Genomic DNA, 576,716 nt, shown 5'->3' on the forward strand with positions numbered 1-576,716 from the left:
ATGCAAGTGCTGCATAATGAAACATAGAAATTTACGTATAATATAACCTAGGGCTAATATATAGCCAGGTCTAGGAATGCATAGTGAAGTACAATAATAGTGGGGACAGCATATCTAAGTACTCAATGAAAGTCAACGTGTAACCTACCCATGTGGGATAACAAACTCTGTGACCGACCCCTACGATCGTTTCGGTTTCCCTTTTTCAAGAGGTACCTTTTTTCTGAGCACCTCTTGAAAAAGGGAAACCGAAACGATCGTAGGGGTCGGTCGCAGAGTTTGTTAGCCCACATGGGTAAGTTACACGTTGACTTTCATTGAGTACTTAGATATGCTATCCCCAGTATTATTGTACTTCACTAGGCATTCCTAGACCTGGCTATATATTAGCCCTAGGTTATATTATATGTAAATTTCTATGTTTCATTATGCAGCACTTGTATGGATAGCCCACAGTGGCTAAATTGTTTATTCCATATATTGCTATATATAGTGTGTGGACATTTTTATTTACTCATTTGCATGTATCTTTCTTACTCTGCGCCAGATATTCTTGTGTTTGATTTATATTGCAATACTTCACTTTTTTTGCATTTATATGTTTTTTATGTAAAAACATTTCAATAAAGATTTATATGTTTATACTTAAGGTGGTGTCATAACTCCAATCTCTCTGTATACATATATTTATGGAGTTCCCCTGTCCTTGACAGGACTAGTACGCACTCCCCTATGGGTGTCATTGGGGCACATGGGAGTGTGTGGTGCATTTTTCTAGGACTTTTGTGTTCATGATCAAAGTTGATTGCAGCGTCTAAAATGAAACTAAAACTATCCAACAAAATAGCGATGTTCCGATCAGCTTAATGGACGACGAGAGGGTCCTCACCTGCCTCTTCGTCATGCCTCAGCAGGCATGACTTTTAAAAGTGAATAAACCTCTTCCCTATTAAAAGTTTAAATCCCCCCCTTTTGCCATTAAAAAAAAAACCAATGTGATAAAAAAAATAAAAATAATCATATGTGGCTAGCAAAACCGCACGGTCGATGGCGTACACAGAAAAAAAAACAAAGTCCAAAACTGTGCATTTTTGGCCACTTAATATACCATAAAAAACGAATAAAAAGCAATCAAAAAGTCCCATCAAAACAAAAGTGGTACAAATAAAAACTACAGACCACGGCCGGCGCAAAAAATTAGCCATAATATAGCCCCGTAATATGTGCAAAAATTTTTAAGTTATAGGGGTCAGAAGATGACAGTTTTAAACATTCTAAATTTGGTGCATGTAGTTAGAATTTTTTTTAAGTAGTAAAATAAAATAAAACCTACATAAATTGGGTATCCTTGTAACCGTATGGACCTACAGAATAAAATGCACTGTGTAGAAACGGAAGCCCCCAAAAATTACAAAATTGTGTTTTTCTTTTTTCAATTTCACCCACAAGTGTATATATTTTTTGATTTTGCAGTAGATTTTGTTATTAAATGATTGATGTCATTACAAAGTACAATTGGTGGCACAAAAAACAAGCCCTTATATGGGACTGTAGGTGCAAAATTGTAAGCAGTATGATTTTTAGAAGGAGAGGAGGAAAAAACGAAAGTGGAAATGAAAATGAAAAATTGGCCTGGTTCTTAAGGTCAAAATGGGCTTGGTCCTTAAGGGGTTAACATTGGCAAGCAGCATCCTGACAGGCAGTTACTGGGGCAGACCTGGGGGTCTTTCTCAGACCCCATGCTGCATGTTTCCTTGCCGGGACTAAAGTAAATATCGGTCCCTCTGCCAAACTCCTTACAGCTCGCGGTCACAAGCTGGAAGGATTAAACTGCTGGTACCGAAGTTTACTAATGGCCCGGCAGGGGGGCAGGCCCCCGCCGGCCGGTGATCACACTCAGCACCGTGCGATCGCGTTGCGGGGTGCTGCAGGGGAGACAGAGGGAGCTCCCTCCCTCTGTCAAAACATTCACAGCCCATGATCGCTTCTGGCCACGGCTGCAAGGGTTAAAACCGCTGGGACCGAAGTTTACTTCGGTCCCGGAAGTGCGGCAGGGACCCGGCTATGTGTTACAACCGAGTCCCTGCCACGATCTTGTGGGTACACTGGGCAGAACCCACGAGAGCCATTGATATGTATACGCATCCTGGTGCGAGAACGTGTATCTCCCCTGGACGTGTATACATGTCCATGGTCGTTAATGTGTTAAACTGATTTGCCCCTGTGTAATTTAAACGGGCACCAATAGACTTGTGCAGGGCTGTGGCCTACTTGGGTAAGTGAATGAGCATTACTTGTGTGAATTCTAAACTGCAGCACATCCCACTCTGTCCTACCCCTCAACTGTGCTGACTGACTCCTCCCACTGATGCCACATGCCTTCAGCAGTGAAACACATTACATAATGTCACTTCTGAGTCCTGGTATAGTGGAGCAGCTGCAACCTCACATGCATATTATTCCTGGGGTCTATATTTAGTAACTGGTCTGGTGTAAGTATTATTTCTGGGTTTTATTTATTTATTATTAACTGGTCTGGGGTCTGAATTATTTCTGTGGGTCTGGATTTTTTAACTGGTCTGGGGCTCTTTTTAAGTGTTGTCTCTGCTTTTCCCAGGTTGCAGTGCAGTCCAAGACATGGGCCCTCATTTACTATTGCAAACCCGACATGTTTTGTTGGGTTGTGCGCTAGATTTTGTCGCATCTGTCGTACCTGAAAAGGGGCATGGTCACTGGAAAAGGGGGAGTGGTCTCTGAAAAGGGACGTGTTCCCGATATTTTCACAAAAACCCAACATATTTACTAAGGTTTCCACATAAAATGTGGTGGATTTGAGCTGAGGAAAACCCTACAGATCAGAGCATGTGTAAAAAAAAGCAAAGTGTAGGGAAAGTGGAAAATGTAAGGAAACCTTAGTAAATACAGGTGGAAAATAAATTGTTGGGAATTAAAACCCACAAAGAAACCTACACTCCACTCTTAGTAAATGAGGGCCATAGTGTTGAAAGGGAGCTTGTCTGAGTTTCAATGGGTGGAGTGACTGCTGGATGGGACGAAGATTATTCTACACAGGGCTGCAGGGAATTGCAGTTTTTAAGCACAGCACAGTATGCAAGGCAGCTCAGGTGTGCTGCAATTGGTGGAGTGGCTGATGTGACCTCACACTTACTAACAAGGGATCCTGGGACTTGTAGCTGGAGGAACTGTAACAGGAAATAGCCATTTAACAAAAAGAAAGTAGCAGCATTATGGTGAACTCACAACACAGCCATTTAGCCCCGAGACAAGCACAGATCCTTTTTAAGTATGTCCATTACTGTATGGCAGTAATGGTGTATGGCCTTATGTATTACTGTATGGCCTTATGGTGGATAACTTCTTTAACTTGTCTGGGGTCTGTATTATTTCTGAAGGTATGTATGTTTTAATTGGTCTGTGGTCTGTATTATTTCTGGTGGTTTGTATTTCTTAACTGGTCTAGGGCTCTGTATTATTTCTGGGGGTCTGTAATTTTTAAAGTGGTCCGGGTTCTGTATAATTTCTGGGGACCTTTATTTTTCAAAGTTGTCTGGGGTCTGCATTATTTCTGGGGGGACTGCATTTTTTTTTAACTGGACTGGGATTTATTATTTCTGGGAGCTTATATTTCTAACTAGTCTGCGGTCTGTATTATTTCTGGGGGTATGTAATTTTTTTACTTGTCTGGGGGGGTCTGTATTTTTTACTGGTCTAGGGTTTGTATTATTTCTGGGGGTCTGTATTTTTAAAACTGATCTGGGATCTGTATTATTCCTGTGGGTCTGTATTTCTAAAGTATCTAGGGGGTCTTTATTTTTTCTGGCAGTCTGTATTTACAGTAAAATCTCCTTTACCGGACACATCCCAATAGCGGACATCTCTCAATAGCTTACAGTTTTTTATTCCCCAGCATAGTCCCATAAGACTTAATGTATTTGCACACTCCGGACGTGGACACACTCGTGCCAAGCAACACACTCTCAACAGCGGACAACCAGGCTTATCTGCCAGTCCTACTAGGCCCTACCTTGTACACAGGGCCGCCGTCACGGGGTACAGTCAATGCCCCAGTAAGAGATCCGAGCTCCAGGGGGCCCTAGCCCTTTGCTGCAAACCCCCCCCACGCGGCAGCCCCAGCACAGAAGCAAAAGACTGCTGTTCAAACAAGTGACGTCCTCGCACTCCACGGCTTGATGTCCGGAGTATTGCTCATCAGTGCCAGCAGCCACTGTGAGCATCGGCGGCTGCCAGCACTGGCAAGTGATGCCCCTGATGTCATGCCATTTTGTTGTAGTAGGATTTGAGCAATGCACAACATGTGGTATGGGGGGGGGGGGGCATATTTTATGTGGGCTGTTGGGACTTGAATGCCAGGGCTACTTTTTAGTCCCAGTCTGGCCTTGATGCCTTTGTTCCCAAAGATATTGCTCTTTATAACGGTTGCTTAAGAAGAAGTTTCACAGAAACCAAAAGAATACTAAAACAAATAAAAAGGTCAATCTTCAAGACATACATATGTGCTTTCATTATCTAAGAACATCCCTTACACCTGAACCTGAAAAGTAAGTACCAATATGTGGTGTCCCAGCACCGGTAGCTGTCCCTTGGTTTTGGACTGTCTCGTGCAGCTTGGCAGCACGAGGTGTTGGGCCCACTAAAGTTTTGTTGACAGATTAATTTTGTAATGTCAGAATAATATATTTTCCTAACTTAATTTAATTGTTGTTCTATGTATGTATGTTTTCCATGTAATTGTGCCTTTAAGGGTGTTACCCATGAGACTCTGCAGTGAATCCCATGTGATCCTGCCTGCCAATGAGACCCCAAAAGTCTCCCCTGTATAGTGAGGTGCAGGGGACGAGTTAGTCAGTCTCTAGTTTAGTGGCTCCTGAGCAACAGCTTAGCTCAGATGTGCTGTGTGTCGCGTGCTCAGAGGAGAGGCCTACTTCAAGTCTAGTTTCTCAACTGTCATCCGGCAAGTGTTGCTCACAACTAGGAAATTCATGCCTCTGCAGAACAGTCTCCAGTACCTTGGCAGGACCCTAGCAACAATGATTTAATCTTGGAACCCAAGTCAGTATAATTCTGTCCGGTGAAAGCACTACAAGTCTCAGCAAGGCAACAGGGCTCGCAAGGGGTTACGCTGCACTCTCACACCAAGGCTAGCTTATGTGTAATACCATTTGCACCAGCTCAGTAAAGACAGTTATCCTTGGTGTGTTCATTTACTCCCCCTGTCTGGCCCAAAGAAGCTGCTTCAAACCTCGGACCATGTTTAGGATAACGGTGCCCTGGCGTCACTAAGTGATCAGGTACTCTTGCTAATACCCCGTGGCCACCACAAATAAACAAGACAAAGGTCAGTGCAATCACAAGCATTAAGAGATCATATATAGGTGACAGGCTGGGAATATGGTTTCTAGTCTAGGTCAGTGGTTCTCAACTTTGGTTATGCGTACCCCCAGGGGAACTCAAGGGGTACGCAGTTTTAAAAAAAATACTGTAAGGACGGCCACTGGTTTGCATTTAGCGGGTCCTGGTTTGACAGTTACTAAGGAGCAGAGATCTCAACACACCACACAACAGCAGTGACTGCCCCACCAGGACCTGCTCTATATCTGCTACATGCTGGAGGTGAAGGACCTGTGGGTATCTCGCAATCATGTGGTGGCTGAGCTCAGCAGGAGAGAAAAGATTGTGGCTGAAGGACCTGTCGCCACCAGAGCGGAGCAGTTGGGAGAGAAGATAGCCTGGGAGGGAGCCCGTGAGAGATTATTCTATACTACACTCCAAGAGTTGCAGTTTTTACTTCTATTGGTGAGGGGGTTACTGTGTATATAGATTACAATTTAATCCCCTGTACAGCATAAGTAATGTAATTGTACACAGTGACCGCAGCAACTGAATAGTGAGTGCAGATCTGAAGTATAATACAGAAGGTAACTCGAGATTATTACAGGATAAGTAATGTAATGCATGTATACATTGACTCCTCCAACAGAACACTGGGGAAGATTCATCAAGACCTGTGCTAAAGGAAAAGTTAACCAGTTGCCCATAGAAAACACTCTTCTTTTATTTTTCAGAGGCTTTCTCAAAAATGAAAGAAGCAATCTCATTGGTTGATATGGGCAACTGGTTGACTTTTCCTCAGCACAAGTTTTGATGAATCTCCCCCCATTAGCTCAGGATCAAGAGCAACCTCTGGCATACTCCAGAGCTATATTCCCTATCATGCTGGTTGGATCACTGTGTACATACATTACATTACTTATCCTGTACTGATCCTAAATTATGTTCTATATTATACTCAAGAGCTGTACTCACTATTATGCTGGCGGGGTCACTGTGTACATACATTACATTACTTATCCTGTACTGATCCTAAATTATGTTCTGTATTATACTCCAGAATTGCACACAATGGTGTGGTCATACTGTGTGCATGGTGAGAGGATCAGGCTGTATGACATGTCAAAAGTTGATTTAAATGACAGTAAGAGCAGGGCATCTTTTGTTTATTAGATTGTAAGCTCTGAGAAGCTATTTGTATACTGTATGTTATTTACTTTATTATATTTATATACAGCAATATGCAGCAGGGTAGATGGGATCCAGGAAGAAATCCGACCCTTATTTGTGGGGTCAGGAAGGATTTTTATTCAAGTATACAAGTGAGTGTAAGTATAAAAGTGAGAGGGACTTAAAATTTTAAATTAAGGGAATACTGTAAGAAGTATTGTGAGCATTGAGTGCATTTCTGTGTTTTTTTTTGTTTTTGTTTTGTTTCCTCTTTTCCTGTCTGGAAGGAATACAGGTGGAGAGTGGGTGGAGTAGTTATATAATTAGCAGCTGATAAATTGCAGCTGTTTGCAGCCAGCTAGCCCTTTGCATTCACTTCCAGGCAGTGGAAGAGAGAGGTGGTATCTGGTAACGATAAAAGCAAGTACAATAAGCGATTGTTTGAGCTAGTGATTGTGTGTCTATATACAAGAGTGTGAAGTATGCAAGTGAGACAGAGACTTGGTTGGATGATAGCTGTGACTGGGTGGTCAACATTCAGGAAGGATCGGACAAAACAGAAAGGGGGAGGAGTTTGTCTTTATGTGACATAGAGTCTGAAGGCCGCACTGCGGGAGGATATATGGGAGTGAAACGATAATGTGGAGTCATTATGGGTAGAAATATATGGAGATGAAAATAAAAAAAATTCTGATAGGGGTTTGCTATAAGCCACCAAACATAATGGAAGAGGCAGAAGATCAATTACTGAGGCAAATAAACAAGGCAGCCAATCAGAATGAGGTGATAATAATGGGGGACTTTAACTATCCTTCATATTAACCAACAGACCTGACAGAGTAACTAATGTGCAAGGAGAAGGACACCTAGGAAATAGTGATCATAATATAATACATTATAGCTTGTTCCTCAATAAGGGAATCTCTTGAGGGGCCACAAAAACTATAAACTTTAGGAAGGCAATGTTTGATCAACTCAGTGAAGCCCTTAACAATATAAATTGGGATAATGTCCTCAAAAACAAGAATACTGACTCTAAATGGGAGACTTGTAAAAATATCTTAAATTCTCACTATAAGATGTATATACCTTATGGGAATAAAAGGGTCAGAAATAAAAGAAAACCAATATGGATGAATACAAATGTTAAGGGGCAATAAATGACAAAAATAAAGCATTTAAACAGGACGGCAGTGAAGAAGCATTAAAAAGCTATAGAGAAAAATGTAAAATATGTAAAAAAACTGAGAAAAGCCGCAAAAATAGAGACAGAAAGACTCATTACATAAAAGAGAGTAAAACTAACCCCAAAATGTTTTTTAACTATATAAATAACAAAAAGGTTAACAATTAAAGTGTTGGCCCTTTAAAAAAATGATGATGAGGAAATTATAAATGGGATCAGGAAAAAGCTAATATATTAAACAAATTCTTCTCCACTGTGTTCACCAAAGAAAATGAAATGCCAGGTGAAATACAGCGAGATCAGGTAAACTCCCCAGTACAGGTCGCCTGTCTAACCCAGGAAGAAGTAACTGGCTCAGTGAAACAGAGGATGGTTATTAATGGTACTTATTCTGATTGGTTGACTGTTACTAGTGGGGTACCACAGGGGTCATTCTTGGGTCCTGTTCTTTTTAATGTATTTATTAATGACTTTGTAGAGGGGTTGAATAGTAAAGTGGCAATCTTTGCAGATGATACTAAACTCTGTAAAGCGGTAAACACTATAGAGGACAGTGCACTAATAACTAGTTACAAATGGATCTGGATAGGTTGGAGGTTTGGGCTGGGAAGTGGCACATGAGGTTCAACACTGATAAATGTAAGGTTATGCACATGGGGAAGAAAAATCCGGGCTGGGATTATGTATTAAATGGGAGAACAATTTGGATGACTGACATGGAAAAGGACTTGTACCAGGAGAGGACTTCCAGGAGTAGTGGGTTTCAGCGGTGCTGACCAAGAGTAGACACGTCAGGTGAATGGGAGAAGGGTATATTTAAAACAATGCAATGCGTTTCACCGCGTTTGCGCGGTCCTCATACTCACCCACGCTGACCATTGTTGTGTGTGAGCTCAAACAACCGCCTTTGGTAAGGGTTAATTCAACATCCTGTTCTGAACCCTAAACCGGTGGTTTCACGCTATGGAGCACTGTCTCTTTTCTCTTTAGTTATGGAAAAGGACTTGGGAGTCTTAATTAATAGTAAATTTAACTGTAGTGACCAGTGTCAGGCAGCTGCTGCCAAGGCAAATAAAATCATGGGGTGCATCAATAGGGGCATTGATGCCCACGACAAGGAAATAATTCTACCGCTGTACAAATCACTAGTCAGACCACACATAGAATAATGTGTACAGTACTGGGCACCAGTGTACAAGAAAGATATAGTGGAGCTGGGGAGCTGGAGAGGGTTCAAAGACGGGCAACCAGAGTAATATGGGGAATTGGAGGACTACACTACCCAGAAAGATTATCAGAATTAGGGTTATTTATAACTATGTATAAATATATCAGGGGACCGTACAGAGGTCTCTCCCATGATCTATTTATACCCAGGACTGTATCTTGAGAAGGTTTCTACACCAGCACAGATGGGGGTTCTTTACTGTAAGAGCAGTGAGACTGTGGAATTCTCTGCCTGAGGAGGTGGTCATGATGAACTCTGTAAAATAATTTAAAAGGGATCTGGATGTAATAATAACATTACAGCTTATGGATTCTAGATCTATATGGACAGAAGGTGCATGCCATATTTGGAGTTGAGAATGAATTTTTACCTCGAGTATGAGTTTTTATTTACATTCCTCAACTCAGTAGGGACTCATCAGGGTTATAGGTTGAACTTGATGAACTTGGTCGACATTATGAACTATGTTACTAAAAAGTCACAGGTGCAACTTTAAAAAAATGCTTTCCAAATGTAGTTCTGTAAGCCATGTCTGAGCTGGTGTAGATTTGCAGTGTTTTGGAGGGGTTTGCAATTTATTGTGCGACATTCGTACTTGATATATCCGTGACCACTGCAAAGTGAAAACTTCACTTTTGCAAGATTGTTTGGAAAGGTTTTGCTTACAGCCTAAAGTCGCAAAAAAAGTGCTTTGGCGCACATGTGACATTTCATATGTGTCACGATGCCGGCTGGCAGGTAGTGGACCCTCTGTGCCAGAGAGGGATTGGCGTGGACCGTGCTAGTGGACCGGTTCTAAGCCACTACTGGTTTTCACCAGAGCCCGCCGCAAAGCGGGATGGTCTTGCTGCGGCGGTAGTGACCAGGTCGTATCCACTAGCAACGGCTCACCTCTCTGGCTGCTGAAGATAGGCGCGGTACAAGGGAGTAGGCAGAAGCAAGGTCGGACGTAGCAGAAGGTCGGGGCAGGCAGCAAGGATCGTAGTCAGGGGCAACGGCAGAAGGTCTGGAAACACTGGCAAGGGACACACAGGGAACGCTTTCACTGGCACTAAGGCAACAAGATCCGGCAAGGGAGTGCAAGGGAAGTGAGGTAATATAGGGAGTGCACAGGTGATAACTCTAATTGGAACCACTGCGCCAATCAGCGGCGCAGTGGCCCTTTAAATCGCAGAGACCCGGCGCGCGCGCGCCCTAGGGAGCGGGGCCGCGCGCGCCGGGACAGAACAGACGGGGAGCGAGTCAGGTAGGAGAGCCGGGGTGCGCATCGCGAGCGGGCGCTACCCGCATCGCGAATCGCATCCCGGCTAGCAGCAGGATCGCAGCGCCCCGGGTCAGAGGACGTGACCGGGGCGCTGCAGCGGAGGAGGTGAAGCGAGCGCTCCGGGGAGGAGCGGGAACCCGGAGCGCTCGGCGTAACAGTACCCCCCCCCTTGGGTCTCCCCCTCTTCTTGGAGCCTGAGAACCTGAGGAGCAGACTTTTGTCAAGGATGTTGTCCTCAGGTTCCCAGGATCTCTCTTCAGGACCACAACCCTCCCAGTCTACTAAAAAAAAATTTTTTCCTCTGACCTTTTTGGCAGCCAAAATCTCCTTGACCGAGAAGACGTCCGAGGAGCCGGAAACAGGAGTGGGAGGAACAGATTTGGGAGAAAAACGGTTGAGGATGAGTGGTTTGAGAAGAGAGACGTGAAAGGCATTAGGGATACGAAGAGAAGGAGGAAGAAGAAGTTTATAAGAGACAGGATTAATTTGACACAGAATTTTGAAAGGACCAAGATAGCGTGGTCCCAACTTGTAGCTAGGGACACGGAAGCGGACATATTTAGCGGAGAGCCATACCTTGTCTCCAGGGGAAAAAACGGGGGGAGCTCTTCTTTTCTTATCCGCGAACCTCTTCATGCGTGAAGAAGCCTGTAAGAGAGAATTTTGGGTCTCTCTCCATATAATGGAAAGGTCACGAGAAATTTCATCCACAGCGGGCAGACCAGAGGGCAAGGGGGTAGGGAGGGGGGGAAGAGGGTGACGGCCGTACACCACGAAAAATGGGGATTTGGAGGAAGATTCAGAGACCCTGAAGTTATACGAGAATTCGGCCCATGGAAGGAGATCTGCCCAGTCATCCTGGCGGGAGGAAACAAAATGTCGCAAATAATCACCCAGGATCTGGTTAATTCTTTCTACTTGTCCATTGGACTGGGGATGATATGCAGAGGAAAAATTTAATTTAATCTTGAGTTGTTTACAGAGAGCTCTCCAGAATTTAGACACGAATTGGACCCCTCTATCCGAGACAATCTGCGTAGGCAACCCGTGAAGACGAAAAATGTGTACAAAAAATTGTTTAGCCAACTGAGGCGCAGAAGGAAGACCAGGAAGAGGAATGAAATGTGCCATTTTGGAGAATCGATCAACGACCACCCAAATAACGGTGTTGCCACGGGAAGGGGGTAAATCAGTAATAAAATCCATACCAATCAGAGACCAAGGCTGTTCGGGGACAGGCAGAGGATGAAGAAAACCAGCGGGCTTCTGGCGAGGAGTCTTATCCCGGGCACAGATAGTGCAGGCTCGCACAAAGTCCCCAACATCCGTCTCCAGAGTTGGCCACCAATAGAAGCGGGAGATGAGTTGCACAGATTTCTTGATGCCCGCATGACCTGCGAGATGGGAGGAGTGACCCCATTTGAGGATTCCGAGGCGTTGGCGTGGAGAAACAAAGGTCTTTCCTGGAGGAGTCTGTCTGATGGAGGCAGGAGAAGTGGAGATCAGGCAGTCAGGTGGAATGATGTGTTGCGGAGGGAGATCAACTTCTGAGGCATCCGAGGAACGAGAGAGAGCATCGGCTCTAATGTTCTTATCGGCAGGACGAAAGTGAATCTCAAAATTAAATCGGGCAAAGAACAGAGACCACCGGGCCTGGCGAGGATTCAGCCGTTGGGCCGACTGGAGGTAGGAGAGGTTCTTGTGGTCGGTGTAGATAATAACAGGAAATCTTGATCCCTCCAGCAGATGCCTCCATTCCTCAAGTGCTAATTTAATGGCTAGAAGTTCTCGATCCCCGATGGAGTAGTTCCTCTCCGCTGGAGAGAAGGTCCTAGAGAAAAAACCACAAGTGGCAGCATGCCCGGAAGGATTTTTTTGTAGAAGAACAGCTCCAGCTCCTACTGAGGAGGCATCAACCTCCAATAGGAAGGGTTTGGAAGGGTCAGGTCTGGAGAGCACGGGAGCCGAAGAAAAGGCAGACTTGAGTTGTTTAAAGGAGTCTTCTGCTTGAGGAGGCCAGGACTTGGGATCAGCATTTTTCTTGGTTAAAGCCACGATAGGAGCCACAATGGTAGAAAAATGTGGAATAAATTGCCTGTAATAATTGGCGAACCCCAAAAAGCGTTGGATAGCACGGAGTCCGGAGGGGCGTGGCCAATTTAAGACGGCAGAGAGTTTGTCTGGATCCATCTGTAGTCCCTGGCCAGAGACCAAATATCCTAGAAAAGGAAGAGATTGGCATTCAAACAGACATTTCTCAATTTTGGCATAGAGTTGGTTGTCACGAAGTCTCTGAAGAACCATACGGACATGCCGGCGGTGTTCCTCTAGATTGGCAGAAAAAATTAGGATATCGTCCAGATATACCACAACACAGGAGTATAATAGATCACGAAAAATTTCATTGACAAAGTCTTGGAAGACGGCAGGGGCATTGCACAGTCCAAAGGGCATGACCAGATACTCAAAGTGTCCATCTCTGGTGTTAAATGCCGTTTTCCACTCGTCCCCCTCTCTGATGCGGATGAGGTTATAGGCGCCTCTTAAGTCCAATTTAGTGAAGATGTGGGCACCTTGGAGGCGATCAAAGAGTTCAGAGATGAGGGGTAAGGGGTAGCGGTTCTTAACCGTGATTTTATTAAGACCGCGGTAGTCAATGCAAGGACGTAGGGAGCCATCTTTTTTGGAGACAAAGAAAAATCCGGCTCCGGCAGGAGAGGAGGATTTACGGATAAAGCCCCTTTTTAGATTCTCCTGGACGTATTCGGACATGGCAAGAGTCTCTGGGGCAGAGAGAGGATAAATTCTGCCCCGGGGTGGAGTAGTACCCGGGAGGAGGTCGATAGGGCAATCATAAGGCCTGTGAGGAGGTAGAGTCTCAGCTTGTTTTTTGCAGAAAACATCCGCGAAGTCCATATAGGCCTTGGGGAGACCGGTTACTGGAGGAACCACAGAGTTACGGCAAGGGTTACTGGGAAGCGGTTTTAGACAGTTCTTGGAACAAGAGGACCCCCAACTCTTGATCTCCCCAGTGGACCAATCCAGGGTTGGGGAATGAAGTTGAAGCCAGGGAAGTCCAAGGAGAATCTCCGAGGTGCAATTGGGGAGGACCAAAAGTTCAATCCTCTCATGATGAGATCCGATGCTCATAAGAAGGGGCTCCGTACGGAAACGTATGGTACAGTCCAATCTTTCATTATTTACACAATTGATGTAGAGGGGTCTGGCGAGACTGGTCACTGGGATGTTGAACTTGTTGACGAGAGAGGCCAAAATAAAATTTCCTGCAGAACCAGAGTCCAAGAAGGCCACTGTAGAGAAGGAGAAGGCAGAAGCAGACATCCGCACAGGCACAGTAAGACGTGGAGAAGCAGAGTAGACATCAAGGACTGTCTCACCTTTGTGCGGAGTCAGCGTACGTCTTTCCAGGCGGGGAGGACGGATAGGACAATCCCTCAGGAAGTGTTCGGTACTAGCACAGTACAGGCAGAGGTTCTCCATACGGCGTCGTGTTCTCTCTTGAGGTGTCAGGCGAGACCGGTCGACCTGCATAGCCTCCACGGCGGGAGGCACAGGAACAGATTGCAGGGGACCAGAGGAGAGAGGAGCCGAGGAGACGAAACGCCTCGTGCGAACAGAGTCCATATCTTGGCGGAGTTCCTGACGCCTTTCAGAAAAACGCATGTCAATGCGAGTGGCTAGGTGAATAAGTTCATGTAGATTAGCAGGAATTTCTCGTGCGGCCAGAACATCTTTAATGTTGCTGGATAGGCCTTTTTTGAAGGTCGCGCAGAGGGCCTCATTATTCCAGGACAATTCTGAAGCAAGTGTACGGAATTGTACGGCATACTCGCCAACGGAAGAATTACCCTGGACCAGGTTCAACAGGGCAGTCTCAGCAGAAGAGGCTCGGGCAGGTTCCTCAAAGACACTTCGGATTTCCGAGAAGAAGGAGTGTACTGAGGCAGTGACGGGGTCATTGCGGTCCCAGAGCGGTGTGGCCCATGACAGGGCTTTTCCGGACAGAAGACTGACTACGAAAGCCACCTTAGACCTTTCAGTGGGAAACAGGTCCGACATCATCTCCAGATGCAGGGAACATTGGGAAAGGAAGCCACGGCAAAACTTAGAGTCCCCATCAAACTTATCCGGCAAGGATAAGCGTATCCCAGGAGCGGCCACTCGCTGCGGAGGAGGTGCAGGAGCTGGCGGAGGAGATGACTGCTGAAGCTGTGGTAGCAACTGTTGTAGCATAACGGTCAGTTGAGACAGCTGTTGGCCTTGTTGCGCAATCTGTTGTGACTGCTGGGCGACCACCGTGGTGAGGTCAGCGACAACTGGCAGAGGAACTTCAGCGGGATCCATGGCCGGATCTACTGTCACGATGCCGGCTGGCAGGTAGTGGACCCTCTGTGCCAGAGAGGGATTGGCGTGGACCGTGCTAGTGGACCGGTTCTAAGCCACTACTGGTTTTCACCAGAGCCCGCCGCAAAGCGGGATGGTCTTGCTGCGGCGGTAGTGACCAGGTCGTATCCACTAGCAACGGCTCACCTCTCTGGCTGCTGAAGATAGGCGCGGTACAAGGGAGTAGGCAGAAGCAAGGTCGGACGTAGCAGAAGGTCGGGGCAGGCAGCAAGGATCGTAGTCAGGGGCAACGGCAGAAGGTCTGGAAACACTGGCAAGGGACACACAGGGAACGCTTTCACTGGCACTAAGGCAACAAGATCCGGCAAGGGAGTGCAAGGGAAGTGAGGTAATATAGGGAGTGCACAGGTGATAACTCTAATTGGAACCACTGCGCCAATCAGCGGCGCAGTGGCCCTTTAAATCGCAGAGACCCGGCGCGCGCGCGCCCTAGGGAGCGGGGCCGCGCGCGCCGGGACAGAACAGACGGGGAGCGAGTCAGGTAGGAGAGCCGGGGTGCGCATCGCGAGCGGGCGCTACCCGCATCGCGAATCGCATCCCGGCTAGCAGCAGGATCGCAGCGCCCCGGGTCAGAGGACGTGACCGGGGCGCTGCAGCGGAGGAGGTGAAGCGAGCGCTCCGGGGAGGAGCGGGAACCCGGAGCGCTCGGCGTAACAATATGCCAAATATAAGCCATATAAAAGGCTGTAAAGACAATGATAAATGGCCCTCTATGACTCTGGCCAATGAAAACTTCTGACCACTACTCCATTAACAAGGGGTGCCCAAGGGATCCCTGTTGTTGTGGTCCATAGGGGTCCTAGTGGATGGACTCTCATCATTCACCTTTTGCTAAGTTTCTGGGATAAACACTATTACTTTAAATGGTCACTGTAGTTTTAAACAACTCCCCTCTATTTGAATGCCCATCGTGTGACCAATACATGTGGTGGTGGAGCCCAGCAGGAGAGAAGATATTGTGACTGAAGGAGCTGTCACAGCCAGAGCTGAGCAGCCGGGAGAGAAGAGTGTCTGGGAGGAGCCCGGTGAGAGATCCTCCTGTGTTTTACAGTACTCTCAGGGCTGCAGCCACTGCTCTGCTGGTGTGAACTCCTGAGCTATATTCTATTTTAAATATAGGAATCCTCCGGTCCTGCTATGGCCGGACCCGAGGAGCGGTGGTCGGAACACTGAAGTGGAGCAGTACACAGGCATACAGCCTCCAGACATACTGTATGGCTGGAGGCTGGATTTCTGTGGGGGAACATACTGCACCTAATGTGGGGGGAACATACTGCCAACGTAATGTGGGGGACTATACTGCCAGCCTAATGTGGGGGAACATACTGCCAGCCTAATGTGGGGGACTATATTGCACCTAATGTGGGGGAACATACTGCCGGCCTAATGTGGGGGGACTATATTGCACCTAATTTGGGGGAACATACTACCAGCTTAATGTGGGGGACTATATTGCACCTAATGCGGGGGAACATACTGCCAGCCTAATGGTGCGGACCATATTGCACCTAATGTGGGGGAACATACTGCCAGGCTAATGTGGGGGACTATAATGCACCTAATGTGGGGGAACATTCTGCCGGCCTAATGTGGGGGACTATATTGCACCTAATGTGGGGGAACATACTGCCAGCCAAATGTGGCAGACTATATTGCACCTAATGTGGGGTAACATACTGCCAGCCTAATGTGGGGGGACTATATTGCACCTAATGTGGGGGAACATACTGCCGGCCTAATGTGGGGGGACTATATTGCACCTAATGTGGGGGAACATACTGCCAGCTTAATGTGGGGGACTATATTGCACCTAATGTGGGGGAACATACTGCCAGCCTAATGGTGCGGACCATATTGCACCTGATGTGGGGGAACATACTGCCAGGCTAATGTGGGGGACTATATTGCACCTAATGTGGGGGAACATACTGCCGGCCTAATGTGAGGGACTATATTGCACCTAATGTGGGGAAACATACTGCCAGCCAAATGTGGCAGACTATATTGCACCTGATGTGGGGGAACATACTGCCAGCTTAATGTGGGGGACTATATTGCACCTAATGTGGGGGAACATACTGCCAACCTAATGTGGGGGAACACTGCCTGCCTAATGTGGGGGAACACTGCCAGGCTAATGGGGGGGAACACTGCCAACCTAATGTGGGGGAACACTGCCAACCTAATGTGGGGGAACACTGTCAACCTAATGTGGGGGAACACTGCCTGCCTAATGTGGGGGAACTCTGTCTGCCTAATGTGGGGGGAAAACTGCCCGCCTAATGTGGGGGAACACTGCCTGCCTAATGTGGGGGAACTCTGTCTGCCTAATGTGGGGGAACACTGCCTGCCTAATGTGGGGGAACACTGCCTGCCTAATGTGGAGGAACACTGCCTGCCTAATGTGGGGGAACACTGCCTGCCTAATGTGGAGGAACACTGTCTGTCTGATGTGGGGGAACACTGCCTGCCTAATGTGGAGGAACACTGCCTGCCTAATGTGGGGGAACACTGCCATTGTTGCGAAAATGACATGAGAGTGGCACTTGCCAAGGTAAAGCCGCGCATTTCAAACTGGTCTCTGAAAGACAACAGCAGAAGTCACACTGATTTGCAGTAAATATTCATTATGTTTTAGTTTTTGTGTGAAAATCATGTTTTCATGGTTTTGTTCTTTGTTCTTAATGGTTTTGTTCATTTTGTGCACCTATATATAAATATATACTTCCTATGTTTTAAATTTGAAAAAATCCTATTTTATTTTTCCAATTAAGAGGGGTTCGGTGAATGCGCATATGAAACTGGTGGGGTTCAGTACCTCCAACAAGGTTAAGAACCACTGACCTAGATGCTATGTCATGACCTCAAGAAGGCTGTGCAAACAAGGTGACCCAGAAACACTGAGCAACCTGAAACACATTTTCAAGAAGGAATAGTCGAAAATTCACCCTCATCCTTGTTACTTGGTGTGAGAAGGCAGGTAATGGCCTCTCTGCTGTCCTCTCAGCTGATCGGGACACCGCGATTTCACTGTGGTCGTCCCGATCAGCCCGCTGAGCTAGCCATGATCAAAGACACTGTGACACCGTGATCAAAGTTGATCTAAAAAAGTTAATGCTGGGCATCACGGTAAGTTGTGATGTCCAGCTTTAACCACAGGTCCTGGTGACTGATAGCCATCGGGACCAACCCCGCTATGACGCGTATATGCCCTGTGTCCTTAAGGTGTTAAATTCACTTATTGTTTCTCCCTGCATTGTGGTGTTTACTCAAAGTGCTTGACAAAACAAGCTTGTTCATATAGTTAAACTATCTATATTTGTGGACTAAATAACAGTTATGCCACATTTTATCAGTAAGACTTACTGAAAAAAGCATGGCTTCTTTAACCCATAAAAATATTTATTTCTGCACATGCCCATTTAAAGCATGGATGTTGAAAAAAACACATTTAACCCCTTAAGGATACAGCACATTTTGGACTTGAGGACACAGCCAATTTTCATTTTTATGTTTTTGTTTTCTTCTCCTCACTTTTTAGGAGCCACAAATCTTTAATTTTTTTATCTACAGACCCATATGAGGGCTTGTTTTTTGTGTGATCAATTCTACTTTGTAATAGCAACTTTCATTTTGCTATAAAAGGTATAGCGCAACAAAAATTATTATTTGTGGTGGAAAATTAAAAACAAAGAGCAGCATGGAGGAGGTCTCCATAACCATCTTGACTCATCAGACCCCGGCAACGGCATTGTAGATACTTTAGATACCATAAGCAATATTGATCACGACATCTGAAGGGTCAGCCATTAACCATGAAGTCCTGGGTGGCTGATAGCAGCAGCCAGCTTGGCCCGATTCCCATATGTCGCTGCGCGCCATGTACCAGGGCACAGCGATGTACGTTGTGTGTCCCCTAAGGGCTAAATATATTCATGCAAGTTTAGTTCCAAAATAAAGCTCTGTTTTGTATTTAAAGGGGTACTCCGGCACTTAGACATCTTATCCCCTATCCGCTGGGGACCCCCGTGATCTTGCACGCCGCCGGCCCTGTGGTCACCGGTAATCAGACCCGGAGGGAACATGCTCCGGGGACTGATTTTAACTGGGGTGCTGCGTGCTACAACACGGGGGTCCCCAGCGGCGGGACCCCCGCGATCAGGCATCTTATCCCCTATCCTTTGGATAGGGGATAAGATGTTTAAGCGCCGGAGTAACCCTTTAATAACACTACCTTGTCCTTGGAAAAACCTGCAGACCAGAAGTGGTTAACTGGTCTGTGGTTTTTTGTATATTATGGAAATGATAAATGATCTTTCATTCACTGATAGCCTCAGTGCTTCTTGAAACAGCAGACTAAAGCTTAATGTTCACAAATGTATTGCAATGTCAAACCCTCAACTTAACTTAAATATAAAAATAAATATAATATTTAATAGTCAATTAACTACAGGTAGTACTGACAGACAGGTATAAAGAGGGAAAACACAAAGCTGGACATCAGGGTTTCTGTAGTATTTATTTTGGTATACTAGTTGTTATCATCTTTTTGCAGGTGGCAAACCACCTTCTACTATAACAAATGGTATTAAGCCTCACTGAATAGCAAAAGTGAAGAATGCTATTACATTTGTGGTAAACTTGGGGAATAAAGCCTTGTAGGGATGTAGGGTAGTTGGGGTGTTGCTGTTCAGTATTATAAAGGGCGTTGTTAACCCTTGTCACTCGTGACGCCACGGCGAGGGTTAAAACTCTGTATTGATGTTGGGCCTATCGCCACCCTTCCCAAGAGCGATAGGTGAGTATGAAATAAATAGATTGTCCACAGCAGTGCTGAACTTAAAACTTGCGGAATCTTTACTGAAGATTTTCAGTATTTGCAATAACGGTAAAAGTCCAGATAACAAAGTCTATTTAACCCCTTAACGATGCAGGACGTATATTTACATCCTGTGCCGCCTCCCGCGATATGAGGCGGGGTCGTGCTGCGACCCCGCATCACATCGCGTCGGCCCCGGCGCTCATCAACTGCCGGGACCCGCGGCTAATACCACACATCACCAATCGCGGCAATGTGCGGTATTAACCCTTTAGAAGCGGCGGTCAAAGCTGACCACTGCTTCTAAAGTAAAAGTGAAATTATCCCAGCTAGTCAGTCGGGCTGTTTGGGACCGCCGCGGTGAAATCGTGGCGTCCCGAACAGCTTACAGGACACCTGGAGGGCCCTTACCTGCCTCCTCAGTGTCTGATCGACGAATGACTGCTCCGTGCCTGAGATCCAGGCAGGAGCAGTCAAGCGCCAATAACACTGATCACAGGCTTGTTAATACACGCCAGTGATCTGTGTAAAGATCAGTGTGTGCAGTGTTATAGGTCCCTATGGGACCTATAACACTGCAAAAAAAAAGTAAAAAAAAAAATGTGTTAATAAAGGTCATTTAACCCCTTCTCTAATAAAAGTTTGAATCACCCCCCTTTTCCCATAAAAAAAATAAAACAGTGTAAAAAAATAAATAAATAAACATATGTGGTATCGCCGCATGCGTAAATGTCCAAATTATTAAAATATATCATTAATAAAACCGCACGGTCAATGGCGTACGCGCAAAAAAATTCCAAAGTCCAAAAAAGCTTATTTTTTGTCACTTTTTATACCATTAAAAAATGAATAAAAAGTGATCAAAAAGTCCGATCAAAACAAAAAATATACCGATAAAAACTTCAGATCACGGTGCAAAAAATAAGTCCCATACGGCCCTGTACGTGGAAAAATAAAAAAGTTATAGGGGTCAGAAGATGACATTTTTAAACGTATACATTTTCCTGCATGTAGTTATGATTTTTTCCAGAAGTACGACAGAAGTAGGGTATCATTTTAACCGGATGGACCTACAGAATAATGATAAAGTGTCATTTTTAGTGAAATATGCACTGCGTAGGAATGGAAGCCCCGAAAAGTTACAAATTGGCATTTTTTCATCGATTTTGTCGCACAATGATTTTTTTCCGTTTCGCCGTGAATTTTTGGGTAAAATGACTAATGTCACTGCAAAGTAGAATTGGTGACGCAAAAAATAAGCCATAATAGGGATTTTTAGGTGGAAAATTCAAATGGTTATGATTTTTAAAAGGTAAGGAGGAAAAAAGGAAAGTGCAAAAACGGAAAAACCCTGAGTCCTTAAGGAGTTAAACAGCACAACAGTGATTGACAGATGCTTAGGACCAGAAAGTTCTCTTTAGCTTTAGAGGATTGTATTTGCATAGATCCACAGGATTTAGGGGTTTGAATAGGTCTGGAGATCTTGCGGAGATAGCAGGGAATTGTATGAACTATCCGTCTCTAGCGCAGGCTTAGGCCGCAAGACTTAGGCCTAGTAATTGTCTTGTAAGCTGTGGAGGTCCTACCTCGTCCAGAATCAGCAACTCAAGAGCGATGGTGCTTGCTTGGCAACACAGGAACAAGAGAGCGATTAATGGCTGCAGCTCCCTTATATGGGCAGGGGCTGGCCGTTATGGATTGGTCCAATCAGCTGTCACTCACCGTTACAATGGATTGTGGGTGATCACACGTCCAAAACCACCGAAGGTCCTTTAGCATAAACCATAGATTTATGCAACCCGGTCACATGACCCGCAGGTCCTGTGACGCAAACAAGGTAAGAATATTAAATATACATCTTTACACTTAGATTTGCATTAATTATAGCTAACTGAGGGGTGATGAGGGCTTAACTAAGGAAGAGGACGCCCACTGTTCCTAGAGACTCTGACTTTGGGGACCTCACCACAAGGTAACGTATGTAATATGGTACCAGGACACCACACATTTATGGCCAAGTAATATGGCCTTTACAACAGTGTTAACTACCAGTCATGGTTTTAACCATAACAATCAAGTAAAGGTAACGCTATAACACTATTTGTGACACTGGTGCAGAAAAGTTTCTAGAGCTATCAACAGCTAGAAAGCCTGCATACCATATAAGCAGTATGACACAACATACTTTTTATTTTTTTTATATTTTGAGAGTAAACTAGACCATTAGTCAAAAACATGTAATACACTGGACCATTCTGCAACCTGAAATAGGAGTTTGACAAGTGTGTAGAAAAAAGCAAACCAGCACTGAATAGCTGAAAAGAAATAGTGGATGCCAATGCATAAAAGGTTATGAGGTAATGAAAAAATATCGTACGTCATGTGTCCGCTCCCGATCTATAACGCGGGGCCAAGGCGTGGCCCCGCATCATAGCGGGTTGGGCCTGGCCTCTAACAACGTCCGGGACCCGTGGCTAATAACGCGTGGCATTGATCGCGGTGCCGCGCGCTATTAACCCTTTAGATGCGGCGTTCAAAGTTGAACACTGCGTCTAAAGTGAAAGTGAAAGCATGCCAGTTAGCTCAGTGGGCTGTTCGGGATAGCCGCGGCGAAATCGCAGCATCCCGAACAGCTTACAGGACAGCAGGAGGGTCCCTACCTGCCTCCTCACTGTCTGATCGCCGAATGACTGCTCAGTGCCTGAGATCCAGGCATGAGCAGTCAAGCGGCAGAATCATCGATCACTGGTTTCCTATGAGAAACCAGTGATCAATGTAAAAGATCAGTGTGTGCAGTGTTATAGGTCCCTATGGGAGCTATAACACTGCAAAAAAAAAAGTGGAAAAAAAAAAGTGAATAAAGATAATTTAACCCCTTCCCTATTAAAAGTTTGAATCACCCCCCTTTTTCCATAAAAAAAAAACACAGTGTAAATAAAAATAAACATATATGGTATCGCCGCGTGCAGAAATGTACGAATTATATAAATATATCGTTAATTAAACCGCACGGTCAATGGCGTACGCGCAAAAAAATTCCAAAGTCCAAAATAGTGTATTTTTGGTCACTTTTTATATCATGAAAAAATGAATAAAAAGTGATTAAATAAGTCCTATAAATGCAAAAATGGTACCGCTAAAAACTTCAGATCACGGTGCAAAAAATAGCCCGCATACCGCCACATACGCGGAAAAGCAAAAAAAGTTATAGGGGTCAGAATATGACAATTTTAAACTTATAAATTTTCCTGCATGTAGTTATGATTTTTTCCAGAAGTACGACAAAATCAAACCTATATAATTAGGGTATCATTTTAATTGTATGGACCTACAGAATAAAGATAAAGTGTCATTTTTACCGAAAAATTTACTACGTAGAAACGGAAGCCCCCAAGAATTACAAAACAGTGTTTTTTTTTTCAATTTTGTCTCACAATGATTTTTTTTTCCGTTTCGCCGTAGATTTTTGGGCAAAATGACTGACGTCATTACAAAGTAGAATTGGTGGCGCAAAAAATAATAATAATAATTGGTGTCTTTGGGTGATTGGAGTAAACAAGCAATTGGAAAACACCTTTTCTATCTGTTTCTTGTTGTTTTAGAGTTCAAATATGTTCAAAAACAACATCTGCAAGGAGTTTGTATGTTCTCCAATTGGATATAAACCAGTAAATAGACTTCCTATGAAGTTGTAGAGTGTGTGTGTTTGCCCACTGGGCAATATTTTGATGCTATACATGCATTAATGAATTAAGTAAATAAACTGGTTTTAGTTAAAAAAAATATATATATAATATGCAGATTTTATTGTATTGCTAACCATTTTAGTTTATCTATCTACAAGAAGCCCCACCCTTTAATCAAAGCAGCATCCACTTGGCGAGCATGGCATGCAGAAAATGAGGGTTTGCACAAAAGGGGTGGCTTTTTGACAATAGACGGAAATCAGAAAACCCCTTCCAGCCCTAGGGCGTATGCATATGTCTCAGTTGCTAACATGTTAGCGCAACTGGACATATGCATATGAGACCCGACTGTCAATCACAGCCAGAGTCCTGCCACAGCTGCCGAGACCGGGATTGCGACAGTCTCGGCAGCATTAACCCCATAGATGCCGTGATCAGTCCTGATGATGGAATCTATGGGCTTAACAGGGGGAAGGGGCTCAACCTGTTCACCAACGGCAATCCGGCAATGTGATCGTGGGATCCCGTTGGTTGCCATGGCAGCAGGAGGCCAGCTGGATCACGCAGGCTGCATGTCAATGTATACTGAAAGCTATACTGTGCTGCAGTACAGATGTAATGGAGCATAGTATATCCTGTAAAAAGTGAAAAGTTAAAAAAATGTAAGGTTTTTAAATAAATTAATATTGTAAAAAAAATTTTAATAAATGCCCCATCCCCAATAAAACCCTATATTATAATCCCCCAAAAAATGATAATAGATATTGCCACGTCCGTAATGACTTGTACAGTAAAATAATAATATTTATCCCATACAGTGAACACAGTAGACAAAAAAATATCAAAATATCAAAATGTAGACAAAAAAATATCAAAAGGTAGCATGAATTGCAAAAATGGTATCAATAAAAAGTACAGCTTGTCCCGCAACAAATAATCCCTCACACAATGCGGTTGGATGAAAAATAAAAAAGTTATGGCTGTCAGAACATGACAACACAAAAAAGGGGGGGAATAAGGTTTACAACTAATATAAAGTACAATAAGTCATGAAAAAACAATCTCAGAATCTCGTCGCTAAGTAAAAGCATGTCAGAGATATTACCACTTAAAGAGACACAGGCCAGAGTTTAAAAATCAGGCTTGATCATTAAGGTGAAAACAGGTAAAAAAAATTAAAAGTCACGGTAAATTAGAATATGAGAATGACACAATTACATTTTTGTAGCTGTGAATCCGCAGATATTAAACATGTAATCTGGGACTGTGAACCAATAAGTAGATACTGGGGGGAATTTTTTCTTATTTGATTAACATTGGTTACATTCCAAAGGGGTTTGAATTCACCTTTTTGCAGGTCATACTTGGAGGGAAGATTTTAAAACTTGGGATTTTAAAACTATTCATGACAGCAAAAATTGTTATACTCAGAATTTGGTTATCGGACAAAATTCCTGCGTCCGAAGCTTGGCATAAATTGAATAACACGACAAAGTCCTATGAAATGTTCAGGCTCAGAGAGCTAATAATAGGTTGAAAGCCCTAAATACTTATAATATAATATGGAAAAGGGGAAATGATAATAGAATTAGTAGGCTCTGGTTCTCCCTTCCCCTCTCTTTCCTTTTCTTCCTTTTCTTCATTAAATTTTAACTTTCTTCTTTTTTTTCCTCCAGTGTTTGGGTGTGGGGGGTTGGTTGAGATGTTATTATATTCTGTACTTGTTCTAATTTGAATTGAATTCATAATTCAAAAGGAAAATAAAAATTTTAAAAATAAATAAACAGGTGGCATCCTTAAGGAGTTAATACATTTCCCATTTAGGGTTTATATTACATAGCAGCCCATTGATTTCAATACAAACTGTGTACATCTTACCTGACAAATGTAAACATAGGACATTTACCTGCCAAATTGCCAAATTAACATAAATTGCTGGGGATCGGAGCAGGCCATCTTATTATGGATCCTTCTAACCAAAAAGAATTGTCCAAAGACAAGTAGCCAATGCTGCATTTTACTTTGTAGTCACTCTGGCGTAAGCAAATCAACAATGTTTTGCCCAAACATCTCTGACAAAGACATCTGTGTTTTTACTTTTTGCTATAACACGGCATGACAATTGGATTAAAATCTGGCATACCAATACATACAGTATATTTATCTAAAAGCTAATTTTGGAAAGAACACACAAAACATGACTACATGATAAAGGTGTATTCCAATAACAGCTGATTTTGTCAAACAAGAATTTTTTAAACACAGTCTGTTCTATAATAATGTAAATGTAAGTTATGAGAGGCTCCTTCTCTGCCACAGATCATTTAAGACTGGGCTACCAGCTTGACGTTTCAAGTTGGCAGCAATGGACATTAATGGCTTTGGCAAAGATATTCTTAGATAAATGGTGGCACACTGAGGCTTGACGTGTTTCAGGACCATCGTAGGTCCTTTCTTCAGCAGCAATAAATTGTATATAAATTGTATAACATGTCCAGCCTTAATGTGCCACCATTTGTATAAGACTATCTGTGAAAAAGCCCTTAATATCCATTGCTGCCAACTTGAAACATCATGCAGGTACCTGCTATCAATCAACTCAAAGTATTCGGTGCACGCTCCCATTCCACCAGAACGCCGACGCTCTAAACATTCCTGGACTACCCCAGAAATATATCCGGCTGTAGCCGCTCGTGACAGCGCCTGCATTACCAGCAAGCAGGAGAGCCATCCATCTAGTGCCATCCATCTAGTGCACGTACCGTGCCAGTCATGAACAGACAGAGATCAGCCTACACCATCCATTGGACAAGCTGGGAACCAGGTCAGGTGAGCAGTACACTGTACCAGGTCTTCTTTACATAAAAGACACCAAGACCTGAAGATCCCCGGAGGGTGAGTTGTTCAAGATAATCAGCGGACTTGTTTCTAACTGCTTTGTATATCTCGCGGAGTGAATATTTTGATATGCCTGCAATAGTTCTTGTTAAACAACATTCATATGGATTTTGATGCAATCTGTGTGACACAAAGCATATAGACTTTGCAACTTACTGTATATGTGAACTCCTACGTGGATTTTATGCCCACTCATTTATGTGGCTTTTTATTAGAATAAGATCTTATTGCTATTAGACTTGGTGGCACTTTTAGTGAGATATTGATTGTATTTTAACATATTAATTGGTATTTTATTATCTGGTATTTTTATTTTTGCACCAGAGTTTAGATAGTGGGTACACAAGGGCCATAACATTATGTTTTTTTTTATAATAAATTAATTATATGTATATTAGTAGTGCAGAAATGTATGACTTTGAGCACCAACATACTTTTTTCTATAATAAAGTAATTATTCCTTCCTATATTCTATTTAGCTTGGCTACAACTTTGATGAATATGGGAGCTTCCTTTGGTCATAAAAATCACTGTTCGGTTTACAAAGAAAGACATGAAAAAAGTAAGAAACTTTGAGTTCAGCTGAGAATATTACAATCTTCTGGTTATCACAAATTCTGTCTTTTGGTTGGTAATTAGGAAAAATACAACATTAATCAGCATTACAGTAACAAACTGCAAAAAATGGAAAAAAAATGCAGATCAGCTCACCACTCTAGTGTGAAAATATGTCAATGTCCATGGCATCTATGAGGATGGAAGCACGGAGGATCAAAAGGCCGTATCCCACGTAGACATCAGAGGAGAAACAAAAAGGCAGTGTCCAGCTCCTAACAGAAAAAAAGTGAATTAAAACTTCATGCTTTAATAGTCCATATTGATTTAAAGGGGTACTCCAGTGCTTAGACATCTTATCCCCTATCCAAAGGATAGGGGATAAGATGCCTCATCATGGGAGTCCCGCCGCTGGGGCCCCCCAGGATCATGCACCCGGCACCCCGTTTGTAATCAGTCAGCTATCACGCCCCGTCCCGTAGGCTTGCATTGAGGGGCGGGGGTGTGACATCACACGCCGCCCGCCCTGTAGTCGCCGGTAAGCAGTCCCGAAGCGAACACGGGGGACTGATTACAAACGGGGTGCCGAGTGCATGATCCCGGGGGTCCCCAGCGGCGGGACTCCCGTGATCAGGCATCTTATACCCTATCCTTTGGATAGGGGATAAGATGTCTAAGCACCGGAGTTCCCCCTTTAATAGTCCGTCACAGGCTGTTAAATATCATCTTGAAAATTACAGCAATGATGATCCTGATTTGCAAGGTTATATACTTGATGTTCTCACTTTTCAGTTACAGCATAATTATTTTACTTTTGATGGGTCATAGTACATGCAAATATCAGGTTGCCCGATGGGGGTGAAATTTTTGCCATCACTGGCTAACCTATATATGGCCTACTGGGAGAAAAATTGTCTATATGTGGCCAACAACCCATACCATCACCATATTTCATGGTACGGCCATTATGTAGACAATCTCCTCCTGGTATGGCAGGGGCCCCAAGAAGATATTGTTCCCTTCCTTAACTTTCTAAATGTCAATGATCTGAATTTAGAATTTACTTACCAATCTTCAGCTAACTGGACTGATTTTCTAAACTTAACCCTCATGAGCAATGTCACAACAGGCAAAGTTGACACCACATTAAAGGGCAAACCGATGGCTGGCAATAACATTTTGCATGCACACAGCTGCCATCCCACTCACACCACCAAAAATCTCCCAATTGGAGAATATATTAGAGCCAAGAGAGCTTGTTCAGATGATGCGGCATATAATAAAGTGAGCCCCTAGGTTGCTACAAATAGGCTACACTCGGGGTGTCCTTGCAAGAGCAAAAGCCATAGCCGACTCAAAAGATCGCACTGACTATTTAAGTACAAAACTAAAAGATCATAATCAAAAATATGCAAACAAGAACAATAAACAAAATCTGACTTTTTCCACCTTATAGTGTCAACTTGACCAGATACATGACATCCTCATGAAACACTCCCCTGTTCTGCATCATGACCCTACTCTAGCCAAAATCCTCTAAACAGGTTTCAGATGTGTGGCAAAAAGAGCCAAATCGTTGGCCAACATACTGTCAACCAGTGATTTTTCTTCTAAGGATTTTACTAATACAGGGCTGGGTACCAAGGGCTGTTACTGATGTGGGGGAGCACAGTGTAACCTTTGAAAATACATTAAGCCGTGTAATAGTTTTACATAGTCAGTAACAAGGTGCACTTACTTGATCAAATTGCTTATCAATTGAGAGTCCTCCCATGTTGTCTATTGTGCAGAATAGCTGAACATTTTAGAGACAGCAGGAAAACTTCCTCCCGTTTCACATCAGGTTTGTCAAGACATATTGAAGAAGTGATCAGGATCATGTGAGAGTATCATTAAACAGGGAATAGAAAAAGTACATCCCCCCCAGATGGGGTGGGGATTGGTCTCATGCCCTATATACTAGGGAGGACTTCTGGATTCTTTTTAACTTTTTCCATCAGCGCCATCCATTGTTTTATGTTCGGCACATCTTCGGCAAACCATTTGGTCATAATCAGATGTTTGGCCAAAATGCAAAGTTTCATAAGTATTTCATTTAGTGGTTCAAACTCAGCAAAATCTCCCAGGATCGCAGACCTGATTGATAAAAGAATCTGAGTTTTAAATTTTTGTGTCAGATACCCTGCAATATCATTCCAGAATATCTTTATTTTTGGGCAATCCCACAGTAGATGTTCCGAATTAGCCTCATTCATATTGCATTGTGGGCAAGCTGAGCTACTCCTACAGTTCATTTTCCACAAGTAGACCGGGGAGTAGTATGTTCTAAGTATTACCCGGGATTGCAGCAATTGAAATCTTTTGTTTGATGAACAGTCTACCGCATTTTTCCATATTCTATCCCAGCTCTTCTCCTCTATTCGCCCCACCACTCTCTCCCATTTCTTTTTAGCTCTTTCATGGTTATCTCCCGGGAGTTCTTCTAACAAGCTCATATATATCTCTAAAGGCTTTTTTACTTCCCCTGAGTTCAGTGATATATTCCATTAATTTATGTGATTCTATATTAAAGCAATCTCTATTTAGTGTTGCCCTATCTGCGTGTCTTATTTGTACAAACCAAAATTCTTTACTTTCCTCCAAAACTTGGTGATCCTTTAACACATCAAAAGGGATCAACCTTCCTTGTGAGTAAATTTGAGTAAGATATTTAATTACTTTCTGTCTCCAAAAGTGACTATCTATCCCATTATTAAACTCCTCTAATCTACTATTACCCCATATCGGTGTAAAGTCAAAACTCCCCTTAACCCCAATAATTTTTTTAATTTCCCTCCATACCTTAAAGTATAATTGAACCAGTGGATATTGTGCTAGTATTTTTGGGGTTTGAGCTTCCATTAACTAAAAAATATTATCATATAAGCCATTCCCGAGATGTAACATATATGACAAAATGGGATTCTTCCTCCATTCTTTTATTGCTTGGATTTTTGTGGCCAAAAAATAGAACCAAAAGTTAGGCAGCCCCCAACCTCCTTTCCCTTCTGGAAGGGTGACATCCGAGTATTTTATCCTTACGAGTATTTTATCTGTTACGCCGAGCGCTCCGGGTCCCTGCTCCTCCCCGGAGCGCTCACGGCGTCTCTCTCCCTGCAGCGCCCCGGTCAGTCCCGCTGACCGGGAGCGCTGCACTGACATGGCCGTCGGGGATGCGATTCGCACAGCGGGACGCGCCCGCTCGCGAATCGCATCCCAAGTCACTTACCCGTCCCGGTCCCCTGCTGTCATGTGCTGGCGCGCGCGGCTCCGCTCTCTAGGGCGCGCGCTCGCCAGCTCTCTGAGACTTAAAGGGCCAGTGCACCAATGATTGGTGCCTTGCCCAATTAGCTAAATTGGCTTCCACCTGCTCCCTGGCTATATCACATCACTTCCCCTGCACTCCCTTGCCGGATCTTGTTGCCTTGTGCCAGTGAAAGCGTTTAGTGTTGTCCAAGCCTGTGTTACCTGAACTCCTGCTATCCATCTTGACTACGAACCTTGCCGCCTGCCCCGACCTTCTGCTACGTCTGACCTTGCCTCTGCCTAGTCCTTCTGTCCCACGCCTTCTCAGCAGTCAGCGAGGTTGAGCCGTTGCTAGTGGATACGACCTGGTTGCTACTGCCGCAGCAAGACCATCCCGCTTTGCGGCGGGCTCTGGTGAACACCAGTAGCCTCTTAGAACCGGTCCACCAGCACGGTCCACGCCAATCCCTCGCTGACACAGAGGATCCACAACCTGTAGCCGAATCGTGACAGTAGATCCGGCCATGGATCCCGCTGAGGTGCCGCTGCCAAGTCTCGCTGACCTTCCCACGGTGGTCGCTCAGCAATCGCAGCAGATTGCCCAACAAGGACAGCAGCTGTCGCAGTTGACCGCCATGTTACAGCAACTTCTGCCTCTGCTACAGCAGCAACCATCTCCTCCGCCAGCTCCTGCTCCTCCTCCGCAGCGAGTGGCCGCTCCTAGCCTCCGCTTGTCCCTGCCGGACAAATTTGATGGGGACTCTAGACTCTGCCGTGGATTTTTGTCTCAATGTTCCCTGCATATGGAGATGTTGTCGGACTTGTTTCCTACAGAACGGTCTAAGGTGGCGTTCGTAGTGAGCCTTCTTTCAGGAAAGGCCTTGTCTTGGGCCACACCGCTCTGGGACCGCAATGATCCTGCCACAGCCACAGTCCAGTCCTTCTTCGCTGAAGTCCGTAGTGTCTTCGAGGAACCAGCCCGAGCTTCTTCTGCTAAGACTGCCCTGCTGAACCTGGTCCAGGGTAATTCTTCAGTGGGCGAGTACGCCATCCAATTTCGTACTCTTGCTTCCGAATTATCATGGAATAACGAGGCTCTCTGCGCGACCTTTAAAAAAGGCCTATCCAGTAGCATCAAGGATGTGCTGGCCGCACGAGAGATTCCTGACAACCTGCAAGAACTTATCCATTTGGCCACACGCATTGACATGCGTTTTTCTGAGAGACATCAGGAGCTCCGCCAGGAAAAAGACTTAGATCTCTGGGCACCTCTCCCACAGTATCCTTTGCAATCTACGCCTGGGCCTCCCGCCGAGGAGGCCATGCAAGTGGACCGGTCTCGCCTGACCCAGGAAGAGAGGAATCGCCGTAGGGAAGAAAATCTTTGTCTCTACTGTGCCAGTACCGAGCATTTCTTGGTGGATTGCCCTATTCGTCCTCCACGTCTAGGAAACGCACGCACGCACCCAGCTCACGTGGGTGTGGCATCCCTTGGTTCAAAATCTGCTTCTCCACGTCTCACGGTTCCCGTGCGGATCTCTCCTTCTGCCAACTCCTCCCTCTCAGCCGTGGCCTGCTTGGACTCTGGTGCCTCTGGGAATTTTATTTTGGAGTCTTTGGTGAATAAATTCTGCATCCCGGTGACCCGTCTCGTCAAGCCGCTCTACATTTCCGCGGTCAACGGAGTCAGATTGGAATGCACCGTGCGTTACCGCACAAAACCCCTCTTAATGTGTATTGGACCCCATCACGAAATGATTGAATTCTTCGTCCTTCCCAACTGTACCTCTGAGGTCCTCCTCGGTCTGCCATGGCTCCGGCTTCATTCTCCCACCCTTGACTGGACCACCGGGGAGATCAAGAACTGGGACTCTGCTTGCCATAAGAAATGCCTCTCCCCCCCTCCCAGTCCCGTCAGGCAAGCCTCAGTGCCTCCTCATGGCCCCCGTCCTGGTGACACACTGCCCCGTGCCAAGCTTCACCCTCTGCCCTCCCTCCCCATTCCCACTCCTGCTGTACTGCCTGCCTCTGAGGAAACCCTCCATTCACTCCCGGTGTCCTCGTCCCAGGTAAAGCAGTTGTCGGACAAAAAAAGGGGGAGACCTAAGGGGGGGGGGTACTTTTACGCCGAGCGCTCCGAGTCCCTGCTCCTCCCCGGAGCGCTCACGGCGTCTCTCTCCCTGCAGCGCCCCGGTCAGTCCCGCTGACCGGGAGCGCTGCACTGACATGGCCGTCGGGGATGCGATTCGCACAGCGGGACGCGCCCGCTCGCGAATCGCATCCCAAGTCACTTACCCGTCCCGGTCCCCTGCTGTCATGTGCTGGCGCGCGCGGCTCCGCTCTCTAGGGCGCGCGCGCCAGCTCTCTGAGACTTAAAGGGCCAGTGCACCAATGATTGGTGCCTGGCCCAATTAGCTCAATTGGATTCCACCTCCCTGGCTATATCACATCACTTCCCCTGCACTCCCTTGCCGGATCTTGTTGCCTTGTGCCAGTGAAAGCGTTTAGTGTTGTCCAAGCCTGTGTTACCTGAACTCCTGCTATCCATCTTGACTACGAACCTTGCCGCCTGCCCCGACCTTCTGCTACGTCTGACCTTGCCTCTGCCTAGTCCTTCTGTCCCACGCCTTCTCAGCAGTCAGCAAGGTTGAGCCGTTGCTAGTGGATACGACCTGGTTGCTACTGCCGCAGCAAGACCATCCCGCTTTGCGGCGGGCTCTGGTGAACACCAGTAGCCTCTTAGAACCGGTCCACCAGCACGGTCCACGCCAATCCCTCGCTGACACAGAGGATCCACAACCTGTAGCCGAATCGTGACATTATCCTTAGTATTTTATCCTTACCTTCCCCATGTTAATTTATTTATTGCTGCTACCAGGCTTTTGAACCGTCGCCGGGGTATCCACCCTGGTGCTGCCCGTATTACATATAAAACTTGGGGTAGAATTACCATTTTAACCAACTCCACTCTATCTGCCTGTGCAAGGGGAAGGCTACTCCACACTTTAACTTTTCTCTCTATTTTTTTCTAAGGGGTTTTAGGTTGAATTCTTCATATGCCTTATTTTCAGTAGATATTTCCAATCCTAGGTATTTCAATGATTCACCTGGTCCTACTATATGAACTTCACATACTGATATTACACTTATCCAATTAACCTCCATCCCTGAAACACTACCAAAGTTTTTTACCTGGTTAATTACAATTGGTACATTGTCTCAGGGTTGTCCAAGTACAACAGCAAGTCATTTGCATATAGTGAGACTTTATTATTCCCTCCACCTATTCCGAACCCTTTAATTTGGGGGGAAGTTCTTAAGACCTCTGCCAGTGGCTCTATAAACATTATGAACAAGAGGGTGGAAAGAGGACACCCCTGTCTTGTCCCCCTCGGCAAGACAAGGGGATCTGTTAAGTTTCCATTAATTATAATACGCGCTTTGGGATCTTTATAAAGTAGTTTTATCCAGGGCACTATATTTATTTTTTCCCAGCACTTGCCAAAGAAACCTCCACTCCACTCTGTCAAATGCCTTGGTGGCATCCAATGACAGAGTGGAACGGACTGGGTGGCCTTCCATTTGAACACTTGCCATAACATGAGTTAAATGAATCTCCCCTTTACAAAACCTGTTTAGTCTGTATGTATCAAATCAGGAATAACCTTAGATAAATGCATAGCAATTATTTAGCCAACAGTTTTACATCCACATTTAAAAGCAAAATTGGTCTTGACAATGAGGGGTCAAGAACTACATCTTCTTTTTCTGGTAAAAGAATGATATTTTCTTCCAACATTGGGGGTGGGGGGGGGTGGGGGGGGGGTTGAGGAATGGATTGCTTGCTTCAGTTTTATTAAAGAGATGTCCATATCAAGATCTCCCTCTGGTCTTTAGATAAGCCAGGGAGAGTCATTGTAGACAAATAAGCATCCATTTGTTGATCTGAGGATTTAATCTCAGATTGATACAGTTTTGAGAAGTAATTAAAAATTATCTCCATTATTAGGCCTTCTGGATTCTGAATTTAGATAACAGAGCCCCACAAGGTTTGAATTATTGCAACTACCTTATGTATTTCTATTAACCAATGCTAATTTTCATTTTATACCAGTAACTTTTCTATTCCTTAGATGCTACTTTTCCTTTAACACAGCTGGATTATCCTATGGTTCCATTAACCTGTTCTTTTGTTTTTCCTACTTGTTTTGTCATATGTGAACATTCTAATCACAATTTATTTATCTTGCTGTATTACAATCTTCCACTGTTTATTCGCATGGCCACAACCTACTTTCTTATGTTAATCATTTTCATGCTAAATCTTCATCATGTTGCTTCGTTCCCTTCTTGCATGATCAATATGTATGATATATATAATATGGGAACCTACCACACCAAATGACATTTAGAGTTGTTGTGAACACGTGATGTGTGTTATTTTCATACAATTTGTATTGTTCACTGACGTTTACCATGATTGACAGGGAGACACGTCATTGTCTATCCGGTGGTGTGGTTTTCCCCTCCCTCTGTTTGACACATGCAATTCAGTCTTCATTCCTGCATCCAAGGTATTTAAACATTTGTTTTTTACTTGTATTCTTGCCATGATTAAGGGCTAATATTTCAGCCCGAAACGCGTCAGCATTTTTCACTTTTTATAGTGACATTTTGCTATTCCCCTGTTTTTAATATGGACTATTGAAGTATGAAGTTTTAATTCACTTTTTTCCGTTGTGAGCTGGACACTGCCTTTTTAATGGTTTAAATAATTTTTATTGGATTTTTTTTTTTAGAAATTTACATTTAAAGGAAAGATTGGCCAAAGAAAACAACCTGGCCAAGGAACAATACATAACAAATATAACACAGTTATATAAATATTACTAAAGCAATCACTCAGCTGTATGTAGAAATATTAATTTGAAGAATCATGTCTTTGGATGTTGTGGATATTATAGACATATCCGGTAGATCATTATAGGTCACCTTGAAAAGTAAAAACTTCACATAAGCAGTTTTAAAGTATTTTATAGTCCTACCTATAACTCTGCAGCGAAGAATAGGATTTTTCATGACTAGATCTCGTAGTCCTCCCCTCTCTCGTCACAGGAAAACTCACAGGAAATATGTGCAAAGTGTGACACCCAGTAATCATAAGTAGTAATCGGTAGTTAGAGTAGTACCATTTAATAATATAGGATGAACATAATTTCATGGAATGGATCCCAGAACAGCATGAAATCTAATAAAACCGTGATAGAAGTGATGTGCATGGTTAATTAGCAACACCTAGGCCAGTGGATAGTGCTTCGTCCAGGTCTTCCATCTCGACTCGCAGGTCCGTCTGTTGTTTAGCTTCCAAGCGTACGTCGTTTCGTAAAAACAATTGGACTTGACTGCTTCTATAATGTCGGCTGTAGAAGGGACAGAAGAGGATTTCCACCTAGCTGCAAGTTGGGATCTGTAGGCTATTAGGATATGGCATAAAGGTGTTCTATAAGCGGTGTCTGCTGTGTGAAGGCCTATGTTTAAAAGTACAAGTTTGCTGGATATGGATAATGACTTGTGTGAAACCAGTTGTATTAATTCCTCCACACCTTTCTTCAATGTGTGAAGTGCAGGACACGACCAGAAAATGTGACTTATGGTGCCTGTCAACCCGCATCCCCTCCAACATAGTTGGGAACATGAGGGGATCATGTAATGCAATTTGGCCGGGGTATAGTACCACATAGATACCATCTTGAAATTTTTTTCTCTATGGCCTAAACACGATGTGTGTTTATTTAAAGATTTAAGAGCCTGAGCCCATTCATAGTTAGAGATTTTCAGGTTTAATTCTTTTTCCCACTTAGAATGCTGTGGCCCATTATTTATATATAGGTCGTTATTGTAGAACTGATATAATGGCTTAAGGGTAATTTTCAAGATGGAGTCAGAGGATAGACTTAACATCATTTGGTAGATACTCTTGGAGTTGGTTTGGAAGGATTAGCGTCTACAAGATGTTCATCCTCCCATAGCTTCTGTACCTTATGCGAACCATTCCTCTGGCATTACCCGTGAGCTTACTGAATAAATTTAGGAGACAAATGTCAGACTTTATATGGCAAAAATCTAAACCAAGATTGTCAGCATCACTTATGACTAAAAAAGCTGAAAATGGAGGAACTGGGCTACCTAACTTGTCGGCATATCTTCAAGCCACACTACTGAAACAGTCATTAAAGTGGCTGAAGCCACCCATCGACAAAAAGCCATGGGTCCTTCTAGAGGAATCTTTATGCGGTATTGAAGACTGGACACCATTATTATTAAACTCTCATAAAATAAACAAAACTAAACTTTGAATAAACAAAATAGTCTCGGACAACATAAAAATGTGGAATATAAGGCCCACTGCAAACAATGATACTGCTACTGATTGCTCAATCAACCTGACCATACAATCTGTTCTACTCTATACTCCACTCTCCGACCTTCAAACTTGGACAGATAGAGGCATTACTTTACTAAAACATTTGTACAGAGACAATAAACTAATATCTTTTGAAGAACTCCAATCTATGTACGGTTTACCAGATGCAGAGAGAAGATCATATAACACCATTGTCAAACATTTGAAACAATTTCCCCAACCCACAGTATCCAGTATCCATCCACTGCCTTTTGGTTTCTCCAGCATTCCAGTACCCTTTAGAGATCTTTAAAGGGGTTCTCCGGTGCTTAGACATCTTATCCCCTATCCAAAGGATAGGGGATAAGATGCCTGATCGTGGGAGTCCCGCCGCTGGGGACCCCCGTGATCTTGCCCCCAGCACCCCATTTATAATCAGTCCCCGAAACGTGTTCGCTCCGGGTCTGATTACTGTCGATCACGGGGCCGGCGGCGTGTGATGTCACGCCTCCCCCCATGTGACCTCATGCTCCGCCCCTGAATGTAAGTCTATGGGAGGGGGCATGACAGCTATCACGCCCCCTCCCGTAGGCTTGCATTGAAGGGCAGAGCGTGACATCACACAGGGGCGGAGGCGTGACGTCACACGCTGTCAGCCCTGTGGTCGCCGCTAATCAGACCCGGAGCGAACACGCTCCGGGGACTGATTACAAACGGGGTACCGCGTGCAAGATCACGGGGGTCCCCAGTGGCAGGACTCCCGCGATCAAGCATCTTATCCCCTATCCTTTGGATAGGGGATAAGATGTATAAGCACCGGAGAACCCCTTTAAAATACTGTTAATGGTAAAGGTCCAACCAGTGGTCCAACCCACCAAAAGTACGTCTATACTCCCAGACATTTCATATTTGGCCTTGTTTGAAATGTCCCTGCCATTAGAAAAAGCTTTTGACATTTTTAATTGGTAGGGTCCGATTGTCCAGACACCTACAAATTCCCCAACACGCTCAATGCAATCTATCAATCTATCAAAAAATTCTTAATTTTTAATATTTAAAAATTAATTATAACAACCAATAAAGCATTTTTGCTTGTGTAACTGGTGTTGGGATTTTCTCATTGTTGTAGCACCAGAAGTATAGATTTTGCACAGCTATGCATGATAAACCTCTTCTAATTCACCTTGTGAATTACAATTAAATACTAGGCGTCAATAATTCATTTTGGGATGTCTTTCTGAAGGTGCTTTATGCCCACAATTGAGTTTTATATACATTTCTATGACCATTTAATAAACCTTATTACATGATAATCTACTAGTTCCAAATCTGTCTGTCTATCATGTAATGTTGTTATAAAATTAATTAATTTACAAATTAGTTGTCAGGGTTCGGCAGGCTGGAGGTGGATCCTCTGTGTCAGAGAGGGATTGGCGTGGACCGTGCCGGCGGACCGGTTCTAAGTTGATACTGGTTTTCACCAGAGCCCGCCGCAAAGCGGGATGGTCTTGCAGCGGCGGTAGCAACCAGGTCGTATCCACCGGCAACGGCTCAACCTCTCTGACTGCTGACATAGGCGCGGTACAAGGGATTAGACAAGAGCAGGGTCGGACGTAGCAGAAGGTCAGGGCAGGCAGCAAGGATCGTAGTCAGGGGAAACGGCAAGAGGTCTGGAACACTGGCTAGGGATACACAAGGAACGCTTTCACTGGCACAATGGCAACAAGATCCGGCTAGGAAGTGAAGGGGAAGTGAGGTAATATAGGGAAGTGTACAGGTGAACACACTAATTAAAACCATGTGCCAATCAGTGGCGCACTGGCCCTTTAAATCGTAAAGAGCCGGCGCGCGCAGAAAATACATTTAAAAATAAAAGAACATCCTGTGGAGCATACAGCAGCTGATAAGTACTGGAAGGGTTAAGATTTTTTAATAGAAGTAATTTACAAATTTGTTTAACATTCTGACAACAGTTGATTTAAAAAAAATATATAGTTTTTCACCGGAGTACTCCTTTAAACTAAAGTTCTAAAAAGTATCACACACTCTTATTTCTGCAGGAAGAGCACTTACATTTAGACGTTCACTGTTATTCACAGATAATTTACATCAGTTGAAGAAGATGCCAATATATGAGGCACTATAGAAACTGACTAAAACGACCACTGTGCTATCAAGTTAATGTCCTGGCTGAGAAGCTATTTTATCTGCTTTTTTAGTTTGGCGTGCACATGTTCATAGAATAAATGCCTACTAATACAGACATTTTCAAAATGGATATAAAAGCTACAAACTATATCATGGAAATTGACATGATTGAAAAAATCCTCTCTTTTAAGACACTTGAGATTAAGTAAAGAATTATGCGCGCAGCAGATTTTGTTGAAGAAAATTATACAATGTAGCCAGCCACTTTAGCAACAAACGTATGGCTCGTCTACCATCTCCAAGGTAATTCTGAAATGCTGTGAACGATCTGGCAAATGTATCTTAATGAGTTCATACTGTCGTTCCTAGGAAAATGCCATGGGAGGAAAGGAGCTTTGAGCTTGTCTTCCAATCTGTAAACTCTGCAGAGAGAATAGTAGTTTACATGTAGTCAGTGCAGGTCAGCGTTTTAAAAGCTTCCATCTATAGGCACTGTATATACAGATGTGCAGGCAGAAATGGTAAGCACACGTTAAAATCCATTAAAGAAACATTGGCAGGAAGTGAAAGGTAAACAAACAGTGCCCACTCTATCTTGGTAACGTGATGGCTTCTTAGTTTGGAAATCAGATTCTGATGGACAAGAAGGATGGAGAGAAAATACCATAGGCCCAATTTAGACATATACAGTGGGAATCAAAAGTTTGGGCACCCCAGGTAACAATTTGTATTAATGTGCATAAAGAAGCCAAGGAAAGATGGAAAAATCTCCAAAAGGCATCAAATTACAGATTAGACATTCTTATAATATGTCAACAAAAGTTCGATTTTATTTCCATCATTTACACTTTCAAAATAAAAGAAAACAAAAAAATGGCATCTGCAAAAGTTTGGGCACCCTGCAGAATTTATAGCATGCACTGCCACCTTTGCAAAGGGAAGACCTGCCAGTGTCATGATATGTTCTCAATCATCATGTGGGAAGACCAGGTGATGTCAATCTCAAAGGTTTTAAATGCCCAGACTCATCTGACCTTGCCCCAACAATCAGCACCATGGGTTCTTCTAAGCAGTTGTCTAGAAATCTGAAACTAAAAATAGTTGACGCTCACAAAGCTGGAGAAGACTTTAAGAAGATAGCAAAACATTTTAGATGTCAATATCCTCTGTTTGGAATGTAATTAAGAAAAGATCTGGAAGACCAAGAAAAATATCACACAGAACAGCTTGCAGGATTGTGAGAAAAACAATTCAAAACCCACATTTGACTGAACAATCCCTCCAGAAAGATTTGGCAGACACTGGGGTTGTGGTACACTATTCCACTATAAAGAGATACTTGTACAAATATGGTCCTCATGGAAGAGTCATCAGAAGAAAACTTCTTCTACACCCTCACCACAAAAATCAGCGTTTGAACTTTGCAAATGAACATATAGACAAGCCTGATGCATTTTGGAAACAAGTTCTGTGGACTGATGAGGTTAAAAATGAACTTTTTGGCCGGAATGAGCAAAGGTATGTTTGGAGAAGAAGGGGAACAAAATTTAATGAAAAGAACCTCTGTTCAACTGTTAAGCATGGGGGTGGATCAATCATGCTTTGGGGTTGTATTGCAGCCATTGGCACAGGGAACATCTCACTAGTAGAAGGAAAAATGGATTCAATAAAATTTCAGCAAATTTTGGATGCTAACTTGATGCCATCTGTGAAAAAGCTGACGTTAAAGAGAGGATGGCGTCTACAAATGGATAATGATCCTAAACACACCTCGAAATCCAAGGGGGATTACATCAAGAGGCATAAACTGAAGGTTTTGCCATGGCCTTCACAATCTCATGGCCTTAACTCTGCAGGGTGCCCAAACTTTTGCAGATTCAATTTTTTTTGTTTTCTGTTATTTGGAAATAAAATCTAACTTTTGTTGACATATTATAAGAATGTCTAATCTGTAATTTGATGCCTTTTGGAGATTTTTCCATCTTTCCTTGGCTTCTTTATGCACATTAATACATTTTTTTACTTGGGGTGCCCAAACTTTTGATCCCCACTGTACATCTTCCATATACTGGTGATGATTAAATATGCCACCTCCACATCAGAACTTGGCACCAAGTAGCAGCAACACATTTATATAGAAATGCTAATTTAGTGTGGTTTACATGTATCTGATATAAATGTATAACTGTAGGACATAGTCTACTTTAGGCGCCACCTATACAATACAGGATGTGACCTGCAGTACCATATCAGACCTCGGTAACAAAGTCTTTGTCCTGAGTCTATATGTACTCTGCTTATTTTGCAATATGGCAATATATTAAGAATTATAGTAGCCCTTTTGCCCACATTTAAAATGAAGAGTGAGGGGATGCAAGCTGTTTTTCACTGTATCCTAACACTGCACGCAGTGCAGTTTCTCCAGTTTGGTATGATCGACAACAATTGCTAGCAATCTGTGTTTCCCAACCAATGTGTGTCCAACTGTTGCAAAACTAAAACTCCCAGCATTCCCAGAAATTTCTCTCACTCCCACTGTATCGGTTTCAGTAGCCATGTAGCAATAATACTCTGTATAATCGTTTTAACACCTTAATGATGCAGGGCGCACCAGTATGCCCTGCACCCTCTCCCCTTCTATAACGCAGGCTCAGGAGCTGAGCGCGCATCATAGCGGGGTGATAGCAGTGATGGCCGCCATCAAAGTTGATTGTGGCATCTAAAAAATTTTTTTTTAAATGTTCCGGCAGATCAGAGGAGCTCATTGGGGCCACTGCGGTAAAATCGCGATGTCTCAATCAGCTGAGAGGACGACGGGAAGGCCTTTACCTGCCTCCTCGCTATCTGATCAGTAGCTTGATGCTCTCAGGAAGCCTCAGCATCCTGGAGCAATCAAGTACTGATAACACTGATCAATGCTTTGCTATGGTATAGCATTGAACAGTGTATGCAACCAAATAGTCACCATGGAGAGTAAAAATGAGTGTAAAAAAAAGGGAAAAAACTATAAAAAATGTGAATTAACCCCATCCCTAATAAAAGCTTGATTCACCCCCCTTTTCCCATAAAGAAAATTTAAACAAAAATAAACATATGTAGTATCACCGCATGCATAAATGTCCGATCTATCAAAATCTAACATTAATTAAAACACATGGTCAATGGCGCATACATAAAAAAAATACCAAAAATGTCCAAAATTGCATATTTTTGGTCACTTTGTATACCCTAAAAAAATGCATAAAAAGAGATTAAGAAGTCCCATCAAAACAAAAAGGGTACCAATAAAAACAGGAGATCACGGTGCAAAAAATTAGCCCTCATACATCACCGTATATGGAAAAATAAAAAAGTTCTAGTGGTCAGAAGAGGACAATTTTAAACATATTAATTTTTGTACAAAAAGTTATAACTTTTTAACAGAAGTAAAACAAAATAAAACCTATATAAGTTGGGTATCAATTTAATTGTATGGAATTACAGAATAAAGATAAGGTGTAATTTTTACCAAAAAGTGCTCTGCGTAGAAACAGAAGCCTCCAAAAATTACAAAACGGAGAGGGGTTTTTCTATTTTGTGCCACAAATATATATTTTTTTATTCTGCCGTAGATTTTGTGGTGAAATGATTAATGCCATTACAAACTAAAATTGGTGGCGCAAAAAACAAGACCTTATATAGGTATGAAGGTATAAAACAGAGCGTTATGATTTTTAGAATGTGAGGAGGAAAAAACGAAAATGCTAAAATTGAAAAGTCCTTCTAAAACATTTGTTATTCAGTTCTATGTTCCAAATTCTATGAAGACAGATAAACAGGATAAAGAATTACATTCACAACCATTTATCCAGGAGACATTCCATTTTGCCCATGAAAGATTTTGTGTACATATAGTAATATTTGCAACGAATTTACTGATCACATCAATAAATTCTGTATATAAATGGTTGAAGATTTTGGGAAGTTTACTAACTACTAATTGTAAATGACAATTAAAATATCTTCCATATTATGGTTTTTATTGTCTATGGTTATAATGATGTTTACTGTTACACTGTTCCTATTTCAGCAAGTGCAAATGACTGTTCTAATAACAAATTATTGGATCAGAAGTCAAACTGGAGTAAACTTGTTATTTTTAAACCCAGCTTTAATATTTCCTTTATAGAGCAATGCAATTAAACTCAAAGCAAAAAGTAACAGAAGATAAAATGGAAAAAAAGATAAATGAAGTGGAAACAGACACAACAGCAAAAATGCATCAATTAACAAGTGCAAAACATAAGGTGAGGTACAGAAAGACAAATAATAAATAACAGAAACAAAGCAGAGACTAAAATATGCTGTCCTCAAAATGTTCCCTTCACTACAAAAACCTTGTTAGCAATGTGCTTGTTGCAGAGCCTCCTAGATGCTCAGTGGCCCAGTTGTTAAATAACCCTTAGGATAATGAAAGTACAAGCTTATGCATGTGTATAAATCATTCAAAGTTTACAGCAAGAACGGTTGGAGAGATTTCTCCAGTGCCAAGTTTCCGAATAGCAGTCCATCTAGTCCTGTACGACTCCAGAGTGGCACAACACACAGCTTAATAGTCTACAGCAGCAAAAGCAGGATCAAACCTATTTATTTCATCCAGTTCTATATATCTTCATTCCTTAGTGATCCTGGAATATTTATGTGATATGCAGTAACATAAGATACTGCCTAGATGATACAGTCTGAGACCTAAAGGGGTATTCTGCCCCTAGGCATCTTATCCGCATCCAAAAGGATAGGGAATAAGTTGTCTGATCACAGGGTTCCCACTGCTGATCTCCGTGCAGCACCTGGCGTTCTGAACATTATGTTTAGAACGCTGGGTTTGGGCGGCCGTGTTTGTGACATCACGTCAAGTCCCCTCGTGATGTCACACCATGCCTCCCTCCATTCATGTCTAATAAAAGTTTGAATCACCCCCCCCCCTTTTTTTCCAAATTTGTAAATTAAAAAATGCAAACAAAAATAAACATAAACACATTTGGTATTGCTGCGTGGGTACATGCTCAAAAAAAATCCATGGTCAATGGCATACACGTAGAAAAATGTCAATGTCCAGAATAGCATATTTTTGGTCATTTCATATATCATAAAAAATTTGAAAAAAGTAGGGGGGCGTGGCTTGACTGCCGGGGTGAATGGCCGCCTGAGTGAAGAGCTCCGCACCTAACACCTGCTAAAGTGACATCTCTCAGCTGTCACCGGCCGCTTTTCTGCGCCATCCAGCAATGCGAACACCCCTAGACCATGCCGGCATGGAAAATAAAACCGACTCGCCAAGAGAAGCTCTCTAAATTCTACTTCTCCCGGCCGCAAGCTGACCTGCAAGAAGGCGCCGGAGGGGGCGTGCTTGCTTCAACAGCTCTGGAGCGGGACTCCGTACACAGCGGCTTGGACTCACCGGAGACGCGGCCTCCCAGGTGATCCTCCTCAGACTCAGCACTACACTACACATCACCACAGAGTCCCGCTTGTCCTCGCTCTCCCACGATCCCTGTGCATCCAGCGTGGAGCGCTTCAGATCTCTTCCAAGATGGCGCCCGTTCCTCGTCCAGGGGAGCTACTGCGTGGTGCTCAGCCTCAACATCTCTCTCACAGAGTCCAGCTAAACAGCAACCCCGACTGCACCGGAATGCCCCAACCTCTGAGGTATGTGAATGGGATGTGCAGTCTGCACCCATCCTACCCCTCAATAATGATCTGGACATTATATCAGTCTCAGATCTGACTGAGAGAATCTCTCATGTAGAATCCAAGTTTGGAGAGTACACCACTTCACATAACGAACTCATAGACTCACGTAATGACCTATCTGATGAGATTGATACCCTGAAGGCGAAAATAGCGGATCTTGAGGACAGGAGCCGCAGAAATAACCTCAAAATTAGAGGTGTCCCAGAATCTGTACTCCCAGCAGATATCCCAGCCTACGTTAAATCTCTGATTAAAGATACCTTACCATCATGTAGTGATCAGGAATGCAAGGTTGATAGAGCCCACAGGGTCCTTCGCCCCAGCCATTTGAGTGACTCTGTCCCATGTGACATCCTTGCCAGGATTCACTTCTTTACGGTGAAAGAAAAGATAATGGAACTCTCCCGCAAGAACAGCGGCCTTCCAGCGCCATTCCACAAGATCTCCGTTTATGCGGATCTTTCCGCCACCAACCTCCAAGCCCGCAGGGACCTCCAGCCGGTGACCCAAGCACTCCACAATGCCAAGATTGCCTACAGGTGGGGTTTCCCCGTCCTCCTGCTCATCCGCCGGGGCGAGAATCTACATGTGATCAAGTCGGTACAAGGGGGACAATCACTCCTCTCCACCTGGAACATTACTCTTACCGTTCCGGCTCATCGCCCCCCGAATGGATCACGTCCCCACCCTCTGAAGACCTGACTTTCTCCTAACGCCATGCAGCGGTGACTATTACATCTATATGATTGCCTTATTTTTCTTATTTCTTCTCCTCCTTAGCGGGTGCATTGACATTTAGCTGACCCTAGGCTACAGTGTGAACTGTTACCCTTTACAATTTTATTGACTTCTGCTCGCAGAGCCATAATATGTTCTCCTTTTCTTTACTACCTACCATTTCTTATATTGTTAGGATGGTTTGCTTGTTATTTCTTCTTTATTTTATTATCAGACCGCCAAACAGTGTTGCCTATATTTGCTCAGAGGGTGTGTGCTCGCTGGGGATCGCGCTCTCTCCATAATACATTATATGCCATTACATCCCATGTACTACCTAAAGATTTAAAATATGGTTATAAATATCACTAGTATGAATGTCAACGTTCTCAACGTACCACACAAACGATCCCACTTGTGGAGAGAGGTTCAAACACTTAAAAGTGATATTGTCTGCACTCAGGAGACCCAGCTCCTTGCCAAAGATGCTCACAGACTTAGACACCCAGCTTTCCAGCATGTCTTTTACTCACATTACACGTCTAAAGCTAGAGGGGTCTTTATTGGCATAAAAATACTGTGTCCTTCCAACTAGACCACGCTGTGACAGATTCCAAGGGCAAGTTCATTATAATGTACTGTGCTGTCAACGCTATTAGACTAAGGCTTGTCTCCCTTTATGCCCCTAATAAGAGACAGCTTAGATTACTCAACTCCCTACTTAAACGTGTTGCTCAGAAACCTTGGGGTTCTTTAGTCTTATGTGGAGATTTCAATACCGTTATGGATCCCTCCCTTGATTCCCCCTCTACCTCGCGCCTTCCCTCCCTTTCGTTGTCTTCCTGGGCATGGCATTCAGAACTTTATGACGTCTGGCGATTACAACACCATACTGAGAAAGACAACACCCACCTGTCCTCAGCTCACTCCACCTATGCCAGCTTAGATATGTTTCTTGTAGATAGAGACATATTACAGAATGTGCATAGTTCTTCTATAGGCACAATTTCCTGGGCCGACCATGCCCCGTAATGCTCACCTTAAAGGGGTATTCCAGGCCAAAACTTTTTTTTATATATATCAACTGGCTCCGGAAAGTTAAACAGATTTGTAAATTACTTCTATTAAAAAATCGTAATCCTTCCAATAGTTATTAGCTTCTGAAGTTGAGTTGCTGTTTTCTGTCTAACTGCTTTCTGATGACTCACGTCCCGGGAGCTGTCCAGCTCCTATGGGGATATTCTCCCATCATGCACAGCTCCCGGGACGTGACATCATCTTTGAGCAGTTAGACAGAAAACTTCAGAAGCTATTAACTATTGGAAGGATTAAGATTTTTTAATAGAAGTCATTTACAAATCTGTTTAACTTTCCGGAGCCAGTTGATATATAAAAAAAAAGTTTTTGCCTGGAATACCCCTTTAAGTGATTAAGTCTCCTCTACCCCGGCTCACCTGTGGTGTATCAGTCAATTTCTTTTATCTAACAGAGAATATTCCCAAAAACTGTTAGCAGATATAAAAGACTATTTCCTGTGGAATACCCCAACTGCCCCTTCACCCAAAACCTTGTGGAACTGCCACAAAGCAGTTGCATGTGGCATTTGCATTAAATACAGCTCCTACCTTAAAAGACAACGTGATAAAAATGTCTCCTCACTGCTAACACAAATACAAAGGCTTGAGCTTTTGAACAAACAAACTCCCTCAAGGGCCACCTCCTCCCACTTATTGTCCCTCAGACGAGATCTGCGCTGTATGCTACTTTCATCCTATGAAAAAGCATTTAGGAAAACCAAGGCCAAATACTACTCTCAGGCTAACAGGGCGGGTAAATTACTAGCTAACCGCCTCAAATCCCACCACGTTAAATCTAGAATACCCCTCCTTATCCACCCCACCTCTAAAAATCCGCTTTATACTCCGAAGGCCATAGCCGACGGATTTCCAGCATTTTATGCTGACCTCTACAACCTACGTACCTCCCTCCCCGAACACCCTCAGGCAGCCGACGCTGTCCAAGCATATCTAGATAAACTCCGACTACCGTCCCTTTCCGCAATGCAATTAGAATTTCTAAATTCCCCTATCCTACCCTCAGAAATACAAAAAGTCATACGTTCCCTTCCCTCTAACAAAGCTCCAGGTCCTGACGGCTTCACAGACTCTTATTACAAACAATTTCAGGACATATTATCCCCCCACCTAACCAGATTCTGCACAGAAGCCACAGTTTCCGGCCATCTCCCTAAAGAAAATTTACAATCTCTAATTACAACGATTCCCAAACCGGGGAAATCTTCGGAACTACCTCAGAATTACAGGCCCATCTCCCTTTTAACCCCTTAAGGACCGGGGTTTTTTCCGTTTTTGCATTTTCGTTTTTTGCTCCTTGCATTTAAAAAATCATAACTCTTTCAATTTTGCACCTAAAAATCCATATGATAGCTTATTTTTTGCGCCACCAATTCTACTTTGTAATGACATCAGTCATTTTGCCCAAAAATCTACGGTGAAACGGAAAAAAAAAATTATTGTGCAACAAAATTGAAAAAAAAAAACGCCGTTTTGTAACTTTTGGGGGCTTCCGTTTCTACGTAGTACATTTATCGGTAAAAATGACACCTTATCTTTATTCTGTAGGTCCATACGATTAAAATGATACCCTACTTATTTAGGTTTGATTTTGTCGGACTTCTGGAAAAAATCATAACTACATGCAGGAAAATTAATACGTTTAAAATTGTCATCTTCTGACCCCTATAACTTTTTTATTTTTCCGTGTATGGGGCGGTATGAGGGCTAATTTTTTGCGCAGTGATCTGAAGTTTTTAACAGTACCAATCTTGCATTGATAGGACTTATTGATCGCTTTTTATTCATTTTTAAATGATATAAAAAATGACCAAAAATGCACTATTTTGGACTTTGGAATTTTTTGCGCGCACGCCATTGACCGAGCGGTTTAATTAATGATATATTTTTATAATTCGGACATTTCCACACGCGGTGATGCCATATATGTTTATTTTTATTTACACTGTGTTTTTTTTTTATTGGAAAAGGGGGGGTGATTCAAACTTTTAATAGGGGAGGAGTTAAATGATCTTTATTCACTTTTTTTTTCCACTTTTTTTTGCAGTGTTATAGGTCCCATAGGGACCTATAACACTGCACACACTGATCTTCATCATTGATCACTGGTTTCTCATAGGAAACCAGTGATCGACGATTCTGCCGCATAACTGCTTATGCCTGGATCTCAGGCACTGAGCAGTCATTCAGCGATCGGACAGCGAGGAGGCAGGTAGGGTCCCTCCTGCTGTCCTGTAAGCTGTTCGGGATGCCGCGATTAGCCGCAGGTATCCCGAACAGCCCGAATGAGCTAGCCGGCAACTTTCGCTTTTAGCTGCGCGGCTCAGCTCTGAGCGCGCGGCTAAAGGGTTAATAGCGCGCGGCGCCGCAATCGGCGCTGCGCACTATTAGAGGCGGGTCCCGGCTTCACTATGATGCCGGGCCCGCCGTGATTGTCCACATGCCTTACTAGTTTGATACCACAAGATCAGGCGGGTTTTATACCGGGACGTCAGACCTCAGATAACACAAGACGTCTCTATCATGTCCTTCATCAGGTGGAATCCCAGGCCTACCCAGCAGTCTTCCTTGCATTAGACGAGGAGAAGGCCTTTGACCTCCTTCAGTGGTCTTTCGCCTTTGCTGTCCTCCGCAAAATGGGCTTTAGTGGCAATATTTTGTCCGCGATCTCCTCTCTATACTCCAACCCTTCAGCCCGGGTTTTGTCTAATGGGCCCCTATCTGATGAATTTGGCATCTCTAACGGTACACGACAGGGGTGTCCCCTATCCCCGTTTATATACATCTTATCCATCGAACCCTTGGCACAGGCTATCAGGCTCGACAGCAGAATTACAGGTATTCATTCCTATTTGCCCCATGAATCACACAATATCACTCTATACTGATGACGTCATCCTCTCCCTTAGCAACCCTCTAATATCCCTGCCGGCAGTCATAGACAATATATCAGAATATGGAGCCCTCTCTTACTATCTCCTTAGCAAATCTAAAACGCAAGCTTTACCCATTAATCTTTCCCAGACAGCCACTACTTCTCTAAAATCACAATTCTCTTTTGATTGGCGCACTTCCAACATTGACTACCTGGGAACCCACCTCACTTACCCTACTAAAGATACATACAGTCATAATTATGAACCGATACTAGCGGACATATCCAATATAGCTAACAATTTATCTAAATCAGAAATTTCGTGGACAGGCAGAGTAGCCTCATTTAAGATGTCCTTACTCCCTAAACTGTTATACATCTTCAGGACCCTCCCTATACCCCTCCCTAAGTCCTTTTTCACTAAAGCTCAACGGCTAGTTTCTAACTTTATCTGGGCTGGGAAAAGACCTCGACTGGCTGCTTCCATAATGTTAAAATCCCGAACTGCCGTAGGCTTGGGTGTCCCAAATATTAGAGGCTACTATATTGCTACACTAGTATCCCAATTAAAAATTTGGTGGAACCCATTGCCCTCCCTCGCTTGGTCTCATATTGAACAAGCATTGGTCACACAGTGTTCCCTACACAACTTACTTCTCTACTCGCTATGGAACTTATCTCCTCCCCCTATCTCCAATTCTATAATTAAGGCCTCGTACCAGGCATGGTCTACCTTACTGACCTCATTGGAGAACCCGAGGATCAGAGACACTACCTCCATTCCCCTTAGCCTCCTTCAGTCCTACTTACCGAACCTTGACCTAAAACTCTGGATAGACAAGGGAATTACACATACAGGTTTCCTATATACAGATTCCAATTTACTGCCTTTTGAGTCTCTCCAACACAAATACGACATACATAGAACAGATTTTTATAAATATCTATGTATTCGCCAATTTCTTAACTCCTTGACGCCCTCTAACGTTGCTTCACAGAAGGGGTATAACAACTTAAAACTTAACATTTAATGTGCTATTTAAAAGACAGGACCCCACTGACAACAATACAACAGAAAAAGTAGTCACACCGGACCCAGAGACCATAGATTGTGAACAGCAGTCTGAGTCAGTCACAAAGGCCAAGGTAATAAATGGTCAGGGAGTGATAGGGGATGAGCACTGAGAGACCAGGGTGAGTAGGGCTGTGGCCCTAGTATACCCTATCAGGGAGATGTCGTGCCACTACCCCTGCTCGCTCAGGGAACTGTCGGGGCACTCGTCCTAGAAAGGACGACCCCTGCCCCGGTCTATCCCTTTGTCAATCCCTGTACTATAGAATATTCATGTGCGTAGGCTTCACACACCTTCGTAACATCCCACCTCCAAGATGATTGTTTGAACATACAGGTCATTCTCCATCTCTACTCTTTTTATTACCTGCTATGTTACTACTGTTTATGTTTTGTTTCGCACTTTAACCCCTTAAGGACACATGACGTTCTCATACGTCTCCATTTCCGAGTCCTTAAGGACACATGACGTATGAGAACGTCATGTGTTTTACCGGCCCCCCGCAACCATCTGGAGCGGAGCCGGTCCCCGATGCCTGCTGAAATCGTTCAACAGGCATCGGGGCATATCGCCCAGGGGGGTCATTATGATCCCCCATGTCGGCGATGGCCGCAGATCGCTGGACAATTCAGTCCAGCGATCTGCGGCGGATTCCGGGTCAATCGGGTCTCCAGTGCCCGCCAGAGCCAGCAGGGGTGAGGTGGCACTGGTGCCACCTCACGATCGCCCTGATTCGTCGGCCGGATTACCGGCCGACCAATCAGGGCGCCTGCTGCGGGTGTCACTCCCGCAACCCGCTCCGCCCCTCTTCCGGAGGACGTGAGCGGGTGCGGGACGTGCACCCCGGGTGCTGGGGACCCCGATCCCCGGCGCCCCTGTTGGGATCGGGGCCCCAGGAGCAGCGGCGGCGGCGGAGACGACGAGGGACTGACCTGGTGCAGCGAGGATCGTTGGAGGTGAGTGACAGCCTCCTGCTGTTGCTTAGCAACAGCTCCCAGCATGCAAAAAGGGCATGCTGGGAGCTGTAGTTATGCAACAGCAGGAGGCAGACCACCACAACTCCCAGCATTCCCTTATGGGCATGCTGGGACTTGTAGTTTTGCAACAGCTGGAGGCACATTCTTTCTATGGAAAAGTGTACCTTCAGCTGTTGTGTAACTACAACTCCCAGCTTGCACAATCAGCTAAAGTGCATGCTGGGAGTTGTAGTGGTGCATCTGGTGGTTGCATAACTACAACTCCCAGCATGCCCGTTGGCTGTCGGTGACTGCTGAGAGTTGTAGTTTTGCAACAGCTGAAGGCACACTGAGTTAAGTAGCAAACCAGTGTGTCTCCAGCTGTTGCATAACTACAATCCCCAGCATCCCCAGCCAAAGTAGTATGCCTCCAGCTGTTGCATAACTACAACACCCAGCATGCCCTTCCGCTGTCCGTACATGCTGGGGGTTGTAGCTTTTGCAACAGCTGAAGGCACACTGGTTGCAAAACACTGAGTTTGTTACACTGATAGACCGTACATGCTGGGAGTTGTAGTTTTGCAACAGCTGGATTTCCCCCCCCCCCCCCCCCAATGTGAATGTACAGGGTACACTCACATGGGCGGAGGATTACAGTAAGTATCCGGCTGCAAGTTTGAGCTGCGTCAAATTTTCTGCCGTAGCTCAAACTGCCAGCGAGAAACTACTGTGAACCCCCCGCCCGTGCGACTGTACCCTAAAAACACTACACTACACTAACACAAAATAAAATAAAAAGTAAAAAACACTACATATACACATACCCCTATACAACCCCCCTCCCCAATAAAATTGAAAAACGTCTGGTACGCCACTGTTTCCAAAACGGAGCCTCCAGCTGTTGCAAAACAACTACTCCCAGTATTGCCAGATAGCCGTTGACTGTCCAGGCATGCTGGGAGTTTTACAACAGCTGGAGGCACCCTGTTTGGGAATCACTGGCGTAGAATACCCCTATGTCCACCCCTATGCAAGTCCCTAATTTAGGCCTCAAATGCGCATGGCGCTCTCACTTTGGAGCCCTGTCGTATTTCAAGGAAACAGTTTAGGGCCACATATGGGGTATCGCCGTACTCGGGAGAAATTGGGCTTCAAATTTTGGGGGGTATTTTCTGCTATTACCCTTTTAAAAAATGTAAAAATTTTTGGGAAAACAAGCATTTTAGGTAAAAAAAATATATATTTTTTTACATATGCAAAAGTCGTGAAACACCTGTAGGGTATTAAGGTTCAAATTACCCCTTGTTACGTTCCCCGAGTGGTCTAGTTTCCAAAATGGTATGCCATGTGTTTTTTTTTTTTACTGTCCTGGCACCATAGGGGCTTCCTAAATGCGGCATGCCCCCAGAGCAAAATTCGCTTTCAAAAAGCCAAATGTGACTCCTTCTCTTCTGAGACCTGTAGTGCGCCAGCAGAGCACTTTTCACACCCATGCGAGGTGTTTTCTGAATCGGGAGAAATTGGGCTTCAAATTTTGGGGGGTATTTTCTGCTATTACCCTTTTTAAAATTGTAAAAATTTTGGGAAACCAAGCATTTTAGGTTAAAAAAATATATTTTTTTTTACATATGCAAAAGTCGTGAAACACCTGTAGGGTATTAAGGTTCACATTACCCCTTGTTACGTTCCCCAATGGGTCTAGTTTCCAAAATGGTATGCCATGTGTTTTTTTTTTGCTGTTCTGGCACCATAGGGGCTTCCTAAATGCGGCATGCCCCCAGAGCAAAATTTGCTTTCAAAAAGCCAAATGTTACTCCTTCTCTTCTGAGACCTGTAGTGCGCCAGCAGAGCACTTTTCACCCCCATATGGGGTGTTTTCTGAATCGGGAGAAATTGGGCTTCAAATTTTGGGGGATATTTTCCGCTATTACCCTTTTTAAAAATGTAAACATTTTGGGAAAACAAGCATTTTAGGTAAAAAAAAAAATTTTTTTTTTACATATGCAAAAGTCGTGAAACACCTGTAGGGCATTAAGGTTCACGTTACCCCTTGCTACGTTCCACGAGGGGTCTAGTTTCCAAAATGGTATGCCATGTGGTTTTTTTTTTGCTGTTCTGGCACCATAGGGGCTTCCTAAATGCGGCATGCCCCCAGAACAAAATTTGCTTTCAAAAAGCCAAATGTGACTCCTTCTCTTCTGAGACTTGTAGTGCACCAGCAGAGCACTTTTCACCCCCATGTGAGGTGTTTTCTGTATCGGGAGAAATTGGGCTTCAAATTTTGGGGGGTATTTTCTGCTATTACCCTTTTTAAAAATGTAAATTTTTTGGGAAACCAAGCATTTTAAGTAAAAAAAAAATATATATTTCTTTTACATATGCAAAAGTCGTGAATCACCTGTAGGGTATTAAGGTTCACTTTACCCCTTGTTACGTTCCCTGAGGGGTCTAGTTTCCAAAATGGTATGCCATGTGTTTTTTTTTTGCTGTCCTGGCACCATAGGGGCTTCCTAAATGCGGCATGCCCCCCAAAAACCATTTGTCGCTCCTTCCCTTCTGAGCCCTCTACTGCGCCCGCCGAACAATTAACATAGACATATGAGGTATGTGCTTACTCGAGAGAAATTGGGTTTCAAATACAAGTAAAAATTTTCTCCTTTTTACCCCATGCAAAAATTCAAAAATTGGGTCTACAAGAACATGCGAGTGTAAAAAATGAAGATTTTGAATTTTCTCCTTCACTTTGCTGCTATTCCTGTGAAACACCTAAAGGGTTAATACACTTACTGAATGTCATTTTGAATACTTTGGGGGGTGTAGTTTTTATAATGGGGTCTTTTATGGGGTATTTCTAATATGAAGACCCTTCAAATCCACTTCAAAACTGAACTGGTCCCTGAAAAATAGTGAGTTTGAAAATTTTGTGAAAAATTTCAAAATTGCTACTGAACTTTGAAGCCCTATGGTGTCTTCCAAAAGTAAAAACTCATAAATTTTATGATGGAAACATAAAGTAGACATATTGTTTATGTGAACCCAAAAAAAATATATTTTGAATATCCATTTTGCTTACAAGCAGAGAGCTTCAAAGTTAGAAAAATGCAAAATTTTCATTTTTTTCATCAAATTTTGGGATTTTTCACCAAGAAAGGATGCAAGTTACCATAAAATTTTACCACTAAGTTAAAGTAGAATATGTCATGAAAAAACTTTCTCGGAATCAGAATGATAACTAAAAGCATTCCAGAGTTATTAATGTTTAAAGTGATAGTGGTCAGAATTGCAAAAAACGCTCCGGTCCTTAAGGTATAAAATGGCCTGGTCCTTAAGGGGTTAAATGTTGGTGCAATGTTTCTACTTTCTCTATCACTTGAAGACAGATGCGACTGTCGTGCTAGATTGTTCGTACGCTGTTCCCAATAAAATTATTTCAATAGATATATTGAAAGTAAAAAATTAGAAAAAAGTGATCAGAAAGTCCCTGAAAAACAAAAATAATACAGTTAAAAACTGCAGATCACGGTGCAAAAAATCAGCCCGAAATGAGCCCATACTATTTTTGTTTAAAAGTAGTAAAAGTAAACCCATACAAATTGGGTAATATTTTAATCTTATGAACCCACAAAATAAAGAGAGCATGTCATTTTTACCGAGAAGTGCACTGCGTAGAAACGGAAGCCCAAGAAAGTTGCCGAATTGCCTTTGTTTTAATTTCTCCCCACAAAAAATTTTTCTTTGGTTTTGCTATATTTTTTTTTATAGTAAAATGAGTGATGCTATTACAAAGTACAATGATAATGAGGAGGATAAGGAATGAATCACACTCACCACTAAGATGTCCCAAAGAAACCGATCCTTTATTGCACGGATGGTAATAGCCGCATGTTACAGAAGAAAAGACTTCATGAAGCGGGGAGTGAGAGCAGCCGTTCTCGAGACGCAGGGGTACACAGGTGGGTGGCAACTAGTTTCGCGTCAGCCGACGCTTCTTCCGGCCAGGTGTATGTCTCCTCCCATTAGTAGTAATGCTTATATAGGCAACATAAATATATATGTGAATAGTGTCTTAAAGAAACAGAACGTGTCAAAATTTTGTGTTAAAGAATAAATACAGCATTAAAACCAAGAAAGGGAATAGAAAAAAATATACACAAAAATTGGGAATCACAAGAATGCAGAAAAATAATTTCTTTCATTTAGACCCAGGGGTCCAGTGGCGTCAAGTTTAATGATCCAAATAGCTTCCCGGCATAATAGCCATGTATGACGATCCACTCCCTCTGGGGGTGTGTCTATTCTTTCAATCCCTGCAAATTGTAGACCCTCAGTATTGCCTCCGTGATGATCAATCATATGGGAGACAAACCGTGGGGATCCCTTTTTTGTTTTTAAAGAATAAAGATGTTCGCGAATACGGTAACATAATTTTCTTTTCGTTTTACCAATATAGTAAAATTTGTAGGGACAGATGATATAATAGACAATAAATGTTGATTGACAAGTTATGAAATGGTTAAGAAAAATATTAGTACCCCTAAAACAAAGTTTCTCTTTGAAAAATTCAGGTAGCAAAAATTTAAATTTTTGCAGGGGAAATTTCCCTTAGGTAAACTATTTTTCAACCATATTTCATTATTTGGACAATTTTTCAGTTTTTCCTTCTTCAAAAAATTGCCTATGGTGCGAGACTTTCTAAAGGTCATAATTGGCTTGGTGGTGCACAAAACAAGCCCCCATATGGGTCTGTGGGTGGTAAATTTAAAGCGTTAGGCTGTATAGAGCTAATTTTTTGTGCCCTGATCTGTACTTTTTATGCCTTGTTTACACCTTTCACCATGTGGGATCATTAACATTATTGTTACGCCGAGCGCTCCGGGTCCCCGCTCCTCCCCGGAGCGCTCGCTTCACTCCCTCCGCTGCAGCGCTCCGGTCACGTCCTCTGACCCGGGGCGCTGCGATCCTGCTGCCAGCCGGGATGCGATTCGCGATGCGGGTAGCGCCCGCTCGCGATGCGCACCCCGGCTTCCCTACCTGACTCGCTCCCCGTCTGTTCTGTCCCGGCGCGCGCGGCCCCGCTCCCTAGGGCGCGCGCGCGCCGGGTCTCTGCGATTTAAAGGGCCACTGCGCCGTTGATTGGCGCAGTGGTTCCAATTAGGGTTTTCACCTGTGCACTTCCCTATATTACCTCACTTCCCTTGCACTCCCTTGCCGGATCTTGTTGCCTTAGTGCCAGTGAAAGCGTTCCTTGTGTGTTCCTTGCCTGTGTTTCCAGACCTTCTGCCGTTGCCCCTGACTACGATCCTTGCTGCCTGCCCCGACCTTCTGCTACGTCCGACCTTGCTTCTGCCTACTCCCTTGTACCGCGCCTATCTTCAGCAGCCAGAGAGGTGAGCCGTTGCTAGTGGATACGACCTGGTCACTACCGCCGCAGCAAGACCATCCCGCTTTGCGGCGGGCTCTGGTGAAAACCAGTAGTGGCTTAGAACCGGTCCACTAGCACGGTCCACGCCAATCCCTCTCTGGCACAGAGGGTCCACTACCTGCCAGCCGGCATCGTGACAGTAGATCCGGCCATGGATCCCGCTGAAGTTCCTCTGCCAGTTGTCGCTGACCTCACCACGGTGGTCGCCCAGCAGTCACAACAGATAGCGCAACAAGGCCAACAGCTGTCTCAACTGACCGTTATGCTACAACAGTTGCTACCACAGCTTCAGCAGTCATCTCCTCCGCCAGCTCCTGCACCTCCTCCGCAGCGAGTGGCCGCTCCGGGAATACGCTTATCCTTGCCAGATAAATTTGATGGGGACTCTAAGTTTTGCCGTGGCTTTCTCTCCCAATGTTCCCTGCATCTGGAGATGATGTCGGACCTGTTTCCCACTGAAAGGTCTAAGGTGGCTTTCGTAGTCAGTCTTCTGTCCGGAAAAGCCCTGTCATGGGCCACACCGCTCTGGGACCGCAATGACCCCGTCACTGCCTCAGTACACTCCTTCTTCTCGGAAATCCGAAGTGTCTTTGAGGAACCTGCCCGAGCCTCTTCTGCTGAGACTGCCCTGTTGAACCTGGTCCAGGGTAATTCTTCCGTTGGCGAGTACGCCGTACAATTCCGTACACTTGCTTCAGAATTGTCCTGGAATAATGAGGCCCTCTGCGCGACCTTCAAAAAAGGCCTATCCAGCAACATTAAAGATGTTCTGGCCGCACGAGAAATTCCTGCTAATCTACATGAACTTATTCACCTAGCCACTCGCATTGACATGCGTTTTTCTGAAAGGCGTCAGGAACTCCGCCAAGATATGGACTCTGTTCGCACAAGGCGTTTCGTCTCCTCGGCTCCTCTCTCCTCTGGTCCCCTGCAATCTGTTCCTGTGCCCCCCGCCGTGGAGGCTATGCAGGTCGACCGGTCTCGCCTGACACCCCAAGAGAGGACACGACGCCGTATGGAGAACCTCTGCCTGTACTGTGCCAGTACCGAACACTTCCTGAGGGATTGTCCTATCCGTCCTCCCCGCCTGGAAAGACGTACGCTGACTCCGCACAAAGGTGAGACAGTCCTTGATGTCTACTCTGCTTCTCCACGTCTTACTGTGCCTGTGCGGTTGTCTGCCTCTGCCTTCTCCTTCTCTACAGTGGCTTTCTTGGACTCTGGATCTGCAGGAAATTTTATTTTGGCCTCTCTCGTCAACAGGTTCAACATCCCAGTGACCGGTCTCGCCAGACCCCTCTACATCAATTGTGTAAATAATGAAAGATTGGACTGTACCATACGTTTCCGCACGGAGCCCCTTCTTATGAGCATCGGATCTCATCATGAGAGGATTGAACTTTTGGTCCTCCCCAATTGCACCTCGGAGATTCTCCTTGGACTTCCCTGGCTTCAACTTCATTCCCCAACCCTGGATTGGTCCACTGGGGAGATCAAGAGTTGGGGGTCCTCTTGTTCCAAGAACTGTCTAAAACCGGTTCCCAGTAACCCTTGCCGTAACTCTGTGGTTCCTCCAGTAACCGGTCTCCCTAAGGCCTATATGGACTTCGCGGATGTTTTCTGCAAAAAACAAGCTGAGACTCTACCTCCTCACAGGCCTTATGATTGCCCTATCGACCTCCTCCCGGGTACTACTCCACCCCGGGGCAGAATTTATCCTCTCTCTGCCCCAGAGACTCTTGCCATGTCCGAATACGTCCAGGAGAATCTAAAAAAGGGCTTTATCCGTAAATCCTCCTCTCCTGCCGGAGCCGGATTTTTCTTTGTGTCCAAAAAAGATGGCTCCCTACGTCCTTGCATTGACTACCGCGGTCTTAATAAAATCACGGTTAAGAACCGCTACCCCTTACCCCTCATCTCTGAACTCTTTGATCGCCTCCAAGGTGCCCACATCTTCACTAAATTAGACTTAAGAGGCGCCTATAACCTCATCCGCATCAGAGAGGGGGACGAGTGGAAAACGGCATTTAACACCAGAGATGGACACTTTGAGTATCTGGTCATGCCCTTTGGACTGTGTAATGCCCCTGCCGTCTTCCAAGACTTTGTCAATGAAATTTTTCGTGATCTATTATACTCCTGTGTTGTGGTATATCTGGACGATATCCTAATTTTTTCTGCCAATCTAGAAGAACACCGCCAGCATGTCCGTATGGTTCTTCAGAGACTTCGTGACAACCAACTCTATGCCAAAATTGAGAAATGTCTGTTTGAATGCCAATCTCTTCCTTTTCTAGGATATTTGGTCTCTGGCCAGGGACTACAGATGGATCCAGACAAACTCTCTGCCGTTTTAAATTGGCCACGCCCCTCCGGACTCCGTGCTATCCAACGCTTTTTGGGGTTCGCCAATTATTACAGGCAATTTATTCCACATTTTTCTACCATTGTGGCTCCTATCGTGGCTTTAACCAAGAAAAATGCTGATCCCAAGTCCTGGCCTCCTCAAGCAGAAGACTCCTTTAAACGACTCAAGTCTGCCTTTTCTTCGGCTCCCGTGCTCTCCAGACCTGACCCTTCCAAACCCTTCCTATTGGAGGTTGATGCCTCCTCAGTAGGAGCTGGAGCTGTTCTTCTACAAAAAAATCCTTCCGGGCATGCTGTCACTTGTGGTTTTTTCTCTAGGACCTTCTCTCCAGCGGAGAGGAACTACTCCATCGGGGATCGAGAGCTTCTAGCCATTAAATTAGCACTTGAGGAATGGAGGCATCTGCTGGAGGGATCAAGATTTCCTGTTATTATCTACACCGACCACAAGAACCTCTCCTATCTCCAGTCGGCCCAACGGCTGAATCCTCGCCAGGCCCGGTGGTCTCTGTTCTTTGCCCGATTTAATTTTGAGATTCACTTTCGTCCTGCCGATAAGAACATTAGGGCCGATGCTCTCTCTCGTTCCTCGGATGCCTCAGAAGTTGATCTCCCTCCGCAACACATCATTCCACCTGACTGCCTGATCTCCACTTCTCCTGCCTCCATCAGGCAGACTCCTCCAGGAAAGACCTTTGTTTCTCCACGCCAACGCCTCGGAATCCTCAAATGGGGTCACTCCTCCCATCTCGCAGGTCATGCGGGCATCAAGAAATCTGTGCAACTCATCTCCCGCTTCTATTGGTGGCCGACTCTGGAGACGGATGTTGGGGACTTTGTGCGAGCCTGCACTATCTGTGCCCGGGATAAGACTCCTCGCCAGAAGCCCGCTGGTTTTCTTCATCCTCTGCCTGTCCCCGAACAGCCTTGGTCTCTGATTGGTATGGATTTTATTACTGATTTACCCCCTTCCCGTGGCAACACCGTTATTTGGGTGGTCGTTGATCGATTCTCCAAAATGGCACATTTCATCCCTCTTCCTGGTCTTCCTTCTGCGCCTCAGTTGGCTAAACAATTTTTTGTACACATTTTTCGTCTTCACGGGTTGCCTACGCAGATTGTCTCGGATAGAGGGGTCCAATTCGTGTCTAAATTCTGGAGGGCTCTCTGTAAACAACTCAAGATTAAATTAAATTTTTCCTCTGCATATCATCCCCAGTCCAATGGACAAGTAGAAAGAATTAACCAGATCCTGGGTGATTATTTGCGACATTTTGTTTCCTCCCGCCAGGATGACTGGGCAGATCTCCTTCCATGGGCCGAATTTTCGTATAACTTCAGGGTCTCTGAATCTTCCTCCAAATCCCCATTTTTCGTGGTGTACGGCCGTCACCCTCTTCCCCCCCTCCCTACCCCCTTGCCCTCTGGTCTGCCCGCTGTGGATGAAATTTCTCGTGACCTTTCCATTATATGGAGAGAGACCCAAAATTCTCTTTTACAGGCTTCTTCACGCATGAAGAGGTTCGCGGATAAGAAGAGAAGAGCTTCCCCCGTTTTTTCCCCTGGAGACAAGGTATGGCTCTCCGCTAAATATGTCCGCTTCCGTGTCCCTAGCTACAAGTTGGGACCACGCTATCTTGGTCCTTTCAAGGTTTTGTGTCAAATTAATCCTGTCTCTTATAAACTTCTTCTTCCTCCTTCTCTTCGTATCCCTAATGCCTTTCACGTCTCTCTTCTCAAACCACTCATCCTCAACCGTTTTTCTCCCAAATCTGTTCCTCCCACTCCTGTTTCCGGCTCCTCGGACGTCTTCTCGGTCAAGGAAATTTTGGCTGCCAAAAAGGTCAGAGGAAAAAATTTTTTTTTAGTTGACTGGGAGGGTTGTGGTCCTGAAGAGAGATCCTGGGAACCTGAGGACAACATCCTTGACAAAAGTCTGCTCCTCAGGTTCTCAGGCTCCAAGAAGAGGGGGAGACCCAAGGGGGGGGTACTGTTACGCCGAGCGCTCCGGGTCCCCGCTCCTCCCCGGAGCGCTCGCTTCACTCCCTCCGCTGCAGCGCTCCGGTCACGTCCTCTGACCCGGGGCGCTGCGATCCTGCTGCCAGCCGGGATGCGATTCGCGATGCGGGTAGCGCCCGCTCGCGATGCGCACCCCGGCTTCCCTACCTGACTCGCTCCCCGTCTGTTCTGTCCCGGCGCGCGCGGCCCCGCTCCCTAGGGCGCGCGCGCGCCGGGTCTCTGCGATTTAAAGGGCCACTGCGCCGTTGATTGGCGCAGTGGTTCCAATTAGGGTTTTCACCTGTGCACTTCCCTATATTACCTCACTTCCCTTGCACTCCCTTGCCGGATCTTGTTGCCTTAGTGCCAGTGAAAGCGTTCCTTGTGTGTTCCTTGCCTGTGTTTCCAGACCTTCTGCCGTTGCCCCTGACTACGATCCTTGCTGCCTGCCCCGACCTTCTGCTACGTCCGACCTTGCTTCTGCCTACTCCCTTGTACCGCGCCTATCTTCAGCAGCCAGAGAGGTGAGCCGTTGCTAGTGGATACGACCTGGTCACTACCGCCGCAGCAAGACCATCCCGCTTTGCGGCGGGCTCTGGTGAAAACCAGTAGTGGCTTAGAACCGGTCCACTAGCACGGTCCACGCCAATCCCTCTCTGGCACAGAGGGTCCACTACCTGCCAGCCGGCATCGTGACAATTATATTTTGATAGTATGGATATTTATGTAAAATGAAAGGTGTGATTAAAAAGTACAATTGGTTGCGCAAAAACAAGCCCTCATATGGGTCTTTAGATGGAAAAATAAAAGAGTTGGCCTATTAAAAGGTGAGAAGGAAAAACCGAAAATGCAAAGGCCAAAACGAGCTGTGTCCTTAAAGGGGTACTCTACTGTAAACATCTTATCTCCTATCCATTCATGTCTATGGGAGGGAGCATAATGGCTAGTATATCGCCGCTGCAGGGGGCGTGGCGTCGGCATCGCCAGTCACCGGATAAAAAGCAGAGTTCGCTCTGTGCACCGAATGACAAGGGTGCCGCAGCAGAGATCGCGGGAGTCCCCAGTGGATAGGGGGTAACCTTTGGATAGGGGATAAGATGTTCACAGCAGAGTACCCCTTTAAGGGCTTAAAGGGGTACTCCGGTGAAAACCTTTTTTCTTTTAAATCTACTGGTGGCAGAAAGTTAAACATATTTGTAAATTACTTCTATTAAAAAATTTTAATCCTCCCAGTACTTATTAGCTGCTGAATGCTACAGAGGAATTTCCTTTCATTTTGGAACACTGATGACATCACGAACACAGTGCTCTCTGCTGACACCTCTGTCCATTTTAGAAACCATGCATAGCAGATGTATGCTAAGGGCAGCATGGTGGCTCAGTGGTTAGCACGGTTGCCTTGCAGTGCTGGGGACTTGGGTTCAAATCCCACTAAGGACAACAATAAATAAAGCGTTATTATTATTATAATAACGTCAGCAGAGAGAACTGTGCTCGTGATGTCATCAGAGAGCATTCCAAAAAGAAAAGAATTTCCTCTGTAGTATTCAGTAGCTAATAAGTACAGGAAGGATTAAGATTTTTTAATAGAAATAATTTACAAATATGTTTAACTTTCTGCCACCAGTTGATTTAAAAGAAAAAAAGGTTTTCACCAGAGTACCCCTTTAATTCCACCGCCTCAATTAAGGCGCTTTATGGGATTGAAATCTGGTCATTATAGTTATAGGTTTATGAAATGTTTAGATCCCAATATTACAAATTGCCCATTTTGGAAGCCACCTCTCACGGAACATAGCAAGGGGTATAGTGAGCCTTAACACAGGTGTTTAACAAATTTTCGCAAAATTTTTCATTTTCACGCAACATAATAGAAATTACAAGAATACACTAAAATCTAGTCTATCCAGTGGGCCTCCGCTTGCAGGAGAATTTTTCTTAGATCACAGCCTTCTCTTTAAAAACCCATTCAATATCTTGAAACACTAGGTCCTTGCAGTCTCCACCGGGCGCTGTATTCATGTGCTCAATAAATCTCACGGAATCGAGTGTGAACGGGACTCTTAGTGCTTCCTACATAAAATCTCCCGCAACTACAGGTTAGAACATACACAACCCATGGGGTTTTACAAGTAATCAAAGATTTAACTGTTAAATCTACCCCTCCAACTTTTATGTATTTACCTGGCTTGAAGTGGGGACACCAAGAACAGGAGCCACAACGGTGGTTCCCGATCGGGCCCGATCTTCAAAGCCAGTCTGCATTAGGCTTTTCTTCAGATTGAAATGTACTTCTTGTAATTTTGTCTTTTATGTTCCTACATCTACGGAAAGTAACCATCGGTCTAAGGGGGACGATTTTATTCAATTCAACATCATTTTTGATCAGAAACCAGTTCTTCTGAATTAATTTCCTTATCTGATTCGCCATAGGGCTGGGGTAGTATTATGTCTAGGATCTTTTTTTCTCCCAAGCAATTGACTTCTGTCCTGCGACAAGGCTATCTAGAGCCCTGTCCAGGATTTCCTTAGGATACCCCCTCACGAGCAACCTCTCCCTCAACTCCCCAGCTTGCATTAAGAAACTTTCATCCGTACTATTGATTCGGTGCAGCCGTAAACACTGCCCATGGGGGACTGCTTGTTTAACATGAGAAGAATGATAGCTGGAGAAATGAAGGAGAGAGTTGCACGCTGAGGGCTTTCTGTAATTCACTGTAGTGACCTGTCCTTTGTTAATCCTCACTAGCACATCCAGAAACTCATACACATATGAGATATTTCCTTACTCGAGAGGTATTGGGTTACACATTTTAGGGTGATTTATCTCCTTTTACCCCGTGTAAAAATTCAACAACTGGGTCTACAAGAACATGCGAGTGTAAAAAAGGAAGACTCCTTCACTTTGCTAAGGCTTAACACACTTTACTGAATGTCATTTTGAATACTTTGAGAGGTGCAGTTTTTATAATGAGGTCATTTATGTAGTATTTCTAATATGATGGCCCCTCAAATCCACTTCAAAACTGAACTGGTCTCTGAAAGATTCCAATTTTGAAAATTTTGGGGAAACTTGGAAAATTGCTGCTGAACTTTGAAGCCCTCTGATGTCTTCCAAAAGTAAAAACATGTCAACTTCATGGTGCCAACATAAAGTAGACATATTGTAAATGTTAATTATTGTTGAGTGGCATAGGTCATATTCGAATTCACGAATATTCGCGAATATATGGACGAATATTCGTCATATATTCGCTAAATTCGCATATTCGTAATATTCTCTTTTATTTTCGCAACTGCGAAAAATTTGTGTATGCGAAAATTAACATATACAAAATTAACATAAGCGAAAATTCGCATATGCGAAAATTAGCATATGCAACTTTTCGCATATGCGAAAATTCGCACGACAGTCTCACGCAGTAGTATTAGAGCCTTCTTTACACCACACAAGCTGGAAGCAGAGAGGGGTGATCACTGTGATGTGTACTGTGAAAACAAAAAAACTAAAAAAAAAACGAATATTCGTAATTACGAATATATAGTGCTATATTCGCGAATATTCGCAAATTCACGAATATGCGATATTCGCGAATATTCGCAAATTCACGAATATGCAATATTCGCGAATAAAATTCGCATTGCGAATATTCGTGAGCAACACTAATGTTAATCAATGTATAAACATAACATAAAGAAGAATATGTCACGAAAAAAATATCTGGGAATCAGAATGATAAGTAAAAGCATCCCATAGTTATTAATGCTTAAAGGTGACAGTGGTCAGATGTGCAAAAAATGCCCTGGTCCATAAGGTGAAAATGGGCTGGATCCTTAAGGGGTTAAGGATCCAAGCCCATTTTCACCTTAAGGACCACAGCATTTTTTGCACATCTGACCACTGTCAATTTAAGCATTAATAACTCTGGGATGCTTTTACTTATGAATTTGATTCCGAGAGACTGTTTTTTTGTGAAATATTCTACTTTAACATAGTGGTAGATTTTCTTCGATACTCGCATCATTTCTTGGTAAAAAATTCCCAAATTTCATGAAAAATTTGAAAATTTAGCATTTTTCGAAATTTGAAGCTCTCTGCTTGTAAGAAGAATAGACATACCAAATAAATTATATATTGATTCACATATACAATATGTCTACTTTATGTTGGCATCATAAAGTTGACATGTTTTTACTTTTGAAAGACATCTGAGGGCTTCAAAGTTCAGCAGCAACTTTGCAATTTTACACAAAATTTTCTAAATCTGAATTTTTCAGGGACCAGTTCAGATTTGAAGTGGATTTGGGGGGGCCTTTATATTAGAAATACCCCACAAATTACCCGATTATAAAAACTGCACCCATCAAAGTATGCAAAATGACAATCAGAAAGTTTGTTAACTCTTTAGGTGTTTCACAGGAATAGCAGCAAAGTGAAGGAGAAAATTCAAAATCTCCATTTTTTACACTAACATGTTCTTATAGACCCAGTTTTAAAATTTTTACAAGGGGTAAAAGGAGATGAAGCCCCCCAAAATGTGTAACCTAATTTCTCTTGAGTAAGGAAATACCTCATATGTAAACGTAAAGTGCTATGTGGGTGCGCTGAATTGCTCAGAAGGGAAGGAGAGACAATGGGATTTTGGAGAGTGAGTTTTTCTGAATTGGTTTCTGGGGGGCATGTCCCATTTGGGAAGCCCCCATGGTGAAAGAACAGCAAAAAAAATCCCACATGGCATACTATTTTGGAAACTACACCCCTCAAGAAATGTAACAAGGGGTACAGTAAGTCTCAACACCCCACAGGTGTTTGACGACTTTTCGTTAAAGTTGGATGTGTAAAGGATTTTTTTTTAGTTTTTTACTAAAATGCAGTTTTTTCTCAAAAGTTAAAATTTTTACAAGGGGTAATAGGAGAAAATGTCCCGCAAAACTTGTAACCCCATCTCTTCTGAGCATGGAAATACCTCATGTGTGGACGTCAAATGCACTGCGGGCGCACTACAATGAGTCACATTTGGCTTTTGGAAAGCACATTTTGCTGAAATTTGGGGGGCATGTCACATTTAGGAAGCCCCTATGGTGCCAGAACAACAAAAAAAAACACATGGCATACAATTTTGGAAATTAGACCCCTCAAGGAACGTAACAAGGGTTATAGTGAGCCTTAACACCCCACAGGTGTTTGACAAATTTCCGCTAAAGTTGGACGTGAAAATGAAAAATGTGATTTTTTCATTAAAATACTGGTGTTACCCCAAATATTTCATTTTCACACGGGGTAATAGAAGAAAAAGCCTCCCAAAATTTGTAATCCCATATGGAAATACCCCAAAGTGCTCTGTGGGCGAACTTCAATGCTCAGAAGAGAAGGAGTGCCATGGAGCTTTTGGAGAGAGAATTTGGTTGGAATAGAAGTCAGGGGCCATGTGCGTTTACAAAGCTCCCGTGGTGCCAGAACAGTGGACCCCCCACATGTGACCCCATTTAGGAAACTACACCCCTCACAGAATTGAATAAAGGGTGCAGTGAGCATTTACACCCCACTGGCGTTTGACAGATCTTTGGAACAGTGGGCTGTGCAAATGAAAAATAAAATGCTTAATTTTCACGGACTACTTTTCCAAAAATCTGTCAGACACCTGTGGGGCATAAATGCTCACTTTACCCCTTATTACATTCCGTGAGGGGTGTAGTTTCCAAAATGGGGTCACAAGTGGGGGGGTCCACTGTTCTGGCACTATGGGGGCTTTGTAAACACACATGGCCTTTAATTTCGAACACATTCTCTCTCCAAAAGCCCAATGGTGCTCCTTCTCTTCTGAGCATTGTAGTTCACCCGCAGAGCACTTAACATCCCCATATGGGGTATTTCCATACTCAAAAGAAATGGGGCTACAAATTTTGGGGGGCTTTTTTCCCTATTTTTCCTTGTGAAAATGAAAAATATTTTTTTTTTTCACATCCAACTTTAACGAACATTCGGCAAACACCTGTGTGGTTTTAAGGCTCACTATACCCCTTGTTACGTTCCGTGAGGGGTGTAGTTTCCAAAATGGGATCACCTGTGAGTATTTATTGATTTGCGTTTATGTCAGAACCACTGTAAAATCAGCCACCGCTGTGCAAATCACCAATTTAGACCTCAAATGTACATGGTGCGCTCTCACTTCCATGTTGTGCACCCGTAGAGCACTTTGCGTCCACATATTGGGTATTTCCGTACTCAGAAGAAATGGCGGTACAAATTTTGGGGGTCTTTATTTCCTTTTACCGCTTGTGAAAAATAAAATTATGGGGCAACACCAGCATGTTGGTGTAAACATTTTCATTTTTTTTTACACTAAAATGCTGGTGTAGACCCCAACTTTACCTTTTCATAAAGGGAGAAAAAGACCCCTAAATTTGTAACACAGTTTCTCCCGAGTATGGAAATACTCCATATGTGGCACTAAACTGTTGCCTTGAAGCACAGGGCAACAGTGAAAGAGCGCCATGTGCATTTGAGGCCTATATTGGGGATTTGCTTCCGCCACCAATATACCCTACGGCAGTGTTTCCCAAACAGGGTGTCACCGTTTGTTGCAAAATTCCCAGCATGCCTTGACAGTCAGTGGGTGTCTGACAATACTGAGAGTTGTTTTCTTTTTCAACAGCTGGAGGCTCCGTTTTGCCGTACAAGACGTTTTTTATTTTTATTGGTTGGGGGGGGGGGGGACTGTGTATGGGGGTATGAACATGTAGTGTTTTACTTCTTTATCTTGTGTAGTGTAGTGTAGTGTTTAGTGTAGTGTAGTGTTTGGGAGTTTGAGCTGTGGAGGAAATTTTGCGGCATCTCAAATTTGCAGCAAAAAAATTGCTGTAAACCCCCGTCCGTGTGAATGTACCCTGTAACTTTATATAGGGGGGGGCAAACCTCCAGCTGTTGCAAAACTACAACTCCCAGCATGCACTGAAAGACCATACATGTTGGGAGTTGTAGTTATGCAACAGCTGGAGGCACATTGGTTGCAAAACACAGAGTTTGTTACTTAACTCAGGGTTTCACAAGGCACACTACTTCAACTCCCAGCATGCCCTTTGGTAGTTTGTGCATGCTGGGGGATGTAGTTATGCAATTGCTGGAAGCACACTTTTTCATAGAAAAAAATGTGCCTTTAGCAGTTGCATAACTACAACCCCCAGTATGCACAAACTACCAAAGGGCAGGCTGGGAGTTGCAGTAGTGTGCCTCCAGCTGTTACATAACCATTTTTTATTATCAACTGGTGCCAGAAAGTTAAACAGATTTGTAAATTACTTCTATTAAAAATTCTTAATCCTTCCAGTACTTATCAGCTGCTGCATAATACAGAAGAAGTTCTTTTCTTTTTGAATTTCTTTTTTTTTTTGTCTGTCCACATTGCTCTCTGCTGACACCTCTGTTTATGTCAGGAACTGTCCAGAGCAGGAGAGGTTTGCTATGGGGAATTGTTCCTGCTCTGGAAAGTTCCTGACATGGACAGAGGAGTCAGCAGAGAGCACTGTGGACAGACAGAAAAGAAATTCAAAAAGAAATGAACTTCCTCTGTATTAAAGCAGCTGATAAGTACTGGAAGGATTAAGATTTTGAAATAGAAGTAATTTACAAATCTGTTTAACTTTCTGGCACCAGTTGATTTAAAAAAAAAAATTCCAACGGAGTACCCCTTTAAACCCAAACTTTGCTGGAACTCCCTGCTGGTAATTAGTTCTTACTCTGACCATGTCTGTTTATTATGTTCACATTGTCTGTTTGTGCTCCTGAGTTTTAACTATGGTTACCTGTCCTGTTTGTTATATATAGATTTTATCTTGCTTTGTTTTAGTACATTTGTCTAGTTTTAGTATTTTGTATGTTTGTTCTGCATTTACCGTGACCTACTGTATATCTTAGTCCATGTTCACACTGTACGTTTTGTCAGTTCTGTTTTGACTTTGTTAGTTCCTGCCACTCCTAGGATAGAATTCTTGAGCCTAGTGCTAATCCGTCTATCTAATAGTTAGTTTTGTCCTCTACCCATGTTTACTTGTAATTAGTATTTCTGTTTCCTTCCAGGCTAGCATTCTGATCGCTCGGTGGAGAGTGCCCGCCAGCTAGAAGTCTATTTGGCTTTGGTATTGATGTCCCTTCATGCTTGGAGTGGGGAGTCTAGTGTGTTCTTTCTTCTGTGTCCAGTGTGAACAGTCCTCTTGATTTCCTGATCCGTTTTATGTAAGTATGCTAAATCCTGCCTAGTTTATGTTTTGATATCTGTTCTGGTTATTGTATTCCTGTTATGTTCCTGACTTGTCCCCGACTAGTACAGTACGGTTTGTTTTGCTGACTTTGACACCAATGCATTTTAGCGCTAGAAAGCGACCGGCTCCAAGTTGTTGATCCGCCATTTAGGACAAATGGTCAAGTAGGCAGGGAGAGTGGTTTTAGGAACAGCTTAGGGATAACTTCTCCCTGCCCCCCCCCCCATTCATGACAATCAGATTTATTCTTACAACACCAGCATGTTGTAGGGATAATTTGGTATGTAGCGTCAGGTAAATATTGATTTTTATTTTCCCCTTTTATACTATTAAAATGTTACTAAATCCATGTCTGAGCTGCTGTATCTGGCAGAATGGGGCTGAGCTAAGGCTGGATTGCAGCTCTAGACATAGCCTCATGCTGCTGCACCTATTTCTGCTGATTAACCCTTTAAGGACCCAGCCAATTTTCACTGTAGGACCCGGCCATTTTTTGCACTTCTAACCACTGTCACTTTAAGCATTAATAACTCTGGAATGCTTTTACCTTTCATTCTGATTCCGAGATTCTTTTTTCGTGACATATTCTACTTTACGTTAGTGGTAAATTTTTGTCGATACTTGCATCGTTTCTTGGTGAAAAATTCCAAAATTTGATGAAAAAATTGAAAATTTTGCATTTTTTTAAATTTGAAGCTCTCTGCTTATAAGTAAAATTAATATTCCAAATAAATTATATATTGATTCACATAAACAACATGTCTACTTTATGATTGCATCATAACGTTGACATGTTTTTACTTTTGGAAGACATCAGAGGGCTTCAAAGTTCAGCAGCAATTTTCAAATTTTTCACAAAATTTTCAAAATCAACATTTTTCAGGGACCAGTTCCGTTTTGAAGTGTATTTGGAGGGCTTTCATATTAGAAATGCCGAAAAAATGACCCCATTATAAAAACTGCACCCCCCAAAGTATTCAAAATGACATTCAAAAGGCTTGTTAACCCTTTAGGTGTTTCACAGGAATAGCAGCAAATTGAAGGAGAAAATTCAAAATCTTCATTTTTTACACTGGCATGTTCTTGTAGACCCAGTTTTTGAATTTTTACAAGGGGTAAAAGGAGAGAAATCTTCCTAAAATGTGTAGCCCAATTTCTCTCGAGTAAGAAAATACCTCATATGTGTATGTCAAGTGTACGGAGGGCGCAGTAGAGGGATCAGAAGGGAAGGAGCGACAATGGGATTTTAGAGAGTGAGTTTTTCTGAAATGGTTTTTGTGGGGCATGTCGCATTTAGGAAGCCCCTATGGTGCCAGAACAGCAAAAAAAAAAAACCACATGGCATACTATTTTAGAAACTACACCCCTCAAGGAACACATCAAGGGGTACAGTGAGCCTTAAAACCTCACAGGTGTTTGACAACTTTTTGCTAAAGTCGGATGTGTAAATGAAAAAAAAAATTTTTTTTGCTAAATTGCTGGTTTTCCCCCACATTTTATATTTTTACAAGGGGTAATAGGAGAAAATGACCCCCAAAATTTGTAACCCCATTTCTTCTGAGTATGGAAATACCCAATGTGTGGACATCAAGTGATCTGCTGGCGCACTACAATGCTCAGAAGAGAAGGAGCACCATTGAGCTTTTGAAGACAGAATTTGGTTGGAATAGAAGTCGGGGGCCATGTGCGTTTACAAAGCCCCCCCGTGGTGCCAGAACAGTGGAGCCCCCCCCACGTGACCCCATTTTGGAAACTACACCACCCACAGAATTTAGTAAGGGGTGCAGTGAGTATTTACACCCCACTGGCGTTTGACAGATCTTTGGAACAGTGGGCTGTGCAAATGAAAAATTACATTTTTCATTTTCACGGACCACTGTTCCAAAAATCTGTCAGACACCTGTGGGGCGTAAATGCTCAATGTACTCCTTATTACATTACGTGAGGGGTGTAATTTCCAAAATTGGGTCACATGTGGGGGGGTCCATTGTTCTGGCTCTATGAGGGCTTTGTAAACAAACGTAGCCTTCAATTCCGGACAAATTTTATCTTCAAAATCCCAATGGTGCTCTTTCTCTTCTGAGCATTGTAGTTCGCCCGCCGAGCACTTTACATCCACATATGGGGCATTTTCTTACTCAGAATAAATGGGGTTACAAATTTTGGGGGGCTTTTTTCCTATGTTTCCTTGTGAAAATGAAAAATTTTGGGTAACACCAGCATTTTTCCATCCAACTTTAATGAAAATTCGTCAAACACCTGTGGGGTGTAAAGGCTCACTATACCCCTTGTTACTTTCCGTGAGGGGTGTAGTTTCCAAAATGGGGTCACATGTGGGTATTTATTTGTTTGCGTTTACGTCAGAACCGCTGTAAAATTAGCCACCCCTGTGCAAATCACCAATGTAGGCCTCAAATGTACATAGTGCGCTCTCACTCCTGAGCCTTGTTATGCGCCCGCAGAGCATTTTACGCTTACATATAGGGTATTTCCGTACTCAGGAGAAATTGCGTTACAAATTTTGGGGGTCTTTTTTTCCTTTTAACACTTGTGAAAATAAAAAGTAAAGGACAACACCAGCATATTAGTGTAAATTATTACGGAGATACCCCATATGTGACCCTAAACTGTTTCCTTGAAATACGACAGGGCTCTGAATTGAGAGAGCGCCATGCGCATTTGAGGACTAAATTAGGGATTGCATAGGGGTGGACATAGGGGTATTCTATGCCAGTGATTCCCAAACAGGGTGTCTCCAGCTGTTGCTAAACTCCCAGCATGCCTGGACAGTCAGTGGCTGTCCGGAAATGCTGGGAGTTGTTGTTTTGCAACAGCTGGAGGCTCCGTTTTGGAAACACTGCCGTACAATACATTTTTCATTTTTATTGGGGGACAGTGTAAGGGGGTGTTTATGTAGTGTTTTACCCTTTATTATGTGTTAGTGTAGTGTAGTGTTTTTAGGGTACATTCACACGGGCGCAGGTTTACAGTGAGTTCCCCGCTAGAAATTTGCGCTGCGGCAAAAAATTTGCCGCAGCTCATACTTGAAGCAGGAAACTTACTGTAAACCCGCCTGTGTGAATGTACCCTGTACGTTCACATGGGGGGGCAAACCTCCAGCTGTTTCAAAACTACAACTCCCAGCATGTACTGACAGACCGTGCATGCTGGGAGTTGTAGTTTTGCAACAGCTGGAGGCACACTGGTTGGAAAACCTTCAGTTAGGTTCTGTTACCTAACTCAGCGTTTTCCAACCAGTGTGCCTATAGCTGTTGCAAAACTACAACTCCCGACATGTACTGATCGCCGAAGGGCATGCTGGGAGATCTAGTTATGCAACAGCTGGAGGGATCGCAACTACAACTCCCAGCATGCCGAGACAGCTGTTTCGGCATGCTGGGATTTGCAGTTTTGCAACATCTGGAGGGCTACAGATAGAGACCACTGCACTGTGATCTCCAAACTGTGGACCTCCAGATGTTGCAAAACTACAAATTCCAACATGCACAGACAGCAAACAGCTATGTGGGCATGCTGGGAGTTGTAGTTTTGCAAGATCTAGAGTGCTACAGTATAGAGATCACTGTACAGTGGTCTCTAAACTGTAGACCTCCAGCTGTTGCAAAACTGCATCTCCCACCATGCCCAGCAGCTGTCTGGGCATGCTGGGAGTTGTAGTTTTGCAACATCTGGAGGGCTACAGTCTCAGACTGTAGCCCTCTAGATGTTGCTAGGCAACTTACCGGCTTCCGTCGGATCCAGGGAGCCGTCCTCTTCTGCTGCACGACCTCGCCGCCCACGCCGATCACCGCCACCGATCCCGTCCCGAAGCTTCCACCGACGGGTAAGTGGATCTTCGGCGTTCGGTCCCCGTCATTTCCCCGTCCTGCCCCGCCTATTGTGGGTGGGCAGAACGGGGAAAACGAAAGTAAACCCCCCCGCCCCTAATCTGCTATTGGTGGTTGCGTCTAGACCACCAATAGCAGAGATAGGAGGGGTGGCAACCCTGCCACCTCACTCCTATCGCTACAGGGGGATCGTGGGTGTCTTAGACAACCGCGATCCCCCTTATATTCCGGGTCACCGGGTTACCATAGACCCGTATGACCCGGAATCGGCACAAATCGCAAGTGTGAATTCACTTGCGATTTGCGCCAATCGCCGTCATGGGGGGGTCTGATGACCCCCCTGGGCATTTGCACGGGGTGCCTGCTGATCGATATCAGCAGTCACCCTGGCCCTGTCCCCGCCCAGCGCGCGACTTGGACCGAAATTACCACAGGCGTACAGGTACGCCCTGGGTCCTTAAGACCCAGGTACAGAAGGCGTAGCCATACACCCTAGGTCCTATACGGGTTAATGAGTTCTCTAAGAATTGTACTCTTTGAACTGAACACGATCATGACCTAGCCAACTGAGAGGCCATAAATTTTATATTCCAGAAAACCCCTAGAATTTCACCACTCTTAATTTTTGTGCACTTTACTGTCACTTATGCACTTCCATCCTACAATGCTAAAGTTGAGTTATGGGTTCCCCACAGATATTCATATTACAGTAAGAGACACTGACATTCACAACAATTTAGAAAATTCTCAGAAAACAATACTTAGAGCAATCATATGGAAAGGTGGAAAAAAAATCAACCTTTAAAGCTGACTTAGATGTGAATAAAATCAATCCTGTTTCTGTTCAATTTGTCACTGTCATTTGACAATAGGCTAAAAAGTTAAAATTTTAAGCATAACCCTAATTTGGGCATCTGAGATGGTTTTATTGACTGTTGAGTCTACATTTGAACATTTTGAAAGTAAAAGAAAGCAGTCAGCCAAGGTGGTGAAGTGGACCAAAGCAATGAATATCTCTTCAAGTAGGTATTCAAGCATGTCAAACATGGTGAAGGATTTGTACAAAAGACTGCATGATTAGTGGCTGATTGAAGGCAATGATGAATGGAAACATGTGTAATTCATTAAATGGCACTGCCAGATACAAAAACTTTTTATATGTTGTACATCTTGGCAAAACATTAACCTTTCTAATATACTTCATAAGTAGTGTTGCTCGCGAATATTCGCAATTCGAATATTATTCGCGAATATCGCGAATATAGCGCTATATATTCGTAATTACGAATATTCGTTTTTTTTTTTTTTTTTTTCTTCACAGTACACATCACAGTGATCACCCCTCTCTGCTTCCAGGTTGTGTGGTGTAAAGAAGGCTGTAATACTACTGTGTGAGACTGCCGTGCGAAAAATTCGCATATGCGAAAATTCACATATGCGAAAATTAGCATATGTTAATTTTCGCATATGCGAATTTACACACGTGTTAATTTTCGCATGCGCGAATTTTTGCGTGCGCGAAAATAAAACGAGAATATGACGAATATGCGAATATTCGTGAATATATGACGAATATTCGTCCATATATTCGCGAATATTCGCGAATTCGAATATGGCCTATGCCGCTCAACACTATTCATAAGAAAATGTCCTCCCTTTTCATAGGAATCATGGCTTTGTCCAAGCTGAAGCACAGGAATGGACAAAGTCCAGTAAGTGAGGGTGGGCTAGCACTCCTCTGTCTGATAGTAGTAGAGAGAACACAGAGGAATGCTATCAGACAGGAGAGAGCACAGAGGAGTACTATCAGACAGGAGAGAGCACAGAGGAGTACTATCAGACAGGAGAGAGCACAGAGGAATACTATCAGACAGGAGAGAGCACAGAGGAATACTATCATACAGGAGATAGCACAGTGGAGTACTATCAGACAGGAGAGAGCACAGAGGAGTACTATCAGACAGGAGAGAGCACAGAGGAGTCCTATCAGACAAGAGAGAACACAGAGGAGTACTATCAGACAGGAGAGAGCACAGAGGAGTACTATCAGACAGGAGAGAGCAGAGAGCAGTGCTATCAGACAGGAGAGAGCACAGAGGAGTACTATCAGACAGGAGAGCACAGAGGAGTGCTATCAGACAGGGAAGTACAGAGGAGTGCTATCAGACAGGAGAGAGCACAGAGGAGTACTATCAGACAGGAGAGCACAGAGGAGTGCTATCAGACAGGGAAGCACAGAGGAGTCATATCAGACAGGAGAGAGCACAGAGGAGTCCTATCAGACAGGAGAGAGCACAGAGGAGTGCTATCAGACAGGATAGAGCACAGAGGAGTACTTTCAGACAGGAGAAAGCACAGAGGAATACTATCAGACAGGAGAGAGCACAGAGGAATACTATCAGACAGGAGAGAGCACAGAGGAGTACTATCAGACAGGAGAGAGCACAGAGGAGTACTATCAGACAGGAGAGAGCACAGAGGAGTGCTAGCTCTCCCTCACTTACTAAACGAATTTGTCTATGCCTGTGCTTCAGCTTGGACAAAGCAATGCTTTTATAAGCCATGATTTCTATATAAAGGAAATAAAAAAATGTATGAAGTATGTTAGAAATGATAATGTCTTGCCGAGAGGTACAACATATAAAAAGTGTTGTATCCTACAGTGCCCATTTACAGTAAGCATTCATTTAATATCAATTTCATTCTATAGCAAGATAACTGACTCAAACAATTTGTTAAGAAGATTAAGATTTATCCCATAACAGTCATAATAATACTTGAAATACTGAATAAGTTGTTATCATATTTCACTGTTGAGGATTCAGCATAATTGTGGGTTAAATATATATTAGTATTTTTTTGCTTAGTTATTGCATTTAGAGTAGGATCACACATGCCATATATTGATGCATGTTTTGCTGTATTTTCCGAAGCTGATTTTGCTACCTATTAACTTTAATGGGTAGGAAAATAAACAGCAGCAAATACGCAGCCTAATACAGCTTGTGTAACCCTAACCTTAAAAGGGGTTCTCCCTTGTTTATACTGTTTTTTGTTATTATGTTTGTGTGTTATGTGTGTATAAGTATGTGTTTTTTATGTGTGTTGTGATTATGTATATATGTATTTTCTTACCTTTTGTGAAGATCCGGAAGTTGGCCCCTTTTTCTTCCAGTGGCTTGCAGTGCACCTCGGCCTCCGCCATGTTGTGTTCGGTAAGTGGGATGTCGGGGGTGTGTTCTTGCTTCTGTCCTTCCTATCTTCTGACGTCCGAGGCGAATCTTTTCTTCCTGTTTCTTCCATTGCTCAGCGGCGAATCTGCGGCCTCTTCCGGCGCATGCGCAGGTAGTTTGTTTGTTTTACCAACGAAGTTTTTTTTGTCTAATTGACAAACTGTCTGCGCATGCGCGAGTATGCAAGTGCTACGCTAACAGCGTAGCATACGTTAGGTCTACGCTAATAGCGTAGCTTCGCGCAAGCTCAGACAGTTTGTCAATTAGACAAAAAAACTTTATTGGTAAAAAAAAAACTACCTGCGCATGCGCCGAAAGAGTCCGCAGATTCGTCACTGAGCCACGGAAGAAACAGGAAGAAAAGATTTGCCTCGGACGTCAGAAGATAGGAAGGACAGAAGCAAGAACACCCCCCCCCCCCCCCCCGACATCCCACTTACCAAACACAACATGGCGGAGGCCGAGGTGCACAGCAAGCCACTGGAAGAAAAAGGGGCCAGCTTCCGGATTTTCACGAAAGGTAAGAAAATACATATATACATAATCACAACACACAAACATAATAACAAAAAACAGTATAAGCTAGGGAGAACCCCTTTAAAGGAATACAGTGATCCCTCAACTTACAAGGGACTCAACAGGAAACTATAGACCGGTAAGTTTAACGTGCATTGTGGGTAAATTGTTTGAAGGACTTATAAGGGATTACATACAGGAATACATAGGGGATAATAGTATTATAAGTAATAGCCAGCATGGGTTTACTAAGGATAGAAGTTGTCAAACCAATCTAATTTGCTTTTATGAAGAGGTGAGTAGAAGCCTTGACAGAGGAATGGCTGTGGATATAGTGTTTCTGGATTTTGCTAAAGCGTTTGATACTGTCCCTCATAGACGTCTGACAGGTAAGTTAAGGTCTTTGGGTTTGGAAATTTTAGTTTGTAACTGGATTGAACACTGGCTCATGGATTGTACCCAGAGAGTGGTGGTCAATGATTCGTACTCTGATTGGTCCCCGGTTATTAGTGGTGTACCCCAAGGTTCAGTACTGGGCCCGCTGTTGTTTAATTTATTTATCAATGATATAGAGGATGGTATTAACAGCTCTGTTTCTATCTTTGCAGATGACACCATGCTTTGTAGCACAGTACAGTCTATAGAGGATGTGGATAAGTTACAAGATGACTTGGATAGACTAAGTGTCTGGGCATCTACTTGGCAAATGAGGTTCAATGTGGATAAATGTAAAGTTATGCATCTGGGTACTAATAACCTGCATGCATCGTATGTCTTAGGGGGGATTAAACTGTCAGAGTCACTGGTAGAGAAGGATCTGGGTGTACTTGTAGATCACAGACTACAGAATAGCATGCAATGTCAGGCTGCTGCTTCCAAAGCCGGCAGGATATTGTCATGTATCAAAAGAGGCATGGACTTAAGGGACAGGGACATAATACTCCCCCTGTATAAAGCATTGGTACGGCCTCACCTGGAATATGCTGTTCAGTTTTGGGCACCTGTCCATAAAAGGGACACTGCGGAGTTGGAAAGGGTGCAGAGACGCGCGACTAAACTAATATGGGGCATGGAACATCTTAGCTATGAGGAGCGATTAAAGGAGTTACAATTGTTTAGTCTTGAGAAGAGACGTTTAAGGGGGGATATGATAAACGTATATAAGTATATTAATGGTCCATACAAAAAATATGGAGAAAAACTGTTCCAGGTTAAACTCCCCCAAAGGACGAGGGGGCACTCCCTCCGTCTGGAGAAGAAAAAGTTTAGTCTCAAGGGGCGACACGCCTTCTTTACCGTGAGGACTGTGAATTTATGGAACGGTCTACCTCAGGAGGTAGTCACAGCAGGAACAATTAACAGCTTTAAAACAGGATTAGATACATTCATGGAACAAAATAACATTAATGCTTATGAAGAAATATAAAATCCCATCCCTTCCCCAATATCGCGCCACACCCCTACCCCTTAATTCCCTGGTTGAACTTGATGGACATATGTCTTTTTTCGACCGTACTAACTATGTAACTATGTATCATACAATGGTCTTTTCTGGATCATTGTAACTTGAAACCAGACTCAACATACAATGTACAGACAGTCCAGATCTGTGAAACGTGTCAATGACTGGAAGAACTGACCAATTACTGAAGTGCATGCACTGACTGGTGTCTGGTAGCGCCTCCTACAGTACAGGGAGGTATTACATGTTCTGTACTACTCTTTACCTGTATTACTGAAGTGCATGCACTGACTCGTGTCTGGTAGCACCTCCTACAGTACAGAGAGGTATTACATGTTCTGTACACTTTACCTGTATCAGGGTTAGCTGCTCCTTTGGACACCAGGTGAGAGCGGCTCCATTTTACTTTTTAAGAACATTGCGTGTACTGTATTGGACCCTGAAGAAGCTCCTGTCCTTTACATAGACAGTGATTACAGCTCCCAGCAGATCTTTTTGTTTAATCCTCTCTTTTTCCTATTTTTAGATGACATTTTGGGGGATTCAGAACCAATTACCAGGTTTCCATAGAGCTATGGTCTCAACATACAATAGTTTAAGCATATAATGGTCGTCCTGTAACCAATTAATACCGTATTTTAACTTGAGGGACCACTGTACTATGGTGGTTTTTTTTTTATTATCACTCTGTGCCAAACGAAACAAAACAAACTTTAACTCACCTTCCTACGTTCCCCCATTGTGCCGATATTGGTGTCCTGTTCTCCGGTCCCTGTCTTCTTCCACTTCCTGCGGGATGATGAGTCATGCTGCGCTCAGTGTATCTAGGGCTGCAGCGGGACATTGTTTGTTTTTGTTTTGTTTGGCAGTCTGGACACAGAGGGATAATAAAGAAAAAAACACCATAGTACTCCTTTAACCCCTTAAGGACTCAGCCCATTTTGGCCTTAAGGACTCAGACAATTTAATTTTTACGTTTTCATTTTTTCCTCCTCGCCTTCTAAAAATCATAACTCTTTTATATTTTCATCCACAGACTAGTATGAGGGCTTGTTTTTTGCGCGACCAGTTGTCCTTTGTAATGACATAACTCATTATATCATAAAATGTATGGCGCAACCAAAAACCACTATTTTTGTGGGGAAATAAAAAACGCAATTTTGCTAATTTTGGAAGGTTTCGTTTTCACGCCGTACAATTTATGGTAAAAATGACATGTGTTCTTTATTCTGAGGGTCAATACGATTAAAATGATACCCATTATTACATACTTCTATATTATTGTTGCACTTAAAAAAAATCACAAACTTTTTAACCAAATTAGTACGTTTATAATCCCTTTATTTTGATGACCTATAACTTTTTTATTTTTCCGTATAAGCGGCGGTATGGGGGCTCATTTTTTGCGCCATGATCTGTACTTTTTTTTGATATCACATATGCATATAAAAAACTTTTAACCCCTTAAGGACACAGCCCATTTTCACCTCTAGGACGCAGCCCTTTTTTGCACATCTGACCACTGTCACTTTAAACATTAATAACTCTGGAATGCTTTTACTTATCAATCTGATTCCGAGATAGTTTTTTCGTGACATATTCTACTTTAACATAGTGGTAAATTTTTGTGGTAACTTGCATCCTTTCTTGGTGAAAAATCCCAAAATTTGATGAAAAAATTGAAAATTTTGCATTTTTCTAACTTTGAAGCTCTCTGTTTGTAAGGAAAATGGATATTCCAAATATTATTTTTTTGGGATTCACATATACAATATGTCTACTTTATATTTTCATCATAAAATTGACATGTTTTTACTTTTGGAAGACACCAGAGGGCTTCAAAGTTCAGCAGCAATTTTACAATTTTTCACAAAATTTTCAAACTCGCTATTTTTCATGGACCAGTTCAGGTTTGAAGTGAATTTGAAGGGTCTTCATATTAGAAATACCCCATAAATGACCCCATTACAAAAACTGCACCCCCAAAGTATTCAAAATGACATTCAGTAAGTGTTTTAACCCTTTAGGTGTTTCACAGTAAAAGCAGCAAAGTGAAGGAGAAAATTCTAAATCTTCATTTTTTACACTTGCATGTTCTTGTAGACCCAATTTTTGAATTTTTACAAGGGGTAAAAGGATAAAATTTATACTTGAATTTGTAGCCCAATTTCTCTCGAGTAAGCACATACCTCATATGTCTATGTAAATTGTTCGGCGGGCGCAGTAGAGGGCTCAGAAGCGAAGGAGCGACAAGGGGATTTTGGAGAGTACGTTTTTCTGAAATGGTTTTTTGGGGGCATCTCGCATTTAGGAAGCCCCTGTGGTGCCAGAACAGCAAATAAAAAAAACATGGCATACCATTTTGGAAACTAGACCCCTTGAAGAACGTAAAAAGGAATTAAGTGAGCCTTAATACCCCACAGGTGTTTCATGACTTTTGCATATGTAAAAAAAAAAAAAAAAAATTTCACTAAAATGTGTGTTTCCCCCCAAATTTCACATTTTTGCAAGGGTTAATAGCAGAAAATACCCCCCAAAATTTGTAACCCCATCTCTTCTGAGTATGGAGGTACCCCAAAAGTTGACCTGAAGTGCATTACGGGCGAACTACAATGCTCAGAATAGAAGGAGTCATATTTGGCTTTTTGAGAGCAAATTTTGCTCGGGGGGCATGTCGCATTTAGGAAGCCCCTATGGTGCCAGGACAGCAAAAAAAAACGACATGGCATACCATTTTGGAAACTAGACTCCTTGAGGAACGTAACAAGGGATAAAGTGAACCTTAATACCCCACAGGTGTTTCACGACTTTTGCATATGTAAAAAAAATAAAAAAAATTTTTACCAAAAATGCTTGGTTTAGCAAAAATTTAACATTTTTAAAAAAGGTAATAGCAGAAAATACCCCCCAACATTTGAAGCCCAATTTCTCCCGATTCAGAAGACACCCAATATGGGGATGAAAAGTGCTCTGCTGGCGCACTACAGGTCTCAGAAGAGAAGGAGTCACATTTGGCTTTTTGGAAGCAAATTTTGCTCTGGGGGCATGCCGCATTTAGGAAGCACCTATGGTGCCAGGACAGAAAAAAAAAAACACATGGCATACCATTTTGGAAACTAGACCCCTTGGGGAACGTAACAAGGGGGAAAGTGAACCTTAATACCCCACAGGTGTTTCACGACTTTTGCATATGTAAAAAAAAAAATATTTTTTTTACACTAAAATGCTTGTTTTCCCCCAAATTTTACATTTTTACAAGGGATAATAGCAGAAAATACCCCCCAAAATTTGTAACCCCATCTCTTCTGAGTATGGAAATATCCAATAAGTGGACGTGAAGTGCACTGGGGGCGAACTACAATGCTCAGAAGAGAAGGAGCATCATTGAGCTTTTGGAGAGAGAATTTGGCCATGTGCATTTCCAAAGCCCCCCGTGGTGCCAGAACAGTGGACCCCCCACATGTGACCCCATTTTTAAAACTACACCCCTCACGGAAGGTAATAAGGGGTGCAGGGAGAATTTACACCCCACTGGCATTTGACGGATCTTTGGAACAGTGGGCTGTGTAAATTAAAAATTTTATTTTTCATTTTCACAGACCCCTGTTTCAAAGATCTGTCAGACACCTGTGGGGCGTAAATGCTCACTGTACCCCTTGTTACATTCCGTGAGGGGTGTAGTTTCCAAAATGGGGTCACATGTGGGTATTTATTGTTTTGCACTTATGTCAGAACCGCTGTAAAATCAGCCACCCCTGTGCAAATCACCAATTTAGACCTCAAATTTACATGGTGCACTCTCCCTTCTGAGCCTTGTTGTGCGTCCCCAGAACACTTTGCGCCCACATATGGGGTATCTCCGTCCTCAGGAGAAAATGCGTTACAAATTTTGGAGGCTTTTTTTCTTTTACCGCTTGTGAAATTTTAAAGTATGGGGCAACACCAGTATGTTAGTGTACAAAAATGTTTTTTTTTTACACTAACATGCTGGTGTAGACCCCAACTTTACCTTTTCATAAGGGGTAAAAGGAGAAAAAGCCCCCCAAAATTTGTTAGGCAATTTCTCCCGAGTACGGCGATACCCCATATGTGGCCCTAAACTGTTGCCTTGAAATACGCCAGGGCTCCAAAGTGAGAGCGCCATGTGCATTTGAGGCCTAAATTAGGGATTTGCATAGGGGTGGACATAGGGGTATTTTACACCAGTGATTCTCAAACAGGGTGCCTCCAGCTGTTGCTAAACTCCCAGCATGCTTGGACAGTCAATGGCTGTCTGGAAATGCTGGGAGTTTTTGTTTTGCAACAGCTGGAGGCTCCGTTTTGGAAACACTGCTGTAGGATACGTTTTTCATTTTTATTGGGGGGGAAGGGGTGGTGGGGGGGGGGCAGTGTACGTGTGTATATGTAGTGTTTTACTCTTTATTTTGTGTTAGCGTAGTGTAGTGTTTTTAGGTTACATTCACACTGACGGCGCTAGGAGTCCCGCTAGGAGTTTGAGCTGCGGCTGCTGCAGCTCAAACCTGAAGCAGGGAATTCACTGTAATCCGCCGCCTGTGTGAATGTAACCTGTACATTCACATGGGAGGGGGGGGGGGGGGGGGCAAAACTACAACTCCCAGCATGCACTGACAGAACGTGCATGCTGGGAGTTGTAGTTTTGCAACAGCTGGAGGCACACTGGTTGGAAAATACTGAGTTAGGTAATAGAACCTATTACCTAACTCGGTATTTCCCAACCAGTGTGCCTCCAGCTGTTGCAGAACTACAACTCTCAGCATGTACTGATTGCCAAAGAGAATGCTGGGAGATGTAGTTATGCAACAGCTGGAGGCACACAAGTACAACTCCCAGCATGCCGAGACAGCCATTTGCTGTTCCTGAATGCTGGGAGTTGTAGTTTTGCAAGATTTAGAGGGGTTCAGGCTGGAGATCACTGACAGTGGTCTCTAAACTGTGGCCCTCCAGATGTTGCAAAACTACAAATCTCAGCATGCTAAGACAGCAAACTGCTGTCTGAGCATGCTGGGAGTTGTAGTTTTGTAATATCTGGAGGGCTACAGTTTAGAGACCACTGTCAGTGATCTCCAGCCTGAACCCCTCTAAATCTTGCAAAACTACAACTCCCAGCATGCCAACACAGCAAACAGCTGTCAAGGCATGGTGGGAGTTGTAGTTTTGCAACATCTGGAGGGCGACAGTTTAGAGACCACTCTCTAAACTGTCGCCCTGCAGATGTTGCTAGGCAACAGACTCTGCACACGCGGCGTCATACTTACCTCCACCGTCGCCGTGATCACAGCCGCCGCCGCCGGGTAAGTGATCGCCGCCGCTACTACGCGGTTCCCCCCGCTGTGCCCGGACACCGATGGGCGGGCATAGCGCGGGGAACCGAACTTTAACCCCCCCGCCCCCAGTCTGCTATTGGTCGGCCGCTCCGCCGATCAATAGCAGGGATAGGAGGGGTGGCAACCCTGCCACCTCACTCCTATCTCTTCAAGGGGGATTGAGGGTGTCTTGGACACCCCCGATCCCCCTTATTTTATCGCGGCGCCGCGATTGATGGACAGGGGGAGAGCGCTCCCCCTGCAAACACCATAGATGCCGTGATCAGACTGATCACGGCATCTATGGGGTTAATGCTGCCGGGACCGGCACGATCGCGGCCCCGGCAGCTGCGGTGGGACTCCGGCTGTGATTGACAGCTGAGTCCCACCCGCGATCTCCTGCGCTGCCCGCGGCAGAGCAGGAGATCGCTTGGACGTATGCATACGTCCATTTGCGCGAACGTGTAATTCGCCTGGACGTATGCATACGCCCAATAGCGGGAAGGGGTTAATATATTTTTTATAATTTTTTTTTCGTTCACGCCGTTAACCGTACGGGATCATTAACATTTTATTTTAATAGTTCGGACATTTACGCACGCGGCGATACCAAATATTTCTATTTAAAAAAAATTTACGTTTTTTGGGGGTAAAATAGGAAAAAACGGACGTTTGACTTTTTTATTGGGGGAGGGGATTTTTCACTTTTTTTTTTACTTTAAAATTTTTTTAAATTTTTTTTTACACTTGAATAGTCCCCATAGGGGACTATTCATAGCAATACCATGATTGCTCATACTGATCTGTTCCATGTATAGGACATAGAACAGATCAGTATTATCGGTCATCTTCTGCTCTGGTCTGCTCGATCACAGACCAGAGCAGGAGACGCCGGGAGCCGCACGGAGGAAGGAGAGGGGACCTCCGTGCGGCGTTATGAATGATCGGATCCCGGCAGCAGTGCTGCGGGCGATCCGATCATTCATTCAAATCGCGCACTGCCGCAGATGCCGGGATCTGTATTGATCCCGGCACCTGAGGGGTTAATGGCGGACGCCCGCGAGATCGCGGGCGTCGGCCATTGCCGGCGGGTCCCTGGCTGCGATCAGCAGCCGGGATCAGCCGCGCATGACACGGGCATCGCTCCGATGCCCGCGGTTATGCTTAGGACGTAAATGTACGTCCTGGTGCGTTAAGTACCACCGCACCAGGACGTACATTTACGTCCTGCGTCCTTAAGGGGTTAAAGGGGTACTCCGGCGCTTAGACATCTTATCCCCTATCTAAAGGATAGGGGATAAGATGCCTGATCGCAGGGGTCCCGCCACTGGGGACCCCAATGATCTTGCACGCTGCACCCTGTTTAAATTCAGTCCCCGGAGCGTGTTCGCTGATTCCTGTCGACCACGTGGCTGGAGCGCTGTGATGTTAAGGCTCCTCCCCTTGTGACATCACGCTACGCCCCCCTCAATGCAAGCCTATGGGAGGGGGCGTGGCAGCTGTCCTGTGATTGACAGTAATCAGACCGGGAGCGAACACGCTCCGGGGATTGAATTTAAACGGGGTGCGGCGTGCAAGATCACGAAGGGCCCGAGTGGCGGGACCCCCACGATCAGGCATCTTATCCCCTATCCTTTGGATAGGGGATAAGATGTCTAAGCGCCGGAGTACCCCTTTAATGTCAGTTCTGATGAAAACATAAATCAAGAAAAGAGCTGTCTTTGATGTTGTAAACTGTGTTCTTAAGGGAAAACTGAAGGGAACACCATCCACACTAACCTGCTTAGGCTAAGTTTCTTTTTTTTCTTTTTGAAAAACCCCAAGAAAATCGTCAATTCTGCCGCATGGCAGACAAAAAACGCTGCGGCCATATGTTAACTGTAAATCAATGAGAAATCGCAAAATTATTTTTGCACTTGGCATTTTTCAGTTTGGCGTTTTTTTTTTTTTTTATCCTTTTGGTGTTCTTTCACTCTTTTTTGGCGTTTTTCAGCTCCTTGGTGGTTTTGCAAAATTGCAGCATGTTGAGCCACTGGCGTTTTTTTCCCTGAAAAAGCCAGGTGGGCTTTAACTTTGGTGTTTTTTCAGATGGTTTTTATTCTCTTTTGGACTTTAGCGATCCAAAAAAGTGATGGAGATATCTTTTTAATAAAATTTAGTAGGGTATCATTAAAAAAAAATTATAATAAAAAAGATACAGTAGTGATGGAAAAAAAATTGTATTTCACGAAATGTATCTTTTTTATAACTAAAAATGTATTAAAATTTTAACAGGGATCAATTTATGTTGGCGGGCAGGGCACTAAAAATATAGCCAACAATAATAAAAATGTAGTGCGTGTGCGTTTTTCACTTTTTATTCTTTACTAGCTGAGTACCCGGCGTTGCCCGGTTTTTCCTTCCTCATCCTTGTTGGGGAGAAAAATCAACAAAGGAGGAAGCTTTTGACTTCAAATCCCATCCCCATATATTGTTGTCATATCCCAAACCCATATCCCGTCCTCCTATCCCAACCCCATATCCCGTCCTCCTATCTCATCCTCCTATCCCGACCTCCTATCCCAACCCCATATCCCGTCCTCCTATCCCATCCTCCTATCCCCACCTCCTATCTCGACCTCCAATCCCATCCTTCTATCTCGACCTCCTATCCCGTCCTCCTATCTCGACCTCCTATCTCGACCTCCTATCCCGTCCTCCTATCTCAACCTTCTATCCCGTCCTACTACCTCAACCCGCTATCCCGTCCTACTATCCCAACCTCCTATCCCGACCTCTTATCCCGACCTCCTATCCCGTCCTCTTATCTCGACCTCCTATCCCAACCTCCTATCTTGACCTCCTGTCCCGACCATCCGGTCCTCCTATCCCGTTCTCCTATCTTTACCTCCTATCCCGTCCTCCTATCTCCATCTCCTATCCCGTCCTCATATCCCGACCTCCTAACTCGACCTCCTATTCCGACCATCCCTTCCTCCTATCTCGACCTCCTATCCGACTTCCTATCCCGTCCTCCTATACCAGTCCTCCTATCCCGACCTCCCATCCCATCCTCCCATCCCGTCCTGTAATATGTGTACAAGGTATTGAAATATCTCCAGCCATACGGAAGTTATGTGAGAACATACATTTCCCATTGATTTGTATGGGACTTTAAACAAAAACCCTGACCCTCACAAACTGGGGTAGTTAAGGGTTAAATTAACCATCCAATATTTTAAGTGGAGATATAAGTAACATGTGACCAAGTATTATGGAAATATCTCCAGCCGTTTGGAAGTTATGCAGTAACATTTATTTCCCATAGACTTGTATGGGACTTTAAACATAAACCCCACCCCTGGCAAATGAGGGTGAGTAAGGGTTAAATCACCTATCCTATGTTTGTTGTTGACATATAAGCAACATGTGTGCCAAGTTTCATGTTAATATCTTTAGCCGTTTGGAAGTTTTTGTGGAACATACACACATACATACATACATACATACATACACACACACACACGTTGAGTTTTATATATAGATTTTTTAGGTTGTACTGCTACTCCCAGCATGGAACACACACTGTTCCATGATGGGAGTAGTAGTACCTGTACTAATTGACAGATCACCCAGGTCCGTTGCAATCCTTCTGTTTAATTTATAGATGCGGCTGGCCACTCTTCTATGGTCCCCTGCACTGCCGTATATATACTCCTATTCATATTTCCTGCAGAGAGCTGTGATTGGCCAGATGATTCTGTGGGAAATATGAATATGTGTATATATACGTCAGTGAAGGAGACCATAGAAGAGCGGCCGCATCTATACATTATACAGGAGGATCACAGCTGGTGTCAGGAGTGAGAGCATGCTCCATGATGGGAGTAGTAGTACCTGCAGTTAAGGAAATATCACAGCGGGTATCACTCCTGACATCCGCTGTGATCGTCCTTTCTATTGTAGAGATGTGGAGCTGCTCTATACAGCGCTCGCATCTCTGCTCTGTATTCCGGCCAGTGATATGAATAGAACATTACTCATTCATATTTCCCACTGAGAGCTGTGACTGGCTGCCACCATCCAGCCAATCACCACTCTGGGCACTTACCAGAGTATAGTGCAGAGATGCGAGCGCTGTATAGAGCCGCTCCACATCTCTGCTATATTTTGGACAATCGCATCGGGCGATATGTCTATTAGTACAGGTACTACTACTGGCGTTTTTTCAAGCATTTTTTTCAAACCAAAAAACCCAGGACAAAAAACCAAGTCGAAACTTAGCCTTATAGAGGTTAATAGTTTGGGTAATTCCAACACAGGTTATGTTTTTCAAATCCATTGCACAGTTCCTGAGTAGTGTTGAGCGAGATGAAGTTTAGAACTTTTTCCAGTTTGGTTCGTACGAACTGTTAAAAACGCGAAAAAAGGTAAAAAAAAAAGCATGGCCTTTTGGTGCACAGAGGAAGCAAGAGGAGCAGGAGCCGGTGGCATGACATCAGGGTGACCAGTATATCACATGATATATCATGATGATGAAAGATAGGGACAGAAGTAGGACAGACATAGGGAAAAAGAAAAAAAGACATAGTAAGTGTGTGTTTATGTCTGAACAGGAGCCACAATGCTCATCCAGGAGCCAGAATCCTGATCTATAACATCTGCAGTGCACAAATCCTATAGTGGCTATACAAGGATCCACAGCAAAGAAGTGACCATTCCCAGCCTCTGTGTGTGTGGGCTGATCACAGGGGGACCTCCTGCCCATTCCTACACAAGCCTCCTCATGTGCCACAAAGCCCAGCAAGCCTTTTTGAAGGCTCATGAAAAAGAAAAAACATAACAAGCATAAAACTGAGCAAAGCTTTGCTCAGTTTGTTGGGTAAGGTATCCTGCTGTGTGGAAATTCTTTGCTATGCTAACAGATGCAGGAAAGTAGACACAGTGCCTTATCTACAGAGAGAAAGTAAGGCACAGGGTAGGTACGAATTTACGAATTAGGCCTCTACGTAAGCACATGGAGAGGTATCACAAAGCCTGGCTAGAAGTTTACCTAGTCCACCAATGCCTGCTGTCTTGTGGATACAGCTAAAACTGCCTACTGTCCTCTGGGTAGTGGTTACAGTTACCAGGAGTCCTGCTGTGCACAATCATGAGGTGTTAAGGGTGGGCCACTCCATGCAGTTGTCAATGTGCAAAACAATCCGTGCTCTGTTTAATTCAACTACATCCACCTGGCCCAGGCTGCCTGGCTGGCAAAATTGGAATCAAATCAAAGTTTTCAAACTGCTGCACTAAAGTTACCAGGAGTCCCAGCTGTGCCCAATCATGAGGTGTTATGGGTGGGTCACTCCATGCAGTTGTCAGTGTGCAGAACAATACATCCTGTGCAGATTTTGACTACTTCCAGCCAGGCCTGGGGCGAGTGGATGGCAAAATATTAATCAAATGAAATTTTTAAACTTCCTGTGCTACAGTTACCAGCAGTCCCCGCTGTGCACAACCATGCGGTCTTGAGGGTAGGCAACTCCATCCTGAAAAAACAAACTTTTCCACCTCATGCTGTCCACTGGCTACCACAAGTCCCTCTAGCCAGTCATCACACTTGCTTCTCATAGTTTGAACCAGGCCTACACATACACAAACCCTGATGCCCAAAAAAAGGATAATTCTGTAGTCTATTTTTGACATCCTTGACATCTTTTTCAGTTGGCAGACTGGAAAACTGTTGCTACTCTCAAAAAGTTTAGATTGCTTAAAATTTTCAAAATAAAAAACATTGTCCCAGAATTATTAAACTGTGTGAGAGAAAAAGTGGAGGGATTTTTCCACAGCAACCAATCACAGCTCAGCTAACAAGCTGTGGTAAAATGAAAGCTACTTTCCAAAAAAAAGAACATTTTCCACCTCATGCTGTCCACTGGCTACTACCAGTCCCACTAGCCCAACATCACCCTTGCTGCTGCTGCTACCTCCAGCCAGGTCTGGGTCGCCTGCCAAATTAAACTATGAACAATTTTTTGTACCTCCTGCTGTCTACTGGCTACTACAATTCTTCTAGTCTGCCATCACCTTTGCTGCTGGTAGTTTCAACTAGGCCTACATGATCCCCAGGAAGGGATTTTTCTATTGTCTCTTTTTACTATCTAACCATGCAAGTTAATAAAAAAAAAAAAATGCATGAGGTATACAAGCCAAGGGTATAACAATGACCTGGGAGTTTCCCAGGAAATAAGAACAATAAGCAAGCCATCATGTCACAGCAAAATGTCAGGGCAATATGAAGAAAGCCATGGCTCCCACACTATCCGAAAGCAGTCTACACAATCCTCCCTTATAGCTGAGAGCTTTTCCGATATAGCAATAAAATTTATCCTAGCCACAACAGTATCAAAGGAAAGGGCGGATTGTTTCTTATTGCCTATTTTTAACTTAAAAACTGTTGATACTCCCAAAAAGGGGGAATTTTTTTGAACCATTGACAAAATATTTAACATCTTCTTCGTCTGGCAGACTAGAAAACTGTTGCTATTCCCAAAAAGGGAGCATTTAAAAAAAATGTAAATTTAAAAACATTGACTTAACCCCTTAAAGGGGTTCTCCCTTGTTTATACTGTTTTTTGTTATTATGTTTGTGTGTATAAGTATGTGTTTTTTTTATGTGTGTTGTGATTATGTATATATGTATTTTCTTACCTTTTGTGAAGATCCGGAAGCTGGCCCCTTTTTCTTCCAGTGGCTTGCTATGCACCTCGGCCTCCGCCATGTTGTGTTCGGTAAGTGTGATGTCAGGGGGTGTGTTCTTGCTTCTGTCCTTCCTATCTTCTGATGTCCGAGGCAAATCTTTTCTTCCTGTTTCTTCCGTGGCTCAGCGACGAATCTGCATCCTCTTCCGGCGCATGCGCAGGTTTTTTGTTTTACCAATAAAGTTTTTTTTGTCTAATTGACAAACTGTCTGCGCATGCGCGAGTACGCAAGTACCATGCTAACAGCGTAGCGTATGTTAGGTCTACGCTAATAGCGTAGCTTCGCGCAAGCGCAGACAGTTTGTCAATTAGACAAAAAAACTTTATTGGTAAAAAAAAAAAAAAACTACCTGCGCATGCGCCGGAAGAGGCCGCAGATTCGTTGCTGAGCCACGGAAGAAACAGGAAGAAAAGATTCACCTCGGACGTCAGAAGATAGGAAGGACAGAAGCAAGAACACACCCCCCTACATCCCACTTACCGAACACAACATGGCGGAGGCTGAGGTGCACTGCAAGCCACTGGAAGAAAAAGGGGCCAGCTTCCGGATCTTCACGAAAGGTAAGAAAATACATATATACATAATCACAACACACATAAAAACACATACTTATACACACATAACACACACACATAGGGCAACACACAAGCAAAGGAGAACCCCTTTAAGAACCCCTTTTAAAGGTTTTTCCTCCTTACCTTTAAAAAATCATAACGCTTTCAGTTTTTCACCTAAAATTCTATGTGACAGCTTATTTTTTGCTCCACCAATTCTAATTTGTAATGACATCAGTCATTTTACCCAAAAATGTACAGCGAAATGGGGAAAAAAATAATTGTACGACAAAATTGAAGAAAAAACCCTATTTTGTAAATTTTGGGGGCTTCCGTTTTTACGCAGCACAATTTTCGGTAAAAATGACACCTTATCTTTATTCTGTAGGTCCATACGGTTAAAATGATACCCTACTTGTATACTTTTGATTTTGTTGTACTTCTGAAAAAAATCATAACTAGAAGCAGTAAAATTTATATGTTAAAAATTGTCAATTTCTGACCCCTATAACTTTTTTATTTTTATGGGGACGGGATGGTTTGAGGGCTAATTTTTTGTGCCGTGATCTGAAGTTTTTATCGGTACCATTTTTGTTTTGATCGGACTTTTTGATCACTTTTTATTAATTTTTTTTATGGTTTGAAATGTGACCAAAAATACTCTATTTTTGACTTTGGAATTTTTTTGCGCGTACGCCATTGACCGTGCGGTTTATTTAATGATATCGTTTTATAGTTTGGACATTTACGCACACGGCGATACCAGATATGTTTATATTTATTTTTATTTACATGTTTAATTTTTTATTATGGGAAAAGGGGAGTGTTTTCAACTTTTGTTCAGGAAAGGGTTAATACGTATATTTTTTTACTTTTTTATTCTTTTTTTTTTTTTGCAGTGTTATAGCCCTCATAGAGGGCTATACCACTGCACACTTTGATTCATTGCACAGATCCCTGCCATGGGTTACCATGGCAGCGATCAGTGTTATCGGCACTTGACTGCTCCTGCCTGGATCTCAGGCACGGAGCAGCCATTCGGGGATCGGACGCCGAGGAGGCAGGTAAGAGCCCTCCCGGTGTCCTGCTCACTGTTCGGGACGCCGCGGCGGTCCCGAACAGCCCCACTGACTAGCCGGGATAGTTTCACTTTCACTTTAGAAGCGGCAGACAGCTTTGACCGCCGCTTCTAAAGGGTTAATACCGCACATCGCCGTGATCGGCGATGTGTGGTATTAGCCGCGGGTCCCGGCCGTTGATGAGCGCCGGGACCAACGTGGTATGATGCGGGATCGCGGCGCTAAGGGGTTAAAGGGGTATTCCAGGAAAAAACTTTTATTTATATATCAACTGGCTCCAGAAAGTTGAACAGATTTGTAAATTACTTCTATTAAAAAATCTTAATCCTTTCAGTACTTATGAGCTTCTGAAGTTAAGGTTGTTCTTTTCTGTCTAAATCCTCTCTGATGACACCTGTCTCAGGAAACGCCCAGTTTAGAAGCAAATCCCCATAGTAAACCTCTTCTAAACTGGGCGTTTCCCGAGACAGGTGTCATCAGAGAGGATTTAGACAGAAAAGAACAACCTTAACTTCAGAAGCTCATAAGTACTGAAATGATTAAGATTTTTTAATAGAAGCAATTTACAAATCTGTTTAACTTTCTGGAGCCGGTTGATATATATAAAAAAGTTTTTCCCTGGAATACCCCTTTAATCATGACCAAGACATACAGTGGGCCTTATTTACTAAGAATGTTGGGTTTTCACTAGTGGGAAAAGTTGTTTCAGACTTGCAGGATTCCTCTCTATTTACTATTGGGAAAAGTCAGGAACATTTTCTGACCAGCTTTTTCTAGGTCGATATTTCCAGCCATTTACCCACAGGATTTTCTGTGATTCAATAGTAAATCCGTCGGGTTGTGAAACAACATCCCTTTTCGGGCCGGCCACGGCCCCTTTGCAACAGACTACGCCCCTTTTTCGGCTTTTCACAGTGCAATGTCAGGTTTGTTGGATTTTCCAGGCGCACACTGTTGTACACTGGAGCAGACATGTCTCAGACACTCTGCGCCAAAATAACCAGACAAAAATTGGTCAGTTTCAGCTTAGTAAATGAGGCCCAGGGTCTTCAATTTTAAGCATGTCAGCATCACAATAAAGCCAGCATTTTATAATTAAAAAAAAAATTAAACTTAATTAAAAAATTTCCAAAATTTCGTCAGGTTCTTCTCTTCTTTTCAGAAAACATCATCGATCCTGTTCCTAAAAGGGCTTATTGTTAGAACGTTTGAAAAAAATCACTGCGTCTTCTGATACCTCCGTTTGCATTTTAACACCGGCAGGCATCTACCATCAACCAGTTAACCACTTTATTGTAGTGTGAATAAGCCTAAAAAAATCTGTGAGCGCATTAAAGAAGCTGTTAGTTACTATGGGTTACCGAATGTCACCATTACAGAGCCTTAAAACCACTTTAACCACTTAAGGACCCAGGGCGTACCTGTACGTACCTGTACGCCCTGAGTCCGCTCCCTTTCTATAACGCGAGGCCACGTCATAGCGGGTCGGGCCTGGCCTCTAACAACGGTCGGGACCCGTGGCTAATAGCTATTAACCCTTTAGACGCGGCATTCAAAGTCGATCGCCGCGTCTAAAGTGAAAGTAAACTACCCCCGGCTAGTCCAAAATAGCGTAATTTTGCTCACTTGTTATATCATGAAAAAACTTAATAAAAAGCGATAAAAAAGTCCGATCAATGCAAAAATGGTACTGCTAAAAACTTCAGATCACGGCACAAAAAATGAGCCCTCATACTACCCCGTACGTGGAAAAATAAATAGCTAAGTAGTTACAGTAAATATAAGTTATATAGGGTCAGAAAAGGACAATTTTAAACGTATACATTTTCCTGCATGTAGTTATGATTTTTTCCAGTAGTACAACAAAATCAAACCTATATAAGTAGGGTATCATTTTAATCATATGGACCTACAGAATGAAGAGTAGGTGTCACTTTTACTGATAAATGTACTGCGTAGAAACGGAAGCCACCAAAATTTACAAAATAGCGTTTTTTCTTCAATTTTGTCACACATTCATTTTTTTCCATTTCGCCGTAGATTTTTGGGTAAAATGACTCATATCATTACAAAGTAGAATTGGTGGCGCAAAAAATAAGCCATCATATGGATTATTAGGTGCAAAATTAAAAGAAATATTTTTTATTTATTATAAGGAGTGCAATAGCAAAAAATTTTTTAATGAGAGCTACCATTTAAAGGGGTACTCCGGTGAAAAACTTTTTATTTTTAAATCAACTGGTGCCAGAAAGTTAAACAGATTTGTAAATTACTTCTATTAAAAAATCTTAATCCTTCCTGCCTTCCTGTACTTATTAGCTGCTGAATACTACAGTGGAAATTATTTTCCGTTTGAAACACAGAGCTGTCTGTGTCCATCTCTGTCCATTTTAGGAACTGTCCAGAGTAAAAGGAAATCCCCATAGCAAACATATGCTGTTCTGGACAGTTCCTAAAATGCACAGAGATATCAGCAGAGAGCACTGTGCTCAAGATGTCAGCAGACAGCTATGTGTTTCAAAAAGAAAAGAATTTCCGCTGTAGTATTCAGCAGCTAATAAGTACAGGAAGGATTAAGATTTTTTAATAGAAGTAATTTACAAATCTGTTTAACTTTATGGCACCAGTTGATTTAAAAAAATAAGTTTTTCACCGGAGTACCGCTTTAACCCCTTAACGACGCAGAACGTATATTTACGTCCTCCGGCGGCTCCCACGATATGCCGCAGGGTCAAGTGGTGTCCCTGCGTCATATCGGGTCGGTCCCAGCAGCTATCAACGGCCAGGACCCGCGGCTAATACTGGACATCACTGATCGCGGTGATGCCCTGTATTAACCCTTCAGACGCGGCGATCAAAGCTGACCGCCGCATCTGAAGTGAAAGTATCCCGGCTGCTCAGTCGGGCTGTTCGGGACCGCCGCGGTGAAATCGCGGCATCCCGAACAGCTTACAGGACATCGGGAGGGCTCTTACCTGCCTCCTCGGTGTCCGATCGACGAATGACTGCTCCGTGCCTGAGATCCAGGCAGGAGCAGTCAAGCGCCGATAACACTGATCACAGGCGTGTTAATACACGCCAGTGATCAGCATAGGAGATCAGTGTGTGCAGTGTTATAGGTCCCTATGGGATAACAATGATCAGTGTGTGCAGTGTTATAGGTCCCTATGGGAGCTATAACACTGCAAAAAAAAAGTTACAAAAAGTTTATAAAGGTCATTTAACCCCTTCCCTAATAAAAGTTTGAATCACCCCACTTTTCCCATAAAAAAAATAAAACAGTGTAAATAAAAAAAAAAAATGTGGTATCACCGCGTGCGTAAATATCCGAACTATAAAAATATATCATTAATTAAACCGCACAGTCAATGGCGTACGCGCAAAAAAATTCCAAAGTCCAAAAAAGCGCATTTTTGGTCACTTTTTATACCATTAAAAAATTTATAAAAAGTGATCAAAAAGTTCGATCAAAACAAAAATTGTACCGATAAAAACTTCAGATCACGGCGCAAAAAAATAAGTCCTCATACCGCCCTGTACGTGGAAAAATAAAAAAGTTATAGGGGTCAGAAGATGACATTTTTAAACGTATAAATTTTCCTGCATGTAGTTATGATTTTTTCCAGAAGTGCGACAAAATCAAACCTATAGAAGTAGGGTATCATTTTAACCGTATGGACCTACAGAATAATGATAAGGTGTCATTTTTACCGAAATATGCACTGCATTGAAACGGAAGCCCCGTTTCGACGTGAATTTTTGGGTAAAATGACTAATGTCACTGCAAAGTAGAATTGGTGACGCAAAAAATAAGCCATAATATGGATTTTTAGGTGGAAAATTGAAAGGGTTATGATTTTTAAAAGGTAAGGAGGAAAAAATGAAAGTGCAAAAACTGAAAAACCCTGAGTCCTTAAGGGGTTAAGTGCCGTAATCATGACACTTAAGTGCCACAGTCACTGTCCCCCTAAACCAATTGGCTACCCTGCAACATGTATGCGGAGGTCAAATCAGTTTGTTCACCTGTCGGAGTTCCTCTCACCTGCTCCGCATGTGGGTCCCGGCTCCAATCTGCTGATAGTGGCTGCTGAGCCAGGCTCTACTAGCAGATCACCAATAACACTATGTAATGCTATACATCAGCGAAGCATTACTCAGTGTAAGCAATCTGAAGAATGCATGTAAAAGTTCCCAATGGGGAACCTACAAAAGTGAAAATAAACTAATAAAAAAAGTTGTTGTTTTTTGGAAAACACACATAAGCCCCTCCCCTAATAAACATTTCAATCGTTCCCTTTTTCTATTTTTTAAATAAAAATAAATAAATAAAAAAACTGCATATTTGGTATTACTGCATCTGAAAATATCCAAACTATTAAAATATAATGTTTATGATCCCATACGGTGAACGGCGTAAATGTAAAATAATGTCCACATCACAACCCATAAATTGAATATAAAAGTGATCAAAAAGTCTTTTATGTGCAAAAACACTACAGATCATGGAGTAAAAAATTAGCCCTTATACAGCAACGTTTAGGGAAAATTAAAAAAAAAAGTTTTTTTTGTTTTTTTTTAAAAGCAGTACAATAATAGAAAAGCATGTAAGCATTGGAATCGTTTTAATCATATTGACCCACAGAATAAAGATGGCATATCATTTTTAGCATAAAGTGCACTCCAAATACACTTCAATTCACCAAATGCACTTCAATTTCCCTCACAAATTATCTTTTTTTGGTTGCGCCATAGATTTATAGTAAAATGAGTGATGTCATAACAAAGTACAATTGGTCTTGCAAAAACAAGCCTCATATGGGTCTGTGGATGGCGAAATGAGCTATAGCTCTTAGAAAGCAAAGAGGAAAAAATCAAAACACAAAAAAAGTAAACTTTCTGTGTCTTCAAGGCCAAAATGGGCCGTGCTCTCTATGAAGGGTTTGTTATAGTTTGTTATCAGAAAGGTAATTTGTTACAGTGTGTACTCTTGAGTGACAGTCACCCAGTGCCTCTACCACCACCACTTTAGGAATGTAGCCACCCTCTACCACTTTAACAGGGCAATGGCTGCTGGGAGTAGACGTGCTGAGACAGTCACGTCTGCTAGAATACACCAGGCCCTCTGCTGCCCGCCAATGAGGAGCAAACAGCCACTACTGTGGAGTCAGACTGTGATGGAAACTAACTTCAGTCGAGGCCTACTGCCATATAGGGCCTATACAGGAAGGCTGGTAATCTCTAAAGGGGGGCATTATTACTGTTTGGTGCTGGAAAAGTGCAGAGCCTAAAATGTTTGTCTTGCAGGTTCTGTGGAGACGAGTTATGGCTGGAATTAATCGTCACGACATTCCGGGCCATATGGAGAAGAAAAAGGAAAGTAACCGACTCTGATCAGAGAAGACGTCACGTGCGAGTCACCTGATTAACTGTATGTAATTGCTTATATGGTCTGCAGAGCCTGTGTGCAGCTGATATCTACCATTCTATGGTCACCATATGTGGGAATAGTTGAAGAAGTGAAGGTAGGGGGCAGTAGTTACCTCTGTTCTCTCCTTCTCTATATATGGTCCTATAGCAGTGTTTTCCAACCAGGGTGCCTCCCGATGTTGCAAAACTACAACTCCCAGCATACCTGGAGGAACCCTGGTTGGGAAACACTGTCCTATATATTCACATCATGATTTAACCTTACACTTTGAATATATATTCTGTCAGAGATCTACTACAGTATAGTGGCAATGCCCCCATTTACTTTAGTGGCCTAAACATAGTCAATAGAGAGTGAAGAAAACTACCTTTGGAATAGGCACTCAGGTGTCCAAGGAAATCTCACAACTGTAACACTCATGTTTCTGTAGACAGGAGCGCTTGTAGTATCGCTGGACCTGTGTGGCAGATGACACGGACCGCACCAGGGATCTGAGTCTAAGGTGCCACTGGTCTTCACCAGAGCCCGCCGCAAAGCGGGATGGACTTGCTGCGGCAGGAGGCTCCCATGTAGCTACCCCTGGCACAGCTCGACCACACAGGCAGCTTAGGAGTATCAAGGCATATAGGATACGACAACTCGTGGTCAGGATAGCAGAAGGTCACAGCAGGTGGCACAGGTGCGTAGTAAGGGACGGAGCAGGAGGTCAAAGGCCGGCGGCAAAGGAGCAAGGTCAGGTCACAGAGCTAAAGGTCAGTAACACGGCAAGACAAATAACAGGTAAGCATTCTCTTGGCACTGGGGCAACAAAGATCCAGCAGGGAAGTGTGGGAGGTGGAGGAACTTATAACTGAGCTACAGGTGTTCACTTGATTATTGGGCATACTGGCCCTTTAAATCTCTGAGCTCCGGTGCACCCTAGGGGACGGGGACATGTGCACAGGACCAGAGAGGCAGGGGAGGAGGCAGGAGAAGCACCAGGTGAGTGACAGGCTGGGATTCGCATGCGGGCACGTGAGCTCACGGCTAGCGTGTGCAGAAGAAGCGCTAAACATAACAACCAAGTCAGGGATATGAAATAAAAGTAGCTTGTTTATTAAATAAATAAAACAATAACGCGTTTGAGGTGTAGCAACCCCTTCTTCAGATTGGTAAAGTGATGCACTTAACCAATCTGAAGAAGGGTTTGCTAAACCCCGTAATGCTTTATTGTTTTATTTATTTAATAAATAAGCTACTTTTATTTCACATCCCTGACTTGGTTGTGAGATTTCCTTGGACACCTGGGAGCCTATTCCAAAGGTCATTTTCTTCACTGTCTATTGAGCTCCACTACAGGATTTCCATTGGATACTTCCTGGGACCTCTGGTCTTATACGGGATCCACTTCCATCGTACCTCTGCGTGAGGTTATATACGTATTTGGCATACGCTCAAGGTAAGCGGCCAGTTTATAGGGTCTCCGACTTTCCCCACTTAACAGTGAGGTCCATCTCCCTCTCCCCCCTCCCTTTTTTTTAGGGTAACGCACTTGATGCCTCTTCTGGGCCTTTCTTTTTTTACTTCTACACAGGTTAAGCATAGTCAAGGCTAGTGTCTATGTTTAGTCTATTTTCTGCATGTATATGTTTACTTAGTGTGGTCTGTGTAAAGTGTGTAAAGTGTGGTCTGTGCTTTACAGTGCTGCAAGGGTAAACATATGCATGCAGGAAATGGACTAAAACTTAGTCACTAGTTGACTATGTTTAGGCCATTTCAGTGAAACAGACCACTGATAGTACACCACAGTGTGTGTTGGCAAACCTTTTTGTATATTCTAAGCGTAAGTTTAAATGGTGATGTGAACAGTCCCCCAGTAGGAAAACACAGAGGGTTAACCTGTTATAAACAAAATGTGTATACAGTTAAAATCTGTGACTGAGCAATAAGTCTTTAGGTCTTTAGGGCTGTTAGGCAGTGTTATAAACATGTTTAGGGGCTTATTTAATTGCCGGTTTGTGTCAAACTGAGTCGAATCAAACTAATATTTTTATAAAGTTTGGCGAATCCGGCAAGTAGAACTTTTCAAAAGTTCACTCCTCTTTATTTGCAAATTATGGACAAAACTATGTAAATGGACTTCTTGGTGCACTCAGATGTTCTCCAGCTCCTTGATGCACTGTTCTGTACACCCGCATGGGCCCTACGCTAGACCCTACAGCGCAACTGATCTGAACCTGTGTTGGACTTAGTATCACCCACACTACCCACACTATAAACAGGTGAGTGCAGGTGATGCGTCTGTCAGTTTCCCTTTAAACAAACAGATGAATGTGTGAACATATTATTTTAATGGGAAGAATAATGTTTTTTCAAATCACACCCCTTGAAGGAAGGGTCATGTAGAATGCCAAAGAGATGATTAGTATATTGTAAATTGAATCCTTAGTTATGGGTACTGTGACCGACACATACTTGTATGTATAGTATGTGGTGAATATTATGCCATAAGATAGCATATTAAAGGCAGAATAGACAGTCTTCCAAATCTCAGAATGACACTATGATTGTGACAATGGGGGAGATTTATCAAAATTTTCACCAGTTGCATAGCAACCAATTGGATTGCTTATTTTATTTTTAAAAAGGCCTCTGAAAAATGAAAGCAACTAATTCATAGGTTGCTATGGGCAACTAGTCAACTTTTCCTCTGCACGAGTTTTAATAAATCTCCCCCCAATGAGTGATTAAAGGGGTACTCTGGTGGAAAACAATTTATTTTAAATCAACTGGTGCCAGAAAGTTATACAGATTTGTAAATTACTTCTATTAAAAAATCGTAACCCTTCCAGGACTTATTAGCTGCTGTTTACTACAGATAAAGTTATTTTCTTTTTGAATTTCTTTTCTGTCTGTCCACAGTGCTCTCTGCTGACACCTCTGTCCATTTTAGGAACTGTCCAGAGCAGGAGAGGTTTGCTATGGGGATTTGCTCCTGCTCTGGACAGTTCCTGACATGGACAGAGGTGTCAGCAGAGAGCTGGAATTTGTTTTCCATCGGGGTACCTTTTTAAATACAGAGAAAGCAGTAAGCATTTATTATATATTTTTACACAATTTTTTTTTATAAAAGGAGGTCCACTGAGGTGATGTGCGGGGGGCAGAGCAGTGAACTAAATATTAGCAAATGTATCAAATTTGATCATTGACTGATGATTATCTTTGGAGCCCAGGACTTGTAAAGCTTGTTGAGTAGCTAGGACATACAGTAGATGTTTAGCTTATGTGCTAAGTATTAACATTGCTAATTAATCTTTTATGCCTGAGAATTCTCAATTTCATCAACCTCTAGAGAGTCATTTTCAAATATTGTGGTCATTTTTAACTTAGTTGTGTGACACCAAGCAAACTACAAAGCAAACTACAAGATATAGGTTTTCATCACACAGCATGATTGGGGGGACATCCTAAAACAACATCAATGCAATACAAAACACATGCCCTTATCACTCCATATTGATTTTCTGTTGAAAAATCAATGTTTTCTTGTTGAAGAAGGTAACAAGCACAGCTACATATGGATAAAACAGAATATTTTCTAAATCATGTCTAACCAGGCTCTCACATGGCATTAAAAAAAAGAATTGATATATCCTGGTATTCTAATTCTAACAAAATATTCTCCTTACTATATTCCCTGAAGTTCTGCACAGTAGCTGTCAATTACTCATCTGGCGGCTATTAGCCCTGATCCATCGAGTAACATGTCTGTATGGTTCTGCTGACCATCCATGCATGTTCTGTGTATAGCATTTGACTGTGAAAGGCAATCTAAAGGGGTATTCTAGTTGTTTTTGTTGTTGTTCAGTCTTTGAGATCATGATGATGTCAAGGTACAATACTGTGTAACATGCTTCTATTACCTCTGTGTGCCACTTTGTCCCGTTTTCATACATGGGATCCACAATTGTCATAAGTCACATGGTTTTCAGGGGAGTGTGGGTATTCTGCAGTGGGTGGGTGGATAACAGGGTGGAAGGGATTTACTTAACCTGTTCAGGACCCAAGACGTATGCATACGTCTTGGGACCCTGGTACTTAAGGACCCAGGATGTATGCATACGTCCTGAGTCATTCCGGTCTCTGCGGGGCGGAGATCGGAACGGCATGCCTGCTGAAATCGTTCAGCAGGCATCCAGGGCAAAGGCTGAGGGGGGCCACGTCGGCCCCCCATGTCGACGATCGCCACAAATCGCTGCTGAAATCACAACAGCGATACTGGGCTGATCGGGTCTCTGGGACCCGACCGCCCGGTAATTTTGCACGATCCGGGTTGTCACAGACAGCCAGGACCATGCTAAAATATAGGAGCGAGGTGGCAAGCCTGCCACCTCCTCCTATCCCCTGCGATTCCTCGGTTCGAACTAACCGACCAATCGCAGGGGGGGGGGGTTACTTCTTCCCGCCCTGCCCGGCCCCTGGAAGTCCGGAGAGAACGGGAAGAAGAGATCTGGACCGCCATAAAGAGATCTGGACTGCTCCATCTGGTCCCCTTACACTACAAGTCCCAGCATGCCCAGACAGCCCTTGGCGTCCGGGCATGCTGGGAGTTGCAGTTTTGCAACATCTGGAGGTCCACAGTTTTGGGACCACTGTGCCCTTCCAGATGTTGCAAAACTACACATCCTCAGCATGCCCAGACTGTCCAGGCATGCTGGGAGTTGTAGTTCTATAACATCTGGCCATCCAGATGTTGCAGAACTACAACTCCCAGCATGTCTGGACAGTCTTGGCATACTGGGAGTTGTAGTTTTGCAACATCTGGAAGGGCACAGATTGGGAACCACTGTATCAGTGGTCTGCAAACTGTAGTCCTCCAGATGTTGCAAAACTACAACTCCAAGCATGCTAAAGATGTTGCCGAACTACTACTTCCAGCATACCTGAGAATGCTTGGAGTTGTAGTTTTGCAACATCTGGAGGGCTACAGCTTGGACACCACTACACAGTGGTCCCCAAACTGTTCTCCTCCAGCTGTTGCGTAACTACTACTCCCAATATGCTCTTCTGCTGTCTGGGCACGCTGGGAGTTGTGGTTTTGCAACAACTGGAGGCACACTGGTTGGGAAACATTGTCTGTTTCCTAACTCAGTGTTTCCCAACCCGTGTGCCTCCAGCTGTTGCAAAACTATAACTACCAGCATTCACTGATAGACCGTGCATGCTGGGAGTTGTAGTTTTGAAACAGCTGGAGGTCCCCCCCCCCACTGTGAATGTACAGGGTACATTCACATGGGCAGAGGCTTACAGTGAGTATCAGGGTGCAAGTTTGCGATTCAGCAAATTTTGCGCGGCAGCTCAAACTCGCAGCGGGAAACTCGCTGTAATCCCCTGCCCTTGTGACTGTACCCTAAAAACACTACACTACACTACCACAAAATAAAATAAAAAGTAAAAAACACTACATATACACATACCCCTACACAGCCCCCTCCCCAATAAAAATGAAAAACGTCTGGTACGCCACTGTTTCCAAAATGGAGCCTCCAGCTGTTGCAAAACAACAACTCCCAGTATTGCTGGACAGCCGTGGATTGTCCAAGCATGCTGGGAGTTTTGCAACAGCTGGAGGCACCCTGTTTGGGAATCACTGGCGTAGAATACCCCTATGTCCACCCCTATGCAAATCCCTAACTTAGGCCTCAAATGCGCATGGCGCTCTTACTTTGGAGCCCTGTCGTATTTTAGGGCAACAGTTTAGGGCCACATATGGGGTATCGCCGTACTCGGGAGAAATTGCCTAACAAATTTTGGGGCTTTTTTCTCCTTTAACCCCTTATGAAAAGGTGAAGTTGGGGTCTCCACCAGCATGTAAGTGTAAAAAAAAATATTTTTTTACACTAACATGCTGGTGTTGCCCTATACTTTTCATTTTCACAAGAGGTAAAAGGGGAAAAAAGCCCCCCAAAATATGTAATGCAATTTCTCCCGAGTACGGAGACACCCCATATGTGTGCTCTGGGGGCGCACAACAAGGCTCAGGAGTGAGAGTGCACCATGTACATTTGAGGTGATTTGCACAGGGGTGGCTGATTGTTACAGCAGTTTTCACAAACGCAAAAAAAAAAACATGTGACCCCATTTTGGAAACTACACCCCTCACGGAATGTAATGAGGGGTGCAGTGAGAATTTACACCCCACTGGTGTCTGACAGATCTTTGGAACAGTGGGCTGTGCAAATTAAAAATGTTGTATAGCCCACTGTTCCAAAGATCTGACAGACACCAGTGGGGGTAAGTGCTCACTGTACCCCTTGTTACGTTCCTTAAGGGGTCTAGTTTCCAAAATGGTATGCCATGTGGGGTTATTTTTGCTGTCCTGGCACCATAGGGGCTTCCTAAATGCGACATGCCCCCCGAGCAAAATTGCTCTCAAAAAGCCAAATATGACTCCTTCTCTTCTGAGCATTGTAGTTCGCCCGTAGTGCACTTCAGGTCAACTTATGGGGTACCCCCATACTCAGAAGAGATGGGGTTACAAATTTTGGGGGGTATTTTCTGCTATTAACCCTTGCAAAAATGTAACATTTGGGGGGAAACACACATTTTAGTGAACATTTTTTTTTTTTACATATGCAAAAGTCGTGAAACCCCTGTGGGGTATTAAGACTCACTTTATTCCTTGTTACGTTCCTCAATGGGTCTAGTTTCCAAAATGGTATGCCATGTGTTTTTTTTTTTTTTGCTGTTCTGGTACCATAGGTGCTTCCTAAATGCGACATGCCCCCCGAGCAAAATTTGCTCTCAAAAAGCCAAATATGACTCCTACTCTTCTGAGCATTGTAGTTCGCCCGTAGTGCACTTCAGGTCAACTTATGGGGTACTTCCATACTCAGAAGAGATGGGGTTACAAATTTTGGGGGGTATTTTCTGCTATTAACCCTTGCAAAAATGTGAAATTTGGGGGGAAACACACATTTTAGTGAAATTTTTTTTTTTTTTTTTTTTTACATATGCAAAAGTCGTGAAACACCTGTGGGGTATTAAGGCTCACTTAATTCCTTGTTTCGTTCCTCAAGGGGTCTAGTTTCCAAAATAGTATGCCATGTTTTTTTTTTTTTGCTGTTCTGGCACCACAGGGGCTTCCTAAATGCGACATGCCCCCAAAAAAACATTTCAGAAAAACGGACTCTCCAAAATCCCCTTGTCGCTCCTTCGCTTCTGAGCCCTCTACTGCGCCCGCCGAATAATTTACATAGACATATGAGGTATGTGCTTGCTTACTCAAGAGAAATTGGGCTACAAATACAAGTATACATTTTCTCCTTTTACCTCTTGTAAAAATTCAATGGGTCTACAAGAACATGCGAGTGTAAAAAATGAAGATTGTGAATTTTCTCCTTCACTTTGCTGCTATTCCTGTGAAACACCTAAAGGGTTAAAATGCTGACTGAATGTCATCTTGAATACTTTAGGGGGTGCACTTTTTATAATGTGGTCATTTGTGGGGTATTTCTAATATGAAGATCCTTCAAATCCACTTCAAACCTGAACTGGTCCCTGAAAAATAGTGAGTTTGAACATTTTGTGAAAAATTGGAAAATTGCTGCTGAACTTTGAAGCCTTCTGGTGTCTTCCAAAAGTAAAAACATGTTTACTTTATGATGCAAACATAAAGTAGACATATTGGAAATATGAATAAAAAAAATTATTTGGAATATCCATTTTCCTTACAAACAGAGAGCTTCAAAGTTAGAAAAATGCAAAATTTTCAAATTTTTCATTAAATTTGGGGATTTTTCACCAAGAAAGGATGCAAGTTACCATAAAATTTGACCACTATGTTAAAGTAGAATATGTCACTAAAAAACAATCTCGGAATCAGAATGATAACTAAAAGCATTCCAGAGTTATTAATGTTTAAAGTGACAGTGGTCAGATGTGCAAAAAATGACCGGGTCCTAAGGTGTAAAATGGCTGGGTCCTTAACCACTTAAGGACCAGGCCATTTTACACCTTAAGGACCAGAGCGTTTTTTGCAAATCTGACCACTGTCACTTTAATTACTCTGGAATGCTTTTACTTATCATTCTGATTCCGAGATTGTTTTTTCGTGACATTCTACTTTAACATAGTGGTAAAATGTTATGGTAACTTTGAAGCACTCTGCTTGTAAGGAAAATGGATATTCAAAATAAAAAAAATTTGGGTTCACATATACAATATGTCTACTTTATGTTTGCATCATAAAATTTATGAGTTTTTACTTTTGGAAGACACCAGAGGGCTTCAAATTTCAGCAGCAATTTTGACATTTTTCACCAAATTGTCAAACTCACAATTTTTCAGTGACCAGTTCAGTTTTAAAGTGGATTTGAAGGGTCTTCATATTAGAAATACCCCACAAATGACCCCATTATAAAAACTGCACACCCCCCAAAGTATTTAAAATGACATTCAGTACGTGTTTTAACCCTTTAGGTGTTTCACAGGAATAGCAGCAAAGTGAAGGAGAAAATTCAAAATCTTCATTTTTTACACTCGCATATTCTTGTAGACCCAATTTTTGAATTTTTGCAAGGGCTAAAAAGGAGAAAATTTGTACTTGTATTTGAAGCCCAATTTCTCTTGAGTAAGGACATACCTCATATGTCTATGTTAATTGTTCGGCGGGCGCAGTAGAGGGCTAAGAAGGGAAGGAGCGACAAATGGTTTTTGGGGGGCATGTCACCCTTAGGAAGCCCCTATGGTGCCAGGACAGCAAAAAAAAAAAACATGGCATACCATTTTGGAAACTAGACCCCTCAGGGAACATAACAAGGGGTAAAGTGAACCTTAATACCCCACAGGTGATTCACGACTTTTGCATATATAAAAAAAAAAATGCTTGGTTTCCCAAAACTTTAACATTTTTAAAAAGGGTAATAGCAGAAAATACCCCCCAAAATTTGAAGCCCAATTTCTCCCGATTCAGAAAACACCCCATATGGGGGTGAAAATTGCTCTGCTGGCGCACTACAGGTCTCAGGAGAGAAGGAGTCACATTTGGCTTTTTGAAAGCAAATTTTGCTCTGGGGGCATGCCGCATTTAGGAAGCCCCTATGGTGCCAGAACAGCAACAAAAAAAAACACATGGCATACCATTTTGGAAACTAGACCCCTCGGGGAACGTAACAAGGGGTAATGTGAACCTTTATACCCCACAGGTGTTTCACGACTTTTGCATATGTAAAAAAAAATTTTTTACCTAAAATGCTTGGTTTCACAAATATTTTTAAAAAGGGTAACAGCAGAAAATACCCCACAAAATTTGTAACACAATTTCTCCCGAGTACGGCGATACCCCATATGTGACCCTAAACTGTTGCCTTGAAATACGACAGGGCTCCAAAGCGAAAGAGCGCCATGCGCATTTGAGGCCTAAATTAGGGATTTGCATAGGGGTGGACATAGGGGTATTCTACGCCAGTGATTCCCAAACAGGGGGCCTCCAGCTGTTGTAAAACTCCCAGCATGCCTGGACAGTCAGTGGCTATCTGGCAATACTTGGAGTAGTTGTTTTGCAACAGCTGGAGGCTCCGTTTTGGAAACAGTGGCGCACCAGACGTTTTTTCTTTTTATTCTTTTTTTTGTTAGTGTAGTGTAGTGTTTTTAGGATACAGTCGCACGGGCAGGGGTTCACAGTAGTTTCTCGCTGGCAGTTTGAGCTGCGGCAGAAAATTTGCCGCAGCTCAAACTTGCAGCCGGATACTTACTGTAAAGCTCCGCCCCTGTGAGTGTACCCTGTATATTCGCATGGGGGGGGGGGAGAAACATCCAGCTGTTGCAAAACTACAACTCCCAGCATGTACGGTCTATCAGTGCATGCTGGGAGTTGTAGTTTTGCAACAGCTGGAGGCACACTGGTTGTGAAACACCGAGTTTGGCAACCAGTGTGCCTTCAGCTGTTGCAAAAGCTACAACCCCCAGCATGTACGGACAGCGGAAGGGCATGCTGGGACTTGTAGTTATGCAACAGCTGGAGGCATACTACTTTGGCTGGGGATTGTAGTTATGCAACAGCTGGAGACACACTGGTTTGCTACTTAACTCAGTGTTTCACAACCAGTGTGCCTTCAGCTGTTGCAAAACTACAAATCTCTGCAGTCACCGACAGCCAACGGGCATGCTGGGAGTTGTAGTTATGCAACCAGTAGATGCACCACTACAACTCCCAGCATGCACTTTAGCTGATTGTGCAAGCTGGGAGTTGTAGTTATACAACAGCTGAAGGTACACTTTTCCATAGAAAATATGTGCCTCCAGCTGTTGCAAAACTATAAGTCCCAGCATGCCCATAAGGGAATGCTGGGAGTTGGGGTGGTCTGCCTCCTGCTGTTGCATAACTACAGCTCCACTCAGCTCCAACTCCTGATCCACGCTGCAGGTCAGTCCCTCGCCGCCGCCGCTCCTGGGGCCCCGATCCTAACATTGACGCCGGGGATCTGGGTCTCCAGGAGTGACACCCGCAGGAGGTTGCAGGAGTGACACCCGCAGCAGGTGCCATGATTGGTCGGCCGGTAAACCGGCCGACCAATCAGGGCGATCGTGAGGTGGCACCAGTGCCACCTCACCCCTGCTGGCTATGGCTGTTCGGGGCCTTCAGAGACGGCCACGATCAGCCAGTAATTTCGGGTCACCGGGTCACTGGAGACCCAATTGACCTGGAATCCACCACAGATCACTGGGCCGATATGCCGCGATGCCTGCTGAACGATTTCAGCAGGCATCGGGCACCGGCTCCCCTCCGGCTAGCGGCGGGGAGCCAGGAATGGACAGGACGTACTCCTGCGTCCTCGGTCCCTAAGGACTCGGAAACGGGGACGTAGGAGTATGTCCATTGTCCTTAAGGGGTTAAAGGGGTATTCCAGTCAAAAACTTCTTTTTATATATATCAACTGGCTCCGGAAAGTTAAACAGATTTGTAAATTAATTCTATTAAAAAATCTTAATCCTTCCAATAGTTTATTGTTTAACTTTCCGGAGCCAGTTTATATATAAAAAAAAAGCTTTGGCCTGGAATACCCCTTTAAGTAAAGCTATCCACCCACTCACTGCAGCATAGCCACACTCTCCTGGAGACCATGTGACTTATGACATATCGTTCCTGGTCACATGAAATGCTTGGAAAAGTCCATAGTAAAATAAAAAGACTTGAACTACAGCACTTCCAGGTTTGGGTCCCATGCATACAAAAGGGACAAAGCAGCGGACGGAGGTAATAAAAGTATATAACATAGAATTGTAACTTGGCATTGTGGGCTCAAGGGCTGAAGAAACAAAATCCTGGAATAACCCGTTAAAGACAAGTTTTTTTTTTCTAACACCCAACACAGACACTTTACAAGCTGGTGTCTAGATAATGATTAAAAAACGAAGTGATATTTCCCTATCAGCTCGTCAGATTATAAAAAAAAATTGAAAATTAATTAAATTCAGTTAGTAACCTTGTAAGTTAGTCCCTATAGGTGGTCAAGTCAAAGTAACATTAACATAGGTGCCATAACCCAAGATGTGCTAATAGAATATATCCCAGATCATCACACTGGCTCTGCCAGCTTGACTTGTCCCATAACGCATCTTGTTGTCATCACTTCCCCAGATAGCAACTAGCTATCTACTTTGTGTAAAACAAAACAAGATTCATCAGACTAGCAGTTTGTGGTTCCTAGTGGATTTTTTATTGTGATTGTTTATAAAGATTTTAATATGATTTTATCCAAATGTTGGGCTAAGTTCATGGACATCTGGGATCAGACCAGCCTGCAGCCTTATGATTCCGACATGCCTCAATAAGCCATGACACTATTGCCAGCTCATTAACGGTCATGTCTTGAACCTCATTTCGTAAGTACTAATCAGTGTCTTCCATAAACAACTACACAACGTGTACCGTTACTCTTCTAGTCATCACCTTTTTGTCCTTGCCAAATTCACTCAGATCTTTACACTTGCCCATTTTATCTGCTTCCAACACGTCAACAATAAAAACTGACTGCTTTCTGCCTCCTTAACAGGTGTCATTGTCCCAATTAATTCAATGCTATTCACATCATCAGTCAATAGATTTAGTGTTATGGGAGATCAGTATGTGTGAGTATTATCCAGTTGAGAATTTTTTTTTATCATATTTGTCTCTTATTTCTCTTATTAATTTTATTTATGGGGCCTTATGATTTTTGTATATGCCCAGAGTGCAAGAGACCACATGATTTGGCACCTACAGGCAACATGGATATAGTTTTTTAAGTTATAAAAAAACAAAGGTGTTCTATATTTTAGATTATGTATTAGTACTTTTAATTTTTTTTTATAAAATTTTACAGCTTTTATACTAAAATATGTAAAGGTTTAGCTCAATGTAACCAATGCTAGAATTACAAATATCGTACACTAAATTGGAATAATATTTTTTAGCATCTATATGAAAGTGCATTTTTACTTATGTTTGATTATTATAGAGATATTGAATATATACTTATTCTGTGTATGATTGTTATAATTTCCTCGTATTGCCACTACATGTAGTGTCATCTTAGAAAAAAAGGAAAAACAATAAGAAATTGTATTTTCTTTAATTTGGCTCTGCATTAAAGGGTTTTGCAGTACTGTTCCAAAAGTAATGCTGTGCAATTACAGAATATCCTAGGATATTCATCAGAGTCATCTTCTGAGCCCATAATACTTTACAATTAGCAAAATTTCACCATACTTGTTTCTGTAACTTTTTTTTTACCTGTTTACACATGAATATAAAATGCATAAGCAAAAAAAATAAAAAATACATTTATATATTAACCCCTAAGGACCCAGCCAATTTTCGTTTTTGAACCTTCGTTTTTTTCCTCCTCCTCCCCTTCTAAAAATCCTAACGCTTTCAATTTTGCACCTACAGACCAATATAAGGTCTTGTTTTCTTGGGTCACCAATCGTACTTTGCAATTACATCACTTATTGTATAACATAATCTGCTGAGAAACAAAAAAAAAACTTATTTGTGTGGTGAAATAAAAAAATGCCATTTTGTAAGTTTTTTTTCTTTTTTATTTCTACACAGTGCGCTTTTCGGTAAAAATTACACCTTATATTTATTCTGTAGGTCCATACGGTTACAAGGATACCCAATTTATGTAGTATTATTTTATTTTACTACTAAAAAAAATATATATAACTACATGCACCAAAAGTAGTAACTCATGGATGTCTGCCAGATCCATGCATCTGATCAAGAGAGCAGCTGCTAAAATACCATCACATAGCAGCAAACAGATATTTTTAACTGCTGGTGCCTCTGGAGTCCTACGAACATCAAGGAGTAGAGTCCTCCAGTGTCTTGCAGCTGTGCATAAACCTTCTATTCGGCCACCACTAAGCAATGCTCACAAGCAGAAGCAGCTCCATAGGGCAGAAAAATAGATGAAGACTAATTTTCAAACAGTCCTGTTCCCTGATAAGTGCCGTGCAATTCTGGATGGTCCAGATGGATGGAGTAGTGGATGGTTGGTGGACGGCCACCCTGTTCCAACAAGGCTGCAACGTCAGCAAGGCAATGGTGGCGTCATGTTTTGGGCCGGAATCATGGGAGGAGAGATAATGTCCCCAAAGCTGTAATTATGACCTCTGCAAAGTATGACTGAACACTTTCTTCCCTGGTACAGAAGGAAGACCTATGCTTTCCGTAATAAAATCATCTTCATGCATGACAATGCACCATCTCATGCTGCAAAGAATACCTCTGCATAAATGGCGGCAATGGGGTTAAACGGAGAGAAAGCCATGGTGTGGCCTCCATCCTCCCCTGACCTTTGGAGCATCCTCAAGCAAAAGATCTATGAGGGTGGGAGGCAGTTTACATCCAAACAGCAGCTCTAAGAGGCTATTATGACATCTTGCAAACAAATTCAAGCAGAAACTGTCCAAAAACTCAATGTTCAATGGATGCAAGACTTGTGCAGCTGCTATCAAATAAGGGGGCCTTTAAATGTTAAAATGTAACGTGACCTGTTAAAATTATTGAAATAGCTATAGATTTCAGTAAATATGCTGCAAACACAATAAATGACAATTTTCAGCTCTTTACAACCTATAAAGTGTTTTGAAACTTATTGTGCATAATAATTAGGAACGGTGCATTTTAAATTTATGTTTAAAAAAAATACTGTTATCATAAGGAGGTTTGTTCACAAAAAATGTAACTGTACTCTTAATACTTGATAACATGAGAATTATGCTATTGTTTACATTGATTATTTAGGTAATGAGAAAAATATAATTAGCATAATAATTTGGAACAGGGTGTAAAATTGTCATATTCTGACCCCTATAACTTATTTTTTTTTCCGCATACTGGGATATATGAGGACTAATTTATTTGCGCCGTGGTCTGTAGTTTTTATCAGTACCATTTGTTTGATAGGACTTTTTGATCTCTTATTGTACTTTTTTTAATGGTATATGAAATGACCAAAAATTACCAATTTTTTTCGTGTGTACGCCATCGACTGTGCAGTTTAACTACCGTATTTATCGGGGTATACCAAGCACCGGCCTATAACACGCACCCTCATTTTACCAAAAAAGTTTTTTACCCAAATATCCTTGGTAAAATGAGGGTGCGTGTGTGTGCATGCGTATACCACAATACACCCCCCAGGAAAGGCAGGGGAAGAGAGGCAGTCGCTGCCCGCTTCTCTCCACCTGTCTTTCCCTGGGTTTAGAGCTCTGCTGCCGCCGCTTCTCTCCCGCTGGCTATCGGCGCCGCTGCCCGTTCTCTACCCCTGAATATCAGTGCCTTCGCCGATAGCCAGGGGGAGAGAAGCGGTGCCGGCAATGGGGCAGCGGCGCTGATAGCCAGGAGGTGGAAGGGGCAGCGGCACCCATTGCCAGTGCCGCTGCCCCGTTGCCTCCCCCATCCCCGGTTGTATAATTAACTGTTGCCGGGGTCGGGTCCGCGCTGCTTCAGGCCTCCGGTGTGCGTCCCATGCGTCGTTGCTATGCACTGCACTGCGCGGCGCAATGACGAGTGACGTCACTGCGTCTCGCAGCGCATAGCAATGACGCAGGGGATGCACACCGGAGACCTGAAGCAGCGCGGACCCGACCCCGGCAACAGGTAATTATACAATCGGGGATGGGGAAGGCAACGGGGCAGAGGCGCCGGCAATGGGTGCCGCTGCCCCTTCTCTCCCCCTGTCTGTTGGCGCCGCTGCCCCATTTCCGACGCCGCTTCTCTCCCCCTGGCTATCGGCGCCGGCAATGGGGCAGCGGCACCGATAGCCAGGGGGAGAGAATGGGCAGCGGCACCGATAGCCAGGGGGAGAGAAGGGCCGGCAGCAGGGCTCTAGACCCCAGGACAGACAGGGGCAGAGAAGCCGGCAGCGACGGCAGGTCTTTAGGCTTTAGGCTAAAAATGTTAGCCTGAAAAGTGCGTGCTATACGCAGATAAATATGGTAACTATTTTAATAGTTCAGACATTTACCACATATGTTTATTTTTGATTACATTATTTAATAAAAAAAATGGGAAAAGGGGGGTGATTCAAACTTTTATTAGAGGAGGGGCTTATTTTAGGGGTCTATAACATGCAAACTTGCAATTGCATATACTGCTCAATGCTATGCCATAGCATAGCATTGAGCATTGTTATCGGTGCTCTGCTGCTTTAGCCTGCCATGGCTGTCTGGGAGCATCAGATCACCAATGGGACAGCGAGGAGGCAGGTAAGGGCCCTCATGCTGTCCTCTCAGCTGATCGGGTCATCGTGGTTTCATGGCAATGGTCCCGATCAGCTCCGCTGAGCTGCCGGCATAATTTTACTTTAATTTTAGACACTGAAATCAACTTTGATCGCGGCATCTAAACGAATAAAGCATCGGCCCGATCTATAATGCCTGGCATTAACCTTGGATCCTGGTTGCTAATAGCAGTCGAGACCCACCGTTTTAAAGTGTGCTCAGCTCGTGAGCACGCTTCAAACACCGGTAACCAAACCAGCGTGGACAGGTACGCCCTGCCTCCTTAAGTACCAGGACGCAAGAGCTTACCCATACGCCCTGCGCCCTGAACAGGTTAAATACAACACTGGGTAAAATTATCACTAAAAAAGGAACCTTAGAAACCGGAGGATGCAGGTCTGCATAAGAGAAAGAAGCCACGCCCCCTCATCTCCCCCTCCAGGAGGACGCTGGTCTGCATGAGAGAAAGAAGCCAAGCCCCCTCATCTCCCCCTCCTGGAGAACGCAGGTCTGCATGAGAGAAAGAAGCCACGCCCCCTCATCTCCCCCTCCCGGAGGATGCAGGTCTGCATGAGAGAAAGAAGCCACGCCCCCCTCATCTCCCCCTCCTGGAGGACGCCGGTCTGCATGAGAGAAAGAAGCTAGAGCAGGGGGAGAGAGAGGATGTACACAGCTCCTCATCTCCCACCCCCTGCTCTGTCTTCTGAGGATGCAGGTCTGCACTGAAAGAAGACAGAGAAGATAAGAGTGTTATCTGAAGGGGAGGATAACAAAGTGCACGTGCTGGGGATGTATAGACTGCAGGGGAATAAATCTTGGACTGGGGATGATTTCTATGTGTGAAGTGGGGGGGGGGGACTCCTGAATGACACAGTTGTAGTCCCTGTTATGTGTGTGTATGCTAGTGTTTACAAACCAGTGTGCATGCAGCTGACAGCCTTTAAGCATGCTGGGAGTAGTTTTACAACAGCTGGAGGCACACTGGTTGGGAAACACTGTTCTAGCCTATTCAGCATACACATCATGTTACACCAGTATTTCCAAACCAGTGTGCCTCCAGCTGTTGTAAAACTACAACTCCCAGCATGCCCTGGCAGCTTTTGGGCATGCTGGGAGTTGTAGTTTTGCAACAGCTGGAGGCACACTGGTTGGGAAACACTGTTCCAGCCAATTCAGTTAATTACCAACAAAGGGGGAGATTTATCAAAACCTGTGCAGAGGAAAAGTTGCCTAGTTGCCCATAGCAACCAATCAGATCCCTTCTTATATTTTTGACAAGGCCTCTGCAAAATGAAAGAAGCGATCTGGTTGGTTGCTATGGGCAACTGGGCAACTTTTTCTCTGCACAGGTTTTGATAAATCTCCCCAAAAGTGCGTTGTTTCCCAACCAGGGTGTCTTCAGTTGTATCAAAACTACAACTCCCAGCATGCCCAGACAGCTTTTGGCTGGTTGGGAAACACTGGTGTATGCCCTATAGAGGTGTGGTGAGCTACAACCCCCAGGAGACTTCAGAGGCCGCATGCTGGTGTTATACCACAGACTTAAGACTCCTGAATGACACATGCTGGGATTTGTAGTCCCTTTTGTGTGTGTATGCCAGTGTATCCAACCCAGGGCTGATTATATTAGTGTCCTTTGTATAAGGGGGCCGACCCGGGAAAATAGTAAGGTGGGTAAAGGGCAAAAGAAACAAACAAAAAAAGAGGAGCCGGCCCAAACCAGCAAGGCATGTGGCATGCTGGGATTTGTAGTTTTCAGCACAGCAAGAAACAGGAAATAGAAGTAAAGATAGGAAAACAAAGTGGGGGATAAAAAGACAACAAAGAACAGAAATAGAGTAGCCTAAACAGCAAGAATAGAAATGAAACAAAACAAATAGGGTAAGTCAAAAACGGAAAAACACGTTGACCAACGGAGTACCCCTTTAATTCCCTTAAGTTCAAAAAATACAGCGGACCGGGTAGGATGCCACGGAACAGAACTGTAGTGACAGCGGCTGTTTCACATCAACGGATGCTTCATCAGAGTAACAAAACCACCTGTGTGAGGGGGGATATGAAACTCTCTAATCCAATGGGCTTCTTGTTGTAATAAACCCTTGCGTTTATCAATTCTTTCCTTGTGATGCACCCTTTCAATGCCGAGGAACATAAGACATTAGTGGTTACCGCCGTGTATTTCCTGTATGTGGGTAATTCATCTTATGGGAATACACATGTTCCTGAAACGGGTGTTCAATGATCGGATTGTGCATCCAATGTAAAAACATCCACATGGACACAATATCTGCGTCTCCGGCGCATCAATGACAATGAATTCATGCAACTAACCAGTGAGCTATATAAAAGGTTCTTAAGCCGCCGTTACCTACCGGAGACCTTAAACCAAGCCCTGACTAAAGCTAACAGCATGAACCACAGGACATTGTTGCACAGAAAACGCACTAACCAGAATCCTGTTGAACAGCAGAGTGAAAATTTTGCTTTTACCTTCAGTTTCAGCTCAATGGCGGATAAGATCAAAAACGTCATTCATAAATATTGGTACATAATCCAAAATGACACAGATCTAAGAAGCTTAAGTAATTCCAAACCCATGATTTCCTTTAAGAAATGTCACACTATAAGAGACATGCTTACCAGTAGTAAAATTTGTAAAGAAAAAAACTGTCTAACTGGTTAAACAGCGGACCAGGAAAGGAAATGTTAAATGTTGTACCGGTAATTGTAGTTGGTGCGAATTTATGCAGATCGTAAAACATTACACCTTGGGTGGTGTTTAGATTGAGACACGCGATTGCATATACTGCTGCACTAAAGGGCTAGTGTATGCAATCGTGTGTCCATGTGGATGTTTTTACATTGGATGCACAATGTGATCCTTGAACACCCGTTTCAGGGAACATGTGTACTCCCTGAAAATGGGCAAGGGTGCTCCAAGATTAATTACCCACATACAGGAAATACACGGAGGTGACCACAAATGTCTTAATTTCCTCAGCATTGAAAGGGTGCATCACAAGGGAGGGATAGATAAACGCAAGTGTTTATTACAACAAGAAGCCCATTGGATTCTAGAAACTAAAGCCCTAGGAAATCTTGGTCTAAATGACAGGCTTGATTTAAGTATGTTCATTTAAAGAAAAACTTGCAACAGAACTTTGTTTATTATGTATGTTTTTAATGTTTTGCATTTTTGTACAACCCACCTGAAGTCACGTGAGTCGAGAGTTTCATATCCTCCCTCACACAGGTGGTTTTGTTACTCTGATGAAGCATCCATTGACGTGAAACAGCCGCTGTCACTACAGTTCTATTCCGTGGCATCCTACCCGGTCCGCTGTATTTTATACACTTAAAGGAATAAAGATCTGTACATCACAGACACAGTGAGTGCCTCTTCTATCTACTTCTAACAAGAATAAAAAATAAGAGAGCTTAAGGGGGTTTCCTAAAGTACAGTACTTGACAATTACTGTCAGTCCATTAGCAAGTGAACGGACATTTATGCATGCAGCGATACCACAAATGTTTATGTTTTTTTTTTTTTTTTTTTTTTTTAAATGGGGGGGATATTCTTTTTTTGCATTTTATACAATCTTTAGATTGCATACACTGTTCAATGGTGTTCTATAGAACAGCACCAATCAATGTTCTCTGTTCTCGGTGTTCCATTGCTACAACCTGCCATGGCTGTCTGCATCATTGGAGAATTGATCGGACGGTGAGTAGGCAAGTAAGGACTCTCCTGCCGTCCTCTCAGCTACTATCAAATGGTCTGCTTGCCACGGGTGTTCCAATCAGCTCCTCTGGAGTACCAGAGGAATTTTTTTTCTGTTTTAGATGTTGCAATCATCTTTGATTGCGGTGTCTAAAGTGTTAATGCTTGGTATTCGCCTGATCGGCGATGCCCCACACTAGCTGTGTGTCCTGGCTGCTCATAGCTCACTTCATAAAACAGGAGCAGGACTAGGACATACAGGTACACCTGATGTCCTTAACACTTAGCAACATAGGATGTAATTTTACTTCCTGGTGTCCTGGTAATTAAAATATGAGGAAGTACATTTTCGTCCTATACATGACGCAAGCGCTGGAACAGTTCTCGCATCATGCACGGCAGGTCCCGGCTGATGTCAGCAGCCAGGGACCCGCCGGTAATGACGGACATCAGCTATTGCGCTGATGTCCACTATTAACCCCTTTATGACCAAGGGTTTTTCCGTTTTTTTCACCTTCTAAAAATCATAACGCTTTCAATTTTGCCCCTACAGACTAATATGAGGGTTTTTTGCGCCACCAATTGTACTTTGTAATGACATCAATCATTTCACCACCAATTTTATGGCAAAACCAGAAAAAAAAATATGTGTGGGGCGAAATAAAAAAAATAAAAACCGCCATTTTGTAACTTTTAGAGGCTTCCAATTCTATGCAGTGCACTTTTCATAAAAACGACCCCATATCTTTATTCTGTAGGTCCATACAGTTACAAGGATACCTAATTTAAATAGGTTTTATTTTATTTTACTACTTTAAAAATTATAACTACATGAACCAAAATTAGTATATGTAAAATTGTCATCTTCTGATCCCCTATATCTTTTTAATTTTTCCATATACATGGATGCATGGGCTCATTTTTTGTGACGTGATCTGAAGTTTTTATCGATACCATTTTTTGTTTTGATGGGACTTTTTACTCGCTTTTAATAAATTTTTTGAAGGTATACAAAGTGACCACAACTACGTAATTTTGGACTTTGGAATTTTTTTTACGTATGCCATTGACCGTGCTGTTTAATTAACGTTATATTTTTAAAGTTCTGACATTTTGGCATGCGGCGATAGCACATGTTTATTTTTATTTTTTACATATTTTTTTATGGGAAAAGGGAGGATTCAAACTTGTATTAGGGAAGGGGTTAAATCACATTTATTAAAAACAAAAATGTACTTTTTTTTACACTTTTTTTTAGTCCAAAAATTTCAGAACTATCAAAATATAATGATAATGATCCCGTACAGTGGACAGCGTAACTGTAATAAAAAAAAAAAAAGGCCAAAATTGCTGCTTTGTCAAATCATATTCCAAAATATTATATAAAAAAAAAAATAATAATATATCAATTATACACAATCATGGTACAGATAAAAACTACAAATCTTGGCACAAAAAATGAGTCCTCGTACAAAAAATTTAGAAAGTTATAGGTAGTCAAAATAGGGCAATTTTAAACATACTTATTTTATAGAAAAAAAGCAAATATATACCGTATATATATTTTTTATAGCAGTACAATAATAGAAAAGAATGTTAAAATGGGTATCATTGTAATCGTATTAACCCACAGAATAAAGAAAACTTGTACCGTAAAGTTTACAGCGTGAAAACGAAACCTTCCAAAATTTTCAACATTTATATCTTCTTTTCAATTTCCCCACACAAATAATATTTTTTTGGTTTTGCCATACATTTTATGGTAAAATAAAAAGGTGACATTACAAAGTACAATTGACAAAAAATAAGCCCTAATATGGGTCTGTGGATGGAAATATAAAAGAGTTATGATTTTTAGAATGCGAGGAGGAAAAATCGAAAATGCAAAAATAACATTTCTTGTGTCCTTAAGGCCAAAATGGGCTGTCTCCTTAAGGGGTTTAATTAAATACACAGTGTACATAGGTATTATATTATCTTGGTATCGTAGAAAGACGGTGTAATCGTCTAGCACACTTGATTTACAATAGAGTCATATTTGAGTTCCCCACATTAGGTGCAGTATAGTCCCCCAACATTAGGTGCAGTATAGTTCCCCCCATTAGGTGCAGTATAGTCCCCCACATTAGGTGCAGTATAGTCCCCCAACATTAGGTGCAGTATAGTTCCCCACATTAGGTGCAGTATAGTCCCCCACATTAGGTGCAGTATAGTCCCCCAACATTAGGTGCAGTATAGTTCCCCACATTAGGTGCAGTATAGTCCCCCACATTAGGTGCAGTATAGTTCCCCCACATTAGGTGCAGTATAGTCCCCCACATTAGGTGCAGTATAGTCCCCCACATTAGGTGCAGTATAGTTTCCCCACATTAGGTGTAGCATAGTTCCTCCACATTAGGTGCAGTACAGTTCCCCCACAGACATACAGCCTTCAGCCATATACAGTGTATGGCTGGAGGCTGTATGCCTGTTTACTGCCCCACTTCAGTGTTCCGACCACCACTCCACCGGTCCGGGGACCCCGTGGACCGGGGTCACGATCTACTGCTATGGCCTATGGGCCATAGCAGTAGGTCCCGGGACCGTAGGAGTCGAGGTCGGAACACTGAAGACGACGTGCCGCTGGTCACTTACCATGCGCACGCATCCTCCTCGATGCTCCGCTCTGCTTTTCATCGATGGGCGCACGCACGGGACGTCAGTGACGTCCCTGTGTGCGCCACCTCCCGGTGGCCCCTGCGTTTTTAAAGTTAACGCAGGGGCCCCGCAGAGAGGTAACTGCCGGTACATCCTTGTGTCCTCCATGAGCACCAATAACGATCCGGCCGTGTGTACTATACAAAAACAAGATTTACTTTTGTAAGCTTCCACTGCTATTCCATTGATTAAATTGGTATATTTTTGACATATTTAACCTTTAGTCATTTTGATATTGGCTTATCCCAGACAGTATCATAACATTAATAGTTTACCTTTTTATTTCTCAAAGAAAAGGAATGCAGTAACACATGTTTTGCTATACACATGTGTCTTCCCTTTGTATGTATTGGAACTAAAAAGCAAAAAAAGGGAGGAAAAAAAGCTAATTGGACTTAATGTCACACAAAACTGGACAACATTATTGGCACCTATAACTTAATATTTGGTTGCACAACCTTTGGAAAAAAATAACAGAAATCAGTGGCTTCTTACAACCATTAATAAGCTTCTTACACCTCTCAGCCGGAATGTTGGACCACTCTTTCTTTGCAAACTGCTCCAGGTCTCTCTTATTGGAAGGGTGCCTTTTCCCAACAGCAATTTTAAGATCTCTCCACAGGTGTTCAATGGGATTTAGATCTGGAATCATTGCTGGCCACTTCAAAACTCTCCAGCACTTTGTTGCCATCCATTTCTGGGTGCTATTTGACGTTTTGGGGTCACTGTCCTGCTGGAAGACCCAAGATCTCAGACGCAAACCCAGCTTTCTGACACTGGGCTGTACAGTGTGACCCAAAATCCGTTGGTAATCCTCAGATTTCATGAAGCCTTGCACACATTCAAGGCACCCAGAGCCAAAGAAAGCAAAATATCCCAAAAACATCATTGAACCTCCACCATATTTCACTGTAGGTACTGTGTTCTTTTCTTTGTAGGCCTCATTCCATTTTCGGTAAATAGCAGAATGATGTGCTTTACGAAAAAGCTCTATCTTGGTCTCATCTGTCCACAAGACGTTTTCCCAGAAGGATTTTGGCTTACTCAAGTTCATTTTGGCAAAATGTAGTCTTGCTTTTTTATGTCTCTTTGTCAGCAGTGGGGTCCTCCAGGGTCTCCTGCCATAGGGTTTCATTTCATTTAAATGTCAAAGGATAGTTCGAGCTGACACTGATGCTTCCTGAGCCTGCAGGACAGCTTAAATATCTTTGGAACCTGTTTGGGGCTGCTTATCCACCATTCAGATTCCACCATCCGGACTATCCTGCATTCAGTGGCGGATCCAAGGGGGGGGCAACGGGGCAATTGCCCCCACCCCCCCCCCCCCCCCCGAGATTGCTGCCCCCCGCCCCCTAGCATGGTGGAGCCGAAGCTGTAAGCTTCTGCTCCACCATTCACTAACCTTTGCTGTGTCACACGCTGTGAGTACACAACGTGTGAGCTGCGGGGACGCGATCCACTGCAGGCCGGCGCGATGACGTCACATCATTGCACCGGCGCCCGGAGATCCCGTCCCCGCGGCTTGCATACTGTAAGTACTAAAGAGTATGCTCGGGGCCCAGGGGATTCGGGGGACAGAATATGTGCCACTGTTAAGGGCACTGTATCGTACAGGAGGAGGGGAGGGGGATTTAAAAACTTGAGGGGGAAGAGAAAGGGGAATTTTTAATTTGAGGGGCTGCAGGGCAAAACACTGGGGGGCACTATATGTGTAGAGCACATGACAGAGGGGCCCCCTGTTCTGTGCCCCTCACATGTAATGCCCCCTGTGCTGTGCCCACACATAAATTATATGTGGGGAGCACAGCACAAGGGGCATTATATGTGGGGGGCACAACACAGGGGGCATTATATGATATAATGCCCCCTGTGCTGTGCCCACACATATAATGCCCCCTGTGCTGTGCCCACACATATAATGCCCCCTGTGCTGTGCCCACACATATAATACCCCCTGTGCCCCCCACACATATAATGCCCCCATCATGCGCCCCTCATATATAATGCCCCCATCATGCACCCCTCATATATAATGTCCCCATCATGCGCCCCTCATATATAATGCGCCATCATGCGCCCCTCACATATAATGCCCCCTGTGCTGTGCCCCTTACATATAATGCCCCCATCATGTGCCCCTCTCATATAATGCCCCCTGTGCTGTGCCCCAAACATATAATGCCCCCTGTGCTGTGCCCCTCACATATAATGCCCCCTGAGGGGACAGGACAGGGGGCATTATATGTGAGGGGAACAGCACAGGGGGCATTATATGTGAGGGGTGCATGATGGGGGCATTATATGTGAGGGGCAAAGAACGGGGGCATAATATGTGAAGGGCACAGCACGGGGCATTATATGTGAGGGGTGCATGATGGGGGCATTATATATGAGGGGCGCATGATGGGGGCATTATATGTGAGGGGCAAAGAACGGGGGCATTATATGTGAAGGGCACAGCACAGGGGGCATTATATGTGTGGGGCATATGACAGGAGCATTATATGTGAGGGGCACAGCACGGGGGGCATTATATGTGAGGGGCACAGCACAGGGGGCATTATATGTGAGGGACGCATGATGGGGGCATTATATGTGAGAGGCACATGATGGGGCATTATATGTGAGGGGCAAAGATCGGGGGAATTATATGTGAAGGGCACAGCACAGGGGCCAATATATGTTAGGGGCACAGGGCAGAGAGCATTATTATTATGTGGGCGGAACAGGACGGGTCATAATTATTATATGTAGTAATGTGTTGTAGTATTCTATTCAGAGGGTACGGTGTGTGGCGGTATTATATTCAGAGGGTACAGTGTGTTGTTTATTCAGGGGGTACAGTGTGTCAGAATTATATTCAGAAGGTGTGTGCCAGTATTATATTCGAAGGATACAGTGATTGGCAGTATTATAATAATTATTGTTTTCATATAGAGGATCAGAATCCGCTGACATAGTGAGGAACCATCTGGGTACCAAGTTCTGCAGAGAGAAGATTAAGCTGGAACAAATCCTGGCTGACCAGCTGAACCAGCTGAATTAGATAAGGAAAGACTATAGAGAAGACGTCACCTGTAGTGACTGATGTCATTGTGTATCCTCACTATTTCCCATCAGAGCTGTAGTCACTGAAGAAGTTCTGCAGTTATGATGGATGAAAAAAAAAACTCCCAGCATCCCCTCACCACTGCTTAGGTCATACTGGGAGCTGTAGTTTTAAATGGTAAAAACCTCTTTAGCACTTTCCCATTCTGTGGCAATTGGTATATTTGATAATTATTCTGACATGTGAACACGGCCTAAGAGTCTTAAACAAGGTTAGGACTGTATGATACATTTAATAATCTTGTAAGTGTTACGCCGAGCGCTCCGGGTCCCCGCTCCTCCCCGGAGCGCTCGCAGCTTCCTCGCATTTGCAGCGCCCCGGTCAGACCTGCTGACCGGGTGCGCTGCAATATCCCTCTCAGCCTGGATGCGATTCGCGATGCGGGAGGCGCCCGCTCGCGATGCCCATCCCGGCTCCCGTACCTGACCCGTTCCCCGTCTGTCTTGTCCCGGCGCGCGCGCGCGCGCGCGCGCCGGGTCTCTGCAATTTAAAGGGCCACTGCGCCACTGATTGGCGCAGCAGGCTTAATCAGTGTGTTCACCTGTGCACTCCCTACTTATACCTCACTTCCCCTGCACTCCCTCGCCGGATCTTGTTGCCATTGTGCCAGTGAAAGCGTTTCCTTGTGTGTTCCTAGCCTGTGTTCCAGACCTCCTGCCGTTGCCCCTGACTACGATCCTTGCTGCCTGCCCTGACCTTCTGCTACGTCCGACCTTGCTCTTGTCTACTCCCTTGTACCGCGCCTATCTTCAGCAGTCAGAGAGGTTGAGCCGTTGCTGGTGGATACGACCTGGTTGCTACCGCCGCTGCAAGACCATCCCGCTTTGCGGCGGGCTCTGGTGAATACCAGTAGCAACTTAGAACCGGTCCACCAACACGGTCCACGCCAATCCCTCTCTGGCACAGAGGATCCACCTCCTGCCAGCCGAATCGTGACAGTAAGTTCCGTAAGCAACATCTTATTTTCTGTCCACCAACACAAAATACTCTAATAGTGCCCCTCCCGAGACTCTACTCTGGATCCGCCCCTGCCTGCATTGACACCTTTCATCAATTTTTGTCTTCCGTCCATGCTCAGGGAGATTAGCTACAGTGCGATGGGTTGGAAACTTCTTGATAATGTTGCGCACTGTGGACAAAGGCAAATCTAGATCTCTGGACATGGAGTTGTAACCTTGAGATTCTTGATATTTTTCCACAATTTTGGTTCTCAAGTCCTCAGACAGTTCTCTTCTCCTCTTTCTGTTGTCCATGCTTAGTGTGGCACACACAGACACACAATGCAAAGACTAAGTGAACTTATTTCCATTTGATCTGCTTTCAGGTGTGATTTTTATATTGCCCACACCTGTTTTACTTGCCCCAGGTGAGTTTAAAGGAGCATCACATGCTTGAAGCAATCTTATTTTTCAACAATTTTGAAAGGGTGCCAATAATTTTGTCCAGACCATGTTTTCAGTTTGGTGTGACATTATGTCCAATTAGCTTTTTTTCCTCCCTGGTACTCCCTGGCCAAAAAAACATCTGATCCCGTATCCAAAGGGGGTCTCTGGGTTTGGAGCTTCTGCATTCGTGATGTCACACCACACCCCCGCCATTCATATCTATGGGTGGGGGCGTGATGGCTAGTATGTAGCATTTTGGTCTTGAGGACACAACTAATTTAAATGTTTGCATCTTCATTTATTCCGCCACTCCTATTTAGAGGCATAACTCTTTTATTTTTACATCAACAGACCCTAATGAGGGCATTTTTTTTGTTCGACCAATTGTACTTTGTAATGCCACCTTTTATTTTACTATAAAATGTACGAAGAAACCCAAAAAATTATTTGTGGGGAAAACTGAAAAAAAAAAAAACAGCAAATTCAGTATCATCGCCTGCGTGAATGTCCACACTATCAAAATATAATGTTAACTATCCCATACGGTGAATGCCATAAACTGTAGGTCTATCAGATTAAAATGATACCCTACTTATATAGGTTTGATTTTGGCAAAAATTATAACTACATGCAGGAAAATGTATACATTTAAAATTGTCATCTTCTGACCCCAATAAAACTTTTTTTTTTTTTTTTTTCTGCGTACTGGGTGGTTTAAGGGCCATTTTTTGGTGCTGTTTTAGTGGTACCATTTTTGTATTGATCTGACTTTTTGATCGCTTTTTATTAATTATTTCATTATATAAAAATTGACCAAAAATTGTGCGTACGCCATTGACCGTGTGGTTTAATTAATGATATATTTTTATAATTCGGACATTTCCGTACGTGGCGATACCACATATGTTTATTTTTATTTCCACAGTTTTTTGTTTTTTTTATGGGAAAAGGGGATGATTCAAACTTTTATTAGGGAAGGGGTTAAATGATCTTCACTTTATTTTTTTTTTTTTGCAATGTTATAGCTCCCATAGAGGGCTATAACATTGCAGACACTGATCTTTTACATTGATTAATGGTTTATCATAGGAAACCATTGATCAATGATTCTGCCGCTTGACTGCTCATGCCTGGATCTCAGGCACTGAGCAGTCATTCGGTGATCAGACAGCAAGGAGGAAGCTGTCCTACAGCTGTTTGGGATGCCCCGGCATTAATTTACTTTCACTTTAGATGCGGCGTTCAACTTTGAACGCCACGTCCAAAGGGTTAATAGCGCGAGGCACTGCGATCAGCGCTGCACGCTATTAGACACGGGTCCCGGCCGTTGTTAGAGGTCGGGCCCGACCCGCTATGACGCTGTGGCCCCGCATTGTAGAACGGGAGTGGGCGAAGGGTGTACAGGTACATCCTGGAAAGGTTAAAGGTATCCTGCCTGTTTTTAAAAAGTCATTATAAAATGAAAAATTTACGTATTAATAATCATCTATGAAAGAGCTTGTTGGCCATATATGTTACCATATTGTTGATGAACAGCCACATTTACATCTTTCAATAGCTCAAGCACTGCAAGCGTACAGCAAACTTAATTATTCTACCAAATTGTTTCAGTTTAGCCCCTTTGGGTTCTGTTTTAAGCATCTTTTTCTCTCTCTTTACTTTTTTTTTTTACCAGTTTTAGCCTTGTGGAAAATATACCCATATGTCAATTTATATATGTAAGATGGTTTGTTGTATTCAACAGGCAGAGACTTGCTGTAATGGCAGACATCAGCAATCGCGCTGTGTGCCATTAATCCCTCAGATGCCCTGATCAATACTGATCACGGCATCAGTAGCATTAGCACTGCTGCGGGCGACTGATCGGACCACCTGTGGCAAAATGGCAGGGGTTCAAACAGTTAGGATAGCCGCCGGAGGTCCCCATCCCTGCCTCCCTGCAATCTACTGTTCTGGTTTGCCTTCTAGCAGACCAGAGAAATAGGTCGCCGATATTACTGATCAGTGCTATGCATATGCATAGCACTGAACAGTAATAGCTATATAAGGATTGCCATGTATAGTCCCCTATGGTGACATAAAAAAATTTAAAATATAAAAAAGTTTTAATAAAATGTGAACCCCCCCCCTCTTTTCCCATTTTACAAAATAAAAATTAAAAATAATTAAATAAACCTTTTTAGTATAGTCACGCGTGTGAATATCTAAACCCTTAACATATGTTAACGATCCCATAAAGTGAACAACGTAAACGTTAAAAAAATTAAATAATAAAAAAATTTTATATATCCACTCTAATGTCTAACAACACAATTCATTTACCAGACTTCAAATTCAAATCTAGCATATTTGTTTTTCGCAGCAAACTGTCCTTTGTACAAGCTACAATAACAGTCATTCCCGCTTGTTACATATTTGCTTAAGCAAAACAGGGTTTGCATAAAGTCACAGATGCTATACATATATAGAAGATATAGCAACTTTGAATAAGGCACAGTAGGTGTAGGTTTTCAATACTGTGTTATAGATAAAGTGTCCTTGTTGCCTACAGCAACTATGGCCTCTGATTGATTTCTATAGTAAATAAGACTCCTTTTTGCCTGAAATCCTTATGAACACTATGAGGGACATTTATCAATGTTTGCTTATGTATTCCTTTTTTTTTAGTAATTTTTTCCTTACTTTTTTTTTTGCTTATGTGTGACTTATTTATCAACTGGTTTCAGCCTGTTGATAATTTTCTTTCACGTAAGCAATTTTTCCTTTTTTACTTTGTTTTCCCTTTTTATTACTAAGTAGTTAATTTTTGGAAAACTTGCTTTTCTCGCTTTCCAGTCAAAATGTTGCACGAAAAATCGCGTAGTCGCAGTTGCGACAATTTTGCGACAATTATAGTAAAGAAAACCTGACTAAACCCGTTGATAAATGTCCATATATGTAACCTATTAAAATTGAGACATTGCCAGTAAAACTAACAAAGGTAGCTGGCTGTTCTGTGCACTGTTGCATAGTATTTAAAAAGTTTACCTTTATAGAGTTTGTCTCTGTCTGGTACCGGCTTAGGCTATGTTCACATGATGAAATTTCCGTGCAGAATTCCATGCGAACATTACGCAGCAGCAGAGTCAGATTGATTTCAATGGGATTCTGCCATGGAAATACTGATTATGGAGTCCACAGAAAGAATAGACAAACTAATTCTTCCTGCGGAGTCTGCACAGAAATGCATTTCTGTCTAAGAGACAGTTCTATTCATCTGAATGAAGTTTATTTTTAGCCCCAAGCACATGAATTTCTGCTTGTTTCATTTAGATAAACAGAAGCAAAGATATCTGCTACAATCTACCCTTCTGTATATATGCAGATATTATTCCATGTAGATGTAGATTTTTCCACACATTGGCCCTGATTTACTAAGAGTGTTGTGTGGGTTTCTTTGTGGGTTTTAATTCCCTACTAATTTTTTTCCACGGTATTTACTAAAGTTTCCCTACATTTTGCACTTTTCCCTATATTTTGCTTTTTTTTGTCTGTGGGATATTCCTCAGCTCAAATCCACCACATTTTCTGTGAAAACCTTAGTAACTATGTTGGGATTTTGTGAAAATGTCGGGAACACGCCCCCTTTTCGAGGTGGCCAGGCCCCTTTTTTGGGTTTTCTCAGTAAAATGGAGAGTTTGTAGTGTTTTTCTCAATTCTGGCGCAAAATCTGTCGCAAATTCTGGCGCAGACAAAAGTCTGGCGCACAACCCGACAAAACATATTGGGTTTCCAATAGTAAATGAGGGCCATTAGGTGTCATTTACTTATGTGATCTCAACTCTTTTATCTCGGGTTTAGTGCCCAAATTGTGTTTCGTGCACCAGATTTTGCGACGAAAAAACCTGGCCAACTCTACATTTTACTAATAAAACACGAAAAAGGGGAAAGGATGCCAGGAAAAAGGAGTGTGTCAATGACAGTTTTGAGAAATCTCAATAAATTTACTAATCTTACCACATAAAATTTGCTGGATTTGAGTTTGGAGCAATTGTTTAAAAAAATAAAAAATGTAGGGAAAAATAGCCAAATTAGTAAATACCATGGAATACCACCCATTAGAAAAAAAAAAAAAAAAAAACACAAAGAAAACTACACTCTACTAAATCTGGGCCATTGGATCATCTTTCTCCATTTTTAGATTTAGCTCTAGCTGGAGAGGTCTTATTTCATTTTACAGCATTGCTACATTTCATGTTTACTATATCCCTTGTTTGTAAAGTACTATAAAGTATCAAATAATTGTAAACAATTTTTGGGGGGGTTTCCTACGGAGGTCACATGTCAACTATCCTAAAGAGTGGCTGTACACAGGGGTCTGGTTACTGGGACTTATCATAATAGGAGTCCATTGTACCCCATTCAAATAGTCTAGCAGTTGGAAATGTGCATTGTAATGACTTCACTCATTTTACCACAAAATCTACATCTATAATCTGAAGTTTCATATGATTAAAATTATACCTAATTTACGTATTTAAAAAAAAATTACTTTTTGTATGAGGACTCATTTTTTGCACCGTTATGTGTTTTTATCTTTGGACTTTTTGGACTTCAGCAATTCTGGACATTTGTATTTCTTTTACATTTACACCATTAACCATGTGGCTTCATTAATGTTATATTTTAATAGTTCAGGCATAGTTACACACTTGGCAATACCACATATGTTTATTTGTTTACATGAATTTATTTATAAAATAGAAAAAGGTCAGGGGGAGGGGGGGTGATTCAGACTTTTATTTGGGGTTAATTCACATTTTTCAATATTTTTTTACATTTTATTCACTTTTCAATGCTGTACACTGATCAATGCTGTGCAATAACACCACAATTATCAGCGTTATCAGCGCTCCAGTGCTGCAGGCTGCCTGCCGGATTGAAGCACAGATCGGATAAGCCAGAGCCACTGAGCTACCGATGTTATTTTCTCATTTTCGACACTGCAATTAAATACATAAAAGGAATCAACATGGTAAATGAAAAGTATATCGAAAAGAAAAAAAACTACTACAAAAGGGCACTGTTGTAAATTAGAGGGGCAAAGGTTGGGCAGACTATATGAGCCAAATGGTTCTTATCTATTGACACATTGTATATTATGATGTAAGTTTGATTGTGGCGTCTAAAGGGTTAATGTTGGACATTGGTCTAATTGGTTGTATCTGGCCTTAGCTGTTTGTCCTGGCTACTGAACCATACAGGGGGATCAGGACTAGGGTGTACATGTATGTCCAATGCCCTTAAGGAGTTAAAGGGGTACTCCAGATAGCAAAAAATATTTATATTTTGTGCTCTCATGGCCAGGCTAACTGTATTGTAATATACACTTATTATCTGTACTGGGCTGTTTTCCCTGTTGGAAAATGCTGTGACAAGCCACGCTCCCTTCTGACAAACCACGTAGCATTTCTACTGATCTCGGTAGTGAGCACTGCTGTGAAATGTAGTTTTAATAGGGTGTGCAGGAGGAAGGAGCAGCGTAAAAATGAAACAGTGGGCAGAGGAAGACTGTACATCAGGGGACAGTAAATGGTGCCGGAAACAAGCCAACGGGACTTTTTTTTAGGCCCTCTGACAACCCTTTTAATCCCTTAAGGACTCAGGGTTTTTCAGTTTTTGCACTTTCGTTTTTTCCTCCTTACCTTTTAAAAATCATAACCCTTTCAATTTTCCACCTAAAAAGCCATATTATGGCTTATTTTTTGCGTCACCAATTCTACTTTGCAGTGACATTAGACATTTTACCCAAAAATTCACGGTAAAATGGAAAAAAAAATCATTGTGTGACAAAATCGAAGAAAAAATGCCATTTTGTAACTTCTGGGGGCTTCCGTTTCTACGCAGTGCATATTTCGGTACAAATTACACCTTATCATTATTCTGTAGGTCCATACGGTTAAAATGATACTCTACTTATATAGGTTTGATTTTGTCGTACTTCTGGAAAAAATCATAACTACATGTTTACATTGTTTACATTTAAAAATGTCATCTTCTGACCCCTATAACTTTTTTTATTTTTCCACATACAGGGCGGTATGAGGACTCATTTTTTGCGCCATTTTCTGAAGTTTTTATCGGTAGGATTTTTGTTTTGATCAGACTTTTTGATCACTTTTTATTCATTTTTTAATGGTATAAAAAGTGACCCAAAATACGCTTTTTTTGACTTTGGAATTTTTTTGCGCATACGCCATTGACCGTGCAGTTTAATTAATTACATATTTTTATAGTTCGGACATTTACGCATGCGGCGATACCACATATGTTTATTTTTATTTTTTTTACACTGTTATTTTTTTTATGGGAAAAGGGGGGTGATTCAAACTTTTATTAGGGAAGGGGTTAAATTACCTTTATTAACACTTTTTTTAAACTTTTTTTTTTGCAGTGTTATAGGTCCCATTTCAAAATTAAAAAAAAAACCTCCCCCAATAAAAACGGAAATTGTCCAATTTTCCCTATTTCACCCCCAAAAATTGTAAAAAAAAAAAATATTTTATATACAAATTTGTAAATATCCCAACTATTAAAATAAAATGTTAATGATACCGTAAGGTGAACGGAGTGAATGTAAAAAAAAAAAGTCCTAAATTGCTGCTTTTTTATAACATTTTATTAAAAAAAAATTATAAAAAAAATTATTAAAAGTTTTATATAAGCAAATATGCTATCAATAAAAAGTACAGATCACAGTGCAAAAAATGAGCCTGCATACCGCCGCTTATACGGAAAAATGAAAAAGTTATAGGTTTTCAAATTAGGGGGATTTTAAACGTACTAATTTGGTTAAACAGTTTGCAATTTTTTTTAAGCGCAACAGTAATAGAAAAGTATATTATCATGGGTATCATTTTAATTATATTGACCCAAAAAATAAAGAACACGTCATTTTTACTGTAAATTGTACGGCGTGAAAAGAAACCTTCCAAAATTTGCAAAAATTTCCCCACACAAATAGTATTTTTTTGGTTGCGCCATACATTTTATGGTAAAGTGAGTGATGGCATTAAAACGGACAACTGGTCGCGCAAAAATCAAGTCCTCATACTAGTCTATGGATGAAAATATAAAAGAGTTATGATTTTTTGAAGGCGAGGAGGAAAAAACGAAAACGTGAAAATAAAATTGTCTGTGTCCTTAAGGCCCAAATGGGCTTCGTCCTTAAGGAGTTAAGAAGGAATCGTTAGATTCCTTATACAGATCAATGATAATTCCACTTCAGCAAATCAGCTAGCATAGAGGGGTACATAGGAGTGTAATTAGCCTTATACAATGTTGTCAAAGGGGGAGTGAGTCTAACTCCCAAATAAGAGAGTTCTGAAGAGGAATCCTTAACCCCTTAAAGGGGTACTCCGCCCCTAGACATCTTATCCCCTATCCAAAGGACAGAGGATAAGATGTTAGATCGCCGCGGTCCCGCTGCTGGGGAGCCCGGGGATCGCTGCTGCAGCACCCCGCTATCATTACTGCGCAGAGCGAGTTCGCTCTGTGCGTAATGACGGGCGATACAGGGGCCGGAGCAGCATGACGTCATGGCTCCGCCCCTCATGACATCACGGCCCGTCCCCTTAATGCAAGTCTATGGCAGGGGGCGTGACGACCGCAACGCCCCCTCCCATAGACTTGCATTGACGGGGCGGGCTGTGACGTCACGAGGGGCGGAGCCGTTACGTAGCGATGCTCCGGCCCCTGTATTGCCCGTCATTATGTGCAGAGCCATCTCGCTCTGCACAGTAATGATAGCGGGGTGCTGCAGCAGCGATCCCCGGGGTCCCCAGCAGCGGGACCCCGGCGATCTGACATCTTATCCCCTATCCTTTGGATAGGGGATAAGATGTCTAGGGGCGGAGTACCCCTTTAAGGACTCAGCCCATTTTTACCTTAAGGACTCAGTCCTTTTTTGCAAATCTGATCACTGTCACTTTATGCATTAATAACTCTGGGATTCTTTTACTTTTCATTCTGATTTCGAGATTGTTTTTTTTTTCCGTTAAATATTCTACCTTAAGACAGTGGTAAATTTTCATTTTTCTGCTTGTAAGGAAAATGGAAATTCCAAATAATGAATGTATTGAATCTCACATATAACATGTCTACTTTATGTTGACATCATAAAGTTGACATGTATTTACTTTTTTTAAAGACATTAGAGGGCTTCAAAGTATAGCAGCAATTTTCCTAATTTTCACAAAAAATTCTAATTATGATTTTTTCAGGGACCAGTTCAGTTTGAAGTGGATTTGAGGAGCCTTTCTGTGAGAAATATCCCATAAATTACCACATTATAGAAACTGAACCCCCTCAAAGTATTCAAAATGACATTCAGAAAGTTTGTTAACCCTTTAGGTGTTTAACAGGAATAGAAGTAAATTAGAGGAGAAAAATCAAAATCTAAATTTTTTATACTAACATGTTAATGTAACCCAATTTTTTTTCATTTCTACGAGGGATATAGAGAAGAGATATGCCAGCGTGGAGTATGCAGAAAGTCCCATTTATTGATAAAATCAGAGACACAGGTCAGGAAAAAAAACATGACACGTTTCAGACGTCATATGACAAAGGGCGGTTTACACCTGAAACGCGTCATGTTTTTCCCTGACCTGTGTCTCTGATTTTATCAATAAATGGGACTTTCTGCATACTCCACGCTGGCATCTCTCTTCTCCTTGTGATTTGGTGTTGCCGTGCACCTGCCGTGTCGTGGACGGGATGCACAGCCGGTGAGCTGATCCATTTATCTCTTCATTTTCTACAAGGGATATAGGGAGGAAAAGCTCCCAAAATGTGTAGCCAAATTTCTCTTGAGTATGGAAATACCTCATATGTTGACGTAAAGTGCTCTGTGGGCTCACAACATGGCTCAAGAGGGAAAGAGCAACTGTGGGATTTTGGAGAGCCAATTTTGCTGTCATGGAATTTGGGGGGCATGTTGCATTTAGGAACCCCCCCCCCCATGGTGCCAGAACAGCAAAAAAAATTCCACATGGCACACAATTTGGGAAACTACACCCCTCAAGGAATATATAAAGGGGTATAGTGAGCCTTAACACCTCACAGATGTTTGACAGGTTTGCGTTGAACTTGGACGAGAAATTATTCCAAATTTTTCATTTTTCATTTTCACATGGGGTAATAGGAGAACATGGACCCCAAAATTTGAAGCCCAATTACTCCCGAGTAAAGAAATACTCCATATGTGGATGTAAAGTGCTCTGCTGGCGCACTACAGGTCTCAGAACAGAAGGAGCGCCAGTGGGCTTTTGAAGAGAAAATTTAGCTTGAATTGGAGTCGGGGTCCATGTGCATTTACAAAGCTCCCATGGTGCCAGACCAGCAGAACCCCCCCCCCCCCCCCCACATGTGACACCATTTTGGAAACTACACCCCTCAAGGAATTTAAAAAGGGTTACAGTGAGTACTTACACCCCACAGGTTTTTTGAGCAGTGGGCCGTAAAAGTGAAACATTTTATTTTTAACACTATAATGATAGTGTTACCCCAAATGTTTCATTTTCACATGAGGTAATAGGGAAAAAGGCCCCCCAAATTTCAAGTGCAATTTTCCCCTGAGAAAGAAAATACCCCATATGTGGATGTAAAGTGCTCTGCGGGTGCACGAGAGGGCTCAGAATAGAAGGAGCGCTATTGGGCTTTTGGAGAGAGAAGTTCATTGGAATTGAAGTCAGGGGCCATGTGCGTTTGCAAAGCTCCCATGGTGCCAGAAACCCCCCACATGTGACACAATTTTAGAAACTACACCACTCAAGGAACATAACAAGGGTTATAGTGAGTACTTACACCTCACAGGTTTTTTGAACAGTGGCCCATAAAAGTGAAAAATTAGATTTTTAACACTGAATTGCTGGCATGAACCCACGTGGTACCCAAAAACATTCAGCCATACAGCTATGTTGACTGAAATTTGTAGCTTTGAACTTTTAATTGTTGACTTTCAGTTGTGTTTTATAGAATTTTATTTTACATAATTTAAAATAATCTTTTGTTGCATTTTTATAAAAGCATATACAAAGCAGTTCAGTAACCTATATTAAAGATGAATGGTATTACAGAGATGTCAATAGAAAAATGCAAGTTATGACAACGTAAATATTAAAATGATGTACAATTGTGTGTACAATTGCTTAGAATGGTTGACTCAGGAGTAAAGAATGAGAGAGAAAAAAACTTTACTGTGAATTACATTTAAATTCTGAAGTTTTCTGTTCCGAGGAATAACTGCAGGCAGATAGTTGCCATACTGATCATAGCAATCGAATAAGAATGATGTCAGTTTTACCATTATTTATAAATGTCAATTCCATGTAATACTCACATTTTAGGGTAGGGTCACACATGTTGTATTTTTGCAGCTAATTTTGCTACCCATTGACTTCAATGGGTATCAAAATACGCATCAAGAAATACACAGCAAAATACGCCACATGTGACCCTACCCTTAACCCCTTCCCGCCCAAGGACGTATACATACTTCCAAGATCCAAGCTGGTTAGCGCAACTGGATGTATGCATATGTCCTGGCGTTATCATGCACAGTGCGATGGCAGCATTGACCCCATAGATGCCGTGATAAGTCCTGATCACGGCATCTATGGGGTTGACAGGGGGAGGGGGCTCCCCCTGTCCACCAACGGCGATCCCGGGATCCCATTGGTTGCCATGGCAGCAGGAAGCCAGCTGATGGCCTCCTGTCTGCCTAGTACGACAGCCTGTGAGGTACAATATGTCTACTTTATATTTTCATCATACAGTTGACATGTTTTTACTTTTGTAAGACATCAGAGGGCTTCAAAGTTCAGCAGCAATTTTCCAATTTTTCACAAAACTTTCAAAATCTGAATTTTTCAGGGACCAGTTCAGTTTTGAAGTGGATTTGAAGGGCCTTCATATTAGAAATACCCCATAATTGACCCCATTATAAAAACTGAACCCCTCAAAGTATTCAAAATGACATTCAATAAGTGTGTTAACCATTTAGGTGTTTCACAGGAATAGCAGCAAAGTGAAGGAGAAAATTCAAAATCTTAATTTTTTACACTTGCATGTTCTTGTAGACCCAGTTTTTGAATTTTTGCAAGGGGTATAAGGAAAGAAATCTTCCTAAAATGTGTAACCCAATTTCTCTCGAGTAAGGAAATACCTAATATGTGTATCTCAAGTGCTCTGTGGGTGCACTAGAGGGCTCAGAAGGGAAGGAGCGACAATGGAATTTTGGAGAGTGAGTTTTTCTGAAATGGTTTTAGGGGGGTATGTCACATTTAGGAAGTCCCTATGGTGCAAGAACAGCAAAAAAAAAAAAATACACATGGCATACTATTTTGGAAACTACACCCCTCATGGAATGTAACAAGGGGTACAGTGAGCCTTAACACCCCACAAGTGTTTGACAACTTTTCGTTGAAGTTGGATGCGTAAATTATTTTATTTAGTTTTTTTCACTAAAATGCTGGTTTTCCCCAAAATTTTACATTTTTACAAGGGGTAATAGGAGAACATGCCCCCCAAAATGTGTAACCCCATCTCTTCTGAGTATGGAAATACCCCATGTTAGGATGTAAAATGCTCTGCGGGTGAACTACAATGCTCAGAATAGAAAGAGTCACATTTGGCTTTTGGAAAGCAAATTTTGCTGAAATGGTTTTTGGGGGCATGTCGCATTTAGGAAGCCCCTATGGTGCCAGAATAGCAGAAAAAAAAAAAAAAAACACATGGCATACTATTTTGGAAACTACACCCTTTAAGGAATGTAACAAGGGGTAAAGTGAGCCTTAACACCCCACAAGTGTTTGACGACTTTTTGTTAAAATCGAATGTGTAAATAAAAAAAATAAAAATTTTCACATATGTTTATTTTTATTATGTTAACATATTGTTTATATAGAATTTGGGAAAAGGGGGGTGGATTCACACTTTTAACCTCTTAAGGACTCAGGGCGTACCTCTAACAACGGCCGGGACCCGTGCGTGCGGCACTGATCGCTGTGATGTGCACTATTAACCCTATAGACACGGCATTCAAAGTTGATTGCCGCATCTAAAGTGAAAGCAAACTAGTCCTGGCTAACTCAGTCGGCTGTTTGGGACTGCTGCAGTGAAATCGCGGCGTCCCAAACAGCTGGAACACACATGGAGGGCCCCTACCTACCTCCTGTGTGTCCGACTGAATGACTGCTCAGTGCCTGAGATCCAGGCATGAGCAGTCAAGCGGCAGAATCATTGCTCAATGTTATCCTATGGGATAACAATGATCAATGTAAAAGATCAGTGTGTGCAGTGTTATAGCCCCTTATGGGAACTATAACATGACAAAAAAAAAAAGGGAATTTTTTTTTATAAAGATCATTTAACCCTTCCCTAATTAAAGTTTGAATCACCCCTCTTTTCCCATTAAAAAAAAAAAACTGTGTAAATAAAAATAAAACATATGTGGTATTGCCGTGTGCGGAAATGTCTGAATTATAAAAATATATAGTTAACTAAACCCCCGCGGTCAATGGCGTATGCCCAAAAAATTTCCAAACTCCAAAATAGCGTATTTTTGGCCACTTTTCATATCATGAAAAATTTTTTACAAAGCTATCAAAAAGTTTGATCAATACAAAAATAGTACTGCTAAAAATTTCAGCTCACGGCGCAAAAAATGAGTACTCATACCACCCAGTACGAGGAAAAATATTGCATCTTGCAAACAATTTCAAGCAGAAACTGTTCAAAAACTCACAAGTTCAATGGATGCAAGACTTGTGAAGTTGCTATCAAATAAGGGGTCCTATGTTAAAATGTAACATGACCTATTAAAATGTTTTAAAAGTTAAAATGTTGTTAAAAGTTTGATTGAAATAGCTTTTGATTTCAGTAAATATGCTGCAAACACAACAAATGACAATTTTCAGTTATTTACAACCTATAAAGTGTTTTGAAACTTGCTGGGGTTTATTTACTAACGTGATCCCGACTCTTTTTTGTCGGGTTTTGCACCCAAATTGTGTCGCACGTCCCATGCGACACAATTTGCGACCAAAAAAACTAAACCCTCCATTTTATAAGAAAAACCGAAAATGGGGCGTGGCCACAGGATAAAGTGGGCGCGGTCCCAACAAAATGGGCATGGCCCTGACAGTTTTGAAAAATCCCAACATATTTACTATGGTTTCCACAGAAAATGTGGTGGATTTGAGCTGAGGAAAACCAGACAGATCAGAACAGTTGTAAAAAAAGCAAAACATAGGGAAAAGTGCAAAATGTAGGAAAACCTTACTAAATACCTTGGGAAAATACCAGTCGGAAATCAAAACCCACAAAGAAACCTACACTCCACTCTTAGTAAATAAACCGCGCTGTGTATAATAATTTGGAACAGTGCATTGTAAGTTTTTGTTTGACAAAAAAAATACTGTTATTAGGAGGTTTGTTCAATAAAATTTGAATTGTACTCTTAATAGTTGATAACATGAGAATTATGCTTGCTGTTCTTTACATTCCTTATTTAGGTAATTGAGAAAAATAAAATTTGTATAATAATTTGGAACAGGGGGTACATAGTATACAACAGGAGTTTCTCAACCATCACTTACCATAAGCAGCACAGCTGTCGTCCTAGGAGCCCTATCTATAATACTACAAGTAGTAGATACATTAGGACCTTGGTGTTTGAGTGGGTCCCAAAGACTCCTCTTCCACAAAATATCAATATTATAAATAAATAATTGTATTACAGATTTGTCATTGGAGCCCAGAAGGTACAGATTTGTATACCCCTTACACAGCTAGGTGACCTACACCTGCTATACACCCTCACTTGGTATTCCCTGTATATGTTTAATGTTCCTTTGCCTGACTTTTTGTCCATGCCACCTCAAATGTTTCACAATGAAAGCAGCATTGTGTATACTTTATAGAAACAATATGCCATCCATCATTGTCCAATGGCCGCACAGCTTGTTAACCAGCTTTTCTCATCAGCAGAATGCCAGATCTGCCTATCTATGCATGGATATATACTCAACTCTTATATAGTAGAATGAGCAGTCAAGTGCTATTTGAGAACTGTTAAATTGAAGGAAGATTTCTGGAAATTATTTCTGGAAAGGTAACCAAAGTTGAAGTGATAATGTGGGAAAATGTGAATTATAACTTACCGATAATTCTGTTTTCTTGAATCATCACATCAGCACCACACAAGATTGTCCCCAATGACCCTAAAGGAACAGGAAGCACAAAGAGGTTAAAAGGCCCCTCCCCAGACAACCCCTCAGTATTTACAAATTACTAAGAAGCATACATATAATATATATAAAAAACATATGTACACAATTTAGGGAGGGATTAAAAGGGTGCTTAAGTGATTATTCAAGAAAACAGAATTATCAGTAAGTTATAATTCCCATTTTTCACCTCATCATCACATCAGCACCACACATGAGACATACCACAAAAACGATGTCTAGTCTAGGGAGGGACTACAGCTTGCAGCACTTTCCGTCCAAAGGCCAAATCTTGAGACGAGGCTACATTCAGTTTGTAATGTTTAAAAAAGGTATGAGGGATAGACCAAGTCGCTGCCCTGCAAATCTTCTCTAATGAGGCAGAAGACTTCTCAGCACAGGAGACCGCCATCGCTCTGGTTGAATGAGCCTAGAGATGTTCCGGAACTTGACTTCCTGATCTTCTATAAGCCTCAGAAATAGTTGACTTCATCCCTCTGGCATGAACAAATAGATTTAAGTCTCTTCTCCAATCTTTGGTTTGCTGTAAGTAAAGGAGAATAGTTCTTCTCACATCCAAGGAATGAAAAACTTCCTCTACCTTACAAAAGGTAGGTAGAATGACGTCTTGGGACCTATGAAAGTCTCATATTACTTTCGGTAAGAAAGTTGGATTTAGTTTCAGAATCATTTCAGAATAATTCTGTCTTCGATTATAGTTAAATAAGGCTCTTCAATAGATAACGCTTGAATCTCACTCTCCTGTCTTGCTGACATGATGGCTCGTCAAGAAGACCTCTTTCCAGGTAAGGAATTTCAAGGAAGAATTTAGAAGTGGTTCAAAGGGTTCTTTAGTAAGACTTGTAAGGACTAATTTTAGATCCGAAGGTGGCAAGAGGTTAGTTATTCTTGGTTTTAATCTTGCCTCTGCATTAAATAATCTCTTTATCCATTTATGGTCTGCAATACCTGTGTCAAAAAAAGAATCCCAGGGCTGATGTTTGTACTTTTAATGTACTGATGGCTAAACCTTTGTCAAGCCTGTCTTCAAGAAAATTAAGGATTTGAGAGATATTAGGGTTCAAGGGATCCGGAGGACAGGAGCCGCACTAAGAGACAAATTTCTTCCATTGCTTCCAATAGATGGCAGAGGTTGTAGATTTTAGTTTTTTAACAGGGTTTCAATGATTTTATGTGAGAGACCTTTGTGATTTAGGATTGACCGCTCAAAAGCCAGGCTGTCAACTACAGATTTGTTAGACCCTTCAAAAATAGAGGGCCCTGCAAAAGGAAATCTTCTCTTAGGGGAAGAGGATAAGGATGATCCACCGACAACAGTTGTTGAACGAGGGTGAACCACTCCCTATGGAGCTATGAATATGACTCTGGATTTCTCTATACAAATTTTCTGCAGAGTCTTGCTGATCAGAGTGAATAGAGTAAACAAATAAGCTGTCTTGAAGTTCTAACTTTGTTGAAGAGCATTTACTCCATTTGGGAGGTTGCCTGGAAATAGGGAAAATAAATTGTTTACCTTCCTATTTATCCAAGTAAAAGATCCACTTCTGTTAATCCCCACTTCAAGACCAGCTCCTGAAATACTTGAAGATTGAGTTCCCATTCTCCTGGACTGATCTGGTGACGGCTTAGGTATTCTGCCTGAACATTTTCGCTTCCCTTGAGATCCATAGCAGAGATTGACAATATCCTGTCTTCCGACAAAAAAATATTTTTTCTGTCAGGGCTTGCGGGAATGTGTCTTGTTCCCCCTTGGTAGTTTAGAAAAGCTACAGTGGTAGCGTTGTCGGTGTAAATCTTCACATTATGTCTCTGAATGAGATTTTCTCATACCGTAAAAGCTTTGAACACAGCTTTTAGTTCCCGAAAATTTGATAGATCGAAGGCAAGTTTCCTCTGTCTAGGTGCCTTGGAGAAAAAATCCTGAATATGTGCTCCCCAACCTTTTAGGCTGGCATTCGTTGTGACTGTGACTGATGGTAGAGCCAAGATACTCCCTTCTTTAGTTTTTGATTTATCATCCACCATTTGAGGGATTTCTTGACAGTCAGAGGAATCCTCATCATTTCCAGAGAACACTGAGAATGATCCCAGACTTTGAGAATTTGTTTTTGAAGAATTCTGGAATGACTTTGGCTTCATGGGACAGCTCTAATGCATGAGGTCATGGAACCTAACAGGGACATTGCATTTCTGATGGTAGTTATGTCCGATTGATAGAAGATTTTTATTTTCTGAATCAGCGATGAGACTTTTTCCTCTGGCCTGAAGGTGATTTGTTTGCTCGAGTCCAACTGTAACACTCACGTTTCAGAAAACAGGAACCCCGGTGGATGTGGATCCACTGGACCTGTGTGGCAGATGACTCGGACCGTACCAGGGAGCGGAGTCTAAGGTGCCACTGGTTTTCACCAGAGCCCGCCGCAAAACGGGATGGACTTTCTGTGGCAGGTGGCAACCAGGTCGCTACCCCTGGCACGGCTCGACCACACAGGCAGCTGAGGAGATGCGAGGCACAGGAGGGATAAGGCAGCTCATAGTCTGGATAGCAGAAGGTCAGGGCAGGCGGCACGATTGCGTAGTCAGGACGTAGCGGGAGGTCAATAGGCAGGCGGCAGAGAAGCAAGGTGGGGTCACAAAGCGAAGGATCAGATACAGGGCAAGGCAGAAACAGGAATGCTTTCTCTCAGGCTCAAGGCAACAAAGATCCGGCAGGGGAGTGAGGAGGGTGGAGGAATATATAAATGAGCCACAGGGGAATCACATTAATGAGCACACTGGCCCTTTAAATCTTAAAGCTCTGGCATGCACGCGCAATAGGGGACAGGGAACATGCGCACCGGAGCAGTGAGGCAGAGGCTTGGGCAGGAGAAGCCCCAGGTGAGTGACGGACTGGGGCTCGCATAAGGGCACGTCCCGCGATGCGAGTCCCAGCTCCTCTGGCAGCAGCAGGTAACGGGACCATGCGCTCATGGCCAGCGTGTGTGGCCAGAGCCCATAACACCAACACCAAAAACGTTTTTTGTCTTGAAGGAAGGAGATTTGACTTCTGGAAGTTTATGATCTAGCCTAAATTCTGTAGAGAGAATTGTTAGATTGACATGCTGGGACAGTAGCTCTTTGGACTGAGCAATGATTTGGAAAAATGGGTAAGTAAAAAAATGTGTCCCTTAAATCTATTGTTGCCATCCAGTCATTGAGATATTCAAGGAATAGCTGTTTTGAGTGTTTCAATCTTGAAGCATTTGTAAGTTATATAACAGTTCAGGTGTTTTAGATTTATTATGGTCCTGAAAGAACTGTTTGGTTTGGGTACAAGAAAAAGGCGAGAATAGTGGCCCTGTTCTTCTTCTTCCAAGGGAACAGGAATGATTGCTCCAAGAGCTAGTAGATCCTGAAATAACCGCTTGTTCAGGCAACCGGAACTGAGATTTGTTGTACAAAATATTTGTGGTGTAAGAGAGACAAACTATCTTGAACCCATGTTTGATAGAATTTAGAATAAACTTTTTTTTTGTAATATCCTTCCACTGATGGTAGAATAGAGTCAGTCTCCCCTCATCGGAGACAAGTCACAGTTTTTTGTCATAAGTGTTAGGGTAGACACCCCGGTTGAAGCGATAAGCGAAACATTGGGTTCTGGTGGTCCACTGGCGTCCGTCACAACAGGTTGTATTATGGTTCAATAGGTTTTTTTCTGCACATTACGCCTTATGCAGCACTATTATTTTTTCAATATGGGAATCCTGATTAAGGGAATACTAATGTCCATTGTTTTTGATGCCTACCGTTGGTAATTCAGCAGGTTTCCCTTCTGGATAGATATCCACTTGGATACTTGACATATATAAGTTTACATTTTTGCACACTTTTGCACCAGCTCAGTACCGTATATCCCGGCGTATAAGACGACTTTTTAACCCCGAATTTTCTTCTGAAAAGTCGGGGGTCGTCTTATACGCCGGGTATTGAGGTCCGGGATAGGAAAACTTCTGATTATCTGCCCGGGCCGCCTCCCGTGTGTGGCTGCAGGCGGGGGCCGGCCAGAGCAAGTAAAAACTAATACTGTATACTAAAAACCAGGGCGCCTCCAGCTGTTGTGAAACTACAACTCCCAGCACGGCAAAGGCTGTCCGGGCATGCTGGGAGTTGTAGTTTTACAACAGCTTGAGGCCCCCTAGTTTTTAGTATACAGTATTAGTTTTTACTTGCTCTGGCCGGCCCCCGCCTGCAGCCACACACGGGAGACGGCCAGGGCAGATAATCATAGGTATTCCTATGCCGGACATCCCTGTGTCCCGAAAAATGTTTTCGGGACATAAGGATGTCCGCCGGTCACTTACCATTCCCCAGCGGCGCGTGTCCTCCTGCGATCCTGCTGCGGTCTGGTCCTCCGTCTCTATGGTTGTACGCACGGGAAGTCAGTGACGTCACATGCCTACAACCATAGAGGCAGAGGAGCACAGGACCAGGAGGACCGCAGGAGGACACGCGCCGACCGGGGCCTGGTGAATGACTGGCCGTGCTATCTTAAGTGATCCGGTCACCGCTACCAGCACCTACTGCTATGGTCCATAGGCCATAACAGTAGATGGTGACCCGGGCCGGAGGAGCGGTGATCGGAACACTGTGGGGGCAGTACAGACATACAGCCTGCAGCCATACACTGTATATGGCTGGAAGCTGTATGTCTGTTGGGGGGAGCTTCCAATCTAATGTGGGGGGAGCTGCCTACTATCGTTGGGGAACTGCTCTCCTAATGTGGGGGGGAGCTGCCTACAAATGTGGGGGGAGCTGCCTACAACTGTGGGGGGAGCTGCCTACTATTGTGGGGGAGCTGCCTACAAATGTGGAGGGAGCTGCCTACTATTGTGGGGGAGCTGCCTACAAATGTGGGGGGAGCTGCCTACTATTGTGGGGGAAATGCTGACCTAATATGGGGGAATTGCCTACAAATGTGGGGGGAGCTGCCTATTATTGTGGGGGAACTGCCTACTATTGTGGGGGAAATGCTGACCTAATGTGGGGGAATTGCCTACAAATGTGGGGGGAGCTGCCTACTATTGTGGGGGAACTGCTGACCTAATGTGGGGGGAGCTGCCTACAAATGTGGGGGAGCTGCCTACAAATGTGGGGGGAGCTGCCTACAAATGTGGGGGGAGCTGCCTACTATTGTGGGGGAAATGCTGACCTAATATGGGGGAATTGCCTACAAATGTGGGGGGAGCTGCCTACTATTGTGGGGGAACTGCCTACTATTGTGGGGGAAATGGTGACCTAATGTGGGGGAATTGCCTACAAATGTGGGGGGAGCTGCCTACTATTGTGGGGGAACTGCTGACCAAATGTGGAGGGAGCTGCCTACTATTGTGGGGGAGCTGCCTACAAATGTGGGGGGAGCTGCCTACTATTGTGGGGGAAATGCTGACCTAATATGGGGGAATTGCCTACAAATGTGGGGGGAGCTGCCTACTATTGTGGGGGAACTGCCTACTATTGTGGGGGAAATGCTGACCTAATGTGGGGGAATTGCCTACAAATGTGGGGGGAGCTGCCTACTATTGTGGGGGAACTGCTGACCTAATGTGGGGGGAGCTGCCTACAAATGTGGGGGGAGCTGCCTACAAATGTGGGGGAGCTGCCTACTATTGTGGGGGAACTGCTACTAATGTGGGGGAGCTGCCTACTAATGTGGGGTAACTGCTGACCTAATGTGGGGTAACTGCCGACCTAATATGGGGGAACTGCCGACCTAATGTGCAGGAGCTGGCAATCTAATGTGGGGGAACTGGCAACCTAATGTGGGGGAACTGCCAACTTAATGTGGGGGGAACTATACTGCCTACCTAATGTGGGGGGAACTATACTGCCTACCTAATGTGGGGGGAACTATACTGCCTACCTAATGTGAGGGGAACTACAAGGTACTGTACATCGCGGTAGGAGGGGTAGTCTTATATGGAGAGTATATCCCAAACTCTATATTTTAACTGTAAAGTTGGGGGTTGTCTTATACGCCAAGTCATCTTATACGCCGGCATATACGGTACCTATACATTGGTATTTTGCACTTTATACCATCTTGCTGCTTTGCTTTTTTAAGCCATTGTCAACCGTTTTTTGATATAGCTGTGTTTTTACCCAGGTTGATCTTTGTGATCCCCGTATGTTGTATCCATCATTTTCCTATTGACCCCAGTCACCACCAGTATTGTCTTGTCCGCTGGATTGTCATCCCTGATGTTGTTTTTTACTTGTTTTTAACCAATGCATGGGCTTTATTTGCCCTTTTGCGTATTGTTCAATAAAGCATTTTGACTTATAACGCATTGTGTTCTTTTTGGTATTTTGCTTGAGTTAGCGTTGGGTCAGTTACCCTCTTGGGGATCCCCTTTTTTGTCTTGCTAATAAGTGTTAGGGATGAGCAAGAACTCTCGCCCCTTACCTCCTTTAGGGTAACTCTACCTTCCGGACTTTCCTTTACCCTCTCTGTTTATTCTTGTACGGACAAAAAATATTTTTTGGCTTTGTACCCTTCACTTCAGGGATTTTTTTTTATTGTTTTCTGCTTGCTACAAAATTTTATCTAAGACAGAGACAAACACCAATTTACATTCAAATGGAATAGAACATAGTTTAGTTTTTGAAACTGAATCACCCTGGCATTTCTTCAACCACAGAGCTCTTCTAGCAGAGTTGGATAATGCCACAGATTTGGCCGCCATCCTTACTGACTCACGTCAACCAAAAAGGCAGAAGCAAGCTTCAACATGGGAATGGAAGAAAGTAATTGATCTCTAGGAATTGTATTTTCAATATGGTTTTCTAGTTGTCCCAGCCATGAAAACAGAGATCTTGCAACGCTTGTGGCTGCAATATCAGGGTTTAAAAGTGTAGAAGAGGCATTCCAATTTTTGTGAAGTAATCCCACCACCTTCCTATCCATAGGCTCCTTTAACCCCTTAAGGACCGGGGTTTTTTCCGTTTTTGCATTTTCGTTTTTTGCTCCTTGCCTTTAAAAAATCATACCTCTTTCAATTTTGCACCTAAAAATCCATATGATTGCTTATTTTTGCGCCACCAATTCTACTTTGTAATGATGTCAGTCATTTTGCCCAAAAATCTACGGTGAAACGGAAAAAAAATCATTGTGCGACAAAATTGAAAAAAAAAAACGCAGTTTTGTAACTTTTGGGGGCTTCCGTTTCTACATAGTAAATTTTTTGGTAAAAATGACACCTTATCTTTATTCTGTAGGTCCATACGATTAAAATGATACCCTACATATATAGGTTTGATTTTGTCGTACTTCTGGAAAAAATCATAACTACATGCAGGAAAATTAATACGTTTAAAATTGTCATCTTCTGACCCCTATAACTTTTTTATTTTTCCGTGTATGGGGCAGTATGAGGGTTCATTTTTTGCGCCGTGATCTGAAGTTTTTAACGGTACCATTTTTGCATTGATAGGACTTATTGATCGCTTTTTATTCATTTTTAAATGATATAAAAAGTGACCAAAAATGCACTATTTTGGACTTTGGAATTTTTTTGCGCGTACGCCATTGACCGAGCGGTTTAATTAACAATATATTTTTATAATTCGGACATTTCCGCACGCGGTGATACCATATATGTTTATTTTTATTTACACTGTGGTTTTTTTTATGGGAAAAGGGGGGTGATTCAAACTTTTAATAGGGGAGGGGTTAAATGATATTCATTCACTTTTTTTTCCACTTTTTTTTGCAGTGTTATAGCTCCCATAGGGACCTATAACACTGCACACACTGATCTTTATCATTGATCACTGGTTTCTCATAGAAAACCAGTGATCGATGATTCTGCCACATGACTGCTCATGCCTGGATCTCAGGCACTGAGCAGTCATTCGCCGATCGGACAGCGAGGAGGCAGGTAGGGGCCCTCCCGCTGTCCTGTAAGCTGTTCGGCATGCCGCGATTTCGCCGCGGCTATCCCGAACAGCCCATTGAGTTAACCGGCAGCTTTTACTTTCACTTTTAGCCGCGCGGCTCAGCTCTGAGCGCGCGGCTAAAAGGTTAATAGCGTGCGGCGCCGTGATCACTATGATGCCGGGCCCGCCGTGATATGATGCGAGGTTACCGTTTAACCTCGCGTTATATCACGGGAGCAGGACCAAGGACGTACCAGTACGTCCTTGGTCCTTAAGGGGTTAATTATGAAGCATCCTCAAATGGGAGGGATGTCTTTTTGACTACTTTAGCCACCTGAATATCTATTTTAGAGGCTTCATTCCACAAATTTGTCTTCACTATTGAATGGGAACCTTGATCCAAATTCTTTAGCGATCATAAGTCTTCTATCAGGATCTTTCCATTCATCCAACATTAGACTTTTAAGGTTCTCATGAATAGTGAACACATTGGCCTCATTTACTAAGAGTGGAGTGTAGGTTTCTTTGTGGGTTTTAATTCCCTACAATTTCTTTTCCACAGTATTTACTAAGGTTTCCCTACATTTTCCACTTTCCCTACACTTTGCTTTATTTTTTTTACACATGCTCTGATCTGTAGGGTTTTCCTCAGCTCAAATCCACCACATTTTATATGGAAACCTTAGTAATTATGTTGGGTTTTTGTGAAAATGTCAGGAACCCCCTTTTTGGGTTTTCTTATCAAAATGGAGAGTTAGTCGGGTTTTTTTAATTCTGGTGCAAATTCTGGTGCATATTTTGGCGCAGACATAATTTCTGGCGCAATGCGACAGAATCTGGCGCACAACCCGACAAAACATGTCGGGTTTACAATAGTAAATGAGGGCCATTCTGTTTTTTAGGCTTTAAACCTGAAAACATCTCATCTTGTACTGAAAGAGTAATCTTGGGATCCTCTATATTCATAGTACTTTTTACTGAACCCAAAAGGATATCTGTATCTTCAGCCGAGAAATAATATCTTTTATCTACAAATTATTTGGACAAAACATTCACTTCAGAATCTGTGTCCACATGAATCTGGCTTAGATTTTTTAGCAGGAGGAGGATCACAAGTAGTTGGCATAGGCAGGGCAGCTACCACAGAGGCCTGGACCTGTTGACTGATCATAGATCTCAATTCGTCTATAAAGGACGGAGTCTCCTGCTGAACAATCCTGGCTATGCAAGAATTACGTAGGGGTTTCAGGTGCCCTTCCAGTAACTTCTCAAATCATAGAGCACATTTATTAGGCTTAGACAGATTATTCGAGGTCTCCTTGTCTCCCTGGAAAGAGAGAAGGAATACCCATGAATAAAGAAAAAATCCACATCCTTAAGTAAATGAAACCCCAAGGAGTCAGATACTTAGGAGTCATATACTTACTGGGCTGATAGATTTCCCTTGCTCCACAGAATCAGAGCAGATTGAAGCAGCAGCCTCCATTCTGACAATAGACTGTAAGGAAACTGAGGTCTTACCTTTATATAGCCCTGCTGATTTGAATTTTGTGTCTTTCCTGCGGTGTCTGCGTGCAGCGTAGATTTTTCAAAAACCCAGCCGCTTGGGGAGACGGCACTTCCAGTCCCTGGTATTCCCAGCATCCAACGCGCAGTGTAACGTCACACGCAGGCACTGTAACCGCCAGAGACCAGAAAAAACCAGGGGGGACATGCACGTGTGCCCGAGGTCTTGCAGAAAAACTCTCCCCGCCGCATTAACTCCCAGAGCACCACGGCAAGGAACTAGAGGGTCATGAGAGGCACGCCATGAGGAGCGCACGACCAGCAGCGGTATATACAGAGGGGGAATCCCAGGGAGGACCTCCACCGCCTGGCTTGGTCCAACACTGATCCTGCTACCAGCCCAGGACCAGGAGGTAAAACCTCAAAGCTTCCCAAAGGAACAGGAAACACTGAGGGGTTGTCTGGGGAGGGGCCTTTTAACTTCTTTGTGCTTCCTGTTTCTTTAGGATCATTGGGGGCAATCTCGTGTGTGGTGCTGATGAGGTGAAAATGGGGGTTAAAAAGGTTTCCTCATGTTATAAATGATGGCATATAGCTAGGATATACCATAAATTTATGTTATACCATCAATGTATGATCAGTAGAAGTCTGACCTCTAGGACGCAGAGCCAGTTTATCATAACATTCTAATCACTGTTTTCCCCTGGTCACCCACTGTGTAGAAAAATGCAGTGTGGCCTGAAGGGCCATCAGTTCCTAGCCTGGCCAGCAGCACCACCCAGAAGGTAAAACTTGGAATGGGACACAGCAATAAACTAACACTGTGACCCCTTCATTTTCCCATGACTGACCTCTAGATATCTTAAAAAGTGATGAATCCATGTGATGCGCCATCACTTTTTAAGGTAGGCAAACACCTTTAAATGAGATGACACACTGTAAATTTGACAACATAAAATATTTAACAATCAAAGCGCAACAAGATTCTAAACAACATGTACCTTGAGCCTAACAAGGTAAGGGGAAATATTATGCATGATGTAAATAAATGGAAACCATAATACTTTTTTAGCAATTTGACGTATGTTTTACACCAATTAACATCCTGGGTTCCATTAATCCTCTTTCCTGTCATGTAGAAAATCATTAAAGGGGTACTCCGACGCTGACATCTTATCCCCTATCCAAAAGGATAGGGGAAAAGATACCAGATCGTGGGGGTCGGGCCGTGATATCACAATGCTCCGGCCCCGTGATCGCCAGTAATCAGACCCGGAGCAAACATGCTCTGGGGACTGATTGTAAAGGAGTGCTGCGTGCAAGATCACGGGGGTCCCCAACAGCGGGACCCTCGCAATCAGGCATCTTATCCCCTATCCTTTAGATAGGGGATAAGATGTCTTAGCGCCGGAGTACCCCTTTAAACCATATTTTGCACATAAAAAATGTGAGTTGTTAGTAACATCCTGTGTGTGCAAAGTCAGCTATTTCACAAGCTTTATGTTGCATGGCCAGAATAAGGTTACATTGAGGTCTCCTGCCACACAGCAAAGGTATTATTGTTAGAAAGCTCGACAACACTACATAGTCATTTATTTTATTGTTGGCAGGCCCAGCAAATTCCATTTATTTTAACAAAATGCATTCAAAAGTCACAACAGTTTACTTAAACATGCAGTCACAAATTATTATCCATAATTCTTCATATCATTCATGTAAAAGCAGATTAGCTTGAGAACACGTGCTCCCAAACAGCTGTTTTGCATTTTGCTCTTTGTCTATGCTCCAGATGATAAGTGGTGGTCACTGTAAGGGGGAGTATGTGTTCACACTACCTGCTGTATGATGTGTCTTACGATAAAACAATAAAATAAACTGTGTGGTGCCAAGGATCTTATTTTTTCTACATACATTACAGCTCCACATTTACTCCTTGGGAACATCAGGTGTACAGGTATGCCTTTGCCCCTATGCCTTATAGCACCTGGGTGTATTATCAATCTCTCAATGCCCATGGCGTCTAAAGTGAAAGTAAATGTTGCCAGTAATTCAGTGGAGTTCATTGTACCCCCGCGATCAGCTAAAATAGTGGTGGAGGGTCCCCTTAGCTGCATTATGCTGCTTAGTTGCTCAAAAGGGAAGGAGCAACATTTGGCTTTTAGAGAGATAATTTGACTGGAATGGTTTTTGGGGGCAATGTCACATTTATAAAGCCCCCTGGTGCCAGGACAGTGGAAACCCCCCTCATGTGGCTCCATTTTGGAAACTACACCTCTCAAGAAATGTAATAAGGAGTGCAGTAAGCATATACACCCCTCAAGTGTTTGGCACAATTTTGGAATAGTGGGCGCCATGAAAAATTTTATTTTTTTACACAAAAATGCTGGTGTAACCTCTATGTTTTCATTTTAACAAGGGGTAAAAGAAGAAAAAGCCCCACAAAATTTGTAACCCCATTTCCCCCGAATATGACAATAACCCATATGTAGAAGTAAAGTGCTCAGCGGGTGCAATGCAGGGAGCCAATGGGTAGAAATGCCATTTAGCTTTTGGAGACAGAATTGGCCCCATGGTGCCCAGACAGTGGAAACCACCCATATGTGACACCACTTGAAACTACACCCCTCAAGGAATGTAGTAAGGGACGCAGTGAGCATATGTACAGTGGGGATCAAAAGTTTGGGCACCCCAGGTAAAAAATTTTATTAATGTGCATAAAGAAGCCAAGGAAAGATGGAAAAATCTCCAAAAGGCATCAAATTACAGATTAGACATTCTTATATGTCAACAAAAGTTAGATTTTATTTCCATCATTTACACTTTCAAAATAACAGAAAACAAAAAAATGGTGTCTGTAAAAGTTTGGGAACCCTGCAGTTAATATCTTGTACTGCCCCCTTTGGCAAGTATCATCTTGTAAACGCTTTTTGCAGCCAGCCAAGAGTCTTTTAATTCTTGTTTGAGGTATCTTTGCCCATTCTTCCTTAAAAAAGTATTCCAGTTCTTTGAGATTTCTGGGCTGTCTGTCACGCACTGCTCTTTTAAGGTCTATCCATAGATTTTCAATTATGTTGAGGTCAGGAGATTGTGAAGGCCATGGCAAAACCTTCAGTTTACACCTCTTGATGTAATCCCCCGTGGATTTCGAGGTGTGTTTAGGATCATTATACATTTGTAGAATCCATCCTCTCTTTAACTTCAGCTTTTTCACAGATGGCATCAAGCTAGCATCCAAAATTTGCTGAAATTTTATTGAATCAATTTTTCCTTCTACTCGTGAGATGTTCCCTGTGCCACTGGCTGCAATACAACCTCAAAAGCATGAATGATCCATCCCCATGCTTAACAGTTGGACAGAGGTTCTTTTTATTAAATTCTGTTTCCCTTCTCCAAACGTACCTTTACTCATTCAGGCCAAAAAGTTCAATTTTAACCTCATCGGTCCACAGACCTTGTTTCCAAAATGCATCAGGCTTGTCTGTATGTTCATTTACAAAGTTCAAATGCTGATTTTTGTGGTGAGGACGTAAAAGAGCTTTTCTTCTGATGGTTCTTCCATGAAGACCATATTTGTAGAAGTATCTCTTTATAGTGGAATAGTGTACCACAACTCCAGTGTCTGCCACATCTTTCTGGAGGGATTGTGCAGTCAAACGTGGGTTTTGAATTGTTTTTCTCACAATCTTGCGAGCTCTCCTGTCTGATATTTTTCTTGGTCTTCCAGATCTTGCTTTAACTTCCACTGTTCCTGATGACTGTCATTTCTTAATTACATTCCGAACAGAGGATATTGACACCTGAAAACGTTTTGCTATCTTGTTATAGCCTTCTCCAGCTTTGTGAGCGTCAACTATTTTCAGTTTCCGATTTCTAGACAACTGCTTAGAAGAACCCATGGTGCTGATTGTTGGGGCAAGGTCAGATGAGTATGGGCATTTAAAACCTTTGAGATTGACATCACCTGGTCTTCCCCGATGATGATTGAGAACAATTCATGACACTGGCAGGTCTCAGCTTTGCAAATGGGGCAGTGCATGCTATAAATTCTGCAGGGTGCCCAAACTTTTGCAGACGGCATTTTTTTGTTTTCTGTTATTTTGAAAGTGTAAATGATGGAAATAAACTTTTGATGACATATTATAAGAATGTCTAATCTGTAATTTGATGCCTTTTGGAGATTTTTTCAACGTTTCTTGGCTTCTTTATGCACATTAATACAAATTTTTACCTGGGGTGCCCAAACTTTTGATCCCCACTGTACACTGTAGGTGTTCAACAAATTTTTGGTACAGTGGCCCATAAAAATGAAAAAATTCATTTTCCACTCTAACATGTTCGTGTAGCCACAAACTTTTCATTTTTTTACAGGGGGTTAAATGAGAATAAGCCCCACAAAATGTGTAACCTAGAATGCTTTTTGACTGTTATTGCATTTTGGGAGGTGTAGTTATGCAACAGATAGAGACACTTTATTTCTCTTAAAAAGTGTGCCTCCTGCTGCTGCATAACTACAACCCCCAGCATTCACGGACAGCCAAAGTTTTAGTGTGTGTCCAGCTGTTGCATCACTAGAACTCCCAGTACGCCCTTTGGCTGTGCATGCTGGGAGTTGCAACAGCAAGAGGCACACAGCTCTCCACTCCTACTGTCTTGATCCTGCCACTGGACATTGACATGCACCTGAATTTGCCCTCCGGACTAGGGACAGAGCAGGTACCATCAGTGAAACCCCCCAGCAGGAGCCCTGATTGGTTGGTTGGGGCACTAGATAAGAACACTGCGTAAAAGGCATCCTAATGCTGTGTTCACCCTATGGCAGCTGCATGACAATGAAACCATGCACACATGGTGGCCAAAGTCCACAATACTGCAGTTTTATTGGCAAAATCACGCACCCATTAGCCACCATATGGGTAGGGCTTTATCTGTTTGCGGCAACCACAACTTGGAAATGTACCCTAAGGCATGTGCACAATTGCAATTACATTGCTTTGAGCTACGATCAGAATGGGGAAATCCTGTTCTGAAGCTCCCATTGAGAACAAGTGGAAAGAAGTGACATGTCGTTTTTACTTTTATCACACACTAGCTGAGTACCCGGCGTTGCCCGGTTTTTCCTTCCTCATCCTTGTTGGGCAGGAAAATCAACAAAGGAGGAAGCTTTTGACTTCAAATCCCATCCCCATATATTGTTGTCAAATCCCAACCCCATATCCCGTCCTCATACCCAGACCTCCTATTCCGTCCTCTCTCGACCTCCTATCCCGTCCTCCAATCTCCACCTCCCTTCTCGACCTCCTATCCCGTCCTCCTATGCCGACCTCCCATCTCAACCTCCTATCCCGTCCTCCTATCTTGACCTCCTATCCCGACCTCCTATCCCGACCTCCTATGCCGTCCTCCTATCCCGTCCTCTTCTCTCGACCCTCTATCCTGTCCTCTTCTCTCGACCCTCTATCCCGTCCTCCTATATCCACCTCCTATCCCGTCCTCCTATCTCCACCTCCTATCCCGTCCTCCTATCTCCACCTCCTATCCCGTCCTCCTATCTCCACCTCCTATCCCGTCCTCCTATCTCCACCCCCTATCCCGTCCTCCTATCTCCACCCCCTATCCCGTCCTCCTATCTCGACCCCCTATCCCGTCCTCCTATCTCGACCCCCTATCCCGTCCTCCTATCTCGACCCCCTATCCCGTCCTCCTATCTCGACCCCCTATCCCGTCCTCCTATCTCGACCCCCTATCCCGTCCTCCTATCTCGACCCCCTATCCCGTCCTCCTATCTCGACCCCCTATCCCGTCCTCCTATCTCGACCCCCTATCCCGTCCTATCTCGACCCCCTATCCCGTCCTCCTATCTCGACCCCCTATCCCGTCCTCCTATCTCGACCCCCTATCCCGTCCTCCTATCTCAACCCCCTATCCCGTCCTATCTCCACCTCCTATGCCGACCTCATATCCCGACCTCCTATCTTGACCTCTTATCCCAGCTTCCTATCCCGTCCTCCTATATCCAAGACACCTCAAACAAGAATTGAAAGACTCTTGGCTGGCTACAAAAAGCGTTTACAAGCTGTGATACTTGCCAAAGGGGGCAGTACAAGATATTAACTCTGCAGGGTGCCCAAACTTTTGCAGATGACATTTTTTTGTTTTCTGTTATTTTGAAAGTGTAAGTGATGGAAATACAATCGTAACTTTTGTTGACATATTAGAAGAATGTCTAATCTGTAATTTGATGCCTTTTGGAGATTTTTCCATCTTTCCTTGGCTTCTTTATGCACATTAATACAAATTTTTACCTGGGTGCCCAAACTTTTGATCCCAACTGTAGCTTTATGAGATACATATAGCCCATGCCCCCCCCTCATACAGCCCATTACCTTCATACAACTAATCCCCTCCATTTCATTATTAAGGATTTGAACATGAAATGGGGAGGGATAAACTTAATTCTCCCTCCCCATTTCATGTACCTGGCCTGCACACTGTAGAAAGAGACTCCCTGGTAGTGCTAAGCACTGCTGGGAGAACGCTACAGCCAGGCGCACAGTACCGGAGCCGGGCCAATCCTCCGCTGCAGGGCTGTGAAATGCTGTGCCATGTCGCCGGCGCAGGGCAGTGGGAAGCTGGGCCGAGCTGCTGCATGAGCCAGGAAGCGTCCAAGCAGGTAATTGCCGGATTTTGATAAAGGCCAAATCGAAATATCGCAATCCACAATAATTGCAATTCGATTGGGATTGCGATTTATCATGCAGGCCTAATTTGCACAATTTAAAGTTATCCAGAATCAGCGCTTATGTTTGTGGCAATTTGCCATGAACATAAGCACCTTTCCAATGACAAGCTGGACTGGGCTGATTCCGACATTCAGTCTTCCACCAAAATCTAATTCCTTGTTGAAGGTTCCGCTACAGAACTTCAGATGAGTACACAAAGCAGTGGAATTTCCACCAAATCTAATGGATTGTGCTTCAAGGAAGAATCCGCACAGAATTTCTTGTGAATATTCTATGCAGATTTTCTGTAGTGTGAGCAGGGCCTTAGGGAGTTAATGTTGTCATAAGTCAGCTTAGATGGGCTTTAGTGGCACCAGGCCACAGAAGAGCCTGGACAGATAGGACATTTTTTTTTTTAAAGAACCAAGTTTCAGGCCAAGCACGATCTTCAGCTCCAGTGTAAGGAGATGCAGGCCACGCTGGACAGTACCACGCAGAGAGATTCTGTGCACGCGTTGCATGCATCAGAAAAGAGCTTATGTAGGGAACTTTGCTGGAAGCGGAAACACCTAGGAAACTGCACCGCCAAGCATGGCCTCCATCTCCTCACAGGCCTGAAACTTTGGACTTACTCTTTAATTTTAATGTGGATATTCCACAGAGGAGCATCGGCAGAACATGCCGCCATGGAGACCACTCAGAAATGCGCCATCTGATGCAATGCATCTTCATCGGAATCCGCAAAAACATTGGACAGGTTATAAGCCACAGAAATTCAGCCCTGTGAGGAGAGCCGCAGAATTCCATTTAAATCAATGGGACTCCACTGCTGCGGAAGGTAAGTGCAGGATATTCATGGAGAATTCTGTACAGATATTCTGCCATGTGAACAAAGCCTAATATAGAAAGAATGCAGAGCATCACTCCCCTCAGCCTCTTCCAACATACAATTCCTTGTAAATATCAATGGCCTTCAGCCTCTAACATACAGACCCAGGAAAATAACATAATTTCTTCCTTTCAGCCACTCTAAGGGTGCGTTCACACTGTGGAATCAGCGAGCGGAGGTTCCGTCTGGCAGCTGCCCCTGAAAATACTTCAGCGCTAGGGCCGCAGGGCACTGAGCCGTCACCATTGACAGCTATGCAGTGCTCGCAGAATCTGCACAAAGAATGAACATGTTCTTTCTTTGCGCGGAACAGTTCCAGCGGTGGAATTGTCCGCCGCTGAAATTCCGCAGTGTGAACGGGTCTCGAGGAGACCCATTCACACTAATGTTATGTTCACACCGCGGAATTCCATAGTGTGAACATACCCTAAAGCATAGTACTCTGCAAAAATACATCACTCCTCTGCCTTCAGTCCCATGTAAGTAATATTACTTCTCTCCAACATACAGTCCAATGTAAACATACATCTCCCTAACCCAATCCAAGACACAGTCCTATGCAAACGTACATCTCCACAGCCCCATCCAAGACCCAGTCCTATGCGAACGTACATCTCCACAGCCCCATCCAAGACACAGTCCTATGCAAACGTACATCTCCACAGCCCCATCCAAGACCCAGTCCTATGCGAACGTACATCTCCACAGCCCCATCCAAGACCCAGTCCTATGCGAACGTACATCTCCACAGCCCCATCCAAGACCCAGTCCTATGCGAACGTACATCTCCACAGCCCCATCCAAGACACAGTCCTATGCGAACGTACATCTCCACAGCCCCATCCAAGACACAGTCCTATGCGAACGTACATCTCCACAGCCCCATCCAAGACCCAGTCCTATGCGAACGTACATCTCCACAGCCCCATCCAAGACACAGTCCTATGCAAACGTACATCTCCACAGCCCCATCCAAGACACAGTCCTATGCGAACGTACATCTCCACAGCCCCATCCAAGACACAGTCCTATGCAAACGTACATCTCCACAGCCCCATCCAAGACACAGTCCTATGCGAATGTTCATCTCCCTAACCCAATCCGAGACACAGTCCTATGCAAACGTACATCTCCACAGCCCCATCCAAGACCCAGTCCTATGCGAACGTACATCTCCACAGCCCCATCCAAGACACAGTCCTATGCGAACGTACATCTCCACAGCCCCATCCAAGACACAGTCCTATGCAAACGTACATCTCCACAGCCCCATCCAAGACCCAGTCCTATGCGAACGTACATCTCCACAGCCCCATCCAAGACACAGTCCTATGCGAACGTACATCTCCACAGCCCCATCCAAGACACAGTCCTATGCAAACGTAAATCTCCACAGCCCCATCCAAGACACAGTCCTATGCGAACGTACATCTCCACAGCCCCATCCAAGACACAGTCCTATGCGAACGTACATCTCCACAGCCCCATCCAAGACACAGTCCTATGCGAACGTACATCTCCACAGCCCCATCCAAGACACAGTCCTATGCGAACGTACATCTCCCTAGCCCAATCCAAGACACAGTCCTATGCGAACGTACATCTCCACAGCCCCATCCAAGACACAGTCCTATGCGAACGTACATCTCCACAGCCCCATCCAAGACACAGTCCTATGCGAACGTACATCTCCACAGCCCAATCCAAGACACAGTCCTATGCGAACGTACATCTCCACAGCCCCATCCAAGACACAGTCCTATGCGAACGTACATCTCCACAGCACCATCCAAGACACAGTCCTATGCAAACGTACATCTCCCTAGCCCAATCCAAGACACAGCCCCATGTAAACATTCATCACCCCAGACCCATCCAAGACACAGCCCCATGTAAACATTTATCACCCACCCGAGACTCATCCAAGACACAGCCCCATGTAAACATTTATCACCCACCCGAGACCCATCCAAGACACAGCCCCATGTAAACATTTATCACCCACCCGAGACCCATCCAAGACACAGCCCCATGTAAACATTCATGTCCCCAGACCCATCCAAGACACAGCCCCATGTAAACATTCATCACCCACCCAGACTCATCCAAGACACAGCCCCATGTAAACATTCATCACCCCAGACCCATCCAAGACACAGCCCCATGTAAACATTCATCACCCCAGACCCATCCAAGACACAGCCCCATGTAAACATTCATCACCCCAGACCCATCCAAGACACAGCCCCATGTAAGCATTCATCACCCACCCCAGACCAATCCAAGACACAGCCCCATATAAACATTCATGTCCCCAGACCCATCCAAGACACAGCCCCATGTAAACATTCATCACCCCAGACCCATCCAAGACACAGCCCCATGTAAACATTCATGTCCCCAGACCCATCCAAGATACAGCCCCATGTAAACATTCATGTCCCCAGACCCATCCAAGACACAGCCCCATGTAAACATTCATCCCCCCAGACCCATCCAAGACACAGCCCCATGTAAACATTCATCCCCCCAGACCCATCCAAGACACAGCCCCATGTAAACATTCATCCCCCCAGACCCATCCAAGACACAGCCCCATGTAAACATTCATCCCCCCAGACCCATCCAAGACACAGCCCCATGTAAACATTCATCCCCCCAGACCCATCCAAGACACAGCCCCATGTAAACATTCATCCCCCCAGACCCATCCAAGACACAGCCCCATGTAAACATTCATCACCCCAGACCCATCCAAGACACAGCCCCATGTAAGCATTCATCACCCACCCCAGACCCATCCAAGACACAGCCCCATGTAAGCATTCATCACCCACCCCAGACCCATCCAAGACACAGCCCCATGTAAACATTCATGTCCCCAGACCCATCCAAGACACAGCCCCATGTAAACATTCATCACCCACCCCAGACCCATCCAAGACACAGCCCCATGTAAGCATTCATCACCCACCCCAGACCCATCCAAGACACAGCCCCATGTAAACATTCATGTCCCCAGACCCATCCAAGACACAGCCCCATGTAAACATTCATCACCCCAGACCCATCCAAGACACAGCCCCATGTAAACATTCATCCCCCCAGACCCATCCAAGACACAGCCCCATGTAAGCATTCATCACCCACCCCAGACCCATCCAAGATACAGCCCCATGTAAACATTCATGTCCCCAGACCCATCCAAGATACAGCCCCATGTAAACATTCATGTCCCCAGACCCATCCAAGACACAGCCCCATGTAAACATTCATCCCCCCAGACCCATCCAAGACACAGCCCCATGTAAACATTCATCCCCCCAGACCCATCCAAGACACAGCCCCATGTAAACATTCATCACCCCAGACCCATCCAAGACACAGCCCCATGTAAGCATTCATCACCCACCCCAGACCAATCCAAGACACAGCCCCATATAAACATTCATCACCCCAGACCCATCCAAGACACAGCCCCATGTAAACATTCATCACCCCAGACCCATCCAAGACACAGCCCCATGTAAGCATTCATCACCCACCCCAGACCCATCCAAGACACAGCCCCATGTAAACATTCATCCCCCCAGACCCATCCAAGACACAGTCCCATGTAAACATTCATCCCCCCAGACCCATCCAAGACACAGCCCCATGTAAACATTCATCCCCCCAGACCCATCCAAGACACAGCCCCATGTAAACATTCATCCCCCCAGACCCATCCAAGACACAGCCCCATGTAAACATTCATCCCCCCAGACCCATCCAAGACACAGCCCCATGTAAACATTCATCCCCCCAGACCCATCCAAGACACAGCCCCATGTAAACATTCATCCCCCCAGACCCATCCAAGACACAGCCCCATGTAAACATTCATCCCCCAGACCCATCCAAGACACAGCCCCATGTAAACATTCATCCCCCCAGACCCATCCAAGACACAGCCCCATGTAAACATTCATCCCCCCCAGACCCATCCAAGACACAGCCCCATGTAAACATTCATCCCCCCAGACCCATCCAAGACACAGCCCCATGTAAACATTCATCCCCCCAGACCCATCCAAGACACAGCCCCATGTAAACATTCATCCCCCCAGACCCATCCAAGACACAGCCCCATGTAAACATTCATCACCCCAGACCCATCCAAGACACAGCCCCATGTAAGCATTCATCACCCACCCCAGACCCATCCAAGACACAGCCCCATGTAAACATTCATGTCCCCAGACCCATCCAAGACACAGCCCCATGTAAACATTCATCCCCCCAGACCCATCCAAGACACAGCCCCATGTAAACATTCATCCCCCCAGACCCATCCAAGACACAGCCCCATGTAAACATTCATCCCCCCAGACCCATCCAAGACACAGCCCCATGTAAGCATTCATCACCCACCCCAGACCCATCCAAGACACAGCCCCATGTAAACATTCATGTCCCCAGACCCATCCAAGACACAGCCCCATGTAAACATTCATCACCCCAGACCCATCCAAGACACAGCCCCATGTAAACATTCATCCCCCCAGACCCATCCAAGACACAGCCCCATGTAAACATTCATGTCCCCAGACCCATCCAAGACACAGCCCCATGTAAACATTCATCACCCACCCCAGACCCATCCAAGACACAGCCCCATGTAAGCATTCATCACCCACCCCAGACCCATCCAAGACACAGCCCCATGTAAACATTCATGTCCCCAGACCCATCCAAGACACAGCCCCATGTAAACATTCATCACCCACCCCAGACCCATCCAAGATACAGCCCCATGTAAACATTCATGTCCCCAGACCCATCCAAGACACAGCCCCATGTAAACATTCATCACCCCAGACCCATCCAAGACACAGCCCCATGTAAACATTCATCAGCCCACCCAAAGATACATTCCCATGTAGAGAACATCACTCCTCTTCCTTCATCCTCCAACATACAGTCCCACGTAAATACAATCAGTGTTCCGAGCATGTACACACGACTCCACTTCCCGCCCCACCATGCTGCTTCTAGTTCCTGTTTCAGCACTGTAACCCGGGGGACCCCGCCCCTTCCCAAAGAGGCCCCGCCCCCACCGTGACATCATACTTACCAGGAGCTCCTCCGTTGTAGACACAACCCTCTGCTCATGGTAATAGAGCCGTGCACACAAGCGGCTGTCAGCACCGGAGGAAGGGACGTCGTGCACGGTGCCGGACAATTGGTGGAGGAGCCGCCGGTGCCCGCTGTGAGGTGTGAAGCAGCTGGTGCACGGAGGGGCAGACGAGCCCTGTGGTAACCCCGGGATTGCCCCACAGGGTCCCGTCTGTTCTGCGGGAATGAATTGAGGCGGCTTTGTTGTGTCAGAATCGCTCCGTGTGCCCACGTCCAGCAATGGAGGCTGCTAGAAGAGGAAGCACATTGTGGTGACTGCCATTGCTGCAGACACATCCTCTGCTTCCCTGTGTCATGGTGGTGCTTCCACAGCGGATGCCGTAGTGTGTATGAGCGCTGGGGACAGAAGACATTGTACCATTGAGATCTGCACCATGTTGGCCACAGCAATCGGTAGGCATCTCCTGGGCACTACCGCTGCCTGATTTCCCTTCCAGCCCACAGTGCTATGCCCAGTGCTGCAGCAGTATACAGACTGGCATAGCAGGGGCACATAGTGGCTGCTGCTGATCACAAGCTGGATCTCCTCCCTTCCTTAAGACTAAAGGTTATTTTACTTGCTGTCCTCTGTAAGAGCATATTCACACGAAGAAGAAGATCTGTGCAGGACAGCTGGTCATTGTCCCTTGCTGTATGGTCCTAGTGCTGGGCAGACCCCCACAGGTGACCCCCGGATTACCGCTAAACCCCCACATTATTGCTTTTACTTTCCGCTTCCCCCTGAAGCCTGGACCTGATCTCCCCTGGGAGTCACAGTGTTACATTTTATAGAGAATTTTATTTTACATATTTAATTTATTTTTGTTTCACTTTCTGGATATTTAGAAGTTTGTGCTGCTGCGAGACAGCGTGCCCGCTATAAACTGTTTGTGGTTACAATTGGCGGATCTGTGACTTCATCTGTATTCAAACATGGCGGACCTAGAAGCAGTGCTGGCTGATGTCAGCTATCTGATGGCTATGGAGAAGAGCAAGTCCACCCCTGCGGCCAGGGCCAGTAAGAAGATTGTTCTACCTGAGCCCAGGTAAATTGAAGGGGGGTTGGCAGGTCTAATGGTGCTTTTGTCACCTCCGTCAAAATGGATGGTCACTATATCTTGGGGCAGCTAAGTGGTCAATTCAGGTACCAGGATAGGACAAATCATGGCAGAAGCCAATTTGACTTTACTGTCACCAGTTTTTTGTCTATTTTGTGTTGGTGTCTATAGAAGGATGTATAACCTGCCTACTAGATAACACAAAACTGGCATCTAAATCTCAAGGTTTATAGTACTATGCCCAACCCTGCTCTCACCCATAAGACAACCATCACTATTGTAGAATGGAGCATGAGTAGTAAGGATGCCATAGTAAAGTGAGGTGGCAGAGGTTCCCAACCATTGCTCGATGTCTGACAGATTCCCAACCATTGCTCGATGTCTGACAGGTTCCCAACCATTGCTTGATGTCTGACAGGTTCCCAACCATTGCTTGATGTCTGACAGGTTCCCAACCATTGCTCGATGTCTGACAGGTTCCCAACCATTGCTCGGTGTCTGACAGGTTCCCAACCATTGCTCGATGTCTGACAGGTTCCCAACCATTGCCCGATGTCTGACAGGTTCCCAACCATTGCCCGATGTCTGACAGGTTCCCAACCATTGCTCGGTGTCTGACAGGTTCCCAACCATTGCTCGATGTCTGACAGGTTCCCAACCATTGTCCGATGTCTGACAGGTTCCCAACCATTGTCCGATGTCTGACAGGTTCCCAACCATTGCCCGATGTCTGACAGGTTCCCAACCATTGCCCGATGTCTGACAGGTTCCCAACCATTGCTCGATGTCTGACAGGTTCCCAACCATTGCTCGATGTCTGACAGGTTCCCAACCATTGCCCGATGTCTGACAGGTTCCCAACCATTGCCCGATGTCTGACAGGTTCCCAACCATTGCCCGATGTCTGACAGGTTCCCAACCATTGCCCGGTGTCTGACAGGTTCCCAACCATTGCTCGGTGTCTGACAGGTTCCCAACCATTGCTCGGTGTCTGACAGGTTCCCAACCATTGCTCGGTGTCTGACAGGTTCCCAACCATTGCCCGGTGTCTGACAGGTTCCCAACCATTGCCCGGTGTCTGACAGGTTCCCAACCATTGCCCGGTGTCTGACAGGTTCCCAACCATTGCTCGGTGTCTGACAGGTTCCCAACCATTGCTCGGTGTCTGACAGGTTCCCAACCATTGCCCGATGTCTGACAGGTTCCCAACCATTGCCCGATGTCTGACAGGTTCCCAACCATTGCCCGATGTCTGACAGGTTCCCAACCATTGCCCGATGTCTGACAGGTTCCCAACCATTGCCCGATGTCTGACAGGTTCCCAACCATTGCCCGATGTCTGACAGGTTCCCAACCATTGCCCGATGTCTGACAGGTTCCCAACCATTGTTCGATGTCTGACAGGTTGCAGGGAATTTGGTTTCCCCACAACATCCCTCTATTAGAGCACATTCACTCATGGCGGATCAGTTATAGAAATTTCTGCAACTATCCCATTCATAAGAATGGCGCTTGCAGAAATCTCTGTGCCCAACCCCATTTGGATGAGTGGATTTTTTGTAGCAGAAATTTGGGCAACATACTTAACTGGTAATTGTGGAACTTACAATTGGAGTCAAATACTTCCCCATATTCCCGTGTTCAGGTGATGTAACATGTAGATGGGAACACACAAACCGGGTGTGGATAAATGTTGTGTGGCAATGACCATCATAAATAAATGTATACGGCCCCTATAAAGCAGCGCAGTGTCTCCAGATGCAGACCTCTCATCTGCAGGTGGTTGCACAGCATGAGTTGCTTGTGAATAGGCGGCTGGAGAAAGAGGCTTCATTGATCCCTTCATTGTCTAATGAAAATATTGGCCAGCCCTTGAATTGAGAAAAATGGCTCGTGCTGTGTCAACACTCTGCCCTCTGCCTGGTTATTGAAGGGATCCATGACCCTTGATTTCTCATCTCAGCTATGTTGAAGATATGGAGAAGCTGCTCTTGTTTGAGGAAGGGCCTAGAGCTGCAAATGTCACTACAATAGGAAGAATTCTGTAGGCAGAACCTGCGGAGGCTTCCGTACAAGCTGCAGATAGGAGAGAGACTATTGGTGGCAGTCAGCTTGTGGGACAACATCACCGTTATGGCAACCAATAGCAATGGGAGTAATTTCACGGTTGCCAATTACCCTATCTATACATCTATCTCTCTTTTATATAGATTCCAACTTCTATGTATATAATTAAATGAAGAAAATTTGCATTGTAAGTAAATGATCTCCATGTCAACGTCACTATAATGAAATACTAAGATTCAATCCAGTTTTATCGTGAGAACCCTGAAATTGTTTGTGCTAGTATGTATTAAAGGGGTACTCCACTGGCCAGGAAGTAAATGTTCTGAACGCTTTTTTTGCCCTGCGGGGGTCGGCCACACCCCTCGTGGCATCATGGTCATGCCCCCTCAATGCAAGTCATTAAAACCACCTTTGGCTCTGTTAACACTTGCATGTGCATTACTGAATACAGTACCACCAACACGTGATGTTCCCCGTTCTAAGGCTTTGGGGCTCATTGGGTTCCATAGAGCTGTCTGTTTTTCTGAGATGCACACTGCTTTATTTTTCCCATCTGAAATGAATCTACGACAGGCTCTAATTAGGCCTTCAGTACACATGTGACCTGAACTTAAGATACAGTATATGGTAGAAATGAGTAAATATAGTAATGGGAAAAATAGTGCATGCACTATTTCTCCCATTACTATCTTCCGTCACTAAATAACGGCCATTATTAATAACGGGTTAAAAAGGATAATGTAAAAATCCCGTAGACTATAATTGGATTTTCTAACGGCCATATAGGATTTTATAACTGCCGTTTTACAGCTGATTTTCAGATGGAACTTCGAACGGATCTTTAAAACAGAGTAATTTTGTAGTATTTTTACATTTTTTACCATAAGATGTACCATGAAACCAAATAATGATACATTATCTTTTCTGTAGGTCAATGCGATTAAAATGATACCCAATTTATATAGTTTCTCTATTATACTACCTTTAAAGAAAATGTTTTAACTAAATTCATATGCATAAAATTGTCATTTTCTGACCCCTATAAATGTTTTATTTTTCTGTATACGGGGATATATGAGGGCTAATTTTTTTGCACCGTGATTCTTTGATGTGACTTTTTGATATATGATGTGATTAAAAATCAGTATATTTTGCATTTTGAGATATATACTTTTTTACACTTATGGAGTTTACACCATGCGGGATCATAAACATTATTTTAATAGTTTGGACATATTCGCACGCGGTGATACCAAATATGTAAAGTTTTTTTTCTTTTCTTTTTCTTTTTTTTGTAAAATGGGAACATAAGGGGGAATGTAATTATTTTTTTTTCTTTTTTTTTTCTTTTATTATTATAGGGGAGGGGGTTTAACTGTATAATGCTATGCCTATGGCATAGCATTATACAGTGTGATCGGCTAAGCCAGGCTACATCAGTGAATCTACAATTGGCGGCAGGTAAGGGGACCCTCCTCCACCGTTTTAGCTCATGGACCCCCCTGATCACCATGAGCCCCTCTGAGTTATCAGAGATTTTAGTTTCACTTTTGAGGCCAATATCAATGGTGCGGGTTAATGACGAGCAGCGGCGAGATTGCCGCTGCCTGTCATTGGCAGTGAGTGTTTGGCTACTGATAGTAGCCGACACTTACTGTTCTGAAGGGAGCGCAGCTCTTGCGCTCCCTTCAAAGTTGGTTAAGGACTCTATCAATAAGTACCAGGATGCAAGGGCGTACCTGTACATCCTTAACGGGTTAATGTTGTGTCCCCTTAAAATAACTCAACACACAGCTGTTCATGTCTAAACCTTGGCGACAAAAGATAGTGTCCCCCTAAGTGAAAATGTCCAAATTGGGCCATTTATTCATTTTCTTCTCCCCCGATGTCATGTGACTTGTTAGTGTTACAAGGTCTCAGGTGTAAATGGAGAGCAGGTGTCTTTAAATTTGGTGTGATCGCTCTTGCACTCACTAATACTGGTTACTAGAAGTTCAACATAGCACTTCATGGTGAAGAACTGAGGATCTTGATTTTTTTTTTTTTCAGGAAATAGACGTATGAGTGCTGCCAACGTTGCTGCAGAGGTTAAAGGGGTTAGCCTGTCAGTGTTCAGACCATAAGCCGCCCACTGAATCATATTGGTCTTTATTGCTGTCCCAGAAGGAATTCTCTTCTAAATATGATGCACAAGAAAGCCAGCAAACAGTGTTGCTCAAGACAAGCAGATTAAAGTCATGGATTACTGGAACCATGTTCTGTGATCTCATTAGACCAAGATAAACTTATTTGGTTCAGATGGTGTCAAGTGTGTGTGGCAGCAACTAGTTGAGGAGCACAAAGACAAGTGTGTCTTGCCTACAGTCAAGCATGGTGGTGGGAGTATTATGGTCTGGGGCTGCATGAGTGCTGCTGGCTTAGGGAGCTACAGTTTATTGAGGGAACCATGGATGCCAACATGTACTGTGACATACTGAAGCAGAGCATGATCTCCTTCCTTCAGAATCAGGGCCCAGGGCAGTATTCCAACATGATTGTGACCCCAAACACACCTTCAAGAATACCACTGCCTTGCTGAAGAAGGTGAGGCTAAAGGTGATGGACTGGCCAAGCATGCCTACAGACCTAAACCCTACTGCGCATCTGTGGGGCATCCTCAAATGGAGGGTGGGGGATCGCAAGGTCTCTAACATCCACCATCTCTGTGATGTTCACGTGGGAGAGTGAAAAAAGGCTCCATTGGAAACCTGTGAAACTCTGGTAAGCTTCATGCTCAAGAAGCTTGAGGCAGTGCGGGAAAATAAGTGACCACACAAAATATTTACACTTTGGACCCAATTTGGACTTTTTCCACTTAGGGGTGTATTTACTTTTGTTGCCAAGGTATATACATTAACCCCTTAAGGACCAAGCCCATTTTAACCTTAAAGGGGTATTCCGCCCCTAGACATCTTATCCCCTATCCAAAGGATAGGGGATAAGATGTCAGATCGCAGCGTTCCCGCTGCTGGGGACCCCCGGGATCCCCGCTGCGGCACCGCGCTATCATTACAGCACAGAGCGAGTTTGCTCTGTGCGTAATGACGGGTGATACGGGGGACGGAGCAGCGTGACGTCATGGCACCGCCCCTCGTGACATCACGGCCCGTCCTCTTAATGCAAGTTTTTGGGGAGGTGGCGTGACGACCGCCACGCCCCCTCCCATAGACTTGTATTGAAAGGGGCGGGCCGTGACATCACGAGGGGCGGAGCCGTGACATAACGATGCTCCGGCCCCTGTACCGCCCATCATTACGTGCAGAGCGAACTCGCTCTGTGCTGTAATGATAGCGCGGTGCCGCAGCGGGGATCCCAGGCGTCCCCAGCAGCGGGACCGTGGCGATCTGGCATCTTATCCCCTATCCTTTGGATAGGGGATAAGATGTCTAGGGGCGGAATACCCCTTTAAGGACCAGACCAATTTTATTTTTGCGTTTTTTTCCTCCTGACCTTCTAAAATCCATAACTCTTGTATATTTCCATCTAAAGACCCATATAAGGGTTTGTTTTTTGCGTGAGCAATTGTACTTTTGTAATGAAACCTCACATTTTTTTTACGCTTTTTGGGGGTAAAATGGGAAAAACTGACAATTTTCATTTTTATTGGGGGAGGGGATTTTTCCCTTTTTTATTTCTATTTTACTTTTTATTTTTACATTTTTCAATTTTATTTATTAATTTTTACACTTTTTATGTCCCCATAGAGGACTATCTATAGCAATCATTTGATTGCTAATACTGTTTAGTGCTATGCATAGGGCATAGCACTGATAAGTATTTATTGATGATCTTCTGCTTGATCTCAGACCAGAGCAGGAGACGCCGGGAGATGGACGGAGGCAGGTGAGGAGACCTCCGTTCGCCATTACAGATGATCGGATCCCCGTGGCAGCGCTGCAGGCGATCACATCATCTATTTTAATATGCGCACTGCCGCAGATGCCGTGATCTGTACTGATCACGGCATCTGAGGGGTTAATGGCAGACATCCGCGCGATCGCGGATGCCGGCCATTACTGGCGGGTCCGAACATGCCGTGTATGGCGCGAGCACCGCTCCGATGCTCGCGGTCATACACAGGACATATATGTACGTCCTGATGCGCTAAGTACCACCGCACCAGGACGTACATTTACGTCTGTGGTCGTTAAGGGGTTAATTGCTGTGAGAGGGAACAACATTAACCCCTTAACGACCATGGACGTGTATACACGTCCATGTTCCATTAACCCGATAACGACCACAGACCCTGCCCAGTGCACCCACGAGATCGCGGCGGGGACTCGGCTGTAACACACTGCAGGACCCTGCAGCACTGCCAGGAACAAAGTAAACTTCGGTCCCGGCAGTTTAACCCTTACAGCCGCGGTCTGAAGTGACCGCGGGCTGTAAGTGTTATGACAGAGGGAGGGAGCTCCCTCTGTCGCCCCTACAGCACCCCGCAGCGCGATCTCCGGGTGCTGTGTGTAATCCTCGGTGGGCGGGGACCTGCGTTACTGCCGGGACAGAAGAAAACTTCGGTCCCGGCAGTTTAACCCTTAAAGCCACGGTCGGAAGCGACCGCGAGCTGTAAGGAGTTTTGACAGAGGGAGGGGGCTCCCTATGTCTCTCTCCTGTAGCACCCCGCAACTATCACAGGGTGCTGCTGCCTACCTGGGCAGCCGGGGGTCTTTACTAGGACCCCCAGGTCTGCCCCGGTTATTGCCTGTGAGGACGTGCCAGAGGCAAGTCCTCATATGCTGCCTGCTAGTGTAAATCTAGCAGGCAGCATATATCTGCAATGCTTTGGAATACTAAGTATTCCAAAGCATTAAAAAAAGTGAAAAAAATATAAAATAAATAAAAGTGTAACAACAATAAGTTAAAAAAAAAGTGTAAAAAAAAAAATAAAAACACATTTATTAACCCCTTAAGGACGCAGGACGTAAATGTACGTCCTGGTGAGGTGGTACTTAACGCACCAGGATGTACATTTACGTCATAAGCATAACCGCGGGCATCGGAGCCATGCCCGTGTCATGCACGGCTGATCCCGGCTGCTGATCTCAGCCAGGGACCCGCCGGCAATGGCCGACGCCCGCGATCTCGCGGGCGTCCGCCATTAACCCCTCAGGTGCCGGGATCAATACAGATCCCGGCATCTGCGGCAGTTCGCGATTTAAATGAACGATCGGATCGCCCGCAGCGCTGCTGCGGGGATCCGATCATTCATAACGCCGCACGGAGGTCCCCTCTCCTTCCTCCGTGCGACTCCCGGCGTCTCCTGCTCTGGTCTGTGATCGAGCAGACCAGAGCAGGAGATGACCGATAATACTGATCTGTTCTATGTCCTATACATAGAACAGATCAGTATTAGCAATCATGGTATTGCTATGAATAGTCCCCTATGGGGACTATTCAAGTGTAAAAAAAAAAAAGTAAAAGTAAAAGTAAAAAAAAAGTGAAAAATCCCCTCCCCCAATAAAAAAGTAAAACGTCCGTTTTTTCCTATTTTACCCCAAAAAGCGTAAAAAACATTTTTTATAGACATATTTGGTATCGCCGTGTGCGTAAATGTCCGAAATATTAAAATAAAATGTTAATGATCCCGTACGGTGAACGGCGTGAACGAAAAAAAATAAAGTCCAAAATTCCTACTTTTTTAATACATTTTATTTAAAAAAAATTATAAAAAATGTAGTCAAAGTTTTTTATATGCAAATGTGGTATAAAAAAAGTACAGATCATGGCGCAAAAAATGAGCCCCCATACCGCCACTTATACGGAAAAATAAAAAAGTTAGAGGTCATCAAAATAAAGGGATTATAAACGTACTAATTTGGTTAAAAAGTTTTTGATTTTTTTTAAGCGCAACAATAATATAAAAGTATATAATAATGGGAATCATTTAAATCGTATTGACCCTCAGAATAAAGAACACACGTCATTTTTACCATAAATTGTACGGCGTGAAAACGAAACCAAAATCCAAAATCCAAAATTAGCAAAATTGCGTTTTTCGTTTTAATTTCCCCACAAAAATAGTGTTTTTTGGTTGCGCCATACATTTTATGATATAATGAGTTATGTCATTACAAAGGACAACTGGTCGCGCAAAAAACAAGCCCTCATACTAGTCTGTGGATGAAAATTTAAAAGAGTTATGATTTTTAGAAGGAGAGGAGGAAAAAATGAAAACGTAAAAATTTAATTGAGTCCTTAAGGCCAAAATGGGCTGAGTCCTTAAGGGGTTAAATAAATATAATGAAAAATAAAAATGTATGTGTAGAATCACACGGCGCACATCCGCAGCATATTACATGCTGCGGATGCCCGCCAACAGTCACAATAATGAGCTCCCTGCTGTGGCTGGGTAGCTTTGTGTGTCCACTAATAGTGTTGGATTTCCCGCCGGAAGTCATGAGTGGACACACTGAGCTACCCAGCCACAGCAGTGATCTCGCCCTTGTGACTGCTGGGGGGCATCTGTGATGTGAAATATGCTGCGGATGCGCTCTATGTGACCCTCCACTGCGTCCCGTTCATACTGCGTTTCCGCAGTGTTAGAGGTATCCATCAGCATCATGTCAAAAAGAGTGATGCTGACGTATACTGTAGCAGCTCCATTCATTTCTGAATGAGACGGTATTGGCATTGGATCCCTTTTTTGACATGACAACGGACACCTATACTGCAAAAATGCAGTATGAATGGGGACTATTCATATAATGATGCCCTGAAAGCCAAAGGGGGCTCCTCTCTTTTGGGGTCCTACCACGCGGCCAAGGAACCAAATATGGCCTAAGCGGGGGTATTTCCAAACACGGGCCGAGCAGCTTAATAAAATATAGGGTGCATTTCTTGCAATATCAGAAGTGATGTACAAAAAATATGCCCCACAAATGATGCATTTGTGAAAAATTGCAAATTTCAAATTTTTTACACTGACTTTGTAATAATTCCTGCCAAAAAACGATGGTGTTAAAATACTCACTGTACCCCCTAGCGAATACCTTGAGGGGTCTAGTTTTTAAAATGGGGTCATTTTGGGGGGGGGGGGGGGGTGTTCCTATGTTCTACCACCTTCAAATTTCTACAAACCTTGCATAGCACATAAAAAAAGATGTACCGTATATACTCGAGTATAAGCCGAGTTTTTCAGCACGATTTTTCGTGCTGAAAACACCCCCCTCGGCTTATACTCGAGTGAACTCCCCCACCCGCAGTGGTCTTCAACCTGCGGACTTCCAGAGGTTTCAAAACTACAACTCCCAGCAAGCCAGGGCAGCCATCGGCTGTCCGGGCTTGCTGGGAGTTGTAGTTTTGAAACCTCCGGAGGTCCGCAGGTTGAAGACCACTGCGGCCTTCAACATCATCCAGCCCCCTCTCACCCCCTTTAGTTCTGAGTACTCACCTCCGCTCGGCGCTGGTCCGGTCCTGCAGGGCTGTCCGGTAAGGAGGTGGTCCGGTGAGGAGGTGGTCCGGGCTGCTATCTTCACCGGGGAGGCCTCTTCTAAGCGCTTCGGGCCCGGCCTCAGAATAGTCACGTTGCCTTGACAACGACGCAGATGCGTCGTTGTCAAGGCAACGGCTCTATTCCGGGCCGGAAGCGCGGAGAAGAGGCGCCCCCGGTGAAGATAGCAGCCCGGACCACCTCCTCACCGGACCACCTCCTTACCGGACAGCCCTGCAGGACCGGACCAGCGCCGAGCGGAGGTGAGTACTCAGAACTAAAGGGGGTGAGAGGGGGCTGGATGATGTTGAAGGCCGCAGTGGTCTTCAACCTGCGGACCTCCGGAGGTTTCAAAACTACAACTCCCAGCAAGCCCGGACAGCCGATGGCTGCCCGGGCTTGCTGGGAGTTGTAGTTTTGAAACCTCTGGAGGTCCGCATGTTGAAGGCCGCAGTGGTCTTCAACCTGCGGACCTCCGGAGGTTTCAAAACTACAACTCCCAGCAAGCCCGGACAGCCGATGGCTGCCCGGGCTTGCTGGGAGTTGTAGTTTTGAAACCTCTGGAGGTCCGCATGTTGAAGGCCGCAGTGGTCTTCAACCTGCGGACCTCCGGAGGTTTCAAAACTACAACTCCCAGCAAGCCCGGACAGCCGATGGCTGCCCGGGCTTGCTGGGAGTTGTAGTTTTGAAACCTCTGGAGGTCCGCATGTTGAAGGCCGCAGTGGTCTTCAACCTGCGGACCTCCGGAGGTTTCAAAACTACAACTCCCAGCAAGCCCGGACAGCCGATGGCTGCCCGGGCTTGCTGGGAGTTGTAGTTTTGAAACCTCTGGAGGTCCGCAGGTTGAAGACCACTGAGGGCGAATGATGAGAAGAGGATGATGAAGGGGGGGGGGGGTGTGGGGATGATGAAGGGGGGTGGGGATGATGAAGGGGGGGGGTGTGTGGGATGATTACAAGGGGATGATGAAGGGGGGATGTGTGGGATGATAAGGGGATGTGTGGGATGATGACAAGGGGATGATGAAGGGGGGATGTGTGGGATGATGAAGGGGGGATGTGTGGGATGATGACAAGGGGATGATGAGGATGTTAATGACGGGTCTGGATGATGACAGGGGGGGATGAGGTATTTCCCACCCTAGGCTTATACTCGAGTCAATAACTTTTCCTGGGATTTTGGGTTGAAATTAGGGGTCTCGGCTTATACTCGGGTCGGCTTATACTCGAGTATATACGGTACTTTTCACATTTTCTAAATTTTCTAAATTTCAATTGTTAGGCTTCTAATTAATTTAAAATGTTAATTAAAAACAAAAAAAAAATGCTGTCAAAATAAAGTAGACATCTGAAAGTATAAGTTTCATAAACTATTTGCTCAGGAAGTATAAATATATGCAACCTATTAGTGTTTAAAATAGCAAAAAATCTGAATTTTTTTTTATTTCATGATTTTTTGCATTGTAAAAAAAAAAAAAAAACTACAAATGATATCGGCTTACTTTTACTATGTACATGAAAGACAACTTGTGACAAAAAAACTATGTCAGAATTATCGTGATTGGCAAAACGTTACCAGAGTTATTCTCCAATAAAGACAGACATCCCCGATGTGAAAAAACAGGCCTGGTCTTTCAGGGGCGTACAGGTTTATTTGTATTGGTCCTTAAGGGGTTAAGCAGGTATGGCGTGGGCTCCTGACTCGAGCCCGCGCTATACCGACCAGCCCCCAGCTGATTCTTGTAGCTGATGGTCGGCATTAATAGCCGACATGTGGCGATCACTGTGGCCGGCTATTAACCCTTTAGATCGCCGCGATCCACTGGCCGGAGGGCTTACCTTGCGTCCTGTGTTGGCTGCGGCTCTGACAATGTTAAAGCCTGGCAGGACCAGGCTTTATCAATCGAGCTCAGAGCACACAGTTCTATGGAACCACATTGATCTGTATGAGGAAAAAAAAAAAAAATGTAAACACACATTAACCCTTTTCCCAAATTCCATATAAAAATATATAACCATATATGTGGTATCACCGCGTGCGTAAATGTCCGAACTATAAAAATAAAAGGTTAATTAAAACGAACATTCAATGGTGTACATGTAAAAAAAAAAAAAAATCCAGACTCCAAAATTGCATATTTTTGGTCACTTTGTATACCCTTAAAAAATATATAAAAAGTGATCAGAAAGTCAGATTAAAAACTTCAGATCATGGTGCAAAAAATTCCACCCCATAAACCGAAAAATAAAAAAGTTATAGGGGTCAGAAGAGGACAATTTTAAACATACTAATTTTGGTGCATGTAGTTATAATTTTTTTTTAAGTAGTAAAATAAAGAAAACCTATATAATTTGGGTATCATTGTAACCATATGGACCTACAGAATAATTATGAGGTGTCATTTTTACTGAAAAGTGCACTGTGTAGAATCGGAAGCCCCCAAAAGTTACAAAATGGCATTTTTTTCCAATTTTGCCCCACAAATATTTTTTTTTGGGGGTTTGCCGTAAATTTTGTGGTGAAATGATTGATGTTATTACAAAGTAAAATTGGTGGCGCAAAAGATAAGCCCTCATATGAGTCTGTAGGTGCAAAATTGAAAGCGTTATGATTTTTAGAAGGTGATGACGAAAAAATGAAAATGCAATAACGGAAAAACCCGTGGTCCTTAAGGGGTTAAACACTGTGGGGGTATTTGATTTTGGATTTTGTATAAGCTAATGAAAGGAAAATGCCAGGCTCAATTGCAGGCTCTTAACCCCTTAAGGACCCGGGCTTTTTCCGTTTTTTCATTTTCAATTTTTCCTCCTTAACTTTAAAAAATCATAACTCTTAAAAATTTTCACCTAATATTATATATAATGGCTTAATTTTTGCATCACTAATTCTACTTTGTAATGACATTAGTCATTTCACCCAAAAATCTTTGGTGAAACGGGAAAAAAAATCAATGTGCGACAAAATTGATAAAAAAACACTATTTTGTAAGTTTTGGGGGCTTCTGTTTTTACGCAGTACATTTTTTGTCAAAAATGATACCTTATCTTTATTCTGTAGGTCCATACGGTTAAAATGATACCCTACTTATATAGGTTTGAATTTGTATCACTTCCGAAAAAAATCATGAATACATGCAGGAAAATTTATACGTTTAAAATGGTCATCTTCTGACCCCTATAACTTTTTTCTTTTTCTGTGTTCAGGGCACTTTGAGGACTCATTTTTTGTGCCGTCATCTGAAGTATTTAGCGGTACGATTTTTGTTCTGATCAGACTTTTTGATCACTTTTTATTCACTTTTTTGTGGTATAAAAAGGGATCAAAAATGCGCTATTTTGGACTTTGGAATTTTTTTGCGCATACGCCATTGAACGAGCGGTTTAAAAAGCGGTATATTTTTATAATTCGGACATTTCCGCACGCGGCGATACCACATATGTTTATTTTTATTATTATTTACATAATTTTTTTTTATTTTTGGAAATGCCGGGTGATTCTAACTTTTATTAGGGGAAGGGATAATTGAAAGGGTTAATGATTTTTTTACACTTTTTTAATGCAATATTATAGCTCCTATAGGGGGCTATAACATTGCATTAACTGATCTTTTACACTGATTGATCCATCTCCATAGGAATGGATCAATCAGGGTTTTCGGCGATTGAATGCTCAAGCCTGGATCTCATTCGGCGATCGGACAGCACAGGAGAAGGTAAGAGACCTTCCTCCTGTGCTACAGCTGTTCGGGATGCCGCGATTATACCGCGGCGATCCCGAACAGCTCCCCGAGCTAGCCGGGCACTTTTACTTTAGTTTTTAGCCGCGCGGCTCAGCTTTGAGCGCCCGGCTAAAGGGTTAATAGCGCGCGGCACAGCGATCAGTGCCGCACGCTATTAGAGGCGGGTCCCGGCTTCACTATGACGCCGGGCCCGCCGCGATATGATGCGGGGTCACCGTGTGACCCCGCGTTATATCGCAGGACCGGGACTCATGACGTATGCATACGTCATGGGTCCTTAAGAGGTTAAAAGGCAGTTTTTTTTCCCTCCTCCATGATCTACTGTGCCCCACGGATGACTTGCAGTGGGATTTAGAGCTACAGGTACTCCTTGTGCTGCTTTAGGGTATGTTCACACTACGGAGTTTGAACGGAATCGCCGTTCGCAGAATTCCGCAAGCGGAGATTCCATTCTGGCGGCCGCCGCCAAAATACTTTGGCGGTAGGACCGCGCATCACTGCACTTTCACGATTGATGGCTATGTAGTGCTCGTGGACTTCCGCGCAAAGAATAAACATGTTAGTTTTTTTTGCGTGGAACAATTTCAGCTGCAGAATTGTCCGCCGCTGAAATTTCTTATAGTGTGAACGGGTTTCGTGGAAACCAATTCACGCTGATGTCTATGCTCACAGCGCCTAATTTCGCTCACGGAATTACGTAGAAAATTTTTATCCCCTATGCATACAGGGGGAGATTTATCAAAACCTGTCCAGAGGAAAAGTTGCCTATAGCAGATCAGATTGCTTTTTTCATATTACAGAGGCCTTGTTTAAAAAAAAAAAAAAAAAAAAAATTAATGAAGCAATCTGGTTGCTATGGACAACTCGGCAACTTTTCCTCTAGACAGGTTTTCATAAATCTCCCCTTCAGAGTCCTGATGGAGAATGGCAAAATTGACAAAATTGACCACTGCAAACCCACATTAAAGGGGTATTCCAGGCAAAACCTTTCTTTATATATATCAACTGGCTCTGGAAAGTTAAACAGATTTTTAAATTACTTCTATAAAAAAAATCTTAATCCTTCCAATAGTTATTAGCTTCTGAAGTTTTCTGTCTAACTGCTCAATGATGATGTCACGTCCCAGGAGCTGTGCATGATGGGAGAATATCCCCATAGGAGCTGCACAGCACCTGGGACGTGAGTCATCAGAGAGCAGTTAGACAGAAAACAACAACTCCACTTCAGAAGCTAATAACTATTGGAAGGGTTACGATTTTTTAATAGAAGTAATTTACAAATCTGTTTAACTTTCCGGAGCCAGTTGATATATAAAAAAAAGCTTTGGCCTGGAATACCCCTTTAAAGATGGCAGCTTTAGGCCAGAATTCACAAGAGCACACTATGGATGCATTCTTTAGCATCAGTGTTGCGGCCGCAAGTCCCAACCTGAATTACCCAAACTGACAGCTGTCAAAAAATATAAAAGCCTTATATTTTAATTGTTTGAACATTGCCGCATGCATAGGCGCAGCGATACCACATGTGAATATGTTTATTTTTTATTACATTATTTTATTTAATACATAAGAAAAGGGCGATTAAAACTTTTTAGTGAAGTGGTTAATTCACACACACTTTTTTTTTTTTTGTATAGACCCCATAGGGGGCTGTACTATGCAATCTTTTGATTGCATATACTGATCAATGCTATTGGTGATCTGCTGATCTAGCCTGCCATCACTAGCCAGAGCCTCAGAGCACAGATCGGACGGTGAGGAGGCAGGTAAGGGCCCTCCCGCCATCCACCCAGCTGATCGGGACCTGCAATTTCGATGTGGATGTCCTAATCAGCTGCCCTGAGCTAACTGGCACCGTTAACTTTAGATGCCACAGTCAACTTTGATTGCAGCATCTAAAGGGTTAATGGCGGGGATCCGCGATGCCCGCCATTAACCGTGGATCCTGGCTGCTCATAGCAACCAGGACCCACTGGGTTTGAAGTATTCTCCACTCATGAGAACGCTTTAAACCCTGGTGACCTTAAGTACCAGGATGCAAGGGCGTACCTGTATGCCCTTCGTCCTGGAGGGGTTAAGATAGGTGCTCATTTATCTAGCCTATTGAAGGGCTTATTGCTCATCCGTGTGCAGCTGATGAATGAGGATTTTTATACCTGTCAGTACACAGTGTGATTGTTGTCCTTTTGGGCTGATAGCTGCACCATGGGCCCTTAGACTTGTAAGATGCCAATGAGAGTTCTATATGAAAGGACTGTGGCAAAATGTACAGTATATGGACTTGTATCCAGTGTTCTGTTGTTCACAGGGCCTATATGACTTCACATCAGATAAACGTTGTCTCTATTGTTAAAGGAACTGTTTTAGTCTGACAGTAACTCAGCTGTTACCCTGCATACAATGTGCCAACATGGAAAGAGCAATAGCAATGGGCTTCCGTAGTGAATATGGTACCTTACAACATATAGGCATACAAACAGTGGCACTAGCTTTAAAATGTCTGCTTTCATTTTCCATCCTGACTACTATTCCATCTGGACTACTATTGAGTGCAGTAGTAGCATATTTGCTCGGCTACCTCTCCGATCACTCTCTCTGGGACATCATGAATATTGCCAACTACATCAATCGACTGTTCAGAAGACCCACAGAGACTAAATGGGGTGGTGACTGAGCATACACACTGTTCCAGTGTTTGGACCCCAGTAATTAACTCATTATGGCCATTCCTGTGGATAGCGGATAACTTAAAATATTTGGATAACCCCATTTAATATCACTGATAAAAATTGAAAGCCACTTGCTTAGAAACTCTGCATGATTACATTAGAGGAGTTTTCTGGCAAATGAAGGAAATTCCAAGAGGAAATTTGCTTGCAGTAGCCTCCCATTGTTCTTAAAGAGGTACTCCGCCCCTGGCATCTTATCCCCTAACCAAAGGATAGGGGATAAGATGTTAGATCGCCGCGGTCCCACTGCTGGGGACCCCGGGGATCGCCGCTGCGGCACCCCGCCATCATTACTGCACAGAGCGAGTTCGCTCTGTGCGTAATGACGGGCGATACAGGGGCCTGAGCATCGTGACGTCATGGCTCCGCCCCTCATGACATCACGGCCCGTCCCCTTATTGCAAGTCTATGGCAGGGGACGTGACGACCACCACGCCACCTTCCCATGGACTTGTATTGACGGGGGCGGGCCGTGACGTAACGATGCTCCGGCCCCTGTATTGCCCGTCATTACGTGCAGAGCGATCTAGCTCTGCGCAGTAATGATAGCGGGGTGCTGCAGCCGCGATCCCCGGGGTCCCCAGCAGCGGGACCCAAGCGATCTGATATCTTATCCCCTATCCTTTGCATAGGGGATAAGATGTCTAGGGGCGGAGTACCCCTTTAATGGGATTCTGCTACTCTGTTCACACGTGAGAAGTCTCGTCGCTGAACTTCTGACTTGAAATCTACTAGAAAAAGCCCATTAGTCCGTGTTCTTTAGACTGAAGGAGGCTCAGTTGCTATATTCCTACTCATCCGTGCTGTAAAACAATAAGGTTATATTCACACAAGGGAAGGTAGGCATGGAAAATCTCTGTACGAACACTTCCCTGACAGCAGAGTGCCAGCAGAACATGCTGCTCTGGGACCGCTCAGAAATGCGTTGTCTCAGGGACAGCAATGCATTTCCGTGCGGAGTCCGCAGAAAGAATAGACATCTCTGTTCTTTTTGCGGACACCGGAATTTGAATTTCCGCACCAGATGTTTCCATTGCGGAAATTGTGAACAGCGCAGCAGAATCCTATTTAAATCAATAGAACTCTAATGCTGTGGATATTCTGCTGCTGCAGGAATTCCATTGTGTGAACATAGCCTAAAAGAATGCATACTTAACCTCCCGCGCTGCTGCAGCTGTCATATCTTCTAGTCGCTGTCCCTGTATTGTTCTTTCTCCTTCTAATGATGTATACCGCTCCCACCCAGCCAATCAAAGAAAAGAGTGGGTTGTCACCAGAAGAAGCAAGAACAGCACAGGGACGTGGATCGGTTTACTCGAGGAAGGCTGGGGGAGCAGAGGAGGTAGCTGTGTGTTCTCTTATTGTTTTCATGGCACAGGGAGGCATAAAGTTTTCCTGGAAAACCCCTTTTAACTGCTTAAAGACAAAGGTAAATATAAGCCTTCTGCCTGCTCCTGTTGTATGAAGCGCACTCAGGAGCTTCATACCCGGTGGGTCCCTGTTGCTATCAGCAGCCAGAACGCATGGGTAATATGGACATTTCCGATCGGCATGATGTTTGGCATCAACCCTTTAGACAACGCAAGTAATGTTGATCGTGGAGTCTATAACAGTATAATTTCATTACTGGTTAGCTCAGGGAGCTGACTTGGACCACCTCGGCACAATTGCGCGGAGGACCCTTACCTAGCTATGCCCTGTCCGATTGGTGTTTCAATACTGCAGGCATTTCAACAATGATCAATGTTGTGGTATCGCCACATGCAGAAATGTCTGAACTATTAAAATATAACATTAGGAAAACTACATGGTCATTAGTGTAAGCATAAAAAGACCAGAAATTTTGATTTTCCTGGTTACTTCATATACCAGAAAACAAGTAAAAAAAAGTGATCAAAAGTTCCAATAAAAACTAAAGACCACAGGGGTAAGGAGACTTAATAAAAAAATAAACTACTTGTCCAAGGGCCTAAAACAGAGCACAATCTACTTGTTTCTCATGAAAATCCACTTGTCCTGGTACACAAAATAAGTTTAACCAAAATAGCATGTAAATAAGGTATTTATTAGTTCATTTATGTAGTTTTTGCACTTTTGTTTTTGCACCTTGCCCTATAATAACCATTACGCCTATTTTTCCATCTACAGACCCATATCAGGGCTTGTTTTTTTGCTGGACCTATTGTACTTTGTAATGACACCTTTTCATTTTTCCAAAAAATACGCTCCAAAAATGCAATTTTGCTAATTTATTTATTTATTTTTTTAAATATTTTACGCCTTTAACCTTGTGGTTAGACTTACATGTTATTTTGATACTTTAGGTTGCCCTGACAGCAATACCAAATTTGTTTTAGTTTCCATCATGTTTTACAAATTCTTACATTTCCAAACTTTTTCGATTTTCGTTTATTTTTTTATTGCCATTTCTGTCCCTTATAACATTTTTATTTTTCCGCATACTGGGCTGCATGAGGGCTTATTTATTGCGCCTTAATCTGTTGTTTGTATCTGTACCATTTCAGTATTGATGAGACTTTTTGATAGCTTTTTACTTTATTTTTTCTGGGATAGGATGTTATAAAAAAAAAAACGTAATTCATAGGTTTGGTTTATTTTTACGTTCAGGCCGATGACCGTACGGGATATATAATGTTATATTTTAATTGTTCGGACAATTGCGCATGCGACAATACCAAATGCATTTTTTCAAATTAAGTTTACATGTTTTTTGTTTGGCAAATGGGAAAAGGAAGGTGATGTGAACTTTTAATATGGAAGGGGTTAATGTTTTTTTTTTTTTTTTTTTTTTACTTTTATAAAACTTTTTTTTTTTCTTACACTTTATTAGTCCTTTAGGCGATTTTAAGAAGAAATCATTAGATTCCTCATACAGATCAATGCAGTTCCATAAAACTCCATTGATCTGTGTGATCTGTGCTCATTTGTTTGAGCCTGCTCCAGGCAGGCTCAATTAAATGCAGATCCATTGGGCACTGCTCTGTGGAGTGGGGTGATCCACCCCACTGGACCACCAGGGTTAGTTAAAAGGTACCTTTAGATGCCGCTGTCAACTTTGACAGTGGCAATCTAAAAGGTTAATAGTCGGTAGTGGCGATCGCCGCATGCCGGCTATTAGCGGCAGCTTCCAGCTACTGAAATCAGCTGGGGGCTGCCGGGTATGGAACGGACTCGAGTCCGAAACCTGCTCCATACACCCTTAGCGCCGCTGGGTTGTCAGCCCTGCTTTGCTAGCCCGAAGTGGGGCTAAATGTTAGCAAAATTCACCTGCCCGACGCTCAGAACTGCATGTCCCAGGTGTCGGGCAATAGTATTTCCACATCCCTGGACCATGGTGCAAAAAATTTGCCCCTCATAAATCACTGTATACCCAAAAATTTAAAGGGATCAGAAGAGGACAATTTTAAGCATACTAATTTTCATACAAAAAGCTATAATTTTTTAAAAGTAGTAAAATAAAACCTATATAAATTGGGTATTGTAATCATATGGACCTACAGAATAACATAGAATGTGTCGGCAGATAAGAACCATTTGGCCCATCTAGTCTGCCCAATAATCTGAATACTATGAATAGTCCCTGGCCCTATCTTATATGAAGGATAGCCTTATGCTTATCCCATGCATGTTTAAACTCCTTCACTGTATTTGCAGCGACCACTTCTGCAGGAAGGCTATTCCATGCATCCACTACTCTCTCAGTAAAGTAATACTTCCTGATATTACTGCATAAACCTTTGCCCCTCTAATTTAAAACTATATCCTCTTGTGGTAGTTTTTCTTCTTTTAAATATGCTCTCCTCCTTTACCATGTTGATTCCCTTTATGTATTTAAAAGTCTTTATCATATCCTCTCTGTCTCTTCTTTCTTCCAAACTATACATGCTCAGGTCCTTTAACCTTTCCTGGTAAGTTTTATCCTGCAATCCATGTACTAGTTTAGTAGCTCTTCTATGAACTCTCTAGAGTATCTATATCCTTCTGGAGATACGGCCTCCAGTACTGCGCACAATACTCCAAATGAGGTCTCACCAGTGTTCTGTACAGCGGCATGAGCACTTCTCTCTTTCTACTGCTTATACCCCTCCCTATACATCCAAGCATTGTGCTAGCGTTTCTTGTTGCTCTATTACATTGTCTTCCTGCTTTTAAGTCTTCTGAAATAATTACTCCTAAATCCCTTTCCTCAGATACTGAGGTCAGGGCTGTGTCAAATGATCTATATTCTGCCTGAGGGTTTTTACGCCCCAGGTGCATTATCTTGCACTTATCCACATTAAATTTCAGTTGCCAGAGTTCTGACCATTCTTCTAGTTTGCCTAAATCCTTTTCCATTTGGCTTATTCCTCCAGGAACATCAACCCTGTTACATATCTTTGTGTCATCAGCAAAAAGACATACCTTACCATCGAGACCTTCTGTAATATCACTAATGAAGATATTAAACAATATTGGTCCCAGTACAGATCCCTGAGGTATCCCACTGGTGACAAGACCTTGCTCTGAATATTCTCCATTGACTACAACCCTCTGTTTTCTGTTACTCAGCCACTGCCTTATCCACTCAACAATATTGGAGTCCAAGCTCAATGACTGTAGTTTATTGAAAAGTCTTCTATGTGGGACAGTGTCAAAAGCCTTACTAAAATCTAGATATGCGATGTCTACTGCCCCTCCGCCATCTATTACTTTAGTCACTCAGTCAAAAAAATCAATAAGATTTGTTTGACATGATCTCCCTGAAGTAAACCCATGTTGTTTTTCATCTTGCAATCCATGGGATTTTAGATGTTCCACAATTCTATCCTTTAGTAGGGTTTCCATTAATTTCCCCACTATTGATGTCAGACATACTGGCCTATAGTTGCTTGATTCCTCCCTACTATCTTTCTTGTGAATGGGCACAACATTTGCTTATTTCCAATCTTCCGGGACTGCTCCTGTTACCATTGATTGGTTAAATAAATCTGTTAACGGTTTTGCTAGCTCACCACTAAACTCTTTTAATAATTGTGGGTGTCTCCCATCAGGCCCCTGTGATTTATTTGTCTTCACTTTAGAAAGCAAATGTAGAACCTCTTCCTCTGTAAAGACACATCCATCAAACGATTCCTTAGTTTTCCTCTCTAATGGAGGTCCTTTTCCTTCTTTTTCTTCTGTAAAAACTGAACAGAAGTATTCATTAAGGCAGTCAGCTAGCCCCTTATTCTCTTCTACATACCTTCCTTCCTTTGTTTTTAATTTAGTTATACCTTGTTTTAATTTCCTTTTTTCATTTATATATCTGAAGAATGTCTTATCCCCTTTTTTCACAGACTGAGCTAGTTTTTCTTCTGCCTGTGCTTTATAAGTTCTTATAACTTGCTTGGCCTCTTTCTGCCTAGTCTTGTAGATTTTCCTATCTTCATTGCTCTGGGTTGTTTTATAATTACTAAATGCTAGTTTTTTATGATTTTGGCCACTTCTGCTGAGTACCACAGTGGTCTTTTCCTTTTTCTGCTTTTACTGACAAGTCTAGTGCAATTTTCTGTTGCCTTCAATAAAGCGTCTTTTAAAGGGGTACTCCGCCCCTAGACATCTTATCCCCTATCCAAAGGATAGGGGATAAAATGTCAGATCGCCGGGTCCCGCTGCTGGGGACCCCGGGGATCGCTGCTGCGGCACTGCGCTATCATTACTGCGCAGAGCGAGATCGCTCTGCACGTAATGACGGGCAATACAGGGGCCTAAGCATCGTGACGTCACGGCTCCGCCCCTCGTGACGTCACGGCCCACCCTATCAATAAAAGTCTATGGGAAGGGGGCGTGGCGGTCGTCACGCCCCCTGCCATAGACTTGCATTAAGGGGACGGGCCGTGATGTCATGAGGGGCGGAGCCATGACGTCCCCGCTGCTCCGGCCCCTGTATCGCCCGTCATTACGCACAGAGCGAACTCGCTCTGTGCAGTAATGATGGCGGGGTGCCACAGCGGCGATCCCTGGGGTCCCCAGCAGGATAGGGGATAAGATGCCAGGGGCGGAGTACCCCTTTAAGTAGTCCCATTTCTCCTGAACTCCATATAATTTGTTCCAGTCTGATAGGGACTCAATTATGACTAATCTCATTTTCGAAAAGTCTGTTTTTCTAAAATTTAAAAAATAAGGATAACATGTCATTTATTAAAGTCATAAAAACAAAATTCCCCAAAATGTCCTTTTTTTATTTTTTTTCCCCAATTTTACATGTGAATTTGGTGGTATAATGGTGGGTCTGTAGGTGGAAAATCGTTATGGCTAGAATGGAAAAAATGGAAGTGCAAAAAATTAAAAATCCATGTGTTCTTAAAGGGTTACTCCCACTGGCCAGCGTACTCCACTGCAGGGCCATTCCCCCTCGTGACATCAGGCCATGCCCCTCAATGCAATTCTATGGGAGGGGGTGTGGTGGCCATCACGCCGCCTCCTATAGACTTGCATTGAGGGGGGCGGGGTGTGATGTCACGAGTGGGGTGCAGCAGACCCCTGCAGCGCGCACACAGCGTTCGGAACTAAATGTTCCGAACGCTGGCCAGTGGAGTACCCCTTTTAAAGGAAACTGGCTTTAGTGACGGCCTGCTCAGCAAATCACCCTCACAATCAAAAATGTGTCCCCTGTCTTATGGATAGAGGATACGTTTATTTCCCCAGAGTATCTTTTTAATGAATTGTCTCAATCACATATAATGATGGCTTTCCTGAAAAAAGGAGCAGGTTGCAGTAGAATCAGTTTGGATGAATTAAGCCTTATAACGCCCTTGGTTTTAGTGTGATGTTCCCCCCACTATATGGACCTGTATGTGTTCTTACAAATGTACATGCATTAAGAACAGCTGCTTTCACAAGTACGTAATACAGATGCATGTAGTCCTAGACCTGCTGTTGATCCAGGGCTTGTGTCTGTAATATAGACACAACCATGTATTACATACATGTGAGAGTGGCCTAATTCTGTTTTTCACCCCTGTTATGGTATACGGGCGTTGGACATCTTCCTTTATGTCCCGGCATGTACATATGTTACATTGGCGGCTATTCCTTTGAAAAGTATAGCCAGTCATATGGTAGCTTCCCCTGATTGCTGTGTTATCATCTTGTTAGTGACAACCACTTGTGAGAGTCTTCGATTGTAGGTAGGGGCTGTACCATTTTGTTGTAATGATGGAAGCAACCAGGCTGTGTGTGTGTGTGTGTGAAGGGTTCACACTTGCGCATTTTGCTGCTTATTTTATTACCCATTGACTTCAATGGGTAGCAAAATACGCAGGTGTAAATATACACTTAGAAGTCATAGCAGCTGTGACTGTGGCCTAATGTCTTCAGTGACTAGAAGCCTCCCTGACACTATGAATAACAGTGATGACGTTTATTGTCCTGGTTCCAGTACCTCTCAACTTGTAATGTTTGCAGATTCTTTTTGTAAAATGTGAACAATATTAGATACTGTTGGGACATATTCACAATTGCCAGATTTCTGAAAATCTGTTCCATGAATGTAAACTAAGTTGGGGCTGCAGAATGTGTATGAGTTTCTTCAAGGCACATTCATATGAATGGTGATAAATCCCCTTTGTGTAAACTTGTTATACGGTCATGTCTTTGATCATTGCTTAGGCTGGGTTCACACCACGTTTTTGCAATACAGTTCCCGTATCAGGTTTTTGATAAAAAAAACGGATTCCTCAAAACCTGACTAAACTGTATCAAAACGTGTGTACAAATTTTAATCCATATACGGTTTGAAAAATGATATCCGGTTGCATCCGTTTTTTTAAGAAAAAAAAAAGTATAAGTTTAACTTTTCATTCCATTATAAATAAAAACTGGGCAAAGTAAAAAAAAAACGTATGGTGAAAACCAGATGGAACAGTACGCACATACGGTTCTGTATGGTTCCCGTTGACTTCCATGTTTGTAAAAAAAGTATACGTTTCAATACGGTTTTTCACGCGGACCAAAAACCGTGGTAAGCTACGGTTTTAGGTACGATTAAAAAAAACTGACAAAACCGTACAAGACACAAAACAGAATCGTTTGGCATACGGTTTTCAATGGAGAGTTAGTGCATACGGTTTTCAATACGGTTCCATATGGTTTTCAAATTGAAAACGTATACGGGAACTGTATTGCAAAAAATGTGGTGTGAACCCAGCCTTATGCTTGTTTACAGCAGATTATGGCTTTCAAGGAGTGCTGTAGTGTTGTGCGACTTATCCCCTAGCCAAAGTATAGGGGATAAGAGTCTGATCGCAGGTGGTCGAATCGCTGGCCTACACTAGCCCCTCCATGTATACCAAGTGTTTGGGTATCTCCGGCTCTCCTATAGAGATATGTAGAGGGGGGCGTGTCACCCAACCCTTCCCGCAATTTATTCCTGAGGAGAACCAGGGTGCAATGCAGGAGATCGAGGTGGGTCCCAGCAGTCAGACCCCCGCGATCAGACACTTATTCCTTAGTCTTTGGATAGGGGATAATTTGTACGGCGCCACAGCACTCCTTTAATCGGAAAGGGAAGTTGATTTGAAGGGGGAACCTATTAACCAAATAGAAGACGACTTGTCGTTACCACAGATGTTGTCTCTTTGGGGTAGTCTCAAATTGTGACAGCAGTAGCAAACCTCTCTGCTAACACAGTGTATGTTAGTAAGTGATAGAGTCTTGTTGTTTAAAGCCTGTTATATATAATATTATATATACATATTTATTATGTAAATAGACCATTCAAAAGCAAACCACCACACGCTGCTTGATAACGTTTCCTCAGCGACAAGAGTAAGCCTTCGTCAGCGTCTAGTACAATACCTGATTTAGCTCCTCTTTGCTTTACACCGGTGACCACTTCTGGCCTTGCCTGTGTTGTGCCGTCTCTATTTGCAGAGTCTGTATAGAATGTAGACTCCGGATCCAGCACAAGGACAGGATCCGTCTCCAGGCTTTCTCAGCAGCTCGCTCTATCACACACAGGAGAGGAAGTAACAGACATCACAGCTTCTCTGCTCATGGTAATACAGCCCTACACACAAGAAGAAGAGGCTGTCAGCAGCGGAGGAAGGGGACATTGTGCGCGTTAGGCAGATCGGTGTTTTTCCTAAATCTGGAGGTCATCTATGGGACCCTGGCTGCTTTTATGACCCCACTTGTTAGGTCTTCATAGGGGCTAATCCAGCTGTTGCACACACCACTGCAGAGGGAAGCGGATATTGTGTTTATGGAGCACGGTTTTTAGGATTTTTTTATTTATTTTTATTATTTTCATTTTAATGCAACTAGGAGTGCTATTACTCTGATGTCTCTTCTGTAACCCGGGCATGTATTTTTTGTGGGTGCTATAAGGGAAGCACTCTAGTGTCTGCCATTGCACAAAAGAAAAACCTGCAGAGTTTTTATTTTATTTGTATTTTTTATTAATTTGTATATTTATCCACATCGTACAAATCGGCTTCTGGAATTGTAGGAGAGCTTTATGTTTTCTTTGCCAAAGCAGCGTAACCCAGTGAGCTTGGATTCGGTGAGATCTGCAGTGTCTGAAGAGGAATTGAAAGACATCTTGTAAGCAAAAGTCCTGAAGCAATACTGTACTGTGCTCGGCCTCCGAGAGCCTACATTGCATTTTGCACTGACTGTTGACATAATGCCTGATCTGGAATATACATGGGGTGAAAAGCCACAATGAAGTGGATAGTCAGAAACTGATCAGCTCTGGTTGCTGTTGCTACCTGACATTTTTATTTCTCAATCACAACCAATGGAAGAATTAAGATCCTAATGAATGAATAATATGCGTTGGAAAATATCTAAGGCCTGGAATCCCAATAACCTACTGGCTGTTACTGTTTTTCATCCCAGGGAGTTCCGAGTCACTATAGTCTCATGTAATACATCCTAAATAGTAAAGGTTGGGACACTCTTTATTTTTCCAGTTAGAGCAGGGCCCTCTGTAGATCATATTGATTTTCCCATTGGTTTTGGTGCTGTGCTAAGTCATCTAAAATATGGCAGACCTGGAATCAGTGCTGGCTGATGTCAGCTATCTAATGGCTATGGAAAAGAGCAAATCAACCCCAGCAGCCAGGGCCAGTAAGAAGATTGTTCTACCTGAACCCAGGTAAGTTGGGAAAATGCATAAGGATTTATGAATTTCCAGATAACCTACAGAGTGTATTGTACTAATTCACTAATATAAAATGTTTCCAGTGCAAGAAAACTTTAAACCGCTCCATATTTCTTCATATTCTTGTCTCATGGGGGAGAATTTATAATAGTATTTATGAGTGGAAGATGTTAGCCAAAATCTTTCCCAAAAGGATAGTTACCCATTTCTAGATAGCTGTTAAGTATCTTTCCCCCATAAGTGCTGAGAGAGGCCTTTGTTGTTGGACGGAGAGGGTAAGCTTTCTTCTTAAAGGGGTACTTCCGTGGAAAACTTTAATTTTCTGGCACCAGTTGATTAAAAAAAAAAAAACAGATTTGTAAATTGCTTCTATTAAAAAATCTTAATCCTTCCAGTACTTTTTAGGGGCTGTATACTAAAGAGAAATCCTAAAAAGGAATGCATTTCCTCTGATGTCATGACCACAGTGCTCTCTGCTGACCTCTGCTGTCCATTTTAGGAACTGTCCAGAGCAGCATATGTTTGCTATGGGGATTTTCTCCTGCTCTGGACAGTTCCTAAAATGGACAGCAGAGAGCACTGTGGCCATGACATCAGAGGAAATGCATTTCTTTTTGGGATTTCTCTTTAGTATACAGCCCCTAAAAAGTACTGGAAGGATTAAGATTTTTTAATAGAAGTGATTTACAAATCTGTTTAACTTTCTGGCACCAGTTGATTTAAAAAATAAAAAATGAGTTTTACACGGGAGTACCCCTTTAAAAAAAGAGCGCAGAGTCTTTATAGGCTATGCAATGGTCCACATATGCAAAGTAGCCCTTCTCCAGAAAGAAGGTAGCTTCCTCTCCGACCCCACCCATTAAAAGTAATAAACATGCAAGTCAACACTCAGCTTTGCTATATGGTAAGAGTTTGGAAATGGTGGCTAAATATATGTACTGGCTGTTTTTGGTGTATTTGGTCAGTATTCTGTAAGGATGATCACTGCAGCATTGGTTGTAGAAACGCCTCATTGTGAACAAGACCCTTATTTCTATGGTTAGTATAAGTTATGTAACACCTAAACTTTGTCACTGGTCCACCACATTGATGGGTTGTACATGGTCTGCATTTTGGGCCCTCTCTCCGGCCGCGTCTCCGCGCTGCTTTTCCCTGCCCTTCTTTCACCGGTGGATCTCTGGCTGTGAGGCAGAGTGTTATTTATTAGCAAGTTGTGCTGAAATATTTTTTTTTTTTTTTTTTTTTTTTTTTTTTTTTACTTTTTTTTTTTTTTTTTTTTTTTTTTTTTTCCCCCTGGGTAAGGGTCATTTTTGAGTTACAGCTACCAAGTTGTGCTACCTTTATGTTCCTTTTCTTTTGTTTTATAGCCAAGTCGTGCTTATTTTATGTTTTATATATTTTTATAAGCCAAGTTGGGCTATTTTTATGTTCTTTTTGGAATGCGTGTTTGAGTGTGATATTTAGTTTTTTGGTATGTGAAAAAAGTAAAAGTATATTTTAGTAAATTTGGGCTGGCCGGTTAGGCAGATTTTGTTTTTGTAATTTTATTTATGTTATGTTTGTTATAGCTGGTTAAGCTTGTTTTTGTTTTATGTTTTGTATCAGATTTGTTTTTCATTTTTATAATAAAAAGAGTTACATGGTCTGCATTTTTATGATGCATCACTCCCGAAGTCATGGATGTTCTTGGTGTACACGGTATAGTTTGAAAGCGGTAGCTTCATATCTTTACTGTAATTGTATTCCTATAGTTGTAGTCATTTAAGTCTTGGAAACTAATAATGAATTCTATGGCTTTCTTTCTATGTATATTGATGTTTTATGATCCTACAATGGTCCCTCAAGTTACAATATTAATCGGTTCCGGGATGACCATTGTAACTTGAAACCATCGTATGTTGAGACCAGAACTCTATGGAAACCTGGTAATTGGTTCTGAAGCCACCAAAATGTCACAAAAATAGGAAAAAGTGAGGATTAAAGAAAAATAAGTAGATAACTAATACAGATAAAGCAAATCTTTACATATAAAAGTAAGAAAGAGCTGCTGGGAGCTGTAAATCACTGTCTATTTCAGTGTTTTTTAACAAGGGTGCCTCGAGATGTTGCAAAACTACAACTCCCAGCCTTCGGCTGTCCGGGCATGCTGAGAGTTGTAGTTTTGCAACAGCTGGAGGCACCCTCTTTGGGAAACACTGGTCTATGTAGTGGACAGAAGCTTCTTCAGGGTGCTGTACAGAACACCTAATGTCCTAAAAAAAAGGAAAATGGAGCCACCCTCACCTGATGCCCAAAGGAGATTCTAACCCTGGTACAGGTAAAGTGTACAGAACATGTAAAACCTCCCTGTACAGTAGGGGGCGCTACCAGACACCAGTCAGTGCATGCACTTTAGGAATACACGGGTTTTACCAGTGAAATATCCATTCTGATTTGTCGGTTCTTCCAGCCATTGACACGTTTCGCAGATTACATAGCATTGTATGTTGAGTCTGGTTTCAAGTTACAATGGTCCAGAAAAGACCATCGTATGTTGAAACTTGTATGTTGAGGCCATTATAAGTTGAGGGATCACTGTACTGAATTCTGCCTAAGTCAAAGGTAAAATGTTTTTGTAGGACTTGGGCACACATGGGTAAAGAGGCGCCTGCATATATGTTCTTCCATTTAGCGCTTGTTGACATTTAGAAGTTGATCTCGCCCAAACCCAGAAAGGCTACTTTATGATCAAGCGGAATGTTATGCAAGACATTACACTTGACAGTTTCTTGTGTAGGTGCCCTCAGGGCCATATCTGTAGTTTGTTCTCATTTAGTAAGTATTTACACCATTAGTAAGTATTTAGTTTGTGTCTATCTTGCGTTGTTTCCTTGTTGACCATAAAAATGCCATCTAGGGCCACCAACCTGCTTTAGGGCAAGATCTGATTTATTATTATTATTTTTTATTTAAATCAACTGGTCCCAGAAAGTTAAACAGATTTGTAAATGTACTTCTATTAAAAAACCTTAATCCTTCCAGTACTTATTAACAGCTATATAAAAATAGCTGGAGAGGGAGAGAATATTGGATAGAGGAAGGGTACAGGACTAGGTGTGAATATAGGTATGTTTTGAGAGTTAGGGTGGGCGGGGCAAGTAATTGTGGGTTGTTTCCCTTTACCCCCGCCCTTCCAATGTGTTTGTCATGTTGTATATTGTTTTCCCTTTTTTCCTTTGTATTGTATTATTAGAAAATTACAATAAAAAACTATAATTCTCAAAAAAAAACTGCTGAATACTACAGAGAAAAGCCTTTTCTTTTTGGAACACAGTGCTCTCTGCTGACATCACGAGCACAGTGCTCTCTGCTGACATCACGAGCACAGTGCTCTCTGCTGACATCTCTGTCCATTTTAGGAACTGTCCAGAGCATTATATGTTTGCAATGGGGAATTTCTCCTACTCTGGACAGTTCTTAAAATGGCCAGAGATGTCAGCAGAGAGCACTGTGTTCCAAAAAGAAAATAAGAAAGTACTGGAAGGATTAAGATTTTTCAATAGAATGAATTTACAAATCTGTTTTAACTTTCTGGCACCAGTTGATTTTAAAATAAATAAATACATTTCCACCGGAGTACCCATTTAAATGATATAATGTCTCTTACAGTTCATGGCATGAGTATCCGAGAGGGGCTTTCTCATGATGAATAAATAGAGGTAAAGCTAATTTGGGATTTCTGTTTTAAAATTCTGGAGATTTCTTGGAGATGGGGGCTTGCCCATTGTGGATATATAGTGGTAGATCTCACTTGAGATTTGTTATTAGACGCTGGAGCCTTTAGGAATTTAGATGAGCAATTAAACCTAGTGCAATATGTGACACATTGTCAGCTTGGTGCAAATGAAACTAAATTTGTGAGTGTTATGCCTGCAGAGTAGTGAGAAGTGGCACGGATGGTGTGACTCAATGTGCGTGAGAATCTCGCCACTGTCTGATGTCATAAAACCTGCCAATTACCCAGATCACCTTGGTTTCTTATGTTTCTGAATGGCAGTGCTTTATAGTGTTGAGGGACTGTGAAGACACTGCCATCCATGTCGTAATTAAATCAGTAGGAGGGCAGATCCGTGCAATGACCATAATGGATACCCAGCTCTTTTATCTCGATTACTCTTTACTGTGTACAATTCTGCGTATATGAAGTTATGATGGTCGATGCACATGAGACTAATGCACATGAGAATTTTGTTGCAGATGTATTGAAAACTTTCCACACAACCTTGATGGTGTGAATTTAGGGGCTGTAACATACAGATGGCACCCTGCTGCAACCCCTTATATGGCTTGGTCAATACCGACCATAACAGCTATGGAGTTGAAGAGAAGGGCCCCCTCTGTCTTCCCAGTGGCATTTGTGACACTATCGCAGGGTGCTATTGGTTTGCCATGGCAGCCAGGGAATTAAGTGGAGCTGACCTGGTAACAGCTAAACTGCGTGATCACTCAGTTTAGGTGCGTAACATCTGTTCCCAGGTAAGCTCCACGTAGCTTCGCTGTCTTTCTCTTTGTGTTGTCCGACATATTTCTAAGTAAGATTTAACCCCTTAAGGACCACGGGCGTATGGGTACGCCCTGACTTCCTGGTATTTATGGTGGGAATTTCGGTCCCCACAGATCGGGGACCGGATCAATTCAGGTCGGCGATTCTGGGTCAATCGGGTCCCCGGTGACCCAGAAAAAAAGGGTGATAGCTGCCGTCCATGCTTGTGACACCTCGCGATCGTCCTGATTCTTCGGCCGTTACCGGCCACCGAAACAGGACTACTGCTGTGGGGGTGTCTCATAAGGCACCCGCTCTGCCCCTGCTCTGGAGGGCGAGAGCGGGTGCCAGGAGTATGTACACAGAGTGGGGTCCACGGCATCGGCGGCAGGATCAGGGCCCCAGGAGCGGAGTCAGGCAGCATCCGGCAGAGCAGCAGCAGGTCAGGCTGGCCTCCTGCTGTTGCTTAGTAACAACTCCCAGCATGCACAAAAGGGCATGCTGGGGGTTGTTGTTATTTTTTCTATGAAAAAGTTTGCCTCCAGCAATTGCATAACTACAACACCCAGCATGCACAAACTACCAAAGGGCATGCTGGGAGTTGCAGTAGTGTGCCTCCAGCTGTTGCATGACTAAAAGTCCCAGAATGCGCTTTGTGTAAGTGCATGCTGAGAGTTGTAGTTTTGCAACAGCTGAAGACACACTGGTTGCAAAACACTGCAACAACCAGTGTGCCTCCAGCTGTTGCATTACTACAAACCCCAGCACTACAACCCCCAGTGAATTTCTTGCTGCAGATGCAGCAAATTTTCCACTGCAGCTCAAACTCCCAGCGGGAAACTCACTGTAAATCCCTGCCCATGTGAATGTACCCTAAAAACACTACACTACACAAAATAAAGGGTAAAACACTACATATACCCCTACACATTTGTAGGGGTATACGTCTGGTACGGCACTGTTTCCAAAACCGAGCCTCCAGCTGTGGCAAAGCAACAACTCCCAGTATTGACAGACAGGCATTGACTGTCCAGGCATGCTGGGAGTTTTGCAACAGCTGGAAGCAACCTGTTTGGGAAACACTGTTGTAGGGTAATTTTGGAATTGGAGGCAAGTGTAATTCTCTCATCTGGGTCCGTCCCTATGCAAATCCCTAATATAGGCCTCAAATGTGCATGGCTTGCTCTCACTTCGGAGCCCTGTCAACAGTTTAGGGTCACATATGGGGTAATTTTTTACTCAGGAGAAATTGCCTAACAAATTTTGTTGGTCTTTTTCTCCTTTCACCCCGTAAAGTTGGGTCTACTCCAGCATGTAATTGTAAAAAAATTTCATTTTTTACACTAAGATGCTGGTGTTGCCCCATACTTTCCATTTTTACAAGAGGTAAAAGGAAAGAAGGACCCCCAAAATTTGTAACGTAATATGGAAATACCCCATATGTGGACATAAAATGCTCTGCGGTGCAAAACAAGGCTCAGGAGTGAGAGCACACCATGTACATTTGAGGTGATTTGCACAGGGGTAGCTAATCGTTACAGCTGATTGAAAATATATTTAAAAAAATGTGGGAGCTCAACGTAAAAAGAGAAAACCTATACCGAGGATACTGCGTTGCACATACCCATGTGCCAAGAAAGAGTACCAATAGTGTAAAAAGGGGAGGCAGTCCTGCTAGGCTAGGTCAGAGTAAAAGATATAAGGTCAAAAATTAGAAGAAAGAGAGAGAGAAAAAAGAAAACGTGTCTAAAATAGCATAAAATGATAAAATTTATTTGGAAAAATGATGTGAGGTCTGCAGCAGGGCCCTTGTCGCAGACTGGTCACTAGATAAAATGGTTACAATGGTATAAAATGCTAAAAATATAAAATATACACAGTGGTATTGCACTTCACTAATTGTACAGTCTTCCTGAACCTCCACCATTGAAAAAGGGGACACAGTTCCCCGAAACGTGTCTGGTGTTAAGACAACCCTGCACATCATCTGAGACAATCGTTACCGCATTGCCTGTCCACACCTACTCTCTCACCTGCTCCCCGTAACGTCGGGGTAGAGAGGATACCTCCAGCGTTGCCATACGCTGCTACGACCACTAGGCTTCACAGCGCTGCCACACGCTGCTTTCCAGCCATCATCTCCGACCCTCAGCACCGGATCATATCACACCTCCTACATTTCTCCCGTGCCGCCGGGACAGAGGGACGTGTATCCGGATCGCAAGCACAGCTGCACTCACCTGACTGTGCACACTGTAGCCGGTAAGAGGCACTAAGTGCCTGAACTGTATAGCGATTGCCCTCTTGCATTCAGTCCCCATGCCGTCGGGGTAGAGGGGGCATCGCCTGTATCTCTGCACCTAAAAAACGTTTATAGTGGGCCCCAATCTGGGAGGCTCCAGAGCTACCGAAAATTTGCCTTATTGGATTATCAACTTTTTTGCTATGTACTTTCATCTGGATTAATCCTGGCTCTTATAATTTGACTTTACAGTATAACTAAACAGATACTGTTTGCACTGTCCCATTGCCCCACTTTCATTGTCTCATTGTCCAATTAGTGAAGTGCAATACCACTGTGTATATTTTATATTTTTAGCATTTTATACCATTGTAACCATTTTATCTAGTGACCAGTCTGCGGCAAGGGCCCTGCCGCAGACCTCTCATCATTTTTCCAAGTAAATGTTATCATTTTATGCAATTTTAGACACGTTTTCTTTTTTCTCTCTTTCTCTTTCTTCTAATTTTTGACCTTATATCTTTTACTCTGACCTAGCCTAGCAGGACTGCCTCCCCTTTTTACACTATTAGTAATCGTTACAGCTGTTCTGACATAAATGCCCAAAAATATAAAACATTTGGGAAACTACACCCCTTACGGAACGTAACAAGGGGTATAGTGAGCCTTAACACCCCACAGGTGTTTAAATAATTTTCGTTTAAAGTTGGACGTGAAAATGAAAATTTATTTTTTCACTAAAATGCTGGTGTTATCCCAAATTTTTCATTTTCACAAGGGGTAATAGGAAAAAAAAGCCTCACAAAATTTGTAACACCATTTCTTCTGAGTATATAAATACCCCTTGTGTGGACTTAAAGTGGTCTGCGGCGCACTACAATGCTCAGAAGAGAAAGAGTTCCATTGGGCTTTTGGAGAGAGAATGTGTCTGGAATTGAAGGCCATGTGCGTTTACAAAGCCCCCATGGATCCAGAACAGTGGGCCTCCCCCACTTGTGACCCCATTTTGGAAACTACACCCCTCGCGTAAGGTAACAGGAGGTGCCGTGAGCATTTACACCCAACTGGTGTCTGACAGATTTTTTGTTAACATTGGTCCATGAAAATGAAAAATTTAACTTTTCATTTGCACAGCCCACTGTTCCAAAGATCTGTCAAACGCCAGTGGGGTGTAAATGCTCACTGCACCCCTAATTACATTACATGATGGGTGTAGTTTCCGGAATAGGGTCACATGTGGGGTGGGGGGTCCACTGTTCTGGCCCCATGGGGACTTTGTAAACGCACATGGCCCCCCGACTTCCATTCCAAACAAATTCTCTCTCCAAAAGCCCAATGGCGCTCCTTCTCTTCTGAGCATTGTAGTTCGCCCGCAGAGCACTTTACATCCACATATGAGGTATTTCGATACTCAGAAGAAATGTGGTTAAACATTTTGGGAGGCCTTTTCTCCTATTATCCCTTGTGAAAAATCTAATTTGGGGTTACACCAGCATTTTAGTGAAAAATAAAAATTTTTATTTTCATATCCAAATTTAGCGGAAATTTGTCAAACACCTGTGGGGTGTAAAGGCTCACTGTACACCTTGTTACGACCCTTGAGGGGTGTTGTTTCCCAAATAGTATGCCATGTTTTTTTTTTTTTTTTTTTTTCTGTCCTGGCACCATAGGGGCTTCCTAAATATGACATGCCCCCCAAAAATCATTTCTGCACAATTTGTTTTCAAGAAACTAAATGTGGCTTCTTCTCTTCTGAGCATTGTTGTGCGCTCACAGAGCATATATTTTTCATGAAATCTTTTTTAATTTTTCACCAAGAAATGATGCAAGTATCGACGAAAATTTACCATTATGTTAAAGTAGAATATGTCACGGAAAAACAATCTCTGAATCAAAAAAGTATCCCAGCGTTATTAATGCTTAAAGTGAGAGTGGTCAGCTGTGCAAAAAATGCTCTGGTCCTTAAAGGGGTACTCCACCCCTATCCATCTTATCCCCCGATCTAAAGGCTAGGGGATAAGATGTCTGATAGCAGGGGTCCCGCAATCTCTCCTGCGGCACCCCTTATATCAGCAGCACGGAGCTATGTTTGCTCCATGGCTGACGGGCGATACAAGGCCCGGGGTATCGTGACGTCACGGCCCTGCCCCGTGTGATATCATGCCACACCCCCTCAAAGCAAGCCTATGGGAGGGGGCGTGACGGCTGTAACTCCCCCTCCCATAAGCTTGCATTGAGGGGGCGTGACGTCACAATACCCTGGCCTCTGTATCGCCTGTCAACAGCCACAGAGCAGACATAGCTCCGTGCTGCTGATATATGGGGGTGCTGCAGAACTGATTGTGGGGGTCCCCAGCGGCGGGGATAGGGATAGGGGATAAGATGTCTAGGGGCGGAGTACCCCTTTAAGGTGAACATGGGTTTGGTCCTTAAGGGGTTGAAATTTTAAATTGAAGTTTACATTTTTCACTGGGAGAATGCCACAAACACTTTTGGTGTTTCCATTTACACATTCACTTATTTATTTATTTATTTTATTTATTCTGTGGAGTATGTTGGAGGCAGACTAAAGATTGAATATACCTAAACTGGGAAATTATTTTAAAAAATCCCAAACCACTTACATTGTAGTGACATAAGTCATTTTACCACAAAATCTACGGCGTAGTTAGAAAAAAAATAATTGTGGGGCAAAATTGAAAAAAAAAAAAAAACATCAAAAAAATACGCTATTTTGTAACTTTTTAGGGCTTCCGTTTCTACGCAGTGCACTTTTCGGTATTCTGTAGGTCCATACGGTGGCAAGGATACCTAATTTATATAGGTTTTATTTTTATTTTTTTCACTACTGAAATTTTTTTTATTATAACTACATGCACCAAAATTAGTATGTTTAACTGTAATCTTCTGACCCGTATAACTTTTTTTTATTTTATTTCTTTGCATATGGAAATGCAGAGAGTGCTCATTTTTGCGCCATGATCGGAAGTTTTTATTGGTACAATTTTTGTTTTGATGGGACTTTATGATCTCTCTTTATCTTTTTTTTAATTCAATTTTTTTTGGGGGTGTGGAAAATGACCAAAAATACTCAATTTTAGACTATGTAATTTCAAACTTTTATTAGGGAAGGGGTTAAATCACATTTATTAACTATTACATGCAATCTTCTGATTGCATACACTGTTCAATTCTATGCCATAGCACTGATCAGTGTTATCGGCTGCTGAGCAGGCATGGAGCAGCAGATCGCCGATTGGATGGAAATGGAGGCAGGTACGGACCCTCCCCCGTCCTCTCAGTTGTTGGGGATGCCGCGATTTCACTGCGGTGGTCCCAAACAGCCCGACTGAGCTGCCGGGAACGGTTTACTTTCGTTTTAGACACTGCATTCAAAATGGTTAGGGGGTTAATGCCGGGGTTAATCGGTGATGTCTGGCATTAGCCATGGGTCCTGGCGGTTCATAGCTGCCGGGACCACCTGGCTATGATGGGGGTCAGCCTGTGACCACGCGTCATAGCAGGGAAGCAAGACCAGGGCGTACAGGTTACGCCCTTGGTCTGTAAGGTATTAAAGGTAAATCAAGGCTTTCATCTCATCTCTGAAAACCCATAGAGTTCTAAATACCTGTCCCTTGTGCTAATACCAGCTTTCCTTTAGTCTGCGGACTTATCAGCTGCAGCAGTGCTTAGTGTAACTCCTTAATGGCTGTGCAGCTTCAGTTTTTTTTGCTTTCAACTGACATAGCACTTTGCAGTCACAAACATACCAATAACAACGTTCTCCCCAACATGCCATATCTAGTGCTTGTTCAGTCCAGTGCACTATGTCATGGCATAGGAATGAGGACCATCTGCTTTACTGTGGTTGGCCAGAGAAGTAAGGGACAGGAAGTCGTGTGTGTGTGTGTGTGTGTGTGTACAACAGTCCAGCTCTGCTCCTGCCCCCAGAAATGGAGAGAATGAGAAATAGCTGTGTACCATGGAGGGGACTCTCAGGGATCAGTAACAGCAGTAGGAGCACAAAAATCACCTTGTCCAGGCTGGTTTTAAAAAAATCTGTTAAAATTACAGATATACTTTAGGTGAATCTGAAAGCTGGTTCACCCGCACTAAATTCTTTACGCTGGGCTATAGTGTGGGTGAACCTGACTAAAAAAGGTATAACTCTGATCCATGGTTTGGTTGCGGAGGTATACTCATTATTACTCAGCATTGCTAATATGATAATCGCCAACTTTGTGTCATGGAGGTGGGATTCAGGCATATCCAGCATACTTGCTTTTATCGAACAAAGTAGGCTCCTCCATCACACAAAGTCAGTGATTAACATATTAGCAATTCCTGCATATAATGGGTATAACTCTGCAACCGGACCACAGATCCGGGTAAGTTATACCTCATTTTAATCCGGCTCACCCACACTCTAACTCTCTGTATAGAGTTAAGTGCGGATGAAGCTGATTGGTTTGATGTTGTGTGTCTGATGGAGTTTCTCTTTTAGCATTACACTACACAGAATGCTAGATTATCTGTCACTGGTCAGTTTCTGTTGATGCTGAATCAGGGGAACTTTAATGGTCTCCTCGGAGATATAGAAAATACATAATAAAACATTGTTATTGATGAGGAAGGAGTTATTGAGGCCTTTGTGGCTATTAGGTGGATTACAGTTTACTTGACTTGTACAGAAGACACCTCAACATAGATGAACTCTGTCAGTATGCAACACATTGTAAGTAGTTATATCAGAAGAGACAATATAATGCCTGTCTTGACATGTCTGTGTAATAAAATACATTGATATGTACAGTGTCCGTCTGGTATAGAATGTCCCTCACAGACACATGTTTCCTCAATGCTGATCAAAGTGGATCTCAACTTTTTGCGATTAGAACGTATAAGGATCTGTGCAGTAAACTCTGACAGTATCTCCTAATCTATTGCCTTTGGCTGTCCAGGCATGATGGAAATGGTAGTCTGCAAAAGCTAAAGAGCTTAAGATTGTCGATCACTTTATAGTTCATTTGTGTATTATGTACAATCTGTTCTTGTAATTTGGATTGTTCTGTGTACTAGTTAGTGGAAACAGGACATGTCATTGTACATAGAGATCAACGTAACAAGAAATTGTTCACATAGAGATCAACGTAACAAGAAATTGTTCACATAGAGATCAACGTAACAAGAAATTGTTCACATAGAGATCAACGTAACAAGAAATTGTTCAGAAATCTAACACATTGGATATTTGTTGTCATGACAGACTACCACCATAAAATGTGCCACCCCAAAGCACAGCAAACCACCATAAGACTATCCCCTTCATTAACATACAGCAGCCATTATCCACTCCACCTCTCTGCCCTGATGGTCCGGCTCCATGATGCTAAGCAGCATGGCTTGGGACAGGCATAGAACCTTCCAACACTGCCCCTTCTCCTCCATGGGGATGATCAACCTGAAGGCCAGATGTCTGTGCAACACCCTCCGCAGCCTCTGGGTCAGCTCTGTGTCCCTCTTTTGGGTGGCCATTGGCATCCCTAAGTAAATTCTTCCTAGGGACCTACTGTATTCTTGCATGTTACATGGTTGCATATTGGATGCCCTGCGTATATATCAAGCAACATCACAAAAATATTATTCCCACAGATATTCTTTTTATATATGGACAGTTAAGTAATGCTGGCTACAGATTCAGGACACTTGTCCCTTGCACATTTCATATTTAAGGGGATTTCAGTATTTGCAGAAGAATAGTAAAGTGTGACAAGCTGTATTGCTTTATGACCTAGCTGTGTTTTTTTTTTGTGTGCAAGCAACAATAGAAGTAGAAGGAAGTAGTGTGACTGCTTCTGTGGAAGAGTAAAGGGCAGGAGTGGGTGATGGGTGATACTTGTCTTAGTTACTAACAAATATCCAAATCTGTTCCCTTAATGTGTAGTCAGATCTGGAGAAGGTGGAGGGTTAATAGCCTTGGGACATGGCAAGAGTCCTACATATGGGAGGGTAGTAGACTGAATTGCGCAGCACTAATGTTTTAGTAAAACAGCATCCACAGTCAGTACAATGACAGACGTGCACGGCATTAATATTATGAGTAGTAAAGAAAACAAGCCTTGAAGGCGTATTCACCATGAATTAGGGTAGAGCTGGTTTGGTTAGTTGGGGGGGGGGGGGGGGGGAGATAAAGCTTGTAAATGATGGAACATAAGGTGTGAATGTATGTGTTCTTGAGCTAAGAGCATCCTCTGTGTTCTGTTTTACAATGGATGATGATATTGTTACATTAGGTTATTAAACTATGCTGTAATGACCAACGAAACATTGACTGTCAGGAGGAGCAAGGATCAGATGGGTTTTGGTCCTTATCTGTCTGACCCTACTGTTTAATATGCAGTCTTGCAGCTGCGTATCTCTACTCTATTGAAGTATAACACACGTCAAGGGGGAAGTTTAGTAGGAACTTTGTATTAACTAATAAAATGTTTGTTTTCATTTCTCATAATTTTTTTTCTTTCCTGAGTAACATAACATTCTTTTTAGGTTCTTTCCTGTGTTGCCAGTCTGATTGTGCCACCGTAGTGCGGCACAATGAGTGAAATGTGTTCCTGTGCAGCGTTAATTCTTTTTAAATTGGACACTTTTATTTTTTAAAAAGCAAAGTGTTTTAATTGTAAGATAAAGAGATTTGCCAAAGGTCAGACAGATCTGGCACCAGTTTTCAAAACAATCTAGCAACTAGAATTCTTAGCTTTCCTTATTCCATTTGTCGTACTTGAGTTTAACAGGACTTTAAGCTAGACATCTACATTATTGCAATATTAGAAATCGTAATGAATCACTCTCTAATTTACTTAGGTGTGTTTTTATTCTGTGAAACCTGTAAAAAAAATACTAAACGAAACAACAAAAATTGTAACAGTCCTACTAGGTTAAAATATAGTGAGAGAGAATGTGTCCAATAATTAGAGTATTTATTAAACAATAAATGATGCTCACTGTGATGTCTTCTGCAGGGCCCTTGCATCAGATAGATAAAATAGAATTAAGATACAGTCAGGTCCATAAATATAGGGACATCGACACAATTCAAACTTTTTTGGCTTTATACACCACCACAATGGATTTTAAATGAAACGAACAAGATGTGCTTTAACTCCAGACTGTCAGCTTTAATTTGAGGGTATTTACATCCAAATCAGGTGAACGGTGTAGGAATTACAACAGTTTGCATATGTGCCTTCCACTTGCTAAGGGACCAAAATTAATAGGACAATTGACTTCTCAGCTGTTCCATGTCCAGGTGTGTGTTATTCCCTCACTATCCCAATTACAATGAGCAGATAAAAGGTTCAGAGTTAATTTCAAGTGTGCTATTTGCATTTGGAATATGTTGCTGTCAACTCTCAAGATGAGATCCAAAGAGCTGTCACGATCAGTGAAACAAGCCATCATTAGGCTGAAAAAACAAAACAAACCCATCAGAGAGGTAACAGAAACATTAGTTGTGTCCAGAACAACTGTTTGGAACATTCTTAAAAAGAAGGAACGCATCGATGAGCTCAGCAAGACCAAAAGACCCGAAAGACCAAGGAAAACAACTGTGGAGAATGACTGAAGAATTCTCTCCCTGGTGAAGAAAACCCCCTTCACAACAGTTGGCCAGATGAAGGACACTCTCCAGGAGGTAGGTGTATGTGTGTCAAAGTCAAAAATGAAGAGAAGACTTCACCAGAGTGAATACAGAGGGTTCACAAGATGGAAACCATTGGTGAGCCTCAAAAACAGGAAGGCCAGATTAGAGTTTGCCAAACGACATCTAAAAAAGCCTTCACAGTTCTGGGACAACATCCTATGGACAGATGAGACCAAGATCAACTTATACCAGAGTGATGGGAAGAGAAGAGTATGGAGAAGGAAAGGAACATGATCCTAAGCATACCATCTCATCAGTGAAGCATGGTGGTGGTAGTGTCATGGCGTGGGCATGTATGGCTGCCAATGGAACTGTTTCTCTTGTATTTATTGATGATGTGACTGCTGACAAAAGCAGCAGGATGAATTCTGAAGTGTTTCAGGCAATATTATCTGCTCCTATTCAGCAAAATGCTTCAGAACTGGACGGCGCTTCACAGTGCAGATGGACAATGACCCAAAGCATACTGCAAAAGCAACCAAAGAGTTTTTTTTAAGGGAAAGAAGTGGAATATAATGCAATGGCCAAGTCAATCACCTGACCTGAATCAGATTGAGCATTTCACTTTCTGAAGACAAAACTGAAGGGAAAATGCCCCAAGAACAAGCAGGAACTGAAGACAGTTGCAGTAGAGGCCTGGCAGAGCATCACCAGGGGTGAAACCCAGCAATGTCTGGTGACATCTATGTGTTCCAGACTTCAGGCTGTAATTTACTGCAAAGGATTTGCAACAAAGTATGAAAAATTTGGATGTAAATACTCTCAATTTAAAGCTGACAATCTGCAGTTAACGTACATCTTGTTAGTTTCATTTCAAATCCATTGTGGTGGTGTATAGAGCCAAAAATGTTAAAATTGTGTTGCTGTCCCAATATTTACGGACCTGACTGTAAAATGATACAAATATTCATAAAATGCTCATATGGTAAAAAATGCTCATATATTAAAGGGGTACTCCGCACCCCTAGACATCTTATTCCCTATCGAAAGGATAGGGGATAAGATGTCAGATCGCCGGTGTCCCGCTGCTGGGGACCCCCGGGATCTCGGCTGTGGCACCCACCTGTATGGCTTCCACCTCACACCGGCACCACTGGAGGCGTTGCCGGTGTGAGGTGGAAGCCGTACAGGTGGGTGCTGCAGCAGAGATCCCGGGGGTCCCCAGCAGCGGGTCCCCGGCGATCTGACCTCTTATCCCCTATGCTTTGGATAGGGGATAAGATGTCTAGGGGTGCGGAGTACCCCTTTAAAGCAGTAAATGGAAGATTATTCCCCAATTGGCAGACTGAGTATAAATGTTAAAACGGAAGTCTCATTAGCAGCGCTGTAGGTAACGGATTAGTGCCTTTCCGCAATAACTGTGGCGTGATGCAATAGTTCAAATAGCAAACTGTCTCTTATGATAATGGTATGACGGCGCCGTGCCATATTATAAACACTGAGTGAGGCTGGTATAGACCGAACGGATGCGCTCTGCAGTGTTGGAATCCCCCTGTTGTTTGCCCACTTTACCCTTTACCCATAAGGGTAAAGTGGGCAAATAACAGCGGTCTTCAGCAGTGCAGAGCACACGCGCCCGACATATACCAGGCACTCAGTATTAATCCCCATCCCACGCATGACTTCCAACGTACTAGCCATGCGCCCTCAGGGTAGAGTGGATAACCAACAGGGGAACTACAGAGCTGCAGAGCGCACCCGTCCGTTCTATACCAACCTCACTCAGTTTTTATAATACGGCACGGCGCAGTCTGAACCATTATCATAAGAGACAGTTTGCTATTTGAACTATTGCATCACTCCACAGTATTGGGGAAAGGCACTAATCAGTTACCTACAGCACTGCTAATGAGACTTCAGTTTTAACATTTATACTCAGTCTGCAAATTGGGGAATAATCTCACTGTTGTAATATATGAGCATTTTTTTACCTATGAACATTTTATGAATATTTGTATAATTTTATCTTAATTCTATTTTATCTATTTAAAGGGGTACTCTGGCCCTGAGACATCTTATCCCCTATCCAAAGGATAGGGGATAAGATGTCTCACCGCGGGGGTCCCGCCGCTGGGGACCCCCACAATCTTGTATTCGCCACCCACCTGTTTGAGCTGCACACCGTGGTGCCAGCTCACAAATAGCTGGGTGGCGACCACGGGGCCAGAGTATCGTGACATCACGACTCCGCCCCCGTGTGACGTCACCCCCCGCTATGCAAGTCCTATGGGAGGGGGCGTGGCTGCTGTCACGATACTCCGGCCCCGTGGTCGCCACCCGGCTGTTTGTGAGCTGGCACCGCGGCGTGCAGCTCAAACAGGTGGGTGGCGAATAAAAGATTGTGGGGGTCCTCAGCAGCGGGACCCCCGCGGTGGGATAAGATGTCTCAGGGCTGGAGTACCTCTTTAAAACTGTGATATGTCTGATGCAAGGGCCCTGCAGAAGACCTCATAGGGAGCATCATTTATTGTTTAATAAATTTTCTTAAATTATTATTGGACACATTCTCTCTTACTATCCTTTAACCTAGTAGGACTGTTACAAGTATTTGCTAATATTGTCTGGACTGCTACCCCTGTCACTCCCTGGCATGTAGCTATTGTTTCCCACCCCTCTGACTGCTGATTGGTCCCCTGACACTGGCTTTCCCATGATTTGGTAGGAAGACGACTTTGTGAATTATTGAATACCATCACGTGGTGCCTGTTTTTTTTATTTAAAGTATATGTTTTGCTTTCGTCTTTTATCTTATGTTTTTATATTATTGCAGTGCATAATAAAGCATGGGCCAAAAATGACCTTTTGTTTTATTTGAAAAGCATTTACAGAATGTATTTTTCATGTGGATTCCTATGTTGTTCAATGGGAATATATGTTCCTTGGCATCAGAAATAAAAATCTGCACCAAATGAATGAATTTGAATTCTTCATAGGAGAATGAAACCCATTGAATGTGACTAATCCATGGCGTTTAGTGAAATTAAAATCGTTGGCTGAAATTCAAGGATATTTGTGGTGTGAAATCCATAAGTTTGTACCAATATGTCTGAATGATGTTTATTGATCGGTGGTATGCTACGTTATTGTAAGTGTGTCTATGCCTCCTATGTCGTGCATATTCCTCAGGTGAGGCAGTTGCTATTGCGCCATTAATAATTTTCTTAGGCTTATTAAATAAGAGGCCTAGTGAGGAAGAAGAATTCTCTCTAGACTGTGGCGGTGATGTCAGCACAGGGAGATCAGCGTTTAATTGCTTCTGAGCTCTACCTTAAGGGACTTGACAAAGAATATACATTTAATTTTAATAATCCTTTTGTAATAGATTTTGCTTATGCTATTTTTATTGGGCCTCCAGTCTTCTAGAAAAGGAGATGAATAGATTTAGAAATTTAGAAATACTTTGAAAAACTACATAAATGTGAAGTCATTTTAAAGCATAACTGTGATGTTGGTCCAACGGCAGGATACCTGTTAAAATCACCCAACAACTTTGTAGCCTGACACGTTCCAGAGACTAAAGGGATCAGGATATGGATATGTCAGAAGTCCCATAGACTTACATGGCAAGTCTCAGGCACGTACCGGGCTATAAAGCTGCTGGACCAACAAGGAATACTTTAAAAAAAAACAGTATCTTCACACATATTGTACTTTTAGCTTATGCATTCTTCTCTGTTCATGTCTAAAGTTTGAATTCAGAATTCTGCTGATTCCTGGCTACCATAATGCATTGCAACAAATTACGTTGAAGCTTTACTTTCATTTAGTTCTCTTGGAAAAGGAAAGCATTGCTGTGGTTCGTTGCTATGGGCAACAGTATGTTTTTTTTTTTTTATAATTCTGCCCAAATGAATCTAGAGTTTGTGAATTTGAATGGAAAAGTAGATGTGAAACAAAAAGGGGGAGATATCTGAAAACCTGTGCAGAGAAAAAGTGGGCCAGTTATTAGGCCAATGACTGAAAATGTTTCTTTGCGCCATTTTGGTTGCATAGAGTACAGACTTTTAGCTGCAGTGTGTGGCCCCTACATATGACTACATACTACATATTAAGCTGACTTCTGCTTTATTTTCACCTCAATTTGTGGTAGGGGGATCTAGGAATAATAGATATCAGCAATTCTGATCTATTATAGGCACAGAAAAGAGGAAGGTACTAACCATTTGCTGTAAAGGCATAAAACATGCTTGCTCATCTGAAGTGTGAAATAAGATGGAAATCAGGACCCCATTATCAGCCCGTCTAATCATATTAATCTATGTATCTTCTGATAAAGGGATCTATAAAAATACAATAATATTTACCTATACCATGTTACACAGAGCAGGGGAAGTCAAGCAGATTGCTATCTATTTTGCTGGAACAGACTCAATTATACACTGCTCAAAAAAATAAAGGGAACACTGCGATAACACATCCTAGATCTGAATGAATGAACTAATCGTATGAAATACTTTGGTCTTTACATAGTTGAATGTGCTGACAACAAAATCACACAAAAATTATCAATGGAAATCAAATTCATCAACCCATAGAGGTCTGGATATGGAGTCACACTCAAAATCAAAGTAAAAAACCACACTACAGGCTGATCCAACTTTGATGTAATGTCCTTTTAACCCCTTAACGACAATTGACATAAATGTTCATCATGGTGCCGTGGTACTTAACGCACCATGACGTACATTTATGCTCCACCATGACCGCGAGCACCGGACCAGTGCTCGCGTCATACGTGGCAGGTCCCGGCTACTTTCAGCAGCCAGAGACCCGCTGGTAATGGCGGACATCCGCAATCATGCCGATGTCTGCCATTAACCCCTCAGATGCCGTGATCAATACAGATCACGGCATCTGTGACAGTGCGGTACTTTAAATGGATGATCGGATCTGCCGCAGCGATCCGGTCATCCTGCATGGCGGCTGGAGGTCCCCTCACCTGGCTCTGGCGTCTCCCGGGGTCTCCTGCTCTGGTCTGAGATCGAGCTGAAAAGAGCAGAAGATGACTGATAATACTTATCAGTGCTATGTCCTATGCATAGCACTGAACAGTATTAGCAATTAAAGGATTATTATGTAATAGGGACTATTAAAGTGTAAAAATGAAAGTAAAAAAAAAAGTAAAAAAAAAAATTGAAAAATCCCCTCCCCCAATAAAAATGTGAAATGTGTTTGAATACACATATTTTGTATTGCCACATGCGTAAATGTCCAAACTATTAAAATATAATGTTATTGATCCCGTACGGTGTGAACATGAAAAAAAAAGCAAAATTGATGCTTTTTTTTGTCACATTTTATAAAAAAAAATATATAAAAAATTGTAAAAGTCTTATATACACAAATGTGGTATCAATAAAAAACACAGATCACGGCGCAAAAAATTAGCCCTCATACCACCGCTTATGCAGAAAAAGTAAAAAGTTATAGCTTATGAAAAAAGAAGGATTTTAAACATACTAATTTGGTTAAGTTTTTTTTTTTTGCGCAACAATAATAGAAAAGTATATAATCATGGGTATCATTTTAATCATATTGACCCACAGAATGAAGAACACATGTCATTTTTACCTTAAATTGTACGGCGTGAAAACAAAACATTCCCAAACTTGCTAAATTGCGGTTTTCTTTTTAATTTCTCCACACAAATAGTATTTTTTCATTGCACCATACATTTTATGGTAAAATGAGTGATGTCATTACGCAGTGCAAAAAACAAGCCCTCATACTAGTCTGTGGGTGAAAGTATAAAAGTTACGATTTTTAGAAGACGAGCAGGAAAAAACGAAAATGCAAAAATAAAATTGGCCTGGTTCTTAAGGTCAAAATGGGCTTGGTCCTTAAGGGGTTAAAAAGTCTAAATGAGGCTCAGTAGTGTGTATGTGTGTGTGTGTGTGTGTGTGTGGCCTCCTCATGCCCATATGACCTCCCTACAACACCTGGGCATGCTCCTGATGAGGTGGCGGATGGTCTCCTGAGGCATGTCCTCTCAGACCTGGACTAAAGCATCCACCAACTCCTGGGCAGTCAGGGGTGCAAGGTGGCGTTTGTGGATGGAGCGAGACATGATGTCCCAGATGTGCTCAATTGGATTCAGGTCTGGGGAATGGGCGGGCCAGTCCATAGCATCAATGCCTTCCTCTTGTAGGAACTACTGACACACTCCAGCCACATGAGGTCTAGCATGGTCTTGCATTAGGAGGAACCCAGGGCCAACCGCACCAGCATATGGTCTCACAAGGGGTCTGAGGATCTCATCTCGGGAACCTAATGGCAGTCAGGCTACCTCTGGCAATACATGGGGGGCTGTGTGACCCCCCAAAAATGCCACCCCACGCCATTACTGACCCACCGCCAAAATGGTCATGCTGGAGGATTGTGTAGGCAGCAGAACGTTCTCCACAGCGTCTCCAGATTCTCACGTCTGTCACATGTGCTCAGCGTGAACCTGCTTTCATCTGTGAAGAGCACTGGGCTCCAGTGGTGAATTTGCCAATCTTGGTGTTCTCTGGCAAATGCCAAACGTCCTGCACGGTGTTGGGCTGTAAGCTCAACCCCCACCTGTGGACGTCTGGCCCTCATACCACGCTCATGGAGTCTGTTTCTGACAGTTTGAGTGGACACATGCACATTTGTGGCCTGCTGGAGGTCATTTTGCAGGGCTCTGTCAGTGCTCCTCCTGCTCCTCCTTGCACAAAGGCAGAAGTAGCGGTCCTGCTTCTGGGTTGTTGCCCTCCTACGGCCTCCTCATCTTCTCCTGATGTACTGGCCTGTCTACTGGTAGTGCCTCCATACTCTGGACACTACGCTGACAGTATTGATGTGCCATCCTGGATGAGCTACACTACCTGAGCCACTTGTGTGGGTTGTAGACTCTGTCTCATGCTACCACTAGAGTGAAAGCACCACCAGCATTCAAAAGTGACCAAAAACTCAGCCAGGAAGCATAGTAACTGAGAAGTGGTCTGCCTATAATTTCCACCGGTTGTCTGTTCCATTTGCACAACAGCATGTGAAATTGATTGTCAATCAGTGTTGTTTCCTGATTGGACAGTGTGATTTCACAGAAGTGTCATTGACTTGGCGTTACATTGTGTTGTTTAAGTGTTCCCTTTATTTTTTTGAGCAGTGTAGTACAGCTTGTAACTTACTGATTGAAATCTATGCTTATAGGTTTAGTGGTCCAGTGGGCGGTCTCAAAAATGATTGGCAGCCTTCCCTGCATCAGTGTGTTTATAGAAATCAATTACTGATTAGGACCACCCACTGAACTGCTAAACCCAGAATGAGAAAGGAATTCATTTAATAAAATACAAAGTTATTCGGAAGGTTTTTCAAACCCAATTATATATCAATCTGCTCATCTCTTCCTGACCTATTACTTGCTGCCTGCAGATTGGACTGTAATATTTTGACAGAGGTGTCTGTTTAGATTGAAGATATGTAAGTGGAAACGAGAATTTTTGGTATGTATATCGAGATGCAGAATTAATCCATAAACTCCTCGGTGTCTTCCCTGATGCACCTCTCTCTCCATTCTCCAACATATCCAATAGAGATAACAATAATCCACACAGAACATTTTTTCTTTTGCATTAAAAGAGTCTATGTTAATCCAAATGTGTGTAAATATTTCATCTGCTTTTTGGTATAAATAACAGTATTCCTCATAGATTGTTTGTTAGCTTTTGCAAGCAGGACCTTCACTACTACTTGTTTGATTTTTGGTGCACCCTATAGGGTCTGTGTGTGTACTGTTGTTTTAAGGGTTTGTGCACATCCCTGATACCTGCCATCCTCCAATCCCTGCAGGGCACTGCCTATATAACCATGCTCCACCTGTTATTTGGTGCCTGAGCAACATGGTGTAGTAGCAACATAGAAATGTATTTTCTACTGCGAAGGTTCCTGTAAGCTGAGTTTCTGTGTTCCTGACCTATTTCATGACCTAGTCTATGTCTGATCCTGCTTGTACCTTGCTGATTCTCCAATGCATGACCTGGACTGTTGACCACACCTCTGCATACTGTGCTAACTAAACACCACCTGGCTGCTTATGATCTACTCAGATCTGCTATATTGGATTATTTTTGCTGTGCTTGCTCCAGTGCATTTTGGCCAGCTGCCTCCTAACTGGGATCACTCTTGCGGGTAACAACCTACTATCTCTCCTGCAGCTGAAGTCCAGCTTCCTCATCCAGAGGCAAGGAAGGGGAAATCCATGGGAATACTTGGACTCTGCTCTCATGTTTAGCCCAAAACCAACACCCGTTGGGGTGTTACATATACCCTCAGATTTGTAAAGTGCTGCAGAATGTGTTGGGGCTATATAAAGAAATATTATAATACATAGGTATTCACCACTGGTGCTCAAGTATTATCCTGACATTAGGGTATTTGATACAACCAAGAATCTTGTCCTGTCCAATTCTGGAAGAACACACTCTCTACAGTTTCCAAAAGCCAGAGCCTCAGATTTATGCAGCATATTTGAAATCACATTTTTTGGGCGCATATTATTCCGCTTTCTGTGGTTCTAATCTGCGGCTCACATGTCCAATACTTACTCCTGATCGATGTGCTTTATATAATTGATATGACACTTATTCAGATGAATTTAAAATGTGCTCTGAAAGTACATAGACTGTGTGAACTGGGGCACATATTGTCATTAATAACAATGGGCACGAGTTGTTCACCATGTATTTTGGAGCATTATACCTGCCCAAATACATGGCAAAAAGATTCCATGGGGACATTTTAACAGAAGAATTTCGCCTCAATAGTGAATAAACGAATGCAATGACGTGGAATAGTTATTTATATTGTGTGTTTATCTATTACAATACAATACAATAAGTATATACATGAGCTTTGACAAAAGCATTGAAACATTAATAGTATTAACATCATTTTTACCCAGAATTCACTTGTAGTTTTGGTACACTTGTATTTCAGCATAATTCCTCTTATCTTTCCTTTCTGTATATGTGAGTAATTGCATTGTCTAATATATGGATTGAAAGTACATTTACATCTTACTGAGATATTTACTCACCATTTTGATATATTTTCGTGAGAATCCTGTGCAAGGTGACAGTCTCCTGTACAACGTTGTATGATGACTTCTCAATTCTAAATGATATTTCTCTGGTTGAAGGCCCCTTGTATATCGTGTTCAGGAGACGTGCTCTTTCTTAGATAATGTTTTTTCCCCCCATCAGAATGTGAATTAGATGTCCGCATGAGGGAGAGAGGAAATGGCTCTGACTTGTGATCCCCTCTGTAGCTCATTGTACCCTTTTTTAAATTTATTTTATTTTTTTGTGAAAAGCGGGCATTTCACCTTGTGAAAGAAATATGAATATTAGGAGGAATGGTATAGAACAGTGTGTACCTACCTAATTACTGGCTCACTGTGTATGCTTAACGCTATGAACCTGTATGCCTCAACCTTTTCGGTAGAGAAAACATTATTGTGCCTCATTATATGCCCCACAAGCTGTGAACCTGCATTTAACTCTTTTTTTCGCCATTGTTGGGTTTTTACAATTTTATCGGTCTTTCACCATAGATTGGGTCAGGGCTGCAAACCCTAGAGCTGGTTAGCTAATTTACCTGTGAAGTAAAGATGGCTCCTATAATGGCTTGTAAAACTAGCTGTAGCCTGTCAACATCTTCTGGTAGAAACTATTATCCAGTACTTGTAGTTACCTAATCTTTTTCTTACTGATGGTTTATGACCTTATATTTTAGCATTGCCAGGCTTAAATGGGCACTGTCAGATACAAAAACTTTTGATATGTTGTAAAGTACGCAAAACCAATAGGTTTTGCAATTGCTTTCATAAGAAAATTTTCTGTATTTCATACTGAAAAAGCTAGTCAAACTACTGCCCCCCTGCCTGCCTGGACAAATACTAGTCCTGCTGTGTCCATGGGTCATGGACACACTTCCTTGATTGACAGTTGTGAGCGCAGGGCTCACAGCTGGGGGAAAAATCCTCCCTCTGTCAGCTTGTGTCCCGCTACTGTCAGTGAGGACAAGCTGGGTGTTGTAGCTTTGCTAATGCTAGGGGAGATGTGAGCAGACAGCATACTGAGGGAGGGGGCGGAGACCGGCAGTGAGGCCACACCCCCTCCCTTTGAGAGAAATTCAGACTAGTGAGCTAAATTAATGTGTAATAAAAAAAAAAATAAAGGTGTTAGACACTTCAAAATTAGATGTACATGGTCAGGATTAGGTACTGAGTGATATATTAAAAAAAAAAAAAATGTTGTTGGATCTCACAGGTCCACTTTTAACTCCTTCGGGATGAAGGGCGTACCTGTACACCCGGTCCCAGTGTTTAAAACGGGGTCACACCGGGTCTGTCCTGGCTGCTAACGGTAGCTGGGACCCGGGGCTAATAGCGTGCGGCACCAATCGTTGTGCCGCACGCTATTAACCCTTAAGACGCGGCGATCAAATTTGATCGCTGCGTCTAAAAATAAACGCTTCCCGGCAGCTCAGTCGGACTGATCATCGGATAACATCACGATGTCCCTATCAGCTAGGACGCGAGCGGAGACCCTCTTACCTTGCTCCGTCGCGACCAAGCCTGAGCTACAGGCTTGAGCAATCGAGCCCCTATCTCGCTGATCCATGCAAAGCTATGGCTTTGCAGGGATCAGGGTAAAAGATCAATGTGTGCAGTGTTATAGCCCCCTATGGAAGCTATAAACTATAAAAATATATAATTAATTAAATGGCAAGGTCAATGGCATACGCACAAAAAAATTCCAAAGTCCAACATAGCGTATTTTTGGTCACTTTTTATATCATGAAAAAATCTATAAAAACCGATCAAAAAGTCCAATCAATACAAAAATTGTACCGATAAAAAAAAAAAAGAACACGGTGCAAAAGATGAGCCCTCATTCCAGCCCGTATGCGGAGAAATAAAAAAGTTATAGGGGTTAGAAGATGAGAATTTTTTACATATGATTTTTCCTGCATGTTTTTTTTCGGAAGTATGACAAATTCCAACCTATATAAGTAGGGTATCATTTTAACCGTATGGACATACAGAATAAAGATAAAGTGTAATTTTTACCTAAAAATGCACTGCGTAGAAACGAAAGCCCCCAAAAGTTACAAAATTAAATTTTTTCTTAAATTTTGTCGCACAATGAATTTTTTTTCCGTTTCACCATGGATTTTTTGGTAAACGGACTGTCACTGCACAGTAGAATTGGTGTTGCAAAAAATAAGCCATCATATGGAATTTTATGTGCAAAATTGAAAGCGTTATGATTTTTAGAAGGTGATGAGGAAAAAATGAAAATGCAAAAACGGAAAAACCCTGCGTCCTTAAGGGGTTAAGGGGTATTCCAGGAATTTTTTTTAATTTTTTTTATATCAACTGGCTTCAGAAAGATTGAAAAGATTTGTAAATTACTTCTATAAAAGAATTTTAATCCTTCCAATAATTATCAGCTGCTGAAGTTGAGTTGTTCTTCTCTGTCTGGCAGCAGTGCTCTCTGCTGACATCTCTGCTTGTCTCGGGAACTGCACAGAGTAGAAGAGGTTTGCTATGGGTATTTGCTTCAACTCTGGACAGTTCCCGAGACACGTGTCATCAGAGAGCACTTAGACAGAAAGTAACTCAACTTCAGAAGCTCATAAGTACTGAAAGGATTAAGATTTTTTAATAGAAGTAATTTACAAATCTGTTTAACTTTCTGGAGCCAGTGAATATATAAAAAAGTTTTTTCCTGGATAACCCCTTTAAAAGGGTTGGCCACAATCTTACGAGTTTATTGAACATCAGATTAATCATTATAATATGCAATTTACTGTTATAAAGTGGCCACACTGGTGCCCGGTTACACAGAAGTAGAGGTGAGTGAAGTTGCAGTGATTCGATTCGTCACAAACTTCTCGGCTCGGCGGTTGCTGACTTTAGCCTGCATAAATTAGTTCAGCTTTCAGGTGCTGAGGTGGGCTGGAAAAGGTGGATACAGTCCTAGGAGACTCTCACTTGTTACTTGACACTCTGGGTATGCAGAATTATGTGTAGGACACAATCTTATGGACATCTGTCCTAACGGCAAACAAGAATAGGAGTTCAGGGCCTCACTGTACATAACAGGGCACCAGTTGGGTCTCTAAATACCAGGTCCCTCATTGTGGCCAACCCTTTTCGTACACTACAGTAAGGAAGAATATGTGTGGTCTGTCCTGATATATGGATGAAAGCACTGGTTTGCTGAATGGAGACAGGGATTCTTCATGGACAATTTTTCTGCTAAGGTTGGTCACTACTGCATATACAAAATAAGTGCTTTAGTTCTCGTCTGTTGGTTTAATACAAACAAGTATAGTGTATAACTGTTTAGAAAACCCTTTAGAGCATTCAGTTATCAGAAAAGAGGTCCTGTTCAGAATTCTCTATGACATTGTAATACCTCATTTTCCCTGTGGTAGCGCTGCAGGGAAATTGAACACTAGATTTCTCCCAAAGTTTACAGCTAATTGATGGGGTCCCAGCAGGAGGGCCCGGTATAATCTACTTTATTTTCAGAGGATCATTTTAATAACTTTTTTCTCTTATCTTAGTGTGTTAAAAATAATGTACTGTCATACAACATATATAGATTTTCATGTAATCGGAGGTACCAAAGAGATATACTTCAGCAGCCGATCAGTATAGTCAGAAAAAGCACACTGTCTTATACACACAAATTATATTCAGACCCACATCAATAATGTACTCCTGGAAAATCCCTTAAGGGTACGTTCACACGAGCGGATTTTTTTGCGGCTTTTCCGCTGCGTATTTGAAAGTGGGCGGGCTCTTCTCAGCTGTCTGCAGCAGATTTTCCGCGGCGGAATTTACGCTGTGGAAAATCCGCCGCAAGCCCCATTGAAGTTAGTAGAGACTGCCGCGGATTTTCCGCAGCGTAAATTCCAGAGAAGAGCCCGCCCACTTTCAAATACGCAGCAAAAAAACCCGCAAAAACAAAATCTGCTCGTGTGAACATACCCTAAGTCTATACATTAAAGCATAGCTCCAATAATGGTCCGGTGGCAGGATACCTGTTTAAACCTCCTAGCAACTTTGTAGCCTGAGACTACAGTGTTCAATATACAGATTTGCCGGAAGCCCCATGCAAGTCTGTGGGACTTTTGGCAAATCTGCATTGTGAACACTGTAGATAGTCTCGGGCAAGGCTACAACTAGAGATGAGCGAACTTAAAGTAAATTTGATTCGTCACGAACTTCTCTGCTCGGCAGTTGATGTCTTATCCTGCATAAATTAGTTCAGCTTTCAGGTGTTCCGGTGGGCTGGAAAAGGTGGATACAGTCCTAAGAAAGAGTCTCCTAGGACTGTATCCACCTTTTCCAGCCCACCGGAGCACCTGAAAGCTGAACTAATTTATGCAGGAAAAGTCATCAACTGCCGAGCCGAGAAGTTCGTGACAAATCGAATTTACTGTAAGTTCGCCTCATCTCTAGCTACAACGTTCCTGGGTGATTTACACTAGTATCCTGCCAGATCATCATTGGAGTTACACTTTCTAGGGGAGTCCAGATGTTTGCAATTCGCTGCTGTTTCTGCATTTACAAAAAAGTTCTAAGATAATGCTGGTGGATGGTTATAAAATCCAATCCACATGTAGCCAGTTTATTCTGCTGCTGACTTCAGGGAATTGTGCCTTATGTCTATGTTACAGATCTGCAGTGCTTCTCCCTTTTCAGTCTCTCTTGGAATTTTTGTTCATGGAAATATCCAGGGAATACATTGAGCTTAAATGACATTAACCTGGAATGAATACTTTGTGATTTCTCTATTGCCTGTGCAGCTGTATCTTTAAACATCCATGTGCCGCAGCTTTCGTGTAGCCTAGTACTTTGAAGGCTATTTTTGGGTTGTTTTGACTTGTTTTGGATCACATGGAAATCGCATGTGTGTGTTTGGGCTTCTTTTTCCATCCATTGTGTTAATGTGATTTGCTGTGTCTTGTGCAGTAAGGATGGCGAGAAAAGTGCCCTAAATTACTGCGGATTCTACCAGGCTGCAGCAGTGCTGTCTAGTGAAAGGACGGAGGTCTTCTCCTTAAAGGGGTATTCCAGGCCAAAACTTTTTTTTTTATATATCAACTGGCTCCGGAAAGTTAAACAGATTTGTAAATTACTTCTATTAAAAAAATCTTAATCCTTCCAATAGTTATTAGCTTCTGAAGTTGAGTTGTTGTTTTCTGTCTAACTGCTCTGTGATGACTCACGTCCCGGGAGCTGTGCAGTTCCTATGGGGATATTTTCCCATCATGCAAGGGATATTCTCCCATCATGCACAGCTCCTGGGACGTGACATCATCATTGAGCAGTTAGACAGAAAACTTCAGAAGCTAATAACTATTGGAAGGATTAAGATTTTTTAATAGAAGTAATTTACAAATCTGTTTAACTTTCCGGAGCCAGTTGATATATATAAAAAAAAAAGTTTTTGCCTGGAATACCCCTCTAAGTGTTATCTTCATTTCATGCCCTAGATCAGTGGTCTTCAACCTGCGGACCTCCAGGGCAGCGGTGACAGGTCCGGAGCGGCGGGGACACATGAGTATTACCTCCTATGCAGTGGTCTTCAATCTGCGGACCTCCAGATGTTGCAAAACTACAACTCCCAGCATTTTTTATGCCATTATCTGTAGTTTTTATCGGTATCATTTTAGTTTTGATAGGACTTTTTGATCACTTTTTATTCATCTTTTTCTGGTATATCAAGTGACCAAAAATCTGCAATTGTGGACTTTGGTATTTTTTATGTTTACGCCATTGACCGTACGGTTTCATTAACATTGTACTCTATCAGTTAGGACATTTACATACGTGGCGATAGCACATAAGTTCGTTTATTTTTGTTTACATTATTTTATGTTAAAACATGGGAAAAAGAGGGGTGATTCAAAGTTTTTTCTATTAGAGGGGAGGCTTATTTACATTTATTACCATTTTACTATTTTACAATTTTTTTTTAGTCCCCATATGGCAGTGGTTTCCAAACTTTGTATCTCCAGCTGTTGCAAAACTACCACTCAGCTGGGAGATGTAACTTTGCAACAGCTGGAGACACACTGTTTGGAAACACTGCCATATAGGTGACTGTTAGATGCATTCTTGTGATTGCAGGCACTGATCAATGCTGTGCCATAGCCAGACCCGTGAGGGCTCGTGTTTTGCACGACCAATTGTACTTGAATGACTCATTTTACAATGAGAAAAAAATTATATATTTTGTGTGGGGAAATGTAAAGGGAAAGGAAAATTTGACCACCTATAGCTTTTAAATTTTTCCATATGCGGGGCTGTATGTGGGCAAATTTTTTGCCCTGTTGATGTTTAGTTTTTACCAGTACCACATTTGTTTTTTACACTTTTTATGTCCTATTTATATCAATCCTTATATTGCTAATATGTTTAGTGTTATGCATAGCACCGATCAGTATTATTGGCGATCTACTTCGGCCTTCCAGCAGACCAGAGAAGATGATGCCAGGAGAGTGGTGGAGGCAGGTGAGGGGACCTCCGTCCGCCATCTCGAACGACCAGATCTCCGCGGCCATGCCGCAGGCGATCCGATCATCTATTAGTAGGCTGCATTGCCACAGATGCCGTGATCAGTATTCAGAAGTGTTTTACGTAGATTTTGGCACTATGTAGTAGTACATTTTTGTCATGCTCTTATGCCTCCTATGTATTTTTCCGTCCATTTACTTGTGCTGTTGTGTTCTAATTTTGTTGTTAAGAGACTTTGGGGGAGATTTATCAAAACCTGTGCAAAGGAATAGTTGTCCAGTTGCTCATAGTAACCAATCAGATCACTTCTTTCATTTTTAACAAGTCCTCTGCAATATGAAAGAAGGGATCTGATTGGTTGCTATGGGCAACTGGGCAACTATTCCTTTGCATTGGTTTTGATAAATCTCCCCCTTTGTTTTTAATCTGTATTTTTTATCTTTTACTACTCCTTTTGTTTCTCTATCTTGCATATATCATGCATTATCAAGTATATTGTTATTAATATACTGCATGAGCAAAACAGCGGTCTTTCAAATTGTGAGAAACCTATGTAAGTTATCGGCAAGATGTTAAAGGGGTATTCCAGGCAAAAACTTTTTTTTATATATCAACTGGCTCCGGAAAGTTAAACAGATTTGTAAATGACTTCTATTAAAAAATCTTAATCCTTCCAATAGTTATTAGCTTTTGAAGTTTTCTGTCTAACTGCTCAATGATGATGTCACGTCCTGGGAGCTGTGCATGATGGGAAAATATCCCCATAGGAACTGCACAGCTCCAGGGACGTGAGTCATCAGAAAGCAGTTAGACAGAAAACAGCAACTCAAATTCAGAAGCTAATAACTATTGGAAGGATTAAGATTTTTTAATAGAAGTAATTTACAAATCTGTTTAACTTTCCGGAGCCAGTTGATCTATAAAAAAAAGTTTTGGCCTGGAATACCCCTTTAATAGCCTTTTCAAAGAATCGGTCATCATTGTCACTGGCACTAACCTGTTGATACAGGCTTGTATGTAATAAGTATCTATCCCCGAACTGTAGCGCTGTTTGCCGTTTTCTTCCCCCTTATTCGGATGTCAGGCTGCTGGCTGCTTCCTCATTTGGCCAAAAGAAGCAGCAGCCCTGAAGTCGGAATTTAACGATCGGCTGATGAATGGACAAAATCAGATTAACAAACTTAGAGCACTGTTAGCTGCACATCTCCTTGTCTAAATAGTGGATGTTTGGCTGAACGTAAGTGATCGCTGGGTTTCTTTGTGGCCTTGTACAGAAAATAATTGGGCCTTCTAAAGTGTCCCCCAACCTTAGCTCCCCACTTAGATTGGGTCAGAGTCTACCTGTTTAAACTGAACTGAGACCTTGTAGAGACTACAGTGATCCTTCCTTTTGTCTAGATAAAGTTGGAAGGGCAATCTTGTCTAGTCTAGTCTAGTCTCATAAACAGGAGTTCTCAAACTTGTTCATCACATTGAGGCAAAAGTCTTGGCGTTGCCTTTTCACTCGTTTTTAAGGGGTGACATGTCACTTGCCACTGCGGTGCCTACCAGTTTTTAGATGTCTCAATTAAATGTTACATTTTAGCCATTTTTTTCTGGGAGCTGGATCCAACCTTTCTACTTTTTACTTAATTTTCTGTGTTAAACACTGCAAGCCTTATATAATGCTAAGGATTAATTCTTTTGGGGTTTACACAAAATCTAATGATGGAGCTTGAGAAATAAAATCCTGCGCACTCTTCCAGCGCTCTGTTATGCCCCAGCCGTCTTCACATAAGTGCATGATTACATGTTCGTTTCTGTTGCAGTTTCAGGTTCTTTTCACTTTGTTCACCTCTTTTGTTCTCATCTCATGTCAAAATATCCTATTATGTAAGTGCTCCATAGAAGCACTATTTTAGCTTTTTACTGTTGACTGCCTGCTTTGTTCATTCTGAATATTACCGCAGTAGACAATTGCCTGCTGATGTTAGGAGTGTGAGGAAAAGCATCAGGTTTCATAATACATGTCCCTAGTGTGCCAGATGAACTATATGACAGTGGGGCTTCGGTGGGCTACTTTCTCCCCTGGTTGTTTAGCTTCATAGTCAGGTGTACTGTGCAGGTCATTCTCTTGCATGTTACAAGGCTCTCGTTTGATGGTTTTTTTTATTTTTCAATATGTGCTTGGGTTATAAAACTTTTATTGAATTTAGACTCAGTGCTGCATGAAAAATTTAATTTCTCTTTCTCGTCTATGTTTGTAGGGGGCATATGTCTGCATGTTCAAGCTGCTTTATGAAGACAATTATGTTGTATCCATAATTCATGAGTTAACGTTAGATTTGGTTTGTTTTGCATATTGCTAAAAATCCATTAAATCTACTGTTATACCTCTCAGAGGCAGCTTAAGCGCCAAAGTCTTCCGTATTGCTAAACTGTTTCTTTTATGAGTGTGGAAATCTTATCTATGGTAAATGTACAGCTGAATGCGAATTCTAGCATCATATCACATCATATAAAATGGCCTTTTTTTTTCGCAAGCAAATGTGACTCATGATGGGGCTTATGGAGAAGATCCCATAGGATAACCATTTGGCACACACCGGCTCGTGGTGGGAGGACAAGCACAGAGTAAATTACCCACACGGTTTTTAGTCTATGCAAACGTTTGCATACTGTCAATATGCATTGTACCTGATGAAAGAAGGGTTAACCCTTTTAAAATGTGTTGTCCTGTTATACCAAATAAATGTCACTTTGTTATTTTACTCGGTGGTCGTTCACCCACTGCGAGCCGGCCTGCGCCAAGAGGTTAAATAGATTTTCTTAATCCTATGGAATCCATGTGCTTTTAGTGACTGCTCTGTTGGGTATTGGTCGCAGGTAGCAGCCGCAGTTTCTTCAATGACATTCTGTTTTAGGCGTTGAGCCTTGAGCCCACACCAAATGGTGAGCAGCTTATATTTCTTATTAATCTAAGTGTAAGGGTAACTGCACCAGGGCGTGCCTTGTATATTCTTTTTTCCTCTATATGCAATGTCATAATGGTGTTTGTTATTGCAAACCTTTCCAAAGTCTTCAAGTGTTGGGAGGGGGTTTGTTCTGTATGACCTCAAGATCCCCTGGGGTAGGGGAGAATAACACCTCTGAACTCTGGTATAATCAAGCCCATCATCTCATATTTATCACAATTTTTAAAGGGTTATTCTGGGGAATGGGTATTCAGGGTCTTATTGGATGAGACCCAACTGGGATCTTCTGTACAGAGCCCGGCTACTCGCCAGTCTCCGGAGCGCTTCTGAGACTAGCAGGAGTGTTGGCCCATCCATTAAATTACTATCTGAGCTGTCACTCCTGCCAGTCTTGAGTGTAGGGGCCAGTTTTTGTTAAGTTCAGCGCGAGAGCCGGGTTCGTGCCCATCTGATGCCCATATCTTGGGAACAGGAGGGTATATCAAGAAACTGCCCAAAAAAATGTGGCACCCTACACTATGTATGACTTTATGGAATGTCTTACAGATTCTCTTTAAAGGAAACCTGTCGCATTTTGCAGGCATCATCTTATAGTGCAAGAGGAGCTGAGCAGAGTGATTATATCTTTTTATGGGAAAATATTTAATAAAACATTAAATACATATATTTTTATATTTTTGCATTGGTCACGCGGCAGGTCATTTATATTTAGACATGGGCAGTCTTCTAGCTATGTTATTGCAGTATTTTGAACCTTTGCATGTACCTGATCACAGAACACACTTCTATTATTGCCCTATGTAACTTGGTTGAATGCATTACTTAGGAAGGAGCTCATTACTTCATTGCCAAGTGTATGGCCAGTCAAGCGGAGATGACAGAATATGTCTGGAGAAACAGATCTTCTTGAAAAGTTTTTGAATTCTAGCCTGTATTGCCAGTGAATCACATTTCTATCATATATCCAGGGGCAATGTCATCATCTTTGTGTTACACTCGCTGTGTAGCTCCATTTAGGATTCTGACTGGAAGCACTGGTTCTCCTAAGACAAAGAGAGAAGTCTTTGTCTCTTCACCTTGCTTGCACTTAGTCTTCCTGTTGATACATATCCACCTTATATACTGTAATGCTATTGGATTAGATTAATTTAAAATAACCAAATTCCTATGGGGAAGTGCACAACGGATTAAAATTCTGCAGATATTCCACAGTGGAAAATCATTAAAATTGTGCCAATTTATGGCTGTAGATATATAGTAATATCCTTGTAATTTGCTTTTGTTTACTTTAACGTGTTATATAAAGTTGCTGTATTTGCTGATATTTTTGTGTATTTTGACTTCCTTATTAAACTGTGTTTAGAAGATCCTTTGCATATCCAGCATGTAAATGGATTCCAAGAAATACTTGTCAACTATGATAAACTGCATTGGGGTCTTGATGCATAAGGGTATATTCACACAATGCAGATTTACACTTTAGATTTTTTTATGTGGACATACAGGAAACTCTGTAAAGGAGAGTGCCAGAAAACCCACAAATCCAAGTGTGCAAACCTTTTGGTAGCGGTTTTCAACCATGGTGCAGCTGTTGCGAAACTACGACTCCCAGTTTGCCCAGACAGCCACTGTGTCTGTATACCCATGCGTGCGCGCGTGTGTATGTGTGCGTTTATGATAATGCTAACAAAGATTTCTTTACATAATATTTCCTAAGTCTTTACGGATTGGGTACAAGAGAGACATCTGCAGGCTACGGCTATGCATGTATGCATTTCCACACGGAAATCTGCATTGTTCTTTAAGAACTCATCCAGTGTTCATACTGCTGAGGCGGGGGTCTGATTGTGCAATAATAATAATAATAATCTGAAATGATTATTCTAGTTTTGGTGTTATTATCCTTAGCAAGGGTTAATGTGGATTACGAAACATTTGAGTTCCTCTTTTTTCTTAAGGTCGTGTTTTGTTCTTGTTTTGGCGTTTTTATTTCTGCGTATGGTAATCTTGCATAATAGTTGCTTGTTTGTCTTAGAAAAACAGAGGGAAAAACTGTTGCAGTATGGTAACTATTATTAGAATGAATAACCTCATGGATGTAGTGTGGAATTCATCCCAAGGAAATTGTAACTTTTATCTTAAACTTTAGTTTTCTTATTAGTTTCTTACCCCGCCTGTTTTTTCTTGTCCTAAAGGGAATCTGTCAGCTGTATTTGCTGCAAACGCTACCTTTCCTGGAGATGATGGTGGTGGCCAAACTTATAAAACTGCCTTTCATTACCTTTCCAACTGTCTTGCTTGCTCTCTCCTCCCATCCTCTCCTTGACTTATGTACAGGCTCTCTATGTCAAGCAAGCAAGGGGGGGTGTTCCAGTCTGTGGCACTTGAGTAGCTCAGCTCCACCTCCTTGATACATAACAGAGAAAAAAAAGAAGTTTTAAAAGTTCGGCAGCCACCATCAGCTCCAGCAGAAGACTTTTTTTTAGGCCATGTTCACATGTTGCAGCAAATTAGCAATGCTTATGCCATGTTTTACCACAAATGTCCGAAGTCACGGTAAAAATGATGCGTTTCAGTAGCTATTTTGATAATTGTATTAAAATCAGGGCTGTGGAGTCGAGGACGAAATTTTGGGTACCTGGAGTCGGAGTCGGCAATCAATGCACAGACTCCGACTCCTACTAAATTTAGATTGGAATTAAAAAAAAAAAGCGAGTTTAAATGTCCCAACTCACAAAAAGTTATAATTAATGACTTCTCTACTGTAAGAATAAAGACCACTGCAAAACAAACACGCTAAGTGACCGTGAAGAAGCATGCTTTTCATGTGCTTCACTATATGGCACGCAACGCACAATTAGGAGCGGCAGTACTTATACTTTCCATAGTGTTGTGTTCTGCTGTTACAGGGAACCCATGGGTAACCTAGTTTTTTGCAGGACTAGAGACACTTGTATAAGTGAAGGGAATGGAGGGTAAATAGTTCAAGACTGAAGCTGTAAACCATTGGAAAAACTGCTGCTATTCAGCTAAGGCTATACAAACTTGTAAACTCAGATTGTTAGCTTAAACTTTAAACATGACTATGGGATTCTACTAGGGAAATCATGTTTTATAATAAATGCCCCTTCCTGGATCCTCCCACTTCCCTATCTTCAGCAGAAGATCAGCACACAAAAAGGAGAAGGCAGCAGCTTCTGCTCAACTACCTCTCTCTGCTAGAAGAACTTGGTAGAACAGCTTCTTGGATTCAACTGTAAGTGTTTATAAATACATTTGCATATTAATACAAGGGAGTCGGAAGTACAAAAAACTGTAGAGTTGGAACATTTATCTACCGGCTCCACAGCCCTGATTAAATGCTGCATTTTTACTGCAACTTCGGGCATTAGTTCCATAAATGCATGTGCTAATTATTTGCCAAAATTGCATGCGCTAATTATTTGCCTCTATTTAGCCGCAACGTGTAAACACAGCCCTAACGGCTGTACAGTGGTGTCTGCAGTTCTTAGAATGGAATAGAGAAGACAAGTGGAGGTTAGCTGAAACAGTTAACCTAATTTGTGGGAGGAGTCTGGTCTTTATATACCCACCTGATCCACACAGGTGCCGTCGCCAGCATGCAAGATGTCCCCACCCTCCCTTCCCCTTTTTTTCTACAGTCACTCTCAGGGTATCCCCCTTCTCTAGGATACCCTTCACGGCACCCAGGCACACCCCAGGCCTAATTATTCATGCAAAGTGATACTCTACTTACGGTACATATAAGAATCCGACCACAAATTCCCTTTTTAAAATTGCTGGGTATTCTATAGGAGTTGGTATTACATGTAACTGCACCATTTATTAACATATTTCTATGTACAGTAAACCTATCATATTGTGCAGGTGTCCTTTTGGCAATCTACTCAAGTAAGTACTCATGGATACCAGTGATTGTACTACCTGTATAGTATAGTGTAGTGTAGTGTAGTAGTATTCTAAATGCCCATAACATATCATGGGCAGTAACATTGTAGCACAGAAAGGTACACCAGTCACAATTTGGTTTGAGTGTGGACTTGATTTTCAGTCCTTGTACCTTTTTTTAATATACCTCTCTTTAACATGTGCATTTTAGGCCAAGGTTGTACAGTAACATATCCCTTGAGATATGATAGTATGTGGCACTGCAGTGTAGATGATATGCTGTATCTGGAATTGTAGGAAGTTGGTTAGAGGGTTCTCTGTTGGATTAACAAGTGAATGATCCAGCTCACCTTCCCTAATATCCGGTGCATGGACCGGTGCCCGGCAAGGCATCCAATGTTGAAGAAAGAATGTACGGATGGTCCAGCACTTCGTTGCAAGCGGCTTTATTGTAGATACATCACACCATAAAAACGACAATCAGTCAGACATGTTTCGAGCGCATGCGCTCGAAACATGTCTGACTGATTGTCGTTTTTTATGGTTTGATGTATCTTCAGTAAAGCTGCTTGCAATGAAGTGCTCTGTTGGATTGTGTGATAGTCGTAGAGGAATCCTAAATAGCAAAAGTGTAGATATAGAAGATGAATACCGCTAGGGGATTTTCCAGTCAAGTGCATGTGAAATGGTCATGATCTTGTAGACTTGGAGCCCTAATGCCACAGGCTGATGCCCCTTATACTTCACAGCTATTGCAAGGTTAAAACTCAGACACATGAGTTGGTTACATTGCTTTAAACATATATTACACACAAACTCGCCCATGGGAGGAATATTATTGTCCTGGCCTGAGAAATTCAATGCCTGCTATATTCTTAGTTTGTTAGGAAGGAAGTGCTGTAGTGTGCTCACATCCTGTCTTTTAATTTGTGTAGAAGACAATGCACCATCATTTCATGTGTAACAAACTGTGTTATTTACCGTTTTAAAGATAATTTAATGTTTTACTTTACTGCCGTTTGTTAAAATGAAATCCTTAGTATGTTATATGTAAATATGTGGGCATTCTAGGCATAGTAGTATAGGTCATACATAGGGGGTGCACATTGTAGGCCGTGTCCTGTAAGGCTGCTTTCACACTATAAAATTCATCCATTTTAAAGATCCTTTTGATGTTCCGTTATGAAAACCCTGAAAATCGGCCATTAAACGTCCGTTAGAAAATCCCATACATCCGTTAGAAAATCCCATTATAGCCTATGGGATTTTTACATTATCCGTTTTAATCCGTTATAGTCCGTTATTAATAAAGGACGTTATTTTGTGATGGGAGAATGAACGGAAGAAATAATGCATGCACTATTTCTCCCGTTACTATCTTCCGTCACAAAATAACGTCCGTTATTAATAACGGACTATAACGGATTAAAACTGATAATGTAAAAATCCCATAGACTATAATGGGATTTTCTAACGGACGTTTAATGGCCGATTCTCAGGGTTTTCATAACGGAACATCAAACGGATCTTTAAAACGGATGAATTTTATAGTGTGAAAGCATCCTAAGAAGTGTTGGATTTAAATAGGTAACCTCATTAAAACATTTTTTCTTTATTAAATACATTATGTATAAAGAAAACATTTTGTAATATATTTTATTTTTAAAAAAATCATGTTTTACATGTATTTTTTTTACATTTGTAAACCTGGCCACTAGGTGTCACCCTATATGGCTCAGGGTTACTTACCCCCCCCCCCCCCCCCCCCCGACGTTGATCATGTTCGCTCTCTGCCTCTTTCTTATACAGGCAGAGAGCGAGCACAGTGCTCATGCGCGCAGCACACAAAATGTAAATATCCCCGCCCCCCTGCATCTCCCTCTCCTCATTCACTGCAGCGCACGAGCTGCAGGAGAGAGAGGAGAAGGGCAGAAGCAAGCCCTGCCAGGCTTCAGATGACGTCGTGCCTGGTGGGGCCGGCCACTTCCTGCCCTCCGCAGAGAGCTCAACTCTGAGCTACCGAAGTTGATCTACAAAAGGTATTTTTATGGGGATTCTTATAAAAATAAATACAGGGATAGATGTAGTTAGTGTCAGGGACAGATGGGGAGGGGGATCAGGGAAATTTAAGTTAGTGATAGCTACTCTTTAAACAATGTTCCTGTTGCTCACAGTGCTGATGGTATACAGTTAAGGGGAATTTATGAAATTCTGTATGCTTGTTTGTAGGCACATTTCATAATTTTCGCACAAGTCTGATTTTGTACAAAAATGTGCAACCTTTTCTAAAAGGTGGGTGCGGCTTAATGGAGTCGCCTTTTCCTATCTACCTTTGACACGGTATTGACCAACTCTGCTCCTTGACACTCTCTCCTCCTCAGCAATCCGGCCTGAGGAAGGTCTTGTTAGACCTAAACGTTACTTTATTTTGGATTGCTTTAATAAAACAACCTCCTTCTTTCAACGCAAGTGGTGTGTTACGTTACTTCTCTGACTTTATATGGTTTGGGACCCTAACCGCGCACCCACGAATACATAGTGTTCGTATTCTTCTCAAATATTAACAAATTTCAGAGCCATATTAACCCTATAGTCTTTTCAATGGAGATGAACTGTTGAGGCTGTTTTAGGCTTCCAGGCCATAGACTCTCTTACGAACTTTGACTAAAAATATGTTGTTACTGTAAATTGTGTTCTTTGATGGCTGCTCCGATGTAGAGAAGTCAGGAGTGTGTGCTAATAAAGCGTGAGATTGAAAGCGGAAAATTGAGTTATTTTTGGATGAGCTGCATGCGACTGTGCCTTAAAAGGGAAAAGGATATAGAATACTGTGCAGACATTGTTAGTGGTAATTAACCATTTTACTCCCAGAAGAAATGCAAAGAGTTACAAATCTGCCTCGAAATAAACTTTTCTCGAATTACATGTCCATTTATCAATTTACTTTATTTTATACCAGGTAGTTACGATTGGAAGGACAGGAAGCAATGATCTAAACTGGAGGTAGAAATGCCTAGGACGTGTATCACTTACTACAGGTTGAGGATTTATTTTATGGCAGTTATCGCCTAATTTGCAGCTGTAAAGTTGTAAAATGGATTAGATTATGGCTGCCGTACAGGAGCCATTGGGGCTGCTACACTTAGCATACATATAAAATTAAACAAAGGGTGGCTTACGCACCATCCCTTGTACATTGGGAAGTTGCATGTGCAGCGTTTCCTTATAATTCCAGTCCAAATGTTTCCTTTTTAACAAGCAGGAACAATAGGGAAAGCAGTCCTTGAAATCATTTCTCTGCATCTTTATTCTGTGACTGAAGCAAATCCATAATATCAAATTCTCAGATTGTTATATGTAAATCAAATTAGGTCCATGATCATGCACTGAAAAATACAATCTGTACTTGCCTGTCACGATCCCCAGCTGCCGCCATTCTACTGGTTCCCGCTGCTTCCTGGTCATTTTCCAACACAAGGTTGTGCCTACCAAGTCAGTCACCAGCAACCAGCATCTCAGCCAGTGATTGTTTTTTTTTTTTTTTTCTATTCTTTTTTTTTTTGTGCCGCCCGAGTTGTAAAATAGTTGTTCTCTTTAAAGGGGTATTCCAGTGGAAAACATATATATAATATATATATTTTTTTAAATCAACTGGTGCTAGAAAGTTAAACAGATTTGTAAATTACTTGTATTGAAAAAATCTTAATCCTTCCAGTACTTATCAGCTGCTGTATAATAGAGAGAAAGTTCTTTTCTTTTTGGATTTCTTTTCTGTCTGACCACAGTGCTCTCTGCTGACACCTCTGTCCATGTTAGGGACTGTCCAGAGCAGGAGAGGTTTGCTATGGGGATCTGCTTGTACTCTGGACAGTCCCTGACATGGACAGAGGTGTCAGCAGAGAGCACTGTGGTCAGACAGAAAAGAAATCCGAAAAGAGCTGATAGTTACTGGAAGGATTAAGATTTTTTAATACAAGTATTTTACAAATCTGTTTAACTTTCTGGCACCAGTTTATTTAATAAAAAAAAATAAAAATAAATTAAATGTTTTCCACTGGAGTAAGTGTACGATCCCATGTTCTGCTTATGCAGCATATTTCATGCTGCACAAAATCATCGACAGCAAAGGGAAATACGCTGTGTAATCTGTGATCATATACAGAGGGCTAGCCGGCAGCAGCCCTGCAGTTTCAGAGAAAATTGGAGGCGGGGCCGTGTGTCAGTCACGCTGGCACGTGGCTCCACCTCCAATCTGCACTGAACATGCAGGGCTGCTGCCGGCTAGCCCTGTGTGTATGATCTTCTAAGAATATACAGCATATTTCTCACTGCACCGTACCGTGGCACCGTACCCTAAAAACAGATCAGAAGAAAAAAAATGGGAAAAAAAACAAGACAAAACCAGTCCAAAATGCCATTTGGGGCAGTCTTTTTATTCCATTGTCCAGGGATTTTTAAGCACTTATACAGAGGAAAAAAGGCCAGGCCACCTCTTGACAGCTTGCAAACCACGCCAAATACCAGCCCTTTTAGCTGCCATTTTTAAAATTGAGCAGCAAGCTCTAGTCTACTCTGGAATTGTTTCCAATTTGCAGATTATTTTACCCATTACTATGCAAATGGTAGCATCCAAAAATAAGGCCCTATTCACTGTGCTGTTTGTCGCTGATATCTCTGTGTACCTGCAGAAGGCCCCCTGAGTTGAATGAAGTAAACTTAGTCTACTAGACACTGTGTCGAGTCATTTGCCTGAACATGTATTTTCTTTTTCTGTAAGACTTTAAATGGGTTGTCCACTAAAAGGCAACTTGTCCCCTATGCATTACAGAGGGATTCTTCTAGAAAAGGATACAGTGCATTGTGGAGGCACCACATAGATTTCTTCACCGTTCAAAGCCTTTGCAAGAAAAAATTATTATTTTTTTCTCCCAAATCAACTGGTGCCAAAAAGTTAAACAGATTTGTAAATTACTTCTATTTAAAAATCTTAAAGGAGTTCTCCAACTGAAATCTTTTATCCCCCGCTGTGCCCGGGCTGTAAAACTATACATAATAAACTTTCACTTACCTGCCTACGGTGACTTCACTCTGTGCTCAGCCTATCAGCAGCCGCGACGGGACATTGCTGCGGCCGCTGATAGGCTGAGCGCAGAGTGAAGTCATTGACCCGCAGGAAGTGGAAGAGACCAGGACCAGAGAACAGGACGGCGATATCGGAACAACGGGGGATCGTAGGCAGGTAAGTGAAAGTTTATTATGTATAGTTTTACAGCCCGGGCACAGCGGGGGTTAAAAGTTTTAGCTTAGAGAACTCCTTTAATCTTCCAAGTACTTATTAGCTGCTGTAGGCTCCACATGAAGTTGTATAGTTCTTTTCTGTCTGACCACAGTGCTCTCTACTTCCACCTCTGTTCATGTCAGGAACTGTTTGGAGAAGGAGCAAATCCCCATAGCAAACCTTTCCACTGTGGTCAGACAGAAAAGAACTATACAACTTCCTCTGGAGCATACAGCAGCTGATATGTACTGGAAGACTTCAGATTTTTAAATAGAAGTCATTTACAAATCAGAATTTTTTTTTCTAAAAAATAGAAAAGCATCAATTGTGTTTACTAAAAGTTGTAATAAAATAACAATAACCAAATAAACAAAACTATTGTTAAAGTCAATGGGTTAAAACACTAGTTGTCATGATCCAGGTTGCACATATAGCTTCCAGGCAAGTCGTCTTTTAGACAGTGAAACACAAGCACTTGTGTAGCTATAATGTTTATTTGCTGGTTGTATTTTGTTCTGTTTTGTTTTTTCTTTATACAGTAGAACTCTGTCTCTAGATACAATTGTGACCCTGAGCAAAGGTTGAAAACCAAACCAGAAGTCACTGGCCTTGCAGATACTTGCTCAGTAGTTGAATTTTAGAATTTCAGATGTATTTACTGTAAAAATATTTGATTTGGATGCAGCTTGCTTTATTTCTTGTGTAATAAAAGCTTCTGCCTAATGATTTAATGTTCGACCAGGGAACCTGATTTTCTTGTTTATTTCCCATTAGTTGCTTCTATTTTTAACATGGAAGTCCATTCCCAGTTGGATAAATACTTTGCCAGTTCTTTACTATAAACCGTATGAAGTTGCGGAACCCTTCTATGTTGTGTTTGTATTTATTTTAATTTTATTTTTTTTACTGATGTCGCACCTCCCGTTTATCTTTTACTTGTTACATACCGTATTTTTCGCCATATAAGACACTCCGGCATATAAGACGCAGGAAAATCTAGAAAAAAGAGATTCTGAACTAAATACAATGTAAAGTATAGGACAGTTATCTTCAACCTGCGGACCTCCAGATGTTGCAAAACTACAACTCCCAGCATGCCCGGACAGTCGTTGGCTGTCCGGGCATGCCAGGAGTTGTAGTTTTGCAACATCTGGAGGTCCGCAGGTTTAAGACCACTGGTATAGGAGGTAATACTCACGTGTCCCCGCTGCTCCAGACCCGTCACCACTCATCACCGCTGCCCTGGATGTCGCCCTCCATCGCTGTTGCCGCATCCCCGGGGTGTCCCCGTCGCTCGGGAACGTCTCAGTTGCCGGGCATCCTCGCTCTCCGTCGCTGCCATCACGTCGCCACGCACGCCGCTCCTATTGGATGACGGGACGGCATGCGCAACAATGTGATGATGACGAAGGAGAGCGTCGGCCATGCAGGGGATCCTGGCATGGAGCAGTCATTCGTCGAGGTGGCAGGTAAGGTCCCTTCCGGTGTCCTGTAAGTTGTTCGGGACGCAGCGATTTAACCGCGGCGGTCCCGAACAGCCCGAATGAGCAGCCTGGTTAGTGTCAATTTCGCTTCCTTCAGACGCGGCGGTCAGCTTTGATCGCCGCGTCTGAAGGGTTAATACAGGGCATCACCGCGATCGGTGATGTCCTGTATTAGCCGCGAGGCCCGGGCGTTGATGGCCGCAGGGACCGCCGCGATAGGACAGGGTTTTAATGTGTATTTGCTGTATAAGACGCACCAACTTCCTCCCCCCCCCCCCCCCCCCAGAAAACTACGGTAGTTATAAGATTATAGCTAGAAGAGGACATTAAAGATGTGCAATGCTAGAGATGATGGCTCTTAACAGAAAGTAAGAACTACTCTATGGAGTCATCTGTTCATCAACCTTTCCATCAAGCTTCTATTTGAGAAAACTCTGTACTCTTCTACCCCACTATTCTAGCCGAGATTGTATATGACAGAGTGGGAACAATTACACCTACACCTTTCTTTCCATTAGCAAATGGAGCCTGATAAAGTGAATTTGACTGTGTCAACTGTGTTTTATAGAATTTGGATTACTTTAACTATCAGATCAAGATTGAATATATTTCCAGATTACCTGACACATTATCGGAAAATCTGCTACAAAAATTAACGTACTGTAGATGTTAAGGTTCACACCACAGGTCAACTACTACGTGTAATATTTCCGCATTGAGTGACACTTGTTCAGATCTCATCCACATGGTTGGTGCCATCTTTCATAGCATTTCTAGCTGACACTGAGTATTTTTCATTAGGATTCTGATTTATATCATGTACCATAATCCCAGTCAAATTTGCCTCCTAATTATTTCAGCTCCTCTAGAAAACCGTGTCGCAGAACACTAGTATGTAACATGTCATAGGGTTTCCTCATTCATTTATGTGCAGCATTTTTAGAATTTCATTAGGAAACTCGCATCATTGTTCAAATAGTGCACATATTTTCTTTGTCTTGAAATGTAAAACACTGAAAGTGACATTTCACTTATGGACATTAAACATTACTATTGCAACAGTTCAACTTGTAATTTTTGGCAATTAAAGTCTACTACTTGTAGAACGTGAAAACCACCTTTGGATCTTGAAGGCACATTGAGTATGAACAACATGAAGAAACGTTCTCCATCTGACAGCAGATTTGAGGGTTTGTTCACACTACAGAATTAAGCAAGAAATAAATGCCCTTGTTAATTCCTCTAGGGACTTGCACCTTTCTGTTCCATGGTAAATGGAGGAGAAATTATGCAGAATCAACACTTATTTCTTGGCAGTTTGCATCGGAAATAAGCACCAAATAAAGGGACAATGACACTCATTTGCCCTTCTCCTTCTATTGCTAAAACGTATACCTTTTGTACTGTATATGCGTCGACTGTTCCTTGGTGCACACAGGTGGTTGCCTCGACCACTCCTGTCTTCTACTGTAGCCCAGCTGGACCACTGAGCCAGAGTCTCCTCTCAGCATGGGCTTGAGCCAAGGCCGATGCCAGATCGTGCGCATGTGTTGTGGCTCTGTGGGACTGTCACCTGGCTTCACTACTTAGAGGCGGCTCTAGCTTTGTGGTCCGGCAGGGATACATTGGGTGACCACCTCCATCCAGTGCACCAAGGAACTGTCGTTGCATTAACATTACAAAGTTATGTGTTTTAACAATGGAAAGGAAGGGGCAAATGTGGTGTCACACCTGCCCCCTCCCCAATATATCAAGGAAATTTAGCTTAACATTACAGAGGTATCACTATATGTTTTAACTGTGGAAGTGGCAGGCAAATATGGTGTCACTTTCCCTTTAATTGAAGGGACTTTGCTTGCGGTTTCGCTGAAGAAATGAACATGTTCATTCTTTCGGCGGATCAATTTCTGCAGCAGAATTTTTCACCTCGGAGATTCTGCAGTAAGAATTGGTTAAAGGAAGACTTATTCACACCACCTTCTCCAATGACTCCTAAACCCCTGCAGTGGGGTTACTCAGGTATTTATGAGGAGGCATTGTTAGGGGAGCAGGCAGGTTGCTTTTTTGGAACAGCCCCAAGTATACCAAACTACCTCCTTTGCACCAATCTACCTCCAATAGTCACAATATTAGGCTTTTAGTTTAAATTTTGGTCGGTATAGACATACAGGAATTTAAATATACACATTGTGTAATATTTATATGGATGTTGATGGGGTCCTAGATTTAAAGGGTTATCCGGGAGCAACAACATCGTGCTCCCGTTGGCCACTGCATGCAAGTGTGTTGTTGTCCGCATGCGAAGCTTAAAGGGGTTATCCAGGAAAAAACTTTTTTTTTTTATATATCAACTGGCTCCAGAAAATTAAACAGATATGTAAATTACTTCTATTAAAAAATCTTAATCCTTTCAGTACTTATGAGTTGCTGAAGTTGAGTTGTTATTTTCTGTCTAAGTGCTCTCTGATGTCATGTGTCTCGGGAACCGCCCAGTTCAGAAGCAAATCCCCATAGCAAACTTCTTCTACTCTGTGCAGTTCCCGAGACAAGCAGAGATGTCAGCAGAGAGCACTGTTGCCAGACAGAAAACAACAACTCAACTTCAGCAGCTGATAATTATTGAAAGGATTAAGATTTTTTTAATAGAAGTAATTAACAAATCTGTTTAACTTTCTGGAGCCAGTTGATATAAAAAAAAAAGTTTTTTTTCCTGGAATGCCCCTTTAAGCTGCAGTTCCTGAAATCCAACCCCCATTGCAGAAGTTGCAGTAGAGCTATACGGTGGAAGTGGAGATGTTCTGTGTGGTGGGACACTAAAACAATGCTTAAATTGCCCAGTTCTAACTTATTTTATCATGAAATAAAACTACTTTCCATAAGCCATTCATCCTGAGTGTTGAAGCCTCCCAGCACTGGATAGTGCACAATTCATCAGATCACTTTAGTTCATGTACTTTACACACATTGAGATCTTCATTTCCTTAATGTCGTCAGTGATGACCTTCACTCCAGCAGCCTTCTGGATCTATAAGCTAAACCTCGAGGAGGGGATTGTGGGGCTAATCTTGTGGAAATGTACACACACAAGTGGAAATGTAAACTGTGCTTGGTACAGATCAGCCTCCTGTGCTACATTGTAAAGTATAGGTGACACAGACGACATACAGTTCTGAGGTGGGAATAAAATAAGTATCTGTACAAGACTAATATCCTCCAGATACATTATATGTCAGGGTATTTGTACAGCTGTTTTCTAACTTTATGGTGGACTAGAAAACTTTCCAGACTGCTATTAACGCATGGAGAGGTTGAGATTTGTTCATGTTACCGTATTTTTCGCCATATAAGACGCACTTTTTCTTCCCCAAAACTGGGGGGGAAAAGTCGGTGCGTCTTATACGGTGAATACACCCCTATCGCGGCGGTCCCTGCGGCCATCAACGGCCGGGACCCACGGCTAATACAGGACATCACCGATCGCGGTGATGCCCTGTATTAACCCTTCAGACGAGGCGATCAAAGCTGACCGCTGCATCTGAAGGGAAAGTGACACTAACCCGGCTGTTCAGTCGGGCTGTTCGGGACCGCCGCGATTTCACCGCGGCGGTCCCGAACAGCCCGACTGAATAGCCGGGTTAGTGCTTACAGGACACCGGGAGGGACCTTACCTGCCTCCTCGGAGTCTTCTCCGTTCAGGGATCCCCTGTATGGCCGGCGCTCTCCTTCCTCGTCATCACGTCGTCGCGTACGTGCGTCGGCGTGCGTAACGATGTGATGACGGAGAGCGAGGATACCCGGCCGGCAGCAGAGACGTTCCGGAGCGACGGCGACAGCGATGGAGCGACATCCAGGGCAGCGGAGACGGGTCCGGAGCGGCGGGGACACGTGAGTATTACCTCCTATGCAGTGGTCTTCAATCTGCGGACCTCCAGATGTTGCAAAACTACAACTCCCAGCAGGCCCGGACAGCCAACGGCTGTCCGGGCCTGCTGGGAGTTGTAGTTTTGCAACATCTGGAGGTCCGCAGGTTGAAGACCACTATTGGGTTCAAAATCTTTATTTTTTTTAGATTTTGCACCTATAAATTGGGTGCGTCTTATACGCCGGTGCGTCCTATAGGACGAAAAATACGGTACATTGTGCTTGGCTGACTACCACATTTTCTTTTTTATTATTTTATTGCCTTTATGTTACAAGAGGCAATATAAAGTTAGAATTGTTTAAAGGGCTTGTCTGGGATTTAAAAAAAAAAAAAAGGTATGTATGGCTTGCAGTGAGTTAATAATAAAATAAACAACCTATAGGCTAGGATTCCACTGAGGTTTTTTCCCCACCAGCAAAAATGCCAGAAAAACTGCCAGTAAAACTGCCACAGCTTTTTCCTGTTTGTTGGCAGTTTTTCTTGTATTTATCCTGGTGTTTTTTGAGGTCTGTGGAAACAGCACAATTTGTCCCCTGTTGCAGTTTTCTCACTGCCTTCAGGTACCACTCTGTGGGTCGGATACTGAGCACCCGGTCCACAGAGTGTAAGGAGGTGAGGAGTGATGTACAGCATCACTACTCACCTCCCCGGCCATATAGTATACAGGGGGGCATGGTGTACCCGTGTATACTATACAGGAGCCGGGAATATTGTCACTATACTGACAGGACTCCCTGCTCCTATAGCCCTTTTGGGCGTTATACAGAAAATACAGCTATAGATAGCTGTATATAGTGTATAAAGAACACGAGGTCCACTTACCTCCCTCACTAGGGGATAAGATGTCTTGGCACCGGAGTACCCCTTTAAGGACTCAGCCCATTTTGGCCTTAAGGACTCAGACAATTTAATTTTTACGTTTTTAGTTTTTTCCTTCTTGCCTTCAAAAAATCATAACTTTTATATTTACATCCGCTGACTAGTATGAGGGCTTGTTTTTTGCGTCCGTTGTAATGCCATCACTCACTTTACCATAAAATGTATGGCGCAACCAAAAAAATACTATATGTGTGAGAAAATTTAAAAGAAAAACGCAATTTTGCTAATTTTGGAAGGTTTCATTTTCACGCCGTACAATTTACGGTAAAAATAACGTGTTCTTTACATGTTTTTGGGTTAATACGATTAAAATGATACCCATGATTACATACTTTTCTATTACTGTTGCGCTTAAAAAAAATCGCAAACTTTTTAAGCAAATGAGTACATTTAAAATCCCTCTATTTTGAAGAACTGTAACTTTTTTCATTTTTCCGTATAAGCGGCGGTATGAGGGCTAATTTTTTGCGTCGTGATCTGTACTTTTTGATACCATATTTGCATATATAAAACTTTGAATACATTTTTTTTTTTTTATCAATTTTTAACTTCTTTTTTTACGTTCACGCCGTTCACTGTACGGTATCATTAACATTATATTTTAATACTTCGAATATTTACGCACACGGCAATACCAAATATGCTTTATACATTTTTATTTAAGTTTTTTTTTACACTTTTTGGGGGTGGAATGGGACAATTAACACTTATATTGGGGGAGGGGATTTTTCAATATGTGTGTGTGTGTGTGTGTGTGTATAATATATATATATATATATATATATATATATATATTATTTTTTTTACTTTTATTTTTACACTTTACAATTGCTAATACTGTTCAGTGCTATGCATAGGGCATAGCACGGATCAGTGTTGTCGGTCATCTTCTGTTCTGGTCTGCTCGATCGCAGACCAGAGCAGAAGACCCGTGGAAGGCAGCAGAGGCAGGTGAGGGGACCTCAGTCTGCCGTTCTGGATGATCGGATCGCCTGCATTTTAGTGAGCGCACTGCCGCAGATGCCGTGATCTGTATTGTGATCTGAGGGGTTAATGGCGGACATCCGCGCAATCGCGGATGTCGCCCATTACCGGCAGGTCCCTGGCTGCCGTGCATGACCCGAGCATCGCTCCGATGCTCACGGCTATGTATAGGGCGTAAATGTATGTCCTTAAAGGGGTACTCCGGTGGAAACCTTTTTTTTTTTTTTTTTTTTTTTAATGAACTGGTACCAGAAAGTTAAACTGATTTGTAAATTACTTCTATTCTTAAATCTTACTCCTTTTGGTAATTTTTAGCAGCTGTATGCTTTTTTGTGTTGTCCACAGTGCTCTCTACTGAGCAGGAGAAAATCCCAATAGCAAACCTATGCTGCTCTGGACAGTTCCTGACATGGACAGAGGTGTCAGCAGAGAGCACTGTGGACAACACAAAAAAGAAATTCAAAAAGTAAAGAATTTCCTCTCATTTAAAAAAAAAAAAAAAAAGTTTTCCACCGGTGTACCCCGGAGATGTGAGTATAGGTTGTTATTCAACAAGCAGGTGGCCAGCAGTAAAAGTGTCTTGTTTTATTGATGTTTCCAGTAAAAATCATACACAGGTGACATGATGTAAGCACATAGGACACGTTAGAGAAACTCAAGACATGTCGGGGGGAGATTTATCAAATCCTGTTCAGAGGAAAAGTTGCTGAGTTGCCCATAGCAACCAATCAGATCGCTTCTTTTATTTTTGAAAAGGCCTGTGAAAAATGAAAGAAGCGATCTGATTGTTTCATATGGGCAACTCCGCAACTTTTCCTCTGCACATGTTTTATTAAATCTCCCCCGCCGTGTTTTGAGTCACATGACTCTTCGTCAAGATACTACTGCCTATGGAGATTGTGCCTGGCAGTCTAGTAAGTGACCGGACCTTTCTTTACCTGTTTGTTTTTTGTTTTTGTTTTTTGTAATCTCCAGTTAGCCTTGCTAAGGTTTTGTCCACACCTGCATCAATATGATTTTTTTGTTTCACCATAGAGCAGAAAAATGAATAATTTCTGAGAACCTGACCTGTTGGCCAATAGGCCCCTTTGACTTATAATGGGGTCTTTTGAGGTCCTGTTGCTGTGTATAACATTTAGACAGGAGAATTCAGAAAAATCATGATGGAATGTGAATGGAGCCTCTAACCTAGGTGGGGACAGAAGTTTTTTTTAAAGGGGTACTTTGTTTGTTTGTTTTTTTGTTTTTGTTTTTTTGTTATCAATTGGTGCCAAAAAGTTAAACAGATTTGTAAATGACTTCTATTTAAAAATCTTAATCCTTCCCGTACTTATTAGCTGCAGTATACTACAGAGGAAATTGTATAGTTCTTTTCTGTCTGACCACTGTGCTCTCTGCTGACACCACTGTCCATGTCAGGAACTGTCCAGATCAGGAGAAAATCTCCATAGCAAACATATGCTGCTCTGGACAGTTCCTGACATGAACAGAGGTGTCAGCAGAGAGCAGTGTGGTCAGACAGAAAAGAACTATACAACTTCCCCTGCAGTATACAGCAGATAAGTACTGGAAGGATTAAGATTTTTTAATAGAAGTAATTTACAAATCTGTTGAAAAAGTTTTCCACCGGAGAACCCCTTTAACTATGACTTGCAGGCATTACATGTTCTAAGTGCAGTTTTGCCTGTGGCCAGTCTGCAGCATAATGTTCTGAGGCTGCACAACTGCATGTATTTTGCCACAGCTCTGCAATGCAACTTTTTGTGGACAACATTTATATATATATATTTTATTTTTTTCTTACATACTTCACCTTAATAAGGCCAGTTTCATAAAACCGTTTACAGGTGTATTTTTATATTACCCATATTACAGCAGTGTGTCCTAAGAGAGCAGCAGTCCAAACCTATGATCCTATGGGAGGTGTCTCTCAGGCTACCTCAGACTCCCTCCTAAAGGAATAGAGGTAAAGAAGCAACCAAGGTCTTAAAGGGGTATTCTGCTGCTCAGCTTTTGGAACACACTCTTCCGAACGCTGGAGCCGGCGCCGGGAGCCTGTGGCGTCATAGCCCCGCCCCCTCATGGTGTTACGCCCCCCCCCAATGCAAGTCCATGGGAGGGGGCGTGGCAGCCATCACACCCCCTCCCATGGACTTGCATTGAGGGGGCGGGGCGTGACATCATGAGGGGGTGGGGCTATGACGTCACGAGCTCTCGGTGCCGTGTTCCAAACGCTGAGCAGCGTAGTACCCCTTTAAAGAAAGAAAATAAAGAAAATAAATATAATTTAGTCTATAGGGATCAAACAAGGCTTTTACTAGTGCAGTTTAGCTAATAGAAGGTGATCTCTGGCTACTTAAAGGGGTATTCCAGGCAAAACCTTTTTTTATATATATCAACTGGCTTCGGAAAGTTAAACAGATTTGTAAATTACTTCTATTAAAAAATCTTAATCCTTCCAATAGTTATTAGCTTCTGAAGTTTTCTGTCTAACTGCTCAATGATGATGTCACGTCCCGGGAGCTGTGCATGATGGGAAAATATCCCCATAGGAGCTGCACAGCTCCCGGGACGTGAGTCATCAGAGAGCAGTTAGACAGAAAACAACAACTCAACTTCAGAAGCTAATAACTATTGGAAGGATTAAGATTTTTTTTTTTATAGAAGTAATTTACAAATCTGTTTAACTTTCCGGAGCCAGTTGATATATATATAAAAAAGTTTTGGGCTGGAATACCCCTTTAATACCACAGGTCTTCATTTACCTAGGACCGTTTTGATCCATATGGCCCATAATATTATCTCACATTACTAGGAGGTACATTTATGTTGCCATTTGGGGACACTGTTTCCCTGGTGAGCATCTATTTTTTTATGTTAATGTAGCGTGAGTTCAAGGATGTCATTTCAGTGCTATGACTCAGAGTATATCCCCAGTGCAGCAGATGGAGTACACACCTTAGTTACTGGAGCTTATTTTATGTTACTCCACATACACAGGGACCTGGCAATTCAGTATCAATAGTTTACACAATTATCTGTTCTATTGACTTGGGAAAAATAGATTTACCTTTATGACATCATTTAGGCTGATTGTATCTTCATATTACTCTTGTTTGTTTGTTCCCATTACTCCTTTGTGGAGTGTATGGGGGTTAAATGAACAGGACTCCAGTTATCACCAATAACCTTTTTTTTTTTTTTTTTTATCCCATATTTATCATGTTGGTGCACTAGGTGGTAAATGTATGACATGAATACCTGTGCTTAAAGGAGAACTCCAGAATAGGAAAATTGTCCTCCATACTGCCGGCAGTAAAAAAAAATAAAGATGTACATACCTTCCTCCGCTCCCCCGGGGCCTTCGGTAACTGGCTCCAGTCTCCGCCGCGATCCTCTTCCTGGTTGCTGGTGGTCGGTGAGTCATACTGCGCTCAGCCAATCACGACTGCGGTGAAGTCCCGGCTCGGCTGGTGATAGGCTGAGCGGCAGTGTGACGTTTTAGGCCCCGGCAGCAGGTGCCGGTGTAGTGAAGAATTGTGTGTCTTGAAGCGTTCTCACACTGCCGCTCAGCCTATCGCCGGCCGAGTCGGTACTTCACTGCGGCCGGTGATTGGCTGAGCGCAGTATGACTCGCTGACCACGGCAACCAGGAAGAGGATCGCGGCGGAGACCGGAGCTGGTTACTGGAGGCCCCGGGGGAGCAGAGGAAGGAATGTACATCTTTATTTTTTTTCTGCCGGCAGTATGGGGGACAATTTTTATATTCTGGAGTTCTCATTTAAGCACAGGGATAAATAAGGAAAGCCACTAATAACATATTTATGCCTGATAATGTGTTTTCCTCTTTGTCATAATATGTGTAGTTAGTGCTATCCTATTGCTCTTTCTATGGGGGGATTATCAAGCCTTACAAAATTGGCCACCAGTATAAGATCGTCAGGTGTCTGCCTCCCAGATCCTAAACCGATCAGCATTGTTGAGGGGCTGCATTGTTGTGCTAGTGCTGCAACCTCTTCAGTGGTTACTACAGCTTGGACGTGCACCCCCACTACTACTAGTGCACCAATGTGCAAGAATGAGCATTCGTACAAGTGTTGCAGCCCTTTGAAGAGTGGATCGGCCGGGAGTCCAGACCGTCTTGTCCCATGCTGTGGTTACTACAGTGAGTCATACTGTATTTATTGTTCACATAATATTGTTTAATGTTCTCAGCTCTTGTACCAAACTTCTAGGCGGTATGAGTTACTTCTGAATGATCTATTATGGTTTTTGTGCCCCCTCTTCGTACGACTACACAGGGCCCAGGCTTTCAGCCTCTCATCTTTGGTGAAGATAATTGACTCAGTGTCTCCTAGTGCTCTGCAGGTTTACTGAGGCCGCACCTAGATGTCACTTTCTATTTTTACTCACGTAGTTAGGTGTGGGAAGTAAAATGATGGGTTTTGTGTTGTAATTGAGGTTCTTGGAAGGCCTGAGGCAACTGCTACTTTTGCAGAGTAGTAGCGTGAGCCATGCATCGATTCATTTAGAAACCTGCCTAACAAATAGGTGTTAGGGTTTTTTTATTTCAAGAATTTTCTTGAGCAGATGTGTGATTGCTTATGGGGCAGTATACAATCCTGTCAAGTTAGTTTCAGAACTGGGCATTGGGGTTTGTGTGGAGTTTGCTGGCTTATCTTTGCATATATCTACGTAATAAATGTAAGTATACTTTTGCACTGTACTTTATTGTGGTGATTTTTATTTTTTTTTATTAAATTTATTTTATTTTGTATTATATTTGGATTTAAATTTGTACTTTTATTTTGTATTTTTTACAGCTTATACCATGACTTTTAGCTGCTTTCACAATACTGCTGGATTCATTGAATAGTTCAATGAAACGTCAAACCTTCCTGGCTTAGGCTTCATTCACACTGCTAGTTAGTGTAAGCTCCTGGTACATAGTCAGTTGTTTCTATTGCCCCTATTTATCTGTATGGGATAATGCAGTAGACTGTTTCTCCATACAGAGGCATCCAGTTAATCTTGGCTTTTATTCTCACAGGTAGGCAATACAGAACCACATCAAATACATTTTAACATACAGCATTCTAGTACTAAATAGCGTCCGCAGGCTGGAGTGCGCTGGTGGGTCATTGATTTCTAGACAGTTGCAGGTCCTAGAGGTGGGACCTGGATTGACTGTCATTTATGGTATATCCTTTGAATGTCATAAACTTTCAGATGGGAATTACCCTTTAAAAAACATTTCTACCTAAAACAAAACACCAGGAAAGGTATATGCATGAGTTGAGTTGAGTAACTACTGCTAACATCAGCCGCGATAAGACCCATATGGATCATCATCCGACTTAAATGGCCACTATCACCAAAACTATATTTTTAAAAACAATAGAGCCATAGAAAATAAGTAGATCTCTAATACTATTTCATTATTTTTTTCCAGTTTCCCTTAGAAAACTGCTTCTATAAAAGTGTCCACTAGAGGTCCTCATAAAATATCCCACACCTGTTACTATGGTCTTTCCGGACGTTGGCAACATCAGCATCTCAGTCGGAATACAGGAAGTGAGGGGGAGGCTTTACAAGCCTGTGTGCACTCCCTGTGTGAGGATCTCCGAACAAAGAGAGCTGGGGAGAGCTGGCAGTGTGTGAGCTGCTGTGATTGGTTGAGAGGAGGCCACACCCCCTCACACCTTCCCAGCTCTCAGCAGCATCAGTGAGAGGAGGAGGATTCAGTGCACAGCTCCATCCATAGCATAGAGGAGAAGGGGGAGAAGTGTGACAGCATGTTCAGCCTTATACAGCAACATGTACCCCAGTAGTAAGGAGATGGGAGGGGGTTTGTTACAGTGTGCCAGACCAGTATTAAGGAGATTACATGAGGAGGATAGCTGACAGCTCAGTGACATACAGTGTGGGAGGAAGTTTAGACATTTACAGTGAGGGCAAGAGAGGGACACGCCCCCTGCCTGAGAGATGATGGAAATTCAGTATGATCTGATATAAGCTGATATAAAAAGAAATACAGAAGCTAGACACATACAAATTATGTACGTGATCAGGGTGAGGTACTGAGTAACATAGAACTTTTTCTTTTTTCTGTGATATGATAGGTACACTTTAAGACAGACCCTGAATGTTTTGCACTGTTGTATCGCCTTCCTCTGTGTACTTTTTCATTAAACTCTGCTCTTGCCCAACTCGTAAATAAATAAAACCTAATGGTATAAGATGCCTGTAAATGCCCAACCAATAAACTAACTTTACTGCAGCCCTATAACATAGATGTAATGGGGGCTGTCAGCTCCCCTCCTGACATCCCGGATCATCTTTCTTTCCTAGAACTCTATTGTGTGGTTATTTCTACTAAATATTTTAGTATAAACTGACATCTGGGTGTTACCAATGTGGCTGTCTCTTTACACACTTCGTAGAATTGTCATTTCATGGGGAATGCACGCGTTCTCTAAACCCGACAGGTCAGGAAGTCTTCTCTAACAAAATAGTCTGTGTTTGGTAATACAGCAAAAGGGTCCCATTCTCGTCAATGGCAGGTATATTAGAGCTGGTTGTTGATGTAAACTGTGTGCAAGGCTTGCTAAAAGGCTGCAGGCGTTCTGAGATGAGGTTGCTAGTTTGTTTTTCCTACTTGAAGTTGGAGACCGTACAATAAAGAAGATGTGACCCATGCACTCTTGTCTGAAAAGGCAAGCATCCAACTAAGCTAAAACAACTATCACCATGCGCAGTGTTTTCTTATGCTTTGCAATGTGGACTGGCTACGTGACACATGCTCCACATTGCAGAGACCTTTTAAGTGGAGCAAATTCCTTGGCTGTCCAGGTCTTAGCTGCTTGTACCCCTGCTGCTGGTCTGTGAGTGGTGATGATATATAGCGAGTTTCCTACATGTTCTGTTACTGATCATCAGATTGCACAACTGTCTATAGGGTGGGAACACGCCCTTTCATCAAGATCATCAGGGCTCGAATCGTACCAGACTTGATAGTGGAAGCTGACTGCAGATGTTGGCGTTTTGTGGTGGTTTTCAAGTTTTATTTGAAACCTGATCTTCACATTGTACTTAAAGAAAAAACAAGTGGATCAAATAGTAGTGTAAAGCCTATACTACTACTAAGCATTTGTTGCAAAAACTTCTGCACTGGTCTTATTCATTTGATTTGCTTCTCCGAAATACATGCACTTGCTACAGAAAGAACCATTCAGATGTGTGACAAGGAAGTTCCCTTTGCTGAAATTCTTGTAATAACTTTGAGTGTGGACGTAGCCCAAAAGGTTTTTTCATTTTATTTTATTTTTTTTATTTATTCAAGTGAGGCTGGGTCACTGTATATATCTTGTTTCAGCTCCTTATTCAGATCTATGCTTACGGTGAGTGAATGAAAACATTGCTTACCAAGAATAGACTTAGGGGGAACTTATCATAGCTGGTATGGCTGAATATAGCTTTTTTTTTTTTTTGTGTGTGTGTGTACTTGAGCCTAATTTATCAAAAAGGTGCACACAGTATGATTACAGGTGTCATTCAAGTATGAAAGTTATGTAAAAGGCAGTTAAAGGAGAACTCCAGAATATAAAAATTGTCCCCCATACTGCCGGCAGTAAAAAAATAAAGATGTACATACCTTCCTCCACTCCCCCATGGCCTCCGGTAACCGGCTCCGGTCTCTGCTGTGATCCTTTTCCTGGTTGCCGGTGGTCCGACTCGGCCAGCGATAGGCTGAGCAGCAGTGTGACTTTTTTGGCCCCGGCAGCAGGTTCCGGTGTAGTGAAGAATTTTGTGTCCTGAAGCGTTCTCACACTGCCGCTCAGCCTATCACCGGCCGAGTCGGACTTCGCTGCGGCTGGTGATTGGCTGAGCGCAGTATGATTCTCCGGCAACCAGGAAGAGGATCGCGGCGGAGACCGGAGCCGGTTACCGGGGGAGCAGAGGAAGGTATGTACATCTTTATTTTTTTACTGCCGGCAGTATGGGGGAAAATTTTTATATTCTGGAGTTCTCCTTTAAGCAGGGGTGTGGAAAAAAAAAAAAAAAAAAAAACAACTAATTGTCCAAGGGACTAAAACGGAGCACAATCTACTTGTCCCTCATGAAAAAATATTTTAATCAAAATAGTATGGAAATTTGGTGGTTTTCTTTTTTTTTTCGCTATTCACCTTGTGGTCAACCTTACACATTATTTTAATACTTTAGGTAAGCCTGATTATACCAATACCAAATATTTTTTTTCTTCTTTTAAATTTTTTTTATTCCTGACCCCTATAACATTTTTTTTCCCGTATACCGGACTGTATAAGGGCTCAATTTTTGGACTGCAATCTGCTGTATGTATCGGTACCATTTTGATATTGTTCGGATTTTTTGAACACTTTTTTAACTTTTTAAAAATTTTTCTGGGATATGATGTTATAAACATAAAAAAAAAAAAAATTCTGTGATTTTATTTATTTTTTTTTTTTTCTACGTTAACGCCATTTACCGTACAGGATATAAAATGTTATTTTTTTAAATAACTCGGACAATTATGCACGAGCCAATACCAAATATGGTTTATTTTTATTATGTTAACATATTTTTTATGTGGAAAATGGGAAAAGGGGGGTGATATGAACTTTTAATATGGAAGGGGTTTAATGGGTGTTTTTTTTTAAAACTTTTATTAAACTTTTTTTTTTTCTTTTTTTTTAATACACTTCATTAGGAGGAATATATTCTTCATACAAATAATTGCAGTTCTATTGAACTCCATTGATCTGTGTTTTGGTTGGGCCTGCTCAAGGCAGGCTCAATCAATTGCAGATCTATGGGGGCAGCCATGAATGCATAGGTAAGCCCTCCGGCTACCTCCATAGTGGATCCCCCTCTGAAAAATGAAAGAAGCAATTGGTTGCTATGGGCAACTGCTCGACTTTTTCCTCTGCACAGGTTTTGATAAATCTTCCCCATTTTATTAGAATGCTACAGAACTTTTTAGTTTGCAATGATTCATTTATATGTACACAAGCCTGGGAGGTTATCTACCTAATTGTATTTTAAGTACAATCAGGGAATATAAATAGAAACGAACATAGACGGTATACTCTTAATAGACATTTTATGCTGTTTAGTCTAAGTTTGTACCATCTATAAATTTGTGCCAAAAATGGGCTCCAAAATTCTGTTGCATCATTTGGTGCATTTAAGCTGTGCCCGCTTTCAGCAAATCCACTTCCACTTTGCGAGAATGTCTAAAACACATAAAAAATGTGATGCAAACCATGTAAGCCGCAAGAGATGAGAGAAACCTTTACATTTGCCAAGTACTAAAGTTTAAAATAAAGAAAAATAATCTGTCTGACATGCTGGCACAGAGCAGCTGCACACATGGGACGGTGCCCAGTGTGCATATTCTGCATTAGGAGGACACAGAGCAATAGTCTATGTACTCTCTTCTTTGCTTTATATCATGTAGAGCAGGGTTTCCCAACCAGTGTGCCTCCAGCTGTTGCAAAACCACAACTCCCAGTTTTGCAACGGCTGGACGCCCACTGGATGGGAAACACTGCTGTAGAGAGTATAAAGTACTGTAAGTCCTGATCTACGACCTCCTTCTATTTCAGAATATACAGTCTCTGTAGTAGGACTCTTCAGAACCTGTATGGGCAGGCTGGTTTATACAGATTGAGCGGTACGTATGTTCTTCGCCCAGGTCACCGGCTCACGCAGGCAGCTCTGGCAGACATCCAGCCCATGTCATGTAGCTGCTGTGGTTTACACACACAGAGAAGCTCAATACTTGTATTTTCCTTTTACACCAGACCGTTTTGAGCCAGTTCTCACACAAATATTTAGACAGGTAGTGTGACTGCCGCTTTGTCCCCAGCCTGTAACTACAAAGGGGATTCATTACTATTGGGTAGAATTCTGTTTTCCTTATTTGTTTTGACAGCAATTGATTGGATTGTAGATGTTGTGGCCAAGATACTCCGGCTGTATGTTCTACCTCCCTTCACTGCGTTGTGCACGATGAGTCAATGCAAGCCACTAGCTGCTGATTATATATATATATATATATATATATATATATATATATATATGTATATATATATATATATACACACACACTGCTCCAAAAAAATAAAGGGACACTTAAACAACACAATGTAACTCCAAGTCAGTCACACTTCTGTGAAATCACACTGTCCACTCAGGAAGCAACACTGATTGACAATCAATTTCACATGTTGTTGTGCAAATGGAACAGACAACAGGTGGAAATTATAGGCAATTAGCAAGAGACCCCTAATAAAGGAGTTGTTCTGTAGGTGGTGACCACAGACCACTTCTCAGTTCATATGCTTCCTGGCTAATGTTTTGGTCACTTTTGAATGCTGGCGGTGCTTTCACTCTAGTGGTAGCATGAGACGGAGTCTACAACCCTCACAAGTGGCTCAGGGAGTGCAGCTCATCCAGGATGGCACATCAATGCGAGACAGGCCAGTACATCAGGAGATGTGGAGGAGGCCGTAGGAGGGCAACAACCCAGCAGCAGGACCGCTACCTCCGCCTTTGTGCAAGGAGGAGCTCTGCCAGAGCCCTGCAAAATGATCTCCAGCAGGCCACAAATGTGCATGTATCCACTCAAACGGTCAGAAACAGACTCCATGAGGGTGGTTTGGCGGTGGGTCAGTAATGGTGTGGGGTGGCATTTCTTTGGGGGCTGCACAGCCCTCGCATGTGTTTGCCAGAGGTAGCCTGACTGCCATTACCGAGATGTGAGACCATATCCTGGTGTGGTTGGCACTGGGTTCCACTTAATGCAAGACAATGCTAGACCTCATGTGGCTGGAGTGTCAGTAGTTCCTGCAAGAGGAAGGCATTGATGCTATGGACTGGCCTGCCCGTTCCCCAGACATGAATCCAATAGAGCACATCTGGGACATCAAGTCTCATTCCATCCACTAACACCACGTTGCACCACAGACTGTCCAGGAGTTGGCAGATGCTTTAGTCCAGGTCTGGGAGGACATCCCTCAGGAGACCATCCACCACCTCATCAGGAGCATGCCCAGGCATTGTAGGGAGGTCATACGGGCACATGGAGGCCACACACTACTGAGCTTCATTTTGACTTGTTTTAAGGACATTACATTAAAGTCTGATCAGCCTGTAGTGTGGTTTCCCTCTTTGATTTTGAGTGTGACTCCATATCCAGACCTCCATGGGCTGATAAATTTGATTTCCATTGATAATTTTTGTGTGATTTTGTTGTCAGCACATTCAATTATGTAAAGATGAAAGTATTTCACACAATTAGTTCATTCATTCAGATCTAGGATGTGTTATCTTAGTGTTCCCTTTATTTATTTGAGCAGTGTCTAGATATATAGTATTGAGAGAGATTACCAGGGAGTGCTGCCCTATCTTTGGAGCGCGGTGACTGTTTAGAGGTCACATGGTAGGTCCAAGCTTAAGGAACCATCAAAGCACATTATAAAATGCATAAAGGAAATGTAAAAAAAATCTTAATAGAATGCCTTATTGTACAAGAAGCTTCTTCAAAGGTTAGACTTCAGAGGTTATTGGCCAAGGAGAAGCTTTCTGAGTATTACTATTGATTAGTTTTTTTTCTCTCTCCAGAAGTCAGACATCAAGCATCCTGCTAGAAAGAACATTTTAAAAGGCCAAGTTTAAACAATTAAGTTTGTCAATCAGATTTCTAGAGCAGGACGGTCGCAGCTCTAGTCTGAGAAGTGACGATGGACAGTCGCTCTTCATTGCATTTACTTGGCTTTATAGACCTCTCAGTTCTTTCACTCGCAGGATTCCAAAACGTACTTCATTTTAGTGAAGAATGTTTGTACTTGCGTTAAGGGTCAAGGCTAGAAATGGTGGTTTCTAAATGACGTGAGAAGACTGACTTGCTTGAAGTCTGTTGGATTTTGTTAGCAGAATTCCCCTGCAGCTACTTTTAGAAGAGACGTAAGCCTGCCAGCCTTACAAATCATATGGTGATGTCACTGGGATTTCCTGTGCCAAACCAGAGCTCCTTGGTTTAGATTTAAAATCATTTACATGGATTAGGTAAAAGTAGCCTTAGTGTAGTTCCTCGTGACCTTCTACTGGCTATTATGTTCACTACTCTTGACCACAAAATCACGTGTTTAATTGACAAGCGGGACTTTTTTGCTTCTAGAGGACACATCAATAACTTCATAGAAGGAAGGGAATTTAAGAGGATTATGTTCATATTTTGGAACCCGATTTAGAAACATATACAATAGTTGCTTATAAGACTCCCACTTTGGTCAGTTCATATATAAGGAGATTTATCAAGCTCTGCATTAGATTTTTTTTTGCATAAAAAAGTTGGACGTACTTGCGCATGTGCGACTTTTCTATACATGCAGCAGCTTTTTGATTTTTGCTTATTCCAAAGCACATTTCTGAAATCTGCTCACGTAGTAATTTAAAAAAAATTTTTTTTACTTTGCAGTGGTCATGTATTTATCAAATGCGATAGTCGCTGTTTATGAAGAAAAAAAATAATATCCATTTAAAAGTGGCATATGTATTCCAGGTCCAACCTGGCTTACAGAAAGTGCATACATCTGCAGAAAAGGACAGTAACACCCTAACAACTGTTCTTGTTCTGCATCATGAAACAAAGCTACTACATTAATGTTAATAATAGAAAAAATGTATTATATAACTAATAACTCTATTAATTTTAAGGTTGAAAATACACACTGCACACCTTGTTAATTTTAGGACACGTACATGCTGGTGTACCCACTAAATTTTAAAATTAATGATGTGTTAAAATAGAATAAGGCTCAAAATAACGGTGTAAGAATGACCCATATGTGGCACTAAAATGTTTCCTTAAAAAAAAAAAAAGAAACATCCATAGTAATACAGCCTCATGCACATTTAGGGGTGGGTAAAATACCAAGCCCTTTTTTTTGTGTGTGTGTGTCTTCACTATTGTTTATGTACCTGTTGGTGCTGCGCCATCTTCCTTCCTGACGTAAACTTCTGTCTCAGCGCAGCGACGCAAGACTCTGCCCACAAACGTCACAAAATGCGGGCTCAAAATTAAACAAAAAAGCCTCCAGAGTACGGATATTCTTGGTGCGGCTTAGTATGTTTTTAATATTTTTTATTTCTGAGGAGGGTGGATGGGTTGTTGCTGATAGTTGGAGTGCAGCTATTTAGTGCCAGGCAGGCCAGTCAGGGTGCCACCCGATGCGGTACGCACCCCCTCCCCGTCACTCTCTAGCAACGCTACTGGTAATAAAGGGTAGATAAAGAACTTAGGCTATTAACATAAGGGAAAACTATGGTCATTGTAAGCGGGTTTCCCGGGTTTTGCTTACGTGCAGTTTATTTATCAAGGTTGTGCGACTATTTGATAAATAGGGCGCATGTAAGCAAAAGTAAGTAAAAATAAAATTGTCATATAAAAGCCATACATTTGAAATGAATGATAAATCTCCTTCATAATGTTTGAACCTCCTTTGAAGGTAAGTCAATTTTCTATTTTCCAGGCATACAGTTGCCAAAGTAACCCATAGGACTCCATAATTAAGAGAACATTTTTTATTTAATTTAAAATTAACACATTGTATGGCTCCGCACGGACATGTACAGCATAGTACACTATTCCATACAAAACTGAAAAAACCAATATGCAGACACATTCTGGGCCAACATCTACACTGAATATAAGTGTGTGTGTGTGTGTGTGTGTGTGTATGTATGTATATATAAATACTTCCTTGCAATGGTATCATACCCTGAAAATAACAATTTTCTTTTTCATGTACCGCAATATGAGTTATTATCACAGATTGGCTTCATATGTATGAATGGTATAAATCCATGTTATATGTAGTTTAAGCATAGATTTGCTTTCAAGTTGTAAGTTTTTGTGCCCTTTTTGAATGTTTTTTTTTCTTTTAAAGTTATTTAATCTTCTGGTATTCATACTAACATACAGTGATCCATAGGAGTTCCAGATTGCAGCCTGTGCCCCTAGTCCTCGATAGCTTTAAGCTGATGCGTGCTGCACTGACTTTAGCCGGCTTTCCTGCCAGCTGACAGCTTGGTACCATGCAGCACACAGGAATCTCCTGACTAGCAGAGCTACTTGCTATAGGGTATTATGAAGTAGTGACGTCAACATCTCTATGAACTATATAACCCGTTCAGCCGTTGTGAGCCTGACTCCTGCTGTGTACATATTGGCCCAAGACAATCGAAGCCGTCACATTGTGTGTGATGAAGACCTAAGATCCAAACCTGTGCAGCATTGTCAATGAATGTTTGGTTAGATATTAAGACACTGCAATCCAACTGCAAGTCATTCATGTTCCTTAGTGATCTTCAACTTGGAGCCAGCAGAGACAAGAAGTAATGTAATAGAAAACACACACTCTCTCTGTAGCATATAGTACATGTATAGATGAAGATTGTATACATACATTGCTCCTTGTTCATTGATCCACAACAGTGCTGTGACTATTGTACACTCTACACTAGCACCCATAGCGCGCATAGCATTTTAGGCATTGAACCTTAATGGGAATGTGTCACCAGTAAATGACCTATTGTCTGAATCAAGTTTTTATGTTAAGATAATTTTTTTGTTTTAAAGAATTTGTAGGTATTTTTTTTTCAAATTTTCCATAAATTTTTCATTCTACTATCTATATTATAAATTATTCTTGAAATCTTGCAGTTTTAATTCTGGACACTAGGCCTAATAAGACATGTCAACTTCATATACTGTACAGATCACTTTGCAGCAGTGTTTTTCCTATTACAGACCCAATAGGGGATGTTCAGTGATCAGCCTCCTCCCCTCCCTGGGGCGTGACCTTTGTGCAGGTCACAGAGCATGCACAGAAACTTTTCACAGGCCAATGTCCATTGGGCGTGTTGTAAAGTATATCTCTAAATGCTGTTCACAACAGCTCAGGCAAGATGGAATGCCCCCCATAATGTATACAGATGAAATAAAAAATAACAATCAGTAAATAGAAATCAGTTAGAAAAAAGAACCTGTTTTAGTTTCTTGCTCTTATTAGAAAAAATTATCCAGGTGACACATTCTCTTTTTAAATGGGTTGTCTGACAGCAAAATAAAAATATATTCCCCAAATACCCTGAATGATAACTAAGCCAGCCCCTTTCACATGATCGGTGAGGGGTGTCTAGCGAGGCTCTGTCCCTGTTTCACCAAAGAGCAAGCAAGCAGGCACACAGCTTTCATGTGACTGTGTTCAGAAATGAAGACTTCTTGGCCTCTAGGAAATATAATGACATTGGCCAGAACTTCAGAAGGAAGTTACATAAAATCAATGCTTCTTTAGGTTCGGGCACTAGATAACCATTGAAAGTAAAGCAAGATCCTTTAAAGAGGTTTTTTTTTTTTTTTTTAAATGAACTGGTGCCAGAAAGTTAAACAGATTTATAAATTACTTCTATTACAAAATCTTAATCCTTTCAGTACTTTTTAGCAGCTGTATGCTATAGAGGAAAATCTTTTGTTTTTATTCTGAATTTCTTTTTTGTGTTGTCCACAGTGCTCTCTGCTGACAACTCTGTCCGTGTCAGGAACTGTCCAGAGCAGGATAAGTTTGCTATGGGGATTTTCTCCTGCTCTGGACAGATCCTGACATGGAGAGAGTACTGTGGATAACACAAAATTTTTTTTAAAAAAAATAAAGATTCTCCTCTGTAGCATACTGCTGCTAAAAAGTACTGGAAGGATTAAGATTTTTTAATAGAAGTAATTTACAAATCTGTTTTAACTTTTTGGCACCAGTTCATTTAAAAAAAAAAGTTTTCCACCGGAGTACCCCTTTAAGGAGTGTCCTCAGGTTGATGAGGTTTAGATGTGGAACTTCCCTCCTATAAATGACCTCATTACTTCTTATGGCAGAAACAATCTGCCTGTGTACAGTCATTGTGTATATATATTGTCTTACATCCTACAGCTATTCAGTCCTATTACCCGGAGTTCTGGAGGGGTCATTACGGACCTGTTTATATCTTGGAGGATGAATAATCTATGTACAAGATATGTGTAAAACCCCGATCTTTAGTTCCATTTGGCACACGTTCTTCTCTCCTCTTATGGCAGTCGTGATCTGACCTCACTATTCCTGTCTGCGCCTTTCATTATTTTATAAACACGGCTCAAGTGATAGCAGAAAAATGCCGCGCACATGTCAGGAGAATTCCCAGAACCCTCCTAAGGTCACACTTCTCCTTTATCACTTTCTGAAGATTCTTTTTCATTCCACACTGGAATCCTTAGAAGTGAAATGTCTGTGTTGCTAATTTATATTAAAGACAATCTGTCAGCCCCTTAATGCTGCCCACTAGAAAGCTGTACAAAAGTCGCAAGCAGATCACGTGACTTGTATTGAGGACAATGGTGGCAAAGTTGCATGTGATCTGTAACCAAAAATCCAGCCGTAATGGATAATTATTATTATTATTTTTTCTTTTTTGGGACGTCTCATTGCAGTCAGGATATATCATAGGTGAAACTATTTACCAAAAGTGTGTTCAACATCCAGTGTGTCATATCTATGTTTGTGTTGTGTGACCAAAGTCACAGTTTAGTCCTAGCTGTAGGATGGATTCACGTATGTGGTCCAAATTTTGGGGCTTATTTTGCTCAGGGTTTTAAAGGGGTACTCCACCCCTAGACATCTTATCCCCTATCCAAAGGCTAGGGGATAAGATGTCTGATCGCGGGGGTCCCCGGGGGCAATATAGCATGCAACACCCACCTGTTACTGCTCCGGAAATCGCTGGAGGGTCTGGCTGTCACGCCCCCTCCCATAGACTTACATTGAGGGGCGGGGCGTAACGTCACACGGGGCGGAGGCGTGACGTCACGATCTTCCGTGATCAGGAGCCAGACCCTCCAGCGCTTCCGGAGCAGTAACAGGTGGGTGCCGCATGCTATATTGCTCCCGGGGACCCCCACAGTCAGACATCTTATCCCCTATCCTTTGGATAGGGGATAAGATATATAGGGGTGGAGTGCCCCTTTAAGTCAAAATCAGGAGGAGTCTAAAACATGGAAAAAAGGTGCAAATTTTCCCATTACAGTTGTTTTCCTCTGCATTCGTTCCATTCATGGTTTTGGCTATAAGTACTGACCAAATTGCCTTAGGCTATATTCACACAATGTTTTTGAGCCTTATTTTACTGACTTATTTTAATCTGTTTATCTGTTCACGCACCATTTTCTCAGATGTTTTCTGCTTTAGTTCAGTTTTTTCAGCTGTTTAAAGCTGTAAACAAGTGTGAACATAGCCTTGTTGTGTGAGTTGACGAGAATGACTGCCCATTGACACGTACGTCTCACATCAGGTGTCTGTCACCACTGTGCTCAGAGCAGGCAGTATAAAGGGGCTGACAGGTTCCTGTTCTAGTGCCTGGTCATGTGTTTTTAGTTAGATCTGTAGTACAGTGCTCACACAATGCAAACCTCATGTTTTCACTTATTTAATTTGTAACAACTAAGCCTGAGCGCAACTAATAATTGTAAGAATTCAACTAATAACACCAACCTCTTTGCTGTTGTTGTTACACATAGATAATGGTAGGTTACCTGGTCACATTCACTTTTCTTTTTACACATTGAGACGTTGGATAAGTATGCAATAAGGATCCTGAACTATAAGCTGTTTCCACTTGGGTTTTTTTCTGGCAGTTTTTGGAGATCTGCCACTGCAGTTTTTGAGCCAAAGTCAGAAGTGGATCCATAAGGGAGGAGAAGGGTAAGTTCTTCCTTTATATGTCCTATTCCTTTTGAATACATTTCTGGTTTTGGTTCAAAAACTGCAGTGGCAGTATTCCAAAAACTGCCAGAAAAAAAACCAAGTGGAAACTTAGCCTAAGCCTCTGTTTGAAGGGACGGAGAATCTCGATGCGGACAGTCCCCTGAATAGGACCGCTGGGGAATGTGCCGTCTCATAGACGACAATGCATTCCATACGGATTATGTGATCAGCGCAGCAGAATACAATGGGACTAGGCTGCTGCGAAATGTCTGTGGGGAATTCCAATGTGGAATTCCACACGGAAATTCTGCTGTGTGAAAATAGCCTAAGCAGTTGCAGTAAACTCACTGTGAATTCAAATAAGGGTGCGTTCACACGGCCGTCTGTCCCTTAAAGGGGTACTCCGGTGCTTACACATCTTATCCCCTATCCAAAGGATAGGGGATAAGATGCCTGATCACGGGAGTCCCGCAGCTGGGGACGTCCGTGATCATGCACGCGGCACCCCGTTTGTAATCCCCGGGTCTGATTATGGTCGACCGCAGGGCCGGCAGCGTGTGACGTCACGCCTCCACCCCGTGTGACGTCACGCTCCACCCCTCAATGCAAGCCTACGGGAGGGGGCGTGATAGCAAACGGGGTGCCGCGTGCATGATCACGGGGGTCCCCAGCTGCGGGACTCCCGCGATCAGGCATCTTATCTCCTATCCTTTTGATAGGGGATAAGATGTGTAAGCAACGGAGTACCCTTTTAAGGTTGTGATCACACAATTTATATGTATGCATAGTTTATAGTGTTATACACATATTTTATGTCCTAAAAGGGGTGCTCCGCCGAAAAACATTTTATCCCCTATCCCCAGTGGGACCCCCTGCAATCTCCAGCGCGGCACCCCAGTCATCCATGTCATGAGCAAACTCTGCTCCGTGCTGGATGACTGGTGACTACAGCCACCATGCCCCCTCCCATAGACATGGATAGAGGTGCGTGGCGTAACATCACGAACGCGGAAGCTCCACGTTTCCGTGTTCTAGATTCTGCCATTTCTGGTCTGGAGATCATGGGGGGCCTCAGCAGCAGGACCCCCGCGACCAGACATCTTATACCCTTTCCTTTGGATAGGTAATAAGATGCTTTTCGGAAGAGTACCCCTTTAATCTGTCATCCGTTGATTTCATTAGGAATATGGTCCATAGTGCTTTTCTGTATTGGATTCTTTGAAAATACATTTGTATGTGTGTTTTTCAACCTCCTTTTCCTTTTTATTGTTTGTTTTCTTGAAAGCCTATCATTTTTCAGGTGCTGCAAGACGTTTGTTTTTCAGATATTCCTAGTATATTTTCCTAGAATATTCCACAGCCTCTTCTACAGCTCACTGGTTTGTAGCTGATGAGAAGTGACAGCATTTGCTCTGAACATGTAATGGAGCTCATAGTGGTGGTCACTCTTCTAGTCCCCTTGGGTCATCATAGAAATACATTGCAGGTGAGACACTGACCTCTAGTACACACTGAAAAGATGCTTAGGCAGTATTTATACTACTTAGAGTAGAATGTGCCATCAGCTATAAACACACATCATTAAAAAACATTATTATTATTATTTTTAAATGAACTGGTGCCAGAAAGTTAAACAGATTTTAAAATTACTTCTATGAAAAAATCTTAATCCTTTCAGTAGTTATCAGCTGCTGAAGTTCTATTGTTCTTTTCTTTCTGACAACAGTGCTCTCTGCTGACACCTCTGCTTGTCTCAGGAACTGTCTAGAGAAGTAGCAAATCCCCATAACAAACCTCTAATGCTTTGGACCGTTCCTGAGACAAGCAGAGGTGTCAGCAGAGAGCACTGTTGTCAGAAAGAAAAGAACAACAGACCTTCAGGAAGGATTAAGATTTTTTTTTATAGAAGTAATTTACAAATCTAACAAAGAAGCAAAAAGTGAACTCGGCACTGCTGTATCTGTACACGGGCTACAACAAGGACACGGGGATCACGGTTTCTGCTGGACAAACTCGGATGGTGCTCAGACTATATGCAAAGTTCAATGAAACTTGATAGTAGAAAGAAGAAAACAGTCGGCAACTCACCCCGCTGGTTCACGTGAGATCCTTCTTTATTGCGGCATACTCACAAATAAATGCAGGGGAGAGACAGACATGACGGGAGGTACAACAGGTAGGCAACGGAAGCCCGAAGAAGAACGTCCACCGTGTGACACGGTTCCGTTGCCTACCTGTTGTACCCCCCGTCATATCTGTCTCTCCCCTGCATTTATTTGTGAGTATGCCGCAATAAAGAAGGATCTCACGTGAACCAGCGTGGTGCGTTGCCGACTGTTTTCTTCTTTCTACTATCAAGTTTAATTTACAAATCTGTTTAACTTTCTGGAGCCAATTGATATATATTACATAGAAAGTGAAAAAAAAAATTGTGTAGCTCACCTAGGATATAAGATATAGTACTCGAGGTTAACGGTGTTACCTTCACCCTAAAAGGCCTAAAGCTATGTAGTATTGTAGATATGTAATTACCAGTCCTCTAAAGTACTAAAAGTGTAGATTATAGAATAATGAAAAAGAGAGAAAAAGGTTAGGAGATGATGATATAAGTATAAATGTTTATTATATGTAATCTGCCTTCACCTCAGCAGGACCCTTGCATAAGGTGAACGGCAATATAAACACTTTGAAATTGTTGCAGTAAAATTGTATCATTAAAATAAGACAATATAAAGAAATCTAAAATATGCTTGTTGCACTTAATCCGTTGGTGATATAGTTCGTATATCTATGAATTGTAATTGTCCGTAGGTGATATAGGTGCACTTATTGCATTTAGTTCAAGATTATTTGCAGAAACAGTTCTTGCAAAAACAGTTCTTTAACTTGTATGAATAAGTCTTAGTATATCGCGCTGTATTAGAAGAGCGCTGTAATGATTATCGGTGCACAGCACCACTCACCACCCGCAGGATACACTTGTGTTCGGGGCTAGTACGGCTGTCACGGCTTAGTCCTGCGCTGTCAGCGGCCGTGTCCTGGGTTGTAGCGGGTGCCCGTCTGTGTGGGGGGTGAGTGGCACTCCGGCAGTCCGTGGGTCCCAAACTGGCACGGCAGGTGTCCGGCCTTTAGCAGTTAAGTCCGGGGCTCACGCAGAAAAGCCGGGGCTGTGGATGGTGGATGCAGCTGGATCGGAGAAGGCGTTCCTCGTGTCTGACCTAGGCGCTATGCGCGCGCGTTGTTGCGGTGGTCTCCAAACGAGGGGCATCCAGCAGTTTCAAATGGCAAGATGAAAGTTTTGGATTATTGTGCAAACTGCATAAAATATTGTATAAAATGCTAAACGCGTTTCAATGCCTCGGGCATTTTCTTCAGTAGCAATGTATTATCAGTAGCAATGTAATACAGATAATACAGCGCTATATACTAAGACTTATTCATACAAGTTAAAGAACTGTTTTTGCAAGAACTGTTTCTGCAAATAATCTTGAACTAAATGCAATAAGTGCACCTATATCACCTACGGACAATTACAATTCATAGATATACGAACTATATCACCAACGGATTAAGTGCAACAAGCATATTTTAGATTTCTTTATAGTGTCTTATTTTAATGATACAATTTTACTGCCACAATTTCAAAGTGTTTATATTGCCGTTCACCTTATGCAAGGGTCCTGCTGAGGTGAAGGCAGATTACATATAATAAACATTTATACTTATATCATCATCTCCTAACCTTTTTCTCTATTTTTCATTATTCTATAATCTACACTTTTAGTACTTTAGAGGACTGGTAATTACATATCTACAATGATATATATTACAAAAAAGGTTTTTCCTGTAATATCCATTTAATGTACTGTCAGGATTATTAACCTCTTAAGGATGCAGGGCGTACCTGTACGTCCTGCGCCCACTCCCGTGATATAACGTGGGGTCACGCTTCATATTGGGTCAGTCCCAGCGGCTAACGGTAGACCCAGGGCTAATAGCATGCGTCACCGATTGCGATTACACGCGCTATTAACCCTTTAGTCCCGGCGGTCAAAGTTGATCGCCGGGTCTAAAATGTAAAAAAAAAAGCATTCCCGGCAGCTCAGTTGGGCTGATTGGGACCACAGCGACGAAACAGGTGTCCCAATCAGCTAGGACGCAAGCGGAGGGTCCCTTACCTGTCTCCGGCACATGAGATCCAGGCTTGAGCAGTCGACCACCGATAACACTGATCAATGCAGACTATGGCATAGCATTGAACAGTGCTGGAAATCAATCTAATACATGTTATAGTCCTCTATAGCAGCTATAACATTGCAAAAAAAAAAAAAAGTGTAATAAATGTGATTTAACCCTTCCCTTATAAAAGTTTGAATCACCCCCCTTTTCCCATTTAAAAAAACAAAAAACATGTAAATAAATATAAACATGTGACTTTGCGGCGTGTGTAAATTTCTGAACTATAAAAATATATAATTAATTAAACTGCACGGTCAATGGCGTACACATAAAAAAAATTCCAAAGTCCAAAATAGCGTATTTATGGTCACTTTTTATACCATAAAAAATGTAATAAAAATTTATCAAAAAGTCCAATCAAAATAAAAATCTACATTTTTACCCCCAAGAAGCCCCCAAAACATACAAAATTGCATTTTTTTCTAAATTTTGTTACACAATGATTTTTTGGGGGCTTTCGCTGTAGATTTTTGGGTAAAATGACTGATGTCATTATAAGGTATAATTGGTGGAGCAAAAAATAAGCCATAATATGGATTTTTAGGTGGACAATTGAAAGGGTTATGATTTTTAAAAGGTAAGAAGGAAAAAATGAAAATCCAAAAACTGAAAAACGCTGAGTCCTTAAAGGGTTTATCCACCATAAGATGATTTTAGTACGTACCTGGCAGACAGTAATGGACATGCTTAGGAAGGATCTGCGCTTGTCTTGGGGCTAAATGGCTATGTTGTGAGATTACCATAACACTGTGGCTAGCTTTTCGTGAACTGGTATTTCCTGTTTCAGTTTTCTTTTTTTGACTAAAAATTCAATTTTCCTCCCTCCCACACATCAGCCACCCCACCCATTGAAACATAAATGAGCTGCATCAATTCAAAAGACCTGTGGTTTTCAATCAGGGTGCCTACAGCTGTTGCATTAGTTGCAGATTGATCTCTCTCCCACCAAGCGATCGCTCCCACTCATTGAAGCAGACAGGCTCCCTGTAATCAGCTGACTAGTGAGTCAGGTCTCGGCCTAATTGCAACCTGGGAAAAATCTGAGACAACAGTCATTTTGTATGCTGTTAAAATTAAATAGTGGGGTGAAAATCGCAGAAGAATTGTGAGAAAACCGTCACACACAGGTACAGACACTATATTATGAACTACACTAACTTTACAGCCCCTGTAGCCTAGTCACATAAAAAAAATCCTGGACTACCCCTTTAAAGGGTTAAAGAGGGTGGGTGGCAATTCAGTATTGTTTGTTCCTTTTACTCCAATGAGAAGCTTTGTAACGTGACATTGAGTCTTATGGAAAGGTTTGTGAGTGACAACCAATGACCATGGGGTTTATTTTTGGAACCTTCTGGTTATGGCAGTTGTAGATATCACTATTAAACTGTGTAACTTGGTGGTCACGTTTCCTTGTGCCCTCAGATGCTCTTGTCTGCTGATTAAACACTTTATTTTCTGTGATAGTCTTGACATTGTGGCTGTGTTAGTCTCTAGAATGTTATCTGTAGGAAAATGCTGCTTCTTGTTTATTTGGAGAGCTGCATTACAGAAAGTGTACTGTGTGCATGGTGTGGAGACTAGTTTCTCGCTTGAGGATGGGTCTATAGGGAAATAAACAGAGTATGTAAGTGTTAGGCTGGGTTCACATACCGTATTTTTCGTCATATAAGATGCTCCGGCATATAAGACGCACCTAATTTTATAGGATAAAAATCTAGAAAATAATGATTCTGAACCAAATGCAATGTAAAGTATAGGACAGTGATCTTCAACCTGCGGACCTTCAGATGTTGCAAAACTACAACTCCCAGCATGCCCGGACAGCCGTTGGCTGTCCAGGCATACTGGGAGTTGAAGTTTTGCAACATCTGGAGGTCCCCTGGTTGAAGACCACTGGAATAGGAGGTAATACTCACGTGTCCCTGCCGCTCCGGTCCGGTCACTGCTGCCCTGGATGTCTCCCTCCATCGCTGTTGCCGTGTCCCCGGGGTGTCCCCGTCGCTCCGGAACGTCTCTGCTGCCCGGTATTCTCGCTCTCAGTCGCCGCCATGACAACGCTACGCATGCCACTCCTATTGGATGACGTGACGGCATGCGCGACGACGTGATGAGGACGAAGGAGAGCGCCGGCTATGCATGGGATCCCGGAATGGAGCAGACACCGAGGAGGCAGGTAAGGTCCCCCCCGGTGTCCTGTAAGCTGTTCGAGTCCCGAACAGCCCGATTGAACAGCCGGGTTAGTGTCACTCTCCCTTCAGACGCGGCGGCCCCAGTTTTGGGGAAGAAAAAGTGCGTCTTATACAGCGGAAAATACGGTATGTCCATCATAAGTGAACTCTGCCTAAATCTCAATGCAACTGAGGCCACAACTGATGACAACATGCATCAGTTGTGCAGCATCTGGCATTCTTTCTGAATGCCGAACGAGGGAATGCAGCAAGATGCGTTCCCGTGTCCACAATTGTTCAACTTGGTAATCGATCAATATCCAGACACCATTCAGGTGAAGCTCTACAGTGGTGAAGGCCAGCATACACATTACAAAAAGTAGTCTGAACCTTCCAATTTCTGCAGGATTGGCTGACTGATGTGTATGGAGGTCTCCCTATTCTCCTTTGACAGAAGATGTCAGAGGAGAGAAGGTTCTGGTGTGTTTCCACTGTCTGGTTATTTAATTCTCAAAAGAAGGTTCCATCAGAGGAGTCTGGCAGCGACTTACCCCTCACACATGTATGCTTGGCAGAGCTGAATAGTCATGTGATGGAGGGAGAGGGAGCCGTAGCCAACCGCTATTGCGTTTTGTATGGGCGCCCTTTAGTATTTTTTTGTCTGCTGTGAGTATAGAGCGCGATCTTGTGTAAATCTCTTGAGCTGGCATTGCTGGAACCACTTCTTCTATTTCATCGCACTGCACATAGTCAGAGCAGCTCAGGTTCACGTCCCATGGACATAGGGTTTGAAGATCTATCTTTCAGTGTATTCATTGATACTCATATTTGATACCGAAATTAAGGCTTATGATTCCAAGTGAATGGGGGGAAGAAGTGAGAAAAAGAGTGCCACAGGAAGCACAAGCAGTTTGGTTATGCTGTGTTAGTTTTTGGTGACCAAGTGAAGACAGAATGTTAGAAATCTTTCCTGATTTATTGAAAAAGTAAATAATATTGCCAAGACATAAGTGTTCAGACCTTTAAGTTGGAGCACTTTGGCAGCTATTCCAGCCTCCAGCCTGCCTGGGGATGATGCCACAAGGTTTGCACATCTGGATTTGGGGATTTTCTGGCATTCTGTGTGTCTGTGATGTAGGGCTGGGCAGTATACCGGTTCATACAGAATACCGAAATTTTTGGGCTGCACGATATGAATTTTTCCCATACCGCAATACCGGTTTGGCCCCTCCCCCTTGGGAATGAATTATCAGCCCAGCGCAGCGCTGTCCCCACATCAGGGAACTAATCATATGTGACCCACCAGCGCTGTTCTACTCCCCCACCAAATCATGTGACCCGCCAGTGCTGTTCTGCTGCCCCCACCAAATAATGTTACCAGCCAGCGCTGTTCTGCTCCCCCCCACCAAATCATGTTACCCGCCAGCGCTGTTCTGCTCCCCCCCACCAAATCATGTTACCCCCCAGCGCTGTTCTGCTCCCCCCACCAAATCATGTGACCCGCCAGCGCTGTTCTACTCCCCCCACCAAATCATGTTACCCGCCAGCGCTGTTCTGCTCCCCCCCCACCAAATCATGTTACCCGCCAGCGCTGTTCTGCTCCCCCATCAAATCATGTGACCCGCCAGCGCTGTTCTACTCCCCCCACCAAATCATGTTACCCGCCAGCGCTGTTCTGCTCCCCCCACGAAATCATGTGACCCGCCAGCGCTGTTCTACTCCCCCCACCAAATCATGTGACCCGCCAGTGCTGTTTTGCTCCCCCCCACCAAATCATGTTACCTGCGAGCTGTTCTGCTCCCCCGCAATTAATGATCAGGTCAGCGGGTACTACTCACATATGTCACCAGCAAACACTGCCCTCCTCCTCTTTGTTTGGGGCCGCTGGCCAGTGGTCTCCAACCTGCGGATCTCCAGCTGTTGCAAAACTACAACTCCCAGCATGCCCAGACAGCCAACGTCCGGGCATGCTGGGAGTTGTAATTTTGCAACATCTGGAGGTCCGCAGGTTTGAGACCACTGCTGTACGTTGTATCCCTATGCCCGGGCTGCAAAAGATAAAGAAAATAAACTTAAACTTACCTACGTCGGCCTTACGCTGGGGACGGGAACGTCGGACATCCGTCAGTCTATCACCGGCCGCAGGGATGTCCAGCCCCGGCCAGTGATAGGCTGAGCCCACTGTCATGTAAGGAGCTCTGGCCGGCTTCTTACATGAGAGTGTGTTTAAACTATCACTGGCCGGGGCGGGACATCGTTGCGGTCGGTGATAGGCTGACGGCTGTCCGACGTTCCAGTCCCAAGGAACAGCGTGAGGCCGATGTAGGTAAGTTAAGATTTATTTTCTGTATCTTTTGCAGCCCGGGCATAGGTATACAGCATACAGCAGTGGTCTCAAACCTGCCGCCCTCCAGCTGTTGGCTGTCTGGGCATGCTCGGAGTTGTAGTTTTGCAACAGCTGGAGGTCCGCAGGTTGGAGACCACTGGCGTACAGTATAGAATTCCATCGCCGGCGGGCCGCAACCAAGAGGAGGAGGGCAGTGCTTGCGGGTTACACTTGTGAGTAGTACCCTGCTGGGCTGATAATTAATTGGGGGGGAGCAGAACAGCGCTGGCGGGTAACATGATTTGGGGGGCTGGTGAAAGAAATGCAGTGGAAGCGCCATAAGTTACAAAAATACCGTGATACACATATTTGGTCATAGCGCCCAGCTCTACTGTGATGCTTTCCTCAATACCACTATCACCCATAGACCCCACTAATGTGTAGATTTGGCCTCATATGTTTACTGTACAGTCATTCTAATACTTATGTACGCTTTATTCTCTAACGTCCCATTTGTAATTGCCATCACATGTATTTCTGGTGCCAGAACACATCCCTGCAATGTGTCTACAGACCTTGACATAAACATTTTGGAAAATCATTAGACACCCAGCAGTGTTAATTTAGAATATGCCAAGTATAGATGAAGACATAACTGCTTTCATGTTACTAATGTCCTAACATGGCAGGAATACACAGAGCAGAAGATTTTTTGTCACGTTGATGAAGAATACCCTCCTAGGCTGAGGTGTGGGCTATTTGTCGAAACCCCTTCAGTTCCACTAAGTCATATCTCAGAGATAATAATGCATTACTACCTTAAGATGATTTGCTGCGTGCCGCTATTGCTGGAGGCCAGACTTTTATCCTGATTAGATGCAAGGGATATCCAGATTCACTGCAATGAATTAACGTATAATAGGAGATTGACCTAGCCGACAGATGTAAGGGGACCGAATGAATATAGTCCTTGACCTGCTTGACTTACAATATTTGGTCTAATCATGTGTATGGTTGGGGGAGGCCTGACTTCAATGTTATCTAAGCTTATTGAACTCAAATAGGATAGAATGTATATGTCCAGCTTTATTCATTCCTATTTGCTTATCTATGTCTAGGATAGGTTTCTGCATTGCCTACACAGGTGCAGAGTAATCCGTGTCCGGTTTTGCGGGGAGGGCTATTCTGGGTATTCCTGATCCTACAAGGGTAACACATGCTGCCAATAAGCTTTAGGGTCTTAGCGTTCGGAGTGTACTTTGTTACATATCTAAGGGCAGTATCTTTACATCCATTCATATATTTTTGTGAGGCTGAGACACCTCAAATTTCCCTGCAAATCTTACTGGTTCAGAGTCTAAAAAGAGCTTGTCACAGAATGCTATATGCCCCATAACATAGTACAGTGGTCCCTCAACATACCATGGTAATCCGTTCCAAACGGACCATCGTTTGTTGAAACCATCGCATGTTGAGGGATCTGTGCAATGTAAAGTATAGGACAGTGGTCTACAACCTGCGGACCTCCAGATGTTGCAAAACTACAACACCCAACATGCCCGGACAGCCAACGGCTTTCCGGGTATGCTGGGTGTTGTAGTTTTGCAACATCTGGAGGTCCGCAGGTTGTAGACCACTGTTAGAGGAAGTTGTACTCACCTGTCCCCGCCACTCCGGACCGTCACCGCTGCCCGGGATGTCGCCGTCCATCGCTGCTGCCGCGTCCCCGAGGTGTCCCCGACGCTCCGACAAGGCCTCTGCTTCCCCGGCATCCTCGCTCTCCGGCGCCGCCATCACGTCCCTACACATGCCGCTCCTATTAGATGAAGGGACGACGTGCGCAGAGACGTGATGAAGACGATGGAGAGCGCCGACGATCCAGGGGATCCTGAAGAGGATGCGCCGGAGCCCCGAGGACAGGTGAGTGACCATCACCGGAGCTCACGGGGCACCGTAAACGGCTATCTGGTGGCAGCTGAAGCAGTCAGTGCTGCCGGATAGCCGTTTATGCGATGGCCCCGACATAAAAAAGCATCGTATGTTGATGCTGCCTCTGAGAGGCCATTGCATGTTGAAATTATGGGATGTCGGGGCCGTCGTAGGTCGAGGGGTCACTGTACTTTAGAAGCTTTACAAGGCTGTGTCTGACAAGAAGTGGTCAACTAGTTCTAAGAAAAGTGCTAATAGTAAAGTTCACCTTTCTCAAATTTACAAGACCTTTCACAATTTGTTCTATTTGTTTCTATGAAAGCTGACACATATCCACCATGTCTGCTCTTACCATAAGAGTTACTCAGGTTTATCAGACTTCTGCTATTATATACATTGCCCAGAGCATCGCCCTGCCTCCACCTGCTTGCCTCATTCCATAGTGTGACCTGGTGCCATCTCTTGCCCAAATCAGCAGCACACCTTCACCTGACCATTGAGTAATAGAAAAAGGGATTATTCAGACCAGGCCACTTGTTTCCATTGCTCCACTGTCCAGTTCTGGTGTTCACATGCCCATTGTGAGTACTTTCAGCATCGGACAGGGGTTGGCATGGGCACTGCCACACATCAAGCTGTGATGCCATATGTCTTCTGACACATTTCTATCATAACCAGCAGTACCTTTTTTCAGAAAATGTGTCGTCCTGTAGCTTTTCTGTGCGATCGGACCAGATGGGCTAGTGTTCTCTCCTCACTGCTTTCAGAGATACTCTGACCTAGTCATGACAATTTCATTCTTGTCTACGTTGTATCCTTACACTTGCACCAACACATCAACTTTAAGAGCTGACTGTTTAATTTCTGCCTAATATATGTCAAGTACTCTTTGAAATGATCAATGTTATCCTCTCCACCTGTCAGTGGTTTTAGGCCAACCTTCCACTCTGTGCTAATAGCCTGTGGCTGCCGCTTAGCTTATTTGCCACTAGTGCTTTGTTTCCCAACACTTGGCTTTACACTGCTTAAGGGGGTACTCCACTCCCCAGCATTCGAAACATTCAGTTACGATTAATGGGAGTGGGCTTCGGGGTTCGCCATGCCCCCTCGTGATGTCATGCCCCGCACCCTCAATGCAAGTCTATGGGAGGGGACGTGACTGCCGTTACACTCCCTCCTATAGACTTGCATTGAGGGGGAGAGCGTGACATCACGAGGGGGGCGTGGCGACCCCTGAAGCCTGCTTCCGGCATTTGTAACTAAATGTTCCAAATGCTGGGGAGGGGAGTACCCCTTTAAAGCAGCTTTTCCTGGGGCCAGTTCAGCATAGAGTGCATGGCAGCCACCGGCTGTTAGCGCAGCATGTAAGGGCAACCTTGCAGGGGTACTCTGCCCCTAAACATCTTTTCCCCTATCCAAAGGATAGGGGATAAGATGTCTGATCGCGGAGGTCCGGCTGCTGGGGACTCCCGTGATCTCCCTGCTGCACTCGGCATTGATTGTGCAGCGCTGGAGGCTCGTGACGTCACGGTCGCGCCCTGCTCGTGATGTAACTGCCATGCCCCCTCCATGCAAGCCTTTGCATTGCCGTCACACCCTCTTCCATAGACTTGCATTGAGGGGGCATGGCTGTGACGTCACGAGCCTCTGCCCCGCATCGCCAGTCATCTGGCACGGAGCGAAATTCGCTTAGTACGTCGGATGTCTGGGTGCTGCAGCCAAGATCACGGGGGTCTTCAGTGGCGGGTCCACCGCGATAGAGGATAAGATGTCTAGGGGTGGAGTACCCGGTTAATGTTATGTCTGATCAGTGTATAGCAGTAGCAATTGTAAGTATTTTATCCCAGTTCATAAACCGATTTTGTTTTACCGTCCTGTTCTAGAGGTCAGCGTTTTCCTAGGTTTACAATAGGATTTCCTGCCCCGAAAAGAAAGAAAGAAGGGTGCACAGAAGTGAATGCTTCCCCTGCAGATTGTAGTCTTATCTAGGATGTCTCCAGTGGTTCTAAGTGATTAAAAACTCACATTATACAAATAGTAACATGCAATATTTCCACTTGTGGATTGTCTGTACCAGTAGAAGGGGTTGTCTAGACTTATTTATATACAGCCTAATTGTTGTGCTACATATATTTAGTGTTTCTATTACTCACCGTATATCACTTGTTGTCAGTGAATGAAAACATTCCTGAGGCTGAGCACATGTACATACGTAATACTTCTAGCTTCTACAGTGATCTTGTAGTCTAGTTATTCTTTACAAGCCTAGAATCCACACATCTGACACATTTTGGCTATACAGATACATTTTAGCAAACTTTAAAGGGGTACTCCTGTGGAAAACTTTTTTTTTTTTTTTAAATCAACTGGTGCCAGAAAGTTAAACAGATTTGTAAATTACTTCTATTAAAAAATCCTAATCCTTCCAATACATTTTATGGGTTGTATACTACACAGGAAATGCTTTTCTTTTTGGATTTCTCTGATGTCACGACCACAGTGCTCTGTGCCGACCTCTGCTGACCATTTTTGGAACTGTCCAAAGCAGGAGAAAATCCCCATAGCAAACATATGCTGCTCTGGACAGTTCCTAAAATGGACAGCAGAGGTCAGCAGAGAGCACTGTGGTCAGGAAAAAAGAAAAACATTTATACAGCCCATAAAATGTATTGGAAGGATTAAGATTTTTTTATAGAAGTAATTTACAAATCTGTTTAACTTTCTGGCACCAGTTGACTTAAAACTTAAAAAAAAAAAAAAAAAAAAAAAAAAAAGTTTTCCACGGGAGTACCCCTTTAAAAAAGAGGCGAAAGATCTGCCTAAACCGTTTCAGTTCACTGAAAGGAAACACAATTGATAATGGATTTATTTTTTTATTGTCCTAATACATGTTAAATAACATGACAGCTCCTGTGTAGATTTGTTACAAACCTTGTTTAGTCTGAGCCTGCTGTCACTTTGCCATCCATCTGTAACCTACCAAATGCATGTTAGTATGAATCGGGAGACAGATGGAAGGGAGCATGACTGCAGGTTCAGACTATGGAGTTTTCCTTCATTTGGATGTAGTCACATGGTTATTTGAGATTATGTCTTTATGTATAAATAGGGTCTGAATGGAATATATTCTCCTAGGGCAGTGGTCTTTAACCTGCGGACCTCCAGATGTTGCAAAACTACAACTGCCAGCATGCCCGGACAGCCAACGGCTGTCCGGGCATGCTGGGAGTTGTAGTTTTGCAACATCTGGAGGTCCGCAGGTTGGAGACCACTTTCCTAGGGCATTTGAACTCCTATATAAACATTTGAATTTGGTGTTGGGGAAACAGGAAGACAAGTCTGACTTCTTTCGAGGACGTGACTATCTGTATGAATACCTTATGTTAAAGGGGTATTCCAGGAAGGAAATTTTATATATATATATATATATATATATATATATATATATATAAAATCAACTGGCTCCAGAAAGTTAAACAGATTTGTAAATTACTTCTATTAAAAAATCTTAATCCTTTCAGTACTTATGAGCTTCTGAAGTTAAGGTTGTTCTTTTCTGTCTAAGTCCTCTCTGATGACACGTGTCCCGGGAACCGCCCAGTTTAGAAGCAAATCCCCATAGCAAACCTCTTCTAAACTGGGCGGTTCCCGAGTCACGTGTCATCAGAGAGCACTTAGACAGAAAAGAACAACTCAACTTCAGCAGCTCATAAGTACTGAAAGGATTAAGATTTTTTAATAGAAGCAATTTACAAATCTGTTTAACTTTCTGGAGCCAGTTGATATATAAAAAAAGTTTTTTCCTGGATAACCCCTTTAATCCTCTAGAAAGCCATGTACTTAGTAAAGGTCTAAAGCATAACCAGTTCTTAGCTTTATTGTCATAGCAACAGACCCCTACTGATGTATTTAAATGGGTATTCATGGATTTTTTTTCTTTAGCCTTTGTGCCCATGATGACAAAGGATCATACTGTGTAATTTGCCTCTATTACCATGTTGAGTAAATTTTATTTACTGGACCCAAACCAGAAAGTGCTGTAATGCATTCCATGCGGCCAGAGACAACATGACATAAGTCACATGGGGGGGGGGGGGGGGGGGTATTTATCAATTTTGCCTGTTGACAGTTTCTTTTTACCCTTTTTTTTCACTTTGGTTTTCATGGACATGCACCAAATTTATCATTTTGTGCAAGTTGTTCGTAATTTTGGCGCTAATGTTGAAATCAGCTGTTCACAGCGCCTTTTACACAGAACTTACCGCCACAGAGGACGCGTATTTTACACTGTAGAGCAGTCATTTCGGAGTCCCTCCTGCAGTATATCAGCAAGCGACATGAGTTATTTTCTTTTGTGGGGTTTATAGCCACCATGTGAAATGGATTTTTTATTTTTTTTTTGGTTATGTTAGTGCTAACCTTTCCTGAACCTGTGTGGCCATGTCCAATGCTGGCTCCACGGAGGGTGAAGGTTCCTCAGAGACAACTATGTCGCAGGATAGTATTGTTCAGCCCCGGAGGCATCGCTGCTTTCACAAAAAAACATTTTTTAATGTATTTTGACACCTTTACATTTTCTGACATTGCTATGTTGGTTTTCCATGTACATAATTTCATGGCGGTGAATTGCGCCAAAAAAAACCCTAAAGGCGGAAAATTGCTCCGATAGATTGGTGCAAATAATGAATTACTGACCAACAAAAAAAATCACACACACAGGACCGTGTAATTTTGAGAAAGTAAAAAACGACAGTGGAGAGAATGAGCCAAACTTTGGCGCAAAAAAGAAGACACTGTGCCAAAGTATTGCGCCAAAGTTACGGGAAAAATACACATAAATCCTTTGATAAATACCCACATGGTCTCCAGGGGAGCATGGCTGTGCTTCAGTGGGTGAATGGATAACAGGGTGGGAGGGATTTACTGAAGAAAAACTCTCCACCCATCCACTCACGGTCCCTGGAGATGATGCGACTTATTGCATATTGGCATATGCTGGGAAAGGTCAGAGACAACAATAAAATAAAATATTACTTACACTACTGCACTTCTTGGTGTGTGTTCCGTGCGTGAAAACAAAAGCTCCGCACAGTGGTAAGGGCTGATTCACATCACGTTTTCTCCCATACGGGAGCGCATACGGCAGGGGGGAGCTATAACCTCGTGCTCCCGTATGTCTTCGTATATGCTCCCTTATGTAATTCATTTCAATGAGCCGGCCGGAGTGAAACGTTCGATCGGCTCATTTTTGCGCCGTATGCGCTTTTACAACCGGACCTAAAACCGTGGTTGACCACAGTTTTAGGTCCGGGGAAAAAGTGTATACAGCGCAAAAATGAGCCGACCGAATGGAACGTTTCACTCCGGCCGGCTCATTGAAATGAATTACATACGGGAGCACGAGGTTATAGCTCCCCACCTGCCGTATGCGCTCCCGTATGGGAGAAAACGTGATGTGAACCCAGCCTAACAGAGGCATATTGCACAGTATTGTAGTTTGACATCCTGGGCTGAAAGGCTGAAGAAAAAGAATATCCCGGAATATCCCTTTAAATGGTTTGTCAGCTCCCTATAGTCAGCCCCTCAAACGATCAGCTGATAGCTGCGGGTCTGTCTACTAAAACCATAGACCAGCTGACTGGCTCGGAGAAAATGTTATTCTTTCAATGCACCTATTAAATGCATAGATTATTGGTAATACATTGTAGGCAATAGCAAGGTGAAAGCTCAAAATGTATGGAAACGAAAATAGGGCTTTTTTGCAGGAAAATTAAGACCGCAACTACAACCAGCCATCTTTTTATTACTCTCCGAGGATATCTCTAGGATAAAGTGCTTTCATCATAATGTCAACCCGCGCACAATACTCTATTAACTCCATCTACCTGTTTACTTTCAGCATTCGAAGTGTGATGCAGAAGTATCTTGAAGAAAGAGGGGAGTTGACCTTTGACAAGATATTCAACCAGAAAATAGGTGAGGTTACCATTTTTTGTTATACATGGATATTCCTAAAGGGTTAAGGGTTTGTTTTTTTCCAGATCAGGTGGATCAAATTTGATCCAGACAAGATAATGATAAATGAACCTTGTGGTGACCTGCTTGTTATATACATGACATGGAGTTTGAAGAGAGATATAGCTGAGTTTTGCAGCTGCTTTTATTATATGCAGATTACAGTGAATATGGTCCTTCCAGCAGGTGATAAATGGGATATACAATACTATAAATGAATGACCCTCCTGTCTTTTACTACACACTCTACACTGCCCATAATTGAATAATTCTTGGGCATCTTTCCAGAGATCTCCGTGTACCATTCGCCTATTATTCCTAGGAAATCATGAATTAATGAATAACTGGGAGTTACCAGTTGGGTGTGTGTCCATACACACTGTAACCTAGTCCAATCATTACTGACATTATCATGCTAAAACAGGCATGTCAGGAGTAGTAGAGAGTAGTAATTATAGTATTGTAGTATAATGAATAGATGAAATGACTTTCCAATGGTTTTTATTTAGTTTTGTCAGTAAACAGTAATAACAAAAGAAAGACAAAACTTTGGAGGCAGCCCAAAAGATACTGTGCAAGATAATAAAATGAGTATACTCATGATGCTCAGTAGCTTACCGAAAGTAAGATACAAAATTTGTATACATGCACTAGACTTGCATAATATAGCACAATCACATTGGGGGAGATTTATCAAAACCTGTGCAGAGGAAAAGTTGCCCAGTTGCCCATAGAAACCAATCAGATTGCTTCTTTCACTTTGCAGAGGCCTTGTTAAAAATGAAAGAAGCGATCTGATTGGTTACTATGGGCAACTGGGCAACTTTTCCTCCGGACAGGTTTTGATAAATCTCCCCCATTGTGATTTTTGCATTTTTGTGATATGTCGATTGAGCTCCTAGGAAAATTCTGCGATTATCTGTTCTGCTTGGGACAGATGAATCTGCTCGGCTTGGCTCTCGCATCCACGCTGATCGGCAGCTCTGGCGTCCCGGCTGATTTTGGCCGTGCATCAGAATTTTGATTCTCCCAGCTCTGTCTAGCATATTGAATCTAGCAAATTGGAGAGGGGGATTTGCAATTGAGAATGATCATATGAAGTGAATGGCTATTTGAAACTAAGGGAATGGGCTATATGAATTTCATGTAGCCATTTCCCTCATATGTCTGCGGTAAAGTGGCTAGAAGACAAAAATGATTGGCAAGATGGGCAAATAAGGGAAAGAATATGGCTGAAATTTTCATAATATTTATTAGAAAGGCCATCAGGGCTGGGAGATTTACCAAGTGGTATAGTTCGATGACTCGCTTGATCTCTGATACTGATTTAGGGTGCGTTCACACGGAGTAAATGAAGAGTAATTCACGCTCAAAAATTTTCGGGCGGAATTTTTAAAAAAAAATTGCGTGAAATTTGTGCGCAATTTGCACGCGGAATTGCATGTGGAATTGCGCAGGGACATGGGGGAGAAAGAAGTGAAGGGTTTTTCAGCCAGTTCCGCGCAAATTCCACGCAAAAACGATGTCGGGCGGAATTTTTTTTTACCATTGACTTCAATTGATTTCTGCTAGCGGATTCCGCTTGAAGGATGAGCATGCTCTTTCTTCAAGCGGAACGGAATTCAGCGTCCGAATTCTGCTAGCAGAATTTCCCGCAGTGTGAACAGGCCAGCAGAAATAACATTAAAGTCAATGGGCAGAGGAGATGTGCATTCCTTTGGAGCGGAGAATTCAAGAGGAATTACTTGAGGAAATTCCTCTTGAATTACTCCGTGTGAACGCACCCTTAGGGTCGTAGATGGCTTGAAGTTGTGTCAATTTAGGGAGAAATGATTCATCCCTGTCCCCTCATCCTACAACATCATGCAGTTTTTAAAATAGAATATTCTTTGAAAAAATGTGCTGTATCTAAAGGGTGGAGATGTTTAACTTTAGTAGTGGGATGAATCAAGTGATGGAATCCTAAATTTAGCTTGTTGAGACCTAAGTCCAGATGCTAGCAATTTGCCGGCCTTGTCATTTCGAGAATAATATAATATTTTAGACTTCCTAAGTTTTTTCATATGAATACAAAAGACACTCCCTTAGATCTCTTCTAAGTGTTATCGACTGATCTGGTAGCTGATGAGGGGAGTCTTGCCTCTATCTTCTAATTCTGAATGTCAGATAGTAAAGAAGAAATTCTCCCAGCAGTTTCCTTCTTAAATAAATGGCCATGTTTAATATACGAGCAGCGTATGAGTGCTTTATACATGTTCTGTAAAAGGACAATACAGAAGAAGAATTATTTTTTTAAAGTATACTAAAAGCATGGATTACGGTAAGGCCTGGTATTTGGGATGGGATAACAAAAAGGCTTTGTCGTGCTAGACAAAGGTGGGAATATGTTTAATATGCTCCTTGTGTAAGAGTTTGTCTAAGTGTAAAGGTGAACACATAATATTTTCAACCAAAAAAATGCTTATCTAAAGATTAAGTGGATCAATCCATCAAAAACAAGTCTGACCGTGAGTAGGAAATCATGGGCAGCTGAAAAGAAGGAATAATCCTGTTCAGACACATGATGAAATCTCCAAATATCATACACTTCTGCCTGCCAAAACAGCTGACTCCAAGCCAGAGGGGCACATCTAGGCTGAGAGGAACAGTTCACCAAAAAATCGGAAGTGGTATTAAAATCATTGCATATACTGTATAATATCGAACAAAAGTGAGTACACCTCTAACATTTTTTCATGTTACAACACTGAAGAAATGGCATTCTGATAAAATGTAAAGTAGTGAGTGCACAACCTGTATAACAGTGTTTAATGTTGTGCTCCCTCAAAACTCAACACACAGCCATTAATGTCTAAATCTTGGCAACAAAAGTGAGTACACCCCCTAAGTGGAAATTGATCCCAAAGTGTCAATATTTTGTGTGGCCACAATTATTTTCCAGCCGTGCCTTTTGGGCATGGAGTTCACCAGAGCTTCACAGGTTGGTGGTGGATGTTAGAGACCTTGTGCTTTCCACCTTCCGTTTGAGGATGCCTCATAGATGCTCAATATGGTTTAGGGATGGATTCATGCTTAGCCAGTCCTTCACCTTTACCCTTTAGCAAGGCAGTGATCATCTTGGGGGTATGTTTGGGGTCGTTATAATAGTGGAATACTGCCCTGCGGCCCAGTCTCTGAAGGAAGAGGGTCATGCTCTGCTTCATTGTATCACAGTACATGTTGGCACCATGTTTGACTTATCTGAAACAGATAAGCTTATCTTGGTCTCATTGGACCACAGAACATGGTTTTAGTCTTCTTGTCTTCAGAAAACTCTTTGCAGGCATTCTTGTGCTTTAGCTCTAGAATAGACTTCCTTCTGGAACGACAGTCATGCAGACCAATTTGATGCAATACACCTCATATTTAACCTCTGTAGCAATGCTGGCAGCACTGTCTATTTCCCAAAGACACCCTCTGGATAGAATGCTGAGCACTTGCTCAACTTGTTTAGTTGACTATGGTGGGATCTGTTCTGAGTGGAACCTGTCCTGTGAAACCGCTGAACGGTCTTGCTTACCATGCTGCAGCTCAGTTTCGGGGTCATGGCAATCTCCCTATAGCCTAGGCCATTTGTATATTGAGCAACAATTTGTTTTTTCAGATCCTCATAGAGTTTTTTGCCATGAAGTGCCATATTGAACTTCCAGTAACTAGTATTGGAAAGTGTGAGAGTGATGACACAATGTAAGACACCTGCTCCCCATTCATAGCTGAGACCATGTAACACTAATGAGTGACTTGACCGGGATGGAATCTGGCAAATGAGGCCTAATTTGGGCATTTCCATTTAGGGGTGTACTTACTTTTGTTGCCCAGGTTTAGACATTAATGGCTGTGTGTTGAGTTATTCTTAGAGGGCAGCAACATAACACACTGTTATACGGGTTGTGCACTCACTACTTTACATTGTAGCAAGTGTCATTTCTTCAGTGTTGTCACATGAAAATATATAATAAAATATTAACAAAAAATGTTAAGGGTTTCCTCACGTATGTGAGATACTGTAACCAATCCCCCCCCCCCCCTGTTTATGTTTAGCTACTTATTTTAAGAACCAACAGACAAATTGTATCTGGTGAGAATTTGGATATAAACGAAAGCCAAAGTAAACATATTATTTAGGGTACAGATCATAACTAATTGTACTTCCTAATTTTGTTTCATTAGGAATTGATAAGTACTGTAGGACTAGTGGCTTATATGTTAACTTGTTTAAATATATGCATTGAAGTGTGGGGTGCCGCCTCTTTCTCCCCTGAGAAGGGTTACCTCCTTTTCATATATGTTTTAACCCTTTTTTGGAATGAATATGACTTTATGCATTTTAAACTTAAGTGCCCTCCTTAATTAATGTATTCACTAATGGACTGAGAAAGTCGACATACTACAATATACTTAATTATAATGAAAAATCATTTCTTAAAGGAAAACTGTCAGCATGGTCCCCCATACTGGCTGTTTGTGCAGGTGATGCTGATTAAAATTATGCCTACCATGTCCTGATCCGTCCCTGTGTTCGCCTGTTATGTTTTTCTAAATATGCTAATGAGGCACAAGTGGCACGGGCAGGGTTACGAGCTCATTCCCTCCCTCCGCCTCTTCCCCACCTCCCTGCTCTGTAAGCGCTTCTACTGCACATGTGCCGCTTCCTAGGTACACCCAGAAGTGGCATTAGCGCAGCTTCAGGACAACGGCGGCCATCTTTGAGACTGTACCCAGGAAGCGGCACAGGCCCAATAGGCATAATTTTAATCGGCGTCACCCACGCTACCAGCCAGTACCACTGATTAGTGCGGGTGACTTTGCTGACAGTTTTTCTTTAACTTGGAACAATGATTGGCATAAAAAATATGAGGAAGCTGCGGGTGTCTAATCTGGTGGGCATCTTTGCAAAGAATGTTGGTTTCTTGAAGACAAAAGGTTACACAGCTCCCATTGTCACATTGTTTAGGACAGTCTTCTTGGCTATATCTAGCGCCCACAAACAGGCTGGAAATGGTGCGGGAGAAAACCCCTTTAAGGGTTCACATGCTGGTAACTAGTGGGTTTCCTGCTGCGAGTTGTGCAACCAATCATTTGAATCGTATGGTATCATAACTTGCAGTGGATCTGCTGCAGCCGGAAATCCGCTGCTAGTTACAGCGTGTGAACGTACCTTAAAACTTCCACACGAACAATGTTGTAAACGCATTCTAACAACTAAACCTGGCAATTTGGCAAGTGGTCTAATACTATATTTCTTGTTTATCCACGTTTACGATGTCTTTCCTTTATTTCAAGTTAAATATGCTCACGATCATTTCTTTAAGGGGTTGTCCTACTACTTATTTATTTATGTATTTATTTATGGTTTTTTTTTTATCCGCTCCGAAAAATATAATGTTCTAAAATAATTGAAGAGGTCATTCTCACCTTACTGATCCCTCTCATTTCTGTCCGAACTCTTTTCTCATCCCTTGCTGCAGTAGTGACCCTTAAAGGAATACTCTGCCCCTAGACATCTTATGCCCTATCCAAAGGATAAGGGATAAGATGTCTGCCGCTGGGACGTCACAGCGTTCTGAGAACAGAAGCCTGGGGCTTCCATGTTTCCTATGACACACCACGCCCCCTTCATTCAGATCTATGGCAGGTAGTGTGACAGGTAGTCATGCCCCCTCCCATAGACCTAAATGGCGGGAACGTGGTGGCTATGGTGGCCAGTCATCCGGCACAGAGCAGAATTCACTTCATGCACAGGATGACTGGGGTGTCACGCCGGAGATTGTGGGGGTCCCCAGCGGTCAGACACCTGCGATCAGACATCTTATCCCCTATCCTTTGAATAAGATGTTTAGGGCGGAGTACCCCTTAAACAGTGAGTGGCTACAATGGATACATGTCTACGTTGAAACGCTTTTCTAAGAATAAGAAAGTAGCTTGACAACCCCAATAATGTGTACATATTAGGCTAATCTTTCCACTTTCCTTTATATTAGCTGTGGAGGGAAGCAGGTCTTCTCTGGGTGGTACAGTTGCAGAGTAAATCTTTACTGGGTTGTATGGTTGTACTATCCAGTGTGGACCTGCATCTCACCAGGCTTATCTTGATAATGGGCCAGAGAATAGCAGTACAGAGGCACACCTATACATTTTCAAGTTGAATGTGTAACTATCTCCCAGGGAATTTATAGGAGATATAGCTGTAGGGTTAAAAATGTTACATGCCCAAGATCTCTTGTGACAAATCTTTTTTTTTTTTGTTTTTTTTTTTTTGTGTTTGACACATGGTGGTTGTACATAGTAAGATTTTTTTGTAGGTTAGTGAGCAATTTCATCAGTACAATAAACACTGAGAGGACAAAGCCCACAACGTTCAGTTGGTTGTATGTGTCCAATATCACTGGTCTCCAGGTAACGAAGTCTATCATCTAATCTGCACTTTTATTATTTATTTGGCTTGTAATAGTTTTGTTTAAATCAGTCAAAAAAGCACCAGTAAATGTGTCCAGCTCTATAATAATACATTTATTATCTTGGTCACTAAATATAAATAGCATAGAAGTGACCCGGTTACCCGCCGACTCCGCTTCAACTGCGCACACAGAAATCACCGGTTCTAGACATAATGCAGGGCGCTCAGAGGCGACTGCCGGCGGTTTTGCGCTGTGTGTGCTTCTTCCGGCCTCGTACGAGGCAGGAAGAAGCGCACACAGTGCGAGACTGCCGGCATTCGCCTCTGAGCGCCCTGCATCAGCCTGGAACCGGTGATGTCCATGTGAGCAGTTGAAGCGGAATCAGCCGACTGAAGCCTAGCGGTGTCTGCAGGTAACCGGGTCTCTTCTATGCTATTTTTTTTTCTTTATAAAATGTATGCAGTAGTGTTATTCTTTTGTAATTCTTTTTAGCGTTTGCTATTATTGAATATATCTGTACATGCTTTGCTTCTGAATTTGAGCTTTTTTAAAGCTGTTATTACAGATTCCAAAAAAATTAAAATTGGACAAGAATGGGCCTGTTGCTTATTTCATTTGGATTTTGTCCCAGTAATGCCACAGAGCCGAGATTAATCATATACTTTTTACATTTCTGTTTGCAAGCAAAAGGTTCTCGGAGTGCTTGGAAAGGAAGATTCTGCGTTGTTCGGGTCTCGCTGTTATTGAAGCCATTCATCTTCTGGATTTATTCCTGTAATATGTAGCTAATTTGACCAGGCTTTAGGCGCTCTGAGAAGCCATACTTTTCATGGGCTCTGTTGGGATCACAAACTGTGCTCGGTTTTATAAACAGACATGAAAACAAGTATGAACGTGTTTGACTTAGACCTCGGAATCTGGTTGGTAAGGTGATAATCTCATAGGCTTTTTTGGAAAATAATGGAATGTAGCTGATATTTAAGGAATATGTAAAGACCTGTACAAGGTCTCTGAACCTAAGTGGCCGTGACCTTATTTGTCATTACCCAATGCTGAATAATGGACAATGCATTCTGTAGCAATGTTAGAAGAATGGTTACTGTCAGCTGCCATTGGCCTATGGTGATGTCTTTTGCCATGAGTAAAACCAATTAAGAATCTGTACTGCCACTCATTAGTAAGTAAAGCTTTATAGGCACAACATTTTCCTGGTTAGTGTTTGCAGTCAAAATATTCAGTTGGGTTTTAAAGTGTCAAGTTATAATATTTGTGCGCTCACTTTGTGATATTAAATATGTATGCCTCAGGCGGCCCATCAATGGGCACATATCTTGCTGGCATGGGTGGCTGAAGAAAAATCTTTTTTTCTGGATCATCTATGCACTACAAACATGATCTTGTTGGCCCCACCAGAGGACAGCAAGTTGGGAGACTCCTTCCTTGATTCCCCTATACATACTGACTTGTGCCCTTATGAGGCTATATTACAGCTCTGCATTATATTTCACATAGCCAGCCTATGATATCAAGTTTAAGACATGTACATTAAAGAGGTACTTTGGGGGAAAAAAAAAAAATTCTAATCACATGGTGCAGAAAGTTATACGGATTAGTAAATACCTTCTTCTTTTTCAAAATCTTAAAGGAAATCTGTCATCAGTGTCATCTACAGAAAACGGTGGGTACAGACAGGTAGTGCAGGTGACACTGATGACAACCATACTTACCTGATTCCGTTCCGTGCTCTGGTTCTCCCGCAATTTTTCGCTGTATCTTCCGTTCCGGGGCCAACTTGGAGCATGGGCGGAGCTTTGTGACAGCTGCTGCTTCTCTGCTGGATCCCGCTGCTAACAAAGAGCAGTGATGACATCACGAAGCTCCGCCCATGCTCCAAGTCAGCCCCGGAACGGAAGATACATCGGAAAATTGCAAGAAAACCAGAGCACAGAACCGGATCAGTTAAGTATCTTAATACCTAATTGTCATAAGTGTCACCTGCACTACTTGTCTGTATAAGGCTGGGTTCACACCACGATTTTGCTCTACAGTTTCCGAATACGGTTTTATGTACCAAACCGGATTACCCAAAAATGGATCCAACCGTATATAACCAGATGCTCCAAAAGTCAACTGTATACGGTTGATATTTTTTAGTCTGGTTACATATGATTGCATACGGTTTTCTTCAATAAAACTAAATTTTTTTTTTCAAAATTTTCATAAAAGTTACAGTTTGCCATGTGGGGAGGGGTTTGCCATATGGCTTTGCTTGATGACATGACTTCACTTCATGACTCTGCAGAAAAATGAGCCCTCTGGGCTTAAGGAAGAAGGGAGGGGCATTTCATAGTATGTTCCAGAAGGTAGTTGCGGCCTTCGGCTCGATCTGCGCATGTGCAAAAGTCAAAATCTGATTCAGAAAACCATACTGAACCGTATACGGTTCTCATAGACTGCTATCTTAAAAAAAAAAAAAAAAAAAACTGTATCTGGTTAGAATACGGTTTCGGACCCGGACACAAAACCGTGGTAGATGGGAAAAAAATGCAAAAAACGGATGAATTTGAAAACGGATGTAACCTTAGACATAATGCGGTGTACGGTTTTTAATGTTAAGTCAATGGACACGGTTTTCAGTACAGTTGAATACCGTTTCGAAAACAAAACCACATTCCAAAATCGTAGAGCAATATCGTGGCGTGAACACACCCTAACAGGTGTTTTAACCCTTCCAGTACTTATCAGCTGTTATATGGTCCAGAGAAAGTTGGGTAGTTCTTTCCAGTCTGACGACGGTGTTCCCTGCTGACACAGTATTTTACCTATGGCTAGCTGTGAAGGTCCATTGTGAAACAGGTTGTAGATTCATTAGAGGATGGACTTTACAAGTCGTTATTGTAATGTGTATGGGAGCTGCTGACAGATTTGTCAGGATGTGTTGTGTTTTTTGTCCCCCCCCCCCCCTTCCTTCCTCTACATTCTTTTGTCTATTTTTTTCTAACCAGTTTGCCTCCAGCTGTTGCAAAACTACAACTCCCAGCGAGGTAATATAGTAACATAGTTCATAAGGTTGAAAAAAAAAACTATGACCCTAATGAGTTCAACCTATGACCCTAATGAGTCCCTACTGAGTTGATCCAAAGGAAGGCAAAAAACCCTCATTTTAGAGTCAGCATAAATCCCTGGCTCAATGTTCTGTCCCTATAGATATAGAATCCATAACCTGTAATGTTCTTGCTCTCCAAAAATGCATCCAGACCCCTTTTAAATTATTTTACAGAGTTCCCCATGACCACCTCCTCAGGCAGAGAATTTCACAGTCTCACTGCTCTTACAGTAAAGAACCCCCGTCTGTGTTGGTGTAGAAACCTTCTTTCCTCTAGACGTAGAGGATGCCCCCTTGTTATAGATACAGACCTGGGTATAAATAGATCATGGGAGAGATCTCTGTACGGTCCCCTGATATATTTATACATAGTTATTAGGTCTCCCCTAAGCCTTCTTTTTTCTAAACTAAATAATCCTAATTCTGATAATCTTTCTGGGTACTGTAGTCCTCCCATTCCCCGTATTACCCTGGTTGCCCGCCTTTGAACCCTCTCCAGCTCTTCTATATCTTTCTTGTGCACTGGTTCCCAGTACTGTACACGGTATTCTATGTGTGGTCTGACTAGTGATTTGTACAGCGGTAGAATTATTTCCTTGTCGTGGACATCTATGCCCCTATTGATGCACCCCATGATTTTATTTGCCTCGGCAGCAGCTGCCTGACATTGGTCACTACAGCTAAATGTTGACTAAAACTCCTAAAGTCCTTTTCCACATCAGTTGTCCCAAGTGTTCTCCCATTTAATACATAATCCCAGCCCGGATTTTTCCTCCCCATGTGCATTACCTTACATTTATCAGTGTTGAACCTCATCTGCCACTTCTCAGCCCAAACCTCCAACCTATCCAGATCCATTTGTAACAGTTCACTGCCCTCTAGCTATTTTGCTGATGCTTTGAGAATCCAGACCTTTAGAGAATCCAGACCCTATAAGGGCCCATATACACTACAGAATCTCTGCAGATGTAGATTCCGATTGCAGCACATGCCGCTAAAAGCGATCAGACATGCGCCACTACTATTGAAGACAATGCATTTCTGAGCAGATTTCACACGATGAATGAACATTTAAAGGGGTACTCCGCCCCTAGCATCTTATCCCTTATCCTCGCTCTGTGTGTAATGACCGGCAATACAGGGGCCGGAGCATTGTGATGTCACCGCTCCGCCCCCTCGTGACATCACGGTCCGCCCCCTCAATACAAGTCTATGGGAGGGGGCGTGGCAGCCATCACGCCCCCTCCCATAGACTTGCATTAAGGGGGTGGGCCTTGATGTAATGAGGGGTGTGATGTCACGAGGGGGCGGAGCCGTGATGTCACGATGATCTGGCCCCTGTATTGCCGGTCATTACGCACAGAGCCAACGTGCTCTGTGCAGTAGTGATAGCAGGGTGCTACAGCCAAGATCCAATGGATCCCCAGCAGCGAGACCCCGGGGATCTGACATCTTATCCCCTATCCTTTGGATAGGGGATAAGATGTCTAGGGGCGGAGTACCCCTTTAAGGGGCGTCTGAAATTTTAAATTCTGCAGTGGGAACGGTGCAGCAGGATCCCATTGTAAACAATGAGGCTTTTGCATGGGAATTTCCAAACAGCATTTCTCCTCTTGGAGTTCTGTAGTGTGCTTGGGCCCTTACTTATATGATGCTGTACATTGCTGTGCCTTTTTTATTTGGTAGTAGATAGTCTAGGTTTGGCTTCCACTTGGTCTGGGGTACCTGTAATGCTTGGCCAGTCCTGTAGTAAAGCCTTGTTTTTCTGGGCATCTGAGGAAGGTGTTCCAAACGCTGTTCTGAATTGTTACAGCAGATGGCAAATGGCATCACTTTCCAAGTAGTAGTAGTTTGTTTTTTGTCTCTTTGTAGGTGGGGGTGAGCTGTACGAATAACTACGTGCTGCAGTTTGTTCTCGCAGCATTCTTAGGATTATTCTTGCAGTAACATTTATGTGCCTATTTATGTTACTCTTAGATAATTGTGAGATACACAAGACAATGGTGTCCTTCTGTTATTAGATATTTTTAGTCCAGTGGTTTCACGGGGGCATGGCGCTGCATGAAGCAGATATGTTTTCCATGTGTTTTCTTTATCTATGCTCTGCACAATTTATCATTTTTGTGATTCATGTGCCTTGAAGGAATGTCTTGTGGTATATTATAATTAGATCATGTGCACACTGGTGGAAAACTCTGTAGCTCAGTATAATAGCTGCATGTTGGTGTTTTCTTGCTGTGTTTTGGAACAATCTTGCCTCTGTGCGCTTTGTCCAAACACCAAACCTGCAATTATTTCAGGTCTCCATAGCGGCTCACAAGAAATACACACTGTTCAGTCCTTTGTTGTCATGTATGCTGAATGCAGGGAACCCCTACATCTGAGTGCCTATAGGATTGGCAGATTTCCATGTCTTTCTGTTTGTTAATCATCAAGCACCCATGATAATTTTACAGTCGATTGTGCCAGCTGGTGCGATCATATCTTCTGATAAGAGTGCAGGGTGGACCCGGTGCTTAGTGGGCAGTGCGCTCATATTGACATTGTAGCACAGTAACTGAGCAGTGGTAGCACATTATTATCATCATTCCTATCCATGCCTTGTACAAAACAACGTTTTCAGGTACCTTTTAAAGGGGTACTCCAGTGGAAAACATTTTTTTTTTTTTTTTAAATCAACTGGTGCCAGAAAGTGAAACAGATTTGTAAATGACTTCTATTAAAAAAATCTTAATCCTTCCAGTACTTATTAGCTTCTGAATACTACAGATATTTTTTTAACACAGTGCTCTCTGCTGACATCATGACCACAGTGCTCTCTGCTGACATCTCTGTTCATTTTAAGAACTGTCCAGAGTAGGAGAAAATCCCCATAGAAAGCATATGCTGCTCTGGACAGTTCCTAAAATGGACAGAGATGTCAGCAGAGAGCACTGTGCTCATGATGTCAGCAGAGAGCAAGAAAAGAATTTCCTCTGTAGTATTTAGCAGCTAATAAGTACTGGAAGGATTAAGATTTTTTTAATAGAAGTAATTAACAAATCTGTTTCACTTTCTGGCACCAGTTGATTAAAAAAAAAAAAAAAAAAAAAAAGATTTCGACCAGAGTACCCCTTTAATCCTTCCAGTACTTGTTAGAGGTTGTATACTACAAAGGAAGTTCTTTTCTTTTTGGATTTCTTTTCTGTCACAACCACAGTGCTCTCTGCTGACCCCTCTTTCCATGTCAGGAACTGTCCAGAGCAGCATATGTTTGCTATGGGGATTTCCCCCTGCTCTGGACAGTTCCTGACATGGACAGAGGTGTCAGCAGAGAGCACTGTGGTCGTGACAGAAAAGAAATCCAAAAAGAAAAAAATTTCCTCTGTAGTATACAGCCGCTAATAAGTACTGGAAGGATTAAGATTTTTTTTTTTTTTTTTTTTTTTTTAATAGAAGTAATTTACAAATCTGTTTAACTTTCTGGCATCAGGTAATTTAATTTAAAATAAAAAAAAAAGTTTTCCACCAGAGTACCCCTTTAACTAGAAAAAAAAATCAAAGGCATCTGCACATGTTTAGTGCAGCCAAAGACACTCTACATATTAGTATATTTTTTTGCTAACTTTTGCACGGCATTTCCTAGTGTCACACACTGGGTTATACTGTATTCCATGATGATTCCAGAACGGCGACACGCAATATTTGAGAGAATCTTGCCATGATGTACAGTTACCTGGGCCCTCTTAGCAGTCAGTCTCTTAGATCCCACGTTGTTTTAGATGAGTCGTGTGACATTGCTGCATTGGTAATGTGTACTTGCTTGCAGGTCTGCACACAGTGGTGTTTTTCAACCAGGGTGCCTCCAGCTGTGTCAAAACTACAACTCCCAGCATGCCCGGACAGCCGAAGGCTGTCCGGGCATGCTGGGAGTTGTAGTTTTGACACAGCTGGAGGCACCATGGTTGGGAAACATTGGCACAGAAGAGATGAGCGAATTTACAGTAAATTCGATTTGTCACAAACTTCTCGGCTCGGCAGTTGATGACTAGAGATGAGCGAACTTACAGTAAATTCGATTTGTCACGAACTTCTCGGCTCGGCAGTTGATGACTTATCCTGCGTAAATTAGTTTAGCCTTCAGGTGCTCCGGTGGGCTGGAGAAGGTGGATACATTCCTAGGAAAGAGTCTCCTTGGACTGTATCCACCTTTTCCAGCCCACCGGAGCACCTGAAACCTGAACTAATTTATGCAGGATAAGTCATCAACTGCCGAGCCGAGAAGTTCGTGACGAATCGAATTTACTGTAAATGTGCTCATCTCTAGCACACAGTATCGACAGCTGCAGCGATGTTTCTTCCTCCCTCTTCTATGATTCTTCATATATTATCTAACCTCGATTCTAGTTCTTTTGTTCCCTGGATAATTCGGTTTGCGACTTTCCACCGTCGAAAGAATGTCATGGCAACATATCAGGCAACCGGTAATTGTACTTTAATATTTTGCAAGGGAATGATTTCCTGTTGGTTGGCTATTTAAAGCACCACCCTGTCTGTGAAAAGGGCATGGCTGTGCTTTGAAGCAGTCTAAACTGATGGGAGATGTTGGCGGTCTGTATTCCTTCATTAGCAAGGCCTTGATGGTACTACTACTTGCATGCTATCCGCCATATGCCAAGAATCCTCAGCTATTGTCTCATGTATTTTTGTTGCCATATTATACGTTTTGCCAGTCTGTCTTTTATTCTGGTGTATTGACATACATGTTCTTTTTTTCTTTTTTTGTTATGTTTATTACATTTACTTTGACTGCATCCTTATATGGAGCACCAAGGACTGCAGCAAATGCCTGTACATTAGTCTTCTGCTCGGGAAGATGGAATTCCTTCTTAGGATATATACGGAGATGTTCAAGGAGCTTGTGTTTTTTTTTCTCCTCCTTTTCTATACATGAGTATGCTGGCCTGTAATGGACAGTACACCATGTCCTGCTTAGGCTGGGTTCACATCACATTTTTGCCATACTGTTCTCAATCTGTTTTTCTAAAGAAAACCGTATGGCAAAAAAACGGATGGAACAGTATGGAAAAAAGTAAACCATATGGGTTTTTAAACAGTAAACTGTTTTTAAAAGTGCATACAGTTCCGTCAGTTTTTATAGAAAAAAAAAACCATACGTTTTTGAAAATGTTGTCCATTTTTAATGGGAGGGGTCTTGGGTGGGGACTTTAGGATTCAAATGCGCATGTGCAAAGTAAAAACGTATACGTTTTTCCCGTATGGAACCGTATACATGCGCGTTTCCCATTGACGTCCGTGTTAAAAAAAATGTATGCGGTTTCAGTACGGTTTTTAAACCGGAGACAAAATTGTGGTCAACCACGGTTTTGACTCCGGTTTAAAAACCGTACTGCAACCGCATAAGTTTTTTTTAACATGGACGTCAATGGGAAACACACATGTATATGGTTCCATACGGGAAAAACTTATATGTTTTTACTTTGCACATGCGCATTTGAATCCTAAATTCCCCACCCAAGACCCCTCCCATTAAAAATGGACAACATTTTCAAAAACTTATGTTTTTTTCTTTCTATAAAAACTGACGGAACTGTATGCACTTTTAAAAACAGTATACTGTTTAAAAACGCAAACGGTTTACTTTTTTCCATACTGTTCCATCCGTTTTTTTGCCATACGGTTTTCTTTAGAAAAACGGATTGAGAACAGTATGGCAAAAACGTGATGTGAACCCAGCCTTACTGTTGGAGTAACCACCAATATGGACACAGCAGCATTCAGGATAGCAAATGTCCTATTTGTGGTGGGTACTAAATTAAAGGGGTTATCCAGGAAAATAAATTATACATCAACTGGCTCGAGAAAGTTAAACAGATTTGTAAATTACTTCTGTTAAAAAAATATTAATCCTTTCAGTACTTATGAGCTGCTGAAGTTGAGTTGCTCTTTTCTGTCTAAGTGCTCTCTGATGACACCTGTCTCGGGAATCGCCCAGTTCAGAAGCAAATCCCCATAGCAAACTTCTTCTACTCTGTACAGTTCCCGAGACAAGCAGAGATGTCAGCAGAGAGCACTGTTGCCAGATAGAAAACAACAACACAACTTCAGCATCTGATAATTATTGGAAGGATTAAGATTTTTTAATAGAAGTAATTTACAAATCTGTTAAACTTTCTGGAGCCAGTTGATATAAAAATTTTTTCCTGGAATGCCCCTTTAAATCTTCAATTGCCTAGTGCCTTATTGTGTTAAACAGTTTTGTAAATGACTTCTATTTAAAAATATTAATCCTTCTAGTACTTATCAGCTGCTGTATGCTCCACAGGAAGTTATTTTTTAATTTATTTTCTGTCTGACCAAACTGCTCTCTGCTGACACCTCTGGCCATGTGAGAAACTGTCCAGAGTAGGAGCAAATCCCCATAGCGAACATATCCTGCTCTGGACAGTTCCTGACATGGACATAGGCGTCAGCAGAGAACACTGTGGTCAGACAGAAAGCAAATTCAAAAAGAAAAGCACTTCCTCTGGAGCATACAGCAGCTGATAAGTACTGGAAGGATTAAGATTTTTAAATAGAAGTAATTTACAAATCTGTTTAACTTTCTGGCACCAGTTGATTTAAAAAAAAAAAATGGGAGGTAGTATGCAAACATAGATTATATCACGTGAAGTTGGTTGGAGGAGGATAGAGAGGGAAAGAAATATTGAGCAAGATGAGCACAACCCACAGTTTAGATGCATCATAAAGCCAAATATAACTTGCCTGGTGTACATCACAGATGACTTTCTAACTGGCGCACATGCCCTAGCGTTCTTGTTTATTTTTATGCATTTTCTTAAATATTTTCTTCACTCCCTCTTGACATTGATCAACCACCTAGTCTTGTAATTTAGATATCAAGAACATGAGAGCTACTTGGTAGGGGGCCATTGACTTTATTAATTCTCATGAAAATGAGGTTCATACCTTTAAATTAGAATTCTTTTATAGTGTATTGCATTATGAAAACCTCTTCAGAGTGGTAATATATTGAATATGGTCATGGTAATATTAAATTTGACCATTTGAACGTCACTCAACACCTATGACAACCAATCACAGCGCAGTTTAATTTTCCAAATGTACTAAAAGGGTAGGGTCACACGTGCTGTATTTTGCTGTGTATCTTCTTGCAACTGATTTTGCTACCCATTGACTTCAATGGGTAGGAAAATACGCAGCAGCAAATACGCAGCAAAATACGGCACGTCTGACCCTACCCGAAAACAAAAATGTATTAAAAAGGCAACAAAACATGAACATTTGAGGCTCACTTGTTTGTACAAGTATATTGCGTGAACATGCCACTGTCTGTCTGTTCTAACCTTCAAAATGAAAGTTGGACTGTGGTAACTATAAGCACCTAAGATAATTTTTTCTTTTGGACAGTTGTCATGAATCTCCCCTAAGGGTAGGGTCACACGTATTTGACCCACGTACGTATTTGATGCACCTGCGTATTTCTGTGCTAGCAAAGTCTATGGGAGTAATAATGAACACCCATATACTTTGCTAGCACTCAAATACACAGGTACATCAAATACGCAGCGTTACGCTACTTGTGACACTACTGTTAAAGGGGTACTCCGCTGCTCAGCATTTGGAGCAAACTGTTCCGTACGGAGTTTGTGACATCATAGCCCGCCCCCTCAATGCAAGTCTATGGGACTCCCATAGACTTGCATTGAGGGGGTGGAGTGTGATGTCATGAGGGGCGGGGCTATGACATCACGAGCTCCCGACTCCAGCGTTCGGAACAGTTTGTCCCAAATGCTGAGCAGCGGAGTACCCCTTTAAGGGTCTCGTGTCCTAACAGAAAATGTCAGTTTTTCCATTGCAAGCTGTCTAATCACTTTGTGCCTTGTCAACCCTGTTGTCGCAAAATTAATATGGGTAGGATTTCCAGTATATTGCTTTGCCCATGCCAACCTTAGTCCATTTCTGATAAATAACAAGGCTTTTATTTTGTCTAAGCAGAAGCCTCCAGCTACACTACTTAAAGGGGTACTCCGGCGCTAAGACATCTTATCCCCTATCCAAAGGATAGGGGATAAGATGCCTGATCGCGGGGGTCCCGCCGTGATCTTGCATGCAGCACCCCGTTATAATCACTCCCCGGAGCATGTTCGCTCCGGGTCTGATTACTGGCGATCACGGGGGCCGGAGCATTGTGATGTCACGGTCCTGTGTGACATCACGCTCAGCCCCCTCAATGCAAGCCTATGGGAGGGGGCGTGACAGCTCCAGGGACTGATTCTAACGGGGTGCTGCGTGCAAGATCACAGGGGTCCCCAGCGGCGGGACCCCCGCGTTCAGGCATCTTATTCCTATCCTTTGGAGAGGGGATAAGATGTCTTAGCGCCGGAGTACCCCTTTAATAAGTGAAACTGCAGATGACTTGGCCCCAATGCTCCCCTCCTCATATCTAAGGCCAGTGTTACACAGTAGTAACACACACAGAGGCCCTCATTTACTATTGCAAACCCGACATGTTTTGACTGGTTTTGTGCCAGATTCTCTGACTAACTTTCCAGTTTGCTTAGAAAACCCGAAAAAGGGGCGTGACCGGTGGGAAAAGGGGGCCTGGTCACCGAAAAGGGTGGTGGATTCTGCTGAGGAAAACCCTACAGATCAGAGCATGTGTAAAAAAAAATAAGAATGAAAAGCAAAGAGTAGGGAAAGTGGAAAATGTAGGGAAACCTTACAAAATACAGTGGAAAATAAATTGTAGGAAATAAAACCCACAAAGAAACCTACACAACACTCTTAGTAAATAAGTGCCCCCGTCTTCCTTTTGGTAATCGGAACTAAATGTGCAGTGGATCACGATACGGTTCTGTGGTTATCTAGTTGCAGGGGTCGAGGTGCTGCAGACGTGGGACATTGTTTGGCAGGATCTGGTGGTCTCTTATCTAGATTAGCGGAAAATCAAATAGCAGTCGGACCTGAATGGCGTTGCTGCGGAGCTCTATCTCATTTAGCCGTTTTCTGAACCTTTTCATAGCCGTGTGAGCACTTGCTGGGCAGGCATTGTATTTTGGGCTTAACTTAATCTACATCTTTAACAGATCAACAGTTGGTGAAAGTATTAACACAATCTCCACAAATTATAAACTTGGATACCTTTTATTGTTTATGGCCCAGTAAAAAGCTTGAAGAGGATTAGTGTTTATATGACCCGAGGAGGAACTGCAGCGGTGATGGCTTCCTTTAACATCGTAATGATTTTCTACACCTCGGACTGCATTTCGGGAATTAAGGATTTCCTAATAATAGCTTCTTAATGAGGAAGTGTAACCGCTGCCTGAACAGAATAATCGAGTGACATTATCTGCTTCTCTCCACTTCCTTATGACATCCGGTTTTACTGCCTGTCAGGAGCATTTTGCAATATGGGGGCCCCATATTTACAAATTCAAATATGGGCAAATTCCCCCTGCACAATTTCAGCTGTGATCTGTGGGCGATACAAGAGGTATCATTGAACACTAGTATTTGTAGGTTAATAGATTATTTTCCTAAAGTTGTTATGGTACATTTCTTTTCTCTGTAATCTAAAACAGAGAGAAAGGTCCAAATCTTTCCATTTTCTTTCCATTAGAGTATTAATTCCACTCCTGGCTTTCATAAAACTTCTGACCACAATGAAGCCCAAAATACGGTGTGAATCTAACCTAGAGAAAAGGAGAAACCCAAGATTAAAGAATTTTATCAGAAGTGGGTGACATAATTCTGTCAAATGACTGACTCAGGAATGATATCAGGAAACTAGTCTAACAAACTTTTGACTTTAGTGGATCTCATGCATGAAAGCAGAGGGACATCAAAAACTAAGTTACAATTGCATTGCGACTGCATGATCAAAGGAGATGCTTGAATGGCTGATTCACAGATGAGACATGCACAATATCCACCATGTAGTGTTTTTAAAGGGGTTATCCACCATAAGGTGATTTTAGTATGTACCTGGCAGACAGTAATGGACATGCTTAGGAAGGATCTGCGCTTGTCTTAGGGCTAAATGGCTATGTTGGGAGATTACCATAACACTGTGGCTAACTTTTTGTGAACTAGTATTACCTGTCTGACTTTTCTTTTTTTGACTACAAATCCCACAATTCCATTTTCCTCACTACCACACATCAGCCACCCCACCTAGTGAAACATAAATGAGCTGCAGACCTGTGGTTTTCAATCAGGGTGCCTACAGCTGTTGCATTAGTTGCATATTGATCTCTCTCCCACCAAGCAATCCCTCCACCCATTGAAGCAGACAGGCTCCCTGTCATCAGCTGACTAGTGAGTCCGGTCTCAGCCGCATTGCAAGCTGGGAAAAAACAGTCATTTTGTATGCTGGTAAAAATAAATAGTAGGGTGAAAATCACAGAAGAATTGTGAGAAAACCGTAACACATTGGTACAGACACTATATTATGAACTACACTAACTTTACAGCCCCTGTAGCGTAGTCAAATCAAAAAAAATTCCTGGAATAGTCTTGAAGAAAAGCATGGAGCTGTTAAGGAAAATTCCACACTGCCTTAGTTGAAATCTTTCACTTGATGTATTTGTATCCAGAATCCACAATGAAATTGATCTGCTGTAGAGATATGAATAGGTTAGTCAAGTATTGAAAAATATTGATTTGTAGCTGAGGACAGGGTTAAAATAAAAAAAAAAGTCATACTCCCCTACCTCAGCTCCTCACAGCTCCCATCCACTACCTTCTAGTCCCCTGCCAAAGTTGAGTCTTCTTAGCAGGACCTGCCCGCTTAGCCAGTCACCATGAAGGCACCCTGCTTCGGCCAGTGATGCTGAGAGGGCCCTCATCAAAAGCACAACGAACAGTGACTGTTGTTGGACAAGAGGGCACTAGAATGGCAGTTTGACCAGCTTGTTATGTTTCGAACACCTATGAGGTTACTGTTGATTTTCCAAATTGATGTTTTGTGGGAATCCTGTAGTTAGGAATCCTTAAAAAACAAACAAAAATAGGTTGTAGATATGCATAGATTTTTTGTTTTCCTTTCTTTTCTAAATCTAAATCCAAAATTGATCTAAATTTTTAGATACAGGTATGCAGCATACCCCTACTGTGTTAAATTGCTCTACTTCTGAATACATTTTTATTTAGCAGTAGACATCATAGGTAGGTAAAACCAAGTGACCATACACAGATCTTTATGAATTATGACGTAATGTAAATATGGGGGATCTTGTGAACAAATAACTGGTTAGTCTGAAGTTTATTATTATGCCACAAATAATTCAGTTGTGTGTATAGATAACTATAGTCCAGCCAGCTGCTCTTGGCTTAAAGGGGTACTCCACTGCAAACCTTTTTAAATCAACTGGTGGCAGAAATTTGTAAATTACTTCTATTAAAAAACTTAATCCTTCCAGTATTTGCTGCTGTATACTACTAACAAAGTTGTTTTCTTTTTGAATTTCCTTTCTGTCTGACCCAGTGATCTTTGCTGACACCTCTGTCCATTTTAGGAACTGTCCAGAGTAGGAGCAAATGCCCATAGCAAACCTATCCTGCTCTGGACAGTTCCTGAAATGGACAGAGATGTCAGCAGAGAACACTATGTTCAGACAGAAAGGAAATTCAAAAAGAAAAGAACTTCCTGTGGATCATACAGCAGCTGATAAGTACTGGAAGGATTAAGATGTTTTAATAGAAGTAATTTACAAATCTGTTTAACTTTCCAGGACCAGTTGCTAAAAAAAAATAAAAATAATTTTCCAGTCGAGTACCCCTTTAACACAAACATATTTGTATATTTCATCCATAATATAGATTCAAAACACATATTATGGATGAGATCAGTATGTTGTCAGTATTGCTTCAGTATTGCCATTCTTTGCACTGAATACATATGGGTTGTCTTCTATACTCTAGAACCACACTGACATATGGATTCAATACAGATGAAATTAATATAATGAGGCAATAAGAATCAAATAAGGAATGCATACAGTACATCTGTATTTTAATCTCTTGGCCTTTTAGATCAGTAAAATGGAAAAAGTAGCACATGTTGTATTTTTAAAATCCACACATATTTTATACTCCCCATGTGAATGGCCTACTAGCTCAGCATTAGCTCTATATTGTGATTTGCAAAATAAGAAACTTAATACAAAGGCATAATATGCTCTACTGAAAGGGGGCATAATGCGAGGATTCCTTTTTTAAGAGGATAAACCTTTATACAATATCTTTTATTTTCTACCTGCACTGACTGAAGGTGCATTAGACAAAAAGGTACTGGAAATACTAATTGAGTACAATGCAGTAAGCTCCTATGGTGCTCCTTGTTTTGGCATCCCCTTATAATTTTAAAGGTGGTGTTTGGCTTGGTAAAAATGTAGCATTACATAAAGGCCATCTACATTCATGGATGTGTCTGAATCACAGATCCTCTCGCAGAGGAGCTCTCCTTTTTAGCTCATAGAGGGGAATCCTTTTAAAGAGGTTTTCTAGATTTACTGCAGGTAAGTAAAATGAATGGGAACACAAGTCCTCTCTTCTGTGCTGTTCATGAGTTAGATGGATATGATCATTTAATGACATCATCAAGAAATAATGTACAATTGAAAGACCAGTTTTGTCATACAGCTGAAACTGCGACCTAGAGTACCTGTCATCAAACCATATTTTCTAAACTAACTCAGATTATATTCCCTAACACCCTTCCTGCCCTTAAAAAGCAGTTTCTCAGCTTTAAAAAGGCTCTGTATCATACCTTTCCCCTTGCTCACATCGTGTGAGCAGCTGGCAGGAGAAAGTGGGCGTTCCCCGGCAGGCGTGACATCTCTGAAGCCTGTGAGAGCTGTGCCTCCCCATGCCCTGCACGTACTTCCTGAGTTTTGTGTCCTGCCAGGCCGGGAGGAGACCAAACTAATTGTTTGACAGGGAACAGAATAGAACTATTTCCAGGGAACAGAACAGAGCCACCTAGTGGCAGTTTTTTCAATCACATTTATAAAGGTTGAGAATTTTAACAGCAAGTAAATAGCAAAGTGTCGTATAATGACATAAGGAACAATATATTAAAAGTTTGGAGGACAGCTCTCGTAGGCTGGAGAACAAGAAGGAATAAGCAAATGCAAGGGAGAATCATATAGGTGGTGTAGCAGTATAGGGAGAACATATAGTTTAGGCTGCAAGGGCTATAGAAGCAAAAGTAAGCAAAATGGTGGTTCTTTTTTTACAGAGCAAGCGCTGGCTCCCTCAGCAAGCTCTGAAACCTCTGTGTGCCGAGCTGTCACTAGAGGCAGAAAGTTCGCTCGCTCCCTGCTTCTAGTACAGCTCAGGCACTCGTTCTGTGAAGTCACACCGGGTCGCGTGCACGTCCAGGACGTCAGGGACGCATGTGCTGAGGACCTCTGTCTCTCTGGCACAGCGGTCACATACAGAGATAGGCATAGACAGCAAGGGGCCATTGCGAAGCCCAGCCATGCTTACCCGACTGTTGCTGACCAGCATACAAAGATGGTTTTTGGCCTGATAAAGCAAGCAGAAGCGCAGCCAAAGGTATGACTGCATTACATGTATTCTCAACAGTAAGCTCATGTGGGTAGTCTGGGAGGTAAGAAACTGGTGACAGTGGGGCTTTAAGGGTACGGTCACCCATAGTGTATAAGCAGGGAATTTTACGCTCTGTGAAATCTGCTGCACAGTGGAAAATAAGCTGCATATCCTCCAATGAGCAGACATATAGGACTACCCAGCGGCAGCCCTGTGTGTGTTTTGAGATTTGAAGGTGAGCTCAGCGCACTTACTTAACTGACGTGCGGGCCTGCCTCCAACCCTCACTGCACACACAGGGCTTCCACCAGGTAGCACTATGTGTCTGCTCATTGGAGGATATGCAGCGTATTTCCAGCTGTGCAGCAGATTTCAGGCATCGTGAAATACTCTGCGTATAAGCTATGTGTGACACTGCCCTTAAAGGAAAATGCATATTATTTAATTTGTCACACCTACTGATACAGCTATGTTTTTTTTTTCAACAATGTTTTATTGTATTTCAATGGAACATAAACAACAAAATGGAAAATACTTCTTTACAAGACAAGAAATGGTACAGCAATAATAAAGAAAAGAAAAAAAAGTAGGCAATAAGTTTACGCTAACATCATTGCGCTAATAATTTTCACTAGTCCTCGTATATAGAAATCTAACCTAGTACACACTCGTGTTCCCAAAAGAGAACCAAAAACAGTCATAGTACAACTGAAAATAGTTCCAGTCAGTTAATTGGAATGATAGATAGGCTATATTAGTGTCCACCTGAGCGCCATCTCAGCAGGTATGCGTCCACCTAAACGTACACTTGCGCGTTGAATCTCTAGTGGCTCACAAACCATTCAACAGTACTGGTACATATATCACTTTCAATGGCCCCCGTGAGTTACATAGCCAGGAACATGAATACCTTAACGAGGAACCCAACAATATATATGAGGACCTCAATCTTTTAAAGCAGCAGTGCAGTTCATATCATTTGTTAAGAAACTCTGAGTTTAGCTGCCTAAAACATAAGGTACATAGAGGAAGAGAACAGTAAATAAAGATAAGAAAGAAAAAGGAAAAAAGTAGAGTCTGTAATAGGGTAAGAAACATAAAGACAAAGATAGAGATACCTCCCGCGCTGGACCCCCCCTCACTAATCAACTCTCAAACCACCCAGCGAGCCACTGAGGCTGGCCGTACAATACCATGTGGAGTCTACAAATCCCTTCATCAATTTATGCAGCTCACTGGGTGCATACGCATACTCCATAAACCTCCTCCAAGTTTAGAAAAATCTGACAGCTTTCTTCTCAGTATCACGTAAGGTATCTAATCGCTCTATGAACAATAGGTCCTTCATGACCTTAACTACCTGCCCACATGTGGGAGGTTCCTTTTGTATCCACTGTCGTAATAAACTTTTGATCATGGCCAGCAACATGAGATGCACACCCTTAGACGCCACCACTGGACCTTCTGCACCCTCTGATAGTGAAAGGGGAATGTAGTGAAATAACATCGCCAGCGGGGACAAAGGAACCTCCACATCCCAAATCTCTTTGATGAGTGACTGCACTTCACCCCATAGTGACTCTAACTTCGGGCATTCCCACAGCTCATGAAGTAAATCATCCTTAGGAAGATCACATTTAGGGCAACTCCTAAGGTAATGCACTGGAGCATCCGTATATGAAAAAATTAAACGCATAAGTTGCTTTATGTAAAATACGAAAATGCATTTCCCTCCATCTTTCACTCACTATGGATTTTCTGACGTGTTGCAATCCCACCAATAATTTGGTCCTCACATCACTGATGCCCAATTCTTCTCCCCATGAGCTGAAGAGAGACTCCCCCAATACATGCAGCGAGGTCTGCTTAAGAGTAAGATACAAATCAGATAAAGATAGTCTACCCTTAGCTTGACCCAAGTGAGTGTTGAAAACCGCCTCCCTTGAAAGATACTCCCTACTCCTGGGAAGGCCTTTGACATATGAACGTGCTTGTATATAGTGTAAGAAATGACCCGGTGGCAAATTAAATGTGCTACGCAAGATATCCCATTCCCATATGGCCCCATCCTCCCCAGAAAACAGCTGATGCACACTATGCAGCCCCTTAGCACAGCTATGTTTTATATATAGGTTTTACTTCACTAGGGAAGTTTGAGTATCCTCTTAAAGGGGTACTCCGGTGGAAAACTTTTTTTATTTAAATCAACTGGTGCCAGAAAGTTAAACAGATTTGTAAATTACTTCTATTCAAAAATCTTAATCCTTCCAATAGAAGTAGATCTGTTTAACTTTCTAGCACCAGTTGATAAAAAAAAAAAAATATTCCACCGGAGTTCCCCTTTAATGATGGTAATGAAAAATGTTCCAACACCAAGCCAGGTATATGTAATGGCTGTGATTGGAATGATATAAGTAATTGTGTAAGAATCTATATTTTGCCCTGGGGAAGCAGATGTTAGGCTTTGATCACCAGTGAAGTGTGAGAGCCCAGTACTGATGGCCGTCAGCAGGCTCAGGCCTAGGAAATTGATTTGCAATGCTTTGTAAAGCGCTAGGACTGATCTTCATTCTTCTAAGCAGCTTTTCCGCTGAATCTGTCACTTTGATTATATTCTTTTTTTTACAAAACTAGCTCAGATTCTAAATCTGAAAACAAAAATGTATATTTGCGTTGAAGAGTCATCTGTAACAAAAAGACACTGCCTTGATATGTGCATTGCAACTGAACTTGTGACTTCATGTTCTCTGCACAAGGATTAAAGCGAATGTGTTGCCTAGATTTTCTTCTGACTGGTTAGAGGCAGATACTAAAACATATTCATTTTTTTTTTTTCCTAAACGGTTTCTGTTTTCTGATTGTAAGTTTTTTGTACATTTTTATGGGGCATCCATCTTGCCAAAGCAGTTTTTTCACAGCATTTAGTAATATGCTGCTTTACAGCAAGACCCATGGACATAGGCAACAATAAACAGGACATGTCCTATTTACATGAAAGGCTTTTGGGCATGCTCTGTGACCTTTACAGAGGTCATTCTACAGGGAGGGGAGGCTGAGCTATGAACACAATCTATTGTGAAAGTGCCATCTTATCTATCTACTGGTGTCTGTAATGATAAGTGGGACAATGATGGGAAGTGATCTGTACAGGACATAATTATGTCCTCCCTGTGACACTTTATTAAGACATTGTTACTATTATTGGATTGTAAAAGTGAAATTCAACTATTTAAATGTCAAAAACTAATGATATGTTCACATCTGCAACAAACATGCTCTAGTTTAAGTGTGCTGAGAAGAGGAAAGTCCAGCCAACTGCACAATGTGATAAAACTTCTTTGCTTTATTAAAGGGGTTATCCAGCATAAGGTTATTTTAGTACATATCTGCCAGACAGTAATGGACATGCTTAGGAAGGATCTGCGCTTGTCTTGGGGCTAAATGGCTATGTCATGAGACTTCCATAACACTGTGGCTAGCTTTTTGTGAACTAGTATTTCATGAGTTTTCTTTTTTTGACTACAAATCCCACAATTCCATCTTCCTCCCTCCCACACATCAGCCTTCCCACCCATTGAAACATAAATGAGCTGCATCCATTCAAATCAGTGCGGCTTTAAATCAGGGTGCCTACAGCTGTTGACGTGTCACTAGGACATGTCAAAAGTTTTTCCCTGTGACAGTGCCCATTTAAAACACAACAATTGGTTCAGTAAAACTACTCTCATAACTCTTGAAAAAAAACAAACATACAGTATAATAGAATGACATAACCTGAATACATAGCGAAAAGTAATAAGAGAGATATAGAATTTAGGATTAGTACAGGCATAATCCCTCTCCTCAAGTATAAGGCCTGGGTGAAGCACATGTATAAGATCTGAATTAAGAACAAGAGAGGGTAAAAACTGGTTTCTGTATATATTACAGTACGTTAGTGACGTGTCAACAATCCAGCAACATAGTACACTGATGTATACCGGCTTGTAACAGAGCCAGATCCGATCATTCAGTGGACCAAACATAGTCCAGAGGTGAAAACGTTTGGTCCATTTCTCGCTTTTTGGCCACTTTAGCTTTTGCCAAAGAAACTGTATAAGAAATGGATGCAAATAATTAATAAAAAATAATAAAAAGATTAAAGCAAACTAAGCAGACAACTAGGACAACTTCTAAACTAATGTAATTCTGGTGCATTCCTGCACTTATATTACTGTAGCAATTGTTGGCCTGAACAAACAGGTTCATAAGGATCTATGATGATGTTAGCACAGGTCATTACACCTGCAGTCGGGTTAGGACCTGCGGCCATAGTAGGTCGCCTGCATTACACCAGTGTGAAATTGGCCTAATAAAGCAAGTCCATGATTGTGAAAGGGCTACTGAATGATTTTCTATGTAGAGATTAGGATTTTGCAGGGTCCTATACAGCACACAGTGTACCCGAGAAATAACCGAAAAGTTTCTTGTCCTGGAACGAGTGCATAGAATACATAGTTTCGTAGTGAAAGGTGGTGCTAAGCAGGCATCCGGTGCATATATTTCAGTAGTACGGTCCCTGCTGAAAGGGTCTACAATGTGATGCAATGATTTACAGACATTTTACCAGTAAAATGGGCACACTGGCTAGGTGTCGCTGTTAACACTTATGTTTAGTGTGGTTTGGCGTTCAGCTCAGAAAACACCATTGTAAGTTGAACATTATAGCCTGAGGCATTGTAATTGGAGGAATAGCACTTAACTTAGTTCGACAGTCCTAAAACATTACAGGTCCCACTACTAATTTATTTAGAAGTTTCATTAGAGCAGTGTTTTTCAACCAGTGTGCCTCCTACTGTTGCAAAACTACAATTCCCAGCATGCCCAGAAAGCCTTTGGCTGGGAAACACTGCATTAAAAAAGTTCTTGTCTCTAGCACACAGGTAAAGAGGATTTTGTGTTGTTCATTTGGATAATACTGAATTAAATCTTCCAATGATACTTTGTAATGCATAAGCCTATCACCTGAAATTGTCATATTGCTATCTATATCCCATGTTTATATGTTTGTTTTACTAGACATCCAGCCCAAACGTGAAGTTGAGGGCACTACAGTTTAGTTGATGCGATAAGCTATATATGTGACCTCTGTGAAAAGTGAAATGTTAATGTGTTTAAACCAGCTTTAATGGAAAACTAACCCCTTGTAAATCCTTGTCCTGTTTCTGCTGTGCGGTGGGGTCTGTCGCAAAGTTTGAGGATCAGAGACTGAACAGGTTTTACAAATAACTGCAGATATTCAGAAAATGCTGCTTAAGGGTAGGGTCACATGTAGCGCATCCACATCGCATTTCACGCTGAGGATAAGCCAATGACCGTCACTAGTGTGAGCTACCTGCTACGCCCATGTGTCCTGTGTGTCTGCTCATAGCAACAATTCGCTGCTACGAGCAGACACACAGGGACCTGCGAGTCTCTAGTAAATTGTGCGTACGTTTTCTCATAGACATCACAGTTGCCCCCCTGCTCCCTGAGCTAGGCTGAGAGCAGCCACAATGTCTTATGGAAAGCTGCACATGCTCGCACAGTTTACTATAGACTAGTGGATTCCTGGATTCCTGTGTGCCTGCTCATAGCATGGAATAATATAGATAGAATGCGGGTATCTATCCCCCAATATTAGATTGCTTCCAGTCACTAAGATATTAGAGAATTCAGGGAAGTGAATAAAATATAACTTTTAATATATTCATTAAAAGGAGTTAAACATGCGGATTGCTGCTACGAGCAGACACGTAGGACACAGGTGCAGCAGGTATCTCACTCTAGTCATGGTCATCGGCTAATCCACAGCGCATTTCACGCTACACTACGTGCACTATGCGTGTCCCTACTCTAACAGAGAGAAGGCTATCTTTACATATAAAATCCCAGGACAGAAAAATAAGACTCTCTTGACTATCATCTTAAAAAAAAAAATAATAATCTTGGAGACTTATCAATCACAAAAGGTGACTTTTAACGATGATTGATGCTGCATTAAAAACTGATGAGTCAGTTAATGGATCTGTTTCCAAAACGAGAAAAAATGGAAACATGATGTGAACAGACTCTAAACCTTACCTTTAGTTTATCTTTTATAGGCCGTGTATGTATTCTCTTACCTCTGGTATCCTCTAGTGTGGTTTATTCTTCTTCTTGCATGTAGATTGCCGATGTATTGGACATATTGGGTAAAAAAGGCTGTGTGCTTAAAGGAACGTTTGTCAGCAGGGGCGTACTCGGAGTACTTGGCCTGTGAGAAGTTAGTGGTTCTGGGTATTTCTTCTTCTTTTCCCCAAGAAAGATGTATGTGGGAAAAAGATTTTGGGCACATAGATTGTAGAACTGAGCCAATTGTTCTTTTCAAACTAAGCTCTCTAGGTTTTTCTGAAATGAAATACGTCTCTAGCCACAAGAATGAGAATCAAATTGTGAGGAGGCTGTTCAGATCTGAAGACCAGTTAGGTTCCCCAAGAGGCGGGTTTTTGACCATTTCCTCACAGCAGTTCGGAGAATATTTTAATAGCAATAGTATTGATCTATTGAATTATATCCGTCGAGGCACCAGCGGCTCACAGTGTAGGTTCATGACTTCTTATGATTGGATTACTGTGCGCAAAATATTACAAGCTGGGAAACTTAGAATAACTCCTAACCTAAAGTAATTGGGGTTACTCATATATTCCTCATTAAACCTCTTATACTGGAATCCCACAAGTCAGAAATAAACGACAGTGCCCTATGGACAACACAACATATAGAAAAATCTCATTTACTTAGTACAGCTAAACGAACGGTTACAGGTTTGCCTTTGTTTTCCTCATTGAAGTAAAAAACAAAACAAAGAAAAGGTAAACAACAAGCCTTTAACTATTTTATATGTGAACTTTTTTCATTATTTTATTTGCAATAATGGGGTTTCCTGTTGATAAGGAATGGGTTTTACCATGCATTGTATCAACCTGATATAAAAGTGCAGAGAGCCATCCACTCTCATGTACATGTCTGTATTATGGTTTCACAGCTCGCATTGTATGGACCTGTAATATTGCAGCTCCATACAGGGGCCCTATTGTGCCGCTTGAATTCAATTTATAATGGCATGGGTGACATATGCTGTAAAATCCACAATGGAATAAATCATGCTGTATGTTTGAAAATTCGCAGCAATAATTCAGGTATGGCTTTCTACAATGTGTGAATGGGATTTTGTAGTTTGCTGGGATTTTTCTTGGCAGGATCTATGCTGAAAATCCACCTTTCTTGAGCGTGACCAATGTACGACATCTGACGAACCATGCAGGCTTGTGTATAGGTCTATAAATTTAGTAAGTCGATTTCTAACCCATTTAAGGATAAGAAAACAGAGCTGATTTCTTCAAAAACAGCACAACACACATCCTCAGGTTGCGTGTGGTATTGCACCTTAGTTCCATTAAAGTGAATGAAGCTGAGATGTAATACCACACATAACCAGAAGACTAGTGTGGTGCTATTTTTGGAAAAAGTAGCTATTTTAATTCCTTGACAACTCCTTTTAGACATGACTAGGGATTTTACCAAAAGAAAGAGTCACCCATTTGCAGAAAGAGGTTTCAAGATTGACTTTAAGATCCCCTGTGTCAGCTGGCGGTATCATTGACTCCAACATAAATGTCCAATGGAAGGCATCAGCATGTATGGTCTATATATGTACACATATGGTTACATCATCAAAGCCTTCCTGGGAAAGCCAGGGAGTACACTGTCCATAAATGGAAAGTGACATCACTGGAGCCTCCTGTGGTATCATTTTATACAAATGCCTGTAAAGAAGGCCATACAGTTGCATCTGCCACCCATAGGTCAATGTAGAATACATTTAAAGGGATATTCCAGGATTTTTTTTTATATGACTATGCTACAGTGGCTGTAAAGTTAGTGTAGTTCATAATATAGTGTCTGTACCTGTGTGTGATGGTTTTCTCACAATTCTTCTGTGATTTTCACTCCAATATTTATTTTTAACAGCATACAAAATGACTGTTGTCTCAGATTTTTCCCAGGTGGCAATGCGGCCGAGACCTGACTCACTAGTCAGCTGATGACAGGGAGCCTGTCTGCTTCAGTGGGTGGAGGGATTGCTTGGTGGGAGAGAGATGAATCTGCAACAGCTGTAGGCACCCTGATTGAAAACACAGGTCTTTTGAATGGCTGCAGCTCATTTATGTTTCTTTGGGTGGGGTGGCTGATGTGTGGGAGGGAGGAAAAAGGAATTGTGGGATTTTATGTCAAAAAAAAGAAAAGTCAAACAGGAAATACCAGTTCACAAGAAGCTAGCCACAATGTTATGTAATCTCATGACATAGCCATTTAGCCCCAAGACAAGTGCAGATCCTTCCTAAGCATGTCCATTACTGTCTGGCAGGTACGTACTAAAATCACTTTATGGTGGAGAACCCCTTTAATTGATACTTTATTTTTAAGGATCTTATTGAAATAGTATAGTCTACAACACTATCCTTTCCATCCTTAGTTTTTCTTGTTATTTGTTTACTGGTGTGTATCCAGTCTGGCAGTGAAAGTGAATGGCCCTTTTTATCATGTATGTCGGGAGCTTTGTGGCACACATGTACATCCAGCTAATAACTAATTTGTAATCTGTACCTATATGGAGTTAGACCACACAATGTACAGATGATAAGGACAGCATGCTAAATATGTAGGCAAATATACTGATATGGCCCCCTTCAAATATATCCAGCGATCCGGCAGCATATCTCTTTGGCGCTGTAGAAAAGCACTGGAGGGGAACTGATCCCATTTATTTGAATAGGACAGATGGTCGGAGATGCCACACAGGTGCTGGACAGGGGGAATCCATCTTGCTGCGTTCCCCCATCCAGCCTGCACATTTAATCACCACCAGATGCTGGACAACTGATGGGCTTTGTTAACAGTTATGGCATCAGTTGTGGTTATATTTGAACCCATTATAGATAATGCTTCAATCCTGGACATACCCTTTAATGGGGCATTGTAGAGACAAAATTTTTTTGATGGTTCAGGGTCTGAGTATTCTATGTTACATACACAAAATGTAAATATTTGTATTCCTAAAACGCGTTAGCTTATTTAAACAAGCATTGCTTATCCTTCATTTAGTATGAACAACTCCTAATGCTTGTTTACTATATTTGTGCTAAAAGAATTATGTGCAAGTATTTTTCAATGAGAAAAACATCTCTGGTTAGAGCAGAACAAATCATTTCCTTTAGCCCTTTGTGAACTAAAATTGAACTTTCAATGTGAAGCATGAATATTAATTCATTTTATTTCTAATAATGTTGTTTTCTATTGGCAATGAATGACCCCTTGTTTTGTTTTTTATTGTGCATCAAGCGTGGTAAATATCAGTTACCCTTCTGAACTCCTAAAATAAGGAGTCAAACCTTAGCATTAAAGGGATTTCCAGAGCTATTTCTGGTTAAGTATACTGCAAATGTATTCACATGGTATTTCCAGCATCTTTAATTTTAAGAGTTTTTCCACCTAGTTTGCCGAAATTGTGGCAAAGATGGCAGTATTTTACTGCAGTTGCACAAAATGCTGAAAATGGCTCTTTTTGCCTGCAATTTTCAACAAAACTATTGCTAAAATAGCAAGAAAAAAAAGAATAAAAAAAAATGAAAAACCTAGACGGGGTGAACGCAACCTAATAATTTGGTGTCAGAGAAGATTATAATTTAGTACCTAATAGACCAGAATCAGATCAGTGCTAGAAATCAAATTTGACCTTCTACCATAAATACTGGGTTGATCAGCCGATACTTCAAGCAAACAATAGTCTGATAGGTCTAATAGGATTAGCTGCTCGTTGGAGAAAAAAAGGGGTTTGCTTCTTCCAAAAACTACACCACTCTTGGCTATGTATGGTTTTGCAGAACTGCGACTCCAAAAAAAGCCCATTGGCCTTTAAGGTAATGTAAGGTAAGGTTTAAAGAAAAAAAACAGACCCCTTTTTCCTAATCCTGGCAACTCTCTTAAAGGGGTACTCCAGTGGAAAACAAATGTTTTAAATCAACTGGTGCCAGAAATTTAAAGGGGTACTCCGGCCCTAAGACATCTTATTCCCTAGCCAAAGGATAGGGGATAAGATGCCTGATCGCGGGGGTCTCCACGATCTTTCATGCAGCACCCAGCTTTCATCAGCCTCCAGAGCGAACATCGCTCTGGGTCTGATGAATCACGATCACGGGGCCGGAGTATCATGATGTCACGGTCTGCCCTCTCAATGCAAGCCTATGGGAGGGGGTGTGGCTGCTGTCACTCCCCCTCCCTTAGGCTTGCATTGAGGGGGTGGAGCGTGACATCACACGGGGCGGAGGCGTGACATCATGATACTCCAGCCCCGTAATCGCGATTCATCAGACCCGGAGCCATGTTCGCTCCGCAGGCTGATGATAGCGGGATGCTGCATGAAAGATTGCGGGACCCCCGTGATCAGGCTTCTATGGATAGGGGATAAGATGTCTTAGGCCCGGAATACCCCTTTAAACAGATTTTTTAATTACTTTTACTTTTCCGAAAGATAGGGGACAAGATGTCTGATCGCGGGCAGGGGGCGGCCGCTGGGACCCCCAATGATCTCCAGGCTGCACCCCGGCATTCTGAACATTTTTGTTCAGAACGCTGGGTTCAGGTGGCCACGACTTCACGCAACACCCCCTCCATTCTTGTCTATGCGAGGGGCGTGGTGGCTGTGGTCTATGTCCTGAAACTACACGCACTAAGATCCAACAACCTGATCTTATACCGTAAAGAGATATCCAGCATTAGAAAAATATAACTGCTTCAGAGCATGCCATCTCTTCTCAGGCTGTGTATCTATTAAAGGGATACTCCACTGGCCAGCGTCCGGAAGTAAATGTTCCGAACGCTGGTACAGCAACCCTACAGCATATCATCAAACTCGTTTCGGGCGCATGCCCGCCCTTCGTCACTGACTAAGGGCACACATGCGCCTGAAACGTGTTTGATATGCTGTAGGGTTGCTGTACCTGCTTTTACTGTGTGTCTTTAATAAAGCTGGATTTTGCTACTACCTTGCTGGATCAACCTTTCTTTTAGGGATGCATTAATATGTAGGACATCACTAAGATCTAGCCCTTATCCTTCTTCATCTTGAAATATAAGATACAGCATCACATGTTACAAGATGTTAGTTTTTTTAGAAGAGATATGTAGTATAGGATTGCCAATCCTAAGTATAAATGAGGGTGAAGTGTGCGGCGTGCTCCAGCATTCATCTTTGTCGCTTTGCCTCACGAATAGTCCTTGTATTTAGTGTGACTTTTAATAAAGGGAAGTAGAGCAGTAAATTCCTGTTCATGTAAATGGCTGCACTTCTTCTATGAAGTCACTCCAGGCACAATCCTGGATACCATGTGTTCTCTGCTTAATGCAGGGAATGTAAACATGAGCTAGTATGCACCCCTGCCATCTTGTTACTATACAATAAGCTTTTGCTGAATAAATGTTTTCTCTTGCCGTTCGTTTGCTGTGCATACCTAGCAATTGTTTTGCGCTGTTCTCATGGTGGTAGTCAGTAGTCACTGAATGTTGTACTTAAAGGAGTATTCCAGCGCAAAATAACTCATCCCCTATCCAAAAGATAGGGGATAAGTTATAGATCGCGGGGGGTATGAGCACTGGGGCTCCTCGGGATCTCCTAGACAAGGCGGCGGCAGTCTGCAGGAAGTGAACTTTCATCCCCAGCAGAAAGCCGCGGCAGACACGCCCCCTCCATGTATCTCTATGGGGTACATGGAGGGGGCGTGTCGGCCGCCGCGTCATGCGGGGACGGAATGCCCCCTTTCCAGAATACTACTGTGGCCCATCCAGGAGATCCCGGGGGCCCCACCGCTGAGACCCCCCACGAGCTATAACTTATCCCCTATCCTTCAGATAGGGGATAAGTTATATTGCACTACAGATGTCCTTTAAAGGGGTACTCCGGCCCTAAGACATTTGATCCCCTATCAATCTCTCATGCAGCACCCACCTGTGTGAATTGCACGCAGCGCTGGAGGCTCCCAGGCTGAAGCCTCACGACCACAGGGCCGGAGTATCGTGACGTCACGACTTTGCCCCCCGTGTGATGTCACGCCCGGCCCCCTCAATGCAAGTCTATGGGAGGTGGCATTGAGGGGGGTGGGGCGTGACGTCACACGGGGGCGGGAGCGTGATGTCACGATACTCCGGCCTTGTGGTCATGGATGCTGCATGAAAGATTGCGGGACCCCGCGATCAGACATCTTATTCCCTATCCTTTGGATAGGGGATAAGATGACTTGGGGCCGGAGTACCCCTTTAAGATTATGGAGCCTAGAGTTTATTTCCAGTGGTATACAATCCTTCTTTCAGCCTCCTGCAGGTTATGTTCTACCCATGCATTGCTGCACTGTGTGACATATGACAAACAGCATGTTCTTGCAGATGAAAAATGCTTCCACCACTTTGTAGTAGACGAAGGGTCCTTTTACACATCAAGATAAATTGGTAGAGTACAGATTGACAATATAGCAAGCCACCAATGTTCAACAGGCATGTATTTACATGTAACAATAATCGTATGGGTCTTTTTGTGTATTTCGATCACTTTTAAGAATGCTTGTCATTTGTCTACTTCAACTAGCGGGTGCCTATTCATACAAAGGGCTATCATCCTGACAAACATTAAAAGGGGTACTCCCTGGAAAAAAATTTTTTTAAATCAACTGGTGGCAGAAAGTTAAACAGATTAGTGAATTACTTCTATTTAAAAATCTTAATCCTTACAGTACTTATCAGCTGCTGTGTGCTCCACAGGAAGTTCTTTTCTTTTTGAATTTCCTTTCTGCCTGACCACAGTGCTCTTTGCTGACACCTCTGTCCATTTTAGTAACTGTCTGGATCAAGATAAGTTTGCTATGGGGATTTGCTGCAGTTCCTAAAATGGACAGAGGTGTCAGCAGAGAGCACGGTGGTCAGACTGAAAGGTATTTCAAAAAGAAAAGAACTTCCTCTGGAATACACAGCAGCTGATAAGTACTGCAAGGGTTAAGATTTTTAAATAGAAGTAATTTACAAATCTGTTTAACTTTCTGGCACCAGTTGATTATAAAATATATATTTTTTCAGTGGAGTACCCTTTTAATAATCCTGTGTAACAGACACAAGGTCTTCAAATCAGAACCGGTGTATTATTAATTAAACTGATCTGGAGATATGTGAATTGGTATTTGCAATTAGCCTTGGATAAATTGAAAAACTAGATGTGTTTTTCTGCGGTTTGACTTCTGAATGAGCTTACTGTAACACAACTTGTCATTAGATAGCAAGTACTCGCTGTTTGCTAACTGCAGAGGAAAGCTGTCCATCCACGAGACATTGCCCTTTATGACATCTCTGCAGAGTAGATCATTTAGCACCCTAAAAGGGAAAGGCTCTTTGCTGTCTTGTACTGACCTGTTTTCCATCATCCACTTCCACGTGACCCTTATGCTGGAGTTAATCCAATGCTGCATCTGTTAACCTTTAAATAGCCATAGAATATATCCTGTACAATTGTTAGGAGGCAATAAGATATGGATACGGCACAAAGTCACTACTTCTGTAAGCATCTGGCGAGAACATAGGGTATTGATTCTGTAGTGAACTGTCCAGGATCACATATATTTTTATGAAAACTGTAGAATGAAATTGCTTCAGAGTGGAAGTGCTGGTGTCAGCCTATTGTCTGTTATCATCAGCTTTGTTTTCAGCTCTTCTCTCTTAGCCCCGCCCTTTGCGTTCTAGCTGATCAGTAACCTATGTCCACGGGGATCTGGAATAAGAGCACCTAAAATCTGTTGCCTTTACATTGGTTGTCACAGCTGCTGTCAGAAGAGGGAATCCTCTTTAAAGGAAATCTGTCATCAGTGTCACCCGCACTAACGTGTTGGTGCAGGATTGTAGTGTGGGTGACACTGATGTTAATGATACTTGCCTATCCGTGATCCCGTTTGCCCACCATCTTCCTTGTTCAGACGGCCTACTTAGTGCATGAATGGGGCTCCAGGAGCCCACTGATGTCACGGCTTCTGCGTCCTCAGTCGTGAGCAGGCAGGGTAGGGGAATGTCCGAAACCAAACTTTGTTCCATCCCTTTTAAAAACTTCCATGTGTTTGGGCCTAAACTGAAAAAATTGCCGCAAATTAGAAAGAGTTGTTTAACAAAGACAAACGGTCCAGGAAGACTCCTTTTGCAAGAACAGACAGCCTTCTAGAGGTTATAAAGAAAAGCAAAAATCCAAACGTTGGAATAATCCCAAAGTGGGAAAGGGAAAAATGTCATCCTTAATCCCAATTAGAGCCTGCTATGTAAGGGGAAACCTTTTTTGCCCCACATTTCCTCTTCATCTACCATGCAGACCAGATTTTTCTAATTTTTCTTATTTTTATTAAGGACACTCTACTGTTTCTTGAGGTGGAGAGATTATAGCTGTCACAGTAAGTCCTGAAGGCATTTGTTAAAAAAAAAAAAAAAAAAAAGAGAGAAAAAGTTTTACAAAACAGTATACTTTAGGATATAGAAAAGATTCTGGGAGGAATTTATTGTCCTCCTCGTGGGCTGAGAAAGCTAACTCTTCACCAGGACAGATTTGCACATGGTCCTTTATACAACCACATGGTCCTTTCTACATACATTTGCCTGTCACTACAGATTAGAGGTGTCATCCAATAAGTACTGCTCCACTGGACATGAAGTCCTCGCCCTAAGATACTTATCTGGTATAGCTTCTTACATTGTGCAGTTATAAAGGGGGCTGCTGCGGAAAAAAAGAAATTGTTCCCACCATTTAATTTCCACAAATGTTTCCCCAGAAGCCTGCACCACCTTACATTCTCTCCTTATAATTGGAGATGGGGTTTATATTCAATTCCCTATAGTAATTAGTTATTTTGTTTCTTGTCCCTACACTGATGTAGATATATACTCCTCTTACATGGTGCCATCATGATGAATTAATAGAAATGTTAATTGACTTAGGCCCCTTTCACATTACCAGTATGTTCCTGCATTCTGACACCCATTATTCAGCAATAACGGGTCATGATAAAATGGATGAAGTAACTGAATACAACAGATGATAACTGATGACCAATTCTGACGGACATTCTGTCAGAATAACGGATATGTGTCATCCGTTATCACCTGTTATTTTATATCAGTTATTTTATTTCCTTGTGACTTCCTGGTTGTGATGCTGTACTCATACTCAGTAGCAATAACGGATCATAACGGAACATAAAAATAACAGACAATAAGGGATGTCATTTGTGAACATCCATCACCCATAGACTTCAGTGTTAAAATGTTCACGTCCATTATTCCACCGTTATTTTTGACTGGACAAAAATTAATGCATACACTGTTATTTGCCCCTAAAAGTAACGGATGTTAGTCACAATGGAACATAACTGATGCTAAAGAATGGTGAAAAAATCCCATTGACATGAATGCAATTATTTGACGGCCGTTAAATGGACTTTCTGACGGGAGTTCATGACGTAGGTTTTTACAGGGGGATAATGGTAGTGTGAAAAGGGCCTTAAAGGGGTATTCCAGGCCAAAACTTTTTTATATATATATCAACTGGCTCTGGAAAGTTAAACAGATTTGTACATTACTTCTATAAAAAAAATCTTAATCATTCCAATAGTTATTAGCTTCTGAAGTTGAGTTGTTGTTTTCTGTCTAACTGCTTTCTGATGACTCACGTCCCGGGAGCTGTGCAGTTCCTATGGGGATATTCTCCCATCATGCACAGCTCCCGGGACGTGACATCATCATTGAGCAGTTAGACAGAAAACTTCAGAAGCTAATAACTATTTGAAGGATTAAGATTTTTTTAATAGAAGTAATTTACAAATTTTTTTAACTTTCCGGAGCCAGTTGATATATATATATATATATATATATATATATATATATATAAAAAAAAGTTTTGCCTGGAATACCCCTTTAATTGTGAGTGCATTTTATAGTCTGCAGGTTATTTTACTGATTGTATTAAATTAAACATTACTAAATATTACTAAATATTTTTTCGACGTTACAGCTTTCTTGTGCTGACAATTTTAAGCCGATTAATGCCAAACTGTCCAGTTGTTTCCACAATTTATCTAAATAGGAAGTCATTTGCAGCCTGTCCATTTCCCTTTGATTTCTTATTTGCAGGATATCGCTGTGACCACTAATCCATCTGTAAGTGCATATCACCCACTGAGTAGCTGAAGAACACGCAGCCGTCTTCATTATGTTTTCCGAGCTTGGCTCCTTCCATCGCTGCAGCAGGATAGCACATGCTGTATTGTGCTCACATCTATCTCACATCATTTGGATACTTGCCCCAGTGTTAAATGAAGTCCGTAAGGTTTGTTAAGTTGGCGGCTGTACCCTCCCTAAGCTTTACACGCACAATTGTCCGTGCCGGCAGACCATTCCTGGGAGCTGGATAAAATATTTTCTAGCTTAGTATGGCAGCAGTCAGTGCCTACTGATAACTCTTATTTGTTAAATGCACACATTTCTTACTTTGGAGACGCTATCGTTCGCAATGTCATAACAGAATTCTCAAACCTTGCTCATCAACATTTCTCAGGGGCATTTCATAGAAAGGGGAAAAGATAGCATACTGTAGATAGGGGTCTGAGTGCTAAATGCTAGAAGAAAAGAATGCTGGCCCCTTCACTTGTTGGCTTCTGTCCTATTTATTTATGTATTTTTAATTGATGCCAAGTGTATGTCCTAATGGGATGAAAAGTGAATTGTTTTACTTGGTCCAAAAACGTAAAATATGCACGTCCATTGTCTGAACCTTGCCCTTTTATCATCTGAACTTCCATCATTGAATAAAACCTCACAATTATAAAGAAGAACAAAATGTAAATAGGTGTTTACAGTAATGTTTATGGTAGTGTAATGGTATTCAGAATTCTTTTTAAGCCTTTTAAAATGACATGGTTTACACCCTGGATTATTCTATATTCCACAGCTCACGGCTCTCAGTAACCTGCTCATTAACATGTAAGAACTAAGTAAAATAATTCATGATATAATCACACGTTAAAGTCATGCGGTGTTTTTTCGCTGTGATTTGAGTGTGAAATTTTTATAAACACATAGCAACATTGACAGAAAAAAAAGCTTTTGTGACACTGAAAATCCATTTATTCCGCCCCACCAAATCTACATTGTCATCTAAAAAAAGCTTCACTTGGCACAGGCAATTGGGATTTCCTGAATACCACAGGTTAAAAAGTATTTATTTAGATTTAGCAATTTTATAGAACAAACTACACCAACAAGGTGAAACGGAGAAACAGTCTCCACAGGTCCCAGAGACCAGCACCATAACAAACGCAGGAATTCAAGGTAGGATTAAGCACATGCCATCAGCATAGAAGGGCTATATCTGAGACCCGACTTGAGAAAGGCCCAACACGGACAGACAGAAACACAGTCACACAAGCTCACATCCCGGCAACCCCAACTCCCACCACCCCGACCCCTCCCATAAAAACAGCAACATTCCATAGGTGATGTACTGAGACAATCTAGCCGGGGGGGGGGGGGGGGGGGGGGGGTCAGCTGACACATCCAGCAAGGTCTTATCAAATTTCAGAGGGCACTTGCCTGGTACAGCGGGACATATCTATTAACCAGACTAAACTATCTGGACAAGTGGGTAGGGGAGGTATACTTCCAGGTCCTCACCACAATCCTACGAACACAAAAGAGAAGAAAACGGATCAGTAGGCATCTATGGGAACCAGAAACAACCCTATTAATAATCACAGGCACACCACAGGCGTGGGTATAAAGGGGATGTCCAAGTTATCAGCTAAAAACCCCATCACTTCCCTCCAAAAGGGGGCGATAACAGGACAGTCCTAAACAGCATGCAGAAAGGTACCTACCTCCGAGGAGCAACGCAAACACAGATCAGAAGGGGAAATGAACATATCTAGTTTGAATCAACATATCTCTACTACTAAGTACAGTAGAGTATAAGAACCCTCAACCTCCTTCCACTGGCATTCAGACAAATCATGGATATCAACCCCCATTTATGATAAGCCTCCGAAAAGGGACTAGGCCCCAATGACTGGAGGAGATCATAGGACAGAGTACGGGGTTTAGGAAGGTCCGTGGTGCCCAGGATAAGTAAAGCAGGAGTAAATATCAAGTAGCCAAACTGCACCTGAACCGCATGCCTAAGCTGAAGATATCTATAAAAGGCATTTCCAGGGATGCCATAACGTTCCTTCATGTCTGAAAAGGATAAGAAAACCTGCCCCTCTCCAAACAGGTGGATCACAATTTTGACTCCATGAGTTCCCCAGAAGCCGGCTCCCTGTAACCCATGCAGATGTGGAGAATTTTACTCATCTTTTATTCAATGAGCTCAATTTTATTGAACTTTTATTGACATTATAGTAATACTTGGTGTGATTATACGCACATACGAGATTAGCGAAAATATTGCAGTCATTGACAGGTGAAGTAAATATCATTTAATATCTTGTAACAGTCACGTATGCCAAGGGTCAGATATGTTAGGCAATAAGTGGGCAGTCATGTGTTGGAAGAAGAAAGTATGGACACATGTAATTTTGACGTTCTAAATTGTGAAAACTAGAAGATTGGTGCAGGGCATTTTTTGAATGTAAGGTGTTGTGGGCTATTCCTGGTATGTAGTGGTTATTACTTGTAGCTTGGAAGAAAGAGGAGACAGAGAGGATATGATAGAAACTTTCAAATGCATGAAGGGTGTTCTACACTTTAAAGGAGAGGATATTTAAAAGAGAGAAAAACACCACAAGAGAACATTGTTTAAGAGGGGCAAAGGTTTATGCAGTAATATCAGGAAGTACTTTACTGAGAGAGTAGTGGGTGCATGGAATAGCCTTCCTGCAGAAGTGGTAGCTGTAAAGGAGTGGTGAAGGAGTTTAAACATACACAGGAAAGGTATAAGGCTATCCTTTATATAAGATAGGGACAAGGACTATTGATAGTATTCAGAGTATTGGGCAGATTAGACAGGCCAAATGGTTCCTATTATTCCAAAAGTGATCCAAAGATCACAGCCAGTCATGGATGCCCAATTCTTACTGATCTACATTAAGCCCAAAATCTAGCTCCTCTTTTCCAAACTCACCGTAAAGGCACTGTAACACAAATGGTTGAAATAATGTTTGCTATAATGGTAGAAAGGTATCAGAACAAACCGTACATCACAGCTTGCTCGGTATGAGGCTGTAAAAGTATAAACAGGTCCATGCTGACTCTGCTTCTGAAAGCAATACAATGGGAATGTTAACGTAAGGTTTGGAGCATGGAGCAATAGAAGATGACTTAGGTTTCTTTCACACTGCCGTTCACACACGGCAGTGTGACGTCCATTGGGGTAGCTGGGAAGAATAGCAGGAGGAAAAATACATCATGCAATGTTTTTTTTTCTCCTCGCTACTCCCGTCCAAAAACTATGGTACCCAACGGCTCCATTATAGTAAATGGGATCTGTCGGGACCCGTTGTGCCCCATCAAAAAAAGCATCTGTTAGGGCCCCCCCCCCCCAAAAAAAAAGTGCCTTCGGACGTTCTCTGACGGGGCACAATGTCAGTGTGAAAGGGGCCTTAGTCTGTTGAATCATGTTTTCTTTTGCACCATGTGAATGGCTTGGCGCATGTGCGTTACCTGGGGAAGAGATGAAAAGGGATAAATTAAGGCAAGAAAGCAAGCTTGTGATGCTCTGGGCAATGTTCTGCTGCTGGGAAACCTTGTGTCCTGGCATTCATGTGAATGTTAATTTGACCCACATTACCTCCCTAAGCAATATTTCAGACCAAGTCCACAGGTATTGTAATCTGAGGAACCACTGTGATTGTGACGTAAGAGACTTAAAAATAGCTCTGTTGCAATAATGTGCTGTAATAATCCTTAGTTATGCCATGCTTATTCCATCTTGACCCAGGACCATGAACATGCATGTTTTGTTAGCAGTAAACGTCTAAGTAGTCTGCAGTTCCCCTGCTGATGTCAGATCGCATCCTGCCATGAAACACACTGGTCTGGTATTAACTTGGCACTCGGATGTGATAGTGTGATCAGTATACTCTTGGTACAGGATATTACGGCTTTCCCAGGCAGCCAGTGATAAAATAGCAATATATTGCCTGCGGTCTGATTTCAATAAGGTTGTAAATAGATGTCAGGAATTCTAAGTAAAGTAGAGAAAGCAAATCCAGCAACTCACAGCATAACTAGTTTTACAGCACGTATAGACCGTCATGGGAGTCCAGGGATGAGGCCTCGCGAGGCCTGAAGAAGTGCATCTGCACGAAACTACCGGTTGTTGCCTCTGAGCCTCCCGCTCATCCCCGGACTCCCATGACTGTCTCTATGTACTGAAAAACTAGTTGTGCGGTAAGTTGCTGGATTTACTTTCTCTACTTTACTTAGCATTCACGTTATACTTGGACTTTATTTCCGTGCACTGCCGCCAGTTACAGCTTATTACATGGATCAGGTTCATGGGACTCTCACTGCACTACACGTTTTTTTCATTGTGTTGCAACTACATTTTTATTGTAGATGTCAGGAATTAGCTTCAGCCATAATACTGGTGGAGACGCTAGACAGATTATAAAGTTGTTTCATGAAAATGATCCCAGCTCCTCCAGCTGCTTGTTTTGGGTTTATTCTAGTTGTAAGGATAGAGAGATTTCTTGCTAGCTGTACGTTGGAGGTTGGTAAATGGATGTCAAGCAGCAATAACTTAGTGATGTGAAGAGCACTAGGACTGCATTTATAGAACTTATTTTTAGCTTTGAGTCTACTTTTAAAGATTCTCTCCAAGGGATAAAAATATCGAAGTATGCGAAGAATCTGGGCTCAGAATAATATGAATAGTGTCTGCCTTTTACAATTTATTGGCAGTCCATCTGTGCTAGACATAAAAACACATTTGGTATTCAGCTGACGTGCCTTGTCTCTGTGCACAGAATTTTAAAGCTCTGTTCCAGTTCTATCTGTCACATGGCGAGAGCGCCAGGCACACAACTACAGAGACAGCTCTGCCCATTCTTCAGCATTGTTATAGCATCACCTATGTGGCCCTTACTGCTGAGGAAGGGAGGAACTATCATTCAGGATGTGCAGAACTAGAGGCCCATTGTTCGAAGTCTGAGAGCTCCATCTTTTCAACACACATAAAATTAGCCTATGTTGTAATACATCTCTATTTAGACTGCAGAGACTTCCACTACAAACACTTTCATTAGCTTTGTGTGGAATGTCCAGTCCAGACTGTCCGAGGGCTCAGTTTTAAGGACACCTTCATGCTATGTATGACATACTAGTGCTATAAAATGGTGTAAGTAGAAAAAGGAATAAAGTAGTGGCCTACCCATGGTATGTTTTAATATTATTATTCATTATAAATATATATATATATACTTTAACTCTTGGTTATTGCAGATGGGATCTGGGAAATTTCTGGTTGTAAAATCCTGTATGTTCTCTATAGGAGTCTGATATCCCAATACTCACTAGGGGAGATTTATTAAAACTTGTGGAAAGGTAGAATGGTGCAGTTGCCTATAGCAACCATCAAATGGCTTCTTAAAGGCCTGAAAAAAATATTATTGTTTGCTCTGGGCAACTGCACCACACTTCATCTGCACAGGTTCTGATAAATCTCCCTCTCCATACTTCCCCCTTTTTACAACTAACCTATTACCTCTTGTCAAGCACAGCACAAAGGGGGAGATTCAGGCGCAAGCAGCATATTTAGCGACTTTTATACACCTTTTGATATAGACAGTTTCACTCTTTTAGCCTACCCGTAGAAATTTTTCTTTTTGACCATGCAGTGGTGACGTATTTATAATTTGCGACTTTTGTCAAAAGTCACTATTTTGTGCGCAAAGGTACTTTTATAGGTGCAAAGCTACGCCACCTACCAGTAGGCGTGAGAATCACTTCTACCTTCCGCAAATCAACCTTTAAAGGGGTACTCCGGTGCTTACACATCTTATCCCCTATCCAAAGGATAGGGGATAAGATGCCTGATCGCGGGAGTCCCGCAGCTGGTGACGCCCGTGATCATGCACGCGGCACCCCGTTTGTAATCAGCCCCCGGAGCGTGTTCGCTACGGGTCTGATTATGGTCGACCGCAGGGCTGGCGGCATGTGACGTCACGCCTCCGCCCCCGTGTGACGGCACGCTCCGCCCCTCAATGCAAGCCTATGGGAGGGGGCGTGATAGCTATCTCGCCCCCTCCCGTAGGCTTGCATTAAGGGGCAGGGCGTGACATCACACGGGGACGGAGGCGTGACGTCACACGCCGCCGACCCTGCGGTCGACCGTAATCAGACCCGGAGAGAACACGTTCCGGGGGCTGATTACAAACGCTGCGGGACTCCCACGATAGGGCATCTTATCCCCTATCCTTTGGATAGGGGACAAGATGTGTAAGCACCGGAGTACCCCTTTAACCTATTGTGGACAACAGCACCCCACTTCCTTCTATGACACGCGCTCAGGAGCGGAGGTCATTGCTGAGTGGTCCTGGCGGCTATCTGCCACCAGCACCCATCTCTAATGCCAGACATCACCGATCACAGTGATGCCCGGCTTTAACCCCTTAGACACTGCAATCAAATTTGATTGTAGCATCTAAAATGCAAGTAAAAATGTCTTGGCAGCTCTGTGAAAGTATGTAAACACACCTAACCTGCCAAATTCAGGACCCAGGAAAGTGTCTACTTCCCTCCCTCACAAGCATCTAGAAAAAGTGTATGTGGTAGAGCTTTTCCCACCACAGCAGAGCTGTGCAAAATGTATCATCCTACTGCACCTTCTTGATAACTAAGATGCACGCTAGTCAAACCCACCACCCAAATAAACGTGGGAAAATAGCTCTACCGTAGACGTTCTTTGATAAATCTGGGCCAAAGTGTCTTAATAAATGTCTAAATGCGGTGCATGTTTTTTGGTGACAATTGTAAAAAAAAAACATCTAGCGCATTTCAAGTAGTTAATCCTGAGGGAAGTCCTCTCCCTCTTTTCGGCAAGGAAGTGTTTCATGTCTCCTCTCTGCCATACTGAATGACTAGGAGTCTAAGGCTAAGGGCATCCGGTGCCAACTGTGTCAGTCAGTGCTAGGACCACACCGACATTGTTGTCCCCATAGACGGCAATTCATTCCTTGCGGATTCCACTGAAAGAATGAGCAAGATCGTTCTAACAGCGTCAAAGTTCTGTAGTGTGCACTGTGCAGAGGAATCCCATGGACAACAATGGGATTCAGCTGCATCGGAATTTCCTAGAGTAATTATGGTGGGTCATTCCTCAATATGAACCTAGCCTGAGAGTACTCTTCCTGTTTCAAAGAAGTGAGATTGAAATCCCAACCTTCTCCTGCCCCCTGCTGGTTAGCACTTTAAGGGTCTTCTTAATGGAAACAAGTGTCTGAATAAGTAATGAGTATTTTCTGTGGTTTAGACAGTAGATGGTGAATTAAGCCTAAACCGCATTCACTGTTGATGTTCTAAGTGTCCCAAAACAATTTTGGGTAGCGTTGATGCCGAGCTTTGTTGAGACTTGTTTATTTGTTCCCTTCCAAACTTGGCAAAACTTTGTTTTGTGTATGTCTGCGTGTTTATTATGCAACAGAATAAGAGCTTTCCAGACTAAGTTGGAAGCATGCAGTTTTCAAGAAAGTTTCCAGACAAAAAGGAGCCCATTGCAAACAATAAATAAACAAGTCTGAATATTAGTTTTTTTTTTCTCCAGAAAATGGTACAGAATTATGCTGGCATTTGCCAAATCGAAATTTTGTCCATGAGATTGGCCGATGGTGAAATGTGATTCATTACACCAGAGATTGTGCTCCATTTCTGCTACCACTTGGTGTTGGTGCACCAAGGATTCTTTGCCGCTGCTTGGCCTCGGACACCCAATCCATGAATGCTGACATGTCTTCCAGCTTGGAAACCTGACAACAATATCTTGTACAGTGGGCCATGGCATCTGTAGTTATTTAATTAATCTAATGTTGGTGAGTTCTTCTCTAAGACTTTAGCTTTGCCTATGGAAACTTTTTATGTATGTCTGACATTGCCTAAATCCCTAACTGGAAGTAGCATCTCCATAAGGTATAGATATTTTTATATTGCCATTTCTCCTTTTCCTCTTATCCATCAGATCAAATGTCTGTGAGTGGTTATCTATCTATGATGGGATGACTCGGGTTCTCTTGCTGTATAAGAAAAGCTTTTTGATTTGCATTGATTTGTAATATACAGCAAATTGATGGCTTGGACCTGCTAGCGCATCCTTCATGCCGTTTGTTTGGTACATTGATCTCTTGATAATGATTTATTGTAATGGTGAAATAGATGTTCCAGGGAGCACAGTACAGTCTGCAAGAGTGACTGATCGGGGATGACATGATTCAAAACATTAATGCATTACATGCTTGCTATAGGCAGTTTTCCTGTCACTGCTATGTCTTGTTTCTTTGCACAGATCTGACCAATTTTTTTTTTTTGTGTCTGTATGAAGACATTATGCCCTGTGTGCTAGCAATGTATGATCTGCATATCCGTTAGTTATGTTGATATGTCCTTCAAGGTTAATGAAAATGCCTTATTCTTAGATGAAGGCACACAGCAAGTTGGCACCTATGCCATTTGGTGATTCAGATGAGAATACCTGGCAGCTTTTCTAATAACTATGTGCTTTTCTGAAATAGATTTCCATGATTTGCAGTAATTCTCAGTTTCAGAGGAGCAGTTCCTATCTAAATCGTCATTGGAAATTTTAAGCAATTAAGGTGTCCTTTTTCTCCAGTCCCCAAAATGATTTGTCATCTGATGCCATCACTATGTAGGACAATGATTCTTGCTGCTCTACATGTATATATAGATGATGTCTTTATCCTATGTGTTTGTCAGATACGACTTTATTATAAGACTTATAAATAAATATTCATGAATCGAAAATGCAACTGCATAAAAGCTTGTTTGATGGCAAACCACTCATAAAATTTTCTCTACCTAACGAAGAGAAGCAGAGCTGTGGAAACACAGACCAGGACCAGGTAAATGCAGCTCATTAAAGAGGTTATCGTTATCCAGGAATAGAAAAACGGAGCCAAAAAACAGCTCCACGTCTCTCCCCAGGTTATGTGTGGTATTACAACTTGGCTCCATTCACTTCAATGGAACTGGGCTGCAGTACCGCACCCAACCTGGAGCCGGACAAGGAGCTATTTTTTAAAGAAATAAGCTATGTTTTTCTATTCCGGGATGACCCCTTTTAAAGTCAACTTACTTGGCTTGTAGTTTATGAAATTTTGGGTCTAGGAGAGAGATGCTCTTTGCTGCTGCTATACTTTGGATAACAGAGACCCCAAACAAGAGATCTGACTTAGTAGAGGGAGAAGATCCTAATGGGGTATTTTTAAAGTGGATTTCTAACGACTTCCTCACATAATGCTATTATTGTACACTTAAATGGGTATTGTCAGATCCAAAAACTTTTTATATGTTGTTACTGATGAAAATTAAAGACCTTTTTGTAATATAGTTGTTAAAATGTTTTGAATATTTAATAAAGAAAAGGGCTCCTGAAAAACCCACCACTAAGGGGTATCCATACCTACTGGGACACAAACTAGTCTGGCAGCATCAGCTTGTCTATGAGTCATGGACAAGAGATGATTCATGGACAAGGCTGCAGGCGCAGACACACCAATCACTTCCCAACACAAAGAGGGATACTCCCCCTTCCCTGAGAGGATTTCTAACCCTGTGAGCTAATGAAAATATGGATTTTTAGAATAAATATAGGTGATAGACATATACATATTTTTTTTTTTTTTTTTGTGTGTGTGTGATCTGACAGATACGCTTTAAGGTATGGCATGTGTGCAAAAGGGGTTTTCCCAGTGGGCATATCAAATTTATTGGACCAAAGGTAGTGTAAGAGTGATTCTGTTTTAATCTATTACCTACACATAGTCTGTTTCTGTGTGCACAACTGACCATGAATCCCGTACAGAAACCATATACATTCCGAAATCGGAGTAAACGTAATCTCTAGTACTGTAGTTGTATTTTATGAATGCATTCCAACCATTAATACTTCCAGCTATCTCTAACTTCTAATGTGTATAATATTTTGCAAACCTCCACTTGAAGTCTACTTATTGATTTTGTGGGGAAAATCAACAACTTGGTTGGTAATGGTACATAGTAACCAAGCTTAGAAAATTGACCAAACATAGTTACAAGAAGGCTACTACAGTCCATTTCACTCAATCGGGCAACTGGAAGTGTGCTGTTTATGTCAACATACCTTTTTGCTTATATGCTACTGTGTACCTTAAAGAGTACCTATCATCATCTAAACTCTCCCTAATCCCCCCCCCCATTCTGTCCCTGACTCTATTCCTGTCCTTATCTAGTCTGAAAACCCCCTTTAAATACCTTTCTTTGTTCCTGTTCGGCAGCTTCTTCTCCTGCCGTGTGCGGGGGGAGGAAGGGGGCATGGCCCAGCAGGCACGTTGTCATCTGGTGCCTGCTAGGGCTTGCTTCCGCCCTTCTTCCTGAATGCTGAGATCCCTCTTGGCAGCGCGCATCCAGCCTCAGCACATGGCAGGGACGGCAGCTTCTGAGTCTCCTCCTCAGCTTATCCAGGGATTTATTCTGACTGCCATATTTGGAGTCGGGAAGGAATCTTTACCTCTAGTATAAGGGTTTTTTGCCTTCCTCTGGATCAACTCAACTCAATAGGGACTTATTAGGGTTATAGTTTGAACTTGATGGACTCTGGTCTTTTTTAAACCTTATGAACTATGTTACTATGTTACTGTGTTTGGCATTGCATTGCATGTGCCATACAGAGAGGAGACAGATCGGAGGACAGAGCTCTATGAATATCACTAAATATATATGTGTCTGCAAAAAATAAACTTACATTTATAATGAAAGGCAATGGAAGACCTCAATCAGATGTATGCAGACCCCTATGGGATTTTTCTGGGAAGACCCGATCTTTCCTACTAGCAGAACAGCGCTCCACTGAGTAAGGGCCAGTTCGCGCTGGCTCTCCTTGTCAGGGGGCGGAGGCTGTTGACTCTGCTGGCCGGCCAGATTAGGAGCGCTCGCTCCTGCCTGTCAATCAGGGGAGCTGCGCTGAGCTATTCACGTGTCCAGGCTGCAGTCTGAGATTTCGGACTCAGGTCAGGCCGGCATGAGTCCGAAATCTATACAAAGGCTTGCGGCCAGGGACTGCTAGGGAGACCCCTAGTGGTCACTTTTTCAAACAGTAAAAAGAAATAAAAGGAAGCAAATTTTGAAAAGAAAACCAATTGGAAAGTTGTTCATTAGGCATTCATCTATATTATATCAAAAGTTTGTTTGTTTGAAAGTACCAGAAAGGGGGTTTTCTCACACATCTTTTTGTGGTATTATGTTTAATGGAGTTCTCTGTTTTCTGAGCCAAAGATTTTAGGGTAGATTTACCAAAACCTATGAAGAGTAAGAGTGGTGCAGCTGCCCATAGAATCCAATCAGATCGCTTCTTTAGTTTTTACAAACACCTCTGCAAAATGAAAGACGCAATCTGCTTGGTTGCTATGGGCAATTGGTCAGCTTTTCATCTGCACAGGTTTTGATAAATCTCCCCCTTGTTAATTGTATTCATAAGTATGGGAGCAGACCATCTGTGAAAGGCGAAATTTGGTCTGAAAAAGATACATGAAAAGAGCTCGCAAAATAAAGAATAAAGTATTGACCATCTGAAATGAGTACCTTTAGGTAGCAGATATACAAAGCTTGGGGAGGGGATTGTTCCTTGTAGGATTCGGGTCTAGTCATAAAGATGTTTTTTTTCACCCTGGAATACTCTATATAGTTATTACTTCTCTATTTCTTTTTTAAGTAGCATTTGGTATCTTATGTTTTTAGGAGTTGTTTCTTATTATTTAGATAACAGAACTATAGAAATAGATTTCTTTTCCTCAAGATCCCTTTGATTCATGTTTCTCCAACGTGCAGATACTTAACTATTGGTGCTAACCTTGAAATCATTGGAAGCTATCCTATCACTGAGCTTGGCTGGTATCTAGTGTTACTGACAGATAATTTGTAGACTTCTTCCAAGTGACACTTTGCAATATCTTACACGTCTAGTAATTTGAGATAGCTGGAAGCGTTCATTGTTAAAGTGCATAGGTTGTTGTCCTTGGGCTAGCAGGGCTCCAGAAATATTGCAGTGCATGGTGTAGCTTGCCTTTTGTAGTGAACAGCACTAGCATCAACATCTTTAAGTCTTCTATGGGTTAATCCAAAGTGCCGTTAATGGGTTAAATAAACTAAGCAGCGGTAAAGGCATCTATTCTCCTGTATGGATTGTAACAGTTAAATATAACTTCTGAGAAATCTTGCTTCTAAGGCAACAGGGGGAAGATGTGGGTTTGTGTGAAATGTGGCAGATGGGTTCTAGAATGCAGTGCTTTGAACATAGAAAACTGTTATCCTTAAAACGCGTGCTTGACGTCATCCTTTCTTTTCTTTTTTCTTTTTTACTTTTCTTTACTTCATCTCCTGTCAAGATGTTCACTGTTCTCCAGCTGAGGCTAAGACCTGCATTTGGTTATCTTCAGTGTAACAAGTGGCTCCCCAGATATATCCTTGTAAGGATGTTCACATTTATTTTGATCAGTGTGAAATGGAAATGTTTTCGCATTAAGGCAGAGTTGGGTAAACTCTGCTTCCCCATGTTATAATTTCCGTAATAGATATTTGATTGCTTTGTAAGTAGAAACATGTGCACAAAATATCAGTTTTCCCCTCCCTTTTCTTGTGATGCTGCAATTATTCTTCCAGCCATTTGGATTGCAGTCATACTCTGAAGGGCACAGCAGGGACTGGCATGTTCACATTTACTACATTACTTTCTTCTTCACACACCCTACACTCCGTTTCATTAATATAGGAGACAAGTAGCAAGAGTTTTTGATATGGACTAAAATATTTAGTTTTGTTATCTACCTTAGCAGATGTAAAATATATATCATAAATAATATTTTTTTTTTTACACACACTAGGCAAATATTTGTCATAAGTTGTAGACAGATGTGGAAGCATACAATATAGTGATTTTATGAACACAATCGCAGCCTATTTCACACGGCGTATGCACCCACTGCAGTCAGAAGACTTTGGCTGGATAGCTCTGTGTCTCTGCTTGTAGCAGTGGATTTTCCGCTGCAGATACAGTACTTGCTCTGGCAGATGCACAGCAGGAAATCTGCTGCTTCGGGCAGACACACACAGCTACCCGGCCGCAGCAGGAAGCTTGCTCTTGTGACTTACGTTGGTGCATCCACAGTGTGAAATATGCTGTGGATGCGCTACCTCTGACCCTACCCTAAAAATGTGTCTAGGCCAGTGTTCTCCAAACTGTGGACCTCCAGCTATTGCAAAACTACAACTGCCAGCATGCCCGGACAGCCAACAGCCTAGAATTGTATCTACAATGGTTTTGCTTCTACTGAATTACAAGTTCATAACCTGTTGTTAGGCTCAGTCCATCTCTACTAACAGAGACACGGAGGCAGAACAAAGGAAGTGGGGGTGTGGCTTTGCTACTTTTATGTACAGGAAAGAGGAAGAGAGCGAGCCTAGACTGCTTGAATGAAAAGGTGGCGTGTTCTGAATACAACATTTTTGTACACCATTGTGGCATAAAGCAGGCACTTGTAGATTACTCGTCATATTTTGCAAAGTCTGATTAGACAGTATTAGTAAATTCCCCACCCCAAGTATATGAGCCCCTGTGCTCCAAAAAGAATAATAAATCCTCATACTAATGCTGGGTTCACACACATTTTTGTTTCAGTTTAATGTGTATGTTCTTAAATAATTTTTTTAAGGAAATCTGTCATCAGTATCACCAACACTAACCTGTCATACAGGCTTGTAGTGCAGGTGATACTGATCAAAATGATACTTACAATGTCCTGAATGGCCCAGCCGTTGCATCGTTATCACTGTTTTTCTTTTTATGTAAATGAGGTCCTTGGGGCATGGGCGGAGCTAGGATCGGAGCTCCGGGCACCCCATGTGATCTTCTGCCGGGTGGGTGCTCCACCCGGCTCATCAATATACACGGCCTCCCTCCCTACTGTCGTGGCAGTTTTTTTCCACGGCACATGCGCCACTCCCAGAGTACACCCGGAAGCGGTGTCAGTTTCAGCCTTATGAGGCTGAAACCGACGCTGCTTCTGGGTGTATACTGGTAGCGGCGCATGCACCTTGCCGCGAGAGTGGGAAGGGAGGCAGTGCATATTGATGAGCCGCAGAAGATCACGTGGGGTGCCCGGAGCTCCGGTCCCAGCTCCGCCCATGCCCAAAGGATCTCATTTACATAAAAAGAAAAACAGCGATAATGGCGCAACGGCTGGGCCATTCAGGACATTGTAAGTATCATTTTGATCAGTATCACCCGATCTACAAGCCTGTATGACAGGTTAGTGCGGGTGATACTGATGACAGATTTGCTTTAAACACTTAAAATACAGAACCATTTCTCATTAACCTATATCATAAAATAACTGATTGCAACATAAATATTTTTTGCAGTACAAAATAACATGGTTGACTGCTTTTTTTTTTTTTTTTTGTATACGGCAGAATACTGTAACAAACAGTGATATGGGGACCGAAACACATGGTGAACCCACCCTAAATGTATACTGGTACTAAAATATGCTCACCACTCTTTGTCTTGGACCTAGATTCACACTGCACATAACACAAATGGAAAAGAGCTTTTTTATTGAGCTGTTAATTTCTGTAGAAAATTCGGAAAGGACTATTGGACTATTTCATGCACTTCTTAAGAAGCCTGATACATCAAGAAATTCTGCCCCCTTACTGTGTTCGCTATACAGTTGTTAGTTGTGTTTTTGAGCTCCATTGACTGTAATGGGATAGACAAGGTAAACAAATATCTTAACTCATCCTGCATATAAAAAGACCACACCCACATCTTATGACCCCTCCCCCCCCCAACAATCAATAGGAATTATACAAATTGCCTAAAACAGCCACCTGGGATTTTGTCGGCTTTCCTACTGCCCTTAAACAGCCACAGACAGAAGGAGGGCAGGAGGCCCTCGATCTCAAGATACGTACAGATCGTAACTCTTTAAAACCAAAGGAAGCCAAATTACTAGCTGTAGATACTAGTAGTATGTAGTAGTGATGAAGGGACTGGTTACCATTTAAAGTTTACCTGTCACTTAAAAAAAAAAAATGTTGACATATCTTAAAGTATTAGTGTTAAGACCTTAACCAATCCCTAAAATGAGCACGGAGAGATGTGCCTCCACTCTCTGTTTCAGCATGCCATACACCTACATTGTAATTTTTTTCTCAGAACATGTTCTAAGTGACAATGCCCACATAAAGAAAGGGTTGTTCTTTAATTGAATCATTGTTTGTAGGCCTTCAGTCTTGTCTTTTAGTAGCAAGCAGTCATGGAATAATAGTGCTTGGAGTGTAATTTAGCACCAATTTTCTGAACTTATATTAGGACTTTTTACACGTTAAAGGAGTACTCCAGGATAGAAAAACGTATCCCTTATCCTAAGGACAGTGGATATGTGTCTGCTCACTGGGGATCCAACAGCTGGGACTTCCATTAATCTCCCAAATGACGACCCAGCTTTCTTTCTAAATGGAGCGGTGGCCTACGCGCCATCCTCAATGTAGCTTTATGGGAGAGCCGGAGATTCCATAGAGATACATTGTGAGGGGTTTAAACCATCGCTTTGTGCAGTGGTTGAAACACCCCATTCAGGGGGAGAGCTAGGGTGATGGGCGGAAGATTGCTGGGGGGTCCCAGAGTTTGGACTCCCCCATGATCTAACACTTATCCTCTGTCCTTGGATACATTTTTCTATCCCGGAGATCTTTAACTTACTTTTCAGATCTGTAACCCCTTTTTCCTGGGAACATCTTTCCTGTGACTGCATCTAAAAAAAATAACAAGCAATTAGTTGTCCCCAGCGTATTTTAGAGAACAGCTTTGTGCACATTTGTGCTAGATGACAGAGCACCCATCCGTATGGTTTGGCTAATGTACTTAATTTCCTCTGGAGCTACCACAGCTTTGGTGCTGTTTTCATCTCTGTTATTATATTTTCCTACCAGACACACATACAGTAGTTTTTGTTTTTCTTGATTTGATTTTATGGGAGTGATGGTGTTATTGTGCGGTGGGCTGGTTTTTCTGCCAGAAGATTTTTCTTTTTTCATCTTCTTTCCCTGCAGTGTATTTAACACATAATCATATTACTTCTACAAGTTATCATGGACTCGAGGTACAGACTTTTTATAAGAAATTCTTGTGTTCCTCCTATCTGGAAGTTCAGCCTAACCATTAGTTCAGCTTAAAGGGGTTGACCAGGATTAGAAAAACAGAGCTGATTTCTTCTAAAAACAGCACCACACGTGTTCTCTGGTTGTGAGTGGTATTGCAGCTCAGTTACAATAAAGTGAGTGGGGTTGTAACAAGTGCGGTTCTGTTTATAGAATTTAGCTTTGTTTTGCTATTCCTGGATACCCCATTTTAAAACAATCAATGAGAATCCAAGTTTAATGTCTTATCAGTGGTAAGAAAAATAAGATAAAACAATGATCTTTAGGAAGGCAAAGTTTGACCAACTCAGAGAAGACCTTAACAATATAAAATGGGATAATGTCTTCAAAAACAAGAATACTGACACTAAATGGGAGACTTTTAAAAATATCTTAAACTTTCACTGTAAGATGTATATACCTTTATGGGAATAAAATGGTCAGAAATAAAAGAAATCCAATATGGATGAATACAACTGTTAAGGGGGCAATAAATGGCAAAAATAAAGCATTTAAACTACTAAAAGAGGACGGCAGTGAGGAAGCATTAAAAAGCTATAGAGAAAAATGTAAAATATGTAAAAAAACAGATAAAAGCCACAAAAATAGAGACAGAAAGGCTCATTGCCAAAGATAGTAGAACTAACCACAAAATGTTCTTTAACTATATAAATAGCAAAAAAGGTCAAAAATGAAAGTGTGGGCCCCTTTAAAAAACAATAAAGAAGAAATTATAAACTGGGATCAGGAAAAAGCAAATATATTGAACAAATTCGTCTCCACTGTATTCACCGAGGAAAGTGAAATGCCAGGTGAAATACAGGGAGATAAGATAAACTCCCCAGTACATGTCACCTGTCTAACCCAGGAAGAAGTACAGTGCCTACAAAAGTGCCTACAAAGTGCCTACAAAAGATCAAAATAGACAAATCGCCAGGTCCAGATGGGATTCACCCCGTGTTCTAAAGGAATTAAGTAATTTAATAGACAGACCCCTATTTTTTATATTCAGGGACTCTATAGTAACAGGGACTGTTCCCCAGGACTGGCGCATGGCAAATGTGGTACCAATATTTAAAAAGGGGACAAAAGGTGACCCAGGGAATTATAGACCGGTTAGTTTAACCTCTGTTGTATGTAAAATGTTTGAGTGTTTTCTAAGAGATGCTATTTTGGAATATCTTGATAAAAATAAATGTATGACTCCATATCAGCATGGCTTTATGAGGGATCGATCCTGTCAAACTAACCTGATCAACTTTTATGAGGAGGTGAGCTCCCGACTTGACCAAGGGAAATCGCTGGATTTTTCCAAAGCATTTGATACGGTGCGACATAGACGGTTGGTGCATAAAATGAGAAGGATTGGGCTGGGGGAGAATGTGTGTAAGTGAATAAGTAACTGGCTCAGTGATAGGAAACAGAGGGTGGTTATTTATGGTACTTATTCTGATTGAGTGACTGTTACTAGTGGGGTACCACAGGTTTAATATATTCATAAATTACCTTGTAGAAGGGTTGAATAGTAAAGTAGCAATCTTTGCAGATGATACTAAACTCTGTAAAGTGGTAAACACAATAGAGGACAGTGCATTGTTACAAATGGATCTGGATAGGTTGGAGGTTTGGGCTGGGAAATGGCAGATGAGGTTCAACACTGATAAATGTAAGGTAATCTGGGCTGGGATTATGTATTAAATGGGAGAACACTTGGGACGACTGATGTGGAAAAGGACTTGGGAGTCTTAGTTAACAGTAAATTTAGCTGTAGTGACCAGTGTCGGCAGCTGCTGCCAAGGCAAATAAAATCATGGGGTGCATCAATAGGGGCATAGATGCCCACGACAAGGAAATAATTCTACCCCTGTACAAATCACTAGTCAGACCAAACATAGAATACTGTGTACAGTACTGGGAACCAGTGTACAAGAAAGATATAATGGAGCTGGAGAAGGTTCAAAGACGGGCAACCAGTGTAATACAGGGAATTGGAGGACTACAGTACCCAGAAAGATTATCAGTATTAGGGTTATTTAGTTTAGAATAAAGAAGGCTTAGGGGAGAGCTAATAACTATGTATAAATATATCAGGGGGCAGTGCAGAGATCTCTCCCATGATCTATTTATACCCAGGACTGTATCTATAACAATACTCTACTTTTAGAGGAAAGAAGGTTTCTACACCAGCACAGACAGGGGTTATTTACTGTAAGAGCAGTGAGACTGTGGAATTCTCTCCCGGAGGAGGTGGTCATGGTGAACTCTGTAAAAAGGGGTCTGGATGCATTTTTGGAGAATAATAACATTGCTGGTTATGTATATTAAATTTATAGGGACAGAACGTTGATCCAGGGATTTATTCTGACTGCCATATTTGGAGTCAGGAAGGAATTTTTACCTCAAGTATGAGTTTTTTTTTGCCTTCCTCTGGATCAACTCAGTAGGGACTCATTAGGGTTATAGGTTGAACTTGATGGATTCTGGTCTTTTTTCAACCTTATGAACTATGTTACTATGTAGGGATCGACCTATTATCAGTTTGGCAGATATTATCGGCCGATATTCACGATTTTTGACATTATCGGTATCGGCAATTAACTTACTGATATGCAGATAATGCCCCGCCCCCCCGGCCCAAGACCGCCGCCGCCCCGAGACCACCGCCGCCGCCACCATGGCCCGAGACCATCCCCGGTTTTATAATTACCTGTTCCCGGGGTCCGCGCTACTTCTGGTTCCTGCTACGTCCTGCGCACTGCGCTGCACAATAGCTCAGTGACGTCACCGCTGCTGTTCTCTAGCAGCGGGACCCAGCTTTTTTCCGACAGATTGTGTGTTGTGATCTAAATAAAAATAACACAGCTATTGTTCAGTGGGAATCCATGTGATAGTGTGAATTACAGTGCATATTTTTTCAGATGGAGTTTAGAAATCCCTGTCCCTGGAAAATAAAAATGTAAGGAAACACAGAAGCCTGAATGAGGGTTAACCCCATTGATCAGGGATAACCTGCTTCCAATACCTCATTTAAATCCAATAGTATGCCCCAGAATTCTGCTGAAGATTTTATTATAGATTATTTAGACAGAAAATCAGCTGTTTCCACTTTTTTTTTTTCTGGCAGTTTTTGAGCCAATGTCAGAAGTGGATCCATAAGGGAGGAGAAGTAGAAGTCCTTCCTTTATATGTCCTATTCCTTTTGAATACATTTCTGGCTTTGGCTCAAAAACTGCAATGGCAGTATTCCAAAAACTGCCAGAAAAAAACAAGTGGAAACTTAGCCTCAGGCCGGCCCATTTGTCTTATAATGGCATGTTACCAAAGGAATGCACATGTGGTCTGCAACCTAAACCACTGAGATCTGGACATGAGAAAAATTAAAGGGGTACTCCGGTGAAAACCTTTTTTCTTTTAAATCAACTGGTGGCAGAAAGTTAAACATATTTGTAAATTACTTCTATTAAAAAATCTTAATCCTTCCTGTACTTATTAGCTGCTGAATACTACAGAGGAAATTATTTTCTTTTTGGAATGCTCTCTGATGACATCACGACCACAGTTCTCTCTGCTGATGTTATTATAATAATAATAACGCTTTATTTATTTGAACCCAAGTCCCCAGCACTGCAAGGCAGCAGTGCTAACCACTGAGCCACCATGCTGCCCTTAGCATACATCTGCTATGCATGGTTGCTAAAATGGACAGAGATGTCAGCAGAGAGCATTGTGCTCGTGATGTCATCAGTGTTCCAAAAAGAAAGGAATTTCCTCTGTAGCATTCAGCAGCTAATAAGTACTGGAAGGATTACGTTTTTTTAATAGAAGTAATTTACAAATATGTTTAACTTTCTGCCACCAGTTGATTTAAAAGAAAAAAGGTTTTCACCGGAGTACCCCTTTAACTATTCTAAATTTGCTCCAAAATAAATGTTGTAATATCTTCATCTGTGTTACAAAGTACACGGTCTTCACATTGAATGTTCGTCTAAGCCAGTTTATCTATTCTCAATGGACAGAAGAGGGGTAAAACCCTGCCAGACTGTGCTGGAGAACAAAAGAGTGGGGCAGTTAAAATCAGACGTGTGATCCTTTTTCCCCCCATTATCTGTCTGGCTATTAAGGCCCAATTACATATTAGAAGATTGACCCCCACTGAAGTTGGCAGTGTTGGCCAACCTTTGACAAATAGGTAAAGTGTGTAGATGCTAATGTGTTTATAGCCTGACAGACTGGCATGGAGGGGGTCAATGCTGACAAAAGATTTAAAGGGGTATTCCAGGAAAAAAAACTATTCTTTTATATACCAACTGGCTCCAGAAAGTTAAACAGATTTGTAAATTACTTCCATTAAAAAATCTTAATCCTCCCAGTATTTATCAGCTGCTGAAGTTGAGTTGTTCTTTTCTGTCTAACTGCTCTCTGATGACACCTGTCTAGGGAGCTGTCCTGAGTAGAAGCAAATCCCCATAGCAAACCTCTTATGCTCCGGACAGTTCCTGAGACAGACAGACAGGTGTCAGCAGAGAGCACTGTTGTTAGAAAGAAAAGAACAACTCAACTTCAGCAGCTAATAACCATTGGAAGGATTAAGATTTTTTTAATAGTAGAAATCTATTTGACTTTCTGGAGCCAGTTGATCTTAAAAAAAAACAAAAAAACTTTTAAGGCCCCCATACATTTTAGTCAAAAGTATGCTTAATCTGCACGGCTGGCTGACCATATATATTGTATATGGAGGCTTCCCAACTTCCCCCTACAGGTAAGAGAATCATAAGGCTTGTTGGATTTCAATTGATGACCTTTTTTTGGGGGAGATGGATAAGCAATCGCCTGAGGTGTCTGGCAGCAACCTACCTTACCTCTCCCCAAATGTGTTAGATTAACAATTCTCCAAACCAAACATTCATATGTAAACGCGGCTTGACTAAGAGTGTGGTTGCTGAAGGTATAGGGACACCTTTTTTAGGGTAGAGTCACATGCACAGATTTGTTGCCAATTTGTTGCTGCGACTGTTTTATTAATCTAAATGGAGCTTGGGGAAATCCGCACAACGATCCCTATTCAGATGTATGAACAGCTTGTTAGTTGCAGAAATGTTGGCAACAAATCTGCCACGTGTGAAATCACTTGTAGACTGACTATTATTGATGAAATATAACATCCACCTCTCTAGGTGCAAACGTTCCACGTGAGTAGAAATGTCTCCTGCTTACAACCATGGTAATTGGAGCTGCGCCTTATTCGGTGGATCTGTCCGTTAAATAATATCTTGCAGTGCTCAGTGAATCACTGAGGCTGAACAGCACCCTACCTTCACTTCCAGCAGCTCCATAAATATTCCATTACATTTTACTGGTGATTTTCCCTGGGTTTCTGTCAGTCTTTGATATGCGGCCGCACTTTAATTTACACCACTGGTGCCCAGCTGTTTTGAAAGGCTTTGGAGTAGTAGGCAACTGAACTTTGCAGTATGTAGAAATAAGAACTGCAATTGTGCTGTCAGTCTAGAAAGCATTGGAATAATGTTTGATAAGAGGATTGTGTCATCTCTCTAGGGAGGCTAGTGCGACACTTTTAAATTCTCTCTTTCTAAGGTGACAATTTTTTAATTTCTTACTCTTTACTGCACTGACTGGTATTCCGTCTTAAATATTGAAAAATAGTTCAAAATGTAGTTTAAAGTGTAGAATTTGATTAAGAATAAAAATAATTTCAAAAATTTGTACATACATGTTATTCAAGAGACGACCAGAATCCATCAAGTTCAGCCTATATCCCTTGTGTATTAGGCAGTGTTTTTACCTTCTGTCTGCCGTCCTTTATTACCCCTAAAAAACAGTTTTGATCAAAGCCGCACACAGTCGGATAGACGTGGCGCAAGGTTTGCAATGTCCCGCCGTCGCCCCGCCTATCCCCTGCGCGACAGGGCTGGGACCGCTATGTGATTGACACACAGGTCCCAGTGCATGTGCCCCTTCCCTTATTCCCTGTGCGCGCCGGGGCGTGTCGTCATGCTCTGCTGTTCAAAAAAACTTTATTCAGATGTGCCTTTTATTATTACTGAATATCTAATAGTGCCCGCTATCCTCTTCTTTCTTGCTGTGCCGGTGACCGGAGACATGCGCTCGGTTGCTTTTATTCCCAGTCCCTAGAGGCAGAGAGGAAGCGCGCTCCCTGCCTCTAGCACTGGGCATGCGCACTGAGGAGGTAGGCGGCAGGAGCGAGCGCTTGCCATGGCGACATGCCGCGGCAAGCTCGGGGGATAAGCGAAGGGGCGCATGCGCTGGGACCTGTGTGTCAATCACATAGCGGTCCCAGCGCTGACGTGCAGGGGATAGGTGCCACGCCTATCCGATTGTGTGCGGCTTCCATCAAAACAGTTTTTTGGGGTAATAAAGGACGGCAGACAGAAGGTAAAAACACTGCCTAATACACAATCTGCACGCAGTACAAAGGATGTGTGTAGATTATATGGCCCAGATTTGAGAACAGTTGCGCTTTAAGGGCTTCTCTGAGTCAAACTTAGCCTTCATAAAGTTAATTGTTTTTGTGGCCCCTCGAGAGATTCCCTTATTGAAGAACAAGTTATAATGTATTATATTATGATCACTATTTACTATGTATCTTGAAATGTCAGCAGAGAGCACTGTGTTCGTGTTGTCAGCAGAGAGCTCTGTGTTCCAAAAAGAAAATAATTTCCTCTATAGTATTCAGCAGCTAATAAGTACTGGAAGGATTAAGATTTTTTAATAGAAGAAATTTACACATTTCCACCGGAGTACCCCTTTAAGTCTAGTAGGGCGCCCCCACTGGCCTGGCCCTGCACCATTTGGGACAGATAATTGTCTTTAGCTATAGTCAGAAACCTGTTTCCTTTATGAGATTCACAAATCTTAGTCTCCCAGTTCATATCGAGATAGTTAAAGCCCCCTATTGTCCTGAAAGTGTTTTTCTCCCAATAGCTGGTTTGTAAAAGCTCCCAGGTACATTTTAAAGCAAACAGAATATATGGCCATATACTCTGTCATTTAAAAAAAAACTTTTGATACATAACATAGGCATGTCAAAAGTTTTAATCAGTGCTGAGCCCCACCAATCAGGAGAACATGCGGGCATAAGCGCTGTTAACTCTCTGCCTATTGACTATCTTTGTCTTGCTATTATGTTATATATGTCTATGGGGCAAGGAGACAAAGTTTGCCAAGAGCTAGGAAGTAAAATTTGCTACAGCATGGATTATACTTATTCCCCTGATTGGTTGGGGTCTCAGCACTGTGACCTGACAGATCTCTGTGACATGTCAAACGGTACAGTTTAACAAATTTCTATATGGAGGTGCATCACTGCCTTTACTGCCTTTACATTTTGGAGCAATTTTAGAGAAATGTTATGCCCCAACTAAGAGTCAGTTGGACCTGTTGGTATAAGAAAAAATAAGACAGACGCAAAGGCACCTTGTGTATTAGGGAATAAGATAGGCAGTGGGCAGAATGAGCCTGTAGGTAGTGGCCACTCACCTGGAGCAAGTAAAAAACCTGCATATCAACCCACACCATTGGGTTACAAAGATAGAGAAACAGCTGCGGAGCTCGGGGTCCCAGGAGATGGAGAACCAGTCCTGATGAATTTAGTGAAAAATGGAGGAAAAAAAGACCCTTGAGATGGCACTACCAGTTTCAGAAGGACTAGCAAACCAGACCAGAGATGTAGGTTACACAAAACACTGGAAAGGTTTATTGAGATAAAAAATAAAATAGGGATGATTGGTTCGGGGGTCACCACCCCCTTCTTCAGGTCAGTATAACTAGCCGATCTGAAGAATGGGGTGGTGTCGCCAGAAACACGTCATCCCTGTTTTTTGTTTTCTCAATAAACTTTTGTGTAACCTACATCTCTGGTCTGGTTTGTTAGTCCTTCTGAAACTGGCAGCGCCATCTCAAGGTTTTTTTTCCCCTCTATTCTTATCTAAGAGTCAGTATCATTTTTATATGATTTCATACATCCACCAGTTCAGTTTTGGGTCCCATGTACCCCGGCTTCATGCTTTGTGCGGTAGCAGATGCTCCATGACAACTCACTATTGATCAGCATACATTTATAACATACATGGCTATCTGTGGCTGATAAGTAGCTAACGTATGTATTTTTTTTCCACGGTACATGATATCCCATATATAGTGTAAAGAATGACAGATGTTGTGCTCTTACCAATTTCTAGCCGTGATCAATAGGTTACCTGGTAGATGTTCTCATAATTATCTACACAGCTTCACAACCTATTGATCCTGTTCACAAGGCACATCAGTTACGTATGTGTAATGCTTTAAGATAACATATAGACAATCCCCAATAATGAATGTATCTACCATTGGGGTGAATACAGTTGAAATTATCATTCCATACCCATTATCCACTTTTTTTTCTCAATTTTATATTTGTCATGCTTTTCTCTTAAATTCCTCTGTAAGAGTAAGGCTATTCCATGTCCAAAAAGGTGCAAAAAAATTGCAAAAAATTCCAGCTCCCAATAGAACGATAAAATAGAAAAATGTATTAAATCATATTAAAATGATACCCAAAAATAATGAGGTATAAAAGCAAGCAGAAACGCCAAGGGCATTTCTGCTTGCTTTTATACCTCACTATTTTTGGGTATCATTTTAATATGATTTAATACATTTTCTATTTTATCGTTCTATTGGGAGCTGGAATTTTTTGCAATTTTTTTGCACCTTTGCTTTTTTGGATACTGTTCATACCAAGATTTGCGGCTTGGATTTGTATTCCGTGTTTCCTATGCCATCTGAAGTCCTTTTCCTATCAAGGAACATTCATAGGCAGTGAGCTGGTTTATTTTCTACATTGACTTTTCTTGGCTATTCCATGTCCTTAAATGGATGAAATCCCTTTCTATTAACCAAAGCTGAGAGCCGCTAAAAAGAGCTGCAACCGCTCTGGTGGGCTTGTCCTAGCCATATAACACAATGTGCATTCATTTGAATGGGGGATATATATTGCTGTCTATCTTCTCCACCCATCCCCAGTAGTAACAGTCGATCACCAGGGAGACTGTGCATGGAAATGAGGTGGTCTCTTGGAGAGAAACAAAAATACATTAGATGTGTGAACACCATCTTATGAAATTTGTGGTAGTGTTTTACTACTGAGGCCTCTTTGGTGAAAATGCTGTAAAAGGTAAAAGCAGCATGAAATCCAAATGCCTCTTGAGAATAGCAATTTGCTCTCAGCCTGAGTTTGAGAACTAGTCTTTAGCGGTGAGGATTAAGTAATCCCTGTGTAGTCGTACAGAGTGTCTTCAGTGTGTCTGATATATTTTATTTCTTGACTTTTTTATGGCACTATTGGTAACTTACATTTAGTGGTAAACTACAGTAACCAGTAAGTGAGGGAATTTTGTTGTGCAATTGAAATAATTCTGAGAAAGAATGTTGGGGAAAAATTCAGCTCGTAAATTCCGTTGCAGCATGGTCAAATGTTTTTCAATGGGATTCTGCTGCACCGTGCGGAATCCCCTCGGAAATATATTGCTATCTACAGAGATGGTAATCTTTGTTCTGCTGTTGCCCGCTGTCTTCGGGAATGTCCGCCCAGGAATTTTTCGGGCAGACATTCCGCTGTGCGAATAAAGGCCCACATTTATCAAAGAACGTCTACGGTAGAGCTATTTTCCCACATTTATTTTAGTGGTGGGTTTGACTAGCGTGCATCTTATTTATCAAGAAGGTGCAGCAGGATGATGAATTTTGCGCAGCTCTGCTGTGGTGGGAAAAGCTCCACCCCATACACTTTTTCTAGACGCTTGTGAGGGAGGGCAGTAGACACTTTCCCGGGTCCTGAATTTGCAGGTTAGGTGTTTTTATTTACTTTCACAGAGCTGCCTGGACATTTTTACTTGCATTTAACCCCTTAAGGACGCAGCCCTTTTTCACCTTAAGGACTGAGCCCTTTTTCGCAATTCTGACCACCGTCACTTTACAAATTAATAACGCGAAAACGCTTTTACCGAATATTCTGATTCTGAGATAGTTTTTTCGTGACATATTCTACTTTATTTTGGTGGTAAATTTTCGGCGTTACTTGCATCCTTTTTTGGTGAAAAATCCCAAAATTTCATGAAAATTTTGAAAATTTTTGCATTTTTCTAACTTTGAAGCTCTCTGCTTGTAAGGAAAATGGATATTCACAATAAATTTTATTTTTATTCACAAATACAATATGTCTACTTTCTGTTGGCATGTTAAAATGGACATACATTTGCTTTTTGAAAAAATTAGAGGGCTTCAAAGTAGAGCAGCAATTTTCAAAAATGTCATAAAAATTGCTAAATCTGAAGGGACAGATGTTACAGAACTACAACTCCCAGCATGCCTGGGCAGTCGAGGCATGCTGAGAGTTGTAGTTTGGCAACATCTGGAGGGCTACTGTTTGGGCACCACTGTAACAGTGGTCTCCAAACTGTGACCCTCCAGATGTTGCAAAACTACAACTCCCAGCATGCCCAGACAGCCTTTGGCTCTCTGGGCATGCTGGGAGTTGCAGTTTGGCCCCCCTAGTGGTTGCCACAGTAAAGATCGATTTACTTTCACTTTCAATTCTCCCCCCCCCCCCCCCACTGTCGATTCCCTACCTGATCAGGATCCTGCAGGCTCCAGCGAAGATCCCAGGTCCCCAAGCATCTTCTCCTGCAGGTACGGTCTCCATCTTCTTCCCAGAGCCCCTCGACATCCAATCCAGGGGCGGGCAGAACGGGGGGTTGCCATGGCAACCCCCTGTCCTGCGCTGCCATTGGTCAGAACTCCGTTCTGAGTAATGGCAGGGGATAGGAGTAGATCGCAGCTTTGCAATCTCACTCCAATCCTTTCGTCTGATCGGGGTTGTTGCTGACAACTCCGATCAGCCCTATTTTCCGGGTGATCGGGTCACCAGAGACCCGATCAGCCCAGAATTGGAGAAAATCGCATGTCTGAATTGACATGCGATTTTCTCCGATTGCCGACATGGGGGGGTCTCAGGACCCCCCTGGGCGATGTGCCAGGGTGCCTGCTGAATGATTTCAGCAGGCATCCGGCTCCGGTCCCCAACCGGCTAGCGGTGGGGATCGGAATTCCCACGGGCGTATGGATACGCCCTGCGTCCTTAAGGACTCGGAATGCAGGGCGTATCCATACGCCCTGCGTCCTTAAGAGGTTAAGATGCTACAATCAATTTGAATGCGGTGTCTAAGGGGTTAAAGCCGGGCATCATCATGATCGGTGATGTCTGGCATTAGAGATGGGTCCTGGCGGCTATCTGCCACCAGGACCCATCTCCAATGCCAGACATCACCGATCATGAATTGGTTGAATTGTGGAAAGTAGAAGTGATTCTCTCGCCTACTGGTAGGTGGTGTAGCTTTGCGCCTAAAAAAGTACCTTTGTGCACAAAATAGCGACTTTTGACTAAAGTCACAAATGATAAATACGTGACCTTTCCATGGTAAAAAGAAAAAGTTCTACGGGTAGGCAAAAAGAGTGAAACTGTCTATATCAAAAGTCTCATAAAAGTCACTAAATATGCTGCTTGCGCCTGAACTGCGCCAAAACATAGACAAAAAAATGTTCTAAAAGTAATGATAAATCTCCCCCATAGTCTTATTCAGTATGAACATTTGGACTAAAAACTGCAGGATGGCACGCCTCTCCCCTTCCCTGCCCCATACCATTTTGCATGAGTCAGGGCTCAGTTTTGAGTGTTGGAAATCTTGTACATAAATATACATAAAGGTACACAAGTAGTGAGTGATTTAGGACTCTGTGTAAGGTATCTACTTCACAGTAATTTAAAGAACAAAAATTTATGTTGAGCTTTCCAAAACAGAATTTTACTGGAAATTCGCATGGAAGTATACAGGTTTTGCACCAAAAATTATGTGGATTTTGGGGGAAATCCTGTGCTGAAGAAAAGCGGTGCAGTTGCCTAATCAGATGGCATTTTATTTTTCAGCGACCTTTTAAAAAATAAAAAATAAGAGAAACAATCTGGTTGCTATGGGTAACTGCTCCAATTTTCCTATGCACAGGTTTGAAGAAATCCCCCCCATATGTACAAATGATCTTAGCTTTCTCATTTACAACAGTAGGAGGCACTTTTCATATAGATTTAATGCCAAAGCCAACATGGAATTAACTGAGAGTTTCCTGCTGTGGGTTCAGCTGCAGTGGCTTTTCCATGGTGGAAAACACACTGGAGACCCCATTGAAGACAATTCTTTTGGAACAAAAAAGGGGACCTTAAAACGTAACTTATTTGAGAGACATAAAAAAATATTATAAACCACTATACCATAAACTGTATACAACAGCCGCCACGAGAATAATTGATTATAAGACACACCTCCGATTATTCTTGTCCATTAATTCACCGGACTATTGCTCTCTTGAACAGTAATGAATAAACGCCAGGTACAGTCCGTTACTACAGATTATGGTGGGGATTTATCATTGCTTTTAGAGCATTTTTTTGTCTATGTTTAGGCGCAGTTCAGACGCAAGCAGAATATTTTGAGACTTTTATGCGCCTTTTGATATAGACAGTTTCACTCTTTTTGCCTACCCGTAGAACATTTTCTTTTTGACCATGCAGTGGTCACGTATTTATCATTTGCAACTTTTGTCAAAAGTGGCTATTTTGTGCGCAAAGGTACTTTTTTAGGCGCAAAGCTATGCCACCTACCAGTAGGCGTGAGAATAATGTCTACCTTCCGCAATTCAACCTTTAACCTCTTGTGGACGACAGCGTCCCACTCCCCTTCTATGACACGTGCTCAGGAGCTGACCGTGGGTCATAGCTGGGTGGTCCTGGCGGCTATCTGCCACCAGGACACATCTCTATTGCCAGACATCACAGATCATGGTGATGCCCGGCTTTAACCCCTTAGACACCGCAATCAAATTTGATTGTAGCGTCTAAAATGCAAGTAATAATGTCCCGGCAGCGCTGTGAAATTAAGTAAAAAAACCTAACCTTCCAAATTCAGGACCCAGGAAAGTGTCTACTTCCATCCATCACAAGCGTCTAGAAAAAGTGTATGTGGTGAAGCTATTCCCACTACAGCAGAGCTGCGCAAAATTCATCATCCTGCTGCACCTTCTTGATAAATAAGATGCACGCTAGTCAAACCTACCACTAAAATAAATGTGGGAAAATAGCTCTACCGTAGACGTTCTTTGATAAATCTGGGCCTTTATTCGCATAGCGGAATGTCTGCCCGGAAAATTCCTGGGCGGACATTCCGCAGACAGCGGGCGACAGCAGAACAGAGATTGCCATCTCTGTAGATAACAATATATTTCCGAGGGGATTCCGCACGGTGCAGCAGAATCCCATTGAAAAAAATCCACCATAGAGTATCAGTGCAGGTGGCGCAAACGGACCATTCTCTTCAGCACCACATTTTGTTCTCAATTGTATGTGTAAGTATTGTATTGAAATATATGTCCGTAACTGCAGCAATAAAGAGTTAGTAAACGTATAGGAACAGAGTTCACATTGGTAATGTGTTATTTGTAATTCTGTTATTTCTCAGTGTCACACAAAACCTTTATTCATAAGGCACCATACCTCTCAGTTGCATTAACTATTCCACAATTTCCTTATTAGCTCTCCGCTGCATACACAGATGATTGAACACTGTCCCTATAGCAGCTTAAATATTGCATACTTAAAGGGGTATTCCAGGCCAAAACTTTTTTTTATATATCAACTGGCTCCGGAAAGTTAAACAGATTTGTAAATTACTTCTATTAAAAAATCTAAATCTTTCCAATAGTTATTAGCTTCTGAAGTTGAGTTGTTGTTTTCTGTCTAACTGCTCTCTGATGACTCACGTCCCGGGAGCTGTTCAGTTCCTATGGGGATATTCTCCCATCATGCACAGCTCCCGGGACGTGACATCATCATTGAGCAGTTAGACAGAAAACTTCAGAAGCTAATAACTATTGGAAGGATTAAGATTTTTTAATAGAAGTAATTTACAAATCTGTTTAACTTTCCGGAGCCAGTTGATATATATAAAAAAAAGGTTTTGCCTGGAATACCCCTTTAATTCAGTTGCATTTCTGTTAGTAGATATTGTTTTAAGACACTCATATACACTGCAGCAACCAGCAACACATTTTTCCAAGTTAGTATCAGCACAGTTCACAATGGTGATTATTTGCACATAACTTCTACCACAGTATCTCCCCACAACTTCATTCATGAGACACTGTGTGTGTATATATATATATATATATATATATATATATATATATATATATATATACTCACTATTGCACAATGCCCTTGACCCCTTAAGGACCAGGGCAATTTTATTTTTGAATTTTCATTTTTCCTCCTTACCTTCTAAAAATCATAAATCTCTTATATTTCCATCCACAGACCCATATGAGGGCTTGTTTTTTGCATCACCAATTGTACTTTGTAATTACATCACTTATTTTACCATAAAATGTACGGCGCAACCCAAAAAAATATTATTTATGTGGGGAAATGGAAAAGAAAACTGCAATTTAGCAAGGTTTGAAAGGTTTTGTTTTCATGCTGTACAATTTATGGTAAAAATGAAGTTTTCTTTATTCTGTGGGTCAATACAATTAAAATGATGCCCATGTTATATGCTTTATAATTGTACCACGTTATAAAAAAATCTCAAACTATTATAACAAAATTTGTATGTTTAAAATTGCCCTATTTTGACCACCCATAACTGTCTAATTTTTCCATATATCTCGCAGTGATCTGTAGTTTTTATCGGTACCACTTTTGCTAATATTTAACTTTTTCTAAATTTGTTAATATTTTTTTGGAATAAAATGTGACCACAAAGCAGCTTTTTTTTTTTTTTTTTTTTTTTTTTACATTTACGCCATTCACCATACGGGATAGTTAACAATATATATATATATATATATATATATATATATTTTTTACATTTGTTTATTTTTTTTTTTACACTTATGTCCCCATAGGGGACTATTTATAGCAATCATTTAATTGCTAATACTGTTCAATATCGTTGATCTCCGATCAGAGCAGAAGACCCTGGGAGACGGCCGAAGGCAGGTGAGGGGACCTCCAGCCGCCTTGCTGGATGATCGGATCCCCGTACCGCACTGCCGCAGATGCCGTGATCTGTATTGATCATGGCATCTGAGGGGTTAATGGTGGACATCAGCGCGATTGATGATGTCTGCCATTACCGGCGGGTCCCCGGCAGAGCGTAAATGTACGTCATGGTGCGCTAAGTACCACCGCTCCGTGACGTACATTTATGTCAATTATAGTTAAGGGGTTAATATCTCTCAGCTGTATACACTGATGATTGCCCAATGTCCCATTAGCAGCTTCAATATATCACAACAGCAGCTAAATGTGCTAGTGGCAACCTTTAGTCCAAGCAATGCAAAAGTGCCCTGTGCAGTACCTGATTGTATTACATAAATATATATATATATATATATATATATATATATATATATATATATTGCACTCAAATCACACTTAGCTGTATGGTGCGACTGAATTCCTCAATAGACTGGTGGTTCTGTTCACATTGTACTAATGGTCCAACACATTTCTTGCGCTCATCATCACGGGGACCTTGCGTTTTGTTAGCAAAACTTAGTCCATTAGTAGCTGGAAGCGTATGGCGTGCGGCTCTGATGACCGCAGTGACAAATGATCTCGGCTTTCCCGTTAACAGTAGGAGGCAATTTTCATGCAGATTTAATGCAAACACCAACATGGAATTGCCTGCAAGTTTTCTGCTGTGGATTCAGCTGCAGTGGATTTTTCATGGTGGAAATCCCGCTGGTGACCCTATTAAAGTGAAAAAAATCTGCAGACAAACGCACAGCGGGAAACTCTCAGAAGATCCATCCATGTGAACGTACCTTAAAGGGGTACTCCACTGGAAAACATTTTTTTTTTTTTTTTTTTTTTATCAACTGGTGCCAGAAAGTTAAAAAGATTTGTAAATTACTTCTATTAATAAATCTTAATCCTTCCAGTACTTATCAGCTGCTGTTATTATCCACAGGAAGTTTTTTTCTTCTTGAATGTCCTGTCTGCCTGACCACGGTGCTCTCTGATGACACCTCTGTCCATTTTAGGAGCTGTCCAGAGCAGGATAGATATTTTATGGGAATTTGCTCCGACTCTGGACTGGTATCGCCGCATGCGTAAAAGTCTGAAATAGTAAAATATATTGTTAATTATCCCGTATGGTGAACGACGTAAACGTAAAAAAATTAAAAAAAAAGTCCAAAATTGCAGCTTTTTTGTCACATTTTATTCCAAAAATAATTTATAAAAAAATTTATAAAAAGTAAAACCTAAGCAAAAGTGATACTGATAAAAACTACAGATCATGGAGCAAAAAATGAGCCCTCATATCACCCCATATACGGAAAAATGAGAAGGTTATAGGTAGTCAAAATAGGGCAATTTCAAACATACTAATTTTGTTAAAATGGTTTGAGATTTTTTTTAAGTGGTACAATTATAGAAAAGCATATAACCATGGGTATCATTTTAATCGTATTGACCCACAGAATAAAGAAAATATGTCATTTTTACCGGAAAGTGTACAGCGTGAAAACAAAACCTTCCAAAATTTGCTAAATTGCGCTTTTCTTTTCAATTTTCCCTCATAAATAATATTTGTTTGGTTGTGCCGTACATTTTATGGTAATATAAGTGATGTCATTACAAAGTAAAATTGGTGAGGCAAAAAGCAAGCCCTCATATGGGTCTGTGGATGGAAATATAAAAGAGTTATGATTTTTAGAAGGTGAGGAGGAAAAAACGAAAATGCAAAAATAAAATTGGTCTGGTCCTTAAAGGGGTACTCCGCCCCTAGACATCTTATTCCCTATCCAAAGGATAGGGGATAAGATGTCAGATCACCGTGGTCCCGCTGCTGGGGACCCCCGGGATCCCCGCTGCGGCACTGCGCTATCATTACAGCACAGAGCGAGTTCGCTCTGCACGTAATGATGGGCAATACAGGGGCCGGAGCATTGTTACGTCACGGCTCCACCCCTCGTGACGTCACGGCCCGCCCCTTTCAAAACAAGTCTATGGGAGGGGGCATGGCGGTCATCACGCCCCCTGCCATAGACTTGCATTAAGGGGACGGGCCGTGATGTCACGAGGGGTGGAGCCATGACGTAATGGTGCTCCGGCCCCTGTATCGCCCGTCACTACGCACAGAGCGAACTCGCTCTGTGCCGTAATGATAGCGCAGTGCCGCAGCAGAGATCCCGGGGATCCCCAGCAGCGGGACCATGGTGATCTGACATCTTATCCCCTATCCTTTGGATAGGGGATAAGATGTCTAGGGGCGGAATACCCCTATAAGGCCAAAATGGGCCTAGTCCTCAAGGGGTTAAAGTACAAAGAGCACCAAAGATCTGTTTATAACAGCAAGCAGTTAGCTGTATACATCCAGTATGCTGATAAAAATCCTGCGTTTCCAGTAGGTACTGAAACATTCTGCATCAAGTAGCTGTTGGTGCAAAAGTACATTAATGTCAGGGCATGCTGGGGTTTGTAGTTTTGCATAGGGCATCTTAAATAAAAAGGTTTATCTTTTAATAACGGGGCACGCTGAGGTCAGAGAATGGAGGCTAGAGAAAACTTGTCACTATTGCTATATTTAGTGAAAGGACTTTCCAGCATGTTACATATGATGGGGATGACTCAAGTGTATACAGTATAATGAAGTTCATGTAGTATAAGGAGATTTTTCCCATCATGACCTCATATTTACTATTAGTTTTAACAGTTTTATTTTTTTATTTATTTATTTATTTCAAGAACAACAAAAGCATAACAAATATAAAGTTTAATCAAATGAGCGAACAGTCTTTATATTCTATACTGAAGTCTGTGTAGCAATTCCCATCCAGCTCTGTGGGTATAGATTCTCTTATAGATACTTACGTAAGGTGCCCACTGAAGAGGAATGCCTTGTTGTAAATCCAATTGTCTTTTACTGCATTACATAATTCAGAAGATGTGTCTTTATAAAAGTAGGTCAGCTTTACCCAGCGCATTCATGTGAACCAAGGCTTGAGATAGAAGAGAAGCCATCTTTGTAGTGCCAGCTTCATATAATGGCATCACTTCAGGAAGCTCCTGTGCAGAGAGAGATGTGTACAGGAGACATCTGCCTGTTTTCAGAGGACAATAGTCATAACTAAAATTAGACTGGTCGTCCTGAGCAGATGGTGTTGGAGAGAGACAGCATATAGAACCATTCTCATTGAAAGGATCCGATTGTACCATAGTTACTTAGAAGAGATGTGCGTTTTTGAAACTATTTTCTTCCCAAAAATCTGCAATAAGAATAAATAAGAATAAACCTTCTTTCAAAATAGTCTTGAAAAAAAAATATCCTCCTATTTTTTGTATATATTTGGTATGCCAGCTTTTTGTTCACCAGTCTGGTTTATAACCACAAATCCTTGTGTATTCATTAGTCATGTATTACCCCTACTCCTAAACACAATTGAGCAGTATACAGTGGAAAAAAGCGGAGGTGGCGCCAAGTGCGGTGTAGGTCTTTAGCCGATATAGGGAGGTACCCGGGTGGGGGGTAGCGTATCCCTTGCCGGTGGTGGTAGCTTGGTATGCAGGCCTGCAGCGTGTGGACGGAGCCCAGAAGGTGGGTCCGTATGGAGAATGCAGAAGAACAGGAAAAAGCTGCGGTGGCGCTCCCAAGGAAGTAACCTGAAATCATGGGTATAGGGTATAAAGTAATTAATTTATTTTTACAGCATAAGGAAATCAAAGAAAATAAAAAAACTAAAAAACGTAATGCAAGACGCGTTTTGGGAGTCACAGCTCCCTTTCTCAATTGCAGGTGGTGGCTGCAGCCACCACCTGCAATTGAGAAAGGGAGCTGTGACTCCCGAAACGTGTCTTGCATTAAGTTTTTTAGTTTTTTATTTTCTTTGATTTCTTTATGCTGTAAAAATAAATTAATTACTTTATACCCTATACCCACGACTTCTGGTTACTTCCTTGGGAGCGCCACCGCAGCTTTTTCCTGTTCTTCTGCATAAACACAATTGAGGCATGTATTTCTAGATCACAGAATCAAAAATTATCCTGAACATCCCCAACTAAACAGGTAACTTGTGCCTATGACCATTATATGTGGCTACAAAAAAGCAGTATGATAAGGCTCTTCTTTCATTCTGGGCACAATTTCTGTAGTGTGAACAGGGTCTAAAGGAGACCTTCAGCAGGTAGAGTGCCACCAGCTCAGCCATCCAGTTATAATTTATGTGAGACCTTGTTTACATTGCCGTCAGACTCTGCTATTTGTAGTTCCTTTGGCAATCTGGCCAGAAGGACGGGAGTTTAGTGGAGAAAAAAATAGTGCAACCACTATTTTGTTTCTCTGCTAAATTCCTGTAAAATTACCGGATTACTGACAGACCCATGTAAGTGAATGGGGTTGGTCAGGACCCGATAGGAGCCATTGGCATCCGACCTGTTTAAGGGAATGTTCACACTGCAGTGTGTGAACGGAATTCAGCGAGCGGAGATTCAGACTGGCAGCCGGCGGCGGCGGTAGGACCGCGTGGCACTGTGCTGTCACCATTGACGGCTATGCAGTGCTTGCGGACTTCCGTGCAAAGAATGAACATGTTCTTTCTTTGCACAGAACAAGTTCAGCGGCGGTGTGAATGGGAGACCCATTCACACTAATGTTAATTTCACACCGCGGAATTCCGTAGTGTGAACATACCCTTAGGGTCCGATCAGCTAAAAAAAAGAAGAAAAAAAGCCGATCGGACCCTTAATGGGTCGGATGCGAACGGCAATGTTAACAAGGCCTGAGATAGTGTATAAATGTTTCTGAGATGTGGCAGTGTCCTGGTAAAATAATTCTTATGTGATTTCAGAGATGTGGCAGTGTTCTAGTAACAATAACTATAGTGTGTTACAAATTTGCATTCTATGTGTTTGCAAAAACAGTAAGATAACTCATATTACTGAGTTACCTTGATCGGATGTACATCAACAAGAATTGGAATAAAAAGATCTTTCAACAGCCAAATAACTATTCCTGCCAACTTAAGTAACTCCATCATACTTGTTAGAGATGAGCAAAGTTACAGTAATTTGATTCTGCACGAACCTCGCAGCTCGGCAGTTGATGACTTATCCTGCATAAATTACTTCAGCTTTCAGGTGCTCTGGTTGGCTGGAAAAGGTAGATACAGTCCTAGGAGAGAGTCTCCAGCCCACCGGAGCACCTGAAAGCTGAACTAATTTATGCAGGCTAAAGTCAGCAACCGCCGAGCCGAGAAGTTCATGAGGAATCAAATCACTGTAACTTCGCTCATCTAAAGTATTATGGAGTTACTAAATGCAGTAAATGCAGTATGAAGAGGGCCTACAGATTTGCTGCTGCCATTTTCTCATTAAATAAAATTTTTCTTTTTTAAATATACGGTATGTGCATCATATATTAATGTATGAAGAAATATGATGCAGTCTTTGTTGAAGAGTATCATAGCATTTTTAGTGAAACTTTTGCCTAATGAACTCCCAATGAAGCACCCCAAGAGGGGAAATGTCATCACTGGAATATAACAAAATTCCTGTTTAATGGGTCATTTTCTTCCAAATATCATCATTACAAATGTTTAAATGCCCTGGGGAAAAAGACATCCCAAAATAGGTTTAACTTTTTTTTTTCTTATTCCAGATAAAAAAAAAAAAAAAAAAAAAAAATCTCCTACAGTTTAAAAAAAAAGAAAAAAATATAAAGATCAACAGATTCCACAGCACTTTACAATTTTGGGGGTACAAATAAAGGCATTCCAATATTACTTGTAGCCCGCTCCAGCTATATGTAGGTCTACAATCTTCCTGACATCCTTGGACAGCTTTTTATTCTTGGCCATGGTGATTGGAATCTGATTGCTTTTCTGGACAGATCTATTTCATACATGTAACAAACAGATTAAGAGCACTCCCTTTAAAAGAGTGCTCCCATTATCAGCTGGTTATCTGTATCTGTAACCCCTGGGAGCCAGAAATAATTTCATAGGGGATCAAATACTTATTTTATTCAGTAAAATGCAAATCAATTTAGAACTTATTTGGGGGAGATTTGTTGTTCTTCTGTTTCTCACTGTTAAAATGAATCTCCCATTACAATAATTTCTTTGTCAGTGGGCAAATGTACGAAATCAGCAGGGATCAAATATATATATATATATATTTTTTTCCGGATCAATACAGATTTGGATTTCCACAAATCTTGCTGCTTCAGTGGTTTTGGATGTTTTAGTCAGGAGTTTCTATAGTATATTGAAGTACAGTTTAAATGCTTTTCATTTCATGTCAAGTTTTTTTTCTTTACTTTTTAATGACGAATACACAAAGTTTATACACAGACTCAGTATATACTATGTTGACCCTTATTTTTCAAGACTTTTGCAGCGTCTGGGCCCAATCCTGACGATAACAACCCATTCTTGCCTGATCAGTGGTTTGGGTTTATCACAATTTCTCTGTTTTTCTTCCCCCCCGCTTTTTGAGGAAGGACCACAGATTTACCTAGTTATCACGTGTGACATGGTGCTCAGTCATGCTGGAAAAAGCATTGTAATTCCCCAAATTGCTCTTGGATCGTTGGGAGTAGTTGCTCTTGGATGATGTGAAGAAAGCAGCAAGCAACAGGATGATCTACAGAAGATTCAGCTGCTCGCTCAGTTCAACAGCAGTACAGAGCTTTCTTCCAAATTGCAACAGGCAGATAGATGTCAGTGCATCCACACGCCCAGTGGGGCAAAGGCCTTTTGAGGTTGGCATTTTTTCAAAAAAGACAGCAAAGAAGCCACTTATCTCCAAGAAAAACATTAAGGACAGACTGATATTCTGCAGAAAGTACTGGGATTGGACTACACTGGTCTAAGATAAAGTTATTTTTTTTTTCTAATGAAGCTTTCTTCACATTGTTTGGGACGTCATCAATAAGAATTGTATCTATACATTCTTCAAGAGCAACTTCTCCCAAAGATCCAGGAGCAATTTGGGGATTAACAAAGGTATGGAGCTGGCTCGAGTCAGGAGCCCACTCAATACACCCTGAGCGCCGCCGTACTTGTCGGGTATTTCATGTCCAGCCTTGCTTTCCCCAAGCAGGACTAAAGGCCTTAAAAATTCACCTGCCCAGTGCCCATGGTCCAAGCGTCAGGCGATAGGATTTCCACATCCCCAAACAGTTCTAGTGAGGCATCAGCTATAAATCAGCCAATGCGAACAGCTGACAGGAAAGCCTCAGGGTATAAGGTCTCCCTATACACCTTCTGCCTTGTGTTTTTGAGCAATCCTACATATCTATTGATGTAATGAGTATGTAGATATATAGAATACTTTCTGTAATATTTTTCTGTAAAGAGTCACCACCTGACACTTTATGGAGTTAAAGGGGTTGTCCACCATAAGGTGATTTTAGTATGTACCTGGCAGACAGTAATGGACATGCTTAGGAAGGATCTGTGCTTGTCTTGGGGCTAAATGGCTGTGTTGTCAGATTACCATAACACTGTGGCTAGCTTTTTGTGAACTGGTATTTCCTGTTTCAGTTTTCTTTTTTTGACTACAAAACCCATAATTCCATTTTCCTCCCTCCCACACATCAGCTACCCCACCCATTGAAAACCACAGGTCTTTTGAATGGATACAGCTAATTTTTTCAATCATGCCTACAGCTGTTGCATTAGTTGCAGATTGATCTCTCTCCTACCAAGTGATCCCTCCACCCATTGAAGTAGACAGGCTCCCTGTCATCAGCTGACTAGTGAGTCAGGTCTCGACCGCATTGCAACCTGGGAACAATCTGAGACAACAGCCATTTTGTATGCTGATAAAAAATAAATATTGGGGTGAAAATCACAGAAGAATTGTGAGAAAACTGTCACACACAGGTACAGACACTACATTATGAACTACACTAACTTTTCAGCCCCTGTAGCGTAGTCAAATGGAAAAAAAATCCTGGAATACCCCTTTAAAAGTGCCTTACTAAGTTTTTCTGACTTTGCACACATCAGAGAAAAATAAGGACAGGACCTTGTTATTTCTGAAAGATTCAGGATTTGTGTTCATTCCAGATTCTTGATGCATGTGATCCGCTACTGTATCTATTCTCAGTCTTCACTGACCTATTTTATCTTCCCTGTTCTCTGCATAGTTGTGTGTGGGATTTTTATTCCTCCTCTTTTTCATGACATCCTGGTAATATCCCAGGGAGCACGGAGCACAGACATAACAGGCGTACTTCTAGCATCACAGCTTGTAGTGCTTATAGTCTGTATCTCAAAGATGAATCAATTAAGTCTACTATTTATAATATTTGTTTCTACCTTTTCATATCCTATTGAATTTGTATATATTTTTTTTTTTTTATTAGAGTGGTACTAGAAAACACAGCACTCCCAAGTGGGTTCTGTACAATATGATCAAAGTTACAGCTAACCTGTATGGAAGAGAGAAAGCTATATTGATGCATCATCGGTACTTGAGAGTTATATTAAAGCTCCATTATTAAGGTATAGATGCAGTGATGAACATATCAGACTAGATTAGAAAAGCACTGAAGGTTTGAACACCAGTTTATACTGTAACTATAGAATAGAATGTGCATACAAATAATGAGCTGCATTTGGACACAATTTTTGCAAACCTAAAACCTTCAACCCCTTTTGTAACTAATGCACCCCTGATAGCTAAGCTAAGGACCCCTTCAAATGGCCCTTCCACAGTAAGATCTGCCCTTGTTCTCAGAGTCTTTACAAGGCTCCATAATCGTGCAGGTGGGCCACATGAACAATGGCTGGATCATCCATGCGGCCCATTAAATTCATCATTGTTGGCTGTTAATTCCCTGTTTAGCGTTTTGCATCCATCAACAATAATTTAAATGGGCACACAAAAGATTCAATCAGTTGACAAACAAGCTTTGCTCATTCATTGGCTGATCACTACAACACGGGCCGATTATCGTGAATGAGCATACCTAAGAATGCTCGCTTGCCCGGCAATTTGCATGTTCGTCGGCTGATCGCTGGCTTTGTTCGGGCTCATTCACGCAACAGAATCTCTGCCTGGAGATATTCAGATGGAGATTTCATCAGTAGCCGTCTTCATAGACAGCAATGCATTTTGTGGGAGTCTGGGATTCGTAGTGTGGATGGTGCAGCAAAACCCCATTGAAAACAATGGGAGGCCGCTGCACCATATTTTCCACAGTTGAATTCTGCTTGGAAAATACATAGTGTGAATGTTCCCTATCATTCGCTGAATCGGCTTATGTAAAAGGGCCTTTCGTTTTTGTAGTGCAATGCTCTCTGTTGCTACTTTTCCATCAAGGATGGAAGGATTGATGACCACCAGTGTAAAGGGACCCATTCTCATTAGATTAAAGTTGATTTCAACCAAATTGATTGTCTAATGAAGTTTAGTAAAGAATGGTTATTTAAAGGTGCCCCTCCACTGTAGATTAAAGTCAGCCAATCCAAACCCCTTTGGCTGGTTTTGCTGTCTAAAGTGCGTGGGTACATTTCAACTCTCCAAGTGATATCAGTGGAAAGAAGAGTTGGGTGTGTTGGATTTTCACCCCCTGCACCTATTGTTCTAGGAGGGATATGCCGGCATCAGAGCCGTCTGGCTGCAGCTTATCCCTCCTCATAGAGCATACATAAACCCTTGGCTGTTCCAAATGTTCATATATATATATATATATATATATATGGGGTGGTTGGAGAGATAACTGTTGGCTATTCGGACCATAGTTATTAAATATGGGCACCTTTATATGAAATTGTTTATGTGTAAAATGTTTGTCTGATTGTTGCTAATCCATAGAGAGAGATTGTTTATGAAACCTAACCAGAATGTCCCCTGAAAGGTCATTCATCCTCTGACTCTAATAGCCGATTTGTAAAACTGTTGCTCCGCCATCACCCTTTGACTGTGACTACAGCTGTGTATAAGAATGGACAATGAAAAGTCATGCAACTACAGAGCTGTGTTTGTAAAGCTATGGAGCTGCAAAAATTCTCCAATTTTAGGTAAAATAGATTAGTTTTGTTAATTAAAATAAGGGTAGGCTTTAGATATCCTATTCTAGACCTTTTTATCTTAAAAGCCCTCTTTTAAGCTGGGTACATATGATAATACCATTAGTGACTATAGAATATTTATAGTACTTGACTCTTCCTATAAAAGTGCTAGTCCTTAGTAGCCGTGATGCAGATATACCGTAACTGTGTCAGGTCATGGAGTTCTCCATTGCTTGTGGCCTTTCATATCACAATTTTGTGGCCTTTCATATCACAATAGTGATCTAGTTTTCCTGCTCAGGTAGTCACTCAGAATTAAAATCTATTTAGCCACATTCTATTGAGTTGGTATGGTTGACATATTTCTTTTTTATTTTTATTTTATTCTGATAATACAGTGTTCTGGTTTAGAATAGTAGAGGGTGTTAATGGTTGTGTTGGCGTGTGTGCACCCATCAGGATTGGCATATTGCCTTCTATTGGGCTATGTTTGATAAATGCTGTCAGATCATGTCCTGCTAACAGCTGGTCCAGTTCCAAGGGCACAATCTATCGGTTCACCCTGAGCTCATAATTGGCATATTATAGTCACTTTTACTAATCCATACTAATACTTTTAATGAGGCAGAGGGGACTGTAAAGCGCTTACTCAAAGCTTAGGTCAAGCATCGGTAACAACATCTATCCCTTGAAGCTAATGTATGACAACTAGATTGCAATACATTTTGAGGTATAAAACTACATGAAAAGAGGGATTGGGGTAATTGTGCACATGGCTATGGTAAAAGACATTTAACACATTGTTTTTTCTTTTTTTGTAGGCTTCTTGCTTTTCAAAGACTTTTGCATGAATGAAATTGATGAAGGTGTCCCACAGCTCAAGTTTTATGAAGAGGTATTTGATTTACGGGATTACACTTTTATTCGTTTTCTAACACATTTGTTTACAGATGAAAATGTAAAGTTTATCATTGGATAGCTAACCTTCTTAAAGGGAAACTTTTGTAAAAATCATAGTTTTCCATGTTACTTCCTATCTTTAGTTGTGATCTCTGATCTCTTGTGATCTCTGCTACTTTATATAAATTTGTCAAGTCCATCACATAGTAAGAATTCAGAAATGCACCTCATATCTGTATTTCCATTTATATTTTGCTATTGTCACTAAATGTCCACCAGACTGTTACCTGCTTGCATACTTTCACACATATGCCATATGTGAGGGGAAAGTTTGCAATGGGAGTATGTGAGTATGGGAGTAAGAAAATGAAGTATTTCTCACAGAAAAGGATTGTAGTAACACATGTTTTGCTATACATGTTTATTCCCTTTGTATGTATTGGAACTAAACCAAAAAAGGAGGAAAAAAACAAATGGGACATAATGTCACACCAAAATTATGGTCTGGACAAAATTATTGGCACCGTTTCAAAATTGTGGAAAAATAAGATTGTTTCAAGCATGTGATGCTCCTTTAAACTCACCTAGGGCAGAGAAAAGGTGTGGGCAATATAAAATCACACCTGAAGGCAGATAAAAAGGAGAGAGGTTCATTTAGTCTTAGACATGGACAACAGTAAGAGAACTATCTTAGGACTTGAGAAACAAAATTGTTGAAAAATATCAAGAATCTCAAGGTTACATGTCCATGTCCAGAGATCTAGATTTGCCTTTGTCCACAGTGCGCAACATTATCAAGAAGTTTGCAACCCATGGCACTGTAGCTAATCTCCCTGGGCATGGACGGAAGAGAAAAATTAATGAAAGGTGTCAACGCATGATAGTCTGGATGGTAGATAGGCAGCCCAAAACAAGTTCCAAAGATATTCAAGCTGTCCTGCAGGCTCAGGGAGCATCAATGTCAGCGTGAACTATCTGTCAACATTTAAATTAAACTCTATGGCAGGAGACCCAGGAGGACCTCACTGCTGAGACAGAGACATAAAAAAGCAAGACTACATTTTGCCAAAATGAACTTGAGTAAGCCAAAATTCTTCTGGGAAAACGTCTTGTGGACAGATGAGACCAAGATAGAGCTTTTTGGTAAAGTATATCATTCTACTGTTTACCGAAAACGGAATGAAGCCTACAAAGAAAAGAACACAGTACCTACAGTGAAATATGGTGGAGGTTCAATGATGTTTTGGGGTTGTTTTGCTGCCTCTGGCACTGGGTGCCTTGAATGTGTGCAAGGCATCATGAAATCTGAGGATTACCAATGGATTTTGGGTCGCACTGTACAGCCCAGTGTCAGAAAGCTGGGTTTGTGTCCGAGATCTTGGGTCTTCCAGCAGGACAATGACCCCAAATATACATCAAAAAGCACCCAGAAATGGATGGTAACAAAGCGCTGGAGCGTTCTGAAGTGACCAGCAATGAGTCCAGATCTAAATCCCATTGAACACCTGTGGAGAGATCTTAAAATTGCTGTTGGGAAAAGACGCCCTTCCAATAAGAGACCTGGAGCAGTTTGCAAAGGAAGAGTGGTCCAACATCCGGCTGAGAGGTGTAAGAAGCTTATTGATGGTTATAGGAAGCGACTGATTTCCGTTATTTTTTCCAAAGGGTGTGCAACCAAATATTAAGTTAAGGGTGCCAATAATTTTGTCCAGCCCATTTTTGGAGTTTGGTGTGACATTATATCCAATTTGCTTTTTTTCCTCCCTTTTTTGGTTTAGTTCCACACAAAAGGAATAAACATGTGTATAGCAAAATATGTGTTACTGTAATCCTTTTCTGGGAGAAATACTTCATTTTCTAGAAAAATTTCAGGGGTACCAACATTTACGGCCATGACTGTATGGTCCCTACCAGGGGGTATTCAAATACTTTTAGTAAGGGTCAGCGTTAGGGATCGACCGATATCGATTTTTTTTTTTAGGGCCGATACTGATAATGTGTGGAGGTTAAGGCCGGTAGCCGATAACTTATACCGATATTCCGGTATAAGTTATCGGCTATTTCTCCAAACCCCTCCTCCACGGCGACGCCGCTGCAGATCATTGATTTAAAGCGGGCGCTTTAAATTAATGATCTGCAGCGGCTTTTGCAGTGTGGTTGAGGGGGGGGAGGGGTCAGATTATTAACGGCATAATTAATTGCCGATACCGAGAACGTCCAAAATCGTGAATATCGGCCAAACCGATAATCGGTCGATCCCTAGTCAGCTTATCCAATGCTAAAGCCTGGTTCACACCTAGCAGCTGCAGTGCCATTTAAGAAAGGGGCACTATTTGTTGCAGAACATTATTATTACCCTTTAATAAGTCAAAGGGTGAATTGACTCAGCTACTGAAGTGTGTAGGGATGTAAATCTACGACCTAAATACTGCCACATACGGTGCCCCTGAATATAATACTGCTGCACACTGTGCCCTTGACTAGAATGCTCCCACCCACTGTACCCCTAAATATAATACTGCCACTATGCCCCCTATAAAACTGTACCACTGCTTCCCTAATTAACTGTACCACTGTGCTCTTAAATTGTTTCCTAACCTGTGACTCTCAGACATAATAGGAGCAGCAGATTTGCAACAATTGGAGAACAGGTTTGAGGAACATTGAGAATAATTACCTGTCCCTGCCACTGCGCTGCATCGCTGCTCTGTCCTCTTCCACTCAGGTTTGATCAGAGCAAAATGATGCAGACACCACTTAATACGTCATCTGCATCATAGGAGAAACACTCAGAATGTTCCAGCCAGCACTCAGTTATTTAGTTGTATCGTGTCTTAGAGATCATGTCAGCTAACACATCATTTGCAGTCTCCCATGCCTCTCCCTACAGTGCACTGCAGTTAGCATACCAACTGTGACATGGATTCTGATGCAGACATGGTGACATGGATTCTGATGGTGACATGGTGACATGGATTCTGATGGTGACATGGTGACATGGTTCTGATGCAGACATGGTGACATGGATTCTGATGGTTACATGGTGACATGGATTCTGATGGTGACATGGTGACATGGATTCTGATGGTGACATGGTTCTGATGCAGACATGGTGACATGGATTCTGATGGTGACATGGTGACATGGTTCTGATGCAGACATGGTGACATGGATTCTGATGCAGACATGGTGACATGGATTCTGATGCAGACATGGTGACATGGATTCTGATGCAGACATGGTGACATGGATTCTGATGCAGACATGGTGACATGGATTCTGATGCAGACATGGTGACATGGATTCTGATGCAGACATGGTGACATGGATTCTGATACAGACATGGTGACATGGATTCTGATGCAGACATGGTGACATGGATTCTGATGCAGACATGGTGACATGGATTCTGATGGTGACATGGTGACATGGATTCTGATGGTGACATGGTGACATGGATTCTGATGGTGACATGGTGACATGGATTCTGATGGTGACATGGTTTCTGATGCAGACATGGTGACATGGATTCTGATGGTGACATGGATTCTGATAGTGACATGGTGACATGGATTCTGATGCAGACATGGTGACATGGATTCTGATGGTGACATGGATTCTGATGGTGACATGGTGACATGGATTCTGATGCAGACATGGTGACATGGATTCTGATGGTGACATGGTGACATGGATTCTGATGGTGACATGGATTCTGATGCAGACATGGTGACATGGATTCTGATGGTGACATGGATTCTGATGCAGACATGGTGACATGGATTCTGATGGTGACATGGATTCTGATGCAGACATGGTGACATGGATTCTGATGCAGACATGGTGACATGGATTCTGATGGTGACATGGATTCTGATGCAGACATGGTGACATGGATTCTGATGCAGACATGGTGACATGGATTCTGATGGTGACATGGATTCTGATGGTGACATGGTGACATGGATTCTGATGGTGACATGGATTCTGATGCAGACATGGTGACATGGATTCTGATGGTGACATGGATTCTGATGCAGACATGGTGACATGGATTCTGATGGTGACATGGTGACATGGATTCTGATGGTGACATGGTGACATGGATTCTGATGCAGACATGGTGACATGGATTCTGATAGTGACATGGTGACATGGATTCTGATGCAGACATGGTGACATGGATTCTGATGGTGACATGGATTCTGATGGTGACAAGGATTCTGATCATGACATGGATTCTGATGGTGACATGGATTCTGATGCAGACATGGTGACATGGATTCTGATGGTGACATGGTGACATGGATTCTGATGGTGACATGGTGACATGGATTCTGATGCAGACATGGTGACATGGATTCTGATAGTGACATGGTGACATGGATTCTGATGGTGACATGGATTCTGATGCAGAGGGCATAGCCTTCAGACTCTCTTGTGCTTTTTTTCTAGTGCTGTGAGCATTTATCTGCAGGTCTCCAACATCCTGCTTGGAGATGAAATAATCTGTAGCCTCTGCTACACTTCCCCATGACCTACACACAGAAAAGCTAAAAACAAGATACTACTTTGGTCACGTAGCATAGCATAAAACATGGGAAATCCTCTTTCTTTATGCCTGTGGAGGATCACCTATGTCCCACCATTACCTTGGAGAAAGCAGGGTTACCTAGTAAATATATCCTTGTTTCTGAGTGTTTGACCTACACCCCAATGCAGTGTTTCCCATGCCCGGGTGCCTTCGGCTGTCTGGGCATGCTGGGAGTTGTAGTTTTGCAACAGCTGGAGGCACGCTGGTTGGGAAACGCTGCCCCAATGGCTGGACTTGATATGTTTACATAACAACTTGTGCCTGGGGAATCCCATGGTTACCAAGCAACTCAGTGTTACCCTGGTCTTTCCTCACATTCGCTATTAGATTGCAATAATAAGGTGCCCTTTGGTGCAGTACAGCAATACACCAAAATCTAGGCCAATTTCATTGCATCTGTTTTGCAGTATGTTGCCATGGGGAAATAAAAGCTTCTGCTCAGTCAGACTTGTAACGTATAGGCTGCACATTATGCTTGATAGTCCCCTATGGGAGCTATAACATTGCAAAAAAAAAAAGTGAAACAAAAAAAGTTAATAAAGATCATTTAATCCCTTCTCTAATAAAAGTTTGAATCACCCCCCTTTTTCCATTAAAAAAAAAAAACACCGTAAATAAAATTAAACATATGTGGTATCGCCACGTGCGGAAATGTCCGAATTATAAAAATATATCATTAATTTAACCGCACGGTCAATGGCGTATGAGCAAAAAAATTCCAAAGTCCAAAATAGCGTTTTTTGGGTCACTTTTTATATCATGAAAAAATTAATAAAAAGCGATCAATACAAAAATGGTACAGCTAAAAACTTCTGATCAGGGCGCCAAAAATGAGCCCTCATACCGCCCCATAGGCTGAAAAATAGAAAAGTTATAGGGTTCAGAAGATAACAGTTTTAAACGTATAAATTTTCCTGCATGTAGTTATGATCAAACATACATAAGTAGGATATCATTTTAATCGTATGGACCTAAAAAATAAAGATAAGGTGTCATTTTTACCGAAAAATTTACTTTTTAGAAACAGAATCCCCCAAAAATTACAAAATGGTGTTTTTTTCTTCAATTTTGTTGCACAATGATTTTTTTTCCCCGTTTCGCCATCGATTTTTGGGTAAAATGACTGATGTCATTACAAAGTAGAATTGGTGGTGCAAAATAAGCCATCATATGGATTTTTAGGTGCAAAATTTTAAGAGTTATGATTTTTTGAAGTTAAGGAGGAAAAAAAATCGAAAAACTGTGCAAAAACTGAAAAACCCTGGGTCCTTTAGGGGTTAATAACACCTAACAGACATACAACAGGGGAAATCACAAAGGGAAACTTTAAGTGATCTGTAAAGAACTGCATTACCTCTTTTCAAAAGGGTTCTACACAAGGGCAACTCCACATAGCATGTATAAGAGAGCACAGATCCGCGTGGCACCTAAAACAAGAATTGGAAGAAGGAAAACCAATATGGAACAGCTTGACTGGAGTGTAATACAAACGCAGGATTAACCTAGCTTGGATAAGCATATCCCTAGCACTGACCACTGTAGGGTAATAGGTTTTAGTAACTTCTCGCCACTGGTCTTCTGTCAGATCAGGAATATTAGCCACCCACTTTACAAAAGCCAACTCAAACGGGTCAGGGCCCACCGATTTGGAGGAATGCATATGCCTGAGTCAAAGGTTTGACAAGGTCAGCGGTACCCAGAAGAAGCTCCACATCAGAGAAAGCTGGGGTCTCATCAACAGAGCAAAACTGCACCACTACCGCATGTCTTGGCTGGAAGTTCCGATATTGAGTACCTCAAGGGAGATTAAAGCGGTCTCCACGATCACTCCGAAAGCTGGCGGCCTTCAACTCCTGCAGGTGCTCAAAATGAGGGTTCCCCCACAGAGGTTCTCTAGGAGACCTCACCGGCAACAGAAAGCATCCAGAGAACACAGACTACAGTTTTAATAGGGGCTAACAACCGAGAAGTAGAAGTGTATCTATACAGGGTGTTAGTCAAGGTTTCAAATGGAACATGAGAGCTCCCGCTAGGGCAGTAGATGCATTCGCCAGATCCAGGTTGATTCACCAGGCAGCATACACCAATTGAGATGCTAGGTATTTGTGCATGTTAGGAGCAACTAAGCCACCCCGCTGTTTGGACGCCTGGAGCAGCGCCTGACCCAATCGTGGCAGTTTATCTTGCCAATAGAAGGATCTCATAGCGCCACTCAGCTTTACAAAATACTTCCTAGGAGGAATCACAGGAGAGAGATGGAAAAGATACAAAAACTTAGGTAAATATATCATTTTAAAGAGATTAATCCTGCCAGCCAGGGAAAGGGGCAAAGAGGACCAGGCCTGTAATTTGACCAACACCAGCGACAAAACCGGATCTAAATTCAACCTTACGTAGTCCCCCACACAAGCGGAAACCTCCACTCTTAAATATCTAAATTGTGTAACTGGTTGCAACCCATGAGAAAGAGACGGAATGGGGTCTGCTGCCACAGATAGTGGCATCAGAAAAAACTTAGCCCAATTGGCATCAGAAAAGACTTAGCCCAATTAACCTTGAGACCGGAGAAGGAATTACATTTGTCTAAGAGGACGAACAAGGCTCCCAGGGAACCCTGGACATCAGCCAGATAAGACAATGTGTCATCTGCATACATGGATACTTTCTCCTCTAATGAACCCCTACATACCCCATGAATACAAGAGGGTGTTCAGATGGCCGCCACTAGCGGTTCTACTGCCAGGGCAAATAAAAAGGGAGACAGGGGACAGCCCTGCCCGTACCCCTACCCAGCTGGAAAGACTCTGAGACCTCCAGATTGGTTCTTACCCGGGCTCTAGGGCTATCATATAGCAAGCGTACCCACGCCCGGAACCGTGGACCAAACTGAAGGACCCCCAGGACACCCCAAAGATACACCCATTCAACAGAGTCAAAAGCTTTATACACATCTAGGCTAACTACATATCCCCCAGAGGCAACCCATTCCACTGCAGCTATATTAAGATGCAAGCGCTAGACATTAATATCCGTGGCTCTCCCTGGCATAAAGCTCATCTGGTCAGGATAAATGATAGCGGCTATGACCTTTCGTAACCAATTAATTAATATTTTAGCCAGAAGTTTGATATCTACATTAAGGAGGGAAATAGGTCTGTAAGAATCCGGTAAAGTCAGATCTTTTCCCGGTTAGGGAAGAACACCAATAGGGGCCTCCCTCATGGAATCAGGGAGCCTCAAAGTCTACAAAGCCACACTGAAAAGATTTTTATAAAATAGGTATCAGCCGCTCCTCATTTGCACTGTACCAGTCTCCAATCATTCCATCTAAACCCAGAGTTTTCCCTGTCTGTAGAGAAGCAATAGCCATAGAAACTTCCTCATCAGAAAAACGGGCATCTAAAGCGGCTGCCTGAGCCGTAGTTTAGGGTAGTCAAGGCAAACCCCTCAAAAATGACACTAAGCCTTCTGGAACAGCCGGCAATTGAGAGGTATAGAGACCACTATAAAAGTCCTGAAAGACATTATTAAAGGGGTTTCTACCATAAGGTGATTTTGGTACGTACCTGCCAGACAGAAATGGACATGCTTAGGAAGGATCTGCGCTTGTCTTGGGACTAAATGGCTATGTTGTGAGTCCACCATAAGATTGTGGCTAGCTTTTGGTGAACTGGTATTTCCTTTTTTGAGTTTTCTTTTTTGCCTACAAATCCCATAATTCCATTTTCCTCCCTCCCACACATTAGCAACCCCACCCATTGAAACATAAATGAGCTGCATCCATTCAAAAGACCTGTGGTTTTCAATGAAGTTGCCTACAGCTGTTGCATTAGTTGCAGATTGATCTCTCTTCCACCAAGCGATCCCTCCATCCATTGAAGCAGACAGGCTCCCTGTCATCAGCTGACTAGTGAGTCACGTCTCGGCCGCATTGCAACCTGGGAAAAATCTGAGACAACAGTCATTTTGTATGCTTTTAAAAATAAATATTGGGGGGGAAAATCACAGAAGAATTATGAAAAAACCATCACACACTATACTATGAACTATACTAACTTTACAGCCCCGATAGCATAGTCAAATAAAAAAAATTCCTGGAATACCCCTTTAATAGCGACAGGGTCAGCTTACAATATGCCAGTAATCCCTCAATATAAGGAAAGCGACCACCGGCCTACTCTCTCTAGCCAAATACGCCAATAACCTAACATTTTTATCCCCAAATTTGAATATGTCTGCCTTCCTGTCCACCACCCTCTTTTGAATCCTTTCCTTCTGAAGGATCAGGAGAGCCCTCTGGGCTTTCAACCATTTACGTTCAGCATCAGGGGAAAGGTCCCTCACCACCTACCGCTTCCAGAACCCCAATCTCAACCTGCAGCGCAGTTTTCCTAGCCAAATAAGCCGACCTTTGTCAGGCAACGCCAGCCATAAAAGCCCCCTAACGTGCCGTATAAGCATCCCATTGCACTAACTTGTCGGGTTGATCCCTATTATATTCCCAGAAACCATTTTGAGCTTCCAGCAAGGATGTCGTCACCACCTCCTCCTGCAGCCAGCCGGGATGCATCCACCAGACTTTGGAGGAGTAGCAAGGGCCTAAACCTAAAGACAGTATAGGAGCGGAGTGGTCAGAGATCCCCCTAGTGGTGTACATGATATCTCTTACCAGAATTAGAAAATCAGAAGAGGCATATGCCAAATCAATCCTGGAGAACGATTTATGTACTGCTAAGTGAAAGGAGAATATTGGGTCAGACAGATGCTTCCAATGCCAAACCTCAGTAAGGATAAAAACAAGCAATCTCCAGGTAGCAGAGCGGGATCAATGGAAGCGCTGAGACCAGATAAGAAGTTAAAAGGATTTATTTCCCATAATGCAACGCGTTTCACGGTCACCCGCTTCCTCAGGCATGACACCTCAGTAAGGGACAGTGCCGCAATCCAGGCATTAAGTCCAGGGGAGCCGGAATCCGGTGCACCAGTGCGATCGACACTCGCATCTGGGACCGCATTAAAATCACCTTTAAGGAGAACAGGCAGAGAGGGAAATGTCAGTAACTTGATCGTAACAAAGTCTAAGAAGTCAATATGAAAAGGAGGGGGACATACACAGACACCAAAAGAAAAGTTAAAGCATGTAAGGAACACTGAACAATCGCAAACCTACCAAAATGGTCGCAAGCTACTTGATCAATGACCAGTGGAAGGGATTTAGTTACCAAAATAGACACCCCCTAGCAGAGAAAGAATAAGTGGAGTGGTAGCCCCTTGACATCCAAACCCTTTTTAGAGCAAGATTTTTCTGACCAGTAAAATTAGTTTCTTGTAAACAAATCAGGTGTGGGGACTGCTGCTTTACAAAGTTCAAGCACAAAGCCTGTTCAAATTTGGAGTTAAGGCCTCTAACATTCCAAATCACAATCTTAGGTGACCCCATTGTCAATACCTGAAAAAATTATCTGCAGTAGAAATATGACTGGGCAGTAGTGAAAGTGCACCTAAAACATAATGCCTCCACCTGAGGCACTCCGGGTACAAACACCATACACATCACACAGACAGAATGCAGGACAAGACATATAGACAAACTGTAGAATAGACACAGAAACAAATGCAAAGCAAAACAAATGCATTCCCAACAAACCCTGTCTAATACTGAGAACTTGTGTAGACCTAGACCCTGAAACACTAACCAATGAAGGTAGCAAAAGTCCTAGCAACCCAAACAATCCACACCCTTCCTCCAACCCAACCCCATTTAACTAAGTACTAGGGCCAACTCACTAAGGGACCCGATAATATGGGCAGGGAAAACCAGAAGTAAAGTCCATGGCAGGAACCTAGGGAAGGAAGCTAAATGACAGATCCTAACACTAACTAATACAATGTTGCATAGAAGAGAGCAATAAGAGTAGTCTTTTTCGGAACTCAGTCCAGAGGGGCCGCAGCAGGAGCATCAAAGTGCACTTCTCCTTTGATATGCACAGCTCTCAGGATAGCGTCTTTGTCCCTCTAGGGGAGAAGCCTCGCCCTGAATGGTCTAGGGGGGGCCCCCAGGGGGAGAACGGGCTGGAACCCTATGTGCACTCTCCACTGTAAAGTTGGGTGAGAAGGTATCAGAAAGCGATATTTCTTTAAGCCAAGTCTCCAAGAAAGCCACAGGATTCCGCTCTCTCAGGAAGGCCCACCAGGCGTATATTGTTGCACCTGAGCCTATTTTCAAGGTAATCAGCCCTATCCAGCACAGTTTTAATTTGCCGCTGCATTGAGGTCAACTTGGCAGGGATAGGTTGTAGAGTGTATTCAACAGTGGAGGCCTCTCCAGTGTGTTCGCGGAGCTTTTGAGTCTCATGTCGAAGGATCACAAATTCTTGCCAGAGTTCATCCACTTTGGAAACCATCATGGTTTGACAGCAGGTGAAAGCCACCAGCAATTGAAGACTGGTTGGGCATGTAGCACCTCTAAGAGCCAGGAGAGCCAGAGAACACAGGAAGAGAGGGTGCAGGAGACAATCCCTCCACAGTCTCTGGGGGTCTAGTAAATTGAGGGCTTTAGCAGCATATGCTGACACTTTAGACACCGGGGGGGGGGGGGGGGGGTAGGAGCACAGGAGTCATGACTAGCATGGTCACCAGCAAGGGAGGACCCTCATCAGAGGAAACCTCATCTTCTGTATATTGTCTGGCGGCCTCCGCTGCGAGTTTAGATTTTTGGACGGGTTCCTCTGACCTCCCATTCTCTCCAACAGCAAAAGCACTACAAAGTCCAGTAAACCAGAGAGCAGGCACAGCAGGAATCCAACAGCAGTAGTCAGGCGCACACTGCAAGGCTAGATGAAAGCACTCGGCTCCTCAGGATAGGGCCAGGCAAACTCACTGTCCCCCAGGCTGAGGAACACACAAAAGCAGCAGGTCCACCACACCACCACCTCCAGACAGGGCCCCAGACCAGCTGCTCAGTACACAATCCCCCTCAGGTAAGGCTGCTGGAAGCGTTCTCCACACACACCAGGGGGGCACTGAGGGTTCCACACACACAGTACCTCAGCAGTAGGTGTCCTCCACTACAAAAGGAGATCCCTGACTGCCACAGCAGGTCTTCCAGGAATAAGCTGAGTCCGTGCCTGATTGTAGCCACAGCAGCTCAGCACAGAAGGCCATTTCCGCCCCCCTCAGCCCTGGCACAGGAGTTTCGATGGAGACAGAGAGGCCCTGCCCACAAAGCCTGTACAATGGCGGCCGTTCTTCTGGGAGCCCTGTCTCAGGGTAATGCCTCCTCCGCCACTAAGCCTCCGCTCCTCAACGCCACCCAACCAGACTCCCTGCACTGGTCCATGCTGCTTCCTCTCTCCGGCTGAGTCAGGACTCCGTCTTCTGTCTCCTCCGTCCAGTCCCCGACAGTACCGGTCCTCTGCTCACCCGCACACAAGCTCCAGCGCTGGAACTACAGCCACAGGCAGCACCAGCAGGCTGACCCCAACCCCTGCAGCACAGGACAAGTGAGTTGGAGCCCTCAAGATAGGGTATCAGGAGTTTTTGGAGCTGGACTAGCGTGAGCACTGCAAGGTGCGACCGCTCAGCTCTCCATCCAAGCCACGCTCCCAGACATCCAATGTTTTTTTTACAGAAAAATGAAAGGACCATCATGAATCCTAAAGATTATAAAATATATAGGTCTATAGTTCAATAAATTGTATTATTTTTCTCTAAACTTCTAAGCTGTAAAATGACAACTTCAATCACATTGACCTATTCTAGTAATAACAGCCTAAAAAACACACCGGTTTATTTTTTCACAGACTCAAGAAATAGTTTTCCTTATTTTAACGGACTGTCAGGAAATTTTTCCGAAGGTGGGCAACCCAGATTACGAGTGCTCTTCTCATTCTACCTTACCCTTCTGTAGATACGCAGGATTTTATTCCTAAATATTCTGTATTATTTTTTCGTTTATCTTTGTTTATAGTTTGCCTTCTTTTTTTTTTCTTAGCGTTTCCAAAAAAGAGACCTTTTAAATCACTGCATTGTATGATCTGCCATATAGTAAATGAAACATTACACAAAATATGACCTATATATAGTCCTGTACAAAACAAATATACCCTATTACTATATAGAGTGTACCGCTTCCCAGGGTCGAGTGCAGAAGCACTGGCTTTCGGAATCTACGGATAGTAATCTAAAGCATCCCAAGCTTACTGTCCCTGCTTCAGCTTCCACGACTTCCTACGCTAATAGAGTAGGACGCTGTAAAACTTATACAAATGAGAACAACCATCTGTCAAAGATGTCCCTACTACTTGCATAGTGCGCTACGCTAATAGCGTAACACGTTTTGGGCGAGATGTAGCACGCCAACTTTAAAGTTGGCACAGGCTACTTCTATGTTTACTTTGTCTTTATGTTTTTGCCCCTTTTATGTGGTGCAGTACACATCATAATTAAAAAGAAAGAGGTTTTTCTCTGCAATGTGTGGCCATCTGGCAGCAGACCAAAGAGAGTTTGGTGAAGTTTAGGCTTCTAGTAATTATAAATTTGTGAAAGTAACAAAACGGAAAGCTGTAAGAATGCCCTGCAGAAAACCTCCAAAGGAATTTCTTTTATGCAGGTTGTTTTCTGTATATATTCAGGATTTTGCACAGGCTTGCCAACCCTATTACAGCTGTTCAGTACACGGCAGAATATTTATGACACATGTTTCTTCTAAGTTTATAAATTTAGAAATAGAGGTGAATATCCTGATTTGCCTGGGACTCGGCCTCATTCGTTATTCAGTATAAATATTGTTTTTCAATTATTTCCTGATGCTATGACAAGTCCACCAATTTCTTTTATTGACCTTCTACTGCTAAAATAGCAGCATGTTACTATATTGTTCTGGCTCCTAGTGACCTCTACATCTGGTCCACTCCGTGTGCCAGCATGCATTCTTCTCAGCCTTGGGAAATTGGATTAATCCAGCCTAATGTCTGCTGTGCTTTATTAAACCAGAACTCCTCATAAGTAAGAGTGGGAACGGACCTGAAGTTCATTAGTGTCTAGATTGTTATGGCACTAAACATCAAAACAACTTGCAATCCAATGTGTCACCAATAATATGCACTGCGGTTCTCTGCTTGTCACTTAGTGGCAATTACAAAACGGTCTTGGGTGTTTTCCCATAGATAATGAACTTAGAAATTTGGTGGGTGATAACACCATACTGTACATTTTATATTTTTTATGTTTCTGTGTTGGTTGTCATAAAAAAAATCACCAGTAAATTTCTCAGCCCTTCTTAAACTAAAGCTGGCCATAGAAATTAGAACAGAGAAGTTGCCAGTCACTGTTGGCAACTGAACGGGTGACCATCTAATGTGTATCGAGACCTCCAACTCAGCAGGTGTCAAGGGTGAGACAGGTGGGACATGGTGGATTTTAAGAAACACTGTAATTTAGCTCTTAGGGAGACAAAACAAGGTGTATGGGGGTGTCTTACCTTTCTACTGTATGCCTCTGCATTTTTTCTTTCTCCATACAAATACAACAGAAAATCTGATGCTGTACTAAGGAGAACAGCTCCCATGTGTGACACCTCAGTGAATGGTCCAAACAGAGTTTGTGTAAAGCCTGGACTTCCAGTAGCGCTATCCACCAATATAAATCTGAACACATATACGGTCTTATTAAGCCAATGTGTACATTTATTTTTGGCCAAAACACAGACTGGTTTCTCTGGAGTATCTTTCTCAATGTGAATACAGGCATGATGGAATGACCTAAACCACAGCTTATTTGATCTAGCAGGTTGGTCGTTTTTTGGCGCCGACTTGCTAGATCAAATAATCTGTGATTTAGGTCATTCCATCATGCCTGTAATCACATTGAGAAAGATACTCTATTGTATCGAAACAAGTCTGTTTTTAGCCAAAAATAAATATACACATTGGCTTAATAAGACCATATATGTGTTCAGATTTATATTCGTGTATAGTGCTACTGGACACCCGGGCTTTTTCACAAACTCCGTTTGGACCATTTGCTGTATCTACATTGGCCAGGATTTACCTGCATGACTATACTCGGAAAAGCTGCACCATGTATGGTTTATTTATGCTCTATAAGTCATTGTGTCTTTCACACAATGAAATAAGGTGAGCCGATTACATATATGTTTCCCTGAAAATAAGCTTTGAAGACTGTAATACCCTATGGGGAGTTCTACTTTTGTTATTTCTCCTTCTCTGTGTGGAACCTGACAGTATATGAAATGGTGACCTGTGGCTCCATAGTGCTGCCCTGCTGTGTGCATGAGTCCTGAAACAGATGTCTTCATTTTAGGGGGCAAATGTATTTTTATATTTTTTTTCCAAGGGGTTATCCAGAAACAGAAAAACAGCTCATTTATTTTAAAAACTGCACCCCACCTGTCCTCAGGTTGTGCGCCTTGTTACAACTTTAATTTCAGTGGAACTGAGCTACATTCATTTCAAAGAAACTGAGCCTGCAAAACCACACGTTACCTGATCGTAGATGCACACAGTTTTTTGGAGAAATCAGCCCTGTTCTTCTAATCCTGGATAACCCCTTAAAGAGTAGCTCCGACCATCCTTTTTTTTTTGTCCCTGCCTATTGCCCATCTATCCCTAACCCCTCCCTGCCTTAAAAATTATTTTTTACTATATTAAAAATGACTGTTTGTCTGCTTGGTAGTGTGCTAACTCGCCAGGCCGACTTCCCCAGCAGGCGCAACGTCACTGATGCCTGCTGGGGGGGGCTGACTTCCGCCTTTAATTCACCTATACAGGGTGCCTCCAGCTGTTTCACCACTACAATTCCCAGCTTGCCCTGACATTTATTGGCTGTCAGGGCATGCTGGGAGTTGTAGTGGTGAAACAGCTGGAGGCACCCTGTGTTGAAAAAAATAAGTTAGGGCCATGGCCGCGGCGCTACCCCATTCCCTCCCCCCATGTTGAAAACCCCGAGCCCCACTCCAACCGTGTTGAAACCCCCCCCCCCCCCCCCCGTTGTTGAAAACCCCCGAACCCCGCACTCCCCCAACCCCCGTGATAAAAAACCCGAACCCCATTCTCCCCAAGACATACCCTAGTGCAGAGTCCTGAGGCAGCAACAGTGGCGTGTAAATGCTGGGAGGCGGGGCCGGCGTGTGAGCCCAGGGAGCCAATGTGCTCTCAGTGCTCGCTCCCACCTGTCTGAGCGTAGGCTGAATGAATTAGGGCCGATTGCCCAGCCGGCATAAATTTTAATTCAAGCGTGACGTCACGCCAGCCTGCAGCCGGCCATTAGGAGGGAGACCCCCTAGTGACCGGTTTTCAAAATGAAAATAAACAATTTTAATAAAAAATAAAAAAATGTATGGCTCTATGTTAGAGATAAATACTACAATATATTAGGGATGTAAGAAAAAATCGATTCTCGCGATAATCGCGATTTTTCATTTGCCGATACAGAATCGATTCAAAATATTTTTGAATCGATTCTTTTAGGGATGTGGAATTTTTAATAAAACGCACTTTATCTTACCTGCCAACGAGCCCGCGGAGCTCCGGTACACTCCGGTACAGGTGTTCGGTCCCCGAGCTGTATTCTTCTTACTTCCTGTTAGTCCGGCACGTCACATGGAGCTTCAGCCTATCACCAGCCGCAGCGATGTCCCGCCTCCGCTGGTGATAGGCTGAAGCTCCATGTGACGTGCCGGACTAACAGGAAGTAAGAAGAATACAGCCCGGGGACCGAACACCTGTACCGGAGCTCCGCGGGCTCGTTGGCAGGTAAGATAAAGTGCGTTTTATTTTATTTTGCAGCCCGGACGGGATAACATGAGAAAAGTGAGCACCGGAGTACTAGATCGCCGCTGTCAAAGCTGACAGCGGCGTCTATTGGGATCTATGAATGCTCCCAGGTGGGCGATATATCGCGATGTATCGTCACCTAGACGGTATCGCGATATATCGCGATATATCGAATCGCCACACTGGTATCGCGATTCGAATCGAATCGCCAAATTCTTGGCGATTCACACCCCTACAATATATTTAAAAAAAAGTTTGGTGACAGTGCCCATTTAAGCGTAGGGTCACGTGTGTTGTGTTTTGCTGCATATTTGCTGCTGTGTATTTTTCTACCCATCAATCAATGGGTAGCAAAATCAGCTGTGTATTTTGCTACCAATTGACTTCAATAGGTAGGAAAATATGCAGCAAAATACAGAATGTGTGACCTACTCTTAAGGGAAATCTGCCATCTGTATTTGCTGCTAAGAGATGCAAACACTGCTGGATAGCTGTTATGTTAGTGTATCAAAGCAAGGTGTACCTGTCCTAGAGCTGATCCTGATTGATTGAACTTCTAAAAGAACACTTTTTTATTTCTCAGTCAAGTAGGTGGAGCCAAGCTAAGTGCCACATTTGGGCACCCCCCTCACTCCTTGTTACCTCCTAGCCCCTCCTTAATTAATGTACAGAGTGGTGTGCTTTAGTCAAGGAGGGTCTGGGAAATAAGGGCAAGCAATAAAGTATCCCATACTGTGGCACTTGAGCAGCTTGTCGCTTCCTCTTAGACACTTGGGTGAGGGGAAAAAAAATAAAAAATAATATATATATATATATATATATATATTGTGTGTGTGTGTATGTATATGTATATATATGTGTATGTATATGTGTGTGTATGTATATGTGTGTGTATGTGTGTGTATATATATATATATATATATATATATATATATGTGTATATATATATATATATATAAATATAATTTTTATTTTATTTATTTGACAACCACCATCAGCCATTGGAAAGTTACAGTTTGCTTTTATGCCCTAAGGCTATGTTCACACTGCTTAAAACATTAGGAGGGTTTCTTTGTGCGTGGCTGTTTTTTCGCTGTATTTGGAAGAAGGGCAATCTGTTTTATTACAATAGCAAAAAATGCATGCAAAAAACATTCTTCTATTTTTTTACGCAGTGTAGACATAGCCTTACGGCTATCCAATGGTGTTTATGGCTCTTAGCAGCACATATAGCTGACAGATTTCCTTTACATTTTTCTTTCTTAATTTGACTTTTTTTTTTGCTGAACTATACAGTTTCTTTCTGATTGGTGGAGTCCAACCTCCTAGTTAAGTGCTGAGGCCTCTTCATGTCCCAGTGCCATGATGCTCACGTCTATCCAGCTGTAAAGGGATCTGGTCCATTTACTTTTCAATTTTCGGCCCAGTGATTGGTTATGTCTTCTAATGTTTCATTCATCTATTTTTGCTTTAAACGGTTTGTTTTTTGTCAGAATAGGCTAGGCATTGCATTATGAAAAGCTATGCAAAATATTCTTATACCAGTTTGTTTCAACTCAAAGATGTCTGTCTGCTGTCAACCACTTACATGTAGAGGACAACACTGAAGTCTAAAGGTTTAAAGGGGTACTCCGGTGGAAAACTATTTATTTAATTACATTTTTCAAATCAACTGGTGCTAGAAAGTTAAACAGATTTGTAAATTACTCCTATTAAAATGGCTATGCATGATATGGAGACTTTGAGGTTACATTTTTGTAACTGTAGGTTGTTCTTTTGTTACTCACTGCTGTTATGTGCATTATAAGAAGGTTGTGTGTATGGGCATGTCACAGAGAGGCTAGGATTCCCCTGTGTTTTTTTTCCATGCGGTTTTTTTTTTCACAGAAAAAAAATGCCAGTGCAATTTCCTGTCTGATGTTTTTTCTAGCGTTTTTTCTGCCTTTTTTGCATTTGAGTGCAAATTGCGTTTTTTCTTGGCATTTTTTTACTCCCATAGACATAGAGAAAAACACCACGATTTCAGGGAAAAAACACCATAAGCTCAACATTTTGCAAAACCACCAAGGAGCTGAAAAAGAGTGAAAAAAACGCCAAAAGGATAAAAAAAAAAAAAAGCCAAACTAAAAACATAAAGTGGAAAAAGAATTTTGCTATGTCTTTTTGATTTACAGCTAACCTCTGACCGAAAAAACGCCATGCGGCAGAATTGGCATTTTTCTTGGTGTTTTTCCCACAAAAAAAAAACCTGTGGAATTCCAGCCAGAGTGTGTTATAGTGTGTAATGGTTTCCATACCGCAAACAACATTTCTAGAGGAGTCTTTCTCTGTTCATTCTAAAAGGAGTTGTGTGTGCGTGTCTTTCTAGTGTACCTGTGGAAGGTGTTCTGCCAGCTTAGGATAGAGCAGGCATTGATCTGAATTCACTGTGGCAGCCAATTGCTATAATTGGCATTGGATCTGTTATAATACAGCTCAGAACTAAGATCTCAGGACAGGAATTTTCCCAGGCTTCTGGGCTCTCCCTGCAGCCTAGACTAGAATAGCAGCAAGCTTTCTGAAGTGCTTCCCCTTACTCAGTTCAGGGCATGTTATTTACTACAATAACACATTGCCTGTGTAGTCTGCACATTTTCTGGCTATTTAGAGGTAATTATACAATTAAGAAGCTTTCTCTTTGCTCAACATCTTTATGTTTTAAAGCTAACTAAATCTCTTAAAGAGGTTATCGAGGGATAGAAAAACAGAGCTAATTCCCCCCCCCAAAACATCACCCACCTCTGTCCTCTGTCCAGCGTGTGGTATAGCTGTCAATTCCATTGAAGTGGATAAAGCCAAGTTATACCACACACAACCTGAGGACAGGGGTGATGCTGCTTTTCTATCCCTGAATAACCCCTTTAACATAAGTCATAAAGCCTCTCTGAGAATGGGAATGGGGAAAGTAACTGTTGGATCAGACTGCAAACCATTAGTTTGGGAGATGCAGAATTCTTCTTTTTTTCTTCTAAAAAACTTAAGATACATTGGTTTGCATAAGTGAACATAATCTTTAAAAGGAAAGCTTCAGATATTTGCTAATGCTGCCAATTTTTACCAGTCGAGAATCTAATATGTAGGAAGGAATTTGATCCCTTTTTTCCCTTTTGATACGTGTCAGACAGGTTAAAATAAAAAAGACATCCCACCCCTTTATTAAAACATGTACATATGGCTGAGCTGGATAGGACAATTTATGGGGGTATCAGCCTGGATAGCAATTATACAGACAGCTTTTATGTTATTTGTATGGTCAGCTTAAATTGTCCCTGTCATTTAACAAAACCTTTGACATGCCTCAGAGACCAGTCAAATGTTTTGATCAGGGTGTGGGTGTTCAGATCCCCACCAATCATTAGAACGAGTTAGGAGAAGTGCACGTTGGCACACTTCACTCCCCAGCTTGCAGCGGTCAATCTAGTTGCAGGAGGCAGTCTTCATTATAATGCAGCAATCGGTGCTTGGCAGACATCCAGTGGCAGAGACAGTGAGGATGGGGGGTACATGGGACAGAGTGTTTCACGCGACACGTGCGCTTCCTCTAGCTGACCTCTAGCTGGTCTTCTTTGCATATCTTATACTGGAAGTTCTATGTACTTTATGGACAGAACACCACAGATATACTTAGTAGGTGCGGATTCAACCAGTGGATACCTATAGCAAAGCATATACCAATACCTAGTGGCATCAGTGCCGAAGTGGTTTCTCTCTCCCTCAAGTCTTCATTATAATTCTATGGGGCCATCTCCTACTACTGGACAGACATCTCTACAAGTCGGGGAGTGAATCGTGCAACTGTGTGCTTCTTACAGCTAATTTTAATTATTGGTGGGGTGTCTGAACACCCAGAACTCTACCTTTCAAAATAGTTAATATATCTGACATGTTGGTGGCAAAAGTTATGAAGAAGAACAAACAGATCAGACATGTTGAAATTCATTATGCCTGACCATTCTCTCCCCTTACATTAGAGTAGCTAATGTCAAGTAAGGCCTATCAGGCACCAGTGTTATCTATCAGTTGTTGAATTTGGCAGGGCATTGTGGCTTAAGTCAATGGAATCCACAACGAAGATGTGAACAGATTGCTAACTTGCTGCATTTGGATATACATGGGGTATACCAGAGGATAATCCCTTGCTCTAATATATTGTAGGAAAAAAAACCTTAACAAACTACCTTGATGAAAATTGATGCCATCATGCCCTTTGGAAAGTGATCTAATGGTGAAGTAGAATATCTAATAGTTGTGTTGTATGCAGAAGCCTTTTGTTTGTATTAATGTTTTTAATTAACGTGCTTCAGATTAGTTATTGATCATTTCTAACATGGGGATAATAATGAGAAGACCAGACATGCTTTGCCATTTTCTCCATGGTCTTCCATTAATTCTTTGATTGACTTTTTAATATTCACCCACCTACGTTCAGCAGAACTACTGTACTTATTTATTTGCTAGCCAATAGTAATTCATAATAAGACCATTTTCTATCCCTTCTAAGTTAGACATAGTTTGTAGCCCTGAATTAATGAATATTACAAAATGCCAAGAAGTTGCAGTTGATGTGAAGCATTGATCACCTCTCTCTGTTTCAGATAAAAGAGTATGAGAAGCTGGATTCGGAGGAGGACCGCCTTTGTAGAAGTCGACAGATTTATGACACATATATAATGAAAGAACTACTATCTTGTTCACATGTAAGTATTCTCTCTTATCTTCCGATCTTTCAGGCAGAGTTTGCTTAAAGTTGGTTTTTGGTCTCCAGGCATTTCAGAAGTGAATTTGTTAGTGAGCAGATATTTTGCTCTCTTCCAGCAGCCCTTAGATTCACTATATTAATAAAAGTATGAGCTGTGAGTGGTTTCGCCATGCAGGCCAATCGATGATCCAACCACTTGTAAAGTGCTAATAATATTGGAGATTCACAAACATTGTGTTGGCTAAAAAGTACCTGTTCAAAAATATTGTCATCTATTGGATGGATTTGTAATTCATATGCTGCCAAATCCATGTACATTATGAGAATAATTTTTGTTCTAAGAGAGTCAACCATTGTCACCATGATAGACTTAATACAAGAAAGACATCAGTAAAATGCCTTAAAAGTTATCTTGGTGGCAACAGTTCTACCAATACAGTGCCTTAAAGGGGGTTTCCGGCAAAAGACACCTTTGTATGGTATGAAAAAGTATTTAAAAAAAAAAACACTGATATTTTATTGTCCATATTGCACCAATCTCTCCATAGCAAGTGTGCACTCTCCCTTGTAGCTGGGACATTCTCTGAATGCAGTCTACTCTCCCCCTCCCCTCCTGTCTGCTTAAAACAGACCATTGATTTGAAAGGGTGAGCTCATTTTACTACTCATTAGATTTTAATGCATAAAGAAACCTTTCTCAGTCACAGTAGTTTCCCTTAGAACAGGTAAACTGCTGTCTTATTTGAAAAAAACCTTCCTACGGTGTTAAAATCTATTGAGCAGTAATATGCACTCCCCTTTTAACATCAATCGTCTGGTCCTCTACTGGCAGGAGTGGAGCATGGGGCAGGGAGTGTGATGTGCTTTCAGAGATTGTGACGGACATCACAGCTACAACGGAGACAGCGTAGCTAAATATGGAAGATCTGTGCTCTATAGCTAATAACATTGTATTAGTAAATTGCTTTAAAATAAATTTTGACACCATAGACTGGTTGTTTCTTTTGCCGGACAACCCCTTTAACTTCTAAACATGGTTCTATATGTAAAGCACTTCCTAATTCTGTTATACTGGTTATTCTTAACCAGTATAAGTAGCTCTGAAAAAGTTTGTATGTAATGTCATCTGTTTTTCTGAAGTGTACATCACATGATACTTTTCAGAGCTGTTAAATGGATCATATGACTCCGCAGAGCCAGGAAGTGCTTTTTATTCCCTCTGTTTTGGTAGTTTACTGAATGTAGGATATTGCTCATTTTTATAGCTCTATTGCATTCTTCCCTTGCCTTGTGCTTATGCTTTGTCACATCCAATTTTGGTCTAGATATGTATAAGTGACTTAAAAATACGGCAAAAACAAATATTAAGTGACTTAAAGCGTACCTGTCAAATCCCACAAAAAAAGAAAATTAATACGTTACTCAGTACTTGATCCTGGCCATTTACATTTAATTTGTATGCCTCTATCACCTATATTTATTATAAAAACACTTCTTTTAATTAGCTCACAGTGTTAGAAATCCTCTCAGGGGAAGGGGGCGTGTCCATCCCTTTTGCTGGTTGGAGGTGATTGGTGCATCGGCTCATGCAGCCTTGTCCATGAGTCATCTCTTGTCCATGCTGCTGCAGGACTGGTTAGTGTCACTGTAGGTATGGAGACCCCTAGTGGTGGGATTTTCAGGAGCCCTTTTATTTATTAAATATATAAAAAAAAAATTTATCAAACATATTACAAATGTCTACATCAGTGAAAACATCTAAAAAGTCTTTGGACCTGACAGTGCCCATTTACGTGTTAATTTGCTTAGCCTCTTTCCACCCTACTCTATAAAAGTGCAGATCACAACTCACATGGAGCCACTCTCACATGGTGTCCAAAGGAAGCAGCTAACCCTGGCACAGGTAAATAGTACATAACCTGTAGTCCCGCCCGGGAGGTGCTACCAGACAACCAGTCAGTGCATGCTTGTAATACAGATGTTTTACCAGTGAAGTGCCCATTCTGATTGGCCAGTTCTTCTTATGATTGACACATTTCCCAGATCTGGACTGTCCATAGCGTTGTATTTTGAGTCTGGTTTCAAGTTACGATGATCCAAAAAAGACATGTTGAAAATATTATAACCTTAGACCATTGTAAGTTGAGGGGCCCTGTATATCATTATATTATGTGTCCCAGTAACTAGTTGAGCATCATTTACAGTCAGTGCAGGGGATTTTCAAAAGTACTTTTCTCCACTTTCCTAGACAGGCAGGAGGACATCCAGACATCAAGAGAACCCGATCTTTACATCTATAGGGTGTTGCCATTGGTTATATGGGGTCAAACCTGGTGACAGATTCCCTTTTAAATACTTTCATCATTGTTATATTTTTCTCCTTATGTAATGAAGTATGATGAGATTCTGAGATATTGCAGGCGTCTGCTACATAGTAGTCCCTCATAGTCAGGTCATCACAAATATGGAAGATATGGTATTCTAGATGATTTCCTGTCAATTGCAAATAATAGGACTGTGACGTATGGAAATGTTTTTTTGTTTCTTCCTATTTAGAGAACATCTATTCCAGTTCTTGCTGTGTTCCTAGTGTGTTATAAGCTGAGAATGCATACTCTAGGGACAGAATGGAGTTGTCACTAACAGATTGCTTCATATAATAAGTGGTCAGATAGGATCAGCTCTACATCTCGCAGCTTGCCCTTGGGATTCACTCACATAGATATCAGCGAGCCTCTAACAATATGCATGTTGTGACAGTGCTAAGCCATTGTCTTATCAAGGCATGTCATTATTATGTTGTTGTATATGGAACTATTATGTCTTTGCCTCTTTATAGCTGTGGCTTTTGAATGAAGGCTGAAGTAAAATTGTATACAGTGGTCCCTAAAGTTACAATATTAATTGGTTCCAGGACGACCATTGTATGTTGAGACCATAACTCTATGGAAAACTAGCAAGTGTTTCTGAAGCCCCAAAAATGTCATCCAAAAATTGGAAAAAGTGAGAATTAAAGAAAAAAAATTGATAACTAATACAGACAAACCAAGTTGTGACATATAAAAGTAAGAAAGATCTGCTGAAAGCTGTGAATGACTGTCTCGTAGGGGACAGTAACTTTTTCATGGTCCTTTACAGTACATAGTCTCTCAAAAAAATTAAAATGGAGGTGCTCCCAGCAAGTGTCCAAAGGCACAGCTGACCCTGAGACAGAACATGTAGTACCTCCCTGTACTGTAGGGAGGCGCTAACAGACTCCAGTAAGTCAATGCATTTCTGTAATACAGGTGTTTCACCAGTGAAATGCCCATTCTGATTGGTCTGGACTGTCCATAGCATTGTATGGTTTCGAGTTACAATGATCAAGAAAAGACCATTGTATGTTTGAAAATATTGTAACCTGAGGCCATTGTAAGTTGAGGGATCACTGTACATATGTATATAAAATATGCATCCAATATTTTGTTCATTGAGTCAGATTTGCATTAGTACATTAAGAAAAATTATATTTTCCATGAAAGGGTTATTCAAAGGGAGTAGTTGTCAGATGATGACTAGGGGGTCTGTTGGTTGGTCTGTCGCTGTAGTTAATAAATGAAATGAAAACTATCCTTCACCTGACATCAGTACATAGATACAATTAAAGAAATCAATACAATAATGACCATTTTATTATTTGTCCATAGCCATTCTCCAAACAAGCAGTAGACCACGTACAAGCTCATCTTGCAAAGAAACAAGTGCCCCCTGCTTTATTTCAGGTAAGAGATAACAAAGTTAACCATATGCAGCACTGTGGTTTACACAATGGGCCCTAAATGTGCTTTGCACCTAGGACCTTTTATTCCAGTATATGGGAAAATATCCTGTAAAAATATTTACAGTTATATAATTGCCGGTTTCCTTTTTAAGAATTTCAGAAATCCATGCTTATGACTTAAGGCAAAAAAAAAAAATACCCCTATTAAAACTACTGTATTTATGAAATATTAGTTCAAAACCCAACAAGTCTTATTATTAGGGTGCATTCACATTACTTTTTGGGGATACAGCAGACCACAGTTTTTAGTCCGGCAACAAAACCAAATACAGTCCAAAAATGAGTTACTAGCTGACTCTGTCCAGCTCATTCATATGAACGGGGTAAGGCATGGGGATACGGTAGCGGACGGTTTTTAAATTTTCCTGCCGTATCCCCAAAACAGGATGTGAATGAACCCTTATAAACAGTGTAAAAACTTGAAATGAACATTGTAACCCTAATGGAAATTGTTTACTGACAAAAATGTAAAAAAAACAAGCAATGAGCGATTGCATTGTAGGGTGATCTGGGGTCATTAAAGGAGTACTCCAGCGCAAAATAACTTCTTCAGATAGGGGATAAGTTATTTTGCACTATAGATGTCCTTTAATGGGCCAGATGAGGGTGAGCTGGGCGCCTTTTATTCTGATGTCCTTTCCACTGTGAGGCCTGGTTCACATCAGCATTTTTTAAATTTCGTAACCCAGTTTTGTTGAACAATTTGAGAAACTGAAAAGAATCTAAAGTTAACGGATCCCATTAATTTCAGAGGGTGATTTTCCGTGCCGCTATCCTCAGTTGTCATCAGTTCTGCTCAATTTCCGTCATTTTAACAAAAAAAAATACCCAGCATGCACTGATTTGTTTTTCTGTCAGAAGTAATGAACATGCTAAAGTACCTTAGTCATTTTAACATTGTAATCTATGGTGACCTGAAATAATCTCCATTAGACGTCATTATTTTTCTATCCATTATTGCTACTGAGCATGCTCAGAAAAAAACTGGTTAAAAAATAACTGACATTAGCGATGATAAACGCATGTGTTAACGGTCCGTTATTTTACATTGAATTTTTTATATAAAAAAAACTTCTGTTAAAATAAGACAGTTGGCTTCCGTTAGTATCAATTTCAGATCTGTTAAGAATGACCTCAGTTATGTGACGATATGATGGAAATTTCATAACGGATTAGCCCAACACTGATGTGCATGACATTTACAGATTATCCTGCCCTTTTCTAAGTGTTCTATATGTGTCCTGGTTGTCTGGGAACATAAAAAATGTTTATATTTGGCTGTAGGTACTTTAAACCTAAAAAAAGAAGTCATACTCATCCACCAGGATCCCCCACCACTGCTACTCCGCCACCTTTTGGTCCTTCGCTATGTACATGAGCACACCCATTTCTTGTTTTCTTTACGGAATTAGTGATAATACACATTAGGACAGTGTTTCCCAACCAGGGTGCCTCCAGCTGTTGCAAAACTATAACTCCCAGCATGCCCGGACAGCCTTTGGCTGTCCGGGCATGCTGGGAGTTGTAGTTTTGCAACAGCTGGAGTCACCCTGGTTGAGAAACACTACATTAGGATCTGACAGTTTGTTTTATTGTGTGGTCTGTAAGTCTTGTGGTCTCCCGTATGATTGTTTTAGATATCCTCTGATGATATAACAGGATTTTTGGAAGTTGTATTGGAAATCCTTGCATTGATATAGTATTTGCTGTGAAATGACTCAACCCCATTCGTATATTTGTTCATTAACGTAAAATTTCTGAACAAATTTGCCACATGGGAACTGAGCCAGCATATTCAAAAGTTTTTTTTTTTTTTCCCCAGTCTGTACAATGTCCTGTAGTAAACATGTAATTGTAAGTAATAAAGCAAGCATTGTATGTTCAGGGTGTATCTTGTATTTTCTGGAACCTACAGTATAATAGCTCATTCCAATTTTAGACATACCCTGCACTGGTTGACAAAACAAGCATTTGGCTAGTTAAATCTGTTTTTCCTCTTGTATTATTGTACACTACACATTAAGAACCGAAAAGTCACATTGATACATTCACTTCTTTTAACCCCTTAAGGACGCAGCCCATTTGGGCCTTAAGGACGCAGACAATTTTATTTTTACGTTTTAGTTTTTTCCTCCTCGCCTTCTAAAGATCATAACTCTTTTATATTTTCCTCCACAGACTAGTATGAGGGCTTGTTTTTTGTGCGACCAGTTGTCCATTGTAATGCCATCACTCACTTTACCATAAAATGTATGAGGCAACCAAAAAAATACTATTTGTGTGGGAAAATTAAAAAGAAAACCGCAATTTTTCAAATTTTGGAACGTTTCATTTTCATGCCGTACAATTTACGGTAAAATTGACGTGTTATTTATTCTTTGGGTCAATACGATTAAAATGATACCCATGATTATACACTTTTCTATTACTGTTGCGCTTAAAAAAAATCACAATCTTTTTAACCAAATTAGTGCGTTTAAAATCCCCCTATTTTGAAGACCTATAACTTTTTCATTTTTCCGTATAAGCGGTGGTATGAGGTCTCATTTTTTGCGCCGTGATCTGTAAGTTTTTTTGATACCATATTTGCTTATATAAAACTTTTAATACATTTTTTATTAATTTTTTGGGGAATAAAATGTTATGAAAAAGCAGCTATTTTGGACTTTTTTTTTTTTTTTTTTTTTTTTTTATGTTCAAGCCGTTCACCATACGGTATCATTAACATTTTATTTTAATATCAGATATTTACGCACGCGGCGATACCAAATATGTATATAAAATATTTTTTTAACACTTTTTGGGGATGAAATAGGGATAATGGGACAATTTACGTTTTTATTGGGGGAGGAGGTTTATCACATTTTTTTTACTTTATTTTTTTACTTTTTTCACTTTTATTTATACACTTTAATAGTCCCCATAGGGGACTATTTATAGCAATCATTCGATTGCTAATCCTGTTCAGTGCTATGTATAGGACATGGTTATCGGTGATCTTCTGCTCTGGTCTGCGGGAAGGCAGATCAGAGCAGAAGACTCCCGGAAGAAAGTGGAGGCAGGTGAGGGGACCTCCAGCTGCCGTGCAGGACGATCGGATCACCATTTTAGTGTCCGCAATGCTGCAGATGCCGTGATCTGTATTGATCACGGCATCTGAGGGGTTAATGGTGGACATCCGCGGGATCGCGGGTGTCCGCCATTACTGGTGGGTCCCTGGCTGCGATCAACAGCCGGGACTTGCCGCGCATGATCCGGGCATCGCTCCGATGCCCGCGGTTATGCTTAGGACGCAAATGTACATCCTGGTGCGTTAAGTACCACCTCACCAGGACGTACATTTACGTCCTTCGTCATTAAAGGGGTACTCCCGTGGAAAACTTTTTTTTTTTTTTTAAATCAACTGGTGCCAGAAAGTTAAACAGATTTATAAATTACTTCTATTAAAAAATCTTAATCTTTCCAGTGCTTTTTAGGGTCTGTATACTACAGAGGAAATAGTTTTCTTTTTGGAACACAGAGCTCTCTGCTGACATCATGACCACAGTGCTCTCATTTTAGGAACTGTCCAGAGCAGCATATGTTTGCTATGGGGATTTTCTCCTATTCTGGACAGTTCTTAAAATGGCCAGAGATGTCAGCAGAGAGCACTGTGGTCATGATTCAGCAGAGAGCTCTGTGTTCCAAAAAGAAAACCATTTCCTCTGTAGTATTCAGTAATTTACAAATCTGTTTAACTTTCTGGCACCAGTTGATTTAAAAAAATACTAAGTTTTCCACGGGAGTACCCCTTTAAACTACTGTACAGCTGAGATGTTCTTGTACAAGTAGAGAATAGAAGTTGACCTGTCCTTGTAAGTGGCCATTGTGTGACATTAGCGATATCTCATTGGAGTGCCCCCCTCTACTAGAGCCTGAAATCCCTCATTGTCATTTGACGGACTGCCATATTTCCATAATATTGCCTGAAAATCAGTGACCCTTGAGAGCTCCTTAGACATTCCACATAGAAATGATGATGGCTTTACAGCTATTTACTACTTCTTTTACTTACCGTAAAAAACTGCACTTAAGCAGCCCTACTTCTGATAACAGAACTGCTGCGACCACTGATGCATATGTCTCATCATCATTTAAAGGCTGGAGTATATAGACGAGAACTATGGCATCTCCTGGCAGCCAAAACAGATTGATTTCAGGAAATCTAAAGATAATCCACATTTGCTGTAGGTGCCAGTTTCATATTTGAAAGGAATCCGTACTGCAAAATAGGAACCCTATTACCACTCCCGACCCCTTTATTTTTCATGTGTTCTATTTTGAGTCGTAAATTGGATAAAACAGTAGGAAACCATTTAGATGTTGTTCTGGAATTGCATCAGAAACTATAGACAACTGTTTACAATATTATGTTCACTACATAGTGAGCAGCTATAGATTTTTGTGTCTACTTAAAGCATTATGTTTGCATACCATCAAGTGGAAAGTACAAAAAAAGTCAGTAGGACGTATTCACGCGCAGCAGATTTGTTGAACTGTCCCATTGACATAAATGGTGCATGCAGAAATCTGTGCACAACAGAAAAGAACAGTAAACTGGATGGGCAGATTTTAAGTTGCAGAAATTTCTATAACAAAACTCCCTCATGTGGACCACCCCTTAGCAGATTTGTCCCAGGAATTTATGCAACTGTCCTACTCATCTGAAATATCCCCATTTAGATAAATGGAACTGATTTCCGCAAAATGATCTGCAACAAATCTGCAAACCCTCTCATATATAGGAAGTATTCACACGTACAATATCCTGCACATATTTAAAGGGGCACTCCGCCCCTAGATATCTTATCCCCTATCCAAAGGATAGGGGATAAGATGTCGGATCGCCGCGGTCCCGCTGCTGGGGAGCCCCGGGATCGCCGCTGCGGCACCTGCTATCATTACAGCACAGAGCGAGTTCGCTCTGCATGTAATGACGGGCAATACAGGGGCCGGAGCATCGTTACGTCACGGCTCCGCCCCTCGTGACGTCACGGTCCGCCCCTTTCAATGCAAGTCTTTGGGAGGGGGCGAGGCAGTCGTCATGCCCCCTGCCATACACTTGCATTAAGGGGACGGGCCGTGATGTCACGAGGGGCGGGGCAATGACGTCACGCTGCTCCGGCCCCTGTATCGCCCGTCATTACGCACAGAGCGAACTCGCTCTGTGCTGTAATGATAGCGCAGTGCCGCAACGTGGATCCCAGGGCTCCCCAGCAGCGGGACCGCGGCGATCTGACATCTTATCCCCTATCCTTTGGATAGGGGATAAGATGTCTAGGGGCGGAGTACCCCTTTAAAGCTGTAGATTTAATGCTGCGAAGTCCAATATGAACTAAATGACTGAACACAACTTCAAATCCAGTGCATACTTGATGCTGTACATGTGACTACACCCTAGGGGTAGGGTCACCAAAGTGTATACGCAGAGTATTTATCACTGTGCGAAGTCTGCTGCACAGCAGGAAATACACTGCATATTCTTCTATGAGCAGACACACAAGAATACCCGGCGTCAGTCCTGTGTAGGCAGTGAGCTTTGGAGATGTGTCAGTCACGTTGGTGCGTTGGACCCTCCTCCAAGCCTAATTGCCCTGTGCTCAAAGGAAAATATGCAGTGCATTTCTCGCAGCATGAAATACGCTGCATATATGCTATGTGTGACTCTACCCTAAAGGAATATTCCGCTATAAAAGTTTTATCATACACGGAGAGATATAACTTACTATATAGTGTTTATAGTGTTTTTGCTTGAAATTCCCCTGTCATCTCCCTGGCTCCTCCCTTTTTCCAGAAATGACACTTCTTCAATTTGCTGTCACAGTAGGCTTGGCTGGATCTTGTCTCTAAGCTTTAGCACTGCCCCCTGAATGATTTCACCATATGGGTCCAGCCCACACAGCCCCAATCACCACCTTATTCCAGCCCACACAGCCCTGCCATATATACACACACACATATATGTGTGTGTGTTTGTCTTCTCTTATGCATAGAACATAAAACTTTACTGGGACATTTAGGAAATAATTAAGTGTATATACAGCATGCTGCCTTGTTATAACCAATGCCACAGGCAGAGGAGCAGGTAGGGAATTCATACAGCAGCTGCTGGCAGACTGACTATGAGGGTGTGTTCACATGTGGCAGATGGCCATTTCTTTATCTCAAAAACAGTCCCATTTATCTGACTTGAAATGTTTCCTATAAATAGATATTTCTGCAACTAATCTGCACATGTGAATGCCCTCCTAGGGGAAATTCACACCTTTAAACCTCGCATCGGATCCAGTGTGTGTATACACCTTCATCTTTTTATTTGTGTTTTTTGTCAGGTAGATATGTGATAGTCAGTATGAATTGTGACCTATGGTATGTCATAATAAGTAAGATGTGTGTGTGTATATATAATTTAGACAGCATTAAAGGGGTACACCGGTGCTGTCACGCCCCCTCCCGTAGGTTTGCATTGAGGGGTCGAGCGTAGCGTCACACGGGGGCAGAGGCGTGATGTCACACGCCGCCGGCCATGTGGTCGCCTGTAATCAGACCTGGAGCGAACACGCTCCGGGGACTGATTATAAACGGGGTGCCGCGTACAAGATCCCGGGGGTCCCCAGCGGCGGGAATCCCGCGATCAGGCATCTTATCCCCTATCCTTTGGATAGGGGATAAGATGTCTAAGCACCGGAGTACCCCTTTAAATCTGCATTGTATAAAGTAAGTGTGAACATATTACATAAACCCCAAAATATTTATGCTCTGATTTAGTGTTTTTAGAACAGAAGTAGTAGTGTGCCTAGAAGTTTTCGGCCTTTGGTAAAAAAAATTATAATACTGGCTTCTGGAGTAATCTAGCAGCATTATAAGATTTACAGTAACTTTTCCATACCAGTGTTATCAGCAATTTGATCATATAATACATTAATACGTTATAGTCCAGTAACTAGACTGACCTGAAACTCTTCTCTGCCTAGAATCCTTATCTTCCTTAAAGTGTGCCCATCAGATCCAACAAAAAACTTTTTTATATATATATATCACTCCGTACCTGACCATGTACATCTAATTTGTATGTGTCTAGCACCTTTATTTTTTTTCTTATTACACTCTTAATTTAGCTCAATAGTCTGAATTCATCTCAAAGGGAGGGGACGTGGCCTCACTGTGCAGGTCTCCGCCCCCTCCCTCAGTATGCTGTCTGCTCACATCTCCTCTAGCATTAGCAAAACTACAACTCCCAGCTTGTCCTCACTGACAGTAGCGGGACACAAGCTGACAGTGGGTGGATTGTTCCTCCAGTTGTGAGCCCTGCACTCACAGCTGTCAATCAAGGAAGTGTGTCCATGACATAGGTGATGATGCATGGACACAGCAGGACTAGTATGTGTCCAAGCAGCCAGGGGGGCAGTTCTTTTGCTTTTTCAGTATGAACTACTGAAAATGTTCTAATGAAAGTAATTGCAAAACCTATTGGTTATACATGCTTTACAACATATCAAAAGTTTTTGTATCTGACAGTGCCCATTTAAAAACATTACCTATTTCTGAGGTCTTAATCTTCCATACCATGAGCATGATATCTTCCAGCATAGAGAGCAGTGGATTTCCTAATTGGATCAACCACTATCCAATATATTTATATTATTTTATATGTTGTATATCTATATTAGAATTTATTTTACACAAACTTGATGCCATGCAAAGATCCACAGTATCTACAGCTGCCACAATAAACAACCTCTGGATATGGCATATAACCCTTTTCTGTATGATCTTGTACTCCTAGTCTATAAATCATGCCTAAAGGGACAAGAGATTAAACACTGCTTCTTAAGAGAGTGCTTCTGCTCATATGGCAGGTGTCACCACTTTTAAAGTGTTTGGGGAGATTATGCAGATGACCATGTCACATTAGATGGGTACTCTGGTGGAAAACTTTTATTTATTTATTTTTTTAAATCAACTGGTGCCAGAAAGTTAAACAGATTAGTAAATTACTTATATTAAAAAAAAATCTTAATCCTTCCAGTACTTATTAGCAGCTGTATTCTACAGAGGAAGTTATTTTCTTTTTGGATTTTTTTTCTGTCACGACCACAGTGCTCTCTGCTGACACCTCTGTCCATTTTAGGAACTGTCCAGAACAGCATATGTTTGCTATGGGGATTTTCTCCTGCTCTGGACAGTTCCTGACATGGACAGTGGTGTCAGCAGAGAGCACTGTGGTCGTGACAGAAAAGAAATCCAAAAGCAAAGAATTTCCTAATAAGTACTGGAAGGTTTAAGATTTTTTTTAAATAGAAGTAATTTACAAATCTGTTTAACTTTCTGGCATCCACCAGAGTACCCCTTTAAGGTAGGGCATTCTTCTTATCTAATGAGGTGCCCCAAGTACTTTGCCCCAGGCTTGATCAGTTTGCTTCTTTATAAAGTGTTTCCGCTGATGCCAAGGTAGAAAATAGTAGGGAAGAGATTGACCTCACCAGAAGTCAAGGTCATAACTGCTAATAAATCTGTATATTTTTTCCCCATGATCCACCAATATCAAACAGTTTGCAGATATTGACTACTGTTCCCTGTGTCAGTTGTTTGCTGGCTGAAGAGCTAAATGCTCTGTGTTCTACTTTAATTGAAAACTGGTACAGTAAATCCTCCACACTATTATTTCTTAGAAGAAACATCTGTAACCTCACATTCCGTTTTAAAAAAGAGAGGAGGCAATGTCTGGACACACATAAGCGTGGTAGACTGCACTTTTCCCCCCGCAAACCAATGATAAAGGTTTGTGTAACAGATAAACAGTCACTAATAGACAGGGTTTGGTGGTGTATGGCTGCTTGGCATTGTACGTCAGTATATCTGATTGATGAAATCCCAATGTATACCAGTGACTTGGACCACAGGAGCCTGATCTTGTTACTATTCAAATGTTAGGCTGCATACACACTACGCTTGGGGCATACAGCAGCCACATCTGGAGGAGGCCGGATGAAGTCTGCTAGTGATTCCGGTCAGGTAATTTTCGGACAGTATCCTTTTTTTTTCTTTCATTCATTTATTTATTTATTTATTTGCCAGACTGAAAGGTTTTCAGTTTGACAAAGAGCTTGCTACAGTCCAAAATGAAGCCGACTGGAGTTACCATCTTGCTGCATCCGGCTCATTGAAATGAATATGATATGGCATAGGTACAGCGGGGGATATGACAGAAACCGGTTTTCAAATTCTCCCACCAGATCCGGCTGCCGTATGCCTAACACGTAGTGTCAATGCACCCTTACATGGATCACTTTGTGCTACTGCCACATGCAAATGCAGTTGTGTTTTATCACAGGCTGGATATTGTGCTCACTTTTATAGAACATGGGTGAATACATGCAGCATATAGAAAACTGCTCTGCATGCCCTGTCTGTTATAGATAGCCGTCACAAATGTTACCCTTTGCAATGCAATCTTTTGATATCTGTGGCCACATCTAGATCAAAATTGCATTTTACACGTGTATTTTTCCCCAGTCTTTGGCTTAGTCCTTTGTATTTTGGGCTTTGTATGAACTCCTATATAGTACTGCACATGGACTGCATGGTAGTTATATTGTACCTTCTTGTACCGTAGAGGCCACACCAATATAATCGGTATTGAAGACAAATTGTTTCATTTAATAAAGACTTATATTTGGGTGGGTGGTGTGAATAGCTTTCTGTGGCAGCAGGTTTAGCGATGGCTGTTCTTTCGTGCTCTTCTAACTTACGATGAATTGAGCTACTGTCTGTGAGCTGAGCACTGAAGACCCATCTTCTTGTCGCCACGGTGTAGAAGCTTGTATTATTAAAGTGTCTGATATGAGATGACTGGTTGTATGTCATGTTCTTATGTAGTCAGGAGGAGAGCAATACTGGTGATATAATTGGTAATTACACTATCTTCTGATATTATTCACAGATCTCTTATTCCTGGTATGTTACTCATTCCTTAATAGCCTAAAGGGGATCTGACAACTGTATTTGCTAGTAAGAGCTACAGACACTGTTATATGATTGTTGGGGTATTAAAGCAAACTGTACCTTTCCTAGAGCTGATGGTGGCTGTCCAACTTATAAAAAATTTTTTTTTTTTATCCTTCAGCAAAGTGTTGGAGGCGGAGCCAAGTCGCTCAAGTGCAATAGCCCTGGCACACCTCCTCTTGCCCACACCTTCCAGCATCCTCCTTAACTGATGTACAATGCTTTAACAAAGAAGGGACTGGGGTTAAGGGTGAGCCAACAGTCGTGCCAGGCTGTCACACTTGAACAACTTAGCTCCACCTTCTTGACACTTTGGCTGAAAAAAGGCAGATTTTATACGTTTTGCAGCCACCATTCGCTCCAGGAGAGGTACAGTTTACTTTTATACCCTAACAGTTATCCAACTGTGTATGCAGCTCTTAGCAGCAAAACCAGGAGTGGACCCCAAAGTGACAAAAAATAAAAAGGAAAGACTTATTTTTCATACCTCCTGGTTTGGCTTAAAGAAAAAAAAAAATATATATATGTATATATACGAGTTGAAGAGCAGCACTCCCAAGCCAACTGTGCGTGGGTGCAGTCAGTCTCTGGGACCCCGGTCCTGGGTCCAAAGGGCAATAGAAACAAAAAAATGGCGACCGCAGCACTCCAAATAAATGTGAAAAAATTTATTCCAAGGTAAAAACAGGCAACGTTTCTGTGGCCTCACACCACCATTTTTAAGCCTTGAAAATGGTGGTGTGAGGCCACAGAAACGTTGCCTGTTTTTACCTTGGAATACATTTTTTCACATTTATTTGGAGTGCTGCGGTCGCCATTTTTTTGTTTCTATATATATATATATATATATATGTCAACATGTCAACACTGTCTTTGCTTTCATTCTACAGCCACCATTTCCAAGGAGTTTTACTATTTGGTAACTCTGCACACAGGTAGGCGGGAAGTTTATTGCAAAATGGGGTGTAAGACTCGCCATGCCCCCCTTAAAAAAAATTAAAAAAAATTATTCACACCCTCTCTGCTCTATTCGCACACCATTTTGCAAAAAAAATTCCTTCCCATGTGAGAATTCTGGGAAAGTACAGATAACCAGAAAGTAAACTCTCTATATGCTGGGAACTGAGGGTAAAAACACTGTTGGAGTTTTAGCTACAAGATGATATAGAAACTTAAATTATTTTGAACTGACCACAGGTCCTCTTTAAATATTAATGGCTTATGTGTAGGATAGATTATCAGTGTATATGATATGTGGAAAGTCCAACCCCAATGATCAACATGAAGGGTCAATGATTATTTCTGGCACAGTAGCTTTTCCATATGGGGTGGTGGTGCCTGGTACTGTGTTGTGCAGTTCATCTGTTATTCTTACCAGAAATGTATGACTAAATAGCCAGTTGAGTGTTATCAGTAGGCGTCGTGTCCCTATACTGTCAGATTTGATTGGATAGTGTCATACAGTGTAAGGACACGCCCCACTGATAACACCCAATTGGCTTTTTAGTTATACATTTCAAGTAGCAATAATAGATGATCTGTGCAACACAGGGGTGCCTGGTACTGCAGATCAGTCCGTTTCATTCCTTTTTACTGATACAAGGGGTTTGAGTCGACTATAAGCACAGGCCATCAGTGTTTTTGCCATGGAAAACCTCTTAATAAAACTGCATAAAAAAATGCAAGGCTCAGATGCGCAGTAAATATTAAGTAGAAAAGTGTCACTTTGCCAATAGTAGCCAGTCAGATTCCACTTTTCAGGGTTTTTAAATTAAAAAGATGCAATCTACTTGAGCTCCCAAATGCTATTGAAGATCTTGATATTGTAAAAGCTAATTTCCCAAAATGTGGGAACATGTCTTTGAAAGAAACTAATCATTTTAGTTTTACACTTTATGGGTCAGACTCCAGTAGCTTCTGTTTGGCTGATGGCATGACGACTTTTAGAAGCTTCCACAATATCTATTCTGAGCTACAATAAGGGGATCATCTTTTTGTGTGTGTGCATAGTTAGCTGGATTGACCACTAGATGGCTAAAAGTCCTTATTAGAACTTGGGGTATTATAAAACTGAAATTATGGGGGGTCATTGGTGATTTTAGCCAAATTAGATTGTGGTACAATGCACAGGTTTTATTTTATTTCTGTACCTATCTGTACCTCATTTGGCAGCTCAGTGGTTCCTGGATGGGCATGGGTGGGGTCTTGGTTTATTGTTTTGTATTTGTTATGTTCTTCTTTTGTACCAGTGCATTCAGCTTCTTCACCTTTTCACTATGAAACCCACTTACAGGACTGTAAAGTCCTTCTCTTCTTTGAACCTGGAAATGTTTTTTGCATGCTTTCCATACCATTTTGTGATATCAAATAACATTTAGAAGAAGAAAAAAGTGCAATTATTGACATAACTGGAGTTTGCCATCTATTTAGGAAAATTTCAGATCTCTGAATGTATATATTTTTGTGTGCTTGCTTGCTTAGCTGTGATTGACAGTCTACCAAAAAATATTAGTTTACAAGTAACAAAGTCCACTTTTCTACATGATCCTGAGGCAATGCCTTACTACTTGGGAGCTTAGTGCAAAATTCTGATTGCCGACTATGGCCCCTGAGCCACTTGTTAGGGAACAGCTGCTGTTGGGCCATTCTTTACTCTTAGATTAGGCACTTTACTCATTTTATTACACATCATTTTGGTTAACCTGGTCACTTATATGTTGTATGTGAAATGGATTGTTAGATTTATAACATTGTTAGCGGTCTCATCTTCCAGGTGCTTGTGCTTGTTGAAGTAGTTTTCGGTCACTGGTTAGCTGTATAACAATCTCTGTTGTCTTTTACAGCCATACATAGAAGAAATATGTGACAGTCTTAGGGGAAAGATATTTCAGAAGTTTATAGAAAGGTAAGAACCTGCTATTACTATGGAAGACTTTACTTAATGATTGTATGCCATTTTATAGAACAAAAAACACATCTAAAAATGTTTCCAATGATGATCAGGATAAAACATTGCTCTCCTGACCTGCCAGCTTTAATAAATGCTAAATAACACTTCTGAAACTCCCTTTCTTATAGCTCTGTGTTGTGCCATCCATCTGTTATTCTTACTAGAAATAGATCACTAAATAGCCAAATGGGTGTTGCCTGTTGGGAGTGTGTCCCTATATTGTCTGGTACTGTCACATTTGATTGGATAGTCTCAGACAAAGTAAGGACTCGCCCCACTGATGATACAACACAGAGCTGTGTATGCCGGCAGCGCATCTGCAGCATCAAATACACTGCGAATGTGCTCCCGTGTGAATACACCCCAAGATTACATTTGTATCAGAAATCTTCAGGTGAGTATGAGAGAAAACGATAAAGAATTTGTCAAATAAAAAAAACTGCACCAAAACACCACAGTATTCATTTATCTGCCCCATTTATTACATTTTGTACATTAAGGATGCTTATCCATCCAGAGTGAAGATGGTTTATAATGTGTGGAGCATTGTATTGTTCATGAACTTGGTGAATGTTTCTATAGGTGCTTAAACTATTGTATTTATTAGATATGATAATGCATTTCCATTGATTCTTTAGCTGATGATATACAACATTTGCATTCCACTCCCACTTCCATGATAGCACCTCTGGAGAAGACTTTCTGCCATAGGACAGTAATGTGAAGATAAAAGCATGACATACCTCTTCACACCTCAGTTCATGTTTTCTGTTCTGTGGATAGGGAGCCTGGGAAATGGTCTCCCTGCACATTTAGATTTGCTCATCTTCCACACCTGATATAGCAGAAGTCGGGCTCCTTTCAAGACAGGAGTCTCTTCTGGGGCAGTCTTAAGTCACCCACCTCTGCAATTCTATCTGCCTCCTTTCCCTTCCCTGATTCACTGTGGAGGTAGCCGGAGGGCTTACCTCTGCTTTCATGGCTTCCATGGATCTGGAACCGGCTCAACCAAACGGGCACAGATCAATGGAGTTCAACAGTACTACATCGATCAGTGTGAGGAATCTAATGCTTGCTTCTTAAAGTCCCCTAAAAGGACTAATAAAGTGTTAAAAAAAATAATAATAATACAGTAGAAGTGGCTGGCGGATGTACAGAAGCAGGAGACCACTGTTTAAACATTGGTCTTCTGCTTCTGTGCTGGGGCTTCTGCGGGGGGGGGGGGGTGTATTGCAGCGGGGGCCTGGTCCCCATACTGGGTTATTGGCTGTACCCCTAATGGCAGCCCTGTGTACAAGGTAGGGCTGGCACTTAAGCCTTGCTGTCCCCTAATGGGAGTGTCTTGTCACCTAATGGGAGTGTTTTGTTCCCTAATGGGAGTATTTTGTCCGCTAATGGAAGTGTTTTGTCCCCTATTGGGTGTGTCCACCTCCGCTATTGTGAATGTCCCCTATTCAGGGGTGCAAATACATTAAGTCTTATGGGGAATTAAAAACTGTCCGCTTTGGGAGGTGTCCCCTATTCCTAGGTGTCGATTAACCCCTTGCCATAAAATACCATTTATAAACGGTGGTGCGGCACAGCAGGTTTATGAAGTGAGCTCAGGAGCGGAGCTCGCATCATACCCACACGGTCCTGGCTGGTATCAGCAGCCAGGACCCATGGCTAATGTACGGCATTAACTCTTTAGACGCATCGATCAAAGTTGAAAGCTTCCCGGCAGCTCAGTCGGGCGGTTTCACCGCGGTGGTCCCGATCAGCTATGATGCACGAGTAGGGTCCCTTACCTGCCTCCTCCGCGTCTGATTGCCGAATGACTGCTCCGTGCCTGAGATCCAGGCAGGAGCAGTCAAGCGGCGATAACACTGATCAATGCTAAGCTATGGCAATGCATTGATCAGTGCATGCATGCATGTTATAGTCCCCTATGGAGGCTATAACATTGCAAAAAAAAAGTGAAATGCTCTGTTTTAGTCCCTTTTGACAAGTAGTTTTTTTTATTTTTTATTTCCACACCCCTGGTATTGATAGGTTAATACTATCACAGCTACTTACAAAAAGAAAAACCTGAGGTATGAAGACTTGTGTCCTGCGTTAATCTTCACAGGTTTCCTGCCATGCAATGGAAGGTCCAGTCCAGGGGTGCTGTCATGGTCTTATGAAAACATAATTACCCTCAAGTAATCTATTTCAAAACAGTCATATATTCATTTAATCTTTCTTTTAGAGATGTGTATCAGCGATTGCTACACCATCTGTTCCTCTTTATCTGCTGCTCCTGAAAACAAAGATTAGTTGCTTAACCCCTTAAGGACGCAGCCCTTTTTCACCTTAAGGACTGAGCCCTTTTTCGCAATTCTGACCACCGTCACTTTACGAATTAATAACGCGAAAACGCTTTTACCGAATATACTGATTCTGAGATTGTTTTTTCGTGACATATTCTACTTTATTTTGGTGGTAAATTTTCGGCCTTACTTGCATCCTTTTTTGGTGAAAAATCCCCAAATTTCATGAAAATGTTGAAAATGTAGCATTTTTCTAACTTTGAAGCTCTCTAATTGTTAGGAAAATGGATATTCCAAATAAATTTTATTTTTCTTCACAAATACAATATGTCCACTTTATGTTGGCATCATAAAATGGACATATTTTTGCTTTTGTTACAGAACTACAACTCAAAGCATGCCTGGGCAATCGAGGCATGCTGAGAGTTGTAGTTTGGCAACATCTGGAGGGCTACCGTAACACTGTAACAGTGGTCTCCAAACTGTGACCCTCCAGATGTTGCAAAACTACATCTTGGCATGCTGGGAGTTGCAGTTTGGCCTTCCTAGTGGTTGCCACAGTAAAGATCGTTTTACTTTCACTTTCAATTCCCCCCCCACCGTCGATTCCCTACCTGATCCAGCAGGCTCCAGCGAAGATCCCGGGTCCCCAGGCATCTTCTCCTGCAGGTACGGCCTCCATCTTCTTCCCAGATCCCCTCGACATCCAGGGGCGGGCAGAACGGGGGGTTGCCATGGCAACCCCCTGTCCTGTGCTGCCATTGGTCAGAATGGCAGGGGATAGGAGGAGATCGCAGCTCTGCGACCTCACTCCTATCCTTTAGGCTGATCGGGGCTGTTGCTGACAACTCCGATCAGCCCTATTTTCCGGGTAATCGGGTCACCAGAGACCCGATCAGCCCCGGAATTGGAGAAAATTGCATGTCTGAATTGACATGCGATTTTCTCCGATCGCCGACATGGGGGGGGGGGGGGGGGGGGGTCTCAGGACCCCCCTGGGCGATGTGCTGGGGTGCCTGCTGAATGATTTCAGCAGGCATCCGGCTCTGGTCCCCAACCGGCTAGCGGTGGGGGCCGGATTTCCCACGGGCGTATGGATACGCCCTGTGCCCTTAAGGACTCGGAATGCAGGGCGTATCCATACGCCCTGTGTCCTGAAAAGGTTAAAGGGAATCTGTTCCCTTTAACTTAGGCCATCTAAAAGATACCGTAAGATAGTGATCCTGTATGATATTGGTGTCCTGCATGGCTGGTTGGCCGAGCTAGACTACAGCATGTGGCCAAACGTAAACAAGTGCTATAAGGGGAGAGCCAGGAGACCCCCGATAGCATGAGACATTTTCTAATGTGTATAACCACCTTAAGTTGCCTCAGCTATTTTATTAATATGGAGCCTGTAACACCTTCTAGATAACATTCTGTATTAATATTGTTCTCTTTTAACAGCGATAGGTTTACTAGGTTTTGCCAATGGAAAAATGTGGAATTAAACATCCATGTAAGTATAAGCATATAATTATTATTATTTTGTATAATACGTTTTTACAAATTAAATGTATTTAATTAAAGGAGCACTGCTGTGTAAGACTACTAATTCCCGACCCAAAGGATAGGAAATAAGTGTCTGATAACGTGTGTTCGACTACTGGGACCCCCGCAATCTCCTGGCTGGCGCCCAGCTCTCTTCGTGAGTGATCTCAGCTCCTTGCAGGGAGACTATTGACCCCCACTCAAAGATGTGGTCACCGTGTCCCCTCCATATATCTCTATGGGAGAGCCGGAGGGAATACTGTATCTTTGGGTCTCCCCTAGAAGATGCATGGAGGGGAGGGGGGGGGCGTGTCGGCCTCCGCTTCGGGTGGAGGTCGACACAGGTCTGTGCATGAGAAAGCTGGGGCCACATGCAGGAGATTGAGAGGGGCACAGCGGTCACACTCCCTGCGATCAGACACTTATCCCCTGTCTTTCGATGCAATAGCCCTTTAAACACTAAGGCCCAGATTTATTAATCTCCCTAAAACTAAAACTGTCTGGTTTTGCTCATAACAACAAATCACAGCTCAGCTTTCATTTTACCAGAGCTCATTAAAATATGAAAGCTGAGCTGTAATTGGTTATGGGCAAAACCCACCCATTTTCGTTTTAGGTGGATTTATAAATCTGGGCCTAAATGTCTCACTCTTACTGTGTCTCTCTCAGTCTCTGTGTGTGTCTCTCTCCTTTAAACATATTAATGCAACATTGTTTTGTATAATTCTTAAATGCATAAATATTAATTTATACTATTGTCTTTAGTGTAATGTTAATTTATTCTTTCTGGTGCCTAGCTAACAATGAATGACTTTAGTGTCCATCGAATCATTGGACGAGGAGGATTCGGGGAAGTATATGGATGTCGAAAAGCAGACACTGGTAAAATGTAAGTGTTGTAATAACAGCCATTTTTTTATGTAAGACCACGCTTTGAAGGTAGCATGTCGGATAATTTTGCTTAGTTTACCTAACTAGGGCTTAATAACTTGAATAATCACACCTCTAAACGAGATGTGTAAGGAGTGAATCCACCTCAATGTAATATGTTAATAAGCAACAGTGTTCACTTTCACCTCCACATCTTAGCCCTGTCCCTAATCTTTTGATTTTATTGACAGCTTAAGTTTTGGGCACCAAGGCAGAGTTTTGTGTATGTATGTTTATATATGTGTGTGTGTGTGTGTGTGTGTATGTATGTATATATATATATATATATATATATATATATATATATATATATATATATATACACACACACACATTCGTCAGATTATGACTTCATATGATTACTGTATGGCAGATTAACTTCCGCTCCACAGACTTCCAGATTGTATTGTCACTTATAGAAATGAATAGCCGGGGTCCCAGCGATCGGACTCCCTTGCGATCTGACACTTGTCCTCTATCCTGTGGATAGGGGATAAATTACTTTTTGCTCCACAACCCCTTTAACTTCGGTTATATGTACCAGGAGTAAAGTGTCTAATTCAACTCTTTTTCTGCCTAAAATGTGGACCTCTTTTCTAGCTACTTAACATGCTTTTGCCTTGTTTTAGGTATGCAATGAAATGTCTAGATAAGAAGAGGATTAAGATGAAGCAAGGAGAGACCTTAGCCTTAAATGAAAGGATTATGCTGTCCCTGGTCAGCACAGGGGTGAGTGACTACGCTTTCTACACCCTGATTCTAGAGAGTTAACATTGACACCAAATAATTGAAGAAAATGTCTTTGAAGAGCTCTTAGTGAGTCATTGAACTTCAAAGTCACAATAACTGCATTAGACAAAGCTTAAAATTGTCTCTCATCACCATGGTTACCAAGGATGTTGGCAAATGGTTATTGCTGTTCTCTGTATATGGATGCCAAGTTTGTTGTTCGAAAAATCACTCTGCCTCCAATGTATAATCAATGGAGTAACATAGGAAGCACACTCCAATTAAAACAAGCTCACTTGTAATAGTATTAGAAATAGATTTTTCTAGTGCACCTAATCCAATATCTGTCAGAGTTTATCTAGATCCAAGTGCACTGAATGCAGAGATGCTTTATATGCAGTCAGTGTTTCACGGTGTTCTAGATAAGAACTGTACAGAGCAGATGGTATCAGTGCTATTAGAATTGTGTAGTTGTTACTTAGCGGACCATGAACACTACATCAAAACAAGTTGTCATTGACTCAAATGGTAGTGCTTTATATACTGTTTTTTTAAATCAATAATAATAATAATATTTGTTAACTCTTTCCTGGAAACCACTATGTACCACTGGCGTGACTTATCACTAGCTTTGTCTTGCAAGTTGCTCCTGGTATATAGAGTATTGCAGTTTTTGGTGACTGTACCCATGGTCCACACAAATTTAGAAAGCTCAGCTGGTCTGCAGCCGATTTTATTCGCAGTGAAAGCAGGGACAATAATAAACTTTGCATTAACAGTCTCTTTTCCTCCTCATGTACTGACCACTTAAAATTCTATATCAGAGAGGCAGAAATGAAGACTGGTTATCAGCTCACTGAGGGATCAGGTTACAGATGCTGCCCATCTATGTCTATAGAGAGGGGAGTAGGAAGATGGAGCAGCTGCATAGAGAGACAGAGACAGACACTGTTGCTGTTTCTGCTAGGTGTTCTACCCTTCCCTACTGCTAGATTTAAAGAAACAGTGCTTCTGAGAGTGTGTAGAGCAGGATCTCCTCCTCTTTTCTCTGTGTGCTGTGTATGGTAGACATCTTATCAGCCCACCCTGGAGCTGAGTTCAGTGAGAACTCATGATTTGTGGAGGAGCCTATAAAAAACATATGATAAATGCAGGACACCGGTCATATAATCCTGAAAAACACTATGCATGCACAACAACTTACTCTGAAATGTCACCTTAAACAACACTTTAAATGGTCACATAAGGAAAAATACCACAAAATATCATGACAAACATATTGATCATAAAGGAGCTCAACGTGTCAAGTGTCAACAAATGAACAAAGACAAAGGTGTTTGCCCGTTTTCACTTTTTAGCTTGATATTCAGTACTGTTAATATATGTGCAACAGATGTTCAGCTTATTAAGCAAACACTTCTGAGCAGCCACTTGTAACATACATTGTGTATTTTCATACTGCTGGGGGTAGAAAGCCTTTCACGTAAATGAAAGGCCTAAGCCTGCCATGAATAATTGATGCTGTTGGAAATTATGTTTGACTAGAAAACAGAGGATTTGGTGACAGCTAATTTCAAAACTCGTGTTCAGAGAGCCGTCATTTGCTAGTGGTGATCAGCCTTGCTGGCTGTCAGTGAATGTGGGTTTCTGTAATCTAGTAGATATTAATCTCCGTCAGCTTCTCTTTTTATAGGATATAACAGATACATGCACAATGCTGATATACCATAGAATTATTTGCTTTCATTTTTAGAGGTCTGAGTTTACATACTGTCAAGTATTGCAGTGTGTTTTACTTTAAAGAATGTTCACCTAGGGAAAACCTCTTTCAGTATTAAAAAAGGATTCCCTATTATTCCCTATAATATCTGTGTTTATTCAGATTATCGTCTCTTTATTTAGGAACATGTTGATAAAATCAACAAATACAGAATAAAGGGATTATCTCATGAAGACCTCCTATTCATATACTGTGTTAGGTCCTATAGACATCATAGAGGGTGGAGAGGGGGCATTGTTTTTAAACTCCATGCTATGAGCTAGCATAAACCGGGCACTCCCGTACCCCATTTTTTGCCCCAAATCTGTTTTGTGTCCATAATGAAAAAAACATGGTATGCAATGGTTTTCAATCCGGCCACAAAACCACATATGAGGCAGAAATGAGCCAACCAGAGTCACTATCTAATCGAATTTAAATGAATGAGATTCGACACCAGTCTGGCTGGGATCCGGGAGCACTTGGTTTTGAAATTTACCAGCTGGATCTCGTAACCGTAGTGTGAATTCACCCTAAGCTATCTTGCAGGGATGTTGGGAGTAACACCTTGACTAAGCCTCTAAATACAGTCATGGCCGTAAATGTTGGCACCCCTGAAATTTAGGTATTTCTCACAAAAAAGGATTGCAGTAACACATGTTTTTCTATACACATTTATTCCTTTTGTGTGTATTGGAACTAAACCAAAAAAGGGAAGGAAAAAAAGCAAATTGGACATAATGTCACACCAAAATTATTGGCATCCTTAACTTAATATTTATTTGCACACCCTTTGAAAAAAGTAACTGAAATCAGTCGCTTCCTATAACCATCAATAATCTTCTTACACCTCTCAGCCGGAATGTTGGACCACTCTTCCTTTGCAAACTGCTCCAGGTCTCTCTTATTGGAAGGGCGCCTTTTCCCAACAGCAATTTTAAGATCTCTCCACAGGTGTTCAATGGGATTTAGATCTGGACTCATTGCTGGCCACTTCAGAACTCTCCAGTGCTTTGTTGCCCTCAATTTCTGGGTGCTTTTTGACGTATCTTTGGGGTCATTGTCCTGCTGGAAAACCCAAGATCTCGGATGTAAACCCAGCTTTCTGACACTGGGCTGTACAGTGCGACCCAAAGTCCATTGGTAATCCTCAGATTTCATGATGCCGTGCACACATTCAAAGCACCCAGTGCCAGAGGCAGCAAAACAACCCCAAAACATCATTGACTCTCCACCATATTTCACTGTAGGTACTGTGTTCTTTTCTTTGTAGGCCTCATTCCGTTTTCGGTAAACAGTAGAATGATGTGCTTTACCAAAAAGCTCTATCTTGGTCTCATCTGTCCACAAGACGTTTTCCCAGAAGAATTTTGGCTTACTCAAGTTCATTTTGGCAAAATGTAGTCCTGCTTTTTTATGTCTCTGTGTTAGCAGTGGGGTCCTTCTGGGTCTTCTGCCATAGCATTTCATTTCATTTAAATTTCGACTGACACTGATGCTCCCTGAGCTTGCAGGACAGCTTGAATATCTTTGGAACTTGTTTTGGGCTGCTTATCCACCATTTGTACTATCCTGCGTTGACCCCTTTCATCAATTTTCCTCTTCTGTCCACACCCAGGGAGATTAGCTACAGTGCCATGGGTGGCAAACTACTTGATAATGTTGTCCACTGTGGACAAAGGCAAATCTAGATCTCTGGAAATGGACTTGTAACCTTGATATTTTTCCACAATTTTGGCTCAAGTCCTCAGACAGTTCTCCTCTCCTCTTTCTGTTGTCCATGCTTAGTGTGGCTCACACAGCCACACAATGCAAAGACTAAGTGAACATCTCTCCTTTTTATCTGCTTTCAGGTGTGATTTTTATATTTCCCACACCTGTTACTTGCCCCGGGTAAGTTTAAAGGAGCATCACATGCTTGAAACAAGCTTATTTATCCACAATTTTGAAAGGGTGCCAATCATTTTGTCCAGCCCATTTTTGGAGTTTGGTGTGACATTGTGTCCAATTTGCTTTTTTTCCTCCCTTTTTGGTTTAGATCCAATATACCCAAAGGGAATAAACGTGTATAGCAAAACATCTGTTACTGCAATAATTTTCTGTGAGAAATACTTAATTTTCTTGAAAAATTTCATTGGTGCCAACATTTACGGCAATGACTGTATAAAACCAAAGTATGGTGTTTTAGATTGATGTTAAATATTTGCTGCGGTGCAGTTTGTCCTATGTTTCTTTTTTTTTTGGGATGTTTTACATGTAGACTGGTGCACTGCTATTTTTCTCTCCATTTCAGAGGGGAAGACTAAAGCGGGTTGAATAGCTTACTGATGCACTGTGTTTATAAGGTGTTTGGTGAGCAAAAATGGAAGAAACAGCAGCAGCTTAGCAAGGAATACATTACCCTAAGCATTGAACTGCTAGTGATGATAAAGATGACAACAAGCTAAAGGGAGGAAAGGAAAATATTGCACTGTAAAGATATAGCAGTAGGTACATTGGCTATTATAACAGGGAGAGCTGTCCTTAGCTTTTTGATTAATGAGAAATGATAGGGAGTTCTTGATTTACCTTTGTGGAATAATGAAGATCATCAACATGGCAGACTGGCTTGGCTTGCAGGTACACAGCCCAGGTTGTCTGTCTGGGTCTATCAGTTTGTCTGCATCTGTTTGTCTGCACCTAGCAGTGGCTAAACCTTCCCCCCCAGCTTCCTGTGTTCTGTCCTGATGTAGCTGTTACTAAAAATGACAGACCCCTGACAACAAGCAGTATGCAACAGATTGCAGGGGAAATTCTGTTTTTCTGGGGATTACAGACATGGTTTGCAGGTCATTGTTTGAAATGGCAGTAAACATTAAAGGGTTACTCCGGTGCTTAGACATCTTATCCCCTATCCAAAGGATAGGGGATAAGATGCCTGATTGCGGGAGTCCCGCCGCTGGGGACCCCTGTGATCTTGCACGCAGCACCCCATTTGTAATCAGTCCCAGGAGCGTGTTCGCTCCGGGTCTGATTACCGGCGACCACACGGCCGGCGGTGTGTGACATCACGCCTCCGCCCCCGTGTGACTTCACGCTCCGCCCCTCAATGTAAGTCTACGTGACGTCACACGCCGCCGGCCCTGCAGTCGCCGGTAATCAGACCCGGAGCGAAAACGCTCCGGGGACTGATTACAAGCGGGTGCCGTGTGTAAGATCACGGGGGTCCCCAGCGGCGGGACTCCCACGATCAGGCATCTTATCCCCTATCCTTTGGATAGGGGATAAGATGTCTAAGCACCGGAGAACCCCTTTAAAGTATATAGTGATTCCAGTCAAACCAGTCCAGGAAATAAATACCACGTGTGAACATACCCTAAAGAGTAAGAGGCAGTTGTATGCTACAAAATTAACTCTTAATGCCAGGAAATTTTTGGGGGCATTGTTTTGCCTTTCCACATTTTAAGCCATAACTTTTTTGCAACATAATGTAGTTATAGGATGTTGTTGTTTTTTGGGGCAAGCTCTTGTCATAAGCACAAGAGCGTGTTCCATATGTATTAACTCTTATTATGGGAAAAATCTAGAAGAAAAAGTTGAATTCCCAGTATTGTACAGCACTTGGCCAACCTTACCAGTTACTGACTCTGAATGATAGCTAGGGTCATTTCACACTGCCTCAGTAGTTTCTATGTAGAAACTTGGGGGAAGTCCCCACTGTATACCTATGACGGATGCCACTTACATAGTTACATAGTTAGTATGGTCGAAAAAAGACATATGTCCATCAAGTTCAACCAGGGAATTAAGGGGTAGGGGTGTGGCGCGATATTGGGGAAGGGATAATGTGTCATCAGAAAATGATCTATTGTTTAAATTGGTTTCTATGTAAACCATATTTATAAAGAATTTTATTATGTTTTTCAGAATTTTTCATTTTACCATCTAATTTTTATACAATCCAGAAATATTGCAGTTTCCATTCTAGCCACTGGGGCTAAAACTAAAAGAGACTTAAAGGGGAACTTCGGTGGTAAAAAAGTTTTTTTCAAATCAACTGGTGCAAGAAAGTTAAACAGGTTTGTAGATCACTTTTATTTAAAAATCTTAACCCTTCTAGTACTTATCAGCTTCTATATACTACAGATATACTACAGAGAAATTTGTGAAGTTCTTTCCAGCCTGACAACAGTGCTCTCTACTGACACCTCTGTCCGTGTCAGGAACTGTCCAGTAGGAGAGGTTTTCTATGGGGATATGATTCTAATCTGGACAGTTCTGACACGGGCAGAGGTGTCAGCAGAGAGCACTGTTGTCAGACTGGAAAGAATTTCACACATTTCTCTGTTTTATACAGCAGCTAATAAGTACTGGAAGGATTAAGATTTTTTAATAGAAGTAATTTACAAATCTGTTTAACTTTCAGGCACCAGTTGATTTGAAAACATTTGTTTTCTACTTCTTTCCACCGGAGTTCCCCTTTAATGTTCTGTACAGATAATTTTCCAGTAATACACTTCTTCTCAAGAGCACAGTGAAAGGTGACACCAGTATATAGCTAGCACTGGATCCACCAATAACAGCAGAGATTAGCATCCCCCCTCCCTGTAGAATGACCTCTGGATAGATCTCCAATTTATCTGAATGGAACAGGTCCTGTCTGTTGCTGTCTATGGTCCATGGGTCCGTCAGTAAGTCATACCATTAAATGCTGTTAAAAAAAAGTTCAAGCAAAATGGCAGCTCCCATAATAATGTACATAAAATTTAGAATAAAAAAAAAAAAATGTAGGCCACACATTCCCTTTAAAGGGAAACTGACAGCCTGTTAACCCGCACTAAACCCAATTTACTTGGTTACAGTTTGGGTGAACAGCATCAAAAACAGTAGTCAATTGTAGTTGCAGTGGAGTACTTGCAGAGTTATGCCTGTTTCCTTATCTATTGCGGCGCAAAGCTCCCCTGCCTCCTCAATATTTACTGCCCACCCTTTTGATGAATTATCATATGTCTTCACTCTAACGTCTCTAGGATGTGAGAGCCTGCTTGGAGTGAACTGCTGCCTTGCTACACTCGACTTCCAGGTGTAGTGAGGCAGCGGCACCTGTGATCTCCCCCCAGTAGGCTCCCAAATCCTAGTGACATGAGAGTGAAGGCATTTGAATATTCATCAAGAAGTAGGGCCAGGCCTTGAATATTGAGAAGGCAGGGGAGCTCTGCGAGCTGGCTCCCTGCCTCCATTGCACACAGCACCGCATTAGATACGGAAACAGACATAACTCTGCAACTACACCAATTAAATTGACAAATATTTTTAATGCTGTTCAGCTGCACTATAACCCAGTATATTGGGTTTATCACTTTCCCTTAATGCCATCTATCATACATAGGCACTGTTTCATCTGGCAAACTCTGCTGAATACATTCCGAACAGAGGCCTCAATGACACAATTTTGATCTCCTTTGGGTATGTGGGTCTATGGATCCGTTCAGCTAGTGTGCCAAGACCTGTCCTGGTGTTGGCATTAAGCAGTAAGCAGCCAATTCCGTTTAACGCAGCGTAAATGTGGCCATATAGTGATCATTCGTTTCTGGCCAGTATAGTAGTAGATTGGGGGTGCTTTGCAGCTGGATAAATAAAAGTATTCAATGAACTCCATCTCTACTCTATAGACCCTTTAAAAGCACAAAAAAAAAGCATTTACTTTTCAAAGACAAAACTAAAAAAGTTAGGAATGTTGTATCATTACCCGTAACATAAATAATTGATAATCTTTACCGGCATAGCCACATATTTCCCTGTTGCATGCTCTGTTCTGCAATCCTTAACATAAATAGCTCCAGAAATATCCCTTCGCTCTCGTGATGCATTTCCTCCAGTCTTCCATTCCAGAACAGTGCAAAATGCAGTAGGCCCTGCAATACGTAAAGTGTGGCAGCATAAATTCTGTGAATTAAACATAAACAAGTGGTCTCCAGTATGCAAACAGAGCGGCAGATGTTGACTTGATGGCCCTCAGGCTGCTGAGGTAATCTGGACCAACTAAGAGCTGCAGTCTGTCCGTATGGGAATATTTGCATGAAACATTTTGTAACAAGCTACTGTCCTGACATCTGTTGTATGTCTGAATGGCTCTTTATTATGTTGCACTGCAAAAAAGTCAGTTCTGTGGTTTTATTTACCCCCTACCCTTTACAGTTCTCTCTAGTTTGAATTGTTCCAAGTTAAGGACTTGCTTCTGTCAAATAGTAAAATGTGTGCATGCAGTTGAGCCATAGTGGTAAAAAGTATTCTTTATCCACACCCTCTCACTTTTCTAGCCTGCTGTACCAAGATGTTATATCTTATCAGATATCCTCATTGTGTTCGCGTAACTCATCCATTGGGCATTAAGCAAGGATGTAGCTTTATTTGAAATACAAAATGTTTCACAAGTGTTTCCACACACTGTGAAAATGTCTAGTAAATATTGGTCCCATGTATTGTCCTTACCCAACCTGGAAGAATGTGCTGGGAATAACATAGGGCAGGTCTGATAACCTGAAGAGCCCAGTATCAAACCCAGAGATTTTCCAGTTCATTTAGAACATATCATTGTTTTTGTTTCTTTATTCATTGTATAGGGATCAGAACCATGCTATGCCACTCTTAGAACAGATGTCATCAATCCTATAACAACTTTATCAGTCTTTGCATATTGTGGGCAGTCCACTGGTGTACATAAAAGAAAGTTATCTGATTACCCACCCAGGATAGAAAGTTCTAGTATTTATTCCCCTTTGGTCAATACTACCATCCCTTTATTTGCTGGCAATGCAGTTCCTGAGGAGAGAGGTTCTGCATAATTTCCTACCAGTAAAAAAAGAAAAAAAAGGAATGGAACCAAACCAGGTTAGCCCTGTCTATCCAAAAGCCCCATTGTAGCTGTGTGGTCCGTCTCTATAGTATGTACTACATTGCCATACACATTAAAGTTGACAAAAACATTGCCATACACATTAAAGTTGACAAAAACATTGCCATACACATTAAAGTTGACATCAGGTCAGATGTTTCAGCTGAATGAAGTCCGACATCGTCTGAGAATGTCATCTGTAAAATTGTTACTACTTCGCCGGTGTTACTTATCTTGTGTGGCCAGTTTAAACAACTCTAATGACCAGTATGGTGTAAAATGTGTATGTTGGTAAAAAGATCATTCACCAAACTTTTAGAAAAGCATTACTGTCAAACATTTTAAACAATGGGAGTCTAGGTGTTCAGACCCCAACTAATTACAAGAACAAGCCAGAAGTGCTCAACGGAGTGCTTCTCTCCCCAGTTTGCTGCTTCCGTGTTTCTTTTTAGTAGATTGCTTTCTATATTTACTATGGAATTTGTCTCCTACAATTGGACAAGCACTGCCGACAACTCATAGGGATCGGGGGGGTTAAACACCAAGACTCTGCTCAAACATTCAGACTCTATGGGGGAGATTTATCAAAGCCTGTCCAGAGGAAAAGTTGCCTTGTTAAAAATAAAAAATAAAGCGATCTGATTGGTTGCTATGGGCAACTCAGCAACTTTTCCTCTGGACATGTTTTCATAAATCTCCCCGCCTTGGCCGGAGCAATGCGGAGCAACGGGTGCTGGTAAGTAGAAGTCCCTGTCCAGGGGACTACTTGCGGGGCAGCCGAGGGGGGGGCCTTTATAACTTAATATCTTCACCATCCCTTGGGGCACAAACGTCCCCCAGGGATGGTGAGGATAATTATTTTAGCATATATAACGTGCTGTCGAGCGTTATATATGCTAAAATTTGCTGATTGGTTCCCTTTAAAGGATAGCTATAACGTGAGGATACACGTAAATCTCTCCACAACTCTATAACCCACTGCTAAAGCGAGCAGTCTACAGAAATTCCGGACATTGTGCAATTTGGTAGACCACTCTCTAGCAGTGGACTACAGGGTTGTTGGGGGGGGTTTTAGGGTAGGGTCACACAGGGTGTATTTTGTGGGATATTTAGCTGCTGTCAAGTCAATGGGTAGCAAAATGTGCAATAGCAAATATACAGCAAAATACGCTACATGTGACCCTACCCTAAATGTGTATCAGGGTAGTGGAAATAAAAAAATTAAAAAAAACTTGCCCAAGGGACTAAAACAGAGCACAATCTCCCTCGTGACAATTGACTTGTCCTGGTACTAAAAAAAATTATTACGAAAACAGTATGGCGAAAACCGGATCGATCCTTATGCACGGTATATATATACATATATGCGGCTCTGCGTGGTTCCCATTGACAACCATGTTTTTTTTTTTAAAAACGTATACGGTTTAATACAGTTTTTCACCCGGACCAAAAAACTTGGTAGACTACGGTTTTGGGTACGGCTAAAATAACGGTCAAAACCGTATAAGATGCCAAACGGATTAAACAGGATGATGTGTTTGAAGTACGGTTTACAATGTTAAGTCAATGCACGCACCCTAACTCTTATTTTTTCCTGTACAGACCCATATGAGGGTTTATTTTCTTACCCCTATATGATGTTAAAAAAAAATATCATTATCTATACCAAGAAAAGGCAAGCTGCAGACAGTGCACACCCAAAAATTAGTATAAATACAAGGAACTTTATTAGTAGAAACCATAATAGGAGACACATACATCTAAAAACATTTAAAAAGGCTCCCAAGTGAGCCTAAAAACATCACTGGGGAAGGAGACATGACTCCCCTACCCTGCCCTGATATCAATATAGAAATATAACTAATGCTCCCAAAAAAATACCAAACCACAGAATTGTGTTTTTTTATTTATTTTTTATTTTTTTTGTTATATATGTTAACGCCATTGACCATATGGGATATATGTGTGTTTTTTTTTTTTTTTTTACACTTTATTAGTCCCCTTAAGGGATTTTAAGAAGGAGTCCTTAGACTCCTCATACAGATCAATGCAGTTCTATTGAACTTCATTGATCTGTGCTCATTTGGTTGTGCATGCTCCAGGCAGGCTCAATCAAATACAGATCCACAGCATCCATAAATGAAGAGTTAAGCCCTTTGGCTACCTCCACAGTGGATGCCCCCCCCCACACTAGACCACAGGGATGGTTAAAAGATCCCTTTAGATGCCGCTGTCATATCTGACAGCGGCGATCTAAAGGGTTAATAGTCTGCAGCAGCGATTGCCACATGCCGGCTATTAGCAGGGGCCCCCCGCTACAGCACTCAGCTGGGGGTCACCATGTATGGAGTCGGGCATAAGTCAGGAGCCCGCTTCATCCACCCACAATGCTGCCGGGTTGTCTGTCCGGCTCTGCTTGCCAAAAGCAGGGCTAAATGTCCGAGAAATTCACCTCTTCAGCACCCAGAAATGCATGTCCCGGGCATTGAGCAATAAGATTTCCACATCCCTGTGTATCCTGCTGCCGCAACAGTGTTATGGTTACCTTTTTAAGGCATAGTGAAGATCCCTAGATTTGCACTAGAAAATACCAAATATGTATTCTGCCTCTTTCCTCCAATGGCAATTTGTGTAGCATTATAAGTTTGTTTTCTGAATGCTACCTGAACTTCCCATAACATCGATTTTTTGCTGTCACCTAAAGACCCTGGTGTTTCGGATTATGAGAGCTATAATTTTGTGCCTGACCCATTGGATAATAACTGCAGTTAGTGGGTGGCATGTACACACAGAGGAATGATCATCAACAAAAGGTTGGCTCAACCCCTGTCATATTACATTGTCCTGTCTAGTAGCTTTCCCACAGAAGCGGCTCTTAATTGGTAATTTCTCAATCTGTAATGACCAGAATATCACAGCAGTTTTTTTTCCACAGTTATGATTAGCTAATAATAAATTGCTATCAAGTAAATAGGATATTTGTCCACTTTAGTTTGTTTACCTCTAGTTGTCACTACAGTCCTATACATGTAATTATTTTATTTAGACATGTGTCCTCAGTCTGCAATAAACAGCTATGGTTACGCTGTTAGAATCCTCATTTTATGCAAACTCCAAACAAAACGAATGTTCAATAACAGCATATGCTAACCATGGGTATTTTCAGATGAAAGTTTTCAACACATGAAATATGAACAACCAGAGCATCCCAAAGCTGCAATTTGCTAGTTGTTTTAGAGCTTTTGGTTTTCTTAACCCCTTAACGACACAGGACGCAAATGTATGTCCTGGTACCTAAAGGCGTACTCTGGTGGAAAACTTTTTTTTTTTTTTTAAATCAACTGGTGCCAGAAAGTTAAACCGATTTGTAAATTACTTTTATAAAAAAATCTTAATCCTTCCAGTACTTATTAGCTGCTGAATACTACAGAGGAAATGGTTTTCTTTTTGGAACACAGTGCTCTCTGCAGACATCATGACCACAGTGCACTCTGCTGACATCTCTGTCCATTTTAGGAACTGTCCAGAGCAGCATATGTTTTCTATGGGGATTTTCTCCTACTCTGAACAGTTCTTAAAATGGACAGAGGTGACAGCAGAGAGCACTGTGCTCGTGATGTCAGCAAGGAGCTCTGTGTTCCAAAAAGAAAACAATTTCCTTTGTAGTATTCACCAGCTAATAAGTACTGGAAGGATTAAGATTTTGTAATAGAAGTAATTTACAAATCTGTTTTACTTTCTGGCACCAGTTGATTTAAAAAAAATTTCCACCGTAGTACCCCTTTTAAACAACGCAATGTAACTCCAAGTCAATAACACTTCTGTGAAATCACACTGTCCACTCAGGAAGCAACACTGATTGACAATAAATTTCACATGCTGTTGTGCAAATGGAACAGACAACAGGTGGAAATTATAGGAAATTAGCAAGACAACCCCAATAAAGGAGTGGTTCTGCAGGTGGTGACCACAGACCACTTCTCAGTTCGTATGCTTCCTGGCTGATGTTTTGGTCACTTTTGAATGCTGGCGGTGCTTTCACTCTAGTGGTAGCATGATACGGAGTCTACAACCCACACAAGTGGCTCAGGTAGTGCAGCTCATCCAGGATGGCACATAAAGGCAAGAAGGTTTGCTGTGTCGGTCAGCATAGTGTCCAGTCATGGCGGCGCTACCAAGAGACAGGCCAGTACATCAGGAGACGTGGAGGAGGCTGTAGGAGGGCAACAACCCAGCAGCAGGACCGCTACCTCCGCCTTTGTGCAAGGAGGAGTACTGCCAGAGCCCTGCAAAATTACCCCCAGCAGGCTACAAATGTGCATTTGTCCACTCAAATGGTCAGAAACAGAGAACACCAAAATTGGCAAATTTGCCACTGGTGCCCTGTGCTCTTCACAGATAAAAGCAGGTTCCCACTGAGCACATGTGACAGACATGTCAGTCTGGAGACGCCTTGGAGAATGTTCTTCTGCCTGCAACATCCTCCAGCATGACCGGTTTGGCGGGGGGCAGTAACGGTGTGGGGTGGCATTTCTTTGGGGGGGGGCCACACTGCCCTCCATGTGCTTGCCAGAGGTAGCCTGACTGCGATTAGGTACCGAGATGAGATCCTCAGACCCCTTGTGAGACCATATGCTGGTGCGGTTGGCCCTGGGTTCCTCCTAATGCAAGACAATGCTAGACCACATGTGGCTGGAGTGTAAGCAGTTCCTGCAAGAGGAAGGCATTGATGCTATGGACTGGCCCGTCTGCTCCCCAGACCTGAATCCGATTGAGCACATCTGGGACATAATGTCTCGCTCCATCCACCAACGTTGCACGACAGACTGCCCATGAGCTGGCGGATGCTTTAGTCCAGGTCTGGGAGGACATCCCTCAGGAGACATCCGCCACCTCATTAGGAGCATGCCCAGGCATTGTAGGGAGGTCATACGGGCACGTGGAGGCCACACACACTACGGAGCCTCATTATGACTTGTTTTAAGGACATTACATCAAAGTTGGATCAGCCTGTAGTGTAGTTTTCCACTTTAATTTTGAGTGTGACTCCATATCCAGACCTCCATGGGTTGATAAATTTGATTTTCATTGACAATTTTTGTGTGATTTTGTTGTCGGCACATTCAACTATGTAAAGACGAAAGTATTTCATACGATTAGTTCATTCATTCAGATCTAAAATCAAAACAGAATGACCATGAATTCAGGAGTTCGTCCGGCGCAGAGAGGAACCATCAGGAAGCCAAATAAAATCAATGGATTTATTAAATGCAACGCGTTTCGCTGCGCATTCACCTGCCTGATGAAGCTGCGCATGCGCAGCGAAACGCGTTGCATTTAATAAATCCATTGATTTTATTTGGCTTCCTGATGGTTCCTCTCTGCGCCGGACGAACTCCTGAATTCATGGTCATTCTGTTTTGACTTTACTTCTACCCAGGAGGGCTGCAGTGGACCTTCATTTACATTTATTCTGCATTCTACCTTGTTGTGTGTGGGCGCACAACCAACTTTGGTAAGCAGCTTGGGAATTACCGTCCCCCACCCCCACTAACAAGATCTGCTGATCCCGCACATGAGGCGCCTTCCTCCCTCATTCAGATCTAGGATGTGTTATCTTAGTGTTCCCTTTATTTTTTTGAGCAGTGTAGTGATAGTGCCCTCATATAGCAGTTAGGCCTCCTCTGTGCCCCATACAAAAGTTAGGCCCCCTCTGTGCCCTTATATAGCAATTATAGCAGGTAGATTTCTCCTTTATGTATTAGGTAAGTAGTCTTCTCTCCACCCCCTCTCTCCCTCCTTATTGTTAGGTGATATATTTCTCTCCCTCTCCACCCTTATATTAGGTAGGTATGCAGGCTGCTCCCCCTCCTTTCCCTCTATATTACCATATCAACTAGGTAGACCCCCCCCCCCCCTCCTTTTTTTTAGGTAGGTAAGCAGCTTTCCCTTCCCTCCCTCTATCTTAGCTTGGTAAATTTTCGGCCTCATTATATTAGGTAGGTAGACAGGCTTCTTAAACACCCCCTCCCCACCTCCGGTATCCTGGTAGACTATTCCACTGCTGAGTGTGATTTCAACTTGGCTTAGTTTTATTTATTTTATACATTTTGGTGATATTTTTTGCTGTAGGGCAGATGAAACCTACTGTATAGTAAATGTTTATTCTCTATTCACCTGTATTTTACTGAGTCAAATTGTTAAATATAACTAAAACTATATAATCTTAAGAGTCTGCAAATATTCCCTCAATAATACTTTGAAATGTAGGCGTTCTGCATGGCTTAACTATTTTTAGGCATCTTGTCTTACTGTTGTATACATACAGCATTAGCTATTTCCTTATAATATCTGATATACTGTACCACTTTTTAATGATGTTTTTTTTATTTCCCCCTTCCTTCCTTATGAATGTAATATATTATATACTATAACAGCTCTATGCCCTGATACCACTGTTTCCTTTCTCCCAATACTGAATTACAACATATTACATATGCATAATACAATGTTATTGTACTTCTAAGGAGCCAGTTATCTACCTTTTTGTCATTTTGATATTAGGCTAAAATAATTTTCCTAATATTAAAGAGCAATAAACCTTCTTCCTTCATGGGTGGATTGTTTTCCTGAGAAGTGTGTGAGAGAGCGTTGTGTATCGTGTGGTGCAGGAGGAGGGAAACAGCTGTGTCTGATGACAGATCCACGCACCCTCTCCACACAGTGACGCATACATCTGATAAAAATTCATACTGTAAGAAAGCATTACTGGGGAGCTGCCGTTTATGTAGAAGCTGCTATACAACGTAATGTAATCTTAGATAACTGAAATCTCAGATAACATGCCTGATAACAGAGAAGATCATACTGTTTTCCTGTATCATTCTGCGCTCAATACCCTATAAAGGTAAAACAGAGTATTAGAATTTTTTTGCTAATTTATTGAAAAACAAAATCTGTGTCAGGTTGGATGGGGAACGACAGTGGCTAGCATTGCAAAAAAATTAAATAAAATAAAAATTCATATATATATATATATATATATATATATATACCATATTAAACATTATTTGCTTTCTTTTGCGCACGTGGTAGATCAATTAACAGCATAAATTATAAAAAGCATAATGACTGAAAGTAGCTTATGTGTTCTTGGGATAATAACTACGGTTTTGTTCTTTACAGTACTAGTGATTTTTTCTGTATTTCAGGACTGTCCGTTCATAGTGTGCATGACTTACGCCTTCCATACGCCTGACAAACTCTGCTTCATTTTGGATCTGATGAATGGTAAGATGTCACTTTGTGTAGTGTAGACGCCTAAAAATGATGTACGGTAATTTCCTTTTTACAACCAAACCAATCAAAACTAAAGGTTCTAATGAGCAAAGTGCTTGACTTGCCTATCATAGTTGATTAAAGATTCCTATTACATGTATTAATGAAGGGGAAATGCAAATGCTCCCAGACCACAAATGGGGTAGGCCACTTTTTTACTTGGCAGTAGTCATTGTTATCCATTATAAAAATAACATACAAGGAAACACCACCGATCAAAATAAAAATCCACTTAACATTCATACATAATGTATAGAGTGTGTAGCTGATGGATCAGTGACACTTTAAGGAAGGTGAATATACTACTATCCATGTCACTTTTTCAAAACAGTTTGTTGTACGTTAGTATTTTAGTTCAGTTTTATTAAATTATTGTAAAAGCACTGAGTAATTTCTGTGGAATTTTACATAAAAAGGCTTTTTATTGAGTTATGATTTTTAGAAGGTTGTGCAAATCTTCTCCATGACTAGAACTTTCTCTGTATTATATGCATTTATTTGATGTTAAATCCCATGTTCTTTTATGTAGAGCTGTTTAGTTTGTGTTGGTTTATTTGTTACTTTGTGTAGTCCTCTTTGCCCTATTAGCCTTAGACATAATTATCATGTTTACCTGGACACGCATCTTCATAATTCACCTAGGAAGGGGCACGGCTGCCATAGGCAGTATAATTTACTTACACGTCCCAAGTCTTCTTCTCCAGGTGCTGCTTTACTAGATTCCGATGCATTCCTACGCCATTGTTTTGTGTGCCCATGCAACCTATATCTCACCTCTTTTTGGCACTGCCAATGGTGGCTGGATGAGGGAGTGGTAAAAATACCAAATAGGTATTAGCATGGGGAGTCAAAACCTGGCTGAACATCCCCGTATGTGCACCGCTGATTATAGTTGAAATGCCTACCGGATGATTTATACTGATGCGAACTGTGATCGGTATTCTAAAGTTCTAGAGAATACTATGTCATATAACGCTATACCTCTTCACGGTGCAGCCATAAATGATTAAGAGGTTCATATAAGCATGCTACTGTAGCAGTAGATTAACCCCTTATGGATAAAGATTTTGGCAAAACTCACAGTCTCAGTAAGCACCATGGGCTTAATCAGAATTGCAGAATAATATCCAGCTTAACCTTGACATGGAAGCAGAGGAGGAGACAGTTTTTCTTTCCTACAAAGACAATGCCTACATTTAATCAGAACAGTCATTTCTTCACAAAGAAGCAATTTGAAGGGCATTATGTAATTATAAGGAAAAAAGAGTATTTGGTTTTAGAAATCCAGGATATTGCTTCATGTGTGTCACAATGACTGGCATTCATTAACCTCTGTGTGCCAGGCGCTCACATAGTTACCGTTAAAATGTACTCATAATGTTTTATTTATTTTTTGGAAAAATGATGTGCAGAACTGCATCTTTTCTAAATTACTTTTATTTTTAATTCAACACCTGAATACCTTTGTAACAGAGGCTCAGTTGACCCCACTCCTCGCCTATCGTAGCTGTGCAGTGGCACTCATCTCCAGCACGAGACTCAGCATAATGTCCTAGGGAGTGGGGGAAATGGCAGTGTTCATGTCTCATAAAAAGCATTAGAGGTACACTTTAAGTGGAATCTGATATTGCAAGATTTACAGCCTTCAATTTGTCCTATCCCAATTTATTCTTTTACTTTCAGCAATACCTGTTACTTAGGTGCCATAATATGCTGCCTTCTTCGCATGCCTTTCATTTCTAGAGATATGAAGCAAATGTCCTGGTTTACCTTGTCTTGCTATCTTCAATTGAGCATGATTTGTAGTATTCAGTTCACCCCCAGCTGTACAAGCAATGAGTACTTCTAGCAATGTACTGCGAGGATAGGGTAAAGTAAGGGTAGTCCTGATCAGGACTTAGATGTTATGCCTAACTGAAGATTTAGGAAGATGAGGTGTCAATGGAGTAGAGCAAGTTGTTTAAATGTGCATGTACCGTATTTTTCACCGTATAAGATGCACTTTTTCTTCCCCAAAACTGGGGAGGGGGGGGGGGGTGGGAGAGTTGGTGCGTCTTATATGGCGAATAAACATTAAAACCCTGTCCTATCAGGTTGGTCCCGGCGGCCATCAACGGCCGGGACCCGCATCTAATACAGGACATCACTGATCACGGTGATGCCCTGTATTAACCCTTCAGACGTGGCGATCAAAGCTGACCGCCGTGTCTGAAGGGAAAGTGACACTAGTGACAGACCTTACCTGCCTCCTCGGTGTCTGCTCCGTTCCGGGATCCCCTGCATGGCCGGCGCTCTCCTTCGTCCTCATCACGTCGTCACGCATGCCGTCCCATCATCCAATAGGAGCAGTGTGTGTAGCGGCGTGCGTAGCGACGGTATGGTGGCGACGGACAGCGAGGATCCCGAGCAGCAGAGACATTCCGGAGCGACGGGGACGCGGCGACAGCGATGGAGGGTGACATCCAGGGCAGCAGTGACGAGCGGTGACGGGTCCGGAGCAGCGGGGACACGTCAGTACTACCTCCTATACCAGTGGTCTTCAACCTGCGGACCTCCAGATGTTGCAAAACTACAACTCCCAGCATGCTGGGAGTTGTAGTTTTGCAACATCTGGAGGTCCACTGGTTGAAGATCACTGTCCTATACTTTACATTGTATTCTAGATTTTCCTCCTTTAAAATTGGGTGCGTCTTATATGCCGGAGCGTCCTATATGGTGAAAAATACGGTACATAGCCCATTCATTATGTTCTCTTTACTGTATCTAGATCTCCCAAGTACAATGTCTTGATCATGAATTCATCATATTGTTTTCTGTGGTTTTTTCTTACTTACAGGTGGGGACTTGCACTACCACCTGTCACAACATGGTGTTTTCTCTGAGAAGGAAATGAGGTTTTATGCTGCTGAAATAATTTTGGGCTTGGAACACATGCACAATCGCTTTGTTGTATACAGAGACTTGAAGGTAGACATTTACTTAATGTTATAGAAATAACAATGAATATAAGCATCTATAGGCATCAGTAGTAGATCACAGGCCACGTGCTTAATTTCTTTTTTTTACTGCAGTGAAGGGTATTGATCCTTCTTCAAACATCACATCAGATGTGAACTTCAAGTTGGCATGTGAACACGTGCCCTACTGCTCTGCATGTTTATTATAATAATATTTCTACTGTAAAAAGATGGAATCATATGGTTTTAGGTAATTTTTCTACAACCTGAAGCTTCATTTCCCGAGGATATTAATACATAAATTTAATATAGAGTATATAATATTGGTGCCCTACAGGTGCACTCCGCAGCTACTGGTTGGAGCCGGTCTTACATCCACACGAATTCTGAATTGGGATACTAATGTATTTGTCTCCCGGCTTGTAATGAATATGTTGTTTCACCCTTTTCCTCAGTATCTATTTGTCCAGATCAGCAACTGGTCATTGGATAAGACTACAAGAAACCAGCAATATACAAAGATCCTTTCAGCTTGTGGTTGCTGTTAGGATAGCAAACACATTATTCCCTCTCTCTGTGTCCTCTTCTCTCTTTCGGGCCCGTCACTAAGCTTACCAGCTGTGGGGCATAGGTTTATATTGCAGTTGTAACAATCTGTCTGAACTCCTTAAAACCAAACTACTGTTTACAATGCCAGTGTGAAGGCCAGAAAACCCTCAGGGCATTTCACTGGAAAAATCCCAGGGCCTGTCAACCGTTCCTTTGAAACCATATGCGTGGTAAGTCAGTCATCCAAAGTCTGTCCCCTCCCCAGTGCTGTGTTTGTTTTTTCTACTCAAGACAATGTTGCGTTTGTCAGAGATATTATTAGTGTCCTTATCTTTGTCCTTTATTATGCGGGAGGAAACATTCTAACTGCTTTTCTTGTGTGAAACAAACTCTGAGAGGTCACGATTCTGGGTCCGGTACCACAGGGCTTAGTATCATGTTTATACATAACCTTGTAGGAGGAATACAGTGTCGCATTTTAATATACTAAGCTCTGTAAAATGATCAACACAGAGGATGATTTCATCACACTGCAGAGGCGTCTGGGAAACTGGAGCATTGGGTGGAGAAATGGCAAACGAAGTTTCATGTAGATAAATGTAAGCCAATGCACTTGGTGTAAGGAAACAAAGTCATGGTGCCAGGTAGATTCCGCAATCGCAAATAGAATCATGGGGTTCTTTTGCAGGAGTCATATGTGCTCATGGCCAGTTTAACCTCTACAGTCATTCCCCCAAGTTACAATGGCCTAAGGTTACAATGTGTTCAACATACAATGGTCTTTTCTGGACCATTGTAACTTGAAATCATGTTCAACATGCATTGCTGTGGACAGTCCAGATCTGTGGCATGTATGAGCAGCGGGGAGAACTGACCAATCGGAGAACATTTCACTGGTAAATCTCCTGTATTGCCAATCATGCAGTGATCAAGTAGAGCCTCTCTATAGTATAGCTGAGTATTACATGTGCCAAAAAAAAAGGTCTCCTTTAGGCTAGACGAGAGTGACTCTATTTTGTTTATCTGATACACTGTGTACTGTACAGGAAATTGTAGCTTCAAGCAGCTTTTAGAAGTACAGGGATGTGAAATTCCTATCGCCCGACGCCCGGGACAAGCAGTTCCGGGCGCCAGGCAGGTGAATTTGTCCGGCCCTTAGCACGGCTTCGGGCAAGCAGGGCCGGACCTGACAAGTCGCCCGGACCTCTGCAGTCTGTATGGAGCGCGCACTCGACTCCTGCCCGGTCCATACTCTGCAGCCCACGGCTGTAAAAACCTGTGTCTTCCGAAGCAGAGCAGGGTAGATGAGAAGCTGTGTATGTCTCTCTCTCCCCTGCTCTGCAGATCTGCGGGGGGGAGATGAGGGGGCGTGGCTTCTTTCTCCCTGTGCAGACCTGCGTCCTCTGCCTTCACTCCCCCCAGCTGTAGCTTCGGAGAGCTGAGGGGAGGAGGCATGTCTGCACGGGGAGATGCATGCGGTGCTCTGCAGTATGTATGGAGCGGGCTCGGGATTCCTGCCCGCTCCGTACTCTGCAGCCCCTGGCTGTTCTCAGTAGCCGGGGACCGCCGCTAATAGCCAGCATGCGGCAATCTATTAACCCTTTAGCTATTAACCCTTTAGATCGCCGCTGTGAAAGCTAACAGCAGCGTCTAAAGGGACATGTGAATGCTCCCTGATGGGCTAGTGGGGTGGATCGCCCCCCCCGCAGCACGATCGCGAGGGGGTGATCCACTATAGAGGTAGCCGGAGGGCTTACATCTGTTCCCTGCTGTCCCGTGGCTCTGTCATTGATAGATCCTGGCTGGACTAGGCTCTATCAATGGATCACAGAGCACACAGATCAATTGAGTTAAATAGAATTCTATTCATCTGTCTGAGGAATCTAATGATTAATGTTAAAAAAAGAAAAAGTTTTAATAAAAGTTTGAAAGACACACATTAACCCAGTGGTCTCCAGACTGTGGCCCTCCAGATGTTACAAAACTACAATTCCCAGCATGCCAGGACAACCGTTGGCGTTCCACACCCCTGAAGTACAATTTATATATGTATTGACTTGATTTATTTGTATTAATTATCTGGCCATTTTCTTCATATCAGTCAAGGAGGGGTTGTTAGGTGAGGGCAAGCGTGCCAGGCTGTGGCATTTGAGCAGCTTTGCCCCGCTTCCTTGACTTCTAACTGAGATGTGAAAAGGTGATTTTATAAGTGTGAGAACCACCAAAAAAGGTACAGCTTGCTTTTATAAGTAAATACAGCTGATAGTTTACCTTTACTTCCATATGTGGCTCTTTATAGTTCTCATGTCTTCAGTATAAATCTACAAAGTAGAAAAAAATAAATGAAAGCTTTGAAATGAAAAGGTGTGTCCAAAGTATAGATGATTACTGTGGTACTGTATGTCCAGATTTCTAACACTGTGAGCTAATGAAAGAGGTATTTCTATAATAAAGATAGGTGATAGAGGCATAACAAAGTAGATGTACATGGCCTGGATTATTAGGAACTGCGTAACATTTTTTTTTTTTGGGGGAATCTGACAGGTACGCTTTAATGGCACATTCTTAAATCTGCAGCAAATTACATGCAATCCGCATGCAGTAGAGTTTTATTAAAGAAGCACTCTGTTTTTTTGTTTCTTTTTGCCCATATTATGCACACTTGCCATCACTAGTCCTATAGCGCCATTTGTTTCATTCCAGCACAGCTGCATCTATGCGTTTCATTACTCTAACTTGGTCATGTGAAATACAGTCTTACTTCCGGAGAACCACAAGATGATATCATCACCTTCCAGATCCCTTCTATCAGCCATCGAGTTCATCCTAAAACCCTACTGTGTTGATCTAGAGCAGTGATGGCGAACCTTTTTAAGCCCGAGTGCCCAAACCGTAATGCACGCCAACTTTTTTTTCCCTCAAAGTGCCAGCACAGCAATTAAATCAGAATAATGAGGTTTAAGTTTAGAAAAAACAACTCATACAGTTGCCATAACTAATTAACATCTTTTGTTTTAAAAGACAACAACAGAGTTCAATGATCCAAACTTTTTTTTTTTTATTGATAGTTTATAGTTCCCCCACATTAGGTTGTAGTTCCCCCACATTAGATTGGCAGCATAGTCCCCCCACATTAGGCTGGCAGTATAAGTCCCCCCACATTAGGTTGTAGTTCCCACCACATTAGATTAGCAGCACAGTTCCCCCACATTAGGCTGGCAGTATAAGTCCCCCCACATTAGGTTGTAGTTCCCACCACATTAGGTGCAGTATAGTTCCCCCACATTAGGTGCAGTATAGTTCCCCCACGTTAGGTGCAGTATAGTTCCCCCACATGTGGTGCAGTATAGTTCCCCCACATTAGGTGCAGTATAGTTCCCCCACATGTGGTGCAGTATAGTTCCCCCACATGTGGTGCAGTATAGTTCCCCCACATGTGGTGCAGTATAGTTCCCCCACATTAGGTGCAGTATAGTTCCCCCACATTAGGTGCAGTATAGTTCCCCCACATTAGGTGCAGTATAGCTCCCCCACAGACATACAGCCTTCAGCCATATACAGCGTATGGCTGGAGGCTGTATGCCTGTGTACTGCCCCTCCGGTCCGGGCTCACAATCTACTGCTATGGCCTACAGGCCCCGGACTATAGGAGTGGCGGTCGGAACACTGAAGATGATGTACATACAGGTAACTTACCATGCGTGCGCGTCCTCCTCCTCGCTGCTCCGCTCTGCTCTGCTGTTGCTATGGGGGCACGCACGGGACGTCAGTAACGTCCCTGCGTGCACTACCTCCCGGCTGCCCCTGCATTTTTAAAGTTAACGCGGAAGGTAACCGGGGCATCATTGTGTCCCGAAAAGATCTTTCGGGACACAGGGATGTCCCAAATGGACTGATGGCGAACTATGGCCGCGTACCCACAGAGGGGGCTCGGCGTGCCAACAGTTCGCCATCACTGATCTAAAGGAAGGCAAAAAAAAAAACTCATGAGGCTGATGCCAGTTTCCCTATGACAGAGGAAAAATTCCTTCCGGACTCAAATATGGCAATCAGAATAAATCCCTGGGGCAGTACACCTGTCAAACCGTAACGCAGGTGTCCTAAGGTGAGCTCAGGGAGGACAGAAACTCTGCTCCCTCTGTATACTGCTGCTTCAGATATCTCTATGAGATCAGGATATATATTAGTTATACACCTCCCCTAAGGCTATGTCTATACATTGAATTTTTGCCATTTTTACTTTCTGTTTTCGCTTTGATTTTACCACAGTTTTGCACGGTAAATGGTGTAATTTTTACAGCAATCATGGAAACTTGCTGCAAAAACACGTTAAAAATGCCGTAAAAATGCAACATGTGAACACAGCCTAAAGACTTCAGATCTTCGTAAAACGACACATCAGCTAAAATAGGTAACCACGAGGCATACACAAGAACCTTTACCCTAGTCTCAAATCATGCTGTACCATGTACGGAAAAAATCCTGGAGTGCTTCTTTAACCTAGTATTTGGCAAAACCTGTTTTTTTTTTTTTTTCACTTGCCGCACACTGCTTCCAATAATGGGGTTTGTCCTTTTAGTGTAATTTGGAGAAATGTAGTAATTGCCTCCATAGTGGTTTTGTAAGTAACATTTAGGCCAATTTCATTCAGGAGCAAAGACTGCAGCAAAGCTATTATTGTAGCGTGTATGTCTGCTGCATTCCGCTTTATAAACATAAGCATAGGGTTATATTATAGCTGCACAAATCGCTTTCTGGTTTTCCCCAAACAGAGTTGTTAGATAATTTTGCTAAACAGCTTTCCATGTCCTGATTTTCTCCTGCTCGCCTTCAGTACAATGCAGCTTGTCTTTTCTTCATACATATTAAACATTGCAGAGGAAATTGGGTTGCCAGATGCGCTTCTGAGAACATCTCCAGAGTTTTTATTGTAATATAATTTTTTTTAAATGTAAAAAAAAAATTCTGGTTTGTTAAGGCCATATACCTTCAATAGGTCTGTTTAATGCTTGTTTGACTGACTGTTATCTCCCACATCTCTCCTTAACTGAATGTTTAAGTGTTTTCTATGGAGAGAGGGGGAGTAAGCTACTGCCAGACAGCTCTTGCTTATCTCGCAGAGAACAAAATCGTGAAATTCTACTTTTTTTGACCCTTCTGTACCTCAACATTATTCGTTGGGGAAGAGTCAGGAGCACCCCATATACTTTAGGCAGTTGGCGGTCTTTTTTGACTAAAGTGGATGGGGTCCATTAAAGTTGTCACCTAAATTTCTGCTTCTAAGATGACCAAATGGCTGCCTTTAAAGCTGCTATATGGGACATATAAATTTCAAATCTCATTAGTTATGCACTGTACATTTCCACCTTTCATATTGTGGCAATGTCTATCAAATTTACTGCTCAGGAATGTTAATGAATTTTTAACTCTCTTTTATTGAGCAAAAAAAGCGTACATACAAATTCTAACTTTATTCTTTATTTTTCTGCAAGTAGTAAATGCTTAAATCAATCTTCCAGCAGATATGGCTGGTAAACCCACAGTAAGAGAATTTAAACCGAATACAATGGTCCCTCAAGTTACAATATTAATTTGTTCCAGGATGACCATTGTAAGTTGAAACCATTGTATGTTGAGACCTTAACTCTATGGAAACAAGGTAATTGGTTCTGAAGCCACCAAAATGTTATCCAAAAATAGGGAAAAAAAGTGAGAATTAAACAAAAATAAGTAAATAACAAATATAGATAAAGTAAGTCCTAAAAGTAATAAAGATCTGCTGGAATTTGTAATCACGGTCTATGTAGAGGACAGGAGCTTCTTCAGGGTCCTGTACAGTACACGCAATGTCCTAAAAAAGTAAAATGGAGCCACCCCCATCTGGAGCAGCTATCCCTGGCGAGGGAAAAGAGTAGTACAGAACATGTAATACCTCCCTGTACTGTAGGGGGCGCTACCAAACAGGAATTCAGTGCATACGCTTCAGTAATAAAGGTGTATTACCAGTAAAATGCCCATTCTAATTGGTCAGCTCTTCCAGCCATTGACATTTTTCGCAGATCTGGACTGTCTGTAGCTTTGTATGTTGAGTCTGGTTTCAAGTTTACAATGGTCCAGAAAAGACCATTTATAGTGAAACTATTGTATGTTGAGGCCATTGTAAGTTGAGGGATCACTGTATATGTTTTCCCATCATTCTGTATTTAATTCCATATGAGACTGTAAAAATAGAATTTTTAGAAATTTTGCAAAGGTATTAAAAATGAATTTTACATGGACAGAAGTATTCAGACCCTTTGATAAGACACTTGAAATTTAGCTCTGAGAGCCTCCCATTTCTCTTGATCGTCTTTGAGATGATTTTACACATTGACTCGAGTAACCTTTGTTAAATTCATTGGATTGGACATGGATTTTTCAGTGTATGGGACAAAGAGGCTTGTCAGGATTGAGGGAAAACTGAATGGAACAAAGTACAGAGATATTCTTAAAGGGGTACTCCACTGCCCTAGCTTGGAGCGGGCGGCGAGTCTCCTGACATCACATCACGCCCACTCAATGGAAGTCTATGGGAGGGGGAATGGCAACAGCCGTGGCCCCTCCCATAGACTTGCATTGAGGGGGCGTGGCATCACCAGGGGCGTGGCCGTGACGTCACAACCCGCCACCCGCACCCAGCATTCTAAATGAACGCCGAAACGCAGCTCTCCGAAGGTTTCCGAAGCTAGAGCTGGGTGGAGCGAAGGCAGAGGAGAGGACGCAGGTCTGCATGGGAGAAAGAAGCCACGCCCCCTAATCTCCCCCTCCCGGAGGACACAGGTTTGCATGGGAGAAAGAAGGCAGAGCAGGGGGAAAGAGGACATAGACAGCTACTCATCTCCCCTCCCTAATGATTTCTATGTGTGAAGGGGGACATACTGCACGGGCTGGGGATAAGGGGGGGGTGGGACATCACAGACTGGGGATGATTCCTTTATTCATACTGCACAATAATTGGGGATGATTTCTATGTGTGAAGGGGGACATGCTGCGCATTTCCCCTCCCCCTACTCTGCCTTTGGAGAATGCAGGTCTGCACTGGAGAAATAAGACAGATCAGGGGGAGGATGACAAAGTGCACGGGCCGGGGATGTATACACTGCAGGTGCTGGGGAATAGATCTCGGACTGGGGATGATTTCTATGTGTGAAGGAGGTGGTGGGGGGACAGGACTCCTGAATGACATGCTGGGAGTTGTAGTCCCTGTTATGTGTGTATATGCTAGTGTTTCCCAACCAGGGAATGCTGAGAGTTGTAGTTATGCAACACGTGGAGGCACCCTGGTTGGGAACACACTGGTGTATGCCCTGTAAAGGTGTGGTGAACTACAACCCCCAGGAGACTACAGAGGCAGCATGCTGGTGTTATACCACAGACTGAAGACTCCTGAATGACACATGCTGGGAGTTGTAGTCCCTTTTGTGTGTGTATGCCAGTGTATCGCAACCAGGGCTGAGTTATATTAGTGTGCTGTGTATAACGCAGGTTTCCTGGGGCTGCAAGGGGGAGGACAAACTGCACGGGTTGGTTTTTGCTTTTTCATGGGGTGTTCATTAGCCCCATAAAGAGTACATAGAAATGCATGAGGTTTGTACAGGACATGAAAATCACTGTATGAACCCTGTGCATTTTTATGTCAGCGTTCATACAGAGAGGTAGAAATGCACGGGTTCATACCGGGACGTAGAAATGCACAGGAATCATACAGGAAAGCAGAAATGCACAGGGTTCATAAAGGGGAGTAGAAATGCACGGAGTTCATACAGGGGAGCAGAAATGCACGGGGTCCATACAGGGAAGCAGAAATGCAAGAGGTTCATACAGGGAAGCAGAAATGCAAGAGGTTCATACAGGGAAGCAGAAATGCACAGGGTTCATACAGGGGAGCAGAAATGCATGGGGTCCATACAGGGAAGCAGAAATGCACGGGGTTCATACAGGGGAGCAGAAATGCACAGGGTTCATACAGGGACGTAGAAATGCATGGGGTTCATACAGGGATGTAGAAATGCATGGGGTTCATACAGGGGAGCAGAAATGTACGGGGTTCATACATGGAAGCAGAGATGCATGGGGTTCTTACAGGGGAGCAGAAATGCATGGGGTTCATACAGGGAAGCAGAGATGCACGGGGTTCATACAGGGGAGTAGAGATGCACTGGGTTCATACAGGGGAGCAGAGATACACGGGGTTCCTACAAGGGAGCAGAAATGCACAGGGTCTATACAGGGAAGCAGAAATGCACGGGGTTCATACAGGGAAGCAGAGATGCCACGGGGTTTTTACAGAGGGCTTCATTGCACAGCAGCTTTGAGAGAAAATGATGTCAGGAGGGACGTACAGGAGAAATAACACTGTAGCATGTACATCTTCACCCAGGTAAAATTGAGAAGGAGGGGAAAACGGATTTTGGCAGCAGCAGCCAATTGAAATCTACACTTGCAGAATTCTGCAAGTGGAGTTTTAGATGAAATCATTAGCCTGTCAAGGACCAAGGACCCCCTCAGCGTTTCCGTTCACCACCAGTAACCGGGCGATGCCTGCTGGCATCCCGTGCCAATGCCTGGGGGGGGCTCCTTACCCCCGCCCCACCCCTGTTGGTCAATTCAGACCAGAGATTTGCGGCGATTCAAGGTCATATGGGTCTCCGCTGACCCAGTAAATAAGGGTGTTCAGGGCTGTCCAAGACAGCTTTGATCACCCTGAAGTGATAGGAGTGACTTGGCAGGGGTGCCACCCCTCCTAACTCTGCTGTTGGTATGTCAGAGGCGACCGACCAATACCAGATCGGGGAGGTGGTGCGAGGGTCAAAGTTCAGTTCCCCCGCTCTGCCCACCCACGATAGTCCGGGCAGAGCGGGGAAACTGTGATTGAGCAGCGATGGAGGTCCCTTACCGATTGCGGGTGGCGATTCTCGTCTAGGTGTGGCGGGCAGCGATCGTGCTCTTGACGGGAGCCAGGAGGTGAGTAGTTGCCTAGCAACATCTGAAGGGCCACAATTTGGAGATCAATGTGCAGTGGTCTCTAAATTGTGGCCATCCAGATATTGCATAACTACATAATTGGTAAGGGACCTCCATCACTGCTCACATCACAGTTCCCCCGCTCTGCTCGGACTTTAACCCTCACACCACCTCCCCGATCTGCTATTGGTCAGTCGCTTTGGACCGATCAATAGCCGAGATAGGAGTGAGGTGGTAAGGGTGCCACCCCTCCCATCACTTCAGGGTAATCGAAGCTGTCTTGGACAGCCCCGAACACCCTTATTTACCAGGTCACCGGAGACCCATATAACCTGGAATCGACGCAAATCTCCGCTCTGAATTGACCAACATGGGGGCCTCCCAGGCATTGGCACGGGATGCCTGCTGAACGATTTCAGCAGGCATCCCATTCTGTTGATCGCCCGATTACTGGTGGTGAACGGAAACGCTGAGGGCGTACAGGTATGCCCTTGGTCCTAGACTGGTTAATGATTTAATCTAAAACTCCACTTGCAGAATTCTACAAGAGTAGATCTCAATTTGCGGCCGCCGCCAAAATCCTTTTTCCCCTCCTTCTCAATTTCCCCTGGATGAAGATGTACATGCTACAATGTTATTTCTCCTGTATGTCCCTCCTCACATCATTTTCTCTCAAAGCTGCTGTGCAATGAACGCTGAATTAAGGCCTCTGTAAAACCCATCTGCATCTCTGCTTCCCTGTATGAACCCGTGCATCTCTGCTTCCCTGTATGAACCCCATGCATCTCTGCTTCCCTGTATGAACCCCGTGCATCTCTGCTTCCCTGTATGAACCCCGTGCATCTCTGCTTCCCTGTATGAACCCCGTGCATCTCTGCCTCCCTGTATGAACCCTGTGCATCTCTGCCTCCCTGTATGAACCCCGTGCATCTCTGCTTCCCTGTATGAATCCTGTGCATCTCTGCTTCCCTGTATGAACCCTGTGCTTTTCTGCTTCCCTGTATGAACCCAGTGCATTTCTGCTTCCCTGTATGATTCCCGTGCATTTCTGCTTCCCTGTATGGACCCTGTGCATTTCTACGTCCCTGTATGAACCCCATGCATTTCTGCTTCCCTGTATGAACCCTGTGCATTTCTGCTTCCCTGTATGGACCCCGTGCATTTCTGCTTCCCTGTATGATTCCTGTGCATTTCTGCTTCCCTGTATGGACCCCGTGCATTTCTGCTTCCCTGTATGAACCCCATGCATCTCTGCTTCCCTGTAGGAATCCTGTGCATTTCTGCTTCCCTGTATGAACCCCTGCATTTCTGCTTCCTTGTATGAACCCGTGCATTTCTGTTTCTGTATGAACCCCGTGCATTTCTGCTTCCCTGTATGAACCCCGTGCATTTCTGCTTCCCTGTATGAACCCCATGCATCTCTGCTTCCCTGTAGGAATCCTGTGCATTTCTGCTTCCCTGTATGAACCCCGTGCATTTCTGCTTCCTTGTATGAACCCGTGCATTTCTATGTTTCTGTATGAACCCCGTGCATTTCTGCTTCCCTGTATGAACCCCGTGCATTTCTGCATCCCTGTATGAACCCTGTGCATTTCTGCTTCCCTGTATGAACCCCTGCATTTCTGCTCCCCTGTATGAACCCCGTGCATTTCTACCTCCCTGTATGAACGCTGACATAGATATGCACAGGGTTCATACAGGGATCTTCATGTCCTGTACAAACCTCATGCATTTCTATGTCCTCTTTATGAGGCCAATGAACACCCCATGAAAAAAAAGAAACCAGTCCATGCAGTTCGTCCTCCCCCTTGCAGTCCCAGGAAACCTGCGTTATACACAGCACACTAATAGAACTCAGCCCTGGTTGTGATACACTGGCATACACACACAAAAGGTACTACAACTCCCAGCATGTGTCATTCAAGAGTCTTCAGTCTGTTTTATAACACCAGCATGTTGCCTCTGTAATCTCCTGGGGGTTGTAGTTCACCACACCTCTATAGGGGCATATACAACAGGGACTACAAATCCCAACATGTTGTGTCAGGAGTCTTCAGTCTGTGGTATAACACCAGCAGCTGCCTCTGTAGTCTCCTGGGGGTTGTAGTTCACAAACACCTCTATTGTCTCACAGTAGTCTCCTAGGGGTTGTAGTTCACAAACACCGCTACAGGGCATACATCAGTTTTTCCCAACCAGGGTTGCATCCAGGTGTTCCGGAACTACAACTCCCAGCATTCCCTTGTTGGGAAACACTAGCATATCCACAGATAACAGGACTACAACTCCCAGCATGTGTCATTCAGGAGTCCCGTCCCCCCCACCACCTCCTTCACACATAGAAATCATCCCCAGTCCGAGATTTATTCCCCAGCCCCTGCTTTCTCCCATGCAGACCTGTGTCCTCTGGGAGGGGGAGATGAGGGGGCGTGGCTTCTTTCTCCCGTGTAGACCTGCGTCCTCTGGGAGGGAAAAATTAGGGGGCGTGGCTTCTTTCTCCCATGCAGACCTGCGTCCTCTGCTCTGCCTTCGCTCCACCTAGTTCTAGCTTCGGAGAGCTGAGGGGAGGAGCGGTCGCAAGTCGGCAGGGGTCGCAAATTTCCACCTCACACCGGGTGCTGCACAAAGATCGTGGTGGGTCCCATCTGTGGGACCCCCATGATCAGACATCGTATCCCCTATCCTTTAGGGGTGAAATACCTCATTAATGAAACTTGATCAAGAGTTCTCTGGACATCAGACTACTCTGAATATTTATCTTCTAACAAGACAATGACATTAAGCACACATCTAAGACAACACAGGAGTGGTTTAGGGACAACAATAAATGTCCTTGAGTGGACCAGCCAGAGCCCTGATTTGAACCCAATTGAGTATCTCTGGAGAGACCTAAAAATGGCTTCCACCAGCAGTATCCATCCAACCTGACAGAGCTTTAGAGGAGTTGAAGAGAAGAAAATCCACAAATCCAGGTATCAAACCTTGTGGCATCATACCGCAGAAGGCTAGGGGCTGTAATCGCTGCCAAAGGGGCTTCAACTAAGTCCTGAGTAAAGGGTCTGAATACTTATGTCAATGCAATATTTTAGTTCTTCCTTTTCAGTCAACAAGCAAAGATTTTTTTAACATTCTGTGTTCATTTTGTCGTTATGATGATGGGGTGTTTTTATTTTTTTAAAAAAAAAGCACTGTATCTGTACAAAGATAAAAATAAAGGAAATTACATATGGGCAGGATAGATTGACCAGGTGATCTTTTTCTGGCAAAAATGATTTGTTAGCACAAGTGTATATATACCATTGGCAATACAAGACTGTAATAACCAAAAGACTTGACAGGGGGCATCCATGCTTTACAAACAACTGGAATAAAATCAGGTATAACATTTACACCAGGTGTAGCGTAGACCAATAATAGGTCAAATGTTGTTTAGTTCAGCATGTATTGGAGGTTGAATAAATGTCTTAATAACTTTACAGAAGAGGACAGCTATGAAGAACTTCTTTTTTAACGATAAACTGAGCTTTTACAAAACACTTGTATTTACCAGAGGTGTTTTATGGAGCTCTGTACAATTCTAACATGACAGTCCAAATTGGCATCCATCATATATCCTTCATTGCTCGCCATTGGTTACCAGATTGTACTTATGCAAGTCCTTCTGGAAATACTGGAACACCAACTCTGTATAAGACGACCATTTATTCTACATATTAAAGGGAACATCACTTTCTTCCTGCGTGTACTATGGGTCATGAGGGCAGTCTCTGGAGGCTTCTCCCTGGCCTGCTGGCCTGGATTGATCTCTTCTTCTTGATTCAAACCAAGAGATCTATCATTCAAGGTTGGTTGAGCAGGGAGAAGCTCCCAGGGACCAGCCCGATGACTTGTGGTTTAGGTAGCATGATAGTGATGACAGGTTCCCTTTAACAAAAAAATTGTCTACTTTAAATTCAGAAGTTATTCTTTAAAATAATTTGGATGATAGCTACTAGTCTAGAAGATGTTATTCAAGAAGCTTGCACCACATGTCTATTATTCTGGCCATTACTGTCTTGTGTGGCCTTAAAGTAAAGGGCTGATGTTCATTTTCATTGACAAGAATCACACAAGCCATGTGACCTCCTCCAGAACTCTTAAAGGGGTACTCCGGTGGGAAACTTTTTTTTATTTAAATCAACTGGTGGCAGAAAGTTAAACAGATTTGTAACTTACTTCACTTAAAAAATCTTAATCCTTCCAGTACTTATTAGCTGCTGAATATTACAGAGGAAATTCTTTTCTTTTTAGAACACCGATCTCTCTGCTGACATCATGACCACAGTGCTCTCTGCTGACATCTTTGTATTTTAAGAACTGTCCAGAGCAGCATATGTTTGCTATGGGGATTTTCTCCTACTCTGGACAGTTCTTAAAATGGACAGAGATGTCAGCAGAGAGCACTGAGCTCGTGATTCAGCAGAGAGCTCTGTGTTCCAAAAAGAAAACCATTTCCTCTGTAGTATTCAGCAGCTAAGAAGTACTGGAAGGATTAAGATTTTTTAATAGAAGTCATTTACAAATCTGTTTAACTTTCTGCCACCAGTTGATTTAAATAAAAAAAAGTTTTCCACAGGAGTACCCCTTTAAGCTTTTCTCTTTCTAAGACAGTTTAAGGCTAAATAGCCTCTTTATCCTAGCATGCAAAACCTAGTGTTGCCAGTCTAAAGCGGGATAAAGCGGCACTGATCATCTGGGTCACAAAACTTTTTCCCTCAGAATTAGGTGACTTGTGTAACGAAAGAGTCCTTTTCGAATTTTAAAGTAAAGCTATTTTATTCAGTTGGTTCCATTCCCCACTCCATTACATCACAATCATAAAGAAAGGAGAAACCTTCATTATGAGGGAAACTTGCTGCTTGGAAAGCTTTTAATCCTTCTAGCGGGAGGGAAAATATTCACACTTGAATAGGATTCCATCAGGACTGCTCCGGTCTACATATCTTCAGTCACCTAAAAGCATTTATTCATGGAAGCCACACGAAAGCTTTTCACTCATTTTCAGATCGCTTCATTTTGCATTGTTCTCTTTTTACAAATAGTGCATTAAATGTGTTATCTCTTCTTATGGATGGATGTTTATGTTCTTAATACCAAATATTCTGTCACAGATTTTTGTTTCCATCATATCTGTGTATACCAGCCAACTTCTTTGAGAGCGCCACTGTTTCAGTAAACCAAGAAGCTTTCACTGTATGATGATATTGATGTTATCAGAAATTGTTTGTGTATATATACAGTGATCCCTCAACATACAATAGTTACAACATACAATGGTCTTTTCTGGACCATTGTAAGTTGAAACCAGACTCAACATACAATGTTACAGACAGTCCAGATCTGTGAAACTTGTCAATGGCCGGAAGAACTGACCAATCAGAATGGGCATTCACTGGTAAAACCCCTGTATTACTGAAGCGTATGCTCTGACTGATGTCTGGTAGCACCCCCTACAGTACAGGGAGGTATTACATGTTCTGTATACTTTTTTAGGACACTGCGTGTACTGGACAGGACCCTGAAGAAGCTCCTGTCCTCTATATAGACCAGTGTTTCCCAAGCAGGGTGCCCCCAGCTGTTGCAAAACTACAACTCCCAGCATGCCCGGACAGCCTTTGGCTGTCCGGGCATGCTGGGCGTTGTAGTTTTGCAACAGCTGGAGGCTTCATGCTTGGGAAACACTGACATACAGTGATTTACAGCTGCCAGCACCTCTTTTTTAATTTTATATGTAAGGATTTGCTTTATCTGTATAGTTATCTACTTATTTTTCTTTAATTCAAATTTTTTTGGATGACATTTTGGTGCCTTTAGAACCAATTACCAGGTTTCCATAGACTTCTGGTCCCAACATACGATGGTTTCAACATACAATGGTCGTCCCGGAACCAATTAATATTGTAACTGGAGATGAGCGAACTTACAGTAAATCCGATTCGTCACGAACTTCTCGGCTCGGCGGTTGCTGACTTTTCCTGCATAAATTAGTTCAGCTTTCAGATGCTCCCGTGGGCTGGAAAAGGTGGATACAGTCCTAGGAGACTCTTTCCTAGGACTGTATCCACCTTTTCCAGCCCACCGGAGCACCGGAAAACTAAGTCAGCAACCGCCGAGCTGAGAAGTTTGTGACGAATCGAATTTACTGTAAGTTCGCTCATCTCTCATTGTAACTTGAGGGACCACTGTATGTGTGTGTGTGTGTGTATGTATATATATATATATATATATATATATATATATATATATATAGTTTATTTCTTTTTTTCAGAGCTTTGCAAACACAGACTGTCTATAGAACAGCAATAAAATACATGCTGGTCAGATTTTCCAGACAGATGCATAAAACATGCAGGTTATAGTGTGATCCTGCTTGTAAAGTGTACCATTCAAAAAATAAATAAATAGGTATATATATATATACCTTCACACTCAATAAGTTGGCGATAATCTCAAGTGACCACTTGGTTAGTTGATGTGTCGTAACACTGTACATGCCATGCTCGGAGTTACAACAGTGTATTGTGTTGTAGAGAAGAAACACCAGCTTGTATGAAACTTTTTGTTAATGTCCACTGTCATTATGGCCTAGCGACATGTCAAAAGTTTCGATCAGCGGGGTTCTGACCATTCAGACCTCCGCTGATCAGCATAATGAGCCAGGAGAAGTCTGCGCTCAGCGAGTTCTCTTTCTACTCTGTGTCATGTAATGGAGACAAACTCTGCATGTAAGTCTATGAGAGTGTTTCGATCACGTTGGGGGGTGGATGGCTGGGAGTGGAGTTGGGTAAGAGGCAGGGAGAGGATCGTGCAGCAGTCTGGACTTCTCCCGGCTGGTTCTCCTGATTGGGGGAGGTCTGAACACTCAGACCCCTGACAATTAAAACTTTTGACATGTCAAAAGTTTTGCATAATGACAGATTCTTTTTAATTGGGCTGTATATGACTGAATGTCTTGAATTAACGTTACTTATTTGACTCCCTATGTTTTCAGCCAGCAAATATTCTATTAGATGAACATGGACATGTGAGGATATCAGACTTGGGACTCGCTTGTGATTTTTCCAAGAAGAAGCCACATGCTAGTGTGTAAGTATAGTACCTTTATAGGATCTTGGGCTATACTCAGATTACGGTCATTGTCTCTATTGTTCTGCACCTCCAATAATGAAGGTTCTGAATCTCTTACATACTCGACACCATTGGCTCCATTCACCCTAATTATTATAAAGCATTACTATCGTTTCACAAAACTTTGGCATTTCACAGAGACTGATTGTTTCAATGAGCAGGGATAAGCACTTGGCTAAGTGCTTCTCCCCATGTTTTGCTGCAGAAGACAGGCTGTTACTTACTATAGAATCCATCTCCTGCAACAAGGTGGAATGAGTAGCGCTTAACGGAGAGCTTCTCCCCGCTGGTTCTAACAATTGGTGGGGGTCTGGACCCCAATCAAATTTGTTGATATGTATCTGTGACCTGTCAAAAGTTTTAGAAATTAAAGGGGTATTCCAGGCAAAAACTTTTTTTTATATATCAACTGGCTCCGGAAAGTTAAACAGATTTGTAAATTACTTCTATTAAAAAATATTAATCCTTCCAATAGTTATTAGCTTCTGAAGTTTTCTGTCTAACTGCTCAATGATGATGTCACGTCTCGGGAGCTGTGCATGATGGGAGAATATCCCTTGCATGATGGGAAAATATCCCCATAGGAGCTGGACAGCTCCCGGGACGTGAGTCATCAGAAAGCAGTTAGACAGAAAACAGCAATTCAACTTCAGAAGCTAATAACTATTGGAAGGATTAAGATTTTTTAATAGAAGTAATTTACAAATCTGTTTAACTTTCCGGAGCCAGTTGATATATAAAAAAAAGTTTTTGCCTGGAATACCCCTTTAACACTTTAATAGGTTTCAGTCAGGGTGCTTGAAATGCCATAAGACAACATCTTTTTTTGTCCTTGTTTTTTTATGGAATCTGCAATGGAAGACATTAATTTGACTTGAATGTGAACAACGTTGTATATGACAGGATTAAGTTTTCTGAAAATGTGCAATACATAAAAAACTGATGAATGTAAAACCCAAGAATTGGACCTGCCTATGTATTTGTGGTGTTATTGTAGTATTATTTCATATCTTGGATATTGTTGCCATGACTTACTGAACTGGACCTGTATGTAAATTAAAACTGAAGTTCCAATCCAGTTTCTTTAGTCTTATGGTTGCTTTTTGTTGAAAATTGTATATATATATTTTTTAAGAATATAGTATTTCCCCAGATGTCAAGGAAAACCTATGCTGTATGACATAAGATTTTACATATGCATGATAAACATTGTTGCATATAGACATTAAATGACAGGGGGCGTCTAGATTGTCTGCCTTCCTGTGTATTACACCATCAGTATATCCCTGCTAATATTAGCTGCCCAGGTTATATTCAGTATTCTATATCAGCAGATAGAAAGATGGAAAACAGTCTAGCAATGATGGGTCTTTTAAATATGAGAAAACACTTTCCATAAATGCAGATGAATAAATGATCCAGTACAATGCATAGGTAGGATCATCATGTTCACATCAGGTAATTGTCCTCGTACAATATGAGCGTTACAACAGCTCCTTCATTAGGGCCTGGTAGAAGCATTGAAGCGCTGCCCCGGAATCTCAGCTTTATAAAGACAGGCCCTACAACAATCGCTGCTGCCTTTAAATAGTACTAATAATTATGACTCATCCAGTGGGATTCATTGTGGCAATTTCAACCTGAACAATAGATGCGCTCTTACACTACTGTTAGCGTTCAGGTTCATTGTATTAGTGCACTTTTGAGAAACATTTTGATCTTTATTTGTATTGTATCATCCAAAGATAAGACATTCCTTATTTTGCCACTGTTTTCTATATCTTTAACCCCTTAAGGACCACGGGTTTTTCCCTTTTTGCACTTTCATTTTTTCCTCCTCACCTTATAAAAATCATAACCCTTTCAATTTGGCACCTAAAAATCCATGTGATGGCTTACTTTTTGCGCCACCAATTCTACTTTGCAGTGACATCAGTCATTTTACCCAAAAATCTACAGCGAAATGGGTAAAAAAATCATAGTGCAACGAAATTGAAAAAAAAAACGCCATTTTGTAACTTTTGGGGGCTTCCGTTTCTATTTTTCGGTAAAAATGACACATTATCTTTATTCTATAGGTCCATACGATTAAAATGATACCCTACTTATATAGGTTTGATTTTGTCGTACTTCTGTATACTGTATAGTTATGTATCATAACTACATGCAGAAAAATGTATAAGTTTAAAATTGTCATCTTCTAACCCCTATAACTTTTTTATTTTTCCACATATGGGGCGGTAGGAGGGCTCATTTTTTGCGCCGTGATCTGAAGTTTTTAGTGGTACCATTTTTATATTGATCAGACTTTTTGATCGCTTTTTATTCATTTTTTCATGATATAAAAAGCGACCAAAAATACATTATTTTGGACTTTGGAATTTTTTTGCGCGTACGCCATTGACCGAGCGGTTTAATTAATGATATATTTTTATAGTTCGGACATTTACCACATATGTTTATTTTTATTTACATGGTGTTTTTTTTATGGGAAAAGGGGGGGTGATTTGAACTTTTATTAAGGAAAGGGTTAAATCACATTTATTAACTTTTTTTTTTTACACTTTTTTTTTGCGGTGTTATAGCTCCTATAGGGACCTATAACACTTCACACACCGATCTTTTACCCTGATCCCTGCAAAGCCGTAGCTTTGCAGTGATCAGGGTTATCGGCAGTCGATTGCTCAAGCCTGAATCTCCGGCTTGGAGCAATCAATCGCCGAGGGGATACGCCGGAGGCAGGTAAGAGGACCTCCGCTCATGTCCCAGCTGATCGGGACACCACATTTTCACTGCGGTGGTCCCGATCAGCCCCGCTGAGCAGCCGGGAAGGTTTTACTTTCGGTTTAGACGCGGTGTTCAACTTTGAACGCCGTGTCTAAAGGGTTAATAGCGTGCGGCACCGTGATCGCTGCCGCACGCTATTAGCCCCGGGTCCCGGCATCAGATACATGCCGGGACCGACCCGATATGACGCGGGGTCACCACGTGACCCCGTGTGATATCGCGGGAGCCGGCCAAGGACGTAAATATACGTCCTTCGTCATTAAGGGTTAACTGCTTGTTTGGCATTTCACATATGGACCCTATATTGGTTATTCTGTACTGTAATTAAAGTGTACCTGTCATCACTGAGCCAAAAAAAACAACACTGCAGCCATACTTGGTAATGGTCGCTGATCATGTCCTGCCTTTTTTTTTTCCCTGTGCTGAAGACACCCTTTATCTCCTGTATAGGCTTCTGCTGTTCTCCTAAACATTGTGGGTGTTCCCAGGCAATGATGATGCCGTCCCTCACTGCTGCAAATTTCCTGCCTCTTAGTTGCCAGGTTGACAGCAGCATCCAATCAGCTGCAGTCTCCCCCCTACAGCTTTCCTCTCTGTTCAGCTCGGAGATACACAGAGCAGAGGGAAACACAACTACATACACATCTCTATTGCTCTCTCTTTCTCTCTCACTCACACACACACAAACACCCAGCTGTTGTGGACACATACACACACTCAGCTCTGCTAAACAAACAAACACACACTCAGCTCTGCTAAACATACACACACTAAGCTCTTTTCAACACACACACACACAGCTTAGCCCTTCACACAAAGCCCTACACATACCCTTAGCTCTGCAGAACACACACAGCTTACTACTGAAGCCCTATACACAAAGCCATACACACTCAGCTGTGATGGACACACACACATTCAGCTCTGCCGAACACACACACACACACATAAACACACAGCTTCAGTATATGTCTTCATCTATCGTTCCCTCCCTTCCCCCATCCCTACAGCATTATGAAGAGAGTTGTCTGTGTAGGAGAGGGCACACACTGCTGACAGCCATTGCCTCTTGGTCTGCTCTCCCAACTCTATCAGTGAGAACAGAGCCGGTAGCTTTGCCTCCTCACACTGACTCACGCTATGCCCTTCAGAGTGATTGAAAGGCCAGCACAGGGCTTAGCCCGCCCCCACTTCCTGTATTCTGACTGAGCTAGAGAATTGCCTCAGTCGGTTTGCAGAGGGACAGGGGAAGAGGATATGGGGACCCCTAATGGCCAGTGTTTTAGGGGGGTTTTCAAAGGTAAAATGGCAACAACAACAAAAAATACAAGTATATTGAAGATTCACTTACAGGTGAAACTCGAAAAATTGAAATATCGTGCAAAGTTCATTTATTTCAGTAATGCAACTTAAAAGGTTATAAGGTTATAAGCAGCGGTGCCTGAAAGATACATATCTACCTCCCATTTTTTTTAATACAAAGGAAAAAGAAAGACCAAGGAGTCATTTATATACAAAATATTTAGGAATATATTTATTTATGAACACTAAAATCAGCAAAAATGTAAACTGAGGAGTCCCACATCAAGAAAGAGCAGAAAAGTGCATCACCTGGACCGCAACAATAAAGCAATAGTGTACTGTGTAATATATATATTACACAGTCATGGCCATAAATGTTGGCACCCCTGAAATTTTTCAAGAAATTGGAGTGTTTCTCACAAAAAAGGATTGCAGTAGCACATGTTTTGCTATACACATGTTTATTCCTTTTGTGTATATTGGAACTAAACCAAAAAAAGGGAGGAAGAAAGCAAATTGGACATAATGTCACACCAAACTCCAAAAAGGGGCTGGACAAAATTATTGGCACTCTTAACTTAATATTTGGTTACACACTCTTTGGAAAAAATAACTGAAATCAGTTGCTTCCTATAACCATCAATAAGCTTCTTACACCTCTCAGCCGGAATGTTGGACCACTCTTGCTTTGCAAACTGCTCCAGGTCTCTCTTATTGGAAGTGCACATTTTCTCAACAACAATTTTAAGATCTCTCCACAGGTGTTCAATGGGATTTAGATCTGGACTCATTGCTGTCCACTTCAGAACTCTACAGCGCTTTGTTACCATCCATTTCTGGGTGCTTTTTGACATATCTTTGGGGTCCTTGTCCTGCTGGAAGACCCAAGATCTCGGACACAAACCCAGCTTTCTGACACTGGGCTGTACAGTGCGACTCAAAATCCATTGGTAATCCTCAGATTTCATGATGCCTTGCACACATTCAAGGCACCCAGTGCCAGAGGCAGCAAAACAACCCCAAAACATCATTGAACCTCCACCATATTTCACTGTAGGTACCGTGTTCTTTTCTTTGTAGGTCTCATTCCATTTTTGGTAAACAGTAGAATGATGTGCTTTACCAAAAAGCTCTATCTGGGTCTCATCTGTCCACAAGACATTTTCCCAGAAGGATTTTGGCAAAATGTAGTCTTGCTTTTTTATGTCTCTGTGTCAGCAGTAGGGTCATTCTGGGGGTCCTGCCATAGCGTTTCAGTTCATTTAAATGTGGACGGATAGTTTGTGCTGACAATGATGCTCTCTGAGTCTGCAGGACAGCTTGAATATCTTTGGAACTTTGATTGGGGCTGCTTATCCACCGTCTGGACTATCCTGTGTTGACACCTTTCATAAATTTTTCTCTTTTGTCAAGGCCCAGGGAGATTAGCTACAGTGCCATGGATTGCAAACTACTTGATAATGTTGCGCACTGTGGACAAAGGCAAATCTAGATCTCTGGAGATGGACTTGTAACCTTTAGATTGTTGATATTTTTCCACAATTTTGGTTCTAAAGTCCTCAGACAGAGGACACACAAGCACACAATGCAAAGACTAAGTGAACTTCTCTCCTTTTTATCTGCTTTCAGGTGGGATTTTTTTATATTGTCCACACCTGTTGCTTGCCCCAGGGGAGTTTAAAGGAGCATCACATGCTTGAAACAAGCTTATTTATCCACAATTTTGAAAGGGTGCCAATAATTTACATTACATAAGTTACATTATGTCCAATTTGCTTTATATTCCTCCCTTTTTTGGTTTAGTTCCAATACACACAAAGGGAATAAACATGTGTTTAGTAAAACATGTGTTACTGCAATCCTTTTCTGTGAGAAGTACTTCATTTTCTTGAAAAATATCAAGGGTGCCAACTTTTACGGCCATGACTGTATATACTGCTATTTTCACCATTGTTTTAGTGTTGAGGTCCCAGTAATGCTACTCTCTGTTTTTTCTTAATGTGTGACCCCCTCCTTTTTTAATTTGTGCTAACATAATTTTTTGTGAATAAAGATATTCCCATTTGTATAGAAGTTACTCCTTGATTTTTCTTCTTTGGTTGTGTTCAGTACACATTGTAGCATGGTTAGAGGCCACTATTCAGTTAATGTCATGTTACAAATGTGACACTCTGTAATGAATCATTTTTTATTTACACTCCCTTTATAATAGTAATTTACCAGTTCTCCAGGCTATATGTTAGCTATATGTCCAGGAAGAGCCATGTATTAAAAAAACAAATAAAACAAAATATAGGTTCAGTGGTGATTACTTTTGCCCTTTGCCATGGACGGAGAGACAAGAATACTGCTTACTCCAATCATTTAACTACATCTTAATTGAGGCCTCTTGGAGATTATCGGTATTCCTTAATCCAGAAAGCACAGTAACTAGGTCCTCTGAGATTATAGATATAAAGCCGAATTAACAGCACAAGATGTGCTCTAATTTCCTAGTGTCTCTTACAGATCAGGACTGGGCAGCCGGACTATGATGTCTATCACACGTGCACAGTAACTATATGATATCTCCTTATACCCTGCGTGTCCATGAATATTTAAGCATGCAGCAATTTTCCTAGTATAGTAACATTTCCCTACATTCTAATGGATCTAGTGTATATACACTGCTCAAAAAAATAAAGGGAACACTAAGATAACACATCCTAGATCTGAATGAATGAACTAATTGTATGAAATATTTTCGTCTTTACATAGTTGAATTTGCGGACAACAAAATCACACAGAAATTATCAATGGAAATCAAATTTATAAACCCATGGAGGTATAGATATGGAGTCACACTCAAAATCAAAGTGGAAAACCACACTACAGGCTGATCCAACTTTGATGTAAGGTCCTTAAAACAATTCAAAATGAGGCTCAGTAGTGTGTGTCCTCCGTGTGCCCGTATGACCTCCCTACAATGCTTGGGCATGCTCCCGATGAGGTATTGTGTGTGGCCTCCACGTGCCCGTTTGACCTCCGCCAACTTCTGGAGAGTCTGTGGTGCAACGTGGCGTTGGTGGATGGAGTGAAACATGATGTCCCAGATGTGCCCAATCGGAATAATATTTAAAAAAACAACAAAAAACGTGGTCTCAAATGGCTGGAGGTGCTCAACCCCAAATGCGGTTGTGCATTTATACTGGGGGAGCAGATCCTGCCCTTGTAGTCCGTTGCTAGGGGCGATCCCCAGCATAAAAATGCATACAATGGAGGATGCCTGCAGCGGACTACAAGTGCCACAATAGAATCCTACACCAGATAGACGGTGTGGATGTGTAACAATTAGAATAATACAATACAGGAATATGGGTACACTACTGTGTTAGATGTATACAATGGCATTGGCTATCCCTCAACACTGATGTTAAAATTTAGACATTCGCCAGTATATCCTCATATGAAGGACATACCAGAGCCCGCACACCAATGCCAAGGTTTCTCAAAATGGTGCGGGACCTAACGCTAACCCTACCTGTGCGTGATAAGCAAAACAGGGGCCAGTGGGCAATTACGGCAGCATTCGGTTGACTCACAGCCTCCTCCCAGGTACCCTCCAGCATGACTGAGCACACATACAATGGGAGGGGGAGGCAGGCTGCAAGCCCCACCTGAGTTGGCCTCACAGGTGCTACCCTAATGCTGCCTGGAAGATATTCAAGGCACATTAACTATGGAGTTATATACTGGCGAATGTCTCAATTTTAACATCAGTGTTGAGGGATAGCCAATATCATTGTATACATCTAACACAGTAGTGCACCCATATTCCTGTATTGTATTATTTCAATCGGAATGTCTGGGGAACGGGCGGGACAGTCCATAGCATCAATGCCTTCCTCTTGCAGGAACTGCTGACACACTCCAGCCACATGAGGTCTAGGCTTGTCTTGCATTAGGAGGAACCCAGGGCCAACCGCACCAGCATATGATCTCACAAGGGGTCTGAGGATCTCATCTTGGTACCTAATGGCAGCCAGGCTACCTCTGGCAAGCACATGGAGGGCTGTGCAGCCCCCCAAAGAAATGCCACCCCACACCATCCCTGACCCACCACCAAACCAGTCATGCTGGAGGATGTTACAGGCAGCAGAACGTTCTCCACAGCATCTCCAGACTCTGTTACATCTGTCACACGTGCTTAGTGTGAACCTGCTTTCATCTGTCAAGAGAACAGGGCACCAGTGGCGAATTTGCCAATCTTAGTGTTCTTTGGCAAATGCCAAACATCCTGCACGGTGTTGAGCTGTTGGCACAACCCCCAAGTGTGATTGACTTGGAGTTACATTGTGTTGTTTAAGTGTTCCCTTTATTTTTTTTCAGCAGTGTAGTTGAAAACCCTAGTTTATTACATGGTAAGTGCAGTCGTCCTCCAGATCTGCTATAGATTTCCTGCAACCGATTTTAAGTGCATTGATTTATTTTGGTACAGAAACAATGCACATTTTCTGCAATTGATCTGCAGCAGGTAAACATTACTTTGATTCTTCTTTCTAGTGACACTTGAATAGAAAAGTAATGCTTTCATTGTGAGCCAAGCAACAACACCAGGGTTAATTTGCCACCCCTCAAACTGGAGTTCTAGAGAATTTTGTGATATGCCAAATTGTGAAAACTTGGGCCTCATAACAACCCACTGTGCAGGCTGCTAAGTCATTGATATATAAATATGTGCACCCATGGCTAAATTGTGTAACATCAATTTCAAATGTAATGTAAAAGATTTTAAGTGTCTTATCTTTTGAATTCCCAGAGGAACACACGGGTACATGGCGCCAGAAGTGCTGCAGAAGGGCACAGCATATGACAGCAGTGCAGACTGGTTTTCCCTAGGATGTATGCTCTTCAAACTTCTGAGAGGGTAAGATGTTTTCGAATGGAAGATATCTAAAATCCTTATATTACAGTTCAATAAAAGAACATGAGAAATTCTGTTAAATATATTTAACTCTCGGTTAGTAATTTACACTCTTTGACAATAGTAGCTTTGTGCCTTGCTTAAGAACAAATAGATTGCATCCCCAACATTAAATACACCAAACGAAATGACTGTCCTATGTAACATACTTTTTAGCCAGAAGTCTGTGACAATAGCGCATATTATTTCACCTACAAATACAAATTAAAATTAGTATTCAAGATATGAACAGAAATTCTGGCGCCAAATTCTGACACAACCCGACAAAACAGGTTGGGTTTACAATAGTAAATCAGGGACATTTTGTTAAATTATATATTCAGTAATTTCTTGGTTACAGCTTTTTTCTGGGAATGTTGGTGAAGACCAGAATGGCCACCATTAGGAGTGGTCACCCTGTCCAGAAACAAATGTAACTGAGAAACAGTTCAAGGAATAATGTTTTTTGTTGATTATAAACACAAAATGTAAAAAAATCCCGGCCCCAAATGGTGAGCGCTTCAGATCAGAACATTTACCGTATTCAGTACGATCAGAAGTGATAAAACACAAGACACGCAGGGCTTCTATTGTATAGTGATTTTCCTACCATAAATTGTGTTGGAGCTGAAAGATTCACAGGTAGTCGACAGTCATGTAAAATGGTCAGCACATTACGGGAACCATCTCTCCAAAGTACTCAGGCAAAATCTCCCTACTTGGAAATATATTGTCTTGGAAAAAAAAAATAAGAGCTGCGTATCTTAAATTTTGTACTCTGCATTCATTTGGAATGAATGGTTCTGTTTTGTATCAATACAAACATACTTATGTGGTAGGAAATGTCATTTTCATCTGCAACAAGGTATAAAGTGCAACATGGAACAAAACCCATCATGCGGAAGGTGTATCTCTAGTGTGCTTTAATACACAATGAAATATGCAGTACTTCACAGAAAGAGATTTGACTGCGTATATCTAGAGTGGAATTAATGTTTAATGGCTGTTAATGTGGTCGTTCTGCTGTGTGGTCTCCATACAGCTATGATTTTATAGGGCATTATGTCAAAAGCAACGTGCAGCTAAGAAAGTTCAGGCTTTGACGTTGCGACCAAACGGTCAGGTTGTTATTTGGTTGTCTACACAATAGCCATTAAAAGACCTGGTCTTCTTCTCTCCATGTAGGAAGATTTTGTCTTCCTGATGCTATTATTCTGTGTAGATGAAGCAATCCTTCCATTAAGTATTGCACCTATGTTTCTACTGTCTAATTTTATATAGACGCCGAATCCGTTCTCCTTCTTGGGAACACAGGTTGAGCACTCAAGTTCAGGGTGGTCTTCTATAAGTAACGTGAACGTTATGATCCCCTCTTTTAAATTTAGTATACCAGCCTACAAGCATTAACCCCTTAAGGACTCAGCCCATTTGGGCCTTAAAGACTACCTGTCATCAACTAAACTTTCCCTGATCCCCCTCCCCATCTGTCCTTTACTCTAACTATCCCTATCCCTGTGTTTATTGAGGTTTAAAACGCTGTGGAAATACCTTTTTTTTTATCCCTATTCATTAGCTCAGGAGCACTGTCTTTCTGAGGGGTGGAAGGAGACGGGTCCCGGCAGGCATGATGTCACATGAAGCCTGGCCGGGACTCTGCTTCTGCCAGTCTTCCTGTATGCTGCTCTCCCACTGCAGCAGTGTTTCCCAACCAGGGTACCTCCAGCTGTTGCAAAACTACAACTCCCAGCATGCCCAGACAGCCAACTGCTTTGTCTCTCTGCACTAAAAAGTCAATGCTGAGAACCAGGGGCGGTGGGAGCAATTACAGAGGCAGTAATTAAGATGAATGTCAGGGGGGGGGGGGGGGGCACAGAGCAGGGAGTGCAGTGAGATAATACAATGTATAAGATAACGTGTGGTGAGGGGCAGGGAGAACACAGAGCAGGGGGGAGGGGGAGGTGACTGGCCTCTGTTATATGAGAGGCATGTGCAGGCTTGTAGCTCACAGTGCTGCTCCAGGCTGGGAGCGAGTCCTGAGCTGAGAGTACTGAATTTCATTTGGAAGGACCAGTGCCCTTTCAGCATTAGTCCTAAAAGCTGTACACTTACTATGAAAAGCATAGGAAGCTGCCTGCAGACCAGGCATGGAAGAGAGACCCCTAGTGGCCAAAAGTATAAAATGAAAAAACTGGTATAAATATTAATATTTTTTAATGAAGATATATTACAATATGTCTTCATTAATGATTATGAACAACATATTAAAAGTTTTTGTTGATGACAGGTACTCTTTAAGGACTCAGACAATTTTATTTTTAAGTTTTCGTTTTTTCCTCCTCGCCTTTTATATTTTCATCCACAGACTAGTATGAGGGCTTGTTTTTTGTGCGACCAGTTGTCTGTTGTAATGCCCTCACTCACTTTACCATAAAATGTATGGCACAACCAAAAAATACTATTTGTGTGGGGAAATGAAAAAGAAAACCGCAATTTTGCTAATTTTGGAAGGTTTCGTTTTCATGCCGTACAATTTACGGTAAAAATGACGTGTTCTTTATTCTTTGGGTCAATATGATTAAAATGATACCCATGATAACATACTTTTCTATTACTGTTGCGCTTAAAAAAAAAATCGCAAACTTTTTAACCAAATTAGTACGTTTAACATCCCCCTATTTTGAAGACCTATAACTTTTTAATTTTTCCGTATAAGCGGCGGTATGAGGGCTAATTCGTGATCTGTACTTTTTATTGATACCATATTTGCTTATATAACACTTTTAATCCATTTATTATACATTTTTTTGGAATAAAATGTTATAAAAAAGCTATTTTGGACTTTTTTTTTTTACTTTCACGCTGTTCACCCTACGGTATCATTTACATTTTATTTTAATTGTTCAGATATTTACGCATGCGGCGATACCAAATATGTATATAAAATATTTTTTTAACATTTTTTGGGGGTGAAATAGCGAAAATGGGACAATTTACGTTTTTATTGGGGGAGGGGTTTTTCTTTTTTTCATAACATTTTTAAACTTTTATTACTTTTATTTTTTACACTTTAATAGTCCCCATAGGGGAATATTTATAGCAATTATTTGATTGCTAATACTGTTCAGTGCAATGTATAGGACATAGCACTGATCAGTGTTATCGGTCATCTTCTGCTCTGGTCTGCGGGAAGGCAGATCAGAGCAGAAGACGTCGGGTAGACAGCGGAGCCAGGTGAGGGGACCTCCGGCCGCCATGCTGGATGATCGGATCGCCCTGGCAGCGCAGCGGGCAATCCGATCATTCATTTTAGTGACTGCGATTCTGCAGATGCCGTGATCTGGATTGATCACAGCATCTGAGGGGTCAATGGCGGACATCCACGGGATCGCGGATGTCCGCCATTACGGGCGGGTCCCTGGCTGCGATCAGCAGCCGGGACCTGCCGCGCATGATCCGGGCATAGCTCTGATGATCGCGGTTATGCTTAGGACATAAATGTACATCCTGGTGCGTTAAGTACCAGCTCACCAGGACGTACATTTACGTCCTGTGTCATTAAGGGGTTAAAAATGAAAGTAACTCTTTAATGTAGGGTTACATTAAAGCAGAGTGTCCGAGGAGAGCATGTCTTTGCATTTACTAGCTTGCTTTTTAACACCCCCACCCACGCACCGATTCTTGTGCCTCCATTCAACATCTCTGTGGTACTAGTTAGGGGGCTTTTTTTCCTAATATTATTGGTATTGGAGCTCTCATTCTTAATATTGATTACAGACTGACCAATATTTTTGACACCAAAATTTAATACTGTATTTTATTGCTTCTATAGATTTATTTAGAGGAGAACTCCAGAATATAAAAATTGTCCCCCATACTGCCGGCAGTAAAAAAATAAAGATGTACATACCTTCCTCCGCTCCCCCGGGGCCCCCGGTAACCGGCTCCAGTCTCCGCCACGATCCTCTTCCTGGTTGCTGGTGGTCGGTGAGTCATACTGCGCTCAGCCAATCACCGGCCGCAGTAATGTCACGGCTCGACCAGCGATAGGCTGAGCGACAGTGTGATGTTTTCACACTGCCGCTCAGAGTTCTCACACTGCCGCTCAGCCTATCGCCGGCCAAATTGGGACTTCACTGCGGCCGGTGATTGGCTGAACGCAGTATGACTCACCGACCACCAGCAACCAGGAAGAGGATCGCGGCGGAGACTGGAGCCGGTTACCGGAGGCCCCGGGGGAGTGGAGGAAGGTATGTACATCTTTATTTTTTTACTGCTGGCAGTATGGGGGACAATTTTTATATTATGGAGTACTCCTTTAATTGCTTCTAATTATTTCAGTGTTTTTTCTGGCTATATAGGTTTCTGTTGATGACATTTCCATTTTAAGCTAAATTAAATTCTTATCAACCTTTGAAAGCCCAAGATGATAACATTTTAAAGAGATGGAGCAAATCTCTAGTTGTTTGACATTATTGGACAGGTCTCTGTATTCCACCTACCACAATGACCCCCATGTTACACCCCACTGGGCTCACGGTCCATACATCTTACTGTCAGGGGCCTGGCCTGTGCACATTCCACTCTCCTATCACACTGTGGAAGAGACTAGCAGCTGCTGGGGCTTTCTTTTTTCTCTTAAAATTCATTGTCCTCATAATTTTTGTTTAATCCTCAGACCGTATCGTTTTGCCATAGATAAAACAACAGACTTGTACAAAGCTTTGCTGCTCATTTAAAGCGGCTCAGAAACCTAATTTAGGAATGACTGCATTTTTTTTCATTGATGTGTCTGCCGAATCCAAGCTTTGTTAAACCAGAGGAAGCTTTGTAATAGAAATAGTCTTCTCTGGCAGCAGGATAAATTATGTTGGCATCCAGGCATAAAGGGCTTTTACCCAATAGTACAGAATAAATTAAAAACAAACCTAGCAGGACCAATCCACTGATGAATGTGATGAAGGGAGCAACTCTTAGATTAGACAGTCTCCGACCTATTATGTATGAAACAATATGTAGTACAAATGCTTAAAGGGGTATTCCCATCTCATAAACTAACGTGGCTTATCGCCAGGATATGCCATCACTTTATGATCATTGGGGGTATTAGAGGTGAGAATAAATGGGGCCAGCTGTTTCCTGCTAAACTGGATGGCTGGAAGTGGAAACGCTAAAGGGGAGACAGCACCACACTAGCGATGTGTCAATCTTTATTTTCCAAGATGTCAGACGTCTGATGATAGTGATGACTTATTTTAGTGTTACATGATCAATATATATGAGATGGGAAAAAAGCCTTAAAGGGGAACTCCGGTGGAAACAAGTGGAAAACAAATGCTTTCAAATCAACTGGTGCCAAAAAGTTAAACAGATTTGTATATTACTTCCATTTCAAAATTTTTATCCTTCCAGTACTTATCAGCTGCTTTATACTACTGGGGAAAATTGTGCAGTTCTTTCCAGTGCTCTCTGCTGACACCTCTGTCCGTGTCAGGAACTGTCCAGATAAGAAGCATATCCTCATAGAAAACCTTTCCTGCTCTGGACAGTTCCTGACACAGACAGAGGTGTCTGATTAATAGGGCACGGGTCCGAAACTCATTGGGCTTGTTATTGCTGCTTTGCCAACCAACAGTGTCCTGTGTTGACTGTCTTTCCATACCATTTTGAGAAACGGGAGTTTACAGGTAGTAACACACATTTCATGCTATATATGGGTTTACTAGTGACATAATAGGTAGGAGGTAAGGTAAGGTAGTAAGACTAGTATTTGGACAAATCTGCCACGTGTAAATGCACTATTGAACCCCCATTGAGATCAGATTGTTGTTGGGGGGGGGGGGGGATAGTGAAATGGATTCCCCACTTATTTTATGTTGTTATGTACTGTCCAGTAAATATATAAATATAAGATGGCATCTTTTACAGTATCTATAGCAGTGGTCTCCAACCTGCAGACCTCCAGATGTTGGCCGTTGGCTGTCCGGGCATGCTGGGAGTTGTAATTTTGCAACATCTGGAGGTCTGCAGGTTGAAGACCACTGATCTATAGGATGGCATCTTTTCAGCACACTGCCCAGTATTAAACGATCTATCTCAGCAACATTGTTAGCGCCTGTCAGATGGAGACAGCCATTTGTTTGTTTTAACACAACTTTCCACCTGAATTGAATGAATTCATGAGCACCACGGTAACCTCAGACAGCTACTGAGCAAATCCATTGTCGTTCACGCCTGAGCAACCACAGGGAGTGTGTCCAAAAGGGCAGGACTCCCCTACAGCATGTGCTAGTCATGTGTGGATTCTCCTGTTCACTTCGAATGCAACCTTTTGCTTCAAAATAAAAATCTGAATTTGATAGATAAAACTATATCTAAACCATTGCAGTATAAGATACTTCTTGACCTTCTTTTTGGTTTAATGCCCTTTCTTCCTTTTAATAATTTGACCCTCTTTCACATTAAAGGGAGTTTGTATATTGACTCGTGGTATAGGGAAAAGTATGCTATTCATGTTTCTTAAAGGTGTACAATACTAAAAGCAATGTAGTAGAATAGGATTTACTTTCCTAATGCCTAATATGCATCTTATACACATTTTAGTGATCTCTGACTACAGCAGCATGTACAACAAACTACTGTGCATGTTTTCTACCATTTTTATACACTATTGATCAAAATATGACCACCAGACGGCTAGATTTCCCACCCAATACCCAAGTATTAAAACGAGAGATGAGCGAACTTACAGTAAATTTGATTCGTCACGAACTTCTCGGCTCGGCAGTTGATGACTTTTCCTGCATAAATTAGTTCAGCCTTCAGGTGCTCCGGTGGGCTGGAAAAGGTGGATACATTCCTAGGAAAGAGTCTCCTAGGACTGTATCCACCTTTTCCAGCCCACCGGAGCACCGGAAAGCTGAACTAATTTATGCAGGAAAAGTTATCAACTGCCGAGCCGAGAAGTTCGTGACGAATCGAATTTACTGTAAGTTCGCTCATCTCTAATTAAAACATAACTTTTAACTTATGCCTTTTCAAGGGTTAAAAATCTCAACCCACTGGTCTCATCGGTGTGTACAAATCAAAGCAGCATCATAGCATGCGGCTACAATAGTACATGTACGCAATTGTATTGAGGTGTTGTGTACATGTACCATTGCATGCTGCAGCATACAATACAAGGCTTGCAATATACTATTGAGTGGGAGGGAAATCTATGGTTCTAACCTTGCACCCAAAGGTTTATTTGTAACAAATATGTTTTCCTATCACATGACTTCTACTCTTATAAGTCTTTTAGATAAGTGGAAGTCACATTACAGGAAGTCAGTGCACTGAAATCTTAGATTACAAAATGTTCCATTGCTATAGTAGTTGGATTAAGAAAGAGAGAAATGTAAGATGTATCATAGAAGTGTCATTATATTGATGCATGCATTCATGCTCAAATGAGAACGCTGGGGCAGCGTGCTGGTCTGTGGTTAGTATTGTTGCTGTGCAGCGCTGAGGTTCTGGGTTTGAACCCAACAACATGCAACACAAGCATGGTGTCTGTATGTTCTCTCCTTGTCTGTGTGCATTCTTACATTTTTCACCGAGTTTATTAAAGGGAATCTATCAGATGTAGATCGTGCTCATAGTGTCAAAGATGCAGAGCTGAGCCGCTACGTGCATGCATGCCTCCTCCCTCCCACACCCTTCCCTGCAGGAAGGCAAGCCCTGTACATCAATCAAGGCGGGGCTGGAGGAGGTGTACATTCTGCAGTTCAGCACAACCTTTTAACTTTCTATGCCTTCAAATATAATGAATTAGCCATGCTATGCTGCAGCTCTAGGAGACCTCTAAGCGCCATATTTGACAGGCTGCACTCTATATTGCAGGACCACTCCTGACAGAATTGCAGTTTTTTGTTTTCCTCTTTTCCAAAAGTGGTCACCTCGTGCCACTCCCTTTCTGGCAATGTTGGACCAAGAGTTAAAGGGGTTATCCAGGGAAAAACTTTTTTTTATATATCAACTGGCTCCAGAAAGTTAACCAGATTTGTAAATTACTTCTATTAAAAAATCTTAATCCTTTCAGTACTTATGACCTTCTGAAGTTTGTTCTTTTCTGTCTAAGTCCTCTCTGATGACACCTGCCTCGGGAAACGCCAGGCTTAGAAGAGGTTTTCTATGGGGATTTACTTCTAAACTGGGCGGTTCCCATGACAGGTGTCATCAGAGAGGACTTAGATAGAAAAGAACAAACTTTAGTTCAGAAGGTCATAAGTACTGAAAGGATTAAGATTTTTTAATAGAAGTCATTTACAAATCTGGTTAACTTTCTGGAGCCAGTTGATATATAAAAAAAAGTTTTTTCCTGGATAACCCTTTTAAGATAAGGAAGGGAACATCTGTACTGATAGGTTTATTGGCTTCCTTGACATTGACCTTAGTGTGAGGGTCTGCATTAGGGTATTCAGATTGTGGGGCAAGGAGCCCTGTGAGTGGTTACAATCTCTGTACAGCATAGTAGAAATAGGGAAATAAGGCTTTTAAAAAATATATATTGTTACTTGAATAGTTGTCATCATAAAATTGTTGCATGTTTTCCCAGCACAGATATTTTGCAATCATTTTTCCATGTTGACCCCTTATTAAAATGTTCTAAATAGAAATGAACATTCTCACCAAACTCTTGTGCAGTTTTCAAAGCACCATTTCGTATCCATTCTATATCATGCATGCTTAAAGAAATTGGGACTTCTATAGCAATTGGCTGATATATGTTTAAACTACATTTCCTCTACAGTTGTGGCATGAAGGATTCTCCAGAGATCAGCGTTTCTCTGATCAGGTTTTGTTGGGAACAATTACATAGACTTTCATGGTTGTACTGACCTTGTATGATGTCCTTCATAGCAACTCAGTGAATTAAGCCTCTAGTGCCCTCTGCTGTATAAATAGGATACTTGGCTCGGTGAACGTCTATGACATACTTTATTTTTTATTTATTTATTTTTTCAATTATTCTATAGGAATATAAATATAAATTGGGAAGTAACTTTTTTTCACATGTGATGTATATTTGTTGCGGAAAACGTCTACAGTGTAAATTAACACTGTGCATTCCTATGGGGAAAATACATTTCCAAACATGGACTTTTTCCACTATGGAAATACTTTCATCAGTGTTCTCTATATAAGGCTGCGTTCACACGGCCCCCTAGACCCGTCCCGTTCTTCTCCCGTCAAAAATAAAATCGGACAATAACGGATGCAAACAGATGTTATCTGTTTGGATCCGTTATTGTTCAGTTAATAAACCAAAAATGTTTTTTTAATTTTTTTATTTATTCTGAGCATGCTCAGAAGTAAAAACGGATCAAAAAAGCAGATTGAAAAAACTGATGCAAACGGATGACATTAAAGGCTCATCCGTTTTCCATAGACTTCAATGTTAAATTTACTGTAGCCGTTCTTTTTTGACGGAAGAAAAAATACTGCATGTGCCGTTTAAAAAAAAAAAAAAAAAAACGGAAATGAGTGCAGATGGGTACAAACGGATGTAAACAGATTGTAAAAAAAATCCCATTGATATGAATGGGATTTTTTTTTTTTAAACCGTTTTTAATCCGTTTACAGACTGCAAGAACGGAACCAAAACGGGGATAAAAAAAAAAACAGGGACAGACGGCCATGAACGCAAACTTTGGGTGCAGGATTTTATCCTACACTCAAATGCTTTTGAAATCCGCAACATACGGTAGATCTGCTAGAAATATGGTAACAATGAAGCAAAGGGCTGCGGTGAGACTTTTAATAGCATCACTGATTTTATTCTTAAGATAGGCTATCAGTATGTAATGGGTGGGGGTCCGACACTCTGCCCCCCTCTTCTGATCATCTGAATGTTGAAGCCATGGTGCCTGCATACTCAGCAGACTGCTTCATATATTTTGTAGTGCAACGTTCCAAATCTGCCGCCAGCTGTTGCAAAACTACAACTCTCAGCTTGCCCGGACAGCCAAAGGAGTTGTAGTTTTAGTTTTCAACTGCCACAGCTCTCAAATACAGTTGATCAATGTGGGTGCCAAGTATCAAACCCCTATAAATCAGATATTGATGACGACAATAGAATCTAGTCAGTATGAAATCCTTTGCTGTAAGTATTTTCCAGAAAATTTTTCTTGAATATTCCTACTTAAAGGGGTTATCCAGAAAAAAACTTTTTTATATATATCAACTGCCTCCAGAAAGTTAAACAGATTTGTAAATTACTTCTATTAAAAAAATCTTAATCCTTTCAGTACTTATGAGCTTCTGAAGTTAAGGTTGTTCTTTTCTGTCTAAGTGCTCTCTGATGACACGTGTCTCAGGAAACGCCCAGTTTAGAAGAGGTTTGCTATGGGGATTTGCTTCTAAACTGGGCGGTTCCCGAGACACGTGTCATCAGAGAGCACTTAGACAGAAAAGAACAACCTTAACTTCGGAAGCTCATAAGTACTGAAAGGATTAAGATTTTTTTATGGAAGTAATTTACAAATCTTTCTGGAGCCAGTTGATGTATAAAAAAAGTTTTTTTCTGGATAACCCCTTTAATTCATTTTTGCATGTGTTTAACCCACAACTGGTAGTGGATCCCGAAACTATATGACTATGCAGCTGTATTATTGAGAAGTAACTGGTGTGGATCACACAGAAAGCAAAAACGATTGTTTTTTATTCCTTCGCAGCCACAGCCCATTCAGACAGCATAAAACCAAAGATAAACACGAGATTGACAGGATGACGCTCACAATGGTAAGACTAACTTTTCCATATGTTCCGGTTGGATATGTGTGTGTAAATAATGTAAAACGGTGGCATGCGCACCCTACTATCACGGACCTAAGATGGTGATGCTTTCTAAGATCCTGTCTTTTCTGTACATTTGTTGATCTCTCTTCCAATTCCTCATAAATGTATATGATTATGATTTCATTTTTCCTAAACATGTCAAGAATGTGGAGCTGCCAGACTCATTCACTCCAGAGCTGAAGTCCCTCTTGGAAGGTCTTCTCCAAAGAGATGTGAGCAAGAGACTTGGCTGCCAGGGAGGCAGGTCTGTATTCCACTCCATTCCAGCTTTGTAGCCATAGGTGATCAAGTATACCCCTATTGCTATACTTGTAATAGTATAGATACTATAGGACTCTCTTATAGGCTAGTAGAAAAATGAAGGATCGTCCAGCACTTGGAGTTGCGAATAAAAATCTTTGCTTTATTTAAAAATCCTCAGACAAGAGTCACAACAGAGCTAGCCGTCTGACGCGTTTCGCACTTAAGTGCGAAACGCGTCAGACTGCTAGCTCTGTTGTGACTCTTGTCTGAGGATTCCTAAATAAAGCAAAGATTTTTATTCGCAACTCCAAGTGCTGGACGATCCTTCATTTTTCTACGTTCATACCTGGCCGAGGGCGGGACCGGCATGCCCGTGCACAGGTGTTGTGACTACTCCGACTGGTGGTGACCGGTGTGTAATCTCATCTAAATCATTACTCATATAGGCTCATACCCCTCAGTTTAGTAAATTCTCCAATATGTTGTTTTCCTTGTAGCAGATGCTTGCTGTGCACGAAAATATGGGATGTTTTACAGAATAAGTGATTTTTTTTTTTTTTTTTTTATAAAAGCTTTTTAAACCACCAACTTCCATTGTATATCTGAATCATCAGATCCTTGCAGACGTTTTATAAGCATGAGTAACTAATATGGTCTATTAAAGTCACAGAGTGGGTACTTTAATAATTGTTGAGGAATTGAAAAAATTTCTGCTCCGGCTTTCTTAGTGGGAGGAAAGGCATTTTTATGACTGTAAGACATGACATGGAGCACCATTCACATGTCATATTAACTTTATTTTCTCCTTGTAGTGCACTGGAAGTCAAGGAGCATCTGTTCTTTAAGGGCATTGACTGGCAACAGGTGTATATGCAAAAGGTAATCTAGTTCATGACGAACAAATGATGTCTATGTGATGTTAAATTTGCAGATTGAACAGAAGTGGAAACTGGTATGGTCAGTCAGTCCTGGTGTATGTGTGCCATCTAATTGGGGTCATGGCCCCTGTAAACCTGATCTCTTTAGAACTCCTTATGCTTCGTGTTCTGGTAACGAATCTTATAAAGTCCTAGGTAAACAACAACAAGGGATCGAACATGTGAGGGCGATTGTTTTAATGCAGCAATACCTCACACCACCAGATAAATCTGTATTCACAGCGGGGCTATAGACTAATTGCCCCGCAGAAATGATGTTGTAAATCATTTCAGTAACATTATGCCCCCCCCCCCCCAGGTTGTTGTTACTACTTAGCTATGTACATCAGTAATGTCATCTGCTTACAAAAACATAAACACCGTTCTGCGTGGTGTCAATGTAATTCCGACTCGGCATCCTATCTCTTATCAAATGCCAAGACCACCTGTAGATAAATTGTGCCGCATTTGTAGGACAGGAATATTAGCACATGTTTGAAAACTAGATAAAAAATATAGATGGAGGTTGGGATGGTACAGATCTAATTCTATATTATGGTGTTCTTCCAGTATCCTCCTCCTCTGATTCCTCCTCGAGGAGAGGTAAATGCAGCTGATGCTTTTGACATTGGATCATTCGATGAAGAAGACACAAAAGGAATTAAGGTACAATATGGTTCCACTGTTTACGAAAACTTTGCCTTTAGTTGTACAATCTTTTGGGCTTGAAAGTCTTTAGTTTCAAGAGTTGAAGTGAAAAGTGCAGGTTACGTCTGTTCATATTGCAGCTATGACAGCTATGCCAGTCCTTTTTTCAGATGAATGTTGACAGACCCTATTGACTTAATATTGGCTGGGGCAGCTTACTTTCATGCTAAAGATTTTTAACAGTAAGAATATCAAAGTAGACACTGCTGTTTCTTGCCATCTAAAATACAACATACCTTAAAGGAGTACTCCAGTCCAGAGTATTCCTGCTCCCTTCTGCCCGGGCTGCAAAATAAATGAAAATGAACCCTCACTCACCTCCCTGGGTTCCCGCGGAGCGCCACTACAGCTGTTCGGTCCTCCGGTCCATCTCCTTCATACTTCCTGGTGTAACGAAGCGTCACATGGCGCTCAGCCTATCGCCGGCCACCGCGATGTTCAGCCTCGGCCGCCGATAGGCTGAGCGCCATGTGACGCTTCGTTACACCAGGAAGTATGAAGGAGATGGACTGGAGGACCGAACAGCTGTAGTGACGCTCCACGGGAACCCAGGGAGGTGAGTGAGGGTTCATTTTCATTTATTTTGCAGCCCGGGCAGAACGGAGCAGGAATACTCTGGACTAGAGTACTCCTTTAATGGAAACAATAAACACTTAAAAACTTAAAGGCTTATCCAGCCCAAAAAAACATATCCCCAATCCACAGGATAGGCATCTGATCCAAAACGGGCCCAGGACTCTCCCAGCAATCTCCAGCACTCCCATGGAAAATGCATGAAGCTGCAGACGGCACATGCAGCTGGGAAAGCTGAGACCCCATTCGGGAGATTGCAGAGGGATTCCCTTGTTTTCAATACGTATAAAACCAAATTTTTATTGAAATGCATTAAAAAAGGATAAATAGCACACGTGATACTAAAAGTTTTGTTGCCAACAGAGGTGTATGTGGGGATCAGGAGTGATAGCCATGTTCTAAACAGCTGTCTGAAATGTATGGTGGGTTCACACAGGATTAGAGTGCAGCGTGATGTATGGACATTCCCTAATATTACATTAACAATTACACAGTAAGAAAAACGCTATTGTACTGTATAGTGCTATCACACTATATACACACTTTTATATATATATATATATATATATATATATATATATATATATATACATATACACACGGAAGCATAGGAACAGAAACCACAGGGTTACGCTTCAAAAACTTAAAATGAGTTTTGTTTCCTGAAGGCAGTTCTCTGGCGTTTCACTTTACACCAACTTGTATCTTTTGACTTCCCACAACGCAACACCCAGTTCTTCCTGCTTTTGTTATTTACATCACAACTATGAAGAGCTGCATTAATCTTTACATGAACTAAACATTCCCTATGTTAATCCAGGATGGAATCACTTCCCTAAATGGCAGCGTGCAACAGTATACAGCTGTGATGATAGCACAGCTGGAGGAGAAGACACACACATTGGACTGAAAATGCTGAATACTGTTTATTTGTTCATTTAACTTGCACATTTTAATCCCCAATAACCCATAATAATACATGTGATTTCTCTCTAGCTTCTTGATAGTGATCAGGAACTATACAAGAACTTCCCCCTGGTTATATCTGAACGTTGGCAGCAAGAAGTTGCAGAAACGGTTTATGAAGCTGTCAACGCAGATACCGATAAGATTGAAGTCCGAAAAAGAGCCAAAAACAAGCAGCTGGGTCATGAAGAAGGTGAATTTTTTATACTGTGGTCTCAGCGGCCTCTTAGTACATGCTGCTCATAGGGGAACATTAGTACATGAACTGAAATTACGGACTCCCAAATAGTTATCTGGAATAGTTAAGCTTACCCTGTATGGAATTAAAGGTGTGTCTTATGTATATAGGTATTAAGAATATATATAGTTTTCATCTTCTTTGTAAAACTATGCCGTAACTGAGTATTAAACCATGTTTTCATGAGGAGTACAGATTCTCTTTTGTCAGGTAGGCTCCACTATGTTTTGGCACTATAATGATAAGCAATCTCTCTCTTATAGATTATGCACTAGGAAAAGACTGCATTATGCATGGCTATATGCTGAAGCTGGGGAACCCTTTCTTGACTCAGTGGCAGCGGCGTTACTTTTACCTCTTTCCAAACAGACTTGAATGGAGGGGAGAAGGAGAATCTCGGGTAAGAGGATCTCTACAAAGTTACAGAAAGATTTGCAATATAATATTTGACAAAGTGAAGTGGAAAAAAAATAACAATAAATTCAATTTTGTGTTATAACTAAATCTTTGTAATATACATATATCAAGTATAAAGGGAATCTCTTAGCGCCCTATAAGGTACAGAGCTGCAGATGCGCACTCATGTGGACAAAATCCTAACCATACATGAATTTGCTCTGATGGCCACTTGTATAGTAATAAAAAACATTGTTTTACTGTAAAACTGAAGTGTTTTTGGGCCACGGCAGAACACCTACCTACTCCCACCCTGCCCCACATGATTGATGTATAGGGCTCATCCTCCTACACAGAGTCCTGTATGTCAATCAGTGAAAGCAGGGTAGTAGGAAGGAAGTGTTCAGCTGTGGCTCAGTGCCACGTCTGACGCTTCAGCTTTACCGGAAAACAATGGTTTTAGGACTATACAAGTGGTCATCAGAGCGAATACAGGTATAGTTAGTTTTATTTCCACATGACCTTTCTGCCAGCGTCTGCAGCTCTGTTTCTCATATAATCGAAAAGCCAAATCAGCCGAATATTGGCCCATGTGAAAGGCCCAGCTATCAGCTGGCAATTAAGGAAGCCCTTCTCTATGTTTTTAAGGGGCTATGCTGAGTATTTTGCATTTGCATTACAGTATATATTTTGACCAGGGGCTTATTCACTAGGTTTGCAAAGCGTGCAAATGTTTATTGATGACGTTGTTTCTTATTTAGGAACCCTGGCGTACATATATAAAAAAACATCACCTGGTAAGGTATTAGTGTCCCCTCTAGTATAGGCTCTTCCCGTAGCATAGCTGTGATCCTGTTCCCAACTTATTTAGGATTTTCAAGATGTCAATTGATATTCCAAGTAATGTAGGTTAGTGGTTCCTGTACATATACATTGAAGCTACACAGAAATACATAAAATCCAATTCTCAGAGAAAAAGCAAACGGCACCAGTACTCTACTCTTTCAGTGTAGTGTGAATCTCGACCTGCGGTATATTGCCCGCAGGTGAGCGTGTTACACCTGGGATAGGAAGATGGATCGGAAGAAGCTGTAGTGTCTGGAGGTGCTCTATGTATGTACTACACTGTTACCATCTGTAGCAAACATAGAAAAAAGTAACGGAGCACTCACTCTGCAACTTCTATATGGAGGCTGGAAATCATTCCTGCCTTCCATGGCGGGGAGGCGAAAGGTGTTACGAGGGGAGCCTCAGACGCCAGCCACGGACCGTATCGGACCATATCACGCGTATGTGTACACGGCCTGACGAAGCGCCAGTGGGCGTGATACGGTCCAAGGCCGGCGTCTGAGGCTCCCCTGGTAACACCTTTCGCCTCCCCGCCATGGAAGACCGGGACTGATTTCCAGCCTCCATATAGAAGTCGCAGTGTGAGTGCTCCGTTACTTTTTTTCTATGTTTGCTACAGATACACAGAAATACACTTTGTCTACATATCTACAACTGCAGAAAACTAGTATAAACTGATGAGACTGTATAGGCAACATTTATATGTCCAAATTGATATCTTTAGAATTGTTTTTTATATATATATATATATATATATATTTATATATATATATATATATATAGAAACAATATTCTTCCTGGTGTATAGAATAAATGTGGCCAGCAGAGCAATGTATCTGATCTCTATCTTTTTGTATTCTTCTGACATGCAGCAAAATTTATTGACAATGGAACAGATAGTGTCTGTGGAAGAAACCCAGATTAAGGATAAAAAATGCATCCTGTTAAGGATTAAAGGGGCTAAGCAATTTGTTCTGCAGTGTGAGGTAAGTCTGTTTAAATTCACTGAAAAATAACATCTTTTTATTTCGCAATTTTCATTTAGCTATAGTAAGAAAGGGTAAAACTTGCATCATATGCCATTAAAAGGAGCATTCCCATCTGCTAAAGTGATGGTGTGGATAATGTACCGCTACACAGTGATATATGTTCCTTTCATTTTTACAATTGGGGTTAGACTTCTACTGATCATGAAGTAATGGTATATGTCCTAGTCATATCCCATCAATTTACATAATGGCCCAGATTTATCAAATTGTGTGAGAGAATAGAATTATTTTCCCACAGCAACCAATCACAGCTCAGCTTTCACTTTACCAGAGCTTATTAGCTGAGCTGTGATTGGCGGCTGTGGGAAAATCTCTCTATTTTTTCTCTCACACAGATTGATAAATCTGGGCCAATGTCTTTTCAGACACCTATAATACAAGACTCTCTTTCTAACCACTTTCTGACCAAAAGATGAATTACTTTAAAAATAATTACATAAATAAAAACATCAAAAGGGGGTCAGTTTTTTCTCTTCTCATGATTGGTGGGGTCCCCCATTAATCAGCTTGGTATCTCCTTTCCAGTGGATAGATTTTGGTGTTGGAATATATATCCCTTTGAATGTAAATCTGATTTAGAAACCCATTTATCAATGACTCTACTTTTATCACCCATTATGATCTTGAGTGAGAGAGAGCCCAACTGAACACTGGATTTACCCACAGATTACGATTTTCTATTGGGAGTTTCAGCAGTGGAATAAATACTATATTTTTATTACATCTTTTATCAAAAAATATTGTATAAAACATACAATGCCTTTAAATATATGTGATCTCTATTCTTACCAACAGTTCCAAATGTTTTTTTTTATGTTTCTACAGAGTGATCCAGAATTTGTACAGTGGAAGAAAGAACTGACTGAAGCATTCACCGAGGCACAGAGGCTGTTACGTCGAGCTCCAAAGTTTCTAAACAAGTCCCGGTCTGCCGTTGTAGAGATCTCCAAACCTCCACTTAGTCACAGAAATAGCAATGGCCTTTAGGTGGCAGGACAGGACCAAGAAATCTTAGGGATAACTACTTTTAACACCTTGACCAAGGTCCACAACATTGTTATTAGTTACTTGTATGGCCCTCAACAGCAAGGTGTACATAGAAGAAGCTGAGGGAGCCTGCATCACACATTGTCTACTGAAGACTGGTCTTAACCGCCTGAAGTCTAGAAGAGGTCATACAGCTTGAAGCAAAGAAGAGATGAATTTTCACTAACTGAAGAGTTGTAAAAGTTGCCAAATTTAGTGATTGCTCATCATTCTGTTGCATCAGCTAATCCTGAATGGCCTGTGCTGAAGAAGCAGGGCATCCCACCCTTGCTTTTTATCTTGGCATATTAATGCTTTCATGTATGCCAAGCAAGAATATGAAATGGTTTTTGCAGTAGTTGCTTTTATGTTAATTCTGTCTGAAATTGAACATATCCCTGGATGTTTTTGGAAGGGATTGTCGTGGCGCAAGAATGTTTTCAAGATGATAGCTTTCCTGAGTGTTGCCATAATTGTCCCCCAAATCCCCTTTGTCCTCCCAACTTGCACTGTTGACTGTAACTGGCAGTGTCATGAAACGGTTATGCACTTCAGAGTAATGACTTATCTGTCCTGTGGTTATAAGATGTAGATATTTTATGGGAATACAAACCAAGAATATTCACCCAGTTCTGTAGCTTCACCAATATAGTGGCTACCACTGTCTTGCCGTGTATGGAGATAGAAGTATACTAGTAATTATTGGTGAAAAGGAGTGCATGGTAGCTTTGTCCAGTGATCTGTTAGCCATTTAGCAAATTTTAGCACAGTTATCAAAAAGCTCATTCTACAGATACGTTTACAATTGCTATAAAGACAGCTTTCTTGCCATTTCAGGTCAATTGCACTTATTATTATTAATATTATTATTATTATTATTTTTATTTTAATGAAATTTATGCTAAAGTGAATAGTTGGTGAGAACGTTGGAGAACCCTGGTACGCGTTATGCTGTAATCTTAAATCAGTCCTTATCAGAAATTCCTGTCCTTGTCCTCAGTGTCCACTGTTGGGCTTCTCATGCTGTCTTTCTTTTAGACATCATCCAAGCCACAGAGCTATGAACATTTATAGTAAGACTGTGCACCTGGTTAAATATGGAAGGACAAGACAATCAGTCTGATCTTTTGTTGCTACCTACAACATATACCTGTGCTAGGTTGAAACAAGCACTCACTGGAAAAAGCATCTCGGGCTGATGGTGACTCTACGTCTCAGCTGTTGCTTTGGCTGCACCACACGTTTTAGTATCCAACTTTTGATTTTAGCAATGAAGTGCAAAGTGCCAATGGACTCAAAACTTCCTAGATACACATTCCCTATATTTAACAGAAACTTTTTAATGTATTTGTAAATATTAATTTAAGAATTTAGTTACATGGGAAGACAGGCGGAGCATTGATATTTCTGCACCTACATCTGCAGCTGTGTTTTACATACTCTCCATTCTTTTGAATGCCTTTTGTTCATCATAAGCATTCTCCTTGGTTTAGGTAAATGCAGTGGTACTCACCGTTCCATGGGCAGATTAAACCACTGGGGGAGTTGTTATGAATGTGATCTATTTTTAGTGTAACGAAAGTAAAATGGTTATTGGTTAAGTATAACTGAACTACTGTGAAGTATGAATCCATGTTTGTATTACAATGACATGCAGTGTTTGGCAACAATTGGTAGTTGTTACATTTAAAGGGAACACTGAAACACATTTCATTTGTTGGTTACCCCTAACCCTGGTTTTCTTCCTTTGGTCACCAGTTGTAAACAATTCTAAGAAAAAAAATCCAAGGCAGCAAGAAATGGTTACAAGATATCTGTTTGTTTGAATGTGTCAGTGAACCAATACACTTAGAATAGGGATACATGGGACATTCACTGTAGTTTATTTCCCTAAGGAGGAAAAGAAATGTGCTTCTTGGAATCAGTCTGTCAATAGACTTTTCAGAACAACAACCTTGTATGTCATTGTTTCCATAGAACTATCTATTTTCTTATTGTAGTATAATGTTAAAGAATTTATGGAAGCCATAGGATAGAGGTGCAATGACTGTTACTGAACACTGATGTGCAGATCCTGTACCACGTAGCAATAACAAGAGAATCGGCACTGCATTCAAGACATGGACCCATTTAGCTTGGCAGCATCTTTTAGAAGCTTTGTTCACGTAAACCTGTATTTGTCAAGTAGCCCTATAGTGCTGGATTTACTTTGCAGCTAAAGCCTTATGGATATATTTAGAGGAAGGGCTTATTAAAGAGAATGTTTCCTGTTCTTACGTGGCTACAAAATCCCATCTCTTAGGCAGTATAACCCACTGTTTCTACATGTCATAAAGCAAAGACCTTCAGAGTTGAGGATATAGATGTTTCTATGGCTTGACAGAATGGTTAGGCTGTTTTTGGCCAACCAAGAAAACTATGTATGCACTTTCTTTCTATGAGAACCTTTAGGCAGAATACGATGTAACCAGTAGTCATATTACTGTTTTTTTTTTTTTTTTTCTTACAGTATAATGCTAGAGATCTATCTCCTGCATTAAGTCTAAGCATATCCCAACACGTACTGGATCTCTCATTTACTAGCCCACAGTGAATGTTACTTTAGTATGCATTAGGTGATTTATGACCCATATCAGACAATGATTTGTTTTACCCGTTCTTGTACCCTCCTGGAGTAGACTTATTTTGTAACCATTGCTTGCTTGTCATACCATATGCCATTTCTATAGAAAACATCAAGTGATTGTTTTTGGCAATAGTCTAAATATGACATAAGACACTGAAACGGCACCAAGAGTTAAACGGTTCCTGCGTGATTCTTCCTATAATTATTCCCAATGCATCTACTGTATCTGTTTCTTCTCTGTGGCCCTGATATACCTTTTATTTTTTTATTTTTTTTAAAGTGATCTGTATTTGTTTTGTAAGCTCCAGTATGCCTTATGAGAAAGTATAGCTAAATTCTATGACCCATTGGCCTAGCTTTGTCAAGCAACTTAGAAACTGTACCCATGTAGAATTCTGTAGAAAAGCATTGTCTGCATGCAGAACCTAAGACTATGGATCACACAGGCATCATAGAATCTTACCTGTATCAGCTACTGAAAAAAACCTAATATTTATTTGCCTTTAGGTTATTTAAAGTAACGCAAACACATGCAGCACCATTGCATAAAGGCACAGCGGAAACATTATTGTTACAACTTCCATTTCTGATCTTATATTTCACACCTGTCTACTAGTACATTTAATATATATGTATATATATACAGACACACACACGCATTGGTAAAAAGGCTAGGACATAGGCCGAGCACAATGTTGAAACAATGAGAAAAAGCACATTCCTAGAGAAACGCTATTTTTACAGATTGGTTGTCACACCTGTCAAGCTGCTCAGATGCCGAGCTTCATAACTAGCATGGAGTGCTGACACATTTGCACCAGAAACAACATTTTCAACATAATCATACATTTTTAAGGCTTGATTTTGTTTATCATCAAAACATCATTTTTTTTATTTATTTTTTATTTTGCATCCAGACTACTGTACTGGTGTTCTCCTTGTGTAGCTGTTCCTGTGAATGCTCAATGTCCTACAGTAAATATAACTCTGTTACATTAATGGATTGGAATTGTTAATGTTGCATGTTCCTAATACTGTCCAGCTCCCACTCCTTTTTTTTTTTTTTTTTGGGGGGGGGGGGGGGGGGGGATAGGATGTCCTCTACACATAGAAAGAAGTTTGATGGAAATTAGGTTCTAGCATGGATATGAAAGGACAGACAACACACAGTCATTTAATAGTCCTTCACTAAAATAACATGGCTTTACCCCAAATGTCTTATAAGCAGCAGTGTAAATGTAAGGCCATCCAGAATAAAAATTTTATTTTTATATATATATATACAGTACATATACGGTATCTAATACAATCCATCTCTTCATGTTTTATAATAAAAAAAAAATTGGGACAGCATGATATGCTTCCTGTTTATTGCCAACAGTAGTTTTCAATAGAATTTTTATGTAAGGTTCTGCTCACATTGGTCATCTTGGCTTCCCATCATGGGTTCAGATATCTCTGATAGCTACAATAGTGCAGGTTACGGCACTATTATTGCTGACAGGATTTATTCTGATCTGTTTGGCAACAAATTCATTATAGGTGCCATTGTTTAATTTATTATTTATCAGAGGAAGTGTTGATACTATTGGGAACAGAGCCTAAGGGTATGTTCATACTACAGAATTTCTGGTCGGAATTCAGCTTGGAGATTCCACTGCATAAATCTAGCAGTATATGGGTTTTTTGTTGACCCGTTCACAGTGCTAAAATTCAGGATTCCGAACCCACTAAAAAAGGGACATGTTTCGTATTTTGAGCATACCCTAAGTCGGCAATATCATCAGAGATCAAAGATCCCCTCCCTTCTGTCTAAGACCACAAGATATATCGTAAGAAGAATGTGACAAAGACATATAAAAAATGTAGTTAGCAAGAAATACAGAAGTTGTGCCAATATTAGAGTCTCTAAATCATTATGTACTATTTATGTATCCTGGTGGTCTATAGGCTATACATTATATGAAATTACCTATTGTGAAGTTTATTGAATGTTTATTATACTCCTATGTGAATATACAAAGCTCTAACCATTGAAGTGCATTGCAGATTGCTTTAAAGGGACAACATATCACTTCATGGGAGGCACCCGGTACATCACGTCTATCTTTTTTGTGGGACCTCCTCCATCATGGCAATGGCTGTCTGTTCACATACACAGTAATTGCAAGTAAATGTGGTCTGTGTCGATATGTTCAGATTTCCATATTTAGCAGAGTTGGTGTGCATGACTATGCCTGAGTTTAGCCCAGTATCATTTAAGACGTCTTCAAAATACCCATTGAGAAGATAGGTGCAGTCAGCATTAGCTGTACATGTGAATCGCTGTACTGGAAGAACTTTGCTATGCCAGTCTATTAATTCTCATCTATAAACCAGAGAAGAGCTAGATCCACACATTGTGCGATGGCTTCCCGAGCTCTGATTGGCCCAAGCTTTAGTGTCCATACGTTTGTGCTCATGATAACCATCCTTGTGTTGTGGCATCACTGTTGCATAAAGATGTACATATTTCATCTAAGGTAAGGTATCTCCTATCCTCCGAACAGAAATGTGTGCATATTCATTTATTCTGTCTGAAAGATGTCATTACAGACTTGGCGGTATTTTGGTAAATGAAGGTAGTTATGTAGGAATAGAACAAGAGTTATATTTTAACAAGAATTCATTTTATATTATTTATTAAATCCATGCATTTCTTCGATGTTGCTGACATTCCACAGAATTGTTTCTTATCTGTATAGTTGGTTATTTAAGGTGTGCTGGCAATTTCATTTTAAGTAGAACTATCCGCTTTATTCTGTTTTTCATAAATAAACGCCAATTGAACCCACTGGTTACTGCTTTCTTATTAATATACATATAGTGCATCCGATAAGTCTTCAGACCCTTTAACATTTTTCACATTTTGTTATGTTGTGTTAAAATTCAAAATTCATGTTTTCCCCTATCATTCTGCACTCTATAAATAATGTGAAAACAAGTTCTTGACAATTTATTAAAAAAGGAAAAATTTCACATGGACAGTAGTACAGTGCATTCAGAAAGTTTTCAGATTCACTTTTTCACATTTTCATAAGTTGCAATCTTGTGCTAAAATAAAAATCTAGTTTTCCACCATCATTCTGCAATCAATATTCCTTAAAAGGGTACTCCGCCCCAGACATCTCTTTTGGATAGGGGATAAGATGTCTGATCGTGGGGGTCCTGCCGCAAAGAACCCCTGCGATCTCTCCTGCAGCACCTCAGTCCTCTTGTCCACAGAGCGACTGATGTGTCTGATGACTGACAATGCAGGGGCCGGAGGATTGTGACTTAACGGCCTTACCCCCTCGTGACAGCACGCCCCTTAATGCGAGTCTATGGGAGGGGGCATGGCGGCCATCATGTCCCCTCCCATAGACTTGCATTAAGGGGGTGCGTTGTGACGTCACGATCCTCTGGCCCCTGCATTGCCAGTCATCAGGCACCGAGTGACTCTCGCTCTGTGCACAAGATGACTGGGGTGCTAATTTATTGAAATTTTAAAAAACAAGTTTTGGGTTTCAAGAAGTATTCAGACCTATTGCTATGACACCTGAAATTTTGAGCGTCTTGATCATCTTTAAGATGTTTTTGCACCTTGATTGGATTCATGTGTGGGAAATTTAGTTTATTTCACATGATTAGAATTGACAAACTTCTGTTTGTATAAGGTAACAATGTATTAAATCAAAAACCAAGATGTGGGGAGGAAAGAACTGCTTGTAGAGCTCAGACAGAATTGTATGGAGAAACACATCTGGAGAATGGTAAAACATTTCTTCTGCATTGAAAGTCCCCAAGAGCACAGTGGTATCTACAGTCATGGCCGTAAATGTTGGCACCCCTGAACATTTTCTAGAAAATGAAGTATTTCTCACAGAAAAGGATTGCAGTAACACATGTTTTGCTATACACATGTGTATTCCCTTTGTATGTACTGGAAAATACCAAAAAAAGGGAGGAAAAAAAGCAAATTGGACATAACGTCACACAAAACTACAACGATTCAAAATTGTGGAAAAATAAGATTGTTTCAAGCATGATGCTCCTTTAAACTCCCCTGGGGCAAGTAACAGGTGTGGGCAATTTAAAAATAACACCTGAAAGCAGATAAAAGGAGAGACGTTCACTTAGTCTTAGCATTGTGTGTTCCACACTAAGCAAGGACAACAGAAAGAGGAGAAGAGAACTGTCTAAGGACTTGAGAACCAAAATTGTGAAAAAATATCAACAATCTCAAGGTTACAAGTCCATCTCCAGAGATCTAGATTTGCCTTTGTCCACAGTGCACAACATTATCAAGAAGTTTGCCACCCATGGCACTGTAGATAATCTCCCTGGGCATTGGACGGAAGAGAAAAATTTATGAAAGTTGTCAACACAGTATAGTCCAGATGGTGGTTAAGCAGCCTCAAACAAGTTCCAAAGAAATTCAAGCTGTCCTGCAGGCTTAGGAAGCATCAGTGTCAGCGGGAACTATCCATCGACATTTAAATGAAATGAAACGCTATGGCAGGAGACCCAGGAAGACACCACTGCTGACACAGAGACATAAAAAAGCAAGAGTACATTTTGCCAAAATGAACTTGAGTAAGCCAAAAATCCTGAAAATGTCTTGTGGATCGATGAGACCAAGATAGAGCCTTTTGGTAAAGCACATCTACTGTTTACCGGAAAAGGAATGAGGCCTATAAAGAAAAGAACAAAGTACCTACAGTGAAATATGGTGGAGGTTCAATGATGTTTTGGGGTTGTTTTGCTGCCTTTGGCACTGGGTGCCTTGATTGTGTGCAAGGCATCATGAAATCTGAGGATTACCAATGGATTTTAGGTCGCACTGTACAGCCCAGTGTCAGAAAGCTGGGTTTGCGTCTGAGATCTTGGGTCTTCCAGCAGGACAATGACCCTAAAAATATGTCAAAAAGTACCCAGAAATGGATGGCAACAAAGCGCTGGAAAGTTCTGAAGTGGCCAGCAATGAGTCCAGATCTAAATCCCATTGAACACCTGTGGAGAGATCTTAAAATTGCTGTTGGGAAAAGACGCCCGTCCAATAAGAGAGACCTGGAGCAGTTTGCAAAGGAAGAATGTTCCAACATTCCGGCTGAGAGGTGTAAGAAGCTTATTGATGGTTATAGGAAGCGACAGATTTCTTATTGTTATTTTTTCCAAAGGGTGTGCGACCAAATATTAAGTTAAGGGTGCCGATAATTTTGTCCAGCCCATTTTTTGAGTTTGGTGTGACATTATGTCCAATTTGCTTTTTTCCCTCCCTTTTTTGGTTTAGTTCCAATACACACAAAGGGAATAAACATGTGTATAGCAAAACATGTGTTACTGCAATCCTTTTCTGTGAGAAAAATTTCAGAGGTGCCAAAATTTACGGACATGACTGTATAATTCGTAAGTGGAAGCCGCTTTGAACAATCAGGACTCTTTCTCGAGCTGGCTACACTACCAAACTAAGCAATCGGAGTCCTTTGTAAGAGAGGTACTAAGAACCCAATAGTCACTCTTCAGAGATGGGAAAAATGACTAGGTCTTCAACCATCCCTTCAGCACTCCAAAGTGTGGGCTTTATAGCAGGGTGGCCAGAAAGAAGCCTCTCATTAGTACAAAAAAACATTTAAAGGCAAAAAAAAAAAAATCTTGTGACTGTGAGAAACAAGATTCTCTTGTCTGATGAAACCGGAATTAAAGCATTCTAAGCATCATGTCTGTGGGAAACCAGGCATTGTTCATCACTTGCCCAATATCATCCCTACAATGAAGCATGATGGTAGCAGCATCATGCATTGTGGGTGTTTATCAGTGGTTAGGACAGGGAGACTGGTCAAAAAATCTTAATACCCTATGTCGGTGTTTTCCAACCAGGGTGCCTCCAGGTGTTGCAAAACTACTACTCCCAGGCATGCAGGGAGTTGTAGTTTTGCATCATCTGGAGGCACCCTGGTTGGGAAACACTGCCCTATGTCTAAGCAGTAGTTCAGGTTGCAAGTTTGAACTTTTATTTTTATTTTTATAAACTAGCAAATATTTATAATGTGCTGTTGTCATTATGGGGTATTTAGTGCAGAACAACAGGGAAAAACGTAAACATTTTTTCAACATAAAATGTGGAAAACAAAAGAACAGGTCTAAAGACTTTCTGAATGCATTGTGTGTGTATTTGGGTTTTCTTGTCAGTAGTATTTTACTGAGCTGCTGGTTGTGTTAGTGAGAACTGTTTCTTTCATTTCCTAGTTTTTAAGCACAAGCACTACTATTGTATACATGTTACACATTACACACACAGCCAATCTCATTCTGTTGGAAAAAAAATATTCCTTAAATGTGTTGTTGTATGACTATAATATGATTGTTAGCTTACAATGCCACAAAAATAGTGCTGTACCAAACAACCCCTTGTCAAAACACCAAATTCTAGCAGCTACAAATGCTTCAACTACCGATAGTAGAATTGTTGATTTGTCTCACTTTAAGCACCGATTACTGAACTGTCGTTTTCCAATAGTTGTAAAAATACAACACTCGGCATGCAGCCATCCAGATATGTGGGGAGCTTTACAACAGCTAGAGAGCAGTTGGTTGTAGTGGTGCTGAGCTGCAGCAAAATGCCTTCTCCTGTCCGTCCTTGTTTGACTGACATACAGAACTGGAAGCCAAGCCCTGTACATCAATCATGCAGGGAGGGAAGAAGAAGTTGTGCTGCTACAGTTCAGCACTGCCAATTTTACTCTTATTGCTACAAAAAGGCACTTGTATAACATTACAAAGGGTGAGCATCAAAACTGTGATTTGGTTTATTTTATCCCATTAGCGCCTACCTGTCTGTCAGCTCTATACCAATACTGAGCTACTGATCCTGACAAATTCCCTTTAATGTTAAGTGCCAGAAGCTCTCTGCATTAAGTGATTTCCCAGCCCCTCAGCTCTGAGTGACAGCTGTAGAGGTCTTCTGATCAGATGCTGCTTCCATAACTGAGCGGATAGTCCAGGGAAGAATTCAATGAGGGACCCACTTTCCAGGCATTTACCATAAAGGTGGCCAGGGCATTAAAACACTTTTTTGGTCATGCAAGTTGAACGATGATTCTCCTTAGCTTTTCCTATAAATAGCAGTGGCATCAGTCTGAAGGCTCAGAACGGCTGAAAGGCTTCCTTTGAAATGCCACCACCTTCTATTTGAATGGTAGAGTGAACGTCATAATTCAGTAATTAAAGATGTCGCTATCTAGTTTCCAGATGCTTTGTTGTATACAGTTTGACCTTGCATGACCAGTGTTAGGAATTACATTCATTCAGCACAGATTCTCAGATGTTCCATGCTGTTGAGGATTTTACTTTAGATCTCCAATGTTTTGACAACAAAATCCAGAACAACTGAGGATTTATTGTGGATTTTAAATTTCCCATTAAAGTCAGAGGAGAAAATCTGCAACATATATGAAACAAAAATACTTATTGCCAATAAAAAATCTGCACTCTATGGACTTTACTACAGAATTGCAAGGCAGAATTTACGAGGAATGTCTGCTCGGTTTCTCCCTTCCATCACACTCCTATTGACTTCAGTGGGTATTCCTCTGTTGTTTCCACATGCGACATTGGACAAGGATTTGGATCCCAACAGAAGATTGAACATATTCAATCCTTCTATGGTATCCCCAATGGGACAATGTCTATGTCTGTGGCAAATTGCCAAGGTTATTCCGGATAATTTCTGCCATATTTACGAGAAAGCAGGAAGATACCATATCCGCAGAGGAATTCAGCAAGGACGTTTTCCTAGCTGGATTTCTACAGTGTGAACACTGCACATTTTCCACATGCAAATCCACTGCAGAAAGAACCCAATAGTTGATGCTACCTACAAGAAAGCCTCTTCACGATCATTGCTGGTATAATAGGTCTTCACTTGCTCTCTCCCCAACCTCTTTTGGAAATTGAAATGATTGCATTACTCAGTAGGGTTTGAGAGAAAGTACAAAGGGGAGATTTATTAAGACTTGTGCAGAGGAAAAGTTGCCCATAGCAACCAATCAGATTGCTTCTTTCATTTTTAACAAGGCCTCTAAAAAATGAAAGAAGTGATCTGGTTGCTATGGGCAACTGGGCAACTTTTCCTCTACGGAAGTTTTGATAAATCTTCCCCAAAATGTATATTCTTTGACCCATCCTCAAGGCATGATGGAAATGACAGTCAGAAGAAATAGGAAACAAATGTAAATATATTTGCCAACTTTGATTCTTATAACTCGTGTAATATCAATTTAGGCTAGAACACTGTAAATATACAGTTTGCCAGACAGCAAGGGAATTTTTATAGATCCCTGGTAGGAAACTCTTTAAGGGTACGTTCACACGTACGCAGAATTGATGTACAGGATTTTCTGCTGCAGATTTGAATGTAAACTAAACGACTGAGCACCGCTTCTAATCAGCAGTTACAAATCCTGCGCAGGATTACCCTAAGAGGTACGTTCACATGTACAGTATCCTGCACAGGATTTTCTGCTGCATAGTTCAATGTAAACAAAATGACTAATTACAGCTTCATCTGCGCAGGATACTGTACGTGTGAATAGACCTTGAGGATGTATTCAAATGTACAGTATTAACCCCTTAAGGACACATTTTTTCCTCATCACCTTCTAAAAATCATAACGCTTTCAATTTTGCACCTAAAATTCCATATGATGGCTTATTTTTTGCACCACCATTTTACTTTGCAGTGACATTAGTCATTTTACCAAAAATTCCACTGTAAAATGGGAAAAAAATTTAATTGTGAGACAAAATTGAAGAAAAAATGCCATTTTGTAACTTTTGGGGGCTTCCGTTTCTACGCAGTGCATTTTTCCGTAAAAATGACACCTTCTCTTTATTCTGTAGGTCCATACGATTAAAATGATACCCTACTTATATAGGTTTGATTTTGTATTACTTCTGAAAAAAATCATAACTACATGCAGGAAAATTTATACGTTTAAAATTCTCATCTTCTGACCCCAATAACTTTTTTTTATTTTTCCTCATATAGGTCGGTGTGAGGGCTCATTTTTTGCACCGTGATCTGAAGTTTTTATTGGTACCATTTTTGTATTGATCGGACTTTTTGATTGCTTTTTCGTTTTTTCATGATATAAAAAGTTACCGAAAATACGCTATTTTGAACTTTGGAATTTTTTTGCGCGTACGCCATTGACCATGCCGTTTAATTAATTTATATATTTTTATAGTACGGACATTTCCGCACGCGGCGATAAATGGGAAAAGGGGGGTTATTCTTGCTTTTATTAGGGAAGGGGTTAAATGATCTTTATAAATTTTTTTATCACACTTTTTTTTTTCATTGTAATAGCCCCCCCTAGTGGCTATTACACTGCACATACCGATCTAATACACAGATCATTGCCGTGCATTGACACTGCAAAAATCAGTGTTATCGGCGGCCGATTGTTCAAGCCTGGATTTCATGCTTGGAGCAATCAATCGCCGATCGGACGCAATAGAGGCAGGTAAGAGATCCTGCTGCTGCGTTCTAGCTGATCAGGGCAACGCGATTCCACCACGTTGGTCCCGATCAGCCCAACTGAGTATCGGGAAGCTTTCACTTTCATTTTAGATGCGACGATCAACTTTGAACAGCGCGTCTAAAGGGTTAATAGCGCGTGGCACAACTATTGGTGCCTTGCGCAATTAGCCCAGGGTCCCGGCTTTCATTAGACGCCGGGACTGACCCTGTATGTCACGGCGTGACCCCACGTTATATACCGGGCGTAGGGCGTGCAGGGATGTCCTGCGTCCTTAAGAGGTTAAATAAAATATGCACAAGATTTGAAGCTGTGCTCTGTCATTTAGTTTACATTGAACTCTGCAACATAAAATTCTGCGCATCAAATATGCAAAGGATACTGTATGTGTGAATAAACCCTAAACATGATTGATAGACAGTTATATGACATTACAAACATTTGTGGTCATGAGAAAGTTCCTGTTCATCTTAGGTGTAAAATTCTGCATTTTGTATGGCCTGGCATATATCTCTTTCTTTTTGTTACCCTCGCATTAAAGGGGTTATTCAGTAATAGAAAAAACAGAGCTAATTTCTTCCAACAGCAGCACCATACAACTGTGGTATTACAGCTCTGCTCCATTCACTTCAATGGAACGGAGCTGCAATACCACAAAAAACCTGCTGTGGTGCTATTTTTTGACAAAATCAGCTCTGTTTTTCTCATCAGTGATAATTCATTTAATGTAAAACCTTTTCTCAACAACTTGGATTCAACAAGGTACACGTAGCATGATTGATGAGTGTCCATTGTGACATTTATAGTATTACATATGTATATATTACATTATCTGAAAAGAGCTGGCCATACTGTCCTAACCTTACTGTTACCTTTCCCTGCCTGAAAAGAGGCTATCAAGAGGCTAGGTGTTTTGTACATAGAGTTGGCACATAGGGACTCCGCAGATCTACACTGCAGAGGGTTAGGGAGTTCATATGGCGCCTCTCTATATTTTCATAATACTGAGAATACTTCTGTTACTATATAGAGCATGCTACTTTTTGTAGGATTCCATATGGATCTGACATAAAGAACCGTTTACCGCATTTCTGTTTAAACAATGTCCCTTATTTACTAAGAGTGTTGTGTAGGTTTCTTTGTGGGTTTTAATTCCCTACAATTTATTTTCCACAGTATTTACTAGGGTTTCCCTACATTTTCCACTTTCCCTGCACTTTGCTTTTTTTTTTTACACATGTTCTGATCTGTAGGGTTTTCCTCAGCTCAAATCCACCACTTTTTCTGTGGAAACCTTAGTAATTATGTTGGGTTTTTTTTTTTGTGTGAAAATGTCGGGAACATGGCCCTTTTCGGAGACCACTCCCCCTTTCCTGACGGTCACGCCCCTTTTTCGGGTTTTCTTAGCAAAATGGAGAGTTAGTCGGGTTTTTCAATTCTGGTGCAAAATCTGGCGCAGACAGAATTTCTGGCACAATGCGACAGAATTTGGCGCACAACCCGACAAAACATGTCAGGTTTGCAATAGTAAGTGAGGGCCAATGTCTCTACCCATTTTCAAAAAATTGGCATCTGGCACCTGGTCACGTTCTAGATGTATGCTACACATAGCTTAATTCCGATTCTTAGCTCTTCAGGTGTTTTCTATGCTCTCTTCTGCAGATTCACAACATTTAGAGTCCGATAAGCTAAAGCAACATTTTTCATCAATTATTATTGAATATTTCAATAACTTTCATTACAATGTCATCATCTTTTCTTCAAACCAAAGGGAATGGGACAAATCATTACAAAGTGTGTATTTTTTAACCTTTACATTCTGGGGTTCCAAATAAAAAATATATGAAGTATTTTTGTGTTCACATTTGCTCATATCTAGCAGTAAAACCGGCTACACTTGACATAATGTTTATTTAAAGGGGTACTCTGCTGGAAAAACCATTTTTTAATCAACTGGTGCCAGAAAGTTAAACAGATTTGGAAAATTATTTGTATTAAAAAATCTTATTCCTTCCAGTACTTCAGCTGCTGTATATTTCACAGGAAGTTCTTATCTTTTTGAACTTCTTTTCTGTCTGAACACAGTGCTCACTACTGACACCTCTGTCCATTTTAAGAACTGTCCAGAGCAGGAGAGGTTTGCTACGTGGATTTGCTCCTGCTCTGAGCAGTTCCGGAAATGGACAGAGGTGTCAGCAGAGAGCACTGTGGTCAGACAGAAAGGAAATTCGAAAAGAACTTCCTGTGGAGAATGCAGCAGCTGATAAGTACTGGAAGGATTAAGATTTTTTAATAGGAGTAATTTACAAATCTGTTTAACATTCTGGCACCAGTTGATATAAAAAAAAAATTGTTTTCCACTGGAGTACCCCTTTAATAATCCGTTTTAAAGCCTACAGGGAATCGGAATGGTATAATTTCCTCTCTACTGCCTGACCAAGATAAGCAGTTTTTACACTTCATAGTATTAAAGTGAAGTTCCATACTCTACTGACTTGATGCTGTGTAGAGAGGGAGCAGACAAGCTCTATTCGGTAGGGCCTCTGGAACGTGATGAAGCCTAACGGGATACATGTATTGAATTCAAGAATAAAGTTCCATACTCGTCCATCTGTAATATGATGTTTGCATGCACAAGTGGAACAGCTGACTGTGGAGTCAAGTTCTGCAATAACGCTTATCCCATCTCTTGTATACAATCTGCATGTGATTTCATCTTGCCGTCCTGAGTGTACATGATAGAAAGACCTCCTTTTATGTTGTACATAATCACAATATCTATAGCTTTTCATATTTAGAGTGGTACTCTGCCGTAGACAGAGCCGCTGATAGCAAATTCTGTCCCTTTGTCTAGTATGTGCAACTGTCCCTGTAAGAAAGCATATATTTTTGGGGTGAGGCTTTAAAAGACAGCGAGATACTTTCCACCGCAAGCTTTTATGCACTATGATACAGAATATTATTTTTATTGTTGATCAGAATCAAAATCGGAGATCACCACAGACACACGACATCTATCGTCAACCCTAGTTTTTGTAGATTTAGTCAACCCGTACTTTTGTAAACCATCATAAAACTAGGAATGTTTCCTAATAGCTATAACTAACACTTATGTAGACGTGTCCACCCACCGATGGTGGATACTCGGAATCCTAGTATTTTGGTCTTGGCCAAGCTGGTTGCAGGGATATTCGACATATTGTTTCATCTCGTTCCCCCACCACTGCCTATCCTCGGTAAAATGAATTTTGTGTCTCAGTACCGAATGATCCGGTACAAAGGATTATAAATTTGTGTGTTTACAATCTCTGTAAAGATGTAAATATTTTGGATATTGTATTTATGAGAAATATTTTTCATTTGAAGATTTGTTTTTATTTGTTGTATTCAGGAGAGATTTAGATTGCAATCCAGTACAATACTGCACGTTATAACGGTATACCTCCCACTCACTGTGAAGACTTTGCCTTGACTATATCTGTGATGTGCCACAAATAGCTAAACCACTTTTTTTTTGTCCTTTTTGACGTTTTCTGAAACAGCAATGCTGCTTCTATGTGCTAGTCAATTGCTCCTATAAATCTATTTCAATAAAGACCCCTGTGTACCGTCCGCAGTGTTTGATTCATTTATATGTCTACAAGTCTGACCATATATTCAGGTAGGTCATCTACCCCAATTGTTTTTAAGAACTTTCTAGATAAATGTCTCTGATATAAAAAGCATACCTGGCTACTGGAATGCATTACAATAGATAGAGTGCCTAGAAAAAGTCAAACTCTTGGACCAGGATTGGCTAATTTAGGTCAGAGATATCATTTATAGATTATAAATGACAAAAATTTGTCTATAGTTGACATCATTTGTATGTCACTCATAGTTTTACTTGTGTTGTTGCTTAATCTGCCAACAATGTAGACTAGCGTCGCCCTGACATGCCAGTAGCGAGATTGACACTAGGTGGCAGTATTATTTTCAGATAAAAAGCCACTGGTGTGAGGGATTTGCATTGAGGGTAAGAGTGTCTAAAATAGTAAACAGTTTGTAGCAAAAAAACAGGTGACATTGCCATCCACTAGCTCAGTGTTTCCCAACCTGTGTGCCTCCAGCTGTTGCAAAACTACAACTCGCAGCATGCCCAGACAGCCAGAGGCTTTGCGGGCATTCTGGGAGTTTTAGTTTTGCAACAGCTGGAGGCACACTGGTTGGAAAACACTACACCTGATATGTTGTTAGTCTATTTCATTTTATACCAACTAGCAAATAATTTGACCTGTTAAAGATTTACTGAATAAACATATACGGGGAGATTCATTAAAACCTGTGCAGAGAAAAATTGGACCAGTTTCCCATAGCAACCAGATAGCTTCTTGAATTTTTTTTTTTTAGACCTGAAAAATAAAAAATGCAATCTGGTTGTTATCGACAAATGGTCAACGTCTGCGCAGGTTATGATTTTCCACATATTGGGGGAGATTTATCAAAGCTGTCTATGTCCCACATCAATATAGACCAAACTACAGAGGGTTAGGCCGGACTATTGTGCGCCTAATTTATCAAAAGGCGCACGGCTCTTGATAAATTCTGCGCACGGACTTCGGGACCTATGATTAAGACTGTATTTAAACCTGCTCCAACAGGGTCTGACATTTCGGCGCACTTTCAGCCGATGCGACTTGTCACTAAAAAGTCACTTTTGATAAATTCAGCACCAATGCATTTTTCCGTCTAAAATAGACTAGAATGCATCATGTTGTAAAAATCCTCTAAAGAAAAAGTCGCAGAAAAGTCGCACATATTTAGACTGCAACTTTCTCTGCAACAAATTTAGATGGGAAAAAAAACAGTCTAAATCTTTTGATAAATCTCCCCCAATGTGTTTAGTATATGTAAGAGTAATTCCATCATACAGTGAGTAAATAATGCTGCCATACAGAGACCCAATTGTGATAGCCTGGGGGTATATGGGGTGTAGCTATGTGGTGACTAAAGGGTGTCTGGTTAACCCTTGCTATTCTTGACGCCAGGGTGAGGACTCCTCTGTAATGCTTGTCTTACCCCCACCCTTCCCAAGAGCGATAGGGAGGTAGAGAATAATTGAATGTCCACAACCGGAGAGTTTGCTGAAAACAGTTGGAACTTTACTGAAGATTTTATGCAAGCTTCATAACCGGAACAGTCTTTATACATGCAAATTCTCTTGAAAACTGACAAAGGTTGAGACCTTAAACAATTTAGAGTCTTTAGGATGATATGCGCTGTTCCACTGGATTTAGGGGATTTAGTTGTGGTCAAGTAGTCATGCTAGCTTTAGAACTTACGGTTTAGTTCAGGTGAGGCCGGCAGGTTTTCAGGTCTAGCGTGTCAGGGGCTGGACTAGAGCTAACTGGTCCAATACTTCTTTCAATCACCATTACAAAGGGTTATGGGTAGCATGTGACCCAAGGACCTCCAAAGGTCCTCCAACATACCATAGAGGAATTAACATAGTCACATGACCGAAGGTCCTGCGACACTAACAAGGTAAGTACTCTATACATTATCTTAAATACACATATTATTAACCCCTTGGGGACGGAGCCCATTATGACCCTAAGGACGGGAGCATTTTTTGCAAATCTGACCACTGTCACTTTAAGCATTAATAACTCTGGAATGCTTTTACTTATAAATTTGATTCCGAGATTGTTTTTTGGTGACATATTCTTCTTTATGTTAGTGGTAAATTTTCGGCGATACTTGCATCCTTTCTTGGTGAAAAATTCAAAAATTTCATGAAAATTTTGAAAATGTTGCATTTTTCTAACTTTGAAGCTCTCTGCTTATAAGGAATATGGATATTCCAAATAAATTATATATTGATTCACATATACAATATGTCTACTTTATGTTTGCATCATAAAATTGATGAGTTTTTACTTTTGGAAGACACCAGAGGGCTTCAAAGTTCAGCAATAATTTTCCAATTTTTCACAAAATTTTCAAAATCTGAATTTTTCAGGGACCAGTTCAGGTTTGAAGTGGATTTGAAGGGTCTTCTGGTTAGAAATACCCGATAAATGACCCCATTATAAAAACTGCACCCCTCAAAGTATTCAAAATGACATTCAGTCAGCGTTTTAACCCTTTAGGTGTTTCACAGGAATAGCAGAAAAGTGAAGGAGAAAATTCAAAATCTTCATTTTTTACACTGGCATGTTTTTGTAGACCCAATTTTTGAATTTTTACAAGGGGTAAAAGGAAAAAAATCCTCTCAAAATTTGTAACCCAATTTCTCTCGAGTAAGAAAATACCTCATGTGTGTATGTCAAGTGTTCGGCGGGCGCACTAGAGGGCTCAGAAGGGAAGGAGCGACAAAGGGATTTAGGAGAGTGAGTTTTTCTGAAATGGTTTTTGGGGGGCATGTCCCATTTAGGAAGCCCCTATGGTGCCAGAACAGCAAAAAACCCCACATTGCACACTATTATGGAAACGACACCCCTCAAGGAACGTAACAAGGGGTACGGTGAGCCTTAACACCCCACAGGTGTTTGACAACTTTTTGTTAAAGTCGGATGTGTAAATGAAAAAAAAATATTTTTCCACTAAAATGCTGGTTTTTGCCCAAATTTTACATTTTTACAAAGGGTAATAGGAGAAAATGCCCCCCAAAATTTGTAACCCCATTTCTTCTGAGTATGGAAATACCCCATGTTTGGACGTCAAGTGCTCTGCAAGCAAACTACAACGCTCAGATGAGAAGGAGTTCCATTGAGCTTTTAGAGAGATAAGTTGTTTGGAATGGAAGTCAGGGGTGTCACGATGCCGGCTGGCAGGTAGTGGATCCTCTGTGCCAGAGAGGGATTGGCGTGGACCGTGCTAGTGGACCGGTTCTAAGCCACTACTGGTTTTCACCAGAGCCCGCCGCAAAGCGGGATGGTCTTGCTGCGGCGGTAGTGACCAGGTCGTATCCACTAGCAACGGCTCACCTCTCTGGCTGCTGAAGATAGGCGCGGTACAAGGGAGTAGGCAGAAGCAAGGTCGGACGTAGCAGAAGGTCGGGGCAGGCAGCAAGGATCGTAGTCAGGGGCAACGGCAGAAGGTCTGGAAACACAGGCAAGGAACACACAAGGAACGCTTTCACTGGCACTAAGGCAACAAGATCCGGCAAGGGAGTGCAAGGGAAGTGAGGTAATATAGGGAAGTGCACAGGTGATTACCCTAATTGGAACCACTGCGCCAATCAGCGGCGCAGTGGCCCTTTAAATCGCAGAGACCCGGCGCGCGCGCGCCCTAGGGAGCGGGGCCGCGCGCGCCGGGACAGAACAGACGGGGAGCGAGTCAGGTAGGGGAGCCGGGGTGCGCATCGCGAGCGGGCGCTACCCGCATCGCGAATCGCATCCCGGCTGGCAGCGGGATCGCAGCGCCCCGGGTCAGAGGACGTGACCGGAGCGCTGCAGCGGAGAGAGAGAAGCGAGCGCTCCGGGGAGGAGCGGGGACCCGGAGCGCTCGGCGTAACAGTACCCCCCCCCTTGGGTCTCCCCCTCTTCTTAGAGCCTGAGAACCTGAGGAGCAGACTTTTGTCTAGGATGTTGTCCTCAGGTTCCCAGGATCTCTCTTCAGGACCACAACCCTCCCAGTCCACTAAAAAAAAATTTTTTCCTCTGACCTTTTTGGCAGCTAAGATTTCCTTGACCGAGAAGACGTCCGAGGAGCCGGAAACAGGAGTGGGAGGAACAGATTTGGGAGAAAAACGGTTGAGGATGAGTGGTTTGAGAAGAGAGACGTGAAAGGCATTAGGGATACGAAGAGAAGGAGGAAGAAGAAGTTTATAAGAGACAGGATTAATTTGACACAAAATTTTGAAAGGACCAAGATAGCGTGGTCCCAACTTGTAGCTAGGGACACGGAAGCGGACATATTTAGCGGAGAGCCATACCTTGTCTCCAGGGGAAAAAACGGGGGGAGCTCTTCTTTTCTTATCCGCGAACCTCTTCATGCGTGAAGAAGCCTGTAAGAGAGAATTTTGGGTCTCTCTCCATATAATGGAAAGGTCACGAGAAATTTCATCCACAGCGGGCAGACCAGAGGGCAAGGGGGTAGGGAGGGGGGGAAGAGGGTGACGGCCGTACACCACGAAAAATGGGGATTTGGAGGAAGATTCAGAGACCCTGAAGTTATACGAGAATTCGGCCCATGGAAGGAGATCTGCCCAGTCATCCTGGCGGGAGGAAACAAAATGTCGCAAATAATCACCCAAGATCTGGTTAATTCTTTCTACTTGTCCATTGGACTGGGGATGATATGCAGAGGAAAAATTTAATTTAATCTTGAGTTGTTTACAGAGAGCCCTCCAGAATTTAGACACGAATTGGACACCTCTATCCGAGACAATCTGCGTAGGCAACCCGTGAAGACGAAAAATGTGTACAAAAAATTGTTTAGCCAACTGAGGCGCAGAAGGAAGACCAGGAAGAGGGATGAAATGTGCCATTTTGGAGAATCGATCAACGACCACCCAAATAACAGTGTTGCCACGGGAAGGGGGTAAATCAGTAATAAAATCCATACCAATCAGAGACCAAGGCTGTTCGGGGACAGGCAGAGGATGAAGAAAACCAGCGGGCTTCTGGCGAGGAGTCTTATCCCGGGCACAGATAGTGCAGGCTCGCACAAAGTCCCCAACATCCGTCTCCAGAGTCGGCCACCAATAGAAGCGGGAGATGAGTTGCACAGATTTCTTGATGCCCGCATGACCTGCGAGATGGGAGGAGTGACCCCATTTGAGGATTCCGAGGCGTTGGCGTGGAGAAACAAAGGTCTTTCCTGGAGGAGTCTGCCTGATGGAGGCAGGAGAAGTGGAGATCAGGCAGTCAGGTGGAATGATGTGTTGCGGAGGGAGATCAACTTCTGAGGCATCCGAGGAACGAGAGAGAGCATCGGCCCTAATGTTCTTATCGGCAGGACAAAAGTGAATCTCAAAATTAAATCGGGCAAAGAACAGAGACCACCGGGCCTGGCGAGGATTCAGCCGTTGGGCAGACTGGAGGTAGGAGAGGTTCTTGTGGTCGGTGTAGATAATAACAGGAAATCTTGATCCCTCCAGCAGATGCCTCCATTCCTCAAGTGCTAATTTAATGGCTAGAAGCTCTCGATCCCCGATGGAGTAGTTCCTCTCCGCTGGAGAGAAGGTCCTAGAGAAAAAACCACAAGTGACAGCATGCCCGGAAGAATTTTTTTGTAGAAGAACAGCTCCAGCTCCCACTGAGGAGGCATCAACCTCCAATAGGAAGGGTTTGGAAGGGTCAGGTCTGGAGAGCACGGGAGCCGAAGAAAAGGCAGACTTGAGTCGTTTAAAGGCGTCTTCTGCTTGAGGAGGCCAGGACTTGGGATCAGCATTTTTTTTGGTTAAAGCCACGATAGGAGCCACAATGGTAGAAAAATGTGGAATAAATTGCCTGTAATAATTGGCGAACCCCAAAAAGCGTTGGATAGCACGGAGTCCGGAGGGGCGTGGCCAATCTAAGACGGCAGAGAGTTTGTCTGGATCCATCTGTAGTCCCTGGCCAGAGACCAAATATCCTAGAAAAGGAAGAGATTGGCATTCAAACAGACATTTCTCAATTTTGGCATAGAGTTGGTTGTCACGAAGTCTCTGAAGAACCATACGGACATGCTGGCGGTGTTCTTCTAGATTGGCAGAAAAAATTAGGATATCGTCCAGATATACAACAACACAGGAGTATAACAGATCACGAAAAATTTCATTGACAAAGTCTTGGAAGACGGCAGGGGCATTGCACAGTCCAAAGGGCATGACCAGATACTCAAAGTGTCCATCTCTGGTGTTAAATGCCGTTTTCCACTCGTCCCCCTCTCTGATGCGGATGAGGTTATAGGCGCCTCTTAAGTCCAATTTAGTGAAGATGTGGGCACCTTGGAGGCGATCAAAGAGTTCAGAGATGAGGGGTAAGGGGTAGCGGTTCTTAACCGTGATTTTATTAAGACCGCGGTAGTCAATGCAAGGACGTAGGGAGCCATCTTTTTTGGACACAAAGAAAAATCCGGCTCCGGCAGGAGAGGAGGATTTACGGATAAAGCCCTTTTTTAGATTCTCCTGGACGTATTCGGACATGGCAAGAGTCTCTGGGGCAGAGAGAGGATAAATTCTGCCCCGGGGTGGAGTAGTGCCCGGGAGGAGGTCGATAGGGCAATCATAAGGCCTGTGAGGAGGTAGAGTCTCAGCTTGTCTTTTGCAGAAAACATCCGCGAAGTCCATATAGGCCTTAGGGAGACCGGTTACTGGAGGAACCACAGAGTTACGGCAAGGGTTACTGGGAACCGGTTTTAGACAGTTCTTGGAACAAGAGGACCCCCAACTCTTGATCTCCCCAGTGGACCAATCCAGGGTTGGGGAATGAAGTTGAAGCCAGGGAAGTCCAAGGAGAATTTCCGAGGTGCAATTGGGGAGGACCAAAAGTTCAATCCTCTCATGATGAGATCCGATGCTCATAAGAAGGGGCTCCGTGCGGAAACGTATGGTACAGTCCAATCTTTCATTATTTACACAATTGATGTAGAGGGGTCTGGCGAGACTGGTCACCGGGATGTTGAACCTGTTGACGAGAGAGGCCAAAATAAAATTTCCTGCAGATCCAGAGTCCAAGAAGGCCACTGTAGAGAAGGAGAAGGCAGAGGCAGACATCCGCACCGGCACAGTAAGACGTGGAGAAGCAGAGTAGACATCAAGGACTGTCTCGCCTTTGTGCGGAGTCAGCGTACGTCTTTCCAGGCGGGGAGGACGGATAGGACAATCCCTCAGGAAGTGTTCGGTACTAGCACAGTACAGGCAGAGGTTCTCCATACGGCGTCGTGTCCTCTCTTGAGGTGTCAGGCGAGACCGGTCGACCTGCATAGCCTCCACGGCGGGAGGCACAGGAACAGATTGCAGGGGACCAGAGGAGAGAGGAGCCGAGGAGACGAAACGCCTCGTGCGAACAGAGTCCATATCTTGGCGGAGTTCCTGACGCCTTTCAGAAAAACGCATGTCAATGCGAGTGGCTAGGTGAATAAGTTCATGTAGATTAGCAGGAATTTCTCGTGCGGCCAGAACATCTTTAATGTTGCTGGATAGGCCTTTTTTGAAGGTCGCGCAGAGGGCCTCATTATTCCAGGACAATTCTGAAGCAAGTGTACGGAATTGTACGGCATACTCGCCAACGGAAGAATTACCCTGGACCAGGTTCAACAGGGCAGTCTCAGCAGAAGAGGCTCGGGCAGGTTCCTCAAAGACACTTCGGATTTCCGAGAAGAAGGAGTGTACAGAGGCAGTGACGGGGTCATTGCGGTCCCAGAGCGGTGTGGCCCATGACAGGGCTTTTCCGGACAGAAGACTGACTACGAAAGCCACCTTAGACCTTTCAGTGGGAAACAGGTCCGACATCATCTCCAGATGCAGGGAACATTGGGAAAGAAAGCCACGGCAAAACTTAGAGTCCCCATCAAATTTATCCGGCAAGGATAAGCGTATCCCAGGAGCGGCCACTCGCTGCGGAGGAGGTGCAGGAGCTGGCGGAGGAGATGACTGCTGAAGCTGTGGTAGTAACTGTTGTAGCATAACGGTCAGTTGAGACAGCTGTTGGCCTTGTTGCGCTATCTGTTGTGACTGCTGGGCGACCACCGTGGTGAGGTCAGCGACAACTGGCAGAGGAACTTCAGCGGGATCCATGGCCGGATCTACTGTCACGATGCCGGCTGGCAGGTAGTGGATCCTCTGTGCCAGAGAGGGATTGGCGTGGACCGTGCTAGTGGACCGGTTCTAAGCCACTACTGGTTTTCACCAGAGCCCGCCGCAAAGCGGGATGGTCTTGCTGCGGCGGTAGTGACCAGGTCGTATCCACTAGCAACGGCTCACCTCTCTGGCTGCTGAAGATAGGCGCGGTACAAGGGAGTAGGCAGAAGCAAGGTCGGACGTAGCAGAAGGTCGGGGCAGGCAGCAAGGATCGTAGTCAGGGGCAACGGCAGAAGGTCTGGAAACACAGGCAAGGAACACACAAGGAACGCTTTCACTGGCACTAAGGCAACAAGATCCGGCAAGGGAGTGCAAGGGAAGTGAGGTAATATAGGGAAGTGCACAGGTGATTACCCTAATTGGAACCACTGCGCCAATCAGCGGCGCAGTGGCCCTTTAAATCGCAGAGACCCGGCGCGCGCGCGCCCTAGGGAGCGGGGCCGCGCGCGCCGGGACAGAACAGACGGGGAGCGAGTCAGGTAGGGGAGCCGGGGTGCGCATCGCGAGCGGGCGCTACCCGCATCGCGAATCGCATCCCGGCTGGCAGCGGGATCGCAGCGCCCCGGGTCAGAGGACGTGACCGGAGCGCTGCAGCGGAGAGAGAGAAGCGAGCGCTCCGGGGAGGAGCGGGGACCCGGAGCGCTCGGCGTAACAAGGGGCCATGTGCATTTACAAAGCCCCACGTGGTGTCAGAACAGTGGACCCCCCCACATGTGACCCCATTTTGGAAACTACACCCCTCACAGAATGTAATAAGGGGTACAGTGAGCATTTACACCCCACTAGCGTTTGACAGATCTTTGTAACAGTGGGCTGTGCAAACAAAAAAAAATAATTTTTAATTTTCACGTACCACTGTTCCAAAAATCTTTCAGACCCCTGTGGGGCATAAATGCTCACTGTACCCCTTATTACATTACACGAGGGGTGTAGTTTCCAAAATGGGGTCACATGTGGGTATTTATTTTTTTGCATTTATGTCAGAACCGCTGTAAAATCAGCCACCCCTGTGCAAATCACCAATTAAGGCCTCAAATGTACATAGTGCGCTCTCACTCCTGAGCCTTGTTGTGCACCCGCAGAGCATTTTACGCCCACATATGGGGTATTTCCGTACTCAGGAGAAATTGCGTTACAAACTTTTTTTCCTTTTACCTCTTGTGAAAATAAAAAGTAAAGGGCAACACCAGCATGTTAGTGTAAAACATTTTTTTTTTACACTAACAGGCTGGTGTAGACCCCAACTTTTCCTTTTCATAAGGGGTAAAAGGAGAAAAAGCCCCCCAAAATTTGTAGTGTAATTTCTCCCGAGTACAGCGATACCCCATATGTGGCCCTAAACTGTTTCCTTGAAATACGACAGGGCTCCAAAGTGAGAGAGCGCCATGCGCATTTGAGGACTAAATTAGGGATTGCATAGGGGTGGACATAGGGGTATTCTACGCCAGTGATTCCCAAACAGGGTGCCTCCAGCTGTTGCTAAACTCCCAGCATGCCTGGACAGTCAGTGGCTGTCCGGAAATGCTGTGAGTTGTTGTTTTGCAACAGCTGGAGGCTCCGTTTTGGAAACACTGCTGTACAATACGTTTTTCCTTTTTATTGGGGGGGACAGTGTAAGGGGCTGTTTATGTAGTGTTTTACTCTTTATTATGTGTTAGTGTAGTGTAGTGTTTTTAGGGTACATTCACACTGGCGGGTTACGGTGAGTTTCCCGCTAGGAATTTGCGCTGCCGCGAAAAATTTGCCGCAGCTCATACTTGAAGCAGGAAACTTGCTGTAAACCCGCCCGTGTGAATATACCCCGTACATTCACATGAGGGGGGGGGGGGCAAACCTCCAGCTGTTTCAAAACTACAACTCCCAGCATGCACGGTCTGTCAGTACATGCTGGGAGTTGTAGTTTTGAAACAGCTGGAGGCACACTGGTTGGAAAATACTGAGTTGGGTTCTGTTACCTAACTCAGTATTTTCCAACCAGTGTGCCTCCAGCTGTTGCAAAACTACAATTCCCAGCATGTCTGATCACAGAAGGGCATGCTGGGAGATTTAGTTATGCAACAGCTGGAGGTACGCAACTACAACTCCCAGCATGCCGAGACAGCTGTTTTCTGTGTGGGCATGCTGGAATTTTTAGTTTTGCAACATCTGGAGTGCTACAATTTAGAGACCACTGAACAGTGATCTCCAAACTGTGGACCTCCAGATGTTGCAAAACTACAACTCCCAGCATGCCCAGACAGCAAACAGCTGTGTGGGCATGCTAGGAGTTGTAGTTTTGCAAGATCTAGAGGGCAGTATAGAGATCACTGTGCAGTGGTCTCTAAACTGCAGACCTCCAGCTGTTGCAAAACTACAAATTCCAGCATGCCCACACAGCAAACAGCTGTCTGGGCATGCTGGGAGTTGTAGTTTTGCAACATCTGGAGGGCTACAGTCTAGAGACCACTATAGTGGTCTCAGACTGTAGCCCTCTAGATGTTGCTAGGCAACTACTCACCGGCTTCCGTCGCATCCGGGAGCCGTCCTCTTCTGCCGCACGCCGCCGCAGATCTCCGTCGCCGCCGCCGATCCCCGTCGCCCCGCTGCCTCCGGAGGGGTAAGTGGACTCTGGCGCCGTTCCTCTTCGTTTTCCCCGTTCTGCCCCGCCTATTGTGGGTGGGCAGGATGGGGAAAACAAAAGTAAACCCCTCCGCCCCAGATCTGTCGCGTCTAGACCACCAATAGCAGAGATAGGAGGGGTGGCAACTCTGCCACCTCACTCCTATCGCTTTAGGGGGATCGTGGATGTCTTAGACACCCGCGATCCCCCTTCTATTCCGGGTCACCGGCTCACCATAGACCGTTAATGACCCGGAATCGGCGCAAATCGCAAGTGTGAATTCACTTGCGATTTGCGCCGATCGCCGACATGGGGGGGTCTAATGACCCCCCTGGGCATTTGCACGGGGTGCCTGCTGATAGATATCAGCAGTCACCCCGGCCCGGTCCCCGCCCGGCGCGCAGCGGGGCCGAAATTCCCACGGGCGTATGGATACGCCCTTCGTCCTTAAGTACCAGGACGCAAGGGCGTATGCATACGCCCTTCGTCCCCAACAGGTTAAATATATACACATATAAACACTATAGAATTAGAGTCGAAGAGAGGCAACTAGGGGCTGGCCCACCTGGGGGACCCTACCTGAGCGTAGTAACTCTGACTTTCGGGACCACCACACTAGGTATGGTATGCAATACGGTACCGGGACACCAAAAACCCCCTTACTTAAAATAAGTCGGCCTCGACGTCTGTCCCCTAAGACAGAGGGACAAAGTGAAGGTTGGTTAATAACAGTCCTGGGCATAACTTCTTGAATGTCCATTAGTCAGGATGTATAACACTACAAAGCTACTTAACTTTTTAGAGGTACATACATTTGCATGGGTAAACTCATGAACAGGATTATTTGGTTCATGAATTTAGTAACCAGATGATATTATTTACATGAGATACATCCTACTTAACATTTTTAAAGCTTACTAGACATTTTTGAATCTCACTAGCCATTTTTGCCAAGTTAGTTACCTGTTTAGTACACTGAGAGCTTTACTGGCTTTCATGAGGCTTCCTACCAATAAACTAGCTACTAGGGTCCATTGGCTACACACTCTTATCCCTAGAACACAACAGATAAACCTTACCTAGGCTACCTTTGATTACGTATATTATTTTTAGCTTGCAAGAGCACCTTCTGGCCAGGCATGGCATCTCGCACACGTAGGAGAAAGAAGAGTTAGTGTACATAACAGTGGCAGGAATTGGAAAATGACATAGGCTACAATTCCCAAAACATTTACTTGAGTGTGAGATATTTTAGTTGTTTGTTTGTTTGGTGTACTAAGTTTAAGTAAGGTAAGTACACTTAAGTGATTATTTTGAGGTACTATGTGTGTTGTAATACGGGAAAGGTCAGTCTTGATACCTATGGGGTAGTTTTCCCTGTGTGGACCTTTGAGAAGGTGTTAGTGATGGGTGACAGAAATGTTATTCTCAGAGGAGCTGAGAGAGTCACCTACTAGCAACTACTACTACACCTATTATTTACATTTTTTATGTACAGGTATACAATAACCATTCACATTTAGTTACCTTAGCACAAATATTTATTAAACACTCCAACAGGGTACAGGTGCATTAACCTGATAAGTGCAATTTAAGCAATGAATGTCACGTTACCATTGAGGTATTTACATGTAAACAGGCACGCAAGGATCATCAGTCCACCTGCGCTAAGAATCCAAATATCATGGCTAGCACAGTTTAGCCGGGCACACACTTACAAATCTGCTACCTAAGCTTGACGGTTACGGTTTCAACTTGAACAGTCTTAGCATAGTCCTGCTAGGCACACTTCTTAAACATTGCAGAAAGTCTGTAAAGACAAAACTTTAAGAAAAAATAAGTGGCACAGTTCAGATGAAACTCTTGCGATGACGTCCTGCTCCTTGCCTGGAGCCTCTACCCCTCTCAAGATCACGAGCAGGCAAAGAGTTGATGTGGCTTTCCCACCCCACATTAGTAAGGGTAAAGTGTGACACTGTAGGGTTGAGGTTAACAGTTGGTGCTGGTTGAGTTGGCCCCACCTCCTAGTCGGGAGTGGGCCGCAGCACTTTCGTTGGTACCTGGTGGGCAGGCCAAACCTCTGCGCTGGGAGTAGGCCTAGGTACAGTGGTTGGTGCCCGCAGGTGAGGCCAAACCTCCTGGGTAGGAGTAGGCCTAGGCAATTTGCAGGAATCAGACGGAAGTGGCTGCTGCTGTAGAAATTCCTCTGCAGACTTGTAGGTGGAGGCATCAGGAGCAGGCCATTTCGGCCTCAGCTGGAAGGGGTCCACCTCCCAATCAGTAGATGGAAAGTACTTGAAAGGAAGCTGGGTTGGAGCTACTGGTCTGGTGACTGCAGCAGCCCATTCTCCTCGCAGGCCCTGGACGGGGGTGTACTCCACTATCTCGCCCACCTCCAGGGAATGGGACTTTTTGTGGATGTATGGCCTCTGTACAGCTCGCCGGTTTACGAGGATGGTATAGCCGGTGTGGCAATCAATGAGGGTACCGTAACCTCTGACCTTGTCGAACTTTGCCACTGTTGCTCTGCGATGTTCCAAGGGCTTCTCCCCTTCTCGGGGATGATCCCACATGTGGATGAAGAGTGCCTCCAATATCTTTGGTGTTCTCTTTGTAGTGGATCCTCTCCTCATGAGGCAGATGAACATGCTTGAGGGCATAAAGTTCTCTGTGTCGGGCCTTTAGCTTTTCCATCAAGTCAGCTACTTTGGCCTCTTGACGGGCCCTTGCCCTCTGTGCTTAAGGGACCGGTAGAAGGAACTTCCCAGGCAGGGGTTGGAGAACATCATGCATGTACTGGATCAATTCAGGTTCATCCACAAAAATCCATTTAGGCAATTTTGGTGAGCGCGGACGTGCCCTCGGCAAAGCAGACAGGGGTATTACTGGCTCAGGGCTGGTGGAGTAAGAGAAGGCAGCTTCTGATGGTGTACTTACAGAAGACTCCTCCGTCAGGATCTCCGCCCACGAACCCCATGTCTGGTGGTGAGGGGACAATCTCACCGGTGAAGGAGCTCCAGGTGTCCCTGCGATTTCCCCTGGAGGGGTATCCGGCCAGTCATCGTCAGGCAGTGGGAGAAGATTGCAGGCCCCTCCTTCATTCAGCAATAACTGCTGCAGACGGTCGGCAAGGTCGTGGAACAGTTGGGCAACTCTCGCGACGCAACTTTCCTCTGTTTCGGTGCCATCTTGGGGCGCATGCCACGTGGAACGCTGCTCTCCACCATGTCTGTACTTTCCGGCTCTCCCTTGTGCGGACTGAAGAGGTCGCTGTGCAGGGCTCCTTTTATAATGGGCTTCTCCAAAATGGCTGCCAGCCGTAAGGACGTCATCGGTGCAGCCCCGACTTCCGGTCCCCCCGGAAACAACAACTGTGAATTTAAGTTCCCTTTCGGCTACGATACGTTTACTTGGTAGCCACACCCAGGGCTTTCTTCGCGCAGTTTTCCGGCAGTGGGTTAGCTCTTGCATTGCTGACCGGACTGGAGGTTCGTAGCATGCATTCACTTCTCACTTTACACATTCCTGCAGCAAATAAATTTTCGCCTCCCCCTTACATTTCGCGTGTGCTCTCTGCACGCGACACCATACACAAAATTCCGTACCCTTAGATGGTGCTCCGTAACACATTTATACAGTCTTTTACATAGGGGGAGTACACTTTACTTGGTGGCAACAGCTGGAGGCACACACCCGTATCCTGTTCGTGATGCCAAAAAGCTATGTGATAGCCTGGGGGAGTAGGATATATGGGGTGTAGCTGTGCGGTGACTAAAGGGTGTCTGGTTAACCCTTTCTATTTGTGATGTCAGGGTGAGGACTCATCTGCCACCCTTCCAAGATAGGGAGATAGAGAATAATTGAATGTCCACAACCGGAGAGCTTGCTGAAAACAGTTGGAACTTTACTGAAGATTTTATGCAAGCTTCATAACCGGAACAGTCTCTATTCATGCAAATTCTCTTGGAGATTGACAAAGGTTGGGACCTTAAGCAATTTAGAGTCTTTAGGATGATATGCGCTGTTCCACTGGATTTAGGGGATTTTGTTGCGGTCCAGTAGTCACGCTAGCTTTAGCAGCAATTAGTTTAGAACTTACTGTTTAGTTCAGCTGAGGCCGGCAGGTTTTCTGGCATAGCGTGTCTTTGAAAGTTGCGCAGATCCGCCCTGCTAGTCCGGCATCCACGAGAGCAGCAACCCAAGAGAGCAATAATTGGCTACTGCTCCCTTATATGAGCAGGGGCTGGACTAGAGCTAATTGGTCCAATACTTCTGTCAATCACCATTACAAAGGGTCATGGGTAGCATATGACCCAAGGATCTCCAAAGGTCCTCCAACATACCGTAGAGGAATTAACAGTCACTTGACCGAAGGTCGTGCGACGCTAACAAGGTAAGTACTCTATACATTATCTTAAATACATATATTATTAAATATATAGACATATAAACACTGTAGAATTAGAGTAGAAGAGAGGCGACTAGGGGCTGTCCCACCTGGGGGACCCTACCTGAGCGTAGTAACTCTGACTTTGGGGACCACCACACTAGGTACGGTATGCAATACGGTACCGGGACACCACATAATAATAGTCATAAAGCATTGGATATACAGTATATGCAATATATTGTGACTGAATAAATGAGTGATTTCCTAATACTTCCAGTACCATATAGGGTAGAATGACGTGTAGGCCACTTGTGTTTCATATTAACACTTTTAAGAGAAAAGAGCATTTGCTACTGATGCATTTGAAAAGTCTTTATTATAATTAACAAATAAACATCTAAATACAGGGAGCATCAGGACATTAAAAACACATAATGGTCGGACTGAATGGTGTCATGTCAATAGTACATAGTTGTCAACTATAAAATATCACATAGTAAAGAAAAAATAAGTAGGTAAGGGGGGTGGGAGGAAAAATATATTGGTCTATGCCCAATATTGCACTAATACAATGTAAACTGGAGTGAAATGCACTATATTCTAGGGACCAACGTCCTCCCTACAACAACTATTACATGTATCAATATACCACAAAAAGTATTAGCTCAGCATTGTAAACAATGAACTCACCCATATTGCACCCAGTCACCACCCGTGCTGATGTACGTTATGTCAGAATGACTTTATCAAGGAACTCATTGTTATAGCTCAAGACTAGATATTGGGAGGAAAAGCCTCTCGGCACCAGAGTATAAGCATATGGGCTCACTAGGAGTAATGGATGTGGGGGCGTCCGTATGAAGCTGTAACAGGGGGTACAGTCTTCCGAGAAAAAAGTCCAGATACACAGTGCAGAGAAATAATAGAGACGCACTCACTTTGATTCAGCAAACGTGGAGGGATTTATTTGGAAATCGTAGTGCAGTTACATCACACAAGAGGAACGGAGGAACACAGCTCAGGGAGCTGCGAGAGGAGCGGCGATGGCACTGTTTTGCAGTCAAACACACCGCTTGGTCATGCCTATATCATCAGATATAGACGTGACCAAGCGGTGTGTTTGACCGCGAAGCCGGGCTGTCGCAGCTCCCAGAGCTGTGTTCCTCCGTTCCTCCTGTGTGAGGTAACTGCACTACGATTTCCAAATAAACCCCTCCACGGTTGCTGAATCAAAGGCTGTGTCATTGTTATAGCTGCCATCTCTTCCTTATATATTATGCCACTGACTGCCAGGATTGGCATCACCTGTGGCAGGGGTGGCTCATGCAACCGCCGTGTCACGGCCCCTGTGCCCCAGGATGTGGATACATCATATCTGGACCTGCGTACTGCGCCTACTGACACCCAGGGGTGCAACGCCCTGCCCGGACCTCCCGACGCATGCGCATAGCGCAACCCACGCCGCAATGTGTGGCTAGTGTAGCTAATACAAAGTGCATTTCACTCCATAGATGCCCGTACATTTCATAACAAAGTGCAATGTGCATGCAATCAAAAGTGCCAAAAATACATTGGTGATGATGAGATACTACGAAATTAAATAATAATACAAAGAGGATAATAAGATATGATAATGAACATAATGCAAAAATTACAAAAATGCTATGCAACGGGTGGTGACTGGGTGCAATATGGATGAGTTCATTGTTTACAATGCTGAACGAATACTTTTTGTGGTATATTGATACATGTAATGGGAGTTGTAGGGAGGATGTTGGTCCCTAGAATTTAGTGCATTTCACTCCAGTTTACATTGTATAAGTGAAATATTGGGCATAAAGAAATATGTTTTTCCTCCCACCCCCCTTACCTACTTTTTACTATGTAATATCTTATAGTTGACAACTATTTACTATTGAAATGACACCATTCAGTCCCACCATTATGTGTTTTTAATGTCCTGATGTTCCCTGTATTTAGATGTTTATTAATTATAATAAAGACTTTTCTAATGCATCAGTAGCTAATGCTCATTTTTAGACCCAGTAATTACATTAATGGAAACGTTGAAGTAATAATGGTAGTGATATGCCGTATGGGTTTTATCTGTTTAATACACTTGTGTATCATTCATCTATTCTGACCATTAAGGCCCTTGATAGAGAACCAAACCATACCAATAAATTAAACACACATTAGGCTTGGTTATGTATTTTTGGAGGAAAAGGATGCAATGTAACTGTTACGCCTAGCGCTCCGGGTCCCCGCTCCTCCCCGGAGCGCTCACGGCGTCTCTTTCCCTGCAGCTCCCCGGTCAGTCCCGCTGACCGGGAGCGCTGCTCTGTCATGGCCGTTGGGGATGCGATTCGCACAGCGGGACGCGCCCGCTCGCGAATCGCATCCCAGGTCACTTACCCGTTCCCGTCCCCTGCTGTCATGTGCTGGCGCGCGCGGCTCCGCTCTCTAGGGCGCGCGCGCGCCAGCTCCCTGAGACTTAAAGGGCCAGTGCACCAATGATTGGTGCCTGGCCCAATTAGCTTAATTGGTTCCCACCTGTTCCCTGGCTATATCTAGTCTCCTCCCTTGCACTCCCTTGCCGGATCTTGTTGCCTTAGTGCCAGTGAAAGCGTATTGTGTGTTTTATAGCCTGTGTACCAGTACCTTTGCTATCTCCCCTGACTACGAACCTTGCCGCCTGCCCCCGACCTTCTGCTACGTCCGACCTTGCTACTGCCTACTCCCTTGTACCTCGCCTTTCTTCAGTATCTTCAGCAGCCAGAGAGGTGAGCCGTTGCTAGTGGATACGACCTGGTCACTACCGCCGCAGCAAGACCATCCCGCTTTGCGGCGGGCTCTGGTGAATACCTGTAGTGGCTTAGAACCGGTCCACTAGCGCGGTCCTCGCCTATCCCTCTCTGGCACAGAGGATCCACCTCCTGCCAGCCGGCATCGTGACAGTAGATCCGGCCATGGATCCCGCTGAGGTTCCCCTGCCAGTTGCCTCTGATATCACCACGGTGGTCGCCCAGCAAGCCCGACAGATCGCCCATCTAACCCACCAGATGTCAGAAATGTCCACCATTGTGCACCAACTTCAGTCGCAACTTCATCAGCAATCATCTCCTCCGCCAGCTCCTGCACCCCTTCCGCAGCGAGTGGCCACTCCTAGCCTCCGCCTGTCTTTGCCGGACAAATTTATTCGGGACTCCTTTGTGAATAAATTCCGTATTCCGGTGACCCGTCTTGTCAAGCCACTCCACATTTCCGCGGTCAACGGAGCCAGGTTGGACTGTACCATACGTTTCCGCACGGAGCCCCTTCTTATGAGCATCGGATCTCACCACGAGAGGATTGAACTTTTGGTCCTCCCCAATTGCACCTCGGAAATTCTCCTTGGACTTCCCTGGCTTCAACTTCATTCCCCAACCCTGGATTGGTCCACTGGGGAGATCAAGAGTTGGGGGTCCTCTTGTTCCAAGAACTGTCTAAAACCGGTTCCCAGTAACCCTTGCCGTAACTCTGTGGTTCCTCCTGTATCTGGTCCCCCTAAGGTCATTAAGGACTCTGCCTGCCACAGGAAATGCCCCTCCCCCCCTCCCAGTTCCATCAGGCAAGCTTCTGTGTCCCCTCATGGCCCTCGTCCTGGTGTCACACTGCCCCGTGCCAGGTCCCGCCCTCTGCCCTCTCTCCCCATTCCTACTCCTGCGGTTCTGCCTGCCGTTGAGGAATCCCTCCATCCTTTCCCGGTGTCCTCATCCCAGGGGAGGCAGTTACCCGATAAAGAGAAGGGGAGACCTAAGGGGGGGGGTACTGTTACGCCTAGCGCTCCGGGTCCCCGCTCCTCCCCGGAGCGCTCACGGCGTCTCTTTCCCTGCAGCTCCCCGGTCAGTCCCGCTGACCGGGAGCGCTGCTCTGTCATGGCCGTTGGGGATGCGATTCGCACAGCGGGACGCGCCCGCTCGCGAATCGCATCCCAGGTCACTTACCCGTTCCCGTCCCCTGCTGTCATGTGCTGGCGCGCGCGGCTCCGCTCTCTAGGGCGCGCGCGCGCCAGCTCCCTGAGACTTAAAGGGCCAGTGCACCAATGATTGGTGCCTGGCCCAATTAGCTTAATTGGTTCCCACCTGTTCCCTGGCTATATCTAGTCTCCTCCCTTGCACTCCCTTGCCGGATCTTGTTGCCTTAGTGCCAGTGAAAGCGTATTGTGTGTTTTATAGCCTGTGTACCAGTACCTTTGCTATCTCCCCTGACTACGAACCTTGCCGCCTGCCCCCGACCTTCTGCTACGTCCGACCTTGCTACTGCCTACTCCCTTGTACCTCGCCTTTCTTCAGTATCTTCAGCAGCCAGAGAGGTGAGCCGTTGCTAGTGGATACGACCTGGTCACTACCGCCGCAGCAAGACCATCCCGCTTTGCGGCGGGCTCTGGTGAATACCTGTAGTGGCTTAGAACCGGTCCACTAGCGCGGTCCTCGCCTATCCCTCTCTGGCACAGAGGATCCACCTCCTGCCAGCCGGCATCGTGACAGTAACCTCTCTGTGAGTAGCAAAAGTATGTAAACCTTTAAAATTAGCAGAACATTTTTAATTTGAGTCAGTTTTTATCAATCAATGGGCACTGACTGGAGTAGAAAAAAAGTGTCCTAGATGTCGTAAATCAACAGTCAGGTCATAAGGTCCCAAATGGCCAACGGCCTGTTTTGCGGGACTAGCACTTACTCTTGACCTCTCTTTTTCTCCAACCAATGCGTAGGATAGAGACAAACATACCTTTTGATGTAAAAAAAACAAAAACAAAAATATATTACGGAAAAACACACAGTAATTCAGACCTAATGGTCCCAGTGCAGCAGTTCTCAATATGACTTTTTTGTACTCCTTTTGAAATAGTATTCTATGCCTGTGACCTGCTGTAGGCATAGGTTTTACCACAGCAAATCCCAAGAATTGTAAACTGTGTACAATGAACAGTTCTCATGTGTTCAAAAAACGTGTAGACGACCATGACCTGTCTTCAGTAATCTGAGATATTCAGTGAACTGCTTGTATAAAGCCCTAATTGTTTTGCCAATATAAAAATAGCCACAATTACATAGTAAAGCATAAACAAATATATTTTGTCCTACAGATAATAAAGTCTCTAATTGTACATTCATGCCATGATTTACCACACTATACAAATGTTCACAGAAACTACATTGGCTGCACTTATGATTACCAGCTGGTAATTGTTTTTCTATCCAGTTTTTATTATATTTACCTTTTTCGAGTATATCTCGTAATCTTCTACTCCTCTAGACTGATAGCAAGGTATTTTTATGGCTACATCCTTTATAAATGCACATTACACTATATAGTTCCAACCGGCTGTGCCGACTATTGCCCCTATTAGTAACATGCATAGTGCTACGGCAATATCACCAGACTATTGATGTCTAACATTATAGAACAACTTGATATATAGAACCATTGTATACTACCACACACCAAGTTGATATTGAATACTAAAATTAATTCTTTATTCATATACTATTAAAATCACACTTCATAAATAACAGATGTTCATACAATTACAGACAAAAATTGCCAATACAGCATCACATTCCCAAGTGTCTCAAAGAGATTGCAAGGAAAAAATGCAATAGTAATGGTTCTTTGTCAAACATGGGTCACGTAAATCAAGTATGCACAAAAAGTATAAGCAATGATGGGCAAAATATGCACTAAAGTGATCGCAAATAGGAGTTACCATCAACCATTTGCCCACAAATTATCACACTTCATCACCGTGTGGTAACTGACATGTAGGTAAAACTATATTGGTTCTCCCCCCATGTATGCTGCAGATGCTGTTTCCTGGACCCCGAGCGCGCTTTCGCTCCTTCCTCAGGGGGCAACTGTCACTGTGTATGTGTCTATCTTATATAGGGAGAGGTAAATCTCTAACTTCCGGAATGTCGTCTTGGTTTCCCGGCGCTCTGCATCCATACCTGGTGCATGCATGCCGCTGCCGACAGGGATCACGCAGTCCTCTAACCACGTCATGATGACGCAGGACGACGGCCGGCGTTCTCCTGACACAGGATAATGGCAGCGCCAATCAGGTTTCCAACACGCATGCGCACTGTGGAATCAAGCGTCCCATTACTCACAGGGGGATATCAATTTAGACCTATCCTATTATATATAAACCATAAAAGTGCCATACTGTGCACATCATTACATAATTCCCATAGTGCAATATATTAAAGTGCAGTAGTGATACAATTTATTCTCACATAAAAAATTTATAATTATGAAACATTAAACATACAAAGCTCATGTGCAATTATAATTATAAAAAGGTACAATTGTGCATATTTCATTATTTACAATAAGCTGCAAATATTGTAAACACATAATTCACATTATTAATGAGTGACAAAATCATTATAGTACCAAAAAACCTTTTCCCCTCTATTTCAATTAATACAATTCCATATGGTAACCATCGTAGTGTATTTAGTGAAATAAAAAAATAACGTGTCGGAAACCTGATCGGCACTGTGATTATCCTGTGTCCGGAGAACGTCAGCCATCGTCCTACGTCATCATGACGTGGTTACGCCGGACGGAGGAGGACTGCGTGATCCTGATCGTCAGCAGCACGCATGCACCGGAAATGGATGCAGAGTGCCAGGAAACCAAGACGGTGTTCCGGAAGTTAGAGATTTACCTCTCCCTATATAAGATAGACACATACACAGTGACAGCTGCCCCCTGAGGAAGGAGTGAAAGCGCGCTCGGGATCCAGGAAACAGCATCTGCAGCATACATGGGGGGAGAACCAATATAGTTTTACCTACATGTCAGTTAGCACACGGTGATGAAGTGTGATAATTTGTGGGCAAATGGTTGATGGTAACTCCTATTTGCGATCACTTTAGTGCATATTTTGCCCATCATTGCTTATACTTTTTGTGCATACTTGATTTATGTGACCCATGTTTGAGAAAGAACCATTACTATTGCATTTTTTCCTTGCAATCTCTTTGAGACACTTGGGAATGTGATGCTGTATTGGCAATTTTTGTCTGTAATTGTATGAACATCTGTTATTTATGAAGTGTGATTTTAAAAGTATATGAATAAAGAATTAATTTTTGTATTCAACATCAACTAGGTGTGTGGTAGTATACAATCCTTTATACATGGCTGACCTGATCACTTCATTGATAGGGTTAAAATTGATTTAAAAAAAACACACCTTTTACCCATCATCTTTGTTTTAGAGGAATTGGACAACAATCTCTGTCTAGCTTTTCCATAATTCTTGTGTCTGTATTTGGAAAACCCTCATTACTGGTATTAATATGGCACAGTGGAATAAACTGGCCACAAGGTAGGCATTGTTTTATGTGTTGAGGATGGTAACTTTCATACCTCAATAGAGAAATTGCGACAGTTGTTTTCAGTGGTCCTGAAAGTTTCCTGTTCTACTGTTAAATAAAAATAAAAACATTTCAATTTCATAGCCCAAGTACTTGTAAAGAACATGTTCGTCTTATTCATATACGTGACAAATTCATGGAATTGTTGTTTTGACCACAATACCAAGATGTCATCCGCATAGCGTACATAAAGAGCTAGACATGTCACAAATGGATTATTTACATTAACAATACAGTCCTTGCTATTAGTTTGTAGCAGTTACCATTAAAATTAAACTGATTATGATTTGTGAAAAACTGCACAAAAGTCACAAATATAATGTACAAAATCCTTCTTGTATTTACATAACATATTCAATTGATCCAGGACGGCTTGGGCACGTGCATTATGTGGAATACAGGAGTACATACTCTCTGCATTGATGCCGGCCAAATTAAAATAACTTTCTCAGCCAAAATCCTCTAATATATTCAGCAAATGTTTGGTGTCCTGTAAGTAGATCGGGATTGTTGTTAACAAGTAACACAATACCCAATCCAAATATTTTGATAGTTGTTCAGTGACTGACTTGTGATCTGCAACAATTAGACGACCTGGTGATCAGTCAATAGATTTGTGGATTTTTGGCATCCAGTATCAATACATTTTTTGGGGGTATTGTACAATTTTTCTGCAGATCCAGAAGATTTTATCCTTAGCCCCACACCTTGTCGCCAACATGTTCTAACCTGATTCTGATATTGTGTGGTAAGATCCTGTTTTAAAACCTCATATGTTCTACCATTCTCTAGTTGGTGATTTGCCTCCAGAGAGTTTTGATAGGTATGCATATGTCTTGATCTCCTTTGCTTCCTTATATTCCATTCAAAGCCATGCGCCATGTCATAGTCCTATTTATAATCCTTTCCATTTTAATCCTGTCTTAGACTTCAGTAATTGTTTAGTAATAATGCATAATTCTGCTACGTCCATTTAGGCATCAGTCTAGTTAACTTGAGACTGTGATCCTGATGTAGCCGTGTCCAACTGACTATAAATGACTCATCTTCTTCAAATTGAGTAAGCTCTTTGAACTCTCTTTTGACTTTGTGGAACATATTTACATTGGCTATAAGACTGTATGAGTTAATTGTCCAAAAATACTTCCCTTTTTTTAAGCCATTTTTAACTTATCCTTCTCATTGGAAAGAGCATAGCTGCATCCTTATGATGCACACTCATATTGTCCTTAATATTGACCCATGGGCCAAATAGCTAGTCTGCTCAGACTAATAAAGTTCACAAATACAAACCAACAGAAAGTAGAAATGTCAGAACTGCCTCCAAATCACACCTGCGCTAGCATCCTTATAGATCCTTAGCATTTATTCCCTGAATATGAAAATAAGTCAAATATAATAGTCCAGTATAACATCCTGCAGTATTTATCCTGCATTACATTGGACTTATTGTTACTTTTGCGTGGAGCACAACCGATTGGAATAGATGATTAGGATTGCAGGTGCATTGTTGCAACGAGTGTGCGGGAGGAGGTCCTGACTGTTTCTACCTTCTGTTGCTTCATTTTCAGTTAATGAGATGACAGTCAGGTGTTTGTGGGTAACCTTCTTTATTTAAAGAACAAGGTTCTATCAAAGCCTGATTTTCACAACACATGCTTGTGGAACTGGATCATGGCAGGAACAAAAGAGATTTCTGAGGACCACGGACCAAAAGTTGTTGATGCTGAACAGGATACAAAAACCTATTTAAAGAGTTTGGACTGGGTACAAATGGAGGACCATAATTACCCTCACCTGGAATGTTTGACCAACAAAGATCTCACCAAGAGCAAGGCATGTAATAGTCTACAAGGCCACATAGGTAACCCCTGTTTAACCAGAGGCCTATCTCACATTAGTAATGATAATGTTCATGAGTCCACCATTAGGAGGACAATGATCAACAATGGTATGTATGGCGGGATTGCAAGGCGTAATTCACTGCTTACCTGTCTGCATTTTGGTAAAGGTCACCTTGACATGCCAGAAGGCTATTGTTACAATTTTTTGTTTTAAACGAGAAGCAGTATGTTTAGAGAAAGGAAAACACTGCATTCCAGCATAAAACCTTTTACCATCTTTGAAACATGGAGGGGTAGTATCATGGTTTAGGCCTGTTTTGTCACATTTGAAACCAGGATGGCTTTCTATCGTAAATGGAACAGGACTAAGATATGCAGAATGGTATCTTCTGTATATCCTAAGTAACACGAATCTGAAGTAATTTCACCAAAGTTGACGTCCCAGCTGGTCCCATAACCACTCCATTGTCAATAAATCTGGTGACCCAACAGGCCAAAGAAATGTTGCAATCTGGTGGAGACATTCAAGCGTAACAATTGCTGTGTGGGGGCAAGCATTATCCTGCTAAAAATGTCAGTTGGAAGCTTTGCCATGGAAGGCAACACATGTGGCCACAGGATATCCTGCACACATCACTGAGCTGTTAGTGTCCCTTGTATCGCTACAAGAGGTGACCAACTTTTGGTTGTGATGGCTTTCCAGATTATCTCACTCCATACCCATACCCAAAACAACCATTCTGCATATCTTAGTCCTTTAAGTCTGTCAACTGAACAAAATGTCTTTGAGGGCATTGTAAAGGCATGTCTAATCATTCACAATTTCTTACCAAGAGGAACATCGCCCAAAAGTAGCCTCTGAGAGCTCTTTTATGAGGCAGCAGGAAGAAACGTTTTTATGTCCTTTGTGTCAAAACCCAGTTGCTATTCAAATCACAATCGAATAACTTATCAGGCACTCCAATTAGAATACCTTCTCTGAGCAAAGTATAATCAAGAATTACGAAATTTATGTGAGGAAGCCTTTCAGGTAGGTATTCTAACTACATGAATTGGAATTTATATTGAATGACTTCCAAAGGAACCAATTTTATACCTAAGATACATAAAAGTGTAACCGATCCTCCAGGACATCCTATTGTCTCAGGGATCTGTTCACTGACAGCTAATTTGTCATAAATAATTTTTAACAACCTTATGTGAAGGAAGTTCCCTCCTATTTGAGAGACAAAACCCAGGTAATAAAAATTGTTGAGTCTATGGAATGGAAGGAGTGATTTATATTCGTGTTATTGAGCACACACAGGGGATTAAGGCTATCAAAAACATTTTAGAAACAAAGGATGATTTGCTGCTGGCACAAATTCAGTTTATTTTGGATAGTATAAAGTTTATTTTGTCACACAATTTTTTTTATGTTTGATACAGATATTTTGCCAACCTTTTTATGGCATATTGGGAGTATGACATGATTAGACTCAAGCTGGGGGAGAGCCTTGTGCCCTGGCATCATTCTAACGATTATATTTTTTAAATTTGGGATGGCACGGTTTCTTCTTTGCAAGATTTTGCTTGTAGCCTTAATATCAACACTTATAATTTACAGTTGACGCCCCACATTAGCGACACTTCAGTGGAATTTCTATATTTATTGATTTCCGTAGGTGATCAAGGTTTAAGTTGTAGAACATATTGTAAACCGGTTGCTAAAAACGGATTTATCCTCCATAGTAGCTCCCACTTACCTTGTTGGTTGCTGAATGTATCTACTAGTCAATTTTGGCACCTTAAATGGAATTGTACACAAAATTAGCAACTTGAAATAGAAGCACAATCTTTGTTACAACAATTGGTAGACAAAAAGTATCCATTATCCATGCTACATGATTCTTTAGAACAAGTTCCAGCAACAGACAGGGACACTTGTTTTCTTTGATGAAAGAGGTCTGCGACCGAGGCTGCTAAATTGATCTTGCCCTTTAATGACCAGTATCACCAGTTTGAAAATATACTTAAGCGATCCTGGCCTTTATTACAACAGGATAAAATATCAAATACAAAGAGATAGCTTTAGATACTCTGACAGACATGAAGGGATTTTTCAAGTGTGGACGGTGTCCCAATTGTAAACATATGAAGTTACCTGAAAGGGTCACAAGTATAAAATCATCAGTAAATGATTTTAAGTGGGAAATAAACCTTAACCTTACCAATAAGAGGGTAATTTATATTATTAGTTGACCACGTCAAAAACAAAATGTGGGCCGTACATCCTGATCTTTGAGGGTACGGATTTCAGAACACGTATATAATATTTGCAAACAAAGAAATCATCTGTTAGCTGTTCATTTTAAGGAATGCCTTTCCAGTGATCACTATGTGCTTTCCTATGTTGCCATCCAGTCGATGAAACCAGTCTGGAGAGAAGGCAATTTTATAGCAAGAATGTCACGAGCAGAGACATGTAAGATTTTTGTGTTTGATACCATAATGTCTCGAGGTCTGAATTATGACTTTGAAATATTTGAATTCTTGGACAACGTCTAGGATCTGGGGGTGGCTTTCCCTCTTTGGTGATCAGGGGCAGGCTGTTTTTCCAGTGCTTTGATCGCTCGTTTGGTGAATCCCCCCTCAGCGTTACATCAGAGTATTATCATCCCATTGGTTTGTTTTTGTATGCCTTTCTCATTCTGTATTTCTATTTTTTTTTAAATAATTATTCTTATTGTTATTTTTATTTATATTTTATTATTTTTATCTTATTATTATTTTTATTATTATTCATTTTTCAAGACATCTGATAATTGGGTGTTAAGACACACACACACACACATATATATATATATATATATATATCGACATCCTATCCCGTCCTCCTATCCCGTATTCAGATCCCGACCTCTTATCTCGACCTCATATCCCGTCCTCCTATCCCATCCTCCTATCTCGACCTCATATCCTGTCCTCATTTCCTGACCTCATTTCCCGTCCTCCTATCTCGACCTCCTATCTCAACCTCATATCCCAACCTCATATCCCGTCCTCATGTCCTGACCTCATATCCCGTCCTCATATCCCGACCTCATATCCCGGCCTCATATCCCGGCCTCATATCCCGACCTCATATACCGGCCTCATATCCTGTTCTCATATCCCGACCTCATATCCCAACCTTATATCTCGACCTCCTATCCCGTAATATGTGTACCAGGTATTGAAATATCTCCAGCCGTACGGAAGTTATGTGAGAACATATATTTCCCATTGATTTGAATGGGACTTTGAACAAAAACCCAGACTCTCACAAATGGGGGTAGTTAAGGGTTAAATCAACTATCCTATATTTTAAGTGGACATATAAGTAACCTGTGACCAAGTATTATCGAAATATCTCCAGCCGTTTGGAAGTCATGCAGTAACATCTATATCCCATAGATTTGTATGGGACTTTAAACAAAAAACCCTGACCTTGGCAAAAGGGGGTGTGTAAGGGTTAAATCACCTATCCTATGTTTGTTGTTGACATATAAGTAACATGTGTGCCAAGTTTCATGTTAATATCTTTAGCTGTTTGGACATTATTCTGGAACATACACACATATATACACACACACATTGGCCCTGATTTATCAATCTGTCTGAGACAGAAATTGGAGTGATTTTCCCAAGTAACCAATCACAGCTCATGTTTTATATCTTAAGGAGCTCTGGTAAAAGGAAAGCTGAACCGTGATTGTTTGCTTGGGAAAATCACTCCAGTTTCTGTCTCAGACAGATTGATAAATCAGGGCCATTGAGTTTTGTATATATATACTAGCTGAGTACCCGGCGTTGCCCGTTTTTTCCTTCCTAATCCTTGTTGGAGAGGAAAATAAACAAAGGAGGAAGCTTTTGAGTTCATATTCCGTCCTCATATATTGTTGTCATATCCCGACCTCCTATCCCGTCATCATATCCCGACCTCCTATCCCGACCTCCAATCCTGTCCTCCTATCCCGTCCTCCTATCTCGACCTCCTTTCCCATCCTCCTATCTCAACCTCCTTTCCCGTCCTCCTTTCCCGTGCTCCTATCCCGTCCTCCTATCCCGTCCTCCTATCCCGACCTCCTATCCCGACCTCCTATCCTGTCCTCCTATCCCGTCCTCCTATCCCGTCCTCCTGTCCCGTCCTCCTGTCCCGTCCTCCTATCCAGTCCTCCTATCCCGTCCTCATATCCAGTCCATCTATCCCGTCCTCCTATCCCATCCTCCTATCCCAACCTCCTATCCCATCCTCCTATCACGACCTCCTATCTCGACCTCCTATCCCGTCCTCCTATCCCGACCTCCTATCCCGACCTCCTATCCCGTCCTCCTATACCGTCCTTCTATACCGTCCTCCTATCTCGACCTCCTATCTCGACCTCCTATCCCGTCCTCCTATCCCGTCCTCCTATCTCGACCTCCTATCTCGACCTCCTATCCTGACCTCCTATCCCGACCTCCTATCCCAGTCCTCCTATCCCGTCCTCCTATCCCGATCCTCCTATCCTGTCCTCCTATCCCAACCTCCTATCCCGACCTCTTATGTCGACCTCCTATCCCGACCCGTAATATGTGTACCAGTTATTGAAATATCTCCAGCCGTACAGAAGTTATGTGGGAACATACATTTCCCATTGATTTGCATGGGACTTTAAACAAAAACCCCGACCCTCACAAATGGGGACAGTTAAGGGTTAAATTAACTATCCTATATTTTAAGTGGATATATAAGTAACATGTGGCCAAGTATTATCAAAATATCTGGAAGTTATGCAGTAGCATATATTTCCCATTGACTTGTATGGGACTTTAAACATAAACCCCGCCCCTGGCAAATGGGGGTGAGTAAGGGTTAAATCACCTATCCTATGTTTGTTGTTGACATATAAGTAACATGTGTGCCAAGTTTCATGTTAATATCTTTAGCCGTTTGGACGTGATGCTGGAACATACACACATACATACACACATTGAGTTTTATATGTATACTAGCTGAGTACCCGCCGTTGCCCGGTTTTTCCTTCCTCATCCTTGTTGGGGAGGAAAATCAACAAAGGAGGAAGCTTTTGACTTCAAATCCCATTCCCATATATTGTTGTCATATCCCAACCCCATATCCCGTTCTCACATCCCGTCCTCATGCCCCGACCTCCTATCCCAACCTCCTATCTAGTCCTCCTAACCCGTCCTCCTATCCCGTCTTCCTATCTCGACCTCCTATCTCGACTTCCTATCCCGTCCTCCTATCCCGTCCTCCTATCCCAACCTCCTATCCCGATCTCCTATCCCGACCTCCTATTCCAACCTCCTATCCCGTCTTCCTATCCTGTCCTCCTATCCCATCCTATCTCGACCTCCTTTCCCGTCCTCCTATCTCGACCTCCTGTCCCGTCATCCTATCTCAACCGCCTGCCCGTCCTCCTATCTCCACCTCCTATCCCGACCGCCTATCCCGACCTCCTATCTCAACCTCCTATCACGTCCTCCTATCTCGACCTCATATCCCGTCCTCATATCCCCACCATCCCGTCCTCCTATCTTGACCTCCTATCTCGACCTCCCATCCCGTCCTCATACCCCGACCCGTAATATGTGTACCAAGTATTGAAATATCTCCAGCCGTACAGAAGTTATGTGAGAACATACATTTCCCATTGATACCTCCTATCCCGACCGCCTATCCCGACCTCCTATCTCAACCTCCTATCACGTCCTCCTATCTCGACCTCATATCCCGTCCTCATATCCCGACCATCCCGTCCTCCTATCTTGACCTCCTATCTCGACCTCCCATCTCGTCCTCATACCCCGACCCGTAATATGTGTACCAAGTATTGAAATATCTCCAGCCGTACAGAAGTTATGTGAGAACATACATTTCCCATTGATTTGCATGGGACTTTAAACAAAAACCCCGACCCTCACAAATAGGGGTAGTTAAGGGTTAAATGAACTATCCTATATTTTAAGTGGACATATAAGTAACATGTGACCAAGTATTATCGAAATATCTCCAGCCGTTTGGAAGTTATGCAGTAACATGTATTTCCCATAGACTTGTATGGGACTTTAAACATAAACCCCGCCCCTGACAAATGGGGGTGAGTAAGGGTTAAATTACCTACCCTATGTTTGTTGTTGACATATAAGTAACATGTGTGCCAAGTTTCATGGTAATATCTTCAGCCATGTGGAAGTTTCAGTGGAATATACACACACACACACACACACACACACACGTTGAGTTTTATATTAAGATATATATATATATATATATATATATATATATAGATAAATATATATTGAAATAAGGCACATCATTTATTTTAACCGTCACTGAGGAAGGAGCCTAAGGTGGTTCTGAAACGCATTTGATGTTTATTCTACTATATTTAATATTATATTTTATTCTGCCTATGGACACGTGTCACTTACTGCTTCCTTCTAATGCAAATTCCAGCCTGGGACTTAGCCTTCCTGAGTTACCTATGCGCGTCACTGCCATGAGAACACTAACCTACAGAGTACCGCTAACCTGTGGAACATTTCATCGTGTGGCGTGAGACACTTCCAGGCTTGGATGTGAATGTGAGCCGATCCCTTAGCCATGTGATATCGGGACCATAATCCTCTGCCAAGTACTCGCCTACACGGCCGGTCTGCTTCGATTCTTGGCAGCGGCGGTTGCAAAGGCTGGAGCTCAGTTCTGGATTCCCACCGACTGCACGTCAGAGGGTGAGAGGTACTGAGATACAGTTGTTCCATCTACAAGACTGTTATCTAAAGATCTTTTGGGCAAAGCGTTCTACTCCTACAGATAACTTTGTTAATATAGACGTACGGAGCATTAAGTGGAATATTGTGCAAGTACGGAGTATCTACTTTGCAATACACTGCATTTTTATACTAACTACAACCAAATAGGCAACTGTGATTTTTTTGCAGTCATTATGACAAAGTAACAGTTATTAGTAGTTAATGTTTATATATATATATATATATATATATATATATATATACTACTAACTTATAACTGTTATGTTTCATATATACATTTATGTTATGTTTCATATATACATTTATGTTGTTTCATATATACATTGATGGTACCATGGGCAGTTTTATGCATATTCTTATTTTCAATGTTTATATTTATTTGCTATAGTGTAGAGGCGAAAGCTGCACCTACAAGGGCCCTGTGGGGGGTAGCTTTTAATAATTGACATTCTGACTGGTGCAATCATATTTCATTTATATATTTATGTCCAGTAATACTTGAGCCCCGCTAACTGTGTTTTTTTCCCTTATTAAATCCTACTTACAATCATTTACATATCTGCATGAGATATAAATAACCGAATGCTGAGATTTTTAGCTATATGACATTTTCATCAAGTTATATTGCTTTATTATGTCAATGAGTGTAGTTTTAGGTCCACTATATGCGTAAATACATTTCTGAAGGGTTCACAAACTCTTCAGAAACTCTCCACTGTATATGATTCGCCGGTATACACATTTTTTTTACAGTCCATGCATTTTTTTTCTATACGGGCCAAAGAATACGTATGTAGTATTTACTGGCCCATTTCATGCCAAAAGGACACTCTTTTGGTGTAGGCAGGGTACTGCCATGTGATGTACAGGTACGTTCACATAAGGCATATTTTTAGCAGAAATATCCCTTCCATCTACATGGGGATGGTTTGACAGCACATGCGTATACCTCTGCATCAGATAAACCCTCTGGGTGAACAGAACCCAAAGGAGTAGCATGGGTAATATATGTAGTAATTATCTCGGAGACTGGGATGAATTGCTGCAGTCTACTGCTCAGCCGGGCCCTCAGATTGATGTTCTCATCAGGCTGGATGAATCTTATACTCCAGATAATGAAGTGCTGCGCTTGCTAAATGAAATGTTTATGTTGTGCAGTTAAAGCTGAAGCATTTGTGTGAGTCAATCATCTCCTGATGACCCAAGTAGACTTTTCTAGGCTTTCATTCTCCACCAGCTCTATGCCGCCTGGTACTGCTGGCAGAAGGAATCTTTCTATTCTTCATAATTGTAAAATCTTGTAAATACTTCACTATCCACGCTTCATCAAATCTGATACTATCTCATGGTTAAAGAAGCCCTGCAGGATGATTCTTTATTTCCCAAAAGTAATATTGATCGGGTCAATAGATGCGCTGATCATTTTCTCATCACTTGGCTTTTTCAATTACAATCCTTGGATTTCCTGCTGTTAGTCCACATGACCTGCGCTCTGACTACCCAAATGTCACTGCATCTACTGTATGATGGCAAAGTCATCTCATTTTATGAATTTCTAGAAATATGACATTGGATGATGAGTGGGATTTCATATGAATATGACAGGAAAAAGAATACTTAGTACACGCGTTCAATGAGCGGCAGAAAAAAAAACGCTGCTCCAGTCTTTATTTCCGGGCTTAGCCCTCGAGATGTCCCACCACATTTTGGTTCTGAACAGATTTAAACAGGAATCATTAAATGATCAATATCAATAACTGATGATCAATAACTAATAAATAACTGACTAATACACTTGTACAAAAATGTATTACTAATTGATAAATTAATAAAATTAGAATATCGTGCAAAGTAAATTTTTTTCAGTAATGCAACTTAAAAGGTGAAACTAATACACTGCTCAAAAAAATAAAGGGAAGACTTAAACAACACAATGCAATTCCAAGTCACTCACACTTCTGTGAAATCACACTGTCCACTCAGGAAGCAACACTGATTGACAATCAATTTCACATGCTGTTGTGCAAATGGAACAGACAACAGGTGGAAATTATAGGCAATTAGCAAGACACCCCCAATAAAGGAGTGGTTCTGCAGGTCGTGACCACAGACCACTTCTCAGTTCCTGGCTGATGTTTTGGTCACTTTTGAATGCTGGCGGTGCTTTCACTCTATTGGTAGCATGGGACGAAGTCTGCAACCCACACAAGTGGCTCAGGTAGTGCAGCTCATCCAGGATGGCACATCAATGCGAGCTGTGGCAAGAAGGTTTGTTGTGTCTGTCAGCGTAGTGTCCAGAGCATGGAGACGCTACCAGGAGACAGGCCAGTACATCAGGAGTTGTGGAGGAGGCCATAGGAGGGCAACAACCCAGCAGCAGGGCCACTACCTTCACCTTTGTGCAAGGAGGAGCAGGAGGAGCACTGCCAGAGCCCTGCAAAATGACCTCCAGCAGGCCACAAATGCACATGTTTCCACTCAAACAGTCAGAAACAGACTCCGTGACAGAAATATGAGACCCCAACGTCCACAGGTGGAGGTTCTGCTTACATCCCAACACCCTGCAGGGCGTTTGGCATTTGCCAGAGAACACCAAGATTGGCAAATTCGCCACTGGCACCCTGTGCTCTTCACAGATGAAAGCAGGTTTACACTGAGCACATGTGACAGACGTGACAGAGTCTGGAGACGCCATGGAGAATGTTCTGCGGCCTGCAACATCCTCCAGCATGAAGGGTTTGGCGGTGGATCAGTAATGGTGTGGGGTGGATTTTCTTTGGGGGGCTGCAGAGCCCTCCATGTGCTTGCCAGAGGTATACTGACTGCCATTAGGTACAGAGATGAGATCCTCAGACCTTTTGTGAGACCATTTGCTGGTGCGGTTGGCCCTGGGTTCCTCCTAATGTTAAACCTCATGTGGCTGGAGTGTGTCAGCAGTTCCTGCAAGTGGAAGACATTGAGGCTATGGACTGGCCCACCCATTCCCCAGACCTGAATCTGATTGAGCACATCTGGGACATCATGTCTCGCTCCATCCACCAACGCCACATTGCACCACAGACTGTCCAGGAGTTGGCGGATGCATTAGTCCAGGTCTGGGAGGACATCCCTCAGGAGACAATCTGCCACCTCATCAGGAGCATACCCAGGCGTTGTAGGGAGGTCATACGGGCACATGGAGGCCACACACACTACTGAGCCTCATTTTGACTTGTTTTAAGGACCTTACATCAAAGTTGGATCAGCCTGAAATGTGGTTTTCCACTTTGATTTTGAGTGTGACTCCATATCCAGACCTCCATGGGTTGATAAATTTGATTTCCATTGATAATTTTTGTGTGATTTTGTTGTCAGCACATTCAACTATGTAAAGACGAAAGTATTTCATACGATTAGTTCATTCATTCAGATCTAGGATGTGTTATCTTAGTGTTCACTTGATTTTTTCAAGCAGCGTATATGAGAGAGACTCATTACACGCAAAGCAAGATAGTTTAAGCCGTGATTTGTCATAATTGTGATGATTATGGCTTACAGCTCATGAAAACCCCAAAGTCCCCCCCCCCCCAATTACTATGATTTGGGGAGCCATGACATCTACTGGTGTTGGTCCACTGTGCTTCATTTAGTCCAAGGTTAACTTATCCGTCTACCAGGAGATTTTGGTGCACTTAATTTGCTGATTTTGGAGCATTAATAAAATACAATGGACTTTTGCACGATATTTAAATTTTTCGAGTTTCACCTGTGTATATATATATACACAAACACACATATTATATATATATATATATATATATATATATATATATATATGTATATATATATATATATTTACATATACATATACCTAAATACATATCACCGTAATAGAGTGATAATGGAGATAAAGAATGTTATGCTTGTGCCCTGCTGAAATAATGCGTGTATGAATATCTACCTAAATAAACCTATTAAGTGTTAGTGCTGTTTGTTCTGCCCACCATCTTTGTAAGCATGGACTCTGCTAAACCTTCTTCACAGCAAGTCCTGTCAAAGTATATTCTCTCCCTCCCCCAGACTGCTGTTATGGATATTTATATCCATGACTTGTATCCAGTCAGCTGTCCCTATCACACTCCAGGTATTTGGGAAAAGGGGGAGGATCGAGCTGTAAAGAGTCCCAGGGATCCTAACATAGTCACTCTCTTTGCTGCCTGCTCTGTCTGCTTTGTAGGACCTATAGCTGCTTCTGTCCGATAGGATCTTTGGATTTGAGAATTATAATCTGCTACTGAGCCTAAACTGGGACCTTTATAAAGAGGTAGAGTAATGAGTTCTTCAATTTACTTTTGCTCCATAATGTCTAAACATTATATCTTGGGGTCACATGGGTGAAAGCATCCTAAAAATTGTCCAATAATGTCCATAGGATCTGCGCCATAGGATGGAGACATACGTATAACCAACTGTGTGACAGCAGGGTCAGAGATGTATTTCAGATTAAGTTTTAAGGACCTTCCAGGGGTGAAACACTGTTGCACATGGCCTCTACCTCTAAGGCCTCTATCTAGATTAAAATCATTATCTGCTACTACAATCATGATTTATCTTGTTGTGTTCATTGACCTATTATAACTGTTCTTATTATTATTATTATTATTATTATGTTGTGGCTGTTAAAAAACCAATGCTAGCCATGTGTATATTTAAGGGGTGACAGCACTTTCCTTACATTTTCCTGTATGTCAGAAGCTTCATAACCCTATAATGTCCAGATAGAGGTCATCAATATGGATATATTTGACTAGTATTTCATTTGTTGTGTATCTTGTAGAATTCTAATCAGATTGATAGAATATATATTATAGGAGATTATTCACAGATTGCCGTCATTGTATATGAAATGTTGTGACCAGATATTTAATTCCGGGTATAAGTTTCATAGATGTTACATATATTTGTTCCACGTTATCAGCTGTACCTCTGGGCTCTATTAAGATGACACTTCAGACTATATTTAGAGAGCGGAGAATTAGGAGGCTCAGCACTTAAAACTGTTCCAAGTCCTCTCATAGCTAGTCAATTGTGACAGACACTATCAGTGGGAACTGAGGACGCACAGTTAACTCCCTGCTTTCCATCCTCTTCTAAAGAAATGTGGTTACAAGACTGCAGTCTACAAGTGTGAGAGTCATATTTGCATTACCAGATATGCCAGAATGGCGTCCCCAATCTGGTGTAAAAGCAATAAATCACATATGTCAGATGTTCATTTTGACTGCTTTATCTTGGCTAAGCCAATGTACGGTATACAGGTCAGGTTAGGCTACCTTCTTGAAAAAGACACAGAATGTATATGTAAAACAAAAATTGATTTATGTGGTGCAACGTGGACAAACAAAATGTTTGTTTGTTCATGTTTCACTGGTTTCTGTTTTAGGGTATATTCACACACTGTTAAAAATATGGTTGTATTTTTAGCCGACAAGGATTCATTTTTTTTGAGGACTTGCTGATTTATTTTTTGGTGGTAATTTATTTTTATTTTTTTTGCCATTTACAGGGGAAAATATGTCCATAAATAAAATATGGCCATATTTTTTTCTGTATGTATACATACCCTTATTCCATTTCTGTATGTTTGCTGTACCATGTAGCATAGTTGTTAGCACAATTATGTAAAGCAAAAAAAAAAAAATAATGGATATGGTGTTTTGCATTAAAACCAGATACATTCTTTACATGTATTTCTATAGGAAACATTCATGTTTCTATCCTTTTTGAGAGCATAATACATGTAAGTTAAATGTAAGTATAACACTGCCTCGCTTTCCTCCGATGCTTTCTGTACATGTTTATGCTGCAGTCGGTTATAGTTACTGTAGTGTTTAAATGTGAACCTTACAATTCATTTAGTGATTCGCTGAACATTATGTATCACCCTTCTAATGGTTAAAAGCACCATAAGAGCCACATTACTTTTACAGCATGTTTCATGTTTATGAAGGATTTACATTACATTGACAAATTGCTCGTTCTGTTGGATGCCGACATTGTGTACACGTAGCCTTATGGTCAATGGCTTTCGGTGTTGGTTCACCTGTCACACCTCAAAATGTTGGACCCACATTTTTACACTCCATCCAATTTGTTAGGACAACATGACTGATCCGTGCGTCTGAAGAGCAGTGCTTGCATTCTGTGGACAAACAACAGGTGTTATCTGCAGAGCTAAGAAGTGTTCCTTCCTGTGACAGCTGAACGTAACAACCCAAACACTAAAATAATTGAAAGGAATGCTGAGCTACAAATACAGGGCCAAATGGATGACGCTAAGGGAAAATGAGGTGGATTCTGTGTTTGGCTTTGGTTAGCTGTTCTTGCATAGTGTATATTATGGTATATACCTTGGTTACTTTTGCTGAGGGTTATGATTCCTAGACACGTTATATACAAGATGTCAGGAGTGACCTATTTCAGCATGTTTTTCTGAATGTGAATGATCACAGGGATGCAGGGAGCACATGTTTGGCTTTTCAGTAAGTAGTACAAGTAAGGAGAGTAAATAATAATAAAATAAATATGTGGTGCGGGTGTGATGAGGACAGATGATATTAATCCCTTGTGTTCGTGATGCCAGGGCGTAGTTAACCTCTGCATCACCCGAGGTATAGTCGCTGGATCCTGGGCTAGGTGCGGGGTAAATAATTACTGTTACGTTGAGCGCTCCGGGTCCCCGCTCCTCCCCGGAGCGCTCGCAACATCCTCGCAATTGCAGCGCCCCGGTCAGACCTGCTGACCGGGTGCGCTGCGATACCTCTCTCAGCCGGGATGCGATTCGCGTTGCGGCAGGCGCCCGCTCGCGATGCGCATCCCGGCTCCCGTACCTGACTCGCTCTCCGTCGGTCTTGTCCCGCGCGCGCCGGGTCTCTGCGATTTAAAGGGCCAGTGCGCCGCTGATTGGCGCCTGGTTCTAATTAGTGAATTCACCTGTGCACTTCCCTATATAACCTCACTTCCCCTTCCCTTCCTTGCCGGATCTTGTTGCCATCGTGCCAGTGAAAGCGTTTCCCAGTGTGTTCCTAGCCTGTGTTCCAGACCTCCTGCCGTTGCCCCTGACTACGATCCTTGCTGCCTGCCCCGACCTTCTGCTACGTCCGACCTTGCTCTTGTCTACTCCCTTGTACCGCGCCTATCTTCAGCAGTCAGAGAGGTTGAGCCGTTGCTAGTGGATACGACCTGGTTGCTACCGCCGCTGCAAGACCATCCCGCTTTGCGGCGGACTCTGGTGAAAACCAGTAGCAGCTTAGAACCGGTCCACTAGCACGGTCCACGCCAATCCCTCTCTGGCACAGAGGATCCACCTCCTGCCAGCCGAATCGTGACAGTAGATCCGGCCATGGATCCCGCTGAAGTTCCACTGCCAGTTGTCGCCGACCTCACCACTGTGGTCGCCCAGCAGTCGCAACAGATAGCGCAACAAGGCCACCAGCTGTCTCAACTGACCGTGATGCTACAGCAGCTACTACCACAGCTTCAGCAATCATCTCCTCCGCCAGCTCCTGCACCTCCTCCGCAGCGAGTGGCCGCTTCCGGCCTACGACTTTCCTTGCCGGATAAATTTGATGGGGACTCTAACTTTTGCCGTGGCTTTCTTTCACAATGTTCCCTGCACTTGGAGATGATGTCGGACCAGTTTCCTACTGAAAGGTCTAAGGTGGCTTTCGTAGTCAGCCTTCTGTCTGGGAAAGCTCTGTCATGGGCCACACCGCTCTGGGACCGCAATGACCCCGTCACTGCCTCTGTACACTCCTTCTTCTCGGAAATTCGAAGTGTCTTTGAGGAACCTGCCCGAGCCTCTTCTGCTGAGACTGCCCTGCTGAACCTGGTCCAGGGTAATTCTTCCGTTGGCGAGTACGCCATCCAATTCCGTACTCTTGCTTCCGAATTATCCTGGAATAATGAGGCCCTCTGCGCGACCTTTAAAAAAGGCCTATCCAGCAACATTAAAGATGTTCTGGCCGCACGAGAAATTCCTGCTAACCTGCATGAACTCATTCATCTTGCCACTCGCATTGACATGCGTTTTTCCGAAAGGCGTCAGGAGCTCCGCCAGGATATGGACTTTGTTCGCACGAGGCGTTTTTTCTCCCCGGCTCCTCTCTCCTCTGGTCCTCTGCAATCCGTTCCTGTGCCTCCCGCCGTGGAGGCTATGCAAGTTGACCGGTCTCGCTTGACACCTCAAGAGAGGACACGACGCCGCATGGAGAATCTTTGCCTGTACTGTGCCGGTACCGAACACTTCCTGAATGATTGTCCTATCCGTCCTCCCCGCCTGGAAAGACGTACGCTGACTCCGCACAAAGGTGAGACAGTTCTTGATGTCAACTCTGCTTCTCCACGCCTTACTGTGCCTGTGCGGATATCTGCCTCTACCTTCTCCTTCTCTACTAAGGCCTTCTTGGATTCCGGATCTGCAGGAAATTTTATTTTGGCCTCTCTCATCAACAGGTTCAACATCCCAGTGACCAGTCTCGCCAGACCCCTCTACATCAATTGTGTTAACAATGAAAGATTGGACTGTGCCGTGCGTTACCGCACGGAACCTCTCCTAATGTGCATCGGACCTCATCACGAAAAAATTGAGTTTTTGGTCCTCTCCAATTGCACTTCCGAAATTCTCCTTGGACTACCGTGGCTTCAACGCCATTCCCCAACCCTTGATTGGTCCACAGGAGAGATCAAGAGCTGGGGTACTTCTTGTTTCAAGGACTGTCTTAAACCGGTTCCCAGTACTCCCTGCCGTGACCCTGTGGTTCCCCCTGTAACCGGTCTCCCTAAGGCTTATATGGACTATGCTGACGTATTTTGCAAAAAGCAAGCTGAGACTTTACCCCCTCACAGGCCTTTTGACTGTCCTATTGACCTCCTCCCGGGCACTACTCCACCCCGGGGCAGAATTTATCCTCTGTCCGCCCCAGAGACTCTTGCTATGTCTGAATACATCCAGGAAAATTTAAAAAAGGGGTTTATCCGCAAATCCTCCTCTCCTGCCGGAGCTGGATTTTTCTTTGTGTCCAAAAAAGATGGCTCCCTACGTCCTTGCATTGATTACCGCGGACTTAATAAAATCACGGTAAAGAACCGCTACCCCCTACCTCTTATCTCTGAACTCTTTGATCGCCTTCAAGGTGCCCACATCTTTACCAAACTGGACTTAAGAGGTGCATATAATCTCATCCGCATCAGGGAGGGGGACGAATGGAAAACTGCATTTAACACCAGAGATGGACACTTTGAGTATCTGGTCATGCCCTTTGGCCTGTGCAACGCCCCTGCCGTCTTCCAAGACTTTGTTAATGAAATTTTTCGTGATCTCTTATATTCCTGTGTTGTTGTGTATCTGGACGATATTCTGATTTTTTTCTGCCAACTTAGAAGAACATCGCCAGCATGTCCGCATGGTTCTTCAGAGACTTTGAGACAATCAACTTTATGCCAAAATGGAGAAATGTCTGTTTGAATGTCAATCTCTTCCTTTCCTAGGATACTTGGTCTCTGGCCAGGGACTACAAATGGACCCAGATAAACTCTCTGCCGTCTTAGATTGGCCACGCCCCTCCGGACTCCGTGCTATCCAACGTTTTTTGGGGTTCGCCAATTATTACAGACAATTTATTCCTCATTTTTCCACTATTGTGGCTCCTATCGTGGCTTTAACCAAGAAGAATGCCAATCCTAAGTCCTGGTCTCCTCAAGCGGAAGACGCATTTAAACGTCTCAAGTCTGCCTTTTCTTCTGCTCCCGTGCTCTCCAGACCTGACCCATCTAAACCCTTCCTATTGGAGGTAGATGCCTCCTCAGTGGGAGCTGGAGCTGTCCTTTTACAAAAAAACTCTTCCGGGCATGCTGTTACTTGTGGGTTTTTTTCTAGAACCTTCTCTCCGGCAGAGAGGAACTACTCCATCGGGGATCGAGAGTTACTGGCCATTAAATTGGCGCTTGAGGAATGGAGGCATCTGCTGGAGGGATCAAAATTTCCTGTTATCATATACTCCGATCACAAGAATCTCTCCTATCTCCAGTCTGCCCAACGGCTGAACCCTCGCCAGGCCAGGTGGTCGTTGTTCTTTGCCCGTTTTAACTTTGAAATTCACTTTCGTCCTGCCGACAAGAACATTAGGGCCGATGCCCTCTCTCGTTCCTCGGATGCCTCGGAAGTAGAGGTCTCTCCGCAACACATCATTCCTCCTGACTGTCTGATCTCCACTTCTCCAGCCTCTATCAGGCAAACTCCTCCAGGGAAGACCTTCGTTTCTCCACGCCAACGTCTCGGGATTCTCAAATGGGGACACTCCTCCCACCTCGCAGGCCATGCGGGCATCAAAAAATCCTTGCAACTCATCTCTCGTTTCTATTGGTGGCCGACTCTGGAGATGGATGTTGTTGATTTTGTGCGGGCCTGTACTGTCTGTGCCCGGGATAAGACTCCTCGCCAGAAACCTGCTGGTCTCCTTCATCCCCTGCCTGTCCCCGAACAGCCTTGGTCACTGATTGGTATGGACTTTATTACAGACTTACCCCCATCCCGTGGCAACACCGTTGTTTGGGTGGTCGTTGATCGATTTCCCAAGATGGCACATTTTATTCCTCTTCCTGGTCTCCCTTCAGCGCCTCAGTTGGCAAAAAATTTTTTGTACACATTTTTCGTCTTCACGGTTTGCCCACACAGATCGTCTCGGATAGAGGCGTCCAATTCGTGTCTAAATTCTGGAGGGCCCTCTGTAAACAGCTCAAGATTAAATTAAACTTCTCTTCTTCTTATCATCCCCAATCCAATGGGCAAGTAGAAAGAATTAACCAGGTCCTGGGTGACTATTTACGGCATTTTGTTTCCTCCCGCCAGGATGACTGGGCAGATCTTCTACCATGGGCCGAATTCTCATACAACTTCAGAGTCTCTGAATCTTCTGCTAAGTCCCCATTTTTCGTGGTGTACGGCCGTCACCCTCTTCCCCCCCTCCCTACTCCCTTGCCCTCTGGTTTGCCCGCTGTGGATGAAGTGACTCGTGATCTTTCCACCATATGGAAAGAGACCCAAAATTCTCTTTTACAGGCTTCATCCCGCATGAAAAGGTTTGCCGATAAGAAAAGAAGAACTCCCCCCATTTTTGCGCCCGGAGACAAGGTATGGCTCTCCGCTAAATATGTCCGCTTTCGTGTCCCCAGTTACAAACTGGGACCACGCTATCTTGGTCCTTTCAAAGTCTTGTGCCAGATTAATCCTGTCTCTTACAAACTCCTTCTTCCTCCTTCTCTCCGTATTCCCAATGCCTTCCATGTCTCTCTCCTTAAACCACTCATCATTAATCGCTTCTCTCCCAAATTTGTTTCTCCCACTCCTGTTTCCGGCTCATCTGACGTCTTCTCCGTGAAGGAGATTCTGGCCTCCAAGGCGGTCAGAGGAAAAAAATTTTTCCTGGTGGATTGGGAGGGCTGTGGTCCTGAAGAGAGATCCTGGGAACCTGAGGACAACATCCTAGACAAAAGTCTTGTCCTCAGGTTCTCAGGCTCCAAGAGGAGGGGGAGACCCAAGGGGGGGGGTACTGTTACGCTGAGCGCTCCGGGTCCCCGCTCCTCCCCGGAGCGCTCGCAACATCCTCGCAATTGCAGCGCCCCGGTCAGACCTGCTGACCGGGTGCGCTGCGATACCTCTCTCAGCCGGGATGCGATTCGCGTTGCGGCAGGCGCCCGCTCGCGATGCGCATCCCGGCTCCCGTACCTGACTCGCTCTCCGTCGGTCTTGTCCCGGCGCGCGCGGCCCCGCTCCCTAGGGCGCGCGCGCGCCGGGTCTCTGCGATTTAAAGGGCCAGTGCGCCGCTGATTGGCGCCTGGTTCTAATTAGTGAATTCACCTGTGCACTTCCCTATATAACCTCACTTCCCCTTCCCTTCCTTGCCGGATCTTGTTGCCATCGTGCCAGTGAAAGTGTTTCCCAGTGTGTTCCTAGCCTGTGTTCCAGACCTCCTGCCGTTGCCCCTGACTACGATCCTTGCTGCCTGCCCCGACCTTCTGCTACGTCCGACCTTGCTCTTGTCTACTCCCTTGTACCGCGCCTATCTTCAGCAGTCAGAGAGGTTGAGCCGTTGCTAGTGGATACGACCTGGTTGCTACCGCCGCTGCAAGACCATCCCGCTTTGCGGCGGGCTCTGGTGAAAACCAGTAGCAGCTTAGAACCGGTCCACTAGCACGGTCCACGCCAATCCCTCTCTGGCACAGAGGATCCACCTCCTGCCAGCCGAATCGTGACAATTACTCTGATGCCAAGTTACGGAACAATGGCAGCTTTACTGAGGCAGACAGATGGAATAGTCTTTACAGCTCAGTTAGGCCCAAGGAGGTGACCAGTGACTTCAGAGACTTGAGGGCTCGTTGGGACTTGTAGTGGACTTGGACTGAATACTGCAGGCCTATGCTGAATTTAGACAGATTTGACTGACTTGACTAGGACTGACTAGACTTCACCCCTTGTGTAGCTTACCAGGCTTTGACGTTCACCTGTGGGGCACGTGGTGATGAAAGCATGGCTGCGTGACTAGGCCTTGGGTCTCCTCAGGACACCAGACACTCTCAGGTCATGAATGAACCTCAGCAGAGAATAGACTGACTAGTTAGCTCCTCCCTTGGTTTATATAGGAGGACTTTTGGAGGGTTCCTATAGGTCACCACACAAGTCACCTGGGCACTGACAACTTCCCTGGTTACATGACTTGGTAACAACAATTAAAGGCATATGAACATTATAAAGATAATCTCATACATAACATAAGGCACTTATTAACCATTTAAGATACACATAGTGAGGGTGGACTCAGGGGTCATTGAAATAGAATCCGCCACACAGGACAGAAAGGGTACAGAAGTGCAACTCCTGTACTGGGCCACCTCAAGTACACATGCATTAAATATACAGATATCACATTTTATGTAATACCACCATATTACAGGTATCAGTCATGTTGGTATCAGTTTTCATGTCTCAAAAAATAAAATAAAAAGTTGGTTGACAGCAATAGGTGGCAAAAATCAAAAGTTTATGGGCTGCTTAACTACTGTTTGTTTTTTGAGGTTTAGTAAATTACGTTTATGTATAATTAGGCCGTTTATGTCTGTTTTTCTGGCACACATGCATAGCAAAATAACCGCATCACTCCTCAGCAATATCCAACTGTGGATGGTGTCCACCTGTCATACTTGGTAGACTATCATATGTTGTGTATTGTTATTTTAATGCTATATATTCGATGCATTCAGAAAGTCTTGAGACCTTTTCACTTTTTGAAAATGTATTATGTTGCGGCCTTGTACTAAAATAATTTTTTGGGGTTTTTTCTCTATCATTCTGCACACAATACCCTATAATGACTACGTGAAAACAGAACTTTAGAAATCTTTGCTAACTTGTTACAAAGTAAAAACAAAAATTTTGCATGGACATAAGTATTCATACACTTTGCTATGGCACTGGAAATTCAGTTCTGTGGCCTCCTATTTTTGTTGATCAGCTCTGAGATGTTATGTAAATTATGTGGTAAATACAATTGGATGGACATGATTTGAAAAGGCACACTAAATAAAGTAAAACGAATCTATAAGCAGGGAAAGAGGGGATCTGTAGAGAAGAATGGCAGAAAATCCCCAAATCCAGTTGTGAAAACTTAAAGGAGTACTCCGGTGGAAAACATTTTTTTTTTTCATATCAACTGGCTTTAGAAAGTTAAACAGATTTGTAAATTACTTCTATTAAAAAATCTTAATCCTTCCAGTACTTATCAGCTGCTGTATACTACAGAGGAAGTTTTTTCTTTTTGAAGTTCTTTCCAGTTTGACCACAGTGCTTTCTGCTGACACCTCTGTCCATGTCAGGAACTTTCCAGAGCAGGAGAGGTTTGCTATGGGGATTTGATCCTACTCTGGACAATTCCTGACATGGACAAAGGTGTCAGCAAAGAGCACTGTGGTCAGTATAAGCAGCTGATAAGTACTGGTGTTACGCCTAGCGCTCCGGGTCCCCGCTCCTCCCCGGAGCGCGTACGGCGTCTCTCTCTCCGCAGCGCCCCGGTCGGTCCCGCTGACCGGGAGCGCTGCCCTGTCCTGGCCGTTGGGGATGCGATTCGCACAGCGGGACGCGCCCGCTCGCGAATCGCATCCCAGGTCACTTACCCGTTCCCGTCTCCTGCTGTCATGTGCTGGCGCGCGCGGCTCCGCTCTCTAGGGCGCGCGCGCGCCAGCTCCCTGAGATTTAAAGGGCCAGTGCACCAATGATTGGTGCCTGGCCCAATTAGCTTAATTGGCTCCCACCTGTTCCCTGGCTATATCTAGTCTCCTCCCTTGCACTCCCTTGCCGGATCTTGTTGCCTTAGTGCCTAGTGAAAGCGTTCCCTAGTCTGTTCCTAGTCCGTGTTCCTGACCTCCTGCCGTTGCCCCTGACTACGATCCTTGCCGCCTGCCCCCGACCTTCTGCTACGTCCGACCTTGCTTCTGCCTACTCCATTGTACCGCGCCTATCTTCAGCATCTTCAGCAGCCAGAGAGGTAAGCCGTTGCTAGTGGATACGACCTGGTCACTACCGCCGCAGCAAGACCATCCCGCTTTGCGGCGGGCTCTGGTGAAAACCTGTAGTGGCTTAGAACCGGTCCACTAGCGCGGTCCTCGCCATCCCTCTCTGGCACAGGGGATCCACTACCTGCCAGCCGGCATCGTGACAGTAGATCCGGCCATGGATCCCGCTGAAGTTCCTCTGTCAGTGGTCGCTGACCTCACCACGGTGGCCGCCCAGCAAGCCCGACTGATCGCCCTTCTAACCCGTCAGCTGTCGGAAATGTCCACCATTTCGCACCAACTTCAGTCGCAACTTCTCCAGCAATCTTCTCCTCCGCCAGCTCCTGCACCTCCTCCGCAGCGAGTGGCCACTCCTAGCCTCTGCCTGTCCTTGCCGGACAAATTTGATGGGGACTCTAAGTATTGCCGTGGCTTTCTTTCGCAATGTTCCCAGCACTTGGAGATGATGTCGGACCAGTTTCCTACTGAGAGGTCTATGGTGGCTTTCGTAGTCAGCCTTCTGTCTGGAAAAGCCCTGTCATGGGCCGCACCGCTCTGGGACCGCAATGACCCCGTCACTGCCTCTGTACACTCCTTCTTCTCGGAAATTCGAAGTGTCTTTGAGGAACCTGCCCGAGCTTCTTCAGCCGAGATTGCCCTGCTGAACCTGGCCCAGGGTGTTTCTTCCGTTGGCGAGTACGCCATTCAGTTCCGTGCTCTTGCTTACGAGTTGTCCTGGAATAGTGAGGTTCTCTGCGCGACCTTTAAAAAAGGCCTATCCAGCAACATTAAAGATGTTCTGGCCGCACGAGAGACTCCTGCTGACCTACATGAACTCATTCATCTTGCCACTCGCATTGACATGCGTTCTTCCGGATGGCGTCTGGAGCTTCGCCTGGATATGGACTTTGTTCGCACGAAGCGTTTTTTCTCCCCGGCTCCTCTCTCCTCTGGTCCTCTGCAATCTGTTCCTGTGCTTCCCGCCGCGGAGGCTATGCAAGTTGACCGGTCTCGCTTGACACCTCAAGAGAGGACACGATGCCGTATGGAGAACCTCTGCCTGTACTGTGCTAGTACCGAACACTTCCTAAGAGATTGTCCTATCCGTCCTCCCCGCCAGGAAAGACGTACGCTGACTCCGCACAAAGGTGAGACAGTCCTTGATGTCTACTCTGCTTCTCCACGTCTTACTGTGCCTGTGCGGATGTCTGCCTCTGCCTTCTCCTTCTCTACAGTGGCCTTCTTGGATTCCGGATCTGCAGGAAAAATTTTTTTGGCCTCTCTCATCAACAGGTTCTACGTTCCTGTGACCAGTCTCGCCAGACCCCTCTACATCTATTGTTTTTACAATAAAAGATTGGACTGTCTCGTTCGTTTCCACACAGAACCCCTCCTAATTTGCATCGGACCTCATCACGGAAAAATTGAATTTTTTTTCCTCAGGTTCTTTGGCCCCAAGAAGAGGGGGAGACCTAAGGGGGGGGGTACTGTTACGCCTAGCGCTCCGGGTCCCCGCTCCTCCCCGGAGCGCGTACGGCGTCTCTCTCTCCGCAGCGCCCCGGTCGGTCCCGCTGACCGGGAGCGCTGCCCTGTCCTGGCCGTTGGGGATGCGATTCGCACAGCGGGACGCGCCCGCTCGCGAATCGCATCCCAGGTCACTTACCCGTTCCCGTCTCCTGCTGTCATGTGCTGGCGCGCGCGGCTCCGCTCTCTAGGGCGCGCGCGCGCCAGCTCCCTGAGATTTAAAGGGCCAGTGCACCAATGATTGGTGCCTGGCCCAATTAGCTTAATTGGCTCCCACCTGTTCCCTGGCTATATCTAGTCTCCTCCCTTGCACTCCCTTGCCGGATCTTGTTGCCTTAGTGCCTAGTGAAAGCGTTCCCTAGTCTGTTCCTAGTCCGTGTTCCTGACCTCCTGCCGTTGCCCCTGACTACGATCCTTGCCGCCTGCCCCCGACCTTCTGCTACGTCCGACCTTGCTTCTGCCTACTCCATTGTACCGCGCCTATCTTCAGCATCTTCAGCAGCCAGAGAGGTAAGCCGTTGCTAGTGGATACGACCTGGTCACTACCGCCGCAGCAAGACCATCCCGCTTTGCGGCGGGCTCTGGTGAAAACCTGTAGTGGCTTAGAACCGGTCCACTAGCGCGGTCCTCGCCATCCCTCTCTGGCACAGGGGATCCACTACCTGCCAGCCGGCATCGTGACAACTGGAAGGATTAAGATTTTTTAATAGAAGCAATTTACTGTTTATCTGTTTAACTTTCTAAAGCTAGTTGATATGACTTTTTCTTTTTCCACCAGAGTACCCCTTTAACCCCTTAAGGACCATGGGTGTATGGTACTTAAGGACCAAGGGCGTACCTGTACTAAGGACGTACCCGGGCCGGGGTTACTGCTGATATCTATCAGCAGGCACCCTGTGAAAATGCCCAGGGGGGTCATTCCAAATCATACAGGTCTCTGATTCCGGGTCATACGGTTCTCCGGTGACCTGGAAAATAAGACACCCACGATCCCCCTGAAGGGATAGGAGGGAGGTGGCAGGGGTGCCACCCCTCCTATCCCTGCTATTGGTCGTCCATAAGCCACAACCAATAGCAGTTCGGGGGCGGGGGTTAACTTTCGGTTTCCCCGTTCAGCCCACACACTATAGGCCGGGCAGAATGGGGAAACCGACGAGGACTGGCGTCAAAGTCCACTTACCCATCGGCAGTGGCAGCGGGCGGCAATCAACGGCGGTGATCAGCGGCAGAATAGGATGGCGATGCGGCTCCCTGGATCTTATAGAAGCCGGTAAGTTGCAGTGGTCTCTAAACTGTAGCCCTCCAGATGTTGCAAAACTATAACTCCCAGCATGCCCAGACAGCAGTTTGCTGTCTGGGCATGCTGGGATTTGTTGTCTTGCAACATCTGGAGGGCCACAGTTTGGAGATCCCTGTGCAGTGGTCTAAACTGTAGCCCTCCAGATGTTGCAAAACTGAAAACCCCAGCATGCACAAACAGCAAACAGCTGTCTCGGCATGCTGGGAGTTGTAGTTGCATACCTTCAGCTGTTGCATAATCTCCCAGCATGCCCTTCGGCGATCAGTACATGCTGGGGGTTGTAGTTTTGCAACCGCTGGAGGCACACTGGTTGGAAAATACTGAGTTAGGTAACAGAACCTAGCAGACGGTTTTCCAACAAGTCTGCCTCCAGCTGTTGCAAAAGTACAACTCCCAGCATGCACGGTCTGTCAGTACATGCTGGGAGTTGTAGTTTTGCAACAGCTAGAGGTTTGCCCCCCATGTGAATGTACAGGGTACATTCACACAGGCGGGTTTACATTGAATTTCCTGCTTTAAGTATGAGCTGTGGCAAATTTTTTGTACCCTATAAAACTACACTACACTAACACATAATACAGGGTAAAACACTACATATACACCCCCTTACACTGCCCCCCCCCCCCAATAAAAATGAAAAACGTATTGTCCGGCAGAGTTTCCAAAATGGAGCCTCCAGCTGTTGCAAAACAACAATTCCCATCATTTCCGGACCGGCACTGTTGAGGCATGCTAGGAGTTTAGCAACAGCTGGAGGCACCCTGTTTGGGAATCACTGGCATAGAATATCCCTATGTCCACCCCTATGCAATCCCTAATTTAGTCCTCAAATGCGGATGGTGCTCTCTCACTTCGGAGCCCTGACGTATTTCAAGGAAACAGTTTAGGGCAGTGCTTCTCAATTATTTTCTGTAATGCCCCCCCCCTAGGAAGAAGAAAACATTTTGCGCCCCCGCGCGACTGTAAATAGTATAATTTGTCTATAAAATTGTTATAAGTACACCTCTGCATAACACTGTATCCTTATTAACGTATATGAGGCTCTGTACACTGACAACAAGCAGGGCTCTGTACACTGAGGACAAGCAGGGCTCTGTACACTGACAACAAGCAGGGCTCTGTACACTGACAACAAGCAAGGCTCTGTACACTGACAACAAGCAGGGCTCTGTACACTGACAACAAGCGGGGCTCTGTACACTGACAACAAGCAGGGCTCTGTACACTGACAACAAGCAGGGCTCTGTACACTGACAACAAGCAGGGCTCTGTACACTGACAACAAGCAGGGCTCTGTACACTGACAACAAGCGGGGCTCTGTACACTGACAACAAGCGGGGCTCTGTACACTGACAACAAGCAGGGCTCTGTACACTGACAACAAGCAGGGCTCTTTACATGGAGGACAAGCAGGGATCTGTACCTGAGGACAAGCAGGGCCTGTACGAGAGAGAGCAGGGCGGCGGGCACACTGCTCGGTGGCACAGTGAACTCCGACACGGTGGGCTGCTGCGCTTAGATGACGTGACCTCACGTCTGAACGTAGCAGCGCGCCACGCCAGAGTTCAAAGCGCCTCTCCCAGGCAGCCACACTGACAACCCAGGGCCGTAAGTAAGATCCAGCCATAGAGTTGCTAGGCAACCGACGCCTTGTGGGACGTAGGGTGACCACATTTCCTAACTGCCATTCAGGGACACTTACTTGGACATTAGATGTGGAGGCACAGGACAGCCCCGCCCCCCCGACATATGTCCCTGACTTATAATGCCCCCTGTCCTTTGCCCCTCACATATAATGCCCTGTGTCCTGCGCCCCTCACATATAATGCCCCCTGAGGGGGCAGGACAGGGGGCATTATATGTGAGGGGCACAGGACATGGGGTATTATATATGAGGGGCACATGACAGGGGGGCATAATATATGAGGGGCACAGGACATGGGGCATTATATGAGAGGGGCATTATATGTGAGGGGCACATGTCAGGGGGCATGATATGTGGGGGGCACATGACACGGGGGCATTATATGTGAGGGCCACATGACAGGGGGGCATTATATGTGAGGGGCACATAACAGGGGGGCATTATATGTGAGGGGCACATGACAGGGGGGGCATTATATGTGAGGGGCACAGGACAGGGGGTATTATAAGTGATGTGCAAGTCATGTGCCCATATAATGCACAAATAATGCCCCCCTGACATTTTCCGCTTACTTATAATACCCAAAGTCATGTGCCCATCACTTATAATGCCCCCTGACATGTGACCCTGACTTATAATGCCCCCTGTCCTGTTCCCCTCACATATAATTCCCCATGGCCTGTGCCCCTCACATATAATGCCCCCCTGACATGTGCCCCTCACATGTAATGCCCCCTGAGGGGGCAGGACAGGGGGCATTATATGTGAGGGGCACATGTCAGGGGGGCATTATATGTGAGGGGTACAGGACATGGGGTATTATATTTGAGGGGCGGCGGGCGCACTACTCGGTGGCACAGTGAACTCCGACACGGTGGGCTGCTGCGCTTAGATGTGAGGTCACGTCACCCCGGTGACGTGACCTCACGTCTGAACGTAGCAGCGCGCCACGCCAGAGTTCAAAGCGCCTCTCCCAGGCAGCCACACTGACAACCCAGGGCCGTAAGTAAGATCCAGCCATAGAGTTGCTAGGCAACCGACGCCATGTGGAACGTAGGGTGACCACATTTCCTAACTGCCATTCAGGGACACTTACTTGGGCATTATATGTGGAGGCACAGGACAGCCCCGCCCCCCGACATATGTCCCTGACTTATAATGCCCCCTGTCCTTTGCCCCTCACATATAATGCCCTGTGTCCTGTGCCCCTCACATATAATGCCCCCTGAGGGGGCAGGACAGGGGGCATTATATGTGAGGGGCACAGGACATGGGGTATTATATATGAGGGGCACATGACAGGGGGGCATTATATATGAGGGGCACAGGACATGGGGCATTATATGAGAGGGGCATTATATGTGAGGGGCACATGTCAGGGGGCATGATATGGGGGGGCACATGACACGGGGCATTATATGTGAGGGTCACATGACAGGGGGCATTATATGTGAGGGGCACATAACAGGGGGGCATTATATGTGAGGGGCACATGACAGGGGGGGCATTATATGTGAGGGGCACAGGACAGGGGATATTATAAGTGATGGGCAAGTCATGTGCCCATATAATGCACAAATAATGCCCCCCTGACATTTTCCGCTTACTTATAATACCCAAAGTCATGTGCCCATCACTTATAATGCCCCCTGACATGTGACCCTGACTTATAATGCCCCCTGTCCTGTTCCCCTCACATATAATGCCCCATGGCCTGTGCCCCTCACATATAATGCCCCCCTGACATGTGCCCCTCACATATAATGCCCCCTGAGGGGGCAGGACAGGGGGCATTATATGTGAGGGGCAAATGTCAGGGGGGCATTATATGTGAGGGGTACAGGACATGGGGTATTATATATGAGGGGCACATGACATTGGGGGGTCCTGTCATGTGCCCCCACATATAATGCCCCCCTGACATGTGCCCCTCACTTATATTTTGCCCCTCTCACTTATAATTTGCTCCCCCCTCCCCTTTCTCACGCCCGTCACCTTTCTCACACGCTGCGGCTGCTCCATTTCTGCAGTCAGTGAGAGCCGCGGGAACGTGATCTCCTGGCGCCGGCGCGATGATGTGATGTCATCACGCCAGCCTGCCGTGATTGTCTCTCACTGACTGCAGGAATGGAGCAGCCGCGGCTTGTAATAGAAAGGCAACGGGTGTGAGAAAGGGGAGGGGGGAGCATGCTATAGTACACTAAGTACAGGAGGAGGGGCAACAATCTCAGGGGGCGGGGGGAAATTGCCCTGTTGCCCCCCCCCCCCCTGGAGCCGCCATCCGCTGCTGTGCTGTGACTCACAGCACAGCAGCGGTCGGCGGCTCATGGGCTCAGATCATTCCGGGACACTGCATTGTCTCGGAATGAGGGTGACCGGGACCCGGGACAGACTCTCCAAATGCGGGACTGTCCCGGGCGATATGGGACACGTGGTCACCCTAGTGGGACGCCGTTTGCGAATGAGTCGGGCCCCCATTTACGGAGCCTTGCGCCCCCCCCCCCCACTATTTGAGAAGCACTGGTTTAGGGCCACATATGGGGTATTTCCGTACTCAGGAGAAATTGCACTACACATTTTGGTGGCCTTTTTCTCCTTTTACCCCTTATGAAAAGGAAAAGTTGGCGGCTACACCAGCCTGTTAGTGTAAAAATCTTTCTTTTTTTTTTTTTTACACTAACATGCTGGTGTTGCCCCATACTTTTTATTTTCACAAGCGGTAAAGGAAAAAACAGCCCCCAAAATTTGTAACGCAATTTCTCCTGAGTAAGGAAATACCCCATATGTGGGCGTAAAATGCTCTGCGGGCGCACAACAAGGCTCAGGAGTAAGAGCGCACTATGTACATTTGAGGCCTAAATTGGTGATTTGCACAGGGGTGGCTGATTTTAAAGCGGTTCTGACATAAACGCAAAAAAATTTATTGTGGAAGACTGCATTATGGAGGATCCGAATACATCAGGTGCGGATGCTACGACTGCTAGCGGTTTGGAATCGGGGAAAGAGGATATCACTAACTTTTTTTCCAAGTGTAACTTGGATGATGAAGTTTCTGTCCTGAGTACATGGGCTTTGGAAAACCACCTAATTTCCCTAGCGGAGAAAGAAGTTAAATTATTTTGGACTATCAACACTCTACAATGATATGTTGAAGCCGATCGATCTCCACGGGGCTTGAGGATTTATAAGGAAGTTTCCCAGTACCAGGAAGACAAAACATTTGTTGCCAAATGGCAGCAGGCTCATCTTAAACATGCTTTGAATTTAACTATTCTTGTTCTGGACAGATCTAACCTGGACTATGTCATTGTTCAAAATGATTTAGAGAAAGCAAAATCTGAGCTGAAATCACGCTCGACGAACTTGCAATGGATCAATTTCCTATGGAAACTGGACACTAAACTGATCCCCATACAAAATGAAATAAAAGAATGGAAACATGATAAATTCATTAGGGACAAGATGGATTTTGACCTGGATAAAGTATTCACGTGGAATCAACAACAACAATCGAGATCTAACAAAAGCAGGAATCAACGAAGAAAACCAAGACATCCAAGGCAGAAACCTGATTATTGGACTACGGATTCGGGGTCTGATTCTAGCAACACGGAGGACGCTAAGCAGCACCCACCTAAACAAACAGCACGTGAGAGTGCCTCTAGCACTAGCACCCTGGGCAAATTAGGTGACAGATGCACCGGGGCGGCTGACAAAAAAGATAATTCCCTAATAGGGACCGGAGCGAAACGAAAGCAGGTCTCCTGGAGGCAATAGGAGATGTTGCTATGGGTGACTCCGGGACAACAGATAAGGTCAGTTTAACTCTGGGCACAAATGTTATATACATTTCTTAGGTTAAGCTATCTGATGCTTGTTTATCACTATTATTTAAGGGGCTAAATTTCTGTACCATAAGCCAGTTTGACACTGTCAATTTTGAGACTGATCTTGCAAAATATCTGCGTAAATTAAATTTACATAAAATATTTAAAAACAAAGCTATGACCAAATAAATATGGTTACAAAGCTATGACCAACAAATAATAAAGCCCGCTGACAAAGGGGGAAACATTGTTGTGATGGATAAGGACATGTACACTCAAGAGGCTATGCGACAACTGTCTGACCCCCTTACGTATAAAAAGCTGAATAAGGATCCCACAGCCACCTATCAAAGCCAACTACAGACACTCCTATGAAAAGGGGTAGAGAAGATTTATTTTGGAGCAAAACACCTTCAAATTCGGCGACCAATGGTATGCCCAGTACCTTGGCGCGGCCATGGGCACGCCCATGGTACCTACATTATCAATATTTTTTGGGGCCATGTGGGAGGAAAGCGCCGTCTATGGGCCGGGTAACAGTTATGCCAAGTACATACGGCATTGGACCTGGTACATAGACGACGTGCTGGTGGCATGGACAGGCATGGACAGGTAACAAATCTCAGTTTTTTGCCTTCTTGGATTATATCAATACTAACGATGTAAACATGGAATTCATAGCCAATTTTGGGGGCGACAGGGTCCAGTTTCTTGATTTAGAATGCTTCCTACGACAAGGTAAAAAAGAGGTAAGGGGATATCAGAAACCTACCACAACTAACTCCCTGTTGGCATATAATAGCTACCACCCTTCAGTAGCTACCACCCAGCCAGTTTCTTAGGTTATGCAGGAACAATTCTGAGTATGGGACCTTTATCGAGCAATCTTGTGCCCTGATGGACAGACTCAGGGAGAGGGATATCCTGATTCCTCTATCCAACAGGCTTTCCATAGAGCAAGAATTCAGGATCGCCAACAGCTGATTTTTGGGGCTAGGAAACGAAACAATAAAAAAACAGAAGCCAAACTGGCAATTTTTTCGTTCGAATTTAACCCTCTATCAGATTTAATAAAACAAAGTATCAATAAGAACTGTCATCTCCTCCAAACTGACAGGGACTTGTCAGACTTAACAACCCAATGCCCCCTTATCTCATTCCGAAGAACAAAAAAATCAACGAGATGCACTCGTAAAAAATCGCATTCCTCCAACAAGTGTGAACTGGCTGCAGCGGGGTTTGCCTTCTGGCAACTTTCGCTGCAGGCAGTGCTCATTCTGCCAACATCTGGATACCTCCCGCTGTGTTTGCCTGGGACCTGTCAATCATATGGTCAAGGATTTCATAACTTGTAGGTCTGATTTTATTGTTTATGCTATCATATGTCCTTGTTCGTTGTTTTACATTGGCAAGACCATTCGTCCATTATTTCATAGAATACGTGAACATTTTTATTCTATCCGAACAGGCAAAGGATGTCCTTGGTTGATCACACATATGATTGACATGCACAGGGGGGACACGGGGGTGTAGGATTACAAAGGATCCATAATTCTGAAAGCAGCACGGATAGACATACCAGGTTATGGCAAACAGAAGCAAGGTGGATAATCCGAACTGGAGCCACCGGCAGTCTAGGACTTAATGACAGAAATCATCTGTCAGCCTTCTTGTAAAGATGTTCTAATGCTGGTTATATGTGCTTTGCTGCTTCTTGTGTAAACTCTTGTTTTTGTGTTATGTATATGTATACATTTATGTTTCATTATTTTTGTACATAGCACTATTGGAATTGTCTGTCTGTTTGCACAAGGGGTTAATGGATGGTACCGTCCTCCCCCCTCTCACCTTGATAAAGCGTCATAACAACGCAAAACTACTGCGCTGTCTGTTGCTTGTGCATCCTCGTGTACCACGCTCCCAGCAATAAAGCTGCAAGTTGCATGAAGTTTCCAGAGTGCCGGGTGGTCTATCTTTCTACTAGATATCAACATGTGACCCCATTTTGGAAAATACACCCCTCACGGAATGTAACAAGGGGTATAGTGAGCCTTAACACCCCACAGGTGTTTGACACATCTTCATTAAAGTTGGATGGGAAAATAAAAAAAAATTGGTGTTACCCAAAATTTTTCATTTTTACAAGGGAAAATAGGAAAAAAGACCCCATTTCTTCTGAGTAAGAACATACCCCTTATGTGGATGTAAAGTGCTCTGCGGGCGAACTGGAATGCTCAGAAGAGAAGGAGCGCCATTGGGATTTTGGAGAGAAAATTTTGTCCAGATTTGAAGGACACATGTGTTTACAAAGCCCCCATAGTGCCAGAACAATGGACCCCCCCCCCACATATGACCCCATTATGGAAACTACACCCCTCATGTAATGTAATAAGGGGTACAGTGAGCATTTACGCCCCACAGGTGTCTGACAGATTTTTGTAATAGTAGTTCGTGAAAATGAAAAATTTTATTTTTCATTTGCACAGCCTACTGTTCCAAAGATCTTTCAAATGCCAGTGGGGTGTAAATGCTCACTGCACCCCTTATTAAATTCTGTGAGTGGTGTAGTTTCCAAAATTTGGTCACATGTGGGGGGATCCACTGTTCTGGCACCATGGGGGTTTTTGTAAACGCACATGGCCCCTGACTTCCATTCCAAACAAATTCACTCTCCGAAAGCTCAATGGCGCTCCTCCTCTTCTGAGCATTGTAGTGCTCCAGCAGAGCACTTGCCGTCCACACATGGGGTATTTCCATACTCAGAAGAAATGGGGTTACAAATTTTGGGGGTCATTTTCTCCTATTACCCCTTGTAAAAATGTAAAATTTGGGGAAAAAACAGCATTCTAGTGAAAAAAAATCTTTCTTTTTCATTTACACTTCCAACTTTAACAAAAAGTCGTCAAACACTTGTGGGGTGTTAAGGCTCATTGTACCCCTTGTTACGTTCCTTGAGTGGTGTAGTTTCCAAAATAGTAGGTCATGTGTTTTTTTTTTTTTTTTTTTTTTTGCTGCTCTGGAACCATAGGGGCTTCCTAAATGTGACATGCTCCCCAAAAACCATTTCAGCAAAATTTGCTTTCCAAAAGCCAAATGTGACTCCTTCTCTTCTGAGCATTGGCGTCCACACATGGGGTATTTCCATACTCAGAAGAGATGGGGTTACAAATTTTGGGGGGCATTTTCTCCAATTACCCTTTGTAAAAATGCACTTTAGTGAAATTTTTTTTTTTTTTTTTCATTTACTCATCCAAATTTAACTAAAAGTCCTCAAAGACCTGTGGGGTGCTAAGGCTCACTGGACCCCTTGTTACGGGCCTTGAGGGGTGTAGTTTCCAAAATAGTATGCCATGTGGGTGTTTTTCTGTTTTTCTGGCACCATAGGGGCTTCCTAAATGTGACATGCCCCCCAAAAACCATTTAAGAAAAACTCACTCTCCAAAATCCCATTGTTGCTCCTTCCCTTCTGAGCCCTCTACTGCGCACGCCGAACACTTGACATACACATATGAGATATTTCCTTACTCAAGAGAAATTGGGTTACAAATTTTGAGAGGACTTTTCTCCTTTTACCCCTTGTAAAAATTCAAAAACTAGGTCTACAAGAACATGTGAGTGTAAAAAATGAAGATTTCAATTTTCTCCTTCACTTTGCTGCTATTCCTGTGAAACACCTAAAGGGTTAACACTCTTACTGTCATTTTGAATACTTTGAGGGGTGCAGTTTTTATATTGGGGTCATTTATGGGGTATTTCTAATAAGAAAGCCCTTCAAGTCAATTTGTGAAAAATTTTCAAATTGCTGCTGAACTTTGAAGCCCTCTGATGTCTTCCAAAAGTAAAAACATGTCAAGTTTATGATGTAACATAAAGTATATTGTATTTGTGAATCAAAATATAATTTATTTGGAGTGTCTATTTCCCTTATTTTTGAGGCCCGGGCACGGGCATATGTAAAACGGTACCACTACAGTTGTCCTTTAAGGTGAAAATGGGCTTTGTCCTTAAGGGGTTAAGAAGACTGGGAGCTGTAAACGCTACCAAAGGAGTTTCAGCTAAGTACTTAGTAAAGGGTCTGGATACTTATGTGAATGCAAAATTTTAGTTTTTACTTTTCAATAAATTAGCAAAGATTTCAAACATTCTGATTGAGTATTGAGTGCAGAATGATGGGGAAACTTTTTATTTTTATTTTAGCACAAAGCTACAACATAACAAAATGTGAAAAATTGTATATGTTACTGTTCATTGCTGTTATCCGTGCACCTGGCAACATTGTATCAGGGAAGTATACCATTGGAATCCATAAGCTTATTAGGTGGATAGTGGGGCCAACAAGGGGAGCCCACTGTATGACTATGAACGGTGAGAGCAAGACCATGTGTTGAGTTGGTTGAGTGGTCCCCATGTATGCATAAAATAGGTTCCTGACAAACAGTGCTCATGTAGTGCTGAAGTGTGTGCAGGGAGTTGTTGAGAAGGAATATCAACATTTTTGGCCCTTGACAGAGAATGTCTGCTGGAGCTGCAAAGACATTTTACTAAGCCATGACAAGTAGAGGTAGAAAAGTTCTGACCTGTGAGACTGCTGTATGGGCCGTGGAAAGACATATTTCAGAGAAAGGACAGAGGCAATGATGAGGCCTACTGCATATTGAAAGAAACAGTGGGTAAGACAGCTGAGGTCAGAGGACCCCTGGAGCAGGAGACTGATGGCTTCCACCAATGACATCAGAAGAACCTGAGTAAGTGGTGCTAAAGCAGCATCGAGACTGAGCAGTAAAATGAAAGCTGAGCTGTGATTGGTCGCTGTGGGCAAAACCAGACAGTTTCTGTCCTCAGGCAGATTGGTAAATGTGGGCCCCCATAAATGTAAGGTTATGCACATGGGGAAGAAAAATCTGGGCTGGGATTATGTATTAAATGGGAGCACACTTGCTACGACTGACGTGGAAAAGGACTTGGGAGTCTTAGTTAACAGTAAATTTAGCTGTAGTGACCAGTGTCGGGCAGCTGCTGCCAATGCAAATAAAATCATGGGGTGCATCAATAGGGGCATAGATGTCCATGACAAGGAAATAATTCTATCACTGTACAAATCACTAGTCAGACCAGACCAGACTGTGTACAGTACTGGACACCAGTGTACAAGAAAGATATAGTGGAGCTGGAGAGGGTTCAAAGACGGGCAACCAGAGTAACACGGGGAATGGGAGGACTACAGTACCCAGAAAGATTATCAGTTTTAGGGCTATTTAGTTGAGAAAAAAAGAAGTGTAATGTCCCAGTACAGGACATGGTCCTGCACTACACTTAGGCCCTGTCAGGTTGAGTCCCTCAGTGACGGGGGCTCTCCTGCAGTGTCTCCCCTGCTGCTATTATAAGTGTCATTTATTGTCATAGGATATAGTCAGTGCAATAATGTATAGCTAGTCTAAAAGACCTGTGAGATGCTGTGAGATGTCTAAAGGACCTGTGGAATGATGTTACCCAGAGAGCACCAGCTTAACCTATGACCCGCAGCTTGACCATTGGGCTTTAGTCCAGCCCCCACTATATAAGGGGGCAGCCATTACAATTCTCTCTTTCTTCTTATCTTCTTGCTACTGAACACAGCAACCACCAGAGATCTCAGTGCTAGTGACCAGCATCTGGAAGGCCACAAATGTTACGTTATGCGCTCCAGCCACACACGCTTGCCGTGAATGCATGGTCCTGTTACCTGCTGCTGCAGGCGGGTCTGAGATTCGCACCGCGCCCGCATGCGAATCCCTGCCCGTCATTCACCTGGTGCTTCTCCTGCCCCTGCCTCTGCCTCTCTGCTCCAGCGTGTGTGTCCCTGCCCCTAGGGCGCGCGTGCCGGAACTTAAAGATTTAAAGGGCCAGTGCACCCGTTAGAGAAGTAACACCTGTGGCTCATTGATAAATTCCTCCACCTTCCACACTTCCCTGCTGGATTTTTGTTGCCCTAGTGACTGAGAGAAAGTGTTCCTGAGAATTGCTTTGCCATGTATCATACCCTTTGCTCCGTGACCTGACCTTGCTCCTTTGCTGCCTGCCTACTGACCACTTGCTATGTTCCTGACTACACTACTGTGCCGCCAGCCCTTACCTTCTGCTATCCTGACCACGAGTTGCCTTATCCCACCTGTGCCTCGAATCTTCTCAGCCGCCTGTGTGGTCGAGTCGTACCAGGGGTAGGGACCTGGGTGCTGCCTGCCGCAGCAAGTCAATTTCGCTTTGCAGCGGGCTCTGGTGAAAACCAGCAGCACCTTAGACTCTGCTCCCTGGTACGGTCCGAGTCCTCTATCACACAGGTCCAGCGGATCCACTATCATCAGTGTTCCAGTCTACTGAAACGTGAGTGTTACAACAAAGCTACAGTCATTCCAGTAAGTCAAAAGTCTATGTCTGCTGTCACTACCCATAGTCAAGTCCAGTCTAAAGTCAAGCTTCAAGATAATTATCTAAAGTCTATTACAAGTCTAATTGGTCCCAGCAAGCTGCAAGGTCCTTCTGGGTTCCTGGCCACCTCTCTGGGAATTTGGCCTAGCTGTGAAGATAATACCATCTATCTAAACTCAGTAAAGCCTCTGTTAAACCATAACAGGTTGTGGACCTCCTTTCACTAACTAGCCATTGGAATAGCGGAGATACCGTTTGTGTGGTTACTGTACCCAAAAACCACTCTGGCGTCATGAACGCTAGGGGTTAACAACATCTTGCCCCAGGAGTTAATACCATCTGCCTCTACCCCCTGGTCCCGATATAAACCGTTGGGCACCACAGAAGGCTTAGGGGACCTAATAACTGTGTATAAATATATTAGGGGACCGTACAGAGATCTCTCCCATGATCTATTTATACCCAGGACTGTATCTATAACAAGGGGACATCCTCTGCGTTTAGAGGAAAGAATGTTTCTATACCAGCACAGACCGGGGTTCTTTACTGTAAGAGCAGTGAGACTGTGGTACTCTCTGCCTGAGGAGGGAGTCATGGTGAACTCTGTAAAAGAGTTCAAAAAGGGGTCTGGATGCATTTTTGGAGAATAATAACATCGCTGGTTATGTATATTAGATTTATAGGGACAGAAGGTTGATCCAGGGATCTATTTTGATGCCATATTTGTAATCCGGAAGGAATTTTTTCTTCTAGTATGAGGACTATCTAGTTTTTTTTGCCTTCCTCTGGATCAACTTAGTAGGGACTTATTAGGGTTATAGATTGAACTTGATGGACTCTGGACTTTTTTCAACTTTATGAACCATGTTACTATGTTACTATTAAAGGGAAATGTTTGCGTGTCTATCGGTGTAGGGGTAAATACCTCGTCCTATCACTTTCCTACCTACCTGCTGTTGTGTGCATCTTGTGCTATTATTTTGGAATATTTTTGCACACAACCACAAAACTACAATAGAGGCATTATCATAGACTTAGAGTATAAACTACTATCTATTAATACATTTGCGTGCTTGTGTGTGTGTATATATATATATATATATATATATATATATATAAATATTAGATTGTACCACAGACATTCCTTACATTTACTGATTACAGCAATGAACTCGATGAAAATAAACAATAAACAATAGATTTACCTTTTACTGTTGACCTTTAGAGTTTACACATTATATTTGCGACTGCTCAGAAATAAATGATTTTTCTGGATAATTGCCCAATGTAAACAGGTTAGGAGGATGCATGGGAGGGTTATTTGTCTGGAATGATTATTCTGTAGGGATCTCACTTTGGGTTTATCTGTATTACAAAGATTACTCACCAGATCTATATAAAAATAAATTTGCTCTGGGAACATGGTCCCCACTCGATAAACACTTTAACAAATAATTTCTCTTTGTATTATTGTAGGGAAGTGTGCAACAATTTCTGTCTTCTGTCTTCTATTACTTACTAACATAGTAAGGTTGAAAAAGACAAAAGTTTATTCAGTGCTATTCTCCTGGTTCTTAGAAATAGAAAACGTAAGACAATAGCTAGCTTTTCCACCTATTAGGCAAAAACGTCCTCCCTGATTGTGAAAATGGGAAATATCTAAAGCAATGCCCTTAGAAACTGGGGCAGCACTGCCTACAATAATATGGATGTCACTGGGTCAGGAGAGTGGATATCCCAACCTCACCAATGTCCATAGATTAGGAGAATGTAATGCATCCTTGAAGGGGTACCCTGGTGGAAAAACATTTTTTCAAATCAACTAGTGCCAGAAAGTTAAACAGAGTTTAAAGTTTAGTAAAATTCTTCTATTTAAATTTTTTTAACCTTTCCAGTACTTATCAGCTGCTGTATACTACAGAGGAAGTTGTATAGTTCTTTTTAGTCTGAACATAGTGCTCTCTGCTGACACCTTTGTCCATGTCAGGAATTATCCAGACCAGGAGCAAATCCTGATAGCAAACCTATCCTGTTCTTGACAGTTCCTGACACAGACAGAGATGTGAGCAGAGAGCACTGTGGTCAGACTGAAAATAACTTCACAACTTACTCTGGAGCATACAGCAGCTGATAAGTACTGGAAGAATTCGAGATTTTCCTAGTACCTTATGACGGAAAATATAGATTTTATAACAACAGGAGGCCGAATAATATGCTTTTCCAAATTCTTTACTACTCGTATAGCAGCTGAGAATACATAGTACAAGTAAAGGTGAAAAAACTTTAACAGTGTAACCAAACATGCTAGACAGGTATAAGTCCAGGTAACCAATCAGGTAACATGACAGGTGATATAAGGTATTGAGCCCTAATAACGTCTCCTTTCTTTGATGAGAGTACTGGAACAAATGTAATAAACAATAAATAAGTCTAAATTTTCATCTGTAGAACTGTAGATGATCAACACTTCTGGCAGATCTGGTTCTGTGGAATGACGGAGAAACGGAGAGATGCAGTTCTGTTTCCGAAGTAGAAGTGAAGACCCATCTGGAGTAATCTAGTAGGCTATAATAAGAAACAAAAAATAGCATTATGGTTGGGTAATCGGTGGGATATTATTCGCCTCCTGTCGTTATAAAATCTATATTTTCCGTCATAAGGAACTAGGAAAATCTCGAATTTTATTACCGACAAGGAGGCTCATAATATGCTGGTTTAAAGCTAAACTTATCTAGAGTATTAATAACAGAATATAGGTAGAATAAAACATATACATGTAAGATTAAAATACAGACATAGAAACATGAGGTTCAGGGCGAAAGTAGAAGGTTCTAAATGTAGACTCTGAAGACCAGTCAGCAGCTTTCAGGATATCTGATAAAGAACCTCCTGAAATGACAGTTTTTGTAGACATAGCACTGCGAACTGAATGTGCACCAAAAAGGGAGATGTCGATGCCTGCAAGTTCCATGGTGTTTCTGACCCATCTTGCTAACGTAGAAGAAGAAACCGGAAGATGGGGTTTACAATATGATATTAGAAGTTGAGGGGAAGAAGAACGAAGAGAAGAAGTTCTGTGTTCATAAGATTGAAGACATGAAACTACACATAAGTCCGGACGATTAGGAAAATAAGGATAAAAAAACGATTGGAGGGATATTTTTGTGCGTCTGCAAATTTCAAAGCGCACTTCCTGAGGAGAAAAAGATCTTCTAGTAATGTCTAGTGCATGAATGTCGGAAACTCGTTTGATGGAAATTAGACATAACAACATGGTGAGCTTAAAGGAAAGAAATTTCAATGAAAGAGAGTCATTATCGGACCAAGAAGATAATAAGGAAATTAAGAGAGACACGTCCCAAGTGGATTAATACTTAGGGCGAGGAGGTCTTTTGAATTGAATACCTTTGAGCAATTTACAGATTAGAGGGTGTTTACCAACTGGAACGTCAAGGAATAAAGAGTGGCGTGCAGAAATAGCTGAACAATAAAGGTTAATCGTACGATAAGCCTTTCCTGAATCAAATAATTCAGATAAAAAATTTACGATATGTGGGATAGATGCATGAATGGGAACGAGATGTCTTCTAAAGCACCAATTATTCCAAATTTTCCAAGCTGATCTATAAGATTTCTTGGTACCTGGGGCCCAGGCTTCAGCCAAGATGTTTTTAGCTGATTGTGAAAGTCCGAAATCAACGGAGGATTGCCCGAAATGAGCCATGCTATTAGAGACATGGAATTGGATAGTATTAGAGGATGAGGGTTGAAGTTGGGGTCCGGAAGGACATCAGGGCAAGAAGGAAGAATCCTTGGGATGTCTATGGCCATGTTCAATAGTTGGGGAAACCAGGATTGGGCTGGCCACCAAGGTGTGATCAGGATTTGGGTGGTTTCACACCACGTTTTGTACTTACGGTTCCCGTAAACGGCTGGGAGGAGGGGGGCGGGGCTTAATCGCGGTGCCCGCACTCAGCCGTATAGGGGAACCATATTTAATGCATGTCTATGAGCCGACCGGAGTGAACCGCAGCCTCCGGTTGGCTGCGTTTTCGGCCGTATGCGGTTTCCCGACTGTAGGCAAAAATGCGGTTGACCAAGTTTTTGCCTGCGGTCGGGAAACCGCATACAGACGAAAACGCAGCCGACCGGAGGCTGCGGTTCACTCCGGTCGGCTCATAGACATGCATTAAATACGGTTCCCCTATACGGCTGAGTGCGGGCGCCGCGATTAAGCCCCGCCCCCTTCTCCCAGCCGTATACGGGAACTGTAAGTACAAAACGTGGTGTGAACCCACCCTTAGAGTGGAAAGAAGAGACATCGTTGAAGAAGGACTCTGGGGATCATTGCAAAAGGTGGGAATGTGTAAAGAATGCTCGACGGCCAGGTTTGGAGAAAAGCATCTTGGGCTAAGGCCTCTGGATCTGGACGCCAGCTGTAATACATGGGCACTTGATGGTTGAGGCGAGAGGCAAAAAGGTCCAAAGTTATGGGACCCCAAAGATTGTTGATAGACTGGAATACTGTTCGATCTAGCATCCAGTCACTGGAGTCTGTGAGATATCTGGAGTTCCAGTCCGCTATTGAATTGTAAAGTCCTGGTAGATATTCTGCTTTCAGAACTATATTTTTGGCCAAGCAAAAATTCCATAATTGGGTAGCTATATCCGAAAGGATCTTGAAACCCGTGCCACCTAAGCGATTGATATATTGAACCGCTGAAATGTTGTCCATGCAAATCAATATACAGCAATGCGATCTGAATTTCGCAAAACTCTTTAGGGCGAAGTAGCCTGCCAATAATTCCAGGCAATTGATGTGTAAATTGGACTCTGTTTCTGACTAAGTGCCTCCTGTTGAAGCTGAGCCACAACGAGCTCCCCATCCTTGAAGACTGGCGTCGGACTCTATTACCATATCTGGTCTGCAATTGAAGATTGCTTTGCCATTCCATAGCTCTATATGTTTGAGCCACCATAGTAACTCTTCTTCTGCTTCTGGCGAAAGAGATATTTTGTCCGAATATGAAAGACCTTTCTGGAGATGATGCTTCTTCAGTCTCTGAAGAGCCCTGTAGTGCAAAGGAGCGGGGAAAATGGCTTGAATTGAAGCCGCGTTGTCCTCGGGATCTCCATGGTCGTCCTCTTGTTGGAAAAAATGGAATCAGGTTCGGTTGGTAGGTTGGAGTAGAATAGGTGTATTGTGCTTGCGAGGAGCCTCTGTTAGACTGTCTATTTGTGAATGGGCGGCCGGGAAAACGGCACCTGCTTCTCCCGACTTCAAGGAATTTTGGGCTTTGTCCAATGAAGTGAGGATGTTAACATATTTGCCTATCTCTTTGATGGCATTATCACCCAATAGAAGACCCTCACTAGAGGAATAAGATTCGGAATTTGCTAGGTACGCTAATTGGGGGTCAAGTCTCATAAGGAGGGTTTTCTTCCTCTCTGAACAAAGGGCCGCATTAGCATTGCCAAAGTGGCATATGGATCTTTGAAGCCAGCCTCTCATGACTTCAGTGTCTAAAGTAGAACCGGAGGCTGAGGCATATTCTACAATGTCCATCATTTGGGTTAAGGGGCCCAGTAAATCTAATAATTTATCTTGGCAAATGCGTAAAGATCTATCTAGACCCTTTTTTGTGTGTTTGCCGGATTTCAGCATATATTTTACCAAGACGGAGTCAATATCTGGGATAACTGCAGCCTTACACGATAGGGTGGGTCTGGGGCATTCAGCCCTCAGTTTGTTTCTTGCTGCCCTGTCTAAGGGCTTATTTTTTTTTTATCCATGTGGACACATATTTGACTACCAAAGGCTGAGGAACCCATTCTCCAGATCTAGGATGTGATATTAATTCCAGATCAAAAAGGGGGATCCCTTTACTATCATAAATGATAGAAACTGATTTAGATTGTTCGGCAGAGTCATGTGCTCCAGAAACCTCACCCTCCTCTATGTCTGAGTCTTGGGAATAATCCTCATACTCATCATCATTATCATCGTCCTCATCAGAGGAATTAGAAGAGTGTACCACATATGAGTCCAGTTTTGCTCTGGACTGAGCTTTTCGTGCCCTTTTAACTTTATCCACCTCCAGGGCTGAGTAGGGATTTTTGAGTCTGCAGAGCAGAAACATCTTTTTTGAAACTTTTTGGCAGACTTTTTATGGCCCCTGGCCAGTTTGGACACAGAGTCATCTGCTGACCAAAAGACATCAGGTGGTGTATTGGGAGGGTGGGTTACTGTATTAGGGTTATTCATAACCATAGAAAGTGATTTAGAAATAATATCTTGAATGTCACCTATGGCAGATTTTAAAGCCGTTTGGACAGATGTGTCCACTAACTTTTGGATGTGGGATGGCTCATTGTCCTGCTCATTAGTTGGTACAGAAGACATTTTTAGGTATGTAAAGTACATAATGAATTAAATAATGAATAAAATAATGAAATTAAATAATGAATTAAATATACTGAGATAAATATCTATAGATATAGTTGTATTCGGAAAATTAATTGGTAGTGAATTTAGTCAAAAATTAATTATAGTTAGAATTAGTTAGGATATACATATATATATATATATATATATATATATATATATATATATATAGGGATTTCGCTGAATATGAGGAGCGCTGACAGTCCGTTCGCTGCGGGTATCTCTGAAGAGACTGAGGGGATGGACGAGCGGCGCGAAATATGAGAATCTAGTCAGGCCGCGTAATCTCGCGAGACGTGAGAGTACGCAAGGAGTGAAGTGAAGGAGAAGAAGCGCGAGACACTAGTAATGGCGTCGGCCGGGAAAGCCAGGCACGCACTACTAAGAAAAGTGATTAAGATATGGTAAGAAGCTAACCAGAAACGGGGAAGCAGACGGGAGACATAAAATAAGATAATATGGAGAGATAAGGGGGGGGAAGGGAGGAGGGGGAAAGGGGGATTTATTGATCGTAAGAACAAAAAGAAAAATACAGTATGGAAAAATATAGGGTATAAGAATATGAGTAATAATATGTATATGAGACAAAATTTAATAGTTAGTAATGTGACAAGAAACCACTGAAGAAAAAACGCAGGGCAGAGTACTTATCTTTCTGACGAGCAGCAAAGAAAGGAGACGTTATTAGGGCTCAATACCTTATATCACCTGTCATGTTACCTGATTGGTTACCTGGACTTATACATGTCTAGCATGTTTGGTTACACTGTTAAAGTTTTTTCACCTTTACCTGTACTATGTATTCTCAGCTGCTATACGAGTAGTAAAGAATTTGGAAAAGCATATTATTCGCCTCTTGTCGGTAATAAAATTATGATTTTTAAATAGAAGTAATTTACATATTTGTTTAACTTTGTGGCACCAGTTGATTTGAATTTTTTTTTCAACCGGAGTACCCCTTTAAGGGTCTATTCACACGTACAGTATTCTGTGCATATTTGATGCACAGGATTTGATGCTCCAAGTTTTGCCATGTTTGCATGTTATACATAAATGGACATTGAGTTCTAAGGGCATGGGAAAGGTGTTCATGTGCCACAGTCAACACAGGGGGTTCTGTCCTAAAGCTCCTATTTATTTCTCCGGGGGCTTCAGAACCTCACAGAATGAAGTGACATGCATCTTTTGCAGGTGAAATAAATGGGAGCAGGTTTTTATATGTGAAACTGCATGATTTTTGGAAGCTGAAATCACCAAGAATTCCATGTCAAAAATGATGTGGTTTATTAGCTGTGTGCATATGCCCTAAAGGACGATGGAGCACCTGCTTCTTTTATGTGTAATGTACAGTTGCAAGCAAATTAGGTTTAAAAATCAAACACAACTTATAAAACAAGTGTTTTTTTTTTTTTTTTTTCAAATTCAATCCAAAACTACTGAAGTCTCTGAATTATTCAATAATATTCATACCTACAGTACTGTCAGGATTCGGCAGGCTGGTGGTGGATCCTCTGTGTCAGTGAGGGATTGGCGTGGACCGTACCGGTGGACCGGTTCTAAGTTGCTACTGGTATTCGCCAGAGCCCGCCGCAAAGCGGGATGGTCTTGCTGCGGCGGTAGCAACCAGGTCGTGTCCACCGGTAGCGGCTCAACCTCACTGACTGCTGAGACTGGCGTGGTACAGAAGGACAAGGCAAGAGCAAGGTCGGACGTAGCAGAAGGTCAGGGCAGGCAGCAAGGGTCGTAGTCAGGGGCAACAGCAGAAGGTCTGGAACACAGGCTAGGAGCATACACAAAACGCTTTCACTGGCACAAGGCAACAAGATCCGGCCAGGACAGGAAGGGGAAGTGGGTTAAAATAAGCCTGGACACAGGTGCAGGTACTGATTGGGCCAGGCGCCAATCAATGGCGCACTGGCCCTTTAAATCTCAGAGAGCCGGCGCGCGTGCCCTAGGGAGCGGGGCCGCGCGCGCCAGGACTGAGCGAACGGAGGACGGGGCAGGTGAGGAGACTGGGATGCGAGCCGCGGGCGGGCACGTCCCGCTACGTGGGTCGCATCCCCGCCGGAGACAGTAGTGCAGCGCTCCCGGTCAGCGGGTCTGACCGGGGCGCTGCACGGAGATGAACGCCGCGAGCGCTCCGGGGAGGAGTAGGGACCCGGAGCGCTCGGCGTAACAAGCACTTAGGACAAATGGGATGTATTACCACACACTAGCTTCTGGTCGGGTTCCTGGGGAATCTTAGCTCATTCCTCATGTACAATCTTGTACAATTGCCTTAAGCTCACTAAATTCTTTGGTCTCCATGCTGCAATTGCCTTCTTTAAATCCTGCACTCTCTAGAATCTTAAAGGACTTCTTCCAAAACCAAGCATTGGTTAACTTTAAGGTATTCCTGGGATCATTGTCCTATTCAAAGGTCCAATGACACCCAAGCTTTAGCTTTTGCATATAAGGCATGGCATTTCCGCCTATGATTTTTGATGCTTAATAGAATCTCTTTTTCCCGCCACTTGTTCCAGGCTTCCGGTGTGAAAAGAAGCAGAGCAGCCCCAGAGCATCATTGAACCACCACCATGCTTCCTTGTAGGCGGAGGGTTCTTTTCAGCATGTACTTCATTCTTAGTCCTCCCAACATCCCGATCCATTGGCGAAAAGGTTCCAGTTTTGTTTCATCACTTCACAGAAGAGAACCCTAAAATGTTCTAAGGCTTTTTTTTATGTAGTTTTGAGCATATTGGAGCTTATTGGTCAGTAGAGGTGTGCGACTTGGAGGTCATGCATAAAGATCTTCAGTGTTTAGTATGCATCTTAGGGTCTATTCACACAGCAGAATTTCCACTTGTGGAAATTCAGAAGTGTAAATGGGAGTGTGGAATCCCATAGATGTCTGGGCTTTAATTTGAGGCGGAATTCCCCAAGCGGAAATTTTGCCCTGTAAATAAACCCTTACTGTACAAACGAAAACACTGAAAAGACCTGCTGTCACCAGTTTTAGCTGCAGGTCTTTTGCAGTCACTTGAGGATTTTTGACCGCTTGCCTCCTCAGGAATCTGCTGACAGCTGGTGATAGCTTGCTCTTTCTGCCACATCCATGTAGCCAGTGCTTAACGTTGACCTTGCAAGCCATGCTTTCAATTGCCTATGCTATGATGTTATATATTTTTCCTTGTTTGTGCAAAACATGTGTGGTGAGGGTGCGATGAAGGGCAGATGTTATTACCCTAGGGGCAGATGGCATTAACCCCTTGTATTTGAGAGCGTTGTTATCCTCTACACCACCCAAGGTATGGCTCCTGGGCTAGGTGTGGGGCAAATAATCACTCCAATGCAAAGTTACAGAACAACGGGAGCTTTAATGAGGCAGGCAGATGGAATAGTCTTTACAGCTCAGTTAGGCCCAAGGAGATGACCAGTGACTTACGAGACTTGCGGGTTCACTGGGACTTGTAGTAATTTTGGACTGAATATTACAGACCCACGCAGAATTTTCCAGAATTGACTGACTTGACTAGGACTGACTCAACTTCACCCCTGTGGTTGCTTACCAGGCTTTGACGTTCACCTGAAGGGGCACTTGGTTGGTGGAAGTGTGGCTGCGTGGTTAGGCCTAGGTCTCTCTCAGAGCACCAGACACTCTCAGGTCTCGACTGTACTGCTCCTCAGCAACAACTGAACTAGAACCCCCTAAGCTATCTCCTCCCTTGGTTTATATGGGAGCAATTTTGAGGGGTCCCACAAGTCACTTGGTCACTGAGACCTTCCCTGGTTACACAGGATTTGGTTACAACATTTAAAGGCATATGAACATTATACATGCAAATGAATAAATAACATAGGTCACTTAACCATTTATGACACATATAATGAAGGTGGACTCAGGGGGCTCTGAAATAGAGTCCGCCACACAGGACAGAAAGGGTACAGGAGAGAAACTCCTGTACTGGGCTACCACACATGATCATTCAGCTTTTCAGACTACTATCTTAACTCATATTTCCCACATGCCAAACATCACAGTGAACAAAACCATAGCGAGTCTAGGTTTTTGATGTTTTCTAATCTCAAGCACACATAATGCAACTAATGATGTTCTTGATGCTATACCTGATATACAAATATAATGTGTGCTCTTATTAGGGATCAAAAGAGGCAAACAGCTGAAAGTTTGTAAATTTAGCAAATTATCCTTATTTACAATGAGAGTTGAATAATTTGGATTTTTATCCTTTGGATAGGCCATAAATATTAGATCAGTAGGGGTCCAACTCCCAGCACCCCTGCAGATCAGCTCTTTCAAAAGGCTGCAGGCCATGTGTGAGTGTCATGATCTGTCCAATATTTACTGCTGCTTGTCCTTGCAATCATTTAAAGGGGTACTCCACCCCTAGACATCATAAGATATTTGCTCGTGGGGGTCTGCCGTTGGGAACCCCCACGATCTCCCTGCTGCACCCGGCGTTCATTTAGAGTGTTGGGTGCAGCGACAGAGGCTTGTGACGTCACGGCCATGCCCCCTCAATGCAAGTCCATGGGAGGGACATGATGGCTGTCACGTCCCCTCCCATAGACTTGCATTGAGGGGGCATAGCCCTGCCAGTCATCCGGCACAGAGCGAAGTTTGCTCCGTGCACCAGATGTCTGGGGTGCCGCAGCCAAGATCGTGGGGGTCCACAGTGGAAGGACCCCAGCAATCAGACATCTTATCCCCTATCCTTTGGATTGAGGATAAGATGTCTAGGGGTGGAGTACCCCTTTAACCATCAGTGGTGGCAGTGCAAAGAATTGCAGCATTGTGCCATGCAAATAAACAGCACAACACTAGAGTTCCTAGCACCAATGCTTCTAAAAGTGTGAAAAGTTCAGGGACAAGCAACAATAAACAGTTTAAAAGGTTTCTGGGGTGGAATGGTTTGTATGGGTGGGACATATGATATGACAGTATCAAGGGAGTTAAAAAACTGACATTGGTCTGATCTCTCATTCTGACCACAAATGGTGAGTTTAAGCTGCAGATAGCAACCATCACCCACCCGGTATGGAGTAGGCTCAGCTCCTGAGACTGCACTTTACTTCCCCACCCTATGCATGCCAAACATCTATCTTATATGTCTTTCAAAACTTTTTTTTATTGATGGCCCATTCTTTTTTCTTAATAGTCTATGATCGGTGGCTGTCTGACAACTGGTCAGCCATTTACCAAAGTTGCGGAGCTCACGTACTCCGAGGACAGAGCCGGATGCAAAAAATTCTGTATATTGTGTTGTTCTGGTGAAAAGGTAGCACAGCTCAACTCCCTTTCACTTTAGCTGAAAGGCAGAGATTCCCGCTGTTAGACCCTAACCTATCAGATATTGATTACCTATCCTAAGATTTGGCTCTTAAGTCCTAGAAAGCTCCTTAAGGGTGCGTTCACACACTATTACTAGCAGCAGGTTTCACTACCATTGATTTGAATGGGTCCACAGAGAGTCCGCAATAGTGTCATATTTGCGAACTGTCCGCAGACCCATTTAAATCAATGGTAGCGTAACTCGCATTGGGTTTCCTGCAGCGGAAAACTTGCTGCTAGCTACTAGCGTGTGAATGCACCCTTAGGGTGTATTCACATGTACAGTGTCCTGCACATATTTGATGCACAGGATTTAAAGCTGCAGATTTTATGCTGCAGAGGTCAATGTAAACAAAATGACTGACCACAACTTCAAATCTGCAGCTTCAAATTTTGCACATTAAATATGCGCAGGATACTGTATGTGTGAATAGACCCTTAAAGGGGTACTCTGCTTCTGGACATCTTATCCCCTATTTAAAGGATAGATGATAAGATGCCTGAACATGGGGAGGGGGCCTGGCCGCTGGAACCAGCCGTCATGTCCCCTTGCATGGACATGAATGGAGGGGGCATGGCTTGATGTCACGACCACAGCCACCCGAACTCAGCAATCTGAACAAAAATGTTCAGAATACAGGATGCTGCGCGAAGGTAGCGGGGGTCCCAGCGGCCAGGCACCCCGCAATCAGACATCTTATCCCCCATCTTTTGATAGGAGATAAGATGTACAGAGGTGGAGTACCCCTTTAACAGCTGACTATGAATTGGCACAATTTTGCACTTGGTGGATCAGGTGCCTGTGAGATTTGATGCCTCCCTTCTCCCGGAGCTCTTGTGCTCCAGACTGTCCGGAGCTTTTTGCATACTTTTACTTGCTCACCACTACTTGGGTCACGGTCTATCTTCCTTCTTTGGGGTGCTGTACCTTCCCCAGTGAGGACACCACTCAGGTCAAGGCCTGGCTCTTTATCTCAGTGGCAAAAGCCTTGTTTCCTGCTCTGCTGATGTTCACACTCACTGCTGCATTAACTTCAGGAATAAGGAACTCCATTGACCACTTCCTGTCTGTGGAATTAAAGGGATATACACATGCTTTTTGTGGTCTTTGACAAAGCGACAACCACGGCTGTCGATTGTGGTCTTCAAACTTACCCTCTGGCTAAGTTTATACTTGTTTTTTTTGGGGGGTAAAACACCAAGAAAAACGCCAATTCTGCCGTATGGCGTTTTTTCAGCCAAAACACGCTGTGGCCAGATGTTAGCTGTAAATCAATGAGAAATCGCAAAATTCTTATTTTTCACTTTGGCGTTTTTTAATCCTTTTGGCTTTTTTCACTCTTTTTTGGCATTTTTCAGCTCCATGGTGGTTTTCCAAAATCGCAGCATGTTGAGCCAATGGTGATTTTTTAGTCAAAATTGTGGCGTTTTTCTCCCATAGAAGTCTATAGGAGTGAAACAACGCAAAGAAAAATGATATGTGGGTTTTAACTTTGGTGTTTTTGCAGGCGGTTTTTATTCTTTTTTGGACTTTAGCGATCCAAAAAAGTGATGGAGATACCTTTTTTAATAAAATTTCGTAGGGTACCATTAAAAAAATAAAAAAGATACAGTAATGAAGGAAAAAATTGTATCTAACGAAATTTATTTTTTTTATAACAAAATGTTTATACATTTTTACAACAGGGATCAATTTATGTGGGCGGGCGGAGACCTAAAAATGTAGGCGACAATAATAAAAATGTAGTGTGTGTATGTTTTTCACTTTTATTCTTAAATTTTTAAAACATTTTAGGTAGTACACACTGTTCCATGATGGGAGTAGTAGTACCTGTACTAATTGACAAATTGCCCGTTGCGATCCTTCTGTATAATGTATAGATGTGCCAGCCGGACGCTCTTCTATGGTCCCTTGCAGTGCCGTATATATGCACCTATTCATATTTCCCGCAGAGAGCTGTGATTGGCCAGATGGTTTCAGCCAATCACAGCTCTCTGTGGGAAATAGACATATGTGTATATATACGTCAGTGCAGGAGACCATAGAAGAGTGGCCGGCCGCATCTATACGTTATACAGGAGGATCACAGCGGGTGTCAGGACATCCACTGTGATCTTTCCTTAACTGCAGGTACTACTACTCCCAACATGGAGCACACTCTGCTCCATGCTGGGAGCTGTAGGACCTGCATTAATAAACAGATCGCAACAGGTGTCAGAAACTACACTCTCTGCGATCTGTCTATTAATGCAGGTACTACAGCTCCCAGCAGGGAGCAGAGTGTGCTCCATGTTGGGAGTAGTAGTCCCTGCAGGTAAGAACAGATCACAGCGGGTATCACCACTGACACCCGATGCGATCGTCCTGTCTATTGCAGAGATGGAGCGGCTCTATACAGCTCTCGCATCTCTGCAATATACTGGCCCCTCACTCATTCATATTTCCCTCTGAGAGCTGTGATTGGCTGCAACCATCCGGCCAATCCCCACTCTGAGCGGAAAATATGAATGAATGATGTTCTATTCACATCACTGGCCGGAGTATAGTGCAGAGATGCTCGCACTGTATAGAGCCGCTCCACATCTCTGCTATATTATGGACGACTGACACCGGGGCGATCTGTCTATTAATACAGGTACTATTACTCCCATCATGGAACAGTCTGTTCCATGCTGGGATTAGTAGTACTACCTAAAAAATTTAAAAAATAGAGAAAAAAGTGAAACACACACACTTTATTAAAAATTAATTAAAATGTTGTTATAAAATATATACAGTACAGACCAAAAGTTTAGACACACCTCATTCAAAGAGTTTTCTTTATTTTCATGACTATGACAATTTTAGATTCACACTGAAGGCATCAAAACTATGAATAAACACATGTGGAGTTATAGACATAACAAAAAAGTGTGAAACAACTGAAAATATGTCATATTCTAGGTTCTTCAAAGTAGCCACCTTTTGCTTTGATTACTGCTTTGCACACTCATTCTCTTGATGAGCTTCAAGAGGTAATCACCTGAAATGGTCTTCCAACAGTCTTGAAGGAGTTCCCAGAGATGCTTAGAACTTGTTGGCCCTTTTTGCCTTCACTCTGCGGTCCAGCTCACCCCAAACCATCTCAATTGGGTTCAGGTCCGGTGACTGTGGAGGCCAGGTCATCTGGCACAGCACCCCATCACTCTCCTTCTTGGTCAAATAGCCCTTACACAGCCTGGAGGTGTGTTTAGGGTCATTGTCCTGTTCAAAAATCAATGATGGTCCAAACTAAACGCAAACCGGATGGTAGCCATGCTGGTTCAGTATGCCTTCAATTTTGAATAAATCCCCAACAGTGTCACCAGCAAAGCACCCCCACACCATCACACCTCCTCCTCCATGCTTCACGGAGGAACCAGGCATGTAGAGTCCATCCGTTCACCTTTTTCTGCTTTGCACAAAGTCACGGTGGTTGGAAACAATGATCTGAAATTTGGACTCTTCGGACCAAAGCACAGATTTCCACTGGTCTAATGTCCATTCCTTGTGTTCTTTAGCCCAAACAAGTCTCTTCTGCTTGTTGCCTGTCCTTAGCAGTGGTTTCCTAGCAGATATTCTACCAGGAAGGCCTGATTCACACAGTCTCCTCTTAACAGTTGTTCTAGAGATGTGTCTGCTGCTAGAACTCTGTGTGGCATTGATCTGGTCTCTAATCTGTGCTGCTGTTAACCTGCGATTTCGGAGGCTGGTGACTTGGATGAACTTATCCTCCGCAGCAGAGGTGACTCTTGGTCTTCTTTTCCTGGGGCGGTCCACGTGTGAGCCAGTTTCTTTGTAGCTCTTGATGTTTTTTGTGACTGCACTTGGGACACTTTCCACCTAGAATATGACATATTTTCACTTGTTTCACACTTTTTTGTTATGTTTATAATTCCACATGTGTTAATTCATAGTTTTGATGCCTTCAGTGTGAATCTACAATTTTCATAGTCATGAAAATAAAGAAAACTCTTTGAATGAGAAGGTGTGTCCAAACTTTTGGTCTGTACTGTAAATTTTGTTAAATAAAATGTTTTCCATCACTACTGCATCCTTTTTTTTTTTTTTTTTTTTGGTACCCCACACATTTTTGGTACAAAAAAAACTGCCTAGGTGCAATTTCCACACAAATGAAAAAAATGGCAGAAAAAACACCAGACATAGGAAATTGCACTGCTGTGTTTTCTTTTGTTTTTTCTTGCGTTTTTTTCAACCCAAAAAACGCATGACAAAAAAGCAAGTAGAAACTTAGCCTCAGCCCTTTTTTTGAAAGGGGTATTGCTGTGCATCCTATAGTCTACTCTTAGGACAGCATATTAAAGAACTTTATTATGACTCTTACAATAGTCTGTATTAGAGACTGCTGACTGGCACATTATTCATGGCACTGATGTGTTGCAGCTCAGAATTTATTTCTGGATATGATGTATTTTATAAGTCTCTAGTTGGTTGTGAATAAACTGATGTCATACATTGACAATTTTTTGTAGCTTCACTGCATAATACATGATATGTTGATCAGTGCGATGAAATCCATCATCCATTTTATTGATTTGTTTTGTTATATTAAAATCATACATGGGATTGCAAGAAGCAGTTACTGGGTAAAATAAGCAACCAAAACCCTTTTATTCTAACACTTAAAGGGGATCTGTCAGAAGCTTTATTATAATATAAAGACATGTTCCATTTTTACAGCATATTCACTGATTATTGATTAACTATATATGTATTCAGTGAAAAGCTGTAATCAAAGTTTTACAACTGTTCAGGAATGGGGTAACTGGTCATCTTCTCGCCCTGCTGCACTTAAATCATCACTCTCTATACACAAATAGGGAGAGATCCATCCAACAAGCCCAATGGAGTGGAGAACATCTGTCTGGGACTGCCCAGGTGACTCAAAGCCCTGTTCCTAAATCAGAAAATTATTCTTTTTCTGGAATAAGGGTGCGTTCACATGCTATTTGTTTTTGCGGGTTTTCCGCTGTGTATTTGAAAGGAGGCGGGCTCTTGTCGGCTGTCCGCAGCAGATTCTCCACGGAAGAATTTACGTTGCGGAAAATCTGCTACGGACAGCCGAGAAGAGCCCGCCCATTTTCAAATATGCAGCGGAAAACCCGCAAGAACAAATAGCGTGTGAACGCACCCTAATGCAGCATTTCAGAGTAAATCATAGTTTGAGCTCATTAGGAAGCCTGTCCCTGTTTCATACTGCCCTGACAAACTCCCTTTAATAGTTGCTTGTTATGTATGGTCCCGTTTTGTTTGTACTAAGATCCACTTTGATAGCTGCACATCAATGTGTATTATCTTGTGTGTAATGTGCAGAACAAAGAAACATACAAGGAAAGATTTATTAATAACAGTGCACTATATAAATCTATTTTTCATAGTGCAGCAGGGCACATGCCCTGTTAATGAATTTGCCATTATCTTTAAAGAATGTAGAGGTTCTTGTGTATGTCTTGTACTTACCTTTTTAGCGCAAGCTGTGCTTTATATTGGATGTAAATAGATCACTAAAATTCCTTGCTCAAGCTGCCTATTTTTCCCATAAATCCTCTGGTTTCTCTAAGAGCTTGGGTGTGGGGTTTGTGTTGGATTCACTATGTACAATTTTGATACGTTTTCTTATTCAGAGTGTGTTTTTTTTTAGAAAAATATTGCCATGAGGCGAAAGGGATTTGTCCTATAATTACAATTGAGGGATTTTATGAAGATTTAAAGTCATTATGTGTTCGCATGTTGAATTTTTACTACATTTTTCACAAGTTTTTTTTATTAGCATTTAGACTGTTTTTACTTTGAGAGCTAGTACAAGGCGATAAGGTAGGTGGTGATGTCTTCCTGTAGTTCACAGGAAGTCAGCTGACCCAGAACTGATCACTTCCTCTGATACATTGAAGCTGGTTCACGCTCATTAACCCCTTAACGACGCAGGACGTAAATGTACGTCCTGGTGATGTTGTACTTAACGCACCAGGACGTACATTTACGTCCTGAGCATAACCGTGGGCATCGGAACGATGTCGGCATCATGCGCGGCAGGTCCCGGCTGTGGATCGCAGCCAGGGACCCGCCGGTAATAGCGGACACCCGCGATCCCGTGGATGTCCGCCATTAACCCCTCAGATGCCGTGATCAATACAGATCACGGCATCTGCAGCATCGCGGTCACTTAATTGGATGATCGGATCGCCTGCAGCGCTGCCACGGCGATCCGATCATCCTGCACGGCAGACGGAGGTCCCCTCACCTGCCTCCGCTGTCTTCCCGGAGTCTTCTGCTCTGATCTGCCTTCCCGCAGACCAGAGCAGAAGATGACTGATAACCCTGATCAGTGCTATGTCCTATACATAGCACTGAACAGGATTAGCAATCGAGTGATTGCTATAAATAGTCCCCTATGGGGACTATAAGAGTGTAAAAATAAAAGTAAAAAAAGTAAAAAAATTAAGTAAAAACATTTTGAAAAATCTCCTCCCCCAATAAAAACGTAAATTGTCCCATTTTCCCTATTTTACCCCCAAAAAGTGTAAAAAAATTATTTTATATACATATTTGGTATTGCCGCGTGCCTAAATATCTGAACTATTAAAATAAAATGTAAATGATACCATATGGTGAACGGCGTGAATGTAAAAAAAAAAAGTCCAAAATAGCAGCTTTTTTATAAGATTTAATTCCAAAAAAATAAATAAAAAATTTAATAAAAGTTTTGTATAAGCAAATATGGTATTAATAAAAAGTACAGATCACGGCGCAAAAAATTAGCTTTCATACCACCGCTTATACAGAAAAATGAAAAAATTATAGGTCTTCAAAATAGGGGGATTTTAAACGTACTAATTTGGTTAAAAAGTTTGCGATTTTTTTAAGCGCAACAGTAATAGAAAAGTGTATAATCAGGGGTATCATTTTAATCGTATTGACCCAGAGAATAAAAAACACATGTCATTTTTACCATAAATTGTACGGCGTGAAAACAAAACCTTCCAAAATTTGCAAAATTGCGGTTTTCTTTTTAATTTTCCCACACAAATAGTATTTTTGGGTTGCGCCATACATTTTATGGTAAAGTGAGTGATGGCATTACAACGGACAACTGGTCGCGCAAAAAACAAGCCCTCATACTAGTCTGTGGATGAAAATATAAAAGAGTTATGATTTTTTGAAGGGGAGGAGGAAGGGGAGGAGGAAAAAACGAAAACGTAAAAATAAAACTGTCTTAGTCCTTAAGGTCCAAATGGGCTGTGTCCTTAAGGGGTTAAACCAAATGCACAGAATGATATTAAGTGTGAAGTAAAAAAAAGTTATAGCTTACTCCGATCAGTGGTCTCATTGGAACATATAGGCTGTATTATGCTGTATTGTTAATATATTAATTTTTCCCTTTGTGCAATAGAGGCAGGAACTAGCAATCTGAACTTTCCTACCTCCATCCTCTCTGCTCTCCATCCATAAACTCTTCACCCATGTGACCCATGTTCATCTGAACCATAAACCTGTGAACCAGGTGTCAGATTCCCTTTAAGCACTGGAAGGTTTGGAGTGTCAGACTGGTGATCTGTAAGGAAATGTATAGATGCAGCTGTGCTGAAATGTAACAAATGGTGCTGTAGGACTAGTGCTAGTGAGTGTGCATAATATGGGCAGAATGTTCTTGTCAGAAGCCTGTCCATTTGCTGATAAAGTAATTGCTCCCAATGTGGGAGATTTATCATTGCATTTAGAGCTTTCTTTTACTTACTCCAGACGCACTTGCAACATTTTGTGTGCTTTTTCACTTTGAAGTGGTTGTGAATTTATTAAATGACACGGTCACACGTAGGCATAAAACATTTGCAAAACCCCTCCAAAAAGTCACAATCGTAAATCAGGTCAGACCTGGCTAACAAAACTGCATTTGAACAGCACATTTTTAAAATGTCACACAAAAAGTCACACCTGGGACTATTCCTGGGAGCTGGCCAGCCGGGGAGCCGGACACAATGCTGCCTGCTATTCCTGTTTATATGCTAACAACAAGGCGCCTCCAGCTGTTGCTAGACTACAGGTTTAGGAACAAAAAAAATGGTTAGCAAGGGCTTGTGGGGGAGTGTTTTTCGGAAAATAAGTTTATTAAACATGTGTTTTAAAAAAATGTACTTTAGAGGCTTAGTAGTGGAAGATGTCTTATAGTTGGAATCCGCTACTAATCCAGGGCTTAGCGTTAGCCCCAAAAACAGCTAGCACTAACCCCCAATTATTACTCTGGTAACCACTGCCAGAGCATCAAAAATGGAGCTCCTGGGCCTAGGTTGTAACAGGCTGGAATTATTTAGTCAAAAAACGTGTAGGGTTACCTGTATTTTCATTCTCATCCAGATACCAACCAAGCAGCAACAGACTGATGTTACCAGGGTGGGCAAGGACCATTGTTACTTGTCCTCCCCAGCCTAAGTAACACCAGTTTGTTCCCACTAAGGCCTGTTTTGGAGGCTAATGCTAAGCCCCGGCTTAGTAATGGATTCCGTCTATACTACAGGTTCCCCTACTAAGCCTGTAAAGTAAATTGAAAAAAAAAACACAACACGTTTACAAACTTTTATTCCAAAAAGCACTCCCCCAAAAGCACTCGTTAACCATTTCATTAATATTAAACAAACAAAAGAAAATGCTGGCTATTGACGTAGTCTAACAAATCCAAAGAAGTCATCTGTCTACACGGATCTGGAATGAGAAGAAAAAAAACACACAAAAAATGGGTTAGTACATTTGGGGGGGGGGAGTCGTAAAAAAATTTAATAAACATGGTATGATAAATATGTCACACATAAGCAAAACTAAAGCAAAAATAAAATATCCATTACTTGCTTACCAAAGCCAACATTGATAAATGCCCCCCAATGTGTTTACAATGTTGGGACAATAATTTCTCAAGTTTTCCACTCAATTCAAAGGTATGAAAACAAACTTTCTAATTACAATATAGGATATAGTGATTTGAATTGTAATCTGGTTGAATAATCAACCCCCATGAATTATTTGTGTAACTATATCAAGTGCTAAAAATTTAATAATCTTTGTATTAAATAGGTTTTATGTGGCATATACTAAAACTAATCATATACTAGGAATACCTGTTATGTTCCACGCTCCGGCTGCTCATGCTGGCCATGAGCGCATGGCTCCGTTAGGCCCTGTCGCCGGCAGGGCTGGGATTCGCATCGCGAGATGCGCCTGCATGCGAATCCCAGCCCGTCACTCACTTAGTGCTCCTTTTGCCTCCTCCTCTGCCTCTCTGCTCTGGCGTGCGTGTCCCCGTCCCCTAGAGCACGTGCCAGAGCTCGGAGATTTAAAGGGCCAGTACACCCAATAATTAAGTGAACACCTGTGGACCAGTTATAAGTTCCACCACCTCCCACACTTCCCTGCCGGATTTTTGTTGAAAGTGTTCCTGAGAGTTGCCTTGCCATGTTTATGACCCTTAGTTCTGTGACCTGACCTTGCTCCTTTGCCACCTGCCTACTGACCTCCTGCTACGTCCCTCACTACGCATCTGTGCCACCTGCCCTGACCTTCTGCTATCCTGACCATGAGTTGCTATATCCTACCTGTGCCTTGTATCACCTCAGCCGCCTGTGTGGTCGAGCCATGCCATGGGTAGAGACCTGGGTGCCGCCTGCCGGAGCAGGCCCGTCCCGCTTTGCGGGGGGCTCTGGTAAAAATTTAGACTCCGCTTCCTGGTACGGTCCGTGTCATCTGCCACACAGGTCCAGCGGATCCACTGCCACAAGTTTTCCTGTCTACTGAACCGTGAGTGTTACAGTAATATCCGGCCATGGATCCCGCTGAGGTACCTATGCCGAACGTCTCGGATCTTCCCTCCGTTGTGGTGCATCAATCTCAGCAAGTGCACCAACTCACACCATTGTCTGCTATGATGCAACAACTTCTAGCCATGCAGCAACAGCAGCAGCCGCAGCCTGCTCCAGTGTCTCCACCTGTTCCTGCAGCCTCTTCTACCTCTACCCTCTAAGTAGGACAGTGATCCTAAGCTGTGTAGAGGCTTTGTTACACAGTGCTCCATGCATCTGGAGCTCATGTCGGACCAATTTCCTACGGAAGGAGCTAAGGTGGCCTTTGTGGTCAGTCTGCTATCCAAAAAAGCCTACACGTATTGATGTGCATTTTGCTGAGAGACAGGAGGAACTTCGTTTGAAGAGAGAACCTGCCCGTACAAGGCGATATCCTCATCTGGCACCCGTGTTCCAAAGTCCTTCCCTACACTCCCCTGAGCCTCTTGCTGAAGAGGCTATGCAAATGGATCATTCTCGCTTGTCACAACAAGAGAGATCACGATGTCGCAGTGAGAATTTGTGTCTGTATTGTGCTAGCCCGGAGCACTTCCTCAAGGACTGTACAGCTCGTCCACAGTGTCCAGGAAATGCTCGCACCTAGGGCACGTGGGAGAGGCATTCCTAGGTGTGAATACTTCCTCTCCTTGCTTGACCATTTCTGTAGAAGTCTTCGCTCTGGCCAAGTCTGCCTTCACCACTACAGCATTTTTGGATTCTGGATCTGCGGGTGACTTTATTGATGCCTCTTTGGTCCACAAATATTTTCTTCCTGTTACTCGGCTTGCCAAACCTTTGTTCATCTCCACGGTTAATGTACAAAATCTGGACTGTATGGTTCACTTCCGTACTGAATCTCTTGTCATGCAAGTAGGTGTCTTGCATAAAGAAAGATTTCTATGTACTGCCTCACTACTTCTGAGCTTCTTTTTGGCCTTCCCTGGCTTCAACGTCATTCTCCGCAACTAAATTGGAGAACTGGAGAGATTATTCGCTGGGGTCAATCCTGTCAAAATCTTTGTCTCGGACCAGTCCAGCCTAAAGTTGTTTCTCTTCTTCCTCCTCTGTCTGGTCTGCCTCCACCTTATGAAGATTTTTCTGACTTATTCTGCAAGAAGCAGGCTGAGACTCTGCCTCCTCATCGTCCTTTCGATTGACCTATAGATTTACTGCCTGGTACCACACCTCCTCGTGGAAGGATTTACCTGTTATGAGACCAAAGCCATGGCAGAGTATATCCAGGAGAACCTCCAAAAGGGATTTATCCATAAGTCCTCTTCTCCTACCTGAGCAGGTTTCTTCTTTGTAGGAAAGAAGGATGGCTCACTCTGCCCTTGTATTGACTACAGGGGTCTTTACAAAATCATAGTCAAAAATCGTTATCCACTTCCTCTGATCTCTGAACTTTTTGACCACCTCCGAGGAGCCCGGGTCTTCTCCATGTTGGATTTGCGAGGGAGATGAATGGAAAATGACCTTCAATACTTGTGATGGACATTTTGAGTATCTCGTAATGCCTTTTGGTCTCTGCAATGCTCCAGCTGTTTTCCAAGAATTTGTCAATGATATTTTCCGAGAACTTCTCTACACCTGTGTTGTCGTATACTTAGATGACATCTTGATCATGTTCGTCTCGTTCTTCAGCGCCTTCGGAAGAATCATCTCTATGCTAAACTGGAGAAATGCCTATTCGAGAAAACAAGTCATCCGTTTCTTGGCTACATTGTCTCTCATCAAGGCCGGCAGATGGATCCAGATAAATTGTCTGCGGTATTGGATTGGCCTTGTCCTTTGTCCTTCTGTTCATAGCTTTCTGGGATTTGTTAACTATTATCGTCAATTTATCCCACATTTCTCTTTCTTGGTTGCTCCGATTGTGGCTCTCACAAAAAAGGGCTCTAATCCTAAGTCTTGGTCTCATGAGGCCGAACGGGCCTTCTCTCGTTTAAAGTCTGCATTTACCTCTGCTCCCGTGCTTTTGAGACCTAATCCAGAGGGGCCCTTTGCTTTGGAGGTTGATGCCTCATCTGTTGGAGCCGGAGCCATCCTTACCCAGAAAAATGCCAAGGGCAAGACTGTAACTTGTGGGTTCTTTTCCAAGACCTTCTCTCCTGCTGAGAGGAATTACTCCATTGGAGATTGTGAACTCCTCGCCATTAAGCTTGCTTTGGAGGAATGTTGATATTTATTGGAAGGATCATCTCATTCGGTCAGCATCTACTCCGACCATAAGAATCTTCTGTACCTACAGTCCACTCAGCGTTTGAACACCCGACAGGCAAGGTGGTCTTTTTTCTTTTCTAGGTTCAACTTCTTCATTCACTTCTGTCCAGCTGACAAGCACATTAGGGCTAATGCTCTCTCCAGGTCCTCTGACGTCATAGGTTTGGACTCCACGCCGAGGCATATTATTCCTCCTGATCGCTTGATTTCTGCCGCTAATGCTGTATTTCAGCAAGTTCCTCCTGGAAATTCCTTTGTGCCTGCCAAATTGAGATGCAAGATACTGAATTGGGGTCCTTCTTCCTTGACAGATGGTCATCCTGGAGTACATAAGACTCTACTTCTAATCTCTCGGCACTACTGGTGGCTGCACCTTGAACGTGATGTTTCTGATTTTGATACTTGTGCCCGTGACGAAACTCCTCGGCAGAGACCTGCTAGACTCTTACAGCCTTTAACCATTACGGAGACTCCTTGGGCGCACATCGTTATGGATTTTATCACCGATCTGCCACCATCTCGTAATAACACCATCATTTGGGTCGTGGTGGATCGGTTTTCCAAGATGGCTTATTTTATCCCTCTACCTGGTCTTCCATCTGCCCCACAGCTGGCAAAGTACTTCTTGCTACATATCTTTCGTCTTCATGGTCTTCCACAGCATATCGTTTCGGATCGTGGAGTGCAGTTTGTTTCTAAGTTCTGGTGAGCTCTTTGTACCCGTCTTGACATCAATTTGGACTTCTCCTCTGCCTACCACCCTCAGTTCAACGGACAGGTGGAGAGGGTTAGTCAAATTCTTGAGCCTTATCTTCGTCATTTTGTTTCAGCTCGCCAAGACGATTGGGTCGACCTTCTCCCTTGGGCTGAATTCTCATATAATCATAAGGATTACGAGTCCACAAAATCGTCACCCCTTTTTGTTGTCCACAGACTCCATCTCCGTTCTTCTCTTCCACTCTCAGTTTCCTCTGGTGTGCCTGCTGTTGATGAGCTTGTCCGAGACTTCTCTGCCATCTGGAAACAAAGTCAACAGTCATTATCTCAAGCTTCTTCTTGCATGGTGCAGGCTGATAAGAGCAGAAGCCCTCCTCCTTTCTTATCTCCTGGTGACATGGTTTGGCTTTCATCCAAATACATTTGCTTCAAGGTTCCCTGCTACAAGCTTGGTCCTCGCTACCTTGGTCCCTTCCAGGTTTTGCAAAAAATTAATCCAGTCTCTTACAAACTCCGTCTGCCTGCTACGCTGCATTTTCCCACTTCCTTCCACATCTCTGTCCTCAAGCCTCTTGTCATAAACCGGTTTTCTCAAAAGAATCTTGTCCCCACGCCAGTCTCCGGCTCTTCTGATATCTACAAGGTTAAGGAGATTCTTGCCAAAAAAACTGTGAGAGGTAAACAATTTTTTCTGGTGGACCGGGAGGGTTTCGGTCCTGAGGAGCCAGAGGAGAATATTCTGGACCGTGCTTTTCTCAATAGTTTTCTGAACCGTAAAAGGAGGGAGAGACCAAGGGGGGGGGGGGGTACTGTTATGTTCCGTGCTCTGGCTGCACACGCTGGCCATGAGCACATGGCCCCGTTAACCCCTGCTGCCGGCGGGGCTGGGATTCGCATCACGGGACGCACCCGCATGCGAATCCTAGCCGTCACTCACCTACTGCTCCTTCTGCCTCCTCCCCTGCCTCTCTGCTCCGGTGATCGTGTCCCCTTCCACTAGGGCACACGCGTGCCGGAGCTCAGAGATTTAAAGGGCCAGTACGCCCAATAATTAAGTGAACACCTGTGGCTCAGTTATAAGTTCCACAACCTCCCACACTTCCCTGCTGGATCATTGTTGCCTGAGAGAAAGCGTTCCTGAGAGTTGCCTTGCCGTGTTTCTGACCCTTAGTTCTGTGACCTGACCTTTCTCCTTTGCTGCCTGCCTACTGACCTTCTGCTATGTCCCTGACTACGCATTTGTGCCACCTGCCCTGACCTTCTGCTATCCTGACCATGAGTTGCCATATCCTACCTGTGCCTCGTTTTACCCCAGCCGCCTGTGTGGTCGAGCCGTGCCAGGGGTAGCGACCAGGGTGCCGCCTGCCGGAGCAAGACCATCCCGCTTTGCGGCGGGCTCTGGTGAAAACCAGTGTCACCTTAGACTCCGCTCCCTGGTACAGTCCGTGTTATCTGCCACACAGGTCCAGCGGAACCACTACCACAAGTGTTCCTGTCTACTGAACTGTGAGTGTTACAATACCTTTATATAGTTGTTAGAATTGTATTATTTATTTTTCCCAAATTTGCAATGACAAGGGCCTGAATAGCCCCTCCCAATTCCCTGAATACGTTTGTTTCAGTAATAAAATAATTGTTATTTTTGAATTGTTCTAAAAGTAAAAAGTTTCACAATACAGTAGTCTCAATAATTATAGATGATCATGCCATTAGGCCATCTGTTGCATTTGGCATGCTGGAAAAACCAAAAGATCACCTTCAGGGATGGGGGTTGTACAATATGATGAGTGCAGTCAAAAGGCTAAAAACAAATTACCAATTTTTATAAAGACAAGAGGAATGCTTTTTTGTTTAGATGATGACAATAGGAAATTTGTCTATAAAAAATCTAAAATATAGTACAATACTAGTAACAAACATCACGAAAACATAAGGACTAAAGACACTTATCTTGGTATACCATGGAAAGGGCTGCCTACTGGGTGCCATTATTTTGGGGTTGCTTTTCTTAAACTAGTGCAGTGCCAAAGGTAAAAAGGTGAATGAGGCATATGAAATTTATGCAGGTCAATGAAACACCCTGTAGGTTGGATATCAAAGGTAACTAAATCATTATAAAGTACAGTGATCCCTCAACTTACAATGGCTTCAACATACAATAGTTTCAACATACAATGGTCTTTTCTGGACCATTGTAACATGAAATCATATTCAACATTCAATGCTATAGACAGTCCAGATCTGCGAAACATGTCAATGGCTGGAAGACTGACCAATCGTAAGACCCCTGCATTCCTGTGCATGTGCTGACTGGCTGTCTGGTTCTGTACTAATCTTTACCTGTGCCAGGGATAGCTGCTCCAGGTGGGGGCAGCTCCATTTTATGTTTTTTAAGACATTGCTTGTACCGTACAGGACCCTGAAGAAGGGATAATGGTCAGCATTTACCTACTTGATAATTCCCTGATTTAGAGCTAAATATTTCTAAATTCCCATTGGAATGTGTCAGAACACAATCAGACTTGGACACTGTTTCAGGGTCAGACCAAATGGAAGAGAGTATTGAAGTCTTAGAGTAGAACAAATTTGTGACCAATGTGAGTATGTAGAGTCATAGAGAAATTAGGGTGAAAACTACACCAAGCATTAACTAAATCACAATAAAAGAGGAAACTTGTGAATGAGTGACTAAGTGTCCAAAATCGCACAGGCGCCGTTTGTCGTAGATACTTGTTCAGGGTTTGTTCTTCAGTTAGTGTTACCTCCCTTTATAAGATAACCTTACAAACATGGTTGCCTCTCGTTTTACATACTGTACTTAGGAAAAAGGCCAATTGGTGAGTTGGAGAATAAAAGCTATCATGTCATATCAGTAGTACTATATATCAGGAACATTTTTAAGTAATTATATATGGTAAGATCCCATTATCATCAGTATAAGTTTTCAATGTGTAACTATAAGGAGATGGAAGGAACAACAGGTGTACCCTGTATCATTAAACTCTGCAACAAGCTTATTTTACAAGTGTGGGTGAAGTTGTTTTCCACTGGACAGGTCTTACTGGCTGAGGACTTTGGCTTCTGGGTCTAGAGATACCTAAGGTGAATTCAATCCCTAAATATAGAGAATACATTATGAGTAAAACTGGAAGCCTTTAACTAATGATTAAATGAGGCAAGTTTTTGGCAGACTTCATTGTAAGGAGTGCAGGATCTAGTGTCAGGCAGGATTAAAGAAGATCATGCCAAGACCTCAAAGATAGCTCTGTTCCTCACCACTGTGTACTCCAGTAGTGTCACATACAGCACATCTATAATCCTTAGACTTACTTCATTGTAAAGTTGGTCCTAAAATGTTCGACTGTGTTCACTCTACTGTCACAAACTCTTTTTGTCAAAATGACAGACACCACAAGGGGACCCAACAGATTTAATTGGTTATCATGGAAACCATGATGGCAATGTGAACAAAGCCTTATTTACCTTTTAAATAATATAATGTTTATCTGATTAAATGATTATAAAAAATGCATTAGCATCAAGTATAAAATGCATCTACTGTATTGACCTTATGCAGGGGCAAACCCAGAAATTTTACTTCCAAGTCGTTTCTTATTTGGTACCCTCTACACAAGTCCTGACACTTACATGATGTTATGATGCTTTTTGGCACCTAGACCCAGGCCATCGGTGGAAGATTTTGGAAGTGGTAAAGATGTAAGGGGATTCAACTTATTGGACCATTGTTGTATGAATGTCACTAATCTTATGTTCTTTCTTCTGTTGCCATTTTTGAAAAATAAGGTACAATATTGATATCATTTTTGGGTATTACTATACAGACTTTGTTAGTTCTACATGGAATGTTTTGACTTGCACTCGTATGGTGCCCTCCTATTTTATTTAGACTAGTGCTGTAAAAGAGAGTAATTATTTCTACCTGTTTCTGATGGGGAGCCACTGCATTCGTTTTTCGACATCCCTTACCATCCCTTAGTTTTTCGACATCCCTAACCTTATCCCTTAAGAAATTAGCACTGATTTTCTATTCCTGGATAACCCCTTTATGGACACTACAGTTTACCTCTATTTGAGACAAAATACAATTTGAGATAAAATAGGCCAGCTGGTTTGAAAATGGTCTTCTCCTTCCTAAACTTCTCAAAAGTCTACTATCATGGATTAACAAAAACCTTCTACTTAAAAGAGGAAAAAATAATTGTGGAAGACATTTCCCCCTTTTACAATTTCTCATATCTCCACTGGCTCACATGGATATTTCAGCTATGTTAAGATTCAAACTCATTTGATATAAAACCCAAAACTAAACTAAACATTATTGACATGGGCACTAGTTAGAGATGTTGCTTAGATGTTGGTCACAGTTTCATATATATGGCTCCACTGCCCTGAATTGTACCATTTCTATTTAGCTGTACCTCTCATATTAATATGATCTATTCTATTAACATGACTTTAAAGCCCAAGAATAGTCGTTGTGGGCCCTAACTCCTTAGTTTGGTCCTGCAAAGAGTAATTCTTTTTCTATTCTTTTTAAAACAGCAAACCTGTTGGTCCCACTTCACTGGCATCCATCAGGACCCCCCCCCCCTGCATCTGGAAGAGTGGATTAGTAAAATTTAACAGATTACAAAACTGAAAGAACTAGCCAGTTGGGAATTTGGTCCCCACAACAAATACAATAACACTTTTGGTTCCTCTTAATGTGTACCTGTAAAAACATATTTTGACGTGTCCTAGGGACATGCCACACGTTTTGTTTAACCCCTACCAAGCGCATTTTGACCTTAAAGGGTTACTCCAGTGGAATTTTTTTTTTCTTAATCAACTGGTGATTCAGCAGAGAGCTCTGTGTTTCAAAAATAAAATTATTTACTGTAGTATTCAGCAGCTAATAAGTACTGGAAGGATTAAGTTTTTTTTTTACAGAAGTAATTTATGAATCTGTTTAACTTTCAGGCACCAGTTGATAAACAAACAAAAAAAAACAAACAGTTTTCCACCGGAGAATCCCTTTGAAGCGCAACTGTCCCAGCGCTGACCTATGGGGAGGTGGGCGTGGTGGACGAGGGGCATAGCATACCTCGCGCCACGCGCCTGTGTGTGGCTGCGATCAAAGGCATTTTTTGTGGTGATAAAAGCCGGTAGAAATAAAGTAAAAATGGTGCTGTACACACCATCTGCACATAGTACAAAGGCTGTGTGTAGGTTATGTAGCCCGGAGTTCAGGACAGTTGCGCTTTAAGGACCAGGCCAATTTTATTCTTGCATTTTCGTTTTGTCCTCCTCACCTTCTAAAAATCGTAACTCTTTTATATTTACATCCACAGACTAGTATGGGGGCTTGTTTTTTGCGTGACCAGTTGTCCTTTGTAATGACATCACTCCTTTTACCAGAAAATGAATGGAGCAACCCAAAAAGAAAATACTATTTGTGTGGGGAAATTAAAAAGAAAACCGCAGTTTAGCTAATTTTGGAAGGTTTTATTTTCACGCCGTACAATGTATGGTCAAAAAATACATGTGTTCTTTATTTTGTGGGTCAATATGATTAAAATGATACCCATGATAACATATTTTTCTATTATTGTTGCACTGAAAAAAAATCGCTAACTTTTTTTTACCAAATTAGTATGTTTAAAATTTAAATTTTCCATATAAGTGGTGGTATGAGGGCTCATTTTTTGTGCAGTGATCTGTACTTTTTATTGATACCATATTTGTGTATATAAAACTTTTATAAATTCTTTTATGAATTTTTTTTAAATAAAATGTGACAAAAAAAAGCAGCAATTTTGGACTTTTTTAAAAAATTTATTTTACATTCATGCCTTTCACTGTACGGGATCATTAACATTATATTTTAATAGTTCGGACATTTACACACGCGGCGATAGCAAATACGTTTATTAATTATTTTTTTTTACACTTTTTGGGGGTAAAATGGGAAAAAGGGACATTTTACATTTTTATTGGGGGAGGGGATTTTTCACATTTTTTTAAAACTTTTTTTAACTTCTTTTTCTACACTTTAATAGTCTCTATAGGGGACTATTTATAGCAATCAGTTGACTGCTAATACTGTTCAGTGCTATGCATAAGACATAGCACTGATCAGTATTATCAGCTATCTTCTGCCCTGGTCTGCTCGATCTCAGACCAGAGCAGAAGAAGTCGGGAAGGCAGCGGAGGCAGAGGAGGGGACCTCCGTCCGCCATGTTAGCTGATCTGATCCCCACGGTCAAGCCGCGGACCATCAGATCAGCATTAAATGTAGCCGCGCTGCCGCAGATGCCATGATCTGTATTGATCACGGCATCTGAGGGGAATGACAGACATCCGCGCGATCATGGATGTCGGCCATTACCGGCAGGTCTCTGGCTGCTATCAGCAGCCGGGACCTGCCACACATGACCTGAGCATCGCTCTGATGCTCAAGGTCATGTGCAGGATGTAAATTTGCATCCTGGTGCGCGAAGTACCACCGCACCAGGACGTACATTTACATCTTTGGTCGTTAAGGGGTTAAACCTTGACCACTAGAAAAAGTGAGGAGAGACAAACATGGCCACATAAAACACGTATTGGGTGATGTGATCTACTGTGTGCAATGTTTACTAGTCTTTTAGCCACTTTCACGTGGTAGCTGCAGTTTTTCTTTTGCTTGTATATCTAAGTATTGACATATCTAAATGTTACACTGCCTTACACAGCTTCAGTGTGTACATACAACTTTACTGCATTATGCAAACCACCATGCATGTAAATGACTTTTCCTGGATTTTAATGTGTTTGGATTTTTTATGCAGATTTAATAAAGTATTACAATTCTATGTTTTTCAAATTTTTTCTATATCTCTATTGTATGTTTTAAGCATTTATTGTCCTGGAATGGGCATGTGTAGCCATCGACCAAGCACCAGAAATGGGACTCATTTTGAATTTTGTTTTGGGGGCTCCTCAAGGTTCCCCCTGGTGTCCCCTCAACCATTTTACAGATGCTTGCATTTGCTTTCTAATATTTGTATACTTTTGTTCTATACATTATGATCACTTTATAATCCATACTTTTTTAACCATAGGGCTATGTCCCCACACAGCAATATGAGCTGTGTTTCACAAAAAGCAAGTGAAAAAGGCCTACATTTTTCCCTATGGATTCTCTTAAACCAAATTGGAAAGCTGCCCTTTGTTCACAGAGAATAAAATGTAAAGTCCTCATGGTTATGGACCGTATTTAGGTTAGTTTTTAAGGACATAAAGGGCCCATAATATGGACCAAATTGACTAGCTTTTCCTAGGCCCCCGAAAAACATCCTATAATATGTTCGGAAAAATGGCTATATAATACTGTTCAAAAATCATTTAAAGGGGTATTCAATGATTTTTTTTATATGACTATGCTACAGGGGCTGTAAAGTTAGTGTAGTTCATAATATAGTGTCTGTACCTCTGTGTGACAGTTTTCTCATAATTATTCTGTGATTTTCACCCCAATATTTATTAGGTTGCAATGCGGCCAAGATCTGACTCACTAATCAGCTGATGACAGGGAGCCTGTCTGCTTCAATGGGGGAAGCGATCGCTTGGTGGGAGAGAGATCAATCTGCAACTAATGCAACAGCTGTAGGCAACCTGATTGAAAAACACAGGTCTTTTTAATGGATGCAGCTCATTTATGTTTCAATGGGTTGGGTGGCTGATGTGTGGGAGGGAGGAAAATGGAATTATGGGATTTGTAGGCAAAAGAAGAAAACTCAAACAGGTAATAGCAGTTCACAAAAAGCTAGCCACAGTGTTATGGTAATCTCATGACATAGCCATTTAGCCCCAAGACAAGTGCAGATCCTTCCTAAGCATGTCTATTACTGTCTGCCAGGTACGTACTAAAATCACCTTACGGTGGATATCCCCTTTAAGTTTTAGATGTTTAAGATTTTTTTTTTTTTTTGCTGGAAAAAAGGATCTTTCATGAGGCACAAAATATGGCTCAAAAACATTGTGTGCACATAGCCTTCTTGTCCTGGGGGATGAACATTTTGTACAAAAACCTAAAAGGTGGCCTCCCCAACTGTCACGTGTCATATATACTATGTACAGTGATGTTATCCTTGAATGTGGCTTAATGGACCTCTTATATACCAGGTCCCAGGTACTATTGCAACCTTTGCATTCCTGCTGTGTAAAAAAAAGTTTGTTTCTTTAGATGGATTGGCCCAGATTTATCAAACGTGTCTGATTTTCCCATAGCAACCAATTACAGCTCAGTTTTCATTTTACAAAAATTGACAACTGAAAGCTGCACTGTGATTGGTTGCTATGGAAAATACATTTTTTGTCTTGTGCAAATTGAAAAATTGGGACCATAGGCCCAGATTTATCAAAATGTGTGAGAGAAAAAGTGGGGTGATTTTTCCACATCAATCAATCACCGCTGGTAAAGTGAAACTTGAGCTGTGATTGGATGCTCTAGGGAAATCCCTTTTTCGCTCATACAGGTTGAAAACTCTGGGCTATTATGCCTACTTGTTAGCTTGTATAACTTATAAACTAAAATCTCTGTAGATATTTACCTGACATACAAACATGTCCAAACTGACTGAACAGCAGAAGACTGCATCAATGAAACCATATTTTTCTGTTATACAATAACTGTTTGAAGTGTGGCATTGAGGCAGGTTTTAGGGCAATGAAAGGGTGTTTTTCCAAGACCTTTAGCCTAGGTGAGCTAGCAGAGATTCTCATCAGGTGCCTAATTGCAGAACTGTGGGAGGTCTGCAAGGAAAGGAAACAGAAAGGTCTGGGCACTCCCCAGAAGAAAACAAGGTGGCTGTGGGAGGAGGCAGCGGTCCTTGTGAGGAGCACACAGCCTGGTGCTGTGAGTGACCCAACAGTAAAGTGGACAGACAAGGAGTCTTGGCACACACAGCTTGTGTTTTATACTGCTGGAGACTAGCTTACCAGTCAGGGCATGCTGGGTTGTGTAGTCTAGGATTTTGTTTGTTCCTGTGTTTTGTTTTTATTTATATTACAACCTATCTAATAAAGCTGGCGAGGAGCCAGACTGCATAAAGAACTGTTGTTTGCCTGCTGAATAAAGTAGAAATGTGTCCTGTGGGTATGTCAAGGACGATCCCAGAGCCAACCCCAAAGTGAAATCTGTTACAGTAGCTACATGTATGATCTGGCTCAGCATCATGTTATCTTCATTTTGACACTGATCGCGTAGTATCCACCCAACTTAAACTTTAATGTACATGCATTGACAAAAAATGCATTCAGGTAGAAATGTCAGATTGCTTCAAAACACAGCAGGCACTCAGCACTCCGAATGTTGTTTAGAAAAATATCCAGGAATCTGGATTCATGCTAAGCAATCTGCATCCATCTAGTGATAACAGAAGGTCTTAGAAGGTGCTGAACATTTTAGATAAAGCTTTAAGAAAGAAAAAGGTCACAGCACCAATCTGGAGATTCTAGAGTTGTAAAATGTACTGGTTCCCAAGATAAACAAGCAACGTTTCGGCTATATGTTAGCCTTTATTAAGCATGCTTGATAAAGGCTAACATATAGCTGAAATATTGCTTGTTTATCTTGGGAACCAGTGCATTTTAACCCCTTAAGGACCGGTTTTTCCGTTTTTGCATTTTCGTTTTTTCTCCTTGCCTTTAAAAAATCATAACTCTTTCAATTTTGCACCAAAAAATCCATATGATGGCTTATTTTTTGCGTCACCAATTCTACTTTGTAATGACATCAGTCATTTTGCCCAAAAATCTACGGCGAAATGGGAAAAAAATCATTGTGAGACAAAATTGAAAGAAAAAAAAACGCTGTTTTGAAAATTTTGGGGGCTTCCATTTCTACGTAGTACATTTTTCGGTAAAAATGACACCTTATATTTATTCTGTAGGTCCATACGATTAAAATTATATCCTACTTATTTAGGTTTCATTTTGTCGTACTTCTGGAAAAAATCATAACTACATGCAGGAAAATTAATACATTTAAAATTGTCATCTTCTGACCCCTATCCTATAACTTTTTTATTTTTCTGCGTATGGGGCGGTATGGGGCTCATTTTTTTGCACCGTGATCTGAAGTTTTTAGCGGTACCATTTTTGCATTGATAGGACTTATTGATCACGTTTTATTCATTTTTCCATGATATAAAAAGTGACCAAAAATGCACTATTTTGGACTTTTGATTTTTTTTTGCGCGTACACCATTGACCGTGCGGTTTAATTAACGATATATTTTTATAATTTGGACATTTCCGCATGTGGCGATACCATATATGTTTATTTTTATTTTTATTTACACTGTGTTTTTTTTATGGGAAAAGGGGGGTGATTCAAACTTTTAATAGGTAAGGGGTTAAATGATCTTTATTCACTTTTTTTCACTTTTTTTTTTTTCAGTGTTATAGCTCCCATAGGGACCTATAACACTGCACACACTGATCTTTCACATTGATCACTGGTTTCTTATAGGAAACCAGTGATCAAAGATTCTGCCGCTTGACTGCTCATGCCTGGATCTCAGGCACTGAGCAGTCATTCGCCGATTGGACAGCGAGGAGCCAGGTAGGGATCCTCCAGCTGTCCTGTAAGCTGTTCGGGATGCCGCGATTTCGCAGCGGCTATCCCGAACAGCTCCCTGAGCTAACCGGCATGCTTTCACTTTCACTTTAGACGCGGCGTTCAACTTTGAACGCCGCGTCTAAAGGGTTAATAGTGCGCGGCACCGCAATCAATGCCGCGCGCCATTAGCCACGGGTCCCGACTGTTGTTAGAGGCTGGGCCCGACCCGCTACGACGCGGGGCCACGCCGTGGCCCCGCGTTATAGATCGGGAGCGGACTCATGATGTACCGGTACCTCATGGGTCCTTAAGGAGTTAAAGCTTTTTTTGCACAAGATACCGAAGTCTCGAGATTGATGCTGTGGCCTTTTTCTGTCTTTTGTATTACATCCGGACTGGCAGTCTGGACGACTGCCTGCGCAACGGATAGATTAAGTTCTGACTTCTTTTCCTTTGCTTAGATAAAGCCTTAGTCATAGCAAAGTAATTCTATGTATCCAATCTCTCTATATAAACCTGTTCTGTAATGAGCCAACCCTCTATAGGTAGTATAGAAGACAATGTAAAAATATTGTTTATGATAACTTTTGCTATAAAAGGTGGAAATTGTGTATTTTCCATATATTTGTTCTCAGCTGGAATTTTCTTGTATGATTATTCATATAATAATGAATTGCTATTATTCATGTTGACTAACTGATCCTTTCTCTTCTCTTCATTCCCTCCATATCACCCCATCGTGTTTGTCCAGTGTTCATTGAAGCCTAATGTTTCACTTGCCCTGACTCCTCACTCCTGAAGCAACAAGCCACCTTCAGACACTGTAACAGCATGGCTATCTCCTCACGCCTTGCACTGTGGGAACAAAAGGAAAGTCTCAATCCTCTAGCACAATAACCAATACCCTTAGTCTGCATGTGCATGTTATGGTCATTTTCTGTATATAATAAGGCAGTACTATTAGAATTCTTTGTAGTATGAGCACCTGTTTACATTTTGACCCTATATTGACACTATAACATATTTATTTCCCTTCTATAACCCACCTAGAATTAAGTAACATTTCCATTAGTCCAAACTAATAATTCGGATACAGTATAAATAACGAGTCATGATTAATCACTGCAAGGGTCTATTCACTCTACAGAATCTGGGCAGAGATCGCAAAAACAGTCCTATTTGACTAATCTAGATAAGCTTATCATTCAGATAAGATAAATAAACTAGACATTGCTGGTCCCCGCAGCCGGCAATTCTTTCCATCCCCAAAAAAAATGAACATGTTAATTATTTTGGCGGATTTATTTCAGCTGCAGAAAGCTTTGTCACTGAAATTCCATAAAGTGCAGTGTGCAGTGGAATCTAGCAGGGTCCCTAATTAAGGTTTAGAAACGTATTAGCGTTATTTCTATGTCTGCCCATACACAGTGAGATGTCCTCACAGTTCTTTTTTGCCAGTGATCAATACACTTAATTGTTTGAAATTTTTTCTATTGAATGAAGAATAAATATCTTACCGTGTAGGGCTCACCAAAAAGTGACAGTTATTCAGAATGATCCATTTAGTGTTCTTGCTAGAATGCTATATAAATTGTATACATTATCAAATTAGCTAAATGGTCTTTAAAAATCATGTTATTACAAGACAATTGACTATATCCAACCATAGACATGACATATCTGTTGGCTTGTTTTGGCCAGTAGCTTTCTCTTCTTACCCCTCTATACGCATGCATGTTTATTTCTTTGTGGAGAGGTTAAGAAAAAAGGGAGAACGGTCCGACTCTTGCCCGATATGAGTCTGATCTTATATTACCTAGATAGTTTTCAGCCTATTACGCAGCCTGGTATTGGACATCTAGGGCCCGCACAAACAATCACAGTATCATTCATGTGGCCCTACAACTTCAATCATTTGTTGACTGCACATTCCCTATTACACAGCAATGTGCGGCTACACAAACCTGTCAAAATCCCACGATCATTGCTAGGCCTATTACACAGGGCAATCATTGGCTGAACAGGATGATAATCACCCAATGTAATGTGGCTCTAAGACTCAACTGGCGCACAACTCTGCCAGCAGGTCACCTGTAACATCCTTATTTCACTGGACCTCTACCATTGGGGGGCTGTCAGCCTAACCCTATACACATTAGAATTTCAACAGATCTCAAATATACCTGGTGAGTTCTGATGACTTTTTTGTCCAGTTTAACGCTTATTATCATGCCTTAGCTATTTATAATGATATTGCACGGTTACCCACTTACCTACATTGATATCACTGCTCATTGCATGCTGTATTCACCGGGTAGTTGAGCAAACCATCAGAAGGTTATTTTGTAAGAAGACATTACCTCAAGCAATGCTTTTATACTTTTTTTTTGAACCCATATAGATCAAGGAGGAAGACAAGGGGCCAGCACCCACATCTCCTCCACCTCTATTTTCAGTCATTCCTGGTGGATTCATCAAACAGCTTGTTCGGGAAACTGAAAAAGAAGCAAAGCAAAAAGTAAAAGAGGTGAAGGAGAAGCCAGTAAGTACAAAACCTATGAAATGTATATTATTACACATCATTTATGGAACTTTGCTAGTACTGTCCAACTCAACACTATGATATTGAAGATGAAAGCTGAACTACATAAAGAAATGACTAAATGAAGGAAAATAAAGATAACAAGAGATGGAAAAAAACACAATATATTCATAGTTATGTTTAGCTTATTGTCATTGTCCATATTTCCTCAGAATTTTATTATATTCTATGATGATATAGGCATTTTAATGATAATAATTTCAATGATTACTTATAGGTGAAACAAGATCAGCCACCGGATAATTTAAAGGTAAGAAATGTTAAGGTTGTTGTTCTGTTTGTGTGATGGGTTGATAAAAGTTGAATATTATTGTAACTTTTATTGTTTCAGGGGATGTCCATTATTAAGAAACACGGTCTGATTTATTCCAAAAACAGAACCATGCTTATCCATGGACTCTGTCTTCAATTACAGCTTAGCCTGAGCCACTTCATTGGTTATGCTCTGCAGTACCAGACATGATTCATGCTTATGGAGTTGTGTTTTTTCTTTTAAAGGGGTACTCCATCCCCAGACATCTTATCCTCTATTCAAAGGATAAGGGATAAGATGTCTGATTGCGGGGGTCCCGCCGCTGAAAAGGGTATTCCGACACATGTAGAGAAATGAGATGAGGCGCAGGAGGATCTACGTGCAGCATGCGACATTCTAAACTGTATGTTTAGAACTCTGGGTTACCGTGGCGGGTGACTGACCCCACACCCCCTCGTGATGTCACGCCACACCCCTTGTGACATCACATAACACCCTCTCTTGACATCACACCACACCCTCTCCATCCATGTCCTTTGGATAGGGGATACGATGCCTAGGGGCATAGTACCCCTTTAACCTTGGACAACCCTTTTACGCATTATATTATTTCTATATATTGCTTATAATAATTTTGATTCCAACATACACTTATGATCGTGAGCATCAGTTTAACCACTTCTTTACATATTGTGCCTCCCTGCAGCGAACACCACCCATGATTACTGATGAGCTTATCTGGGTTGACCAAGACTCAGCAGCTCCTGCAGCTACCCAAGTGATCAAATGATCGACAAGACAGAAAGCAGAAACTGTGCCAGCCTTCCCCCTCGAGGGCCCGTCTCTCCCTGACATCTGCTGCAACTTTCCTGCAGTGGCACAATCCCTATTCCAGTGTAGACCTTGCAATGATGTTATGGAATCTCCTTACAAAGATAATTGTGGACCGCCTGGATGTTTAAAGTCTATGGGCGGTCTGCTGTTGGTTAAGAATTAGTTGCTGTCATATTTAAGACTGCGAAATTCATAGCTCCACTGATAATTAACAAATGACTTTAGCGTTAATTGCTTATTATCTTTAATTTGTATCCAGGGTCATATTAACACTAAAGAAAGGTCCTTCTTCAAATTAGGGAAGAGTTACTTAAGATACAGAACATAATTCATTAGGTTTGGGAAAATTAATTAAAAAAATGTAACTTGATTTTTGGAGAATTAGGAATTATACGTTATGTTGTGATCATAATATCAGGATCATGAGATCCTAGGGGGAAGCTATGAATGGAGAAGAAATATGAGTTCTGAGACAGCAGCTGCCTTTAGCTATGGAAATCTACAGGCACCACCTGTCCTTTAAGACACACTCAGTGGTGTTCCCAACATCAAAAACATCTATTTGGAAACAACTTACAGTAGCTGGATATGTATGGCCATTAGATGTCATATGCTGTATTTCTCCCAATTTTTTTTTAAATATCCAGATTGTAGATGTTTTACGGAGTAGATGGGAAGACATAGAGGTAGAGTTCATACTGTATACTCATTTAGGACTTTTTTTTTTAATTACACAGGGATGTCATGACACGCACAGTTTATAGTTACTTAAACTAGTCAGTTGTGCTTTCCTATTAGAAAAGTAAACTAAATATATACAATAAAAGGGTGTCTGTACCATAGTGGCAGACCATGTGGCTGCTATGGAGTCTTGGAGAGAGGAAGCCCAGCCCCAGTTAGTCTAATTACTTGTTCTATTGGTAAAACTTGTGCAGAATTCATCTCTCTAGCTATCTGCATTGTCAACAAATTAATGGGTGGGGAATTTACCCAATGGATCATGGAGAGAAAAGTGAAATAAAAACCAGACCTTTGTGCCTTGGGACAAAATAAGACACCATAATAGTGGGCTGTTTTGACTTTTGCTATGGGTCTCCCACCACTGATTCAATATAATCCATTACAAAAAGGATCAAAAGACATATTTCATAACCATTATGGATCTTTTATAAAAGGCATCATGCCAGTGTAAACAGAACCTTACTGCATTTCTCAAGGGTTGCAAGAAGATCTTCTCCAAGAACAGGTTTGTTCAGATGCAGTGGCTATTTTCTCAGCTGCCTGTCACAAACTATAAATACATAGTCATGGTTCTCTGAATGTGTTAAAGGAAAACTGTCAGTCTGTTCACCCACCCTAAACCCAATACACTGGGTTATAATGTGGGTGAACAGGAGTCCAAGGAGGGGTCATTTACGTAAATATGTCCAGTAGGTCCTGAGATATGTCCCCCAGAAGATCCTCTGCTGAATTCAGTGAATCATGCACGGGGGGCGGGACTTCGCTGGCTCACTTCACATATGCATTGTCTGTGACTCCACTTCACTAGGATGTGGAGTCAAAGACAATCGCCCCTTGTGTGCGATTTACAGAATTCAGCAGAGCCTCTTCTGGGGGACATATCTCAGGACCTACTGGACATATTTACGTAAATGACCCCTCCTTGGACTCCTGTTCACCCACACTATAACCCAGTGTATTGCATTTAGTATGGGTAAACAGGCTGACAGTTTTCCTTCAACCTGTTAAGGACTCAGGGCCCGCTCCCCTGCTTTGGTGCGGGATTACGAGCTGACCCTGCATCATTGTGGGTCGGTCCCAGCGAAGGTCAACATGAGCCATATCCTTAAAAGGTATTTCTATCCTGTGCTTTTTTTACTTTAAATATTTTGAAAATCATGCATGCAGCAACCATTTATGGAAGTGTTGCCGATTGCTGCATACTGATAGGATATGTTCACACAGAGGCCTAGGTTTACTATTTTTGTAGGTTTTCTCTTATGATTTGGACTTCCACCAACAGTTTTTTTCCCCCACATGATTTATTAGTTTGGCACACGTCTCAGGAAAATTGTGGAGCCCCAATATAAAGTGGCACATTGCAATCCAATTGGGTTTAAACAAGTAAAATGCAAATATCAGTTGTTACGCCGAGCGCTCCGGGCCCCTGCTCCTTCCCGGAGCGCTCGCGGCGTTCCTCTCTCTGCAGCGCCCCGGTCAGACCCGCTGACCGGGAGCACTGCACTGACATTGCCGGCGGGGATGCGATTCGCATTGCGGGACGTGCCCGCTCGCGAATCGCATCCCAAGTCACTCACCTGTCCCGGTTCCCGGCTGTCACGTCCTGGCACGCGCGGCTCCGCTCCTTAGGGCGCGCGTGCGCGCCGGCTCTCTGAGATTTAAAGGGCCAGTGCACCAATGATTGGTGCCTGGCCCAATCAGCCTAATTAGCTTCCACCTGCTCCCTGTCCATATTACCTCACTTCCCCTGCACTTCCTTGCCGGATCTTGTTGCCTTGTGCCAGTGAAAGCGTTTAGTGTTGTCC

At 42.6% G+C, this 576,716-nt stretch overlaps 2 protein-coding genes and 1 long non-coding RNA gene across 5 annotated transcripts in view; all 3 read left to right on the plus strand.

Moving 5' to 3' along the window:
* Positions 1 to 4,954: 4,954 nt before the first annotated feature.
* On the plus strand, positions 4,955 to 26,835 carry LOC130308959 (uncharacterized). Of its 2 annotated transcripts, none has more exons than XR_008857741.1 (4): positions 4,955 to 5,377; positions 6,608 to 6,698; positions 26,526 to 26,608; positions 26,686 to 26,835. It is a non-coding gene; the product is annotated as an uncharacterized LOC130308959 (long non-coding RNA). The 2 variants fall into 2 exon arrangements; XR_008857742.1 differs by having other exon boundaries at positions 4,955 to 5,330.
* Positions 26,836 to 160,215: 133,380 nt separating this feature from the next.
* On the plus strand, positions 160,216 to 461,952 carry GRK3 (G protein-coupled receptor kinase 3). 2 transcript variants are annotated; one of them, XM_056529119.1, is made up of 21 exons: positions 160,216 to 161,288; positions 271,269 to 271,345; positions 353,011 to 353,084; positions 374,113 to 374,214; positions 377,903 to 377,977; positions 390,924 to 390,985; positions 394,765 to 394,816; positions 395,646 to 395,737; positions 396,408 to 396,507; positions 412,352 to 412,430; positions 415,315 to 415,445; positions 432,018 to 432,112; positions 441,042 to 441,149; positions 451,901 to 451,967; positions 452,168 to 452,268; positions 453,080 to 453,146; positions 453,755 to 453,850; positions 455,462 to 455,624; positions 455,933 to 456,069; positions 457,787 to 457,900; positions 458,789 to 461,952. In XM_056529119.1, the coding sequence occupies exons 1-21, from the start codon at positions 161,176 to 161,178 to the stop codon at positions 458,948 to 458,950; spliced, it is 2,067 nt and encodes a 688-aa protein (XP_056385094.1). In that variant the 5' UTR covers positions 160,216 to 161,175; the 3' UTR covers positions 458,951 to 461,952. The 2 variants fall into 2 exon arrangements, with proteins under 2 accessions (XP_056385094.1, XP_056385085.1); XM_056529110.1 differs by lacking the exon at positions 160,216 to 161,288 and adding an exon at positions 186,856 to 187,447.
* Positions 461,953 to 559,648: 97,696 nt separating this feature from the next.
* Positions 559,649 to 576,716, plus strand: part of MYO18B (myosin XVIIIB) — a 602,318-nt gene continuing 585,250 nt past the window's right edge. The window contains exons 1-4 of the mRNA XM_056518071.1: positions 559,649 to 559,776; positions 560,092 to 560,275; positions 572,883 to 573,023; positions 573,301 to 573,333. Of these exons, the coding sequence (XP_056374046.1) occupies positions 559,649 to 559,776; positions 560,092 to 560,275; positions 572,883 to 573,023; positions 573,301 to 573,333 (486 nt within the window). The remainder of the gene's footprint in view (positions 559,777 to 560,091; positions 560,276 to 572,882; positions 573,024 to 573,300; positions 573,334 to 576,716) is intronic.

This window comes from Hyla sarda, chromosome 1, assembly GCF_029499605.1.
Source record: "Hyla sarda isolate aHylSar1 chromosome 1, aHylSar1.hap1, whole genome shotgun sequence".
NCBI lineage: Eukaryota > Metazoa > Chordata > Amphibia > Anura > Hylidae > Hyla > Hyla sarda.

Bases quoted from the DNA above. Each gene is read 5' to 3' on its own strand.
- GRK3 (XM_056529119.1), top strand. From the start codon at position 161,176: ATGGCGGACCTAGAAGCAGTGCTGGCTGATGTCAGCTATCTGATGGCT. The intron at 452,269-453,079 runs GTCTGTATTCCA...TTCTCCTTGTAG, and splicing joins CTTGGCTGCCAGGGAGGCAG to TGCACTGGAAGTCAAGGAGC. The intron at 457,901-458,788 runs GTAAGTCTGTTT...ATGTTTCTACAG, and splicing joins AATTTGTTCTGCAGTGTGAG to AGTGATCCAGAATTTGTACA.